At 40.9% G+C, this 576,716-nt stretch overlaps 11 protein-coding genes, 1 long non-coding RNA gene, 1 other non-coding gene and 1 pseudogene across 47 annotated transcripts in view; 6 read left to right on the forward strand and 8 right to left on the reverse strand.

The window, feature by feature from the left end:
• CLDN19 (claudin 19) overlaps positions 1 to 810 on the forward strand; it is a 7,242-nt gene extending 6,432 nt beyond the window's left edge. For both annotated transcript variants that reach the window (XM_024257455.3, XM_054536823.2), the window contains one exon: positions 1 to 810. This exon is cut by the window's left edge and continues 2,145 nt beyond it. The gene's annotated coding sequence lies outside the window, so the exon portion shown is untranslated.
• Positions 811 to 31,483: 30,673 nt separating this feature from the next.
• On the reverse strand, positions 31,484 to 51,510 carry YBX1 (Y-box binding protein 1). 2 transcript variants are annotated; one of them, XM_024247859.3, is made up of 8 exons: positions 51,212 to 51,510; positions 50,468 to 50,531; positions 40,338 to 40,371; positions 37,558 to 37,647; positions 36,904 to 37,206; positions 36,579 to 36,661; positions 32,788 to 33,053; positions 31,484 to 31,852 (listed from the first exon to the last, which is right to left on the reverse strand). In XM_024247859.3, exons 1-7 carry the CDS (start codon positions 51,375 to 51,377, stop codon positions 32,819 to 32,821), a joined length of 975 nt encoding a protein of 324 aa, XP_024103627.1. In that variant the 5' UTR covers positions 51,378 to 51,510; the 3' UTR covers positions 31,484 to 31,852; positions 32,788 to 32,818. The 2 variants fall into 2 exon arrangements, with proteins under 2 accessions (XP_024103627.1, XP_054393044.1); XM_054537069.2 differs by lacking the exons at positions 50,468 to 50,531; positions 51,212 to 51,510 and adding an exon at positions 50,569 to 51,035.
• Positions 51,511 to 52,379: 869 nt separating this feature from the next.
• On the forward strand, positions 52,380 to 59,996 carry LOC129051407 (uncharacterized). Its single transcript, XR_008515630.2, has 3 exons — positions 52,380 to 52,541; positions 58,132 to 58,218; positions 59,227 to 59,996. It is a non-coding gene; the product is annotated as an uncharacterized LOC129051407 (long non-coding RNA).
• Positions 52,504 to 75,924, reverse strand: PPIH (peptidylprolyl isomerase H). Of its 7 annotated transcripts, XR_008515621.1 has the most exons (11): positions 75,434 to 75,858; positions 75,038 to 75,102; positions 74,695 to 74,718; positions 74,375 to 74,419; positions 73,036 to 73,078; positions 68,970 to 69,062; positions 67,855 to 67,942; positions 67,335 to 67,375; positions 66,479 to 66,568; positions 55,068 to 55,211; positions 52,504 to 52,748 (listed from the first exon to the last, which is right to left on the reverse strand). XR_008515621.1 is itself a non-coding variant. In XM_002810961.4 (10 exons), exons 1-9 carry the CDS (start codon positions 75,497 to 75,499, stop codon positions 66,500 to 66,502), a joined length of 534 nt encoding a protein of 177 aa, XP_002811007.2. In that variant the 5' UTR covers positions 75,500 to 75,858; the 3' UTR covers positions 57,176 to 57,345; positions 66,479 to 66,499. The 7 variants fall into 7 exon arrangements, 6 of the variants coding, with proteins under 6 accessions (XP_002811007.2, XP_009249824.1, XP_054393074.1 ...); XM_002810961.4 differs by lacking the exons at positions 52,504 to 52,748; positions 55,068 to 55,211 and adding an exon at positions 57,176 to 57,345; XM_009251549.4 differs by lacking the exons at positions 52,504 to 52,748; positions 55,068 to 55,211 and adding an exon at positions 57,176 to 58,571.
• A 1,349-nt stretch (positions 75,925 to 77,273) lies between these two features.
• On the reverse strand, positions 77,274 to 271,764 carry CCDC30 (coiled-coil domain containing 30). Of its 15 annotated transcripts, XM_063712966.1 has the most exons (21): positions 271,528 to 271,764; positions 262,117 to 262,198; positions 252,559 to 252,712; positions 245,137 to 245,208; positions 239,179 to 239,294; positions 237,454 to 237,552; positions 200,226 to 200,351; positions 197,304 to 197,441; positions 191,368 to 191,537; positions 180,556 to 180,805; positions 170,461 to 170,640; positions 159,690 to 159,899; positions 154,826 to 154,980; positions 143,996 to 144,158; positions 122,270 to 122,382; positions 96,559 to 96,700; positions 91,326 to 91,462; positions 89,134 to 89,248; positions 87,625 to 87,807; positions 80,508 to 80,575; positions 78,904 to 80,129 (listed from the first exon to the last, which is right to left on the reverse strand). In XM_063712966.1, exons 1-21 carry the CDS (start codon positions 271,530 to 271,532, stop codon positions 79,919 to 79,921), a joined length of 2,889 nt encoding a protein of 962 aa, XP_063569036.1. In that variant the 5' UTR covers positions 271,533 to 271,764; the 3' UTR covers positions 78,904 to 79,918. The 15 variants fall into 15 exon arrangements, with proteins under 15 accessions (XP_054392933.1, XP_054392954.2, XP_054392964.2 ...); XM_054536958.2 differs by lacking the exons at positions 262,117 to 262,198; positions 271,528 to 271,764 and adding an exon at positions 254,820 to 254,919 and having other exon boundaries at positions 77,274 to 80,129; XM_009251569.4 differs by lacking the exons at positions 262,117 to 262,198; positions 271,528 to 271,764 and adding an exon at positions 256,194 to 256,312.
• On the reverse strand, positions 167,793 to 167,899 carry LOC112130906 (U6 spliceosomal RNA). Its single transcript, XR_002913073.1, has one exon. It is a non-coding gene; the product is annotated as a U6 spliceosomal RNA (small nuclear RNA).
• Positions 225,290 to 236,296, forward strand: LOC129060602 (thymosin beta-4-like; annotated as a pseudogene).
• LOC129051405 (small ribosomal subunit protein eS1-like) lies at positions 242,824 to 243,788 on the reverse strand. Its single transcript, XM_054537121.1, has one exon. It carries the CDS (start codon positions 243,199 to 243,201, stop codon positions 242,914 to 242,916), a length of 288 nt encoding a protein of 95 aa, XP_054393096.1. The 5' UTR covers positions 243,202 to 243,788; the 3' UTR covers positions 242,824 to 242,913.
• On the reverse strand, positions 262,176 to 279,417 carry PPCS (phosphopantothenoylcysteine synthetase). 8 transcript variants are annotated; one of them, XM_063713007.1, is made up of 3 exons: positions 278,442 to 278,949; positions 278,165 to 278,268; positions 262,176 to 262,298 (listed from the first exon to the last, which is right to left on the reverse strand). In XM_063713007.1, exons 1-3 carry the CDS (start codon positions 278,947 to 278,949, stop codon positions 262,176 to 262,178), a joined length of 735 nt encoding a protein of 244 aa, XP_063569077.1. The 8 variants fall into 8 exon arrangements, with proteins under 8 accessions (XP_063569077.1, XP_024108255.1, XP_009249872.1 ...); XM_024252487.3 differs by lacking the exons at positions 262,176 to 262,298; positions 278,442 to 278,949 and adding exons at positions 275,106 to 275,925; positions 279,244 to 279,417; XM_009251597.3 differs by lacking the exons at positions 262,176 to 262,298; positions 278,442 to 278,949 and adding exons at positions 275,106 to 275,925; positions 279,016 to 279,118.
• Positions 279,245 to 304,773, forward strand: ZMYND12 (zinc finger MYND-type containing 12). 2 transcript variants are annotated; one of them, XM_002810963.4, is made up of 8 exons: positions 279,245 to 279,628; positions 285,479 to 285,620; positions 286,891 to 287,062; positions 295,090 to 295,259; positions 298,565 to 298,687; positions 299,720 to 299,831; positions 301,810 to 301,955; positions 304,239 to 304,772. In XM_002810963.4, exons 1-8 carry the CDS (start codon positions 279,519 to 279,521, stop codon positions 304,359 to 304,361), a joined length of 1,098 nt encoding a protein of 365 aa, XP_002811009.2. In that variant the 5' UTR covers positions 279,245 to 279,518; the 3' UTR covers positions 304,362 to 304,772. The 2 variants fall into 2 exon arrangements, with proteins under 2 accessions (XP_002811009.2, XP_054393036.1); XM_054537061.2 differs by lacking the exon at positions 279,245 to 279,628 and adding an exon at positions 285,882 to 286,012 and having other exon boundaries at positions 285,527 to 285,620; positions 304,239 to 304,773.
• A 12,507-nt stretch (positions 304,774 to 317,280) lies between these two features.
• On the reverse strand, positions 317,281 to 354,405 carry RIMKLA (ribosomal modification protein rimK like family member A). Its single transcript, XM_024247886.3, has 5 exons — positions 354,106 to 354,405; positions 335,477 to 335,707; positions 330,528 to 330,614; positions 324,923 to 325,126; positions 317,281 to 320,668 (listed from the first exon to the last, which is right to left on the reverse strand). The coding sequence occupies exons 1-5, from the start codon at positions 354,266 to 354,268 to the stop codon at positions 320,178 to 320,180; spliced, it is 1,176 nt and encodes a 391-aa protein (XP_024103654.1). The 5' UTR covers positions 354,269 to 354,405; the 3' UTR covers positions 317,281 to 320,177.
• A 26,540-nt stretch (positions 354,406 to 380,945) lies between these two features.
• On the reverse strand, positions 380,946 to 383,372 carry LOC112133712 (small ribosomal subunit protein uS2-like). Its single transcript, XM_024247897.3, has one exon. The coding sequence runs from the start codon at positions 381,890 to 381,892 to the stop codon at positions 381,029 to 381,031; it is 864 nt and encodes a 287-aa protein (XP_024103665.2). The 5' UTR covers positions 381,893 to 383,372; the 3' UTR covers positions 380,946 to 381,028.
• Positions 383,373 to 400,698: 17,326 nt separating this feature from the next.
• Positions 400,699 to 555,067, forward strand: FOXJ3 (forkhead box J3). 5 transcript variants are annotated; one of them, XM_009251624.4, is made up of 13 exons: positions 400,699 to 400,837; positions 424,737 to 424,797; positions 457,458 to 457,782; positions 470,630 to 470,704; positions 504,232 to 504,315; positions 525,928 to 526,029; positions 532,584 to 532,712; positions 536,741 to 536,915; positions 540,090 to 540,506; positions 542,409 to 542,510; positions 542,885 to 543,076; positions 549,695 to 549,802; positions 551,793 to 555,067. In XM_009251624.4, exons 2-13 carry the CDS (start codon positions 424,754 to 424,756, stop codon positions 551,906 to 551,908), a joined length of 1,869 nt encoding a protein of 622 aa, XP_009249899.1. In that variant the 5' UTR covers positions 400,699 to 400,837; positions 424,737 to 424,753; the 3' UTR covers positions 551,909 to 555,067. The 5 variants fall into 5 exon arrangements, with proteins under 5 accessions (XP_009249899.1, XP_009249910.1, XP_009249905.1 ...); XM_054537141.2 differs by lacking the exon at positions 400,699 to 400,837 and adding an exon at positions 411,687 to 411,948; XM_009251635.4 differs by lacking the exon at positions 532,584 to 532,712.
• Positions 555,068 to 569,517: 14,450 nt separating this feature from the next.
• GUCA2A (guanylate cyclase activator 2A) lies at positions 569,518 to 570,882 on the forward strand. The gene is made up of 3 exons (XM_054537177.1): positions 569,518 to 569,867; positions 569,963 to 570,170; positions 570,603 to 570,882. The coding sequence occupies exons 1-3, from the start codon at positions 569,850 to 569,852 to the stop codon at positions 570,665 to 570,667; spliced, it is 291 nt and encodes a 96-aa protein (XP_054393152.1). The 5' UTR covers positions 569,518 to 569,849; the 3' UTR covers positions 570,668 to 570,882.
• Positions 570,883 to 576,716: the final 5,834 nt, after the last annotated feature.

The following is a 576,716-nucleotide window of genomic DNA, read 5'->3' on the forward strand; positions in this document are numbered from 1 at the left end:
GGAAACCAAGTCAGATGAGATGACTGCCATGTACACTGCAGTCAAGGGCAGGGGCGGGAGGAATGACACAAATGGCAGGGAGCTGCTGGGGGACTGACCCTCGGCGCCTGGCCTGGCCGGTGCTGCACATCCACCGGGGCACCACAGGGACTTGTCCAGCCTCTGGTCAGAGGGTGTGGCCATCTGACCTTAAATAGGTTCCCCAGAGTCCTGCCCCTCTAATCATGAATGAGAACTGCAAGAGTTTCTCCTCTGGGTGCCTGAAGCTATAATGCAATGGTTCCCAACCCTGTGTGCACATTTGAATCACCTGGGGGCACGATGCCTAGGCTCCAACCCCAGACACTCTTACTTCATTGGTCCGGGTGGACCTGGCATCAGAGGTCATGGAGCTCCTCAGGGGACTGTAGTGTGTGGTCAGCACTGAGGGCTCCTCTATGAGGCCTCAAGCCCAGGTGACTCTGTGAGGTCTGCAGAGGGAGAAAAGAACCCACAAGAAAAGAGGTGGAGGTCAGGCATGGTGGCTCACGCTTGTAATCCCAGCACTTTGGGAGGCCGAGGTGGGTAGATACCTGAGGTCAGGAGTTCGAGACCAGCCTGGCCAACATGGTGAAACCCCGTCTCTATTAAAAATACAAAAATTAGCTGGCTGTGGTGGTGGGCACCTGTAATCACAGCTACTCGGGAGGCTGAGATAGGAGAATCTCTTGAACTCGGGAGGTAGAGGTTGCAGTGAGCCAAGATCGTGCCACTGCACACCATCCTGGATGACAGAGCAAGACTCCATCTCAAAAAAAAAAGAAAAGAAAAGAGGTGGGTAGCGGGCGTGGCGGCTCACGCCTGTAATCCCAACACTTTGGGAGGTTGAGGTGGGTGGATCACAAGGTCAGGAGTTCGAGATCAGCCTCGCCAACATGGTGAAACCCTGTCTCTATTTAAAAAAAAATACAAAAATTAGCCGGCTGTGGTGGTGGGCACCTGTAATCCCAGCTACTCGGGAGGCTGAGGCAGGAGAATTGTTTGAACTCAGGAGGCGGAAGCTGCAGTGAGCCGAGATCGTGCCACTGCACTCCAGCCTGGGCAACAGAGCAAGACTCCATCTCAAAAAAGAAAGAAAAGAAAAGAGCTGGGGAAAGGAAGCTCCACTCACTCCTGCCTTTCCCGACACCAGGCTGTTCTGTGACATGCCCACATCTTCCCAATCAATTCCCCTTTTGGCTGAAAAAACGCTGAGTTTGAATCCTGTCCCACACAGCCAGAAGAGCCCTACCTAACAGGATTTGGAACCTGGAAACTCAGCACAGCCTTGCAGAATCCTGTTATATGGTGCCAGCAGAGCAGGGATGGGATCATCCTCCTATTCTAGGCTGGGTGTTGGGCAATCCTTGCTATTTGGTCATGAAGCAGCTGGCCAGGAAACCACACGTCATTCTCTCTTGAGATTCAGGGTCCAATGGAGAATGCCGGGATAGAGTGTGCTGGCTACTTCTTGTGGGTTTCAAGGATAGGCCACAAGAGGGATAAGACACATGTAAGTGGCGGGGGGCGGTGGGAGCGCTGGAGGGGGTGCCTGACAGCAGAGTACTTCAGTCTGTTCCTTTGTTAGGGGAAGCCCTTTCGGCCTATAGTCAGGGATTAGAGACGCAGAGGGTCAGAGAACCACATGTCTCGCTGAATTGAACAACTAATTAATACACTGATTTAAAATGTAGTGAGATCCTGGCAATGGGAAGATATCTGGGAAAAAACTAGAGGAATTTGAAGCTAAAAGACTGAGATGCCTGGTCCCACAGGCTTCTCCTGAAGCAAACCCACTCCCATATCTATAACAAGGCCACCTGGGCTGCCAACCGGAGGCAGGGCCGATAATCCAGGCTTCATGTCCAGGTTGTTGTTTACTGTCCTAGCCTTAAGGCTAAAGGACTGGGGAGAGACTCAGGAAGGTAAGGCTCAGACTCAAAAGGCGTGATTCTAAAGTTTTTGCCTTATTCTAAAGCATTGTGTATTAGTAAACAGAGTCCTCTGTTCCCTGCACCCCCCAGAAGGAAATTGGCAGGCCATAAAATATGATTGTAGGAGGAATACACCCATGTACTCAGCCCCAGGGCCAAGGAGCACAGCAACAGAAGGTGTTCAGCAAAAAGGAGTAAACCCGAGCCCCTGGAGGAGCTGACCAGGAAAATCAACTATTGCTTGGGAAGAGGCTCAAAAACCGTGCAGCTGAGAATACAGCGTATGGACTATTAGATTATCAAGGAGTTATTGTTAATTTTGTGTTACAAGTATTGTTAGTTTTGTGTGATAATGATGTTTCTTATTTTCTTTTTTGTTTGTTTGTTTTATTTCTTATTCTTATCTGGTAGAGGTGCATGCTGAAATGATATAATGGTTGCATTTGCTTTCAAATAACAAAGAAAAAGTTCAGAGGCAGTGAAAGTTATAAAATAAGATGGGTGAATCCCAGTGGTACTTAGGGGTTCTCCTTGTGTATGTTTGTAAATTAAAAAAATAAAAGGTTTAAAAATACCTCTAAGGTTTGCTGGTTGTATCATATAATATAATCCTCCTGACTAGGGGAGTAAGGATGATGGACACTCCAGAGATCTGCTACTCAAAGCACAGCCCTCAGATGGCAGCAACGCATCACCTGGAAACATTAGAAATACAGATTCGCAGGCCCCGCCCCAGACCCTGTGACTCAGACGTGGTGTTTTAACAAGATCTCCAGGTGATTCAGACACACAGTGAAGTTTGAGAAACACTGATGAAGCTGGTGAGAGCCATGTGGTCCTTCTCCTTTTTGAGGGGAGAATTTCAATTGACCTTATCCTGTTTTCCTCCATCATTTGCATATTAGGTATATTGAAAGTGGTTCATTTTATGATTTTTGTCTACAGCTGGCAAATTATGAGGAGCTACAACTAAGCATGATCCAGGCCAGGTGTGGTGGCTAACACCTGTAATACCAGCACTTTGGGAGGCTGAGATAGGAGGATTGTTTGAGGCTAGAAGTTTGAGACTAGCCTGGGCAACAACCCTGTTTCAATTATTTAAAATTTAAAAATATTTATTTAAAAAACAAAAAGTTAGCCAGGTATGGTGGTGTGCACCTGTAATGCCAGCACTTTGGGAGGCTGAGGTGGGCGGATCACCTGAGGTCAGGAGTTTGAGACCAGCCTGGCCAACGTAGTGAAACCTCGTCTCTACTGAAAATACAAAAATTAGCCAGGCGTGTTGGCAGGTAGCTATAATCCCAGCTGCTCGGAAGGCTGAGGCAGGAGAATCGTTTGAACCTGGGAGGTAGAGGTTGCAGTGAGCTGAGATTGTGCCACTGCACTCCAGCCTAGGCGACAGAGCAAGACTCCGTCTCAAAAAAAAAAAAAAAAAAATAGATACAGGCAAAATTTCAAATGAAGACAGGCAACACCCAAAGTAGTACTTTCCAATTTTTTCTTCTCATCAAACATAAAAATATATTTTGTTCAACTTATGAGAATACTGCAGGCAATTTCATTCTGGCCAACCCTCCTGTTGAAAACAACTAAAAATGGGTGAAGTGTAAAAAATTCTTCAACGCATCAAAAGGCTGACAAGAATCCTATGGAATCACCAAGTCAGAGCCTCAAGAGCTTTTCCTCTCCCTCTCAGCCACATGGTGGTGGCGCACGAGGTCCCCGCAACGCTGAGGAGTGGTTGGCTGGCATGGCTGGAGATTAGCTACATATAAGGGGATTAAACAAATATGTAAATATCCTGAAGAAAATGGGAGCCAGGCTTACAAAGATGGAAAGGGGGAAAATTAGAGTAAATTCTGTGGTGTTGGATTCAAATTGGGGGTATCTGGATGAACTTGTGGTTTTTAACGTATGTAGATACATATTGAAATAAATACGGGAGGGTGTGTGCACACGTGTGATGCATATATCTATGAGCTGTACCCCCTAGGAAGGCCTAGCAGTCATGATACCCCAGTAGCAATGGGCACACCTAAGCCACTAAGCCATATCTTGGTTTCTAAATACCATTCTCCGCTAAAAGTGACCAGGCTCCAAGGAAAAATGACTGATTTCAGAACTGGAGTAGAGAAACTACAAAAGAAACTTGGAGCATCTTGGTATTCCAGGAGCAAAAAGTGCTCAACGAATGATGATGATGTGTCTAAGGGATCCAGAAGCTGGATTAAAGGTGGTCCCACTTGCTTTATCTGGGATAATTTGAGCATCAAAATAAATAATAATGAATAATGGGTTTCAACTCACTGGATACAAATAAGAATCTACTAGTCCTTACCAATTTGAATAAGTGGGGGAAAAGAAAAAGTTCTATCTTATAGTAAAATGACTATATGAATAACTTATTAACAAATAAGTAAAAATCATGACTTTACAGTGATGAAACATAGCATATATATATATATATAATTTTTTTTTTTTTTTTTTGAGACGGAGTTTCGCTCCTGTTGCCCGGGCTGGAGAGTGCAATTGTGCGATCTCAGCTCACCGCAACCTCCGCCTCCCAGGTTCAAGCAAGTTTCCTGCCTCAGACTCCCAAGTAGCTAGGATTACAGGCATGTGCCACCACACCCAGCTAATTTCATATTTTTAGTAGAGACAGGGTTTCTCCACGTTGGTCAGGCTGGTCTCGAACTCCTGACCTCAGGTGATCCACCCGCCTCGGCCTCCCAAAATCCTGGGATTACAGGTGTTAGCCACCGCACCTGGCCAAGACATATCCTAATCAAGTAATAAGAGTTACCACCAGGAATGGGACAAATTGAAACGGATGTCCCTTGCTGGAGTGCATGGAGAAAAACACAGCACAACATCATTTGCATGATATTCCTGCTATAGGTGCATAACCTGAATCAATCATGAAGAGACAGAAAAACACAATTGGGACTGTTTTATAAAATCACTGACCTGTACCCTTCAAAACTGTCAAAGCTAAGAAACACAAGGAAAGACTGAGGATATATTACAACAAAATGCAATGAGTGATCCTGGATTGGATTCTGGACCTATAAAGGACATGTTGGGATGACCAGTGAAACTGGAATTATATCTGTGGTTTAGACGGTAGTATCACAGCAAAGTTAATGTCCTGAGCTTGACAGTTACCTTGTGGTTTTGTAGAACACTGTCTTTGTTTTTTTTAAGGAAATACAAGAGGATAAAGAGGCATCAGAAAAAAAAAATATACAGAGATGCACAAGAAGAGTTATATGAAATATTTGCAGTATAATACTAATTGAACCATCAAAGTGAAGGACATATGGGAATTCTGTGAACTGCTCTGGCAACTTTTCTCTGTTTGAAATTATTTCAAGATTAAAAGTAAAGGCCGGGCGTGGTGGCTCAGGCCTGTAATCCCAGCATTTTGGGAGGCCGAGGTGGGTGGATCACCTGAGGTCAGGAGTCTGAGACCATTCTGGCCAACATGGTGAAACCCTGTCTCTACTAAAAATACAAGATTAGCTGGGCATGGCGGCGCATGTCTGTAATTCCAGCTACTTGGGAGGCTGAGGCAGGAGAATTGCTTGAACCCGGGAGGTGGAGGTTGGGGTGAGCCGAGATTGCGCCACTCCATTCCAGCCTGGGCAACAAGAGCGAAACTCAGTCTCAAAGAAAAAAAAAAGGATTAAAAGTTAAAAAATGTCTTAGGAAAGTTAGAGAAGCTTTCTTCTCAGGGGACATTTAAAAATCTAAGCACACTTAAATATCTCCTAGAATGGGGAAAGAAGGGAAAGCCCTGGCTCACCTACAGTGGGGGATCTATCAGATCCTCCAGACATTAAATTTAGATACCAAATGTTATACCCTTAAAGGTAAGGCGGGCCGGGCGCAGTGGCTCACGCCTGTAATCTCAGCACTTTGGGAGGCCAAGGCGGGCAGACCACCTGAGTTCAAGGCTGCAGTGAGATATGATTGTCACTACACTCCAGCCTGAGTGACAGAGCAAGACTCTGTCTTTTTTTTCCCTCCTTCTACTTTTTTTTTTTTTGAGACAAGGTCTTTCCCTGTTGCTCAGGCTAGAGTGCACTGGTGTGATTTTGGCTCAGTGCAGCCTCGACCTCCCAGGCTCAAGCCATCCTCCCATCTCAGCCTCCCAAACAGCTGGGACTAAAAGTACATGCCACCACACCTGGCTAATTTTTAATATTTTTTGAGCCTAGGATTATATTATTTTCCTTTAGTAATATTTTATTTTCTTTGGCGAGGTGCCTAAGGGCGCCAGCAATCCAGGATCACTTTTATCTAAGTTCAGGACTAAAGATTTCTGGGTCTTCAGTCAGGTTGCAATCCACATGAGTGTCAGCTTAAGTTACCACTATGGCACATTCATCCAGGGTCCCCAACTCAAAGCATTGGGTAGTCTATAAAGGTTACCAGACTGTATCTAGATGTTTTCCTCTATCACTGTACGATTGCCTCTCCCAGATAAGCAAACACTTATGCTTCCAAATCAACACTCAGTCTCTCAGTTCCCTCTAAGAGATTAGCAAATAATTCAAGGGCAAAAGCAACCCTGAGCATCAGACTTACTTTCCTACATTACCATGTTTTCCTGGACCCAAGCCTGGAAATCTCTCAAGATTTTTGTATATTTTGCATCTAGAAAGATTTTTTAAAAGTATTTTATATAGTTTTCTTAGCTGTCTTCAGCAGAAGAGCTGCTCCAACATTACCAAAAGTGGAAGTCAAGAGTAATCTTTTCAAAATGCCGTCATAATTTCAGGATACATTTCAAAATTCTTGCACAAGTAGAACATTATTGTTTATTATTTTCTCTTCTGTGACACGATTGTTCATTACAATCCAAATTAACAGAAGAATTACTAGATATTAAAATATCACAAAATTGGCTTAAAATTGTATCAACTTATTACTTCAGAGTTTTAAAAGTAAATATGTATTTCAAAAATTATATAATGAGCACATGAAGCCTGTTTTAAGCAATGTTTACAAAAATGAGAAAGAAAGTGATAAACAAATGACAAATTCTCCTTAAATGGCCTTTATTATTATTTTGAGATGGATCCTTGTTCTATTGCCCGGGCTGCAGTATAGTGGCACGATCTCAGCTCACTGCAACCTCCACCTCCCGGGTTCGAGCGATTCTCCTGCCTCAGCCTTCTGAGTAGCTGGGATTACAGGTGCACACCACTATGCCCAGCTAGTTTTTGTATTTTTAGTAAAGATGGGGTTTTGCCATGATGGTCAGGCTGGTCTTGAACTCCTGACCTCAAGTGATCCACCTGCCTCACATTCCCAAAGTGCGGGATTATGGATGTGAGCTACCGCATCCAGCCGTGTTTCTATTACTATAAACTAGTTTGCATTTTCTACTACTTGATATAAATGGAATCACAGACTATGTACTTTTTATGCTCCGGCTTCTTTCACTCAGATAATTATTTCGATATTTATCCTTTTTGTTGTGTGTTTATTCTTTATTACTAAGTAATACCCCATTGTATGAACCTATACATTCATTTTTTGATAAATTTTTGAGTTATTTCCAGTTTGGAGCTATTATTACAATTAAAGTGGCTACAATATATACAAGTCTTTATGTGGGCACATGCTTTCATTTCATTTGGGTATATTCCTAAGAGTGGAATGGCGGGGAGTATGTTTAGCTTTTTAAGAGAATGCCAAACTATTTTTCCAAGGTAGTTGTATCATTTTATAGTCCCATCTTTTAGAGAGAGCTAATTCGTTTTATGCATTCTCTGCACATTTTTTTCTTTCTTTTGTTTTTCTTTTCTTTTTTCTTTTTTTTTTTTAAGACAGGGTCTTGCTTTGTTGGCCAGGCTGGAGTGCGGTGGCAAAATCTTGGTTCACTGCAGCCTTGACTTCCCGGGTTCATGCGATCCTCCCATCGCAGCCTCCTGAGTAACTGGGACTACAGGTGCACACCACCATGCCTGGCTAATTTTTGTATTTTTTGTAGAGGCAAGGTTTCATCATGTTGCCCAGGCTGGTCTCAAACTCCTGATCTCAAGCCATCCACCCACTTCTGTCTCCCAAAATGGTGGGATTACAGGTGTGAGCCACCGTAACCAGCCTATCTCTGCTCTAATCTTTCCTTCTGCTAGCTCTGAGTTTAGTTTGTCTTTCTTTTTTAGTTCTCTAAATTGCAAAATTAGGTAGTTGATTTGAGATCTTTCTTGTTGTTTTTGAATGTGTTTATTTATGGCTATAAATATCTCCTTTAGCATTGCTCTCACTGGTTTCCATAAGTTTTAGTATGTTGAGTTTTTGTTTTTCATTTATCCCTAAGCATTTCTTTTCTTTCCTTTTTTTTTTTGAGACAGGGTCTTGCTCTGTCACCCAGGCTGGAGTGCAGTTGCATGACTGTGGCTTACTGCAGCCTTGACCTCCCACGCTTTTTTTTTTTTTTTTTTTTGAGATAGAGTCTCCCTCTTGTTGCCCAGGCTGGAGTGCAATGGCATGATCTTGGCTCACTGCAACCTCCGCCTCCTGGGTTCAAGCAATTCTCCTGCCTCAGCCTCCCAAGTAGCTGGGATTACAGGCGCCCGCCACCACGCCTGGCTAATTTTTGTATTTTTGGTAGAGATGGCGTTTCACTATGTTGGCTGGTCTCAAACTCCTGACCTCAGGTGATCGGCCTGCCTTGGCCTCCCAAAGTGCTGGGATTATAGGTATGAGCCACTGCGCCCAGCCCTCCCAGGCATAAGTAATCCTCTCACTTCAGCCTCCCAAGTAGTTGGGACTACAGCCATGTGCAACCACGCCTGGCTAATTTTTTTATTTTTTGTAGCAATGGGGTCTCACTATGTTTCCCAGGCTGATCTCAAACTCCTAAGCTTAAGCAATCCTCCTGCCTCTGACTCCCAAAGTGCTGGGATTGCAGGGGTGAAACATGTGCCTGGCTTCTCCAAGTATTTTCTAATTTCCCTTGTGACTTATTTGATCCATTGGTTCTTATTAAACAATACACTCATATTGTTTAATTCCTACAAATTTGTAATTTTTCTAGTTTTTCTTCTATTATTTCTAACTTCATACTTTGTGGTCAGAGAAGACACTTGATATGATAGCTATCATTTTAAATCTATTGAAACCTAAGTTTTAGCCTAACCTATGATCTATCCTGAATAATATCCCATGTGCACCTGAGAAGAATGTGTATTTCATTGTCATTGTGTAGAGTGTTTGGAAAGTATGTTAGATCTAGTTGGTTTATTATGTTGTTCAAGTCCTCTATTTTCTTACTTCTCTTCTCTCTAGTTCTATTCATTACTGCAAGTGGAAAATTGAAGACTTTATCATTCTAGAAGTGTTTCTCCCTTCAACTCTGTCAATTTTTGCTTCATATATTTTGATGATTTGTTTATTAGGTAACTAAATGTTCATAATTGTTATATCTTTTGCTATATTGTTTTGTTAATATATACATATATAGTGTCCTCCTTTGTCTCTCATAACTTTTTTTGATGTTAAGTCTATTTTATCTTAAATGAATATAGTATAGCCATCCCTGCTTTCTTTTGGTTATTATTTTCAGGGGTTTTTTTTTTTTTCCTTTCTTTCTTTTTTTTTTTTGAGACAGTCTCACTCTGTCGCCAGGCTGGAGTGCAGTGATGCAATCTCAGCTTACTGCAACCTCGGCCTCCTGGGTTCAAGTGATTCTCCTGCCTCAGCCTCCCTCGTAGCTGGGATTACAGGCATCCACCACCACGCCCGGCTAATTTTTGTATTTTTAGTAGAGATGGGGTTTTGCCATGTCGGCCAGGCTGGTCTTAAACTCCTGACCTCAGTTGATCTGCCTGCCTCAGCCTCCCAAAGTGCTGGAATTATAGGCGTGAGCCACTACGCCCCGCCTGGTTACTACTTTCATGAAATATCTTTTTTCATCCTTTCACTGTTCTGTTTAGAGGCTGGGTCTCACTATGTTGCCCGGGCTGTAATTGAAATTCTGGACTCAAGTGATCCTCCTGCCTCAACCTCCCAAGTAGCTGGATTTACAGGCAAATGCCACTGTGCCCAGCCTTCCTTTCACTTTCAACCTATTTTTTAAACACCCCCGCCCCCTGCTTTCTCTCCAGCATTTTTTTTTTTTTTTTTTTTTTGAGACAGAGTCAGTCTTGCAGTATTGCCTGGGGTTAGAGTGCAGTGGCACGATCACAACTCACTGCAATCTCGACTTTCCAGGCTCAAGTGATCCTCCCACCTAAGCCTCCTGAGTAACTGGAACCACAGGCATGTGCCACCATGCCCAGCTAATTTTTAAAAATTTGTTGTAGGGCTAGGATCTTGCTATGTTGCCAGGCTGGTCTCGAAGTGTCTCAGCTGGCCTCCCAAAGGGTTGGGATTATAGGAATGAGCCACCGTCCCCAGCCAGGGTTGTTGATTGACAGTTCTGTTTTGTTTTCCCTTTTTAGCACTTTAATTATATCAGCTCAGTACCTTCTGGCATCCAAAGTTTCTGGTGAGAAATCTGCTACAATTCTTATTCAGGGTTTCTTATATGTGACAAGTCACTTCTTTCTTGCTGATTTCAGGTTCTTTGTCTTCAGTTTTTGACAGTTGGATTATAAAGTATCTCACTATGAGATTCTTGGATTTTTTTTTTCTTTTTTGAGATGGAGTCTGCACTGTTGCCCAGGCTGGAGTGCAGTGGCGTGATCTCGGCTCACTACAACCTCTGCCTCCCGGGTTCATGCCATTCTCCTGCCTCAGCGTCCCGAGTCCCGCCTGGGAGATAGGCGTCGGCCACCACGCCTGGCTATTTTTTTTTTTTTTTGTATTTTTAGTAGAGACGGGGTTTCACCGTGTTAGCCAGGATGGTCTCGATCGCCTGACCTCGTGATCCACCCACCTCGGCCTCCCAAAGTGTTGGGATTATAGGCGTGAGCCACCACGCCCCGGTTTTTTTTTTTTTTTTTTTTTTTTTTTGAGATGGAGTCTCGCTCTGTTTTCCAGGCTGGAGTGCAGTGATGCAATCTCAGCTCACTGCAACCTCCACCTCCTGGGTTCAAGCGATTCTCCTGCCTCAGCCTCCCAAGTAGCTGGGATTACAGGCGCCCACCACCACGCCTGGCTAATTTTTGTATTTTTGGTAGAGATGGGGTTTCACCATGTTGGCCAGGCTGGTCTCAAACTCCTGACCTCAGGTGATCTGCCTGCCTCAGCCTCCCAAAGTGCTGGGATTACAGGGCATGAGCCACCGTGCCCGGCCTCTGATTCTTGGATGTTTATATTCATGTCTTTTGTTAAATTTGGGTATTTTTTGGCTATTTCTTCAAATATTTTCTCTGCCCCTTCGGTTTTTTTTTCTTTTTTTTTTTTTTTTTGTGAGGGATGGAGCTTCGCTCTGTTGCCCAGGCTGGGGTGCAGTGGCATGATTCTTTTTCTTCTCCTTCTGGAGTTCTCACAGTCTATGGTGGTTTGCTTGAAGGTGTCCCACAGGTCCCTTGGGCTCTGTTCACTTCTCTTCAGTCTTTTTTCTTTCTGTTCCTCAGACTTAGTAACTGTCCTCTCTGCAAATTATCTGCTTTTTTTCTTCTGCCTGCTCAAGTCTGCCTTTGAATTTCTCTAGTCAATTTTTTTCTTTTTTCTTTCTGTAGAGATGGGGTCTCCCTCCATTGTCCAGGCTGGTCTCAAAGTTCTGGGCTCACATGACTCTCCTGCCTTGGTCTCTCAAAGTGCTCCGATTACAGGCATGAGCCAACATGCCCAGCTGCTAGTCAGTTTTTTATTTCAGTTATTGTACTTTTCAGCTCCAGATTTTTTTTTTTTTTTTTTTTTTTTTTTTTGAGATGGAGTTTTTGCCCTTTTTTGCTCAGGCTGGAGAGCAATGGCACGATCTTGGCTCACCACAACCTCCGCCTCCTGCGTTTAAGTGATTCTCCTGCCTCAGCCACCCAAGTAGCTGGGATTACAGGCATGTGCCACCAGGCCCGGCTAATTTTGTATTTTTAGTAGAGACGAGGTTTCTCCATGTTGGTCAGGCTGGTCTTGAACTGCTGACCTCACTTGATCCGCCCGCCTCGGCCTCCCAAAATGCTGGGATTACAGGCGTGAGCCACAGCGCCCGGCCTGTTTTTTGGTTTTCTATCTCTATTTGATATTTCCATTTTTTTCATACTTTGTTTTCTTGACTTTCTCCATGTATTTCTTTTAGTTCTTTGAGCATCTTTAAGACAGTTATTATAAAGTCTTTGTCTAGTAAATAGGTTATGTGGTCTTTCTCAAGGATGGTTTTTGTTGGTTTATTTTTTCCTTTCAATTGTTCAAACTTTCCCATTTTTTTTGTATCCTTATGAACTTTTTTATTGAAAACTGAACATTTGAGTCTAATAATGTTGTTAACTCTGGAAATCAGATTCTCCCCCTTGCCCAGGGTTTGCTGGTTTTGGTTTGTTTGTATTGCTTTTGGCTGTCTGTATATCAAAGATCAGCATGAGGTTTAACTTCAGGTGTTTCCAGGTCTTCTGGCACCCTGAACTCTTCCCTGGGATGTGCAGTGACTTTCTAATTTCCCCTGTATATGCTTTTTGAGTTTTTAGTCTTTAATGTCTGGATCCCAAGAGGGGAAAAGATAATGAAGGGGGAAGGATCCAGATTATAAGAAGTCCCTTTCAATCCCCTGGAAGCCGCTTCAGCTGGAGGGGAGGGGTTTGCATAGCAGGAGAGGTACAACAGCAGCTGCTCACCTCTGTGTCTGCACCTCCTTGATCAGTGATGAGAACACAGTTAATCATTAACATTAATCAGTGATGAGAACACAGTTCCCTGATATTTGGAGGACTTGGTCCTTATTGTCCACCCTGGCTCCTGCAAACTGTTTGCAGGCTCCTCCTGGAACACATGCACACCTTCCTGCCATGGGGTTGGGGAAGAAGGGGATAGGTAGCTGCAGCTGAGCTGGGAGTTGAAATGGATTGGAATTAACTCCAATTTCACATCCAAGCCTCCTCTGGAAGTTGCAAGACTTCAACAGACTCCAAAATAATTACATCAAACAGATTATCAGTGTACTTATTGTCCGTGTTGTGGGGGCAGGGCAAAATGCTGTTGCTTCCTACTCATCCATTTTCCCAGAATCCTCTCACCTTCTTACTTTTTATTTTTAAATTTTTATTTATTTATCTTTTTTTGAGACAGTGTCTTGCTCTGTCACCCAGGCTGGAGTGCAGTTGCTCCATCTCAGCTCACTGCAACCTCTGCCTCCCAGGTTCAAGCGATTCTCCTACCTCAGCCTCCCGAGTAGCTGGAACTACAGGTGCGCACCACCACACCCAGCTAATTTTTCTATTTTTAGTAGAGATGGATTTTCACCATGTTGGCCAGGCTGGTCTCGAACTTCCGACCTCAAATGATCTGCCTGACTCAGCCTCCCAAATTGCTGGGATTACAGGTGTGAGCCACCATGCCCAGCCCTCACCTTCCCACTTTTTAAATGATGCTTTTTATGATAGTCTGGGTCCTCCAAACAGTAGACCCCCTAGTGGGATTAAATATGGAAGAATTTTACTAGGGAAATATTTGTGAGAGAAAATGGAGAGGCAGCTGGGAGAGCCATCCCACAGTGATGCAAGCCTGGCCCAGGATGCTGGGTGGAAGCATCCTAGATCACCACATAGTCTAAGGAAAGCTTGGCATGAGCATCAGGGGAGACCTTGAGGCAAAGTCGGCTGTCAGTTCCATGTCTCCCAGGAAAAGGCCTGTTTTAGAATCTCTGCCACATTCAGCCATCAGCTTGGGAGCATTTGGTAAGCAGAGCCTCAGGGCAAATAAGGTGGTAAATTTTAGAGCAAAGCAACTTGGGCCCTTGGTTAATTACATTCCCTGTAGTTGGAAGTCTACAAACCACTTTCTTGTGGCAACTACACTTCTACAGTTTACAATTTTTATACCTATTATCTCAGTTTATCCTTACATTATTCCTGTAATAATAACACAAAACTTATTTATTTTTTTGAGACAGAGTTTTGCCCTGTTGCCCAGGCTGGAGTACAGTGGTGCAATCATAGTTCACTGCAGCCTTGACTTCCCAGGCTCAAGCCATCCTCCCGCCTCAGCCTCCCATTCCTGTAGCTGGGACTACAGGAATGTGCCATTATGCCCGGCAAAAAGAAATTTTTTTTGTTTTCTTTTTTTTGAGACGGAGTCTCGCTCCGTCGCCCAAGCTGGAGTGCAGTGGCATGATCTCAGCTCACCGCAACCTCCACCTCCCGGGTTCAAGTGATTCTCCTGCCTCAGCCTCCTGAGTAGCTGGGATTATAGGCGCACGCCACCACTTGTATTTTTAATAGAGACGGGGTTTCTCCATGTTGATCAAGCTGGTCTCAAAACTCCTGACCTCATGAACCACCTGCCTTGGCCTCCCAAATTGCGGGGATTACAGGTGTGAGCCACCGTGCCCAGCCCAAAAAAAATTTTTTTTAAGAGATTGGGTCTCACTATGTTGCTCAGGCTCATCTTAAACTCCTGGGCTCAAATGATCCTCCTGTCTTGGCCTCTCAGAGTGCTGAGATTACAGGCATGAGCCACTGTACCCGCTCAGCCAAGACTTATTGAGCACTAACAAAATGTGGTTTCATTGATTCTTGTTTCATCCTCACAACTTTAGGAAGTGAGTACTATTTATACCCCTTTTTTTTAAAATTAGGTGTTTAATTTTCTCCCATGTCCTGGATTCTGGAGGCAAGTGGCTTCTGGTATTGGCAAAGGAGGTGATCAATGTTAGGACTTAAGATGAAGTTTCATTGGCAGGACTAGAACTCAGGTTTTCTTACTCCGAGTTGCTTTCCAAGTTTCTCTCATGTGAGGACACTGCAAGAAGGTGGTGAAGGTGGCTTTCTGCAATCCATGTCAGAAGAGGACCCTCACCGGAACCAAATCTACCGTTATCTTGACCTGGACTTGCCAGTCTCCAGAACCGTGAGAAATAAATATCTACTGCTTAAGCCACTTAGTCTCTGGTATTTTGTTACAGCAGCCCAAGCAGGCTAAGACATGGTTCCACAGTCCCTTTCTAGCAGCAGCCCTCGTTTCCTTCATTCAGCTGCCAAGCCTCTTCATGGTCATCCATAATTTATTAATTTCAACATACGTATTGAGCTTTTGTTCTGTACTCTTTTAGCCCCATTATAGATGCTGGCATATAGCAGCAGTGAACAGAACAGACAGAAATCCCTACCCTTATGTAGCTTTTATCAGAGGAAGATAGTAAGCAAGCAAGTTAATGTAGCCAGCAGACGACATGCACCATGGAGGAAAATCAGGAAGGCCAGGAATTGGGAGCTGGCCATAGGAAGGAGTGGCCATCTTAAACAGGTAGGCAGGAGAGGCCCTGCTGATCAAAGACCTAAAGAACTGAGGGAGAAAGCCACTAACTTATCCGGTAGAACGTTCTTCCAGTCAGAAGGGAACAGCAGGTGTAAATGCCTGCAGGTGGGAGAGTGCAGGAAAAGGAAGCCTGTGAGGTTGGGTGGAGTAAACCAGGGGAGTGAGTAGATGGCATGGGGCAGGTGGGGGCACATTGTGGAGGCTCCTGGAGGATGCTGGCTTCTGCTCAAAAGTGAGACTGGAAGCCTCCGAAGGACTCTGAGCAGGAGTGTCTCGAGGCCTGACACAGGTGTTAGGGTAGGAAGATGGTAGCAGGGAGGCTACCACAGCCTGGACCCAAGTGGCCAGATTCTAGCTGTTTCAAAGTCAGAATCAATGGACTGTGCAGACTCATTGGATGCGGAGTGTGAGGGAAAGTGAGAAGTCAAGGATGACTGAGGGTTTTGGCATGGACCTGTAAGGATGGACCAGCCATTGTGGAGATGTGGAAGGTTGCGGGAGCAGCAGGTGCGCTGTAGCTGCCCTATGCACCCCTCGTCTGCTGCAGTCTGAGGGTCACCTCCACATTCCACTCCTCTCACCAGTCATCTCCTGGTTGCTAAGGCCAGTAAACACTTTTCAACTCCCACCTTCTTAGACCTATTGGCTTTGATGTTGTGAGCCATTTCCTATTTTGCTCCCCAGTTTTCTGTGATGCCTGCTTTCTGGATTTGCCACATCTTTTTCTAGCCATCACTTCTATGTCTTGACCTTGTTCCAAAAGTTTGTGTCTCCATCCTCATCTCTCCACAAATGCCCCTAAAGGGATATGCTTTCACCCATGATCACAGCTTCCAATAGCCACCTGATGAGTGTCACTCTGCCTTGGCTTATGACTCCCTCCTTAGTTTCCGACACACTCCCCATGGGTGCCCCCACAGGTCCTCAAACTCCACATATCTCAACTGAGCTATCAGACCCCTCTCCTCGATATGCATGTTTTTATTCCAGCCAATGACAGTATCTGCATCAACATTCTGCAGTCATCCCTGCATTCAGCTAGTTACCTACATTTGCCAACTCGATTTCTGAAAACATCTCAAATTTGAGCCCCTTTCTTACCCCATATTTCTGGTTGAGGTCTCATTACTCATCTGGACTTTGGGACCTAACCTGTCATGCATTACACTTGACTGTGTGCCTCAGTCTCAGCTAGGCGTCCAAACTTCCCCAGTCAGCTGTCACTGCCTGACTGTTAATTCTCATTAGCTCTCTATATCTCCTAATCTAGCTCAATATAGCTCCCTTCCCAACCTTCTTAGGGGCCCACTGGAATTCAGGCACAGCCTCTTCTCTGTATGTTCTTATTCAGCTTTTTACTCTCTCTCTAATCATACTTACCTCCACAACCTTCTTCCCTTGGAGCCCTTTCAATGGAGTCTGTTTTTTTCTCTCCTATGTCCCAAATACCATGGTGTCTGGTGGTGGGCTAAGTCTCCTCTGTTACATTATTGCCACTTTTTTTTTTTTTTAAAGACAGGGTCTCACCCTGTCACGCAGGCTGGAGTGCAGTGGCTCAATCATGGCTCATTGGAGCCCCAACCTCCTGGGATCAAGTGATCTTTGATCTCAGCCTCCAGAGTAGCTGGGACTAAAGGCATGCACCACCAAATCTGGCTAATTTTTTATTTTTTTTTTTAGAGATGGGATCTCACTTTGTTGCCCAAACTGGTCTCAAACTCCTGAGCTCACGTATTTCTCCTGCCTCAGCCTCCCAAAGTACTGGGATTACAGGTATGAGCCACCACTGCCACTTCTAAATAATTTTCCCTCTCTCCTAAGCCCTCAAAAACTCCTTCTTTGAAGCCATGGACAAAATTCATTTAGTCCAATGAGTTTCTAGATTAAACTCATTATCCAGAAGCATTCCTTTAAGATTTAATTCCTGTATCACCTCACTGTCCTTTCCACACCCACTAACTTCTTCCACCATCATTTGTGGCAATTTCAACATGCACACAAAAGATCCACTGAACACTGTGGTCTTGACTCCACATTCAGTCAGCTTGTGATTCTTCCTCCTCCATCTCCCATCTACATATCCACAACCTAAGCTTTGTTATTATAAGTAACTGCACCATACCCCATCCCAGCCTAGGACCACCACCTCATATCCTTCCAGTTCCCTTAATAAGTACAGTCAAGTACCACACAAAAATGTTTCAGTCAATGACAGACTGCATATATGATGGTGGTCCCATAAGATTATAATAGAGCTGACTCAATAATTGAGCATGCCGTTCAGCGGCCTGGAAGTTGTCTGGCCCAGTCCACCACCATTGGCATATGAATACTCCTCTTGGGGTCTGAAGTTGTGCTAACACAACCTGCTGATACCACCACAGCTGGCAACCACCTGCACATACCATCAGCAGGACAAGAGACTGGCCCGTCCAACCTGTTGTAGCTACCACCAACACTAGCATGAACCATTTGGGTTGCTCCACCACTGCTACTGCCATCACCCACATCATATCAGCTGCCAAGGGGCCTGAGAACCTGCCTGGGTGCCCAGACCACAGCTGCTATTACCAGCATCTGAGCGAGCCCCCTGGAGGCCCAAGAATCAGTCTGTCTGGATTCACTGACACTGGTGCCAGTGTAAGCTGCCCAAAGACCCAAGGACAGGCATGCCCAGCCCACCATTGCCACCACTAGGGACTGAAGACTGGCCCATCTGGCATCCTAGTCCCCAGCAACTTTCCCACAGCCTCCACTAATAACCATACTCTATGCCACTAGGGAAATCACAGATACCACTGAAGCTATTTACAGTGGAAGAAATCATATACTACTGCATGCACCCCAAATCAAAATCAAAGTGCCCTACTCAACCAACATCATAGATGCATATTCAGAAAAAGGACTTCCCCTACAAAAGCAATGTCAAAAAATTGAGGGTGGGCACAGTGGCTCACACCTGTAATCCCAGCACTTTGGGAGGCCTAGGCAGGCAGATCACTTGAGGCCAGGAGTTTGAGACCAGTCTGGCCAATATGGCAAAACTCATCTCTACTAAAAATACAAAAATTAGCTGGGTGTGGTGGTGCACACCTGTAATCTCAGCTACTCAGGAGGCTGAGGCATGAGAATCACTTGAACTTGGGAGGTGGAGGTTGCAGCAAGCCATCACACCACTGCACTCCAGCATGGGTGACAGAGTGAGACTCTGCCTTAAAAAAAAGATGCAACTATTACACCAGATGTATAGATAATAACATAAAGACATAGGAAATATGTATAGATATTAACATAAAGACATAGGAAACATAAAAGAGCAAGGAAATATGACACCTCCAAAGAAACACAGTAAGTCTCCAGCAACAGATCCCAATTAAAAATTCACAAGAGCCTAGAAAAAGATTTCAAATTACTGATTTAAAGACACTCAGTGAGATACAAGATGATAAACAATACAGAGAAAATAGAAAAAAAAATCAGGATATGAATGGAGAAATTTACCAAAGACACAGGTATTTTTCAAAAGCACCAAACAGAGGCCGGGTACGGTGGCTCATGCTTGTAATCCCAGCACTTTGGGAGGCCAAGGTGGGTGGATCACCTGAGGTCAGGAGTTCGAGAGCAGCCGGACCAACATGGTGAAAATCAGACTCTACTAAAAATACAAAATCAGCTGGGCATGGTGGTGCATGCCTGTAATCCCAGCTACTTGGGAGGCAGAGGAAGGAGAATCACTTGAACCTGAGAGGTGGTGGCTGTGTGAGCCAAGATTGCACCATTGCACTCTAGCCTGGGCAACAAGAGCAAAACTCTGTCTCAAAAAAAAAAAAAAAAAAAAGCACCAAACAAATTTTGGAACAGAAGAATTAATTGAATGAAATACAAAATACATTTGAAAGCTTTAACAATGGACTACTACATCAAACAGAATCTCAGAACTTAAAAACAGGTCTTTTGAAATAATCTAGTCAGACAAAAAAAAAAAAAAAGAATTAAAAAGAAGGCCAGGCACAGTGGCTCATGGCCGTAATCCCAGCACTTTGGGAGGCCAAGGAAGGAGGATTGCTTAAGCCCAGGAGGTCAAGGTCAGCCTGGGCATTAAAGTGAGACCCTATCTCAATAAAAAGTTAGCTGGGCATGATAGCTCCAGCTACACAGGAGGATGAGGCAGGATAATCTCTTGAGCCCAGGAGATCAAGGCTGAAGTGAGCCATGTTAATGTCACTACACTCCAGCCTGGGCAAGAGTGAGACTCTGTCAAAATTGGTCAGTCAATGAGAAAAGCCTTCATGACATTTGTAATGACAAAAAGTGACAGAATATTTGAATTATCAGTGTCCCTGAGGGCAAACAGAGAATGAAAGGGTTAGAAAACCTATTTAATGAAATATTAGATGAAAACTATCCAAGTCTAGCAAGAGACCTAGACATCCAGATCCAGGTGACCCAAAGATCCCCAACAGATATAGTACAAAAAGGTCTTGTACACAGTCAAAACTATCTAAAGCCAAAGCAAAAGAGAGTATACTAAAAACAGCAAGTGAAAAGCAGAAGCACCTACAAAAGAACCCTCATCAGACTAACAGCAGAGTTCTCAACAGAAACCATATAGGCCAGGAGAGAATGAGATGACATACTCAAAGTGCTGAAAGAAAAAAAAATGCCATGCAATGATATTACATGAGCAAAATTATCCTTCACAAATGAAGGAGAAATAGTCTTTTCTAGAGAAGCAAATGCTGAGGGAATTTAACACCACTAGACCAGCTCTACATAAAATGCTCAAGGGAGTCCTAAACTTGCAAGAGAAAGGACAACATTTACCATCATTAAAGAGCACTAAAGTATAAAACTCATTGGTAAGTTAAACACACAAATGAGGAAGGACTCAAATGGTACCACTATATCACTAAACCACAATAACAAACAATGAGGAAAAAAAGAAACAAATATACAAAGCAATCAGAAAACAATTAACAATGTGACAATAATAAAATATGACATAGCAATAATAACCTTGAATGTAAATGGGTTAAATTTTCCACTTAAAACACAGACTGGCTGAATGGATAAAGAAACATGATCCAACTATATGCTGCCTACAAGAAACCCACTTTACCTGCAAAGACACATATAGACCCAAAGTAAAGGGATAGAAAAAACACTCCACACAACTAGAAACCAAAAGCAAGCAGGAGCTTTGATATAAGCTATACTTGTATTAAATAAAACAGATATTAAGTCAAAACAGTAAAAAGAGACAAAGAAGGTAACTATATAATGACAAAGGGATCAATCCAGCAAGAGGATATAACAATTCTAAATATGTATGCATCCAAAACTGGGGCACTGAGACTCAAAAAGTAAATATTACTAGATCTAAAGAGAGACTTCAATACAATAAAAGCTGGGACTTCAAAACTCCACACTCAGCTTAGACAGATCATCTCAGGAGAAAATCAATAAAGAAATACTGAATTTAAACTGGACCTTAGAGCAAATAAACCTCAGGAGAAAATCAATAAAGAAATGTTGAAGGCTGGGAGCAGTGGCTCACACCTGTAATCCCAGCACTTTGGGAAGCTGAGGCAGGTGGATCACCTGAGGTCGGGAGTTCAAGACCAGCCTGACCAACATGGAGAAACCCCGTCTCTACTAAAAATACAAAATTAGCTGGGCATGGTGGCGCACGCCTATAATCCCAGCTGCTCAGGAGGCTGAGGCAGGAGAATCACTTAAACCCGGGAGGTGGAGGTTGCAGTGAGCCACAATCGCGCCATTGCACTCCAGCCTGGGCAACAAGAATGAAACTCCGTCTCAAAAAAAAAAAGAAAGAAATACTGAATTTAAACTGGACTCTAGAGCAAATAAACCGAAGAGACACTTACAGAGCATTTTAACTACAGAACAGACATTCTTCTCATCAGCACATGGAACATTCTGCAGGACAGACCATATGTTAAACCACAAAACAAATCTCAACGAATTTTAAAAAAACAGAAATCATATCAAGTATCTTCTCAGACAACAATGGAATAAAACTATGAATCAACACCAAGAAGAACTTGAGAAACTTTATGAATACATGGAAATCAAACAACATGCTTTTGAACTACCAATTGGGTCAATGAAGAAATTAGATGGAAATAAAAAAATTTCTTGGAAGAAATGAAAACAGAAACACAACACACCAAAACCTGTTGGATACAACAAAAGCACTACTAAGAGGGAAATTAATAGCAACAAATGCCTATATCAAAAAAGTAGAAAGATTTCAAGTGAACAATCTAATGATGCACCCCAAGAAAGTGAAAGAGCAAGAACAAACCAAACCCCAAATGAGCAGAAGCAGTAAAGATCAGAGAACTAAACGAAATAAAGACTAAAAAAAAAATACAAAGGATTAATATAATAAAAATCTGGTTCTTTAAAAAGATAAAGTTAACACACCTCTAGCTAGACTAAGCCAGAAAACGAGAAGACCTAAATAAACAAAATCAGAAATGAGAAGGAGACATTACAATTGATACCACAGAAATACAAAAGATCAGACTATTATGAACAACTATATGCTAACAAACTGGAAAACCTAGAGGAAATGTGTAAATTCCTGGAAACATGCAACCTACCAAAAGTGAATCAGGAAAAATAGAAAACCTGTAGAGACCAATGAGTAGTGAGGTTGAATCAGTAACTAAAAGTCTCCCTACTGGCCGGGCGCCGTGGCTCACACCTGTCATCCCAGCACTTTGGGAGGCCAAGGGAGGCAGATCACCTGAGGTCAGGAGTTCAAGACCAGCCTGGCCAACATGGTGAAACCCCATCTCTACTAAAAATACAAAAATTAGCCAGGCATGGTAGCGGACGCCTGTAATCCCAGCTACTTGGGAGGCTGAGGCAAGAGAATTGCTTGAACCTGGGAGACAGAGGTTGCAGAGAGCGAAGATTGCACCACTGCACTCCAGCCTGGGCTACAAAGTGAGACTCCGTCTCAAAAAAAAAAAAAAAAAGTCTCCCTACAAAGAAAAGCCCAGGACCTCATGGAGACACAGCCAAATTCTACCAAATATATGAAAGCAACTAATACCAATCCTCTGGTAAGTATTACAGAAAATTAAAGAGGAGGCAACTCTCCCTAACTCATTTCACAAGGCCAGCAGTACCCTGATTCCGAAACCAGAGAAGCACACAACAAAAAAAGAAAACTATAGACCAGTACCTCTGACGAACACAGATATAAAAATCCTCAATAAAATACTAGCAAACTAACTCCAACAGTACATCAAAAAGATAATACACAAAGACCAAGTGGTATTTACAGTGGGAATTCAAGGATGGTTCAATATATGGAAATATATGGTGGCTCACGCCTGTAATCCCAGCACTTTGGGAGGCCGATGTGGGTGTATCATTTAAGGTCAGGAGTTTGAGACCAGCCTGGCCAACATGATGAAACCCTGCCTCTATTAAAAATACAAAAATTAGCCTGGCGTGGTGGCGGGTGCCTGTAATCCCAGCTACTCGAGAGATTGAGGCAGGAGAATTGCTTGAACCCGGGAGGTGGAGGATGCAGTGAGCAGAGATCATGCCACTGCACTCCAGCCTGGGTGATAGAGCAAGAGTCTGTCTCAAAAAAAAATAAAAAAGAAAATCAATAAATGTGATTATTATATCAAAAGAATGAAGGGCAAAATCCATATGATCTCATAAGACACAGAAAAAAGCACTTGATAGGCCAGGCATGGTGGCTCATGCCTATAATCACAGCACTCCGGGAGGCCGAGGCAGGCGGATTATGAGGTCATGAGTTCGAGACCATCCTGGCCAACATGGTGAAACCCCATCTCTACTAAAAATACAAAAATTAGCCAGGTGTGGTAGCATGCACGTGTAGTTCCAGCTACTTGGGAGGCTGAGGCAGGAGAATCGCTTGAACCTGGGAGGCAGAGGTTGCAGTGAGCTGAGATCGCGCCACTGCACTACAGCCTGGCGACAGAGCGAGACCCTGTCTTTAAAAAAAAAAAAAGAAAAAAGAAAAAGCATTTGATAAAATTCAACATCCTTTCATGATAAAAACTCCAAACAAACTAGGAACAGAAGGAACTTATCTCAAAATAATAAAGGCCATATATGACAAACCCCACAGCCAACATCATACTATATGGTGAAAAGCTGAAAGTCTTATTTTTAAAATTTTCTAATTTATTTTCCACAGCATTTGACAGGAAATTTTGTTTCCTTAAATTTCCTTTTTTTTAGTAGAGACAGGGGCTCACTCCGTTGACGAGGGTGGTCTTGAACTCCTGGCTTCAAGTGATTTTCCTGCCTCAGCCTCCCGAAGTGCTGGGATTACAGGTGTGTGCCACTTCACCTGGCCAACCCTTCCCTTTATCTCGAAGAAGGCAAGGATGCCTACCTACTTTCAGCATTCCTACTCAATACAGTAACGAAAGTCCTAGCCAGAGCAATCAGGCAAGAGTAAGAAATAAAAGGCTTCCAAATTGGAAAAGAAGTCTAATTGTCCCTCTATGCTGATGATATAATCTTATATCTAGAAAAACCTAAAGCCTCCATCAAAAACTCCCAGATTTAATAAATTCAGTAAAGTTGCAAGATACAAAATAAACTTACAAGAATCAGTAGCATTTCTATACACAAATAATGAGTTAGCTGAGAAAGAACTCAAGAAGGTAATCCCACTTACAATAGCTATCAAAAAAATACCTAGAAATAAACAAGGAGGCAAAAAATCTCTACAAAGAAAACTACAAAACACTGAAGAAAGACATCGAAGAGGACACAAATGGAATCACATTCTCATGGATCAGAATTAATGCTGTTAACAATACTGCCCAAAACAATCTATATCTATAGATTCAATGCAATCTCTATCAAAATACCAATGTCATTTTACATAAAATTAGAAAAAACAATCCTAAAATTCATACGGAACCACAAAAGAGCCTGAATAGCCAAAGCAATCCTGAACAACAACAACAAAAACAAAGCTGGAGGCATCACATTACTTAACTTCAAAATATATTAGAAGGCTGGCCTGGTGCGGTGGCTCACGCCTGTAATCCCAGCACTTTGGTAGGCCAAGGCGGGCAGATTATGAGGTCAGGAGATTGAGACCACCCTGGCTAACCTGGTGAAAACCCATCTCTACTAAAAATACAAAAAATTAGCTGGGTGTGGTGGCGGGCACCTGTAGTCCCAGCTACTCGAGAGGCTGAGGCAGGAGAATGGGGTGAACCCAGGAGGAGCTTGCCTTGAGCGAAGATCGCGCCACTGCACTCCAGCCTGGGCGACAGAGCGAGATTCCGTCTCAAAAAAACAAAAACAAAAACAAAAACAAAAAATATATATATATATATCTTAGAAGGCTATAGTACCAAAAACAGCATGGTATTGGTATAAAAACAGACACACAGACCAATGGTACAGAATAGAAAACCCAGAAATAAATCTACATCTTTACAGCCAACTGACTTTTGATAAAGGTGCCAAGAATATGCACTGGAGAAAGGACACCCTCTTCAATAAATGGTGCTAAGAAAATTGGATATCCATATGTATAAGAATGAAACTGAGGGGCCAGGCACGGTGGCTCATGCCTGTAATCCCAGCACTTTGGGGGACTGAGGCGGGTGGATCACGAGGTCAAGAGATCGAGACCATCCTGGCCAACATGGTGAAACCCTGTCTCTACTAAAAATACAAAAATTAGCTGGGTGTGGTGGTATGCGCCTGTAGTCAGCTACTTGAGAGGCTGAGGCAGGAGAATTGCTTGAACCTGGAAGGTGAAGGTTGCAGTGAGTCGAGATCACGCCAACTGCACTCCAGTCTGGGGACAGGGCGAGACTCCATCTCAAAAAAAAAAAAAAAAGAATGAAACTGGTCCCTTATCTCTTCCTATATACAAAAACCAACTCAAGATGGATTAAAGACTTAAACTATAAAAACTATTCGAAAAAAAAATCATAGGGGCTGGGCATGGTGGCTCACGCCCTGTAATCCCAACACTTTGAGAAGTAGAGGCAAGAGGATCACTTGAGCCTCAGAGTTTGAGAGTAGCCTGGGCAACATCAGTGAGACCCGTCTCTACAAAAATTAAAAGGATTGCTTGAGCCTAGGAGGTGGAGGCTGCAGTGAGCCATGATCATTCTACTGCACTCCAACCTGAGTGAGACCCTGTCAAAACAAACAAACAAACAAACAAACAAACACATTGGTTCCAGGCAAAGATTTCATGGCTAAGGATGCAAAAGCACAACTGTAATAAAAATAGACAAATGCGATCATATTAAACTAAAAAGCTTCTAGACAACAAAGGGAAACAACAGAGTGAAGAGAAAACTTACTGAATGGGAGAAAATATGTAAACTATTCATCTGACAAGGGACTAATGTCCAGAGTATACAAGGAACTCAAACAATAAAAAAAAAAAAAATCCCATTAAAAAGTGGGCTAAGGACATGAATAGACACTTCTCACATGAAAATATTCAAGTGGCCAACAGGTACATGGAAAAATGCTCAACATCACTAGACATCAGGGAAATGCAAATTAAATCCATAATGAGATATGATCTTACCCTAGGAAGAATGGTGATTATTAAAACACCAAAAAATAACAGATGCTGGCAAGGATGCACAGAAAAGGAATTCTTATACATTGTTGGTACGAATATAAATTGGTACAACCACTGTGGAAAATAGTATGGAGATTCCTCAAAAAATTATGAATAGAACTACCATAGAATATAGCAATCACAATGTTGGGTATTTACCCAAAGGAATAAGCGTCTGTGTATCAAAGGGATGCCTCCATTTGCATGTTTAGCATAGCACTATTGACAACAGCAGCAGTCAGGCGCGGTGGCTCACACCTATAATCCCAGCACTTTGGGAGGCCAAGGAGAGAGGACTGCTTGAGTTCAGGAGTTCAAGACCAGCCTAGGCAACATAGGGAGAATGCATCTCTACAAAAAATTTAAAAAACAGCCAGGTGTGGTGGCACACACCTGTAGTCACAGCTACTCAGGAGGCTGAGGTGGGAAGGTTGCTTAAGCCCCACAAGTTTGAGTCTGCTGCAGTGAGCTGGGCTGGTGCCACTACACTCCAGCCTGCGCAACAGAATGTGACATTGTCTTAAAAACACAAAACAAAACAAAAAACCCAGAACCAATAGCAAAGAACAAAGAGGGAGTCAATCTAAGTGCCCATTGACAGACGAATGAAGAAAATGTCATATATATACACAATGGAATATTATTTGGCCATTAAAAAAGAATGAAATCATGTCATTTACAGCAACATAAATGGAAGTGGAGGCATGCTGAAGTCAGGCACAGAAAGACAGATGCCACATTCCTACTCTTATGTGGGAGCTAAAAAAAAAAACTGATCCCAGGCCAGCCACGGTGGCTCATGCCTGTAATCCCAACACTTTGGGAGGCTGAGGCGGGTGGATCACCTGAGGTCAGGAGTTCGAGACCAGCCTGGCCAACATGGTGAAACCCCGTCTCTACTAAAAAATACAAAATTAGCTGGGTGTGGTCACAGACACCTGTAGTCCCAGCTACTTGGAAGGTTGAGGCAGGAGAATCGCTTGAACCTGGGAGGCAGAGGTTGGAGTGAGCTGAGATCACGCCACTGCACTCCAGCCTGGGGGGCAACAGAGTGAGACTCCGTCTCCAAAAAAAAAAGAAAAAAAAATTGATCCCACAGAGATAGAGAATACATACTAGAGGCTGGGAAGTGTGTCCAGGGTGGGTAAAGAGAGGTTGATTAGTGGGTACATAGTTAGAATAAGCTCCAATATTCTATAGCACAGTAGGGTGACTACATATTATATATTAGTAACAATGTACTCTAATTTCAACATAGCTAGAAGACAGAACTTGAAGTGTTACCAATAAGTAGAAATGATACTCAAGGTGTACCTCAAGGTGATATACCCCAAGTACCCTGACCTGATCATCACATTCTATTCATGTAACACATACTCACATGTACACAATATGTAAAATACTTCATATCAATAAAAGATACTGTAGCTGAAAAATTACTACTGCCTAGTGACGTCCTAGCCATAGGAATGTCATAGTGCAACATGTTACTCGTGTTTGTAGTAATGCTGGTATAAACAAATCTACCACATTACCAGTCACATAAAGTATAGCACACACAATTATATACAGCTTGTAATAATAAACGACTGTTAATGGCTTATGTATTTACTACATGACACTGTAATAATATATGCCTAGTATGTTTTTTAAAAGTTAACTTTTAACTGTTAGCCCCAGGCAGGTCCTTCAGGAGGTATTCCAGCAGGCACTGTTATTGTTATCAAAGGAGATGACAGTTCCATTCATGTTACTGCCCCTGAAGACCTTTCAGTGGGACAAGTGTGTAGGTAAAAGACAGTGATATGGAGAATCATAAGTTTACCTAAGTAACAAACCAGCACACATCCCCCCTTGAACCTACAAGTTAAAATTTTTTAAAAAAGCTTACAGGTAAGTATGTATTTTCATAAAGTTGTAGTTTTAAGTTAAGAGTCAAAAAGTTATTAAAAATTAGTTTGTGGCTGGGCGCAGTGGCTCACGCCTGTAATCCCAGCACTTTGGGAGGCCAAAGCGGGCGGATCATGAGGTCAGTTCAAGACCATCCTGACCAACATGGTGAAACCTTGTCTCTACTAAAAACACAAAAATTAGCTGGGCGCAGTGGTGGGTGCCCGTAGTCCCAGCTACTCAGGAGGCTGAGGCAGGAGAATTGCTTGAACCCAGGAGGCCTCCACCATTGCACTCCAGCCTGCGTGACACAGCAAGATTCCGTCTCAAAAAAAAATTAAAAAAAGTTAAATGGAAAATACCTTTTATCTGGCTGATTTTGAAATTTTTGTAGAGATGAGGTCTTGCTATTTTACCCAGGTTAGTCTCAAATTCCTGGTATCCCAAGATGCTGGGATTACAGGCATGAGGTACCATGCCCACCCTTCTGTACCTCTTCCATGCTTAGACACACAAATATTTACCACTGTGTTATCATTGCCTGTATTCAGCAGTTACATGCTCTACAGGTCTGTAGCCTAGGAGCAATAGGCTATACCATATAGGTTTGCATACATACTCAATACCTTTGCTCTTTCCGTCCTTTGTTGAATTCACCTGGCAAAGCCCTAGTTAAATCCAACTGCTTACCTGCTGGCAATTCTGCATGTCCCTAGTACATTTGTTTTCCCATTCCCAAGACAACTATTTCACATCTTTTTCTCTTTAAATCTTCAACATCCCTTCAGGCCCCTTTCTGTTTGCTTTCCAAGACACACCACAATAACCCTAAGACTTTATTTTTATTATTATTTTGAGATGGAGTCTCGCTCTGTCACCAGGCTGGAGTACAGTGGTGCGATCTCTGCTCACTGCAACCTCCGCCTCCCAGTTTCAAGCAACTCCCTTGCCTCAGCCTCCCGAGCAGCTGGGACCTCCTAGTTTCAAGCAACTCTCTTGCCTCAGCCACCCGAGTAGCTGGGACTATAGGTGCCTGCCCCCACGCCTGGCTGATTTTTCTATTTTTAGTAGAGATGGGGGTTTCAGAATGTTGGCCAGGATGGTCTCGATCTCTTGACTTCGTGATCCACACGCCTCTGCCTCTCAAAGTGTGGGGATTACAGGTGTGAGCCACCACACCCGGCCTAATAACCCTAAGACTTTAAAACTGAAATATATTTAATCACTGGATGAACTGACTAGTCTTAATAACCATAAACATGGAAAAAAAATTCATTGTCTTTTGATCGTTCCACTCCCTTCCATAAAGATCCATAGATTCACTCCTAATTACATTTCCTTGATAGTATCATGAGAATATGTGTATATATTTTCTAGACATTACTATACAGAAACACAACTAGCCAATTATAAACACTCAAATTTGACTGCAATATCTTTTGGATTTTCCGTGTGGCCAGCATCACCTATGCATGACAATTATTTCTTCCAAATCCTTCCGTTTTTGTTTTTAACTGTACCGCCCTAGGTCTTCCAGTGCAACGTTCAAAAGAAACTATGACACACTCGTTTTCCTCACTTCCTGCTCTCCTGCGCTCACTCTGCTCAAGTTCACTCTGCTCCAAATGGCACATCTCTTCCGGAAGACAAAAAAAAAAGGAATACAGGTTATCTCACAATTGCTAAGGCTGGGGAACCAGGCTCAGAGTCACCATCTAGGTGAGGCAGATAGGAGGAAACCACTGCTGCTGCAGCATCACCAAAGCACAGCAACTACCCTCGCTAGCAAACGGGAGTTTGCTTAGCTTCCTAGCAATGTCTCCAGGTCTCATGTTGGTGTATCTGATTGGCAGAACAGGTTCTAAACCTTGATCTTGGCTGCAAGTTTTCTGGGTAGTTTTTGAGATGTATAGCCTCTGTAGTCCTTACAAATAATCCTTAAGTACACAAAATACTGGGCAACAGAACACAAGACAGTATCTAAAAACATGTACGTAGTTCTGTTTTCAACACTAACACATAAGATTGTATTCCCCCAAAAAACTGTCCTCCTCAACATGTTTTCAAAAATCTCATTCTAACATTATTGGATATTTAACCAATGTTGTTGGTCTTCCCATTTCCATGATATCCTAATACAGATGGTCTTCAATTTATGATGTGTTAATGTCCCCATAAACCACAAGTCAGAAAATCATTAAGTTGAAACTGCATTTAATGTTGGCGACACTGCAGTCAACTTACGATGGTTTCATTTATGATTTTTCAACTCTGTGATGCCATGAAAACAATGTTGATTCAGCAGAAACCGTAACCCCATTAAAAGCCCCTAAGTTGAACCACTGTAAGTCAGGGACTGTGTGCATCTGCAGTTGTAAGTAACAGTTTAGATGCTACCAACAGTTGAAGTTTCAGGTCCATTGCACTCTTGCCAACACGGTATTTTCATAAACACCAGCAAGAAATAGGCTAACTCACTTCTTCAGTACAGATATTTAGACTAAGTGGGGTTAAAAAAATTGTTTTTGAGTAGTCTCTTATCAAGTTCTCTGCAAAGAGTTAGTCCCAAGCAGGAGATGACTTCCACAGCACTGCAGGATTCCTGATGTGCCACTCTGGCCTACTCCTGACCCCTACTGTCTGTTTCTCCTGGGCCCTGATAGCTGGCCAGGAAAATCTGGAGTGTTTCGGGGCAGCAGTCACTATCAACTACATGACTATTTCACAAAGCAAGCCAAAGAACATCTAACAAAACATTAGAAAACAAAAGCCAGAGGCCGGGTGCGGTGGCTCACGCCTGTAATCCCAGCACTTGGGGAGGCTGAGGCGGGCGGATCACAAGGTCAAGAGATCAAGACCATCCTGGCTAACACAGTGCAACCCCATCTCTATTAAAAATACAAAAATTAGCTGGGCGTGGTGGCACACGCCTGTACTCCCAGCTACTAGGGTGGCTGAGGCAGGAGAATCGCTTAAACCTGGAGGTGGAGGTTGCGGTGAGCCAAGATCGTGCCTCTGTACTCCAGCCTGGTGACAGAACAAGATTCCGTCTCAAAAAGAGAAAAGATCAGCCAGACTAGGCTTAGGATATAAGGTGTTGAGAACCACATAATTACAAGCTCACCAACCTCCATGTTCCTAAGCAGCTTTCCCATGGGTTTTATATTACTTGTTTCCATCTCTAGGACATAAGGAGCTGAACCAATAATTGATGGCCACACTAGGCACTGTGACAGGTTCTCCTAACACTTCAATTGGCACATTGAAATAAATTCTCCCAAGGTAACAAAACTAAGTGGAGCGATGAGAGAGAGTCTGGTCGGTCTAGGCTAGAGCAATGCCCTTTTAAACAACGCCTCACAGCCGAAGGGACCCACACAAAATCTACACTATCAAGTCTTTCTTACAAATGAACTAAATCCTTCAATGAAAAATGGCTAGGTTATCAGAGTATGTATTTTCTAATTTTTAGTATGGGCCCACAGGCATGCCACTTAACGGATTAGAGATTTTGAGACATTTTACCTGAGAGAATTACCAGTGAGCATCATCTATTTGTAGACTGGGTCAAGCTAAGGGTCCTATAAATAGCTAAATACTTACAAACTAAAGCAAAACTAGACAAATTTACACAAAGACAATTATTTAAGACCTTTATTAACAGGTGCTTGCAGTTTGTTGACTTTTTTGAAAAAATCAAGTTGTAAACTTTTATTACAAATTAAAAATGAAGTTCTTAAAAATCTCAACTTGACCAGATATGAAACAATTTAAAAACCTTTAAAGGCGTATTGAGAAAAACCAGGCTTTTTTAAAAAACACGTTTGTTATTACCAAAAAGAGACGTCTTTAGGTAAAAATAATAAAAACCCCATGCTGCATAGATAATGCAGATAGTTCTATTTATCTGGTCAACGGGCAAAAAGCAAGCACTTAAGGTCTTCAGCTCCAATCTTTTGTTCATTTCTTATTGCTGGAATTTCATATTTCTTCTTGTTGGATGACTAAACTGTAAAGAAAAAAATAAAGATGATCATGTAGAATTCATGGTGATCTTCATTTAGTGTAGTACATGCTCTAGCTTACATCACTTGTGTATTGGGAGACATTAACAGATCTTTTGCCATCCAGCAAACGGTAAACGCGAAAAAACCAAAAGCACCACTGGTTGAATGCTAATTTTGGAGGGAACGACAATCACATACCTCTCGATATCATGTAAAAAGCGGAATGAAAAGGAATCCCTTAATTTTGGAATTAAGGGTAATAAAAACAAGTGAGCTAATAAGCTAAAGTAACAAGAACGTAAATGTATCATGTGGTCTGCCAGAGAATTATTATTATTATTAATCTACAGGCAGTTTACATAAACCATGATAAACCACGTGTTATTCTCCTAGGAGTTTTTTAGACACAAAGCACTCTCATCTTTTTCCGGGAACAACATAAACCAACAAAAAAACAATTAGAAATGATTAAAAGATTATATTGATGTTGCCACTTTCTCCAAACAGACTCTATTTGTCACCATCTAGGTTAATTCTAATAGCTATCCCCACTTCCTTTTTGAAATAATGCATAAATAATAATGTAATTAACATATTTCTCAGAATACAGCAAGCAAAACTTTCCTCTGTTTACTACTGAAATCATAAAATTCATTCAGAAAAGTTGATAGAAAGCACTAATAGTTCAAAATACTCATGAAAATACAGGTCTCCAGTGTCAGAATTGAGAACTAGCTGAGGGGTGGCCAAATATGACTTTGATATTCAATATTCCTAAAATGAAATATTAGGTAATTAAGAATAGGGCAGAACACATTATAAATAACATGGCTTTCATTATCTGATGGAACTGAGGTTTTTCCACTCTTGCATTAATAAAATGAAATGGTCACCACTCACGACTGCCATAAATGGATGGCCATCCAAGCTTGCTTACCCGGATGATGGTAGAGATGGTAAGCCGGCATTTACTCAGCCCCGCCCTGCTCAGCCTCGGGAGCGGACGAATTCTCAGCTGGTGGATCGGCTGCTTTTGTCTCTTTGCCATCTTGTGGTTTAGGGTTTTCTGGGCGTCTGCGTCGGTAATTGAAGTTGCGGCGGTACCGACGTTGAGGTGGCTGCTGACCTTGGGTCTCATCTCCTTGATTTTCTTTATCTTCTTCATTGCCGTCCTCTCTAGGCTGTCTTTGGCGAGGAGGGCCCCTGCAATGAACGGTGTCAAACTTAAGAATGATAAAACCTTCTCTCTTCAACACACCCACCAGTGTAACCAGTTGGTTCACAACTAACTCACCATGTCTGGCCCATTCTGTATCAAGTGGTTTGTAAGCAATTTGTGTAAAGAGATGGATTTTTTTGCGGGGCGAGGGGTGGGGGTGCGGAGTAGGGGAAGAGTCTTGCTTTGTTGCCCAGGCTAAAGTGCCATGGCATGATGACAGCTCACTGTGGCCTCAATCTCTCAGGCTCAAGTGATCTTCCCACCTCAGACTCCTGAGTAACTGGGACTATAGGCAAGCCCCCCACGTCTCATTAATGTCTGATTTTTAGTAGCGATGTCTTGCTATGTTTCCCAGGCTGGTCTTGAATTCCTGACCTCAAGCTATCCTCCCTCCTTGGCCTCCCACAGAGTGCTGGGATTACAGGCTTGAGTCTTTTAATCACCAAGATAAAGATACTAAATTTCGGGATTTTCTTTCCCCCAGTGCTCAGAAATGATGGATTCCTGGCCTTTCCTCCACCCATACCCTGAGCACTCCAGAAAGCCCCAGGCCTTTAGTATCTATGAGTCATCATGGGAATAAATTCACATTTACCTTTGTACATTCTAAAACTCTTTCCCCACATCTTTTGGAACTCATGATGAATCTTCAACAAAATTGTTCTGACTTTTCTTTGCAACCCTACAGTGGTGACTGTTCTAACCTTACTGTGGCTTCTAAATCAACTCTCCCAGTTTCTAAAAACTAGGCTTTCCATCTTATTTTGGATTCTGCTCCATTTACTATCTTTTTCTTACTGCAGTTATTACTAAGGTTCGAGTGTAACAGCTTCTAATAACCTGGGCTTTCAGACTGACCTCCCAGTCCAGCTGTTTTCTACCTGGGTTTTTTCAATTATACCACTCAACTTTCCAATTATGTACCTTCCTATTTTTTTCTAGGTAATTCCTTATCGTTTTCTCATTCTTAATCTAGGACCTGTAATATGGCGATTCTATCACCTATTCATCTCACTCCAAGGTTGGGCACAGTGGCTCACACCTGTAATCCTAGCACTTGGGGAGGATCACTTGAGGGCAGGAGCTCAAGACTGCTTGAGTAACACAGTGCAACACCATCTCTACGAAACAATTAAAAAAAAAAAAAAATCCTCATTTTCCCCTTTTCTCCCCTCTTTATCCAAGTATAAAGTCTACCATTAATCATATGACCAATCCCTACCCCAGTGTCTTCATCTGGATAAACCAGATCTGGATAAATCAAACCAAATCTGGATAAATCCAACTCTGCCCAAACTGAGCCCGATGCCCAAATGGCTAGAAACATAGAGCCAAGCTGGGTGAACTCACTTCTAATTTATGATCGTTATCCTATTACTTATAAATTTACCATCTCTATTTTCTCTTCTAGAGGGTTCTTTGCCCCAAACTTTTCAAACTTCCTCTTACTTTTGTCTCAATTGAGCAACTAAAGGCTTCCATGTCTTCCCATTAACACATGCGTGCCCATGTATTCTTGTTTCTTACACAGGAAAACATCAGGTTCCTAACAAAAGGTCAACATTTTCACCTGTGGGCAAAACCCTACCTTCTCTGAGGAAGTAAACAGTTCCAGCAGTCACTTTCCTGCCATCAACTGTTATCCTGGATTGCATTTCAGCCTATAAATGTTATTTCTCAACAAAAAACCTCCCTTTTTGACTCCCCATTTTCCCCTTACTACTACCTATTTGTCTCCTTTTCAGCAACACTTGTACTATACTCTGTCTTAAGATTTCCCTTTCAATTTGCTCTTGAACCCACACCAGTCAGGATTTCACCACACCATTCCATGCATTAGGGGCAGCATGTTTCATTTACTCTCATTTGAACAAAAGATTCCTGCACAGTTTGGAAAGTCTAGCATTCAATGATAACTTCAAAGCAATTATATGTTACTTCTGCAACTATCTGGCAGGATTGAGCATTCTAAACATTGAAACACGTAGACATTAAGTCTAACTTAAACCAAAAGGCAAAAACCTCTGCACTGGAGGGGTAACAATGGACAAAGATACCTTTCTAAGAGACAAATCAACCGCAAGCTTCTTGTTTGTCAATATAAAGACAAACAATTTACTCAACGGTGAACTGAAGCACTGAATACAAACACAAAATTATGCTATTTTTAAGGACATCAATCAAACTAGGCAGAACATTTAAGCTCTTCAGTGTAACAAAAAGGTAAACCAAAGATTCTGCTGCTGGAACCCATGGACTTACTAGATGGACTGCCATGAGAGCCTATTTTAGACCTACTCTGAAAAATAAAAACCCATCTATCTTCAACATCCAGCATCTGGCTAACACAATCTCCTGGTAGAAAACTGAATCAGAGATCTTCAATTGTGGTAGTGATCAGTTAGGACCTCAGCTCTTTTAACTGAAAACTCAGGACGAGACATATATTAATACAAGAAATATGATGACATCAGCTGCTCTTGCAAAACTCTCAATGTACATGTGCTGATAAATATATGTAATACAACCTCGACTAGATTCCCTAGTTCCTAAAACTTCACTAAGTGCTCCAACTTTGGTAAAATTTAAAAACCTATATACAGAAACCCCCTCTTATAGACTCATAGTATATTTTGGATATGTTGGATACTTCTAGAATAATAAACTTGACACTTAAAAATTTGGGGATTTAAAAGTTGCGATTTAAGTGATCAGTTAAGATGCGTTATTACTGTATTGGTTTGATTCTTCAGAGGTACCTGTCAGCTTTTGGGGATCACCTATGAAAACTCAATGCTTTGATATCAAACCCTTAGAGAAACAACTATTAGATCATTCTATCCTACCACCGTGGGACTGAGAACACTGCCTCAAAGTATACTACAGCATGGACTAAAATATGCTTGGGCTCATGGAATTTTTCCTCGATTACTCTAATAATGACATCTACTAATAAGATTTCTAATACCCACTCATGTAGATAGTTGTCTAACGACAGACTGGACTCCCCCACCCCCCAAGAATGTAAATTCTTGGTGGAGCAATTTCATTTTGCAACTTTGAGCTGACAACCCCCAACTCCAAAAAGAAAGGGGGTACATACCTAAACTGAGAAGTGTTTAGTGGAAGATAATGTATGCCATTTCAACTGATAACACTGTTGATTCTTCACTAATGCCATGGTACAATTCAGATACTCCTAATGCTTTCCTTTCTCCCTAGCAAGGAGGCAGGTTTAAAAGGTGTGGTTTAAAATATTATCTTACCTGTTCAAGGACAGAAAATTTGAAATTCCATACCCTCATCATTTTCTAAAAAAATTTATGTATAAAGCAGACCTCATCTATACAAGCTGTTTTTAATAGGTTCACCTCTTAGGCATCTGATGAAAGAAAACGAAGCGTTAACAGAAAAATGAGTCAAACAGTCTGCAGGAGAGGCGTGATATTGCTGAGTCCTAACACAGGTTTGAGGAAATTTTAATAGAAACATGTTTACGTGGACCATACCTGCGGAATCGTGGTCTATATCCCCGATACATATTCTGCCTCACTGGTCTACCTTGTTCTCCTGCACCCTGGTTGTCAGCACCCTGAAAAAGACAATGGAAATTAAGCCTACTGGGTCAGTAACATAATAAAAAACCCAACCAGATAAATCCAAGAGTTAAAAAACAAACAAACAAACAAAACCGACCATCTAGTAATTGTGGCTACACTATAAATTAATCCTGTTGGTTCTTACTAGGAATCCAAGTTGCTTTCCATATAATTAACAGCTCTAAACAGTCCTACCAGAACTTATTACATTGCTGTTGCTGATGGTGAAACTTACCTCCATCACTTCTCCCTGCACAGGAGGGTTGGAATACTGTGGTCGACGCCCATAGGGTCTCCGCATGTAGTAAGGTGGGAACCTTCGCCTGCGGTAGGGCCGGCGTTGTTGGGCCTGGCCTTCGGGAGCACTCTCCGATCCCTCGTTCTTTTCCCCACTCTCACTATTCTGGTAATTTTGCTGGTAATTGCGTGGAGGACCCCTACGACGTGGATAGCGTCTATAATGGTTACGGTCTGCTGCATATTTACTGCCTTGAACTGGAACACCACCAGGACCTGTAACATTTGCTGCCTCCGCACCCTACAAAAGCCATTACATATTGATAATGACAAAGGAAATCAGAACACTTTCAACACTTTCAAAAGGAAATCAGAACAATTTCAAACAAAGCAAAAAACAAAACAAAGTTAAGGAAAAAAAAGGGGGGGTGCAACTGCGTGGCCAGGGGTGCACAGAAATGACTAAATATCAGTTCCTCACTGTTCTGAAGAGATTGCCCTCTAACTGCAGCCAGAACATTAGGCTTGATGCACCTGTGTTCATGAGGTCACCTGAACACATCCATCCACATTAGAGCCACCATCCTAATGGATGAGACCTCCAAAATATTTCCATACTGAAGTCAAACCTTTACACAAAAAGCATCCTCACCTTTTCTCCTTCAACAACATCAAACTCCACAGTCTCTCCATCTCCTACACTGCGAAGGTACTTCCTGGGGTTATTCTTCTTTATGGCAGTCTAGTAATATCACATTCCAAAAATAGATTAACAGGGGAGAATAATGTGCTTTTTCATTTAAAATGTACCAGAGTCAATATTATTTTAGCTTGGATATACACTTAAGATTTGCTTTAAATAAGACCAAACCATCGATAAATTTAGGAAAGCGGGGACCACACTATCCCCAACTTCAACAAAAACACTCCAATCATACAAGGCCCCAGCATTTTACCACTATTTACAAAACTAAAACGAGTAATTTCACACTCAAGACAGACACAACATTTTAAAAACTGCTTTTTGCAAAAGCATTATATGTAACATTTAACAAATGAGGATATCCATCTATCCCCTGAAGACTGCACTTAATAGTAGAAGGTGGCCCCACACCGGGTCAGTTTAGATGACAGGCGAGTTTGGTTTTGCATGCTTCAAAGCTGACCAAACCAACTTTGCCCCTGTGTTACCATATCAAACTCAATTACAAATGTCAACCAAAATCCCTTCTAATCTGATAATACATCAGTGGAAATGCAATTCACATGTATTAACTATGTCATTCTTTATATGATCTGACTGCATGGAATTGTTAGTTATCACCTCCCCAGAATTCAATAAATCTTGTATTAGAGACTTGTTGCTTCTACTTTCTCCAGACTGTTAAGAGAAGGGAGGAAGACTAACATCTCACATTTCTATGAAATTTTTTTGCAACATTCTTTCACTTACTATCTATTCAATCTCATTATGAGACAGGACATGTGAAAGTATTGTTAATCCCATTATACAGATAATGTAACAGGCTTTAAAGTTAGGTGACTTGCCCAAGGTCACAGTTAGTAAGGAGACTTTCTAAACCCAGGTATTGGGTCTCCAAATCCCATGTTCATTCCAAATCTCAGCTGTATCCATTACAGAATCACTCATGCATTTCCATTGCAGAGGAGACAGGACAATCAACGACTCTGAGGCCAATTAAGTGAAGCTGCCCAGAACTGCAGTCTCCTTGATACACCACTATGACCTGAGCAGCCAAAGTCCCAAGAAACAACTACATGTTGAAACCACTTCCAAAAAAATGAAAGCATATTGGTGGCACCTTGTGAATCAGTACAACTGGGTGAGTTGAGTCAAATAATTGATCTCATCTGTCATCTAAACTGTCACATAGTTTTCATACCTTTCAGTTTTCATACCTTTCAGATATAGCCAACTATCAATTACCTGCAGTCATAGGGGATAGCAGAATTATGGATAATTAAAATCCCAACTCTTTATTTTTATCAACATCTCCACCCCTGCCCCAACCCCAACCCTTAAGGGTTGCCAACAGGCAACAAGACTGAGAAACTTTGCTGTCTCTTGTTCCTAAGTCTACACTATTCTTTTGAACATGCAGAAGGGGAGAAAGGAACAGGTGAGCTGTGTTCATCCAGACAAGAATACCAATTTTATAAAACATCTGCTTTAAAATAACATTTTGTCTGAAGTAGTCCTGTATTTATTTACATTTAGAATTTAAATGATTCCATAATTACATTTGACCCTGAACTACCTGATTGGGTTTTGGATGTACTAGAAATTGATATAGCTTCCTCCTTGTGATCGAATGCTGTGTAGGACACTTCAGTGAGCTACAAAGCACCAACCTATGACAGCCCTTCCTATGAAACATACTGCCATATAAGCTAGTATCTAATTAAATGTAAGTATGGAAATTGACTTTAGGTCTTTTGATTTCTGGATTGTAGTACAAAAAAGTAGTTATGGTCTCTAATTTTAATACACGTTGACAATATTTCAAAAGCCTTAGTGAGAAAACTGATAGCACAAACATTTTTTCCTACTCATTTCGTTTCTGTGAGGATAAGTACATTCAATGTAGCCTATAGCATATCTAAATTTGAAGTATTAACATACACTTGGCAGTGGTTTACATTAGCAATAATCTTAATTCCTGAATGTGCAGACATTTTTCCTAAATGATACTTAAAGAGAAAGTTCAGTATGTAGTACTCATCAGTACTCATCCTATGTTAACAGTTTTCTCTTCCCAAAACACTGGAAGCCAATCTAAAAATTATTTAATGAGCAGCTGTCAACCTTGTCACACTTTCCCCCACTTAACCTTAAACTAGTGAAATTTTTTCATTTTCCAAGCCAGTCAAAACTCTCCAAAGGTTTTAAAAAAAAAAAAAAACCCCAATACCCATTCAAAGTGATTTAAAGTAAGTAGAAGGCTCTTTATGCTACTTTTCAAGTATTCACTTCAATTACTATGTTTTGCAGGTCTGTCTTATTTACCCTTGATTATGGAGATTTGTCCCTACAGGTACACCTAAAAGCCTTTGAAAACTTCTTGCCAAAGTTTCTGTGTATTTATAGCAACATTATTTGTTCAACTTTAGAATCATGGAATAATCTTTTCATCTGAAATTAGGTATAAATATTTAATGCAGTGAGTTTGACTCAACATTTGAGAAAGCCACAGCTGGTGACAAAATTCCAATTTGAAATGTCTAGGATAATTAAGTCAACTCTAACACATTTCCATGTATACATTTTAAGCATGCTACTACTCCTGTATTAAGTAAATAAACTGGTTGTTGGACTTAACCTTTTATAAGGGACAAAAGTTGAGAACATATCTAACCTTTTCTTCTCACAATCCTTGAATCAGAAGTGCAAATATCTATACAAGCACTCACCTGGTGTACAAATACATCTTCCTTGGTGTCATTCCTGCAAGACAGAACCAAGTTGAACAAATAAGAAGATGAAATAAATCTCATGTTGTCAAAGATTAATTTTCCCAGAGACTCTCTGGCTGCCAACTAGCTACCAGGAAATTTGGCAAAAATCAAAAAACACAAGCCACCATGCTCTCTGCTTTAAAGACTTAAGCAGTTGCAAACAGTTGTAGCCTCATTACCCGTAAGATAGGCAAAAAAAAAAAAAAGTCTAAGAAATTAAAGTGTGATCTACTGAACCATAATTAAGAGGGTAGCAATGACTAGCAACATATAATCTGCCCCTCCTTATCCTATTAAACATTAACTGTTCTAGCACACCCTCCTCTTACCTCTAGAGCATGGTTACCAACAGTAGTAGTAGTTACATTCTCACCTTATCCTTCAATCATTTCCTCTTCACCATTCCCAACTACCAACTTTCCTTGAGATCATAAAAATGAGAACCCCCCTCCCCCACCAACAGAATGTACAATGCAAAGAGTGAAACCTAATGTGAACTGTGACCTCTGGGTGATAAGGTATGTTTGAATGTAGGAAAAGCCCAGTTATAAAAGCTACTCCACAAGTCCAGACAAGGACTGATGAAGGTTTAGACCACGGAGCCATGTATGAAAAGACATTTGAGATCTCTTTTTGAGGCAAAATGAGAAACTCTGTGGATAACTGGATGTCAGAAGCGAGAGGGAAGTAGAAAATAATCTCACTTTTTGGCCTGGAGATTGGGATTAAGGTGATAACACTAGAAGCAAGAACCACCACTGGAGAAGGAAACGGATTTCCAGGCCTGTAGTGGCCTGCCTCACCCTCTTTACTCCATCAGGTCAGAGTGAGAAAAAGCTCAGTAGTAGCTCTAGCGTTTAATAACAAAGGGAACAAAGGTTACAGTGAACTGGACAAACTGGCTTACTGACTGTTAGCTTCTTGCTGAACTAGGGGGCAACATATGCACCAAAGGATCTACATAAAATTAACTTTAAATCTGACCTGTAAATTATAGCTTGGATTATTATAAGAACATTTTTAATTGATGGGAAGAGGATAATTAAAAAAACAGAACAGGTAAACTGTAAAAGCGACTTAAGGCAAGTGACTGAAAACTGACCTTTCAAGCTAGATGATTAGGATTGCCTAGGGAAATGACGGCTGTACCTAATGTCCATCTGTCCATAACTCCATAGGCACCACAAAAACAGATTACAGCCATCATTTATTAGTTCTGCTCTCCAATATGACTGAATTTCAAACTCTAAGGCTCTAAGGGGAAATACAATAAAAAACTGGTAGAGTAAGAAAGGCAAATGCAGGCAAAGTCTAGAATAGTGATTTTCAACAGGGGCAATACTTCCCCTGGCAGGGTATTTAAAGTTTTTCCAGTCCGGGTGCAGTGGCTCATGCCTGCAATCCCAGCACTTTGGGAGGCCAAGGTGGGAGGATCACCTGAGGCCAGGAGTTCAAGATCAGCCTGGCCAACATCGTGAAACCTCGTCTCTACGAAAATTACAAAAAATTAGCCAGGCGTGGCTGTGTGTGCCTATAGTCCCAGCTACTCTGGGGGGTGAGGCAGGAGAATTGCTTGAAGCTACGAGGCGGAGGTTACAGTGAGCTGCTGCACTCCAGCCTGGGCAACAGAGTGAGATTCCGTCTCAAAAATAAAAAATAAAAAAATAAAATGTTTTTCCAAAGATAGGGAGCACTATCTGCATTAATGGAAGTGGTGGGTGTCAGCTGTTAGAAGACTATATAAAGATTTGGTATAGAAAATAAATTTGTTTATTGTTATCTGAGTCATGTATGTATTTCTGTACTGTTTTAATACGCATTAAATTCACTAAAAATGCAGCTTCTGTGGAGAATTTTTCATTATTGATAATGCTACTCATGGTATCTGGGTAACATCATCTCTTTATCAATCCATTTTGTGGTGGCACTGACTGTTTGTTATGCCTTGTAATGTAGTTACAACAGGTATTCACATATTAATATCATCATACCCGGCAATAAAAAGAATTAAAAGTAGTTACGTGGCGAGACCCTATATCTACAAAAAATAAAAAATTAGCCGGGCCTCCACTCAAGCCCCAGAAATGAGAGTGCATGAGCTATAATCATGCCACTGCACTCCATCCTGTACAACACAGCAAGACCCTGTCTCTAAACAGAGAGAGCACAAGGCTGCCATTACACACAGGGTAATGTCACTCCTGCAAAGACAGGGAGGTGTTTTGTGGGTACATAGATATGTGAAACCAACATAGTTCACTGACCAGTGTCATGACAGTAAAAACAGTACTGCAAAAGGAATACTTAGCCATGGCCTCAAGCTCAAGGTATTTATTGAAAACGTCCTCAATTGCAATAAAAGCATTATACCATTAAAAAGAGTGATTTGTTGAACCAGTGATTTAAATGTATTCATCTGCTTTGAATTTGCAACCAGCCAGAATCTCTAGTTTAAACTGGCAGTTATAACAAAGGAGACCCTCAAATATTAGACAGCTGCAGTACAGCTTTCTGGGTGCAGGTGTCACTCTCTGCCAGCTATCACTATTCTTTTCTGTTCAGTTTTTCTCTCAGGTGTTTGCTGGGAAATTAACACTGGAACTGACCCTTTTCCGGCAGTGAATGTAAGCTCTAGCTCCCCCATCTACTATAAAGAGATGTCTTCAAGATGTAGAAATAAGAAATATTCTCAAAATAAAAATTATATAGTAGTAAAGATAATTCAGAAAGAAAAAGCTACCTGTTAGAATTTCCAGTCTAAATGGCACAGGGTAGTTAGGGAGAAAAGGGGTTGGAGAAAGAGAAACTATGACTAAAGATGAGAGGTATGAACAAGCTGTCAAGTTCCTATGGGCTTAAGCTGGGGCAATCAGGCCCTGAACTCCAAAGCTGGATAAAGTATTTCTTTGTATTCTTCTTGGCCACCTGCACAGTCTGACACATACATATGTACAATTAGACTTGCAGGTCACAGGAGTGCCCTGCATTGTTTTCTTTTAACTAGAAATAAAAAGTATTAGTCTAAATGTGGTTCTGGTGCCCTGTATATATGTAACAATATAGGACCCCCAAAATATATTTTGCTTCTGGTGAATCTTATTCATAGGGTTAGTATATGACTGTCTATAATATTTTCCATTTGTATTATTATATTGGGGAAAACATTTTTATCACTTTCTATTGTTAAGAAAATGGAAAACTTAAATATGGTGTTAAAAATGGAAATATATGTGATATTTGCATTATTAAACCCCTTTGCAGATCTTAAAAAAAAAAGAAAAGAAAAAGAAATAACAGTACTCAATTTTTTTTTGAGATGGAGTCTCACTTTGTTGCCTAGGCTGGAGCGCAGTAGCGATCTTGGCTCACTGCAACCTCTGCCTTCCGGGTTCAAGTTCTTGCACTTCAGCCATGAGTAGCTGGGATTACAGGTATGCACCACCACGCCCTGCTAGATTTTTAGTCTTGATTCAACTACTAACAGTTGTGTAACCTAGGAAAGCTGCCTCACTGGCTTTTTTACCTGCAAAATGAGAAAAACTACACTAAATACTCAGTAACTTACATTACTAAGGTAGGGACTCAAATCTTTTTAGTATTTATTGGGCATTTACTATTCACTAATACTAGCCAGTTTTTAAATTAAAACCTAATTGCTACCACTCCTATACTACGGCCTATACAGATTGGTAAGGCTCTTAAAAATAGACAAAATGCAACTCCAAATGGGAAAACAAAGGCAAAAAAATTTAACTTCCCTGGAAAACTTTTTAGTAAGTCAAAAGACAATTACAGCTTGCCAAATAATTCTCCATGCCACAGGAACTAGGAATTCTAGCATTTGCTTTTCATGGCCCAATCTATCCAAACTCCAGGACTCTACTCCAGCATGTTCACCATGTTTGACCCCCTCCCACTCCTTTTAAAACATAACTATCTTTATCCTAGCCGTATATCTACATAAAAAATAAGCTAAATTTTAGAAAACTTTTTTGCCAATCCACAGTATTGCCTTAAATAAGACTTATTATACATAAATTTATCTGTAACTAAATGCTCTTACACTACTTTGTTGCAGATTACCAGACCACGCTAGTCTAACACCTTAATTCACCTAACTGCATACACTAATTTACAATCCTGTGGTTACACAAACTCCAGGATTTACCATCTATATGCTCCATAACCTAAAGCAACCAGATACCAATTTCCAAGCCTTGCAGATGACTGTTAAGATAATAATGTCCACTTATCTTTGTATTTCTTCTCTATTAAACACCCTTCACACTCAACAGACTCACTTCTGTTTCCAACATATTGTCTATGATTCTGCCTTCGGACAAACCGTATGTTTCCAAGGGCTAAGACTGGAGGGTAGCAAACTCAGCAACTGCAGCCCCAGGACTAGGGGGACAAGAAGGTAATACAGTGTATCCTTGAATAACTCAATATCTATGAGGGTGGATAGAAGTTTGAGGTGCCAACCTGCTGCACAGTTGAAATCTGCCTGTAACTTTTGACTCTTCCAAAATTTAATGGCGTACTCATGACTGGAAAGCCTTACTGGTAACATAAATCCTTAACATATTTTCTATCTTATATGTATTATATACTGTATTCTTGCAATAAAGCTACAGAAAAAAAAATGCTAAGAAAGTTGTAAGAGAAAATACATGTACAGTACTGCACTTGCCAATACAGTAAGTGTACATCTGTCTGAAAGGTAATTCCAGCTGTAGACCTCATCTATAGCACATATCAAGCAACTGAACTTTTTCTTACAATGCCATGACTTTTCTCAGCATCACTAGCACCACTTTGCATGGGTCCCATGGTGCTATTCAAGACTTCCAGTATTGCTCTAAACCACAATACCTGAGTACTACCAGTTCTTTTTACTGACATGCAATTTACTGGAGAGATAAACTGTTCATGTGAAGATGATTAGCGTCACATGGCATTTTAAGGGGCTCACTGCAGTAGCAACAGGCAGTGGCTACAAATTATAATAGTACAATATTACTACAGTGAATGTCGTGCAGTTATGATTTAATATTGCCTGAATCTTTACTTTTGTTTACACTTCTCAACTGCAAATGGCCATATTAACTTTCTAATGGATTTGTGTACATTTTATGGTAGTAAATAATAAAATAGACTAGTATCTACAACATACTCAACTTTTCCTTATTTTGGGGGATACTTCTTGGCTACGTGGCTCATCTGAAGTTTTCAGGTTGTTGCAAATCTCCAAACATTTTTCCAATATATTTATAAAAAAAAAATCTGTGTGTAAGTGGACTTGTGCGGTTCAAACTCACATTGTTCACAAGTCAAACTGGATACTAGTTCTCTATCCTAGATTTCAAGAGTAAAGGATTCTACTTTGGGAGGACACAGGGAGTGGGACCTACTAGTATTCTCCAAGTCACGTATTAGTGACTTGGTGAACACGGATGACTTCTTGCCAGCTTAAGATCAATGGTTGATATAACCAGCATATAAATCTCTCTTAATGTCTCCTGCATACATGTCATTGATGTTTGTCTTTAGGGTTCCAGTTTAGAACCTGACATCTCTCCCTTAGTAGCACCTGCAGAAAAGTCTTTAAGCCTTCCCTAATGCCAAAACGTTGTCAGTTATGTTACGGTCTACCCATGACTTATGTGGCTTAGCAATGGATCCACTGTGATCAAGTTAAGATCAGCGTGACTTTAACAGCCCAAGAGATTTTTGGGCTGTTACCTTCCAAAGGTTTACACTTTTATTAAGAACCACACATTTGGGAGGCTGAAGCTGGAAGATCACTTGAGCCCAGGAGTGCAAGACCCGTATGGGCAACACAGAGAGACTCCACCTCAAACAACCAACAACCACTTTTACACTGCCGCCTTTAAAAAAAAAAAAAATCACCTTTAGAGGCCAGGCGCAGTGGCTCACACCTGTAATCCCAGCACTTTGGGAGGCCGAGGCGGGTGGATCACCTGAGGTCAGGAGTTTGAGACCAGCCTGGCCAACATAGAGAAACCCTGTTTCTACTAAAAATACAAAATTAGCCTGTGTGGAGGCAGGTGCCTGTAATCCCAGCTACTCGGGAGGCTGAGGCAGGAGAATCGCTTGAACCTGGGAGGCGGAGGTTGCAGTGAGCCAAGATCGTGCCATTGCACTCCAGCCTGGGCGACAAGAGTGACACTCCATCTTAAGAAAAATCACCCTTTAAAAAGGCAATATTCATTCTTACCTTGCAGGCCATATAAAAAAAAAGATTAAGTGAGGTAAGGTGCAACGCTCTCTCCTTTAATTCTTCACCTCCCAGTATCAGGAATTAAGCAAGTCCTTTTATTTGTATAGCTGACCTACATGCTAAACTAGAACTTTTAACAATCCCAAACTTCACAAAGTAGATCGTGAAAGGCAGAAAGTTTTTCAAATCCAGAAACTAGCAACTCAGCAGACAGGAGCCCCAGTGACATACTTGGATCATTTAAGAGTCTTTCAATGGCTAAAAATAATCACCATCACCCTAAGAAATTATCTGTAACTATGTGGACAACAACCAAATTGAAAATGGCTAGGGTCTATTTCAGAGACAACATTAAGAGCAGTTGGTGAACACTAACTCCAGAGTCAAAAAACAGTTCCAATCCTGCCACTTATCACCTGTGCTTATGGTGGCAAGTAACAACTCCTTTGTGCCTCAGAATGACAGTACCTACGTCTCAAAGGTTTTTAAAGATTAAGTGAATTGGCTCATTTTAAGCACTTACTATAGACCCTAGTATAAATACTTGTTAGCTGTATCTATTTTCACCAACATGTGAAGAAAGTCACCTATCAGTTATGTACATATGGAATCCCCACAAGGGAGCCCCCACCCCAAAGGGAGACTAAACCTGATAGGCGTGACTAAAGAGAGATAGCTAAACCTTTCCCTGGCTTGGTTTATTACATCTTCCTAGACCATGGATAATAAACTCAAATGCATACACAGACGCCAGGCGTGAAGGGAAGTCAGCAACCTAAGACAACTAACTAAGCACGACAGACTGTCGTAAAAAAAGTATACCCCACCTAAATGAGGTGACAATACGGCCAGGTGGTTTTTTACTTATGTGGAAATACAGGCCCCCAAAGCTAGCTAAAGTTCAGATCTTAAAAATATAATAATCTGGATTACTTGGTGTTATCTCCTGAATTATAAATGTTAGTAATTAATCCCAATTCCTTTAAAAAATACTGTACTGTCTAATCAAAGCATCTGGGAGTAGTTTTAGCCAGAAGGTCACAAATTTGTGACCTTTGCTCCAAATTCTTTCACCTCAAAACATTAAGAATTATTAATTTAGACATTTTAAGTACTCTGGAAACAGAAAAATATTCCTATTCTGGTCACTATGAACTGTTGCCAATTCATGGTAATCTTTGGTGAATATGGATCAATTCTCAACCACTAATAAAATTCAACAGTAATCTGGGGGGAGCTAATAAACCCCTCTAGTCACATTCTCCAATTATGTTTTGTAGACACAGCTCACAAAAGAATAACTCAATGAATTTCTCAGAATTTCTAGATTACACAGTCTAACAAAATAAAGCCAAAACTTCTGCTATTTTTAAAAGCTCTATGCTCATGTCACTTAGCACCTTCTTCACAATATAACCATAAGGGAGAAGCCCTTTCATGAATTAATTCTAACAAGGTTGTAACAATTCATCACGTGGTAATTCAGGCTGGAATAAACACACTTACAATGAAATTATGTCTTTAAAGGCAGAAAATTTACATACAATATTGTAATTATAAAAATTCCTTACAATCCTAGAATATATAATCCAGCGCATCCAAAAAACTGCAATTTAAAGTCGTCACAATAGTCATCCCAAACACTGCACCCTCTCCTTTATACAGAAAACAGCAGTGTGTCTCTCTCTCTCCTAAGAGACAGGTGCCTCCAGCCAAGTCTATTCATTCTACTACACGAACTACATATAGAACCAACTGCTAGCTTCCAAACTGATTTCTTTTATCACATACATTTTCCTTAATTAAAGCAAATCTTCCCTGTATTTAATTGGAGTCAGATTTTACAGCATCTTATTAAAAAGTCCCAGAATCATTAAAACAACCAGTTCAGAAGCATAAAGAACATTTTAACCAGTTAATTTGACAAAATAATTGAGGTTAGGATAGTCCAAACAAAGGACCATCAAAAGCCAATTCATAACTTGCCCTGGAGGATGACCAATTGAGTTGATTCCAATTCAGAACAGAGATACTCAATAACAGTATCTCATGGACTAAATACTTACAAAATGTAAAGATATTACTCTTATTTTGGACAAAACTGTGGATTTCAAAAAATGTCATAACCTATGCCCACTTTAAAAAAATGCAGCGAAACAAGGCACATGCTAAAACTTCTTAAACACATACAAAAACTGCAATCTATCCGCTGAAAAGGCTGCAAATTTGCACACCACAGTTACCATTACATTGGGTCAAGGGTTAAAAGCAGTAATTTTGAAGGTATGGCCCGAAGACCATTATCATTCCTGTTAAAAATGTACCCAGACCTAATGAATCCAAAGCTCAGAAGGAGGAACTCACCACTTATATCACACCCTCCCAAGGTAAGCACACTTAAATTTGAAAACCACTGGTTTAAGGGTTAGACTAGTAACGACAATCAGAGTAAGACAGAAATACAAACTAAAACACTAGTAAGTTCAGACAGATCGGTTAAAAAGCTATCAGTATACCAATTATATATAAGCATTCCCTTCCTTCTTTGCTAGTAAGCCATTATCAAAAAATTAATGAAAAACGTAGTTTCGGCCAGCCAGGAAGGCAAACAGTATAGAACAAGTTGGAAAATCCTAAGATTTTGGAAGAAACAAAGTATTTTCCCACAATTGCAAAAGTAGAGAATAGATCATCAAATGCTTATCTCTTACTCTGAGTGTTTCCACAATACTCTATGATTGATTAATGAACAGTTTTTCATCAGGCAATGATTCTGTCCTTAAGCTTGATTTTGCCCATTTGTTGTCCATTCCACATAGTTCTTTTAATCATCTGCTTAGGTCTTCTACAGTAAGCAAGCAAGAGAATGCTGAGATGGCACTAAGTACCATACCTGTGAGGCCAAGATTGCTACTGGCATACCCAATGCTCTGCACCCATGTAACTAGCACTACTAGCACTAGCCTTGGCAGCCATCTTAAAAATGATGCCCGGCTCACAAGGGAGCCCATGGAATACAGTGCGTCTACTGCACGTTACCACCACCACTGCAACAAACAACCCAAAGGGTAAGTCCTAAAGACGTGTCTGCAGCTTTACCTTCAAGCAGGAAGAAAAATGTCAAGTTACCAGTGACTATGGCCACTCTAATAAGCTACAGCCAGGGATCTAACAGAAATCGACTTAACCAGTTATGATTTTAGGACAAGGAAGAATGAAAAATAAGAACTGAAAAAGGAAAAAAAACCACTTTCTTGCAAATATATTATTTACTGTATGAGCAAATAAAAACAGTTCTCTCTGGTCAAAGCTGTGCTAAGACAAAATTTATCTCAGGTATTAAAATGAAACGTGAAACAAAGGCAATACAACCTCTCGGTAAAGATGACAAAACCTCATATACTTGACACGTCAAATCCTCTTACCCTAAAATGTTAACAACGCATAAATATCCGATGTCAGTGCATCACATTCTCAAATACCGAGTTCAATAAAGTAGAAAAGGATGACAAGGATAAAAATATACTGGACCGTAGTTTCCCGTTTACCCTGTTAAGGAATGGCTCATTCACTCCGCTTGCCTTTTAAACTGCTTTGTACTGTGACGAAGCCTTTGAAGTTAGCTTCAAATTAATATTTAGCTGCAAAACAAAGGCATTCCCTAGATCCACTAATCCCTCCAGTCGTCAAGGAAAACAAAAAAAATCACACTAATACACGAGAGGTAGTAAACGCCTTTCAGATCAGGGCTGTGGATTGGGGCTTCCCAAGCCCCGAGAAGCCGACAGAGCAGGAAGCAAGCAAGAAGGTGGGATGGAGGCTTCAGAGCCCGGCAGCTCACCTGTTGATGAAACCATATCCGTTCCTTACATTGAACCATTTTACTGTTCCCAAAACCTTCGTTGCTGGAAAAGAAAACAAAGCAAAACAAGCCACGATTACCAGCTATCCTTTTCCAAATCCGCCCGGCTTGGGCATCCGGTCCCTCGCACGCTGGCCGCCGCGGCCAACTGACAGCCCTTTCTCTCCACCGCCCGGGTGCGGGGCCGCGCCGGGGCCACGCAGTCGCCGCCGCCGCCGCACACGTGGGTGAGTCTGAAGCGCGGGGCGCTCCAGGGCAGGCCCGGGGCGCGGGCCCAGGATGGGTGTGTGCGCAGGCCGCGGACGGAGAGCACGTGAGAGAAGGGGAAGCCGCTCCGGCCTGCGTAGGCGGTGCGCCGCGCCCTCCGAGCACACGCGGAAGGGAGCTGGGTGGGGGAGACGCGAACAACGGCGTGCAGGCCCGAGCGCACGAGGCCGGTCGGCGGGGAGGGGACCCAGTCGCACACGCGGTCGGCGGCGCGCGGCCGCAGGGGGAGGGGCGCGCGGCCGCGCGGGGTCCACAGGGGGCGCGGGAGGCAGTGCGCGCGCGCCTGCCGGGCGGGTCCCCGCGAGAGGGAGTGAGGGGGGACGAGGGGGATGGGCGGCAGCGCGCCGCGGAGTCGGTGCCCACCGGCCGCGCGCCCGCCGGCTCGCCCAGCTCCGGCTAACGGTTCCGCTGCCGGGCTGCCCGAGGGCCCCACCCCCGTCCCGGTCCGGTCCTCACCGATGACCTTCTTGTCCCCGCCGGCAGGCGCCGCCGATGTGAGGCCGCCCGGGCCACCGCTCCCTGCGCCGCTGCCCGTAGTGCCGGGCTTGGTGTCGGCGGCGCTGAGGGCGGGGGCGGCGGGGGGGGCGGCGGGCGGCTGCTGGGTCTCGGCCTCGCTGCTCATGGTTGCGGTGATGGTGACTGGGGCCGGCTGCGGCAGCTGCGGCTCCTCCCGGGGTGTGATGGTAACTAGGCCGGCGGCGGCGGTGGGGCTGCTCAGGGCTCTCTGGGGTCCGCTCTCCGCTCCCGCTACCGATCGAACTAGCGAGAATGGCGGGACAGGCGGGATAAGCCCTACGAGCGACCCGCCCTAGGCGTTGTTCACTGGCCAGTGGCACTGTCAATCTGCCCACCTGACCCCAATCCCTGGCTTCTATTGGCTAATATTTTTTCAGTCCTCCACTCTCATTGGACCTTTGGCGGCTAATTCAGCCGACCTACAACCGTTCCTGCCTCCGCCGGCCGCCATAGAGACCGGAACTAGAATTAGAGTAGTCGGCCACGAAAACCATAGAGTACCCGAGAGGACGGGCAGAGGGAACGTGACTTCCACGAGGCAGCCGCCGGGCTGGCGGGCCCCACGTTTAGGGTTGTGTCTCGGCTGAAAAAAAGGCACGCCCGAACGCTGGGCAGGGATTACCCGGCCGGACCCGGGATTGGAAGGGGGCTCGACAACGCCTTAGCCCCCCGTGAAGAAAAGGCTTCCCTCCCTCCCAGCTCCAAATACGGTCCCTGTGATCTGAGAACATTACGGCGGGCAGAGTCGTCTTTTCTTTAATGGCCGTGTACTCGCGGCACAGCCGAGGGTTTCTGGAATTGCCTTAAACGTATGCGTTTGAAGAGCGTACCCTTTTGTCGGAGCAGTCACCTTGGAGGGACCACGCAGGCTCTGGCAGTCCGGGTTCAGCATGTTTAGGGCGAGGGTGTGCTCCGTGGGGACCTGCCTTCTGATCCGTTTTACTAGACATATATTTTAAAAAATGTGTCTTCCTTTCCAAGTATTCACATCTTTTTCTACTGGCCACAAATCAGATTTAATTCAACTCACATTTATTGAACAAGCTAGCCTGTTTTTTTTTTTACTTTATTCCTGCAACAGCCATGTGATAGAGGGATTACTATCCACGTTTCACAAACGATAAAATTGAGGCTGCCACCTGATGTTACTGAAGTCCTCCACCCACCTTGTTTCGTTCTTTTTTAAGCGTCTACTATCGGCTGGGGATGGAATAGTTCGCGAGTCAGTTTCTGCCTTCTGATGGAGGCAGAAATTTAAACAGCCAACACGGTAAATACTCCAGAGCTGCAAAACCACGAAGTATTTTGGGAGTGGAAGCAGGGAGAAGGTGGAGGGCTGACTTTCCGCGCACAGGGTACAGGCGAGAAGAGGTGGGATCTCGGGAAATGCAGTCAAGTAGTTCAGTAAGACTCGAATGTGACATTGGGTTGCAGAGGTGGGCAGATTCTCTTAGGTATACTTAATTGGAAATATATCCTGAGGGGAAGAGTGAGAAGAGCAATTTTAGAGCCATAAGTAGGGAGCGGCATCTTTTTAAAAATGGCTGCGCAGTGGAGAATGGGTTGCAGAGGGGCAAGGAATGGAAGTAGAGAAAGCAGTTAGGAGGCTAATGCAGTATTCCTTACCCGTACCAATGCCGTCTAGGCCTGTGAGTTCCACCTCCTAAAGGCGTTCTTGAGTCAGTCCTAAACCCTCTGTCAATTCAGAGTCTTTTCATTCCTACTGTCACTACTGTAGGCCATCATCACCAATTGCTTAGAGCAAGGGATAGGAACCTTTTTCTATGAGAGCCAAATAATTAATAATACGAGCTTGGCCGACCATATGGTTCTGACTTACTACTCAGGTTTGGAGCTTGAAAACAGCCTTAATTTTTACATGACACGAATCTTTACATATTTTCAACTATTTAAACATTTTAAAAACCATTTGTATTCTTAGCTCATGAGCCACAGAAAAACGGAGTGTAGTCGGCTGACCCCTAGCATACAGCAGTGCTGTTGGCTACTAACCACACCTCTCTACCTCTTTCTTACTCTAATATTACCCACCACAACAGCCAGAAAGTTCTTTTGAGAACATCTATCTGATCATGACACTGTGTTACTTAAAATCTTCCAGTGACTGCCATTACCCTTAGGATAGTCCAGATTCCATAATGTGGTTTACTGGACTCTCTGACTTCTAAGAGAAGTCATAGAGTCTTCTCTTGTATTCCCTATCCAACCTTCCAGGTGCTTGTAACTACTGGCTGCAGGATACTGCAGGAGCAGAGGTAGCAAACAGCTGAATTCTATGACAATAGAACTTGGTTAAAAGTGTTGCTTCAGTGTATCAGATGACAAGGGAGATGGTGAAATATTACAAGGGCCCTACAGAATAGACACTTGCAACTCTCCAGCCAAGTAAACATGCTTCAGAGGACATTGTAGAGAAAGGACTGTCATCTAGTGGAGTCCTGTAGCCACTGTTTCGTTTGGAGTATTACATAAAATTCTACATACAACACTCTTCCTTTCCTCCTTCCTCTTTGCCTGCTTAATTCTTCATCCTCTAGGTCTTGGCTCAGATGCTACTAGGTTAAGAATCCCTCCCATCTTAACACACTGTATTGCTCTAATTAAATGTTCCCCACCAGACTGTGACTTCCTTGGGCATCTTAGTGCCTGACACATAGTACCTTAAAAGATTTGTTAAATGAGCGACATGGTGTAGAAAATGAATTGAAAAGGGTACTGGCAGCAGAAGGGTCATCTGGGCAGCTGTGCCAGTAATCCAGGTGAAAAAGGCTTTCAGCAGCAATGTGTATGGAGAGTGGGTGGATTCCACAGCTGCTGTTCATGTGTTCCAGCTCCAGATGACTTGAATGTTAAAATGTTTCCTCAAAAGGCAGTCCCGCCAACACTGAGGACATTTAAAAGCATGCCCTATAGGCTTGAGAGCTTTTCTTCAGTTACAAAGACACTTAGAAAATATTGCTGCAGCACTTCTACGAATAAGTGAACAGCCTCACTATGTAACTGCTTTGAAGGGATGGCTTCTCAAGCAAAAATACAAATTGTGTAACATCTGTCTTTTCAATGTTACTTTAAAAAGTATCATTACTTACTCATCCAGTTACTTCATTCAGCTCTCTTCGTGCTCAGTGAGCCTGAGGATAAGCTGTTTAAGAAACTAGTTTGCAGCCAGGCACGGTGGCTCATGCCTCAGCACTTTGGGAGGCCGAGGCAGGCGGATCACTCGAAGTCAGGAGTTCGAGACCAGCCCAGCCAATGTGGCAAAACCCCATCTCTACTAAAAATACAAAAATGATCTGGGCATGGTGGCATGTGCCTGTAATCCCAGCTACTCGGGAGTTTGAGGAGGGAGAATCGCTTGAACCCGGGAGGCGGAGGTTACAGTGAGCTGAGATTGTGCCACTGCACTCCAGCCTGGGTGACAGACTGAAACTATGTCTCAAAAAATAATTTTCTTGTAGCCACCTCTCTACAAGCACCAATAGTTCATGACTGTTCCAAAGTGGGAGAGCACCACTCCAGAGCTTTACTAGTCTCCCTGCCATCCTGGGAGCTCACACCACCCAGCTGTCCGTGGTGACCACAGTACAGACAACTCCAGTGCCTGCCTTTAAGTGATGTGATGGACAAGGGATTCATCCCAAGAATCTTCTCTGCAAAATAACTTTTACCTTGTCCCCCCATCTCTAACAGACTGTGGCCTAAGAACACAGTTCCCTCTTCCTAAAAGCCCTCGCCACCTTGTTGATCTGGCAAATTAAAGCCTGTCAATACTTACCTCAAGCATCACCTCTTCCAAGAAGCCCTTTTCCCGTTTTTTTCCCTCTTCCTCTCATACCACTATCATTCATGCAACAAATATTTATTTAGCATCTATTAGATTCCAGAAGCTCAGTTGTTCCAGGTGTTGGGGACACAGCAGCTAAAAACAAAACAAAAAAAAGATCGGCGGGGCGTGGTGGCTTACGCCTGTAATCCCAACACTTTGGGAGGCCGAGGTGGGCGGATCATGAGGTCAGGATATTGAGACCATCCTGGCTAACAGTGAAACCCCGTCTCTACTAAAAATACAAAAGATTAGCCTGGCACGGTGGCATGTGCCTGTAATCCCAGCTACTCGGGAGGCTGAAGCAGGAGAATCGCTTGAACTTGGGAGGTGGAGGTTGTAGCGAGCCAAGATCGCGCCATTGCACTGCAGCCTGGGCGACAGAGTGAGATTCTGTCTCAAAACAAAAAGCAAAAAAACCAAATGTCCTGCCCTGCCCTCATACGGGCTCACATTCTGATACCACCATGCATTAAAACTGTCCCCATCTCCTATCACAAGCATGAGCCACATCTTACCTAGCTCCAGGGCCTAGGACAGAGACTGGCATAGAATATAGGTGCCAGATGTAACAGAGTGCAGCTGACCAGCCCATCGCAAGAATGTCAGCTCTGGATCACAGCTGTTCATCCTCCCCATCTCTTTACAATCCCACCCTATATAGTTACTTAAAAATCTCTCCTCCACTAGATGACAGTCCTTTCTCTATAATGTCCTCTGAAGTATGTTTCCTTGGCTAGAGAGTTGCAAATGTCTGTACTGTAGGGCCCTTATCACCATCTCTTGTCATCTGATACACTGAAACAACACTTTTAACCAAGTTCTATTGTCATAGAATTCGGCTGTTTGCTACCTTTGCTCTTGCAGTATCTTGCTGCCAGTAGTTAAGAGGCATCCCCATCCACAAGACAGAAGAAAGCAAGTAAGAATGAGAGCAAACAGAAAGTGCCTCATGAAAGAAACATCTGGGAACTTTCTTCTTTGCCTCTTCAAAATAGATGGGGTCTCACTCTGTCACCCAGGCTGGAGTGCAGTGGCACGATCATAGCTCACTGCAACATCAAACTTCTAGGCTCAAGGATCCTGCTGCCTCAGCCTCCTGAGCAGTTAGGACTACAGGTATGTGCCACCATACTCAGCTAATTTTTGTTGTGGCGTTTGTTTGTTTTGTAGAGACAAGGTCTTGGTATGTTGCCCAGGCAGGTCTTGAACTTCTGCACGCTGAAGTGATTCTCCCACCTCAGGCTTTGGAGTAGCTGGGATTATAGGCAGGAGCTACAGCACCCAGCTCAGTGGGATCTTTATATGTTGAGCCGTTTCCTTTCAAAACTAACATTTTCTTTTTTTGAGACAGTCTCACTCTGTCACCCAGGCTGGAGTGCAGTGGCGCAATCTCGGCTCACTGCAACCTCCACCTCCCAGGTTCAAGTGATTCTTGTGCCTCAGCCACCAGAGTAGCTGGGATTACAGGTACATGCCCCAAGCCCAGCTAATTTTTTTATTTTTAGTAGGGATCGGGTTTCACCATCTTGGCCAGGCTGGTCTTGAACTCCTGGCCTCAAGTGATCTGTCCACCTTGGCCTCCCAAAGTGCTGGGATTACAGGTGTGAGCCACGGCATCCGGTCCCAAAACTAACATTTTCTAAGGTATTGTTGCTGTTTACTACAAATTACCTTCATATCCACTCTCTTATTTGACTCTTTCAAGGATGCTCTGAGGTAAGTAGATAGGTCAAGTTAGTGACCCTTTCCCCATGGGCTCAATCCAGAACTAACCAAATTGATCCTTCTGGGAACATCTTTGGAATAAGTAGAGCTGTAAATTCCTGGGGCTGTGCCTTCTTTGTCCATCAGCTTTAACCTAAGAGAGTTAGGTTTGCTACAACTGCCTGGAAGTCAAGAGGCATCAACTATACACAGCAAAAGCTTGGCTCTGGTCCACGCTGGCCTCTGAGGAGTGCCAGTCCTCCTAGCTGAAGCTGAGGTGTGAGGAGACAGGGCTATTGCAACTATTTAAAAACAACACACAAACAAACAAAACCAAAAGAAAAAAAAAAACATACACATATAAAAAACTTTATTTATAGTGAAAACTTAAAGACAATCTTGGATTCTGAATCTCTGACACTTCCATGGTCTCTTGATCAAATGGGGCAGCAGCAGGCAGGGAAGCAAACACGGGGGCCAGTCCAGATTATCTTACTCAAGACCACCACCAAGAAGGGAAGGCCTACAATGGCAGAGACATGGAGGTCAGTGTGGGATGGGGAGGTAAGCACCTCAGAGGAACTGGAAGGGGACATCCCATATGAGACAATGCTCCCAGCTATTCTCTCTCTTTTTTTTTTTTTTTTTGAGACAGAGTCCCATTCTGTTGCCCAGGCTGGAGTGCAGTGGTGCGATCTCGACTCACTGCAACCTCCGCCTCCCAGGTTCAAGCATTTCTCCTGCTTCAACCTTCTGAGTAGCTGGGAATACAGGTGCCTGCCACCACACCCAGCCAATTTTTGTATTTTTAGTAGAGACAGGGTCTCACCATATTGACCAGGCTAGTCTTGAACTCCCAACCTTGTGATCTCCCTGCCTCGGCCTCCCAGAGTACTGGGATTACAGGCATGAGCCCCCGTGCCGGGCCACTCCCAGCTATTCTCTACGCTCCTAATCCTCTTTTCCCAAAAGGGTAGAACAGGTTAGATTCTCACCATAGGTCAGATCTTTGGGTCCCCAGAGCAAAGTTGGGCAGTAAATTACAAAAGAACCAGGAAGAAAGCAACTAACATTTATGGTCAAGCATACTATCTCATTTATTTGCCCTTCACAACTCCATGCATTATATATTATCTAATTATGCAAAGGAGTAGGGTCCCAAGGGGTTTCATGGCTTGACTAAAGTCACAGAATTAGACAGTGATGAGGCTTCCTGGTCTACTTGGCTCCAAAGCCTTTGTCCTTTTTGTCAGACTCTGATGGCTGTCTGTGGAGGTCCAGAACAAAAAGCAGTCCTTCTTCCTTGCAGGTTTCGGTCCCAGAGGTAAAGAGAAAGGGAAGTCCACAATCTGGGTTTATGGCCTTGAAGTCGAGCAAGTTATACTAAGAGAACAGGGTAAGTACACTCAGATACTATTGTCCCCCTCCTCCTGCCATTCCTCAAACATGCCACACCTTGCTCCAGTGGACAATGAGTACTGGCATCGTACTGCAGGCACAGACTGAAGTTTAACTGTGGGCCCTCAAGCAAAATGTATGAAAATGTATAAATGTACTTTGTAAGCTGCATGGTGTGCCAGGACCTAAGCTCTGTCATACCAGGCACTATGTTAGTCAGCATGATCCTTGCTTCAACAAGTTCTCAGTCCAGAGAAAAACAGACTGACATATTTGTGATACAGTATATTAAATGCCACAATGGAGAGATGAACCAAGTGCTGTGGGAGCACCCACTGTCTGGGCTTAGACCTGGAAGAGGAAGTGGAGGGATCAGCAATGGATTCACAACTGATGTTAGCCACAGCTGTGGGCAGGCTCCTGGGAGGTGCTGGGAGGATTTAGGATTAGTTAACACTACATATAAACAGTATGTATTTCTATTACAAGATACATGTTCAAGGTAGAAAATTCAAGCTTAAATAAGGCAACTGAAAAGTCTCTTTGCTATCTCTACTCTGCAGAAGTATTATCAACAGTCTGCTATATATCACTGCAGAGATTCCTGAAAGTCATTCAAAATAAACAGTAATATGCTTACATAAATTACTACATCTTGACTGTCACTTAACTTACCTTAGAAATCTTGCCAACACATCCAAATCTACCTCTTTATTTCGTTAAGGCTGTATAGTATTCCACTGAAGAGAATGGAACCTCTATGTGTGTAAGACTTGGCTGCAATGCAAGCAGCTTTGCCTTTGTACTGGACTGGAAGGGACTGGAGCCAGACATTCTCTCCACCCCTGGCCTTTTCAGCTGGCAGAGCTTCTGAGTTTCAGGACAGGGAACAAACAGTGTCACATGCCCAGCAGGCACATAAATATTTGCTGCCAAATCTCCAGTGTTCCCCAGACCCATATTTTCATGTAAAACCTCTTTTCTCTTGCCTGGACTACTGCTGCAGTGGACTCCTCACTGGCCTCCAGCCCATCCTCCACAATGCTGCCAGAATCATCTTCTGAACATGAACATTCATCTACAATATTCTGCTGAAAGTCCTTCAGTGGTTCATATTGGCGTGATTCTTTTTTGGAGGGTCAGTGCCCCTTTTGAGAATCTCGGGAGCACAATGGACTCCTTCCCCAAAAGGGAAAAATTACTTCATGCCTGAAAGTCAGCCCCTGCCCTCAGAATAACATATGAACTGCTAAGCTTGGCACTGGCTTCCACTACTGGCCCTGGCCTCTCTCCAACCTTCTCACCGTTTGCTTTTCATACCTTCCTGCTTCAGTCATATTGAATTATTTGCAGCTTCCTCTACACTTCCTGCTGTTTCCTGCCTTTATGACTTTGCATAGGCTGTTCCCTCTGCCTGGAATGCCCTGCCCAGTTTTAGCCACCTGACAAGTTATATTCTTTCTTGTACTAAACTGAAGCATCATCTCTTCTGTAGTCTACTCAACCACTCCGGGAAGATCTGGGCATTTATGCTTTCTTCACCTTGTTCTAAAACCTCCATTACAGGGCTTTATTGTACTGTAATTGTCAGTTCTCCCAAGAGACTGAGTTCCTTGAAGGATGGAACTGACTTTTCAAATCTGTAGCCTCGTATGCAGCATGGGACCTATCTTAATTCATCAGTGCTTAGTTGTGGAATGAATAGAGGACCAGCCCAGCTGCCACCAAAACATCTTTCCTAATCTTCCCCTACAGGAATGTCTCGCATCTACAGGTAATTTCAGAATGAAATACAGTGTTTACTAAACCTTAGTCATTCAAATAGCACCTTCACAACTGTTACAATATCTATCATCCACAGGTACAATTTATTTTTTAAGCTAATCACTATTTGAACTTCAATTTCGCCTCACTATAAGCTGTAATAACTGTAAAATGATGTGTTGTGCTAATTCTGTATTTTTTCCTAAGATCCAAATATTAAAATAAAAGACAGTCATCCCAGCACTAACTAAAGTAGTGTTTCCCACACTTCTCTATTAAGAAGCATGTGAGATACTTGTTGCTAACATAACATCCTGGTCCCACCCCAAAGCCACTCAATCAAATACTCCAGGGAAGGAATCTAGGAATTCATAGGTTTAACAAGTGCCCCAAAATGATTATTATCTGTTGGAGAATCTAGGCAACAATGAATTAAGGAAAGCTCTCTACCACTTGGTACTGGTACCAGGTGAGGATCACAGGGAAGGGGGTAAGCATATCAGACTAGCAGAGTTGCCAGAACTCGGGCTTTCAAAAGAGAGGTGCGACCCTCTCCCATGTATATGTAAGTAGCAGACAACCCATTCAGACTACAACAGGAGAATCCTGAGGGTAGAGGTTCATTTATGCTATACATAACCAAATTCATCATAAAAACTTTTCCAAGGGCTGGGCATGGTGGTTCATGCCTGTAATTCCAACACTTTGGGAGGCTCAGGTGGGAAGATCGCTTGAAGCCAGGAGTTTGAGACCGGCCTGGACAACATGGTGAAACCCCATCTATAAAAAGTTAGCTAGGCGTGGTGCTACACGCCTATAATCCCACCTACTAAGGAAGCTGAGGTGGGAGGATCACTTGATCCTGGGAGGTCGAGGCTGCAGTGAGCTGTTACTGCGCCACTGCACTCCAGCCTGGGTGACAGAGTAAGACCCTGTCTAAAAAAAAAAAAAAATCTCGCAGAACTCACTGAGATAAAACCAAGGTTTCTATAACTAAAGTTGTACAGACCAGGCATGGTGGCTCATGCCTGTAATCCCAGCACTTTGGGAAGTCAAGGCGGGCAGATCACATGAGGTCAGGAGTTTGAGACGAGCCTGGCTAACATGGTGAAACCCTGTCTCTACTAAAAATACAAAAAAATTAGCCAGACTTGGTGGTGCATGCCTGTGATCCCAGCTATTCGGGAGGCTGAGGCATGAGAATCGCTTGAACCTGGGAGGCAGCGGTTGCAGTGAGCCAAGATCGTGCCACTGCACTCCAGCCTGGGCGACAGAGTGAGATTCTGTCTTTAAAAAAAAAAAAAAAAAATTGTACAGAAAACTTCATTTTCACTAAAACCAAAGTCAGAACCTAGGAAGGCAAAACACAAAGGTTCTGGAAAGAAGTGCTCCATAGGGAGGTAGAATTGATCAAGTGACCTGTCTTCTATCTCTTCTTAGCTGTTTCACTGCATATGCCCAGTGCCTGGGCACAAGGCCTCAAATGCAGGATTAGGTGATACCTTGATGTGAATGCAGTGGATTCCTGCTGGACTAGTGCCACACCAAGAGAGTACTTCCTCTTGGTCTTTTTTTTTTTTTGGAATATGGCAAGTTCTCAATTAAAAGATAGACTCTTATCCCCTATTGACTTGCCTCTCAAAGTCTGCATCAGCATCACCTGAGAGCTGATTAGAAATGCAAAATCTCAGTCCCCATCCAAACCCACTGAGTCAGAACCACTATTTTATAACAAGTCTCCTGGAGATCCATATGCACTTTAAAGTATAAGAAATACTGCCCGGCCGGGCACGGTGGCTCATGCCTGTAATCCCAGCACTTTGGGAGTCCGAGGTGGATGGATCATGAGGTCAGGAGTTCGAGACCAGCCTGGCTAAGATGGTGAAACCCCTTCACTACTAAAAAATACAAAAATTAGCCGGGTGCGGTGGTGGGCACCTGTAATCCCAGCTACTCAGGAGGCTGAGGCAGGAGAATTGCTTGAACCTGGGAGGCAGAGTCTGCAGTGAGCCGAGATCGCACCACTGCACTCTAGCCTGGGTGACAGAGCAAGACTCCGTCTCAAAAAAAAAAAAAAAAAGAAAGAAAGAAATACTGCCCAATAGGGCTTAAAAATACCACTTCCCTTCCCTCCAAGACCCTTGCTCCATGGGAAATTCATCTCCTCTTTCATTAATTTTTCTCAAATCACATTATTCAGAAACCCAAAATGGGGTGCCCATCTGTGGAACCCCTTTACATTAGACTGCCACCCAGATTTCCTAACACTTTAAAACCTATGATAGGGATTTTTGGTAAAGTGAAATGCGATAATTCAAGTAAAGTTCTTAGCTCATTATTTGGGCACAGGAAGAATTCATTGAAAGATAACTGCTTTAATTATAGTACCCTTAAGTATTAGCTACGAGATTCAGTTCTAAGCAAGCCAGGGCGAGTAGATTAAGAAGCTTACATTTAAAAGAGCTCACTGTCCAGTACAGTAGCCACTAGCTACAACTGGCTCTTTACATTTATTATTTTTTTTATTTACTTATTTATTTTTGAGATAGGGTCTCGCTCTGTCACCCAGGCTAGAGTGCAATGGCACAATCTTGGCTCACTGCAACCTCTGCCTCTCCGGTTCAAGAGATTCTCATGCCTTTGCCTCTGGAGTAGCTGGGACTACAGGCGTGCGTCATCACGCCCGGCTAATTTTTGTATTTTTAGTAGAGATGGGTTTTACCATGTCAGCGAGGCTGGTCTCGAACTCCTGGCCTCAAGCGATCCACCCGCCTCGGCCTCCCAAAGTGCTGGGATTATAGGTGTGAGCCAACATTCCCAGCTCACGCCTATAATCCCAGCACTTTGGGAGGCCAAGATGAGCAGATTACCTGAGCTCAGGAGTTCAAGACCAGCATGGCTAACATGATGAAACCCCGTCTCTACTAAAAATGCAAAAAATAGCCAGGCATGGCAGCGTGCGCCTGTAATCCCAGCTACTCAGGAGGCTGAGGCAGGAGAATTGCTTGAACCCGGGAGGTAGAGGTTGCAGTGAGCCAAGATGGCGCCACTGCACTCCAGCCTGGGCGACAAAGTGAGACTCCATCTCAAAAAAATAAAAAATAAATAAATAAATAAAAAATAAAAAGTTAACAGTTTAGTCCCTCAGTTGCACCAGCCACATTTTAAGTGTTCCGTTGTCACATGGCGCTGATAGCAACCATACTGGACCTCCCAGATCTAGAATCTTTCCATCATCACAGCCTATGGACAGTCCTGGTCTAGCGGGCCTGTGGAATGTACAATGGCCACCTAAGGAATGCATTCTGCTTGGGTTGCAGGCTGAGAAGAAGGACTTTCTTGGAGGCAAAAGTTCATATAACTTTTGCTAACAGTGGGGGAGAGCGGGGAGGGTTGATGATCCCCAACCTCAGAAATAAAACCTCAACAAGGACTTCCAGTAACTTTATGTAAAAGACTCAGAAAGATACAGAAAAGAGGCCCCAACATTAAGAATTTCTAAACTTTATTCTTTTTGTTATCGTTTGTCCTCTGGTAGTGATCAGTGGTCAGTCTTTGGAAAGAAAGGACCTATGAACTCAACTTTAGTTACAGTAAAGAAATGAGTAGAAGAGGGAGGGAATGGCCAGCAGCCATTGAAGAGGGAGAGCAGGCTGGGCCCAAGGGGGACCCAGTATTGGCAGAAAGGAAAGCTCAGGGTGTCAAGTGGGCCTGAGAAGGGATCATCTGGCTGAACAAGAGAGGTCCACATGCAGCTCTCAGCACACACTTGTGCATTCCAGCCTCAGCATTTGCTCACACCAGTTCTCCGCCTAAAATGCCTGACATTCTCCCTCTCTACTTAACTCATGTAATAAATTTTTACTGAATGCCTGTAAGTGCCACATATTCTGAACAGAGTTGGTCACAGATAAAGGTGTGTTGTAGAGTCATTAAAATGGTCAGGTATTTGACTGGATTGCCATTTGGAAAAAAAGACAAGAAAAAGTCCTATCTTAACACTATACAGAAAAATGAATTATAGATGGTTTTATAAATATACAAATAAGACTTTAAAAATACTAGAAAAATGATCTTAGTTCCACCATATAAAAAGAAATACTAGAAAAAACACGGACAACATTGTGATCTGAGGTAGTAAAGACCTTAAATGAGACAAAACCGAAAAGCAGTGAAAGACTGATAATTTGGACTTCATCAAAACTTAGAACTTCTCTTTAACAAAGAATATCACCAAACTTAAGCAACACAATACTAATTTTTTTCTTAAAATATATTCTGAAGAAAACAATTACAACATATAAAATTAAGAACTAATGCTCAGCTGGGGGCAGTGGCTCACGCCTGTAATCCTAGCACTTTAGGAGGCCAAGGTGGGCAGACCACTTAAGGTCAGGAGTTCGGGACCAGCCTGGCCAACATGGTGAAACCCCATCTCTACCAAGAAATATAAAAATTAGCCGAGCGTGGTGGCACGCACCTGTAGTCCTAGCTACTTATAGCTATTGTATAAGGTAATCTTATACAATATTTTTAGTACGTTTGTGCATGAAACAGATTTTTGACTATGATCCATCACATGAGGTCAAGTGTGGAATTTTCCACTTCTAATGTCATGTTAGTGCTCAAAAAGCTTCATATTTTGGAGCATTTGGGATTTCGGATTAGGGATGCTCAGCCTGCACTGCAGTTTTGGTTTTTCTTTTCCTTTTTTTTTTTTTTGAGATGGGGTCTCACTCTGTCATCCAGGCTGGAGTACAGTGGTGTGATCATAGCTCACTGCAGCCTCAAACTCCTGGGCTCAAGTAATCCTCCCACCTCAGCCTCCTGAGTAGCTGGGACTACAGGCTTGCACCACCACACCTGGCTAATTTTTTTTTTTTTTTGGAAAGATGGGGTCTCACCAGGTTGCCCAGGCTGGTCTGGAACTCCTGAGCTCAAGCTATCTGCCCTCCTTGGCCTCCCAAAGTGCTGGGATTACAGGAGTGAGCCACCTCCTGCCGGGCTGTTTTCATTTTTTAATACAAGGTGGTTTTACATGAACTAAGAAGGAAAAGTTTTCAAGACATATTTTTTAGAACATGAAAAATATAGTATGATTTCATTTGGGAAAAAGAAAACCTCCCAAAATTAGATGGGCAAGGCAAAGGCCCTGATGGACATACATCAAACTAATAAGGAAGTGACCTCTGGAAAGGGGAGTGGAATTGCGGGTGGGTATTATCAAGAGGAGCTTTCACTTTATCTGTTTGGTGTGAAAGTTTTCACAATGAGAGTGTATTATGTTACTTGTGTAAACCAAATGAAATGAAATATGGGAACCTTGATTGGATCACCTTTTTTTAACCTACAAAAGTTACTTTTGGGACAATTGGGGAGGTTTGAAAATGTACTATATATTAGATAATATTGTGGTTACGTAGGATGTTCTTATTTTTAGGAGTTCCTTGCTGAAATACTTAGGGGTAAAGTGTCAAGAAGTCTGCAACTTTCACATGGGAAAGAGAAGAAGAAAGGGTAAAGGAAGGAAGATGGGAAGAAAGATAGGAAGGAAAGGATGGAGGGAGGGAAGAGGAGCAGGAGGGAGGAGGAGAGGCAATGGAAATGGGTGAGGAGGCAAGAAGGGAAAGAAAAACACAAATGTCAAGGCAAAGCAATAAAACAAGAATGTTAATCTTTGGTGAATCTAAGTGAAGATATATGGTTTTCAAGGTATTATCTTCTAACTTTTTTGCAGGTTTGAAAATAAAAAAAAAAAGAAAAACAAAACATCACTACTCCTCACCTGGCTGGAAGTGATGGATTCTCCCTTGTACTCTTCTCACACTTGGCAATGCCACTCATATTACTAGTGATCACCTCTGGGAATGTCTTACTTTCCATGAGCTCCTGAAAGGAGACATCTTTCAATTCTTGTCCCCCTCTCTGCAGCTAGTATGCTGCCCAGCGCAGAGCAGGCAGCGGTAATTACGGGTAAGAAATGAGTCCATGTAGGCTGGAAGATGCAAGGCATTCACCTATGAGGCCAGCGAATACGAAGTCAAGGCCTGGAATTGCAGTATCAGTTCTGATGAGAGGCATGACAGGTGTGTCTCCTGGCTGCTCGGCCTGGTCCCAGCAGAGAGTTACTCAGGCCTGGAGCCAGGTCTTTCTAGGGGGACTACTGAATGGAACTGTAGACTGAGAGTGCTGTTACAAACTGCCTGAGTAGTTTTCACATTGATATTTTGTATATTACAAAGTGATAGAAAAGTAAAGTGCTCCTACAACCCTTTCTCTTTTGATTTTTACAGTGACTCTGAGAGATAGGTATTACAGTATTTCCATTTGACAGATGACGAAACGTGCTCAGAGAAGGAAAGTGACTACTCCAAGGCCACACACACAGGAAACGGGCTCAATCTCATGTCTTCAAGACTAAAGTTCTTTCCACTAGACCATGCTACCTTCTCTGAGGTCTGACTCTTAACCTAATAGGAGAAAGACACACTTACCTGATTCAGTCTTTGTCTGGACTACATCTCCCCACACTGCGAGATCACCACAGGTAGCTTGGGCTTATTGTTGGGGCCTGTGGGAACATTCTAGGAAAAAAAGCACAATGGAGATTTCATCCACTCAGGCACTCCCTCGTTCCCTGATCAAACTTTTACTGATGCCTGCCAGCTCTGTGCTAAGGACTCAGCACTCAGAAACAGTCCATGTCCTGGCAGACAGGTAAAGCATATAATACCTATCAAAGAGAAAATGCAAAACACTTAGAAAATATCAAACTTATGATAAGAAAAAGTTATAAGAAAGAGTTGGATAAGGGTTAGATGGGCAACTAAATTGGGGCTTAAAGAGGTCAGGAAAGGATTCACAAAAGAGGGGTATTTGAACTATGCCTAGAAGGATGAATGGGATTCCATCAGGAGGGAAGGAAAGAAGAGCATTCCAGCTAGAGGAAACTGTGTTAGCAAAGGCTCAGGGGCAGGAAAGAGCAAGCGGCAGGGACGTGTATGGCAGATTTAGAGAGGAGCTACTAGCCTGATGTGACTGGAACATGGAAGAGGCAGTGGAAGGAGAAGGGGCCATGGAGAGGTAGACAGGGACTAATCATGAAGGACTTTGAATGCAGTGCTGAGGAGTAGAATTTTATCAAGTAGGCAACAGGGTCATCAGAGACCAAACCTCAGTGTTGGCTAGACAGGCTAACTTATGTGGTTTCTCCTCCCTTTTCCTGAGGCAATGAAGACTGGGCCTAACAAACTGGAGCTCATTCCCCCTTCTCTAGCTCCTGGACGCTAGCTAGTCAGACAGTACCAGACCAGAATGGCAGAGAAAGAGAAAAATCAAAGCAGTACTTACCTCAATCTTTCTCATCACTAGAAGTCCATCGATGATTTTTCCTGTAGGAAGAGTGTGAGCTGGACTTTATTCTTGTTTACATAGCATTTTCCAGCTTCCAAAGCCCATTCTTAGCTATTTTCTCATTAGACCCTCATACTAACTTTAGGAAATTAAGATGCAGTAGAGGTGAAATGACTTGCTCAAGGTCATAGGTAGTAAGTAGAGTTAGGGCTCAAACTTATACCTGAGTGACTCCAAAGTCTCACCGTATCATGCTGCCTCTATGGCATTTCTCTGGAGCTAGCAACTGGATTTTCCCCCTACGTGGTTCCATACTATATCAAATGGCCCTTTTGTCCTTCCCTATACTTCTCTAGCCACACATGTTCCCCACCTCCCCACCATTTCTGTTTTCTCTATTACCACCTAAGCAGTTACACGAGTTGAGCTTTCTTGGTAAGAGTTTGAGAACTAACTCCTCTGGAGGTTCCATCCAGGATGAATAGGGCCTGGACCACGGGACAGGAGTAGGGCTTACCAAACACCACATGCTTCCCATCCAGCCAATCGCACTTAGAGCAGGTGATAAAGAACTGACAGCCATTTGTACTTGGACCACTGTTCGCCTGATGGAAACCAAATATACCTGCAGTAAGCTTCCCCGGCCATGTTAGCTGAAGGGCAAGATTTCCAAAAGAGCTTGTAACACTGATTCCTCCATGGTTTTTTTCAGTAAATCTAACTTAGCACCTATTATGAGCCAGGGCCTAAGCTGGGATCCAAGGATACAGAGATGAACAGGATATGGCTCACTGCAGCCTCAAACTCCTGGACTCAAGCAATCCTCCCACCTCAGCCTCCCTAGTAGCTGGGACTACAGGTCTGTGTCACCACACCTGGCGAATTTTTTTTTTTTTTTTTTTTAAAGTAGAGACTAAGTCTCACTACGTTCCCCAGATTGTTCAAACTCCTGACCTCAACCTCAAGCAATCCTCTTGCCTTGGCCTCCCCAAAGTGCTGGGATTACAGGTGTGAGCCACCACGCCCAGCTATGAATATGTCTTGAAAGCACAACTGTTTATATTCTGAGTAGTAGGGCTGAATGCCCAGACACAAATCCTGGTTCAGATTTTAGTTCCCCAGCCTGCTAGCCTGCTAGTGGGCCTTACCTACTGGTTTTCTTTTCTTTCTTTTGTTTGTTTTAAGATGGAGTTTCGCTCTTGTTGCCCAGGCTGGAGTGCAGTGGCGCGATCTCAGCTCACTGCAACCTCCCTGTCCTGGGCTCAAGCGATTCTCCTGCCTCAGCCTCCTGAGAAGATGGGATTACAGGCACCCACCACCACACCTGGCTAATTTTTTGTATTTTTAGTAGAGACAGGGTTTCACCATGTTGGCCAGGCTGGTCTTGAACTGGTGACCTCAGGTTATTCACCTGCCTCAGCCTCCCAAAGTGCTGGGATTACAGGCGTGAGCCAGCATACCTACTGGCTTTCTCAGTCAAACCAGACTGAGAAAGGAGGTGGTAAAGGTGAGTCCTGGGCCAAGCAAGAGAAGGAAAGCATTTGCTTCCATCCCAAGAGACAGCATTGGGCCTCAAGAGGGGCCTAGAAACTACCTGGCTATAACCCAAAACCTTGATTGGACCTCACTTACCATGGAAAGCAGGCCTGGAGCTGAGTGTCTAAGTTTAAAATTTTCATCGGCAAATGGCCCCCGGTAAATACTGGCGACTCCAGTACCATCTCCCTGAGCAGAGAGAAGGGAAGTATTAGTGACTTGGAGTGTTGGGTCCCTGGAAACCAGAGGAAGAACACTGTCGCACCTAAAGCCTGACGTCTTTAAAGTCTACTCTTACTCTTGTTGGTCATCTTGGAAGGTGCACCTGTTTGACCCCACCCTGCAATCAGAGCAAGCCTTATAGAAGGTACCTACAGCCCACAAAGACTGGCTGGAGCATTTTATAGACTAGATAAAACAGGTCACAGCTGGGCCTCTAGAAAGATCAATTAAGATGCAGACAAAGTAGGGAACAGAAACAAGGTGATCACATACTCAATCCTTGCCATTCTTGAAGACTCTCATGTCTTCAGTCACATAAAAGTACCCACTTAAGTGACTACCACCCCATTCCCCTAAACTAGCTAAGAGGGTGGGTGAGCTCTTGGCAGTCTGTATGTACAACATGATACTACCCTCCTGGTCGTAGTTGACTGATCCAGAGAAGGATGCGTAACTCACACTGGGCCAACTAGAGTTCCTTCTCTGGGAATCTGGAGGTGGGATAGATGCCCTCTTTGAGGCTAAATTTGTATCATGTAAACCTGAAAGCTGGATGTGACTACCATTTGCAAGGTGAGCTAGAGAACAGAAAGAGAACACAACACAGATGTCTAGCGAGCACTAGAGAAACAGAGATAAAGAACTGCCTTGGTTCTCTATGGTTCTAGTTCCTAGTTCTATTTCTTCCTTTAGTTCCATGAAACACTCCCTTTATTATAAACTCCCAATTTCTGCTTAAACTAGCTTTATTTTCATTATCTCTTTGCTCTTCCAGCAACCTTGAGGAATAAGCATTATCATCTTCCCCATTTTTCATGTGAGGAAACTGAAGTCTGGGTAATAAAACAATTTGACCAAGGCCATATTTGCAGTGCCTTAAATAGAATCCCTGAGTTTTAAAGGCAATATTGAGGAGTGCCAAAAAGACCAAGCTCTCCTCTCCAGTTAGTAAAGAGAAAGAGTGCATGGAAGAAAGGGAAAACACTGACCCAGTGTAGAATGAAGGGTCCCTTTTTGGGAAAGAACAACCATTAATATAAGCCAGAGAATAAAGAAAAACTGTCCAAATTCAAACCTTTGTTTGGCTAAATATTATCAAATAAAATCAAGTCTGTATATTAGAAAGACCTGGCCTGGTGTGGTGGCTCACACCTGTAATCCCATCACTTTGGGAGGCTGAGGCGGGTGGATCACCTGAGGTCAGGAGTTTGAGACCAGCCTGGCCAAGATGGTGAGACCCCATCTCTACTAAAAATACAAAAATTAGCCACGTGTGGTAGCAGCGCCTGTAATCCCAGCTACTCGGGAGGCTGAGGCACGAGAATCGCTTGAACTCACCCGGGAGGTGGAGGTTGCAGTAAGCCAAGATCGCACCACTGCACCCCAGCCTGGGTGACACAGCGAGACTCCATCTCAAAAAAAAAAAAAAAAAAGATCTGAATTTGAGTTCCAGATCTATCATTTAGAGCTGGGAAAGTCAATTCCTATCTGTGAGCCTCAATTTCCTCATCTATCAAGTGAGGATGAAATTACCTACTCTTTACAGTTATCATGAAGATTCAATTAGATAGTGTCTGTAAAAAGCACTGTGCAAACAATATAGCACTATGTAGATAATCAAATAAGCTATTATGTCATTAACTAACTCCACATACATATTAATACAGAAGGAAGAGAGAAAACAAGTTCATCTCCAATTTCCCAGTGAACCTAAGAGACACATCAGTTACCGTGCCATTCTCCATAATCACATTATCTATAGCTCTCCAGAAACAATAGGGAAAATTACAAAATTAATAATTTGGAGCAAGCAATAGAAAGTAACTTATCTTCAACTATAGTGAATTGATCAAATAACTTGTCTATTCATAATGAAATATTAGGTGGCTATTAGAAAGCATGTTTTAGAAGACGTAAGGACAAGGGAAAATACGGACAATTGTGAAGTACAAAAAAAGTAAAACATATAGATTATTTTAAGTCTGTTAAAAATTATATAAACACACATATACATACTAAGGTAAGACTGACAACTGTAAACCAAAATGCCAATAGTATATTGTGAGGTGAGATTAAGAGTAATTCATTTGGTGATTTATTGTCTTCTTTGCACTTTTCTTTTGCAACCAAAATAATAAATACTATTAAAACCAAAAATAAATGAACAAAACAAATATTCTTGGTCAAACTTTGGAAGGTCTCAAATTCTGATTTTTCTGGCTCTTGCTCATTCCATTTTGCCTTCCCCATGGAAGGTTCTAAGCAAGCTTTTTTTTTTCCTTTAGACAAGGTCTCGCTCTGTCGCCCAGGCTGGAGTGCAGTGGCATGAACATAGCTCACTTCAGCCTTGAATTGACCTCCTGGGCTCAAGGGATCCTCCTACCTCAGCCTCCCAAGTACCTGGGACTACAGGCGCACACCACCAAAAATAAAAAAATAAAAAATAACTTTTTTTATTTTTGTAGAGACAGGGTCTTACTATGTTGCCAAGCTGGTCTCAAACTCCTGGGATCAAGCAATCCTCTCAGCATCCCAAGGTACTGGGATTACAGATGTAAGCCCTGCCAGCAATTGCTTTTAACTGGGCCTTCAGACTGAGCAACTATTGTCTAACCACAGAGTTATTGACAAGTGATCAGATGTGCCTGGGGCAAAAACTAGTAAAAAGCTATTCCTCTCCTTGTAAGGCAACGGGGGAGCCTTGGGGAAAAGGAAGGAAAGAAGGCAGAGGATAGCTTCTGGGCCCTTCTTACCAGCTACCAAACCCCACTACCATTATTTCTTTCCAGGGGCTGCAAACAAATGCCTACAGGAGCAGGCAACATAAATAAGGGAAACAGTTGTGGAGACTGGTGAAATGGCAAAGATATGCCATGTCCAAAGGGACCAGTTCCTTGATTCCAACCAGTTGTCACTGTCACTGTCACTGCCACTGTGAGAAATGCAGGCCCAGCGTACCTCCACTTTCCATTTTTTAAAGCGAAAACAAAACTAGGATTTTTTTGTGCCATTTCACAGTTATACAACACCATGCAGATGAAACAAAACATAGGTAAAAGCATAATTCGGCCTAAAACCTGCCACTCTGCAACCCTATATTGCATAGGAAAGGAAAGAGGTCTTAAAAACTCATGAGAGTCAGACTAAGTAAACACATAAAAGAGAACACATGTCTCCCAGATCCAAGAAAATAGCAACACAGCTAACCAAATGATATTAATAAGAGTAAAGAAAGACCATGCACAGAAGTCGGGGGTAAGGACAAAAGCAGGTTTAATAAAGAAAAAATGTAGTTTATCCCACACCCTCCAAGGTTGGGGTGGGGAGGGAGGCTTCATATGGGGGACAAAAACAGTCTACTTACAAGAAAGTTATGGTTAGCAAAAAAGAACTATTTCACTGGGCTCTCCCAGTGAATACAGCAAAATTCCTCCAGAACTATCAACCTCTCTCGCTCTGATTCCTTGCCCACAAATCAACTTCTTATGAAAAACTCAGCTTTCCAGGCACTGTGACACCAGAAGTAAAAGAGAAAATGAGACAAGCATTTAGCCCACTAGAAGGAGACTTACTGCCATTCAGAAAAAAACAAAAACAAACCACAGCTGATTTCTGACTAAGTTTCATATGACTAATTAGTGTGAACCTATCATAGATCATATAGGTATTCTTAAAAAGTCCAATTTCTGGCTCAAAAAGGCTGAGATTTGGACCATGGAATTTAATGCCTCAATCAAAGTGCTAAAGTCTGTTATCTACAGTCAGTTGTACCCAGCCACTTTCAAGAACTTCCCCATCACCATTCTCTCCAATACTCCCATCAAACCTGGCTATTGTTCTCAAGCCTTAAGACTGGGTCTCTGTAGTAAAAACAGCAATTGTAACAATAACAACAAAAACTAAAACTACAGGTCTTTGATAGGAAAGGAATAGTACTTACATTAACAAAATCTCCACCCTGAATCATGAAATCCTTTATGACCCTGAAACAGACAGCAAAGAATACTGAGAAGATTTTATGGCTTAGAAAAACATAGACTTTGTTATTATTGTATTAGATTAACATTGATTTCAAAATACACTATCACTTTGGCTATTATAAAATCATTATTCTTAGCTGGGCGCGGTAGCTCACGCCTATAATCCCAGGAGTTTGGGAGGCCGAGGCAGGCAGATAACATGAGGCCAGGAGTTTGAGACCAGCCTGGCCAACATGGCAAAACCCTGTCTCTACTAAAAATACAAAAATTAGCCAAGCATGGTGGCACATGCCTGTAGTCCTGGCTACTCAGGAGGCTGAGGCAGAAGAATTGCTTGAACCCAGGAGGGGGAGGTTGCAGTGAGCCAAGATCATGCCACTGCACTGTAGCCTGGGCGACAGAGTGGGACTCTGTCTCAAAAAAAAAAAAAAAAAAAAAACAAAACTGAAGATTATTCTTTTCCTGAATGATTAAGCTGAAAAGGATAATTAACCATAAAAAAGGATTTTAGTTATAAATTAGGGCATGTTAGAGTTGATCAAGTGCATGATCTGGTACCTGAACAGTAACAAGAAGAAGGGGCTGAAAGCTTACTTGCCAAAGCAAAAGGCAGATCAAGGTTTTGATGTAAATTTGGAGGAAAGAACTACAGAGAATTTATGTGAAATGTACTGCTACACATGTAAGGGCTTAACAACTGTTAGCTATTACCCCTAGGGAGGGTCCTTAACCTTTCTTATCCTCAGTTTCCTCCTCTGTAGAATGCAGATCACACATACCACTTCACAGGAGTCTTATTGGGGATTAGAGACCCACATCTCTAAAGCTGTGATATAATTATGTGCTAACATTGTTACTAACCACAGTGAGGCCATGAGAAAGATTCTATATTGAAATGAGACTAAGTGTTGCCATACTCCACTCCCCAGGAAATATGATTATCCTTGGACAATCATATATGATCATTTTAGGAATTAGTTATAAATATTAACCAGCAGGATATATTATATGCACTTTAGGATTACAAATATACTTTTTAAAAAATCTGCATTCACACAAACAAGTGCATGAAAAAGACAAGATATTGTAAAGATGAGTAGTTTCTGTTTTGAAGACCTAAGAAGTGGGGGAGTGTAAGCAGAGTTAGAACATTTAATAAATCTTCAGTTGTTGAGTCCACAAAAACATTTCTTCTCAAGAAATGGAAGAATTACCCTCTGGTTTTATTTTCCTCTAAAGCGCCTAATCCCCCAGGAAATATTTCTGAAAGACTCCAGGATGGCTTGCCAAGAGCCTTACCTGTGGAAGGTGCTTCCTTTGTATCCTATTGGAACCCCATCTTTTCTATAACCAAAAAGAAAGAGACTTGGAGTGACAGCAGGTAGCACAAGGCCTTTCCAGTTTACCATGCACTGGAGCCAAAAGGACTCTCCTAAAGATGGCTGACAGACATAAAGAAGGCAAATAAATTAAACTAGGGACAGACCCTTGGGGCATTACCTTCTATCACTGTCACCAGCAATCATTCAAGGCCAGCAGGTGGTTCACCGATACCCTCACTGCAGCCCCAGAACACCCCTCTGGAGCAGGCAAAGAAGTCAAACACATCTGAAACTGACCTGAATTCTCCGGTGCAGAACTGCCTGAAAGGGACAAAAAATGAATGATTCAATCACTATGATATCATAGTCGTGAGCGCCTCTAAATACGGGAAAGAATAAACACTGGAGCCAGCAAGTCCACCAGTCGGCCAACCAGACGTCCAGACACGCAGACACACAGACTAACAACGTAAATTAACACGGGAACAATCCAAACGGCAACCAGACAGAGCAATGCACGGAGGAATCAGGTCTCAAGAGCAGTGAGCGGACGGACAGAGGTAGACAGGCTATTTCAGGCGGCTGACTGGAGCCCGGCTTCTGTCTCAGCTAATCCAGCGGAGCTGGAGCACGTCCTTACCTAAAGTTCTCGGCCGTCTTAGGCACAACGTCTGCAAAGAGCTCGATCTTCATGCGGCCAACTTCCTGCAATCAGCGGGAGACTGTCAGAAGGCCCAGTCCAAGACCATGAGGGCTTCACGGAGCAGGGGGCATGATGGGCTGACCCACCACCCTGCCGCTCCGTATCTCCCACCTCCGCCTCCCTGGTCTAACCGCCCAGTTCCTCCAGAAGCGGGGTGCTAGGATTGGGGAGACTCCTCCTCCTCTTTTCCCCCCGCCCGGCAGGTCGGTAGGTTCGGGTGCAATTTCACTTTCTGGCTGGCTTCCCGAGTCCGCTCTCTCTGGGTGAGTTCTGCCTGCCTAACCCCGAGCAGTTTCCCTTCGGCGCAGGTGTGGACAGCCTCCTGGATCTCACCTGACCGCCAATGCTGACATCAAAGAACACCACGGGGTTAACAGGACTTGAATTTGCCACCGCCATGGCTCCGACCCGGAAGCAGAAGTCGGGAGCGAGGGATTCCGGCGAACCTAAAGCCTGGTCCGCGGATTTCGTCCGGGGAACAGGCGCGGTAGACGTGGAGCGAGACCAGGCCCCGCCCCCGGAAGCTGTCGCCCGGTGCTGTGTGTGCTGAGGCTGCTGGGGTCTAGCTGGGAGACTCTGTCTGGCACTGGGGACGCGGGAGTGAGGAGGAGGAAAGCCTTGACATCTTTTTGGTTAAGGTCAATGGTCACCCCACTCACGTGGCTGTACTAAGGGCAGTAGAAATTGATCTTGCTCTAGCTAGGACTTTTGGACTAGGCAGTCGCCGGGGTCCTCCTTATCGGCTCTTGCAGCCAAGCCCTCTGCACCGCCACACGTGCTGTCTGTCTTCTGCCCGCTAGTCTGTGAACACCGTGAAGGCAGGAACTCTGGTTTGTTCATCCTCAGCGTTTAGAACAGCTTGGGACGTAAAGGCTTGCTAAGTAAATATCCCTTCCTCTAAGTCAGGACAATAGATTGTTTCAGTTCTGCCACAAGCTACCAGTTTTGTCATTTCCAATTCATTTCCCATAAAGCAACTAGAGTTTTTTATTTTTTATTTTTAAAATAACTCTTGTGCTTCCTATTTATTTTTAAAATAACTCCTGGCTTCCTATATTTAGAATAAAATCCAATTCCGTACATACGAAGCCCTACAGTGCATTTATCTGGCTATCACCTACCTGACCTCATCTTGTACCACTTGCCCTTAGTTACTGTGCTCTGACCTGTCTGTTCCTCCAGGTAACTGAGATACCTCCTCTCTTTAGGGCCTTGTAATAGCTGTTACTTCTGTCTGAAATATTCCTTCCAGATCTTAATGTGGGTTGGCGGGGGATGGCGGGGGTTGGTTGGGGTATGCGTGTGGAAAGTAATGCTCCTTGTACTTCAGGGGTCACCCCAGATGTTACCTCCTCAGAGGCAACATTAGACCTAATCTAAAGTAGCCCTTGGTCACTCAGATCACTGGTTTGTTTTCTTCATACCACCCCCCCTTTCCACATTATCTTCGTATGGTATGTGTCTACACCTCATTTCCTGCCACACACACACAATCTTCCTCCCTGATAGCATATAAACTCCCTGAAAGTAGAGACTCTCCTGGTCCTATTCGCAGCTGTAGCTGCAATGTCTCCTACTGAATAGCACATAGTAGGTATTCAATAAATAATAGATGCAATGAATTTAGTGAAAGAAGGGGACCTTGGGCAAGGCTCATTCAATATAACAGCATGCATTTAATATAATAGTTATTATTTCCTAGGTCCTTTGATCATCTTTTCTAGCTCTGTCGTCTGAGAAAGCAAGGATTACATATAAAAATACAGTGTGTCTCAATTTAAAGGGTCATTTTTATTTCTGGTTACTGATCCTCTCCTCTTGGTCTCCTCCAACTGAAAAAGAAGAAAGGGGAGGAGGGGGAAAAGGAACAGCAGCAGTCATGCTTCAGTATAATTTTATACCAACTGTTTTAGAATAAATCTTTAAAATTGATAATATCCAATGTTGATGAGGTTGTGAAAAAAATAGTACATTGATAAACCGCTAGTGAAAATAAATGATGATAGCATTTATTAAGCAGTTACTAAGTGCTGAATACTTTACATGCTTCATTTCATTTGGTCCTCACAACCCTATGGGATAGAGAACTATTATTGTTCCCATTTTATGAATCAAGAAATCGAGGCTCAAGGAGATTGAGTAACTTGACTATGAAAACAGTATGTTGACACACTTTTTATTTATTTTATTATTTATTTATTTATTATTATTATTATTTTTTGAGACAGAGTCTCACTTTTTGCCCAGGCTGGAGTACAGTGGAGTGGTCTCAGCTCACTGCAACTTCCACCTCTTGGGTTCAGGTGATTCTCGTGCCTCAGCCTCCTGCATAGCAGGGACTACAGGTGTGCACCACCATACCCGGCTAATTTTTGTATTTTTAGTAGAGACAGGGCTTTGCCATGTTGGCCTGGCTGGTCTTGAACTCCTGGCCTTAAGTGATCCACCTGCCTCGGCCTCCCAAAATGCTGGGATTACAGGTGTGAGCCACTGCAACTGGCCAGGCAGAACCCTTTTTAAAGCAAAGGAAGTGATGTCCTAGAGCAATACTAACATTTATATCCTTTGAGTCAGTCCAATCTTGCGAATTTGTTTTCTGGAATAATTCAAAAGAAGAAAAGAACTACATGCACAAAGATCTTCAACACAGCATAATCTTAAATAGTAAAAAAGTAAAACCAGGCCTGGCATAGAGGCTCATCCTATAATCCTATCACCTAGGAGGCTTAGGTGGGAGGATCACTTGAGCCCAGAAATTTGAGACCAGCTTGAGCAACAGAGTGAGAGTGAGACCTCATTTTTACAAAAAGTACAAAAATGAGCCAGGCATGGTAGCACATGCCCGTACTTGGGAGAGGCTGAGGAGAGAGGATCACTTAAGCATGGGAGGTTGAGGCTGCATGAGCAGTAATCACACCACTGCACTCCAGCCTGGGTTAGAGAGTGAGACCCTGTCTCAAAAAAAAAAAAAAAAAAAGTAAAAACAACTTAAATGCCAAACAAGAGAATGTTTAATTTATAGAACATCCACATCCTCAGAGATACTGAGCAGTACTGTTCCACCCTGATAGATGAAATGGATGTGAATGTTGCTGATCTTTTCTGAAGAAGCAGTCCCACTACACTAAAGATGAGCTGGAGACTGTTCACCTACTTTGTACTCTTGTTTGGAAATATTTAGGGGTAGTTTCTATGTAATGGGGTTTATGTGAACTCTCTTCTCATACCCCCTCCCCCAGGAAAAGCTCTTGGTATTTTCCTATCCACTTTTATTTTATTTTATTTTATTTTATTGATATGGAGTCTTGCTCTGTCACCCAGGCTGGAGTGCAGTGGTGCAGTCTCGGCTCACTGCAACCTCTGCCTCTCGGGTTCAAGCGATTCTTCTGCCTCAGCCTCCCCAGTAGCTGAGACGACAGGCGCGTGCACCACCACACCTGGCTAATTGTTTTTGTATTTTTGTTAGAGATGGGGTTTCCCCAAGTTGGCCAAGCTGGTCTCGAACTCCTGACCTCAGGTGATCTGCCCACCTCGGCCTCCCAAAGTGCTGGGATCACAGGTGTGAGCCACCGTTCCCAACCTCCTATCCACTTTTAAATAATGTATTGCTCTAAATCTTCTTCATTAAACATTTTAAACTTTTCCCATAAAAATAATTATAGAACATCAACATGATTGAATATCATATGGCGATTGAAAATGTTTCCATGGTATATACAGTAAATTAAAAATCAAACTGTGAAAATGAATATACAATATTATAATAATAACCATTTAGAATATATGTACTTGAATTAGGACCAAAAGGGAATAATTGTAAAATAAAAATAGTTGTGTTAAGACTGTGGTATTGGTGGAATCCCAGCACTTTGGGAGGCCGAGGTGGGTGGATCACCTGAGGTCAGGAGTTCGAGACCAGCATGGCCAACATGGTGAAACCTTTTCTCTACTAAAAATACAAAAATTAGCTGGGTGTGGTGGCAGGCGCCTATAATCCCAGCTACTCGGGAGGCTGAGGCAGGAGAATTGGTTGAACTTGGGAGACAGTGGTTGCAGTGAGCGGAGATCATGCCACTGCACTTCAGCCAGGGTGACAGAGTAAGAGACTCCGTCTCAAAAAAAATAAATAAATAAAGCTTATGGTATTATAGGAGGGTTTTTGTTTTTGTTTTTTGCTTTTTTTGAGACGGAGTCTCACTCTGTCACCCAGGCTGGAGTGCAGTGGCGCTATCGCAGGTTCACGCCATTCTCCTGCCTCAGCCTTCCGAGTAGCTGGGACTACAGGCACCTGCCACCACGCCCGGCTAATTTTTTTGTATTTTTAGTAGAGACAGGGTTTCACCGTGTTAGCCAGGATGGTCTTGATCTCCCGACCTTGTGATCTGCCCACCTTGGCCTCCTGTAATCTGCTGGGATTACAGGCGTGAGCCACCACGCCCAGCATAGGAGGGTTTTTTTAAAAACAAAATTTGCTTTAATGTGACTGTATTGTTTTTACTCTTAAAAAATAAATCAGAAAAGATACCCATGATAATGGGAAAGAATGTTGAATTAACCATACATGTGCTCTGCTGAAGAGAAACCTAAATAAATCATTGAACTAAAGTCAATATTTTGGTCAATACAAGGCATCTGAGGATATCAAACTTGAGAAATCCATTTTTACAACTGCTTTAATGAATTTATCAGCAATTTTGAAGACTCTTGGCTGATATCCATTTAGGATCTGTGGTAACTCTTCTCAATGTCATGGTCCACCTTTTTGTCCAGGCTTTAAGTTAGCAGTTTTGTTCGGTATAGCTTTAGGCACCAGTGATTTTATAGTTCTGACTTTTGGTCTTGTTCTTGTATACCATGTGTCTCCTTCAGAGAAGCCACATTTATGTATCCAGCCTCAGAATTCTGTGAACACACAAGATTCTCAGGGGACTTTTCAGGGGACTTTGAACTTGCCATTGCTTCTTTTGACTTGATCTCTTCAGTCTCTTGAAGACTTACAAATGACTCTACCAAACCTTTCCCTGAAAAACTAAGAAAGGCCATATGTGAGGACATCATGTAGACAGAGTTTGTTGGTAGCAGTTTGGGGTTACAGGGATACAGGCATTGATAGAATTTCAATTTTTTGCAACTGTTACACAAAGAAAGCCAAATAAAATTTACCTTAAACCTATGTTCATATTTTATTTCCTACCTTAAGTCAGGATTCTGTGGGGTTTAGGGTTGAAGGAGTGGCAAGGGGAGGAATTGGAAGAAGATTCAAATAATTCATGTAGAGAAAATGACCCCAGAATGCTATGCCTTCTCAAGCCAGCAATCCAGGACTAGTTAGGCAGCCACGACTCTCAGGCATGGCTGAGAGTCCATCTCAGATAGACTTGACTTTACTTGTCTTGACTTTACTAACCTGGAGTTTGATAAAGGCAGTATTTCATTCACTACTTCCGATTCAAGGATGTCACTAATTGTTGTTTCCTAAAAGGAAAGAAAGGATGAATGTGAAAAGTTATAATGATAAGCCATTAGCTATATGATCCTAGAAAAAAAATATATATAATAGATACAATACCTGCACATAGTACAAACAATGAAAAACATAAAAGGGTATAGAATGAAAAGCTGGTTGCCCTCTCTCTCTATATGTATATAATCTATATCTATCTATAGACGATCTATCTATATCTGTCTGTCTATCTAGTTTTACACACATGGTACTATACATACTATCTTCACCTTGCTTCTTTTGTTATATATATTTTGGAGATATTGCAGAAAATTTTATTTTTAAAATAACTGCTTTGTTGAGAAGTAATTCACATACTATAAAGTTTTCCCTTTTAACAGGTTCAATTCAGTGCTTCCTAATGTACTCACACACTTATGCAACCATCACCACTAATTCCAGAACATTTTCATCACCCCCCAAAAAAGCCCATACCCAGGAGCAGTTTCCTCCCCATTTATTCCTCCCCTGAATCCTTGGCAATCACTAATATACTTTCTGTCTTTATGGATTTCCTTATTCTGGATGTTTCATACAAATGGAATCATACAATATGTGGCCTTTTATGTCTGCCTTCTTTAAAATATTATCATGTTTTCAAGCTTCATTATGTTATAGTAAGTATCAATACTTTATGTCTTTTATGGATGAATAATATTCCAGTGTTTGGATAAAACATATTTTGTTCATCCATTCATCAGGGGATGGAGAGTGGGTTGTTTTCACTTTTTAGTTATTATGAATAATGCTGCTATGAATATTTATGTGCAAGTTTCTGGTAGGACATATATTTTTATTTCTCTTGGATATTATGATGGTCAGAAAGTTTTTTAAAATTTTTATTTATACTGTTGAATATTGACAAATTATAAGTGCCTGTACTTGTGGGGTACAAAGTGATGCTATGATATATAATATGGAATGATTGAATTGAGGTAATTAACATATCCATCACTTCAAATACTCCTCCTGTCTAACTGAAACATTGCACCTTTGGCCAACATCTCCCCATTGCCTCCCCACCCCTGAGCCTCTGGTAACCAGCATTTTGCTCAATGCTTACATGTGTTCAATTGTTTTAGATTCCACATTTAAGTGAGAAGATGTGGTATTTGTTTTTCTGTGCCAGGCTTTTTTCACTTAGCATAATGTCCTCCAGGTTCACCAATGTTGTTGCAAATGACAGAATTTCCCTCCTTTTTAAGGTTAAATAGTATTGTATCGTATATATATACCACATTTTCACACACCACAGTGTATATCACATACTGACTTCAAATCCTTTGGATGTATACCCAGAAGTAAGATTGCTGGATCATATGGTAGTTCTATTTTCACTTTGTTGGGGAACTCCACACAGTTTTCCATAATTGCTGTACTAATTTATATTCCAAACAACAGTGTACAAGGTTTCCCTTTTCTCCACATCCTTGCCAACACATTATCTTTCATATTTTTGGTTTGTTGAGATAGGGTGTTGTCTGTCTGTCACCCAGGCTGGAGTGCAGTAGCATGAACATAGTTCACTGCAGCCTTGACCTCCTGGGCTTAAGGAATCCTCCCACCTCAGCCTCCTGAGAAGCTACAACCACAGGTGCACACCACCACACCCAGCTAATTAAAACAAAAAAAAATTTTTTTGTAGATACAGGGTCTTGCTGTGTTGCCCAGGCTGGTCTGGAACTCCTGACCTCAAGCAGTCTTCCCACCTCAGCCTCCCAAACTGCTGGGATTACAGGTTTGGGCTACCATGTCTGGTCCTTATCTTTCATCTTTTTGATAACAGTCATTCTGACAGGTGTGAGGTGATATCCCATTGTGGTTTTAATGTGTATTTCCATAACAATTCATGATGTTGAGCTTTTTTTTTTCATATATCTGTTGTTCATTTGTATGTCTTTTTTTGAGAAATGTCTATTCAGGCCCTTTGCCCACTTTTTAATTGGGTTGTGTTCTTGCTATTGAGTTGAGATCCTTATATATTTTGGATATTAATCCCTTATCAGATGTGTAGCTTACAGATATTTTCTCCCAATCCATAGGTTGCCTCTTCACTCTGTTAATTGTTTCTTTTGCTGTGCAGAAGCTTTTTAGTTTGATGTAATCCCATCCCATTTGTATATGTTTGTTTTTGTTCCCTGAGCTTTTTGTGTCAAATTGAAAAAATCGTTGTCCAGATCAACATCATGTAGTTTTTTCCCTATGTAGTGTTCTTCTAGTAGTTTTACAATTTCAGGTCTTGTCTTTAAGTCTTTAATCCATTTGGAGTTGATTTTTTTAATGTGGCGTTAGGTAACGGTTCACTTTCATTCTTCTGCACGTAGATATCCAGTTTTCTCAATACTGTTTTGTTGAAGGGACTGTCCTTTACTCAATGTCATTTTCATCCTTTGTCAAAAAATTAACTGACTGTAGGCCAGGTGTGGTGTCTGACACCTATAATCCCAGCATTTTGGGAGGCCAAGCAGAAGCATTGCTTAAGTTCAGGAGTTTGAGACCAGCCTGGACAACATGACAAGACCCCATTGCTACAAAAAATTTAAAGAATTAGCTGAGTGTGATGGCATGCACCTATGGTTCCAGCTACTTGGAAGGCTTAGGTGGGAGGATTGCTTGAGCCCAGGAAGTTGAGGCTGCAGTGAGCTATGATTGCACCACTGCACTCCAGCCTGGGCAACAGAAAAAGAAAAATCAATGACTGTAAATGTGTGGGTTTGTTTTTAGGCTCTCTATGCTGTTTCATTTGGTCAATGTGTCTGTTTTAATGCCAGTCCCATGTTGTTTTAATTACTGTAGTTCTGTTATACACACACACACACACACACACACACACACACATATATATATATTTTAGACAGGGTCTTGTTCTGTTACCCAGGCTGGAGTGCAGTGGCACAATCATGGCTCACTGCAACCTTTACCACCTGGGTTCAAGCAATCCTCTTGCCTCAGCCTCCCAAGTAGCTGAGATTACTATGCCCGGCTAATTTTTTACTTTTTTGTGGAGATGGAGTTTTGCCATTTTGGTCTTGAACTCCTGGGCACAAGCTGGTCTCAAACTCCTGGGCCCAAGCAATCTGCCCCCCTCAGCCTCCCAAAGTGCTGGGATTACAAGCCTGAGCCACCGTGCCCAACCTGTAATATAGTTTGAAATCAGGTAGTATGAGGCCTCCAGCTTTGTTCTTTCTGCTGACTATTGCCTTGGCTATTTGGGGGTTTTGTAGTTCCACATGAATTTTAGGACTGTTTTTTCTATTTCTATGAAAAATGACGTTGGAATTTTGATAGGTATTGCACTGAACCTATAGATTGCTTTGGGTGGTATGGGCATTTTAGCAATATTAATTCTTTCAATTCATGAACACTAATATCTTTTCATTTATTGTATTTTCTTCAATTTATTTCATCAAAGTTTTGTAGTTTTAAGTATACGGATCTTTCACCTCTTTGGTTAAATTTATTCCTAAGTAGTTTATTTCTTTTGTAGTTATTGTAAATGGTATTATTTTCTTGATTTCTTTTTTGGATAATGTGTTGTTGGTGTATAGAAGCACTACTGATTTTGGTGTGTTGATTTTGTATCCTGCAACTTTACTATATTTGCTTCTTAGTTCTAACAGTTTTTAGGGATTTCTATATATAAGATCATATTGTCAACAAGTAGACACAATTTCACTGTTTCCTTTCCTATTTGGATGCCTTTTATTTCTTCCTCTTGCCTAATTGCTCTGGCAAAGATTTCCAGTATATATGAAATAGAAATGGTGAGCATGGGCATCCTTGTCTTGTTCTTGATCTTTGAGAAAAAGCTTCCAACTTTTCACCATTGAGTATAATGTTAGCTGTGGGCTTGTCATATATGGCCTTTATTGTATTGAGGTATATTCCTCCTAAACCTAATCTTTTGGGAGTTTTTATCATGAAAGGATTTGAATTTTGTCAAATGCTTTTTCTGTATGTAATAAGATGATCATATGGTTTTTGTCCTTCATTCTATTAATGTGGTGTATCATGTTTATTGATTTGCATATGTTGAGCCATCCTTGTATTCCTGGGACAAATCTCACTTCATCATGGTGAATGATCTTTTTATAGTCTTGCCTGGTTTTGGCATCTGGGTAATGCTGGCCTCATTTAATGAGTTTGTTAGTATTCCCTCCTCTTTATTTTTTTTGAAGAGTTTGAGTAAGATTGGTATTCCTTCTTTAAATATTTGGTAGACTTCAGGAGTGAATCCAGCAGGTTCTGATCTTTTCTTTGATGGAAGACTTTTTATTATGGCTTTGATCTCATGATTCATTATTGGTTTGTTGAAGTTTTCTATTTCTTCATGGTTCAATCTTGGTAGGTTGTATGTTTCTAGAAATTTATCCATTTCTTCTAGGTTTTCCTATTTGTTGGCATATGGTTATTCATAATAGTCTCTAATGATTCTTTGTATTTCTGAGATCTCAGTTGTTATGTCTCCTTTTTCATTTCTGATTTATTTATTTGGGTCTTCTCTCTTTTTTTCTTAGTTAGTCCAGCTAAAGATTTGTTGATTTTGTTTATCTTTTAAAAACCCCCAACTTTTTGTTTCATTGATCTTCTATATTGTTCTTTTAATCTCAATTTCATTTATTTCTGCTCTAATCTTTTTGTTTGTTTGTTTTGTTTTGAGACAGAGTCTTGCTCTGTCACCCAGGCTGGAGTGCAGTGGCATGATCTTGGCTCACTGCAACCTCCGCCTCCCAAGTTCAAGTGATTCTGCTGCCTCAGCCTCCCGAGTAGCTGGGGTTACAGATGCGTGCCACCACGCCTAGCTAATTTTTTGTATTTTTAGTAGAGACAGGGTTTCACTGTGTTAACCAGGATGGTCTCGATCTCCTGACCTTGTGATCCACCCACCTCGACCTCCCAAAGTGCTGGGATTATAGGTGTGAGCCACTGCGCCCGGCCTGCTCTAATCTTTATTATTTCTTTCCTTGTATCAATTTTGGGTTTGGTTTGTTCTTGCTTTTCTAGTTTCTTGAGGTGCATCTTCAGGTTATTTGAAGTCTTTCCACTTTTTTGATGTAGGTGTTTATTGTTATAAACTTCCCTCTTAAGGCCAGGCATGGTGGCTCATGCTTATAATCCCAGCGCTTTTGGAGGCCGAGGTGGGTGGATCACCTGAGGTTGGGAGTTCCAGACCAGCCTGACCAACATGGAGAAACCCCGTCTCTACTAAAAATACAAAATTAGCCAGGCATGGTGGTGCATGCCTGTAATCCCAGCTACTCAGGAGGCTGAGGCAGGAGAATCGCTTGAACCCGGGAGGCAGAGGTTGTGGTGAGCCAAGATTGCACCATTGCACTCTAACCTGGGCAACAAGAGTGAAATTTCGTCTAAAAACAAACAAACAACAACAAAAAAATTCCCTCTTAATATTGCTTTTATCATATCCCGTAGATTTTGTATTCCCATTTCCATTTGTTTCAAGATATTTTAAAATTTCCATCTTAATTTCTTAATTAACCCATTGGTCATTTGGGAATATGTTGTTTTATTTCCATGTGCTTGTATAGTTTCCAAGGTTTTTCCTGTTATTGATTTCTAGTTTCATTTCATTGTGTTCAAAGAAGATACTTGACACAATTTCTATTTTTCGAATTTGTACTTGTTTTGTGGTCTAAGATATGGTCTATTCTGAAAAATGTTCTATGTGCTGATGAAAAGAATGTGTATTCTGCAACAGTGGGTATGTTCCATAAGTGTCAGTTAGATCTACTAGGTCTAGTGTGTAGTTTAACTCCACTATTTGTTGATTTTCTGTTAGGATGATCTGTTTTCTGTTAGGATGATTTTCTGTTAGGAGAGTTGGGTGTTAAAGTCCCCACTATTATTATGTTGCAGTCTATCTCACTTTAGGTCTATTAATGTCAGCCTTATATATTTGGGAGCTCTGGTGTTGGATGCATAATTTATAATTGTTATATTCTCCTGCTGAATTGGCCCTTTTATCATTATATAGGTTACCCTCCTTGTCGTTTTTAGTCTTTGACTTGTAGTCTAATTTATCTGATATGACTATAGCTAGTCCTGCTCCTCTTTGGTTTCCAGTTGCATGGAATATCTTTTTCCACTCCTTTTCAGTCTCTGTGTATCTTTATAGATGAGATGGGTTTCTTGAGGGCAGCATATAGTTGGGTTTTATTTCTTTATCCATTCAGCTACTTGGGGACTTTTATTTTTTTGCATTGATTTTATTTATTTATTTTTTGAGATGGAGTCTCACTCTGTCACCCAGGCTGGAGTGCAGTGGCTTAGTCTTGGCTCACTGCAACCTCTGCCTCCCAGGTTCAAGTGATTCTCCTGCCTCAGCCTCCTGAGTAACTGGGATTACAAGCACATACCACCACGCCCAGCTAATTTTTTTGTATTTTTAGTAGAGATGGGGTTTCACCATGTTGGCCAGGCTGGTCTCGAACTCCTGACCTCAGGTGATCCGTCCACCACAGCCTCCCAAAGTGGATTACAGGCATGAACCACCGCACACAGCCAAATCTTTAATGCTAGATCCCTGCCTCCTTTTTGGCTCTAGGTGGCACCTTAAGCCCAGGTTCACCTTGGCTCTAGTAAATGGTGACAGCACTGCCTGTCCCAAATAGGGGAGGTCCCAAAGGGATTATCCTGGCAGTGAGGGAAGGCTGTCTAGGGGCTCATGTCCAGGAGACCTGGGGGACATAGCTCCTACAGCCTCTCTTATGTCTTCTTTGGCTGAGTTACAGAGCAGAGTCCCACCTCTTCTGTTTCAGGGATATTTCAGGGATATGCCTGTCTTCAGGGATATTTTTGCTTGCAGGAAGTTGTGATACTACCTGTGGGTTAAGACAAGGACAGCTTTCTGGCTAGGAAACCCAAGAAAGTGGGGAATCTGTTTGACTACCTCAGTTTTACTTTTTCCAGTGTAGAAACCATAAGTTGAGAGATTTTCCAAACAGTGGGTGCCTGGAAGAATGTGGGGAAGGGCATTGTGGATGTGGAAGTTGGATTCTCCTACCATCTGCTCGGAGTGTTTCCACTTCTCTGTGGCCTCAGGAACTGACTCATCCTCATGCTGGAGTTCTGCATTGTTGCTGGTGAAGACTTCAGTGCTGTATATTTCTTTCTGTTTCTTTGTTGGAGGGAGAGAAGCCAGCTTGCCTCTATGCCACCATTTTGGAACAGAAAACTCCTTAAGATTCTAAGTTTAAAAACAATTTTGGAGTTACTTATTCCAATAGGATCAAGATGTTAGAAGTTAGTACCTTTGACACGTATGGAATATTGAGTTTGATGTGCTATAGTTCTGATCCATGTGACCATTCTTATCTTGATTCAAGGGTAACAATATGGATCGCAAAGCTATTGGTCCCAGATATACTCCATTAAGTCTTCTAACTCAGCACTTGTAATACTATAATACTTATTTACAAATGTGTCTGTCCTTCTCTACTAGACCAAAGGCCTCTGAAAACAGGGACTATCTTTTTATTCCTGGGACCTAGGCCATTTCCTGGAATTGATAAGTATTTGTTGAATGAATAAGTAAAAGAACGAATAACTAGACAATTGAAAACAGTTGTAGCTCAAGGAAAGACATAAATTACTGGATATCAAGCCACACTACTTGGCAGTTCTACTTTTGACAAAATCAGAAAAAGAAACAAAAACCCACTCATATAGCTTGGAAATAATCACCTCTCTGAGACCAAACAAGTCTTACAGCAACAGTGATCAACAAGCAGGATCTACTGTCCAGTATCTTGGGAAGAAACACCTAGTAGGTGATATAAACCAGAGAAGAAAGTAATCAGCCTCCATCTTGGTTTCAGAATATGATTCTGTTCAGTGAAGTCCCTCTTGCTGACTTGCTTACCACACAGACTATGGACCTGATCTGAACCTGTACTATTTTCTGCATCTGTCTGTATTTGGCCACTTGTCTGCTTGGACTTTTGGAACATAATTGCTTTTCTTTCACTCAGATGCTCTCTTTAGGCTTGACTCTTTGCCATAGCAAACTTCACTTTACTTCACTGAGTCTCAGATTTGCTCATGTTTTAGATGGGGCTAGAATCATACATGGCAAACAATGCTGTTGAGAATGAGGCACATATGTTAAAACACTGAATATTTATTCATTCTCAAATATTTATGGAGTACCTGTCCATAGATACAGTAATATATGAGATACACTCCTTGCCCTCCAGGAGCTCACTGCTGAGTTAATGAGATAGAGAAGAAAAAGGGCAATGACAATACAGTGTATTAAGGAAGAAGCTATGAGGCATATACAAATTGCTTGGAGATCACACAGGAGGAGATAGTTTACTAAAATCTGGCTAATCAAGAGCAGTCTCAGGGTCTGCTATCCTGGTGTGCAGCCAAGAGCCTCTTTGCCACAGCCTACCATGAGGCCAAGAGCCCAGCTACAGCTATATAAAGATGAAGGCAAGAGACGGCACAGCAGCCGTAGCAACCCGAACTTCACATTAAAGGCAGGCCCAATAGGAAGCACACATCTTACCTCTCCTCTGCGAATATGGATGCTCCTTATAATTCGCTCTAAGAAGCCAATCTGCTGTGTGAGACGAAGACTATTTTCCTGTAATTGCTTATTTTCTTTATCCATGTAAAGTACCCTAAGAATGGTATAAATCAGTGGCATGATTAGAAATTTCTGTCTCATTACTAAAAACCCAAAACTACGTCCCACTTCCCACTGGCCCTGGATCTTAGACCACTGTCCAGATTATAGAAGCAAGTTTGACAGAATAATTCCCACCATATTCCAAGACCAAGTGTGTTGTTTAATACTGAGTGTCAACTTGATTGGATTGAGGGATGCAAAGTATTATCCTGGGTGTGTCTGTGAGGGTGTTGCCAAAAGAGATTAACATTTGAGTCAGTGGGCTGGGGAAGGCAGATCCACTCTTAATCTGGTGGGCACAATCTAATCAGCTTCCAGTGAATATAAAGCAGGCAGAAAAACGTGAAAAAGAGAGACAGGCCTCGCCTCCCAGTTTACATCTTTCTCCCATGCTGGATGCTTCCTGCCCTCGAACACAGGACTCTGAGTTCTTCAGTTTTGGGACTCAGACTGGCTCTCCTTGCTCCTCACCTTGCAGACAGCCTATTGTGGACCTTATGATTGTGTAAGTTAATACTTAATAAACTCCTCTTTATATATATATATATATACACACACACACTCTCCTTTACATATACATATTTGTGTCTCCTGTTCTTTTCCTCTAAGAGAACCCTAATACACCAAGTAAAAGTTAATAAACTTCTGGGCTGTACATGGTTATTAAATACATGTACAAGAGTATTAATTCTAGCGCTTGAAAAATTTAAGGAAGGATATGATCCCATTTAGGGTGGGAATGAAACGAGAGACTCTGTATCCCTTCAAATATTGTAGCTACATAGCTTGTATCTGGTTCTGTTCTCATACTGATCTGATTCTGATTTCTTGTGAAGTAGAAATAGTGGTAGCAGCAGCAGCAACCATGTTTCAAGTACTTGCCATGTACTTATGCAATGTAACCTACCCAACACAGTAAGCACTTAAAACTTTTCATGTATTAGCTCATTTAATATGCACAGCAACCTGATGAAGTATACACTGTTGTGACAAATCTGAGCCTCAGTTTCCTTATTTGTAAAATGAGGAAATACTCCTTGGAAGAAATTTACTCTAAGGAAAACATTCAAGTCCAGTCCAGGTGATTGTGTCATCAGTAGGGCAAGATAGAAAGATGATTCATGTTAATGCAAAGGTAATGAGTTAATTGTGTTGGATCCTGACTGTCAGAAGCTATGACAGTTTGAGAAGAGCAATGATTTATATGGGACATCTAAAAGGGGAGACACAGACAGTAAAAGATCAGAGATTCTCCAAGCCTGCCCAGAGACGTGTGCCCAAAGCAGTGGACAAGAACATTCCAGTCTGCTTGGCAGTCCTCTCCCCAGACTATGGTGCTATGGTCTAGGGCCAGGCTGCTGAGGTCCACATGCTGCTCTGTCACTGAGTTCCCTCACCTCTCTAGACCTTGGCTTCCTATCTGTAAAATAAGGCTAATAGTGCCTCTCTCCTGGGATTGGTGTCAGGATTAAATGAATGAAAGAGCTTAGAACAGTGCCTAGCATATAGTAATTGCTCAGACAAATCTTAATCATTCCAGTTATTATTGGTGATATTATTTGTTAACATTAACCCACTCTCTTTGATTATAATTAAAGTCTCCTATGAAGAAGAGAATGCTCAGGCCGGCTGATATATGACTTATTTTCTGCCTATAATATTTCTCATTAAAAATTAATACACTGATATCCTGTGGATTTCATGAATTTAAGTTACTTCTGTGAGCCTAATTCTCTCTTGTTCTACCTTGATTCCATAGGTATCAAATAATAAAAATGTGGATCAACACACACAAAACGACAGGCCAGAATGCACACAGCCAAGTCCTCAGTGAGGCAATGACATTATGAAACAGCCTATCTAAATAGCCAACCAGCCTCCTCCATGATATTTTTCTCTTTAATTTAACAATTTCTGCCACTGTATGATCTGCCGAAAACAGCAGACAGCAGAGCGAGAGTTATAGGGTAGGCTACAAACTCAAAGGACAGTCTCTAGAACCATCTCTTTGTTGAGGGAGAAACATCCTCTTGTGGAGTTTATTGGCTCCCAGGCAGGATGGCACCTACCTGCTCTGGATGGAAGATATCGTCCATTTGTTGCTGTGGATCAACTGTTCTTGCTCTATGACTTGCTCCTGAAGTTTCCTTTTTTCTAGAAGCAGGGTATCATTTTGGGCAGTGATCTGGTCCTGTATTGCCTTCTCCTAGGGATTAGAAAGTCTCCTAATTACCACAGCAGGAGAAAGAATGATAAATTTAAGAGCATAAGCCTGTTTCTAAATCTAGCAGAAATTTTCCCTTATTTACTTTTTTTCTCCTGTCCGCTAGTCTGTTTCTGTTTGCTGACATTGTCATTCACTGTAGCACTGTAGCTAGTTTTTCAATTTTCAAGAAGTTATTTTATGTCATGTCATATATATATATATATATATATATATATATTTTTTTTTTTTTTTTTTTTTTTTTTTTTTTTAAGACAGAACTTGCCCTGTCACCCAGGCTGGAATACAGTGGTGTGATCTCGGCTCACTGCAAGCTCTGCCTCCCGGGTTCACGCCATTCTCCTGCCTCAGCCTCCCAAGTAGCTGGGACTACAGGTGCCTGCCACCACGCCCAGCTAAGTTTTTTGTATTTTTAGTAGAGATGGGGTTTCACCGTGTTAGCCAGGATGGTCTCAATCTCCTGACCTTGTCATCCGCCCACCTTGGCCTCCCAAATTGCTGGGATTACAGGCATGAGCCACCGTGCCCAGCCCATGTCATGTATTTTTTTTTTCTTCTTTTTCATGACCCTGAAAGTAGTGAGATCATGCTGTTTTTTTGTTTGTTTGTTTTGTTTTGTTTTTGACATGGAGTCTTGCTTTGTTGCCCAGGCTGGAGTGCAGTGGCACTATCTCAGCTCACTACAACCTCTGCCTCTCAGGTTCAGCCTCAGCCTCCCGAGTAGCTGGGATTACAGGCATCCACTACCATACCCAGCTAATTTTCATATTTTTAGTAGAGACAGGGTTTCGCCATGTTGGCCAGGCTGCTCTCAAGCTCCTGATCACAAATAATCTGCCCACCTTGGCCTCCCAAAGGTTTGGGATTACAGGCGTGAGCCACTGTGTCCAGCTGTTTGTTTGTTTGTTTGTTTGTTTTAGACAGGGTCTAGCTCTGTCATCCAGACTGGAGTGCAGTGGTACAATCATGGCTCACTGTAACTTCACACTCCTAGGCTCAAGTGATCATGTGCCTCAGCCTCCTGAGTAGCTAGGACTACAGGCATGAACCACCACAGCTGGCTAATTTTTAAATTTTTTGTAGAGTCAGATGCCTGGTGCCATGGCTCACACCTGTAATCCCAGCACTCTGGGAGGCCAAAGTGGGAGGATTGCTTGAGCCCAGGAGTTTGAGACCAGCCTGGTCAACATGGTGAGACCCCGTCTCCACACGCGCACACACACACACACACACACACACAAAAGCCATGTGTGGAGTTCAAGGCTACAATGAGCTAGGATCACACCACTGCACTCTAGCCTGGGTGACAGAATGAGACTCTGTCTCAAAAAAATTTTTTTAAGATAAAAAATAAAATAAAATAGTAGAAACAGGGTCTTGCTCTGTTGCTCAGGCTGGTCTCAAACACCTGGCCTCAAACTATCCTCCTGCTTCAGCCTCCCAAAGGACTGGGATTACAGGCATGAGACACTGTGCCCAACCTACATGTTTCTTTTAAATAAGATACTAATGTAGGTCATTCAGAAAAGACTGGCCATCTATTATTATTATTAATTTTTTTTTTTAGATAAAGTTTTGCTCTTTCACCCAGGCTGGAGTGCAGTGGCGCAATCTCGGCTCACTGCAACCACTGCCCGCTGGGTTCAAGCAATTCTCCTGCCTCAGCCTCCTGAGTAGCTGAGATTATAGGTGCCCACCATCATGCCCAGCTAATTTTTGTACTTTTAGTAGAAATGGGGTTTTGCCATGTTGGTCAGGCTAGTCTCAAACTCCTGACCTCAGATGATGCACCCACCTCGGCCTCCCAAAGTGCTAGAATTACAGGCATGAGCCACCATGCCTGGCCATCCATCTATTATTTAAGACCTATAGGATGTAGATTAGATTATGTTCTGAAAAAACTATTCCAGATTTTAAAGTCCGTCTCAGAGACCCTGAAATATCTAATGGTAGTCTCACCTGCTATAATTTAAAGACATTTAATTAATAATGTATTGGTAAGGATTGAGAATAGAAGCAATCATCCCACAGATAAATCCTAGACAGCCTAACTGGATTAAAAAGTGTACTGCATGAGGAAGGTGACTGATACCTTGTCCTTGGGAAATACTGTATTTTTTAAAACAAACAAAAATTCCAGACACATGCTGTGATAATAGGATAAAATGGGACAGTCTGGTTTGAGTGGTCACAACAGAAGTCTCGACTGACTCATTATATAAAGAAAAAGCTGAAGGAATGAAGCCAAAAGAAGTGGCATACTTTTTGGAGACTTAGAAAGCAAATCTGGCATTTTTGTGCTCAGTGCTCTGGTCCTTGGACCCTAAAATACATAAAATAAGAATTCCTAGGTTTGTACCTCTGTGGCATTAAAAGCTTTAACATCACTCTTTTCTAGGCTAAGTCGTTCTAATTCTGTTAACAATTTCTCATGTGAACAATGAATCCACCAATTAACATTCTTCTAAGATTTTTTTTTTTTTGAGACGAAGTTTCACTCTTGTCACCTAGGCTGGAGTGCAATGGTGCAATCTTGGCTCACTGCAACTTCCACCTCCCTGGTTCAAGCAATTCTCCTACCTCAGCCTCCCAAGTAGCTGGGATTACAGGCATGAGCCACCACACCCGACCCTTCTAAGAGATTATATACAAAAAAAAGGAAAATAACATCTATGAAAAATGTGTATGTACCAAGTACCACTTTAGAAATGTTAAGTTTTAATACTCACAAAAGCCTTGTGTATGTAAGGTAGGGATTATTTCCCTCATTTTACAGATGAGGCAAGTGATACACAGAGACTTGTCCAAGCTTACAGGCAGGGCTAGAATTTGAATCTAAGTCTATTTAAGGCCAAAGCCCACAGTACCCTTCAATGGCAGTGAGCAAAAGATCCAATTATTCTCTCAGCCTCTGCTTATTTGAGAGCTCCAGCATATTTTATGAAGACCTGTGGTTCTTTGGGTAGGTGCATTAGTTTCCTAGGGCTGCCATAACATTTTCTCATAGTTTTGAGTGATAGAAATCTGAAATCACATTGTTGTCAGGGTTAATTACTCATGGGGGCTCCAAGAGAGATTGTGTTGCATGCCTTTCTCCTAGCTTCTAGTGGTTGCCAGCAACCCTTGCTATTTCTTGGCTTGTAGCTGTATCATTCCAGTCTCTGAATTCATCATCATGAGGCATTCTTCCCCTGTCTGTGTCTGTCTGCGTGTTTTCACCTCTTCCTATAAGGACAGCAATCATCTTAGATTTATGATTCACCCTAATCCAGGATAATCTCACTTAACTAATTATATCTGCAAAGACCTTATTTCTATATAAGGTCACATTCTAAGGTTCTAGGACATGAATTTGAGGGGACGCTATTCAACCCAGTGTAGTCAGGAAGAAAGCTAGCATGCCTGTTGAAAGCAGAAGACTGTTTTTCTGGCCTAGAAGCAAAATGCAAAAGTATGAAAAAGAACTGATAATATAGAAATAGGCTGATGATATGTCTGATGGACCCATGAACTAGGGTTGCTACTTTTTTTTCCTTTCTTTCTCTTCCCTTTATTTATTTATTTTTTTGAGACGGAGTTTCGCTCTTGTCCCCCAGGCTAGAGTGCAATGGCACGATCTCAGCTCACTGCAACCTCCGCCTCTTGGGTTCAAGAGATTCTCCTGCCTCAGCCTCCTGAGTAGCTGGAATTACAGGTGTGTGCCACCATGCCCAGCTAATTTTTTTGTATTTTCAGTAGAGATGGGATTTCACCGTGTTGGCCAGGCTGGTCTCGAACTCCTGACCTCAGCTGATCTGCCCACCTCGGCCTCCCAAAGTGCTGGGATTACAGGCGCAAGCCACCGTGCCCTGCCTCTTCTTTTTTTTTTTTTTTGGCCCATGGGTGCTACTAAAATGGATTGCTACTTTTTCTTATACACTTTCCATAGTCTTTTCCTAGTTCTAAGCTGGATCTCAGTCTCTAAAAGTTTGACAAATTAACGGCAAAAAAAAGGAGGACTGCAAAAATCCAACTTATTTTTCTTCTCTCACTATAGTTTAGAGTATCAAGAGGATTTTTTATTTTAGTTAGAGACAGATCCTCTCTATGTTGCCCAGGCTGGAGTGTGGTGGCTATTTATAAGCACAATTATAGCTCACTGTAACCTTGAACTCCTGGCCTCAAGCAATCCTCCTGCCTTGGCCTCCCAAAGTGGTGGAATTACAGGCATGAACCACTGCACCCAGCCAATTTTTTAAAACTAAGAATGCAATATTTGTGACCCACCTATTATACTCCAAAAATGCTTTATTGTGTATAGTCTGGGAATTCTTGACCTAGAGTCCCAGGATAGTTGATGGAATCACTGAAATTACATTAATGGTTATGGTATCCTTGGCACATAGTGGTGGTATAAAAATTTGTTGAGTGTGGAAATGAATATTTTAGGAGTGATGACAGAGTTCTCAAAATTCTGAAAGGGCTAGTGATCCCAAGAAGGGAAAACCTTACTGGCCTAGTCAGTTACTCTCCATCTTGAATTTATGTAGTTTAATAATTCCACAACCATTCTGCATTTGATTCTATTCATCTGTCCCATTTCCTGCTTATTCATCCACCAGTAAGTCACAAGGGCAATAAGACAAACATAAAGAAACCATAGATATTTAGAAAAAAGCTTGAAGGCAAAGACTGATAAAGGAGTAAGGATCACCTGTTTTCACTGCCATTTAAAACTGACACTGAAGTCTGAGGCAAAATGAGGGCTCCACAAAGCAGAAATGAGTTACTGAGAGTGGTTTGGAAGTCTGTGCTCGGGGGTGTTCAAGAAAAGGCATTTCCATCTGAAGGCAAGACATTGATCATAAGTTGGCAGTACAGAGTATTTTCAGTATTCAATTCCGTTTAGCAGCACTAGGAGTCTTATGTACTTTTGGTCAGGGCTTAAAGAATTACTTATTGAAAGATGGTGCAAAGAAAAGAAATGAAAACGAGGACTACGAAGGGGTCTCAAATAATTTTTAAAATGAAAAGGCTTTCTCCAAATGGCCGACCATGGGAATCACCAGTGAGCTCTTCACCTTTTATTTTTTCCTCACCTTTTCTATTCTATGTTGCAGGATTCCAATTTCATCTTCAAATTGGTTAATTCTCTTATCTCGTAGTTCTACTTCATTAGTTAAACGGTACTTGACTTTTTGAAGCTTGATTTTTTGTTGGTGATGTTTCTCATTATAGTTTCTATAAAAGTAAATTTGAGTTTAGACACATCTGAACACAGTTAAAATTTATTTTGCATCGTCAATATGCACCTTTCTTGGGTGTCCTCTTCTTGCTTAACTCAGGGGACTGGCACTGAATGTGGATACTTATCCTGCCTCACATCTTCTTGCCCTCCATTTCAGGGAGTGGGCCAAGGATAACTCCCTACATAACACCAGCTTTAACTACTGCTGTGGACTCAAGTATTTGGCTTATCTTGATCTTTTTTTTTTTGAGATGGAGTCTTGCTCTGTCACTCAGGCTGGATTGCAGTGGCAGGATCTCAGCTCACTGCAACCTCCACCTCCCGGGTTCAAGCGATTCTCCTGCTTCAGCCTCCCGAGTAGCTGGGACTACAGGCACCCGCCACCATGCCCTGCTAATTTTTGTATTTTTAGTAGAGACAAGGTTTCACCGTATTGGCCAGGCTGGTCTCGAACTCTTGACCTTGTGATCCGCCTGCCTCGGCCTCCCAAGGTGCTGGGATTACAGGCGTGAACTACCGCACCTGGACTACGCTGGTCTTGTACTGATGGTTGTGGTATAACTTTAGCATCTGAGTTTAATTTAGGAAACTCCTTGATTTTTTTATTGTGGTATAACTGATTTTTTATCCCTGACATCTAAATTCTGACTCCTGTTCCACTAATTCAGTCATTAACTTAAAATTTCCTCGTTCTTGGCTGTATCTTGGACAGTGATATACTCACTTCAATCTTATCTAATTTCCAGATGACTGGGCCTGTTCTCAGTCCTTGCATTGAGTCTGGACCTCTTCTTCTTTTTTTGAGACAGGGTCTCACTCTGTCACCCAGGCTGGAGTGCAGTGGTACAATCACGGCTCACTACATCCTCGACCTCCTGAGCTCAAGCAATCCTCCCACCCCAGCATCCCAAGTAGTGCACACCACCACACCTGGCTAATTTTTTAAAATTTTTTGTAGAGATGGGTGTCTCACATGTTGCCCAGGCAGGTCTTAAACTCTGCCTCAAGCTATCCTCCTACCTCAGCCTCCCAAAGTGCTGGGATTACAGGCATAAGCCATCCAGCGAATCTGGACTTCTAAAAGCCAGTTCCGTATAGGTCACTTTCAAGACTCTGATTCTTAGATACATCTAAGTTATGGCCAATAAGCACATGAAAAGATGCTTAACATTACCAGCCATTAAGGAAATGAAGATCAAAAGCACAATGAGATACTGTTTCACACACACTAGGATGGCTAGAATAAAATGACAGATAATAACAAGTGCTGGCAAGGATGCAAAGAAATTGGAACCCTTATACACTGCAGGCAGGAATATAAAATAGTATAGTCTCTTTGGAAAACAGCCTGGCAGTTCCTCAAGTGGTTAAACATAGAGTTGCCTTTTTTTTTTTTTTTTTTTTTTTTTGAGATGGAGTCTCACTCTGTTGCCCAGGCTGGAGTGCAGTGGCACGATCTTGGCTCACTGCAAACTCTGCATCCCGGGTTCATGCCATTCTCCTGCCTCAGCCTCCCGAGTAGCTGGGACTACAGGCGCCCACCACCACACCTGGCTCACTTTTTGTATTTTTAGTAGAGACAGGGTTTCACCGTGTTAGTCAGGATGATATTGATCTCCTGACCTCGTGATCTGCCCACCTTGGCCTCCCAAAGTGCTGGGATTACAGGCGCCAGCCACCGCGCCTGGCCTAGAGTTGCCATTTGACCCAACAATTCTACCTAGGTCTGTATATTCAAGATAAATGAAAACATATGTCCACACAAAAACTTATACACAAATGTTCATAGCAGCATTATCCATAACAGCCAAAAGGTGGAAACAACCCAGATTGCCATCAGCTGATGAGTGGATAAACAAATAGGGTATATCTGGCCAGGCACGGTGGCTCACACCTGTAATCCCAGCACTTTGGGAGGCCAAGGCAGGTGGATCACTTGAGGTCAGGAGTTCAAGACCAGCCTGGCCAACATGATGAAACCCTGTCTCTACTAAAAATACAGAAATTAGCTGGGTGTGGTGGCGGGCGCCTGTATTCAGGAGGCTGAGGCAGGAGAATCACTTGAACCCAGGAGGCAGAGGTTGCAGTGAGCCGAGATCACGCCACTGCACTCCAGCCTGGGCAACAGAGGGAGACTTCATTTCAAAAAACAAACAAACAAACAAAAAAAACCAAATAGGGTATATCCATACAATGTCATAAAAAGAAAGGAAGTACTGATACATGCTACAACATGAACCTTGAAAGCATTATTCTAAGTAAAACAAGCCAGGCACAGCAGACCAAATATTGTATGATTCCACTTATAAGAAATGTCAGTAATAGGCAAATTTAGAGAGAAAGAAAGTAGATTAGTGGTTGCCTAGTCTGGTGGTGGGAAGGGAATTGGGGATAGAGTGATAGCTGAAGAGCATGGGGTTTCTTTTAGGTTGATAAAATGTTCTAATGTTGATTGTGGTAACAATCAAAACATGGACAAAAGCCATTAACTATACACTTTAAACGAGTGAATTGTATAATATTTGAATTATATCTCAATAAAGCTGTTTAAAAAACCAAACAAACAAAAGTCTAAGTTACCATTTCAAGCTACTATAACATCTAATCAGAGTAAACAAGAAAATAGATTAAAGCATCCATACTACCACTAGCCAAACCTCTTGGAGCATGAGTGTGATAACAAACAAAAAGAAAGTTGTTTTTTAAAATTACGGAGAAGCTTCACTTTGAACCTACTAGATGTGATTACACCAAATAACTCTAAACAAACCTCTGCATTGTTCACATTTTAGGCCTGATAAATATTCGTTGTGGAAAGCTATAATGTGCACTGTAGAATGCTTAGTAGCATCATTGGCCCCCACCCACCAGATGCCAGTAGCACCTCCTACGGTTGTAACAACTAAAATGGTCTCCAGACATTGCCAAATGTCCCTTTGCCCTGGAAGGCTGTAATCTTTTTTTTTTTTTTTTTTTTTTTGAGACAGTCTTGTTGTGCAGCCTTGATCTCCCCAGCTCAAGTGATCCTCCCACCTCAGCCTTCTGAGTAGCTGGGACTACAGGTGTGCATCACTATTGATACGGTTTGGCTATCTCCTCACCGAAATCTTATCTTGTAGTTCCCATAATCCCCATGTATCATGAGCAGGAGGTGATACCTGGTGGGAGGTAATTGAATCACGGGGGCGGTTTCCTCCATACTGTTCTATTGATAGTGAGTGAGTTCTCATGAGATCTGATGGTTTTATAAGGGGTTTTTCCCCTTTTGCTCAGCACCTCTCCTTGCTGCCACCATATGAAGGATGTGTTTGCTTCTCCTTGTGCCATGAGTGTAAGTTTCCTGTGGCCTTCTCAGCCATGCTGAACTGTGAGTCAATTAAACGTCTTTCCTTTATAAATTGCCCAGTCTTGGGTATGTCTTCATTAGCAGCATGAGAACTGACTAATACAACTATGCTCAGTTAACTTTTAAAACAATTTTTAGTAGACACAAGGTCTCGCTATGTTGCCCAGACTGGTCTCGAACTCCTAGCCTCAAATGATTCTCCCACTTCAGCTTCCCAAAGTGCTAAGATTACAGATATGAGACACGGAGACTGGCCTGGGAGGCTGTGATATTGACAAAGATATATTTGGTGTCCCTCCCAGTTTCCTGGTGGAAAAAAAAACAAACAAAAAAACAACCTCTTAAGTCCTTGGAATCTTCTCTGGAGTAATAAGTGTCTTTTGTATGTTAATGAGATGACTGGTGTCTGGAGGCCCTTAGAGAACTTCAGGATACTAAGGTATGATTAGAGAGTTGGGGCTTCCAGGCGCATACCCTTATCATTCAGGGAGGGGAGAGGATAAAGGTTGAGTTGAATCACCAATGGCCAAGGATGTAATCAATCATACTGAGAAAAGAAAAATAGCTCAGAGCAGTCTGAGCTATGTGAAGCATGCAAAATTCATCAGGCCCAGAGACAAGAGTATAGAACTTCAGTCATTACCTGCCCCCATTCAGACTTTTTATAACTGAATTTGCTTGGGGGTGACTGTTTTAAAGTCATTTTGTTTCTGACTAGCTGCCTCACTCATTATTTTCTGTTCTTGAAATCTGTGATACAAAGAATAACGCATAGCTGGCCAGGCGTGTTGGCTCACACCTGTAATCCCAGCACTTTGGGAGGCAGAGGCGGGCAGATCACTTGAGGCCAGGAGTTCAAGACCAGCCTGGCCAACACGGCGAAACCACATCTCTACTAAAAGTACAAAAATTAGCTGGCGTGGTGACGCACATCTGTAATCCCAGCTACTCAGGAGACTGAAGCACCAGAATTGCTTGAACCTGGGAGGCAAAAGTTGCAGTGAGCTGAGATCGTGTACTGCATTCCAGCCTGAGCAACAGAGCAAGGCTGTCTCTGAAAAAAACAGAACAATGTATTGCCAATCAATGTATAGCTTATGTTATTTATTTACTTTTTTTTTTTTTTTTTTTTGAGATGGAGTTTTGCTCTTGTTGCCTAGGCTAGAGTACAATGGCACGATCTCAGCTCACCGCAACCTCCGCCTCCCAGGTTCAAGCAATTCTCCTGCCTCAGCCTCCCAAGTAGCTGGGATTATAGGCATGCACCATCACGCCCGGCTAATTTTGTATTTTTAGTAGAGACAGGGTTTCTCCATGTTGAGGTTGGTCTCGAACTCCTGACCTCAGGTGATTCGCCCACCTCAGCCTCCCAAAGTGCTGGGATTACAGACGTGAGCTACCGCGCCCAGCCTTATTTACTTATTTTAATATAGAGTCCCATTCTGTTGCCCAGGTTAGAGTACAGTGACATGATCTTGGCTCACTGCAACCTCCACCTCCCAGGTTCAAGCAATTCTCCTGCCTCAGCCTCCGGAGTAGCTGGAATTACAAGTGTGTGCCACCACGCCCAACTCAACCACAGCAGGATAGGGCACTGGTCAGAGTAATGAGGCCCCCTTTCCAGGCCCTAGCTCCTAGACATACCCTAAGCCATAAGGAAACCCGCTCCCTTGAAGGGAAGGACCCAGTCCCGGCAAGATTCATCATCTGCTAACTGAAGAGCCCTTGGGCCCTGAATAACCAGCAGCGATACCCAGATACTATATTAAGGGCCTTGGGTGAGACTCCGAGACTTGCTGGATTCAGGTGACAGCACATTCCCAGCTGTGGTGGCTACAGGGTGAAACGCCTGCTTGAGAAAACTGGAGGGAAAAGTAAAAGGGACTTAGTCTTACAGCATAGGTATCAGCTTTGCCACAGTAGGGTAGAGCACCAGGAAGGCTCTTGGGGTCTATGATTCCAGGACTTGGCTCTTAAACAGCATTTGTGGACGTGCCCTGGGCCAGAAGGGAGCCCACTATCCTGAGGGTGAGTACCAAGCCAGGCAGCATTCACCACAAGCTGATTTAGGAGACATTGGGCCTTAAGGGAACATTGGCAGTAGTCTGGCAGTACTCCCCATGGGCCTGTGATGGTAGTGGCTATGAGGTGAGGCTCCTCTACCTTTGGAAATGGGAAGAAAGAGTGGAAAGGACCAGATTTTCGGGTTTGAGTACCAGCCTAGCCGCGATACAACAGAACACCAGGTGAACTTCTCAAGTTTTTTTATTCTAGTCCCTGGCTCCCAGATGGCACCACTGGGCCTGCCTGGGGCATGGGGGAGCTCGCTGCCCTGAAAGGAAGGACATAGGCCTTGCTGGCTTTGCATCTGCTGATTGTGGAGCCCAGGGACTTGAGCGGTCATAGCTGGTAGCCAGGGAGTGGTTACAGCAGGACTTGGGAGAGACCCAGTGCTGTGCTGGCTTCAGGTATGACCCAACACAGTCCTAGTGGTGGCCACAAGGGTGCTTGTGTCATGCCACCCCCAGTTCCAAGTGGCTCAGAACATAGAGAGAGACTCCATTTGTCTAGGAGAAAGTAAGGGGAGAGAACAAGAGTCTCTGCCTAGTAATCCAGGGAATTTGTCCAGATCTTTTCCAAGACCATTAAGGGAGTACCTCTACCAATCTGCAAGAACCATAGCATTACTGGGCTTGGGGAGTCTCCTAAAGCAGGTAGAGCTTAGATGACAACACCCAAGTACTTTTGAATATCTGGAAGGTCTTCCCAAGAAGGATGGGTACAAGTAAGCCCAGACTGCAAAGACTATAATAAATATCTAACTCTTCAATGCCCAGACACAGATGAACATCTATAAGTACCAAGACCTTCCAGGAAAACATGATCTCACCAAATGAACTAAACAAGGCACCAGGGACCTATCCTGGAGAAACAGATATGTGACCTTTCAGACAGAAAATTCAAAATAGCTGTTTTGAAGAAACTCAAAGAAATTAAAGATAATACAGAGAATGAATTCAGAATTTTATCTGATAAATTTAACAGAGATTGAAATAATTAAAAAGAATCAAGAGGAAATTCTGGAGCTGAAAAATGCAATAGGCACACTGCAGAATGCATTAGAGTCATTTAATAGCAGAATTGATCAAGCAGAAGAATTAGTAAACTTGAAGATAGACTATTTGAAAATACACAGGGCCAGGTGCGGTGGCTCACACCTGTAATCCCAGTACTTTGGGAGGCCAAGGCAGGCAGGTCACCTGAGGTCAGGAGTTCGAGAACAGCCTGGCCAACATGGCAAAACCCTGTCTCTACTAAAAATACAAAATAGCTAGGTGTGGTGGCACGCACCTATAATTCCAGCTACTCAGGAGGTTGAGGGAGGAGAATTGCTTGAACCTGGGAGGCAGAGGTTGCAGTGAGCTGAGTTCATGCCATTGCATTCCAACCTGGGCAACAGAGCGAGACTCCATCTGAAAAAAAAAAAAAAAAAAGAAAAAGAAAAGTAAATACAAAGGCAGAGGAGACAAAAGACAAAAGGATTAAAAAAGAATGAAGCACACCTACAGGATTTGGAAAATAGCCTCAAAAGGGCAAATCTAGCCAGGCACAGTGGCTCATGCCTGTAATCCCAACACTTTCGGAGGCCAAAGTGGGCAGATCACCTGAGGTGGGGCATTCATAACCAGCCTGGCCAACATGGTGAAACCCCATCTCTACTAAAAATACAAAATTAGCTGGGTATGGTGGTACATGCCTGTAATCCCAGCTACTCAGGAGGCTGAGGCAGGAGAATCGCTTGAACCCGGGAGCTAGAGGTTGCAGTTAGCTGAGATTGCGGCACTGCACTCTAGCCTGCGCAACAGAGCCAGACTTCATCTCAAAAAAAAAAAAAAAAAAAGTAGGGGGGCATATCTAAGAGTTATTGGCCTTAAAGAGGGGGTAGAAAAAGACATAGGGGCCTGTGCAGTGGCTCACACCCGTAATCCCAGCACTTTGGGAGGCTGAGGCCGGCGGATCACGAGGTCAGGAGTTCAAGACCAGCCTGGCCAATATGGTGAAACCCCATCTCTACTAAAAATACAAAAATTAGCTGGGTGTGGTGGCACACACTTGGGAGGCTGAGGCAGAAGAATCGCTTGAACCCGGGAGGCAGAGGTTGCAGTGAGCCGAGATCGTGCCACTGCACTCCAGCCTGGGTGACAGAGTGAGACTCCGTCTCAAAAAAAAAAAAAAAGAAAAAGAAACAGGAGTAGGAAGTTTATTCAAAGGGATAATAGCAGAGAACTTCCCAAATGTAGAGGAAGATATCAATATCCAAGTACAAGAAGGTTATAGAACAACGAGAAGATTTAACCCAAAGATTACCTCAAGGCATTTAATAATCTAACTGCCAAAGGTCAAAAATAAAGGATCCTAAAAGCAGCAAGAGAAAAGAAACAAATTACATACAATAGAGCTCCAATATGTCTGTCAGCAGACTTTCCAGTGGTAACCTTACAGGCCATGAGAGAGCGGCATGACATATTTAAAGTGCTGAAGGAAAAACTTTTACCCTAGAGTAGTATATCCAGTGAAAATATCCATCAAGCATGAAGGGGAAATAAATACTTTCCCAGACAAACAAAAGCTGAGGAATTTCGTCAACACTGGTTCTGTCCTACAAGAAATGCTAAAGAGAGTACTTTAATCAGAAAGCAAAGGACGTTAATGATTAATAAGAAATCATCTGAAGGTATAAGACTCACTGGTAATAGTAAGTACATAGAAAACCACAAAATGTAGCACTGTAACTGTGGTGTGTAAACTACTCTTAAGTAGAAAGACTAAACAATAAATCAATAAAAAATAACGACTACAACAATTTTCAAGACATAGACAGTACAATAAGATATAAATAGAAACAAGTAAAAGTTTAAAAGCGGAGGGATGAAGTTACGGTATTGAGTATTAGTTTTCTTTTTCTTTCTTTGTTTATGCAAACCATATTAAGTTGTAATCATGTTAAAATAATTAGCTATAAGATAGTGTATTAGTTTGCTTTCAAGCTGCTGATAAATACATACCCAAAACTGGGAACAAAAAGAGGTTTAATTGGACTTACAGTTCCACATGGCTGGGGAGGCCTCAGAATCATGGTGGGAGGTGAAAAGCACTTCTTACATGGCAGTGGCAAGAGAAAATGGGGAAGAGGCAAAAGTGGCAACCCCTGATAAACCCATCAGATCTCATGAGACTTAGTCACTATCACGAGAATAGCACAGGAAAGACTGGCCCCCATGGTTCAATTACCTCCCCCTGGGTCCCTCGCACAACATGTGGGAATTTTGGGAGACAGAATTCAAGATAAGATTTGGGTGGGGACAAAGCCAAACCATATCATTCTGCCCCAGCCCCTCCAAATCTCATGTCCTCACATTTCAAAACCAATCGTGCTTTGCCAACAGTCCCCAAAAGTCTTCATTCATTTCAGCATTAACCCAAAAGTCCACAGTCCAAAGTGTCATCAGAAACAAGGCAAATCCCTTCCGCCTATGAGCCTGTAAAATCAAAAGCAAGCTAGTTACTTCCTAGATACAATGGGGGTACAGGTATTGGGTTAATACAGCATTCCAAGTGGGATAAATTAGCTAAAACAAAGGGGTTACAGGGCCCACGCAAGTCTGAAATCCAGTGAGGCAGTCAATTTTAAAGCTCCAAAATGATCTCCTGTGACTCCAGGTCTCACATCCAGGTCACACTGATGCAAAAGGTGGGTTTCCATGGTCTTGGGCAGTTCCATACCTGTGGCTTTGCAGGGGATGGCCTCCCTCCTGGCTGCTTTTGTGGGCTGGTGTTGAGTGTCTGCAGCTTTTCCAGGTGCATGGTGCAAACTGTCAGTGGATCTACCATTCTGGGTTCTGGAGGATGGTGGCCCTCTTCTCACAGCTCCACTAGGCAGTGCCCTAGTAGGGACTCTGTGTGGAGGCTCCAACCCCATATTTCCCTTCCACACTGCCCTAGCAGAGGTTCCTATCCCTACAGCAAACTTTTGCCTGGGCATCCAGGCATTTCATACATTTTCTGAAATGTAGGTGGAGGTTCCCAAATCTGAATTCTTGACTTCTGTGCACCCACAAGCTCAACACCACATGGAAGCTGTCAAGGCTTGAAGCTTCTACCCTCTGAAGCCACAGCCCGAGCACTACGTTGGCCCCTTTCAGCCATGGCTGGAGTGGCTGGGACACAGGGCACCAAGTCCCTAGGCTGCACACAGTATGGGAACCCCGGGACCGGCCCACAAAACCACTTTTTCCTCCTGGGCCTCTGTGCCTGTGATGGAAGGATCTGCTGTGAAGGTCTCTGACATGGCCTGGAGACATTTTCCCCATGGTCTTGGGGATTAACATTAGGCTTCTTGCTACTTATGCAAATTTCTGTAGCCAGCTTAAATTTCTCCTCAAAAATGGGGTTTTCTTTCCTATTGCATCATCAGGCTGCAAATTTTCTGAATTTTTATGCTCTGTTTTCCTTTTAAAATGAAACGCTTTTAACAGCACCCAAGTCACCTTTTGAATGCTTTGCTGCTTAGAAGTTTCTTCCACCCGATACCCTAAATCATCTCTCTCAAGTTCAAAGTTCCACAAATCTCTAGGGCAGGGGCAAAATGGTGCCAGTCTCTTTGCCAAAACATAACAAGAATCATCTTTGCTCCAGTTCCCAACAAGTTCCTCATCTCCGTCTGAGACCATCTCAACCTGGACCACCTTATTGTTCATATCACTATCAGCATTTTTTGTCAAAGCCATTCAACAAGTCTCTAGGAGGTTCCAAACTTTCCCACATTTTCCTGTCTTCTTCTGAGCCCTCCAAACTGTTCCAACCTCTGCCTGTTACCCACTTCCAAAGTTGCTTCCACATTTTTGGGTATATTTTCAGCAATGCCTCACTCTACTGGTACCAATTTACTGTATTAGTTCGTTTTCACACTGCTGATAAAGACATACCCAAAACTGGGAACAAAAAAAGGTTTAATTGGACTTACAGTTCCACATGGCTGGGGAGGCCTCAGAATCATGACGGGAGTGAAAGGGACTTCTTACATGGCAGTGGCAAGAGAAAATGGGGAAGAAGCAAAAGCGGCAACCCCTGATAAACCCATCGGATCTCATGAGTCTCATTCACTATCACAAGAATAGCACAGCAAAAGACTGGCCCCCATGATTCAATTACCTCCCCCTAGGTCCCTCCCACAACATTTGGGAATTCTGGGAGATAAAGTTCAAGTTGAGATTTGGTGGTGGACACAGCGAAATCATATCAGATAGTATTTGCAAGCCTTATGGTAACCTCAAACCAAAAAACATACAACATATATACAAAAAATAAAAAGTAAAAAATTAAATCATATCACAGAGAAAATCACCTTCACTAAAAGAAAGACAGGAAGGAAAGGAAGAAGGAAGAGAAGACTACAAACAACCCGAAAACAAATAAGAAAACATCAGGAGTATTAAGTCCTTACTTATTAATCATAACATTGAATGTAAATGGATTAAACCTTCCAATCAAAAGACATAGACTGGCTGAATGGATTAAAAAACAAGACCCAATGATCCATTTTCTACAAAAAGGACATTTTACCTATAAAGATACAAATAGACCGGAAACAAAGGGATGGAAAAAGATATTCCATGCCAATGGAAACCAAAAAAGAGCAGAAGTAGCTATACTTATATCAGACAAAATAGATTTCTAAACAAAAACTATAAGAAAAGACAAAAAGGTCATTATATAATAATAAAGGGGTCAATTTAGCAAGAGGATATAACAATTGTAAATACATATATACACCCAACACTGGAGCACCCAGATATATAAAGGGAGTATTATTAGAGCTAATGAGAGAGACAGATCCCAATGCAGTAATAGAGGGAGACTTCAACACCTCACTTTCAGCATTGGACAGATTTTCCAGACAGAAAATCAACAAAGAAACTTGGATATAATCTGCATTATATACCAAATGGACCTAATAGATATTTACAGAACATTTCATCCAATGGCTGTAGAATACACCTTCTTCTCCTCAGTATATGTATCATTCTCAAAGATAAACCATCAGGTCACAAAATAAGTATTAAAACATTAAAAAACTGAAATAATATCAAGCATCTTCTCTGACCATATTGGAATAAAACTAGAAATAAATAACAAGAGGAATTTTGGAAACTATACAAATACATGGAAATTAAACAATATGCTCCTGAATGACCAGTGGGCCAATGAAAAAATTAACAAGGAAATTGAAAAATTTATTGAAACGAATGATAATGGAAACACAACATACCGAAACCTATGGGATACAGCAAAAGCAGTAAGTTTATAGCTGTAAGAGCCTACATTTAAAAAAAACTGCAAATAAACAATCTAATGATGCATCTTAAAGAACTAGAGAAACAAGAGCAAATGAAATCCCAAATTAGTAGAAGAAAAGAAATCATAAAGATCAGAGCAGAAATAAATGAAATTGAAATGAAGAAAACTACAAAAGATCAATGAAACAAAAAGTTGTTTTTTTGAAAAGTTAAACAAAATCAACAAACCTTTAGCAGGCTAAGAAAAAGCGAAGATCCAAATAAATAAAATCAGGGACAAAAAATGAGTTATTACAACTAATACCACAGAAATTCAAAGTATCATTAGTGGCTATTATGAGCAACTAAATTCAGTAAATTGGAAAACCTAGAAGAAATGAACAAACTCCTAAACACATACAACATAACAAAGATTGAACCATGAAAAAATCTAAAATCTCAGCAGACCAATAACAAATAATGAGATCAAAGCCATAAAAAAAGTCCCCCAGTAAAGAAAAGGCCAGAACCCAGCGGCTTCACTGCTGAATTCTACCAAACATTTAAAGAAATAATACCAATCCTACTCAAACTATTTTGAAAAATAGAGGAGAAGGAAATCTTTCCAAACTCATTCTACAAGGCCAGTGTTATCCTAATACCTAAACCAGACAAAGCCACATACGAAAAAGAAAACTGCAGGCTACTATCACTGATGAATATTGATACAAAAATCCTTAACAAAATAGTAGCAAACCAGCTGTATGCGATGGGCTCATGTCTGTAATCCCAACACTTTGGAAAGCTGAAGCAGGAGGATAGCTTGACCTCAGGAGTTCGAGGCCAGTTTGGATAACATAGCAAGACTCCATCTCTACAAAAAACTAAAAATTAGTTGGGCATCATGGGGTATGCCTGTGGTCTCAGCTACTCAGGAGGCTGAGGTGGGAGGATTGCTTGGGCCTGGAAGGTGGAGTTTGCAGTAAGCCAAGATCACACCACTGCACTCCAGTCTGGGTGACAGCGTGAGACCCTGTCTCAAAACAAACAAATGAAAAACCTAGCAAACAGAATTCAACAATACATTAAAAAGATCATTATGACCATGTGGGATTTATCCCTGGGATGCAAGGATGGTTCAACATACACAAATCAATCAATGTGATACATTATATCAACAGAAGGACAAATGATGTGATACATCATATCAACAGGACAAAAACCATATGATTATTTCAATTGATGCTGGAAAAGCATTTGATAAAATTCAACATCACTTCATGATAAAAACTCTCAAGAAACTGGGGACAGAAGAAACATACCTCAACATAATAAAAGCCATATATGACAGACCTACAGCTTGTATCATACTGAATTTGGGAAAAATGAAAGTCTTTCCTTGAAGAGCTGGAACATGACAAGGACACCCACTTTCATCACTGTTATTCAACATAGTACTGAAAGTCCTAGCTCAAGCAATCAGACAAGAGAAAGAAATAATGGACATCCAAATTGCAAAAGAAGTCAAATTATTCTTGTTTGCAGATGATATAATTTTATATTTGGAAAAACCTAAAGACTCCACTAAAGAAGCACTAGAACTCATAAACAAATTCAGTAAAGTTGCAGAATACAAAATCAACATACAAAAATCAGTAGCATTTTTATATGCCAACAGGGAACAATCTGAAAAAGAAAAAGCGATTCCATTTATAATAGCCAGACATAAAATTAAATACCTAGGAATTAGCTTAACCAACAAAGTGAAAGATCTCTATACTGAAAACTATAAAACACCAATGAAAGAAATTGAAGGACACCAAAGAATAGAAAGATATTCCATGTTCTTGGATTGGAAGAATCAATATTGTTAAAATGTCCATATTACCGAAAGCAATCTACAGATTCAATGCAATCCTTACCAAAATACCAATGACATTCTTCACAGAAATAGAAAAAACTATCCTAAAATTTATATGAAACCACAAAGGACCAAGAATAGCCAAAAATATCCTAAGCATAAAGAACAAAACTGGAGAAATCACATTACGTGGCTTCAAATTATACACAGAGCTATGATAACCAAAATGGTATAGTACTGGCATAAAAATAGACACATAGACCAATGGAACAGAATAGAGAACCCAGAAACAAATCCACACACCTACAGTGAACTCATTTTTGACAAAGGTGCCAAGAACATACATCAGGGAAAAGATAGTCTCTTCAGTAAATGGTGCTGGGAAAACTAGATATCCATATGCAGAAGAATAAAACTAGATCCCTATCTCTCACTGTATACAAAAATCAAATCAAAATGGATTAAGGACTTAAATCTAAGACCGCAAAGTATGAGAGTACTATAAGAAAACACTGGGGAAATTCTCCAGGATATTGGTCTGTGCAAAAATGTCTTGAGTAATACCCCACAAGTGCAGGCAACCAAAGCAAAAATGGACAAATGGAATCACATCAAGTTAAAAAAAATCTTCTGCACAGCAAAGGAAACAATCAACAAAGTGAAGTGACAACCCACAGAATAGGAAAAATATTTGCAAAATACCCATCTGACAAGGGATTAATAACCAGAATATATAAGGAACTCAAACAACTCTGTAGGAAAAAATCCAATAATCTGATTTTAAAATGGTCAAAATATTTGAATAGACATTTCTGAAAAGAAAACATACAAATGGCAAACAGGCATATGAAAAGGTGCTCCACATCATTGATTATCAGAGAAATGCACATCAAAACTACAATGAGAGGTCATCACACCCCTATTAAAATGGTTTTTATCCAAAAGATAGGCAATGACAAATGCTGACGAGGATGTGGAGAAAAGGGAACCCTCGTACACTATTAATGGGAATGTAAATTAGTACAACCACTATGGAGAACATCTTGGGGGTCCCTCAAAGAACTAAAAATTGAGGCTGGGCATCGTAGTGGCCCATGCCTGTAATCCTAGCACTTTGGGAGGCAAGGCGGGCGGATCACTTCAGGAGTTCAAGACCAGCCTGGCCAACATGGCAAAACCCCGTCTCTATTAAAAATACAAAGAAAAAAAAAAAAAAAGCCAGGTGTGGTGGTGCATAAGTACGCCTGTAATCCCAGCTACTCAGGAGGCTGAAGTAGAAGAATTGCTTGAACCTGGGAGGCAGAGGTTGCAGTGAGCAAGATGGTGCAAGACTGTTTCAAAAACAAAAAACAATAAAACCTAAAAATTGAGCTATCATATATTTGAGCAATCCCGCTGCTGGGTATATATCCAAAAGAAAGGAAATCAGTATATCGAAGAGATATCTGCACTCCCATGTTTGTTGCAGCACTGTTCACAATAGCCAATATTGGCAAGCAACCTAAATGTCCATCAACAGATGATTGGATAAAGAAAATATGGTACTTATACACAATGGAATACTATTCAGCCATAAAAAAGAATGAGATCCTCTCATTTGCAATACATGGATGGAACTGGAGGTCATTATGCTAAGTGAAATAAGCCATGCACAGAAAGACAAACATCACATGTTCTCATTTATTTGTGGGATCTAAAAATCAGAACAATTCAACTCATGGAGATAGAGAGTACAAGGATGGTTACCAGAGGCTGGGAAGAGTAGTGGGGGAATTGGGGGAGGTGGGGATGGTTAATGGGTATGACTATAAAAAAAAGGTCTTTAACTATAAAAAATAAAGAATGAATAAGACTATAGTCAATAATTGTACATTTTTTAAAATTGTACACTTAAAAATAACTAAAGAAACAGATTAGTTGCAGTGGTAATCCCAGTGCTGTAATCCCAGCACTTTGGGAGGCTGAGGCAGGAGAATCGCTTGAGCACACAGGTTCGAGACCAGCCTGGGCAACATAGTAAGACCTTGACTCTACAAAAATAAACAAAATTAGGCCAGGCGCGGTGGCTCACGCCTGTAATCCCAGCACTTTGGGAGGCCGAGGCGGGCAGATCACAAGGTCAGGAGATCGTGACCATCCTGGCTAACACAATGAAACCCCGTCTCTATTAAAAACACAAAAATTAGCCTGCGTGGTGGCAGGCACCTGTAGTCCTAGCTACTCCAGAGGCTGAGGCAGGAGAATGGTGTGAACCCAGGAGGCGGAGCTTGCAGTGAGCAGAGATCACACCACTGCACTCCAGCCTAGGCCACAGAGCAAAAGTCCGTCTCAAAAAATAAATTAATGAATTAATTAAATTAAATAAACAAAATTAACCAGGTGTGGTGGCACATGCCTGTAGTCCCAGCTACTGTGGAGGCTGAAGTGGTAGGATCACTTGAGCCCAGGAGGTCAAGGCTGCAGTGAGCTGAGATTGCACCACTGCACTCCCAGCCTGGGCAACAAAGCAAGACCCTGAAAAAAAAAAAAAAAAAAAGAAAAGAAAGAGAAAAACCAAAAAAGTATAATCGTATTATTTGTAATGCAAATGCTTGAGGGGATGAGTACCCCTTCTCCATGATGTGATTATTACTCATTGCATGCCTGTATCAAAACATCTCATGTACTGCATAAATATACACACCTACTATGTATCTATAAAAATTAAAAATAAAATTTTTATTTAAAAATCCCCTTGTAACTTCTGCTAATCAGATTGTATATTCAGGGCAACTTGAATCTATGCTCTGGGTTGCAATCCCTAAGCCTGGATCAAATAAACTCTCTACTTATATTAATTTTGCCTCAGCTTCTTCCCTTTAGGTTGACAATGGCTATCTCATGAAACTCAAAAAAGCCCGAAAGGACTGGGTTTGGGCAACTTCCAAATAGCTGAACACAGGTTCCTGGAGGGTGGTGCACCCAGAGAGGGTATAGAAACTCCAAGCCCCTTCATGGGAAGGGATGATGTGCTCTGTTCATCTCTTCCACCTGGCTGTTCATCTGCATCATTTGTAATATCCTTTGTAATACATGGGTAACATAAGTAAGTCTTTTCTTGAGATCTGTGAGCTGTGTGCCTTTTTCCTTAGCTGATTTTAATCTGTATCCTTTCACTGTAATAAACCATAACCATAGCTGTTTTTCTGAGTTTTGCACTTCATTCTAGGGAGTCATCAAACCTGAGGGGAGTCTTGGAGATTCCTGACAGACAAGTTACTTTTTTTTTTTGCCCGTCGTATTGTCCCACATACTTTGAATAACTGTGCTCTGCCTGATTTATTTGAGATCTTGAGCCAGCGAGGTCTGTAGGTATTTCCCCACACTCTTGTTTGAACTTCCCTGCAGGCAGCTCTTCCTCAAATATTGTAGTTCAAGGTTACTGGTGTTTTCTAGTTTTATAAAAGCTTGTTTTTTTACATCTTATTTTAGGTTTGGGGGCACATGTGAAGGTTTATTACACAGGTCAAAACGTGCCACAGGAGTTTATTGCACATATTATTTCATCACCCAGGTATTGAGCCCAGTACTCAATAGTTCTTTTCTACTCCTCTCTCTCTTCCCCTACGCCTCAAGTAGACCTCAGCATCTGTTGTTTCCTTCTTTGTGTTCATAGGTTTTTATCATTTAGCTCCTGAGAAGTTATTTAAAAGAAGTGATTTTAAAGAGAAGAATCTGACCCCAGAGCCTATGATCTTCCCATCATACCCTACTGCTATAATACTAACAAAAGTAGGCAAACACATATCCCTGATTTCTCCTGATGAGATATATTTCATTTTGTACAACCAGATGGGATTGGAAGAACAAAGCAGACTTATCTAGATGCTAATTTTAGTTAAACTGGTATGGAAGAACTACTCCAAGGGAGTCCTATATCCTTGTAAGTTGAAGGAAATGAAAATATTTCACTCCAAAGTATATTTCCTTGATATATTTCAGGATACCTATTCAGAATGGCTGGAAATACAAGAACAGTTGAAAAGTTGTCTTTCGTGGGAGCAGGCAGATGGAGGGTGGGGATTTGCATCTATACAATAGAATACGTTCAGGCAGGCTTTCTCTGAGGGCCTTCCTTCCCATGTCAGATCTAGGAAAGATTCACTGAGAGTCTGAAACCTTTAAAGGCGTGAAAGTGATATTGACCATCTATTCTCTCTGAGTGCTGCTATAATACCTGTGAGGTTTCATCTGTATAACAAGACCACCTTTGCTAGGGAGGCCTCCTCTTCTCCCCTTCCCTTAACCTGTTTTGCCATGATCTAAGCCCCCATTCTTTCTGTAATCTCAAGATGGTGTATAAGCTTCTACACCTCATTGGAGACTGGGGTAATCTTTCTGTGGTTCTCCCCCATGCACATTAATAGATTTGCATACTATTTCTCCTATTTATCTGCCTTTTGTCAGTAGATTCTTCAGTGAACCTTCAGAGGGTAAAGGAGAAGTTTTCCCTTGGCCCCTGCTAACTTATGTCTTACCCTTAAATGTGTTTTTGCAGGACTCCTCCATTATCCAAAATAGTCCTCCTCTTTCTCCTATTTGCTAAGTGTACATAAAAGAATCATTTTGCATGTTTTTCCCTGAAGAGATTAATTTAGCCAGATACCAAACTGAGCAGTTTGGCTTCCTGTAGGCCAGAGGCATGTATACAAAGCTAGATATAGCTTGCTTGTCAGTGCATGCGGGAGTGACTGACTGCTGGGGTTGTACCCAATCCAAGTTCTCCTTCTTCTACATTATATACCCAGATTTTTTTGCTGGGCACTGGTTTACTCAGCATAGGAACTACATTTTCTGGCTTTCCTTGCAGTTATATGAGGCCATATAAGTAAGTTCTGGCCAACAGAATATTACTCAGCATAGGATGAGTTATTGCAGTTAGATGAGGCCATGTAAGTAAGTTCTGGCCAACAGAACATTACTCAGCATAGGATGAGTTATTGCAGTTAGATGAGGCCATGTAAGTAAGTTCTGGCCAACAGAATATGAATGGAAGTAGCGTGCCTTAAAGGAAAATGGAATACCCTTGCCTTTCCCTCTTTCTTTCTTACTGGCTGAAATGTGGATATGGTAGTGAATTATTTTGAACTATGTGGATAAGGGCAACATGTTAAAGATGTTGAAACAATAACAAGATAGAGGGAACCTAGGCTTTTGATCCTTTGAGCCACCATCAGCACCCGCTACATAATATGAGGCACGTACTTTTGCAGACTGTGTTCACAGTTACCACAGCTGTGACTTAGATTCTTTACAAGGAGGTATTCTTTACAAAAAGGTACACTTCATAACTGTTCTCATTCTCCTTTCTGCTAGGAACGTTTGGTAAAAGATATCACTGGTTTTCGGCCGGGTGTGATGGCTCACCCTTGTAATCCCAGCACTTTGGGAGGCCGAAGCGGGTGGATCACCTGAGGTCGGGAGTTCCAGACCAGCCTGACTAACATGGAGAAACCCCGTCTCTACTAAAAATACAAAATTAGCTGGGCGTGGTGGCGCATGCCTGTAATCCCAGCTACTTGGAAGGCTGAGGCAGAAGAATCGCTTGAACCTGGGAGGTGGAAGTTGCGGTGAGCTGAGATGGCACCATTGCACTCCGGCCTGGGCAACAAGAGCAAAACTCCATCTCAAAAAAAAAAAAAAAAGATATCACTGGTTTTCAGCATCCTCCAGTCTATAGCTTCAGAGATGTAAGATCCAGCAGTGTACCTGTCATCCTTTGGGTTTCCCAGATGTTCACAGTTGTTCTGATGTTTTGACATCATTTATAATACAACATGTACTTCTGAAACTGTTTTTGAAAAAATTATAACTGAAGAAATTATGATAGTGAAAGAGATCTGACCTAACTAACTCCATCTTGCTTCTAACCTCCAAGCTGTTCTTGTTCATTCCTAGGTGTAGGCCCAACTAACTTTGGGAGAAACTTAGTTTATAGTTTAACTTCAAAACAAACTTGATAACAGCCCTTTCCCAAAACAAACCCCCTTCTTGCCTGGGGACTAGACTGCCTTTGTAGGACTAACAAATTAGCCACAAGATTAGAAATTATGGTTTAGGAGTCACTGTTGTAAACCTGAGATCAGTGCTTGAGATATTTTGCAGACCTTGTGTTGAGGTGCACCAGCTGATGCCACCTAGATGGATAAACTGGCTCATGTGGTCTTGTGGCCCCCACCCAGGAACTGACTCAGTGCAAGAGGACATCTTCAACTTTCTGTGATTTAATCTTCGACCTGATCAATCAACACTCCCCACTTTCTAACCCCCTACCCACCAAATTATCCTTAAAAAACCCAATCATCAAATTTTCGGGGAGACTGATTTGAGTAATAAAACTCTGGTCTCCCATACAGCTGACTCTGCATGAATTAATCTCTTTCTGTCTTGCAATTCCCCTGTCTTGATAAATCAGCTCTGTCTACGCAGTGGACAAGTAGAACCCATTGGGTGTTACACTTCTGGAATTTCTTTCACCTATCCTGTACTGGAATATTAAAACCCAAGTCTCTAACTTCTCATGCCAGACAGCTGCTCTCTTATTCTGCCATTTGGGTTATTAAAAAAATAAATTTATTCCTTAAAAATTTTTTTTTGGTAGAGACGAGATCTCACTCTGTTCCCTAGGCTGGTCTTGAACTCCTGGGTTCAAGTGATCCTCCTGCCTTGGCCTCTGAAAGTGCTGGGATTACAGGTGTGAGCCACCATGCCAGGCCAATTTATTATTTAAGATAATTAATTACAGAAAGTTTGGGGAAATCCCCCACTCCCAATATGACCACTACTATGGTATTGTATTTCCTTCTAATTCCTTTTATAAGCATCTTTTGTTTAAACATTGTCTACATCAAAATGTTTATCATATGCTCTTTTCACTTATTACATTATAAGCATTTTCCCACATTGTTATCTAATATTCACAGCCATCATCCTTTACAGCTGTATTATGTCCTATTAGTGACTGTATTATACTTTACCTAATTAGTCTCCTATTATTTGATATTTAGGATACTCTCCGTAATGTTACACATGGTTTGGAAAGCATGTTGATGCAGTACAGCTGGTGAGAACTTATAGATTCCCTTGTCATTGCTGGATATTTGTTGCTACTATTGGTTCGGTCTGAAGTCCTGTTGTCTACCCTGCCTGAAGAACATGTAGATTTTCCATGCTTATTTTTGGCTTTGTTAACTATTAATGTTATGAAGTGACACAATATTTATGTTCTAAAATTTAGGAACAACTTTTAGCTTGTGTTCAAGTAAAACCAGGTTGTCTATACTTTGATTTGAAAAAAGCAAGGGAATTGTTCCTCTAGAAAAGTGGTAGAGAAAACGTAAAAAATAACCATTGCCTGTGAAAGTCAGGACTGGAATCAGGGAAATGAAAACAAAAATAAAGGTAGAGTTTCCATAATTCCTTCCATTTTCTTTCCTAAATATAATTTTCAACCTCGGATGCACATTAGAATCACACAAGGATGCTTTTAGAAAAGTATTGATCCACAGACCCTATGCCAACAGGTTTTTATTTTATTCATCTATGTTGGAGCCCAGGCATGTGCAGTGGGGTCAGAATCCACCACCCTAAAAGGCTGTGTACAAATAATATGGAAAAACATTCAGCCTCACTAGCCATCAAAGAAATTCAAAATAGGCCGGGCGCGGTGGCTCACGCCTGTAATCCCAGCACTTTGGGAGGCCAAGGCGAGTGGATCGTCTGAGGTCAGGAGTTCGAGACCAGCTTGGCCAATATGGCGAAACCCTGTCTCTACTAAAAATATAAAAATTAGCCGGGTGTGGTGGCATGCGCCTGTAGTCCCAGCTACTCGGGAGGCTGAGGCAGGAGAATCGCTTGAACCCAGGAGGCGGAGGTTGCAGTGAGCAGAGATCATGCCACTGCACCCCAGCCTGGGTGACAGAGCGAGACTCCATCTCAAAAAAAAAAAAAAAAAAGAAGTTCAAAATAAAATGACAAGTAAGTAATTCTGTCTTTAAGTGCATTTAAAAATAATAGAATATGTTGAACAAAAGAAGTCAGACACAAGAGTATGAAGCTGCCCCAACAAGATTGACAGGAAGTACATGCTGGGTTCTGGACAGCAATATAATTATAATAAAGCATTAATCAGGCTTCACTTTGGTCCACTTCCTTGTTGCTAAAAGTCACACAGCATTAGATACTGATCATTCGCATCCCCATTGTTCCTACAGACAGGACCTCTAACATTAGAATCGTTGGTTTTTTTTTTTTTAAGAATTGCTTGGCTGGGCGCGGTGGCTCACACCTGTAATCCCAGCAGGGATTACAGGAGGCTAAGGCAGGTGGGTCACTTGAGGTCATGAGCTCAAGACCAGCCTAGCCAACATGGTGAAACTTCATCTCTATTAAAAATATAAAAATTAGCCGGGCAGTAGTGGCACACGCCTGTAATCCCAGCTACTCGGGAGGCTGAGGCAGGAGAATCGCTTGAGCCTGGGAGGTGGAGGTTGCAGTGAGCCAAGATCGGGCCACTGCACTCCAGAGTCTGGGCAAGAGAGTGAGATCCTGTCTCAAAAAACAAACAAACAAACAAAGGGGATTGCTTAAGATGTTTTTCAGACACAAATTCCAGCAACCAGTTTGAAGACCCCCAGAGAGGAACAGCATCAGCATGAGAACATAGCTACTTCATCTCCTTGTCCTATGACTTCACCCTGGACTCTTTGACCTATCAACCATCTTCACATTTTGGCCCAATCCAAAACCCTTAAAAACCCTAAACCTAAGTTCCTCAAGGAGATGGATTTGAGGTTTCCTCCCATCTCCTTATTTGATGACTCTACGATTAAACCTCTTTCTCTGCTGCAACCCAATGGCTTGGTATATTGACTTGCTGTGTTCATTGGGCAACAAACCTATTATGGTTACAATTACGTGTAGTATAATTCCATTTAGGAGAAATTCTAGGACAGGCAGAAATCAGAACAGTGGCTACTTGGAGGGAGATGGGAGAAGCAGTAGGTGCAGATCAACAGCAAACAGGTCATAGAGGACTTTAAGGGACAGTGGAAATATTCTGTATCTTTTTTTTTTTTTTGAGATGGAGTCTTACTCTGTCATTCAGGCTAGGGTGCAGTGGCATGATCTTGGCTTACTGCAATATCTGCCTCCTGGGCTCAAGTGGTCCTCTTGCCTCAGCCTCCCGAGTAGCTGGGACCACAGATGTGCACCACCATGCCTAGCTAATTTTTGTATTTTTGGTAGAGACAGGGTTTCACCATGTTGCCTGGCCTGGTCTTGAACTCCTGAGCTCATGTAATTTGCCCACCTCAGCCTCCCAAAGTGCTGGGATTATAGGCATAAGCCACTGCGCCTGGCCCTGTTCTGTATCTTCATTGGGGTGGTGGTAATATGGGCACAAACATTTGTCAAAACTTATCCAATTGTACATTTAAAAATCTTTGCATTTATTATATGCAAATTATATCTCAGTTAAAGAATATTGGCCGGGCGCGGTGGCTCACGCCTGTAATCCCAGCACTTTGGGAGGCCGAGGCGGGTGGATCACGAGGTCAGAAGATCAAGACCATCCTGGCTAACACGGTGAAACCCCGTCTCTACTAAAAATACAAAAAATTAGCTGGGCGTGGCGGCGGGCGACTGTAGTCCCAGCTACTCAGGAGGCTGAGGCAGGAGAATGGCGTGAACCCGGGAGGCGGAGCTTGCAGTGAGCCGAGATCGTGCCACCGCACTCCAGCCTAGGCGACAGAGCGAGTTTCCACCTCAAATAAAATAAAATAAAATAAAATAAAGCACGTGAATAATCCACCCCATATTTACAATCAAGAAATAACCATAAAAATAGCCAACCAGCAGCCCTCGGGGCAGCCTCTGTCTATGGAGTAGACATTCTTTTATTTCTTTACTCCTTTAGTAAGTTTGCTTTTACTTTACTTTTTAGATTCGCCCTGAATTCTTTCTTGCATGATTTCCAAGAACCCTCTGTTGGGTCTGGGTTCAGGACCCCTTTCCGGTAATAGTAGGATACTTTGGAATGTTTGTCAATACATTTTAAGATCTATAGTTCTATAAAAATAAATTTTAAAATGAAAAATATAATACCAAAATGATTTTTTTCAGCACTGTTTTGAATAAAAATATTCAACCATCAGACCAGCGAGTAATTCTTAACCAAATTAGGATTATGTTGTGTGAGTTAATTCCAGCAGGTCTAGGATTAACCTAAACTGTTTTGCTAAAGTGCCTGTTTGGCACTGACTGTTGGTCAAGCATATTACAGAGGGAAATATAACGATTAAAATAGTGTGGCTTCATAACCTCTGGTCCAAGTAGTTTCACTGCAGTTTGTACCAGTTTATCAGCATTGTTTATCGATAACAGTGATAATGATGATTTGCACCTGGTCTCATTGAGACCCCCCAAGAAGTCTCTGCTCTTGAAGGAGGTTACATGGCAGGAATATGCTTATGTGAACAACAGAATATAAAAAGTATTTAATAAAATCTCAGCTGAGACTCGGTTTTGGGCTCCCTGGTTGTGAGGTGGTCAATGCACACATGAGTGGTTCCTGATCTGAGAGAGGAAGTGCATCCAGCCACAACCCTTACACAGTGAACAACATTGCAGCTGCTGCCTGACTTCTCTGGCCCCCTTGCTGTGAAACACACATGGGCTCTAATGCATATTCTTCCTCTAATGCTGTTTCTGTATGATACCCTATTCCTGAAATAAGGTATACATTTGTTAGCACTGTAATTGTAGGTTCTGTTAGTTTGTTAGCAGTTGTACCCTGTTTAACTGCTGCTGTTAGTGCAAGGGCATATCAACTTCATGAAATATTAAGTTTTATGGAAATAGCAAATTTGAAGACTATAGCAACAAAACACAATGCTTATCATATGATATTAAGAGAGACAGTATAAAACTTTTATAAAAACTATAATAAAACCATAAAATTATGTTTATTGACAAGACACTAGGAGTGAACTTGGGAGAATGTCTGCATAAGTTTTGTTTCATTCAAAAATTTTACACTGAGAGGTGTGCCATAAATAATTATGAAAAAAAATTGCACGGGGCACCGTGGCTTACGCCTGCCTATAATCCTAGCATTTTGGGAGGCCAAGGAAGGAGGATCACTTGAGGCCAGGAATTTGAGACCAGCCTGGCCAACATAGTGAGACCCTCCCCCGTCTCTATAAAAAAATTAAAAAGTGAGCCTGGTGAGGCTGCACATGACTGCAGTCCCATCTACTCAGGAGACTGAGGTGGGAGGATCACTTGAGCCCAGGAGGTTGAGGCTGCAGTGAGCTGTGATCGTGCCACTCCACTCCAGCCTGCGTGACAGAGTGAGATCCTACCTGAAAAAAGAATTTTTTTTTTGCAATGTTGTTTCATTATATGTTAAATGAAAAAAAAATTAACTGCCTAAAAACCAAATGTCATTTTGCCTTTGGACAATGGCATTTGCCTGATATACATATATGTATATATGTATGTATGTATATATGTATAGAAAGAGAGACTATATAAGTATCATATATGTAATAGGTATATCATTATATATAACATCTATATAATATACTTATTAGTAATATTCTGTGTCAATTCTCTAAAATAAAAAATAAAAAAAGCTCTTTAAATGAGGAGAGGGTGGTTCAGGCTGAGGGAAGTATGTGAGGTGAAAAAAAGTGTGAAGGCAAGTGAGAAGGGTGTATTTGGGGAAAAACAAGTTCAATACCATCAAAGCTCAATGAATGGTAATTCCCTTCTCCCTCCCTCTCTGGAGAAGAAATTAGGCCCCATATCTCCCTAGGAAAACCCCTATGGATAGCACTTTTGGAAACATAGGAATTTTGTGATGGCCCTCTTGAAAGGTTGCTTCAGTGAGCAGCCCACTATTTAGCCCTAGAGCCTGCTCAGCAAGAAATAACTACTCTACATAATTTTCTTCCAAAGAGAACTTGTCTTTGTTTACCTCACATGGACATTAAGCAGCTTCAATAATCGCAAATATTCTTCACGTAGAGCTTCCTTCTCTTGCTGTAGCTTAGATAGCTTCTCTGACAATTCCTGGTTGCTTTTGACATGCTGAAAAACATTGAAAAATAATGAGAACTCTGACCTGACAAAGGTATGATGTTGAAGAAATGCAAAGTCTTTCTGGTAAAAAAAAAAAAAAAAAAAAAAAAAAACTTATAGTCACTCCTGCTTCTGAGATCATAGTAGCTTCACGGGATTCCTGTACTTCCAGATTTTCTGAAAGTCAGCAACTATTTCCCCTTGCCTTTTGCTTCCCCAGCCTTCCCAATAATTTTGTAAGCATCTAATTCCCTTTAATAAAAATCTTCCAAGGCTGGGAGTGGTGGCTCACACCCATAATCCCAGGACTTTGGGAGGCTGAGGCAGGCATATCACTTGAGCTCAGCAGTTTGAGACCAGGCTGGGCAATTTGGTAAAACCCCATATCTACAAAAAATATATAAAAATTTGCCAGGTGTGGTGGTGTGTGCCTATAGTCCCAGCTACTTGGGAGGCTGAAGTAGGAGGATGGCTTGAGCCTAGGAGGCAGAGGTTGCAGTGAGCTGAGATCATGCCACCACACTCCAGCCTGGGTGACAGAGCCAGACTCTGTCTCAAAACAAAACAAAACAAAAACAAAAATCTCCCAGCTTAAAGTATATAAAGTGAAAGCTGTTCTCTTCAATTAATTAACTCTGATAAAGTATTTGGTTCTAGAAGTGACTGCAGTGATGAGAAACTCAAAATTAGGAATTTGGGATTGGTTATCTGACCTGGCTAGCTTTGAAGGTGATGTAGTCTTGTCACTAGTTCTAGCAATCTATGGCAAAAGAACTGATTATCACTTATAGTTGCTGGTAATGAAGTACTTCGGAAGACCACATGACTGGTATTAAAAATGTTATAATGGAATTGAGGACTACAGGGATTGTGAGGTGGGCTAGCCACATCTGATCATGTTACTGAGCTTAGAAGAAAATGTCCAACTTGGGGATTTAATTACTGGAACAAGGCATTGTCTGAGAACCACAGACCTTCTATGAGTGTCCTAAAATAATTTCTCTCTTGTAGTCAGAAGACCAATATATCCAAAAACCAAATCCCAAATATCAAGTGGACTGCAGAATTACAGCACTGATTGATTTCACAGGCTTGCCAGGTCTCTTATGTGAGAAACAGGCTTTGGGAATGCATGGAAACCTGAGAATTACAGTGCCTCTCTTGCCATCACAAGCACTCCCTCCTCTCCTGTCTAAGGAGATTAAGTTTGAAGATTCTGTATTGATTTCACCCAAGGCACTTACCTTGTAAGGGGATGCCTATTGTCCTCGAGGCCCACCTCTATACCACCACCACTTCTCATTGTCTCCAATCCTGTAACTACAGTTGGATCCCAGCACATCATGGTGTGTTGGGGTTAAGTGTAGGGACTGACTTTGGGACTGCCATATAGAAAGAATGGCAAGATTTTGCCAACTTAAATTGGCAGAAACTCTGGGACTATATGCAGGAATGTATTCATAGGGAGTTACGCTAATCAGTGCCCCTAACCCCTGAACAACATGAGAGTTAGGGGCACTGACCCCCCACACAGTTGAAAATCTGCATTATGATTTTTTTGACTCCCCACCAAATTACTAATAGCCTACTGTTAACTAGAGGCCTTATGAACAACATAAGCAGTTAACACATATTTTGTATGTGTATCATGTATTGTACTCTTGCAATAAAGTAAGCTAGAGAAAATAAAATTTTATTAAGAAAACCATAAGGCAGAGAAAATATATTTACTATTCATTAAGTAGAAGTGGATCATCACAAAGTTTTTCATCCTCATTGTCTTCATGTTGAGTAGGTTGAGGAGGAGGAGAAGAGGAGGAATTGGTCTTGTTATCTCAGGGGTGGCAGAGCTGGAAGAGGTGGAGAAGGTGGAAGGGAAGGCAGGAGAGGCAGGCACACTCAGTATAACTTTAGAGAAATATACTGTAATTTGACTTTTTTGCTTTTTCATTTCCCTAAAAATATTTCTATACGGTACCAATCCTTCTTTCATTGTTTGTGTTAGTTTCAGTGCCTGTATCATATAGAAAGGTCCATATTGTAAAATATGTCAAAAGCAGTCTTGAATATTTGGAATCCTTCTGCCAGATTGTCTAAAGTCAATTTGTTTTCTAGTACTGCTTTTTCTGTTTTCTTCCTCATCATGTGGCACTGGTTTGAAAGTGCTAATCTCCATCAAGTTGTCTTATGGTAATTCCTCCTCTGGGTGTGATGTCTTATTTGCTCTTGAATTTCTCCAAGATTCATATCTTTTCTTTTTTTTTTTTTTTTTTTGTGTGTGTGTGTGCGTGTGTGTGTGTGAGATGGAGAGACGGAGTTGCGCTCTGTCGCCCAGGCTGGAGGGCAGTGGCGCGATCTCGGCTCAGGGCAAGCTCTGTCTCCCAGGTTCACGCCATTCTCCCGCCTCAGCCTCCCGAGTAGCTGGGACTACCCAGGCGCCCACCGCCACGCCCGGCTAATTTGTTTTTTTGTATTTTTACTAGAGACGGGTTTCACCGTGTTAGCCAGGATGGTCTCGATCTCCTGACCTCGTGATCCACCCGCCTCAGCCTCCCAAAGTGCTGGGATCACAGGCGTGAGCCACCGCACCCGGCCAGACTTGATGGATTTCATGGCTTTTTCTATAACAATGATGGCATCTCCGTGCCTGTCACTTGCCACACAAATAAACTAAAAATGACAAAAATAAAAACAAACAAAAACAATGATGGCATCTTCAATAGTGCAATCCTTCCAGACTTCTCTCTCTATCAGGGTTCTCTTCCGTAGTTGACAATCCTTTCCACAGAGTACCGTGTGTGATGAGCCTTAAGGTGCCTTATGACCCCTGATCTAGAGGTTGAATTACAGACATGGTGTTTGGGGCTGAATTACAGACATGGTAATGAGCCTTAAAGGGCCTTACGACCCCTGGTCTAGAGGCTGAATTACAGACATGGTGTTTGGGGCTGAATTACAGACATGGTAATGAGCCTTAAAGGGCCTTATGACCGCTGTTCTAGAGGCTGAATTACAGACATGGTGTTTGGGGGCAAGCAGACCACTTCAACATCTTTGGTGTTGAACTCATGTGGTTCTGGGTGGCCAGGGGCATTTGTCCAACATCAAAAGAACCTTAAAAGGCAGCCCCTTGTTACCAAGGTACTTCTTGACTTCAGGCAGAAAGCATAGATGGAATCAATCTAGAAAAAGGGTTCTTGTTGTGCAGACCTTCTTTTTATACAACCAAATGACTGACAGCTGGTGTTTACCTTTTCCTTCAAGGCTTGGGGATTAGAAGCTTCATAGATAAGGGCAGTTCTGACAATAAACTCGACTGCATCTGCCCAAAACAGTTGAGTCAGCCTATCCCTTTCTGCCTTAAATCCGTGCTCACTGATTTTCCTTACTAATACATGTCCTTTGTGACTTCTTTTTTTTTTCCCCAAGAATAGGGCACTTTCACCTGCATTCAAAAACTGTTCAGCAGATATCCTATTTCCTCAATCATCTTCTTCCTTCCTTTCTTCTTTTTTTAATAGAGAAAAGTTCTTGCTGTGTTGCCCAGGCTGATCTTGAACTCCTGGCCTCAAGTGATCCTCCTGCCTCAGCCTTCCAAAATGTTGGGATTACAGGAGTGAGCCACTGTGCCTGGTCACAATTATCTTCTTAACGGCATCTGGGAACTCACCTGCTGTCTCTCAGTCAGCAGAAACTGCATCTCCTGTTTTCTTGACATTTTTAAAGCTAAACCTCTTCCTAAAATTAACAAACCATCCTTTTTAAAGCTAAACCTCTTCCTAAAATTAACAAACCATCTTTTGCTGGCATTATTATTTTTTAGAGATTGGGTCTTTCTCTGTTGCCCAGGCCAGAGTACAAAGGTGCAATCATAACTCACTATAGCCTCAAACTCCTGGTCTCAAGAGATCCTCCCACCTCGGCTTCCCTAGTAGTTGCTACTTTGCTAGCTTTAAATTCTCTAACTTTAAATTCTTCACTTTCCTTTTGGTTTAAATTGTCATATAATGACTTCTCTTTTTCTTGAGTCATATTAGAATCTATAGATATGCCTTTCTTATAGTAATCCTGCACCAACATAAAAGCTGCATTTTCAATATGGATAAAAAGGTATTTCACAAAAAGTGCATGGTTTTTATGCCTGCTAGCACAGCTGCAGCAACAGCTTCATGAATTTGCTTTTCTTTTTTTATAATGGTCCTCATGTTGGATTCATTTATTTTGAAATGTTGAGCAACCACATTTGCAGACCTCATCTATGGTACCTATGAAGCAATTCAGATTTTTATTGTAATGTCATAATTTTTCTTTGTTTCTTGGCAGCATTTCCAACATCACTAGTGGCTACTTTGTATGAGTCCCATGCTGTAATTTAAGGTTTCTCGTATTGCACTAAACACAGTGAAAAATACTTGAGACCCACGAGAGATTTCTTTTTAATTCAACACAAAATTTACTGGCGGGAGGAACCTACTCATGCAAAGAAGATTGGCGTCACATGGCATTTTAAGAGGATACTTGCAACATGTGAACTCACTGCAGGCCAAGGCGGGTGGATCACCTGAGGTCAGGAGATCGAGACCAGCCTGGCCAACATGGTGAAACCTCACCTCTACTAAAAATACAAAAATTAGCCAGGTGTGGTGGCAGACGCCTGTAATCACAGCTACTAGGGAGTCTGAAATGGGAGAATCATTTGAACCCGGGAAGCAGAGGTTGCAGTGAGCTGAGAGCACACCACTGCACTCCAGCTAGGCAACAGAGTGAGAATCTGTCTCAAAATAAATAAATAAATAAACTTACTGCAATACCAAAAGGCAGTGGCTATGAAATTATTATAGCAGTACAGTGTGTACTATAGTTAATTTTATGCAGTTATGATTTAATACTGCATCTTCACATTTGTTTACCTTTCTCTCAACTGCAAATGACACTATGTATGGTCTATAAGTGTTCGTGTGTGTGTTTTCATAAATGTTAACTTTATAATAGAGTTATGTATACTTAATGGAGTAAAGATAAAATACATAGTATCTACATATACGCTTTCACAACGTGCCTAACTTTTTCAATGTTTCTAAGCTATGTGGCTCATCTGCAAGTTTTTTCAAATTCTGGCAAATCTCCAGAAAATTTTCCAAAAGAATCTGTATACAAGTGGACCAACACAGTTCAAACCCATGTTGTTCACAGTCAACTGTAATGTTAAATAGGCTGAATTTATTAATATGAATGCACTTATTGGACATTCAGGATTTAATGTGTTAATTTGAACATCTAAGAGTGACTTTGGGCCAGGTGCAGTGGCTCATGCTTGTAATCCCAGCATTTTGGGAGGCCGAGGCAGGTGGATCACTTCAGCCCAGGAGTTCAAGACCAGCCTGGGCAACATATTGAAACTCTGTCTCTACATGCAATAATAATAATAATAATAATAATAACAATAATAATAATAATAAAATAGCCAGGCGTGGTTGCACATGCCTGTAGTCCCAGCTACTTGGGAGACTGAGGTGAGAGGATCACTTAAGCCCAGGCAGTTGAGGCTGCAGTGAGCCATGATGGCACTACTGCACTCCAGCCTGGGCGACAGAGTGAGACCCTGCCTAAAAAAAAATAATGACTTTGTTTGCTCTTTTGATTGACAGAAACTTGGACACACAAGTGACTTATATTAAATGATATTAAGGTGCCAAACTTCTTTGGCATAAGGGAGAAAAAGGCATCCAAAGGTTTAAGCAGATAGGAAATTTGGAGTGGGTTTATAGTTACTCTTCATAACCATGGGAATCCAAAAGATACTCTCCTCACCAAGGCTTTACCAAATAACACTGGTGAAAAAGCACCAAATTACTTGAAATGCTATATAATGCTAACCTATTGAGGATAATGGTGGAGGTGCCAACATTGAAATGGCTCCCTGATTTTAATGGGGATGATGGTACTACACAGTTTCAGAGGTCAAGCGGCAGTGCTTAACTTTCAGATACAAGGTAAATATTACTAATGTTAGTAGGAAATTGGGCCAGAGATACAATCAAAGGGTTTGACCTATAGCTATCTTGTCATAGTTAATTGATGACAATGACTGTAGGACTAAAATATACAGGTAGCCAATTAAAGTCATACTTTCAAATAAAGAAGTAAGTAAATAAATAAATAGAACCCCTTAGGTCTGGTGAACAAAGGCCCAATTTAAATGACAAGAATGGAAAGTAATGGCCTCTTCTTGTTCAATCCCTAGACCTGGGCCAACTCACAGATCCAGAGTCCTTTGAATGATGGGAATGCTAGGTTTTCTTCAGGAAAAACGCTGTGATACCAACACAAGTATGTGATCTTCTTCCAAACATTCCCCAAAGAGGACCTGCTGTCTCTTTATCAAGGGGACTGGGCATTGGAGAAAGGGAATTATATAGACTTTTGGAGAACGGCAGTACAGTGATTCTGAGTCAACAGTAATAGCTTGGAACCCAAAACACCATTGAATTTCACAATTCAGGGTGTAGACCTTAAGGAAATGAGGTGAAAAATGGAGTTTAAAATCACAGTGTATCTTAGGACACGTCCGCAGTGATTCAATGGCTACATGTATGTTTCTGAATCTCCTCAGTGGTTATTTCCCTAATTCTTGAATGTATAGTCAGAATATATAATCTGGGATAGCAGACTCTCCATACTGGCTTTCCACCTGAGGAGTGAGGGCTATTGATGGAAGAAAAGGCCAAGTGCTTGGAGTTGCCTCTTTAGATTCTGGAATCAACATATACCACATTTGTTCCTTCAACTCATTTAATTTAATTTTTTAAGAGACAGAATCTCACTCTCAAATGCCTTTCTAAAATTAACAAACCATTCTTTGCTGGCATTACTATTTTTCAGAGCTTGGGTCTTGCTCTGTTGCCCATGCTGGGGTGCAGTGGTGCAGTCACAGCTCAGTGCAGCCTCAAATTCCTAGGCTCAAGTGATCCTCCTGCCTCAGCCTCCCAAGTAGCTAGGACTACAGGCATGTACCACCCAGCTAATTAAAAAAAAAATTGGAGAGACAGGGTCTTACTATGTTGCTCAGGCTGGTCTCGAACTTCTGGCCTCAAGCAATCCTCCCACCTCAGCCTCCTAAAGTCCTAGAATTACAGGTGTGAGCCAGTATGCATGTCCCTTCAACCCATTTATTAAGTGAGGGCTACAAGTTTTTAGTGGTGTCCAAAGCAAGACATTTTTCTTGCTTCCAAGTTTTGGCAGTTATGAACAAAGCTGCTATAAACATCTGTATGCAGGGTTTTGGGTAGGCATAACTTTTTCAACTCCTTTGGGTAAATACCAAGGAGCATGGTTGCTGGACATATGGAAGAGTACATTTAGTTTTGTGAAAACCAGCAAACTGTCTTCCAAAGTGACAGTGCCATTCTGCATTCCCACCAGCAATAAATGAGTGCAAAGATATTGCTTCATATGCTTGCCAGCATTTGGTGTTGTCAGTGCTCTGGATTTTGGTTCATTCTAATAGGTATGCAGTAGTATCTCATTGTTGTTTTAATTTGCATTTCCCTGATGACATATGATGTGGAAGTTTCCCATATTTCCAGTTTACTGACAGCATTTATACTGAATGGATGTTGGATTTTGTCTAATCCTTTTTATGCATTTGTCATGGTTTGAATGATGGGGTTCCCTCCAAAATTCCTATTGAAACATAATTCCCAATGCAACAATATTAAGAGGTATGGCCTTTGGGAGGTGATTAAGTCATGAGGGCTCTGTCCTCATGAATGGAATTAGCATCCTTATAAAAGGGCTCCCAGTTGAAGGGAGCACCCTCTTACCCTTTTATCCTTTCCACTATGTGAAGACACAGAGTTCCTCCCCTCCAGAGGGTGCAGCAACAAAGTGCCATTGGAAGCAGACAGCAGACATCATCAGACACCAATACTGCTGGCATCCTGATCTTAGACTTCCCAACCTCTAGGACTGTAAGAAATAAATTTCTGTTGTTTATAAATTACCCAGCCTCAGGTATTTCGTTATAGCAGCATAAACAGACTAAGATAGCATCAATAGATAGAATCATGTGATTTTCCTTTTTAGCTTGTTGATGCGATGAATTACATAATTTATTTTCAAATGTTGAACCAGTTTTGCATACCTGAGATAAATCACTTGATCATGGTGCATAATTCTTTGTATACATTGTTGGATTTGGTTTGCTAATATTTTGTTGAGGATTTTTATATCTACATGAGAGATACTGGTCTGTACTTTTCTTGTAATGTCTTTGGTTTTGGTATGAAGGGAATTCCAGCCTCATAGAATTAATTAGGGAGTATTCCCTCTGCTTCCATCTCCTAAAGATACTACAGAAAATTGATACAATTTATTCTTACATGTTTGGTAGAAATCACCAGTGAAACCATCTGGGCCTGGTGCTTTCTGTTTTAGAAGGTTAGTATGTGGATTCAATTTCTTTAATAGATATAGTTCTATTCAATTGTCTATTTCTTCTTGTGTGAATTTTGGCAGACTATATCAAGGAATTGGTCCATTTTATTTAGGTTATCACATTTGTGGGCATAAAGTTGTTCATAATATTTATTGATGATTGCTCTAATGTTTGTGGCATCTGTAGTAATGTTCCCTCTTTCATTTCTGTTATTTGTAATTTGTAACTTATGTCCTCTCTCCCTCTTTTTTTTTTTTTTTTTGTTAGCCTGGCTAGAGAGAGGCCTATCAATTTTATTAATCTTTTCAAAGAGCCAGTTTTTAGTTTTGTTGTTCTATTGAATTCCCATTTAAATTCCATTGATTTCTTTAAAATTTTTTTTACACAAACATCACCATGTTAGATAATTTCATTGATTTCTCCTCTAATTTTTATTATTTCTTTTTTTTTTCTGCTTACTTTGGATTTAATTTGCTCTTCTTTTTGTAATTTTCTAAGGCCGAAGCTTAGATAATTGATTTTAGATCTTTTTTTCCTCCTCTGTATATTTTCAAATACCCTGTCTTGAGCTCACTGATTCTTCTACTTTATCCATTCTGCTGTCAAGAGCCTTTAGTCCATTTTTCAGTTCGGCAAATGCATGTCTCACAGTTCTAGGATTTCTGTTTGATTTTTAAAAATTTCAATATATTTGTTGAATTTATCTGATGAATTTCTGAATTTCTTTTCTGTGTTATCTTGGAATTTACTGAATTTCCTTAAAACTGCCATTTTGAATTCTTGATCCAAAACCTCACACATCGCCATCTTGTTAGGGCTGGTCACTGTTTCCTTGCTTTGTCTGTTTGGGGAGGTCATGGTTTCCTGTTTGCTGTTGTTCCTTTGGGCTTACATATTTGTCTTCACATTGAAGGATTAGTTATTTATTCCAGTCTTTGCTGACTGGCTTCTTTTTGTCTTTCTAGGGTGTGTTTGCTTACAGGTTCTTTGCAGTTCACCTGTTGAATCCCCTTTATTCTAGGTCACGGCCTCCTTTTCAGGACTAGATGGGTGCCTTAAGCCAAGGTTTGCCTCAGTTCTCCAAAACATTTGCAGTGCTGCCCATCCTGGATTGTGGTTAGGTGTGTCCCAAAATGGGATGCCCTGGCTATGTGGGAAGGCTAGCTAGGGGTTCATGCCCAGAAGACTCATGGACTGTGCCTCCTACAGCATGGTGGTACAGAACAGCCACTCTGGTTTTGCATCTCCTTTGGCTGAGATAAATAGCATGATTTTGTGGGCTGGGGTTGTTAGTCCCAATCCCCTCTCTTTGTTTCAAGCTGCCTTCAGGGGTTTTTCTCCCTTCAGACACTCACAATGCTTCCCATCTTTCTTCTTTTCTGATGTATGCATTCAATGCTATAAATGTCCTTCAAAGAACCACTTTCCAACAAATTTTGATAAGTTGTATTTTCACTTTCATTTAGTTCAAAATATTTTGAAATTTCTCTTGCAATTTCTTCTTTGACTTTTGTGTTTACAAGTCTGTTGTTCAATCTCCAAGTATTTGGGAGTTTTCCAGCTATCTTTCTGTTACTGATTTCTAGTTTAATTCCATTAGGGTCTGTATTAGTCTGTTCTCACACAACTATAAGGAAGTACCTGGGACTGGGTAATTTATGAAGAGAAGAGATTTAATTGACTTGCAGTTCCACAAGCTACACAGGAAGTATGACTGGGAGGCCTCAGGAAACTTACAATCTATGGTGGAAGGTGAAGGGGAAGCAAGACATGTTTTACCACCGTGGAGTCGGGGAGAGAGAGAGAAAGAGTGAGGGAGGGAGGGAGAGGGAGAGAGAGAGCGAGAGCAAGAGCGAGTGCGAGAGTGAGAGAGAGCGAGTGAGCATGGGGGGAGTGTTATACACTTTCAAACAACCAGATCTTGTGAGAACTCTAGGAGACAGCACTAGGGGGATGGTGCTAAACCATCAGAAACTACCCCGAGGATCCAATCACCTCCCACAAGGCCCCTCTTCCAACACTCAGGATCACAAGTCAACATGAGATTTGGGTGGGGACACAGAGCCAAACCATATCAGGGTCTGAGAGCATACATTGCATGATTTCTATTCTTTCATGTTTGTTAATGTGTGTTTTACAGCCCAGAATGTGGTCTATCTTGATTAACGTTCCTTGAGAGCTTGAGAAGAATGTGTAATCTGCTGTTGTTGGATGAAGTAGTCTATAGATGTCCACTGTATCTGGCGGGTTTATGGTGGTGTGGAGTTCAACTATGTCCTCACTGATTTTCTGCCTGCTGGATCTGTCCATTGCTGATAGAGGGGTATTAAAATCTGCAATGATAACAGTGAATTCACCTACTCCTCCTTGCAGTTGTATCAATTTTTGCCTCACATATTTTGACATTCTTTTGTTAGGCAAATACATATTAAAGATTGTTTTGTCTTCTTGGAGAATTGACCTTTTTAATCATTAAATAATGTTCCTCTTTATCCTGGATAAGTTCCTGATATGATTTGACTCTGTGTCCCCCCGCCAAATCTCATGTTGAATTGTGATCCCAAGTGTTGAAGGTGGGGCCTGGTGGAAGGTGATTGGATCATGGGGGTGGTTCTAATGGTTTAGCTCCATGCCCCTAGTGCTGTCTGGTGATAGAGTTCTCACAAGACCCAGTTGTTTGAAAGTGTTTAGCACCTCCAGCCTCACTCTCTCTTCCTCCTCCAGCCATGTAAGATGTGCCTTGCTTCCCCTTTACCTTCTGCCATAATTGTAAGTATCCTGAAGCCTCCCCAGCCATGTAGAATGGTGAATCAATTAAACCTCTTTTCTTTATAGATTACCCAGTTGCAGGTATGTCTTTATAGCAGCATGAGAACAGACTAACACACTTCCCTTACTCTGAAGTATGTGCTGTCTGAAATTAATTTAGCTACTCTCACTTTCTTTTGATTAATGTTAGCATGTTACATCCTTCTCCATCCATTTACTTTTAATTTACATGTGTCTTTATATTTAAAGTGGGCTTCTTGTAGACAACATATAGTTGGGTTTTGTTCAACTTTGACCAATTTGGACATTCTTTTTTAATTGGTGCATTTAAACCATTGATGTCTAAAGTGATTATTAATATAATTGGATTGATGTCTACCATATTTATTACTGTTTTCTATTAGTTGTTCTTTGTTGCTATTTTTGTCTTCCATGCTTTTTATGCCTTTTGTGATTTTAATTGAGCATTTTATATGATTCCATTGTCCTCCTTTCTTAGGGTATCAGTTGTACTTCTTTCTATTTTTTCTAGTGGCCCTAGAGCTTATAATATACAACTAACCCAAGTCCACTTTCAAATAACACTATACCACTTCACAGGTAGTGTGAGTACCTTATAATAAGAAGATAATCCTAATTCTTCCTTCTTGTCCCTTATATCATTGCTGTCATTAATTTCACTTACACAGAAGCATATCTAAGTGTATGTATGTGTGTGTATATATATTTATACACAGTTATATATGACACACATAATCAAATACATTGTTCCTATTACGCTGAACAACTTATCTCTTAGATCAACTAAAATTTAAAAATGAAAGTTTTTACTTTACCTTCACTAATTTATTCTCCATTGCTTTTCCTTCCTTATGTAGATCCTGGTTTCTGATCTATATTTTGTTTCGCTTCTCTCTAAAGAACTTCTTTTAACATTTCTTGCAAGGTAACAGATTCCCTTAATTTTTTTTGTCTGATAAATTATTTCTCCTTCACTTAGAAACAATTTTTGTTGTTGTTGTTGAGACAGAGTGTCACTATGTTGCCCAGTTTGGTCTCAAACTCCTGGTCTCAAGTGATCCTCCCGTCTTGGCCTCCCAAAGTACTGGGATTACAGGTGTGAGCCACCACATCTGGCCCTCACCTTTACTTTTTTTTTTGAGACAGGGTCTCACTCTGTCGCCCTGGCTGAAGTGCAGTGGCATGACCAACTTTGACATTCTCTTTTAATTGGTGCATTTAAACCATTGATGTCTAAAGTGATTATTAATGTAATTTGATTTATATCTACCATATTTATTACTGTTTTCTATTAGTTGTTCTTGTTCTTTGTTGCTACTTTTGTCTTCCATGCTTTTTCTGCCTTTTGTAATTTTAAAAGAGCATTTTATATAATTCCATTGTCCCTCCTTTCTTACTGCATCAGCTCATTGCAGCTTCAACCTCCTGGGCTCAAAAAATCCTTCCACCTCAACCCACTCCCGGTCCCCACCCCCACCCCCAGTAGCTGGAATTAGAGATGCATGCCACCACATCCAGCTAATATATATATTTTTTGTAGAGGTAAGGTTATCACTATGTTGCCCAGACTGATCTTGAACTCCTTGGCTCAAGAGATCCTCCTGCCTCAGCCTCCCAAAGTGCTGGGATTACAGGTATGAGCCACCATGCCCAGCTTCCCTCACCTTTGAAGGATAATTTTGCAAGGTACAGAATTCTAGGTTGGTAATTTTTTCTCTTAATACTTTACTATTTATGTATTTATTTACTTCACAGGCCAGAATGCAGTGGCGCAATCATGGTTACTGCAGCCTTGAACTCCTGGGCTCAAGCGATCCTCCCACCTCAACCTCCCAAGTAGTTGGGACTGCAGGTGGTGCTCCACCACACCTGGCTAAGGTTTTCTTTTTTTCATTTTTTGTAGAGATTGGAGTCTCACTATGTTGCTCAGGCTGGTCTTGAACTCCTGGCCTTAAGTGATCCTCCCGCCTCAGCCTCCCAAAGTGCTGGGATTACAGGTGTGAGCCACTGTCCCTGGTGATTTTTTTTTAAGGCAGGTTCTTGCTTTGTCCCCTAGGCTGGAATGCAGTGACATGATCACAACTCACTGCCACCTAGACCTCCTGGGCTCAAGTGATCCTCCTCCCTCAGCCTCCTGAAGTGGTATAGTGTTATTTGAAAGTGGACTTGGGTTAGTTGTATATTATAAACTCTAGGGCCACTCAGCTGGGACCACAGGTGTGCACCACCATACCCAGTTAATTAAAGAACTTTTTTTTTTGTAGGGATGGGGTTTCACCATGTTGCCCAGGCTGATCTCAGGTGATCTTTCTGCCTCGGTTTCTCAAAGTGCTGGAATTACAGGTGTGAACCACTGTGCCTGGCCTCAACACTTTAAATATTTCACTCCACTCTTCTCTTGCTTGCATGGTTTCTGAAGAAAAGCTGGAAGTAATTCTTATCTTTGTTCTTCTCTGACTAAGGTTGTTTATTTTTTCCTCTTTCAGGATTTTTCTTTCTCTTTGATTTTCTGTCATTTGAAAATTTTATGCCTAGATGTAGTTTTTTGGGCATTTGTCCTGCTTGATGTCCTCTGAGCTTCCTGGATCTCTGGTTTGGTGTCTGTCATTAATCTCAGGAAATTCTCAATCATGATTATTATTTCAAATATGTCTTCTGTTCCTTTCTCTATTTCTTCTCCTTTGGTTATTTCCCATATGTATCTATATGTATCTATCATACCCCTTACATTTATCCCACAGATCTTAGATATTCTGTTGTTTTTGTTTGTTTTAGTATTTGTTTGCTTTTCAGTTTTGTAGATTTCTATTCAGATGTCCTCAAGGACAGAGGCTCTTTCCTCAGTTGTATGCAGTCTATTAATAAGCGCACCAAGGTATTCATTTGTGTTACAGTGTTTTTGATCTTTACTTAAAAATCAAAAACACTGTAATGGAATTTCTATGTGGTTCTTTCTTAGGATTTCCCTCTCTCTGCTTGCATTACCCATCTCTTCCTGCAGGTGGTCTACGTTATTCGTTAGAGCCCTTAGCACATTAATCATAGTTATTTTAAATTTCTGGTCTGATAATTTCAATATTACTGCTGTATCTGAGCCTGGTTCTAATGCTTGCTCTGTCTGTTCAAACTGGTTTTTTTTTTAGCCTTTTAGTGTGTCTTCTAATTTTTTTCTTGATAGCGAAACATGATGCACTGGGTAGGGGAAACTGCTGTTAAATGGGCCGTTAGTGATGTGGTGGTGAAGTGTTGGGGTGGATGGGTGGCATTCTATAGCTCTATGATTAGGTACAGTCTTTTAGTAAGCCTGTGCCCCTGGACTGTGAACTTCACATGTGTTAGCTTTTTTTTCTCCACCCACCTCCCTTTTGTGGGATGAGATGGCTAGAGTTGGCTGGAGTTGGATATTTCTATTCCGCTAGGTCTGTTAGCCTCTGACAAAACCCCAGCAGCTTAGGCTCTGGTTAAATAGTTTCTCCTGCCAGCAGACCCTGTTAGGAAGTTTCAAATGTTCCCCTTTTCTCCGCCTGCTGGAAGCAAAAGAGGATTTTTCTCAGATATTCACTATAAGAACCTGGTATGCCACAGGAGGTAAAACTCACAAATGTGCCTAAGTCCCCTAATGACTGGGTCCCTCTGGAGTTTCTCTCTCTCAGACTTGATACACTGAGCCTCCAGCAATTCATCATTTACAGTTCAGGTTTCCATACCTGGGCACTGGTCCTCATGAAGGTTTTGCTCCAGTAAGTTGTGATTGTCTGTATTTGTCTATAGGTATCTCTAATTTTCGGGGTAGTGGTTTGGACTGTGACCTCTCTTCTCTGAAGGATCTAGGGAAATGTGTTGATTTTTCAGTTTGTTTGGCATTTCACTTGTTGTCAGGATACAGTGACAACTTCCAAGCTTCTTACATGCTGGATCAGAACCTAGAAGTCTGTTTCACATGTTTTTGCATTCGCACCAGAGGCACCTCTCAATAATCAGATGGAACAAATAGTGCTTTCTGTACATGTCATTTAGCCTCTTTCTAGCACCCATTTGCCTTCTTAGTGGGCTCATGGACAAGGTGCATGGTAGCAGGAATATATATTTTTCAGGGAGTCACTAAGGCTAATCCACTTAATTTGCCAAATGCCAAGATCCCAATATAAATGCTGAGCAAGTAATATGGCACCATCTCCTGGGAGAACCAGCAAGCAACTTGGTAGCAGGTTCATTACCTTTCTATCATCAATATCATGGATAGAATGACAATTTGCTCTCAGTGGACTAGACACTTATTATAAATATGGATTTGCTTTTTCTTTTTTCTTTTTCTTTTTTTCTCTTTTTGAGACAGAGTCTTGCTCTGTCGCCCAGGCTGGAATGCAGTGGTGCAATCTCAGCTCACTGCAACCTTCGTCTCCCGGGCTCAAGCAATTCTCCTGCCTCAGCCTCCCAAGTAGCTGGAATTACAGGCATGCACCACCACATCTGGCTAATTTTTGTATTTTTAGTAGAGAGGGGATTTCGCCATGTTGGCCAGGCTGGTCTCAAATTCCTGACCTCAAGTGATCCGCCCGCCTTGGGCTTCCAAAGTGCTGGGATGGCAGGCGTGAGCCACCACGCCCGGCCTGGATTTGCTTTTTCTGTCCATAACCTTTTTCCAGGACCACCATTTGTGGACTTACCAAATTCCTTATTTCTCATCATGATATATAACTCAGATCTAGACTTGTAGTAATAAAAAAAAATTGCTTCTGACCAAGAAAATCATTTTATAGTAAGAAAAGTGAAATAATGGCTCATATAATCATATGACTCATTGGTTCTACCATATATCCTATCATGCAGAAAAACCAATCTGAAAAAAAAAACAGTGAAATTACCTATGGAAGACTTAGCTATGATGTTGGCCAGGTGACAACACTTCATAGGTTTGAGGTGCTGTCTTACAAGATGATGTATAAACTTTTAACTGTGATTGATATATGATACTATTTCTCCCCTAGCCAGAATACATGAAAAGGGACAAAGAGATGAAATTGGGAGTGGCTTCTTATGCCAATACCCATTAGCAAAATGTGTGCTATTGTATTACTGGTAGTTAACTTTATAATTTTTTGTTTTAATTTTTTAAATGTTCATTTCTTTTTTATTTTATTCAGAGCAGAAGACCATGATGTTTTAATTTAAGAAATGAGGTCTGGCTATGTTGCCCAGACAGGAATACAGGGGCTATTCACATATGCAATCATAGCATACTGAGCCTTGAACTTCTGGCCACAAGCAATCCTTCTGCCTCAGGCTTCTAAGCAGCTAGTACTATAGGCACTTGCTTAATTATAAGTTCCTGGATTCTAATCAAGCTTTTTATTTTTTCACTTGAGGTCTCACTCTGTCACCCAGGCTGCAGTGCAGTGACACAAACACAGCTCACTGAAGCCTTGACCTCCTGGGCTCAAGCAATCCTCCCACCTCAGCCTCCCAAGTAGCTAGAGCTGCAGGTGCACACCATCAGGCCCAGCTAATTAAAAAAATTTTTGTTTTGTAGAGACAAGGTCTTGCTATGTTGCCAAGGCTGGTCTCAAACTCCTGAGCTCAAGCAATCCTCCCACTTCAGCCTCCTAAATCGTTGGGATTACAGTCGTGAGCCACCACACCTGGCCTATAATTAAGTTTTAATGTTATAGTATATCCACGCATGGGATTGAGACTGAAGTAAAATGAACGTCACCCCAAAATAATCAGATACTGATTGGACTTTGAGTATTCTTTATTTTTATGGAGACAGTGTGTCTTTATTTATATGAATTATTGTGCATCATATTAAGTGGAAGCACGATATTCTTCTTGTAGTTTAGAAGTTAAGCCACAAAGTAAAAGCATTTGTATGGATGCTGAGTATCCGAAGTGGACTGTGCTAGAACTCAACATGACCCCACTCTTCTAAGCTTTCCCCTGGGCCATGAGCTTGGAAGCCTGAAAACTGCATTTTCCAGACTCCTCTGCTAGCAGGGATCAAGTGTAGTTTCTGCAGATGAGAGGAACTTGCACACAATTTGGAAAGCGTAAGGGAAGGAAAAGTAATTTTTCTTGTGTTACTGTGGCAAAATACATACATATTTTGATCTTTGTCTTATTTCCTGGCACGCTGCTCCTAAAACTCTTGGAATCTCTTAAGTGGTAAGTGTCTTTTTGTAAACTAATGAGAAGACTGATGGCAGAGGGGTGGGGAGACTCTGGGGTAGCCTCAGGATGTGGGCAAGTTGCCAGGGGTACCACTATATGTTTACAGGGTTGGAAATTTCAGACTCACCCAGACTTCCCAGGAAGGGAGAGGGACTAAAGGTTGAGTTAACCACTAACAGTTAATGATTTAACCAATCATGCCTACATAATGAAGCCTTCATAAACCCCCAAAAGGACAAGGTTTGGGGAGCTTCTAGGTTGCTGAATATGTGGAGGTCCTAGGAGGGTGGTGTGATCAGAGGTCATGGAAGTTCCACATCCCTTTCCGCATGCCTTGCCCTATGCATCTCTTCCATCTGGCTGTTCCTGAGTTGTACCCTTTTATAATCAGCCAGTAATCCAGTAAGCAAACTGTTTTCCTGAATTCTGTGAGCCATCCTAGAAAAAGATCAAACCCAAGGAGAGGGTTGTGGGGACCTCTGATTTATAACTGGTTGGTCAGAAGCATAAGCAAAAACCTGGACTTGCAATTGGCATGTCGAATGGGGGCAGTATTGTGGGACTGAGAGCTTAACTCATGGGATCTGATGCTATCTTCAGGTAGATAGTGTCAGACTGACTTACATTTTTGTACATCCAGTTGGTGTCCACAAAGAATTGGAGAATTGCTTAGTACGGGGAAAAACTCAGATAACTGGTGTCAGAAGTTGTATTTGGCCATTTTTGCATTGCTATAAAGGAATACCCGAGACTGGGTAATTTATAGAGAAAAGAAGTTTAATTGGCTCACGGTTCTGCCGGCTATACAGAAAGCATGGTGCCAGCATCTGCTCAGCTTCTGGTGAGGGCCTCAGGAAGCTCACAATCATGATGGTAGGTGAAGTGGGAGCAGACATGTCATACGGTGAGAGGAGCAAGAGAATGGGGAGAGGTGTCACATACTTTATTTATTTATATTTTAAATTTTATTTATTTATTTATTTTTCGAGACAGGGTCTGGCTCTGTTGTCCAGGCTGGAGTGCAATGGCGTGATCTCAGCTCACTGCAAATTCCGCCTCCCAGGTTCAAGCCATCTTCCCCACCTCAGCCTCCTGAATAGCTGAGACTACAGGTGCATGCCACCACACCCAATTAATTTTTGTATTTTTTTGTACAGATGGATTTCTCCATGTTGCCAAGGCTGGTCTCAAACTCCTGAGCTCAAGTTCAAGGTCAAGCTCAAACGCCTTGGCCTCCCAAACTGCTGGGATTATAGGCATGAGCTACCATGCCTGGCTACATACTTTTAAACAACCAGATCTCATGAAGAGCACACTCACCATTATGCGGACAGCACCAAGCCATTAATGAGGGATGCACTCCAATGACCCAAACACCTCCCCTCAGACCCAACCTCCAACAACAGGGATTACATTTCAAGATGAGATTTGGAGGGGATAAAGAACCAAACCGTATCATTCCACCCATGACCCCTCAAATTGCGTGTCTTTCTCACACTACAAGATACAATCATTCCCTACCAATAGTCCCCAAAAGTCTTAACTCATTCCAGCATCAAGTCCAAAGTCCTAAGTCTCTTCTGAGACTTATCTCCTTCCACTTATGAGCCTGTAAAAATCAAAATAAGTCATTTACTCCCAAGATACAGTGGCAGTACAGGCATTAGGTAAACATTACAATTCCAAAAGGGAGAAATTAGCCAAAAGAAGGAGTCAATAGGCCCCATGCAAGTCTAAATCTCCGCAGGGCAGTCATTAAATCTTAAAGCTCCAAAATACTCTCCCTTGACTCCATGTCCCACATCCAGGGCACAAGGGTGCAATGCGTAGGCTCCCAAGGCCTTGGGTAGCTCTTCTCCTGTGGCTTTGCAGGCCGCAGCCCCTGTGGCTGATCTCACTGGTTGGAGTTGGGTGTGTGAGGCTTTCCCAGGTACAGGATGCAAGCTGCCTGTGGATCTACCATTCTGGAGTCTGGAGGGCAGTGGCCCACTTCTTATAGCTCCACGAGGCAGTGCCCCAGTGGGGACTCTGTGTGAGGACTCCAGCCCCACATTTCCCCTCAGCATTGCCCTATTAGAACTTCTCTGTGAGGCCTCTGCCCCTGTGGCAGGGTTCTGCCTGGGCACCCAGGCTATCTCCCACATCATCTGAAATCTATGTGGGAGCTGCCAAGCCTCCTTCACTCTTGCATTCTATGTGCCCATAGGTTTAATACCACATGGAAACCACCAAGGCTTATGGCTTGCATCCTCTGGACAGGCAGCCTGAGCTGTATCTGAGGTCCTTTGAGCCACAGCTGGAGCTGTAGTAGCTGGGATTCAGGGATCAGTGTCCTGAGGCTGAGCAGAGCAGTGGTACCCAGTGCCTGGCCCCCTAAACCATTCTTTCCTCCTACGTCTGTGGGCCTGTGGTGGTAGGGGCTGTCTCCAAGTTCTCTGAGATTGCCTTTGAGTCCTTTTTCCCAGTCTTGGATATTAGCACTTGGCTCCCATTTAGTCATGCTAGTTTCTCTAGCAAGTAGTTGCTCCATACCCTGCTGGGATTCTTTCTCTGCCACATGGCCAGGCTGCAAATTTGCTGATTTTTTGTGCTCTGCTTCCCTTTTGAATATAAGTTCCAACTTTAAGTCATTCCTTTGCTCCCATATCTGATCACAGGTTGTTACAAGGAGTCAGGCCACATCTTGAATGCTTTGCTGCTTAGAAATTTCTTCTGCCAGAGACCCTAAATCACCACTCTTAAATTCAAACTTCCACAGATCCTTGGTACATGAACACAATGCAGGAGTTCTTTGCTAGGGTGTAACATGAGTGACATTTATTCCAGTTCCCAATAAGTTCCTCATTTCCATCTGAGACCTCACTAGGCTGGCCTTCGCTGTCCATATTTCTATCAGTATTTTGGTCACAACAATTTAACCAGTCTCTAAGAAGTTACAAACTTTCATCCTCTTTTTTTTTTTTTTTTTTTTGAGACAGAGTCTTGCTGTGTCACCTAGGCTGTAGTGTAGTGGCATGATCATGGCTCATTGCAACCCTGACCTCCCAGCTCAAGTGATCTTCCCAACTCAGCCTCCTGAGTAGCTGGTACTACAGGTCCATGCTACCATATCTGGCTAATTTTTTATTTTTTTGTTGAGACAAGGGCTCACTATGTTGCCCAGGCTGGTCTCGAACTCCTGGCCTCAAGCAATCCTCCTACCTCAGCCTCTCAAGCGCTGGAATTACGGTTGTGAGCCACTGTTCCTGGTCATCCTATCTTCTTCTGAGCCCTCCAAACTCTTCCAATCTCTGCCTGTTACCCAGTTCCAAAGTTGCTTCCACATTTTCAGGTATCTTTTTTAGCAATGCTCTGCTTCTTGGTACCAATTTTCTGTGTCAAGCTGTTCTTGCACTGCTATAAAGAAATACCTGAGACTGGGTAATTTATAAAGAAAAGAAGTTTAATTGGCTTACAGATATGCAGACTATACAGGAAGCATGGTATCGGCATCTGCTCAGCTTCTGGTGAGGGCCTCAGGAAGCTAGCAATCATGGTGGTAGGTGAAATGGGAGCAGACATGTCACACGGTGAGAGTGGGAGCAAGAGAGAGCGGAGAGGTGCCACACACTTTTAAACATCTAGATCTCGCGATAATTTATTATCATGAGGACAGCATCAAGCCATTTATGAGGGACCCACCCCCATGACCAAACCACCTCCCGCTAAGCCCCACCTCCAATGATGGGGATTACATTTCAGCATGAGATTTGGAGAGGAGAATCATCCAAACTATATCAGAAGTGAAGTATTGAGAGTTGTACAAGTATAGAAAGAAGAAACAGGTTTGTTTGTCTTTCCCCCCAACAGTTCTTTAGCACTAGCAGATGGATAAAAGGGCAGACAACAGATGAGACATTTGTAGGAGCTTCAGGAGAGTTCCTGCAAATTCTCCACTTTGACATTGCAGGAGGTGGCTTCTCTGTGATTTCTGAACTTCTGGATTTATTGAAAGCTAGCAGCAGTCCTTTCTGACTCTACTCTCCCCTGGTCCCTTCCAACTGTTTTGTAAGCTCTTATTCCCTGTGTTAAATCTCTTCTTGCTTGAAATACCTAGAGTAGATTCTACTTTCCTGACTGAACCCTGACTAAACGATTACGTTTAGTAAAGTGCTAGGCACTCAATAATAATTAGCTGTTACTAATTGGAATAGGAAAACTGAGAAGCATGTCTATTTACTTTCTTACCTCATCATATTTTCTTTTTTCATTTTCCAGTTGTTTAAGTAGGGCCTCTTGTTGCTGAATTCTGGATTGTTGCTGAGAACAGGTCATTTCCAGTAGATTTTCTTTATCTTGTAAGGTTCTCACTTGCCTGTGTAACTCATCTACGTTCTGATATAGAAGTTTCCTGAGGGCAATTAATGTACATTAAATCACACCATGAATTGCAAATGAAATTCAGACCTAAAATTTTTATGGCACCACAAGGGATTTTTTTTTTTTTTTTTTGGTTCAATGAAGTAGGGTATGCGTCTATAAGCTAAAGGGACCAACACAGGGAACCTCTTTTGTGATAGAAGCTTTCCTTACTTCTCTCACTCACTCAACAAAATGACCCTATGAGGAAAAAGTAGTTGTCCTTATTTCAGAGATGAGGAAGTTGTGGTAGAGAGAACAGTTAAGACAAGGTGGAGGTAGGGCTTGAATCCTGAATCCCATATTCTTTCTTCCTTACTGCTTTACGAGTTGAGCCCTTCATCTTCTGGGTTTAAGGTAACGTTAGTTACAAGCACTATTGATAATGATAAGCACACATTAACACTGCTATAAATGAATCATAAATGAGCCTGCATTTTATGAGAAAATTAACCATTTTCCAAAAGAGGGTAAAGGAACTCAGAGAATTTTACCTCAAATATGGTACCCTGGTATACTAAATATTTTGAATGAAAGGCCCTTAGAGATCAGCAGATGTTAGAAGAGGCTTTTCTCTTATCTGCATGAAGACTGGACTTACCAAGGAGAACAATTATACCCATCCCCTCCCTGAAATTGCATTATTTATGGATCTTCAGAAAAGAAGACTGAGGAATGTAACAACACCTCCACAGCTCTTTTCACAAGACAACGGTTATCTCTTAAACTCATTCAAATTCCCAGGTGAATAATTTATGAATTAATTTTTGTCTCCAGGGTCCCTTCACTCTCCCTAATGAGTTACTGTCCGTTGGAATTGTCTACATTCCTCATCTCCCTCTCCCCTGGAAACGGGTATATGAGCTTCTGCAACACACTTAGACATTGGGTCATCACACTTGATATTCCCCACCCCACGTTAATAAAATTGTGTTTGCTTTTTCTCCTATTAATCTGTCTTTTGTCAGTTGACTTTTCAGAAAACCTTCAGTAGGGGAGGGGAAATTTTCCCTCCACCCCTACAAAGGCCATTAGCACTTTGCTCTTTCAGTCTCATCATGAAACCAGCCCAACTGTCCCATAGAAATTACACTTACAGTTTTTTAAACAAAGTAGAAATGTACCCTCCCAGTCTTAAAACTTGAAATTTATATCTGAGTTCCTCCCTCAGGAGACTGACCCTCAGGCAAGAAACTAAAATTCACCAGATCGTAGCATCCAGAAAATGAGATGCCTCATTCCTCATGATTGGTTCCTTACCCCTCACTAATTCCTGTTTTACATTCCTTCCCTGCTATAACCCCCCAAATTTTAGTTGGTCAGGGAGATAGATTTGAGACTGATCTCCCATTCTCCTCAACTGTGGCACCCTAATAAAGCCTTTTACCCTGGCAATACTCATTGTCTCAGTAATTGGCTTTCTGTGCACTAAGCAATGGGACCTAGACCAAACCCCTGGCATTTCAGTAATAGAGTACAGTTTGTGGAAAGAGTTTTCTGAGGATTTCAGACCAAGGTTCTCTGGACTTAGGAGATTCATCTTGAAGACTGTGATGATGACAATGAAATAGTACTGGTGGGCAAAAGTCTCACCTGCATGCTAGGGCAGTAAAATCCTGACATTAGACAATTAAGTTTGCTTTCTCTAACTTCAGTATTCTGAGAAATCAACAGGTTATTGGGGGACAATTATATTTGAGACATGGGCTCACATCTCTCCACCTCTAGTTCTTCTCCTTATGTTTCTTGGATGTAAGTGCAGACTCTCCAAGGACTGCTATAGCTAATTTTCTACCATTCATATCCACTTCTACAGCAATATCCTCTCTTTCATCTCTCCTTCATCTGATTCACTGTATACCTGCTATTATGGCCTACTTCTTTTTGGTTCCACTCTCAATTTCCAGACTAAGAGATAAGACTTGAAACTAAAAGAAAAGTTTTGATCCACTGAAACTAAAAACACTTGAGTTATTGGCAGTAAAATTTGAGAGCTGAAAACTAGAATTGGAAAATAGGAAGTTGGCTGGACATGGTGGCTCACATCTATAATCCCAGCACTTTGGGAGGCCAAGGTGGGAGGATTGCTTGAGCCCAAAAGTTCAGGAGCAGCCTGGGCAACATAGTGAGAACTCGTCTCTATAAAAAATTTTTTAAAAATTAGACAGGCATGGTGGCATGCACCTGTAGTCCCAGCTACTCAGGAGGCCGAGGTGGGAGAAGTGCTTGAGCCTGGGAGGTCAAGGCTGCAGTGAACTGTGATCGCACCACTGCACTGCAGCCTGGGTGACAGAGTGAGACCCCATCTCTACAAAAAGAAGAAAAGCAAAGTCGGAAGTCAAAATTAAAAGAGCAACTCAAGAATATGCGAGAAGTTAATTGATAAAGAGTTTGAAAAATAAAAGACTAACAAACCAGGTCTGCCAATGAATAAAATTAAGAAATTGGTGTACTGATAAGACTCCCTGCATTCTCTGCAGCCTGGGCCTCTTTTAGTAGTCAGAGTGTTCTTTCTAAATTGCAAACTAATCACATAACTTCCTCTGCTTAAAATCCTATAGTGGCTCCCCATTACTTTTTCTTATATATATATTTCTTCTGTTCCTTGATTCAGGAACCCCCATACTCTTAAGGTAAAGTCCAAACTGTTCACCATGGCTTGATATATTCTGCATGAGAAATGGGCACTGTGGCTCACAAGAGCTGGGCACTGTGGCTCATGAGGATCTGTGGCACTATGGCTCACACCTCCTAACACTTTGGGAGTCTGAGGCTGGAGGATCACCTGAGGCCAGGAGTTCTAAAACAACCTGAGCAACATAGGGAGATCCTGTCTCTAAATTTTTTTTTTAATTAGCTGGGCATGTTGGGCATGCCTATAGTCCTAGCTACTCAGTAGGTGGAGGCAGGAGGATCATCTGAGCCCAAGAGTTCAGGGCTGCAGTGAGTCATGATTGTGCCTGTATTCCAGCCTGGGCAACAAAGCAAGATCCCTGACTCTAGACAAACAAACAAACAAACAAAATCTAAGGTTCTGAATGAGCTAGACCTACCTCACCTCCTCATCTCATTTTCTCACCACTGTCCCTAACCTCATTTTCTTTCAGCCAATGAACTTTTTCACTTCCTCAAAGTGGTCCTCCATACTATTCTCTATTTAGCTTCTTGATACCAACTACTTCCTTCTCAACTTAAATCACTTTCTTTGAGGAAGTCTTTCTTAAGCTCCCTCACTCCATAGGTAGCCGTGTTATGTACTATCATGGCAACCTAAACCTTCTTTGGTATAACACTTACCACACTTCATCATACTTCATTGCAGTTGCAAAGTCTTATGTATAAAGATATTTATTATAGCTTTATAATAGCAAAAAAGTCTAAAAGATGTAAGTATTACATAAAGTATGATATATTTATGTAACAGAATGTCATACAACTGTTTAAACTGATATTATGAAACCATAAATCAATAAGAAAAAGAGAGATGGAAAATTCTAAATATTTGGGATAAACAACACACTTCTAAATAATACATGAGTCAAAAAGGAGGTCTCAATAAATTAAAAATATTTTGAACTAAATTAAAACGAAATACAACTTACAAAATTTATAGGATACAACATAGCAGAAAACTTGTAGTATTACATGCATATATTATAAAGGAAGAAAAATCTAAAATCAGTAATCTAAGCTTTCACCTTAGGAAACTAGAGAAAGAAGAACATTATAAGCCTAAAGCAAGCAGAAGCAAAGAAATAGTAAAAATGAGAGTATTAGTCAATGGGATTGAAAACAAGAAAACAATAGAGAAAAATCAATGAAACCAAAAGTTCCTTCTTTGAAAAGATGAATAAAATAGATAAACCTCTAGCCAGGCTAACTAATAAATAGAGAAGACAAATATTAATAACATAAAAAATGTGGCCAGGCACAATGGCTCACATCTATAATCCCAGCACTTTGGGAGGCTGAGGCAGGAGTATCACTTGAATGCAGGAACTTGAGCCCAGCCTGGGCAACACAGCAAAGCCTCATCTCTATTTTACAAATAAAACATTTTTTTAAAATATCAAAATGAAAGAGGGGCCACCAATAGTAACTCCATGGACATTAAAAGGATAATAAAGGAATATTATGAACAACTCTGCCTACAAATATGATAACTTACATTATATGGACTGATTCTTTGAAAGACACAAACTACGAAAGCTCACACAAGGAGAAATAGATAATCTCAGTTGGCCTATATCTGCTAAAGAAATTGAATCAATAATTAATTACCCTCCAAAAAATAAAGCACTAGGCCCAGATGATTTCATGGTGAATTCTACCAAACATTTAAGAAAGAAATGATACCAGTTCTCTGCAATCTCTTCCAAAAAAAATTGAAGGAGAGGGGACACTTCCTAAGTAATTTTTTGAGACAAACATTACCCTAATACCAAAACCAGATACAGATATTATGTGATAGGAAAACCACAGACCAATACCTTCATGAACAGGTTCAAACTCAGTGTGGTCTGTTAAGTTCTACATGACCTAGGTCTAGCTTACCTTTCTAGCCTCATTTTCTTGCCACTTTCCTTGTCTCTAAACATTTTGTTCTGGCCAAATGAACTTTTTTCATCTTACTGAGAAGATTATGATGATAATGACAACAATAGTAACAACAATAACATCCAATATTATAATAACAACAACACTTTCTCTTTTTTGAGATGGATTCTCACCTGTTTAGCCTGCCCTGTTGCCCACGTTAGAGTGCAGTGGCGCGATCTTGGCTCACTGCAACCTCTGCCTCCTGGGTTTAAGCAATTTTCTTGCCTCAGCCTCCCAAGTAGCTGGGGTTAACATGTGTCTGCCACCATGCTTGGCTAATTTTTGTATTTTTAGTAAAGATGGGATTTCACCATGTTGGCCAGGCTGATCTCAAACTCCTGACCTCAAGTGATCTGCCTGCCTCAGCCTCCTAACGTGCTGGGATTACAGGTGTGAGCCACTGGTGCCAGGCCTAATTTAAACTAAATAAAATTAACTATAGTTTAACAAATATATTTTTAATAGAGTAGCTTTGTAACATTTTGACTTGTCTAGTTTCCCAGAATTCCTTCTGTGTAAGTTTCTGGTTATAGTGGGCCACAGGAGATAATATTTGTGTAAGATTTAGAGAACAGAATTGAAACATTTTGGTTTTTCCAGGTGGAAGGTTGGAGCAGGCACTTTTATAGTTTATAAACACTGCTAGATATCTCCTGCTCACCTTGGCATGATGCAACAGCCAGGCCTACAACTGCTCCACCTTCCCTTGAATCCTCCTTCACCTTTTCCATCTCCTGGGCCAGATGTCTATTTAGCTCCTTGATGAAGGGTGCCAGTTTCTCCTGTAGGATACCTACACTTTATCAAGGTTAGAGGCAGCAAGAACTGACATGGGTTCCAGTCCATCTTCATGGTTTCCACCTTGTTGCTCTCCCACTTTACATTCAACTTCATTTCCTGATTGTTTGAAGTCCTGCAGACTTCAAGCTCTAGCATAAGATGCAAAGATGATGCCATACAGACTGCATAACCTGTTCCCACAATTGCATAAGACCAAGTCCCTGTAATAAGGCTTTTATTAAATATATATTCCTACTGATTCTATTTCCTGGTAGAAGTGCTTATTATGTGTCAGGATATATATTATGTCACTGAAATAGAAGAAACTGGGAAAAATCTAAATGTTCAATAATAAAGGATTTATTAAATAAAATGTGACATATCATTAAAAGAATATTCTAGAAAAAAATGTAATGTCAGATAAACAGATCGTAATATTTTAAGTGAAAAAGTAGGTTACAATCTAACTATTTAAATCAGGGTTACTTTCTTCCAGATTATGAAACAATATATACTATAGAGTCCCCTTTTGGTAGAAGAATTTCCCTATATATTTTATTTTCCTACACTTAGTTTAAATAGTGCATACATATTTCTTCTTAGCAAATCTTCACAAAAGATGTATAGAACTGACATTACAATTCCCACTTTAGACATAAGGACACTAAGCAAGAACAAACATCAAATTTATGGTGAAACTAAGGTGGAAGAATGCTGAAGTCATTGATGCTTTAATGAAAAGTTTAAAGAGACAATAGCCCAAAGAAATCAGCAGTTTACTAATGGATAAGTCATTTTAAGAAGGGATGAGATGATGTTGAAGATGAGGCCCACAGTGACAGACCATCCACACCAATTTACAAAGAAAAAAAAATATTTTTTTGTGCCCTAATTGAAGACTGATAATTAGAAGCAGAAACAATAGCCAATATCATAGACATCTCAATTGATTCAGCTTACCACAATTCTGACAGAGAAATTAAAGTTTAGCAAACTTTCCACTTGATGGGTGCCAAAACTGTTGCATTCAGATTAGCTACAGACAGGAGCAAAGCTTTCAATAGGAATTTTACACAAGTGGGATGAAGATCCTGAAGCATTTCTTTGAAGAATTGTAACAGGAAAAGAAACATGGCTTTACCAATATGATACTGAAGACAAAGCACAATCAAAGAAATGGCTACCAAGAGGAGGAAGTGGCCCAGTCACAGCAAAAGTGGACCAGTCAAGAGCAGAGGTCATGTCAACAGTTTTTTGTGATGCTCAAAGGATTTTGCTTATTGACTTTCTAGAAAGCCAAATGATAACCTGTTTATTATGAGAGTGTTTTGAGAAAGCTTTATTTTAAAAAATCCCTGGGAAAGCTTCACCAGAGTCCTTCTCTACCATGACAATGCTCCTACTCATTCCCCTTATCAAACAAGGGCAATTTTCCAAGAGTTTTGATGGGAAACTATTAGGCATCCACCTTACAGTCCTGATTTGGCTCCTTCTGACTTCTTTTTGTTTCCCAATCTTAAAAAATATTTAAAGGGCACCCATTTCTCTTCAGTTAATAATGTACAAAAGACTGCAATGATATGGTTAAACTCCCAGGATTCTCACTCAGTTCTTTAGGGATGGACTAAATGGCGTGCATCATCACTTACAAAAGTGCCTTGACCTTGATGGAGCTTATGTTGAGAAATAAAGTTGTTTTTTGAGACAGGGTCTCATTCTGCCACCCAGTCCAGAGTGCAGTGTTTCAATCATGGCTCACTGCAGCCTCAAACTCCTGGGCTCAAGTGATCCTCCTGCCTCAGCCTCCTGAGTAGCTGGGACTACAGGAGTGCACTGTCATGCCTGGATGATTTTTTTTATTAAGTATTTATTGATCATTCCTGGGTGTTTCTCGGAGAGGGGGATATGGCAGGGTCATAGGATGATAGTGGAGAGAAGGTCAGGAGATAAACACATGAACAAAGGTCTCTGGTTTTCCTAGGCAGAGGTCCCTGCAGCCGCAGTGTCTGTGTCCCTGGGTACTTGAGATTAGGGAGTGGTGATGACTCTCAAAGAGCATGCTGCCTTCAAGCATCTGTTTAACAAAGCACATCTTGCACCGCCCTTAATCCATTTAACCCTGAGTTGACACAGCACATGTTTCAGAGAGCACGGGGCTGGGGGAAAGGCCATAGATCAAAGCATCCCAAGGCAGAAGAATTTCTCCTAGTCAGAACAAAATGGAGTCTCCTATGCCCACCTCTTTCTACACAGACACAGCAACAATCTGATCTCTCCTTTCTTTTTCCCACATTTCCCCCCCTTCTTTTCAACAAAACCGCCATCGTCCTCATGGCCCACTCCCGATGGTCGCTGTCTCTTCGGAGCTGCTGGGTACACCTCCCAGACAGGGCGGCTGGGCAGAGGCGCTCCTCACTTCCCAGACGGGGCGGCCGGGCAGAGGCGCTCCTCACTTCCCAGACGGGGCGGCCGGGCAGAGGTGCTCCTCACCTCCCAGACAGGGTGGCCGGGCAGAGGCGCTCCTCACTTCCCAGACGGGGAGGCCGGGCAGAGGCGCTCCTCACATCCCAGACGATGGGCGGCCAGGTAGAGGCGCTCCTCACCTCCCAGACGGGGCGGCCGGGCAGAGGCGCTCCTCACATCCCAGACGATGGGCAGCCAGGTAGAGGCGCTCCTCACCTCCCAGACGAGGCGGCGGGGCAGAGGCGCTCCTCACTTCCCAGATGGGGTGGCTGGGCAGAGACGCTCCTCACCTCCCAGACGGGGTGGCCGGGCAGAGGCGCTCCTCACTTCCTCCCAGACGGGGTGGCAGCCAGGCAGAGGCGCTCCTCACCTCCCAGACGGGGCAGCGGAGCAGAGGTGCTCCTCACTTCCCAGACGGGGCGGCCGGGCAGAGGTGCTCCTCACTTCCCAGGCGGGGTGGCCGGGCAGAGGCGCTCCTCACATCCCAGACGGGGCGGCCGGGCAGAGGTCCTCCTCACCTCCCAGACGGGGTGGCCGGGCAGAGGCGCTCCTCACCTCCCAGACGATGGGCGGCCGGGCAGAGGCGCTCCTCACTTCCCAGACGGGGTGGCCGGGCAGAGGCGCTCCTCACTTCCTCCCAGACAGGGTGGCGGCCGGGCAGAGGCACTCCTCACCTCCCAGACGGGGCAGCGGAGCAGAGGTGCTCCTCACTTCCCAGACGGAGCGGCCAGGCAGAGGTGCTCCTCACTTCCTCCCAGACGGGGCGGCCAGGCAGAGGCGCTCCTCACTTCCCAGACGGGGCGGCCGGGCAGAGGCGCTCCTCACTTCCCAGACCGGGCGGCCGGGCAGAGGCGCTCCTCACTTCCCAGACGGGGCGGCCGGGCAGAGGCGCTCCTCACCTCCCAGACGGGGCGGCCAGGCAGAGGCAATCCTCGCTTCCCAGACGGGGTGGCGGCCGGGCAGAGGTGCTCCTCACCTCCCAGACGGGGCGGCCAGGCAGAGGCAATCCTCGCTTCCCAGACGGGGTGGCGGCCGGGCAGAGGTGCTCCTCACCTCCCAGACGGGGCGGCCAGGCAGAGGCAATCCTCGCTTCCCAGACGGGGTGGCGGCCGGGCAGAGGCGCTCCTCACCTCCCAGACGGGGTGGCAGCCGGGCAGAGGCGCTCCTCACTTCCCAGACGGGGCGGCCAGGCAGAGGTGCTCCTCACTTCCCAGACGGGGCGGCCGGGCAGAGGCGCTCCTCAATTCCCAGACGTTGGGCGGCCGGGCAGAGGCGCTCCTCATCTCCCAGATGGGGCGGCCGGGCAGAGGCGCTCCTCACATCCCAGACGGGGCGGCCGGGCAGAGGCGCTCCTCACTTCCCAGACGGGGCGGCCGGGCAGAGGCGCTCCTCACCTCCCAGACGGGGCGGCCAGGCAGAGGCAATCCTCGCTTCCCAGACGGGGTGGCGGCCGGGCAGAGGCGCTCCTCACCTCCCAGACGGGGCGGCCAGGCAGAGGAAATCCTCGCTTCCCAGACGGGGTGGCGGCCGGGCAGAGGCGCTCCTCACCTCCCAGACGGGGTGGCAGCCGGGCAGAGGCGCTCCTCACTTCCCAGACGGGGCGGCCGGGCAGAGGTGCTCCTCACTTCCCAGACGGGGCGGCCGGGCGGAGGCGCTCCTCACTTCCCAGACGGGGCGGCCGGGCAGAGGCGCTCCTCAATTCCCAGACGTTGGGCGGCCGGGCAGAGGCGCTCCTCACATCCCAGACGGGGCGGCCGGGCAGAGGCGCTCCTCACTTCCCAGACGATGGGCGGCCAGGCAGAGACACTCCTCACTTCCTAGACGGGGTGGCGGCGGGGCAGAGGCTGTAATCTTAGCACTTTAGGAGGCCAAGGCAGGCGGTTGGGAGGTGGAGGTTGTAGCGAGCCGAGATCACGCCACTGCACTCCAGCCTGAGCAACATTGAGCATTGAGTGAGCGAGACTCCGTCTGCAATCCCAGCACCTCGGGAGGCCGAGGCGGGCAGATCACTCCAGGCCAGGAGCTGGAGACCAGCCCGGTCAACACGGGGAAACCCCGTCTCCACCAAAAATACAAAAACCAGTCAGGTGTGGCGGCGTGCGCCTGCAATCCCAGGCACTCGGCAGGCGGAGGCAGTAGAATCACAGGAGCCCGAGGCAGGGAGGTTGCAGTGAGCCGAGATCACCGCAGTACAGTCCAGCTTCGGCAACAGAGGGAGACCGAAAAAGGGAGAGGGAGAGGGAGAGGGATGATTTTTTTTTTTTTTTTTTTTGGTAGAGACAAGGACTCACTACGTTGCCCAGGCTGGTCTCAAACTCCTAGGCTCAAGTGATCCTCCTGCTTCTGCATCCCGAAGTGCTGGGATTACAGGTGTGAGCCACTGCACCTGGCCAATATATTTTTTATTTTATCTTTCAATTCAATTTTTCCACAAACTCTCTGAAGTCCCCTTGTACAAAATATCAACTTCATTGTAGTTTGAATTTTGTCAGACTACATGTCAGAGCAAATTCCAGAGTATTTCATAGGCAAGTCAGTCAAGAATATTTACTGTTACCACTAGGTGTGCCCCAGAACCAGAAGAAATAATCTCTGCCTTTAAAAATCTCACACTCTAGCGCCAGAGGTAAACTAGCAAATAAACAATTAGAATACAGTGTGGTAAGTGCAGTATATCAGGAATTGTGTGTGGCTGAGTTTACTTCAGTGGGGACAGAGCAGAAATACTCTCTGATATTCTGTTAGAAAAAATCGATATTGCTGATTAACTCAGTCATGGCTAAATCCACAGGAAACTGAGATCTCTGCTCCTCTTACCTCTTCTGTTGTTCTTCTTGATATTGTTGCTTTACTTTAGCTTCATTTTCTGTTGCTTCTTTTATCTTTTCCTCTAGCTGCTGCTTCTCTGAAATACAAGTGTCTGTGAGACAGACTTTATGAGCATGTTCTAATTTCCGCTGCAGGTCCAAAATCTTGAATGAAAAAACGTTTACAAGTAAAGCATTAAGAAGAGTGTGACCTTTTTTCAAATTAGGGGAATAACATATAAATAGCAAACATAGCAGTGCTAACATATTAATCTGACCTGACGTAAAAAGAGTAGCTAGATTTAATTTTAAAATAAATTGTTTAATTTTTGCAGTACGTAATGCATTCATATAATTCAATGTGTGTATATAAAAGAGGCTACAGGCCAGACATACTGGCTCATGCCTGTAATCCTAGAACTGTGGGAGGCTGAGCTGGGTGAATTGCTTGAGCCTCAGGAGATCGAGACCAGCCTGGGCAACATGGTAAAACCCTATATTTACAAAAAAATACAAAAATCAGCTGGGCATGGTGGTGAGTACCTGTAGTCCCAGCTACTCAGGAGGCTGAGATGGCGGGAATCGCCTGAGCCCAGGGAAGCTGAGGTTACAGTGAGTCAATGATTGTGCCACTGCACTCCAGCCTGCGTGGCGTGACAGAGTGAGACCCTGTCTCAAAAAAAAAAAAAAAAAAAAAAAAGAAGCTATATAGTGGAAAGTCTCCTTCCCATCCCTCTCCTACTTCCTCCAAATTTTCCTCCACTGAATAGGTAACCATGGTTTTTAATTTCTTATGTATCCCTCCAGAGATTTATGTATGCATATATAAACACATATTATATAGTTATCCCCCATACATATAAATTTTACACAAACAATGACATACTATACCATATATAATTAGGCACCTTACTTTTTTATAGCAATACACATTTGGTCATTTTTCCATATTATATGCACATATTGAGTTGTCTTCTCTTTCATAGTTGCATACCACTCCACTGCAAGGGTATACCATAACTTATCTAACCAATGCTCTACTGGTGAACATTTAAGCTGATTCCAATCTTTTGCTATTATAAACAATATTATTACAAACAATGTCTGCAGATTAAATTATAAGATGTAGATTTACTAGGGCAAAGGTTATGAGTATTTGTTTGTTTGATAGATAATGCCAAACTGCCTCCACAGGTATTAGACCAATTTATACTCCCAACAGCATTGTGAGTGCACCTAGTTTCTCCACAGTGTGGCTAGATTCATGAATAACACTGCAAAACAAAATAGAAGTCTCTTATAAACCAAGCACCTATTAGCATATTGCTTAGCATCAATAATAGGTTTTTTAATGCTCTGGGATAACTAAAAATACAATTTATGAATTTGAAAGAGAGACCATTATATTTTAGAGTTTATATGCCAAAGTGTCATTTAAAAACATTTTTTCTTGCCTTTTTCATGTAGCAGCAAAAAAAACCCCACATTTTTTAAAGATAAATTTCCTTTACACTTGTTTACTTATTTTTATAAACTCTTGTGTCACCTTAAATTGTGCCTCATACATAGTAGGTGCTCAATAAATATTTATTGAATGAATAGATTTCAGCAGGGTAGCTATTATCCCTCTAATATATTTCTGACCCAACAAAGAATCTTTTACAATGGCTTGGCATCACATTCCCCACAAATATTCAGTGAATGCCAGTGGGTGTCACCCGTTTTCTAAGAGAGGGGCTTTCTGCATCAATCCCAAGCCCCTGCACCTAGGTCTCTGCATAGCCCACACAGCATGAGAGAGGAGAAGATGCAGAATGATTCAAGGGGAATGGTAGTAGGCAGCCAGCCACCTGAGGCCAGCTCAAGTTCCTTGGAGCTGTTCTATTTAGTTCTGTCTAGGGAGAATTCTTACTTAAGGAATTCAGTACGAATTCCACGGACAAAATCATCACCTCATTGGTTTCTCTGTCAAGGATACATCCAGACTTTTGAATCTGCCACACAATTTAAGAAAGAGAACATTTCCAATACTTTTGAAGCCCATTCTGTGACCGTCTTTGATTATCCCTCATCCCTCCCCACCCAAGAAAACCAATATCCTGAATTTTGTGTTAATCGCATCCTTGCTGTTTCTTTTTAATATATGAGAGGTTTTTTTTTTTTTGAGATGGGGTGTTGCTATATTGCCCAGGTGATCCTCCTGCCTTAGCCTCCAGAGTAGCTGGTACTACATGCATGCGCTACTATGCCCAGCTAACTTTTTTATTTTTGTAGAGATAGGGTCTCACTATGTTGCTCAGGCTGGTCTTGAACTTTGGGTTCAAGTGATGCTCCCATCTCATCCTCCCAAAGTGCTGGGATTACAGGTATGAGCCACCATGCTAATAGTCCCTTCCTTCCTTCCTCCCTCCCTTCCTTCCTTCCTTTCTTCCTTGCTTCTCTCTCTCTCTCTCTTTTTGAGACAGAGTTTCGCTCTTGTCACCCAGGCTGGAGTGCAATGGTGTGATCTCAGCTCACTGCAACCTCCGCCTCCTGGGTTCAAACAATTCTCCTGCCTCAGCCTCCTGAGTAGCTGGGATTAAAGGGACGTGCCACCACACCTGGCTAATTTCTGTATTATTAGTAGAGATGGGGTTTCACCATGTTGTTCAGGCTGGTCTCAAACTCCTGACCTCAGGTGATCCACACACCTTGGCCTCCCAAAGTGCTGGGATTACAGGTGTGAGCCACTGCGCCTGGCCATTCACCTCACCTGGCCACTTGCCTCACCTCGCCTCTCCTTTCCTTTCTTAAAAATAAGTTAATTCAGCAAGGCTCGGTGGCTCACGCCTGTAATCCCAGCACTTTGGGAGGCTTAGGTGGGTGGATCATGAGGACAAGAGATCCAGACCATCCTGCCCAACATGGTGAAACCCCATCTCTACTAAAAAGTATAAAAATTAGCTGAGCGTGGTGGTGTGCACCTGTAGTCCCAGTTACTCAGGAGGCTGAGGCAGGAGAATCGCTTGAATCTGGGAGGCGGAGGCTGTAGTGAGCTGAGATCGCGCCACTGCACTCCAGTCTGGTGACAGAGCGAGACTCTGTCTCAAAAAAAAAAAAAAAAAAAAAAAAAGGTAATTCCAGGGAAATGGCTGTTCCATAGACAGAGCAGGGCTACCCCATAGGCAGAGTAGCCTGGATGCTCTTTCTTTGCAACTGATACAAATTGGGGGAAAGAACTCAGATTACCAGTAATACTACCATATAAATATACAATTTATTTTTTTGATCTTGTGCCAGGGGACATTTGGGTTGTTTCTAGTTTTCCGCTATTCGGAACAATGATATTATGAACATGACTATGTTCCTGTTTCCTGATACATACATGCATATAACAGTTTTTCTTATGCCTAGTAGAAGTGTTAAGTTGTATGATGCACACATCTTTAAAACATTTATACTAATTAACTCTTCCAAGTGAAGTTAATATATATGAGTTCTTGTTGCACCAAATCCTCACCAATATTTAGTATTGTCTAAGTTTTAAAATCTTGCCAATCTTTACCAATTTTACCAATTACTTTTTAATGGAATAATAACATCCATATGGTAAAGTAACATACATATATACATATGATGAATAACATACATATCTTAAGTGTACTCAATGAAATCTGACTTGTATAACTAGTTCCCCGGCCAAGATATAGAATACTTGCAGCACCACAGAGGATTCCCTCATGCCTCCTTCAGTTAATACCTGTCACAAGAATAACCACTATCTTATTTCCATAGCTTAGTTTTATCTATTCTTGAACTTTATAGTATACATAGAATTGTATAGTAAGAACTCTTTTGTTCTGGTTTCTTTAACTCAACATTAGATTTTTTAGTTTAATTCAGATTGCTGTCATCTACTTTTTGATGTTTGCTTCATATTATATGGTTTGATGAAATTATTTTTTTATCCAATTTAACTCTCAAACTTGCACATCAAAATGTACAACTGTTACATACTACTGCCACCTAGTGTTGGGCAATCTAAAATGAAGGGACAATATTTCAAAATGGTTCATTTCACAACACAAATCCCCCTACAAAATTACAAAATATGTTTCATGTGATGAATATGATAATTACCCTGATCTGATCACTATACATTATATCTATTTAAACATCATTGTGGGCCGGGCACGGTGGGTCATGCCTGTAATCCCAGCACTTTGGGAGGCCGAGGCGGGTGGATCACGAGGTCAGGAGATCGAGCCCATCCTGGCTAACACGGTGAAACCCCATCTCTACTAAAAATACAAAAAATTAGCCGGGTGTGGTGGCGGGCGCCTGTAGTCCCAGCTACTCGGGAGGCTGAGACAGGAGAATGGCGTGATCCCAGGAGGTGGAGCTTGCAGTGAGATCACGCTACTGCCCTCCAGCCTGGGTGACAGAGCAAGATTCTGTCTCAAAAATAAATAAATAAATAAATAAATAAAAAGTAAACATCACTATGTACCCCATGAACATGTACAATTGTTTGTCTATTAAAAAAACAAAATTAAAACAACATTTACATGAACAGCCAATCCAAATGAGAGAATACGCCTTCTCAAATGTGAAAATATAAAACAAAAGCCATATGGGATCACTCAGTTCTTTAAGTTCATGTTATAGCTTTAATAAAACTAACCTTTTTAAGCCCATGAAGTTTTTACAAATACACAAGAATTCCTAAAATTGTAGGAACAGGTGAAATCAAAACAGAAGAAAACATGGGAGAGAAAAAAAATCTTAGAATTCTATCAAGTCTGCATCATATTTATTTCTTAAAATCCTCAGGGAAATAAGATTTCAGTGGTGGTATTCAGTGTATGCTATTTATTAAGCATGAGGATAATTACCTTTTCCTCTGCATCAGAAACTTTGGATTTCTCCTGAGCCAGCTTTTCCTGTAGGTTGTTCTGTGATTTAATGCTCTGAGTCTGTTTAAGTACTTCCAACTCCAGTTCCTTGATTTTCTGCTGACAGTGCTTGCACTCTTCCGTGAGTGAAGAGCACATCTTTGTACTGTCTAATAACTTCTGTTGGGCATGCTTTAGTTCAATCTTTATCTAGAGGTAAAGAATAAGTAAGAGTAATATAAATAAGTGTGGAATGAATGTGAACTAGAATAAGCCGCTTTCAAAGGAGTATAGTCCCCTAAAAGCCAACAAATACCAATGTCACATGGCTGAGTACCTCTTTAGAGCTGCCATGTAAGAGTTTCCAAAGTTTAGACAGATGGCAGTTAGACAAAGGAATTTTCCTGAGTTTCTATATATGCATGGTCTAAACATTTCCCATCCTTTCTTCAATCTAGTCCAAACTGGCTTTCATCCCCACTACTCCAGTGAAACTTTCTGCCAAGGGTACTAACTGACCTCTTCGCTGCCAAAATAAATCCAATGGACAAGTGACTTCTCAGTAACATTCTGTGATACCAAACTTTGCTGGTTTTCACTTAGCTCTCTGCTGTTCTTTCTTGGTCTTCTTTGTAGACTCTTCCAATGCTACCCAACATGTGAGCATTATTGGACTCTTCTAGGCCTAGAGAGTAGATGATTTGCTATTCTTTTCTATAATTTGAAATGCCATTTTATGCCAATACTTGCCAAAATGAAACTCCTTGATTCTGCCCATATCTCCAAAGTCTTTTTTTCTCTGTCTTCCCAATTTCAGTAAATAATGCCACCATCCAAACTTTTGTGCAGGTCAGTAATCCCTGAGTCTTCCTTTTCCATTATGAACCAATTCCAATCATTTAGCACATGCTGTCATTCTATCCCCACAATACAACTTGCATTAATCCATTTGTGTCGTTTTTTTTGCCACCACCCTAGTCTGGGGCATCATCTCTAGCCTGGGCTATAGCAACTGCCTCTGCACTGGTCCTACCACTTCCATTTTTACTCTCTTCTAATCTATCCTCTAATGCTGTGGCCAAATTTTCTTTTAAAAACATAAATTGAACTACTTGACACCCCTGCTTAGAATCTTTCAGTGGTCCCGCACTCCAGATCCCACCAGCTTGCCTGGCTTTGTACTCTCTGGCCCTTGTCTATCTCTTTAAAACCATCTTGTTATTTCTCCTTCTCCCACTGTAACTCCTGTCACACTGGTTTGTATTAAGAGTTTCCGATACACCAAATTTTTTCCATACTTCCCTCTGCCGGAAATGCTTTCCCTTTTCCCTTCTCATTGTATAGTTGCCTGCCTATTCTGCAGGTCTTAGCTTAAATGTCACTTTGCAGGGGGCAATTTTCAGAATCATTTAATCTGAAATGTCCTTACTCATCACTACCACATTTGTTTCCTTCATCAAACATACTATGATTTATAATTAAGTATGCATTTATATACCTGTTTATATCCCCTTTCCTCACTTTAAATTCCAAGAAAGCGGAGACTATGGTTTTTTGTTTGTTTGTTTGTTTGTTTGATTTTGAGACAGAGTCTCTCTCTGTCGCCCAGGCTGGAGTGCAGTGGCACAATCTCTGCTCACTGCAAGCTCCACCTCCCAGGTTCACGCCATTCTCCTGCCTCAGCCTCCTGAGTAGCTGGGACTACAGGCACCCGCCACCATGCCTGGCTAATTTTTTTGTACTTTTAGTAGAGACAGGGTTTCACCATGTTAGCCAGGATGGTCTCGATCTCCTAACCTTGTGATCTGCCCGCCTCGGCCTCCCAAAGTGCTGGGATTACAGGCGTGAGCCACCGCACCCAGCCAAGACTATGTTTTTAATTCATGTCTTAATACCAAGGCCTATCAAAGAACCAGAGAGTAGGTGATTAATCAATTATTTACTGAGCAAGTAAATAAATGATATTCTAAAAAGTATCAGAACATAGTGAATGTGTACACTGGGCAGGGAAGGCTCATAGACAAAAGTGGTGAGAGAGAGAATTTACTTTGTTTTAATGGTAAATAGAATTCCCTGGTCTCAAAGCTTTTCAACTGAATTAATAGGGATGATAGCTATAATGTCCTTCATCTGTGCTTTCTCTATATTAACCAATCAGATTATATAAAGTGAATCTAAAAGTTAATTGTGTTCAACCACTTTGAGCATCAGTTTCTTCATCTGTAATATGGGGATAATAACCACTTACCTCATAGGATAGTTGTGAGGCTGCATTAAATGAGACAAAGCAATTAAAGCCTCAAGAATAGAGCCAGACACATAGGAAAGACCTAACAACAGTTAAGTGTTGCTATTCAATAATTGCTTTTAGAATATCTACTGCATTTGAAATACAGAGCTGAAGCATATGCTAATATTACTACTTTACATTTGTTAGGCTTTCACATCTATGAAGTGGCTGGTATTGGTATTTTAGCCTATTTTAGAGATAAAAAACTGAATCTCAAATAGTTGCCAGATGATAGAATCAAGGTCTGAATATAGATTTTCTGATTCTAATCCAGTACTCTATACTATATTTACTCTAAACTGTGAAATATGTGTATTTATTATTTCTCTAAAAAGAATATATTAGAGTGGATCAACAAGCTAAAATTTGGTTCTTTAAACAGTCTAATAAAATGAATAAACTTCTAGCGAGACTGACCAAAGAAAAAGCAACAAGGCAAAGGTAACTAATATTATAAAAGTGAAATGACCATCATTATATATCTTTTCTTCTTTTTTTCAAAAGCTACCTTTGTTAAAATATATATATTTTAAAAAGAAGACAAGATGAATAAATTTCTGTAAAACTTTAAAAAATTTAAATGAAATGGAAACTTTAGAAAAATAAAATATAACAAAGTTGATGCAAAAAAAAAGAAGCACTTGACTTCTCATAACTATTAAAGAAATGGAACTAGAAATTGAAAACCTACCCAAAAGAAAGCAAAATCAGAAGGCTTTAGGGATGAGTTTTTTGCAATAATTTAAGAAGAAATCATTGTAATACAATGATTTCTAGAAGACAAACTCTTCTAGAAGACAGAAAAAGAGGGTATATTACCCATTTTTATTTTAAGAGGCTAGGATAACCTTGATATCAAAATCTGACAAGGGCATTGCAAGGAAGTAAATGACAGACTAGTCTCACTTTTGAGCAAAGTTGCAAACATCCCAAAGACATATTAGCAAGCCAAATCCAGCACTGTAGGAAAAGAATGATAATTTATGATGAAGTTAGGTTTATCCTAGGAATGCAAAATTGGATTAACATTAGAAAATCAGTCAAAGTAATTCAGCATATTAACAGATTAAAATTTTTTAAAAACCTTCTCAAAATATTCAGAAAAAAAATTTATGAAATTCAACATGTATTTGTCATAAAACATTGAACAAACTAATGCTAGAAAGCAATTTCCTTAATGTAATAAATAATATATTTTTATTTTTCTTTCTTTCTAAAGTACATTTGGATAAACTATCTATTTTTAAAAAGCTATAAAAACATACTAAATGGTGAAATTTGAGAGCTTTTCCTTTCAGACTGGGAATTAGAAAAGGGTGCCTACTGTCACCAGTTCTATTCAGCACTGTGCTAGCCAGTAAACAGAACAAGAAAAAAGAATGAAAGGTTTAACATATGGAAAGGAAGAAAGCAAATTATCTTTAGGTGATATGATTACTTGCATAGAAAATCCAAAATAACATATACATACATTGTAAGAATAAAAAAGTATGGGAAAGTTTTTATTAGAAAATGATTATATATTTTCTATATATTGGGAAATAATTAGAAAATGAACATTTTTAAAGTTACCATTTATAATAGTATGGAAAATATCATCACCTGTGAATATGTCTAACAAAAGATACATAAGAAAATTTAAATATTGAGAGAAATTAAAAACCTAAATACACACACTCTCTTCTTAAATTAGAGGATTCAATATTGCAAAGATTTAAATTCTGCCCAAATTGACCTATAGATTCAATGTAATTCCAACTGAAATCCCAAAAGGTTGTGTGTCAATATACATGGGTTCTATGTGAGTTCATGTGAGTATTTGTGTGTAGCTTAACAAACTGATTATAAAACTTATATAGGAACCCCAAAGGCCAGGAATAGCCCAGATATCCCAGAAAAGAAGAACAAAGCGAAAAGATTTGTTCTATCAAATGTTAATATTTATATAAAGCTAAAATAATCATGATAGCATAGTATTGGCACAAGGGCAGACAAATAGAACAATGGACAGAATAGGGATCTCAGAAATACACCACAATAGGCTGGGCATGGTGGCTCATGCCTGTAATCCCACACTTTGGGAGGCTGAGGTGGGCAGCTCACCTGAGGTCAGGAGTTCGAGGCCAGCCAGGCCAATATGGTGAAACCCTGTTATCTACTAAAAGTACAAAAAAATTAGCCAGGCATGGTGGTGTGTGCCTGTAATCCCAGCTATTCGGGAGGCCGAGGCAGGAGAACTGCTTGAACCCAGGAGGCAGATGTTGCAGTGGGCCAAGATCATGCCACTGTACTCCAGCCTGTGTGACAGAGTGAGACTCCATCTCAAAAATAAATAAGCAAATACATAAATACATAAATAAATGTCAATGTAGAATAGCTTTATGACTTTGAAGTAGTAAGATATTTATTAAATCAGACCCCAAAAATCACTAGTTATAATGAAAAATAATGATTATTAAAATTAAAAAGTTTGATTCATCAAAAGATAGATAAGGAGAATGAAAATGCAAGCCACAGAGTCGATGTTTATAATACATACCTGATAAAGGGTTCATGTATTTAAAAAACTTCTATAAATTAATGAAAAAATTAAAATGACAGAAACCCCAAATAAATATGAACAAAATCTTGAATAAGCACTTCACAAAACAGAAATTCAAATGCCAATTAAATATATAAAAAGCTGCTCAACCTTGTTTGCAAACAGGCAAATGCACACTAAAACCACAAGGAACTACCACTATACATGTATACTAGCTTTGCAAAAATTTTAACGTCTGACAGTTCCAAGAGTTGGTGAGGATGTAAAGCAATGGGAACCTTCAGACACTGTTGGTGGAAGACTTTAGAAGGAGTTGAAGTAATACATATTCTATGATAAAATAATTCCACTCCCAATCTCTTCCTAGAGGAATGTGTACTTATGGACATCAGGATACATGTGCATGAATGCTCATTGCAGCACTCTTTAAAAAGTAGAAACATTACTCAGTTCTATTCATATATCTTGCTACTCAGGAAAGAATCTGATATTCATTGACTGAACATATCTGAAATAATGTGCTGTTAAACCCTCTGTTCAAAGGCAAAGTTCTTTCAATAAAAGCTGCTCAAGTGTGTAGAGTGCTTAGCTTATGAAACTTCATTTCCTCATTTTGCATTAATTTTTGAAGACCAGAAATGCCATTTCCAAAAATGTTAGCGGACACATAAAAATGGTCAAACGCTTTGTTAAACAGAATGAAATGAGTGTATGTAGAAGTAAAGAAATTAAACCCTAAGAGCAAAATGCCTTAATATAATTGGTGGATCAATGTAGGTCAACAGGAAAAAATGTAATAAGCTTATCTCATTGATATTACTGAAAAGAAATTCTCAATCAAGTTTTAATAAACTTCCTATTTTTCTAGTAAAAACCCATTTCCCACCTTGCCATTCTAAACCAGCTCACCTTCTGTCTCATTTTTTTTTCATTTTCTCATTTTATTTTGGAGGGTTGGTATAACTTTTGAAATTTCAATGATAAGAACAAATCTATTAGCTGTTGACTTCTTCTAAAAAGGCACTCTAGCCTTTTAGAAAGCCTAGAAGTTTAATTTTTCAAGGACAATCTTACTATGAAAAAAGTAAGACACAGACAATGAATAGATAAGAAACAAATCAAATAAAAAGAAGAAATCAAGTGTTCTGGAATATTTGGTAAATTGAATTCGTTCAAAACTAAGAAACCTAAATGTCTCATTGTAAACAGAAAGGGTATATACAAGTCCTTTCATAATATATTGTCTATTTACTCCACAGGCCAAGAAAGGTAAAGGCCTCTTGGGCCTGTAATCAAAGAGTCAATACTTAGGGTTTTGGCGATGCTGGTAATGATGAAATAAGACAACACTGGGGCAAACACTGTTATGGCCAATGACCTATGCATCCAAGGCAGCTTCTTCAGCTTCAAGTTGGGACAGTGGAGCACCAAGAAGAGGATCTACAACAGCGTCTTGGTACTGGTGGTGACAGAGCAGCAATCTGCCTGAGGCTCTGCAAGCCTACAACATTCTTTTTAACATCCCCAAGCTGGAAACATGTAAAGTGTCCATAAGCCACAGAAAAAATAAATAAAGTATGGCATTTTCTTACAATAGAATACTATATTGCAAATAAAATGAATAAATAATGGCTATACACTATAACAGGAATGAATCTTGCAGACAAAGTTATCATAAGGCAGACACAAGGTATAAATAACTGATCATATTTTTGAAATATGAGAAATAGGGAAGACAACTATATTGTATGGGATTCATAAATAGTTGATAAAACTATAAAGTAAAGCAAGAGAGTTATTACCAAAATTAGTGGTTACTACTGGGGTGGTAAGGTGATGGGATTATGATGGGGACAAGGTGTGCAGGGGCCACTAGTGTGCTGGCATTGTTCTATTTCTTTTCCTGGGTAGTGTTTAGATGTCTATTTACTTTATGACAACTAGGTAAACTGTATGTTTTATGCATTTTCTAAGTGTTATATTTTATAACAAAATGATTTAAAAGCAATAAGTTAGTATTTTGGTTTCTTTTTTTTTTTTTAAAGAAAAAATGATATTTTAATTTTTATTTAATTTTTTTTTTTTTTGAGACAGGGCCTCACTCTATTACCCAGGCTGGAGTGCAGTGGTGTGATCATAGCTCACTGCAGCTTCAAATCCCTGGGCTCAAGCAATCCTCCTGCCTTGGCCTCCCAAAGCCCTAGGATTGTAGGCTTGAGCCACTGCACCCAGCCACTAATTTTATTTATTTTTAAATTTTTAAATAATTAACTTATTTTAGTTTTAAATTATACTTTAAGTTCTGGGATACATGTGCAGAACATGCGGGTTTGTTACATAGGTATACATGTGCCATGGTAGTTTGCTGCACCCATCAACCCGTCATCTACATTGGGTATTTCTCCTAATGCTATCCCTCCCCTTGTCCCCCACCCACTGACAGGCCCCGGTGTGTGATATTCCCCTCCCTGTGTCCATGTGTTCTCATTGTTCAACTCCCACTTATGAGTGAGAACACACAGTGTTTGGTTTTCTGTTCCTGTGTTAGTTTGCTGAGAATGATGGTTTCCAGCTTCATCCATGTCCCTGCAAAGGACATGAACTCATTCTTTTTTATGGCTGCATATTATTCCACGGTGTATATGTGCCCCATTTTCTTTATCCAGTCCATCATTGATGGGCATTTGGGTTGGTTCCAAGTCTTTGCTATTGTGAATAGTGCTGCAATAAACATACATGTGCATGTGTCTTTATAGTAGAATGATTTATAATCCTTTGGCTGTATAGCCAGTAATGGGATTGCTGGGTCAAATTGTATTTCTGGTTCTAGATCCTCGAGGAATAGCCACACTGTCTTCCACAGTGGTTGAACTAGTTTACACTCCCACCAACAGTGTAAAATTGTTCCTATTTCGCCACATCCTCGCCAGCATCTGTTGTTTCCTGACTTTTTAATGATCGCCATTCTAACTGGCATGAGATGGCATCTCACTGTGGTTTTGATTTGCATTTCTCTAATGACCAGTGATGATGAACTTTTTTTCATATGTTTGCTGGCTGCATAAATGTCTTCTTTTGAGAAGTGTCTGTTCATATCCTTCACCCACTTTTTGATGGGGTTGTTTTTTTCTTCTAAATGTGTTTAAGTTCCTTGTAGATTCTGGATATTAGCCCTTCGCCAGATGGACAGATTGCAAAAATTTTCTCCCATGTAGGTTCGCTGTTCATTCTGATGATAGTTTCTTTTGCTGTGCAGAAACTCTTTAGTTTAAAAAATATGGAACGCTTCACAAATTTGCGTGTCATCCTTGCACAGGGGCCATGCTAATCTTCTCTGTATCATTCCAGTTTTAGTATATGTGCTGCTAAAGTGAGCACGTATTTTTGTTTCTTAGTCTCATAAGTATGCCTAACATTAGCTAGAGACTCAAGTTTGATAATTTGAATGGATTTTTCTTTTTTTTGAGACAGATTCTCGCTCTGTCACCCAGACTGGATTGCAGTGGCCCGATCACGGCTCATTGCAACCTCTGCCTCCTGGAATCAAGCAATTTTCGTGCCTCAGCCTCCCGAGTAGCTGGGACTACAGGCGTGTGCCACCATGCCCGGCTAACTTTTTTTTTTTTTTTTTTTGGATTTTTAGTAGAGATGCAGTTTCGCCATGTTAGCCAGGCTGGTCTCAAACTCGTGAGCACTTTAAATGATCTGCTCACCTCAGCCCCACAAAGTGCTACGATTATAGGCGTCAGCCACTGCACCTGGCCTTGAGTGGATTTTTAAAAGTGAGTCTTAAGTTTGTAAAGCTGAGGTTCCAAAATGACCCAAATTGAGGAGGGGTGTAATATGGAAAGATGTCTATACAGGAAAGAGAGAAACAGACTTGAGTTTAAGTTCTGACTCTATAATTTGTTAGCTTTGCAATCTTGAACAGTTTCCTCATCCATAAAGTGCTGACCCTTTAGGGTTGTGAGGCTGTTCATAAGAGATAAAGTAGACAGGCTGGGCCTGGTGGCTCACACCTGTAATCCCAGCACTTTGGGAAGCTAAGCCGGGAGGATCACCTGAGGTCAGGAGTTCGAGATCAGCCTGGCCAACATGGTGAAAACCTGCCTCTACTAAAAATACAAAAATTAGCTGGGTGTGGTGACATGCGCCTATAATCCCAGCAACTCAGGAAGCTGAGGCAGGAGAATCTCTTGAACCTGGGAGGTGGAGGTTGCAGTGAGCAAAGATCATGCCACTGCACTTCAGCATGGGCGACAGAGCGAGACTCCGTCTCAGAAACAAACAAACGAAAAGAGATAAAGTGGACAAACTCTCAATAAAGGATACTCATCGTATATAACTTTCATAGGTGCCTGGCCAAAGGAGCTAATCAAGAGGCTGATGTCTTATTTCTAAATGGCCAATAATTTATCCACCATGGAGATTAAAATAGATAAAAAACTTCTCTCTTTTTTTTTTTTAAATTTACTGCATGCTCTTTACAAGCAGTGAAAAATAAAAATCTTCTCTTGTTACCAAGCTATCATTTATCCATCCCTGAAAGACTGTTCATTAATCCAATAAATATTTATAGGGTACCAATCATATGTAAGGCATTATAATCTGTGTAGTTCTGGCCATTGTTCCTTAAGAAATATGTAGTATGGTTAGAATATGTCCCGAGTTGGAGAGTTAAAATGATCTAAGAAATGTCCTTGAAGGGAAAGTGAAAGACTGTCTTATGAGAACATGTGATAAAGATTTAGAATTTAATTTAAAACTACAAAGGCTTGAAGGAATATGATCAGTCTTCAAAAACTCATGAAGGGTGAGGACAGGGAAGAGGTTTATTCAAATAATCCCGGAATACGAGAACTCCCTTAGAAGGCCTTCCTTGAAGTTTGGGATAAACGGATATTTGTTTTCCTCTATATCTCCCCCACTAGACTGTGAGCTCTTGAAAAGTAGGGACCTTTCTTATCCATGTTTATGTCACTTTTCAAATAAGATCATTTTATCCTGCTAGACCAGGTGTGGGCAAACTTTTCTCATAAAGGGCCAGGTAGTAAATATTTTAGATTTTGTGGGTCATATGGTTTCATCACAACTATCAAATCTGTTACTGTAGCGCAAAAGCAGTCATAATATATAAACAGACAGATATGGCTGCCAATAAAACTTTATTTATAAAAACAGAAGGCAGACAGAATTTGACCTACATGCCAAAGTTTGCTGACACCTGCACCATGGGGATAAGGATTGTGTCTATTGTGCCTACCATTAAACTCTCAGTGTGTCTACAAGATTGCATATGAATATTGAATGTTGAATTTTAGAACCTTCAATAGAGGCTTATAGAAACTAAGTCCTTAATATATATTTACAGAATTGAACCATAATTAAGAGGAAGTACTATTTTACATGGAGGTTAATTTTAAACATTTATGTGGTTCATAAAATTTAGTTGAATCTGTGTATGGCAGTTCTACATAGATTATTTTTAAACAAGCTTTTGGGGGATGTTGCCTTAACTATTTCATGCTGTTGTATTAGGAAGAACAACTTTGCTCTCCCACTAATTGTACCTTGGTGCAGTTGAGATCTGATTGAACCAATAATAATGGATACATCTAATAGGGATAAATAAGTCTAGTGATACACCAGGCAGGACAACCAGGGTTTAGGGCTCAGGTCACTGAAGTTTAGTAAGTACTAAAAATTTTAGATAGCGTTTTCAGAAAATTATGTAATTTAATGCCTTTTTCTATTTACAGGTTGATAATACACACATTCTTACTTAGCAGGGAAAAGTTAAAGGAGGAAGTTACCAGATAGCTCACATTGTCCACACATTTGTGGATCCTATCATGAATTATCAAGTAGAGGAACTTAGATTCGTTTATTCCCAGGGCCAACTGAAACCCTTCCATAAAGCATGTGCCCACAAGAGGTACCTTAATGTTTTCTTCCTGAAGTAAGCTATTATGTTGCTTTAAGTCCAAGTTCTGCCCTCGTTCATATCGAAGCTCATTTTCAGCTGAGTTGCACAGAATCTGGAGCCGGTGCAAATTCTGGTGAAGTTGTTGTACTTCCCCTTGTTGGTTGTATTTTAGTTTTTCTCCAGATGATGGATGCTAAAGCAAACATTTTAAAAGAGAAACACAGACAATTGGAAAGAATATTGGTAAAACATGGGTTCAAGTTGTCAGAACCGGAATCGTCAGAATGTGATTATTCACATGTAAATGTTTTTGGAGTTAGCTTATCTACAACAAACTACTCTTTTACATTTATGGATAGTTGATACATGTTCATATAATACATGTTATATTAGAGTGAAAATAACAATAAAATTATGTTAACAAAAGCAGTTAGGCACAGACAACTTACCTTATTTTTCATATCAATGATAGAAGCACAGACAATTTTAGAGTAAAACACATTTAAAATGGGAAGTTCAAAGAGTCCATATGTTAAGAAGTAGAGTGTGAATGTGTGTGTGTGTCTGTGTGGTGTCTGTTGGCAAAAAGAAAGAGGAAATTTAGTAAGAGACCTTAAGTTTCTAGCCTTCCTCATCACTTTCTTTTATTTCCTGATGATTCTTCTCCCATAAACACACTCCCATAAAACACATTCTTTCAAGGCTGAATAGTATTACATTGTGTGCACACACACACATCACTTCTGCAGATATCTCTTTGACATACTGGTTTCAAATCCCTTGGATATATACCTGGAAGTGGAATTGCTGGATCATATGGGTAGCTCTATTTTTAATTTTTTGAGGAACCTCCATACTGTTTTCCATATTGGTTGTACTAATTTACATTCCGGCCCACAGTGTCGAAGTGTTCTATTTTCTCCACATCCTTGCCAACACTTATCTTTTGTCTTTTTGATAAAAGCCATTCTAATAGGTGTGAGGTGATATCTCATTGTGGTTTTAATTTGCATTTCCCTTATAATTCACGACGCTGAACATTTTTTCACATACCTGTTGGCCTTTTCTATGTCTTCTTTTGAGAAATGTCTATTTGCATCCTTTGCCTATTTTTAAACTGGATTATTTGTTTTCTTGCTATTGAGTTGTTTGAGTTCCTTATATTTTGGGTATTAACCCCTCATCAGACGTATGATCTACAAATATTTTTGCCCATTCTGTAGGTTGTCTCTTTACTCTGTTGATTGTTTCCCTTGCTGTGCAGAAGCTTTTTAACTTGATGCAACCCCATTTGTATATTTTTGCTTTTAGAGTCACATCCAAAAAATCTTTGCTAAGAAAAATGTGAAACATTTTCCATAAGTGTCAATCAATGGATGAATGGAAAAGAAAATATAGTATACACACACAACACAAACACACATACAATGCAAAACTGTTCAGCCTTTAAAAAGACAGAAATCCTGTCATTTGTCACAACATGAATGAACTTGGAGGGCATTATGCTAAGTGAAATAAGCCAGGCACACAAAGACAAATACTGCATGATCTCACTTATACGTGGACTCTGAAAAAGTTGAACTCATAAAGTTGAACTCACAGAAGCAGCAAGTAGAATGGTGGTTGCGAGGCTGGGGAGGGGAGGCATGGAATGGGAAGATGCTGGTCAAAGGGTACAAAGTTTCAGATAGACAGGATAAATTCTGGATATGTATTATACAGCATAGTGACTATACTTAATGTGTTGTATACTTGAAAATTGTTAAAAGAGTAGAGCTTAAATGTTCTCACCACAAAAAAGTATGTGAGATGATACATACGTAACTTAGCTTGATTTAATCATTTCACAATGTACACGTAAATCAAAACATCAGGTTGTACACCACAAATATACAACATTTGTCAATAATCCTGAATAAGCTGGGCGTGATGGCTCACGCCTATAATCCCAGGACTTTGGGAGGCTGAGGTGGGTGGATCACCTGAGGTCAGGAGTTCAAGACCAGCCTGGCCAACATGGTGAAACCCTTAGCTGGGTGTGATGGTGTGCACCTGTAGTCCCAGCTACTTGGGAGGCTGAGGCATGAGAATTGCTTGAATCCAGGAAGTGGAGGTTGCAGTGAGCCAAGATCATGCCATTGCACTTCAGCCTGAGTGACAGAGAGAGACTCTGTCTCAAAAAAAAAAAAAAAAAAAAAAAAAAAAAAAAATCCTGAATAAAGCTGTAAAAAAAGCACATGTATCAAACACCAGCAATACACTTTCCTATCAGGCTTCTCCAGTGAAATAAGAGAATAGTCATTTGGATTTTCTACAAAAGGTAGGCACAAGTAGTATGCTGAATAGATAAAGAATTCAATCTTATACAATTCAATAGATAAGATATTCTTAGAGTTTCCTTAGTCCTGGTCCAGTATGCTCCTGTCTACAACTTTCTAAAAAGCCCATGTCATTATTTTAGTTTTATCTTGCTTATGTCCCTAAAGTAACACAGAAGCCCTCAAGTCCTGTTAGCTCTTCAATTCCTATTTTGGTTTAGCTAGAAAGGCAATCTAAATACAATCTGCTTTTCTTAGAGCTGCAACATCCCTAGAAAAAAAAAATCTTCAATGGGTTATAATGTAATTATGAAGAAGCCTCACTTTTTTTTTTTTTTTTTTTTTTTTTTGAGATGAAGTCTCGCTTTGTCGCCCAGGCTGGAGTGCAGTGGTGCGATCTCGGCTCACTGCAACCTCCGCCTCCTGGGTTCAAGCAATTCTCCTGCCTCAGCCTCTTGAGTAGCTGGGATTACAGGCGCGTGCCACCATGCCCAGCTAATGTTTGTATTTTTAGTAGAGATGGGGTTTCACCATGTTGGTCAGGCTGGTCTCCAACTTCTGAATGTGATCCACCCACCTCGGCCTCCCAAGGTGCTGGGATTACAGGCGTGAGCCAGCGCGCCCAGCCACTTTTAAAAAAAATTTCTTCTAAAAAAAACCAGGATACATATGCAGAATGTGCAGGTTTGTTACATAGATATACGTGTGCCATAGTAGCTTGCTGCACATATTGACCCATCCTCTAAGTTCCCTCCCCTCACCCCCTACCCCCAACAGGCCCTGGTGTATGTTGTTCCCCTCTCTGTGTCGATGTATTCTCAACGTTCAACTCCCACTTATGAGTGAGAGAACATGTGGTGTTTGGTTTTCCGTTCCTGTGTTAGTTTGCTGAGGATGATGGCTTCCAGCTTCATCCATGTCCCTGCAAAGGACATGATATCATTCCTTTGTATGGCTGCAAAGTATTCCATGGTGTACATGTACCACATTTCCTTTATCCAATCTATCATTGATGGGCATTTGAGTTGGTTCCATGTCTTTGCTATTGTAAATAGTGCTGCAATAAACATATGTGTGCATGTGTCTTTACAGTAGAATGATTTATATTTCTTTGGGTATATACCCAGTAATGGGATTGCTGGGGCAAACTGTACTTCTGGTTCTAGATCCTTGAGGAATCGCCATGCTGTCTTCCACAATGGTTGAACTAATTTACGTTCCCACCAATAGTGTAAAAGCATTCTTATTTCTCCACAACCTTGCCAGCATCTATTGTTTCCTGACTTTTTAATAATTGCCATTCTGACTGGCATGAGATGATATCTCATTGTGGTTTTGATTTGCATTTCTCTGATGATCAGTGATGTTGAGCTTTTCTTCATATGTTTGTTGGCCACGTAAATGTCTTCTTTTGAGAAGTGTCTCTTCATATCCTTCACCCACTTTTTGATAAGGTTGTTTGTTTTTTCTTGTAAATACGTTTAAGTTCCTTGTAGATTCTGGATATTAGACCTTTGTCAGATAGGTAGATGGCAAAATTTTTCCCCCATTCTGTAGGTTGCCTGTTCACTCTAATGACAGTTTCTTTTGCTGTGCAGAAGCTCTTTAGTTTAATTAGATCTCATTTTGTCAATTTTGGCTTTTGTTGCAATTGCTTTTGGCGTTTTTGTCATGAAGTCTTTGCCCATGGCTATGTCCTGAATAGTATTGCCTAGGTTTTCTTCTAGGGTTATTGTGGTTTTGAGTTTTACATTTAAGTCTTTAATCCATCTTGAGTTAATTTTTGTTTAAGGTGTAGGGAAGGGGTCCAGTTTCATTTTTCTGCATATGGCTAGCCAGTTTTCCCAGCACCATTTACTGAATAGGAGAGCCTTTCCCCATTGCTTGTTTTTGTCAGGTTTGTCGAAGATAAGATGGTTGTAGATGTGTGGTGTTATTTCTGAGATCTCTGTTCTGCTCCGTTGGTCTATATGTCTGTTTTGGTACCAGTACCATGCTGTTTTGGTTAATGTAGCCTTGTAGTACAGTTTGAAGTCAGGCAGTGTGATGCCTCCAGCTTTGTTCTTTTTGCTTAGGATTGTCTTGGCTATACGGGGTCTTCTTTGATTCCATATGAAATTTAAAATAGTTTTTTCTAATTCTGTGAAGAATGTCATGGTAGTTTGATGGGAATAGCATTGCATCTATAAATTACTTTGGTCAGTATGGCCATTTTCCTGATATTGATTCTTCCTATCCATTACGATGTTAGGATGGAACATTTTTCCATTTGTTTGTGTCCTCTCTTACTTCTATGAGCAGTGGTTTGTAGTTCTCCTTGAAGAGGTCCTTCACATCCCTTGTTAGCTGTATTCCTAGGTATTCTCTTTGTAGCAACTGTGAGTGGGAGTTCATTCATGATTTGACGCTCTGCTTGCCTATTGTTGGTGTAAAGGAATGCTCGTGGTTTTTGCACACTGATTTTATATCCTGAGACTTTGCTGAAGTTGCTTATCAGTTCAAGAAGTTTTTGGGCTGAGATGATGGGTTTTTCTAAATGTAAAATCATGTCATCTACAGAGACAACTTGACTTCCTCTCTTCCTATTTGAATACCCTTTATTTCTTTCTTTTGCCTGACTGCCCTGGCCAGAACTTCCAATACTATATTGAATAGGTATGGTGAGAGACGGCATCCTTGTCTTGCACTGGTTTTCAAAGGGAATGCTTCCAGCTTTTGCCCATTCAATATGATATTGGCTATGAGTTTGTCATAAATAGTTCTTTATTATTTTGAGATATGTTCCATCAATATCTAGGTTATTTAGAGTTTTTAACATGAAGGGATGTTGAATTTTATCAAAGGCCTTTTCTGCATCTATTGAGATAATCATGTATTTTTGTCTTTGGTTTCGTTTATGTGATGGATTATGTTTATTCATTTGTGCATGTTGAACCAGCCTTGCATCCCAGCGATGAAGCCAACTTAATTGTGGTGGATAAGTTTTTTGATGTGCTGCTGGATTTGGTTTGCCAGTATTTTATTCAGGATTTTTGCATCAATGTTTATCAGGGATATTGGCCTGAAGTTTTCTTTTTTTGTTGTGTCTCTTCATGGTTTTGGTATCAGAATGATGCTGGCTTAATAAAATGAGTTAGGGAGGAGTGCCTCCTTTTCAATTGTTTGGAATAGTTTCAGAAGGAATGGTACCAGCTCCTTTTTGTATTTCTGGTAGAATTCAGCTGTGAATCCGTCTGGTCCTGGGCTCTTTTTGGTTGGTAGGCTATTAATTACCACCTCAATTTCAGAGCTTGTTACTGGTCTACTCAGGGATTCAACTTCTTCCTGGTTTAGTCTTGGTAGGGTGTATGCAACCAGGAATTCATCCATTTCTTCTAGATTTTCTAGTTTATTTGCATAGAGGTGTTTATAGTATTCTCTGATGGTAGTTTGTATTTCTGTAGGGTCAATGGTGATATCCTCTTATCATTTTTATTGTGTCTATTTGATGCTTATCTCCCTTCTTCTTTATTAGTCTAGCTAGTGGTCTATTTTGTTAATTTTTTCAAAAAACCAGCTCCTGGGCTGGGCGCAGTGGCTCACACCTGTAATAACAGCACTTGGGAGGCTGAGGTGGGTGGCTCATGAGGTCAGGAGTTCGAGACCAGCCTGGCCAGCATGATGAAACTCTGTCTCTACTAAAAATACAAAAAATTAGCCAGGCATGGTGGTGCGTGCCTGTAATCCCAGCTACTTGGGAGGCTGAGGCAGGAGAATCACTTGAACCCAGGAGGCAGAGGTTGCAGTGAGCTAAGATCACGCCACTGCACTCCAGCCTGGGTGATAGAGCAAGACTCTGACTCAACAACAACAACAACAACAACAACAACAATAAAAACAGCTCCAGGATTCATTGATTTTTTAGAGAGTTTTTCCTGTCTCTATCTCCTTCAACTCTTCTTTGATCTTAGTTATTTCTTATCTTCTGCTAGCTTTTGGATTAGTTTGCTCTGCCTCTCTAGCTCTTTTAATTGTGATGTTAGGGTGTCGATTTGAGATCTTTCTAGCCTTCTTATGTGGGCATTTAGTGGTATAAATTTCCCTCTTACCACTGCTTTAGCTGTGTCCCAGAGATTCTGGCACATTGTCTCTTTGTTCTCATTGGTTTCAAAAAACTTCTTGATTTCTGCTTTAATTCCATTATTTACCAAGGAGTCATTCAGGAGCAGGTTGTTCAACTTCCATGAAATTGCATGGTTTTGAGTGAGTTTCTTAATCCTGAGTTCTAATTTGATTGCACTGTGGTCTCAGAGACCATTTGTTGTGATTTCAGTTCTTCTGCATTTGCTGAGGAGTGTTTTACTTCCAATTATGTGGTCGATTTTAGAATAAGTGCCATGTGGCACTAAGAAGAATGTATATTCTGTTGATTTGGGGTAGAGAGTTCTGTAGACGTCTACTAGGTCCATTAGATCCAGAGCAGAGTTCAAGTCCTGAAAATCCTTGTTAATTTTCTGTCTCGTTGATCTGTCTAATACTGACAGTGGGGTGTTAAAGTCTCCCACTACTATTGTGTGGGAGTCTAAGTCTCTTTGTAGGTCTCTAAGAACTTGTTTTATGATTCTGGGTGCTCCTGTATTGGTTGCATATATATTTAGAATAGTTAGCTCTTCTTGTTGAATTGTTCCCTTTACCATTTTGTAATGCCCTTCTTTGTCTTTTTTGATCTTTGTTGGTTTAAAGTCTGTTTTGTCAGAGACTACGATTGCAACCCCTGCTTTTTTTTGCTTTCCATTTGCTTTGTATATTTTCTTCCCTCCCTTTATTTTGAGCCTGTGTGTGTCTTTGCACGTAAGATGGGTCTCCTGAACATAGCACACCAATGGGTCTTGACTCCTTATCCAATTTGCCAGTCTGTGTCTTTTAATTGGGGCATTTAGCCCATTTACATTTAAGGTTAGTATTGTTATGTGTGAATCTTATCCTGTTATCATGATGCTGTTTGGTTATTTTGCACACTAGTCGATACAGTTTCTTCATAGTGTCATTGGTCTTTATATTTTGGTGTGTTTTTGCAGTGGCTGGTACTGGTTTTTCCTTTCCATATTTAGTGCTTCTTTCAGGAGCTCTTGCAGAGCAGGCCTGGTGGTAATGAAATCCCTCAGCATTTGCTTGTCTGGAAAGGATTTTATTTCTCCTTCACTTATGAAGCTTAGTTTTGCTGGATATGAACTTCTGGGTTGAAAATTCTTTTCTTAAAGAATGTGGAATATTGGCCTCTAATCTCTTCTGGCTTGTAGAGTTTCTGCTGAGAGGTCCTATCTGTTAAACTGATAGGCTTCCCTGTGTAGGTGACCTAGCCTTTCTGACTGCTCTTAACAGTTTTTCCTTCATTTCAACCTTGGAGAATCTGATGATTATGTGTCTTGGAGTTGATCTTCTCATGGAGTATCTTAATGGCGTTCTCTGCATTTCCTGAATTTGCATGTTGTCCTGTCTTGCTAGGTTTGGGAAGTTCTCCTGAATAATATCCTGAAGTGTGTTTTCCAGCTTATTTCCAGTCTCCCCGTCTCCTTCTGGTACTCCAATCAATCGTAGCAGAACCCTCACTTTGGAATTAGATACGCGTATGTTTCAATCCTGAATCTAGTACTTATCAATGGGTGATCTTGGAAAGATTACTTCATCTTCTACACTTCAATTCCCTCATCTTAAGATATGGATAATAATGATTACTGCTGGATGGGGTGATGAGTTAGAAAGATAACACATGCAAGCACTTAGCACAATGTCTGGCACTTAATAAGCACTCAATAATGTTTCCCATTACTGTTGATGCTTCCTAACTTTCCCTTAACTGTCCTCATTTTCCATTTGCAAACAACATGGAATGCCTTGATCACCATTCTACCTTCTTGTTTAACCATTATATAACAGCTTTTAATAATTAATTCATAATCAACAGCCTATAGGTTAACATACCAAAACAGAGATACTGTATACAAGAGATGTACCCCAGTTTTACCAAGAAGACAAAGGCCCAAAAGTTTTAGCTTCTTTTGAAGGATGGAAAAACCAGAACAGTAGTTCTTCCCATCTACATTTTCCAGTTCAGTCACTCTGCCAGAGTAGAAATGCAAATTATTTTTCAAGAAAGTCAACTGTTGAAGCAGCTAGCTACTAGACAAGCAGCCAACAAGAGTCTCTATTTTTTTTCCCACCATATAATCCTGGTAGAAAGTTACTGCAGAGCATATACACTCAATCAGGCTACTAGGAACCACATAAAAGAGCAAGGTAAGTACATAGGGGTCTTTTGTCTTTTTCTCAGTCAACAGATCTATTAAGCCAATTACCCTTTTTTAGTCTTCGTTTATTCATCTGTAAATTAAAGACATAAGACCAGATGATGCCTAACATCTTTTCCGTCTTAAAGAATTACAAATTCCTTAAGAATTAAAATAAAACAAATTGGAACTAGCCTTAACTATCCTAATTTTATCAGCTTTTAATATTTTAAAATTTTAAATATTATTTACATATTTTATTTAATATATTTAATATAAATATTTTATTTATTTAAATATTTTATTGTTTAAAATTTTTAACATTTTATTTTAATAAAATAAACATTAAGTACAAATGAACTTCATAAAATACTGGTCCCAATGGCAAGTTCGTTCCTATTGTGGCAATAGAGTGAAGACTACTGGCTAAGAAAATATTTGATAATCTTTGTGATCACAGTGTTCAGCTTCTGCTCAAGCCTCCCACACTGGCCAATGTCCACTGACCAATGTCCATCCGGAGCTGTAAAAGTAATCTCTTCTTAAATATTTGATGTCATGTTCCCCTTTGGTCTTCTGAACAAATTCAGTGACTCCTTTTCCTTTTACAGGTGTATCTAAATCTCCTTACAGGTAAATATTTTGCCCGTTTACTGTGACTTGTCTGGTTTTCAAACTCTGTATCTGAATCCTTTCAAATATATTTTTTAACTTCCTTTATTGCTTCTCTTTCTTTTTCTAAATGTATACTTGAATCACTTTTCAAATGTACATTATCGGCCTTCTGTTTACTTATGAGTACAAAGGCCTCCCTTCTGTGGATCTCAAAATAATTTCTGGAAAGGTGTATGTAGGGAAATTTTAATCTGTGTAAGAGAGAACCTGTAAAATGAGGTATAAGAACCAAAATGTGGCTACAGTCACTACTTTTATTTCTCCTACAGGCAGATCTCTAGTAAAATAGCAAAAGCCATAATTAAAATAATAAAATGTCTGTCGTCTTTTCCTCACTAAAATGAAGTACTCTGTCTAGTAAGCTACATACCAGAAATGGAAAATGTGGTGCATCCTACCATCCCCAAATCTCATCTGGCTAGGGCAGATGTCAACCGTCAATCAGTAATTTTCCTGCTGAGCTTAGATGGAGTTTACGAACATTTTATAATAAAGTGCACCAACTGATGGACTTAGTTCAGATTTTACTTGCTATTTTGTTACTATTCAGGCCAAGGTTATAATATTGCTCACAAATGTATATGATAACTCAAAGAGTGTACCTGGATTGTTTGTAATACAAAGGATAAATGCTTAAGGGGATGGATGCCCCATTCTCCATATGTGATTTTTATGCATTGTATACCTGCATTAAAACATCTCATGTACCCCATAAATACACGCATCTACTATGTACCTAGAAAAATAAAAAAATACATATGTATGAATGATGGTATTTAAAATGATGCTTATATCAACAGCCAATCAGAGGAAATGAACCCAGTCAGGGCATGTGTTTATAGCACCTACCTGGGCACCACTGTCATCTGAACTATCCCCAGAGCTCTGAGACTGAAGGAGGCTCTGATTTATACGGCTCAGCTCTTCTCTAAGCCTCACAACTTCCTCAGGCTTCATGGTTAACTGCTGTTCCTTTTCTTCATCTTTCATATCTCGATTCTGTTGTGAGCCCTCCTCCTTCTGCCCCTCTCTTGGAAAACTGCCCTCCTTTACTGACTCTTCTGGAATTTCCTTCTGCTTTCTTTCTCCTAATTTGGGACTTGGTGCAAATATAAAAATAAAATCTATCAAAATGCTTATTATAGTAGTAGAATCGGGAAAAAAAAAGCTACAAGTCAAGACAGTGTCGCAAAGAAGATTTTCAACCTGAATTCTATAGCACAGCAGTCATCTTATTCTTAAAAATAAACTTTAAAAACATAAGTCGGCCAGGCATGGTGGTTCACGCCTGTAATCCCAGCACTTTGGAAGGCCGAGATGGGCGGATCACCTGAGGTCAGGAGCTGGAGACCAGCCTGGCCAACATGGTGCAACCCCGTCTCTACTAAAAGTACAAAAATTAGCCAGGTGTGGTGGTATATGCCTGTAGTCCCAGCTACTCAGGAGGCTGAGACATGAGAATCACTTAAGCCCAGGAGGTGGAGGTTGCAGTGAGTCAAGATTGTGCCACTGCACTCCAGCCTGGGCGACAGAGTGAGACTGTGTCTCAAAATAAAAAATAAAAGAAAACCCACAGATGAGTCACATTTTTTACTTACATTCAGGGAGATGACCCATCACAGGTTTTCATTTATAGCCAAACTGCCAGTTTAAATGAGTTTTATACTTTTTCAACTTTTAGTGTGGCATTGAGCAGACACAGGTTATAATGATTTTAATAAGCACTAGCCACTTTGGCAGGTACTAGGGCTTCAACAGGACATGATCTCTGCCCCAAGGAGCTTACAATTTAGTGATGAATGAGGATAAGAAATGAGCTTACAATTTAGTGAGAAATGAGTAGTAAGTAATACAAGGCCTGATGGATGAGTAGGCACAAGCTAAACAAATGTAAAGGGAGGAAGGAGTGTGTATGTACTTGCATGTGTGTATGGACGTTGGGGAGGGTGGGTGTTGGTATAGATGAGAACATGAACAAGCAAAGGTGTGCCAAAATGATTTAATAAATATGTAAAACCCCAAAGCAAAAGAGAGAAGGTGCTTTAGAAATATTATTTGGATGCCGTGTGGCAGGGAAACCATTTGAGAGACTGTTGTAATAATCCATGTAATAAATAACAATAAATAGAACTATGATGGATTCTGGAGATATTTAAAAGACAGTATTGACGAGGTTTGTCATTTATTGGATGTGGCAGGTAAGGGAGAAAAAGGAATCATCATGACCTGGATTTCTGACTTGGGAAATCGGCAAGTGGATGGTAGACCAACATGGGGGAATGTGGCTATAGACTGACTACAGAGATGTCTGTGGTGAGGATACAGACACAGAAGAATGTGAGCAGAAACACTGGGATTGGATAAGACGAACCAGGGAGAATGGGGAAAGTAAGAGGAGGCAGATCATCCTAGACAGAAGCCTAAAAACTTCTAAGGAACAAGCAGAGGAGGTGAAAGCCACAGAAACCAAGAGGAGGGAATGCACCTTCAATAGTTAGAGAGTGTGGATGACAAGGAGAATGAACACAAATATGCTTGTTTTATTTTTATTCCCTCAATCTTAAATTTTGTTTTGCATACCTTGAAACCTAGCACAGCATGCTTCACAGATTATAGTTGGTAATCATATTCTTCAAGAAAGCAATTTGGCAGTACAGATCAAGAGCCATGGTCGGGTGTGGTGGCTCACGTCTGTAATCCCAGCACTTTGGGAGGTGAGGTGGGCGGATCACCTGAGGTCAGGAGTTCGAGACCAGCCTAGTAAACATGGTGAAACCCTGTCTCTACTAAAAATACAAAAATTAGCCAGGTGTGGTGGTACATACCAATAGTCCCAGCTACTTGGGAGGCTGAGGCAGGAGAATCTCTTGGACTCAGGAGGCAGAAGCTGCAGTGAGCAGAAATTGCACTATTGCACTCCAGCCTGGACGACAGAGGGAAACTCTGTCTCCACAAAAAAAAAAAAAAAGCCATAAAATGTCCATACTCTTTGAATAATTGCATATGAATGAATTTACTGCATTAAAATAATTCATAAGAAGAAAAAAGATGACTGTACAATTATGCCCATACTAAATAGAGATATGGAAATGGCTAACAGAATTAAAGATGCTTCAACTTAAAAGTGACCTCAAGACTATTCATAAACATGAAAACTACTTATCAAAGTAAAATTGTGGCACAAAAACAAACATATATGTATTAACGTGTGTACACACATACATACATATATATACTATGGGAAAATGTCTAGAAAAAGCTGGAAAGGAACAGGGAGAAAAATTGTGTCTAGGGAGTGTTTTATTCCTTTTAAAATTCCTCTAATACTATAAAGAAAATAAATATTTTATTTTGAATTTAGCAGTTTTTAAAAGATAATATATTCAAATGATGCAAAACAGTATGAGATAAAGGGTAAAATGCCTTTAAAAATTTTTATAAAACAACGATGAAATTTTCCATCATTTATAAACCCCTTTCCTTTTCTTATATCCAGTGGAAGCTAGACACACATTAAGACTGGGAAAATGCAAATATATACCGTGTGTGTGTGTGTGTGTGTGTGTGTGTGTGTGTGTGTGCGTGTGTGTATGGAATCTCACCTTGTCACCCAGGCTAGAGTGCAGTGGGGCGATCATAGTTCACTGCAGCCTTGAACTCCTGGGCTCAAACAATCCTCCTGCCTCAGCCTCCTGAGTTGCTGGGATTACAGGTGTAAGCCACTGCATCCAGTAGTTTCATATTTTTTTAAAATGGAGAAAATGGACTTTTTCTTCGAAGAGGATGGAGTAGACACACTTTCCCCCTATTTTTACCATTAAGTACAACTAAAAACCCTGAACATTATATATAAAACAAACATTAAAAGACTTTGAAAGGTGGAGAGAAGAAGGCAGACCAGCTAGAGAACTCAAGACCCAAGGAATGACATGGCTGTGAGTTTCCTGGGTGTTCTTTTTGCCTCACAGATTCCTGAGTTGGAGCTGAAGAAGACAGCAACCCAGACAATGTCAATAAGCACAAACAAAAACAACAACAAAAAAAAACAAAAAAGTCCCAACAAAAGTCTGCCATCTTTAGCCAAAGCACCAGAAAAGGCCAAGGAAGAAACACAATTTTGGACAACACCTACCTACTCCAGCTGAACGTCACAGAAAAAACTGTGGCTTCACCTCCACTTATGCCAGCAAAGCCCGAATTGGGAGCCTAGATTTCCACCCTCACCAGGCTGTAATAAGGGATTCCAATCCTGACTAGGGTGGTGTCAGAGAAGGCCAAGTAGGGATAAGGGACTTTTATCCCTGCCGGATAGTAAAGAGCTCCCCTACCCTGCAGTGTGAGGAGAGACCAGGTGGTGAGTTTAGAATTCCAACCCACCTGGAAGGGAGGAGGCACACTTCTCCCTTTCCACTGGGGTGGTGTCAGAGGAGGCCACTACCTAGTACAATAAGCCACCCCCACCCACCTGCCTTGTGGTATCAGTGGTGGCCCCAGGGAGAGAAGTCACAAGGCACTCCTCCCCTTCTCAGCCAGGTGCTGTAAGTGGAGGCTACTGGAGAACAGGAACTCCCACCCTCACCAGCTGTAATAAGGAACCCCTCCTCCTGCAATTACCTCAAAATAATTTTTTTTTAATTTTTCCATTTAAAGTATATTTTTCCATTTAAAAAATGGAAAATCCATGAACTGGTGCTTTAATATATATGAAGGTGCTTCATTTGTCACATTAAGAAGGATGAATGACTTTATAAAGACCACACTTAACCAGACCAATTTAATTTCCTTCTGTAAATACACAATGGCCATACAAGAACAGAAGTGGCCTTTGTTGTTTCCATAGTTTAAAGACAAGGTTTAAGTGTCCCTCCTCTTTGATGGGTCCATGAGATGTGCCTGTACAGCCACATTCAGAGCATGGCAGTCAAGGAGTTTTCCCTGACTTGGAAGGAATGAGCAGTGCTCTCCAGGATGCAATTCTGGGCTAATGCCATTTTACATTTTTATTCATGGGCTGGATAAATAAATTGCATTCACATGAATCAGTTAATTAGTAAATTAAGGAGAACTAGCAATACCTGGGAATACAGGGATTTAATATTTAAGTGATATTGATACATCAGGACAGGAATCCATGAAAATAAATGCTCCCCAAAAAGAACAGAATTTGGCTAGGTACAGTGGCTCATGCTTGTAATCCCAGCACTTTGGGAGGCCAAGGTGGGAGGATCACTTGAGCCCAGGAGTTCGAGACCAGCCTGGGCAACATAGGGAAACCTCCGTCTCTACAAAAAAATTTTAAAAATTAGCTGGATGTGGTGGCATGTAACTATGTGCCTGTGGTCCCAACTACTCAGGAGGCTGAGGTGGGAGGATCACTTGAGCCCAGAAGGTCGATGTTGTAGTGAGCTGTGATAGCACCACTGCACTCCAGCCTGGATGACACAGCAAGATCCAGTCACATACACACACACACACACACACACGCACACACACACACCAGAATTTATCCTTTCAAAAGGTATAAGAGAAAATGTGTATACTTAGAAACCAAAGGAAGGCTGAACAGATTTTTAAAAGTAATACCTAATAGTATGTATTACTTTATTATTATGTTCACATAATAATAATATTATGTATTGCATTAAAGTTATGTGGGCAAAAAGCAGACTATCAGCCAAAAATTATATGGAGTTGAGAACATGTCCTATAGCCAGCACATCTGCATCTTAAGAACTGGAAAACCCACCATGACTCTCAAATTTTTGCTTCCTCCTGTTGTAGTTCTTAATTTTTAACTGAAAGGATTTATTACCTAGTTCTTATTGAAACACCTCCCTTCCCCCAGCTTCTGCTTTTTTATATCATGCAATACTTTTGCAATTGTCACCAGTCTTCAGCTGGTGGGAGGTATCTAGGCAGCAACCCTATCCTATTCATTTTCTAGTAGCGTACATGCATAGCAGTCTCAGACATATACAGATTCAAGAAAGAGCACAGTACAGTAGAAACCATGAGTGCTAGTCCTGTATCTCCCACCTACTATTTATGTAACCTTCTACAAGGCACAATCACTCAGAGTCTCAATCTCTTCATTTGCAAGGTGGTCTTTCCTTTCTCATAAGCTTTTTGGGATCTTTTGAAGTAAAATGTAAAGGCATTTTGAAAACCCGCAAGGCAGTACACCAACATGGCACATGTATACATATGTAACAAACCAGCACGTTGTGCACATGTACCCTAGAACTTAAAGTATAATAAAAAATGAATAAAAAATAAAAAAATCATTAAAGTGAATTAAAGCCTAGTAGAACAGAATAGGGGTGGCTAACAATGAAATTTTGTTCCCACAGAGGAAGAAAAAGATTCAGTCATTTATTTGTCAAATATATGTTGAATATCAATTATATGACAAGCACTACTCCACATACTAAGGATTCAAAGAAGTGATCAACATAGCCAGGTCTGTGCCCTCACATAGCCTACATCTAGAGGAGGTCAAAAAACAAACACACAAACGAATAAGATAATTACAGACTATGATAAGTCACAAACAAGGTGACACGGTAAAGTATTTGGAAAGTAGGAGTTACGATTTTCCTAGACATGGCAGTTAGGAATTACCACTCTGAGAAGGAGTTAGCCACATGAAAAGCTGGGGGAGGACTATTCTGAACAGGGGAACCTTTTAGTGCAAAGGTCCTGAAGCAGGAAAGTGCTTTAAAAGTTGGAGGATCTAAAAGGCAGCAAGATGAGGAGGAGGTAGGTAGAGGCCAAGTCATGGAGGGCCTTATGGGTCATGGTAAGGGTTTAGATTTTAAGTGCAATAGGAAGCCATGGAGAGGGTTTTAAGAGACAGAACAATATTATTCGATTTGCATTTAAAAAAGACCATTTGGCTACTCCATGGAGAATGGATTGGGAGGACGGTATGGAAGCAGGGAGGACAATTAGGAAGATACATAACAGTCCTGATGAGTGATATCAGTGCTATGGAGTAGGGTAGCAACAGTGGAAATACAGATAGAAGTGAAGAGATTCAATATTTTATGTTTTCATGGTAGAAGTGACAGGATGTGTTGGTGGAACAGATGTGCGGAAGAATCAAAGGTGACTCCTAGGTTTTGGTTTGATCAACTGTGCAAATGGAGGGGCTATTCACTGAACAGATTGGACTGGGGAAGAAATAGTTTGGAAGAGGACAAAAAATACATTGGTAGTCTGTGAAGGAGACAGAAAGTCAGCATCAAGTTGAACTTGAAATTAAAATGGACTTGAACACTTATCAAACAACCCTTGATAAAGGTAGAAATAATGCAATGAAATAGTGAATGAGAGTGTGTTGGAAAGAACAAAGCTCATTAAGGTCAAGGAAGCCACCAGCTGTTCTGGCCCAAGCTTCCTAATAAAACAAGGACAGGCTGAGATCAGCTGGGCTCTATAAGCTTGGGGCTGCTATTGGAATTCCAACTTCAGATTCAGTTGCAAGATAGTGCAACTGTATACCCATTGTACACAGTAGGAGTAGGGGGAAAATTTCATTTATTCAAATATTTTGTGAGTACCTACTATGTGTCTGGCATTGTTCTAGACACTGGAGACATAGTCAAGAACAAGAGAGGCTGGGCTTAGAAGAGTTCCTCCCACCCTACCTCTCATGTTATACATATAGAGAGACTGTGCCCTAAGCAATTTTTCAGCACCATAAAGCTCATTTTCTGAGAAAGTGACCTAGAACCCAAGTGTCCCAAGACCTTCTTGCCCTTGCGATATTTGTGACTACATCTTCTCTAAAGCAGATAAAGTAGTACTTCTCATGACTCAGAGTTAGGAGACTTGGGTCCTCATCCCAGTCCTGCTGGTAACTTGCTGTGTATGTGATTGTGAATGAAACAGTCATTTCAGTTTTCTTGGTCTCAGAGACCTCATTTGTGAAAAAAGAAGACTTAGCTAAATATCAGTGGTTTTCAAACTTATTTTAGCTGTGGACCCTTTATTGAATTAAAAATCTTACACAAAACCCAATATATGAAACATAAAAGTGGAGTTTCTCTGGGTGAAATGGGAATGGAGGGCTCAATGGTCCCGCTCATTAGTCTTTCCTCATCTTACAAGGTAATTTCTGAGGCCCCTCTGCAGAATTCCTAAAGTTTTGGGAAGTAGAAGTTTGAAAACTACTAAGTTGGAAGATCTCCTGAAGGTCCTTCCAATTCTAAGAGTCCGTTACTCTATGACAACAGCACTATAAACAGAAAAACAAGACATGGCCCATTACCTTAATACCTTAAAAGAGCTTAAAATCTAGTAGAAGAGATGTACTGTAAGAATCAATCAATCAACTTGGCTTATAAGCAGCTTCTGTGTGCATGAGACCATGCTAGGTATGCTGTACCACTTGCTACTTCACTTCAATTGAAGACTCTGGCTCATGGCTTTCTGTCACCTTCTTCACCCCAAGTCCTGCCATCATACTGGAAGATTGCAAGTCCCATAGAGACCACCCATGAATGCCTTGGCATCGCTTCTTCCATCTCCTTCTCTCCAATTACCTTCTCATTTCTCATCTCTCCTATTTTGCCAACTACTTGCATGACCATGTCATGAGTTGTCAGCAGCAGCAACTATTTCACTTCTGAAATATTAAAATTAAATATTGGATTCCAGCTTTTCCTTTTTATATAACTTGGTCCCAGGGCAATCATAGTATCTGCAATTCCTTATCTATTTTTCTAGCCATTTTACTGATAAAAAGCCCTTTTTTTACTTGCTTCCAAATCCAATATAGAGTTTAGAGTTCATTATTTCAATCACTGTCTAAATAAAATGGTCAACTCTCTTACCCCATTGTCCTTCCACTGCACTCACATGGCAAAACCCCAATCCTGGATAAATGCAACTGTCTTCTCTTGCCTATACTAAACTACTGAATATTACTAAAGAATATCATCTATTCTCAAAGACAGATGAGCCAAATAAATTCAGGTTCTCTAGCCTGTTCTAGTATCCTCCACGCTACCAAACACTGTAGTAGTTTCCCACTGTCCAAACTCCCTAATACAGGTCTCCGTGTCCCTTCATGATCAGGCCTCTGCCTGCCTCTTCATTCTCATCATCCCGTTCCCCATTTCCTCTCTTCACACTCCATGCTATAGCAGCATAGAGGTCACTTTTAGGGCCTCAACAAATCATGCTTTCTCTTGCACATGCCATATCTCCCCTGAAAATTATTCTCCCATCTTTTTGCTTGGCCTCTGATTACTCAGACTTCCTTTAAGAATATTTTTTGATTCATTAGCCTGGGCCAGGGCCCATGCTTTGTGTTCCCATAGTACTCAGTACTGCCTTGTTTAACCATTTTTCTCCATCAGACTATGTGGACCATAAGGATAAGAAACTGTGTCTTATTTTGTATCTTCAGTTCCTCCCTACAGTGCCTGACACATGGTAGATACACAATGTCTTGCTGAATGTGGTTGTGTTATGGACCCATGATGAGGGGAGGCTGTGAAGAGGGGAATAGGAGATAAACAAGTAGGAAAACATTATGAGAAAAAAAGGAGAAGGAGGCAGATGGCAGATACCTAGACTTTTCAGAGTCCCAGTTATGGGAAGCAGATGGGAGCAAGTCCTGGAAACAGGTGGCATCAAAGAGCTCTTAAGAGGAAAGGCCATTATCTTTCTTATGGCAAGGTTTCCCACCCCTAGATGAATTAAAGCCACATCCTTGCTCCCCACGGCAAGTATCCCTGCCAACTACCCAAAATCACCTGGGTGGACTTTTGTCAGATTTGATTATTTATGTCAGCTCCTTTTTGAAGAACTTTCAGATTGACCATTTCATCTTCATTGCCACTCACTCAATGTAGTCAACCATCTCTTCATCTATCACTCATATATAGATTAATTGGTCTATCTTACATCTCCATTTTATCTAATAAAGAGATACTAGAACAATCTTCCTCAAAAATCCTGTAAGACACTGTTCCAGTGCTTAAGAACTAGACTTTCTTTTTCCCTACAGCAAACCTAAATGCTGTGATGTAGCTTCTTGGCTCTCTGTTTTTGTGATCATTATCATACCCCTTCCCCATCATCTCTCCAAGATGCTCTCCCACATCTGCAACTAGGTTTCATGATTGTGAATCTTGGACTCAAAGCTTACTCTAAAGTTAAAAGCAACTTTTAAGAGGGCATAATATTCAGGAACCCCAAACTGGCAAAATAATCTCCTTCTATCTTTAGAACATTTACAAAGATATAAATTTGTCTACATCTAGACTATATTTTCTCACTTCATTGATGAATGTGTCCTTTAGTATGGTATATGTCAAAATTGACATCATCGTTTCCTTTTGATTATTTAGTTCTAGACTTCCTCCCAGACAAAATTTGATTGCAACTATTAACTTATGTGCCCAAGAAGAGTAGTGCACTTGCCAAAGCCTCACGTTTCTGTGAAAGGTACTTTTGGTTAAAAAAGTAGAAGTACTTTTAGAGGGCAAAATTAACAAGATAGATAGATAGACAGACAGACAGATAGATAGAAAGACAGATAAATAAGAGAAAAGTGGTCAAAAAATTATCAAATGCAATGTTAAATAGAGACAGCAAAAAACAAACTCTGCAGAGTATAGTCATAATTATGTAAAAATATACATATGTGTATGTATACAGAAAAAAGAAAGAAAAATTAGTATTTTAACATCTTAACACCTTTCCCTGGTGAGAATTAAGGGTTGTTATAATCTCCTTATACTTTTGCATGCTTTCTAAGTCTTCTAATAAAAGGATATATATATGTCCTTTTATTAGAATACTATATATATATATATATATATACATATATATATATTTTTTTTGAGACAGAGTTTCACTCTTGTTGCCCAGGCTGGAGTGCAATGGCGTGATCTTAGCTCATCACAACCTCCACCTTCTGGGTTCAAGTGATCCTCCTGCCTCAGCCTCCCGAGTAGCTGAGATTACAGTCATGCACCACCACGCCCAGCTAATTTTGTATTTTTAGTAGAGATGGGGTTTCTCCATGTTGGTCATGCTGATCTTGAACTCTCGACCTCAGGTGATCCGCCCGCCTTGGCCTCCCAAAGTGCTGGGATTACAGGCGTGAGCAACTGCGCATATGTAACAGGCTGCATATATTCGTTGTTTAAAAGCAGGAAAAAAGTTTTAAAATGTAATAAATCAAAAGATGAACTTTTTGGAGAATGCTTATAACTAATTTTTCCACTCACATAATTTGGAAATGAATATCAAATTATTATTATTATTATTATTATTATTTTGAAACCGGGTCTAGCTCTGTTGCCCAGGCTGCAGTGCAGTGACAAAATCATGGCACACTACAACCTCCACCTCCCATGCTCAAGCAATCTTCCCACCTCAGCCTCCCAAGTAGGTGGGACTACAGACACACACCATCACACCAGGCTAATTTTTGTTTTTTGTAGAGATGGGGTTTGCCATGTTGCCCAGGCTGGTCTCAAACTCCTGAGCTCAAGCGATCTGCCCGCCTCAGTCTCCCGAAGTGCTGGGATTACAGACTTAAGCCACTGCGCCCAGCCGAATGTCAAATTCTTATAATGATCAAGCCAAATAAAATATACCCTCTCCGAATAATTAATGTGATATAGGATTTTCCCAATTTACCAGAGTTCCTCTCTCTCTTCCTTTGGGCTTTGAATTTGTGTTTCCAAAATTGGTTCATTAGATTCAGGATCTTTACAGGTATTTTCACTTGTAATTAAATTAGAAGGTGCAGTTTTTCCCCCTAGAGTAAAATGATTTAATTGTGCAAATTCTTGTGAAAGCTTCAAGACCTGCAAAATTAAGTGAAAAGACAAATATTCTATTTTGCATACTTTTATTTATAGCTGTGAAAAAAGTATACTGATTTCATTAAATGCTTAACTATTGGCTTATATAATATAAAATGACATCCTAATTGAAGTCTGATTCCAACTTAATTTAATACTTTGCAGTTGTTATATAACTTAATCGATTTTTTTTTTTTTTTTACCACAGGCATAAGGGTATGTAAATTCCTTTTTTTTTTTTTTAAAAGGTATTTTTGGTCTCTGGGGTTGGGTTCTCAGAGTGCTGTTTAGCATTTGGTTATACCTTTTAACAAGCACAAATATGTGATCTACAGAGTTTTACACTATCACCACACATTTTTGTTTTCAAGTTTTGAATGTACTTCATTGATTCATAAGAGCAATAATATATAATAAAAAGCAATAATATATTGCGGCCAGAAAACATTAGAAAGAATATTAGATATATCTTACAGAGATATCTTCTATATCTATAAGAATATTAGATATATCTTACAGAGAAGAACTTTCTTCCATAGTGGTTCTCAAACCACTATGATATAAAAGCATCAGCTGAAGAATTTATTAAAAGTGCAGTCTTGGCCGGGTGCAATGGCTCACATCTGTAATCCCAGCACTTTGGGAGGCCAAGGCAGGTGGATTGCTTGAGTCCAGGAGTTCAAGACCAGCCTGGGCAACATGGAAAGATCCTGTCTCTACGAAAAATTAGCTGGGCATGGTGGTGTGCACCTGTAGGCCCAGCTACTCAGGAGGCTGAGATGGAAAAATGGCTTGAGCCTGGGAGGTGGAGATTGCAATGAGCCGAGATCAGGCCACCGCACTCCAGCCTAGATGACAGAGTGAGACCCTGTCTCAAAAATAAAAATAAAAAATAAAATATTTGTTAAAGAAAATGCAATCTTATATTGTAGCCCCTATCCTGAGTGAGATTCACTATCAGTGGTCTGGGGCGGAAATGGAAATCTGTACTTTAAATAAGCCTCCCATGTAATTCTGTAAGTAGATGCTTTGAGAGTCACTGCCTTTTGTGATTTGGCAAACCATTTGCTCAGTCTTTTTGTTTTGTTTTGACAAACAGATTCTAAAGATTTCCTTTCCTGAAAGGTTACTCTATATCTTCATATAAAATGAAAACACATTTCCTTCAGGCAGTAGAAAGGATGGGTGGGGAATGATTCTAAGAAAGGAAGATGGGCTAGGCACAGTGGCTCATGCCTGTAATCCTAGCACTTTGGGAGGCTGAGGTGGGAGGACTGCTTGAGGCCAGGAGTTTGAGTCCAGCCTAAGCAACATAGCAAGACCCTGTGTCTGTACCCAAATAAACAAACAAATAGAATTGAATAAAAAATAAGAAAGGAAAATGGATCCCCATCAAAGTATTGTGCTAAGGTAGACAATAGCCTGCCTGATTCATATCCTGAGCCTGTCTGAAAATGCAAAGCTTCTACATGTTTGATTCTAAGAACACAATGGACTTAATTATAAAGATCAATTTAAGTTTACTTTAAGAGATCCCTTTGGTTTCCTATGCCTTTTCAATTCTCTGAAGAGAAACTACAGTGTGTAAAATGGATTATAATCTCATAAAATCTATATAATCTCATATGGACTATAACCTTTCTAGGGGAGAAGGTTGGTCTTAAACTAGTCCTTTCAAGTTGGGAAGATATAGATAAGAGAAGAGACTACAAACAGCACATTTTAAGCATGGGGAGCAATATGGTCAAAGGCAGTGATGTAGAACTGAGTACAGAGTAATTTGGGGGAAAGTAAGGAGGATGATTTCATTGGAATAGAGGCTACAAAGTAAGGAGCTGCAGAAATAAGGCAAGATTGCCGGAGTTTGAGACCAGCCTGGCCAACATGGTGAATCCCCATCTCTACTAAAAATAGAAAAATTAGCCAGGTGTGGTGGTACATGCTGCAACCCCAGTTACTCGGATGGCTGAGGCATGAAAATCACTTGAACCTGTGAGGTGGAGATTGCAATGAGCCAAGATCGTGCTACAGCACTCCAGCCTGGACAACTGAGTGAGAAAGAAAGAAAAGAAAGCAAGGTAGGAAGGAAAGGAGGGAGGGAAGGAGGGGAAAAAAAAAAAAAGAAGAAGGCCGGTCATGGTGGCTCACACCTGTAATCCCAGCACTTTGAGAGGCTGAGGTGGGCAGATCATGAGGTCAGGAGTTCAAGACCAGCCTGGCCAACACAGTGAAATCCCATCTCTACTAAAAATACAAAAAATTAGCTGGGCGTGGTGGCAGGTGCCTGTAGTCCCAGCTACTCGGAAGGAATAAGGCAAGATTGAAGGGAGAGGTCAGATTATAAAGGAACGTAAAAGACAGTTTTCTTAATGAGCTTGCATTATTTTTGTAAGCAGGAAAAAATATTCCAAAATGCTACTTAATCACTAATCTTTGTGGTCATTGTAAAAATGTAAACATTACAGATAATAAATGTTAGTCACTTAAGAAGTAAAGAAAGGCAGCCTGGCAAAATAGGGAGACCCTGTCTTTATTAAAGAAAAATTTAAAATTAGCCAGGTGTGGTGCCATGTGCCTGTGGTCTCAGCTCCTTGGGAGGCTGAGGCAGGACAATCACTTGAGGCCAGGAGGGGGAGGTGAGCTATGATCTTGCCACTGCACTCCAACCTGGGTGATAGAGAGACCGCATCTCGGAAAAAAAAAAAAAAAAAAGGCTAAAACAGTGGAGTTTAGATTTGATGTTATAGCAAACTGAAAGCTGCTGAGGGTTTCTGCAAAGGATGGTGACACTAACACAAAGCATTTTCTAGGTATTCTGAATTCTCACATGACAAAGTAGTGTATATCTTAAGTGAGTAGAAGCTTTATTCTTTATAACAAAGAAAGTTAAAGCCATCAGACCTCCATGACATGGATATTGTGGAACAGGACCAACTCTGTTCCACAGACTTCTTCCTACCAAAATTATATCTTAGTGATACAGCTCAGTTTAATAATCAGCCATGTTTAAGTAGCATAAGAATTAAGCTTATGGTTCCACTTTCTGATTGAGGCCTTAGGCTAGGGTAGAAAAGAGCATAGGCTGAGAATCACCATGTAACTTGGCAGCAGTCTAATATCCCTGGGCTTGTTGTTCTTATGTGTAAACTGAAGGAGTTGGCCTACATGATCATACTCCTTTCAGCTCTAAAATTCTGTATGAGTCTAGATGTTGTAACCCAAACAAAACGACAGCCTGTAAAATGTGGGCTTCAGCAAATACATACAACTTCTTTAGCAAGACTATCTTTAAGTCTAAAGCACTCTATATTCTGAAGAAAAACTAGAATATAATTTAAAAATCAAAGATTCAAAACAGAAACTTTTAATGAGTAAAAGTTTGATGGGAAACATAACACATAGTCTCAAAGTATCTCCCCACAAGATATTTATGAATTGCAAAGGCGAAAGTAATAACTCTGTAGTGGAGAAATCTAGCAGACAGTACCTTAACCAAACGATCCAAGTTAATTAATGTCATGGGCAATAGAACAAAAAATGTCATGTCTCTCCTGATAAAATACACAGAGAAGGATACAACATTATCTCTGTAGTGTGGGTAATCTGAATTACATTGTGAGAAAACACCAGGCAAACCCAAATTAAGAGACTTTCTTCAAAATCAATGGTCTTGTTATGCACTGCATGTTTGTGTTGACTCAAAGTTCATATGTTGAAAGCCTTACCCTCAATGGGATGGCATTAGGAGGACACATTGGCAAGTAATTAATTCACAAGGGTGCAGCCCTCATGATTGTAGTAGTGCCCTTATGAGAAGAGACAGGAAAGAGCTTGCACTCTCTCTCTTTGCTGTTGGCCATGTGAAGATACAATGAGAAGACAGCTGTCTGCAAATCAGGAAGAATGCCCTCACCAGACACTGAATATGCCAGATATGCCAACATCTTGATCTTTGATTTCCCAGCCTCTAGAACTGAGAGAAATAAATATTTGTTGTTTAATCTACCCAGTCTATCGTATTATGTTATAGCAGCCCAAACTGACTGAGACAGTACTCTTCGAAAATATCAAAGTCATAAAAGACAAAGACAGACTGAGGAACTTTTGCAGATTGAAGGAGCTATAGAGACATGACAATTAAATGCAATGTATGATCCTGGGCTGGATCGCAGACTAGGAAAAAAGTTATTCTCTTGCTATAGAGGGGAATCAGAATAAAATCTGAATATGAGCTATAGATTAGTTAATAGTATTGTGTCAATGTCAATTTCCTGATTTTGAGACTTGTACTGTGGTAATAGGAGATGTTATTGTTTTTAGTAAACCCACATGGAAATATTTAAGGGTAAAAGAGATTGTGTCTCCAACTTACTCTCAAAGAGTTTACAAAAAACTATCTGTGTGTGTGTGTGTATGTGTGTGTGTGTGTAGAGGGAAAGAGAGACAATGATAAGGTAAACACGATACCATGTTAATATTTGGAAGAGTGAAAGTATATGGGAAGTCTTTGTACTTTCATAATTTTTTCTGTGAGTCTGATATTATTTCAACATAAAAAGTTTAAGAAAAAAGGAGACCCAGATTACCAGAAGAGCAGATCTGGATCTCTTCATTTTATATTATATTCTTCTCATTTCAGCTCATCTGTTGTTAACTTTTTCAATGATATTTTAAAAGGCCTGGTCCTTTAACTGCACAACGTGATGATAACTTACCTTGCTGACAAGGTCCCACAAAAAAGGCTTAGTTGTATATTATGCTCTACATAGCTACTCTCCCAGGCAGCAAACCCTATGTTCTGGACCTTTCCCTCCCATGTCACATGCTATCTGATCTATGTCCCAATCCCTCAGCAACCTGCTCCTGATTTTCTGGGATAACTACACATAGGTTAAATTAGGCTTTGATTTAGTTATTCACCTTACATATGGTGTTAAAATATAGCCTAATATATTTTAACTGCTGTATTCAAGACTTTGCTCCTTAATCTTTAGTCTAGGTCAAAAGAGTGATTGAGGAAAGGAATTTTCAGCCAGGAGGAGATAGTGATAACCTAATAGGTGGGACTCTAGAAATTATACAGGCACCCTTTCAGTCTAGTATTGGACTAGATGGGAATTCATTGCCCTGGCCAGATAGCCTTTTCTTTTTTTTTTTTTTTAGAGATGGGTTCTCGCTCTGCTGCCCAGGCTGAAATGCAGTGGCTATTCACAGGCACAATCATAGCACACTACAGCCTCTAACTCCTGGGCACATTTTTAAACTTAGGCTCCCTGGAAGCCATTTTTAAACTTAAGGAACAAGCTTGAATCAGGACATTTGAACATTTTCCTAATTCTAAGCCCAATTTTCAGTGTAACTGAGAAAGACGCTTTGGTCCTAAATTTTTAAATTGAAGACATTTAAATAAATCTTTTACATTATAGAAAGATGCTTTGATCCTAAATTTTTAAATTGAAGACATTTAAATAAATATTTTACATTATAATATGTGCTCCACAAATTAAGTTGGTGGGAAGCTGATTTAAAGTAAAAAAATTTGCAGATTAATCCTAATTGCCAAGTACTGGTTGAAGTCTGAATATTTATCTTGACATATAGCTTGACTCATAATCCACAGTATATGGCAGTATATGGCAATTTATGCTATAATAATAGAAGAAACTCCAATTCCCAAATCATCTGTTGCTTAAAATTAATTTCCTTTTAACCTATCCTCATAAAAGCTACGTTAAATATTGAACATTTAAATACCTAACTCAGTCTCACCTTTGTTTCTAATTCAGAATTCTCTCTTTGTAACAGGTCACATGCTATTAAAAAATGGTCTTTGCTTTCTGATTCCCCCGGAAGATTGTGAACTTCATTATAAAGGCATATAAGCTCTGACTTTGATTTTTGCAATTCCTGATTAAGAAATGAAGACATTTAGTAGAATAAAATAAGACTATTTTCCCCATAAAAGATATAATATTTTTAAGAACGAATCTTGAAATGGTCCTGACAAATTTTTTGTTTTAAATATTCCAACCTATCCTTCTGGCAGACCGATGCCTTTCTTAGTAGTTAAAACAAAGTTTACCTAAATCAATTAAATCAGTTAAATAAACTGAGCATTCTTAGTTTCTATCATTCACAGGTTGAAAGATTTAGTTTCTAGAGTCCTTCCTACATTAAGCAAGGCTTATATACAGGTAAATTCTTTGGCAATGCTTGCAATGACTACCAATAGTTATATTATCTGTTTCTAAGATGTATCTTTTTAGAAGTACCATTTATAGAACAAAGTGCTATGTGGTTTACCTTTAAAGTTCTGACAACTTTATAAGGGAATTGTTGAAAGTGAGGCTCAGAGATCTTAAGTGACCTGCCTAAATTCACATAGCCAGGAAGTATAAAGCTGAGATTCCAAATCCATAAATCTGTCTGACTTTAAACTCTGTGGTTTTTAAAAAATATATATATATATATATTTATTTATTTATTTTGATGCAGTCTCGCTATGTTGCCCAGGCTAGAGTGCAGTAGCTATTTACAGGTGTGATCATGGTGCACTATAGTCCTCAACTCCTGGGCTCAAATCATCCTCCTGTCTCAGTCTCCCAAGTACCTCGTACTATAAGGGTGCCATGATGGACAGCTTAAACTCTGTGTTCCTAACTACAAATTACGCTTATTTAATTATATTCAGTGACTTAATTAACCAGGGTTTTCTTTAATCCTCTGATGTTTTTTCTCTTTCTCTTTTTTTTTTCTTTTTTGAGACAGGGTCTCCCTCTGTCACGCACACTGGAGTGCAGTGGTGCGATCACAGCTCACTGCAGCCTTGACCTCCTGGGCTCAAGTGATCCTCCTACCTCAGCCTCCTGTGTAGCTGGGATTACAGACACATGCTACCACACCTGGCTAACTTAAATTTTTTTTTTTTTTTTTTTTTTTTTTTGTGGAGACAGTGTCCCACTGTGTTGCCTAGGCTGGTCTCGAGCTCCTAGTGATCCTTTTGCCTCAGCTTCCCAAAGTGCTGGGATTACAGATGTGAGCTATTGTGCCCAGCTTGATTTTAAAAATATATATCCACGAGAGAAAACACTTTGGCTAAATGCAGATTTTTTTTTTTTTTTTTTTGAGATGGAGTTTCGCTGTTGTTGCCCAGGCTGGAGTGCCTCTCTTGCCTCAGCTTACCAAAGTGCTGGGATTACAGATGTGAACCATTGTGTCCAGCTTGATTTTTAAAAATATATATCCACGAGAGAAAACACTTTGGCTAAATGCAGATTTTTTTTTTTTTTTTTTTGAGACGGAGTTTCGCTCTTGTTGCCCAGGCTGGAGTGCAATGGTGTGATCTCAGCTCACTGCAATCTCTGCCTCCTGGGTTCAAGTGATCCTCCTGCCTCAGCCTCCCGAGTACCTGGGATTATAGGCATGCACCACCATGCCTGGCTAATTTTGTATTTTTGGGAGAGATGGGGTTTCTCCATGTTGGTCAGGCTGGTCTCGAACTCGTGACCTCAGGTGATCCACCCACCTTGGCCTCCCAAAGTGCTGGGATTACAGGCGTGAGCCACCGCGCCCAGCCTAAATGCAGATTTTTATCAGATTTTTACATTGATGACACAGGATGTGCACTGATTGACTGGTGGAAGACTTTGGGTTGAGAGTCAGTCTGTGGTGCTCAATGAAGGGAATAGGTTACATAAAATTTACTTTAGGAGAGGAGCTACTTGGTATCTTCCCAAAGCCTTGAAGTCAAAGTGGGAGGTAAATGCTGAATAGAAAGGCTTAGACAAAAAGGCAAAATTTTTCACAAAAAATTTCCAAGGCAAGAAGGTAGAGGGTGGCCTCCCGAAACCATAGGAAGAGGGTAAATGATAATTGATTTCCTATCTTATTTCACTAAAAATTCCTGTAGGTCATTAGGATGAGATTAGGGGCACTGCAAACTACAAACTGATTGAGTGTCACTATTCTCTAAATTACTGATTTAGACTTCCATGAACTCACTTCCAGGTCTCTTTTCATAATATAGGCTGATTATGTCTCCTGATAGATCTTTCGAAGATGGCAGGACAAAAAGTTAAAACAAATGATAAGCTCATAACTCTATGAACACTACAACAATCAAACATCTGCTAAATAAAGGACTCTTTGATTAGTGCTAGAACTCAGCTTGGAGAAACAACAGAGCTACCCCATTATTATTATAGAAACACATATTCTATAGTTCTATGGACTGAATTGTGCTCTCCCTCCCTATTCATATTGTTGAAGCCCTAATTCCCAATATGGACTGTATTTGGAGATAGATAGGGTTGATAAGGAGGTGATAAATGTCAAATGAGGATATAAGGGTTGGGCCTTAATCCAATAGGGTTAGTGCCTTTATAGGAAGAGGAAGAGACACCAGAGCTTGCTCACTCTGTCATGTGAGGACACAGCAAGAAGGTGGCCATCTGCAAGCCAGGAAGAGAACCCTCACCAGGAACTGACTTGGCTGGCACCTTGATCTTGGGACTTCCCATTCTCCATAACTGTGAGAAAATAAAATTCTGTTCTTTGAGCCACCTAGTCTGTGGTATTTGGTTATGGCAGCCCAAGCTGAGACATACAGTTATACTTTATTTAAAAATGATAACATGAAATCCCTAAATTAGAACTACAACAAGAAGAAAACAGCTTCCTGAATGGTAATACCTCACTTTCAACTTTCAAGGCCTTCTCTGCAGTGTCAAGACCAGATGCCAACTGCTTCTCTCTCTCTCTCTCTTTTGACCACTCACTTTCAAACATTTCATTTTTTTCTTGGCTCATTTTCAGGATCTGTAAAAAGCATTTTACATAATTAATTTTATATATAATAGCAATGTTTCCTACAAATTCTGATAATAACAACTTTCTAACTCAATAATGAAATCATCCAGGGGATTTATGAACCTAGGAAAACTAGTTTATAGCTCATAAGATACATTTTTCTCTCTAAGCCTTAATTTACACAATGGTAAAATGTAGTAACACTTGTTCTACCTACATTATAGCCATCACAGTAGGAATAAAATGTGATTTTGAAAGTATTTTATAAAATTTAATCACTTATCAAATATAAAGCATTATTGAAATCTTTCCAAATTATTTGACAATAATAAAAATTGGAGTCATAATGATAACAGCTACTTTATATTGAGGACTTACCACATGTAAGAGACTATGGTAAGTATGTTACATGCATTATTTCATTTTGTTTTTCTAGGACCCCTATGAGATTGGAATTATTATTACATTATTTTTACAGAGGAGACATGTGAGGCTCAGATACGTTACATAATTTGTCCAAGTTCACACAGTCAGTACTGGGATTCTAAGTCAAGTCTAACTTAAATCTCTTACTTTTAATATCTACTCTATTCAGCCTTGCCAAAGTGAATTTTCTGTTATGTACAAAAACCTATTAGGAGATAAAATTGAGATCAAAATACAACTTAGGAACACAACAAAAACTGAGCCAATTTCTTTGATGATCACACTATCACCAAGCAGCAGACCCCTCTCCATTGTTTATTTTTTAAATTTTTTAAAAATTATATATATAATATATATTTTTTATATATTTTATATATATATATAGTAGTGATGGGATTTCGCCATGTTGCCTAGCCTGTTCTCAAACTCCTGGGCTCAAGCGATCACTCGCCTCGGCCTCCCAAAGTGCTGGGATTACAGGTGTGAGCCACCGTGCCTGGCCGACCCCTCTCCATTGTAAAAGCCAACCTGTCAAATGAACTAATTGCACATTTGGTTTGGCCAGTCAGGAAGCAGCTGAAATTGGCACATCTATATTTTGTAACTTGGGAAATGCAGAGTGGTATGTAGGAACAGCCCTCCCAGTCCTGTTCTACTGGTTTCCAACAATGGCATCCTGAGCTAGTTACCTCACTTTTCTTAGCCTTAGTTCCTCATATTAAAAATACGGATAATGATGCCTGGATATATATGGGCTCCTCACTTATAGAAAATGCTCTGTAAGTGGCAGTTTATATTATTGTTGGATTGTTCCAAATTTTTACATTCATTTGTCAGTAAGGCAATACCTTTAAATCATCCTTATAATTTCAACACACCAGTTTATCCTAAATACATTAGTAAATGGGCTCCTTACTGATTGAGTACTCCTGGCAAGGTTTTCTGTAACCACTGGTCACAATCATAGGATGTATATTCCTAGAAGTGTGCTTTCTCCTTTTGCCTATTTTCAGTGATTCTTGAGCATCCTTATGGTGTCTGCCTTACCTGTATTAGAAAACGTAACTGAAAATTATCCCTTTTTTCTTACCTCATTAAAATCTTGTACTTTGTCTCTTGATCTTTTGTACTGGTTTCTCTTCTATCTTCCTATGTTACTGATAATTCAGGCTCTAAAATGGAAGCCTCAATCTAAATAAATCACCAGTTACAAAATGTCATTTTAAAAAATACTGAAAAAAAGCTACATTTCTTAAGCATCTTCTTCTGAGCTAGTAGCCCTGAAATCGCTTCCTAGCAACAAGTTTCACCTCCTATCTGGTCTTGGATCCTTAAGAGATTTGCTTTATTATGGATTTGAGACTTTGCTGTTGTTTGGTAGCTGAGCCAAAGGGAACAAGTATTAGAAAAATACACTACAGAATCCTGATTGTTCTGAATTAATCAAACTACTAATTTACCTTACTCATGTTTAATGTTAATAAAACAGAAATAATAATCCCAAGCTGATGAGTTGGAAAGAATGGGGAATGCTATTAGAGAAATGGATACTAAAATCCTAGCGTAACTTTTATAATTCCTCCTGTCCAGTGGTATGGACAAAAGATGTAGTCAAGAATCATGTCAGCTTAGCAGCACTGCACAAGGAAATGGAGAACAAAAAATGTTTTTTTCCCAGAGTACCTTTTCCCATCAGCCACCATCTGCACTGGTGAATATTTTTTCAAATTCACACATGACATGCTGATGCATTCAACACTCAAGGCAAGAATTCCTTTAGCCCCACCCTTATGCCACCTGAGATGCTTCAGTACAAAGTAGAAGAAACATCTCAACTCTTAAATATGAACCCCCCCTCATTTTCTTTGTCTTTTCCTAGAGTAAGAATGTCATGTATTTCAATGCTATAATTTTTAAAAGATAGCTTTCCCAAAGAATATATATTTAAAATTTACCATAATTTGTGGCACATTGAATATAGTTATGCCTTTAGGCAATTTGTATACTTAATGAGCCCAGTAACCAAAGTTTAAAGCAGAAAAACACAAGAAAGGGGCAGTAAATAATGTGAGAGATGAGCAATAGGATACAGAGATCTCTGAGTAGCTGAGGGAGCCTACCTCACCTGCCAGCCAGCAGTAAGCAAAGAGGACTAATGCCTTAGCATGGGTAGCCACCAACGACTCTGGAGATGGTGTAACGGCTCAGAATTTTCCACTTTCAATGTTCTACTCCCTGAAAGGTGGGGATCACCTAATAATGCTCTGAACTAAACTGTGCCTCCCTACATAGTATGACAAGTTTTATTGTCATCCCACTATGTGCTTGCATTGTGCTGTGCCCTCTCACAGGCACAGTCAAATGAAAAGATGAATGCAGGCACTGTGGAAAATAAAATACTGCCTGGTCATCACCTAGGTGGAGGTGGTTTATGTGCTCAGTGCTGGGCATGCTGTAGCCCCCATGAGTTATAATAAGTCCCCTATATAAATCTCCTCTATAAGTTGCCCCAAGAGTTGTTATGGTGTAGAAAATGAGCCCTGGGGCCAGATAAACCTGGATCAGCTCCTGGCTGCAACTATTACTTTGGTCAAGTTCCCTTAAGTTCTCACAAATATGTAATGGGAATACTACTGCTTACTCTGGGGAGGGCTGTGTAAGATATGACAAGGTTTCTCTTCAAACAACCTGATTAATCCTTTATTCTTTAATTCTCAATACCCCTCCACCTCTCTTTCTTCTTTTTCTTTCTTTCTGCTTTTACTACATGCCCAGGCATGCCACAACACCAGTGACATTATCAACACCAGCTCACATTCCTTTCCTTATTTTTTAAAAAACTGACTCTCTAACTTGCCACAGACAACCCCTTCCCTCTCTCTCCTCTCTCCCTTATGTGTCCACCTTATCTAAAAAAAAGTTTAAATGTTTATCCAATCAAGTCTAGCTTAAATTATACAGTCCAACTCCAGCCAGTGGGGAAAGGGCACAGGGACAAGATTTACATCAAAAATGAAAACTTTCGGCCGGGTGCGGTGGCTCATGCCTGTAATCCCAGCACTTTGGGAGGCTGAGGCAGGTGGATCACCAGGTCAGGAGATCGAGACCACAGTGAAACGCCATCTCTACTAAAAATACGAAAACAAAATTAGCCGGGTGCGGTGTCAGGCGCCTGTAGTCCCAGCTACTTGGGAGGCTGAGGCAGGAGAATGGCGTGAACCCGGGAGGCAGAACTTGCAGTGAGCCAGATGGTGCCACAGCACTCCACCCTGGGCGACAGAGCAAGACTTCGTCTCAAAAAATAAATAAATAAATAAATAAAAACTTTCACCCTCCTTTATTCTATATGCTCTCATAACGACCAGCCATATGGGCGGCACCCCCCTGCACAAAAGTAAATTTGCTTTGCTGAAAAATCATTTATCTAAGTGCTCATTTTCCTTACAACTCCAAGGTCTATTTCTAACAGGGTATTATTGGGATTAAATGAGATTATGTTTGTTAGACACCTAGAACAGATCACGACACATGATAGATGTTCAATATATTGTGGCTATTATTTTCCTACCAGATACCTAGCATTTCTTCTATTTTAAGCATGTTCTCTGAGAACATGTGTAATAATAGCACTAAGATGATCTATTTAGTGATAAGTCTATCTCCATAGAGAAATGGGTAAGGAACACAGTTACATCTTGAGAAGAGTGCTTGATATGAGGGAATGATTTCCTAAATTATTTTTCCTTTTTAAGTCACAGGACTCCCCTCTCCCTTTTATTTTCAGAATAATTCTTATGGAAAAGCCCTCTACAGAGTTCCCAGAAGTGGAGATTTCTCTGACTGATGTGGAGGTAGAAAACCCACAGCTTTCTATTTATGGAACATCAAAGATCCCTGGAACACAGTTTGGAAACCACGATGGCAAAAACATTAAGTCTTTTTTTGTTTGTTTTTTAAGAGACAGGGTCTCGCCATGTTGCCCAGGTTGATCTTAAACTCCTAGGCTCAAGCAATCCTCCCGCCTTGGCCTCCCGAAGTGCTAGGATTACAGGTATGAGCCACTGCACCCAGCCAAAACATAGGTCTCGTAGTTAGGTTGAGATTTGAAATCTTGACTTTCACATTTTACAAATCTGTGATCTTGGTTTTCTCATCAGTAAATCAGGGTGAACAATACCTACCCTCTCCGAATTTCTGTTAAAATAAGTTATGTCAAACCCCCAGGAGAGTCATTATAACACTGTAGAGACTCATATATTAGTTTCTATCTGTATTTGACAGGGTTCTTTGGAGAAACAGAACCAAAAGAAGATTTTATATATATATAGTATGATCTCACTATCATTCAGGCTGAAGTGCAGTTGTATGATCACAGCTCACTGCAACCTCTGTCTCTCGGCACAAGCAATCTTCCCACCTCAGCCTCCTGAGTAGTTGGAACTACAGGCATGTGCCACCACGCCTGGCTAATTTTTGTATTTTTTTGTGGAGGTGGGGTTTTGCCATGTTGCCCAGGCTGGTCTCAAACTCCTGGACTCAAGTGATCTACCCGCCTTGGCCTTCCAAAATGCTAGGATTACAGGTGTGAGTCATTGTGCCCAGCCCAAAAATAATGTTTAATCAGATATCTGGGCATCCCAAACCTCAGTCAAGTTGACATATGAAGTTAACCAGTACACCATCTATGCTAGTTCATTCTTGCATTTATAATAGTATAAAAAACTACCTGAGACTGGGTAATTTATAAAGAAAAGAGGTCTAATTGACTCACAGTTCCTCAGGCTATACAGGAAGCATGGCTGGGGAGGCCTCAGGAAGCTTACAATCATGGCAAAAAAGGGAAGAGGAAGGAGGCATGTGTTACATGGCCAGAGCAGGAGGAAGAGAGAGAGGGTGAGGTGCTACACACTTTTAAACAACCAGATCTCATGAGAACTCATGCACTATTACTAAAACAGCAAGGAGGAAGGTGTGCCCCCATGATCCAATCACATCCCACCAGGCCACTCCTCCAACATTGGGGTTTTTATTTAATATTACAATTCGACATGAAATTTGGGTGGGAACACAAATCCAAACAATACCACCATCCTTTTACTTCCTTTTTGTAAGAAACAGAAAATAAAGTACAGCAGTCCCCCTAATCTTTGGAAGATATGTTCCAAAACCTCCAGTGGACACCTGAAACTCCCAATGGTACCAAACCCTCTATACAGTCCTCCTTTGATATCTGAGGGAGATTGGTTCCAAGATCACTAAGATACCAAATTCCATGGATGCTCAAGTCCCTCATATAAGAGGTATAGTATTTTACATATAACCCATACACATCCTCTCATATACTTTAAATCATGTCTAGATTACTTACAATGCCTAATATAATGTAAAAGCTATGTAAATAGTTGTTACACTATTTTTAAAATGTTAAATTGAGAGATGAGTCTCATTATATTTCCCAGGCTGGTCTCAAACTCCTGGGCTCAAGCAATCCTCCTACCTCAGCATCCCAAAGTGCTGGGAGTGAGCTACCATGGCCAGCCTGTTCTATATTTTAAATTTTATATTATTTTATTGTTGTATTGTTATTTTTTATTTTAATATTTTCAACTTACAGTTGGTTGAATTGGGAGATGTGGAACCTACAGATATGAAGAGCCAACTGTACTGTTTTTTCCACGTATACATAACTAAGATAAAGTTTAATTTGTAAATTAGGCATAGTAAGAGATTAGCAACAACAATAATAAAAATATACTGTAATAAAAGTTATGTGAATGTGGTCTCTGTCTCTCCAAATATCTTATTGTACTGTACTTATCCTTCTTGAGATGATGTGAGATGGTACAATGCCTAAATAATGAGGTGAAGGTGAATGACTTAGGCATTATGACGTGGCATTAAACTACTACTGACCTTCTGATGATACATGAAAAGTAGTCATCTGCTTTGAGTGATCTTGGATCACTGAGCCATGATGATGTCCATGGTTGCATGTCAGGAGCAGGCTGACTAATGCCCATTACTAATGGGTATACAGTATGTATGCTGTAGGCGCACTGGTCGAAGGGATGATTCCCATCCCAGCAGGACAGTGTAAGATTTCATCATGGTACTCAGAATGGTTCACAACTTAAAACTTATGAGTTGCTTATTTATGGAATTTTGCATTTAATATTTTCAGTCTGCAGTTGACTGCAGGTAGCTGAAACTGTGGAAAGTGAAACTGAGAATAAGGGGGAACTACTGTAGTCAGCAATAAGGAAGGAATGACTGAAGGAAATAACTCATGCCAGGAATAGCATATTACTAGGTCAAGGTCTGGAAACAAGTTAATGGGAATGGGCTGTTACTCCTCACCTGCTGACTACAGCACTCAGTTCACTTAATTCCTATGCTGAAAATGATCCTTCGGTTAATAGTTATTGCTATCACCATCATCTGGCTGCCAAACACCATCAAGAAATCTTGAGGCTTTTCCTTCATGAAAGATTAAGAGAGAACTTGGAAGGCAAAATCTTTCTTTAGGAAATGATTTTAGAAGGTCATTTAACTCTAATTGATTATTACTGAGACCATTTATTTATTTATTTATTTATTTATTTATTTATTTATTTTGAGACGGAGTTTCGCTCTTTTGCCCAGACTGGAGTGCAGTGGCACAATCTCAGCTCACTGCAAACTCTGTCTTCTGGTTTCAAGCTATACTCCTGCCTCAGCCTCCCAAGTAGCTAGGATTACAGGCGGCCGCCACCATGCCCAGCTAATTTTTGTATTTTTAGTATTTTTGTATTTTCACCACGTTGGCCAGGCTGGTCTCGAAATCCTGACCTTATGATCCGCCCACCTTGGCCTCCCAAAGTACTGGGATTACAGGCGTGAGCCACCGTGCCAACTCATTTTCCAGTTTTAAAGATTTCTACTTGCTAACATCTTTAAAAAGAAGAAATATTTACAGTGTTCATTAGTCCAATCCAGCTTGCTTTATGTGGGATGATGTAAGTGAAAGGATCATTAGAGTCAATATAAAGCTTTATTTTCTAATTTTAGAAATCCACACAAACTTCAGTCTCGATGACAAGGAAAAGAAAACTGGTTTACATCACAACTTAGAGGATTGAGATTAGACACACGTACACAATTCTGGTACTTAACGTTAAACATTAGGGAAAACTATGTGATCTTTTCTGAACATCTTTTGAAATAAAACAGATGCTCATTTATCCAGAATGTCACAGATAACATTTGTCAAAGAGGGAGGTAGATTAACCAGGTATTCTCCAGCAATCTTCTCCAAGCACAAGTTCTACGATACAGAGAGCCATGTGGAGGTATACCACTGATACCTCCCTTCAAGAAAGTACTTTCCACTCTTCCCAGATAGCCTCCAGTGAATAACTGAGCATTGTGGGAATATTAAGGCCCACCCAATTCTGCCCAATGTGTAATTCCTCTACAGGTTATCAATGTTCCAAAACCGTCTGTTGGGCTGGCAGAGACTTTCTCAGAGCTACACTACAGTTTGAGGCTCTTCCTACCCAATCAATATTCCTTCTTTCTCCCTCTCGTTTAACAGATGTTAGACCTGCATTGTGATCTGAAGGCTTTTCCTGGCCATGTCTGCTCCTTTCCTTTATGCTTCACAGATGCCCCCCTCAATAACTCTTGAAATTCTATGTTCATCTTGGGGCCTGCTTCCCATATCAAGCCTCCTTCACATGGATATATGAATGACAGAGCAAGGTGTGGGCCACAATTGTGGTCACCACGAAAGAAAAAAGAAGTCAGAATTTAAGCCGTTCTCACATAGGTAGTCTTTGGAAAAATATTTCTCTTTTGGAAGACAACTTATCAGAGCTAGCACACCTCTTCTATGTTCCAACTGGTTTGTTCTAGACTTCATTGCCACTAGAAAAGGTAGAAGAGGTCGGGTGCAGTGGCTCATGCCTGTAATCCCAGCACTTTTGGAGGCCAAGGCGGGTGGATCACCTGAGGTCAGGAGTTCGAGACCAGCCTGGCCAATGTGGTGAAACCCCATCTCTACCAAAAATACAAAAATTAGCTGGGCGTGGTGGTGGGCACCTGTAATCCCAGCTACTCAGGAGGCTAAGGCAGGAGAATCACTTGAACCCAGGAGGCAGAGGTTGCAGTGAGTCGGTATCACGCCATTGCACTCCAGCCTGGGCGACAAAGAGCAAAACTCAGTCTCAAACAAAAAAGAAAGAAAGAAAAAGAAAAAAGAGAAAGAGTAGAGAAGATGAGGTTAAAAGATTAGAAAACACAACTACCCTCCTTCCCAGACACCACAGGAAGGAGCAATACTCAACGTCATTAATCTTTTTCCTAGAATGTGGGAAGGAAGAATGGGAGGTTAGTGGGATTTGCATAAGAGATTCAGCCTGCTTTTCTTTATGTTTTGTTTGAAAAATTCGACCTTTTAAAAACTGTAGTGTTACATGTGTACAACAGTTTCCTTCAGTAATTCTAAAGAAAATGTTATCTTGTTAAATAAAATCACCTTTCTTCTTATTGATTTGTTTGTATGTTTACTCATTAATTCACTCAACGATTACTGAGTACAAAATATGCCTTCATACTTTGCTGAGTCCTAGGGACATTATTATTCTCATTTCACAGATAAGGAAGTTAAGGACAGAGAGCTAAGTAATTTGTTCAAGGTCACAATGTAATTGATAAGAGCTAGGATGTGAACCTAGGCAGACTGGTTCCAAAGTGTGCTCCCAACATCTAAACTAAACTTGCTTGATCACATCTTTCTGTGTTACAAATATCCCTGTGGTCCTATCCTAGTAGAGTGTCACAGTGGGAAAGCACAGATATGGCAAGCAGATAAGTAACCCTGTAAAGTTATCAGCTCTGTAGTAGTGGTGCACAACAAGTACTGAGGCAGTTGGAAAACATTATGTATTGACCCAAATCCTTATACTTGCAAGAAGTTTTACTAGAAACACATGTATTTATTTTCAGGTTACCTTCCTGGTCAGCTTTACACCCTTCAGAGTAGTTATTTTGAAAAATGATGAACACAAAGTATGCTGGAAATCCATGTTTAAAATCACCTCTGAAATGGTGAATACACGCAAAAAAACAAAAACAAAAACAAACCCAGACGATAAGTAATCATCTTTCTGGGAAAGGTTGATTTTAGGGGGAACAGTTAATATGTTCAGATATTCAGAGACAAATTTGAAAATTTACTTGTGTAACAGTTTGGGAGAAGTTTCATTCTATAAGACAAACTATCTCATGTAACTATGCAGTCAATTTGTAAAGAAAAATTTAAAAATAGTTTTTATCCAATGCATGTGGAAAACATGACTAAAGCACCCCAGGAAAACTGTACTGAAGGATATACAATATTAGGGCAAATAAATTTTGGTGTATTCACTTAAAAAATAAAAAAAAATTGATTTTAAACCACAGAACATTAAGTCTAGAGAGCCATTCCCTCTGATACAGAGGACAAAAACCTTGGAGATCAATATTTAAAAGATCAATTTCTTTAGCACCTAGAAAAGAGATCCAAATAAAAACAAGACCTGGGAAAAGGATATGAATTATTCAGGTAGTCAAGCAGAGATAGTTCTGGGATGATATCATTTGTATGATTTGACAAAATGAGCCAGAACTTAGAAATTACTCAGGGAGAAGAAAACGACCTCAAAATCCAACCCTCCAACAAAAAAATAGACATGAAAAACAGGTCATGGAAAAAGAGAAAAAGGGCCATGATGGAATAATGAGGATGAGATTTTCCTCACCCTTACACGTGGAAGAGTGGAAAAAAACTTATAAAACAACTCTTCTCAGACACTTGACAAGAGACATTAGGGGACGTTACTCCACTAGAGATGGATGGAAATTAGGTGACACTACAATTGCCAGGGATTTCTGCCTTGAAATACTTTCTAGAGTGTGGTGATATGAGGGAAATCCTGTATAGAGCATAGCAATCTTGTGGAATTGAGGAGACAGAGAAAGGAGTTCAGAAAGATGAAATGGCAGAAATACGTGGGATAGAGTACCAGAGAAAAGGGAGCCACACAGAGAAAAGAACTGCAGAAACCTGCAGTTTTTCAAGTCTTTCCTGAATACTGAGCCACACGTGAGTAGGGCAAAACTCCACAAAGATAAGCAAAGAACAATGAGAGAGCTGTAAGAACAATTCTCAGAGGTCAGCAGGGTTGGGAGATGTTTGAGTTCTGACCAGCTAGATCAGACAGTCCTTATTGAACACCCAGGGTCACACCATGAGAGTAGGACTATTCTAGCCCTAGAATAAAAGCTCCTATAAATCTGCCCTAAGGAAGCTTAAAAACAATCCAGAAAGAATTAAGCTATTCAGCAAGTAACTTAACCTATTGTGAAAACAAAGTTTAATATTATTTAAGCAAGACAATAATATTCGATCCTCAACAATATAAAATTCATAATGTCCAATATCCAGTAAAACATTATTAAACCTTCAAAGAAGCAAGTACAACACAACTAGGAAAAAAATCAGTGAATAGAAACAGACCTAGAAGTGACAATGTATTTTTTAAGAGACCTAATGAATAAAAGATAAAAGATATTCAAAAAAGAACTAATGAAATTTCTAGAGATAAAATTTTCAACACTTTAAATGAGTGATTCATGGGATGGGATTAAAAACACAATAAACACTACAGAAAAAAAATGAGTGAACTTGAAAACAACAATAGAAATTATCAAACTAGAACAAAGAGAGAAAAACTGGGGAAAAAATGAACAGAGCCTTTGTGAAAATACCAAAGGATGTAAAACACATGTAGTTGGAGTCACAGAAGTGGAGCAATACAAAAAATTTTGAAGAAATGAAGAAATAATGGCTAAACTTTTTCCATATTTAAGGAAAACTATAAACTCACAGAATCTAGAAGCTCAAATACTCCCAAGCAAGATAAGTACTACGAAAACCAAGAGAAACTGTAATCAAACTGCTAAAAAACATTTCATAAATGCCAGAGAAAAAAGAAATAGTAAATATAGAAAAACAAAGATAAGAATGACTATGAGCTTGTCAAAAACTATGAAAGCAAGAAGAAGACAAAGGAATGATATCTATAAAGTATTGTTAAAAGTAAGTCAACTTAAAATTCTATATCCAGTGAAAACATTCTTCAAAAATGAAGACCAGGAGAGATGACAGATTGGGAAGCACCAGAAATCTGTCTCTCCACCTAAACAATAATCCTGCTGGTGGCATCTGTCTGATACAAATATTTTCGAACTCTGGAGTCTATTAAAGGCTTGAAACTTCTAGAGAAAGGGTTGGATGGTCAATTGCTGTTAATTTCTATCAGTTTAAGCTCTTAGTCCTGCAGCAGCCATCTCCTCTCCTCCACCCCTGTGGCAGGCAGTGTGCATGAGTTCCTGGAACAGCTTGCATGCAACGTGTGGGAGTCAAAATGGACAAGGATGCTTTCCTTTAAGTATTGGGGATTTGTGTTCTGATGGGTGATTGCTGCTTTCGCTTATGTAGGTACAGACACAGAGTCAGGTGGCCATTGTTTTTGCACCTCCACCCATTGTTGCAAGCCCCTCCCCCTCTGGCAGAGGTGACATTCAGGGGATTCAAAGGGCTAGCATCCTTTTTCTTCTCTCCTTAATTTTTCTCTTTTTCCCTTTTTGGAAGCCAGTCATTAAAGAGCAGAACATTTGAAAGCAATTGCATATAGAGAGGAAACTGGAAAATCCACTGCATATGATAAGGGAAAGGCACACGCTCAGAAAAGACTCTAGAAGACCTTAAGCTTATATATCAGGCTAGTGCCACAACAACAAAAAACAAAACAAAATAAAGCAAAAACAGCAAACCCTGGGAGGGTGGCGAATCTGATTTTGAGAGTTATCACATTAGATTCAAATGTTAAATTTTCAAGAAAAAAAAAAATACAAAGAAACAGGAAGGTGTGGCCCATTTAAAACTTAAAAAAAAAAAAGAAAACAAAACCAACAGAAACTGTCCCTGAAAAAGACCATATGGCAGATCTACTACACAAAGACTTTTAAAAAACTATATTAAGGAAGCTTATGGACACATGGAGAAAGTCAAGAAAATAATGTATGAACAAAAGAGAAATGTCAATAAAGGGATAGAAAACCTAAAAAGAAACAAAAAGAATGTCTAGAACTGAAAAGTACAACGACTGAAATAAAAAATTCACTATAGGGATTCAAAGGCAAATTTGAGCAGGCAGAAGAAATAATCAGTGAACCTGAAGATACGACAATTGAAACTACTGACTTTGAGGAACAATAACAACAAAAAAAAATTGAAGAAAAGTGAACAGAGCCTAAGGCAGCTGTGGGACATCATCAGGTGGGGCAACATACACACTGGGGAGTCCCAGAAGAAAGGGAGGGCACAGAGATTATTTGAAGAAATAATGGCTGAAAACTTCCTAAATTTGATGAAAGGCATGAATACAAACAACCAAGAGGCTCAACCAACTTGAAATAAGATGAGCTCAGAGATGACCACACCAAGACACATTATAATCAAACTGTTGAAAGACAAAACCAAAAGAAAATGTTGAAAGCAGCAAGAGAGAAGCAACTTATCACACACAAGGAATCCTCAATGAGATTAACAACAGAATTCTCCTCAGAAACTTTGGCAACCAGAAGGCAGTGGGCTGAAATATTCAAAATTCTAACAGGAAAAAATTGTCAGTCAAGAATCCTATATCTGGCAAAACTGGTCCTTCAGAAATGAGACAGAATTTAAGACATTTCTAGGTATGTCTGGGGGAAAAAAGCTGTAAAGTTGTTTACATCATACCTGCTATTCAAGAAATGCTAAAAGGAGTCCTACAGGTTGAAATGAAAGGACAGTAGACAATAACTCAAAGCTATATGAAATTAATAAAGATCTCAGTAAAAGTAAATACACTGGCTATTATAAAAACCTGTACTGGCTGGGTGCAGTGGGTCACACCTGTAATCCCAGCACTTTGGGAGGCTGAGGTGGGCGGATTACCTGAGGTCAGGGGTTTGTGACCAGCCTAGCCAACATGGTGAAAACCTGTCTCTACTAAAAATACACAAATTAGCCAGGTGTACTGGTGTGCACCTGTAATCCCAGCTACTCGGGAGGCCGAGGTTGGAAAATCACATACTCCAGCCTGGTCAACAGAGTGAGACTCCATCTCAAAAAAAAAGAAAAAAAGTAATATTGTAACAATAGTTTGTAACTCTACTTTTTGTTGTCTACATGATTTAAGAAAGTATATATTTAAGAAAATTATTGGTCTAAAAGCTAGTATTATTGTAACTTTGGTTTATAACTCCACATTTTGGCTTCCACATAATTGAAAAGATTCATTTATTTTTTAGTTGTTAGTTTATGTTTTTGGAAACACATTTGTACAAAGATGTAATTTTGGGACATCAAAACTGAATAGTGTTGGTTTTGACCAACTGAAACTGCCATTTCAACCAACCCTGAATTGAAAATATTTTTTAAAAATAAAAATAACAATATGACAATAAAATGCAAATAAAAATGATACATCATAACAACTATTTATACAACACTTACACTGTATTATTACAAGTAATCTAGAGATAATTTAAAACATATGGGAGAATGTGCATAAGTTCTATGCAAATACCTACACCATTTTATATAAGGGACTTGAAAATTTTGTATCTGTGAGGGGTCCTGGAATAAATCCCCTTATGATACTGCAGGATGACTGTATATATGGTCTAAAAGAGACAAAAGTAGATTGAATGTGAAAGAATAAAAAAAGACATTTCAGGCAAACAGTAACCAAATTAGAACAGGGAAATTACTATACTATACTAATATCAGACAAAATAAACATTCAATTTCAAAAAGCTTACAAAATATTGTAAAATATATTATATATTAATAAAAGGTTCAATATAGTAAAAATATATCATAATTATAAATATTTTGGCAAATAATAACAGACCATCAAAAAACATAAAGAAAAAATTTACAGAAGTGAAGGGAGAAACAGACTGTTCAAGAATAAATGGAGTCAATACCCTACTCTCAATGATATACTAAATAACCAGACCAAAAGTAGGTAAGGAAATAGAGGACTTGAAAAACACAATAAGCCAACTAGAGCTAACAGACATATACAAGATGCTCTATCCAACAGCAATAGCTTACACATTCTTCTCAACTGCACACAGGACAATCTACAAGATAGATCATATGTTAAACCACAAATTAAGTCTCAATAGATTTTAAAAAATAGATATCATACAAGGTATCTTCTCCAACTGAAAAAGGATAAAGTTAGAAATTAACAGGAGGAAAACAGAAAACTTCACAATTTGTAGAAACTAAAGAACACACTTTTAAACAACCAATGGATCAAAAAATAAGTTACAAAGAAATTAGAAAATACTTGGCCAGGTGTGGTGGCTCATGCCTGTAATCCCAGCACTTTGGGAGGCCGAGGCGGGTGGATCATGAGGTCAGGAGATTGAGACCATCCTGGCTAACATGGTGAAACCCCATCTCTACTAAAAATACAAAAAAAAAAAGTTAGCCAGGTGTGGTAGCAGGCGCCTGTAGTCCCAGCTACTCGGGAGGCTGAGGCAGGAGAATGGCGTGAACCCGGGGGGGCGGAGCTTGCAGTGCGCCAAGATTGCGCCGCTGCACTCCAGCCTGGGCAAAAGAGCAAGACACTGTCTCAAAACGAAAGTAAAAAGAAAATACTTAAAGATGAGGCCGGGGGGGCTGGGTGCGGTGGCTCACGCCTGTAATCCCAACACTTTGGGAGGCTGAGGCAGGTGGATCACAAGGTCAGGAGATCAAGGCCATCCTGGCTAACACAGTGAAACCCCGTCTCTACTAAAAATACAAAGAAAAAAATTAGCTGGGCGTGGTGGCAGGTGCCTGTAGTCCCAGCTACTCAGGAGGCTGAGGCAGGAGAACGGCATGAACCCAGGAGGCAGAGCCTGCAGTAAGCCGAGATTGCACCACTACACTCCAGCCTGGGCGACAGAGTGAGACTCTGTCTCAAAAAAAAAAAAAAAAAAAAGATGAGGCCAGGCATGGTGGCTCATGCCTGTAATCTTAGCACTTTGAGAGGCTGAGATAGGCAGATCATGAGGTCAGGAGTTTGAGACCAGCCTGACCAACATGGTGAAACCCTGTCTCTACTAAAAATACAAAAATGAGCTGGGCGTGGTGGTGCATGCCTGTAATCCCAGCTACTCAGGAGGCTGAGGCAGCAGAATTGCTTGAATCTGGGAGGCGGAGGTTGCAGTGAGCCAAGATCATGCCACTGCACTCCAACCTGGGTGACAGAGTGAGACTCTGTATCAAAAAAAAAAAAAAAAATAAAGAAAATAAAGAAAATACTTAAAGATCAATGAAAATGAAACCATAACACACCAAAACTTATAGATACAGAAAAAGCAAAGTGAAGGGGGGAAATTTGTAACCGCTTACATTAAAAAATAAGAAAGATCTCAAATCAACAAGCTAACTTCACAACTTAAAGAACTAGAAAAGGAAAAACAAAACAAACCTGAAGCTAGCAAAAGGAAGGAAATAATAAAGATTAGAAAAGAGATAAATGAAAGACAGAAATGAAAAACAATCGAGAAAATATACAAAACGCTTTGTTCTTTGAAAAGATCAACAAAATTGAAAATCTTTAATTATATTTACTAAGAAAAAAGAGAGAAGACTCAAATTATTAAATTAGGAAGTGAGGGCATTACAACAGATACTAGAGAAATAAAAGTGATTATAAGAGTGTACTATGAATAATTGTATGCCTAGAAACTGGATGACCTAAATGAAATGCAGAAATTTCTAAAAACTTGGCCAGGCATGGTGGCTCACACCTGTAATCACAGCACTTTGGGAGGCTGAGGTGGGCGAATCACAAGGTCAGGAGTTTGAGACCAGCCTGGCCAACATGGTGAAACCCTGTCTCTACTAAAACTACAAAAAAAATTAGCCAGGCATGGTGGCAGGTGCCTGTAATTCCAGCTACTTGGGAGGCTGAGGCAGGAGAATCGTTGGAACCCAGGAGGTGGAGGATGCAGTGAGTTGAGATGGCATCATTGCACTCCAGCCTGGGCAACAAGACAGAAACTCCATCTCAATAAAACCAAACAAACAAACAAACAAACAACAAAAAAGAAATTCTAAAAACACAAAGCCTACCAAGACTAAATCACAAAGAAATAGAAAATCTGAACAGACTAACTAGTAAGAAGAATGAATCAGTAAGTAAAATCTCCCAACAAAGAAAAGCCCTAGACCTGATGGCTTCATTAGTGAATTCTATCAAACATTTAAAAAAGAACTAATATCCTTTTTCCCAATGTTCCTTTAAGAAAATGAAGTGGAAGAAATACTTCTTAACACATTTGAAGAGGACATAATTACTCTAACAGCAAAGCCAGATAAAGATACCACATGAAAAGTAAACTACAGGCCAATGCCCCTAAAGAACGTTGATGAAAAAATCCTCAACAATATACTAGCAAATTGAATTCAGTAGCATATTAAAAGGATTATAAACCATGACCAAGTAGAATTCAGTCCTGGAATGCAAGGATGGTTCAACATATGAAACTAAATCAATGTAATACATCAGGTTAACAGAATGAGGAGAAAAACACCCATATAATAATCTCAGTTGATACAGAAAAAGTATTTGACAAAATCCAACATCCTTTCATGATAAAAACACTTAACAAACATGGAACAGAAAGAATCTGCTTCAATATAATAAAATTCATATGAAAAATCCACAGTGAACATTATACTTAGTGGTGGAAAGACTGAAAGCTTTTGCTCCAAGATCAGACAAGGATGCCTGCACTTGTCATTTCTATCCAACAAAGTACTGGAAGTCTTAGCCAGAGCTATTAGACAACAAAAAGAAATAAAAGGCATCCAAATTGAAAAGGAAGAAGTAAAATTAGAGTCGTGTATTGTTTAATGACAGGAATACATCCTAAGAAATGTGTCAGTAGGTGATTTCGTCATTGTGCAAACATCATAGAATGTTCTTACACAAACCTAGATGGTATATCCTATTACACACCTAGGCTATATGGTTTAGCCTATTGCTCCTAGGCTACAAATCTGTACAACATGTTACTGTATTAAATACTACAGGCAATTAAACAAAATGGTATTTGTATATCTAAACATATCTAATCAGAAAAGGTACAATGAAAACACAGTATTATAACCATATGGGACTGCTGTCGCAAATGTAGTCCATTATGGTGCATAACGACATCTCTGTTTGCAGATTATATGATCTCATAAGTAGAAACCTAAATATTTCACCAAAAAAACTTCTTAGAGCTAATAAATTCAAAAAGTAGTAGGACATGAAGTCAACATACATAAATTAGTTGCATTTCTATACTCTAACAATGAACAATCTGGAAAGGAAATTAAGAAAACAATTCTATTTATAATAGCATCAAACAGAATGAAATACTTAGGAATTAGCTTAATGAAGAGAGATGAAAAACTTGTACAATAAAAGATAGAAAACATTGGTGAAAAAATTAGGAAGATGAAAATAAATGGAAAGACATTCATGTTTATGATTGGAAAACTATTGTTACAATGTAAATACTATCTGAAGCTATCTACAGATTCAATATAATCCCTATCAAAATTCCAACAATATTTTTTGCAGAAATAAAACAATCCATCCTAAAATTTGTACAGAGCCTAAAGGGACCCCAAACAGCCACAACAATCTTGAAAAATAAAAACAAAGTTGGAGGACTCACACTTTCTGATTTCAAAACTTACTACAAAGCTGCAGTGTTCAAAACAGTGTCATAATTGAATAAAGACAAATATATAGACCAAGGGAATACAACAGACATCCCAAAAACAAACTCTTGCATATTTGATCTTGCATATTTGATATTTAAATATTTGGTAGAATGAAGCTATCAAGTCTAGGGCTTTTCTTGGTTGAATGATTTTCAACAAGAGTGCAAAGACGATTGAGGAAAGAAAGTTTTCTAGTAAATGGTGATGAAACAGAACATCCACATGACAAAACTAAGTTAGACACTTACTTTACACTATTCACAAAAAGTAATTCAAAAAGGATAAAAAGACCTAAACACAAGAGCTAAAACTATAAAATTCTTTTGCAGAAAACTTAGGGGGAACTCTCCATGACTAGATTTGGCAATGATTTCTTGGATATGACATCAAAGACAGGCAACAAAAGAAAAATTTAAAAATTGTATTTCATAAAAACTAAAAACTTTTGAATATGGAAATAACACTACTGGCCAAGTGTGGTGGCTCACACCTTTAATCCTACCACTTTGGGAGGCCAAGGTGGGAGTATTGCTTGAGGCCAGGAATTTGAGACCAGCCTGGGCAACACAACAAGATCCCATCTCTACAATTTCTTTTTAATTAGCTAGGCATGGTGGCATTTGTCTTTGGTCCTAGCTACTCAGGAGGCTATGGCAGGAGGATTCCTTGAGCACAGGAGTTGCAGGTTATGGTGAGCTATGATCTTACCATTGCACTCCTGCTTGAGTGACAGAGCAAGACCCTGTGCCATAAATAAATAAAATAACACCTACAAAGTAGGAGAAAATATTTGCAAATCATGTATCTGATAAGGAATATTAACATCTAGACTATATAGAGAACTTTAACACTTATAATAAAAACCAAACCAAATTCAATAATGGGGAAATAATTTAAATAGACATTTCTCCAAAGAATATAAACAAATGACTAATAAACACCTCAAAAGATGCTAAAATTAATAATCACTAGGGAAATGCAAATCAAAACCACAATGAGATACTACCTTAGTCCATTTTGTATTGCTATAACAGAATACCTGAGCTGGATAATTTATAAAGAAAAGAGGGTCATTTTGTTCATGCTTCTGGTGGCTAGCAAGTTCAAGACTGAGCAGCTGCATGTGGTAAGGGCCTTATGCTATTTCAGCTTATGGTGAAAAATGGAAGAGGAGCAGGCATGAGCAAGGAGAGCACGTGGAAAAAGAGAAGGCGAGAGAGAAACCAAGGAAGACAGATTCTTTTTTTTTTTTTTTTTTTGAGATGGAGTCTTGCTCTCTCGCCCAGGCTGGAGTGCAGTGCAGTGGCGCAATCCCAGCTCACTGCAACCTCCACCTCCGGGGTTCAAGCGATTCTCTTGCCTCAGCCTCCCGAGGAAGTCAGATTCTTCATGTAAACTAAATCTTGCAAGAGCAAGACTCACTCCCACAGGAAGGCCTTAATCTATTCATGAGGGATCTTCCCCATGACCCAAACACCTGTCACTTGGTCCCACCTCCCAATACCACCACACTGGGAATCAAATTTCAACATGAAAAGGAGTTTTGGCAGGGACAAGCCATATCCAAACCATAGTACCACTTTACGCACTTAGGATGGCTACCATGAAGAAAACAGACAACAAATTTGGCAATGATGTGGAGAAATTAGTATGATTCTACATGGTTGGTGGAAATGTAAAGTGATATAGTTCCTGTGGAGAATAGTATGACAGTTCCTCAAGAAAAAGTAGACATAGAATTTCCATATCATCTGACAATTTCACTTCTGGTTATATACCCCAAAGAATTTAAAGCAGGGATGCAAATATGTATTTGTATACCCATCATTTACACAAGCTGAAATGTGGAAGCCACCCAAGTGTCCACTGACAGACAAATAGATCAGCATGGTATATACACACAATGGAATACGATTCAGCCTTAAAAAAGAAGGAAATTCTGACACATGCTATAACATGGATGAACCTTGAAGACATCATTCTAAATTAAATAAGCCAATCACGAAAAGATAAATAGTACATGATTCCCCTTATATGAAATATCTAGAGTAGTCAAAATCATACAGACAGATAGTAAAATGGTGGTTTCCAGAGGCTGGACGCAGGGAGTATCTTAGTCCCTTTGGACTATATAACAAAATACCATAGACTAGGTAATTTACAAACAATAGAAGTTTATTTCTCAGAGTTCTAGAGGCGAGAAGTTTAAGATTAAGGTGCTGGTAGGTTTGGTGTCTGGTGAGGCACCTTTCTGCTTCCAAGTTGGCACCTTGTTGCTGCATTTTCCAGAATAAATGAACACTGTCCACACACTCTCATTTCAACCTCAAGGCCTTTTATAAAAATGCTAATGTCCTTCATGAGGGCTCTGCCAAATCATCTCCCAAAGGCCACATCTCTTAATACTGTTGCATTCTAGTTACCATAACAAAATCCCACAAACTGGGGTCTTAAAACAATAGAAATGTATTATCTCACAGTTCTGAAGGCTAGAAGTCTGAAATCAAGGTATTAGTAGGGCCATATTCCTTTTGAGACTCTGGGTAGCATCCTTTCTTGACTCTTCCTAGCTTCGGATGATGGCTGCTTATCCTTGTTTTTTTTTTGGCTTGTAGCTGCATCATTCCAGTCTCTGCCTCTGTAATCACATGGCATTCTCTCTGTGGATGACTGTCTTCACATGGCATTTCTTTTTGTTATAATTGTACCAGTCATATTGGATTAAGGCCCACCCTAATTAACTCATCTTAATTTGATTATTTCTTCAAAAGTACTATTTCCAAATAATGTCACATTTACAGGTCCTGGGGGTTAGGACTTCAATATATTTTGGTGTAGAGGACACAATTCAACACCTAAGAGGCCAAGCACAGTGGCTTATGCCTGTAATCCCAGCACTTTGGGAGGCCAAGGTGTGTGGATCACCTGAGGTCAGGAGTTCAAGACAAGCCTGGCCAACGTGGTGAAACCCCATCTATACAAAAATACAAAAATTAGCTGGGTATGATGGCGGGTGCCTGTAATCTCAGCTACTTGGGAGGGTGAGGCAGGAGAATCACTTGAACCTGGTAGGCCGAGGTTGCAGTGAGCTGAGATCTCGCCATTGCACTCCAGCCTGGGCAACAGAGCATGACTCCATCTCAAAAACAAAAACAAAAACAAAACACACAAGAGACTAATATACAAAATATATAAAGAGCTCCTGAAACTCAGCAAAAAGAATAAATAACTCCATTAAAAATTGGCAAAGGATTTGAAAAAATATTCACCAAAGAAGATATGCAAATGGCTAATAAGCACTTGAAAGGACAGATACTCAATATCATTAGTCATTCAGGAAATATAAATCAAAACCACATTTAGATACTACTTCACAACAGCTAGGATGGTTATAATAAGAAAGAAGGATAAGTGTTGGAGAAGATGTGGAGAAACTGCAACCCTCATACACTGCCGATGGGATGTAAAATAGTACATCTTCATTGGAAAACAGTCTGGCAGTTCCTCAGAAGGTTAAATGTAGAGTTAGCATATGACCCAATAATTCCACTTCTAGGAATATCCCCAAGAGACATGAAAACATATGTCTATACAAAAACTTATAAATGAACATTCATAACAGCATTATTCATAATAATCATGAAGTATAAACTATCAAATGTCCAATTGATAAATAAATAAACAAAATGTGATGTATATCTGATATAGTTTGGATATTTGTCCTCACCAAATCTCATGTTGAAATGTGATCTCCAATGTTGGAGGTGGGGCATTAGTGGGAGGTATTTTGATCATGAAGGTGAATCCCTCATGAATGGCTTAGTACCCTCCTCACAGTAATAAGTTCACATGAGACATGGTTGTTAAAAAGAGGCTAAGCCCTTCCCCCTCTCTCACCATGAGACACACCTGCTACTCCTTTGCCTTCAGCCATGACTGTAAGCTTCCTAAGGCCCTCACCAGAAGCAGATGCCATCATTATGCTTCTTGTACAGTTTGCAGAACTGTAAGCCAAAATAAACCTCTTTTCTTTATAAATTAACCAGCCTCGGGTACTCCTTTATAGCAACACAAAATACACTAATGATATAGGAGTTAAAAAGAAATTATTTAGGCAGACTTTGAGGGTAAGGAAGTCCTCATTAAGGTTTTACTTTTCATGAAAAGCATCCCCAAAATCATTTTCTTTCCTAACAAAGAGCAGTCTGTAAAATTGAGCTGCAGACATAGACAAGCAAACTGAAAACTTGCATAGGTGAATGCCAGCAGTTGTGCCAATAGGAAAAGGCTACGTGGGACTAGGCATGATCAAAATGGCGACTCCATCTTCCCTTCTTTTTGCCAGCCACATGTACAGTAAGGAGCAGACAAGATGGTGCTGGCCATATAGAACACCCATTTGCATATTAAGATCAGGGTGGGGTGACAAACCTTCCCCCCACACTATGTAAATATTATACCTGGTCAGAACAATCTGTTGGCCCTACATAAGTCAGACACTGCCTCCTCAATCCTGCCTATAAAATCTGCTGTGGTCTGCTGCAGGCCAGCTTTTCCCTTTCAGATGCCCCTCTCTCTCACAAGGGAGAGCTGCTCTCCTCTCTCCTTTCTTCTGCCTATTAAACTTTCCCCTCCTTAACCCACCCACGCATGTCCTTGTCCTTAATCTTCTTGGCATGAGACAATGAACCCTGGATATTTCCCCAGACAATGATGCTCGTCCAGGATCAGAACAGGAACAGAAGGTATAATCATCAGAGTGGTAAGAATGGGAGCAAACCTCAAATCTGTCCTTTAATTTTGAGGTTCTTGGCCTCCATTTTAGAATCAAATCAAACTAAATAAAAAATACTGGGCTCCCATCAACCATTTAAAAACACGGTTAGTGTGGCTGCCAGCCTTACAAGACACAGGGGTGAGGTGTACTGAGGAGAACATGGAGAATCCCCCAGCACCCACGGGTTGCTGGGTATGTTGGCCATGTTTTAATGAGTTTCTTTTCATGTTGGGCCTAGCCACCGCATGGGGCTGAGTGAGGTCCTGAAACAACTGAGGATTTCTGGTCAGGGCAACACCCTGCTATTATCCAAAGGCTTCTGGACTAATTCCAGCCTCTGACTGCTTGACTGGGTGTTGGCAAAAAGGATCTCCAGCTATCCTGTTGCAAAATTTCCTTCTTTCTATCCATGGTTGCCATGTCTCCTATCCTCTCTGTGTGTGCAATATGCAGGAAGTTTTACAGCTCAGGGAAGTGATCCCGTTAGGCAAGATCAGGAAACACTATAGTAACAAAGGATATAACTCAGGGGAATGCTGTTGTGATTTTCTAGGATCAGAGGGTCTCCCCCCACCCCCCACAGTGAGGTCACTCTCTGCCCTTAGTCTGGAGAGCACATGGCATTTCCAGGTCACTCTCTGCCCTTGGTCAGGAAGGCATATGGCATTTCCAGGTCTGTTGGGAATGGGCCCCCAAATCTGGCCATAAACTGGCCCCAAAACTGGCCATAAACAAAATCTCTTTGAGCAGCACTGTGACATGCTCATGATGGCCTTGACGCCCACGCTGGAAGGTTGTTGGTTTACCGGAATGAGGGCAAGGAACACCTGGCCCACCCAGGGTGGAAAACCGCTTAAGGTGTTCTTAAACCACAAACAATAGCATGAGCGATCTGTGCCTTGAGGACATGTTCATGCTGCAGATAACTAGCCAGAGCCCATCCCTTTATTTTGGCCCATCCCTTTGTTTCCCGTAAGGAATACTTTTAGTTAATCTATAATCTATAGAAACAATGTTTATCACTGGCTTACTGTCAACAAATATGTGGGTAAATCTCTGTTCAAGGCTGTCAGCTCTGAAGGCTGTGGAGAAACCTGATTTCCCACTTCACACTCTATATTTCTGTATGTGTCTTTAATTCCTCTAGCACTGCTGGGTTAGGGTCTCCACGACCAAGCTGGCCTCAGCACAGGTCACTCTCTGCCCTTAGTCTGGAGAGCACATGGCATGTCAAGGTCACTCTCTGACCTTGGTCTGGAGAGCACATGGCATTTCAAGGTCAATAGTGCCACCTAGAGGAATAAAAATCCTCTCCATGAGGCACAATGTCGTCCCTTTGCCAAAACACTCTAGCTTCCCAATTCTCCTCCCTTTTTGCACCGATATACTAAAAATCAGGCTCTATGCCCCTTCTGTAAATGGGAAAACTCTGTTTTTGACAATTAGGAGTCCTAATTGGTCACAAATGGCCTCTGGCACCAACTTTTAGTCTTGATACTGTCCCATCAGCAGGAAAAATGCCATTTGGTCCCTATGTTCTTTTAAGGCACCTATTCTACCTCCAATTAGAACAGTACTTAAATAGTAAGGGAATTTTAGGTCCAGAAGTTAACTGGAACCATTCTCTAAGGGGAAATGCTTTAGCATGGGCCATAATAGTAGGATATAGAGTTCAATCTAGTACCCTTTCTCCATTAAAGGGGCCTTGTCCAAATGCAACCATTACATAGTATTTCCTGAGATCCATCTTTGAGGGAGCCATGCAGATCACATAAGTCTAGGAAGTCAAAGGGAAATCACAAGTGGAGGACTAGAGTTACATGAGTAATCGTGACTAATCCCAATTGCTTAGTTCCTCTGGTTCCACAGCTGGGGGTCGTGCCTGCAACCATGGGTGGCACATCTAACAAGGTGCTGGGACCCAGGAACCAAGGAGGGAAAACAGTAAGGGGGATACCCTCACTGTCTTCCCCTCCACCCTGGGTCACACTGAAAGGAATGGGATTAAAGGGACGTCTTTTTCTTGCTTCTCTTTCTAAATGGGTAACAGATCATCTTCAGCTTGCACCTCTCTGTAGTGCATTCTGAAGCACAAAGACTGCTTTGACCCTGAGACTTTGAAGAAAAAGTGGCTCATTTTCTTTTACACAAGAGCATGGCCTTTTTACTAGATCCTACAAGAGTTGCACAATCAACCCAGCCCTTATAGCAGTCATATCAGGTGACCAACAGAGAATGATTCCCCCAAATTAGAGAAGCAACTTCCAGGGAAACCATATGAGGATCCCCTTTATTCGGGGCCCCCCTCAAGTTCCCTTCTCATTGCAGGACCTTAGGCAAATAAAGGGAGATTTAGGCCAATTTTCTGACAATGCTGATAAGTATATAGAAGCTTTCCACATTTTTTTTTTTTGAGACGGAGTCTTGCTCTCTCACCCAGGCTGGAGTGCAGTGGCATGATCTCAGCTCACTGCAACCTCCACTTCCCAGGTTCAAGTGATTCTCCTGCCTCAGCCTCCCAAGTAGCTGGGACCACAGGCGTGTGCCACCACATCCAGCTAATTTTTGTATTTTTAGTAGAGACGGGGTTTCACCATATTGGCCAGGATGGTCTTGATCTCCTGACCTCATGCTCTTCCCACCTTGGCCTCTCAAAGTGCTGGGATTACAGGTGTAAGCCACCACACCTGGCCTCCAAAATTTAACTCAAGTGTTTAACCTCTCACAAAGGGATATTATGCTATTCCTAAGCCAAACTCTAACCAAGGTTGAAAACCAGGCAGCTCTGCAGACAGCAGAGAAATTCAGAGATGAGCAATATGCCTCCTATGGTAGGTCAAAAGGAAAAGAGAAAATAGAGAGAGTAAAGAAACAGGGGAATCATCATTCCCAATTGGAAGAGAGGCAATACTTATTGACAACCCTAATTGAAACCCTCAAATGCAACTTCCAGATGCCCTGGTTCTTCCTGCCCACCATCTACATTGTCAGCTCCTCCAATTCTACAACACAAACCCCTAGACTTTTCTATGGTATTTTTCCTTCCTTTTTGCATGGTTTATAATGTTCCTGCAAACTGGGAAAAGTTAATTTCCCCAAACCTTAAAATGCTTGGCTTAGAGTTGAGCTGGAGGAAGGGAACCCAGAAACTTGACATGCTGGCAAAAGGGTAAAAGTTTTACGGTGTTTTTTTTTTTAACCAGTTGGGCTTTTGGCTTCTCTCTCTCTGTGAAAACTGGTAAAATGAATAATAAGATCACTGTTTATATTCTCTGTAAAGTTTTAATTAATGAAAGAGGATTTGTGAGGTTGGTCTTAAGTTGCAGCCAGTCTAGTGTGCATTGTGTGTCTTTCTGCATGACTCTGTTAAAAGAAAGGGTACCTTGGGTTAGGATACAGGCCCAAGACGTCATAAGCCTGTTGATCAAGCCAGCCCAACAAAATGTTCAGTAACAAATTTTGCTACAGGCCTCTATCTTGTTTTATGTCCTTGGGAACATGACCCGTAACCACATGGCAATGCTTTGTTTTAGTCCCCACCACTGTGAAATGGTGACTGTCTTCTGTGCTAAGTCAGTTCCTGGGTGGGGGTCACAAACTCAGATAAGCCAGTTTATCGATCTGGGTGGTGCTAGTTGATCCATCAAGGGCAGGGTTTGCAAAATATCTTAAGCACTGACCTTGAGAGTAGTTTAGGGAGAGTCAAAATCTTGTAGCCTCCAGCTGCATGGCTCCCAAGCAATGGTTTCTAATCTTGTGACTAGTTTCTTGGTCTGCTCCCCAGGAAAGAGGGATGGTTATCATCTTTGTTTTAGACTATAAACTGTAAACCACACTCCTTCCAGAGTTGGTTCAGCCTATGTCTACGGATGGGGAAAGGCAGCTTTGGGGCTGGAAGCAAGATGGAGTTGGTTGGGTCAAAACTCTTTCACTGTCTCAGTCACAGTTTTGCAGTGAAGGTTTCAAAAGCTGCTTACCACCCCTTTGAAAATACCTCATACACTCGCAGCTAAGTCATAACCTAATTTAGGCTGGTTGGTTTCGCCTGTGAGGTAACTTTTTGTAAAGTTCAAAAGCTGAAAAACTTAACTGCTTGGTGTGGCTAAAGTCAAGTAACAAGGGACTTAAAAGGATTTTCTTAAAGAGTGCTCAGTTTGATTAAAAGTGAATATCCAAGCAAGGGTATATTTTAAAAACCTTTATGATTTTCTCTTCTTGGATCCTGTTTTTTTGAAAAAGGGCTTTTTTCTTCTCAGTCGACTGAACTATTTTTCTCCATTTTTTTTTGTCTTGCCACTCTTAATGCACACATAACAGGCCCTAAGATAACTTCTGGTAGTCTGAGACTTCTTGGGAAAAAACAGAGGAGGTGCCACAGACCCTGTTTTGGGAAAACACATACACACACACATGCACACACCTTCTGTTTCCCTCATGAAACCCCAGGAATTAAAAGCAGCTAGATCTCTCTCAAAATCAAAGGTGCTGTTCTGTTTTGCATTGTGTTATCTGATGGTTTTAAGTTTTGGGGGTATCAAATTACTTTGCATTATGAGAGGGCTTTGTGTAACAACTAGGTAAAAAATATACCTTAAGGGATGGCTAATGGTAGTTATGGAGGGATACTTAATTCTTTGCACATCTGGATCAGAGAAGCATGCTCTTGGCTACCTGGAAGATTTGGAAACATCCCCACCCCAAATTAAGGGATAAGGCTCCCATGGGGAGTGGGCTGATTACAAAATGGGCTGATTGCCTTTGGGTTGCCTTGCAATGAAATGCATGGTAGAAGCACTACACTGTCTTCTCCCCATAGTATTTCCCTCCTTTTGGGAATCCAGGATCCACTATAAAATGTCACCCTTAATTTTGAGGATCTGTCTTTGCCTTCAGCTGTGCCAGCTTATTCAGCCCTAAAAATGCATGCTTTCCTAGTCATGTTCCTCCAAGGTCTCCACCCTGAAGCCAGTAATCCAATTAAGAAACTAGCAAATGAAAAATTTTACAAGTGCTAAATCTTCTGTCTGGGTAGCTATATATGTGTTGTGTGTAATATTTATAAAAAAGAGCTCTAATTAATTGGCTTAGAGAAAAATAAATGCTTAAATTAAATATTTTAAAGGAAAGATAAAAGCTGTAATGCTTAATTAACGTGACTTTAATTTTTAAGAAATAAAAAAGTCTTAAAGATTATCGGTAAAATACAAGTGTTATCAATATAAACAGGTGATCTAAATCATATAAGTCAAATACTAGGTTTGCTAAAGGTTTCAAGGTTGTAACCCACCTGCTTCAAAATTTGGTAAGGCCTGGGGACACACAAAATTAACAACCCCCTAACTATGCTGGAAAAAGTAAGTGACTTTCTCTGTGCCTAGTACATAATCAAAACAACTTACCAGGTTTCACATTAAAGTTAAAAATTGCTATGAGTTACTATCATAATATGTAATTTTGACTACTAAAAATAGATTTACATGCAAGGTGTGTAAAAACAGTAAAATATGTTTTTTAGTAAGAGATTATAAGAAAGCATGGAAATGTAAATTTTACCTAGTCATAAAGAATTGTCTTAAATTAGATAAGATAAAGCTGAAGGTTTAAGCAAGTTATGGAAAGATTATAAAAATTAATCTGGCAAAAATCCCACGTGTAAACCTTAACTAAATTCAAAAGGGTATTGTATGGTTTTTTCATAAATTGAGCATTGAAATAAAAGCACAGCAAAGTTGTCTTAAGACGCTAATTCGCATTTCAGCAAAAGGGTTACAAAAGGTTTGTAAAGATTTCACCTCATGGTCAAATTGGTTAAGATTAGATGGTATTGTCTATGAGGTTTCATTAAAAAATTGAGGCTGGGGGTGGTGGCTCACGTCTGTAATCCCAGCACTTTGGGAGGCCAAGGCAGATGGATCACCTGAGGTCAGAAGTTAGAGACCAGCCTGAACAACATGGTGAAACCCCGTCTCTACTAAAAATACAAAAATTACCCAGGCGTGGTGGCACATGTCAGTAATCCCAACTACTTGGGAGGCTGAGGCAGGAGAATCACTTGAATCTGAGAGGCAGAGGTTGCAGTGAGCTGAGATTGCACCATTGCACTCCAGCCTGGGCAACAAGAGCAAAATTCCATCTAAAAAAAAATGGGGTTAACATTAAACTAATGAAAGGATAAATTCTGGCTTTGAACAGGATTTTCACGTAATAGTAAAGGTTAATGAAAGATTTTTGCTTTTTGAGTTATCATTTTGGCAAAATAAATAATTTATGGTAATCTAGACTTCTATTTCATATCAAGTGTTTTAAACCTCTAACATATATATCAGGCTTCCAAAAATCAAACTTCAAGTTTCAAAATTGTCTCTCCTGATGCCTGGCTTTCTGGATGGTTCAGAGGGCCTCTAAACCATCCAGAGAAGAGGTAAACAGGATTATTTGACATATTTAATTACACGGAATTGCTAAAATGATGTCCAATACTCTTTAGGTTATATTTTGTTGAACAATACTAATACATGTTCCAAAATTGTATGGGATTTCTAAAATTCTAATGTCTATGTATATGCTATTAATCATAATTAAGATTGAAGTTATTGTAAACCACAAAGATAACCAAATCTCTTTGTCAGTCGTGTTTTTAACTGTAACTATGCTGGCAATTTTGTCATCTGCAGGCAATTGTTGTCTTGCTTTGTTCCTTTTCAAAAGATAGTTTATAATCAAGCTATAGGACTTTTACAGGTGTTCTCAAATGCAGGTTTCTAACATTGGGATAGAGAAAAAATATAGAGGATTCATGAGGAGCTGAAATGTTCATGAATATCAAACAGGAGGTAACTGCAGGAACTACACTAAAAGAAGTCCGACATAATCTTTTTTAACTTTTTGCTTGAAACATTGCTCATCCTTATTTTGTCCTTCAGTGTCAAGGAAACTTTTATTTTAAGCTATCTACAGTTTTTAACAATTAAGTAAGGTATACTCTTGCGAACAAAATTTAAGGCATACTTCTTTTTCATTGCCTGGTTCCTCTAAAATTTTGAAACGTATTCTTAACTTACGGCAATATAGTTATTTGCATCAGTACAATAAGAATCCATTTTCTTTTTCAACAGAATACAATTGGAGAAACTGGTTGTCTTTATCAAGACTTTGACTGGAAGGCTGTATTTCTTCTAAAGGAATCAAGCTTGACTTGGAGAGCCAATAAAAGCCCTTTGGGGAAGACTGGACTCATACTCTTGCCTACACAGTCCCTCAGGTAGATTCCTGACCTATGGTCAGTAAAAATGTCACTTTCTAACAGGTCCAGTTGCTCCAAGCTTATCTTAGGAACTTAAGAGGAAAGGATCACTCAACTCACAGGTATTTAAGGATAAAAACCCATGGCTGGACTTGGCTTTAAAAGGTCTTATCTGAGATTCCTCCTGGAACAGAGTTTCATCAAATCCAATCCAAAAGCCCTATGTAGAAATAATTATTCTTGTTGCACTTTATGCAAATAATCAGGCCAAGTATATGACTAAACTTTATTCTACAAACAAGATGGTCCTAACATAATTTGTTTTTACTGAAAATGAGGACTGGAGAGAAAAAAATTATGCTCCAAAACTTATACATTTGTCATTAAATTCTAGTTTCACTGGTTATTTTTAAGTTTTTTTTTCCCTACATTTTAGACTAGCCCTGCTTATTCTTGTGAATCAAGTAATGATTTCCTGCAGCTTGGGAAAAAGAAAAATGTATGGGTAATGTAAAAATCTGGATCAATATGCTAGTTCTGGCCAATTATCCTGCAAATCCTGCCAGGTAATAAAAGTGAGTAGGTTGCTCATAACCCAGAGATTTCTTTAGGAAAATAAAACCAAGAAACTTCATAGACCTTCCAAAAGGGAAATTCTATATCTTGGCAACTAAAATTTTAGATGGAAATGATCTACTACACCACCGTTGTGGGAATCGCTACACTCACTCTACTATTTGTGGTAGAGTTATACATGGTAGCACCTTCTAACTGAAATATTGGACAGAGTTTCCACTGCTGTAGTATTTTGCTTAATTATTATCCTTATAGCAGGAATAATAGCTACTGACAAGAGGTAAACATGAAGGTTTTACTATCACTGAGTCCACCAGGACTTTTTAATGAGTTTGGTAATATGTCACACCCTAGCTATGCAAAGAAGTTAATAAAGAAAATAGATTTTATATAAGAAAGGATCTTGTATGGTAAATTCTTATCCTGAAGAGAATAACTGCTTGTTTAAAAAGAGGGATGTTTAGGAAAAGTCAGAAAATTTAAGAATGTCATAAATGGTGTGTGGGAGTCGCAAAAGAATTAATAATTGCAGGAAAGATTTAGCCAAGGTTAACACTAGTTATTCTAGCCACCCAAATCCAATGTCTCTTACCCTTTTATATTAACATTATTAACATTTGTTAATGTTACTTTTATATTAACACTATTAACATTTCAGCAGCATCTGGTGGAGGCAAACAAGTATTACAACCCATCAGAATGGCAGACAGCAATCAAACTCCAAATGGTGCTGCGGACAGAACCATGCATGGACATACCTTTCTTCTGAGGACCCCCGGAGAAGCCCTAGCTGGTGTTCTCCACAGGGCACCCCTTTTCGGCAGAAAGTAGTCAGAAAGAGTCATCATCTAATACCCCTTAATAACAGGTGTTGGGAACAAGCCCCCCGAAATCTGGCCATAAACTGGCCCCAAAACTGGCCATAAACAAAATCTCTGCAGCACTGTGACATGTTCATGATGGCCATAACGCCCATGCTGGAAGGTGGTGGGCTTACCAGAATGAGGGCAAGGAACACTTGGCCCGCCCAGGGCAGAAAACCGCTTAAAGGCATTCTTAAGCCACAAACAATAGCATGAGCGATCTGTGCCTTAAGGACATGCTCCTGCTGCAGTTAACCAGCCCAACCTATTCCTTTAATTTAGCCCATCCCTTCGTTTCCCATAAGGGATACTTTTAGTTAATTTAATATCTATAGAAACAATACTAATGACTGGCTTGCTGTTAATAAATACGTGGGTAAATCTCTGTTTGGGGCTCTCAGCTCTGAAGGCTGTGAGACCCCTGATTTCCCACTTCACACCTCTATACTTCTGTGTGCATGTCTTTAATTCCTCTAGCGCCGCTGGGTTAGGGTGCTAGGGGGGGAATAAGATAGGAGTTAAAAAGAAATTATTTAGGCAGATAGTGAGGGTAAGGAAGTCCTCATTAAGGTTTTAATTTTAATGAAAAGCAGCCCCCAAATCATTTTCTTCTGTAACAAAGAGAAGCCTGTAAAATTGAGCTGCAGAAATAGACAAGTAATCTGGAAGCTTGCAAAGGTGAATGCTAGCAGTTTGTGCCAATAGGAAAAGGCTACCTGGGACTAGGCATGATCAAAATGGCGGCTCCATCTTTCCTTCTCTTTGCCAGCCACGTGTACAGTATGGAGCAGACAAGATGGTGCTGGCCAAGTAGAAAGCCCATTTGCATATTAAGATTAGGGTGGGGTGACAAGCCTTCCCCACATGCTATGTAGACGTCACACCTAGTTGAACCAATCTGTAGGCCCTACATAAATCAGACACTGCCCCCTCAAGCTTGCCTATAAAATCTGATGCGGTCTGCTGCAGGCCAGCTTTTATCTTTTGGATGCCCCTCTCTCTCACAAGAGAGAAAGCTGCTCTCCTCTCTCTTTTCTTCTGCCTATTAAACTTTCCACTCCTTAGCTCACCCATGTGTGTCTATGTCTTTAATCTTCTTAGTGTGAGATGACAAACCCCGGGTATTTACCCCTGACACCAATGCCACTTCACTAAGGGTGGGGTGTAGTGGCTCATGTCTGTAATCCCAGCATTTTGGGAGGCCAAGTGGAAGGCTTGCTTGAGCTCAGGAGTTTGAAACTAGCCTGAGCAACATAGCCAGACCTTGTCTTTACTAAAAAATCACAAAAATTAGTTGAGTGTGGTGGTGCACATTTATAGTCCCAGCTACTCAGGAGGCTGAGGTGGGAAAATTGCTTGAGCCTGGGAGGTCAAGGCTGCAGTGAGCATGCACTCCAGCCTGGGTTATAGAGTGAGATCCTGTCTCAAAAAGAAAATCCATACAATAAAATATTCAGCCACAGAAAGGGATAAAGTACTAATTCATACTACAATATGAACTTTGAAAACATTATGCCAAGTGAAAGAAGGCAGACACAAATGTCCACATATTGTACGGTTCCACTAATGTAAAATGTACAAGATAGCCAAATTCAAAGGCAGAAAGTACTTTAGTGGTTGCCAGAGGCTGTGGGGAGGGGGCAGGTAGAAAAATAGGAAATGAATACTAATGGATAGAGTTTATTTCTTGAGGGATAAAAATTTCCTGACAAGAATTCATGAGGGAGGCTCCAAGATGGCCGAATAGCAACAGCTCCAGTCTACAGCTTTCAGCATGAGCGACGCAGAAGATGGGTGATTTCTGCATTTCCAACTGAGGTACCGGGTTCATCTTACTGGGGCTTGTCAGACAGTGGATGCAGCCAATGGAGCATGAGCCGAAGCAGGGCGGGGCATTGCCTCACCCGGGAAGCGCAAGTGGTCAGGGAATTCCCTTTCCTAGCCAAGGGAAGCCATGACAGACGGTACCTGGAAAATCAGGACACTCCCACCCTAATACTGTGCTTTTCCAATGGTCTTAGCAAATGGCACACCAGGAGATTATATCCCGTGCCTGGCTCGGAGGGTCCCATGCCCATGGAGCCTCACTCACTGCTAGCAGTCGGAGATCGAACTGCAAGGCGACAGCGAGGCCGGGGGAGGGGTGTCCGCCATTGCTGAAGCTTGAGTAGGTAAAAAAAGAAGCCACGAAGCTCGAACTGGGTGAAGCCCACCGCAGTTCAAGGAGGCCTGCCTGCCTCTGTAGACTCCACCTCTGGGGGCAGGGCATAGCTGAACAAAAGGCAGCAGAAACTTCTGCAGACTTAAACGACCCTGTCTGACAGCTTTGAAGAGAGTAGTGTTTCTCCCAGCACGGAGTTTGAGATCTGAGAATGGACAGACTGCCTCCTCAAGTGGGTCCCTGACACCCGAGTAGCCTAACTGGGAGGCACCTCCCAGTAGGGGCAGACTGACACCTCATACAGTCGGGTGCCCCTCTGAGACAAAGCTTCCAGAGGAAGGATCGGGCAGCAACGTTTGCTGTTCTGCAATATTTGCTGTTCTGCAGCCTCTGCTGGTGATACCCAGGCAAACAGGGTCTGGAGTGGACCTCCAGCAAACCCCAACAGACCTGCAGCTGAGGGTCCTGACTGTTAGAAGGAAAACTAACAAACAGAAAGGACATCCACACCAAAACCCCATCTGTACATCACCATCATCAAAGACCAAAGGTAGATAAAACCACAAAGATGGGGAGAAACCAGAGCAGAAAACCTGAAAATTCTAAAAATCAGAGCGCCTCTTCTCCTCCAAAGGAACACAGCTCCTCACCAGCAATGGAACAAAGCTGGACAGAGAATGACTTTGATGAGTTGAGAGAAGAAGGTGTTACACCTTATAATTTCAAGACTTACAATAAAGTTACAGCATGGAATTGTTCTAAGAATAAACACATGGGTTAACAGAGTAGAATACAGAGTCCAGAAGTAGATCTTTATAAATGTTTTTAATAAAGGTGCCAACCTTAATCCGTAAGGAAATAACTCTTTTTACCAAATCTTTCTGGAATAACTGGATATACACTAAAAATGAATGAACCCCTCAATTTTACCTCACAGTATATACAAAAATTACCTGCAGTAGACAATAAATCTAAATGTAGCAACTAAAACTATAAAAAATTTAGAAGAAAGTATAAGAAACATATTTTGTGACCTTAGAGTAGACAAAGATTTCTTAAATAGGCTTTTTGTGTCCTATCACAAAATTATAAAAGAAAACATTGATGAATTCACCTCCATCAAAATTTTAAAACTTCTACTCTTTATAAAACACTATTAAGAAAATGAAAGACATGTCATAGAATAAGAAAAGATTTATAATACATATATCTAAAACAAAGGACTGGTATTGAAAATATATAAAGAACTCTTGGCCAGGTGTGGTGGCTTATGCATGTAATCCCAGCACTTTAAGAAGCCAAAGATGGAGAATCGCTTCAGGCCGGGTGTTTGAGAGCTTGGGCAACATGGTGAGACATCATCTCTAATATGTAAAAAACAAAACAAAACTACTTCTACAACTCAATATAAAGAAAGAATACAAGCCAGAGGCTGGGTGCGGTGGCTCACAACTGTAATCCCAGCACTTTGGGAGGCTGAGGCAGGCAGATCACTAGGTCAGGAGATCGAGACCATCCTGGCTAACACGGTGAAACCCTGTCTCTACTAAAAATACAAAAAATTAGCCAGGCGTGGTGGCGGGCGCCTGTAGTCCCAGCTACTCGGGAGGCTGAGGCAGGAGAATGGTGTGAACCCAGGAGGCAGAGCTTACAGTGAGCCGACATCACGCCACTGCACTCAAGCCTGGGCGACAGAGCGAGACTCTGTCTCAAAAAAAAAAAAGAGAACTAGGTGGTGGCCAGTGCACAGACCAGACTTCGCTCGTTCTTGCGCGCCTCGCTCTGCTTTTCCTCGGCAACTATGTCTGACAAACCCGATATGGCTGAGATCGAGAAATTCGGTAAGTCGAAACTGAAGAGAAGCAAGAGAAAAATCCACTGCCTTCCAAAGAAATGATTGAACAGGAGAAGCAAGCAGGCGAATCGTAATGAGGCGTGCACCGCCAATATGCACTGTACATTCCACAAGCATTGCCTTCTTATTTTACTTCTTTTAGCTGTTTAACTCTGTAAGATGCAAAGAGGTTGGATCAAGTTTAAATGACTGTGCTACCCCTTTCACATCAGAGAACTACTGACAACGAAGGCTGCGCCTGTCTCTCCCATCTGTCTATCTGGCTGGCAGGGAAGGAAAGAACTTGCATGTTGGTGAAGGAACAACCTTCTGGGGTGGAAGAAGTGGGGTGGGACGACAGTGAAATCTAGAGTAAAACCAAGCTGGTCCAAGGTGTCCTGCAGGCTGTAATGCAGTTTAATCAGAGTGCCATTTTTTTTGTTCAAATGATTTTAATTATTGGAATGCACAATTTTTTAAATATGCAAATAAAAAGTTTAAAAACTTAAAAAAAGAAAATACAAGCCAGAAACAGTGGCACATGCCTGTAATCCCGGCACTTTGAGAGGCAAGATTACCTGAGGCCAGGAGTTTGAGACTGGCCTGGACAACATAGTGAGACCTCATCTCTACAAAAAAGATTTTTTAAAATTAGTTGGGTGTGGTGCTGCATGCCTATAGTCCCAGCTACTTGAGAGGCTGGAGCAGGAGGATGGCTTGGGCCTGGAAGGTTGAGGCTGCAGCGAACCAGGACTGCACCCCTGTACTCCAGCCTGGGCAACAGAGTGAGAACCTATCTCTAAAAAAAATAATAATAAAAATAAAATAAATTTTTTAAGAATACAGACCACTCCATTAAAAATGTGTAAAAGATTTGAACAGATGCTTCACAAAAGAACATATATAAATGGCCAAAACATATTCATGGTCATTAGACACCTTCAAAAGGCAAATTAAAACCACTATTTACTAGATATACCCTGGCACTTTTATCAGTCTGTTTTGGGTTTGATTGCTTTGCTCTCCACTTCAGAGGCTGATCATGCTGAATATAGTAGATACTGTACACACTGGAGCCTACATCTTATTAGTTCTCCATGATATGCTCAAATTGGTTGTATCTTCATAAGATTCTTTTCTCTTCAGAGAAACAATCTACTATATTCTCCAAATTAATTGTTCTCTATGAGGAAGAAGTAAACAGAAACACATCCTCTGTAGCCCTCTTTCCTCTTCCACTCTAATTAGCTGAGCAATAGAAAAAGACAGCCCAATAAGAAGAGTAGCAAATGATTAGCACCAATCACTCTAGTATACACTGTAAAAAGCAACTCAAAAATTAGAAATCAGAAAGAACAGAACTTTAAAATACAATACCTGTTCTCTCTGTTCACCACCCACAGTTTTTCCAGGGGAGTGGTTTCCAAGTTGCTTATTCTCTTGAGATTCACACACCTCTCCTTTAAGTCTTTCAACCTTAAACACAAAAGTAAACATCTTGTAGACTTCTCAATTTTTGTTTGGATAAATTATTGTTTTGTTTTTTAATTATACAAGTAATATATAAATACATTCTCCTTGTAAAACTTCAACACATAGGTATACAGAATAAAAAATGGTATTTTCCTTCATATCACAACTGGTCCTCCCTTTCCAGAAATAACACTGCTTGGAATGTACCCTACCTGAACTTTTTCACGCATACACACATGTATTAAATATATAAATGTATTAGATACATAAATTTACGAAGACTTAGACAACTTACTGATCTTCACTTGTTTATTCATTCTTTTTATGATTACATTTTTATTGTGGTAAAATACACATAACACAAAATTTACCATGTTAGCCATTTTTAAGTGTACAGTTCAGTGGCATTAAGCATCATTAAGCATATTATTAAGTACATTGTCAGGCACACTGTTGTGCAACCATCACCACCATCCATCTCCAGAACTCTTCATCTTGCACTGAAACTCTATACCCATTAAACAATAACTCCCGTTACTCCCTCTCCCTAGGCACTGGCAACGACCATTCTATTAATACTTTCTGTCTCTACGACTTGCACTACTCTAAGCATGTCATATAAGTGTAATCATATATTATTTGTCCTTTTGTGACTGTATTATTTCATTTACAATAATGTCTTCAATGTTCATTCATGTTGCAGCATGTGTATGAATTTTTTTCCTTTTTAATGCTGAATAATATTCCATTGTACGGCTATACCACATTTTGCTTATCTGTTCCTCTATCAACGAGCATCTGAGCTGCTTCCAACTTTGGGCTATTGTGAATAATGCTACTATGAATATGGACGTACAAATCTATGTATGAGTCTCTGTTTTCAATTATCTGGGGCATATATCCAGAAGTGGAATTGTCAGACCACATGGTGATTCTATATTTAACTTTTAGAGTAACTGTTTTCCGTGGTGGCTGCACTACTTTAGATTCTCACCAGCAATGCAAAAGGGTTCCAATTTTTCCACATCAACTTTATTATCCTCTGTTGTTTTGATAGTAGCCATCCTGATGAGTCTTTAGTCACTCTTGCAAAAAAATTTCTAAAGCACCTAGTATTATGCCAGGTATTTTCTTAGATATTAGATATATGATTATTTAATGAATATAAACTAAAATTGAAGAGATGTATTTAAAATTTGGAAGTACATATTTATAAAAATAGTAAATTGCTAAGAAGAAATGGTTAAAAGTATTAACAGTTAAAGATTTAGTATTAATAATCTTAAACTTATCCAATGTAATAGAGTAATATTTTCTACGTGGTGAACGTGTTAACTATAAACTATTATCTAATTCCTTATTTAAAAGATCCTAGATTTACATGATAGCAACAATGTTGCTGTTTAGCATAGGTAGTTAAAATGTATAAAATATAAGTACTGATAGAATGCATCTAGGTCAAAGCCTGGCATCCCCCTGAGATATTACAGCCACCAGTATTGGTCCCTGCTAAAGACCAACTTACATGTTGTATACCTGTGTTGCTTATGCTGTTGATTGTTATGGTATCAACACATTTGATTGTTATAGACACATTTAAATAAGTTATAAGAAGTAAATTAAACTTACCATTTCACCAAGCACCTTTTTTTCTAAGTGAAGTGATCGAACCCTATTTCTTAAAGCCAGAATTTCCTCATCCAGTCTCTGATTATGTTCCTTTGCTTTCTGTAGGTCAGCTGCATCTAAAACAGAGAAGAACACAGTTTACTCAACTGGATCAAAGTTTTCGTTTCAGGGGCACTAACTCTAAAAACGAAAGAAGTGCTATTGCCTGCCCTTCTTGTCAGTCCTACCATGTCTCTGCATATGTGGCTGGCTCTCTGTGCAGGAGAGCCACTAGGCTCTCAAGTCTAGTCCTAGAATATTCTACCAACTCAAAGAAATAACAGAGAAAGTTTTATATTACTCACACCAGACCAATGAATTGGACTTTTTGAGTGTAGGGTTTGCAGCAATAGAGGTTCTTCTAGGACCTAGAATTTTAAAACAATTTAGCCTAGCCTACCTTTTAAAAGTTAAATGACCAAAAAAATGGTCTTCCTACATGCCTTTCAGTCCTGTCTCTTTTACATACCTCCTAGTCCATTAGTTTATATATCCGTTCTTAGAACAATTCCATGCTGTAGCTTTATTGTAAGTCTTGAAATTGTAAAGTGTTAACACCTCAAATTTTATTGATCACAAACGGAACACAGGCTTTTTGTTAATCAAACTACATAGTTTTGTTCAAAGTGAATATTTTTATCCCACCTTCACCTAGTACCGTGTCCCAAAATAATATTTTTAACACATAGTAAATATTTTCAGACATTTATATATATATTTATAGTAATATACAAACAGACAAAGTTGTGTTAAAAATATTTAACAGCTGGTTAAGCATGTACCCTCATCTATAAGAATGTAGCTCTGAAGTAGAGTGCTAGAGAACATTTTGCTGTGCTAAATATTATCTCTTTAGTGGCTGGGAAGACATGGGGCTGGAAGGAGCTAAGACAATTAGGGCAGGTAGAAATGCTTGGAAGACTCAGGACAACAGCTACTTACAACTCAACACAGAATTATTCCAGTATCTTCACAACATTACTGCCATACTAGTATATACCAGCTCACAGAGGTCCTGTGGGTACACACACACACACACATACACACACACACACACACTCCACAAATAAAAAACCCAAATGACATTACACCACACATCTTACTCTACAACTTGCCTTATTCACTTGATAATATATCACAGAAATCTATTCATGTCAGTGCACACTTGGCTCCATGTCATCTTTAATAGCTGCAAAGTATGCCTCGTATAGTCACTTATTTAACAATCTATTGTTGGTAAGCATACTGCATTTAATTTTACTATCCAACAAGTTATTTCTTACTCTCTGTACTTCTTTGTTAACTGACCACTTAAAAAGGTGGGAAGTATTCTCTTCTTCAATTTTCTGGAAGAAATTATATAAATTTAGTATTATTTATTCCTTAAATAATTCCTCTTATTAGAATGCACTAATGAAGCCATCTGAGCCTGGAGTTTTCCTCATGGGAAGATTTTTATTTTTATTTTTTTATTTTGTTTTTTTTTATTTGAGTCAGAATCTTGCTCTGTTGCCCAGGCTGGAATGCAGTGGTGCAATCTCACTGCAGCCTCTGCCTCCTGGGTTCAAGTGATTCTTCTGCCTCAGCCTCCCAAGTAGCTGGGACTACAGGCATAGGCCACCACACCTGGATAATTTTTTTTTTTTGTATTTTTAGTAGAGACGGGGTTTCACCATGCTCGCCAGGCTGGTCTTGAACTCTTGACCTCAAGTGATTCACCCCCACCTCGGCCTCCCAAAGTGTTGGGATTATAGGCATGAGCCACCACGTCCGGCCCATGGGAAGGTTTTTAACTAAAAGTTCCACCTCTTTACATAGATTTAGAGCTATTTCTTCTTAGCTGAGGTTTGATAGTTTGTATCTCTTAAGGAATGTGTCCACGTCATCCAGGTCATCAATTTACTGGCATAAAGTTATTCATAATATTCCCATATTATCTTTTTATTCTGTAGAATTATTCTGTTATTTTTTATATTGGTAATTTGTGACTTCTCTCTTTTTTCATGACCAATCTAGCTAAAAGTTTATCAATGTTGTTCTTTCTGAAGAAGCAGCTCTTGGTTCCACTGATTTACTCTATTGTGGTTCTGTTTTTAGTTTTGTTGATTTTTTTTTCTTTTTTGAGATGGAGTCTCGATCTGTGGCCAGGCTGGAGTGCAGTGGCATGATCTTGGGTCACTGCAGCCTCTGCCTCTCAGGTTCAAGCGATTCTACTGCCTCAGCCTCCCGAGTTAGCTGGGATTACAGGTATGCGCCACCATGCCCAGCTAATTTTTGTATGTTTAGTAGAGACGGGGTTTCACCATGTTGGCCAGGATGGTCTTGATCTCTTGACCTCATGATCCACCTGCTTCAGCCTCCCAAAGTGCTGGGATTACAGGTGTGAGCCACTGTGCTCAGCCACTTTTGTTGATTTTAACTCTTATTTTAATATCTCCTTCCTTCTGCATGCCTTGGATTTAATTTTCTCTTCTTATTCTGTTCTTATTCTTCTTATTCTTATTATATTTAATTATATTCTTATTGTTCTTATTCTGCTCACCTTATTCTGGGTTTCTGAGGTATAGACTTAGATTATTTTAAATCCTTTCTTGATTTCTAGTATAAACATTAAATACTATAAAATTCCCTCTAAGTACTGATTTAGCTGTGTCACAGAAATGATGATACTGTTGCATTTTCATTTTCTTAAATTCAAAATATTTTCTAATATCTCTCTTAATTTTTTTCTCTGAAGGCATGGTCTTTTTATAAATATCTTTTTAGGCCGGGTGCAGTGGCTCACGCCTGTAATCCTAGCACTTTGGGAGGCTGAGGTGGGTGGATCACAAGGTCAGGAGTTCAAGACCAGCCTGGCCAACATGGTGAAACCCTGTCTCTACTAAAAATACAAAAATTAGCTGGGCATGGTGGCAGCTTCCTGTAATCCCAGCTACTCAGGAGGCTGAGGCAGAGATGCTTGAACTTAGGAGGTAGAGGTTGCAGTGAGCTGAGATCATGCCATTACACTCCAGCCTGGGCGACAATGTGAGAATCTGTCTCAAAAAAAAAAAAAAATCTTTTTAATTTCCAAATATTTCCAACTAATCTACTTCTGTTACCAATTTTTAGTTTAATTCCATTATGATCAGAGAAAATAATTTGTATGATTTCATTTTTTACATAGAGATTTGCTTTATGGCCCAGGATGGCCTCTCTCTTCTTTTAATTTTGAACTTTAAATAGATTCTTGGACCAGTGCTTCATACCCATCAGCTAATTCGACTTTAGCACCTGTCTCATCCCCAGTGGCTTTTCCAGAACAATTACCTTCATGAATTTTCCCAAATCAAACTTGGGCATCTTCAGCATTTTTACTTTTCTAACAAAGACATCATGGAGAAGATAAATAGATAGGCAAAGCTTTTCTCTTTTCCAGTGCTGTCTGGAATCAATTTATTGACCACTTCTTTCAAGTCATTTGCACCTTTCAGGTCATAATTTCCATCATTTTCTTCTGGATTTCGCAGACCTGTTGGTGCTGAGCATAAGAAGCCTTCTGTATCAGATTGTTGTGATTTTTAGTAAAATCAACAGAGTAGATGAAACAAATAACCATCAGTAGTCTTGACATCAGCGTGAGGTTCAATCATGGTCTGCCATTTTTTGACCATGGAACACATTTTGTCAGGGGTAAATCCATGCCCTGGAAGTTAGTCAGTTTTTGTCCTGAACATCTTCAGCAATCAGCTTGAATTTTCTAAATGCAACTTCATCATTCTGCAGATCAGCAAGACTCACTTCAAACACACGACCCTTGAGGCTATCAGATGCAATTTTGGTTCCTTGAGTCCTGGTGACTAGTGTCTCTCCAGTATTTCTTATATTGAACACAGCAAGTGCTTTTACATCACACCAATCTTTCGTAGAAAATGGATCAACCACTTTATTTTTGGCTCCCTTTTTGCTACTTTTCATAAGGTGCTTGTTCTTGCCAACAGCCATGGTGCTGCTCACAGAGCCAAAAGGCTACATGAGATGTTTTGATACAGGCATGCAATGCGTAATAATCATGTCATGGAAAATAGGTTATCCATCTCCTCAAGTATTTATCCTTTGTGTTACAAACAATCCAATTATACTCTTTAAGTTATTTTAAAAGGTACAATTAAATTATTATTGACTATAGTCACCCTGTTGTGCTATCAAATACTAGGTCTTATTCTTTCTTTTTTTTTTTTTTAACCCATTAACCATTCCCCACCTCCCGCTGAAACTGCCCCTCTACTCTCCTTCCCATCCTCTGGTAACAATCTTTCTGCTCTCTATGTCCATGAGTTCAACCATTTTGATTTTTAGATTCCACAAATAAGTGAGAACATGCAATGTTTGTCTTTCTATGCCTGGCTTATTTCTGTTAGCAAAATGACCTCTAGTTCCACCAGGATGGTTCCTCTTGGTGAATGTTTCATGGGTATATGAAAAGAATGTGTATTCTGGTAAAATTTTCTATAAATATCAATTAGGTCATGTTGACTGCTAGTATTTTTAGGACTTTTATATCCTTACTGATTTTTTTCTGTTTACTTGTTCTATTAATTACTAAGAAAGCAGTGTTCATTTTATAATTGCATTCATACATTTTTAAAAGGAGGGTATGCGTAGTTTTAGAATTGAAAAATTGGTAAACGTATTTAAAAATTGTTTAGCTGTTACCATTAAAATAGTCAAATTTCATTATATTATTGATAACTGGTAGCATTTTTATATAGGCAAGCTAGGGTCAGATTAATTCACCACTGATTCAAGCCTACTGGCTTCCCAGTTAACAAATATGTATAAAGTATTGTTAAATGCATTATAAAGTATATTGGTGTCAGTGGTCCCAATAAAATATGCATGATTTGTGTTGATCACAGGTTTGGGAGTCAGACATATAAAGATTCAAATACCAGCTCTGATACTTAATGTAGCTACTGGATAACTCTCTTACCTGCCATGACTCAGTTTGCTTATCTAAGAAATGGGGATACTACTACTCACTACTTGGAACTGCTATGAGGATTAGATGAGATATGCGTGTTCAGGGTGGTATGGCCATAGATAGTTGTGAGGATTAGATGAGATATGCGTGTTCGGGGCGGTATGACCATAGACAGTTGTGAGGATTAGATGAGATATGCGTGTTCGGGGCGGTATGGCCATAGACTGTTGTGAGGATTAGATGAGATATGCGTGTTCAGGGCGGTATGACCATAGACTGTTGTGAGGATTAGATGAGATATGCGTGTTCGGGGCGGTATGACCATAGACTGTTGTGAGGATTAGATGAGATATGCGTGTTCGGGGCGGTATGGCCATAGACAGTTGTGAGGATTAGATGAGATATGCGTGTTCGGGGCGGTATGGCCATAGACAGTTGTGAGGATTAGATGAGATATGCGTGTTCGGGGCGGTATGACCATAGACAGTTGTGAGGATTAGATGAGATATGCGTGTTCAGGGCGGTATGGCCATAGACAGTTGTGAGGATTAGAGATAGCGCATGTGAAGTGCCTGGCAGAGTACCTGTCACTTAGTGAGCAATAAATGGTAGTAGTAGTGGTAGTAGTAGCAGTAATAATAATAGGAGTAGCAACAGCAATAATAGTAGTAGTACTTATTATTTTAATTCCTAAATATTATTATTTTAAAGCATATTACTAATGTATATTATATTATTTCTTAATATATTATTATTAAATAATAATTTTTAAAAAAATTTATTCTTTTGAGATGGGGTCTTGCATTATCACCCAGGCTGGAGTGCAGTGGCACAGACATGGCTCACTGCAACCTCCAGCTCCTGGGCCCAAGCCTCCCAAGTCTTTGGGACTGCAGGCATGTACCACCGTTCTTGGCTACTAAATAATAATTATCACATCTTCTAGAATGACTTACCATTTTCTTTCAGCTTTACCAAATTTTCCTTCAATTTGTCAATTTCTAGTTGAGACTTCTTAAGTGCAGAATCTAAAAAAAGAAATAAAATATTTGTATAAGGAGCAAATGATTAGTATAATAATCAAATTTCAAATGACTCTCTCTCTCTGGAACACTTTCTTTCACCTGGCTACTGTCCTAGGAGTTTCTGCTTAAATGTCAGCTCCTCAGGGAATTTTCCCAGACTTCTCTCTTTGAGTTCCTACCGCACCCTATATTTAGCCCTATCCCTGATTATCTGATCTTGTAATTGTCTTTCCCTAATAGTTTCCTCCACCAGATTTCATGATGAAGAGGAATTTAAACCACTGTAAACAATAGGAAAAGCTGAAAGTTTTTAGGTATGGTACTACCAGTTTAGTAAAAAGAAATTACACCCAGAAATAAGTAAAAATAATTCCTGCAATCAATCATATTTAGAATTTTGCCAATAGCTGCTAGAAATATCAAAATAACAAAACTCCAGGAAATAGCTTTTGGTACTATGCAAGAACTGTATAAGGATGGCACAGTGATATTTAGGAAGACATGACGCATTGGAGTCTATTGGATTTGGGCTCTCTACTTCAGGTTTTATCCCTTTGTCTCCTATGGTCTCCTCATCACCAGCAATATTGCTCGTGGATCTCCTATATTATCAGAATGAAGAACCTCCCAGAAGTAAGAGACTAACATGAATTTTATAACAGGTCACTTCTAACCACAGAGTGAGTACATCAGCACAATTGTGAAGGTTTTATTATTACATCTGTTAACACTCAGTTCTTTAGAGTAAATCCCAGGATAACCTACCAGATTCACCTAAAACTGCATTCCTAACTATAGCAATACTGTTACTACTACTGTTACCATAGCAGCAACTAACAGTGCCAGATATATGTATCATCATAACAAATCTGCAAAGTAGATATTCATGTTTCCATTTTATAGATAAGATAAACAAGACTCAGAAAAGTTAAGCAACTTGGTCAACATTACACAACTAGTAAACGGTATGGCTGGGATGTGAACCTAGGTCTGTTTACACTGAGCCAAAGATGTAAAAATAGCTTCTGTTTTACTAAAAGAACGGTTTTCCAAATGTATTCCTCTATGGAAGAAGGAGAGAAAGTAAAGTGAGGGCAGGTGGAAAGGATATTCTGGAAAGAGGGAATAAGACGAGTAGTATAGGAGGTAGGACAGAACAAAGGAGATGACATAGGAGGGAACACTGAGTAGTTCTGGAACTACATATAGTCTAATACTGCCTGGTCTGTAGTGCAGAGAATTAGGACAGTGTGGGATATGACCTGGATACATAGGCAGAGGCCAAACCAGAAAGACCTTATTTGCCACATAAGAGAGCTCAGAATTTATTATGTGAACCAGGGGCTTCCAAACTGTATTCTATGAACCTCAAAGTTCTGAAGAGTTACTTCAGGTGTTCTGAAAACATTTGACTTAATTGCCATTTGAAAAAAATTAACTATTTTTAGAATAGCACACATAGTGAAATATATTGCTCCAAATTTAGATAATATCAGACTACCAAATTTATTAACTTGCATGGTCAGGTTAGTTTCTGCCATGTTTGTGAAGATACTTGAAAACTATAGCTTTCTGGGGTTGGGCACAGTGGCTCACACCTATACAACACTTGGGAGGCTGAGGCATGAGGATTGCTTGAGGCCAGGAGTTTGAGATCAGCCTGGGCAAGTAAAACCCCCTTCTTTACAAAAGATTTAAAAATTAGCCAGCTGTGGCACTACACACCTGTAGTCCTAGCTACTCATGAGACTGAGGCAGGAGGGTCACTTGAACCCAGGAACTCAGTGAGTGAGTGATGATCGTGACACTGTACTCCAATCTGGGCAACAGAGTGAAACCCTGTCTCTAAATAAAGAAAGAAAAAAAAGAAAATTGTAGCTTTCCAACAGTCCTCCTAAACCAGTAATATTTCTAAAACTTTATTGGTTGTAACTTTTCTTGAGATCGCTCTACCAGATTAACAGTTTTACTTTCTTAGTCTATTTCTAAGTCTCTTTCTAAGTCTGGTTAGCTTCGATTTAAAAAACAACTTTTTTACTTACGGAAAATTTCAAATATATACAAAAGTAGCTAGGGCAGAGTTACGGTAATACCTACATCCATCACCCAGCTTTTAACAATTACCAACTCACGGTCAATCTTGTTTCACTTATACCCTTACATATTATATTAATTTTCTAATGTTGTATAACAAATTACCACAAACTTAGTGGCTTACAACAGCATCCATCTACTGGTTCACAGTTCTCTAGGTCAGGAGTCCGGGCACAGTGTGCCTGGGTTCTGTGATCAAAGTCTTACAAGGGTGAAATCAGGGTGTTGGCCAGGCTGTGTTTCTCTCTGAAGGCTCTGCAGAAGAATCCATTTCCAATCTGATTCAGCTTGTTAGCTGAAATCAGTCCTTGAGGGTGTAAGACTGAGGTCCCCATCTCCTCACTGACTGTCAGTTAGAGGTCTCTCTTGGCTCTTGGAGGCTGCCCACATTCTTTGTTACGTGGTCTCTTCCATCTTCAAAGTCATTATTTATTTGTTTTTCAAAGTCATTAATGAAGAATCTCCCTCATGTTAAATCCCTCTTGCACTTCAAATCTCTTTTGACAGGAAATGCCTCGACTCTTTTAAGAGCTCACCTGATTAGATCAGGCTCATGTAAGATAATCTCCCTTCTTTAAAGTCAGTTGGTTTGGGACTGTAACTACACTTACAAAATCTCTTCACAGCAGCATCTAGATTGTATTTGGTTGAATAACTGGGAAAAGATGTGTGTATACCAGGGGGTGGGGCTCTTGGAGGCCACCTTAGATTTTCACCTAATACACTTATTTCCCCCAGTTCTTATATTTTTAACAGCTTTGAGGTACAGTTTACATACCTTCAAAATTACGTATTTCAAATGGACAATTCAATGGTTTTTAGTATATCTACAGGTATGCAACCATCACAATCTAATTTTAGAACATTTCCATCACCCTATTAAGAAAATCATATGCACTTAGTCAATCCCAATTTTCATACCTAGTCCTAGACAACTACTAATCTACTTTCCATTTTTTTTTTTTTTGAGACAGGGCATCACTATGTTGCTCAGGTTGGACTCAAACTCATAGGCTAGGTGATTCTTCTGCCTCAGCCTTCCAAGTGGCAAGTAGTTGGGACATAGGCATGTGCTACTGTGCCCAGCTATGCCAATCTACTTCCTATCTCTATAAGATTGCCTTTTATGTACATTTCATCTAAATGGAATCACACAATATATGATCTTTTGCATCTGACTTCTTTTACTTAGCTTGTTTTTGAGATTCATCCATGTAGCAGGTATAAGTACTTCCTTCCTTTTTACTGGCAGATAGTATTCTATCATATGAGTGTCAGGAGTTCCCAAGATCACCCCCCAGGTTTGGTGATGTGCTAAGAGGACTCACAAGACTCAACATATGTTCATATTCAAAGCTAAGATTTCCTACAGCAAAAGGATAAAGCAAAATCAGCAAAGGGAAAGGATACATAGGGCAAAGGCCAGAAGAAACCAGGAACAAGCTTCCAAGAGTCCGCTCCCAGTAGAGTCACACAGGATATGTCCCAGCAGTGAACCTTGACAATACATGTAAAATGTTTACCTGGGAAGTTCATGAAAGACTCAGAACCTAAGGTTTTGTTGAGGGCTGGTCACACACACACTTTCTGCCTAGCATATACCAAGACTCTTAAAGGAAAGCAGGTGTTCTGCATGGACCACATTGTATAAACAGCTTAGGCACAGTGAGCCAGTATTGGTTAAGGAATGGTGGAAACCCTCCCAAAATCCAAGTTCCCAGATGTCAGCCAGATGCTTGTGACTGTTATAAGCAGTCCTTTCTTAAGAATAGCAGTGTTGGGTGTGCTGTTAGCTACTTTCTGCACAGTATAGATATACTGCATTTTGTTTATCTGTTCACCAATTGACAGACAGTTGGGTTGTTTCTAACTCTTGGCTACTGTAACTAATATTGTTATGAACATTTACATACAAGTCTGTGTTGATACATGTTTTCATTTCTCCTGGGTAGATAGCTAGGAGTAGAATTTCTGGGTCGCCTTTAATATTTTGAGAAACTGTTAAATGTCTTCCAAAGTATCTTCACTATTTTACCTTCTTACTAGCAATGTATAAGGGTTTCAATGTTTCCACATCCTTACCAACACTTGTCACTGTCTGTCTTTTTTAGCATAGCCATTCTAGTGGGTATGAAGTAGACTCTCATTGTGGTTTTGCTTTGCACTTCCCTAATAACTAATGGTATCGAACATCATTTTCTTAATCGACAAATAATAATTGTATATGTTTATGGGGTACAATGTAATGTTTTGATATATATTTATATTGTGGGGTGATTAAATCAAGTTAATTAACACATCTATCACCTCACATACTTATCAATTTTTGTGATGGGAGGTGCTGAGCATCTTTTCATGTGCTTGTTGGTCATTCACATATCTTCTTCCTGGAAATGTCTTTTCAAATCCTTTGCCCATTTTTTTTCTTTGAGACAGGGTCTTGCTCTGTCACCCAGGCTGGAACAATCATCGCCTACTGCAGCCTCAAACTTCTGAGCTCAAGCTATCCTTCCACCTCAGCCTTCCAAGTAGCTAGGACTACAGGCGCATGTCACCACGCCCAGCCCTTTTGCCCATTTTTAAATTGGGCTTTTAATTATTAAATTGTAAGAATTTGTTACATATTCTGGATGTAAGATCCATATCAAACACATGATTTTCAAATATTTTCTTCTAGTCTATGAGTTGTCTTTTCACTTTCTGATGGTATGTTTTGAACTGCAAAGGTTTTAAATTTTGATTTAGTCCAATGTATTAGTTTTTCTCATCATTTTTGCTTTTGGCATCATATATAATGTATCACTGCTTAACCCAAGATCATGAAGATGTTTTCCTTGTTTTCTTCTAACAGTTTTACAGTTTTAACTTACATTTAGCTCTGTGATCCATTTTGAATTAATTTTTGTGTAGGTGTAAGGTAGAGACCTGTAATATTTTGAAGCAAATCCTAGACATCATTTCATTCACTTATGAATATTTCACTATATATCTCTAAAAAATAAGAACTCTTTTTAAACAAAAAATTAATTTAACAAAAATTTAACAATAATTCTTTAACTCATATGTCTAGCAAGTGTTCAAATTTCAAGTTGTTTTATAAATGTTAAAAATTTGAATCAGGATTCAATAAAGGCCACACATCATAATTGGTTAATAAGTCTCTTAAATCTTTAAAAATTCATCTTTTTTCTTGATATTCATTTGTTGAGGAATAAATATTTTATATAAATTCTTTTTTATTCTTGAAAAAATTATCATTGAAAAAATTTTTCATTTTCATCCAAATTTTATGATGTGACAGAGAGCTAAAGAATAAACTAAAGAGAGCTAAAGGGATTTATTTTAAAAAGAGTTTGTTGAAAGAAACAAGCTAATACTTGGGAAACACTGTCATATAACACATGCCTAGCTACAAATTCTGCTATAAGTGGATGACTCAGGAAGTTACAGATGGCGCACACACTGATACTGCATACAACATTCCAAAAGGACTTGCTAATTCAGCTTCCCAACAGTCCTAATAGACTCACTGTGGAGATGGCTTTCAGTTGATACATTTGGGATTTACTCTACAGAGCAACTGCTGATAGAACAGGTTGCTTTGTGATTGTGTTCTGTTGTGTCCAAATGTAACTACTAAGGGTACTGAATATCAAGCTTTTCCTTTTTCTTCTTGTATGGCAAGCAGCAAATATTGCTTCTTATCATGCTCATGTGACCAAATTTATTTTCTTTTTAGATAGTGTTTACTGAGGAATAAATTGCATACAGTAAAATTCACCCTTTTAAGTGTATAGTTTGAAGAATTCTGACAAATATATACAACTGTATACCCACCAACTCAAAAGGGATATGGAACATTTCCATCATTCTGAAAAGTTATTTGTGTCCACTGTTTAAAATGTATTTATAAAAAATTTACATCCTGATATTCTTTGTTTTTTTATTATTTGTTTTTAATCACACAGTTTGGCATAATCATTATTGTTTTATGCATTTAACATTTTTAATGTTTATGATTCTAAAGTAACCTATATACTACATTTGTAAAAGAATCAGTCACGGATTAAAAATATAGAAAGGAGACAATTATAATTTAAAATTTTTATACTAAATTCTAGATAAAGCAAAGATGTAAATATAAACAATAAAAGTACCCCCCCAAAACCAGGGGTAAATATTTTCAATAATCTTGTAGTGAAGAAAAGGCTTTAAACATGAAAACTCAGAAAGCATAAAGAATAATTCACTTAAACCCAACTTGATGAATATTAGCAATTATGGTAAAAAAAATAACAACAACATAACATTTATAACCAACAAAAGGCTCATATCCACAATATATAAAGAACTCCCACAAATAAATAAAATAGGAAAATATACAACAGACTCAAGCAGGAACTTCACAAAGTTGTATATCCAAACAAGTAACAACAACAACAAACATATGAAAAGATTTTCAACTTAATTAGCAGTCACGGAATACCAATTAAAGCCACACTTAAATACCATGATACACTCAACATAAAAGGTGAAGTTAATAAGACTGATAGTACCAAGTATTGAAAACCAAGGTGGAGGAACTAAAATCTCACATACAACTGAGGAAAGTTTAAATTAGTATAATTACCTTGGAAGACCAAAGTAGAACCTGCCCTTTGATTCAGTAATTCTGCTCTTACCACAATCAGAAATGTGTAATAAGCACACTGAGACATATATCAAAATGTTTATAGCAGCAATATTCATAATAGACAAAAACTGACAACACAATCGTCCATCAGTAGAATGGATATATTGCAGTATGTTTATTAATGAAATACTATAAACAGCAGAGTGAACAAAAAACTGCTACATGTAACAAAATGAATGAATCTTATAGGACTGAGCAGGAGAAGCAAACCATAGAAGGCATACTGCATATAGTCAAACGCAGAAACTGCATTCAGTCAGGACAGTAGTTACTCTGAAGGAGGAGAAAGGATGTAGAGATAGAAAGAAGGAACACAGGGGGCTTCTGAGAGGCTGGGAATTTCTTGTGGTGAGTGGTATACACTTATGAGTTGTGCACTTTTGGTAGATATGTTTGGGCTTTGACAAAAATTCCTAGCATGGTAGAAAATGAGGCTGTTCATCACTTTTATGTGTTTATCTTAAAGACTTTTTTTCTCAGTGTTTTTTTTTCTCATGTTGCACCCTGAGATGAGATCAGTACAGTTAAAGCATGATCGGAAATGGTCATCTGAAACCACAGCTTACCTAATTTACACTGTTCTTTCTCCTTCACTTGGAGTTCATCAGTGAGCCTTTGAATCTCTTCATGAGCCACCCCTAACTTCTTTGCTACTTGTTCCATTCCTCTTCCTAGGCAGTTTTGTGATGTTTTGTCTTTTTCCAGGTCTTCATTATGATACTGAAATAAAACTTCTATTAGTAATAAAACAAAGAGCAAATGTACTCTCATGACATTTTGCTATTTTCTATTAATGTTTAAAAGCCAATAAAGAAAATTAGCAAACAATATCTATGTGTATTTCTTTCTGTGTGTGAGTGTGTATGTATGTGTGTGTGTCTGTGTATTTCCTTTCTTAGGTTGAACCAAATAAAACTGGTGATATTTGATTGCTTTTACTTATAAATATTTGGTTTCATGTGGTTCAACCTAACATCCAAGAGATATGAACGTATTGTTATATTTCTTTGCAGTATTTTTTTATTCATATACATTTTTACATAGTCATAATACTAACACATGTACAAGTTTCTGTCTGGCTTTTTAAATTTAACATTATACAGGAACACTTCTCTTTAAATTGCTGTACAGATTTTGTAATGTAATGATAATTTTTTTTTTTTTTTTTGAGATGGAGCCTCACCTGTTCCCCCAGGCTAGAGTGCAATGGCGCAATCTCAGCTTACTGTAACCTCCGCCTCCCAGGTTCAAGTGATTTTCCTGCCTCAGACTCCCAAGTAGCTGGGATTATAGGCACACACCACCACGACTGGCTCATTTTTTGTATCTTTAGTAGAGACGGGATGTCACCATGTTGGCCAAGCTGGTCTCGATCTCCTGACCTCGTGATCCACCCACCTTGGCCTTCCAAAGTGCTGGAATTACAGGCATAAGCCACCGTGCCCAGCTTGTAATGATAATTTTTAAAGGCTGTACTGTGTTCTAGCATGGCTATAACATTATTTCTGTACTCACTTAAAAATTTGGATAGCTTCTGATTTTTGCTATTGAAAATAATACTGTGATGTACAGTTTAATCTTGGGTTACCTCCCATACTTAAATTCACAGTGTACACTTTATTCACCAGACTTACCTTTTAATAACATTTCCCTAGATCAAAAACATTAAATTCCATGAACAGAATTGAATATACTTAAAATAATGTGCTATATATTCTAAAGAACTCCTTAAAAGGGGAACTACAAACATATTTGTAAATAAAAAATATGTATAGTCCCAAGGTGATTTTTTTTTTTTTTTGAGACAGGGTTTTGCTCTGTCGCCCAGGCTGGAGTGCAGTGACATAATCTCGGCTCACTGCAACCTACGCCTCCCAGATTCAAGTGATTCTCCGGCCTCAGTCTCCCTAGTAGCTGGGATTACAGCTGTGTACCACGATGTCTGGCTAATTTTTGTATTTTTTAGTAGAGACGGGGTTTCACCATGTTGGCCAGGCAGGTCTTGAACTCCTGACCTCAGGCGATCTGTCTGCCTTGGCCTCCCAAAGTGCTGGGATTACAGGTATGAGCCACTGCACCTGGCCTAGTCCCATGGTGATTTTTAAAAGGACATAACATACATTGATTGTTTAAATTTTGATACATTCAATAAAAAATCAGCTATCATGTCAAATGAGTGATTTTTTCCTCCTCAAATTTTTGTGATGTGTTCAAAATACTTTTATGCATAATTTGATAATTTTTACAGCATGACTCTTTTTTTTTTTTAAAGAGATGAGGTCATGCTCTGTCACCCAGGCTAGAGTGCAGTGGCGCAACCACAGCTCACTGCAGCCTCCAACTCCTGGGCTCAAGCAATCCTCCCACCTCAGCCTCCCATGTAACTGGGACTATAGGCATGTGCCATTACACCCAGCTAATTTTTTTTTTTTTTTTCATAGAAACTGAGTCTTACTATGTTACCCAGGCTCGTCTTGAACTCCTGGCCTCAGGTCATCCTCCAGTTTTGGTCTCCCAAAGTGCTGGGATTATAGGCATGAGCCACCACATCTGGCCATGAATCTATACATTATCATATATTCAAACAAAATACTTCTAAGGTAAAAGCTGATTTGTAATTAGCCACAATTATTAAGTAAAGGATTATAATTTCTTTTTTACCTCACTCAGTTTTTTTAGACTGTTACACAGGTTCTTGATGTTCTCTTTGTAGAGACTGGTAGATTTGTTCCAATTTCTTCTTAACAAAATTCAACATATAAATGCAACATACATAAATCAGTCTTCATGAACAAAAATGTCATTTTGCCTGGGTGTGGTGGCTCACCTGTAATTCCAGCATTTTGGGAGGACAAGACAGGAGGATTACTTGAGCCCAGGAGGTTGAGGCTGCAGTGAATGGAGATCGTGCTACTGCACTCTGGCACTCCAACCTGGACAAGAAAAAGAGAGAGAAAATGTTTAAATCTTCAACTAAAGTATAAAAATGAATGATAAATTTTAGCAAGATTGCTAGATATAAGGTCAATGTATAAAAATAATTATAATTTAAAATACCAGTAACAAATAAGTAGAAAATTAATTTTTTTAAAAAGATAGCATTTATTATTAATAGCATCTAAAAATATGAAGCACCTAGGAATAAATCTAACAAAAATGTGCAAGATCTTTGTGGGGAAAATTATAAAAATTTACCTATATACATTAGAAAATGAATAGATATTTCATAATCACAGATCATATCTATCAAACAATTTGAGTTAACTTTTATATATGGTGTGAGATAAATTTATTGCAAGGTCTAAAATTTCATGTATTGCCTTGACATCTTTCAGCCTCACAGAAGCCCCAAAAAAGCCTAGCCATCAGTTACTCGGCTTGCACCTGAGATGTCCCCCATCCAGAGAGAAAGAGTCCCCATCTGGCCAGTTCCTCTATCAGCCGGAGCAGCTGTACTCCACCCAGTCCTCAAACTAATGAGTTTCACTTCCCTGCCAGCCCACGGAATTTTTCAGACAAGCCAATCACATCTTCCCATGGGAACCAGGAGGCACCTCATCTTCTTGTTACTACAAAGCCTGCCTCCCATACCCCCTATGAGATCATTCTATTCCTGAGAGTAACCCCTTGTGGCCCTGCATAGCATAGCATATCTATCCTCTTCCCTGGGCTGTGAGTATATGTTACTAATAAACTGTTATCAATCTCATCTCTCTCCAGTGTCAGGTGTCATGTATTTGGCCATCTTGTGGTATTTAGAGCAGACATTCCTCACCAATGGGGAACAGAACTTTGATCAGGATTTTGGGGCCTTTTTTTTTTTTTTTTTTTAGCATATGTCTATATCTAACTGTTCCAGCATCATTTGTTGAAAAGGTTATCCTTTTCTCATTGAATTACTTTGTCACCTTTGTTGAAAATCTGTTGATGGTGTATTTGTGGGCTTATTTCTGGACTCTCTATTGAGAGTTCCATTGATCTATAGATCTATCTGAATGCCAAGAATGCATTTTCTTTTTTTGAGACGGAGTCTCACTCTTTCGCCAAGGCTGGAATGCAATGGTGCAATCTTGGCTCACTGCAACCTCCACCTCCCATGTTCAAGCGATTCTCCTGCCTCAGCCTCCTGAATAGCTAGGATTACAGGCACCCACAACCATGCCAGTTAATTTTTGTATTTTTAGTAGAGATGGGGTTTTACCATGTTGGCCAGGCTAGTCTTGAACTCCTGACCTCCGTTGATCCGCCCACCTCGGCCTCCCAAAGTGCTGAGATTACAGGTGTGAAACATCGCGTCCAGCCCAAGAGTATATTTTCTTGAATGCTACAGCTTTATGGTTAAGTCTTGAAATCAGGAAGTGTTAGTGCTCCAACTTTGTTCTTTTTCAGTTTTTTGACTAGTCTAGGACCTTGCATGTCCACATCAATTTTAGAATCAGTTTGTCAGTTTCTACAAATAAAAAAAGTGACTCTGCTGATTATTTTATGCTCAGGCTCTTTACAACATTAGCTAAAACAAAATATTAGCTTTAATCAAATTGGGAATGCAACACAAATATTACAGGCTATATTTTATCATAAAATGGGTATCTGGGGGTGGGTGGGGGTTGGTTTTTGTTTTGTTTTGTTCTGTTGTTTGAGATAGGGTCTCACTCCGTTCCCCATGCCGGAGTGCAGTGATGCAATCATGGCTCACCACAGCCTCGATCTCCCAGGCTCAGGTGATCCTCCCACCTCTGCCTCCCAAGTAACTGAGACTACAAGTGTGTGCCACCATGCCTGGCTAATTTTTGTATTTTTTGTAGAGATGGGGTTTCGCCACGTTGCCCTGGCTGGTCTCAAATTTCTAGCCTCAAGCAATCTACCTGCCTTGGCCTCACAAAGTGCTGGGATTACAGGCATGAGCCACCGTGCACGGCCAGAGAATCTGTGTTAATTCTTTCTGGTGATTATTGGAAAACTATGATCTAAAAATGATTGAGTAGATGGCATTAGAGTCATCCAAGATTTCACCCACCATTCTCAATTTGTTTTATAGATTCCTTTTCATTAATAACTGAGTTCATCTTCCCTTCACCATTTACACTATGAGCCTTGTTTTTGTTCTCATTTTTTGATTATTACTGCAAAACTACCCCTACGTTTCCCACTTCCAATCTGTTCCCTATGTAATCCATCCCTCTACTGTTGCTAGAGTAATTTTTCTAAAACATGAATCAGATCATGTTAACTGCCCTCTTAAAATATTTAGTGATTCTCCAGATATTTTATAACAAAGTCAATAATTTATATATTCAAAAATATTTGTATGCCTTTAGCATAGTCCAGGAACATCAAGCATAGTCCAGGTGTCAAATCCAAATGCCTTAGTTTAGCATATGGTTTCACCATGATGTGGTTCCTGAAAATATCTCCAGCCACATTTCTTCTTAGCATTCACTCACGTGAACCAGTATATATTATCGACTCTGCTCCCTTTGCCAGGAATGCTTTTCCCAGCTTCTTAATCTAGCTAGCACCTTTCAAAACACAACTCAATACAATCTCCTTTGGAAGCCTTTTCTGGTCACCCTATCCATCCTGTCTTTCTCATCACCTCCCCTGAATGTTCCTAGTGTTCTGTGCTTTCCCTTAGCATAGGACTATCCACACTGAACTACAACCACTGGCTTATCTCTTTCCTTCATAGTTTAAAGATTTATTGCAAGTCCAGATCAAGTCTAATTTGAAGAATGGGGGATGAATAGGATTCATTTACAAATTGAGGCTTACTGGTAGTCCAAATCATTAACATGCTAGGGAAAACTGTATATGAACTTTTGCATTATAATGACATCATTCTCCTATTTATCAACCATCATGAGCTAATTTATATTGCAAAAACACATGGCCTGTAATCCCAGCACTTTGGGAGGCTGAGGTGAGCAGATCACGAGGTCAAGAGATCGAGATCATCCTGGCCAACATGGTGAAACCCTGTCTTTACTAAAAATACAAAAATTAGCCAGGCATGGTGGCATGCATCTGTAGTCCCAGCTACTAGGGAGGCTGAGGCAGGAGAATCCCTTGAAGCCAGGAGGTGGAGCTTGCAGTGAGCCGAGATCGCGCCACTGCACTCCAGCCTGGGCTACAGAGCAAGACTCCATCTCAAAAAAAAAAAAAAAAAAAAAGAGTGCGACTACGTCTCAAAAAAACAAAAAACAAAAACAAAACAAAGAAAAACACATGTTGGCAGTAGGACATACAGTATCTTCTGTTTCTTGCAGTGTGGCAGATTAGAGCCCTTGAACAACCTTCCTACTGAGAATTACCAGAAATGCCAGAAGAAATTTTCCAGAAGCTTTGTAGAGGAAAAAAAGCCGGAATTAAAGAAAACTCTTAAAATGCAACCATTATACAAACAAAAATAGAATATTAACTTTAAATCATCAGAAGAAAATTCAGTCTACCCAGTAGAAAGCAAGAAAGGAAAAAATGAGGGTACAGTACAGTAATATGTCCTATAATTAACTCAATTTTCTCTGCACCTGAGGCAAAAAAAAAGTCCATCAACAAACTCTTGTAAAATAAATTTCTAAAAGGAAAAAAGGAAAATGATCCCGAATGGAATATCTGAGATGCAAGGAAAAATGGTGAGCAAAGAAAATAATAAATGTGTGGTAAATATAATCACTGACCATATATAATAATAGGTATAATAACAGCACCTAATTTTTTTATCTTTTTTTTTTTTTTTGAGAAGGAGTTTCACTCCTTTTGCCCAGGCTGGAGTGCAATGGCACAATCTCTGCTCACCACAACCTCTGCCTCCCAGGTTCAAGCAATTCTCCTGCCTCAGCCTCCCAAGTAGCTGAGATTACAGGCATGCGCCACCACACCCGGTTAATTTTGTATTTTTAGTAGAGACAGGGTTTCTCCATGTTGGTCAAGCTGGTCTCGAACTCCCCACCTCAGGTGATCCACCCGCCTCGGCCTCCCAAAGTGCTGGCCTAATAGCACCTAAGTGTGTAGCTACACAAATATAGAATATTCTAAAGGGGTTCTATCTGTATTTTCCTTTGCAGCTTTGAAGTACTTAATATTTTCTAAGTCCTTAATATGCTAGTGAAGGAGTTAAAAATATACCACTCTGGTGTATTGACTATTTTGAGTTAAACACACTTGAAAAACAGCAGGTGCAAGATCATTCTGATCTTCCTTCTATGTCTTAAAAGCAGGAGATGAAATTCCCATGTTGAAAGATGCCCTCCCTTTGCTAGAAGGAAAGCAACACTCTTATGATTAAGGATGGGAAGTTGAGGCCAAGAGAATTCTGTACAGACCTTGTTAAAGTAACTCTTATCTTTTCAGCCTTTCCATATATTTAGTTGCTTTTTCACAACTTACTATTGTCTGTCCAACTGAACAGATGAGACATTGATTCTAAGTGCTTCTTTGGGTCTTCATCTCCATTTATTTCCAGTTTAAATAAATTTGTATGCTTTTCTCCTGTTAATCTGTCTTATATCAACGTAATTCTCAGGCTCAGCTGCGAAAAAAAAAAACCTAAAGAGGAAGAGGTAAAGTTTTGCCTCCCCTAAACTAGGTACTTTACAAGCCAGGTACTGTGAGAGACACAAATCACTAAAACTAGGACATGATCTCTACTCCAGAGGAGCTGACACAGATTATAATATAGTGTGGTAAGTGCTGTAATAGACACTGAAAGAAAATACCCTGCACTCTCATACACATTTCAGACTATTTCAGAATACATACTTTTTAAAAGACAGGCAGAAAATACACCTAAAACATTAGAAGTATACTTTTCTTGGGGTAGAAGATATAATTTTTCCCTTCTTTATACTTGTATACATTTCTCAAATTTTCTATAATGTCATATGTTAATTTCTAGAATTAGGGAAGAAGTTTTAAAATGACATGCCCACAAAAGGAAAAACAACTCTGTTTGAGTTGGAGCTCTTTAAACTCATGTCTAAGCTGTTCATTTTCCTTTTCATCATAACCATGAAAAAATGCTTCTCTTCCCTCTGTTAGGTTACAAATATAGTTTGCATAATTTTCCACCTTAAAAAAAACACATTTTCTTACTTTTAGTCCATGGCTCATATTTTAATCCATATTAAAGGTCCAGGAAGTGAAACAGCAATTAAGAGATCACCATTCTAATATGACTATAATCTGAGAAATCAACAGAAAACTCAGCTTTCCTCAAGTGTTGGCATCTGGCTCTAAACTTCCTTCCAGCTGTCTTACATTATCATACACTGTTTCTCATAGGTATGATGATACGTAACCACAAATTTCTGGGACAGTCCCAATCTCTAATATTTTTTTCTATCAACATACCAGGTTTCAAATCAAGTCTCCCTATCTGTGGTTTAGGAAATATGGTCATGATATCCATGAACAGAGAAAAATCTACATAATAATTAGGTTTATATTGCTATACTGAAACTGATGGCTAAGATGATTAAATGTTAACAGGAGATTACATTAAAACAAATTGTTGGGTATTCTTTGAAAACTTTCCAGTTAATATAACAGCTTCACAAAAAGCTACTTTTATGTGCATAATAACAGGTAGAAAGCTAATATGCTCCAGGCACTATATTAAGTACATCAAATATTTAATTGTCACCACAACCACATGGAACTATTATTTTCCCACTTTGGAGGTGAAGAAGCAGGCTTAGAGAGGCTAAGAGACTTGCCTTGTCACATAGGGAATAAGGGGAGGAGCTAGAATTCATACTCTCATGGGTAGAAACCAGAGACTGAGCTCTTACTATGCCAAAGTGCTTGGAAGTAGACTACCAAAATAACTGAATTGCATTTTGGTGGATTCTTTGGAAGCCTATAGGAAAACTCCTCAAAATATGTACAAAAAGATGAATAGTATAGAAGGAATAGGAATCACAGTCCAACTTTATCACTTCCTGGCAAGCTTCAGTTTCCTCTTTAAAATGGCAGGAACAATATCCATTTCTAATGATAATAGCTATCATTTATTGAACACTTGCTAGGTGCCAAGTACATGGGTAATTTATACACACTAACCTGTATAAATCTCACAAATCCCTTTGAAGGTGCATTAACATCTCCATCTTACAGACAGAAATTTCAAGCTCAAAGCAGTTGGAGTAACTTGCCCAGGATTAAACAGAAAGATAATGCTAAAGGCAACTTTTCACCCCCATGTGCCTAATGTTAAAGTTCACACTCTATGATGCTATACTGCTTGTCACTCTAAAGGAGCTGCATTCTTCTTTAGAATTTGGAGATTGGATTGTCCTTTAAGAACTAAATTTAAAAATGTTACCTGTGTGAGCTGAGACATGAAAACATAGCAGAGTGATTCCCAGGCAACCTGAGATAATTCATTAGTTCATTTAAAGAAAGTATGTTGATCAGTATTGGAAACATCCAGAAGAGTAACAATAGGGTCAAAAAAATAGCTTTATCTACTCCTCTAAGCAGTAGGTGCCTGGTCCTAGGATATGAGGTCCAGAAATGAGGGTAGATATAGATAGCCCTATTGTGGAAACCTGGCTATCTCAGCCAATGCTATAAAAATTTAGAACCATTTGTTCACCAAGTAAACATCTAATTAAAAGTTGGCTTCCCACATAATGTGCCTGTAAGAGAATACATCAGCCACCAAAAATACACGTTTAGTTCCTCTGGCAATTATATTTCTTATTGTCAATTAAAAAGGAGGTGTCTCATCTCTATGACTTTGGTTAATACAAGTCCACTTTTGAGAAGCAGATCCACTGATACTATGCTGACATTCGTTTCTAAGCCTTCAAAGAAAAGAATCACCTAAAAGGTCAGCTCCTGAGAGAAGGATGACTTTACCAAGATAATAAAAGCTACCTGGAGCAGTCCTGTTTAGATGTTCAACCAGTCATCACTGGGCAACATCCTATACATGTAGTCTTAATGGAAACCAACACAGACTGTTGCCATGTTTCATTTAAAAAAAAAAAAAAGAGTCTACACATGGGTGCTTTTCAAACTATACAGTGATAGCCAAACATTAGTTTTTAATATGTCAATTTAATGAAGGGCAATGAACAAAATCACAGGTGTCTTTAAAATTCTATGCTATTAGTTCTTACTTCTTTTGTTTCGTCCATGTGCTTCACTATAAGCTCTTCTACATCTCTGGTCGCGGTCCTCAGGCTGTCTTCACTGTGCTGGCTGGAATAAGCACCAAAGAGAGTTGTTCTTCTGTAGTAGCAAGGGGATTGATTTCTTCTTTTTCAAGATGGTGAAGTATGTCTTCTAACTGAACTTTTCCCTTGATAGAAGAAATAAGCATATGTGTATGTACACACACACACACACAACTGAGGATGCAAGACATCTATGTGGGTGCCACCTTAGGCTCCTTATTAGAGTACCAGTCTTTAGGGTATGAGTAACAGAAAGCTAGTAAGCCACCTGATCCTTCATCACACTTATGTATGTGTAGGTACATATATCTTGGAAAATCCAAGATATTTCTAAAGAACAAAATATAGCTGGCAATATACATACAAAGCTGCTATGTGAGGAAAACTGAAAGCAGGAATAAAGTCTATGTATATATGACTAGAGTCAGACTCTCTACAATGTATATTTTACTTTTCCTGTTGTTACCTAGTTATGAGCACTTAAATGAAACAGCTGGTAACATCGAAAACTTTAAGCTTTGAACAACTGTATATCTTCTAAAATAACAAATGACATGATATACTTAATGAAAATTATGTACGATGGAAAAAAAAAGCTTTTCTGTCTGAAGTTTGCAACTTTTATCTGAAAAGCCTCCCAAAGGGCTCTTGTCTCTTTGTTAAAGTCCAAAGAAGTCTTTGTTCCTTTTATTGCATATTTAGAAATAAAAGGATTCCTCTGGAAGCTAGAGAGGCCCCTAATTCTGTACTATCCAGGATTTATTTTACTCACAGAATATGTCTTATAATTTATGTTGACTTCTCATTAATTCAGTTCTCTTCTGCAACTTCTTGATCTAAGCCTGCTATCAATATTAATTTTTTTAGGTTGCAAGTAATCATGACATAACAGTTTGCAGTATGACAGTATATGAAAGATAAATATCTGCTGATTGGCGAAGTGATATCTGTGTTACTAGAACCACTAACTATTTTTTTTTCTTTGAGATGGAGTCTAGCTCTGTCACCCAGGCTGGAGTGCAGTGGTATGATTTCAGCTCACTGTACCTCTGCCTCCTAGGTTCAAGTGATTCTCCTGCCTCAGCCTCCTGAGTAGCTGAAATTACAGGTGTGTGCCACCACACCTGGCTAATTTTTGTAATTTTAGTAGAGACGAGGTTTCACCATGTTGGTCAGGCTGGTCTCAAACTCCTGACCTCAAGTGATTAGAACCACTGACTATTAATAGGACTTGCTGTTCTAATCAAATACAACTTTTAACCAAGTTAATCTGACCCAAATTGCAGTGACAGACATAATTGTTATTGTACTTCAGTCCACATAAATATACTATTTTGCTTTTTAAAAAGCAAAACCATATTTTTATTATTTTTCTCCTTGATTGCTAAGTTTTCTAGAATCTTACCATTTCCACATCAACAATATTTATAGATACATGGTTTTAATTATCAGCTGATACTCATACTGATGAAAAAGCACCCAAGTCTGAATTCTGCACCTCTGTGGGTCCTCTTCATGACACATAACTAAAAATTTTCTTTTGTTCCCCCGACCTCCTTCACCTGGTCCCCACTCATATCTTCCCCCTTCTCCCTACAAGGTCTCTGAGCGTCATACAGTTACTTGCGGTTTTAGTCCTGGGTAGCAGAGAGCCCAAGATACTAAGAATACATAGCATCCTATGAGAACTATTTGGCAATATGGAAAAATGCTTATGTGATAATGCTGAGAAAAGGCACAATGCAAAAGTATTATTATAACTATGTGAACACGAGACACAGAAAGAAAAGACTGGAAGCAAATACCTCAAAGTGCTAAAAGCAGTTGTGATAAACTGATGAGGTAACTAGAAAATAAATGCTTAAATTATTATAAGTCCTGTACTGTGGGTTGCTTGCCCAAGAGCATAATCCCCATGCTGTAGGGGTGGAGTAGGGGAGTCTTAGGTTGGAGGATGTTAAAAGGAAAAGGGGATCAGGGATATTGGAAAATACCTTTGGATCTGATCCTTGCTGATCAGGAGGACGGTATAGGCTTCAGGTCAATACTCAAGTGCACAAATCACCCAAGCTCCTTCACTTGACCCTTCTCCCAAAGCCAGTGATCTTTATTCACCATTTTATTTAGCTGCCCATCCTCATGGCTACACCTGAGTCCTTATCAACAGCCTGAACTAATGTTGAAACCCTGCCATCCTAAACTCCATGTGTCTCCCTCTAACACCTTCTATGCTTCTTCCCCTCTTTTTCTTAATTGTTGTAAATATACATAACTTAAAATTTACCATTTTAACCATTTTTAATAAAATTCCATGGGATGAAGTACAATCACAATGTTGTCTAACCATCACCACAATCATTTCCAGAAATTTTTCATTATCCCAAACAGAAACTCTATACCCATTAAACAATAACTTCTCATTCCCCTCTTCCCCAGCCCCTGGGAATCTCTATTCTACTTTCTGTCTCTATAAACCTGCCTATTTTATATAACTCATAGAAGTGGAATCATACAATATTTGTCCTTTTGTTTTGGCTTATTTCATGTAGCATAATGTCTTCAAGGTTCATCCATGTTGTATCGCTAATCATAATTTCATTTATTTTTAAGACTGAATAATATTCCATTGTATGTACATAGCACATTTTATTTATACATTCACCTGTTGATGGACATTGGGGTTGTTTCCACCTTTCAACTACTGTGAATGATGCTGCTATGAACACTGGTATAAAAGTATCTGAGTCCCTGTTTTCAATTCTTTGGGGTATATACGTAGGAGTGGAATTGCTAGATATATCATTCTATGTTTAACTTTTTTTTTGAGGAACTATCCTACTGTCTTCTACTGCAGCTGCACCATTTTACGTTCCTACCAGCAATGCAGAAGGTCCTAATATCTTCACATCCTTGTCAACACTTACTTCGGGTTACTTTAAAAAAAATGGCCATCCTAATGGGTGTGAAGCAGTTGCTCTCTTAAACTAAAAGAATTCTACAATTACAGTGAGACCTCCAGTCTCTGGACCATTACATCCTCTCTCAAACTACCAGATACTCTTTGGCTTCACTTGTTTGCCCCTCAAGCCTAAACCCAACTGTGGATCATTTCAATCCTTCACCAACATCCCCAGTTATCTTACCCCTTTGTCCCACCTTCCTTGCAAATCTCAGCCCTGGAAAAGTTCATGCATTTGACTATTCTCCACATATTTTAGGTTGCTGAGTGCTGATAGAGAACAAAATCAAACAGGCATGCAAATCTGAACCATTACAAATTCATGGCCTCTGGTCTGAGCCAAGCTTCTCAACCGCTGGGTCATTTATGAGTTGCTAGTTTCTGTTACTATTTCACTCAGCAACTATTCAAAACTTTCACCTCTCCCATCGAACTGAATATCTCATCTCTCCCCTCACTCTTGGCAAATGACCTTGTCTCCCAGAGAACTAGTAAAACTAAGGTCATCATAAAACTGTCAGTTGCTTCTCCTCACCAACATACCAATCTTCATCTTTACCAATCTTGTCCTCTTTCCCTTCTCAGTGGAAGAGCTTCCCATCCTCCTGATCAAGGTTAATCCCCTTACCTGTATTCTAGGCCCCATCCTATACTGCTTCCTTAGGGAAGCATTTTCTTTTCTGTATGTTCCTTATCTCCTTCTCTACTGTTCTCTTGTCCTCAGCTCAAGACATCTCTGGTCTTAAAGATACAAAAAATAACCTTCCTTTAGCCCCACCATATACCTCTCTAGCTACTGTCCTCTTTTGGACAATTTGTCTCCCACACTCCTATATTGTGGCTTCTGTATTTGGCTTCCACACTCCCACACTCGCTGCATTTTGCCTTCTGCTCTTACCATTGTACTCAAATTATCAGTCAACAATGAACTCAAATGCCACATCCATAGCTCACTACAGTTTCAAACTCCTGGGCTCTAGTGATCCTCCCGCCTCAGCCTCATGAGGAGCTAGGACTACAGAAATGTGCCAACATACCCATCTTATTTTTTTTAATTATTTTTTTAGAGACGAGGGTCTTGATATGTTGCCCAGGCTGGAATTGAACACCTGGGCTCAAGTGATCCTCCCACTTCAGCCTCTCAAAGTGCTGGGATTACAGGCGTGAGCCACTGTGTCTGGCCCTGTTTTTGTTTGTTTGTTTTAACATATGATCTCTTTGCTGTACCTCTTCACTCCTTCCCTGAAAGTTTTTTTTTTTTTAATTCTGTTCTGTGATGTCACTTTCTCCTGTTTTGACTCCTATGTCTCTAGCCTTTCCTTCTCGGTATTCTTCCTGGGTTCCTCCTCTTCCATCCCTTCAAATGCTGCCATTTCCAAGAAAACCCTGCCTTTAGCTCTCTGTCCTTTTCACTACCATGTGATTAATAGCTTGGGCACAAGAGTCTAACATACATTGGCTCAAAACCTTGGCTTCGCTACTTTGTAATTGTGTGACTTACACAAGTCAGGTAACTTCTTTAAATTTTTATTCTGTCTGTAGAATAAATGTAATAGTAATGCCTACCTCACTCTGTTATTTGAAAGATTAAATAAGAACCTCTCTCTGCTATGCTCCAGATCAATCTAGAAGAAGTGGAAAGAAACAGAAACACACTGAAGTTCAAACAAATACAGGTGAGTGTGGCAGAGACTGCTGGTGTCCTTTAATATTTACTATTCCCTTCTTCCACAGAAATAAGATATTTAGTGTTTTGACTGATCACAAGGCTGACTTCCTTACTGATAGATACAGCCAGGTGACCAAGTTCTGACCAATGGGTGTACATGGAATTATGTGGTGCTTCCAGAAACTGTCCTTAAGGAACGTGATGCCCCCTTTCTTGCTCCTTTCTCCTTTCTACTAGCTGCAATTCAGACAAGATAGCTGAAGCTTGAGCAGCCATCCTGGGCACCATAAGCTGGAAACCACATGCCATGGATGCTATAATATCAGGAGAGAAGAAATCTGGGTCTCTGACCATTTCAAGGTGCTGCTCTACCAGTTATAGATTGCTTTATTTTTGACTTTTATGTGGGAGGAATACATTTCTTTCTTTTTCAACGCATTATTATTTTGGGCTTTCTGTCCCTCACACAACCAGCTAATCCCAACTACTATACGAGGGTTATTGAGTGGATGAGGTACAAGGACATATGCTGGAAACTAAATGTGGCTATACAGGAATTGGATACGGAACTACAGAGCCACTAACAGTCTCTCCTGACCCAAGAGGTCTTTTGTCTCTGAGCTTCCCTGTGAGTTTGCCCCTCTTGCTTCTCTACAGAGATAAACTTCCTCTGCTTGCTCATCAGCAAGGCTGAAAACAGCTATTCAAGTCCTTAGTCTATGTGACTTTTTAGATTAAGCCATTTCTATCTTCGTATCTCTTAGTTCAAATTTTTGAAAGAAACAATTGTTTGTTGCTCACGAAATAGGCTGTGCCCCCTTCTCCAAAGTTACCTGTATTTTCCCCATTCAGTCAGTTGTACATGGAATGGATTGGAAGTAGAGGTACAAATATGGCCTCTAAAGGCCTACTCTTTAAGCAAGATTTGGCAGACAGATGCAAGTTCCAGAGAAGAGGCTATAAGCTAGGAGGGCAATATAAAATGAGTCTACTGTTTAAGACCAATGCGTGTCCAGTTTTCTAGTGAACAACTCAGCTTGAACAACCCATTCATCTTTCCCTCCTCCTTCTGTATCTCATAGTTAAAATCACTGTCAACATAGTTTCCCAAGCCAGAAACCCAGGAGTCATCCTTGATCCTCCTTCCTATTCATTCTACTCTGGTATGCAACCAGTCACTGAATTTGCAGTACTTCTTTCATCATTTTCTAATTCATCCTCTCCATGTCTAGGGTTACTGCCTTAGTTTAGGCTTGCCTACTATTTGTTCAATTTAGTATAACAGCATCCTTAACTGATGTTCCTGCTGCCAGGCTGGCCCTCATCCAATCCATTCTCAGCAGAACTCCAGACTGATCCTCCTGAATGCAAATCACTTGCTGCTTAACCTTCTCGTTGCTTTCAGGTAGAGTTCAAACCCTTTAGCTTGGGACCAGATATTTTTCACAATCTGGTTCCTCCCAGTCTCTCTAGCCTTGTCTTCTGCTGCGCCTTGACATTAGCCATTCATGTCAGTATACTTATTGGTCCCCATCATGCTGCTTATATGTCCACAAATTTTGACATTCAGGTCACTCTGCCTGGAATGGTGCTATGAGATCCCCAAACAGACATTTTCCCAGTGGATTTATTGAGACCTGATGATTAACTTTTAAATTCCAGTAAACCAGATCTTGAAGTAATAAAACTAAATTATAAATGCTCTGACATCTAAACTGTACCTAAAATTGCCCACACAACAAAGTACGTAAGAATACTACTCTTGGCCGGGTGTGGTGGCTCATGCCTGTAATCCCAGCACTTTGGGAGGCCGAGGCAGGTGAATCACCTGAGGTCAGGAGTTCAAGACTGGCCTGGCCAACATGGAGAAACCCCGTCTCTACTAAAAATACAAAAATCAGCCGGGCATGGTGGCATGTGCCTGTAATCCCAGCTACCCAGGAGGCTGAGGCAGGAGAATCGCTGGAACCCGGGAGGCAGAGGCTGCAGTGAGCCGAGATCTGACCACTGCACTCCAGCCTGGGCGACAGAGCAAGGCTCCATCTCAAAAAAAAAAAAAAAAAAAAAAAACCAAAAAACAAAAAAAAACTATTCTGTCCAAAGTAGATACTAAGTAAATGTTCATTAAATCTCTTAAAAATCCAATCTCTGGAAAGAAGCGCATCCTGAAGTGGCTTTAGGCCTCCAAAAACTTCTAGATGTAAAGAATAAGGTGGTAAAGCAAACTGAGACAAAGAATTTTAAATGAGAAGAGGGCAAGGAGAATGGGTGCAGTCTCCTTGTTTTTTCTCCTAGTAGGTACTCTCCAACTGCATTGCAGGGGCCAGGACCCTATCTTATGCCATAGCAGATCTCCTGCCTCTGAGCAAAGGCTGAGCTTTGGATTCCAAAGTCTTTGAGTGACACTGGGGAACAAAGTACATAGCACGGCCACAAAAACTGAAATATGCGGTCAGGTGACTTTTCACTGTAACCTTTCTTTCTTCTATCTTCCACTCCTTTCACACAAATATAATTTAAAACTCACACACATCTTAAATACAATACATATTATGCACAGTTTTTCAATTCCCAAATAAAATTAGTATACTTTTTTCAAAAGTTGAAAACAGTGTAGCAATGTAAAAAATGTTTAAAATATAAAATTAAGTGAAAAAGAAAGGCAAAATGTACATAACTATGTAAAAATGTACACAGCTAAGCAAGAGTGACACAGAACAAAAAAATGAACTGTTGATGTGTTAAGACAGAGTTTCTCAACCTTGGCACTACTGATATTCTGAGCTGTTGTGGAGACAGTTCTGTGCATATTAAGATATGGAGCAGCATCCCTGGTCTCTACCAACTAGATGCCAGTAGCATATCCCTAGTTGCGACAACTAAAAATGCTTAGGTACATTGCCAAATGTCTCACAGGGGGCAAAACCCCACCCCACTCCCCAGGTTTAAAACTGTGCTAGAGGTCGGGTGCCGTGGCTCACACCTGTAATCCCAGCACTTTGGGAGGCTGAGGTGGGCGGATCACCTGGGGTCGGGAGTTCAAGACTCAGCCTGACCAACATGGAGAAGCCCCGTCTCTACTAAAAATACAAAATCAGTAGCGTGTGGTGGCACATGCCTATAATCCCAGCTACTCAGGAGGCTGAGGCAGGAGAATCACTTGAACCCGGCAGGCGGAGGTTGCAGTGAGCTGAGATCGCACCATTGCACTCCAGCCTGGGCAACAAGGGTGAAACTCCGTCTCAAACAAAACAAAACAAACGAAACAAAAACAAAAACAAAAAAACTGTGCTAGAATGACAGGAATTTATTTTTTTTGAGGCAGGATCTCACTCTGTAGCCCATGTTGGAGCACAGTGGTGCGATCATAGCTCACTGCAGCTTGACCTCCCAGGCTCAAGTGATCCTCCTACCTCAGCCTCCAGAGTAGCCAGGACTACAGGAATGCTCCACCATGCCTGGCTAATTTTTTGCATTTTTTGTAGAGTCAGGTTTTTGCCATGTTTGCCCAGGTTAAATTTTTTTTAAATTTATGCCTTGCTATTCAATAAATACATATTAGAAGAGGAAAGGAAAGCCCCTTACAATATAGCATCTAACACTCTTTTTTCAAGAGTTAGGGTTTATCCAGTTCCAATTTAATGTGCAAGATTGAAAAGGCTGCAGAACTTGTTTTTGTTTTCCGATCTATTCTAGAGGAGAAAGCTGAATTTCTCAGTATTTAAAAACTTGACCTGGCTCTAAGCATGAGACATCACAAACAACTGCTTCTATTGGACTGAGAAATCAAAATATCCAAATCATTGTAGCCCCAAATAGCTGTTTAAAATGTGTATGTTCTGTATGTCCTCAAAATAGGTTTACTTTCAAACCTGAATACTGAAGAAGAAATAGTAAGATTCAACAAGGAATGCGTATTGTAAGACAAATTAAGTCAAGCTTTCCAAGCTAAAATAAAATTGCACTGGATCTAAATTAATCTTATGCCATATTTAAGGCCCTCTGTTCCAGCCTTTTTAGAACTATTGTGTCTGCTCCCTTGCCAAAAATATTTATTTTCAATCACTCCTTATTGTTTTCATTTATTGGCTTACATCACAAGGAATGTTTTCTGATTCAGAAATTGACAGGAAAAGAAGGCACAAGTACTATTTCAATCATCTCCTCTCCAGAAAATTACATCATATCCCCAGTGTTGGGTTCATATGGGCTTAAAGTTGAAATCCTGTCTTACATGATCATTTTGAATGCCCTTTTCACATTGATAAACACATCAATAAAATTTAATTAAACAAGGAACAACCTTCTTTCATTATGTAAGCCTGAAATGCGTTCAATACTGCAATTTTGATTGTTTTTCCATTTTCAAAACACACTAGACCTGCAGTATTTAATGTTTATATTTACCAATGTGCACTTCTCCTAGTCTCTAGTTTACCCAAGACTGAAAGGTTGCCATAGTGCAAAGAAAAACAGAAAATCTTCCCAATGACTGCAGAGCTAAAGAATGCGAAATACTTAGGTACGCAAAGCATTGCAGCAGGAAAGCAGAAGGAGGTGGTCTATAGATGACAGAGGTGGTGCAGACAAATGGACATTCAATAATGTGCAGCGTGAACAGGGAAAGGTTAAAATGGCTGTGAAATAAGCAGGATGAGAAAACTGGTGCTTGGAGTGATGAGAGAAGTGGAAAAAGTTGTAGCTTGAAAGGCAGAAGGTAACTGACTTCATGACCTCTGATGTTGAGGGATACAAAAGGCCTCCAAATCTTCATCGGGATTCAAGGTTCTGCATGACGAACATCGGCCAAAAAAAACCCAGAAAACGGTAGTTCTTTGTTCGCGGGCCTACACGTAGGGGAAAGCTGCCCCTCCGTGGACTTCGTAGTGGCCTGGACCTTCGGGCGTTGTCTGTCCAGGGGCGCGTCTCGACACCTCACCTTTAAGTGAGAAAAGGAACGCCGACCTACCTCGCTGAGGATGTTCTAAGCCCGCTCTAATAATAAGCGGCAGCCTAATATTAAATGCTTGTGGCAGCTGGGTCCGGGGAAAACGGGCGAATTCTCCTTCAGGCGGAATCACTCCAGCCAGGGAATAGAAAGGCCGGGCCAGGAGGGGTTCCCCTCCTATAGTTTCGGACCATACTGGGGAGAAGCAGAAAAGGCCCGGAATGCGGAAAAGAGGGGAGAGTGGGTGCTTTCCTCCTTGGGGCTGAGGCAGGAACCTCAGGAACCAAGTCGGAAATTTTCCTGCGGAGGGTGCCGCGAGCGTCCCGGGGTCGCTAGGCCCGCAGGCGCTCAGCTGCTAGCTGCAGGTGCCGACGGAGACCTGGGCGTCATAGCAACCGCGCTCGCCGCAGAGACGCACACGCGTCCTTCCGGCGGGAACCATAGAGACGACGCACGCCAATGGACCCAGAGACTGTGGTTCTTGTGGAGACTGTTATTATGGCTCACACCACTGGCCTTCGGGTCGGGGGCGGAGTTGTCCCGGCCGTATCGATAGTACAACTCATTCCATTGGCTTTGGAGACAGCTGTAACCATGGTAACGTCATGTCCAGCGTTTGCGACTTAGCGAATACATTTTGTCTTGGGGCTTTCTAGTTCTCAAAGAACTTCCCGCCAGGCCTCAGCTGGAGCCCCTGCCTACTAACCTTGGATTTGTTTTTCTACAAGTTCCTTCATTCTTAAAGGGACAGGGAGTGCTAGCTCAAGAGTTCTGAATTTTAGGCGTAGATCATGTCACTAGCCACGTGGGGCACGCAAGATAAATCACAATTTTTGGATCCAGCTTATTATTGTAAAAAGGAAGAAACTGGGCTTGACTAGAATTGTCCCTAAGGCTGAAGCCCTTTAGAAGTCCTAAGCACTGAAAATTCAGGTAAGGTGAACGTTATCTTCCCCACCTATGTAATGCAAAATAAAAACTTATAAATGACACAAAATTTAAGATACTCAATTTATGTCATCTTTTTAGATGCTCTTATTGCAAAATTCTAGTTAATTATCAAACTCGATTTTACTCATGTTTTGGGGGCCCTTGCTTTGCTGGTATCCCAAACACAACATTTCTTGGTCTTACTCTAGTTCCCCAAGAGAATACTTTCCACATTTTGCTGGTTCTACATTTTGCTGGTATCCCAAACACAACATTTCTTGGTCTTACTCTAGTTCCCCAAGAGAATACTTTCCACATTTTGCTGGTTCTACATGCATTATCTGGACGTATCTTACTCTTTATATAATAAAGTGCCTCAACCTCTCCTTCTGGCACTAGACCTCTTGCAAGTGTTTTTTTCTGAACTAAAATGCTCACCACCAGCACTTGTAGCCCACTTCACTCCTGTTTATCAGTTTAAGTATCACCTACTCAGGGAGACATTCCTTGATCCTCCATCCAAGATCAGGTTCTTAGCTAAGGAACATTGACTCATGTTCCTTTTCTTTATACACTTCCATTTGCTGTTAAAACACACACACACACACACACACACACTCTCTCTCTCTCTCACCCCCCTGGAATTTTTACTTGTGTAAATAATCTTTTTAAGTGCTCTGAATATAAATTAAACCGAAGTGGAAAACACTAAATAATTTCATGTAGAACACTGATTGTTTTTAAGCGTTAACAAGACAGGATATAAAATTCCCAAGGGAGGTAATAATTATGGTAAAGACAGACATTAAGATCACTTCTACTTTTAACGCCATATATCCCCACTGTACATTCAAAGATGATGACAGTCATCATCCACATAAAGCTATGAATGCAGAGAAGAACATATTCTACTTCTTGCCCTTCAGTACTGCAGCCACCGACAGAGCCCACTGCTTTTGGGGTTTTGCAAATTGGACCTGAAGTTCACTTAAAATCATTGTCAAAGGAGCCTGGGTGGCTGGGCGCGGTGGCTCACGCCTGTAATGCCAGCACTTTGGGAGGCCAGGGCGGGCAGATCACGAGGTCAGGAGATGGAGACCATCCTGGCTAACAAGGTGAAACCCCGTCTCTACTAAAAATGCAAAAATTAGCAGGGCGTGGTGGCGGGCGCCTGTAGTCCCAGCTACTAGGGAGGCTGAGGAAAGAGAATGGTGTGAACCTGGGAGGCGGAGCTTGCAGTGAGCCGAGATCGTGCTACTGCACTCCACCATGGACGACAGAGCAAGACTCCGCTTAAAAAAAAAAAAGGGAGCCTGGGTAACATAGTAAGACCTTGTCTCTATGAAAAATAAAATATTTAGCCAGGCATGGTGGCACACACCTGTAGTCTCAGCTGCTCAGAAGGCTGTGGCAGGAGGAGTGCTTGAGTCCAGGAGTTCAAGATTACAGTGAACCATAATTGGACCACTGCACTCCAACCTGGGTGACAAAGCATGACCTTATCTCTTAAGAAAAACATTTTTTTTGTTCAAAGGGACTGCTGCAGTTATTTTTCCTCTGTTCAAGGTCACACTTCCTGATTAATGAACTATTTCAGTCTTAGAATTTCTGTCAAATCTTCTCAATTAAATTTATTGTACTTCTATTATCAGACAGACACAGGGGCTACCCTTCCCTACTCCATGAAACACCATGAATTGTATTTTAAGTCAAATATTTATGTGAAACACAGTACCTGCTTCTACCTTAGTCATCAATGCTAATTTTTCAAATTGCACCTAGACTATCCTACAGATCATTTAGGGAATTTTTTTGCACTATGCTACTTGTGCACTCCAAACCCAAAACGTAGGACAGCAAGAGAAGTATTGAAAGTTTTTCAAAGATTCTCAAGGATTCAAAGATTAAGCAGGGCACTGGTATAACACTGCTTTGCTAAGTGAGAAAAACAATAATTGCAACCATTTAGTGAGTGTGAATCAAATGCTAGGCACCAGACTGATGCTTTCTTTTTGCTATTTCATTTGATCCTCACAATAAATGGCATTACTTTGCAGAAAGATTATCCCCATTTTATGCATGCGGACACTGAGATTAAATCAAATGCCTAAGTTTATAAAGCTAATAGGTGGCACAGCTGGCTAAGTTGACTCCTAGCCCATACTCTACCACACTGTAATGCATCCCTCAGGACAGAGATCACCAAGTGGCCCCTGCCTGGTCCCAGGTGGAAGGACATATTAAGTTAAACTGAAGAGCAGTCCTAAAATACTTGAAATGTAAACTATTACCCAAACATGAGATGAATCTACAGTAAGAAGCAAAAAGTAAATGCAGTGAAAAGCTCACCATTCTACAATCTATCTTCAGGGAGGTATCCTTCTTTCCTACTACTATATTTGATAAATTTCAAACAAAACAAAACATCCTTTCCATTGTGTCGGCTTTTGGACACACACTTTATTGCACTTGATTTTTTTATACATCCATCTCCTAAACAAGATATGTTTATTCATCTTTTTAATCCTCATGGCTCAGCACAGGGCCTGACATACATAGGCATTCAACCAATATTTGATCTCCAAAGCATGACCATTCATGCATCCATAATCCTCTTTTTATAGTATAAAGATGGCTGATATTCAGGCCCCCATGTATATTTTAAGGAATATATAATTCCCAATAAGCTCTTCTTTTTAAAGGTGATTAACAGTTCTAGTGTTCAATTTCAAAATCAAAATGACATCAGGTGAGCATTATCAGGTGTCATTAAAAGACAAATGCCAAACGTATTTGCCTGCACACCACTGCCTTTTCCCTTTCTTTCATTTTCTCTGTCCATATGAAAGCCATGGTTTTTTTGTAGTTTTCACCATCTCTAAGAGCCCTGAACAATTTCTGATCCTATAAGGGCTTTTTACTTCAGTTTTTGTCACCTATAAAAGCTGTGTGTCGAGACTGAAGATTATCCACTATCTTCTCTTCTATCTCTATGCCTTTTTCTATTTCTTCCTCTGATAGCAATAACTTGGTTTCCGAGTCTTTGGTTACAATAAACACAAAGGACTGTCGTGACTCAAGGATATTAGCCACCACCACTTGATGCTGATAAATTTCCAAAGCCTTCCGAGCTCGATTAATTACAATGGCGGGGTCAGTCTCCAACTTAAAGGAAATTATAAATGCTTTGGGGGCCCAATCTTTAACCAAAGGAGAAAGCAGTTTTGGCACCATCTTCATTGTTATCTGTATTGGAAAAAGAAAAGCTTAATAAGCAAACAATGGTCATTACCTACCAGGTCAATCTCATGGGAAACTAAGGAATCAAATTTAAGTGGGATTTCTCAACCATCAAACTTTTCAGTTAAATGCTTAGTTTAAAGTCTTAGGGGAACACAGTGGCTTGGCCTGTAATCCCAGCACTTTGGAAGGCCAGGGTGGGTGGATCGCTTGAGCCCAGTTCAAGACCAGCCTGGGCAACATGGCAAAACCATGTCTCTACAAAAAAATACAAACCTGTAGTCCCAGCTACTCAGGAGGCTGAGATGGGAAGATCACTTGAGCCTGGGAGGTTGAGGCTGCAGTGAGCTGTATTCGTGCCACTGCACTTCAGCCTGGACAACAGAGCAACACCTTGTCACACACACACACACACACACACACACACACAAAAAAAAGCCTTGGCTCTGTAGAGTTCACAGTGATGCCTAAATTCAAGGCCCATACATATTCTGGGGCAAACCATGCCTTCTGAATAAGCCCTGCCATGCTCTGCCACCCTTACCACCATTAATATTTTCTCAAGCATGTCCCTTTATTTTTGAACCAAACTCTCAAATAAACAGATACAAATAATCTGTTCATACAAATGCTTGGCAGAAGCCCAAATAAAGTTGGGTTTTTAAACCTCTCAGCCTAAAATATTTCTTGCATTGGTAGAATGGCTATTAGATTCCATTTTTAAATTGTCACGTGTAACACAACTTAGCAGTGAGGAAACTGATTTTATTTTCACTTGACCAAAACTCCTAGTACCTCATCCCCAATCCCTTCTCAGGGTAATGTTCAGTTTCTTTGTTACTTTCAAGATAGAATTAAAAACTGTGGGATAAACTAAAGATCCCAGAGATTTAAAAGTGTGAAATCACTAAGCTAATCATCAGACTTTCCCCTAAAAAAAAAGCTGTTAGTGTGATAGGGATCATGTACCAGTTTATTTATACTTTATTTTTCTCCTTAGCATTTATCACTACTAAACGAGTTATGTATTTGACTTATTTATTGTCTCCTCTGCAGAGGAAGCAACACAAAGGCAGGGTATGTTTCTTTTCACTGCTTTCATCTCCAGGTCCTACAGCAGTGTAGGACCTCAATAAACTATTCTACAAAGTCGGCAAATGCCCCACAGGTAAGAGTTTCTCCTAATAAAATCCTACCTGTATCACCCAATAAATGACTAAGAACTCCTGAAGGTTCCAAGAAGCCAGATCATCTAAAATCACAACCACACCTACCTTATCCATATTTCTTCCTTAACCTACAATAGCCCCCAACTAATCTACCCACTCCACTTTCTCCCTCTCTACTTCGTCTTTCATACTGATGCCAGAATGCTGTTCTCAAACAAAAACTTTATCTCATTCTCCTACTTATATGTCCCTTAGCTCCACAAGAAAAAGTCCAAGCTCCTTAAAAAAGGAAAACAAAGTCTTCTACAAAGCAAGCCATCTCTTCAGTCAGCTCTCCAGCCTTACCAAAGCACTTCGGTTCACAGCCCACTGCCCACTTTCAAATTCCAACTGCCATACTCCACCTGGAATGACCTTTCCCACTTCGTACACCCACTGCTCATATTGTTTTGTTTTTTGTTCTTTTTTTGCGACGGAGTATCGCTCTCGTCGCCCGGGCTGGAGTGCAATGGCGAGATCTCAGCTCACTGCAAACTCCGCCTCCCGGGTTCAAGCGATTCTTCTGCCTCAGCCTCCCGAGTAGCTGGGATTACAGGCGCCTGCCACCACGCCCGGCTAATTTTTGTATTTTTTTTTTAGTAGAGACGGGGTTTCACCATGTTGGCCAGGCTGGTCTCGAACTCCTGACCTCAGGCGATCTGCCCTCCTTGGCCTCCCAAAGTTCTGGGATTACAGGCGTGAGCCACCGCGCTCGGCTCTGCTCATCTTTTAAACCCAGTTCAATTCATCTCCTCCAAGAAGCTTCATCGACTCCCCCAGGATTCACTCGCCCCATGATCTGACTGCACTTTGTACATACCTCCACTAGAGCATTTATCACTCTGTATTGTAATTATGTCTGTGTCCAGCTCCCTCACTAGATTGTGAGGTCCATGAGGGAGGGCGGTGTCTTATTCATCTCTGTATCCCCTGTGCCTAGCGAATACAGATGCAGAAAGGCCATCTCCAGATCAAGAGGAAATTAACCCAAGATTGGTTATATGGGATTAGATCTCTGGAAGAGAAGTGCCTATCACCTGCAGTGGGCCCCCAGATGACTGGATCTTGTGTTCAGGCATTTCAGAGACAGGAACATAGAAATCTGACACAGCCGCAGCCAGGTAAAACATCGCAGAAGGGCCTGCAAAGAGAAACACAAGGTGTTAACAAATCGGCGAGGTACGATATAGGATCAGCTCCTTCTCAACTCGCGTTCCCCAGCTGAGATCCGTGGGTAAGCGGGAGATAAGGGGATAAGTATCTGGAGAGAAAGGCTGTGCTTCCAGGCAAAAGGGGTACTCTTAGGGCACGCACCTAGCGGATTGAGTGCCTGGGCCGCAGCCTGCAACAGATGCAAATAGTCCGCCAAAGTGGTGAACTCTACCGCCAGGAAGGTGCCTGCAGCCGCAGCCTCCTGGTAGCTCCTCAGAGCCTCAGCAAAACCCGGAAGTGCATTCTCCTCAGCCTCCAGGCTCAGCAAGCCCGAAAGGGCTGGACCCGAAGGCCGCAGAGCAGACAGCCAAGTCTGGGGTGGGAAGCGGTGGGCATAGGGGAAGGCGGAGCGAGCGCGATACAAGAACAGGACCCCATAGCCAGCGGCTAGGAAGGCCTCGGCCGAGGTTGCACCGCGCCGCCCGCTGCTGAAGTTGTCCAGGAAGCGCACCGGCCGCGCTTCCAGTGGGACCTTGGTGCCGCCTGACGTGACCAACACCACCCGCCGGCCCTGCGCGCCCAGCTTGGCCGCGAAGCGAGCCATAACCTCAGCCCAGCGCGCAGCACCGGGAGGCTGGGGGAACTCGGCTACCGGATCCATTTCCGCCATCTGCACCGCAGCAGCCAGCGCCTGCGCACGTTTCGCGGCCGCCGCGCCACGCCCCTTCTCCCCTACCTGGTGTACGCGCCGCGTCGTACTGAGTGGGCGGTTCACTACCCTTCTTTTGACACTAGGTCCCGATCTCGCCAAGTCTGGAAATGCATAGTTGTTCTGCCCCAGAGCCCAGCGAAAGTGACACTGCAAAGAGGGGGATTCCCCGGCTGGGTGGGCATCTGGTAGGGTCACGTTCCCTCACTTTCGTTTCCTAGCCTGGGTGAAGAACTGGCCATGTTTGACGCTTACCGGCCACTGTACGAGCCTTCCTGGACTTGGACTCCATGGGAGTCGTTTCTTGGCCATTTGACCTGTGGGACTTGTGGGTTTTGTGCTTCTTTTTCTTTCTTTCTTCCCCTTTTTCAACTTCAACAATACACCCAGATGTTAGTCGAGTCACGTCCCGCCGCCGTCTGCCCTTGAAATGCTGGCAAGTACGCGGCCCTGCGATCGTCACGTGACGCCAGGGTTCAGCGTATCCTTGCTGGGCAACCGTCTTAGAGACCAGCACCGCTGGCTGCACCATGAATGTGATCTACCCACTGGCGGTCCCCAAGGGGCGCAGACTCTGCTGTGAGGTGTGCGAAGCCCCAGCCGAGCGGGTGTGCGCGGCCTGCACAGTCACTTATTACTGGTAGGCCCTGAAACGTGGCACCTGGGCGCTTTAACTCCCTCCCTCTCTCCCTTTCCCGGGTCTGGCTTGGGTACCTTGCGTTAGCCGTTGCCCCTGACTCTGCAAGGGACACCTCAAAAGGGCTTTAAGACAGGCCCCTAAGACTCCCGTGGCCTCGTCTGCCTCATCTCCCACTTACTCATTCGTCACTCATGTTTTCTGAAGGCGTACTATGTGTTATGCACTATTTTAGGTGCTAAAGTTACTGGGGCAGCTCGGTAGATCAGTTCCATCAAAGATCTAACATTCCAATGTGGGAGACAAATCAGTAAAGAAACAGGCCGGGCGCGGTGGCTCACGCCTGTAATCCCAGCACTTCGGGAGGCCGAGGCGGGCGGATCGCCTGAGGTCAGGAGTTCGAGACCATCCTGGCCAATATGGTGAAACCTTGTCTCTACTAAAAAATACAAAAATTAGGCGGGAGTCGTGCTGGGCGCCTGTAATCCCAGCTACTCGGGAGGCTGAGGCAGAAGAATCGCTTGAACCCGGGAGGCAGAGCTCGCAGTGAGTGGAGATTGCGCCACTGCACTACAGCCTGGGCAACGAGAGTGAGACCATAGTGAATGGGGCAGTATGTGGAAAGCTTTCTCTGTGGAAGAAACATTTTGAGCTGCATTTTGAGAGAGCAGTCAGAACCTGCTGTGTACAGGAGTAGTGAAGAAGGGTAGGGCATTCCTGGCATCCGGGACTGCTAGGGCAAATGGCAAAAGAACAGAGTTTGCTAAGAGCTGAGTGGAGAACATAGTAGTGGAGGGAGCAGTCAGTGATTTTCAAACTGCAGGCCAGGGCCCTTTAGCAATTTATGAATAAGTCACAATCACCATTTAGAGAAAACAACAACAACAAAAAAGAGCATAGAATGAGTAGAAAGTATCAGGTTAATTCTACCTGAATTGTTTCTTAAAACTTTTGTCTTAGTGTTTTATGTGGACGTGTGTGTGTGTACAGGGAAAATGTATTTCTTACTATAGGTTGAGTCAAAATTAGCCGGATGTGGTGGCGCGGGCCTGTAATCCCAGCTACTCGGGAGGCTGAGGCAGTAGAATCGTTTGAATCCAGGAGGCGGAGGTTGCAGTGAGCTGAGATCGCTCCATTGCACTCCAGCTTGGGCAACAAGAGTGAAACTGTGTCTCAAAAAAAAAAAAAAAAAAAAAAGTTGGAACATCATTGTGATAGGTAGTAGAAGTTTAAACTAAGAAAATAAAGGTTAGGGCTAGACAGTGACATGAGATCAAGGGTTTGGAATTTATCCCCTGGGAAACCATGGATGGTTTTGAGCTGACATGCTCTCATTTGTGTTAAGAGGATGGGCTGCAGTGTGGAAGATACAGAGGAAGGTAGACACTGACGGCTGCATAACAGATTAAGAAGCTGTTGCAGTACCTTCTCATACTGGCCTAGGTGTCCTTCCTCAGTGCTCTCAAAGCACTGAGTATGTCCCCTATCCTAACACTTAGGACATGGACTGAAATCATTTATTTATTTCCTTCATTAGGCTGTATGCCTCACAAGGGCAGGGATGGCATCTGTGTTTTCGTTGCTATCTCCTCTTTGGTGGCTTTATTGCATTTAGAATATAATTAAGAATTTGTAACAGAAAATACAAGGCCCTGGTTATTTCTCTACCTTCACTTCCCACCACACTTACCCCATTTTTTCTTTGCTGTAGTTATAGAGAACTGAAATTCTAATTTGCTAAGCCCTTTCTTCCCTCAGTTTCTTTTCCCAGACTGTTCTCTCTGCTAGGAAACTCCCCTTCAAGTACAAGCCTTCATGGCTCCCTTTCATCCTTCAGTTCTCAGTTTAAATGTCATTTCTTCAAAGAGGTCTAAACCCAGTCTCAACTCCCCGTCATACTTTTCTCTCTCACAGTATCATTTTTCTTTGCTTTTTCTGTACTTTTGTATTTTCGTGTTTGCTTGTCTGATGTCTATGTCTTTTACTAGACCCAGTGCCCACACATATCAGACACTCAATGAACATCTGTTGAATAAAACTAAATGGATAATAAACCCATTAACTTGGGCAAGGAACACAGGGGAAAAGATGACGGGCGTCAGATTTGGTTTTGGGCATAGAGTTTGAGAGGCTTTGGGTCACCCCTGGAGAGATGGCCAGTAAACCGCCGTGAGTAAAACCTGCCACTCAGGCTTGGGAAAGATTCAACCCTTTTGCTTGGTGTGAGCACTGACTTTTTCCTTAAAACACCCCTGTCCTCTGTATCCCTCCAGCCGGAAGTAATTCCTTCTTCCTCTGAACTAACTTTACAGTACTCTGTATCTCTCAGATGACTCATATTTCCCTTCATTTTAATTGTTGGTGAGTGTGTTATTTCAATTTTGTTATGTTCCATTAATGCTAGATACTATGTTAAATGTGTACAGAGGGACTGTCAAGTATGCTAACTTTTGATCTATGTCTGACCTGTCATTGTATGCCCCATAGTCTCTAGCAAAGTGTCTTGAAATAGTTGGCACTTGTGCTTTTATCCCTTGGGCCAAAAAATAAAAAATAAAAACATGAAAAAAAAAGAAAGACATAGTTGGCACTTATACCTGATGAATGCATGTATAAATTATCATCTTCTATGCCCTTCAATTTTTTTCTTTTACTTCTTTTACTTGCTTTTAATTCTCTTTAAGACCTTCTCCTTTTGTTTCTTTGCTTCCTTTTCTCCAGATTTCTATGTCTTTGTGTCTTGGAGATTTCAAGATTTTTTGATAAAACAAAACTGAGGTCGTTGTTCTATAGCTTTTGATGGTTGAATGTAAAGCATCTAGTACCCTGCCTGGAACCACGTTGGCACACAATAAATGTTCTTTTTCATCATCCCAAGTTTAAGGAGCAAGAAAGTCAGTTTGAATTTGTGAAAGTTTTTTTCTGCAAAAGAATATTTTTCCTGATTATAAATGCAATTCATGCTCACTGCAGAAAATCTGAAAATATAAAAAATAAAGAAGAAAAATAATCCATAATCCCACAACCCAGAGATTAATAACCTGAAATTTTGGTGAATTTCCTTCTTTTCTCTGAATACATTTATTTTATATATTGTGTGTAATCTTGTGCATATTGCTGTATAGTGGATTATGACCATTCTCAGAGAATAGCACATTTTTATTTACTTTAGAGACACAGTAGAACTTTTTTTTTATTATTTTTTTTTGAGACGGAGTCTTGCTCTGTCGCCCAGGCTGGAGCGCAATGGCACCATCTTGGCTCACTGCAACCTCTACCTCCCGGGTTCAAGCAATTCTCTTGCCTCAGCCTCCCAAGTAGCTGGGATTACAGGGATGTGCCACCACGCCCAGCTAATTTTTTTGTATTTTTAGTAGAGACGGCGTTTCACCATATTGGTCAGGCTGGTCTCGAATTCCTGACCTTGTGATCCGCCCTCCTCGGCCTCCCAAAGTGCTGGGATTACAGGACACTAGAACATTTTTAAGAAAAGGTAATTTTATGGAAGTACATGCTAAGACATTGGTGACAGGTAAAAGAGACTTCAGTACCATAGGTTTGCATGAATTTAAATGTCTTTAGTCAGGGTGGTCATTCTGTAAATCACTACAGATACTATTGCTTCCTGTTCTTGAATACCATTTCACCATTGGTCTCCCCCACACTGCCAGTGATGGCATTTAAATTTGCACTTCATATGTCAAAAAAAAGGAAAAATTATTGCAAAAAATATTGCAGATTACTAAGAAAACAAACAGTGAAGTGGTATTCAGTAATAGGAAGCTGTAGGATCAGTGGTGAATTGTAGAATGAATGCCCTACCTAAAGACATTCAAATTCAGCTTAAAAAAAACATGATAATAGCCAAACAAAACATGTCTGGCTCACAAGCTACTTAATTGTGAGCCCTGATTGAAAGCATTTATCCATTCCTACTTTATCCCTGACCCTGTGTTAGGTGTTACGGATGGGACAGATCAATAAGCAGGAAGCCCGCAAATATATAAATAAAGCTCACTTTTTTAGAAAGGCAAGATATGTCAGTTGCTCTCAGTGGAACAAAAGTTCAGGCATCTAAGTTAACATTTCCATTGCTTACAAGCCCCACTTGATAAATTCCCTGTGGAACTCAGCTATATCCTGGCTAAGTGCTTTTATTGATCTGTTTATAATATTTCTCTACCTCCCCAAAAACATTTTAAATGGTTTCTGTCATTTCTTTGGTAGCAGTCACAACTTGTAAAGAAAATACTTTAGTTGCATTTCTATTGTCCAAGAAGGTGGCAATATTGTCCAAGAAGGTGCTTGAACATGGCTGTATATTGTCTGTGGCTGCTTTTGTGCTACAACAGCAGAGTTGAGTAGTTGCAACAGAGACCCTATAGCTCTCAAGCCTAAAATATTTATCTGACCCTTTACAGAAAAACTTTTCTGATCCCTCCTCTAGATTATTGTTACCTGTTTTGAAATATGTATAAATGGAATCAAACAGTTAACTCACATTTAAGTGAAAATCTGTAATAAGCAATAGAAATGCAAAAACCCATGATTGTATGCATCTAATAACAGAGCCTCAAAATACATGAAGCAAAAACAGACAGAACTGGAGAGAAAAATAGACAATTTAATAATAATAGTTGAAGACTTCAATATCCTACCTTCAGTGATGAACAGAACAACTAGATGAAAGATCCAGTGTCCCACTCTCAGTAATGAATAGAACAACTAGATAGAAGATCAAATATCCCACTTTCAGTAATATGTAGAACAATTAGACAGATCAGCAAGGAAATATAAGACTTGAACCACACTATAAACCAACTAGACCTAACAGATATCTGTAGAACACCATTCAATAACATGAGAATGCGTATTCTTCTCTAGTGCATATAGAACATTCTTCAGGATAGAACATATGTTAGACCATAAAATAAATCTCAATAAATTTATAAGGATTGATTTCATACAGAGTATGTTCTCCACCTACATGGAATGAAATTAGTAGTCAATAACAGAAGGAAATTTGGTAAATTTACAAATATGTAGAAATAACACACTCTTAACCAATGAGTCACAGAAGACATTACAAAGGAAATTAGAAAATGCTTTGAGATAAATGAAAACAAAAACAACATACTAAAACTTAGATGCTGGCAAAGCAGTACTCAGAGGTTACTATATGAATTTAGTACTCATATGAATTTATACTAATATACATTACATTGAAAAGAAGATCGCAAATCAGTAACCTAGCATTTCATCTTAAGAAACTAGAAAAAGAAGAGCAAACTAAAACATATTTATAAACTCCTTTATGCACAGCCCTGTGTTGGGTATAGACACAAGCTAGCAGAAGAAAGGAAAATTGAAGATTATAGCAGAGATAAAACAGAATAAAGAAACTACAGAGAGAACCGATGAGACCAAAAGTTGGCTCCTTGAAAAGACCAACAAAATTGACAAACCTTTAGCTAGGTTGACTGGCCTAGAAAAGAAGATTCAGATTGCTAAAATCAGAAATGAAAGTGAGGACATTACTACCAACCTTGCAGAAATAAAAGAGATTATAAGAGAACACTATGAGCAATTGCATGCCAACATCCCTGTGTGACTTCAGAATGTGAATGAGTGCCTGCAGAAACAACATACTCTCCAATCCCAACACAGTTTATACATCATCAAATAACCACATGAAAGGAAAGAGATTTGAGTCTCAGAAATGGCTTTGAGCTCCCTGCCTGGTTTGTGTTTGGCTTACTTTTCTGGTGTCTAGGGATAGGCCAGTAGGAGGGTTAATGGAATCTTAAGTCATGCCAAATATAAAGATCATGAAGTCTATGTTTCTGTTGTCAGTGGGGTGGTACATCAGAAAGCTGACTGGGACAGCATCCATGAGAAAATATGTCAGCTCTTGATTCCACTGCGCACTTCCATACCCTTCTACAATTCAGAGGAAGAACGGCAGCATGGCCTGCAGCAGCTGCAGCAGCGGCAGGTAGGGCCTATGGCACTTTCCAAGTTTAAGTCGTAGGTGCAGTGAAGCTGCCCAAGACAAGGGTCGAACTGTATTGAGATCACTAAATTGTAACCTCACTGAGGGCAGAGACTTTGTTTTATATCTTTTTAAGTCCTCAACACCATCCAGTCTATTGTTTTCCCCATTTACTAAATACTCACTGTATTAGTCTGCTAGCACTGTCGCAATCAAATATCACAAACTTGGTGGCTCAAACAGCATACATTTATTTCCTCACAGCTCTGGAGGCTGGGAAGTCCAAGATCAAGGGGTCAGCAGGTTTGGTTTCTTCTGAGGCTTCTCTTCCTGGCTTGCAGATGGCTGCTTTCCTGCAGTGTCTTCACATGGTCCTTTGTGTGCAAGCATGCCTGGTATCTCTTTGTGTGTCCAGTTTCCTCTTTTTATAAAGACACAAGTCAGATTAGGTTAGGGCCCACCCTAATGGCCTCATTCTGACTTAATCACCTCTCTACAGGCCCTAGCTCCAATTATAGTCACGTTGTGACAGACTGCAGGATAGGGCTTCAACACATGAATTTTGGCAGGGGACACAGTTCAGCCCATAACATCCACAGATACCAAGAGCCTGGCCACATAATAGGAGGGTTAAGAATGATGTATGGATATACTGCTGAATAAAGGAGGTTAGCAAAACCTGCCACTATTATTATGTATAGTGTTGAGTATTATTGAGTATTGAGCATCTCAATCACTCTAAAAAATTAGCCCCTTATTATAAGCCATAAATCTCTAAACATAAGATCCATCCATTTTACTGTTATGACACTTTGATAGTGGCCTTAGAACAATGCAGAGTTAAAGTTTTTTGTGATATTAGCTAAACAGAATAATTCTGGAAGGGAAAATGAGATGTTTCTCTCAAAATTAACTCAATTAGGAAGGCAGAAAGTTTCAGATTGTCCTGAGACATGCTAGCTTTGCTAAAGTTTTATTAGAACTATAAAATAATACTCATTTATTCATCTGATAACTATATTGAGCATTCATCTATGCCAAGCACTGAACTAAGATGAAAATACACATGTTCCTGGGCCTTAAGCAACTCATAGTCCAGAGTTTGCCTTCTTATATCACTTACGTGGGGCTTCACGTCCACTCTAATACAGGCAGGCTCACTATGTGACTTTAACTGGGTCATTAGGTGTTGGCCTTATCCCCAGGGCCGTTTACATCCACCTTTGCCTTTAACTTTAGACTGTCTCAGATAGTCTGTTTCTCTCTTCCACAGAAGTATTTGATTGAACTCTGCTACACCGTAGCCCAGAAATACCTCTTTGAAGGGAAACACGAAGATGCTGTACCAGCAGCTTTGCATTCCCTTCGCTTCCGTGTGAACCTGTACGGCCTGAGCTCCGTAGAGCTTGTGCCTGCTTACCTGCTGTTGGCCGAGGCCAGCCTTGGTGAGTGAAACCGACTTGAGATCCTTGGATCCCTTAAGTGGTGTTATGTTTGGGTCACACCAATGATCAAAGAGTCACTCTTGACAGTGGCACCAAGAGACCTATTGTAGAAGGAGCAGGGTTGCTGTAAAGTTAAGCACAAGGTAGGGAAGGAGATATCACAGACTTTTGTCTACAGCTGGCAGAAATCCACTCACGCTGGCCTGCACAAAAAGGAGGAACTTTGTGAGGGTGCTGTAGTATCCTACAGGAGCTGAGGCTTCAAGAGGGACTAGAATTGGAGTGCCTTTCGTTCTCTCTCGGGCCTTGTCTCCTGTATGTACTTCTCTCTGGGTATCTGCTTTGCTATTTTCCCTCTCTGCAGACCAGATTTGTCTACCCTATGCTCACTGTAGAAGACAACTACCCCAAAATGACAGATGGAGTTTTTCAGTTTACATGTTTTCTAAGTTTGAAGTAGGCAGTAGAAACTAATTAGTTTCTGATTTCCAATTACAAATTTGTAGAAGACAGAATTTTGTTGACATGGCTTGAGTGTGGGATCCACCTTTGTTCCTTGGGATCAGAGCCACATAGTTTAGAAATACAGGAACCCACCCCTATAGATGGGAGAGGCAATTCTGAGAGTATAGAGCAGACTTAGCAGATACCCTACGTGGTGGCTACTACAAAAGGAAAATTGGCATTTTGAGAGGAATTGATATTCTTGAGCATCTGCAGTGTTTTAGGCACTGTGCTACCATTTCATATATTTTGATAGCCACCGTTTTAAAAAATGCTTCATATGTTTTAATAGCCACCATTAAAAAAATACTTTTTTAAAAGTAAAACTTTTTTAAAAGTAAAACTGTTAAAATTAAGTACAATATAAAGAACTTTTTTATCCCCTGAGTTCTCTGAGAGTAAGTTGTTCACCTGATTCCCTATCCTTAGAATACTTCAGTGTCCCCTTAGTAAATGAGATAGATTGTATTGTGGTTATGAAGGAGAATGTCTTTGTGGGAACCACACAAGGGGACCCTGTCATCTAAGAAGGCCCCATTCAAGTTTCTCGAATTTTCCCAATAACATCTTTATAGCAAAAGGATACAGTTCAGGATCACACTTTTCATTTTGTTGCCATGTGTTGGCAACAAAACTCTGGAATAGTTTCTCAACCTTTTCTTGACTTTTATGACCTTGACACTTTTAAAGGTTACAGGCCAATTGTATAATAGATTTCTCAATTTGAGTTTGTCTGATATTTGCTAATGATGGGACTCACGTTATGGATTTTTGGCAAAAACAGTACAGAGGTGATGCTGTGTTCTCATCCCATCCTACAAACTGGCATGTTTTCATTTTTTTCATTACTGATGGTGTTCATTTTAATTACTTTATTAGGATGGTGTCTGCCAGGCTTCCTCCCTGTAATGTTACTCTTTCACCCTTCTGTAATTAATAACTTTAATTTTCATTTCATGGAGAGGTCCTTTGAAACTATATAAATATCCCATTCCTCATCGAATTTTCAATGTATTCATTTAGTTATTTATATCAGTACTGCCTCTTTATTCAATGGGCTTAAATCCATTACTATCATTAATTTGATCCTCAAACTGTCCCTGATTTGACCAGTGACAGCCCCCACTCAAGCTGGCTTCTGCATCTCCTAGATACAACCCCATTTGTTCTTTGCTCACTTGACTGCTTTCTGGAACATACCTCTAAAGAGCCCTGATTTCTTTCAGTGGAAAGTGAAATTCAGAAGCCGAAAGCTGTGCACTAGATGTACTCATGCTATTGGGGTATTACTGCTCCCAGGCCTTCTCAGTGGAGTTAGGGAGTAAGTGTAAATATAATAATGGGTGTATGTATATACACATTACATCTGTATTTATTTCTACATCTATATATCTTCTTTTTTTTTTTTTTTTGAGACCGAGTCTCACTCTGTCACCCAGGCTAGAGTGCAGTGGCGCAATCTGAGCTCACTGCAGCCTCCTCCTCCCTGGTTCAAGCAATTCTCCTGCCTCAGCCTCCCGAGTAGCTGGGACTACAGGTGTGTGCCACCACGCCTGGCTCATTTTTGTATTTGTAGTAGAGACGGGGTTTCACCATGTTGGTGATCTTGAACTCCTGTCCTCAAGTGATCCACCTGCTTCAGCTTCCCAAAGTGCTGGGATTACAGGTGTGAGCCACCATGTCTGGCCTATATCTATATATCTACATCAATATCTGTATGACCACTAGTCTATACTGTTTGATCCAGATTTAATACAGCACCACAGGGTTCACTCTGATTTACTTCCATTCCATAATTGCAACTCCCTTTGCTGACAGCTTTCACTTTCATTAGTTTATTTACATATTAATGAGTTCCCCTATATGAATCAATCCCTGCTCTCTAACTCCATCCTTTCCACCTTACAAATACCTCCTCCCGCTCCATGGGCTCTGACTCCCCATTCCAGGCTGCCTCTGCTGCATGGATCCCTCCTCACTTGTGTGGGTTCCAACTCTCCATACCAGGCTGTTTGCCTGCAGGAATGCCCTGCTCACCCTGCCCAGGTCTGACACCCCATTCCAGACTGTCTTTCCTCCAAACTAATGAGAAAAGCACTGGACAAAAAAATACAGCCCAGGTTCTCTTTACTTCTGACACTGGCTAGCTATGGGATTCTGGAAAAGTCACCCTAGCCCAAGTCTCATCATCTCTCATCTAGACCACTGCCTACTAACTGGTCTCCCCACATCTTCTCTGGCCTCCCTCCAATGTGGTTTGCATACAAAAATGTGACCCATCACTCCTCTAAATAAAGATCAAATTTCTAAAGCAACCCATGAGGCTCTGCTTGATCTAGCCCTTAACAAATTCTCTCACCTCAATTCTATCACCTTGTCTCTCTTGAATTATTCTCTCCCTCCCTTCCAGTTACACCGACCGGCCTTTTCTCAGTTCCTCAGAAGCACGATGCTTTCCTTGTTTGGAAAAGCTTTTCTGTAGCCACTCTCTCTGCTTCTCCTCTTCTTCCCTTCACCAAATTAACTCTTTGTCATCTTTCAGGTTTCAGCTCAAGGGTTACTACTGCCTTGTGTAGAAGATTTCCCAGGGCTCCAGACCAGGTTGGGTCTCCCCCTTTTTTTTTTTTTTTTTTTTTTAGACGGAGTCCCGATATATTGTACAGGCTGGAAGGCAATGGCCTGATCTTGGCTCACTGCAACCTCTGCCTCCCAGGGACAAGTGATTCTCCTGCCTCAGCCTCCCGAGTAGCTAGGACTACAGGCACGCGCCACCACGCCCAGCTATTTTTTGTAGTTTTAGTAGAGATAGGGTTTCAATATGTTGCCCAGGCTGGTCTTGAACTCCTGGCTTCAAATGATCCACCTGCCTCAGCCTCCCAAAGTGCTAGGATTACAGGTGTGAGCCACTGCACCCAGCTGGGTCTCTTTTTTAATATACTCATTTAAAGACCTACTCCTTTCTTCTGAGCACTTACTCCATTAATAATTGTATTCATTGATGAGATTATTTAATTGTCTCCCTGCTCCAGTAGACTGTAAGCTCAGGGAGAACTGAATCTGTGTCTATTCTTATTCATCACAGATGTCTTCACACTCAGCCCAGTACTTAGCACAGAGAAGGTACTAAAAAAATAATTTCATAGTACCTGAAACCTTGCGAGCACTGTGTAAGTATGTGTTGAATCTGAGTTCTCTTCACAGGATTCTTTTAGGGATGAAATGAGTTCGAGTGTAATGACCATGAAAGTGCTTTGAAGTCTAGAAAGTGCTGTCTAAATAGAAGATTTCACTGTAACTCCACAGTCATTGGTTTAAAACCTTGCTAACATTTTTGGAAGTCTAAAGAAATCACTTTCCTGTGCACAGGTTTATTTCCCATCTTAGAGATTCCTTCAGACTGGAGTGGACAGATAACAGAAATTCAGCTTTTTTTTTCTTTTTAGTAAAACTTTGAAATTTTAATCAACTAGAAATGACATTTTCAGTAACACTTCAAGGAGGAGCCACCCTACTCATCTTCCCCCACTGTTACCAGCGTTTTGGAAGCAGGAGAGCCTGGGTTCAAATATCAGCTCTTTCTTTACTGGCTGAGTGATCGTAGGCACCAAGCTCTTCCTCACTCAGAGCTCTCACATATATGGTTCCTTTTGCCTGGGATGCTCTTTCCTCTCTCATACATGGCTGGCTTTTGATCATCCTTCAGGTGTCTGCTTAAACTGGCCAGGTGTGGTGACTCACACCTGTAATTTCAGCACTTCAGGAAGTCGAAATGGGAGGATCTTTTGAGCCCAGGAATTCAAGATCAGCCTGGGCAACCTAGCAAGACCTCATCTCTTAAAAAAAAAAAAAATTAGGCGGGCATGGTGGCATGCACTTGTAGTAGTCCCAGCTACTTGGGAGGCTGAGGTGGGAAGATTGCTTGAGCCCAGGAGGTGGAGGCTGCAGTGACCTAGGATTTTGGTTACTGTGTTCCGTTCATTTCCTTCACAGCACTCATGTTTTGTCTATTTATTGTATGCCTACTTCACTTGATTTTAAGCTTCTTGGAGTCAGGGATCATGTCTTAGTGTGCATTGAGCATAATGCATTGTGATAGAGACTCAATCAGTTAGGTGAATATATGGTTGGTTGAATGAATGAAGTTGCCTCCTCTTCAAATTCCTCATCTGATGATGATTTCACAGGGCTGTTGGCAGACTTAGACCACAGATGCAAAGGGACTAGCACAATGTCGGGCAAATAACAGGTCTTCAATAAATGCAGATTCCCTTTTCTTCCCCTGGGCACCTCACAGCCACAACCTTTGACTCAGCTGTGACTGCCGTATGCTGCATTCCTTCACTTTCATCACCAAGTCCTGCAAAATCTTCCCCCGTAATATCTCCCAGATCTGCCGTTAACCCAGTGTAAGCCTGTTGCCTCACCCTTCGGACAGGTACCACTGGTCTGTAAGTGGCTGTTCTTTCTCAATTCCATACACTAGGAAAATCACCCTAAGGGGTAGTATCTCTTCCTTTGTGTCTCAACCACCTCCACTTCACCCTGTGCCTCTCCATATAGGCACTGTCCATAAGAGGCAGGCCTGAACTTACGCACTCACTGGTCACAGTCTTAGTTCTGACTGTAATCTCATGGGCTAGTAGCAGCCCATTCTTCTCATCGTACTCTCTCTCTCTAGCCTCACAGTTTATTCTCCCAAGTACGCCTTTTCCTTTAGGACTGATGCTTGTTTAGATGCTAGTTCAGCTGGGCCTTGGAGTCTTCCTTCTTTGGCATTGCCTCCTTGAGTGAGAACTGGATGTTGAAAATTTTAAATTTCCAATATTTGTCAATGCCCTGTACCATTTTTTCCCCATATAAACAATCTTAGTTAAGATTGTTTAACATTCTTCAAATGTGAGAGGACTTCAGCCTAAACCTCATATTTTATAGACAAAGCCTGGAGGGAAGATGTGACTTGCCATGTTCACATGAGCCAAGATCAGGGACTAGGCCTCATGCTCCTAATCTAGTAGTTTCCCATTTTAGTTTGCACTTTGACCTTCCGTCAGGCAAAGTTACTTGCTTCTTCTTGTAGACTGCTTCCTCTTCATCTCTTTTCCTTTAATTCAGTGATGTAGGGTTACAAGTAGAATAAAAGCATGCTTACATATGAACTAGGTCTGACAGGAAGGACACAGAGGAGCAGAGGGTTGGCTTATGAGGGGTTCGTGTCCTTATCTCCTGACCCTTCATTGATGCCGTTTCTGCTGCAGCACATATCACACCAATGCTTCACCCCCAGAGCACGCCTCCTGCCCTGCAGCACGCTGACATAGTGGCTTTCTATTCAGTTCAGACAAATTTCCCCAGGAGCCAAGCAGGTAGGCAGGCCTCTGTATATGTAAAGATGATATGTAATAAACAAAAAGCTTTAAGTGTCAAGAGTGTCTAAATATTAGCAATAAAGGTGGCTTTCCTTTCTCTTACCTCCCACATTACTTAGTAACTGTGTGTTGTCCATTCTACCTCCTGTCTTTTTGATCTCCTCTTCCTTAGTTCACTGTCTTATTTCAGGCTCTTAAGCATGCTTGCCCGAACTATTTCAGACATCTTCCAGTGAATCTTCTACCTTTATTCCTCTCCTCTGGTCCCTCCTCCACATTGGTTCCAGAGGATCTTTCTCAATTTAAATCCGATTCTCTCACCCTTTTTGAAAATCCTCGTTTTTATCCGCATGCATGAAGTTCCTTGGCATAACTCACTAAGCCCTCTGTGACCTGCCCCCTGCCTATCACCATAGCCTCATTTTCTGCCATTCTGTCCTTCACAATTTGTGCTCCAGCATCACAAGCCAATATAGTCGGCCCTCCATATTTGCAGGTTCTGCGTCTGCCCTTTCAAGCAACCACGGATCAAAAATATTTTTTAAAATAATACAATGATTAAAAATGATACAAATAAAAACAATACATGATGTTACTTGTGGGCTTATAAACAAAAAAAGAAAAAATTTAAACTTAAGACAAAAATGATATAGTAGAACAAGTATTTACATAGCATTTACATTGTATTAGGTATTATAAGTAATTTAGAGATGGTTTAAAGTAAAAGGAATGATGTGCATAGGTTATATGCAAATACTACACTGCTTTATATTAGAACCTTGAGCATCCTTATATTTAGGTATCTGATGGGGGTTCTGGAACCAATTCCCTGCAGCTATGACTCTGTATAGTTCTATGAACATAACATATTATTTCATATTTCTCTGACATTGCACATGCTGTTACTTCTGCCTGGAATGCTCTCCCTGCCTTATCTACCTGGAAAACTTCTATTCATCCTCAAAACTCAGCTCAGACTCTGCTTCAGTGTCCCTCTCCATCTCATCTATAGAATTAAACATTTCCTATCCTCTCACACTTCCAAAGCTTATGTTTCTATTGCAATTATACTATATTGTAAATACATTTGTTTTCATGTTGCACTTTGAATCCCCATCACTCAACACAAGGCCTGGCACATAAAGGGTATTAAATATGCATATATATATTTCACAATTGAGATATAATTCACATATCATAAAATTCACCGTTTTAAAGAACAATTCAGGCCAGACACAGTGTCTCACGCCAGTATTCCCAGCACTTTGGAAGGTCGAGGTGGGTGGATCACCCGATGTCAGCGGTTTGAGACCAGCCTGGCAAACATGGTGAAACCCTGTCTCTACTAAAAATACAAAAATTAGCGGGGCGTGGTGGCGCATGCTTGCAGTCCCAGCTACTTGGGAGGCTGAGGCATGAGAATCACTTGAACCCGAGAGGCAGAGGTTTTAGTGAGCCGAGATCACGCCACTACACTCCAGTCTGGGCAACAAAGTGAGACTCCGTCAAAAAAAAAAAAAAAAAAGACAATCCAGTGGTTTTAGCACATTCTGAAGGTTGTGCAACAATCACCATGATCTATTTCCACAACATTTTCATCACCCCTAAAAGAAAGCCTGTAATTGTCAGCAGTTACTCCCTCTTAGTTCTTCCCTTGCATTGGACCCCCTGTTAGTGCCTCCATTGCATTGGACTCCCTGTCGCCTGGCCACCACTAGTTTACTTTCCATCTCTATGGATTTGCCTATTCTGGACATTTCATATAAATGGAATCATACAATATGTGGCCTTTGGTGTCTGGTTTCTTTCTCTTAGTATAGTGTTTTCAAAGTTCATCCAATTATAGCAGGTAGCACTACTTCATTCCTTCTTATAACTGAGTAATATTCCACTCTTGGATATGGAGATGGAGATAGAGATGCCTCCTTTTGGTCATCCACTCATCAGCTGATGGACATTTACATTGTTTCTGTTTTTTTTTTTTTTTTTTTTTTGGCTCTTCCAAATAGGCTGCTATGAACATTCCTGTATGAGTTTTTGTGTGTCAATAAATACTTGAGTCAATGAATAAATGAGTGAATGGGTAATGACTCATATTTCCTCATGTGTTCTTTGGCCTGGATATGAATTATAACCTTCTTTTCTGCTGTTGGGCAGGTCTGGGCCGAATCGTTCAGGCTGAAGAATATCTATTCCAAGCTCAGTGGACAGTCCTCAAATCAACTGACTGTAGTAATGCCACCCACTCTTTACTGCATCGGAACCTGGGACTTCTCTATATAGCTAAGAAAAACTATGAAGAAGCCCGTTATCATCTGGCCAATGATGTAAACAAGCTAAGTTATAACACCTGGATATTTCCAAAATCTAAATTATAACACCTGTATATTTCCGAAATCTGTTTAATTTTTTTAAAACTGTGCATTTCTCTAAAACTTTCTGTTTACAACTGATTATTTGGTGGGATGTTAGCCATAACACAATTCTACCGGCCTGAGTTCAAGCATTTCTACTTCATAGCTATTCAACCTTGGCCAGGTCACATATTCCTGAAGTTTCAGTTGCCCTGAAGAGTAAAGGGAGGCAAAACAGCATACTCGTTAAGAGAAGGGCTTTGCTGGCCGGGCATGGTGGCTCACGCCTGTAAACCCAGCACTTTGGGAGGCCAAGGTGGGCGGATCACAAGGTCAGGAGATTGAGACCATCCTGGCCAACATGGTGAAACCCCGTCCCTACTAAAATACAAAAAATTAGCCAGGCATGGTGGTGCACGCCTGTAGTCCGAGCTACTCGGAATGCTGAGGCAGGGGAATTGCTTGAACCCAGGAGGTGGAGGTTGCAGTGAGCTGAGATCGCGCCACTGCACTCCAGCCTGGCGACAGAGCAAGACTTTGTCTCAAAAAAAAAAAAAAAGAGAGAGAGAAGGGCTTTGCTTCTAGTCACAGATCTGTTGTTTCACTAGCCACATAGTCTTGGAAAATTTATTTAACCTCTTTCATCACCTGCAAGACAGGAATAATAAAATAGTCTCTGCCTCATTGGGTCATTGCGAAGATTAATAATAGGGCAATATATGTACAGTACTTTGGCTATTATTTTTAAAAATAACAGTAATATCTCTACTTCAGAGTGTTGGTTATTAAATTTAAAAGAGCTAAATGTATAAGAAAGCACTTATCGATGATAAAACTCTGTACAAAGGTTAGATGGGATGTTGAGGGTGATACTGAATTGTTCTTTCAAAATTTAAGGGGTTTCTATTAGGATTTCAGTACTGGAAAATATTACCAGAGAAAAGAGTTCCTGGGTGTGAAATCTGAGTTAGCGTAGAGTCAGACTGCAGTCTCCATGCAGGTTGGTTCTCTCTTCAGCCTCTCTTCTGGCCTCTGCACCAAGCAGCCCTTACTCTGGTTGCCTGCCTGTACAATGTCCATAAATTAAATTTTACGCTGGTTACTCTTTAAATTCCACTACCCCGTATCCATTCTCTGCCCTACTCTGTGCCCTGGGAGCCTGACCTCTATGGACTCCACAACCTCTATGGACTCCATTGCTCTCTGGCCTTGGTTGGGTTTGGAGAGTGGAAGGCACAGTTGGGGAGTGGAGAGTAGGAGGAGAAAAAGGCTGGGGCACTGATTCTCTCTGCTGCCTCTCTGCCCCACCCCTAATCTGGCAGGAACAGTGTTCCTCTGTGGCCACAGCTCCTGTCAGGCAGCCTTCTTCCATAGTGCTAGCTCTTGCTGGGCCCTGGTAACCTTGTTTCCTCCCCTTGCTGTTTCAGGTGTAGGGATGGTAATAGTTTCTTGCTATTGGTAGTCCCTGGTGTTTCACTAGGCCTTGTTGGTTTTACTCGTAGGGCTTTTCCCTAGCCCTTGTTGGTTTCTTCACCCTTCTACATGTCAAATAATAATTCCACTAAACTATCTTCAGGCAATCTTATTGAGGGTGCCATCTAGTTCCACCTGGGCTCCTGACTAATACAATTCTTTGTGTTTCCTCTCTATACTCTACATCCTCCAACAAATTAAGTAGAGGCACATTCTGTCCTGAGCTGGGCCACACAGTTAAGAATTAGTAGGCCAGGTGTGGTGGCTCACGCCTGTAATCCCAGCACTTTGGGAGGCCGAAGCAGGCAGATCATGAGGTCAGGAGTTCGAGACCAGCCTGGCCAATATGGTGAAACCCCGTCTCTATAAAAAATACAAAAATTAGCTGGGCGCAGTGGCTCATGCCTGTAATCCCAGCACTTTGGGAGGCCGAGGTGGGCGGATCACCAGAGGTTGGGAGTTTGAGATCAGCCTGACTAACATGGTGAAACCCTGTCTAAATATACAAAATTAGCTGGGTGTGGTGGCATATGCCTGTAATTCCAGCTACTCGGGAGGCTGAGGCAGGAGAATTGCCTGAACCTGGGAGGCAGAGGTTGCAGTGAGCCAGGATTGCACCACTGCACTCCAGCCTGGGCGACAGAGTGAGACTCAGTCTCCAAAAAAAGAAAATACAAAAATTAGCCAGGTGTGGTGATGCGTGCCTGTAGTGCCAGCTGCTCGGAAGGCTGAGGCAAAAGAATCGCTTGAATCCGGGAGGCGAGATTGCAGTGAGCCAAGATCGCGTCACTGTACTCCAGCCTGGGCGACAGAGGGAGACTCTGTCTTTAAAAAAAAAAAAAAAAAAAAATTAGCACAAGCTCAGATTCCTTAGCCTAGCTTTTTAAATACACACACACACACACACACACACACAGCTTTATTGATATATACCATAAAATTCACCCATTTTACGTATACAATTAAATTATTTTTAGCAAATTTACAGAGTAGCGCAACCATCAGCACTATCAAGTTTCAGAACACTTCCATTACCCCAAAGAGATCCCTTGTATCCATTTGCAGTCATTTCCCATCCCTGTTCCAGCCCCAGGCAACCACTTCCTGTTTCTCCAAATTTGCCTTCTCAGGACAGTTCATACAGACAGAATCATGTGTGGTCCTTTGCATCTGACCTCTTTCACCTAGGGTGATTATTCTGAGATTCATCCATGTTGTTGCGTGTATCAACAGTTCATTCCTCTTATTGCTGATTAGCATTCCATTGCCTGGATATACCACAATTTGTCTATCCGTTCATCACTTGATGGACATTTTGGTTGTTTCTATGTTTTGTGTATTTTAAATAATGCTGATATAAACATTTATGTACAAGTCTTTGTGGGTAGGTACTTAGAAGAGGAATTGCTGGGTCATGTAGTAACTCTATGTTTAACTTTTTAAGGAACTACCAAACTGTTTCCACAGAGGCTACACCCTTTTACATTCCCACTGGCAGTGTGTGAGGGTTTCATTTTCTCCATATCCTTCCCAACACTTTTGATTTTCTGTATTTGATTCTAGCCATCCAGTGATATCTCATTATAGCTTTGTTTTGCATTTACCTAATTACTATGTTAGCATCTATTCATGTGCTTATTATTCATCTGAATATCTTTTTGGAGAAATGTCAGTTCAGATCTTTTGCCCATTTTTAAATTGGAATGTTGTAACAGTTTTTTGTATGTATTCTAGATACAAGTCCTTTATCAGATATATGATTTGCAAAAGGAACTTAAGCACTCTCCTTCTTCCTTCTGCTATAGATTTATTTTGCCAGTTGTGCCTTTGGAACAGAGGACATTAGGACTTCAGGAGGCTACTTCCACCTGGCTAACATATTCTATGACCTTAAAAAGTTGGACCTGGCAGACACATTGTACACCAAGGTGAGCTGGGGAATGTGGGAGCTGAGCCCTCACTCTTAGGCTTGGTGTCTTACGACTTGTATTAGACTATTCATGAAAAACATACCATTCATGAGAAAGAGAGGTACAGAGAGATGAAGTGGCTTGCCCAAGATTATATAGCCTGATACATGATATACACCATTTTCTTTCTTCCAGTGTCTCCACTACCAAAATAGACTAACCCTTAACATCCATAGGGTGATTAACGAATAATGAAGGACAGGTCCGTAAGAGCCAAACCCCTTCAAATAGACTGTTGTATGCTGTGTCATACCCATAGCAGCAAGCTAATGTGGGCATATTGAAGTGTGCGATAGAGGAGATTTCCAAGGGAAGTCTATTGCTACAAGATCCTGTCAAGGGATCCAAGAACATGAGAAATTTCCATAATTACATATAAAACATTTTAAACTGTTTCCAATATATTAAAATGTCAGTTGTATCCATATAGTAACACCTCACTTAGCAGGCACTCATTTGTGTAATAAATGTGTAATATAGGCTTTCTGCTGATTGTTGATTCATGTTTTAGACCTGCTTCTGAGAAAGAGGCATTTTGCTGTAGCTTAAAAGCTTTAGAATCAGATAGACCAGGGTTTAAATTCTGGCTATGCCACTTAACAGCTCTTACCAGAAGTCATGTGTGATCTTCTCTGAGCCTCAGTTTATTTACATGTAAAATGGGAATAATAAGAATATTATATCAGGATGTTGTGAGGATGTGAAGGTTTCGTGTTGTGTGTGCTGTACAAAAGATAGCCACTGTTATTAGACCCCACTAGGGCTACCCCAAGATGAGCTGCCACAGGCCCTTTGCAGCCCGTCACTTGTCACACTTACCTTGGCCAGGCCTGTTTGGGCTCCTAGGGTTCCCTCTGCCTCTAGGCACAGTAAGAGAGAGAACCTCCAGGTTGTCCAGAAGCCCGGCCAAATGCGCTATTCTCCTCACCTGCCTGGTCCGACAGCTGAGATCTGGCCTGCTTGTCATATTACTGTCTCTTTTCCCAACAGGTCTCTGAGATCTGGCATGCATATTTGAACAATCACTATCAAGTCCTCTCACAGGTTCACACCCAACAAATGGATTTACTGGGCAAATTATTTGAGAATGACACTGGCTTGGGTAAGTGGCAGTTTTCCCTGAAGGGAGAGCAGTGACTTCATCTCATCCAATACACAGATCTTGTCCCTAAGAGGGAAAGCATCTGTCCCTGTCATGAATCACACCATTGCCACCTTCCCCATGTTGCTGATGGAGAAAACTGAGACACGGGGATCAAAGAGATTTTACCAGTGTTGGGAAGAATTCAGATCCTTATCATCACACATAGCCATTCGTGGGTTACTAAGGGACAGATTTAGAGGAAAAAAAAGACCCCATCAAAGCCCCCTGTGATTTCTGCAGAGCATCCATTTCTATGTTATCCCTCCAGGGCAGCAGTCCCAATCTCTCCCTGGCACCAGGGACCCGTTTCATGGAAGACAATTTTTCCATGGACTGGGGGGTGTGGGAGGAATGGTTTCAGGAGAATTCAAGTGCATTACATTTATTGTGTACTATGTTTTTATTATTATTAATATATTGTAATATATAATGAAATAATTATACCATGCATCATAATCAGTGGGAGCCCTGAGCTTGTTTTCCTGCAACTAGATGGTCCCATCTGGGAGTGATGGGTGACAGTGACAGATCATCAGGCATTAGATTCTCATAAGGAGTGTACATCCTAGATCCTTTTGCATGCACAGTTCACAATAGGGTTCACGCTCCTAAGAGAATCTGATGCTGCCGCTGAACTGACAGGAGGTGGAGCTCAGGTGGTAATGCAAGCAATGGGGAGTGGCTGTAAATACAGATGAAGCTTTACTCACCCCCACCACCCCTGCTCACTACCTGCTGTGCAGCCCGATTCCTAACAGGCCACAAAACAGTTCTGGTCCATGGCCTGGGGGTTGGGGACTCTTGCTCCAGGACACGTAAGCCAACGTAGACTCTACACAGAAGGTGCATTGCTGATTTCTTCTGGTGCCTTAGCTTCGTGCTTTACTGAACAGTGAGCTTCTCAGTGGCAGGGCCCAATTGGATTAAACTGTATTCCCCAGCGCAGCAAAGGGCTAAGTGTTGAATAGTACCGTACAGCATCATGCCTTCAAAGACAATGAAAAGACACAGAGGATCTAGTTTCTGCTCAAAAGAGACATACAGTGCAGCTGGTGATATAGAACCTATAGGCAATAACAAAAGAACATTCCTGTGAGTCCAAATTATATTACAAGATGAGTCCCAGAATGAAGAGGTGAGGACAGCTGGGTGGTGTTGAAGAAGGAAGACTCTTTGGAGGAGAGATTTTGAGCTAAAGTTTAAAAAATTAATAACTTTATTGAATTTTCTCTCATTATATAAATAGTTCATGTTACAGCTGAAAACTTGGAAATCATAGATATCCAAAGATAGCCAACCTTAACCTGATGGTGTATATCCTTTTTGTCTTTTTCTCTAAGCTTAGTACTTGTATAAGTGCTTTTAAGTGCATGTAGTGACTTCTCAGTAAATGATGACTAAAGTAGGACCAAAAACTACCGGGGAAAATAGTAAACAGACTCTCAGAGGGAAGCATGAAGGTTGTTGCTTACACATCTATGGCCTAGAGGAGAAGAGTTAAGCTGCTGCAGCTGCAAGAAGTCCCTTCCCCCAGTTCTCTCCTCTCAGCTATAGAGTGGAAGCTGAATTGGACCCAAGGAATCTGCCTGTGACAGATTCTCTGTGTTTGCAAGCCCAAGATATCTAGAGTTCAGGACTCCGAAAGAGAGAAACCTTAGCAACTTTGGGACCTGTGGGAGTGAGCATATTTTTAGGCTACTCTGATAATGGCATGCTAAGCAAAGCTGGAAAGTGGTCTGAAACTCCTGCTTTGGGGCTTCCTGCTTTGCACCTGGAGGGAGTCCTCTAGGTAAAAAATTTGCTGTAATTGGTGCTATTTCCACCAGTGCCCCTGGGAAGGCTTCAGCAGACCAGGCCCTTTAACAGCTGAGTGCTTTTGATGAGGCAGACTCAGTTGCCAAAAGCCCGTTTTTTCTTTCTTCCCCTTCCAATGCAGATGAAGCCCAGGAAGCAGAAGCCATTCGCATCCTGACTTCAATCTTGAACATTCGAGAATCTACATCTGACAAAGCTCCCCAAAAAACCATCTTTGTTCTGAAGATCCTGGTCATGCTTTACTACCTAATGATGAATTCTTCAAAGGCAAGTTTCCCTAAAAAAGCAACACGTTTAAAATGAAGGTAGAAATTCATCTAGTTGAACTCATTTGTGTTTTGCCCAATTCCAATAGCTTTTGCCCTCAGAGCAAGCCCTCACTCCAAAGAGGTTCAGATGCTCACGACGTTTCTCCTGTGTTGAGTCTAGCCTGCATAATGGAAACTGGATTGTCTTCTTCCCCCGAGGGTTCCCAGTCTTGCATAGATAAAGGGAGTCTGGGGCAGTGCTGGGAAGCCTGCAGGGCAGGAAGGCTCTGGGGAGCCTTGGACGGATGAAGTAGCCGCTCTAACTCCACTCAGTTACTGAGTTCCCTGTTGCTGCGGGGATTCAGGCAGAAATGCATTGCCATGAAATGATTCAAAAAGTAACTGTTTTTGAGTACTTTTACATACCAGTTGTTGGCCTAAACCCTTTACATAATTATCATACTTAATGCTTACACCAACATTAATGAGGTAGCTATTTTATTATCTCTACTTTACAAACAAGGAAACTGAGGCACCGAGAGGGTCAATTCTTTGCCCAATGTCTTACAGACAGTAAGTGGCATATCTCAGGTTTATTGATTTATTGGTTGATTCTCTCATTCATTCAAACATTTATTGAAAATCTACCATTTGTAAAGCACTAATCTAGGGACTGGGGATACAGTGGTGATCCATACGTTTCCTATGTCCATGGCACTGGTGTTTTTTGGAGGAGTGGAAATAAACATGTATGTCTAATATAATTTCAGATAGTAGAAACTGCTAGAAAGAAAACTAGGCCAGGCACAGTGTCTCATGACTGTATTCCCAGTACTTTGGGAGGCCGAGCCGGGATGATTCCTTATGTCCAGGAGTTCAAGACCAGCCTGGGCAACATAATGAGACCCACTCTCTACTAAAAATAAAAATAAAAAAATCAGCCGGGCATAGAGGTGTGCACCCGTAGTCCCAGCCACTCGGGAGGCTGAGATAAGAGGATTACTTGAGCCCAGGAGATTGAGGCTGCAGTGAGCCATGCTTGTGCCACTGCACTCCAGCCTGGGTGACAGAGCAAGATCCTGTCTCAAAAAAAAAAAAAAAAAAAAAGAAGAAGAAGAAGAAGAAAAAGCAGTAGGCGGGGGAGACAGAGGAGGCTGGTTGGAGGGAGGCCTTTTTGTGTGGGTGACATGGGAAAATTTAAGACTCCTTTCCTCCCTCCTCCCTTTCTTCTTTTCTTTCTTCAGCTAACTTTTACTAAGCACCTGCAGTATACCAGGCCTGGAGGAGCTCACAGGTTATAATAGAGTGTGACAGTGAAGCCCAGAGCACTGTGGGAGCACAGTGCACAGGGCACTAACCATGTCTGGGATAGGGGTAGGAATGGGTGAGGAATAGGAAAACATTTCCACTGAACTTTCAAATTTACATTGGACAAAACCTCATTTCTACGGTGCAATGTCCAATTTTCCACTGTATACTCAAGGAAGTCATTACCCCAGGGTGTGTTAGATCTACAAGAGGCCTTAGACAAAAGGCACACATCTATCTATCCATCAAGACTGGCACCTCACTTCCTTCAGGCCTTCACTTGACTCAGCTGTTTTCTTTTCAGTGAAGCGTTCCCTGCTCTCCCTGTGTAAAACTGCAAACCCCCACTGCTACCTCTAATGCTTCCTATCCCCTTTCATGCTTTATTTTTTTCCTTAGCATTTATCCCTATTTAAGAGACTATCGTGTTTTACTTATTTGTCTTCTTTATTGTCTTTCTCCTCTACTACACTGTAAGTTCCATGAGAATAGGAATTTCTGCCTATACTCACAGGACCTGGAACATGGTAAACATTCAATAACAATTTATAGGAAGGAAGGAAGGAAGAGAAGAAGGGAGGAAGAAATGGGAGCCTCTTTCCAAGTCAAAACTCTGGGCCACATGGTCCCCAGGACCACCCCAGAGTGGTAATTTACTTGTGGCACCTGTCACCTCTATGTCTTCCAGTGATGGCCTTTAGGGCCTGATTAAGGTCCTACAAAGATCTCACTTTGTTAAGAAGGTATACTTAGTTTGTACTTAGTTCGTCAAGTCAGGTGGGGTTTTTTTCTGGTGCCCTGCTGCCTTGCCCAGTGCACATGTGGCTAGCTGTAAGGGCCCAGTGTGTTTACAGGTTTATCAACAAGAGCTCAGTGGGTGGTATGAAAAGGTGGTGAGTTCTCTCTCATGTTTCTGGAGTTGAGCACAGATGGGGCTTCCCATTGTTATGCTTTCCTGTGACAACTTCCTTTTGTCACTGAAATTCTATTTCAGGCACAGGAATATGGCATGAGGGCCCTCAGTCTAGCCAAGGAACAACAGCTTGATGTCCGTGAGCAAAGCACCATTCAAGAGTTATTAAGTCTCATTTCAACTGAAGACCATCCCATTACTTAGTGACCCATGAGCTCTGCATCAAGGGTTATTCCAGGGGCTACTGAAGATCTAATATATTCCAGCCTTGCACAACTGCTTTGAGGTACTGTAGACTGCTGAAGTTTCCACCCTCTTCCCCTGGGATTGCACACATAGCTGTTATTTTTTTCTTACACAGCATATTAAGGGAATATAAAGCTTTAGGCATAGAAATCACTAAAAACTGTGTTTGTCTTGACCTTTTTACTTGATTTATCATGACTTTGTATGACAGAGTACTATGTATTTGTAACCACTAATATGGTATTTGTAATTAAACTACAAATAGTTTGTCATTTCCCAGAAGTCTCCCAACGATGCATGTTTCATATACTTTTGCTAAAGGAGGGGTAATGGAGGGGGTAGGGAATAAAGCTATATTGGAACAAAGTTTCTCTATTCTTAATTCTATGCTGGAATTAATTTAGCGTTAATCTGAGGTAGATTGTGATACAGTACCCATTATAATAGAGCAATCACTAAGAAAATAACTCTAAAAATAGTTAAAAATCAACAAAGGGATTACAATGGTATGCTAGAAAATATCCACTTAAAGAAAAGGTGAGATAGAGGAACAAAAAGGACATGAGACACATAGAAAACAAATAGCAAAATGCAGGCATAAATTAGACATAAGGTCTTTCTGTGCCAGAGGAGGCCCCTGCGCCTGTCAAGGAGCTTCAGTATGGATTGACTGAGATGCCATTCCAGGGTGGTATCTTTCTTATCTCTGACAATAATTTGAAGCAGACATGGGCCATCTATACAGTCTAGGGGAGAGGCACTCTGAAAGATCCCCTGTGATGGAGAGGACAGAGGGTGAGCCTTGGACTCAGACATGCCTGAGCTCAAATTCCAGCTCTCTCACATCGTTGGTTTGTGACCTTGATCTCCCCATAGCCTCATCCATTACTGTTGTAAAATGGCCCAGATGTGGCCACAGCTGTATCAGCTCATCCCATCTTGATGACTCTGGTAATTTAGCATATCCTTTTTTTTCTCCCTTAGTTCCTCTCCAGACTTGCCAAGCAGCATTTTGCTTTGTGAGTAGATCTGCACCCAGGGAGAAGATATGCAGGTCAAGAACCTGTCAGAGAGTTTTATGTTCCTCACTGTAAATTAATTCACTCAGACACCCTGCCCCTTCAGGTAAAGTCAGCTGGAAACCGCTCCCCCGGCCCCCCGCTCCTACCCCCCCATTTCCATACTTCTGGGCATTCTTATGCTTCTCCATGATGGCTATGAAGTCCCAGGGGCTTACTTGTCTTTCAGCCATCTCTTAATCTAATTTTCAGCCTCAGATGAATTCTCATTCTCCAGTCAACATTGTGTAGCACTTTCTTCTTCCCTTTAAAGACAGAGCCCCTTCTTCTTAGCTCTTAACCCATAACCCCAAATATGAGTCAGCTCTTTCAAATAGACTCTTAATGAAGACTGGAGGGGTAAGGAGGAGGATCAACAACTCTTCAGCAGATAATTTCAAAGAAAATATTAGAACTTACCTATTCTAAAAACATTCTAAAAAGTCCATTTTATTAGACTCTCACTCTATTCTTTATTCCTTGGCCTCTTTCTGCCTTCTCACTCCTGTCTTATCTATTCTCCCTGAATTCCTGTTCATTAACCCTTCTGCACTGAATAAATTTATAAAGTTATTGTTTAAATTTATTGTTTCTATTTTTTTTATTTTTATTTATTTATTTATTTTTGAGATGCAGTCTTGCTCTGTCGCCCAGGCTGGAGTGCAGTGGTGTGATCTTGGCTCACTGCAAGCTCCGCCTCCTGGGTTCACGCCATTCTCCTGCCTCAGCCTCCTGAGTAGCTGGGACTACAGGCACCCACCACCACGCCCGGCTAATTTTTTGTATTTTTTTTTAGTAGAGATGCGGTTTCACCGTGTTAGTCAGGATGGTCTCGATCTCCTGACCTCATGATCTGCTTGCCTCCGTCTCCCAAAGTGCTGGGATTACAGGTGTGAGCCACCGCGCCCGGCCAATTTATTGTTTCTATTGACTGATTTACTTCTTGGCTATAGGCCATAATTTTCTGCTTTTTTTTCATGCTTAGTAATTTAATTTTCGTTTTTCTTCTTTTCTAACACATGTATTTAAGGCTATAAATTTTACCCTATATACTGCTTTAGCTGATCCCATATATTTTAAAAATGCAGTATTTTATTTTTCTAAATGTTTCCTATTTTTTATGATTCATGAGTCACTTAGAAATATGACTCTTAATTTCCAAAAGAGAAGTTCTAAAACAACTTCTTTGCTATTGATTTCTACCTTTATTGAGGTCCTAGAACATACTGTATATAATTTTGATTTTTAGAAATGTTCTTTATAGAATGTGGTCAATATTTTAAGTGTTCTGTGTGTGCTAGAAAATAATGAAGTTATTGGGAGCAGTGCCCCGTAAGTCAAGTTTGTTCATATTTTCAATTCTTGAATATTTTTGCTGACTTTTTGTTCATTTCTAAGAAAAGTATAAAATCTATCCACTAACATTGTGGATTTATCTATTTCTCCTTGTAGTCCTGTTAGTTTTTGCTTTATATATATATATATACATACACATATATATAATATATATATACATATATAATATATATACACACATATATAATATATATACACACATATATTTTATATATATACATATATAATACATATATATACACATATATAATATATATATACACACATATATAATATATATGTGTGTATATATACTTTTTTTTTCTTTTTTTTGAGACGGAGTCTCACTCTATCGCCCAGCCTAGAGTGGAGTGGCGCGATCTTGGCTCACTGCAACCTCTGCCACCTGGGTTCAAGTGATTCTCCTGCCTCAGCCTCCCAAGTAGCTGGGATTACAGGCATGTGCCACCATGCTTGGCTGATTTTTGTATTATTAGTAGAGACCATCTTGGCTAGGCTGGTCTTGAACACCTGACCTCGTGATCCACCTGCCTCGGCCTCCCAAAGTGCTGGGATTACAGGCATGAGCCACCATGCCTGGCCTGTTTTTGCTTTATATTTTTTGAGGCTTTGTTATTAGGTGTCTACACATTTAAATATTATATTTTCCTAGTGAATGGAATTTTTTTGTATTATGAAGTGTGATTCTCTTTATCTCTAGTAATGTTTTGGGCCTTAGAGTTTATTTTGGTCTCATATTAATATAGCTGCATTCACTTCCTTTGGGGCTGGATTGCTCGTTATCAGCTAGGCATCATCACCATTCCCTTCATCATTTACCTCTGCTTCTAAGGGGAAGCTTAGAGCTATAGTTCTCAGTATCCCTCTCCTTTTATGATTCTGGATGACATTCTGTCAATGAGGGCCAACTGCTCAAAATCTGGAAGCTGCATAAGGAGCAACCATTTACCTTCCTGCAAGTCATCCACTGTTGTTTTCCTCGATGCAGATTTCCTGTGGAAGCAGCTTGCTGCCCTTTACCCCCTGATCTTGATCTCCTAGCTACTTCAAAGATTGTGTATGCCTCTAATTCTCTGTATTAAATAAATTTCTTTATTCAAAATGCCTAGAGAGGTTTCTGTTTCCCTGACTAAACTCTGACTGAAACTCTTGATATTTCTTCCAAACAATCTATATGTCTCCTATACTTCCAAACAATCTATATCCTTAGAGGGGTTCTCACTATGTTTTGCAGGCTGGATTTGAACTTCTGGGGTCAAGAGATCCTTCTGCCCCAGCCCCCTGGGTAGTGGAATTGGGGCAGGCACCACTGGGCCCAGCTCGTAATGTTTGTGATGCATCTCTTGTAAAAATAATATGATTAGATGTTTTTATATCTGTCATTCTTAAAGAATCATTTAGTCCATTTACATTTTGTTTACACACTAAATGATTTGGGTTTTTAAAAGTTATTGGAGTTTAAATCTATGATCTTATTTTATGCCTCCTATTTGTTCTGCATGTTCTATTTTTTCCTTTTCTTTCTTTTGGATTGATTACATATTTTTTCTCCTTCCATTTCTTCCACTCTGTGAGTTTGTAGTTTATATTCTGTGTTTCTGTTCTTTTAGTGATTGCCCCAGAAATCTAAGCATTTGTTCCTTACTTATCAAAATTTAAAGTTATTTGGGAAACTCTCATCCCTGACAATAGAAGGTCTTTAGAATCTTTTAAATATATTTACCTCCCACTAACTTATACCTTATTATTTATTTCAAATGTATCTTAAACTCATGTCATAATTATTTTGTAAAGTCATCATGTTCTTTCTTTTCACATCTTCCATCTCGGCTCACATTACTGATAAATATTTCAGTATTTCCTATAGTGAGGGCCTAAAGATGGCAAATTCTCAGATTTTCTTTCTTTCATTAATTCGAAAATGTTCTTATTTTGCCCTAATTTTTTTTTACTCTTTAATGAAAATGTATTTCATTTTCATATATGATTTATTGATGCAGGAAATCATCTCAGTTCTGAACAGCTCTACAAAATGTGGTTTACTTGGCCGGACGCAGTGGCTCACGCCTGTAATCCCAGCACTTTGGGAGGCTGAGATGGGTGGATCATGAGGTCAGGCGATTGAGACCATCCTGGCTAACACGGTGAAACTCTGTTTCTATTAAAAATACAAAAAAATTAGCCGGGCGTGGTGGTGGGCGCCTGTAGTCCCAGCTACTCGGGAGGCTGAGGCAGGAGAATGGTGTGAACCCGGGAGGCGGAGCTTGCAGTGAGTGGAGATCTCGCCACTGCACTCCAGCCTGGGCGACAGAGCGAGACTCCATCTCAAAAAAAAAAAAAAATGTGGTTTACTTGACCCCAAAGGGTATAAGTAGGTTGAAATGAGCCAGGATTTCTGGTGATGCTGCAGGTTCCCTATAGAGTGTCTCTTATCTTTCCACCTGCTGATCACATCTGTCCTAAGCGTCTTCAGCAGAATTCATAAGGGTGGAGCTGAAGGATCATCTCTGAAAGGCCTGATTAAAATTTTCCACTAGCAAGCACATATGCACTGTTACAAATATATCATATCGTCTATGAATCTTTATTTAACAAAAATTCACTTTGAGTTGCTGCTCTACGCTCTCACTATATAACGTTTTATCATTACACTCCATGGCTTTCTGCTGTGCCGCAGGGCCTCAGATGACCAAGACTGGAACCAAACTGCTCTAGCACCAGAGGCCTTGCCATGTCCCATTACAGATACACATTGTACGAATGAGGTGTCTCTGTTCTCATGATGACTCTGTGAGGTACGACATTTCTCAAACACAATAGGTCACACAAAACAAACAATTGGCAAAGAAAATGCTTCAGAAAAGATGGTGAAGCATTATTTGGATGACAGAACCATGCAATCATTTTGCCAAACAGAAAACATATGTCTTTCCTAATATTCATCAAGATCAGTACAATGTGATAGAGATAAATATTTTATATTATGTACATACATACACACACACTTTTAACAGCTAATATTTAAATAAGCAGCAGCAGGTTTTAAAAACATATGAACAAGTTTACTATTGGGAGCAAGATGTAAAACCAGGATTATATATTATAAGCATTATCCCATGCAGACCTTTTTCAGGATTGTGTATCTCCCAGAACATCTTAATGAACATGGCAAAAAAGAAAAAGAAAAGTTTTCAGTGAAAAAAGGTGGTTCATAGTTTAAAAGTCAAGTTTTACCACAAGAAACCAAGTTGGAGGTAAGGGTTGAGGAAGGTAGCAGCCAAAAATGACCACTGTAGTTCTGTTTTATTTTTTGTGTGTGTGGTTTGAGCAAGTGGTTGGCATTGTGCACTCAATTGAGGAGGCCCTGAAAGAGGGGAGGTTTGTCAGGGAGAGATAAAAACATGAATTCAGCTTGAAACATGGTGAATTTGAGACGCTTATCAGACATTCTAAGAGAGATGAAGGGTGGGCAACTGGATATGCCATCTGACATTAAGAAGCCTGGGCCGAGCACGGTGGCTCACGCCTGTAATTCCAGCACTATGGGAGTCCGAGGCAGGTGATCACCTGAGGGCAGGAGTTTGAGACGACCCTGGCCAACATGGTGAAACCCCGTCTCTACTATAAATACAAAAACACTAGCTGGGCGTGGTGGTACATGCCTGTAGTCTCAGCTACTTGGGAGGCTGAGGCAGGAGAATTGCTTGAACCTTGGAGGTGGAGGCTGCAGTGAGCCGAGATTATGCCACTGCACTCCAGCCTGGGCAACAGAGTGAGACTCTGTCTCAAGAAAACAAAACAAAACAAAACAAAGAAACAAAAAAAAAAAAAAAGAAAGAAAGGAAAAGAAGCCTGGGTTCAGAGATAAATTTGAAAGTATCATGTACATGGTAATTAATACCAAGCAAATGGAGATCATGTAGGGATGAAACCCGCAGCTAAGGAATAGAAGAAAGCCTAAGGAAATGCCGGAAGAAACATTTAATGGAGAGAAGGTGAACCCAGCACAGGAGGCTGATGTAATTTCAGACTTATTCAGCCTACTCATGCAAAGAATTCCTGTAATACCTTTCACCCAGATCTCCCAAATGTTAATGTCTTACCACATTTGCTTTATTTTCTCTCTCTAGAAATCCGTTATTTTCTGAGCCATTTGAAAGTAAATTGCAGACATGATGTCCCTCTATCCCTCGATATTTAATGCATATTTTCTAAAAACAAGGACACATTCTTATGTATTCTTATTAGAACAGTCACCAAAATGAGGAAATTGACATTGATATGATACTATCAGGCAATACAGTACAGACCAGTTGTCTTAATAATGTCCTTTAGAGCTGAAGAAAATTCCTGGGCAGGCGGTGTGCTCAGCTGCCACTTCTGTTTAGTCAGAGGAGTGTCTTTAGATGTGACACAAGTGCTGCCACTCCAAGGTTCCCTGACCCATCTCATGAGAATTTCAGCCAGAATTTTCTAACAAAAGATGCTTAGGCCCTTGGGGAGCTCTAAAGAGCTGTGATTCACCGAGAGTACAGTAGACCTAAGGTTAGTGAAGAGCGATCATTTTTGAGAGAAGCCTCTCACCAGATTTAAGAAGTGCCATTAGTGAAAGCAGCAGCTGCAGGAAAAGCAGCGGATACCAGCGTGATAGACAAGTGGGTGCCAGCAGCATGAAGCTGGGAGAGTCCTAGAGGGACACCATGTGACTCTGGGAAGTAGAAGGGGAAGTGTCACAGGCTTAGTCTTTGAGGAGAGGAAATCCCAAGATCCCATAACTTGGAAAGGCATCTGCAGCCAGCCTGAACATCTCTCCACCTGTGCCCCTGCAGCATGGTTTCTGCCAGAGTCACTGCCAAGAGGGTAGGGAAGCCATCAGCAACCTTTCCAAAGTACTTCCTTTCCCACCAAATAGGCTGGTCTACCATGGAGCTAAATGCAGTTCTCTTTGAGACAATGGAGGAGTTTGAATATGGACTGGGAATTAGATGGTATCAAGGGATTATTGCTAATCTTTTTATATGTGGTAAAGGCAAATGGAAACGTCCTTTTCTGGGGAGTTTACTATTCTCTCCACTTTTGTGTAGTTTGATGATTTTCATGTAAGAGAAGAAGAAAGAAACATAGGCCACATTCCCCAGTGTTTGGGTTCAAGGACAATATGAATGGTACATAATGTCATACCCCAAATCATCCTCAGCCGCAGCAGTCAAGCACTATCCCTTTGATGCTCTGACCTCAGTTTGGACTCCCTGACCCTCAGAAGCTGGGGAATAGCCTTAGTTCAAGGGTCTTGAGCCTTGTTTTGACTGTTAGTCCCCCAGGGTCTTATCATTGCTTCTCCCAGGAAGCCTCTTGAAATGTCAGGCAAACACAAGTCCTGAGGGCCCTGCCTGACCTGTCAGAGTTCTTCTGGTGAGTACACAGATTCTTTCAATCCCCTGAGACCCCTTACTGCACCACACAGCCATTTTAAACAGCTTTCAGCTCTCACTTGCTATTTGAATCTTAATTCAAATGTCAGCCCAGGAGAGCACGCTGAGCAGGCCCGTGACAAGCTCATGCCATCTGCATTAGTATTTTCCTCCATCATCTTGACAGTTGAGAGTTGGCAGTATTACAATTCAGACGGCACTCTGCGTTTGAAAGGAAAATTATAGTTTTTCAGAACGCAGCTGGTGTGCAAGTGAATAGGGTGAAGTTTCTTCTGTGAAGCCTTTTCCTCATTTTATGATATGAAAATAATAAAATGTAGATTCAGCATGTGATTCTTACTTTACAAGAACCACCAAAAGGCACAGAATTTTTGGGACAAAGGCAAACAAAGCATTCTGTTCCATAGTAATAATTTTAATAAAAAGCAAAAACAGCAAAACAATCATTTATAAATGATTTCTTCTCTGTTGGAGAAGTTAACACTGTTATTGCTGTATAAACCACTTGGAAATGAGCTATTTTGGTGCCTAGTTAAGATGTATTCTTTTCAGCACATTTTCATTTTGCCAGTTAGGCAGGAAAAACTACAGTCCACTTTCCTGGAGGGAATTTAGCTGAACTACTGCCCACAGGTGACAGTGAACTTTACAAATCACTCTAGTGAGTTTAGTAGCAAAGTAAACATCTTTCTCAAGTGTTAAAACCACAGAAGTTAGACAGAACAAGCAGAGAAGCAGTCTTTTAGGTGTTAAACTTCATGCCACTTGTGCACATTACACTAGGACACTTGCTTCCGAGAAATACAACACAAATGCTACCTGCCTGGAACTAAGATGTTTCAGTGCTCATGTGTATCAATTTCTTCTCTCTGTTGCCCAGCGGCAGTGGTGTGCTGACAAATGTTTAACAACCAGCTCTTGGGGAGGGGGGTCTTGATATAGAGTGTTTGCCAATCTCTATGGTGTAAATACTCTCAATAGGGCCGATTCTCCAGCTACCGATGTGATGTCACTGAATGTTCAGGTTGGGAAGAGATGTGCAATAGCACACCATTACATTGTAGCACACCATACCAATACAATAGATGTCAGTATCCTCAAGAACATAGATAATAGTAAAATAATTAGGAAGTGATGAGTTTTGAGTATTTGTTACTGTTTTTAACATACTTTATTTAATTGCAGGTTAATATAATCTCTAATGGTCACTGTGGCTGTGTTTACCAACCAGCTTACAAAATTCCTGAAAATTGAACAATCCACTCTCATGGGCCAGTGCAAACCACTTCAGCACACCACTGGAACTCGGGACCTCAAGGTGGGACTAAGCAAACCAGGCTCCTGCCTAGTGCTGCCTCCACAGTGACCATTATCAGCTCTGCAGAATGATTAAGGGCCCCAGCTCTCCCCTTACAGATCAGTGTTCCTTCTAAATAGGAGATTATGGGAGTCCCACTCCGGATAGGCCGAGGACAGCAGAATTTTAGCGGCTTTATTGGTTAGTTCCATCTGATCTCAGGGCTGTCATCCCTGCCAAGTCCAGATGGTGCTGTCAGACTATCAGAGTTCCCCACACAGCCCCTCCTTCCCCCAGCCTTCTACACTCCCCTCACCCTCTATTTGACAGGTTTAATTCACGTCCCTGGCACCACCTCCTTCCATTTGATGCGAAGCCAGCAAACCTAATACAGGAAGAGCCAAAAAACCCAGGTGCTAAATCATCCAAGGTCAGGCTGCTTTCCAGGTCGGCTTTCCAGCCTCCCAGTTGTCTGAGGCAGTCTCTCCTCCAGGATTTTTCTTAGCCAAATACGTTCGCTAGATCTTGCACATAGCGTCATAAAATCTCAAGGATGGATGGGACCTTCTAGTCATTAGCCTGAACCACAGCATGCTTGAGCTGCCGCCAGCCCTGCCCCCAGCAGCTCTTTTTCCCAGCTGTAAAGCTGCTGTCTGCCAGCTTTTATCCCTTGGCACTGAGCCATGATCTCAAGAAGGCGACACTTGTGTTGCTCACAGTGGGGGAAGCAAGAGGAAAGGAACCTATGGAAAGCCAGGCATGTGGTTAAGTGCAACACATTCAAGTTTGTTTATGTATCACATTTATAGGTGACAAAATTAAGGTTTAACAAGTTGAAGTAAAGTGTCCCTGGGTCACACAAGCTTTGTTACCTGGATTTGAACTGGATCTGACTCAGACTAGTACCATTCACATTAGCCCACGCTGCCTTCCAAAAGGTGTGCCCCTGACAGCGAGTGGTGAATATGGTCATTGTGATGCCTGGCTTGTGCAGTGGGAATTAAAAATGCATCACCTTAAGAGATGGCACTCGAATTCCCCTTGAGGAGGGAACTGTCTTTGTCCAGGAAAATGCTTTTAATAAGCCACCCATGGTAAAAGGTGAAGTCATGACGGTAAGGGTGTTGGCAGGAATCAAATTATGAAAAGGAATGGCTATCCATCCGGTTGTATGTCAGAATATAAATGGATCTGCTCTGTCCCAAGGACAGGAGACAGGGACCACGTGGAGTGGAAGGTGAGTGGAGATTCCTCCATAGTATATAAAAAGAACATTCTATAAATGGGGTGCCGAGTCTGCACTGTTGTAGCATCTGCCATTCCTTCCCACGTCACTGAGACACACGCAGGCACACACACTCACTTGCTTGAATTTTGCTATGTGGAAATGGGCGAGGGAACTGAGCTTCATGTCTCAGCTGATGCATTGCAGGGATAAGACGCTATTTAAAATGAGGTAGCAGAAGTGTGGAGTCAGCAGTGGCTGCAAAAATATGTCTTTGAGAAATCACAGAAATCTAGAGGTTCAGAAACAGAGCCCAGTTATCAGACCTCTCTGGATGTCAAGAGGCAGGGAGCCCTCAGCTGACATTTGGGTTACAATAGGGATGAAACTGTGCCTAATGTCTGGCTGCAAGGGGGACGCAGGGGACGCACTGTGGAACAGAAAGTGGGAGGAAACTTTTGACCTTGTTGCTGATTGAAACTGGAGCATGTGCATCAAACAGGATTTCTTCTTGGGTGTGCCTAATGCAGTAGGTTTAGGAGCTGCAAACCCTTGGGTTCCAGGACATTCTGCAGTGAGGGAACATCAGCCGAATTGGAGCCAAATAAGCTTTCAGTTAGCTTGGCATGGGCTTTCTTCCTCACATCCCACCACTGAAAGTGTGGGGTAGAGTTAAATGGTCTTGGCTGATCTAAAGATGGTGTGGGCCATGAGCCAGCTTGCATCATGGAAATATACATGCCTTTGGGGCTCTCACCTAGAAGCCATCCAAGTGCTGAACCCTTGACAGCTGGCACATCAACACCGTGTTGATCCAGAACAGAGGCTCATCAGAAGGGGAGGAGGCGGAGGGTAGGCCTAGGATGGGAGCACGTGCTAGATTCCAGGGAGGGATGGAGCTACCTCCGGCAGTATGCCGAAGTGGATGAGGAATCAGATTGCCTGAGTCCAGCCTTGCTATTGACTGGCAAGTGACCTGGAACTAAGTCACTGGAACTAAGATTCCCTATTTATAAAATAGGGGACTAGACTGGTCTCCAAAATGCTATTTCCATGGTCTCAAATGGGGCTCATAAGCGACTTTCTTAGTGTTGCCCTGGAGCCCCAGAGAACATGCACCTCACAGCAAAATTACCAAACCAGGTTGGAATGCCAGCACAGGGCTTGAGACAGTACATATTGGCACAGGAGCTGTACCTAGAGAAGGAAATGGAAAGGCTTAAAAGAAGAAAGTTTCCACATTCAGCCCTGTGGTTTTAGGAGGGAGGGCTGCAGAGTCTAGCCGTAGACCTGGAATGGAGGCATGATTTAGTTTTAGGAAAAGATTAAAACAGTATATCCCTTAGAATAATCGTCTTCCAGGTAACATTTTAAAGTAACAATCTGTACTGATCTTGAGTCTCAGAGGTAGAGTCAAAAATAGTCCCAGATCTATGAACATTCACTTTAGGGACAGTGACAAATATGGCTATTTTCAGGGGCCTTCCCAAGACATCCACTCAGACTAATGGCAAACAGGCTTACCTCCAGTTGCAAAGGAAAATACTAAACTGTAGTGACTTGACTAAGGTTGGATTTATTCTCTGACCTGACTCCTTAAACTGACCTGCTAAGGCTATGCCTGCACAGTACTGTGGTTCATTAGCCTCTGGGAGGGTCAGCTTTTATTTGGGTGGTCCTAAAACTCCCCAGCCAGCTGCTTACATCTTCCTCAGATTTGCATTCAGTGTTCTCAAGACCAGCATTCCTCAGGATTTAAAGAAGGGAGAAAGCACATCTCCCCCACTTCTCCAGGGTGGATGGAAATCCATGCATCTCATTATCTTTATGCAGAACAGCTTCAAAGACATCTACCTCTGATCAATACATATTCATGATTCTTTCATTAAAACAGCCCACAGAAGAGCCATTTTTTCCTCCTTCCTACTAGAATTCCAAATGATCCCAATTTTTTCTTTCTTTCACAAAACTATTCCAGACCTTTCCCTTTTCCCTTTCCCCCTCTCCTGGTCCCCGTGGTCATGGAATCTCCTTTTAGCTGGAAGCAATGGGCCTGAAATTGTAACACTAGTGGCTTAGGATCTACTTATATTGTTTCTGAGATCCTAAAGACCTAAAGCCCCAAATCCTCATTCTGGCAACCCCATACCCGATCAGAAAAACAGCATGAAGACATTTTCCCCAAGTGCCGAATCGTATATTCTGAGTGACTGAGCTATTGGCATTCAAGTTTTGACCAGTTTCAAGATGCTACTACCAGATAATGGGAAGACCATATACAGACACTGCAATCTATGTTACATAAGGAAGACTTTGTTAGTTGGTATACAAGAGTGGAGAGTTTCAGGTTATATATGATACATCCAGAAGGCTGTTTGAATACACAAAGAGCCTTATTCCTTTCAGGTCTTAAGTTTCCTTGGCTGGAAGTGAGGCCTCTTGAGAAGCTGCATTCCTTTCTCAGGGTCCCTACCACTGTTTGGTGTGCTAATGTCAAGAATGTATGGCCTTTTCTTTTTTTTTTTTTTTTTTTTTGAGATGGACTGTCGCTCTGTCACCCAGGCTGGAGTGCAGTAGCATAATCTCGGCTCACTGCAGCCTCCACCTCCAAGGTTCAAGCAATTCTCCTGCCTCAGCCTCCCAAGTAGCTGGGACTACAGGTGCTCGCCACCATGCCCAACTAATTTTTTGTTCACTGTGTTAGCCAGAATGGTCTCGATCTCCTGACCTCGTGATCCGCCTGCCTCGGCCTCCCAAAGTGCTGAGATTACAGGCGTGAACCACCATGCCCGGCCTGGCCTTTTTCTTTAAGGAGTGATGGGAAACTGTTATAAAATCAGATGTGTGAATGAAACATGGAGACACAGAGTTCCTGTGATTGCACAAGGTCAGCTGTTCAAGCGGAGAACCAGAACCAGGCTCTGGCTCTGCACCCCATGTTCCTTTAGCAGGCCTGTGGCCAGCTGTGACAAGTATAGCCTGGCCACCTGGCTGAGGCTCACAGAGCCCACAGCCAGCATGGTATGGGAAATCCTGGATTGGGGCTGGTTGTGGTCCAGCTGTGATCCAGCTTTCTCCACTTCTAGACAGGGCTAGTGCCAGGCAATGAAGCCAATGACTACAGATGTCACTCACAGCTGGAAAATGGGCCTCCTTTGGCAAAGGAATCTGGAAGCACTCTCTAGCTGCTCTGCTCAGGCTGGGACCCTGCTAGCCTCCTTTTAGATGAAGTGGGGAGACTAGATTCACACCAAACAGTGGAAATGAGGGAATGCAGCTTCCAGACGATCATTACTTGGTTAAGTTTGCACAGAAAGTGTAACCAGTTCCAGTGAGAACAAACCTAAAGCTGTCCGTCTTTTAAAGCCACCCTGAGTGGTAAAGATAAGGTACATATCTTAACCTATATAAAGGTGAAGTATTATTTTTCAACTGTACAAGACACATTACTAGGGTTACAGTTCAGTGGCATGCAGCTTATATTGGACTGCATTTAAACTACAACTGTGTAGTGCGACATCTCCATTACATGGCACCAAACATTTGTCAATTGCACAACTATTACTTGGTGAGATCTGGTTTTAACTACAATACTTTAAAAGCCAATTTCTATTTAAATGTGTTACGAAAAAATGCAATAGCTTAACTTTATACACATTTTACATTTATGGCAGAGTAAGTACAGTAATTTCTGCACCCGAATGGGTAGTATTGCCTTTGAAGTAGTCACCTTGGGAAGATGTATGTTTATTCCAGTGAAGCTGACCTTACACAGAACATTCCTAGAACCCTCTTTAGAAACTGTCAACTTGTAAGGGTCTTCAGTGTTGGTAAATCTTTGTCCTTTAAGGGTAGATCTATTTTTTGAGGAATGATTTTTTTTTTAACAGCTAAAGAGCATTAGAAAATAAGTCTGCTAAATAAAATGGGTGATGAAGCTCAGGATTATCTTGGTGGGCAGGAGGAGGGGTTGGATAAAACACAAGGTCTGACTATAAAGTTGCGAGGCCTCTTGCCTTGCATGGCTTCAAAGGTAATCCCAAAGGGGAACCCTAAGTGTTCTTGGCACATGCAACATTAAGCAAATAACTCCAATTATGCTAACTCTTGAGTGCATATGTTCTAGTGTATTTGGTTAATAAGGTGGCTTTGTTCATTTTCAGTCATATTTCATATAAGCAGAAATGGAATACTCCATCTCTGTGATTTCTCCCAAGGGAAAGATCTCATCTACTGCTTAGAGAATTAAAATGAAAAGCACTTGGTGTCATGTCTACATTAGCGCCCCCCACAAAATGTGCAATGGGTAATTCCTGATACCTGAGTCTTCCCCGTTTGGAAAAGTGGGTAAGGACAGGTGTCTGGATCCTAGATAAAAGTAGAGTTTCAAGGGGACTGGAGTGTTTCCAATGGCTCCCATCTACTCAATAGACCTACAACACCCACTCATACAAGGAAACCTCCTACAGCCAAGCAGTACACAAAGTTTCAGTAGAGGAGGGGAAGAATGATGATCTCCAAGTAGCTTTCTATGGTAAAAACCCACTGGCTTCTGGATGACAAGTGAACAGAGTCCATTGAAAAGGAAAGTCCATGGTGTTAGATTCTAGTGCACGCTTAACAAATAAACTGAGTGGCCACTAGCTCATTGAAGTGCATTTCCAGCTGAGGCCAAAGGCAGCAAAGGTGCAAGAAGCTGCTAGAGCTGACATTAGTTGAAGCAGGGTCTATAAATTCAGAGTGGCAAAGCAATTTGTAGAAAGGCCCAGTTACAAAGCAGGACATTTGCCAACCTGTGAAGTCAAAGAACGTTCAATCTCACTTTCTACAAAGTGCTTCATTGAAAATGCTAATGAGGAAGCTCCCTAAAACACCATATCCTGAGTGTCAGAGAAATATGGTCAAGATGGTGATTGATGGGGAGCAGAGATTGATCCTCTAATAGTGTTTGAACTGTGTATTTTCCAAGCATCACACACACACTTAGTGAAGAACCTATTACTGCAGTCACATTCCACCTCGTCTGCACATGCTTCCATCCCGTAGTTGCTTTTGAGTACATAATTCCAACAGCCATTTCGAGCTAATGGGTTCTACTGCTAAAAGTCAGAAGCAACAGCAGAGTCAGTGCCTTAGAGTCAGCCGTAATATCCACGTGCTCACAGCAGACATCAGTCTCATATTGATCAGTCGGGACGTTGTTCTTGGTGAGTGTTTTTATATTTGTCTTTGTAAAAACCACAAAGCTAGGCCATTTGCTTAAATCATCGTTAGAAAAAATGCTGAGTGCCCAGATGGGATTTCTAGTTTCTGTGCAAATGAAATCACATTAGTCCAGATTTTATTCACTCAAAACTACTAGGGAAGCAGTAGGATTTGGTTTAAATGCTGCCAAAAAGCAGGAATTCACTTAAGTTTTAATTCAGAAGCAATCCTGTTGTTAATGTTGTAGCCAGGTTCGGGCAGCATGGAGGGTGGGGCCCCCATTGTGCTTGCTGAGGAATCCCGGATCTCTCCCAGTTCAGGCTCACTTTCGCTAGAGGTAGACCCACTGTTGATGGTATAGACGCTCTCTGCAACTCCCTGAGCTGAAGCACAGCCATCCGGCTCGTTCTTCTCCCTCGGACTCGACAGTCCTGGGAGGACAGCCATCTTTCCAGTCTGCCTATTTGGCAGCAAGGACATGGTATAGTCTGCAATGATCCCACCCACATCTAAGTTGCATGCCTGGTCGAAGGCTAGGAAGCCGACATTAGCGTTTGCCTCACACACCACAAAGGAGCCATCGTCCATGATAAGGAGATCAATGCCACAGAAGTCCATGCCTAGGATGTTGGACACCTGAATAGCCAACTGCTTGCCTTGTTCTGTCAGCGGACACTTGACGCCCACGCCACCTGTGGGGAAAGCACAGTGATGTAAAGGTGACAACTGAGAAGTCAGATGACTCTTCAAAGAAGAGACAGGGATCTGCCCAGGAGGGGCAGAAAAAGAGGCTCGATCATTAATCACAAAAGGTCTGGACTGAAATCAGTACACCTTGGGAAAACAATACGGCCATTTTTTGTCTTGTCTTAAAAATGCTGATTTCCTCTGACTCAGCCATCCTACTACCACGGAAATAATCTTATATATGGAGGAAAAAAAGCTTTATGCACAAAGATGTTGATGGCAGTATTATTTAAAATACAAATCATAGAGCCAGGTACATGATGGGCACTTAATAAATATTCAATAAATATTGAATGAAGAAATGAAAAATTATAATCTAAATCTCTCACAATAGAGAAAAACAGTGTATTTTACAGCCATTAATAATAATACCAGCTGGGTACAGTGACTCACGCCTGTAATCCCAGCACTTTGGGAGGCTGACGTGAGAGGATTGCTTGAGGCAAAGAGTTTGGACCAGCCTGGGCAACACAGTGAGACCCCATCTCTACAAAAAAATAAAAATAAAACTAGATGGGTATGGTGGCTCGCTGTAGGGTTCCTCCCACCCCAGCTGCAGTTCCAGCTACTTGGGAGGCTGGGGTGGGAGGAACCCTAGAGCTCAGGAGTTTGAGGCTGCAGTGAGCCATGATCATGCCACTCCACGCCAGCCTGTATGACAGAGTAAAACCCTGTTCCAAAAATAAATAATAATGCCCACAGAGAGCTTGTAATTACATGGGAAAACAGGGGATTAAAGACTATACAATATGACCATAACTAGGCAAAAAGATTTCTCAGAAGAAAAGACTGTAAAGAATGACACCAAAATATTAACAGTAGTTGTCTCTAAATGGTGGAGATGATAAATACCTTTTTCACTTGACTTTGCTGTATTTTCCAAATTTTCTTTTTTCTTTTTCTTTTTTTTTTTTTGAGAGAGTCTTACTCTGTCACCCAGGCTGAAGTGCAGTGGTGTGTTCTTGACTCACTGCAACCTCCACCTCCTGGGTTCAAGCAATTCTCCTCCTGCCTCAGCCTCCCGAGTAGCTGGGACTACAGGCGCCCGCCACCACACCCAGCTAATTGTTGTATTTTTAGTAGACACGGGTTTCACCATGTTGGCCAGGCTAATTTCGAACTCCTGACCTCAGGTGATCCACCTGCCTTGGCCTACCAAAGTGCTGGGATTTCAGGTGTGAGCCACTGCGCCCGGCCATATTTTCCGAATTTTCTACACTGAGAATGTATTTTTCTCATGATTAGAACAAATAAAATTAACTTATTTATTTATTTATTTGAGACAGAGTCTCACTCTGTCGTCCAGGCTGCAGTGCAATGGCACGATCTTGGCTCACTGCAACCTCTGCCTCCCGGGTTCAAGTGATTCTCCTGCCTCAGCCTCCCGAGTAGCTAGGAATACAGGCACATGCCACCACGCCCAGCTAATTTGTGTATTTTTAGTAGAGACGGGGTTTCACCACCTTGGCCAGGATGATCTTGATCTCTTGACCTTGTGATCTCGGCCTCCCAAAGTGCTGGGATTACAGGGGTAAGCCACCACACCTGGCCAACTTACTGATTTTTAAGAAGAGAGATGGCTCCTTCTTCCGTCTTTCTGTGCTGACAGAATGGTGCACATCAATGTCCTGGCTGATGCTCTCAAGAGCATCACCAAAGCCAAAAAGAGGCAAACGCCAGGTTCTTATTAGGCCATGCTCCAAAGTCATCATCTGGTTTCTAACTGATGACAAAGCATAGTTATGTTGGCAAATCTGAAATCACTGATGATCACAGAGCTGGGAAAATTGTTGTGAACCTCACAGGCAGGTTAAACAAGTGGGGAGTGAACAGCCCCAGTCTGATGTGCAATTCGAAGATCTAGAAAAATGGCAGAATAATCTGCTCCCATTCCATCAGTTTGGTTTCACTGTACTGACAACCTCAGCTGGCATCATGGCCATCATGGCCTGTGAAGAAGTAAGATGAAAATACACAGGTGGGAAAATCCTGGGATTATTTTTCTAGGGATGTAATAGATATTAATATTTATAAATAAAATGCCTCAATGGACCAAAAAAAAAAAAGAGAGAGAGAGATATGGAAAGGACTGAGACAAAATCCTGTACCAAGGACAGAGACCGATTCCCCTTACTTTGCTAAAAAGCTAGGACTTCAGATTTGTCTCCAGTTAGTCTCCTTGGAAAGATTTAAGAATTGTATTCTCAGGTTGAATAACTAGTGTCTTTACCTTAACAATGTCCCTTCCCACCTATGACACTGTATCTAAAAAAGGCTATAAAACAGTTTTAAAACAGCTCACCAAGAAAAGCAACATGGATAAATTATAAAGCCATGTGGTTACTAATGAATGGATTTTGTAAGGTAACTAAAAAAGTCAAAATGATAACACACAAGGTTCAACACTTTGGCACTAAGCATGATCATGAAAATGGGCTGGGCGTGGTGGCTGACACCTGTAATCCCAGCACTTTGGGAGGCCGAGGCGGGCAGATCACAAGGTCAGGAGATCGAGACCATCCTGGCTAACACGGTGAAACCCCATCTCTACTAAAAATACAAAAAATTAGTCAGGCATGGTGGTGTGCACCTGTAGTCCTAGCTACTCGGGAGGCTGAGGCAGGAGGATGGCATGAACCCGGGAGGCAGAGCTTGCAATGAGCGGAGATTGTGGCACTGCACTCCAGCCTGGGCGACAGAGCGAGACTCTGTCTCAAAAATAAATAAATAAAATAAAATAAAATAAAATAAAATAAAAATACAAAAATCAGCCAGGTGTGATGGTACATGCCTATAATCCCAATTACTCGGGTGGCTGAGACATGAGAATTGCTTGAACCTGGGAGGCGGAGGTTGCAGTGAGCTGGGATCATGCCACTACATTCTGGCCTGGGCAATAGAGCAAGACTGTCTCAAAAAAAAAAAAAAGAAAATGAGATAACATGTAAGGTACTTAGTAGTGTCAACCTGAATCTAGCATTTGACACCAACACACCACTTTATCACAATTATCTTATAATAATTATTATTATTATTATTATTTTTTTAAGAGATAGGGTCTCACTCTGTTGCCCAGGCTGGAGTGCTACGGCACAATCATAGCTCACTGCAGCCTCAAACTCCTGGGCTCAAAGGATCCTCCCACCTCAGCTTCATGAGTTCAGCTGGGACTACAGGCATGTGCTACCGCACTTGGCTAACTTTTAAAAAAAAATTTGTAGAGATGGGGTCTCACTTTATTGTCCAGGCTGGTCTCAAACTCCTGGCTTTAAGTGATACTCCTGCCTTGGCCTTCCAAAATGCTGGGATTACAGGTATAAGCCACCACACCCGGCCCATGTCTTCTTTATGGGACCACATGCTACCCGAGGGCAAGGGCTCTCTCATCATCTCTACACTCCCGGCATCCATCACATAATCTGTTCCTGGAAATGCTCAATGACTATCAATGAAAGAAGTGCCAGACAGTGTCTAAGCCTCTTTATTAGTCACTGGACTTGGTATACTCATATGGTGATTTAGGAAATAATAACTAGTGATTGTGATTTTTTTTTTCCTATTACCAACATATAAACTCATTCAATGAGATTGACAATAGCTTTCTGTGATGGGGAGAAGAACTTACATCCCTCTTGGAGTATCTCCATTCGGTACAACAGAAAACAAACTTTATCAATGGGTTAATGGGATGGGTTTATGCATTCGACCAAAGCATAAACTGTAGCTTTCTAATAGCATCATACAAAAAGGAAAACATTTCCATTAAAATATAAAAGGAAAATATAATATTTCTCCCGTCATCACTTTAGACCCTTATTATTTTTTTTGCCTGAGCTGTTGCAACAGCTTCAAATTTCACCTCCCTGCCTCCCATCTTATGCCGTCATTCCATCCTTTACCCAGATGGGAGTTTTTCTCCAACGTCAGTCCTCATGTCACTCCATTTTTAAGTCTTAACACCTAGAGGACAGCATTCAGTTCTCCATGTCCTGACACTCCTTGCCTGACCTCTGCCACAGCGCTTACACTTGTACGCTCCCCTCCAGGATTGCTTGCTGCCATAGGAAAGAATTTGTTCCTCATTCTCATCTGTGAGATCCTGGTGTCTAGCAGAGGGTCTGACAAGACAGTAGGGATCGATATACATTTGCTGAATGGGTCCAAATACCCTAATGAAACCCTGTGCTTTTATACCTTACCGAGAGAGCAGTTGCTCTGCATCCGTCCATCAGTGGAGCAGCGAAGCATAGAGCCTATGACCTGGCCCCCTACCACCACCACCCGGATGTCCTTTCCATGGGACTCCTTCACGTACTTCTGGAACAGGTAGGGCACATCGTGGCGGATTAGATGGCAGATGTCAGAGAGGTGATGTTTATCTCTTGCCAGAAAAACAGCTTTTCCTTTAAGAAGAAAAAGAGCAAGAGAAGGGGTTACAGAAGCCTCTGCACTCCGTACTTGCCATCTGGCCTCCTTTTCCATAAAGTCATCAGTTCTCTCTGAGCTTGCCTCACTTTGGTCCCTTCTATTTCTCTGCTAGACTTTTGCTTCTTATCAAATGACCACAGAAACTTACTTTCCCTTAACTTTCCTCAGGTCCTGATACCCTCTCCCTCCACCATCACTCTTTTTGAAATGACTTAATGATTATTCCAGAAACACAGAGAAAGAGCCAAAATAGAATCCCAAGGATCTAATCAGTTCAGTCCCCAAAACAGTTAATTAGCATCTCCCATCACCCCCAGGATGCTGATTAGGCAGGATCCACATCTAACTCATTTTTTAAAAATTCCTCAGACCTAACACTGGGCTGGATGCACAGGGCAGATGCCAATTAATGTTTGTAGAACGTAATTTATTGAACATAATTTAAAGAAATTCCAAGTCTGGATGGAGAGAGATCCCAAAAAAAGGTAGCACAGAGTGATATAACATCAAGAGAGGTCTATGCATAATTCTGTGGGAGCTCAAAGGAGGGAAGCACTGACAGGCATCCTTCCTTTTAGACAAAGTTATAATTTGGCTATATCCATTTAATTCTGAAAGGAATGGCCTATGCCTCTATTGATCTCTGCAGAAAGCATTCCTTCTTGATTCTAAATTCTTTATTTTCTGTTCAAATTGCCTACATTTTTGTAATTATTTAGCATCAGCTTTTTTTTTTTTTTTTTTTTTTTGAGACAGAGTCTCACTCTATTATCCAGGCTATAGTGCAGTGGCGCGATCTTGGCTCACTGCAACCTCCGCCTCCCGGGTTCAAGCAATTCTCCTGCCTTAACCTCTGGAGTAGCTGGGATTACAGGCATGCATGCCTAGCAAATTTTTGTATTTTTAGTAGAGATGGGGTTTCACCATGTTGGCCAGGCTGGTCTTGAACTCCTGGCCTCAAGTGATCTGCCTGCCTCAGCCTCCCAAAGTGCTGGGATTATAGGTGTGAGTCACCATGCCCGGCCAACATCGGCTTTTCCATTGATATATTAGTTAACAGACCTGAGCAGGGGTTCTGATAAGTTTGCTCTGCAAATCTGACAAGAGCATGCCCAGTCTGAGCATTCTTTTCAGCAAATATGGAACAAAGAGATGGTTTTCCTAAGCTTTGTGTCACCATCTTACGAGGACTGGAACTCTTCTGAAGTCCTAATAAAAAGAGCAGTCCCAGGCCAGGTGCAGTGGCTCACACCTGACATCCTAGCACTTTGGGAGGCTGAGGTGGGCAGATCACCTCAGGTCAGGAGTTTAAGACCAGCCTGACCAACATGGAGAAACCCCATCTCTACTAAAAATACAAAATTAGCTGGGCATGGTGGTGCATGCCTATAATCTCAGCTACTCAGGAGGCTGAGGCAGGAGAATCACTTGAACCCGGGAGGCAGAGAGGTTGTGGTGAGCCAAGATCGCACCATTGAACTCCAGACTGGGCAACAAGAGCGAGACTTCATCTCAAAAACAAACAAACAAACAAAGAAACCAGTCCCTAGTGGTATATAAAACTGAAAAGTAAATTCCAAAACATGTTATAACCAGGATGCAATCATTCCCAAGATGACTGGACCCTAGACACCTGACACAGCTGGAGGAGTTCGGCCACGTGATCTGAAGATGTCCACATGGCAGGTGACAGGAGAGTGTGCAGGTAAGTGAGTGTCACTGTCAGGGAAGCTGGATAGGGCCCAGCAAGGGGTCATAAGAGGAAAATGGAGAGGCCCCAGCAAGTGTGGATGATGCAGCATCAGTGTTCCCTGTCTTCAATCAATGAGTGTGGGGCAAGCAGATACACATCTGATGCCAGGAGATCTGGAGATCTGGCTTCTGGCAACAGATGGCTGGGATTCAGGTATATGCACTGGGTTCTCCGGACATTAGGTAGGATTTTCAGCAGAGATGGGGGCTAGAGACAGGAACTGGGTTTCTTGGTTTCGGGTACAGAAGTTCTAATATGGGGGCCAGGCTGCAGTTAATAAAGGAGGTACAATTTTAAGGCAAGAAGGAAAAAAGGAGAGAAAGGCAGTCAGATTGGTTAATCATATACTAAGTGCCAAGCACTTTGATTTTTTATTATTTCACTTATGCTTCATGCTAGCCCTAGGAAGCCATTATAACAAGGATGGTTAATCCCATTTGAGGGAAAAAGGGTCCAATCTCAAAACTTACTATAAAGTTACAGTAATCAAGACAGTGCGGCTTGGCATAAAGATAGAACTATATCAATAGAATAAAATTGAGAGCCCAGAAATAAACCTTCATGCACATGGTGAACTGATTTTTGACAAGGGTTCCAACAGCTTTTAGTGGAGGAACAAACAGACTCTTCAACAAATGGTAATGGGAAAACTGGATATCCACATTCAAAAGAATAAAGTTGAACCCCTACCTCATACTGTACATAAAAATTAACTCAAAATGGATCAAAGACTCAAAGGTAAGGGCTAAAACTATGAAGCTTTTAGAAAGCAACATAAATGTAAATCTGTGTGGCTTTGGATTAGGCAAGCACAAAATGACATCAAAAGCATATGGAAACAAAAAAAAATAGACAAATTAGACTTTACCAAAATAAAAAACTTTTGTGCATCAAAGATACTATATCAAGAAATGAAAAGACAACCTATGGGAATGGGAAAAACATGTTCAAACATGTTATTATATATCTAATAAGGATTTAGAATCTACATTATATGGCTGGGCGCAGTGGCTCACGCCTGTAGTCCCAGCATTTTGGGAGGCCGAGGTGGGTGGATGGCTTGAGTCCAGGAGTTTGAGACCAGCCTGGGCAACATGACAAAATCTCATCTCTATAAAAAATGCAAAAATCAGCCAGGCATGGTGGCGCATACCCGTAGTCCCAGCTACTTGGGAGGCTGAGGCAGGCCGATTGTTTGAGCCCAGGATGCAGAGGCTGCAGTGAGACAAGACTGCACCACTGCAGTCCAGCGACAGCATATCTCAAAAAAAAAAAAAAAAAAAAAAAAGAATCTACATTATAAAAGAACCCTTCAAACTCAACAATAAAAAGATTAAAAACCCAGTTAAAAAGTGAGCAAAGGATATGTAAAAACATTCCTCCAAAGAAGATACACAAATGGCCAACAAGCACATGAAAAGATGTTCAACATCATTAGTCTTTGGGTAAATGCAAATCGAAACCACAATGAGATACCATTTCACACTCACTAGATAGCTATAATAAACATACATACATACATACATAACAAATAAGAAGTGATGGTGAGGATATGGAGAAATTGGAACCCTCAAACATTGCTGGTGGAAATGTAAAATGTGGTACAGCCATACAACAGTCATATTATTAAGTTACAAAAAGGGATAAACTAGTGTTACTTGCTACAACACGGATGAACCTTGAAAACATCATGCTAAGTGAAAGAAGCCAGACACAAAAGTCCACATACTGTATAAATCCATTCATATAAAATAGCCAAAACAGACAAATCTATAGTAACAGAAAGTATTATTAATAATAGGTCAGTGGTTGCCAGGGACTGAGGGAGAGGCAATCGGGACTAACTACTACTAGGTATGAGACTTCTTTTGGGGGTGATGGAAATGTTCTGAAATTAAGTAGTGGTAATAGTTGTAAAACACAGTGAGTACACTAAAATCCAGTGAATTTTACACTTTGCACTAGTAAATTTTTTATGTGAATTGTATTTCCATTTTTTTAAATTTCCAAAACATTATGTATTATATTTAATTTCTGTTTGCTGTCTTACCTTTCTACAATGTAAGCTACTCGAGAGCAGGAACTTTTGTTTTTATCTGTATCCTCAAAGCCTGGAATAGTGCCTGGCATTTTGTAGACACTCAATAAATATTTGAATTTTATGTTATGTGTATTTTACCACAATAAAAATGACTACTTGAAAGGCTGGTTGAAATTGAGCTCAGTAGCACATCTGCATCGCACTAAGAGTCCCGCTTTGCCACCCAGGCTCCTTTCTCTGCTCCTCAACACGACTCATCTATGCTCACAGGTTGCACTGCCTACCCCTGCTTCTGTGTGTTGCTCACTCACTTCTGCCAATTCAAATTCTACACTTCCACTGAAGTCTCCTTTTCTTCCAGTGAAGACTTCACAGCAGAATTGTAACCCCCCCGCCGTAGGCTCAAACAGACCCCTGGGCATACTTGCTACATCAGTGATCACCCTGCAATCCAACTGTGTCTACACATTTGAGCTCCTTGAGATCAGTGACTGGGTCTAGTTTTGTTGTTGTTGTTGTTGTTGTTGTTTCAGACATGGTCTCGCTCTGTCGCCCAGGATGGAGTGCTGTCTAGTTCATTTCTATTGCATAGTCCCTACACCATAGTAGTTGCTCACTACGTATCTGTTTAGGGTCACCTTCCCTCACTCCAGATGCCCAGAGCGTTTAAGCATGCCACCTGGGTATCCCAATGAGGCACCTGCTCATATACTGCAGGAAGACTCCTTTCTGTTGCTGATGTCCCTACTGAGTCCCAACGATGCACTGAGCACTGCAGTAAGCCTTACAGAGACAGATGCTCAGGATCTGGTCCCCACCACTGAGCAGCTCGCAGTCTAGTAAAGGAAGCAGGCATATAAACCTGTAACTATTACAAAGTATAGCACTCTGCTAGAGGCACATACCAAATGCTGTGGAAACAAAAAGGGAAGAGCAATTAATTTTGTCTGGAAGACAGGGAGGGAGATCAGGGAATGTGTGTAGAAAAGAAATGACATCAGGAGCTGGCCTTAAAGGATGAGCAGAAGAAGTTGACCAAGTGAACAGAGAAAGATGGCATTCTCAGCAAAGGGAAAAGAGCAGACGCTTAAAGAGGGGAAAATGCATGGTTTACTTGGTGAATGAGAAGTAGTCTGGAATGGATTACGAAAGGTTCATGTAGCCAGAGATGGCTACAAGGGAAGGCTGAGGCTGTTTGTACAGGGCCTTCAGTTTCATGATGAGAAATACGGACTCTGTCCAATAGGCAGCACAGGGTCTTGGGAGGGTTTTTCGGCGACAGCGTGACAAGAATAGATCTATGTTTCAGAGAAATTACTTCAAAAAAAGAACAGAAGAGGCACTGGCAGTGGAGTTAGGGAAACAGATCAGCATTAAGTCAGGAGTCAATTGCAATAGTTCAAGGAAGAGGTGAGCATGATCTGACAAAAGCAAGAACAGAGGACAAAGAGGAAGAAACCCTGCAAGCTCCTCAAAGGGGAGCTCCATTTTTCTAAGCAGCACTTGAGGAGTGTCTTGTCCAGGCAGAGCAGCAGCCCTAGTGGGCTGATTACCCAGGAAGCCCTGGAGAGGTGGCACTGACCCCGGTGGCCTCGTGTGCTCTTCACCACGACTGGGTAGCCCAGGGGCTCAGCTTCATCAATCATTTTTGAAAAGTCTTCATGCCCACCTGCCAAGAAAAGGTGAAAGTCAGTGAAGGTAAAGGCTGATGGTCAGGCAGTGGCCACCCCAGTCCTGCCCGTCTGCAGGAATTCTTGTGAGGCCTCATCTCTCTCTGGTTAAGGCCATTCAAACCCAATTGATTCAACAGACACACATTATGTACCTGCAAGGTAAAGGGTGAGAGCAGAGAGGTAAGGAAACCAACATTTAGCAGGTACCTTCTGTGTGGTAAAGGCTTCACAATCCTTATAACAATCATATAGGTAGATACCTTTCCCTTTACAATGGCTGTGGTAGGTGGAACCCCAAGATATCTGCCCCCTGGTGTACGCACCTTGTATAATCCCCTCTTCTAAGTGTGGAAGGGACCAGTGAATATGTTGGGATATCATTCCTGTGATTTTGACTTTTAGTTAACTGAAAGGGAGATGATCCTTGGTGAGCCTGACCTAATCAGATGAGTCTCTAAAAAAAAATGATGAAACATCAGAGAGACTCTTCTGCTGGCCTTGAAGGAGTAAACTGCCATGTTGTGGAGAAGGCCATGTGGCAGGGAGCGGAGGACAGCCTCTAGCGGAGAATGTCCCCAGTTGATGGCTAGCAAAGAAGTGAGGGACTCAGTCCCACAACTACAAGAAACTGAACGTCAACAATCAGGCAGCTTGGAAGAAGACCCCAAACTTCAGGTAAGACCACAATCCCAGCTGACACCGTGATTTCAGCCTAAGGAGACCTAACCAGAGAACCCAGCTATGCTGTGAGACTTCTGACCTACAGAAACTACGAGGTAATCAATGGGTATCATTTGAAGCTGCTCAGTTTTTAGAAGTTTGTTATGGAGCAATAGAAAACCAACACTCAAAGAAATCAAGCCTGGGGATTTGTCTCACCCAAAATTAAGGTATGACTCTAAAGCCTGAACTGGTTCCACCATACTCCTATAAGCCTTAATTTAAAAAAATATGAACAATGATGTGCATGAAAATTTTTCTAAATTGTTTTATGAACCTGAGTTCCTATATATACTATATCAAACATAATCTTTTCTTGATAACTTAGAGTCCATGTCATGAACATTAATGACTGCACCGTAATGCCCCAGGGGACTACATCTGCCCTCTATTCAATGGCACCAAACTAGTGCACTTTCTAGTTTGGGAACCTGGTTTTTTAGTGGTTTGTCACATTCCTTGCTGTCAGATGTCAACTAATATTTCTCACTGCTGTCAGTATAGGGCAGAAATAAGCCTCTTTTCCTGCTTCTCTTTGCTGTGGGCTTAGAGAGGACAATGCAACTTGTGAGAAGATTTTTCTAGCACAGGGGAAACTAGGTTCCAGATAAGTCTGGAGGGCTTTCCCATTCATTAAGTAAAAGAGGGAGGTTCAATGCTTGTTGGAGTTTGTGACACATATTTGGGCTGCTTAGAGGTTCTTTTCGTTTACTTCCTAGTTCTCAAAAATGTGCTAGATAGATGTGTTTTGTAGGTACAGTGGGACACTAGTTTTCTCTTGTTGCTGTAACAAATTAAAACTTGGTGGTTCAAACAACACAAATCTAGTGTCATATAGTTCTGTAGTTAGAAGTCCAACACAGGTCTCACTGGGCTAAAAAAAAAAAAATGTTAGCCAAGACCAGGTGTGGTGGCTCATGCCTGGAATCCCAGCACTTCGTGGGGGCCGAGGTGGGTGGTCTGCCTGAGCTCAGGAGTTTGAGATCAGCCTGGGCAACATAGTGAAACCCCATCTCTACAAAAAATACAAAAATTAGCTGGGTGTGGTGGTACACGTCTGTGGTCCCAGCTACTTGGGAGGCTAAGGTGAGAGGATCAGTTGAGCCCAGGAGGTCGAGGCTGCAGTGAGCCAGAATCATGCCACTGCAGTACACCCTGGGCAACAGGGCAGAACCCTGTCTCGAAAAAAAAAAAAAAAGTTAGCCAGGTGGATTCCTTTCTGGTGGCTGTTGAGAAAAATCTATTTCCTTGCATTTTTCAGGTTCTAGAGGCTACCCACATTCCTCGGCTCATGGCCCTCTTCCATGTCCAAAGCCAGCAACAGCAGGTAGAGTCCTCACATGGCATCACTCTGATCTTCCTCCTCGGTCACATCTCCCTCTGACTCTTCTGGTTTCCTCTTCCACTTTTAAGGACACATACAACATTGGGCCCTCCTGGATAATTTAGAATAATTTCTGTATCTTAAGGTCATCTGCCTAGCAACCAACTCCATCTGCTGCCTTAATTCCCTTTTGCCACATAACCTAACATAATCACAGGTGCTAGGGATTAGGACATGGGTATCTCAGGGTGGGGGAGTGGCATTATTCTGCCTACCACAGGCAAAGCAAAAACCTCTAGAATACTAACAAGACCTGTCTAGTTCACAAGAGTGCTAATGATTTTTAAAAAAGAAAATGAGGCCGTGAAGGCATCTTCATGAAGAGGATGTTTTGTAAGAAGGGAACTCCCAGCTTCCCACCATCCCGCTGATAAGCTTACGTTCTCTCTAGCCATCCTTTCTTCCTTTCTTTACGACGCAGTAAGAGAGGTCCTCCTAATCCATCCCTGGCCCACTGTGCTTTAGACTCCCTTTCTCAACTCCCCAGGGATTTTGCACCCTCTCTACCATATCTTCAACCTCCCAATTCCTAGTTTCATGGGCATTTTAAACATGCTCAATTATCTTCCATCTTAAGAAAATGAGAGTCCCTGTTCTTTGACCCTGCATCATCCCTTAACTATAACTTTGTATCCCTACCATTGAGCCACTGAAAGAGTTATAGAAAGCCACTGTTTCCATTTCCTAACTTCCCATTTATTTCCTCATCCCTCTCTCCAGCAGTAAACTGAAGCTGTATTCATTAAACTCCCCTTTGCTGAACCCAGCACACACATCAATGTTGACAAGTCACATTATGTTACTTGTCCTTTTGGAATCACACAATGCTTTTGATTATACCATCCATCTTGGAATGCTCTCTCCATTGGGCTTCTCTGATCTCTATTCTTTCTTTTCTCACCTCTCAAGTTGCCCGCCCTCCCTCCCTCCTTCCTTTTTTAGACGTGGAGTCTCATTCTGTCATCCAGGCTGGCAATGGCATGATCATAGTTCAAAGCAGCTTTGAACTCCTGGGCTCAAGTGATTAGTTTCTTTTATAGATTCCTCTTCCTGTACCCATTCCCTAAAGCAGGAGTCCCCAACCCTAATACCAGACTGTGGCCTGTTAGGAACCGGGCAGCATATCAGGAGGTGAGCAGCAGGTGAGCAAGCATTACCGCCTGAGCTCCACTTCCTGTCAGATCAGCGGCAGCATTAGATTCTCATAGGAGCTCGAACCCTATTATGAACTGCACATGCGGGGGGATCTAGGTTGCACACCCCTTATGAGAATCTAACTAATGCCTGATGATCTGAGGTGGAACAGTTTCGTCCTGAAACCATCCTCCCCCACCCCACCCCCGATCTGTGGAAAAATCATCTTCCATGAAACTGGTCCCTGGTGCCAAAAAGCTTGGGGACCACTGCCCGAAAGGATTCCCTCTTTTAAAAAAATGTTGGTGTTAAAATATACATAAAATATACCATTTTAACCATTTTAGGTGAACAGATCAGCCCTCTTCTCTTCCTACATACTCTCCCCTGAGTACTCTCATCCATTCCTGGGACTTCACCTCACATAATGAAGGTTTCCAGCTCCACTTCCCTAGTCTGCACTTCATTCAGAAGCTCCAGATTCATTTATCTGCTGCCTACTAAATATTTTTACTTGCATGTACTACAGATACCTCAAACAGATCATGTCCCAAACTGAAATCATCTCTCCCCTATAATCCTTCACCCCCTACCCACAAATCAGCTTCTTTCCTCCCACATTTCTAGTCTTAGCGAATGTTTGCTTTCACATCTGGTTGCTCAAATCAGAAACCAGTCACTCTTGATTTCTCTCCAAACTCTTCATATAAACCAATCATCATGTCCTATTATTTTTACAACCTTCACAATTCCTGAATCTGTTCACACATCTTCATTCCCACTGTTAGTTTAGACGATCGTTGCTCACTTGGATTATTTTAAAAACCCACCATTACTTGTCCTGTCTCCACTTTGCCCCTGTCCAATTCCTTCTCCACAGTATAGCCAAAGTGATCATCTGAACTATAACTCTTATCAGCCCACCTCCCTGATTAAAGCCCTCCCATAACTTCCTGTTAGTCTCAGGATTAACCCTCATCTCCTTCACCTGCTGTATATAGTGCCCTCTTTTCTTCTCAGCCTTATATTTCAGCTATAGCTCTCTTAACATTCTACAAACTACTCAGAATACCACCAACAGGTCAGGGTGTCTCTCCCCTCTAGGTCTTTCTATATTCTGCTCTCTCGTTACATTAACCCCCTTCCACCATCTCCCTTTGCTTAGCTAGATAACTTCAGCTTAGCTCTATGTTAGCTCTTTTAGGAAGACTTCCTCAACGTCTAAACTGCACTGGGGAGTTCTCCTATATACTCCTGCACCGCTCTGCACTTATTCTTATTATGGCACGTTTTACATTGCTCTGAAATTGCCTGTTTACTTGTCCTCTGCCTCTGATGAACCAGGAATGCCTTGAGGGCAGGAGCCTCTTGCTTAATGCTGTAGCCCAGTGCCTAGCATGCTGCCTAGCATATGTGTAACAGATATGTATTTAATGAATGACTTACAGAAGGGAAGACGCCAAGGCATTTTCAGATAGACAGGCCAGGATAAAGATTTCAGATAGGCCAAGATGTTCAATCAACAGACTCACATTCAAAAGCAACAAAGATACTAGAAGGTTTCTAGGGAAAGAATACAGAGATGCACATGATTTGGGAAGATATTTCAAGCTGACTCACCATAGGAGAAGGTGTCTGGCATGGGGACCCCATGTCCAGCCAGTTCTTGGAACGTCCAGAATTTGTTGATGCAATTTAAGATGCTCTGTGGGCGATTGACCAACCGGCAGCCCAGCTTCTCCAGGTGTCGCAGGACAGTGATGTCACTGTCTGACTGCACTGAGGGTGTGGGTACCCGTACAAGCACCACATCCGGGAAGGTGGTGAGGGCCTTCTGGTTTAGCTGGAGGCCTGCAATTCAAGGACAACAGTGAGTGCTCTGCCTGCTATCATTTAGTCCACCAGAAGAAATGGTTCCAACAGACTCTTCAAGATTGAACCTAGTAGGAACAGAGCCTCAAAATTGGCCCCCTGGACATCCTGGTGTACAAGGAAACTCTACAGGCAACCCTATACGCCAAACAAACAGGCAGAGCATGATCATGAGGAAACACAAAGGAATGACCAGAAAGAAAGCATATCAAGAATAATCTAGGTTAAAAGAATCCACAGTAGATATACAGTCACCTTCCTTCCCATAGGACAAGTATGACTCAAAGTGTAGTGGCTTAGGAGGCGGAAGGCTTAATGAAAAGGAAATAGTTTAGCCCATTTCAGGAATCCCTACCACTCTTTTATATCTGATTGGAACATTATATAGCCCTTTTTTTTTTAAAGACAGGGTCTTACTCTGTCACCCAGGTTAGAGTGCAGTGGCGTCATCTTGGCTCACTGCGACCTCTGCCTCCCAGGCTCAAGTAATCCTCCCACTTCCGATTCCCCAGTAGCTGGAACTACAGGCGTGCACCACCATGCCCAGCTAATTTTTGTGTTTTTTGTAGAGATGGGGTTTCGCCATGTTGCCCAGGCTGATCTCACACTCCTGAGCTCAAGCAGTTCACTCACCTCGGCCTTCCTAAGTGTTGGCATTACAGGCGTGAGCCACTGCGCCAAGCTATGCAACCATTTAAATGATTTTATCAACATAATGCACAAATGTCAATGTTAAGTGAAAAAAACAGGATATAAAATTATAAATAATGCATTATGATCTCAACTATATAAACAGATACAAGTTGGGAACAGCTAGAAGGAAATATACCAACATTTTAACAGTGGGTAATGGAATTACAAGTAATTTCTTCTTTATATTTTATACTTGTATTTTCCAAAATTTCTCCAAGTACTTATTACCTTTACAACAAAAAACTTTCTGAAAAGTCAGTCTACTAAAAATTAGTTCAATTCAATATCAAAGAAAACTAGAATGCATCCAAAGACAACCAATCCACTTTGCAAGACGACGTGATGCTGTATTCCACTGGGTTAAGCAGGAATATTAGCTTGAAGTGAAGACTCAGAGGAACAGGAGCACAGTCTTCAAGTTTCTGAAGGGCTTCGGTGCAGAAGAATTATTTGGCTTGTCTTCTACAACTCCAGGAGACAGAGATATCCATAAGAGCATTATTTTGTCTGTCTGTTCACTGAAGTATCCTCAGCACCTAGAATAGTGCCTGCTGCATGGTAGGCACTCAGTGTTTGTTGAATTGAATAGATGCTATAGGGAGATGGATTTGGGCTCAACAAAATGGATACTTTTCCATTCCCTTAGGATGTAACAGCCATGGCTCATTACTCAAGGATGGTATAAGAGAGCATGCAAGAGTAAGAGGGGTTCACAGCAACTTGCTTGGTCCCTCCTAGTCCTGACGTCCTATGGCTGGTATTACTCTATGTCATTACCTAGGTCTCCATGGTGCACCCAGAATCTGGTGATGGAATGATGCAGACAGGATATGGCATGAGTAGGGCAATGAGAAGCTAGTACAAGGAATTATACTTGGTCTGCTCTAATTAACCTTGAAGGAATCTCTAAAATGCTCTAAAGAATATATTGTATTATTTTATTTTATTTTTTAGACACAGGATCTTGCTATTGCTCAGGATGGAGTACAGTGGTGTGATCACAGATCACCACAACCTCTAACTCCTAGGCTCAAGCGATCCTCCCACCTCAGCCTTCCAAGTAGTTGGGACTACAAGTGTGCACCACCATGCCTGGCCAATTTAAAAAAAAAAATGTGGGGAGATGTAGTCTTGCCATGTTGCCTAGGCTGGTCTCAAACTCCTGGTCTCAAGTGATCCTCCTGCCTTGGCCTCCCAAAGTGCTGCGATTACAGGCATAAGCCACTGTGCCCGGGCAAAAAAAACCTTTAAAACACAATCTACAGAGACATTTTATAGGCTTTAACCCAAAGCACCTTCTATTTTGTAAGTGATATTATACTGTATAACCACATAATTCTAGGGGGAAAAGGGTACTAATGAAGTTACAATTTCTCCACCAGGTGATGAATAATATCAATATAAAAGCTCTAGGCACAAAGATGAAAAACAAAACACCCACAAAACTACTACATGGCTCTGAATTGCACACTTTCTCCCATTCTAGGAGATATTTCACTGCTTAAAAAGGGGAGGGGTAGGAACAATCATTACAATAAACTATTTTTTGTACTTCCGTTGATTGTGTGAATCCAAGGAACTGGAACCTAATTCTCAGGGATGATTTATAAAGAGCATCCAAGTTATCTTCACTTTGCCATCAGAAAACAGTATCACTTATAGATGCTTTTACTGTTCTTTGAAAAATTCCTTTGACACTTACAGCCCTTGGGGGAAATAATGTGAAAGGTAAAAGTAAACCATGTGTAGTAGCCTCAAAAATGGTTGGAGAAAAAAGAAAAATATTCAAGTTGCTTAAGATAGTAAATACAGAACACCCAGGACAACATTACACAGTGAGATAATATATGTGAAAATGCTTTTAAAACTATAAAATGCTATACATATGTAAGGCACTGGCATTATTACTACACAGACATTCTACTAAGCAAAGTAGGACAATTTATGGAGATTTTTACCACCTCACAAGAAAAACAGCTTTACAACAGAAACATGACCTAGAGAAACGAGAAGCAGCAAAAACGTCTGGCTTTCAAATCCCAACATGAGACCACAGACAAACAGTTAAACTTCTAAATGGGAAGAAAATAATTCAATCATTTCTGGAAATACCACAAGTGGACAGAGACAACTCAGCCTCAACGAGCAGATTCACATAGACCTAGGAAGTCTTACCAGGACTTCATCTCTCTTCTCCAAAGGTAAATCTTTGGGCCTGGCTCATTCCAACTGAAGCCTTTAATAAATGAAGAATGGAATGGGTTAAAGTGTAGCCCAAAAGGCTCTACTAAGCAGTTAGACAGGTCTTGTGCATGCTGGCTATCCAGCCCTGTGCAGAGAGGGACATGACAGGTTTAGGGATGCAGTTGCAAAACTAATCACAATCTTTGCCCCTTGACACAGCTCTGACATTCCTTTTTTTTTTTTTTTTTTTTTTTTTTTTGAGACGGAGTTTCACTCTTGTCACCCAGGCTAGAGTGCAATGGCGTGTTCTCGGCTCACTGCAACCTCTACCTCTCAGGTTCAAGTGATTCTCCCGCCTCAGCCTCCCAAGTAGCTAGGATTACAGGCACCTGCCACCATGCCCAGCTAATTTTTTTGCATTTTTAGTAGAGACACGGTTTCATCATGTTGGCCAGGATGGTCTCTTGACCTCAGGTGATCCGCCCGCCTCAGCCTCCCAAAGTGCTGGGATTACAGGCGTGAGCCACCGTGCCCGGTGCTAGCTCTGACATTCTTGCCATGGGCAACTTCACATGCCCCCCTTGCTCTTTCCCATTGCCACTGCCATCATATTTCTAGTAGTAGTAGACAAGAAGCAGCTGCTCATAGTGGCTTCAGTGGGAGCAACAGTTATACACAGCCATGGCCAAGGACAATTTGGGTTAAGGCTGGCCCTTGGCAAACCTGTCTGTAAATTTTGAGACCTTTAACCACTTAAATAATCTCCGCTCCCTCTCACCATTAACATCTCCTCTCAGGAAAGGACCTAATAAACTTAATACAGGATGGAGCTTAATGTATCACCTCTCCCAGGATCGTTAACATTTCCACTGCAATCTACGGACCTCAAGTCAAGGGAACGAAGAGCTGATGCAGGATATCAGGAAGGACAGGACTCTGCTTGGTTGCCAGTCAACAGAAGGAAAACCCTCAACAATCAGAGGCTCATTTCCTCCAAGAAGAGATTTCATGTGATTGAGTACCCTAGTGCTCTTGGGTATCACCCTAACTTGGGGAGAGGGAGAGGCAGCTGGGTTGTTTCTGGAATATTTTGGGGTTTCCCAGACTCATGGGTTTGGCTTGAGATTTATTATGTTTAGCCTCAAACCACTTAAAAAAAAACTAAAACAACCACTCTGTCCCCAAATAGGTCAATAAAATATTAGTGGAAAAAAGACCAAACCTCAAACAAGTTAGGACAGTGACCAACTGCCAACCCAGTTAAAACCAACTTTTTGAAACCAAAACAATATTTTCTCTGTGTTCTAAAAAAGAATAATCTACTTTTGTGGGTAATTGTGTTCTGATTTCCTTTTGAATTCTCTATTTATATTTGAAAATATTTTAATGTATTAAAAACAAGATAGAAAACCAGGATAACTTTTCCCAAAAAACAGAGTTTGTTTTTTCTAACCCATATACTGGGTTAAATTCTACATAACTAGGCTGGGCACAGTGGCTCTTGCCTGTAATCCCAGCACTTTAGGAGGCCAAGGCGGGTGGATCCCCTGAGGTCAGGAGTTTAAGACCAGTCTGGCCAACATGGTGAAACCCCGTCTCTACTAAAAATACAAAAATTAGCTGGACGTGGTGGTGTGCACGCCTGTAATCCCAGCTACTTGGGAGGCTGAGGCAGGAGAATCACTTGAACCCAGGAGGCAGAGGCTGCAGTGAGCTGAGATCGCGTCATTGCACTCCAGCCTGGGCAACAAGAGCGAAACTCCGTCTCAAAAAAAAAAAAACTTCATAACTAGACTTACGCATTTGTATGTGCAATAGCGAAGAAATGCACTTTTTGATAAAGAGAAATAGCTTCAGAAATAAATCTTTATTGGAAAGCAGAGTTCTAAAACTTAACCATTCTCAATCATCATACCAATAGAGGGAAGCAGAGGCATGGATAATAAAAGGTCTTGTAGTTCAGATTTGAATTCGGACAAGATTTTTATTGAGCCTCTATTGTGTTTTAGGGTATTTGCTAAGAACTTTCACACATTATCTCGTTTAAAGTAAAGGTGCCTTATAATACAGATCCTTGGAATTGATTTGACTATAAATGTCTTTGCATTTACATAAAGCCGATACACAATGAGTCATCACCCTCCAACCTGTGCATGCATGTCACTCACATACGTGTGCACACATGTGCATCCTTGGATTCACTAAAGAAAGCTTCAACACTAAACGATGTCTGGTATGCCAGAAAAAACCTTCATGTAGAAAACAAACAGAAAAATTAAGAAAATGGCAGGATACTAAAGCATGACAGCAAACAAGGACCTCACTTATGGTAGCTTTTAGAACCATTATATTTGGGCAGGATCATGTAACAGTGGCTGGCAGTGAAACTCTGAAAGTTACCAGAAAGGAATCAACCATATAAATAACGTGAATAGGCCAGGCGCAGTGGCTCACGCCTGTAATCCCAGCACTTTGGAAGGCCGAGGCAGGCAGATCACCTGAGATCAGGAGATCGAGACCAGCCTGGCTAACATGGTGAAACCCTGTCTCTACTTAAAATACCAAATTTAGCTGGGCGTGGTGGCAGGCGCCTGTAATCCCAGCTACTCAGGAGGCTGAGGCAGGAGAATTGCTTGAACCTGGGAGGCAGAGGTTGCAGTGAGCCGAGATCCCGCCACTGCACTCCAGCCTGGGGGACAAGAGTGAGACTTTGTCTCAAAAATAAATAAATAAATAAAAGTGGATAATCCACTTAGCACTTCACATTATCTTGTGTTATGAGGAAGATGTGTCATCCAAACATGATTTGGCACACCTCCATCAGTTTCCACCTTTCCCCTTATTTCTTCCTACTCCACCCACAGCATTTTCTCGTAAAACAGTTATTTTTATTCTTAACAAGTAGATGCCACACCCCTCTCCTTTCCTTTTAAAGTTCTTTGTGACAATGCCCAAAGAAATCTCACCTCCACCTCACTAAAACCCACAGACATTTATGTGGCCATCTTCTCTTTCCACCAACTGTGATTTTGAGGTGATTTAATTCAATTCAACATTTATTGAACTGGTTGGCATGACTCAGACACACTACTAAGCAGGAATACAAAGTTGAACTAGACGGTCTCTGCCTACCAGGAGATTATAGTCTCCTCACAGAGAAAGACACACAACTTAAATATTCATTTTTTTCACTCATGAAACACATTGATTGTTTCACATATTCATTCAGGGAATATTTATTTAGCACCTACTTTGGGCCAAGCCTAGTGTTAGTTTGGTTTCTGTAGAAGCTCACTCAGACAAGGATTTAAGTGCAAGTAGTCTATTTGGATAGTAATTTCAGGAAATGTTGGGAGGGGCATAGAGAAGGGAATGAGGCAAACAAAACATACTTTATCAAGGGAGTTACCACCTCTCAGCAACCAGAGCTGAATCCTGCTGAGGAACTCTAGGAAATGGCTTAGTACATGCACTTCAGTTATTCCACCTGAGAGGCCAGGGAGTTGACAATTTCAAGTTTTTGTTTTGAGACAGGGTCTTGCTCTGTCACCCAGGCTGGAGTGCAATGGCGCAATCTCGGCTCACTGCAACCCCTGCCTCCCGGGCTTAAGTGATTCTCCTGCCTCAGCTTCCTGAGTAGCTGGGACTACAGGCACGAGCCACCATGCCTGGCTAATTTTTGTATTTTTTGTAGAGACGGGTTTTCACCATATTGCCCAGGCTGGTGTCAAACTTCTGAGCTCAGGTGATCTGTCTGCCTCAGCCTCCCAAAGTGCTGGGATTTCATAAACTCATAATGTCTACCTCTCAGGGTATGAGCCACTATGCCCAGCCAATTTCAAGTGTTTATACATCAACTCAGTTTTTGGTTAAGGCTGCTCCACGGGCATGGTGTTAATTTCCTGACCCTTCTGGCTTGCCATACATGTGTGGGCAACGTGGGATCCTGTACCAGACAAAGCCCCCTAACAGGTGCAGGTGCTGGTAGTCAGAAGCCGGGCCCTGGTGCAATCAAATGGTAAAAGCCAAAGGGACTGACAGGGAAGGAACAAGCACTGTCTTCTTAAGGGCTGGGCATGGGAGTTGACAGGTGTGAGTAAAACAAACAATATCCCTGGAATTTAAGAAGACAGACAACACACAGTTGTTATTAATGCTGTTAATGTTCTGTGTAGAGCACCTGGGTCTTGTTGAGCAGGGGGAGGGAGAGGAGACTGACTGTAACACAATGTGCTAAGTGCTCCAACAGACCTACATCAGGGTCCAGGGAGAGCAAAGGAGGAGGGAGCAGTTAGGATGATTATCTCTGCCTGGGGAGAGAGAAAAATCAAGGAAAGTTCCAGAAAGGAAATGTTGGCACCTCGTGCCTCTAAGCTCTGAAGAAATGTGGAAAACTAATAAATTCATAATCTCTACCTCTCAAACAAATCAATAGTAAGACATTGCATCTTTTAGGCACTGAGTTCAAGAATGTCTCAAGGCTAAAGTAACTCCTTGGAAAGGCCCTTCAAGAAGTTGAAACAACATGAGATGAAAGGGAATTTGGCAAAGTGGATACAGTATTGGCCTTCAAGTCGGAGACCCGATTTATTTAGCTGTTCTCACTTAGCTTGGCAAGACACAAAAGTCTCTGGGTCTGTCTCCTCTTCTATAAAATGGAAGGGCCCCAGAACCTGGCAAATCTTCCTCCCTCAACTCCCTCGCCATCTCACAACATGATCTTTCTTCAGCTACGAAGACAAAGCTCAGCAAGTCCTTCTGCTCTGTTCATATCAGTCACCCAAGTCTCAGTCTCTGATGTCACATCATTTCCCTGGACTCTATACCCCATATGGCTCTGACACTGCCTTTTCTCATTCCACCCTCCACCTCTTCCCATCTCCACTCTGCCCTCTGAAACTCAATGGACAGAAAATTCCCTTATCCTCAAACTTTTCCGTGTGCCTTCCCTTCACTTTCCTTCTTTTTCTGAGTCCAGCTGCACCCTGTCTCTCGCCAATGACACCGCTTCCCCAACAGCCCTCTAAGTTGTGGCTGTTTTCTCCTCTCTCGCCACAGATTACTGGGCCTAGATATCCTCCTCACTCCTGATTGCAATTAGAAGACTATTCTTCCTTCTCTCCTCCCTAAAATATCCAGCCTGAATCTCATCAGGCCACACAACACATCACCCCTTCTTGTGCAAGTCGTCTACAGAGCCCAGGTCACTCCCTCTGTTCTTGAAGCTTTAGCTCCTTACTCTTACACTGTCAGAAATATTGGTGATTTCCATGTCCCTGTGAAAAATCCTTTCAATGCCAAGGACTCTCAATGTCTTGACCTCCTTTTCTCCAAGGATCTTCTCCACCATCCCACCTCAGCTACCACTCCTGGTTACATTCTAGACTTTGTGCAAGCATCCTTATTCTAATCTCCAACCACTCCTCCTATCTTTCCAGCTTGCTTCTTCTAGTACTATACCTTGACTCAGCTATGCATTGACCCCACAAGAAGCTACCATCCACGGGTACCACCATCTTTTCACTGTCCCTCCATTCATATCCTCAACTTCCCTTCTTATCCTATTCAAACTCCGTAGTCAAGCACCATGATCACTTCCTGCATATACCCTCAAATCCTTGCACCCACTCATTGTTTAGGTAAACCACAACTCTGGCCAGACCAATCCAACCCTTTAATTCGTGTTCCTCCTTTGTAATGAAACATACCTAGAGAAAATACACAAACCTGCTGACTTGTCTCAAGGGCACCCTTAATGTCTGGCAATCATTATATTTCTCTAGTCCCTTCACTCAACCTCAACACTATTTCACACTTTCTTTTCTTATCTTACACTTTTATTACTTTGTCCCATCTTCTCATTCTTCCTATCTCAATGTGAAAAACTGAAGCAATCAGAAAAGACCTTCTCTATAAGTTCCCACTATCACATCTACCCACCCACCTGCACCTGTGACATATAGATTACCTTTTCTGTTCTTATAACGGCTGAACTGTCCTTCCTCCTAGCTTAAGACCAACCCCTCCAAATACACAGTAGATCCCAACCCTTCTCAGCAGTGCACTTAAAGCACTGCTCCTGCCATTTGCCTGTCTCTCCTACATCACCAATTTCTCCTGCTGTATTAGATCATTCACAACAGCATACAAACATACCGTTATTTATCCCTTCTTTATGAAAAGCCTCTCAGCTGGGCACGGTGGCTCACGCCTGTAATCCCAGCACTTTGGGAGGCTGAGGTGGGCAAATCACTTGAGTTCAGGAGTTCATGGTAAAACCCCATCTCTACTAGAAATACAGAAATTAGCCGAGTGTGGTGGCATGTGCCTGTAGTCCCAGCTACTCGGGAGGCTGAGGCAGGAGAATCACTTGAACCCAGGAGGCAGAGGTTGCAGTGAGCCGAGATCGCACCACTGCATTCCAGCCTGGATGACTGAGTGATATTCTGTCTCAAAAAAAAAAAAAAAGAAAAGAAAAGAAAAGAAAATTCTCTCAATCCTGTCTTCCTTTGGGCTATCATCCTGTTTTTCACCTTCCCTTTACAAAAAACTCTTAGACTGTTTATATTCACTCTTTTCTACCACTTACCTGAAACTGCCCTTTTGGGGTTGCTAATGCTACACGCACATTGCTAAATCAATTATCATTCCTCATCCGACTTCATCTACCAGCAACATTTTTTTTTTTTTTTTTAGATGGAGTCTCGCTCTGTCACCCAGGCTTGAGTGCAGTGGCATGATCTCTGCTCACTGCAACCTCTGCCTCCCAGGTTCTAGCGATTCTCCCACCTCAGCCTCCGGAGTAGCTGGGATTATGGGCGCGCACCACCATGCCCGGCTAAATTTTTTTATTTTTAGTAGAGATGGGATTTCACCATGTTGGCCAGGCTGGTCTCGAACTCCTGACCTCAAGTGATTCGCCCACCTCGGCCTCCCAAAATGCTGGGATTACAGGCAAGAGTCACTTGTGCCCGGCCTACCAGCAACATTTGACATGATCCGATCACATCTTCCTTCTTGAACGACTTTCTCCACTTGGCTTACAGGACACCCACTCTCCTGGGTTTCATTTTTCTTTTACTCAGGATTCTTTGCTAGTTTCTCCTACACACTCTGCCCACTAAGCACTGGAGCTCAATCTCTGAACCCTCCTCTATCTATAGTCACTCCCTTGATAGGTGTGTAAAGGTGCTCCTACTTTGACATCTCCAGGCCAAGCCTTTCTCCTGAATCCCAATCTTTCCATAAATGGCTACCTGACATATCCCCTTGGATGTTTAATGTGCAGCTCACATTGAGTTCTGATATTCATCACCTGCCCAAACTTATACCTGTCTTCCTTTACATATCAGCAAATAACATATTTTATCTTTCCAGCTGCTCAGGCCAAAAACTTTGAAGTCCTCCTTGACTAGTCTTTCCTGAACACCCAATATCTGATCCAGTAGTCAAATCCTGACCACTTTGTCTTCAAAATATGCCCAAACCCAGTCACTTTTCACCTTCTCCCTTGAAATCATTCTAGCCCAACAATCTCTTCTCACCTGAATTGTAGCAATAACCTCCTAAGCAACCTCTCTACTTCTGCCCTTGGTGCCTCTAGTCTATTCTCAACATGGTAGCCAGAATGACTCCGTGACCCATTAGGCAGATCATATCATTTCTCTGGTCAAAAGCTTTCAGTGGAGGCCAGGCACAGTAGCTCACGCCTATAATCCCAGCACTTTGGGAGGCCAAGGTGGGTGGATCACGAGGTCAGGAGTTCAAGACTAGCCTGGCCAAGATGGTGAAACCCCATCTCTACTAAAAATACAAAAATTAGCTGGTATGTTGGCATGTGCCTGTAATCCCAGCTACTTGGGAGGCTGAGGCAGAGAACTGCTTGAACCTGGGAGGCAGAAGTTGCAGTGAGCTGAGATCATGCCACTGCACTCCAACCTGGGCGACAGAGCAAGATTCTATTTCAAACAAACAAAAAAAAAAACAAGCTTTCAGTGGGCCAGGCACAGTGGCTCATGCCTATAATCCCAGCACTTTGGGAGGCCGAGATAGGTGAATCATTTGAGGCCAGCAGTTCAAGACCAGCCTGAACAACATGACAAAACCGTCTTTACCAAAAATACAAAAATTAGCTGGGTGTAGTGGTGTGTGCTTGTAATCCAAGCTACTAGAGAGGCTGAGGCAGGAGAATCACTGGAACTCAGGAGGCAGAGGTTGTAGTGAGCCGAGATCACACCACTGTACTCCGGCCTGGACAACAGGCAAGACTCCATCTCAAAAAAAAAAAAAAAAAATCCTTCAGTGGATTCCCAGCTCATCCAGAGTAAAAGCAAAAGTACCTCAGTGACCCACGAGGCCCTGTGTATCTGCTTCTTCCCCAACTCCCCTCTCTGACCTCCTCTCCTAATACTCATCCCTTGGCTCACTCTGCTGTGCCACGCTGGCCCCCTTGCTATTGCCTGTTGCCTAAACTACTCTACTTCCAGATATCTAAACGGCTTGCGTCCTTACCTCCTTCAGATCTTTACACGGATTATCATCTTCTGGGTGAGGACCACCCCGGCCACCCTATCTAAAATTGCAACCCCCTCTCTTGCTTCCAGAAACATTCTCTTTTCTTTTTTTTCTTGCTTAGCTCTTTTCACCAATATACTATACTTTTTATTTACCTTGTTTACATTCTATTTTGCCCATCTAGAATGTAATCTACTTGAGAGGCACAGATTTCTGCCTACTTTATTCTGGTGCCTAGCAACAGTACCTTATACACAGTAGGCCATCAATAGATATCTGTTGACAGGATTAAAAAAATGAATAAAATCATAATAATGAGCGTGAAGCCTGCCTCTGTTCCCACTCTCTATTTTATCTCTACTGCCTAGCACAATGCCTGGCACAGAGTGGGCACTCAATAAATATTAAATGAAATAAATCAATGTATAGGATTGTTGCAAAGATTAAGACACATAAAGTATACTAAAGTATTAACAACAGAGTTATAGGAATGAAGAATCAGTATTCCTGTTAGTTCCTCAACACAAAGTAATCTAAATTTATCACTTTCTCATAGTGGAATCTGGAGTTACATTTTTTTTTTTTTTTTGAAACAGGGTCTCGCTCTATTGCCCAGGCTGGAGAGCAGTGGCACTATCACAGGATCCTCCTGCCTCAGCCTCCCAAGTAGCTGGGACTACAGGTGCATTCCACCATGACTGGCTAATTTATTTTTTATTTTTTGAGACGGAGTCTCACTGCATCACCCAGGCTGGAGGGCAGTGGCTCAGTCTTGGCTCACTGCAACCTCCGCCTCCCAGGTTCAAATGATTCTCCTGCCTCAGCCTCCTGAGTAGCTGAGATTACAGGTGCATTCCACCATGCCTGGCTAATATTTATTTATTGATTGATTTAAGATGGAGTCTCACTGTGTCACCCAGGGTAGAGTGCAGTGGCGCAATCTCATCTCATTGCAACCTCCGCCTCCCAGGTTCAAGTGATTCTCCTGCCTCAGCCTCCCGAGTAGCTGGATTTACAGGCACATGCCACCAAGCCTGGGTAATTTTTGTATTTTTTTTTAGTAGAGACGGGGTTTCACCATGTTGGCCAGGCTGATCTTGAACTCCTGACCTCAAGTGATCCACCTGCCTCAGCCTCCCAAAGTGCTGGGATTACAAGCGCCTGCCACTGCACCCCCCCTAATTTTTTATTTTTATAGAGATAGGGTCTCTATAAAAAATTTTTCAGAACATGTTGTAGGTTTGTGTTAAAACAATATAAACCCAATTATAACCAAAAAACAATTATAATCCAAATTATAATTGTTTCTCGGGACAATGGGTAAAGTGGCCAGGGAAGTGTGTGGAGTGAGGTGAGGCTAGCACCGACATATGCAGATGCAGTGTCCTCCCTGCTAGTGAGGGGAGTGGCAAGGAAGTGAGGTGTGGATGGGTGGAGATGACACAAACATCTCTGAGTGATGGCTGTACTCCCTTCCACTAAGCAGGCCCAATAAATTTGGTGGAAGTGTTCTGGTAGCGGCAACAGGTGGTTCAGAAATCTAGGAGTAGGGGCCAGGCTCGGTGGCTCACGCCTGTAATCCCAGCACTTTCGGAGGCCGAGGTGGGCAGATCACTTGAGGTCAGGAGTTTGAGACCAGCCTGGCCAACATGATGAAACCCCATCTCTACTAAAAATACAAAACATTAGCCTGGTATGGTGGCACATGCCTGTAGTCCCAGATACTCGGGAGGCTGAGGCAGGAGAACTGCATGAACCCGGGAGGCAGAGGTTGCAGTGAGCCGAGATCACACCACTGCACTCCAGCCTGGGCGACAGAGTGAGACTCCATTTCAAAAAAAAAAAAAAAAAAAGGAAAGAAAGAAAAGGAAATCTAGGAGTAGGGCTTTGAGATCCATGAAGGAGCTCATCCACTGGTTCTAAAACTCTTCCTAACATAGTTCATGGGGTATCCATAAAAACTCCTGTTAGAAACGTAAACTAAACATCCATCCCACTCTCAGCCCTTGTGGTCAGCCTACAGATATAAATGTGGACCCAAGGGGTAAAGCAGATCCATGCAGCACTCACGTCTATTTGGAAGCATTTGGTAGGTGCTTGTACTCATTCCCTGACCTTTCTTTCCACAAGTGTTGTACAGTGGTATCATTTGGATTATAAGATGTCGGGCACAAGCCTTTAGCAGGAACTGAAGTTAAAGATCAAGTTTTCTGCACAGAAGTTAGCATGGTACTCTTTCCTGCCAGTGGCTTCTTGCACAGTGATGGGAGTCCATCCTTTCTCTGTGAGCCTTCTGTTGCCTTTTAGTGGTCTGAGGTAAGACCATTTCCTTATACAAATGTAGTCAGAATCTACCCCTTCCCAACCCTTTTAAATCTGACTCACCTGATTACTACAAAGAACCAAGCAAAAGGATCCAAGAACACTTTGATTTAAAGAATCTGACCTAGAATTTGCCATTTAGCTACCAAGGTTTTAGCTCTAAATGTAAGGGAAGAAATGCTGAATCATCCTGCTCCTAAGAGACAAATAGTAACACAACCTCATTTCCAGGTCAGACTCATTTTATATGTCTTGGTGGGTATCTGTCCCTGAGTTTGTGACTATAGTTGTTTCTTGAGCCAGTTAATCATACAGACCTGTGGGTGGGCAAAGAACTTAATTCTTCCTAGTGAATCTGTCCTCATTTACACATCCCCTCATGACCTCCCCCACACAGAAGCTCCTTAGCTCATTGCAGTAAAAGTCTCACATACTTCAAATTAGCTTTTAAGACATTTCAGTCATCCAACAAACATTAACTGAAGGCCTACTATGTACCAGTTTTGAAGCACACATTTGAGGAATCCTGGTTCTTCAGAGGGAGAGGGGATATCAACTGTATAAATAGACAAATTATAGCAAAATATGATGAGTGCTATTTTAAAAGGTATGGACAAAGCTATTTGGCAGCAGATGGAAGAGAGGGACTACTTGAGGACAGAGAAAGGAGCCCAAGCAAGCCTTTTTAGAGATAAGTGACTTGTGCTGGATTTGAAGGATGAAAAAAGGTGAACCGTGTGGGAGGGAGCAGTGGGCATCTGAAGCAGAGGGAATTTTAGTGCAAGGTCTGGAGCCGCAGAGAGGCACGGTGAAATCAGTGTAGACTGATGCAAGGGATAAAGTGGAAGAGAGGAGACAAAGTGTTTAGGCCGGAATTACTGAGTATTGGTCCTAACTCTCAGACAGTGCTATATTCCCATATATCCTTATTGGCATTTAGAAGAGCTAATAGGTAAAAAGAAGCTAAACCTATGCCCAGCACAGAATAAACACTATATATATATGTGTGTATTATATATATATGTGTGTATATACATATAATACACACATATATACACACACATATACTATATATGTATATGTATATATACACACACATATACTATATATGTATATGTATATATACACATATATACATATACATATATACACACGTATATACGTGTGTATATACATATATACACGTATATACACTATATACGTGTATATATACACGTATATAGTGTATATATACACGTATATACACGTATATATACACACACACATATATATGGGTATGACCATTATTATTATGTGCATTCTGGTGTCACATTCATCACTTTATCCCTACGGTTGAGAATATTTAGTACGTATTTGTGAAATGAATGAAGAACTTGCAGTTTCTAAAAAGGAAACGGAGATGGGTATGATTTTCACATAATGCTACACCCAGCAAAAAGTGAAGGGAGGCTGTTTTCTACAGGATTGTTTCAGTCACCTAAAGATCATTTTCCTCTCCCCACTGTCTCCCACTCAGATTACTAGATTACAAATAATAATCAAGAAAACTTGTAATCTCTTGTCTGAATCCTATTTCCAGATATAACCTGAAACTCTAAGCCCTGGATTTGGGCTCCCACTAGCCTTCAGGGAGAAAAGCTCTGGAATGAATTTAAGCAATAGGCTGAGGCACTGCCCATACCTGCCCCAATCAACTCCATCATCATATTCCTACACTAACATAAAGAAGCAATGGAAAGGAGTGAAGGCACAAAGGCTTTGTAAAGGTGATACCTGAATTTCCTAAATTATAAAATTACCTTGCAAAGTCACTGTCTAGCCTCAACATAACTCAATTCAGTTCAATTCCACATGTACTAAGAAAGGTACTATAGGCTGCAGACATCCTAAAGGAAGCTTATTCCATATCACTGGGCTAGAAATTAGAAGACCAGGTTTTTTAACTTTAGGTTTGCTGTTAACTAGCTGGATGGCATTGAGGAAGTCACTTCACCTTTTAGAGCCTCAGGTTCTTCTTTGTAAAATGAAGGAATTAGAATGGATGATCTGAAAATCCTTCCCAGCTCTTACATTCTATAGTTCTCAAATGGTAAATAATATCAATATCATCATAACTACATATTTCTGTATTTCAAAGCAAGTTAAATTCTGGAATTTTTTTTTTCGAGAAATACTTTGGCTCAGCAAATTACCAAGGGTTTTCTATAGTCTGACTACAGAAGAAATTGGGAACCAGAGATCATATCCTGATTCATTAAAAAAAATATGTATTGACAGCCTACTATGTGCAAGGCACTATTCTAGCCACTATTATAGCACTGAACAAAGCCAACAAGGTCATTCTCATGGGACTCACTTGTGCTTTAATTAATCCGCTTCCATAACAAATCTTTGGACAGCAGAACTGGTGATCTAATCGTTTTGTTCTACGTTTTGTGATTTGTGTGGGCTACCTCGGAATTAATAGAAATTAAAACTGCATCAAAAAATACCTGTCTTCAATTTCTCCACCGACCAGGCAAATAGCTGTGTAGATTTTCCTGTAGTTAAAAAGAACGGGCCGGGCGCAGTGGCTCATGCCTGTAATCCCAGCACTTTAGGAGGTTGAGGTGGGTGGATCACCTCAGGTCAGGAGTTTGAGACCAGCCTGACCAACATGGTGAAACTCTGTCTCTACTTTAAAAAAAAAAAAAAAAAAAAAAAAAATTAGCCGGGCGTGGTGGCGCATGCCTGTAATCCCAGCTACTCAGGAGGCTGAGACAGGAGAATTGCTTGAACCTGGGAGGTGGAGGCTGCATGAGCCAAGATGGCGCCATTGCATTCCAGACTGGGCAACAAGACCCAAAACTCTGTCTCAAAAAAAAAACAAAAACAAAAACAAAAACAAAAACAAAACCCAAAATAAACGAACTCCTGGTTTGTGAATAGATTAAGGTATTTTCAAACATGAATTCTATTAACATTTAAGACACTAAACAAAAGGGTTTGAGTTTCCTGTGGCACTAGCATTTAATTTTATCTTTTTCTACGACTGATTCTTTAAAATGAGGTTTTAGATACAGAGCATTTTCTTGCTCTTACAGAATTTGTGACGGTTCTACAACCTAAATGTGATGTGGAATTTGGCTACTGTATCTCAAAAAAGAGACATCTTTACAAACTGTAAAATAAATAAGCAAAAAGTTCATCCTGGGTAGACAGATGTACATGTTAACTACTTAATCTAGGTCGGTGAAATACAACAGATTATACAATTTAAATATGATACTGAAACACATAAAATGAGAGGAACCTTAACCCCTAGTTTCTATAGATAAGAATCCTGAGATTCAAAGACAAAAGTGGCTTGCCCAAAGCAAAGCCAAGATACTTGTTAACTGTAAAGCTGTAATAGGAATCCACATCTGCAGATTCCCTGTTCAGAAATCTAGTTCTACATTAACTATGACAATTTTAATTAATCAAGGATAGAGAGAGGGTACCGGTTGCATCTGATAGACATTGTTGTAGATTAAATGTAAGGTACTTAATGTTTATGGTATATTTCTCCAACAGGATATACAATCTGATATTAAGTATGAGGGACTTCAATAAACTTGAGGATGAAAAATCTATAATAGATATATTCCACTCAGAAACAGGTCATATTCAAAATCTCACTTGTAAGTAGTCTTTCCGAATTTGAAATTCCTTCCCCTGCCAAAGCAAAGTAACAAATTACGAGCTTATTTAACCATTAATAATTGTTGAAATAATGCGAACAGTATCCCAAGATGCACCCTGAACTGGGCACAAATCCTTTTGAGTCCTGGACTCCCTGAAATGGTTGGATGCCTCCAGTGGAGCCCCAGAGACACTCAAACAGCAAGCCAGAGGGTTTTCTGCGTCAGTGATTTCTAAATCAGAGAGGCCTGTATTAAGGATATACGAAAAAATAATTAACCTTTTGAGGTCAAACCCACAGATGACAACCATGTCTTACCCACAAAAGTCTCCTGAACACAGCAGTGGAGTGATCAGTGAGGCTAGAACTGTCTGAACCTGAAATCCCGGCTCTTCTGGAATCAGAATTCAACGCTGCTAGGGAGAAGGATGAGTTAAACCCATCAAAGGTCTAGACTCTCACTTTACACTCGAGAAGTGACTCCAGTCTTTCTCAGATTTCCCCCATATGTGGCTTTCTAGTTTGGAAATAATATTCTATGTGGTGCACATTACTGATGCTCATACACTCCTAAAAAACTTTTTTAAAACAGTCATCTTAATAGTAATTTTGCAAATCTGGTGTGGATTTCTAGAAACCTCAGAGTCTAAACTGTCAAGGTATTGATGCGAGCAGGATTTGCAAATTTGGGGTTTAACAGCCTGATTTTCCTCGGACACCCGGGCGGCTTCAGGTGAATTTGGGTTTCTCACAAAATGAAGTCCCCTAAGTAAATTAAATCGCGTTCTCGAATCTTGGCCTCGGGGCAGGTGGTGGTGGTTAAAGAAGCTATGAAGGTTAGCGGCTTTCTCCAACCCCAAGAGGTCTCGCAGCGGGAGTGCGGCTGGTGTGCGGGCCCGAAGGAGACTCTGCTGCGGGAGGCCCGGCGAGCGCGCCCACCCGGCCGGCTCTCGTGGACCCCGGCGCGCCTCCCTGCCCTCCCGGGGCCCGCCTCGCTCACCGAGGTGGCCGCCGACGATGGTGACGGCGATCTGGTCCATGAGCACCGCCCGGAAGCGCACGTCCTGCTCGGAGCAGCGCTGCCGGAGGGCGCGCAGGATCTGCACCTGCGGGTAGTCCTCGCGGATGCGCCGGTCCGTCAGGAACCAGAGCTGGGAGCACATGGCGGCCAGGGCGGTGCGCCCCGCGCGGCGCGGACCCCTCGGCGCCCCGGGCCGCTCGCTCAGCAGGGCGAGCGGAGGGGCTGCCGGCGTCCGGGGCGAGCGCGCCGCGGCTCCGCTACCGCGGGTGCGCCAGGCGCCTCTGCAGCCCTGACCCAGCGAAACCGCCCGGCCACTCAGCGCCGCCGTCGGCCCCGCCAGCCAATCAGCGCGCGGCGGCGGGGGCTGGCGGCTGCAGAGGCGGCCCTGGCGGGCGGTGCCGGGGAAGGACGGCGGGTCGGGGGCCTGCGGCGGCTGGGGGAAAGACCCGGGCTTCCGTGGTTCCGGGGGGCGAGCCGCCGGCGGGCGCAGGCGAGGCGGAGGAGGGCAGCCCCGGCAGGCCCCGGACCCCCGGTGGGCGTGGCGCTGCGGGCCGGGGTGAGACAGCCGGAGCGGGAGGGGCCGGGGCGGCGGCCCTGTGCGGCTCGGAGGGTTTCTGAGCTGACTGGCCAGCGATGCGCAGTGGGCGGCGGATGCGTCTCCACGGCGATCCCCGGCGCTCGGGGGCTGGGACACGGGCGGACGCCTGCTGAGCCCCGGACAGGGAGGGCCTAGGGGACGTCCCAAAGGAGATTCCGGGGCATGGCGAAGGTCACACGGCTAGGTCCCCAGTTGGACCCTAAAGCATTGGAAGGAGAGGGATTTCTCTGCCGAAATCCTAGCCTGAAGCCCCACGGGGGTGGGGGAGGATGTAGGAGAGGGAGAAGTTGAGTCTTACCCACCTCCCATTCAGATAATTTGAAAGTGCATTTCCTGGGGTCTCAGATTTTCTTACACTGGACATCCCCTCCTAGGTTTCAGCAGGTCTGAGCCTTCACAGACTCGAGGTCGTAAAAAATTGACCTAGCATCCTTTTCAGTTAGAAGGACCACTGGCTGGTCTCCCTTCACCACTCCCGCTCTCCCCAGGCCATACAACTGAGTCATCTTTAAACACTGTCCTTGATCCTGGCCAATTGCAAACCCTGCCTACAGACAATAGTGTTTGAAGCCAGATTTTCCTTTCTAAATAACTGCGGGATTGAAGTTAGCCATCTTTGGAGACTGCATTTGCTCTTCCAGTTCATTAAAATATGTCTTTTTTTTTTTTCTTTTTTGGCTTAGGGAAGCAAGAGTAGTTTCAAGGTAGACCCAGCAATGGCAACTTAGAAATGGGGTAAGTTGTCTCAGGGAAGGCACAGGCTTCTCTGTAAATATTGTGTGTGCTGACTGGTGTCATTTACTCACTAAGGTAAATGACATTTAGGTGTGTGCATTTACTCACTAAGATGAGCCTGTAGGAAAGTTCTGTATACTAGAATTTCAAAAATTATTTTTCAGGCAATTTTTTTTTTTTTTTTTTTTTGAGACGGAGTCTCCCTCTGTGGCCCAGGCTGGAGTGCTGTGGCGCGATCTCGGCTCACTGCAAGCTCCGCATCCCGGGTTCATGCCATTCTCCTGCCTCAGCCTCCGGAGTAGCTGGGACTGCAGGAGCCCGCCACTACGCCCGGCTAAATTTTTGTATTTTTTAGTAGAGACGGGGTTTCACCGTGTTAGCCAGGATGGTCTCGATCTCCTGACCTCGTGATCCACCCGCCTCGGCCTCCCAAAGTGCTGGGATTACAGGCGTGAGCCACCGTGCCTGGCCTTTTCAAGCAATCTTAAGTAAATATTTTGATGTTGCAAAATATCTCCTCCCCCCTTCTATGAATGTATTTTCTTCAAGTAACAACAGTGCCCTATGGATTAGTAACTTTCAAAACTATCTTATGGCAAAAGACAAAATTACAACAAATTTAGTTATAGATTGAATTGGCTTTTGAGATTCATGAATTGGGGTAGCCTCCATTCCACAGAATAGAATGAGAGCTTTCACTGGGCAGTGGCAGAAGAGTGGGTTTTAAAAGAGGGGAGCAAGGAAATAGAGCAATGGAAGAAGAGCTGATTGCTTAACATCAGGCTACTTTGGGTTACTTTTTTGGTAAGGGTTAAAGCAGAGGGGACTTCCTTATTCTGACTCAGGTAAACTGAAATCTCCTGTTTTCAGGAAAACCTGGTCTGTTGTGGGATGTGTCTCAAGTTTGATTATGTGGCATTTAGCAGGAGGGACTCGATTTGGTTTGGTCTGGTCTGTTGTGGCCTAGTGCAAAAGCTCAGTCCAAAACAATGGCCTCCCATAATTTTTGTTTCACACTTCCTAAGCTTGGGCACTAGAACCTCTATGTTCTACATTGGCCTTTTCCTTGATATTTCATGTTATATATTTTTTGACCCTGGCTCCTATAGTATCACCCATAGAATATGATGCTTCCTTTAAGGCTTCTATAGTATCACCCACAGGAGGTCTATAAGATAATCAGAACCTTGATTTTCTGGGACGATAATTTACTAAAAGATATATGAGTCAGTGAATTTAAAAGTTACTTATAACCCATTTTCAAAGCCATCCACACTAGACTAGAATGTTTAAGTTAACTGTAAATGGCTATCGAGGTCCATAAAAGCCAGGCTTGAGAAGAGCAGAATCTGAGGATGGGGTCCAGATGTTGTAATCACTTTCTCTGAACTCCCTCACCAGGAGCTCACTACCGCCTCTGTGATCTCCCCTTCTCCAGATGGGACACAAAGACCTGGGACAGTAGCATATCCAGTTAGGAAATGACTACACATGTAGGTGCAATGTTATCTTATGTCACCAGAATTCCTCAAGCACAGAGGCAGCTTTTCCAGGTACAGGTCTGCTTTCTAAGATGTATTACTTTATGGAATATTTCTCCATAGGTGACTCCCAAATTCAAATTTAACCTTGATGTTCCCTGAGCTTTAGGATTTAAAAGGATGCTGTTCTGCCATCACCTCAATATCCCTAGGCCAAACTCATTATTTCCCCCTCCACTCCAGGCTCAACTGTCTTAAACAAAAAGGAAAATGAATTATCTCATGTAACAAGAAACCTGGAGGTAGGTGGGTTAGGATTCTTTTTTTTTTTGAGACAGAGTCTCACTCTGTCATTCAGACTGGAGTGCAGTGGCGCGATCTTGGCTCACTGCAACCTCTGCCTCCCAAGTTCAATTGACTCTCTCGCCTCAGCCCCCGAGTAGCTGGGATTATAGGAATGTGCCATCACACCCAGCTAATTTTTTTATTTTTAGTAGAGGCGGGGTTTCGCCATGTTGGCCAGGCTGATTTCTAACTCCTGACCTCAAGTGATCTGCCCGCCTCATCATCAGTGACCCAGACTCTTTCCATATTTTCACTCTGACAGCCTTGGGCTAGTGCCCCTCATAGCTACAAAATGGCTGCCACAATTCCAGGTGACATACACATACGCACAATGTCCAGCAGAAGCAGAGAGACTATTTCTTCCTGCATGTCTCTTTTCTTAATCAGCAAGGAAAACTTTTCTCAGAAGCCCTCAAGCCGACTTTCCAGTCGTATATGCCCATGTCTAAGCCAGTTACCATCAAAGAAAAGGAAACTATCATGAATGGCTTAATTTCATTATGGTTCATTCCTTGGGGCTGGGAATTAGACCCCCTTCCTCCAAGCACATGGCCATGTAGAGGTGGATGAACTGGGGAAAAATTGGAGGTATTTTAGGAGGACTGAAAGGAAAATAGGTGGCCAGATGCAGTGGCTTATGCCTGTAATCCCAGTACTTTGGGAGGTCGAGGTGGGCGGATCACTTTAGGTCAGGAGTTCGAGACCAGCCTGGCCAACACGGAGAAACCCTGTCTACTAAAAATGCAAAAAAACTAGCCGGGCATGGTGGCGCATGCCTGTGATCCCAGCTACTCAGGAGGCTGAGGCACAAGAATCACTTGAACCCAGGAGGTGGAGGTTGCAGTGAGCCGAGATTGTACCACTGCACGCCAGCCTGGGCCACAGAGCAAGATGCCGTCTCAAAAAAAAGGAGAATAGATGTTGGGAGGATAAACAATGGTGCTTCATATAGATGAAAATATGGTAAATGTATCAGTCAAGATAAGCTAGGTTAGGCTGTGGTGACAAGTGATCCCAAGAGGGCTTACAACAATGAAGTCTTATTTCTGAAAATGTACTCATACATGGTAGGATAGTGTGGCTATCCTCTAGGTTGTTTTTGCGCCAGGGCCCAGGCTGATAGAGCAGTCTTTACTATTTTTTTTTTCAGAGAGAGGATCTTGCTCTGTTGCCCATGCTGAAGTGCAATGGTATAATCAGAGCTCACTGCAGCCTCAAACTCCTGGGCTCAAGCAATCCTCCCACCTCAGCCTCCTGAGAGGGTAGGACTACAGATGCGTACCAGCATGCCCAGCTGTTTTTCTTTTTTTGTAGAGATAGGGATCTCACTGTGTTGCCCAAGCTGATCTTGAACTCCTGGCCTCAAGTGATCTGCCTGCCTCAGCCTCCCAAATTGTTAGGATTACAGGCATGAGCCACTGCACCGAGCCCAGAGCAGTCTCTATCTGGAACATGTTGGTCTCTCATGGAAGAAGGAAAGTGATTATGATGAACCACATGCTGGCTCTTAATACTTGTGCTTGGCACTTACACATGGTCAGGTCACATCTTCTTGGCCAGACCGAGTTCACCTGGCCACACCTGATGTCAATGAAGTAAGGGAAATATAATCCTTCCCTGGGAAAGGCAGCAAAAATTTGTGAACAATTGTGATCAACTATACAGTCTGCTACAATCGAAGACCAGAAATAGCCAAATCCTGCTCTGCTAATCATCCCTCCTCTCCTTAGGGTTCCCAAGGGAACTATATCCAAGAAAAATTGGAGTAGAGACCCAAGGATCATTTTATTCATAGCTGAGCTAGCACCCAACAACCTCTAAAGCAGAGCTCTGCAAAAAGATGGAGTCGAATTGCATGGCTTAGGTTTAAGGCTGAAGCGATGCTTCCTAATTCCCTGCCCCACCCTCCCCGCACTGTAAGTTTTGGGACCAGTATGCTTAGGCATGCCTACAGAAAGAGAGGGGAAGATGATCAGGTCTGCAAAGCTTTACTCATCCAAGTATGTGCTAAATTCAGACTGGTCTGGGCCTACTCAGAAGGAAATGAGGGCTAGGCACAGTGGCTCATGCCTGTAATCCCAGCACTTTGGGAGGCTGAGGTGGATGGATCACCTGAGGTTAGGAGTTCGAGACCAGCCTGGCCAACATGGCGAAACCCCCATCTGTACTAAAAAAGAATTAGCTGGGCGTGGTGGCGGGCGCCTGTATAGTTCCAGCTACTCGGGAGACTGAGGTAGGAGAATTGCTTGAACCCAGGAGGCGGAGGTTGCAGCGAGCCGAGATCATGCCACTGCACTCCAGCCTGGGCAACAGCGGGAGACTCTGTCTCAAGAAAAAAAAAAAAGAAAAGAAGAAAATAGGGAATGATCCTTTAGCACAAAGTGGCCCCAACCACTAGTGTGGACTAATTAATATCCTGGTTTGATATTGTGATATAACAAGGGATATATATTTTGGTCTCTGTCCCCAGCTCCTGACTACATCTCCTAAAATCCTTGTAATTTCCTAAGTGATAGGAGCTGTAGGAGCATCTTTTCCTGAAATACTGGGTTTAGTCCCTGGCTCCTGAAACAGCTCCAGAATGATAAAGTTGTGTTATTCCTAACAGGCCCCCTTCAACCACACCTGAGTTTATGTTAGTAAGGTGACTTTTGGAAATCTCCCAAAGATGAGGAGCTGGTTACCAGAGGAACCAACCATGTGATTACAGAGTTGGAACTTTCAACCCCACCCACTCACCCACCCCAGCCTCTAGAGAGAGGAAAGGGGTTGAAGGTTAAGTTGGTCACCAATGGCCAATGATGTAATCAATCATTCCTACTTAATGAAGCCTCCATAAAAACCCTAAAGGACAGGCCAGGGGCCATGGCTCATGCCTGTAATCCTAGCACTTTGGGAGGCCGAGGTGGGCGGGTTGTCTGAGCTCAGGAGTTTGAGACCAGCCTGGGCAACATGGTGAAACCTTGTTTCTACTACAATACAAAAAATCAGCTGGACATGGCAGCGTGTGTCTGTACGTCTGTAGTCCCAGCTACTCGGGAGGCTGAGGCAGGAGAATTGCTTAAACCCAGGAGGCAGAGGTTGCAGTGAGCCGAGATCACGCCACTGCACTCCAGCCTGGGCGACAGAGCTAGACTCTGACTCCAAAAAAACAAAAAAATCCTAAAGGACGGGGTTCCAAGAGCTTCTGGGTTGGTGACTACATCAAGTTGCTAGGCGATGGTGCATTCGGAGAGGACGTGGAAGTTCCTCGTTCCTCACCCCACACTTTGCCTATGCATCTCTTCCAAGGCTCTTCCTAAATGGTATCCTTTATGATAAACCAGAAAACATAAGTGAAGTATTTCCCTGACTTCTGTGAGCCATTCTAGCAAATTTTTTAAACATTTATATTATAGGATCTAGCTCTGTCACCAAGGTTGGAGTGTAGTGGCACAATCACAGCTCACTGCAGCCTCAACCTCCTGGGCTCAAGCAATCCTCCTGCCTTAGCCTCCCAAGTAGCTGGGACTATAGGCATGTGCCACCAAGCCCAGCTAATTTTTTAAAATAATTTTTTTGTATAGATGAGGTCTTGCCATATTGCCCTGGCTGGCCTCAAACTCTGGCCTCAAGCAGTCCTTCTACCTCAGCCTCCCAAGGCACTAGGATTACAGGTGTAAGCCACCACACCTGGCCATTCTAGCAAACTATTGAACCCAAGGAGGGGGTCGTAGGAAGCCCCAATTTATAACTAGTTAGTCAGAAGCACAGAAGGCCCAGACTTGTGACTGGCATTTGAAGTGAGGGCAGTATTATGGGACCAAACTCTTAACTTGTAGCATCTGATGCTAGCACCAGTAGATAGTGTCAGAATTGAATTGAATTGAATTGTAGGATACCCAGTTGGTGTATGAAAAGAATTGGAGAATTGCTTGTTGTAGAAGAGACCCACACATTTGGTGTCGAAAGTGTTGTGTGAGCACATAAAAAAATACTTCTAGGCTGGGCGCAGTGGCTCATGCCTGTAATCCCAACACTTTGAGAGGCCGAGGCAGGCGGCTCACGAGGTCAAGAGATCAAGACAATCCTGGCCAACATGGTGAAACCCCATCTCTACTAAAAATACAAAAAATTAACTGAACCTGGTGGTGCACGCCTGTAGTCCCAGTTACTCCGGAGGCTGAGGCAGGAGAATTGCTTGAACCCAGGAGGCGGAGGTTGCAGTGAGCCAAGATTGTGCCACTGGACTCCAGCCTGGTGACAGAGCAAGACTCCATCTCAAAAAATAAAAAATAAAAAATATTTTCCTTTGGCCTGAGCTTTGACCAATCAGGTTAGTATCTCCTTCTTCCTTGTGAACATAGCCGTAAGAGGACAGGGGAGAGGAGATAATTCCTCTGTTCCCACATTTTGTTCTCTCTTACTCCATTGGGAAGATGAGTGGAAAATTCTCCTACCAAACAGAATATGTGCGTTGTCTAATTACCTCCCCATCTAGATTAAACCTCTCAAGGTCAGGGGCAGTGCATCATGCATATTGTTTCTACATGTGGTAGGCACTCAGTTTCTGTTGGTAGCAATTGTGGTTGTCATTTAAGAAAACATCATTGCAAGTTCAGTTTACAAAACTGTGGCCAATACAGATATAGCAGGCTTTCGTAACCTGGGGTTTTGGGGCTTTATTTCTTATCTTTCTTTCAACCTTCACTATATATTGGCATAGAAGGGTATTGAGATATGGGACTGGACAGTAGAAGGAGTGTTTTTATAAACATTACATATGTCCCCAAGAAGATAGATCTGCCAAGTATATAGAAGATCAAAATTCAAGTTACCTTGATAAATTAGAGAAATGGTCATCAATAGCAGGTTAAAATGCACTAAAGTAATTGGATTGTTCCTAACACAAAGGATAAATGCTTGAGGGGATGGATACCCCATTCTCCATGACGTGATTATTTCACATTGCATGCCTGTATCAAAACATATCATGTACCCCACAAATATATACACCTACTATGTACACAAAAATTAAAAATTTAAAAACTTACATAAAATGCTCTAGGATAAATGGAAAAGTGGTATAATTAAGGAGTGAAAAAAAAAGCATCACATGGCCAGGTGCAGTGGCTCATGCCTGTAATCCCTGCACTTTGAGAGGCCGAGGCTGGTGGATCACCTGAGGTCAGGAGTTCAAGACCAGCCTGGCCAACATGATGAAAACCTATCTCTACTGAAAATACAAAAAATTAGCTGAGCGTGGTGGTGTGAGCCTGTAATCCCAGCTACTCGGGAGGCTGAGGCAGGAGAATCACTTGAACCTGGGAGGTGGAGGTTGCAGTGAGCTGAGATTGTGCCACTGCACTCCAGCCTGGGCAACAAGAGCAAAACTCCATCTCAATTAATCAACCAATAGCATCACAACAATAGAATTCAAGGGAAAAACTGACCACACAGAAATGTGGCCAAGAAGGGTCTTATAGATGTGACAAACCAGTAATGGAATGTGTAGAAAAATTGGGGGCTATATTAACAGAAGCCTGGGAAGCCAAATTAATCTTCATATCTCTGGGACTTAGCACAGTGTGTGGCACACAGTGGATATTGATACATATTTATTGAAAAAAAGTGTGACATTGACTTTGGTCACATCATCTTTGCTGTTCCCTGCCTCTGAAAAGTATTCGCGTAACCAATTCCTGTCCACCCTTCAAGACCCAGCTTAGACACAACTTGTTCCCTGTTGCCTTCCCTAGAATTCACCTCAACCCCAGCTAGAAGAAAGGGTTCCATTTCTGAATTATTGTAAGCATTTAATAAGCAATTATTTTAGTAATGTGCACTCTGATTGCATATTGGGTGAATGATAATTCTTAAATTATGGCAATGCAATCTATATAATTTTTAAATTATAGAATTAATAAGGGAGGGTGTGTGAAATTCTAGAATTTTAATCTCTGGCACTGTCTCTGACTTTCCTTGCTCTAGTTTTTTTTTTTTTTTCAGATGTTATATGTCATCCAGATATCAGCCTCATCCTCTTATTCAAGCTCACACCCCCTGTGTCCTCTCATACAAGGGCCTTAGTGAACCAGGCAAAATTTACTGAAGTAGAGACACAATTCACATCATGTAGCTTGCAACAATTCATTTAGTAATCCATCTATAAACTATTTTCCAGAGTAACCTCTCTGGTTCTGCTACTAGAGTGTTTTTTCTACTCTTCTCCACCCTCCAAGCCTCCAGCTTTGCTGCTGTTAACTCTCCCACTCCAGAGCCTCTTCCAAATTCCTCAGCCCTTCATAACTCAGAGGAAAACATTTTGTCCCAGCTCATACTTCCAAAAAGTGTACCCTGGACAAATGACTGTGTTCAGCAAAACAGAAGTTCTTCCAATTAGAGGACCCATCCTCTTCAGAAAACAGAGGAGGATCATAAATACATTTTCCTTTCTGCAAACATAATTAACACAAAATGACTAAGTGGGGTTAGTCAACAAAGTCTTATTGGCAGGCTTGTTGGAGTCAGCTTTTGAAGGTGGCCATGGACATAGTTTTGCAGGGTGGAGTGCAAAGAAGGCATTCAGGTGTTTGCTGGCTGCAATCCTGCTCTGGATGAACTTGGCTCCTAGAACCAGGTAGAAGTTTATAGTTTTCAAGGGACTTTTCCTATCTCTCCCAAGACAAGGCTGCATAGTTGCTTATCCTGCTGTCTGCCAGCCTTAGCTTGACTCAGCTATAATCATTAAGGATAGACATTTGTTGTCTCAGCCTTTCCTAGCCTCTTAGCCATTTCTGACCAAGTCAGGAATTAGATTAGAAGCCTCAATACTGTTTCCTTCCCTTCCATGTTAGGATACAGGCTATGCTGCTATAACATAGACCCTCTAAAAGAGTGAGTCAATAAGAAGTTTATTTATTTCTCACTTAATAGTCCAGTAAGGTGGATGTCTCACTATACAGATAGCTCTGCTCCACTTGTTCATCTTGGAACCCAGGTTTCTTTCATCTCAGTGTGCCACCTACTCCAGGATGTGCTCATTGTTTGCATAGTTGAGCCTGGCTCACTTGGCCACATCTGTGTCTAGACCTCTGGAAGGAGAAAGAAGGGAAAGAGAAGGTGGAGAGCAAGTAGCTTCCTTTTAATGACATAACATCAAAGTTGTGCTCTTAACTTCCATTCACATCTCATTGGCTAGAACTTGGTTGCATGGTCACATCTCCTGCAAGGAAGGCTGGGTAATATATTCCCTAACTGGACAGACATATGCTCAGCTAAATTTAGTGGAGGAGAGAACGGCTTCCATTACAAAAAGGAAGAGGAGAAATGATGATAGGGATGATGAGCAGTTTCCACCATACTTCCCCATGGCCTGTGGAATAAACTTCTTAGCATGGCATAAGAGACCCTATGGGACCTTCAGCTTTCCACTGTAGTAATACCCAATTACTTGACATGCCCTGAACTTGCTTTGCTGTGTTTCCCCTCCATGACTGTTTATGGTAAATTTTTCTCACCTTTCTTTGCCTGCTAGAATCAGCTCAAATAACATCATCTCCAACAAGTGTTCCTAAACCTGGGGCAAGTGACTCTTCTTTGTCTTCTCATAGCCTACTATGCATTCATCTCCTCTGGCACTTGTCAAATTCCCCCACTGACTGCAAAAGTTTGAAATCATCTCCTTTCGGCTCTGTCACCATCTAGATTGTAAGCACCTTGAGAGCAAGTATGCTATGTCTTAGTCGTATTTGTACCTTTAGTTCCTAATTTGAGCTGAATTCCTTTTGCCTACCAGTGGGTGAAAGATGTTGCGCCATTGCCTGAGCCCTTGCATGCTCACTGGGTTGTAGCTTTCATCTGCAATAGCCAGGCTGTATTAGTAGACATTCTTGTTCCCATTGGTTTAGAAGCGCTAGCCTGAGACTGCTGCTGGTCTAGGATCCCGATCCTCTTGCTAGTCCTTGTGAATTTCCTTCTTTGAGGAGCCTAAAGCTTGTTTTTGTTACCCCTAGGGGCTAGCTGCTAAAGGGCATGACTGCCATTTACTGCCTTTGATCTTGGAAGCTCTTGCTGCTAGGCTTCACCTGCTATGGATTTTCCTCATGGTGAGACCTGGGGGAATTCATTTCTGGTTTATTGTCTTTGGACACTGACAAATGATCGTTTAGGTAGATCATTCCTCCCAATTCTGCTCCTAATGGGCTCTGGCCATTTTCCACTTGTCACTGCGAAGACTGTATCCTGCCTGACTTGTGAATGTTTTCCATTTTAAGATTGATAAGTATTATTGGTACCTTCTATTTTAAACTAACTGGTCCATGATGAGAATGGATTAACGGCTTTGTGGCATATCACTGGCACAAAAAGCAACTTGTACAGACTTTCTTTGGATGAATATATATATATACACACACATACATATACATATCTACATACGTGCTTAAAATATGAATATGTGAGCATGCAAACCAGGGTATTGAGAAGGTTATTCATATGGTAGATGTTCTTTATTTTATAAAAGGGCTTACTAGGAAGATCTTATGCCTTATTTTCTATCTTTTTTGATATAACTTTGGTAATTGTTCAGCAAGGCAGAATTCCCAGGTCAGATGGATGATTTGGACAGCCACATAATCTGCCCTTCTGTGTGTCAAAGCTATGGATCAGAACAAGGAGATTTAACCTTAAAAAGTAAGCAATTTAGTCAGATTGTCAAAAGAACTCAGTAATATCCAGGGAAGTAAGAGGCAGGGAACTCTAGTGTTCTTGATGAGCTGAAAATGAATTGCTAATTTGTCATGAACTGAAAATTCTCAATTCCAAAAGGTCATGGAAGAGTCACAGATAGGTCCCACCTGGGCAGCTCAAGTACCCAGAACCCTTCCAAGTTTCCCTGCCTGTATTAAGTTAGAAGTTATTCATTCACAAATGACAGAAATCCAAGTTAGCATAAGCAGCAAGGGAGTGTACTGACTCACAGTCCTTGGAAGGCTAGGAATGGACTTCAGTCACAAGTAGATCCAGAGACTAAAATGCATTTTCCAAATTGGCCTTTCTCATTTTTTTCAATCCCAACCTTCTTATTCTTCATTGATCCCATTCTCTTCTATGGGAATTACCTTCCTCCACAAAGCAGGGAAGATAGCCCTCATTCACATTCTAAATGTTCTTTATCTGGAAGGCTGGATAACTTTTCTTCTATCTCCAAATGAAAAAATTCCCAGGAAGAACTTTGATTGGCCTGACTCAAGTCACATTCTAGCCCTGGACTAGTCATTGTGGCCAAGAGTACAGGGTACGATTGGCTGGGTCCTGTGGCTGGGGAGTGGGGTGGTATAACTACCAGCCTCGTCAGACTCAGAATTCATGTGGGTCACACTCTCTTTTCTAATGCTGAGACTCTCTGGTAAATATCTCACATGTTCGCACCAAACAGCCCAGGCTTCATTTCATACTTCTGCTTGTTTCTACTCTTGATGTTCTGCACTGACCACTGCTTGCTTTTAGTGTGGACACCTGCTTTGTGGTTCCCTTAGACTGCCACTAAAACCACTTAGCTGGACCACTGTTGGCCACTTTGCTGCTCAGGCCACTGCTTGTGCTTTTTTTCCCGGACCTCCTTTCAGTGGTCTATTTGGAGAAGTGCCCATGGGGTGTCTCAGATACTCTGGCAGGGACTAGTTCATGCAGTTGTGTAATTAGGAACAGTTATATAGGTCGTTCAGTGCGTAAGAGCATCCCATGAAAGCAAACATGGGAACTGAAGTCTAGCATGAAATCCAGCTTACTATGCTACACACCTACCTTTATGTGTTCTCCGGGTAGAAGACATAGTTTTTTTATTTGCGCAAGGGTACCAAGCCACCATGCATCAGGGAGAACATATTACTTGAGCTGATTCTAGCAAGCAAAGAAACGTGAGAAAGATTCACCATAAATAGTCATGGAGCTAAGACACAGAAAAGCATGTTCAGGGAATTTCAAGTAATTGGATATTACTAGAGTGGAAGCTGAAGGTCCCATAGGGCCTCTTATGTCATGCTAAAAAGTTTATTCCATAGGTCGTAAGGAAGTGACGTTTTATTTTATTTTATTTTATTTTATTGAGAGTCTCACTCTGTCACCCAGGCTGGAATGCAGTGGCGTGATCTCAGCTCACTGCAACCTCCACCTCCTGGGTTCGAGCAATTCTCCTGCCTCAGCCTCCTAAGTAGTTGGGACTACAGGTGTGTGCCACCATGCCTGGCTAATTTTTTTGTATTTTTAGTAGAGACAGGGTTATGCAATGTTGGCCAGGCTGGCCTTCAACTCCTGACCTCAAGTGATCCACCTGCCTCGGCCTCCCAAAGTGCTGGGATTGCAGGCGTGAGCCACTGCGCCTGGCCAGGAGGTGACTTAAAAATTCAGACAAGGCTGGGCGCAGTGGCTTACGCCTGCACTTTGAGAGGCCAAGGCGGGCAGATCACGAGGTCAGGAGATTGAGACCATCCTGGCTAACACGGTGAAACCCTGTCTCTAATAAAAATACAAAAAAAAAAAATTAGCTGGGCGTGGTGGTGGCTGCCGGTAGTCCCAGCTACTTGGGAGGCTGAGGCAGGAGAATGGCGTGAACCTGGGAGGCGGAGCTTGCAGTGAGCTGAGATCACACACCACTGCACTCCAGCCTGGGCGACAGAGTGAGACTCCTCCTCAAAAAAAAAAAAAAAAAAAAGAAAATTCAGACAAAGTTTCCCTGCAGGCTAGCAGCAGCATAACTGGCTGTTTCCTCTGAAAGGTTAGGAACAACTACATCTCTTCTGTTTGCCATTGTATCAGAAGAATGCCACTACCATAAACATAACATTGTGAGAGCAGCCACTACCATAAACATAACATTGTGAGAGCAGCTAGGGGCACAAGCCCACCTCACCTGTCTTTGTTAGGGCTGCTATACTAATATACCATAAATTTGTTGGCCTACAAATGACAAAAATGTATTGCTCATAGTTCTGGAGACTGGGAAGTTCAAGATCAAGGTGTTGGCATATTAGATGTCTGATGAGGGCCTATTTTCTGGTTCATAGATGGTAACTTCTTGCTGTGTCCTCACATGGCGGAAGTGGCAATGCGGCTGTCTGGGGTCTCTTTTATAAGGGCACTAATCCCAATCGTGAGGGCTCTGCCTTCATGACCTGATCACCTCTCAAGTCCCCACTTCCTAATTCCATCACATTGGTGTTAGGTGTTAGCATATAAATTTTGGGGGGACAGAAACATTCAAACCATAGCACCACCCCATCATCAAACTACATCTTCATATATGATAATCTCAGCAATGTGAATAAAACTATTTTGAATAATTGACCTTCACACTGATTTGCCAACTAAGTCACTTGGACCTGGTGAAAAGCAAAAGTCAGATGAGCCATACCCCTTACTTGGAAAAATTAATAGTGATTGGCCCTGTCCTTTCTTGCCTGGGAAGGTGACAACATACAATCAGTATCTTGTATTTATTTTGTCATATCTTGCTGAAGCCTACATATTTTATTTTTTTTATCTTGAAGCCAACTGAAGGCTCCTAGGTGCAGTTTTTATTTGACTACATCAGATAATTTAGTTATATTCAATGGAAGGGAGTGTACTGTATATAGCATAGATTAGGCAGACTATGTAGGAGACAACATGGGTAGTAGGAAAGAAACCATCGAACTGGGAGACCCAAGTTCTTGTCCTGCCTAGCACTGCTAACTAGCTAGCATGTGACATTAGAAAAGCCACTAAAACTGGCCAGTCATGGTGGCTCATGCCTATAATCCCAGCACTCTGGGAGGCCGAGGTGGGCAGATCACCTGAGGCCAACAGTTCAAGACCAGCCTGGCCAACGTGGCAAAACCCCGTCTCTACTAAAATATAAAAATTAGCCGGGCATGGTGGCAGGCGCCTGTAATTCCAGCTACTTGGGAGGCTGAGGCAGGAGAATTGCTTGAGCCTGGGAGGCAGAGGCTGCAGTGAGCTGGATCGTGCCACTGCACTCCAGCCTGGGCAACAAGAGCGAAATTCCATCTCAAAACAAAAAAACAAAAATAGAAAAGCCTCTAAAACCTCACTAGCCATCTGCAAAATGAAGGGCTTTAGATAACCTCTAAGGCCAGCTTTAAAATGCCATCATTCCATAGTCTCATTGGAAGTGTCACTAGGCTGTTCAAGAAACCCATAGACACCAGGGGCCAAGGACAAATCAGCTGCCCTGAGCCAACTACCGAGAAGGAACAAGCCCAAGCTGGTGATAACCAGAGGTGCAGACGCAAAGTGTGCACTTGTCTTCCAGGAAGGTGTTTGGTAGCTGGGCACAGGGGCAATGAGAGATAGTGTTGGAAAATAATTTAGTCATGGGTTCACTAAATGTTCCTTTCAACCTAGGTTTAAGATAAATCTAAACATTCCCCATCAGTTGCTTTTTTGGGGGGGCGGGTGGTGTCATCATATCTCTAGGGAAATATATTCCAAAGACCTATGCACATAGTAAAGCTCTCTATGGTACCTTTAGAGGCTGTGCACAACTTCACAGACAACTGGTAACGTTAGGATAAAGTATTATATTGTTAATCCTGGCTAGTTAGGAGGCTGAGGTGAAAGGATTGCTTGAGGCCAGGCATTCAAGACAAGCCTGGGCAACATAGAGAGCCCTCCATCTCTCCTAAAAGAAAAAAAAATATGTTGTAGCCATTCTGGATAGTTCCAAATGTGGCCCAAAGGGTACTGGCTATCTTCTGGCCTTGCTTGATCTGTGATGTTATTTATGTTCATAAGCTATAATCTGTACTCTGTTGATGGCACAGCTTGGATTCCAGATAGCCCCTTAGTTATTTACAAGAATAGGAGAGTGAGTCCTGGCCTATAGGAGGTAAGACTCAGACTAGATCTGTATAATATACATCACATCTCCAGAGACTGCTGACAAGCCATATGAGACATGGAGGAAGTCTTTCAGAATACCGCCATTTCCAAGAGATAGTACCTGTCTATGTACCAAGTCCTATGTCCTAGTAAAAGAGCCTGGGCTAGGCATGGTGGCTGATGCCTGTAATCCCAGCACTTTGGGAGGCCAACGCAGAAGGATCGCTTGAGCCCAGGAGCTCGAGACCAGCCTGGGCAACAAAGTGAGACCCTGTCTGTACCAAAAAATATAATTTTAAAAATCAGCCAGGCTTGGTGGTGCATGCCTGTAGTCCCAGCTGTACTCTTCGGAAGAAAGCGTTGCTATGCACGGCCCACACTAAGGAGTGGGGTGGTATGCTTGCTTCCTTCAGGGCAGAGTAGCTACATAAATTATTTTGAATTCGTTTGCATGGGAGATTCACCTCTTCTCCTCATTTACTTATTCTTCAATCACTTATTTATTTCATTCAGTGACTTCTGCTTTCATCCAATTGGCTGTTCCTATCTGCAAGAGAAATGGGAAATGCAGTTTTTCATGTGGGCGCATGGTTCAGAATTTGGAAGGAAAGAGTCACCCCGGATTTCATGGATATTTATTTTGTTCATTGGGTTATAATCCAATACTAATTTGTTTATTTTGTTGCTCAAATTGTTCCAGCTTTGGCCATTGAGAGTTCTTTCAGTTGGTCCCTGTTTCTCTCTAACATATTCCCATCATTGTGTTATTGTGGTTTTTGGTTTTGTTTAGTTTTGTTTATGTTGCTTTTTCCTTATTTCTGGCACTAGAAGATGTTTCAGATTCATCTTGTATATTTTCTGTCCTAATTTTGGAACCAGCCATTTCTCCAAGGCCTGTGGTTTATTCCTTGATTTGCATATTTCCATTTAAAACAAACTCCTTAGAAAGTGGTGATATCAGCCAGGGCGCGGTGACTCATGCCTGTAATCACAGCACTTTGGGAGGCTGAGGCAGGTGGATCACTTGAGGCCAGGAGTTCGAGACCACCTGGCCCACATGGCGAAATCCCATCTCTACTAAAAATACAAAGATTAGCCAGGCGTAGTGGCAGGCGCCTGTAGTCCCAACTACTCAAGAGGCTGAGGCATGACAATAATTTGAAGCTGAGAGGCAGAGGTTGCAGTGAGCTGAGATTACACCATTGCACTCCAACCTGGGTGATGGAATGAGACTCTGTGTCCAAAAAAAAAAAAAAAAAAGAAAGAAAGTGGTGAGGGAAGTTGAGAGGAGAGGAGAATGGGCGGGACCTACCACCCCTCTCACTTCCTATTGATTCAATTGTTTTACCTTGCTTAAGCAAATAAAAGTTTGAAACTCATATTTATTTCCTATTGTTGCTATAACAAATTACCACAAACTTTGTAGCTTGAAACAGCAGACATGCATTATCTTATAGTTTTGGGGATCAGAAGTGTAGAAATGGGTCTTATGGGGCTAAAGTCAAGGCAGGGCTGTGTTCCTTCTGGAGGCTCTAGGGGAGAATCTGTTCCTTGCCTTTTTCAACTTCTAGGCGCTGTTTCTTTGCCTTCCTTGGCTCATGGCCTCCTTCAATAATGACATCACTCTGACCTCTGTCTTTGTAGTCAAATCTCTCTCTTCAGCTTCTCTCTTTCATCTTTTAATGACCCTTGTTATTACATTGGGCCCTGTATTACTTCATTCTCACACTACTATAAAGAAATACCTGAGATTATGTAATTTATAAGGAAAAGAGGTTTAATTGGCTCACAGTTCTACAGGCTGTACAGGAAGCATGGCTGGGGAGGCCTCAGGAAACTTACAATCATGGCAGAAGGCAAAGAGGAAGGAGACATGTCATACATGGCTGGAGCAGGAGGAAGAGAGTGAAGGAGGAGATGCTACACACTTTTAAACAACCAGATCTTGTGAGAACTCACTATTATGAGAATAGCAAAGAGGAAATCCACCATCATGATCCAATCACCTCCCACCAGGCCCCTCTTCCAACATTGGGGATTATAATTTGACATGAGATTTGGGTGGGGACAAAAATACAAACCATATCAGGCCCACTCAGATTATTCAGAATAATATCTCTATTTTAAAACCTTTACATTAATCACATCTGCAAAGCTCCTTTTACTACGTAAGGTAACATAGTCACAGGTCCTGGGGATTAGAACATGGATGTCTTTGTAGGGGTGGGAGTGTCATTATTCTTCCTACTATAAAACCTTAAAACCAAAAAGTGGCATCTGCTGATAAATCACAGTTTTACCTTCCTTTATGCTACACAGGACACTCAAACTCTGAATGTTTTCAACAGCCGCAGACAATCATTTCTTCTTTTTCCAAAAGGAGATGATAATAACAGTATTATTTAATAAACCATTCTAAAAACCTTATGTTGCTTTTTGGTATTTTGCCAAAAACGTATCACAGTTTTCCTCACTTATTCTACTGATATTTTCCTCAGTAGCAATTTAGAACGTGTAGGTTAAGTAGTACATATGGTTGATTTCCTATTCTCATTAAATGATCTCTTAAACTTTAAAGGCTGAAATGTTTATACGGGCTTGTAGGTTCATAATGGCCCACAGACATATCTATTCCTTGTCTTCTATGTCTTTTCCATCCTGATAGTCTAAGACCTCATCGGGCAATCATATAGATGAGAGAATGCAAGCTATGTGTCCCACAAGGTAGACCTAATGCATTAGACTTACAGTTAAATAATTGTGGATTTCTTTCCAAATGAAAAAAGTTACATTAATGAATATAATTTGTTGTAAGTTTCAAAAATGTTCCCTATTCATTTTCCTCAACATTGGTACCTCTTTCTGCTTGTCTGTCAGTGTATGCTAGCTGACAACAAAAGAAATGAATAAGAAGCCAATTAATATTAATAGAAAAAGTCAGAGATAGGGAATAAATTATGTCTAGTTTGATAGGCCATGGTGTGTTTCTATAATTTTATGTTGCATACATCTAATAGAGAACTATTTTGCTAGCTGAAATGCTTTCTCACGTAAAGAACTCTAGATATAAAAAAAATTACCTTTCCCTAAATATGGTGGAGCCAACTACCATTTTTTTCATTTTATTGCAGATACTTTACAAAAATATACTATTTTCCTCTTGTAAAAGAGAAGTTTCCTCCTGGAAAGGCAAGAATATGGGCTTTGGAGCTAGATAAATCGGAGTATTAACATCTTACTAGTAGTATGACTTTGTTAGTTTTTTTAAAATTCCCCTCCCTCCCTCCCTCCCTCCCTCCCTCCCTCCCTCCCTCCCTTCCTTCCTTCCTTCCTTCCTTCCCTCCCTCTCTCTCTCCCTCTCTGTCTTTCTCTCTTTCTTTTTTCTTTTTCTCTCTTTCTTTCTTTTGACAGGATCTCACTCTGTCACCTAGGCTGGAGTGCAGTGACACAATCATAGATCACTGCAGTCTCAACCTCTTGGGCTCAAGTGATCCTTCTGCCTCAACTTCCCAAGTAGCTTGGACTACAGGCATGCACCACCACACCCTGCTCATTTTTAAATTTTTTGTAGAGATGGGGTCTCACTATATTGCTCAGGCTGGTCTCCAGCTCCTGGCCTCAAGTGGTCCTTCCACCTCAGCCTTCCAAAGTGCTGGGATTACAAGTGGCCGATCTAGTTGTATGACTGAATACATCACTTAACTGAATAATTTGTAAGAAATTACATGTGATTGTTTGTAGAAGATACTAATTAAAGCAACTTAAATACAAAAGAGGCATATTTCTTCCTCAGAATAAAGAAGAGCAGAGTTAGGCAGTTCAGGGTTGGTGTGGCTGCTCCTTGGTCATTAAGCATCCAGGATCTCCCCTTTCCTTGTGCTCTGCCATCTTTGGCACACACCTACATGTTCTAGGTTACTCTTGGTCCAATATGGCTTTTGAAGCTCTAGCCACCTCATCTGCCTTCCAAGCAACAGAAAGGACAAAGGGAAGAAGGGCAATAATGACAGCGTTCCTGGAAGCCTACCCAGTGACTTCTGCTTACATCTAGTTGGCCACTTTTATCTGCAAGGGAAAGGGAAATGTATTACATGTAATAGTTATTAGTATGGGGTTTCAAGAAGCCAATTAAACCACTTGGAGGAAATAGGCAGTGTGCTACCCCACCAGTATAATAGAGAAATATTATGTGCGAGTCGATCCTTGATTTAGCAGCAAAAGCATAAGAACAATAAATATCTTGGACTTAAATGTAAGTAAGCTAGTTGAAATGTTTGTAGAAAATACCCTAATGCATATTCTCTCTCTCTCTCTCTCTCTCTCTCTCTCTCTGTCTCTCTTTTTGGAGTCAGGGTCTCACTCCTGTCACCCAGTGGTGCTATCATTCCTCACTGCAGCCTCAACTTCCTGGGCTCAGGTGATTCTTCCACCTTAGCCTCCCAAGTAGCTGGTACTACAGGTGCGTGCCACCACACCTGGCTAACTTTTTGTATTTTTAGTAGAGACAGGGTTTCGTCATGTTGCTCAGGCTGGTCTCAAACTCCTGGACTCAAGAGATCCACCCACCTTGGCCTCCCAAAGTGCTGGGATTACAGGTGTGAGCCACCATGCCTGGCTGCATTTTCTCTTAATAATTTGGATTATTTCCCTGCCACACCCTTGCCTGTACTGTTATTGAATCAAAGTAGGCGAGGGCTAATGCCACGTAGGAAGGAAAAGGGTATTTGGTAGAAGAATTCCTGAGAGACAGGAAGGGAAAGCAGGAAGTTCTTCTGATAATTGGGAAAAGCAGAGTGTGTGAGAGACAAAGGAGTGGGAGGCCAGAAATAAGTGATTTGGGGATACAGATCTGGTGAAATTCCAAAACATGGCTCATGCCCACTTTCCAGATTTTATTTCAGGTGATGCAGGTTCCTTGGGACAACCCTGTATTGGGGTTGGTACCATGTTCAGTATGACTCAGGTAGCAACGGATGAGGGAGAAGTCTGAGAGCAGCCTCCCAGGATCCCACCAGTACATCATGTCAAGGAAAGCAGTCAAGAGTTCCTTGGATTCCTCAGGGGACAGATGGTGCTGAGGGGAACCACTTGGCTGCAGGAAGCCTTGGGTTGCATAAGCAGAGCACAGAATGCAGGAATGAGGAATCTCAGTAATAGGCAGCAAAATGATGCCATCAAAGATAAGATACAGCCAGACTTCCCTCTGTCAGCTTCAACAGTGGGACAAGGGACATCTCAGGGAAGGCCACAGGACAGTGTGGTATTCTCCTCCTGCTTTTATGAGGGGAGAAAACAGCCAGCAGGGAGTGTGATTTTTTTTTTTTTTTTTTTTTTTTTTTTTTTTTGAGACAGGGTCTCATTCTGTCGCCCAGACTGGAGTGCAGTGGCGTGACCTCGGCTCACTGTAACCTCCACTTCCCAGCCTCAAGTGATTTTCCTGCCTCAGCCTCCTGAGTAGCTGGCTAATTTATTTTGTATTTTTAGTAGAGACAGAGTTTCACCATGTTGGCTAGGCTGGTCTCGAACCCCTGACCTCAAATGATCCACCTACCTTGGCCTCCCAAAGTGCTGGGATCACAGGTGTGAGCCACCGCACTCAGCCGGGAGTGTGAATTTTGAATGAATTAAATTCTATTTAAACTCACAGAGACATAAACACAATTTAAAAATTTCCCCCTGCTATTAGTAGGAATTGATGCTTGAGTCTAAAATAGGAGTCATTACAGAAAGTAACAAATGTTAACATTCTTTCGCACATCTGAGTCATAGTATGCAAATTTCTGTCCTGCTACATGACACAAGGTCTGTATAAAAAAAGCACATGTATAGGTCAATTTCATTTATAAACATAGCTTCCAAAATCTTAAATAAAACACTGGTAAATTTAATCCATTAGGATAGTAAAATAATAATACATCACATCCAAGTATTGTTTAGTCCACAAATGTAAGTGTAATAGATTTCAAATAGGAAGTTTCCACCAGAAACCCTAAGGCAGTAGATATTAGATGGCAAAATTGTCAGCATACCCTTCTGCGGGAGTTTCAAAGTAGATAATCAAAAACCAGTTGCACAGTTCTCAAGCCCCTCATCCTCAGGGAGGTAAAGAAATGTTGCTGTAGGGCTTCTTTGAAGAGGACTTTTCTGGAGAGACATAAGCTTGTGAGGATTTCTCCTCCCTCTCTCCCAATAAGCAGGGTTGGGTGATACTTTCTTTTTCTTAAGCCAAGGGGGAGCCATTTCAATGGGACCACCTGGAGACCTTGCTATGTAACTCCTGCAGGTAGTGGGATGCAGTGGACCGATATCTAACTCTTGCCTAGGACATGTGAAAGGCAGTGGTGGACTAGCTAGCTGTTCCAACTACAGGAGTGAAGGTCAAATAAATGATTATATCAACTGGCCTGCACTCCAAGAGTTTGTCAGGGTGGAAGGTTTCTTTGGAAGGAGAGCTGGCTTAAACCCTTTAAAATCTTGCCTAAGAGGATTGCCTGGAAGAGCCATGGAACTCCTAACAGAAAGACCCAGTGTAGACTGGACCACCAAAAAACAGAGGCTGAGATGAGAGTAGCCAATGAAAGGGAGATGGTATCACCTGAATTATATAAGGTACAACAGAATCTTCCTACTGAGTCTTCTGCAGAATCTGTAAATGTGTCCTAAGAGAGGAATAGTTAGCTTTGAAGATCTGCCAGTCCCAGAAAGCTTGAAACTATTTAGCAAACCTTAGAGAACCAGTATGTGAAAATGGAGACTAAACTAAATTCAACTGCCTCTTTTTTTCTTTTACCATAACTTGTTTTCTCAACTTTCCCACTCCCCTTCTGCTATACCCTCCCGTAGAAGAAATTGATGCTCTATTCCATGTCCATGTTTTGTTGAATTTGCTCCCTTTTTTTCCTCTGCCTAGGATGTTTGTACCCCACCTCTTCTGGTTCACTCGGTCCTCCAGAAAACCATCAGCACCGAGGTCAATGAATAACATAGGGGCCTTTAATCTGTGTTAAGAGATCTTAGAATGACTATCACAAAGGCCATTTATCCAATGTGATCAGTCTAGAAATGGAACCATTCCATTAAAGCAGGGAATCATAAAATATGATCTGTACTTATTTTAAATATTTTAAGTTCAAACCCATTTATATACATCCATTCACAGGCCTTCAAATGTGAGGCAAGCTTGTGTTTCTTTGTACAACAGTCCACTGATTGGAACTCTGTATTATCATTCTTGAACAAACCACTCACAATATGCATTTTTATGATTCTTCAGTTTGGGTTTCTTTGATGTGCAAGAACTTAAACACACCTGGGAAGATGTCTATGTGTAGGACTTTAAATTACTTAAAATTGTTTACCCAACTATAGAGTTGTTTTGTTTACATTTATTTCAACAGTTGTTTTCGCTTTTTTTTTTTTTTTTCCAGCAACTCAGTCAGTCTTCAGTCTTCACTGAGTCTTTCCAATGAATAGGGGAGCCACAGATGACGGCCAATCCCCCTTCTAGCTCCTAGTGGGCTCTTTGGCTGGATCTGGAAACCAAATTGACACCAAGCAGATGAATAAAAGTATACAAATTGTATTAGTTTTACATGTACATGGGGATCTTTATGAGTGAAGTCTGAAGAAATGGCCAAAGCAAGATACTTTCATACTTTTTAGACAAAGAGCAATAAACTTGAGAAGAAATGACCCAGAACTGTGCTCCGAGAGAGAAATATGTTTGAATATCTACTGATCTCTCAGGAGAGTTTGAAACTATTTCACAAAAATGTTTCCCAAACCTGAGAGAAAATAAAATCTGGCTAGGGCAGTAAAATTTTCTAGGGGAGTCGTTAGGAAATACACAGAGGGGTGTAATACAGGTAAAAGCTAAGGGTAACTTCACTAGGTATGTTTATTCAGGCCCATTGCAGCCTTCGATTCCAAGTTTCTAGTGATAAGGGCTATTTCCTTGCTCTGGTATAGAGAGGGTACCCCTCCCAGAGGAATCTGCCTACATGCAGGAAGAAAAATGGTCAGCTCTCGCCCTTTCTGAAACTACAATTTCTCCAATGTTTTCTTTTTTAAAAAATGTTTTGGCCAGGTGCGGTGGCTCATCCCTGTAATCCCAGCACTTTGGGAGGCTGAGGCGGGTGGATCACCTGAGGTCAGGAGTTCGAAACCAGCCTGGCCAACATAGTGAAACTCCGTCTCTACTAAAAATACAAAATTAGCTGGACATGGTGGCACAAAACTGTAATCCCAGCTACTTGGGAGGCTGAGGCAGAAAAATTGCTTGACCCTGGGAGGCGGAGGTTCTAGTGTGCCAAAATTGCGCCATTGCACTCCAGCCTGGGCAACAAGAATGAAACTCTGTCTCAAACAAAACAAAACAAAAAGTTTTTATTTTGTAAAGATGGGGTCTTGCTATGGTTTTTGTTTTGTTTTGTTTTGTTTTTTTGTCTTGAGACAGGTTCTCGCTCTGTCACCCAGGCTAGAGTGCAGTGGTACAATCACAGCTCACTGCAGCCTTGACCTCCCGGGATCAAATTATTCTCCAACCTCAGCCTCCTGAGTAGTTGGTACTATAGGTACATGTTCCCACACCAGGCTAATTTTCATATTTTTTGTAGAGATGGGGTCTCACTATGTTACCCAGGCTGGTCTCGATCTCCAGGGCTCAAGTGATCTGCTCACCTTGGCCTCCCAAAGTGCTTGGACTACAGGTGTGAGCCACTGCACCTTGTCTCCAATGTTTTCAACTTGAAATAATAAATATACCAATCTGGCATATTTTGGGATGGCACATTCTTCTCTCCTTCAAAAGCATTCCACTTAGTTAAAAAAAATTAATGAAATGGTGCAAAGTTAAGAAATTAATGAATGTTGCAAACATACAAAGAGAAAAACAGAATGGATACCTGTTCCCACACCCAGCTACATGAATGCTAACATTTTGTCATACTTCAGATTTTTCAAAAAAGAATAAACATTTCAGGTAGAAGTGAAATCTTCTGTACACTCCATGCTGATCTCATTTCTGTTCCTCTCTCCCATCTATAACAACTATCCTGAATCCTGTATTTAGTTTTCCCATATGTGTTCTTATACTCAAAATACGTGTGTCATAAATATATGGCTTTGTTTTACATATATATATGTATGTGTATATATATATATATATTTTTTTTTTTTTTTTGAGATGGAGTCTCACTCTGTCGCCAGGCTGGAGTGCAGTGGTGCGATCTCAGCTCACTGCAACCTCTGCTTCTCCTCAAGCGATTCTCCTGCCTCAGCCTCCCAAGTACCTGGGACTACAGGCACGCACCACCACGCCCAGCTAATTTTTGTATTTTTAGTAGTGACGGGGTTTCACCATATTGGCCAGGATGCTCTCGATCCCTTGTCCTTGTGGTCTGCGTGCCTCAGCCTCCCAAAGTGCTGGGATTACAGGCGTGAGCCACCGCGCCTGCACATAATTTAAATCTATATATAAATGGTATACTGTATGCATTATTCTGCAACTTGACTTTTTTTTCTCTCATCATTATGTGTTTGACTTACCCTTGTTGATGTATGCAGCTCTGGTTAATTCATTTGAACTGCTGCATAATATTCTATTTTGTGAATATACTAAAACTTATTTATATTTTCTCTTGTTGAATATCTGAGTTGTTGCCAATATTTTCTATTACAAAAAACACTGCAATTATCATTTTTATATACATCTCCTTGTATACAGATGTGTGAGGGCTTCTCTAGCCTGGCAAATATAGCAAGACATGGAATTTCTGAGTCAAAGCACATGCACATCTTCACCTTCACAAATACACTGTCATTTTCTAATAAGTTATTACAATTGACACTCTCACCAGCAGTGTATGAGAGTTTGTTGCTCTATATCCAACACTGGTATTATTCTTTTTTTTTTTTTTTTTTTGAGACGGAGTCTTGCTCTGTACCCCAGGCTGGAGTGCGGTGGCGTGATCTCGGCGCTCACTGCAAGCTCCGCCTGCCGGGTTCACACCATTCTCCTGCCTCAGCCTCCCGAGTAGCTGGGACTACAGGCGCCCACCACCATGCCCGGCTAATTTTTTGTATTTTTAGTAGAGATGGGGTTTCACTGTGTTAGCCAGGATGGTCTCGATCTCCTGACCTTGTGATCCGCCCGCCTCAGCCTCCCAAAGTGCTGGGATTACAGGCGTGAGCCACTGAGCGTGGCCCAACACTGGTATTATTCTCTTACGATTTTTTCCAATTAGGTGGGTGTGAAATGGTATCCCAAATGGTTTGTTTAATCAATAATAAGGTTCATTATCTTTTATATGTTTATTGGCCATCCGGAAGTCCTCTTCTAGGAATTCCCAGTTTCTGTTCTTTACCCATTTTTTCTGCTCTTCATCTTGTATTCTTGATTTGTAGGAATTTTGTTATAAATTCAGCATAACTGCCGGGCGTGGTGCCTCATGCCTGTAATCCCAGCACTTTGGGAGGCTGAGGCGGGCAGATCATGAGGTCAGGCGTTTGAGACCAGCCTGGCCAACATAATGAAACCCTGTCTCTACTAAAATTACAAAAAATTAGTGGGGCGTGGTGGCGCGTGCCTGTAATCCCAGCTACTTGGGAGGCTGAGACAAGAGAATCGCTTGAACCAGAGAGGCGGAGGTTATAGTGAGCTGAGATCGCACCATTGCACTCCAGCTGGGCGACAGAGAGAGACTCCGTCTCATAAATAAATAAATAAATAAATTCGGCGTACGTTTTCTTGTCAATCAAATGAATTACAAATATCTTTTTTTTTTTTTTTTTTTAGAAACTGATGTTTATTTTCCATCAACCATTTTTCCATGTTGTTTAAGAGCCTATGCAAGAACAGCTTAAGACCAGTCAGTAGTTGCTCCTACCCATTCAGCGGCCTGAGCAGTGGGAGCTGCAGACCAGTCTTCCGTGGCAGGCTGAGCGCTCCAGTCTTCAGTAGGGAACCGCGAATAGGCACAGAGGGCACCTGCATGCCTTCAAACCAGTCTGCAACCTCAGGCTGAGTAGCAGTGAACTCAGGAGCTGGAGCAGTCCATTCACCTTGAAATTCCTCCTTGGTCACTGCCTTTTCAGCAGCAGCCTGCTCTTCTTTTTCAATCTCTTCAGGATCTCTGTAGAAGTACAGATCAGGCATGACCTCCCATGGGTGTTCACGGGAAATGGTGCCACGCATGCGCAGAACTTCCCGAGCCAGCATCCACCACATCAAACCCACTGAGTGAGCTCCCTTGTTGTTGCAAGGGATGGCAATGTCCACATAGCACAGAGGAGAATCTGTGTTACACAGCGCAATGGTAGGTAGGTTAACATAAGATGCCTCCGTGAGAGGCTGGTGGTCAGCCCTGGGGTCAGTAACCACAAGAAGCCGTGGCTCCCGGAAGGCTGCCTGGATCTGGTTAGTGAAGGTTCCAGGAGTGAAGCGGCCAGCAATTGGAGTGGCTCCAGTGGCAGCAGCAAACTTCAGCACAGCCCTCTGGCCAGTATTCCTGGAGGATATAACACTGACATCAGCAGGGTTTTCAATGGCAACAATAGCACGAGCTGCCAGCAGAAGCTTCTCCCAGGTCCTCTTCAGATTTATGATATAGATGCCATCACTTTTCCTTTTATAGATGTACTGTTCCATCTGGAAGTCAAGATTGGTGCCACCTAAGTGGGTTCCTGCTGCAAGGAACTTAAGGACATCCTCCTCCTTCATTTCCAGGACATCAAGGGCTCCGGACATTGTGAAAGTTTCCCTTTAAGTTACGACGGGAATCCAGAACAACGCCTTATGGACCCCTCTGCAGATAGCGCGGAAAGTACAAATATCTTCTCTCAGAGTGCAGCATGTAATTCTTCTGTTTCATATCATCTTTTGTTAAATACATGTTTTAAATTATAGGTAATCATACATATCAAAATTTTCTTTCATGGTTTATGCTTTTTTTGTTTTAAAAAAACATTTCCTATTCTGAGAGAAAGGTTTTTCTACATTCTCTTCAAAATGTTTTAAAGCTTTATTTTACATATTTAGGTTTTTATTCCTCTTAGATATGATTTTGGATATGGTGTGGTGTAGAGACCTTTTTTTCTATACATGCAACTGTCTACCCAGGTTCTCTGAAAAACAGAGCCTGAAATACCACCTCCATGCTAAGGTATTGAGAGGGGCAGTCCCAGGCCAACAAGAGTGAGGGGAAAAGGGAAATAAGGCATGGAAGAAAAGAAAGCAAATGCAGGATACCATGTTAGAAGCTGGGCACAGCTTCCTAAGGAAATTCAGCCTGTGGCTTGGTTACCCAGGACATCTTCCAGATGGGTTTCCTGGAAGTGCTACACCTCAGAATTGTGCATCAGAGACAGGAGAAAGGGTAAATAATTTATTTTCTGGCTCCACTTCTGTTTGTTCTTGGTTGAAGTTTGCTCTACGGGGAGTTAGTTAACTTCTGGGCTGTGTTACACAGCTTCTCTGTGTAACCAGTTGGCAAACCAGTCTTCAGTGCTGTTATATGGTGCTTTATGCTTTATCTGAGATTGATGGGGATGGGGAGACTCTCTATGAGTCTGGTAGGGTGGGACCTGGGCACCAGAGTCATTGTGTCTTCTGATGTACTGAGAGCAATGGAGGCCAGGCTCTCACTCTGTGGGGAGATTGAGAAGTGTTGGGAGAGGAAGGAATGTCAGCAGCCCCTGGGGCTCCCCAGGGGGCAAGTATATTATTTTGGTCCTTTAGAACAACCAATTTTCCATTTATTGACTAATTCATTCCTTCCCTCTACATTTGTAATACCACCTTTGAGCATGTCAAGTCTGTGTATATTCATGGACTTCTTTCTAGGGTCTCTTTTCCATTGCATTCAACAATTTGTCTATCCCTAAGCTAATGTCATACCATCTTAAATCTTATAACTTTAAAATAAGGCTGGGCACGGTGGCTCATGCCTGTAATCCCAGCACTTTGGGAGGCCGAGGAGGGTGGATCACTTGAGGTCAGGAATTCGAGACCAGCCTGGCCAACATGATGAAACCCTGTCTGTACTAAAAACACAAAAATTAGACGGGCATGGTGGCGCATGCCTGTAATCTCAGCTACTCGGGAGGCTAACGCACAAGAATCACTTGAACCCAGGAAGTAGAGGTTGCAGTGAGCCGAGATTGCACCACTGTACTCCAGCCTGGGTGACAGAGCAAGACTCAGTCTCAAAATATAAATAAATAAAATAAAATAAGTTGATATGTGGTGGCACAGTCTTTCTATGTTGTTCCGCATCTTCAAAATTATCTTGTCCTTTTCTACTTCCAAATGAATCCTAAGATCAGACTGTTTAGTTCCACAAAAAGTCATACCTGGATTTAATTTAGAATTATATTGAATTTATGGACAAATCAGGGAAGAATTTACATCTTTATGATATTGAACTCATGAATCTGGTGGATATCTTCATTTATTCAGATCTGTGTATGTATTTGTATTCGTTCTTCAATTTTGGAATTTTCTTCACAATGATCTTACATAATGTTTGTCAGGTTGATTTCTAATAATCTTTTTATTTGTGTCAGTATTGTGGATGAGATCTTCATTTCTAATACAGGTTTTAATTATTTATTGATATTGAAAGTCTATTGAGCCAGGCATGGTGGCATATAGCTGTAGTCTGAGCTCCTCTGGAGGCTGACGCAGGAGGATCACTTCAGCTCAGGAGTTTGAGGCTGTAGTACACAGTGATCGCACCTGTGAGTAGCCACTGCACTCCAGCCTGGGCAATGTAGTGAGACCCCTGTCTCTAAAACAAATAAAGAAAGAGAAAAGAAAAAAGAAAGGCTATTGATTTCTTTATTGGTCTTGAATATGGCAAACTTGCTAAACTTCCTTACTAGCTTTAATAGATTCTATTCTAGCTCGGGTGTGGTGGCTCAAGCCTGTAATCCCAGCACTCTGGGAGGCTGAGGTGGGCGGATCACCTGAGGTGAGGAGTTCAAGACCAGTCTGACCAACATGGTGAAACCCTGTCTCTACTAAAAATACAAAAATTAGCCGGGCGTGGTGGTGCATGCCTGTAATCCCAGCTACTCAGGAGGCTGAGGCAGGAGAATCACTTGACCCAGGAGGCGGAGGTTACAGTGAGCCAAGATCATGCCACTGCACTCCATGCTGGGCGACAGAGCAAGACTCCATCTCAAAAAAAAAAAAAAAAAAAAAAAAAAAGATTCTATTTTATAGATTATTTTGGGTCTTTGTATGTAATCAATGATATTATCTCTATATAAGGACCATAGCTAGACTTTTAATTCCAGTTCTAAAGATTTTTTAAAACCATGAATCAGTGTTAAATGTTGATGCCTTTTCTGTATTTATTGAAAAGGTCGTAGTTTTTCCTCCTTTAATCTGTTAAAGTGGTATACTACATCAATAGATTTTAGGATGCTGCACTTCCTTGCATTTCTAGGATAATCAACACAGTCTTTACAGAAACAACTCTCATTCTTTTGACATTTACAGTACATTGGTTTATATAACTATATTAAATAAATTAGTTAGAATATCAACTACACATGATGTCAATAGGTTATTAAATAAAATACAACTGACTCCGGATGAGCATGAAACTCAAGTGCACAACAGCCCATTACCTATAAGGCTTCACACTGATGGTTCTTTTAAGATAGTAGGAAGAGTATCAGTTAAGTGGAAGTCAACTAGAAAGTGTCCACTGTTTAGGGAAATTAGTGATTGTGGCAACATACCCACTCTATGCCAACATGATTTGTTTCTATTCAACTAAATTCAAGAAATAGTTATGGAGAAACTACTATATATTAAGTACCATGTTAGGCACCATGGCTAAACACAAAGGTGAATCAAGCAGTTTCTATTCACAAAATATTTCCCAACCTAGTAGACAGGTTAAGTAAGATCAAGTGCTTAAATATCTCATCAAAATACAAAGCAGAGTAAGACAGATGTCCAAGGAAATACAAAAGTTATCACATATCATGGAGGGAAAGTGTAACTTGGGGAGAGGAGTAATCAGGAAAGGAGTTTTGGAGAAGGTAGATTTTGCAGTGAACTAAGTGGGAGGTTAGACCATTGGTGTCCATCGCAGCCAGCCCTTTAACTGATCTCTATTAGTCTCAGCAATCCACTTTAAAAGCAATGAGAGCTATCCCATCTGATCTGTTCTGATGATCATTTCTTTTCTTGCTGGACTTGCACACAGATTCTCCCTTTCTGTCCAGCCCTTTCATGTGAGATGTCCATCCCCTAATCCTTGGAACCTGTGAATGTATTAATTTACGTGGAAAGGGAGAATTAAGAGTGAAGATGAAGTTTGAGGTTGCTAATCAGCTGATCTTGAGGTGGAGAGATTGTCCTGTATTGTCTGTATTGGCCCAATGCAATCACAACGGTCCTTAGAAATAAAAGAGGGAGGCAGGAGAGTGAGTGTCAGAGTGATGTGACATGAGAGAAACTCGACTATTGCTGGCTTTGAAGATGGAAGGGGGCTATGAGCCAAAGAATGCTGGCAGCTCCTAGAAGTTGAATAAATCAAGGAAATAGATTGTCTCTTAGAACCTCCAGAGGAATGTAGCTTCTGCAAAACCTTGCTTTTAGCCCAGTGGAACCTATTTCAGGCTGCTGACCTCCAGAGCTGTAAAATAATACATTTATGTTATTTTAAGCCATTAAGTTTGTGGTAAGTTGTTACAACAGCAATAAGAACTAGCACAAAAGATTAATAAAGGCAACCAGGATAAAAAACAGGTTTGGAAGGAAAGCTCATAGCTTTGCTCATGTTGAGCTGAAGAGCTAGTGTCTGTCTGTGAAAGGCCAGCAGGACAGTGGAAATGTGGGTTTGAATCTCAGAAAACAGGCTGGGATTTGGAACCTTAAAATCATTTCATGATGGGGATATGTGACACCTAGAGCATGGGTGAGACGTTTTTAGGAAAAACATTTAGATCAGTGCTGTCAAATGGAAACATAACACAAGCTGTGAACGCAAGCTACACATGCAATTTAAAATTTTCAGCAACCATATTAAAAATCTAAAAAAAAAAGTGAAATTAAATTTTAATTATGTATTTTATTGTACTAAACATATCCAAATTGTTTTTTCAACATGTAATATAAAATTATTAGATATTTTACATTTTTACACAAAATCTTTACAATCTGATATGCATTTTACGCTTACAGCACATCTCAGTTCAGCATGTCTATAAATAATTTCATGGGCTCAATAGCTATCACGTGGCTAGTGGCTATGGTACTGGGCAGTGCAGTTTAGAGAAAGAGCAGATACGAAGGGTGGAGCTTTGAGAGACACCTGCATTTAGGAGACGGGAGAAAGAAAAGGAGCCAATAAAGAAGTAGACAGGGCCGGACACAGTGGTTCATGCCTGTAATCCCAGCACTTTGGAACACAGAGGTGGGTGGATCACCTGAGGTCAGGAGTTTGAGACCAGCCTGACCAACATGGTGAAACCCCATCTCTACTAAAAATACAAAAGTAGCTGGGTGTGGTGGCATGCGCCTGTAATCCCAGCTACTCAGGACGCTGAGGCAGGAGTATCACTTGAACCCGGAAGGTGGAGGTTGCAGTGAGCTGAGATGGTGCCACTGCACTGCAGCCTGGGTGACAGAGCAAAACGTCTTAAAAAAAAAAAGAAAAGAAAGAAAGAAATAAACAGACATAGGAGGATAGTCAAAATAGTGCAATGTCTCAAAATCCAAAGGAATTTTATTAGGGAAATGTACGGATGAAAATTTCAAAGGCTCTTCTTCAGTGCTCTGGCTCATTCAACTCTTATATTTGAGAGGTTTTCCCTCCTCTCTGAAGTGCAGCTCTATGCTACAAAGTCACTTTCATTTCCTCTGGCTTTTTAACAGTCTCATATATCCATCTAAACATAAATTTAGGGGTGCCATCATAGGTGGCTGGGGATAGCAAGGTGACTAAGGGAAAGAAGAAAGGAGCATTGAGGTGGTTTGAGGTTGTTGGAGGATGTGATGATTTAGAACAGGTGCCTGGTGGGCGTAAGATGGAGATCATGTTACCATGACAACTGATTATTTCATTGGTCCAATGACCAGTTGCCATGGTGACAAAATCTTTGTGTCAGTGTGACATGGATCCCAAGGGAGAGAATGCTTGTGCAAAGGACCCCTTCGCTCATTGGTAAAGCTTTTATATTTGCAATGATTTCTGCATTGCTTGATGAAGCCTCCTTCAGGAACTTCAATCAACATTGATGTCCCCTTCTCCTTATTGCTCATTTATAGCAGTCAAACCACATGCAAAATGCACACATTTTCATTATTCATGTTCTACATACTGCTTTCTTATCTGACATTCCTTAATTGTTTTAGTACTTTAATCTCTTTCTCCTAAACAGATATAATCCCACTGAAGGCAGGGATTATTCTTATAATTTAGTTGTATTTTCAAAGGACTGGGAGTTAGAGGGAAAAAGCAGACATGCCTTGGGCACCAGACATATCTGGGTTACATGCCACCTCTGCTTTTGCCATTTGCCTTAGATATTTCCTAATGGACTTAGGAAAGTCATTTTATCTTCCTGAATTTAGTTTTCTTCTATAAAATGGGGATATTAAAATTTGCACTGTGGGGTTGTTATGATGATTAGAAATATCCGAAATGAAGTAGTTGGCCTACAGCAAGAACTGAATAAATGGTGCCAGTTATTACAACATGGTTCCTAGCCCAGTCCTGGATGCCATGATCAGTACTTAGCAATACCTGATGAACAATAAGATAATGATGACAAATAATACCATGGTAACAGTAGGACTAGATTAATTTTAGGGTTTCTTAAAGATCAGTTGTCCTATGGTGGCCCAATTATATACCAGCTGCAATTCTTAACTTGCAACCCAAGTTATGCTAATTGTAACTTCTTGGGAGGAAAAATTTTTAAGTATTTAACTAAGAAAAATGAGAGGAAAGAGAACCAGATATTTTGTGCCTTCTTGATGGAAAAACATGAGAAAAATCACATATGAATGATCCAGCCTCTGGATCCAAGTACTCATTTACACAAAACACAGACAGGCCTGGCGTGGTGGCTCACATTTGTAATCTCAGCACTTTGGGAGGCCAAGACAGGCGGAATCACTTGAGGTCAGGAGTTCGAAACCAGCCGGGCCAACGTGGTGAAACCGCCTCTCCACTAAAAATATAAAAATTAGCTGGGCGTGGTGGCGGGCGCCTGTAATCCTAGCTACTCGGGAGGCTGAGGCAGGATAATTGCTTAAGCCCCGGAGGTGGAGGTTGCAGTGAGCGGAGATGGCATCCCTGCACTCCAGCCTGGGCAACAGAGCAAGACTCCGTCTCAACAACAACAACAACAACAAAAAACAAACAAAAAATGGAGGGCAGAGATACATGTTAAACACCACAATAGGGAAACAATTAGCAAAATCCATACTGTAGAAATACTACAGGAAAAATGGTGTGGTTTCTTCAACAAATACATTGCAAGAAAAAATAATGGAAAAGGAACTTACAAAATAAAAAAAGATTTAAGAGACTTATTAATTTCCACGTGTGGATCTTACTTGAGCTTTGATTCAAACAAACAAAATTTTAAAAAATTCATAAGGTGATTGAAAGTTTAAATACTGACAGGAACAAAGACATATCTTAATACTAGTGACTTCAAAAATTCTCATTCATTTTTAGATAAGTTAATGGTATGTTTTGTTAATAAAAGAGTTCTTATCTTTTGGAGATGTATTTTTAAAATATGTGTGTATTGTAGTATGAAGTCTGGAATTTGCTTCAAAGTAACACAGAAGGGACAACGTGAGGGTGAGGGTAGGGATATAGATTAAAAATGTTAGTTATCTGAGGCAGGTGGATCACCTGAGGTCAGGAGTTTGAGACCAGCCTGGCCAACATGGCGAAACCCCGTCTCTACTAAAAATAACAAAAATTAGCTGGGTGTGGTGGCACGTGCCTGAAGTCCCAGCTACTTGGGAGGCTGAGGCAGGAGAATCGCTTGAACCTGGGAGGCAGTGGTTGCAGTGAGCCGAGATTGCACTACTGCACTCCAGCCTGGGTGACAGAGCGAAACTCCATCTCAAAAAAAAAAAAAAAAAAAAAATAAGGTTAGTTACTACTTGATAACTGTTGACGTTGGAAAATGTTGGTATATGAGGATTCATCATATTACTTGCATATCTGAAGTTTCTCTATATTTAAAACATTAAGTGCATCTATCCAAGATTATATGCACAATAAAGACTTACATATAAGGAAATGCAGAATATTATTTAATACAATGTTGGACAAATGCATTGTGATGGTTTAATGAATAAATTAATGTGTATTTCCCCTAGCTAGACCTTCATAGTCAGGTTTCTACATTATATACATAAATGATATTTTTCTTTCTTTCTTTTTTTTCTGAGATGGAGTCTTGCTCTGTCGCCCGGGCTGGAGTGCAGTGGCAGCAATCTCAGCTCACTGCAACCTCCGCCTCCTGGGTTCAAGCGATTCTTCTGCCTCAGCCTCCGGAGTAGCTGGGACTACAGGCGCGTGCCACGATGTCTGGCTAATTATTTGTATTTTTAGTAAAGACGGGGTTTCAGCGTGTTAGCCAGGATGGTCCCAGTCTCCTGACCTCCCGATCCCCCTGGCTCAGCCTCCCAAAGTGCTGGGATTACACGCGTGAGCTACCGCGCCTGGCCATAAGTGATACTTTTCTATTGCAAATTATAGTTAGTATTATTCATAATGTCTTAGGTTAGATTCCTTGAGAAAAAGACTCTGAGAGGGAGTTTTGTCGGCAAGAAGTTTTTTGTCGGGTAGGGTAAAGTGGGGGTGTGCTTTTGTGTTCAACCCTAGTGGATAGGAATGGGCGGAGGAAGGATCTGAGCAGTGATACAGTTGCCATACGTATCTCATCTGATCTCACCTCACCCAAACCCTAGGGAGCCTGAGAGATGGAAGGCGCTTTTCAAATATGTCCCACGTTGAAGAATGGAGCCAGGCCTTTATCCTTGGAATCATTCTTCTGCCTACTTTGCCTCAACAAACTTGAACTCATTTTTCAAGGATGTGGTCAAGTGTTTCTGTATCTGCAAACTCTTCCTTCAAACACTCACCCTTGCCTGGGAGGCAGAGGTTGCAGGGAGCCGAGATGGTGCCACTGCACTCCAACCTGGGTGACAGAATGAAATCCCATCTCAAAACAAACAAACAAACAAACAAAAAAAAAAAACCAACAAAAAATGCTCACCCTCAGTCAGATCAAATTCCTTCTTCCACTATCCTTCCTATATGAACCATACAGGGGAATAGGAAGAGCTAACATTTATAGCACTTCTCATGTGCTAAGCACTGTGTTAAGCAGTCTACCTGTGCGTGGTTTCAGTTAACTCACAGCATACCTAGACAGGTAGGTACAGATGCTCCTTCATTTAGGATGGGGACTACATCCTGATAAACTCATCAGAAGTTGAAGATATCCTAAGTCAAAAATGCATTTAATACACCTAACCTACCGAACATCATAGCTCAGCTTTGCCTATCTTAAACAGGTCCAGAACAATTATATTAGCCTACAATTGGGCAAAATCATCGATCATAAGGCCTAAATAATAAATAATAAAATAAATGTATTATTTTATAATAACATGTTGAATCTCTCATGGAAGAGTATTGTACCACATATTGCTAGCCTGGGAAAAGATCAAAATTCAAAATTCAAGTATGGTTTCTACTGAATGCATATTGTTTTCACACCACTGTGAAGTCAAAAAATTTTAAATCAAACCGTCTTAAGTCGGGGACTGTCTGTGTTATTATTATCCCCATTTACAGATGAGGAAACTGAAGCTCAGAGAGATTAAGCAATTTGCCTAACTAAAATCGTTGAACTAGTGAGTGGCAGGGCTGGCCATTTAACCCCAGACAAGGGAGCCCACATTTTTTTTTTTTTTGAGACAAAGTTTCGCTCTTGTTGCCCAGGCTGGAGTTCAATGGCGTGATCTTGGCTCACTGCAGCCTCTGCCTCCCTGCAGCCTCCACCTCCCAGGTTCAAGTGATTTTCCTGCCTCAGCCTCCTGAGTAGCTGGGATTACAGGCACGCGGCACCACACCCGGCTGATTTTTGTATTTTTAGTAGAGACGGGGTTTCGCCGTGTTGGCTAGGCTGGTCTTGAACTCCTGACCTCAGGTGATCCACCTGCCTCAGCCTCCCAAATTGCTGGGATTACAGACGTGAGCCACCATGCTGGCGGGGAGCTCTTACTCTTAATTGCTATTATGCTATACTGCCCCCTAGCTACTGCTTTTATCTTTGTACTCCCAGCACTTAGCACAATACCTAACCTAGAATTAGCACTTAATAAATATTTACTGAATAAATAAATATTAATTTCACCAGCATTTCTAGCAAATTTCATTTTAGAAAAAGATCAACTCCAGATGAAATTTGTAGAAATAAGGGTGGTATATTTCATGGTAGCATGGAACAAGAAACCCCACTAGAAGAGTTAAGCTTGGCTATACTTAACACTGCAGAAAAAGAGATCTAATGGGGGCAGTGGACATAGTATAGGCCATAAATTAACTGCTAAATAGTTAAGAAGGGAAATACTTTACTTAAGTACATTAAAAGAAACTTTGTCTTTGTGTGCGCGCGTGTGTGTGTGTGTGGGTGCACATGCCTTTTTAGCATATTTTGCTTTAAGAATCATTGCAAAAAGAAACATTTCTTATTTATTCTACCATACTAAAGTGGGGGCAAGCCATGGGTGAATCATGAACTTAGATGAGATATAATGAAAACATCGTAAGTCAGTAAGTATTCAAAATAGTTGCTAAAAGGTGGAAATGAGATCCTTTAGGAAAGGTGAAAGACATAGGAATTACAAATAAGTTTCCTTTAAGTAGTAAAGCAACTCTTCTTTATTTTCACTGAAATAGAGTATGAGATGACATATTTAAGCAGTCTGTGTGGTGTGTTAGCAAAAGGAGGGATTTCAAAGTCATGAATTGATGCTCAAGTCTTTATATTGCCATTCACTAGCAAAGTGACCTCAGTTTCCCTTGCCTATGAAATGAGGAGGATAATCTCCAACTCTTACATTACAGGGATTTATTAATATAAAATATTACTTCCTTTTTCTGTTTCCTGTTTCTGATGGAAGCCATTGTTCCCTCCTCTGAACTTCTACAGACATCAACATTTTGCCAGTCTTGTTGCATCTATCTCTCACATCTTTTTTTTTTGAGATAGGATCTCTGTTGCCCAGGCTGGAGTGCAGTGGCGTGATCAGGCTCACTGCAGGCTCAACGTCTGGGTTCAAGTGATCCTCCCACCTAGTAGCTGGGACTACAGGTGTGTGCTACCACGTCCAGCTAATTTTTGTATTTTTTGTAGAGATGGAGTTTTTCCCACGTTGCCCAGGCTGGTCGAGAACTCCTGGGCTCAAGCGATCCACCTGCTTCAGCCTTCCAACGTGCTGGGACTACAGGAGTGAGCCACTGTGCCCGGCCCTCAAATTCTAATTATGCCAACATTGTCATACTCCAGAATTAGATGCCTGTTATGTTTGCAGTATTGTCACTTCTTAAGTGAATAGTAGAAACAACAGGTTGAATCTCTTCCTAGTTTTGAAGAACTGATCACAGATCTGAGCAGTCCTAATTAGTTCTCAGGACTCTCTTCAATGCTTGCATCAAGGACATTCCACAGATGGTTTTTCAATTACTGCCCAGTAAGCTTCGGAAATGTCTGGGAAGTGTTAAGACTTAGGACTTTGCACCTATGTTTGTCTAATTTAAAAAAATTTTTTTTTGTTGAGACAAGGTACTTTCTCTGTTGCCCAGGCTGGAATGCAGTGGCATGAACACAAATCACTGCAGCCTCAAACTCCCAGGTTCAAGTGATCTCCCACCTCAACCTCCCAAGCAGCCAGGACTACAGAGTTTCACCATGTTGCCCAGGCTGGTCTTGAACTCCTGGGCTCAAGCGATTCACCTGCCTCTGCCTCCCAAAGGCTGGGATTACAGGTGTGAGCCACTGTGCCCAGCCTGTTTACCTAAATTTAACCTTCACCTACATGTTCTCTTAATCTGGTCCCATTAAAAACTTGGTCCCCAGTGCACTTCAAGCTAGATTTCTCATTGCCAAATCCTTTGGGATCTTCAGTGTCTTCCATGCTTTGTGATTCCTTCAGAGAGGACTGAGTGCTTTTACTGAATATTTACCATGTTCCAGGGCCTGCAGATCCTATTGTTCCAGATATTTTTCATTTATTTGGCATTTCAAATAAATTAGGTACACATAATGTTTTATATAAAAATTAGCTACTAATAATCCCTTAACCCAAGTTAGCAATATGTCACAACACAGGAAGAGCCTTTGTGGGGAATTAGGGGACTTCAGTTATAGTTCTAGATTATTCCATAGCATTAATTTGACAAAAATTTACTTATTTAGGGCCTAGAGGCTGCCACATATAGTGATGGGTTGCTAGGTATAGAAGCAAATGAGCATGGCCCTTATCTCAAAAACAGGGACTGTGCTGGGCATGGTAGTTCACACCTATAATTCCGACACTTTGGGAAGTTGAGGCAGGAGGATTGTTTGAGGCCAGGATTTCGAGACCAGCCTGGGCAACATAATGACACCTTGCCTCTATTAAAAATAATAATAATAAAAGAAAAGAAAAACAGGAGCTATATCTTAACATTCTTTGTAAGTTCCCCACCTTCTGGGGCATGACATGGTCCATGGCACTTATAAAGGGTTGTCTGAGCCCACAGATCAAGACTGACTGAGTTTCAAAATCCGTATTTTTATTTTATTTTATTTTATTTTTATTTAGAGGCACTGTCTCACTATGTTGCTCAAGGTAGGGTCTCTCTCTCTATTTTTTTTGAGACAGAGTCTTGCTCTGTCGTCCAGACTGGAGTGCAGTGGCACAATCTCAGCTCACTGCAACCTCTGCCTCCCAGGTTCAAGCAATTCTCCTGCCTCACCCTCCTGAGTAGCTGGGATTACAAGCATACACCACCACGCCCAGCTAATTTTTGTATTTTTAGTAGAGACAGGGTTTCACCATGTTGGCCAGGCTGGTCTCGAACTCCTGACCTCAGGTGATTCACCCGCCTCGGCCTCCCAAAGTGCTGGGATTACAGGTATGAGCCACCACTCCCGGCGGGTCTCTAACTCTTAGCCTCAAGCAATCCTCATGCCTTGGCCTCCCAAAGCTCTGGGATTACAGGTGTGAGCCACCATGCCCTGCCTCAAATACCTCAAATACTCTATTTTAAAGCCTTTCACTATACTACACCAATCATCCCATTCTCTGTATCTTCTCATAATCCCCAAGCAATCTTTCTATCTGAAGATGACACCAGAAATTTGTGTCACTAAAGAGCAAGATTCAGAAAGTGTCTGCATTAGTCATTATAGGCTCTGTTATGCTATGGTATCTACCCCAAAATCTCAGTGGCCTAATCGGCAAAGGTTGTTTTTCTCGCTTATGCTGTGTCCTTCCCAGGTCAGCTGTGGCTTTGCTGCACATTGTCTTCACTCTGGGACTGAGGCTGATGGATTAGCCTCTATCCAGAACGTTGCTGGTCATGAGGACAGCAGGAAAGGAAAACATGGTGCAGCACATTGACTGAGAGCTTCCAGCCGGAAGTGGCTTATACTGCCACTCACATTTCATTAGCTAATGCAAGTCACACAGCCAAGCCTGCTGTCAATAGGAAATTACAATCCAATTCTGGAAGGCACAATAAGTGTTTGGGAACAATTATATAGTTTTCCACAGGGTCTCTTTACCCTTTATTTGTGATACTTGGATGTAAATACACCTTCTCACAGTGCCTCACCCAGGACCTTACGACTCTCATATTGGTGTAAACAATCCTGTTGGTTTAGAGTCTTTGAAGGCAGGAGAGAGGGCTTAGGATCAGACAATTCTGGCTTCAAATCCTGCCTCTGACACTTAAACTACTGAGCCTGTTTCCTCTTCTTTTACATGATGACCATCTTGTAGTTTTACTGTAAGGATTAAAAAAATCAAACAGATGCAAAGGGCCTATTGTGTTGCTACTCACACAAAGAACAATAAATGTTAATTATTCCCCACCAAACTCCATCTAACATTGGGGTTTCTTGATGGTTCTTATTTAGCTCATTAGGCATGAAGTAAGCCAATATCTTTACAACTTTAAATAATTGTTTCTTACTACCGAGTTTGTACCAGAGTTTCAGGCTCCTTTGGGCTGCAAACCTTGGCTACTTTTTCCTGCTAACCAGGTTACTTTCTATCATCCCAAAAGATATTGCAAACTAACTGGCAGAGAGATTTTCCTTGATCCTACTCTGAACATCCTCTGACTCACTCTTCCTAGTGCCACCCAAGTTTCATCTGCACCATTGCTTACACAAAATACAAGTACTTTATTTACTCTACGCATTTGTTAATGTTTGCTCAGCTGTCTTGGTGCCTTTGTGTCTTTCACTGTGCTTTTAATTAGCTCGGCTGATTCTAAGAGTGGAGGTAAGCCAAGGTTTGAACCAGGTGGTTACAAGGAACATGAAGATGGGTTGCAGGTGGGGGATGGCAGACTGTTATGAATGCACTAGTGCAAAATCATTGACAGCCTAGGGAAAAAATGTATTTTAGGCTAATGCCTTCTACTGGGAAAAAATAATCTAAGCTACTCCTTTCTACTAATAATAAGTAGTAGAGTCTTTGGGAAGGATCACATTTTGCCTTTACTGATATAATCTGAAGTTAACACCAAGCTACCAGAGGACAGGAACTCGATGGTTTACATAGAGTGATGTGGTCTAGCTGCATGAGTTAGTTATTCCCATCAGCCACCAATATTTAATGACTACTTATAAGACTCACTTCTGTGGCCTCTACTTTTCTTGTATCTACCCAACCTCTTTGACTTTGCACAAGCTGTTCTCTGCCCCCAATTGTCTTTCTCTACTCCCAGTCCTGCTTCTATCTCTGCATGGCAAATTCCTACTCATTTATTAAAATTTAGCCTTAACTTTACCTTTGAAGGGTGAAGCTTTCTTTGGCCCCAGTGACTGTGCCCCACCCTCCACCTCATCCAATTTGACAGAATTAAGCTTTGCTTCTTTTCTGTTTCCATGGCACAAGTATAAATTTCTACCAAATTGCATTGGGATTAACTGTTTACATGTCTGCTTCTCTTTTATTCTCTTTTGACTCCTTGGTATTTAGTACAACATCTGGTATAGAGGAGGTGCTTGCTAAATGATTATTGAATGCTATTTAAGTGTGCAGAGTGACCAACGCCCAAGCATTTTCCTTAAATAGCAGTCAGTAGTGCTGAGACCTCTCAGATGGCCTACGTATAGCCTTTTAAAAAACCTAATTCAAGAATTATAAAATATTAAAGATACCCAGGGAATCTGGAAGGCTTTTCCCGGGCTAGGAATAATAGGAGGGGCTCTCTCGTGTTTTTCCCTCTCCCTCTTGCAAGTCTTGGCTCATTTTAAATTCATTTCTCATTTTCTGATTTCCTCTTACAATACAGAGGGAGAAAAGGATCAGGTGAAGGCTCATTTATCTAAGTGTCTAGGTCACGTGAAGTGTTGAACACTCGGCTGTTGAAGCACTGCCAGTGTCCAATGAAGGTTTTTGTAGGGCTATTGCAGCCCAGCTCTGGGCTGTGTTCCTTTCAGAGAATTCAGAATTCAGATGAAACTAGGACAAGATTGCAAACAATACAAAACAATAAAACCACTACTTCATTCCTCTGGGCAATCTGTGTCTTTTAAGGATCTGTCCCTTGAGCTGGATAATATCTCCTCTTTGAAGGCTATCCTGCTCTGCACCCTCCCTTCTAGTCCACTCCTGTCTCCCAAGACAGTCAACTACTATACTCTTTTCTGTGCCAACACTGGGACCTTATAAATAATAGTAACAGCTGTCTTGGGGAACCTATATTTTTGGCAGCCTGTGCATGGTCTCTTTTGCTACGTAGCTATGATCATTGTTCCCATTTTATAGGCAGGGAAACAGAGGCTAAGAGAAACTAAATAACTGATGTAGGCACAAAGGAAGTAAGCTATGGAATATTAGACTTGAATCTAGGTCTGCCTTCTCAATCTAGGCTTTAAGCTTTTCTTCCTCACAATGTTCCAGAATTCCCCCTGCTGCTATGGCCATCCTAGCTTTTTATTGATTTTTCTTAGAGTCAGGGTGTCACTTTGTGGCCCAGGTTGGTCTCAACCTTATGAGCTCAAGAGATCCTCCCACCTTGGCCTCCCAAAGTGCTGGGATTACAGGCGTTAGCCACCATGCCCGGCCTGCTTTATTCTTTCTTTTTCTTTTTTTTTTTTTTTTTTTGAGGAGGGATACTCCTCCACTCTTTTTTTAATCTATATATTTAAGGTACACAACACGATGTTATGGGATAGTCAAAAAGTCACTATAGTGAAGCAAATTAACAGAGCCATCATCTCACACAGTTATCCATTTTTTTTGTTTATTATGGCAAGAGAAGCTAAAATCTACTCATTTAGCATGAATCCCATATGTAATAAATTTTATTGCCCCTCCACCCTTTAATACCCTGGGACTAATACTTCTTTCCTTCCCAAAGGCTGCTGATCCCCACCTTCCCACCTCATTCTGGCAGCTATCCACCTCTGTTCTCTCTCCAGCCCTATCCCATATTAGCTCAGGATGAGCACTTTAGGGAAGTGCCTTAGAATTCCAGACAAGTGAGAGGAGCGGAGCTGCCCAACACTTCTAAGAGGTGGTGCTAAACAGGAGTTCAAGACAAGTCTGAGCAACATAGTGAGATCCCATTTCTATAAAGTTAAAAAATTTTTATAAAGAAAAAAAAACAACCAAAAGCTCCAGACTTGGAGCTAAGTCTACTTTCTCTCTCTCTCTTTTTTTTTTTAAAGACAGGGTCTCGCTCTGTTACCCAGGCTGGAGTGCAGTGGCGCAATCACAACTCATTGCAGCCTTGACCTCTTGGGCCCAAGGGATCCTCCCATCTCAGCCTCCCACATAGCTGGGACCACGGATGCACACCACCCTGCCAGCTAATTTTTTTATTTTTGTAGAGACAGAGTCTCCCTATGTTGCCCAGGCTGGTCTTGAACTCCTGTGCTCACGCAATCCTCCCGCCTCTGCCTCCCAAAGTGTTGGGAGACTGTAGACAGACTGTACGTTATTTATTTTTTAGATATGGGGGCTTGCTGTGTTGCCCGGGCTGCACTTGAACTCTTGGGCTCAAGTGATCCTATCCTCCTGCCTCAGCCTCCTTAATAACTGGGATTACAGTCAAGCGCCACTGTGCCCGGCTGAGACTGCATCTTATTTATCTTACTCATTGCTACTATCTGGTTCAAGCCATCATTCTGTACCTGGGTAATGGAGCCTCTGGCTTCTACCATCGTCCTCTTTGGTCTGCTCTTAGCACGGCGGCCAGAGTGATCTTTGAAAGCACGAGTCAGATCCTATCACTCCTCTGTTCAAAGCCCAGCAGTGGTTCTGTTTCAGCCAAGATTCTTACAGCTCCCTACTTGAGACCCCTCTCTCTGATCTTATCTCCTCATTCCGCCCCCATTTGCTTACTGCTCCAACCGTCCTGGCCTTCTCATTATTTCTAACACTTCCCGAGGCTTTTGTCTACGGGCCTTTCCACCAGCTAGCTGTTCCTTCTTCCTGGGACACTCTTCCCCAGACAACTGCATGGCTGACTCCCTCAGCTCTTTCAGGTTTCCGATTTAAAGTCATTTTAAATGAGGCCCATGCTGACGGCTCTATTTAAAATTGCAGGCCAGGCACGGTGGCTCACGCCTGTAATCCCAGCACTTTGGGAGGCCGAGGAGCGCGGATCACTTGAGTTCGGGAGTTTGAGACCAGCCTGGCCAACATGGTGAAACCCCATCTCTACTAAAAATACAAAAATTAGCCGGGCGTGGTAGCGCGTGCCTGTAATCCCAGCTACTTAGGAGGCTGAGGCAGGAAATCACTTGAACCCGGGAGTTGCAGTGAGCCGACATCGCGTCACTGCACTCCAGCCTGGGCGGGAGAGCAGGATTTCCTCTTAAAAAAAAATTGCAAACCCCCTTCCTCCAGTTTTCCTCATACCCCTTACCCTGGTGTATTTTTTTTTTCCCATAGCACCTAATGCCTTCTAACCTATTACATAATTCTCTTACGTTTATCATCTTTCTCCCTATATTAGAATGAAAGCTCCAACAGGGAAGGGTATTTGTTTTCTCTCTCTCTTCTCTTTACTGATACATCCCAAGCACTAAAATAGTGTCTGGCAACCTTAGTAGTGATTGGCAAATATTTGTTGAGTGAATGAGTACATGAATCTTCAGAATCTTGCTAGTCTTATAAAGAAAAGGAATATGTGAATACTTTGAATCTCCAGTGCCTGGAAATGCTTGACCAAACGGCAGGTGTTCAATGTTTACTGAAGTAATTGTGTGCTCAGATCTGCTGGAGGTCTTTATCTGAACCCTTTGAGACTATGTCAAAAAAGTACCCAGGGCCAATTCACTCATGCCTCTCCTTTTCCTCTCATCCAATCAGCCTAGTATTCATCTAACAAATATCTAAGTCTCCAAATATTGAGCCACCCACTGTGAGTTCAAAAGAGTGGTGCTGCAGGGGAATATGTGACTAACGCGAATGAAGCAACAGCAAATACTACAATGGAATGTAATTAAGTGTGAAATTACAGGGCAGATTATCAGTGCTAATAGTTTAGAGAAAGAATCAGTGAAGACTGACGTAGAAGTAAATTCCAAAGTTCACTCGTCGACCAAACTACCCTTCTAAACGCTCCACCTACTGATAGTAGGACCATAACCTGGGTAGCTACCTTGAGAATCAGAAGGGCCTTTAGAGGTCCAACTCCTTTAAGAAAGAAAGACCAGGCACGGGAAAGGCCTCCTCAGACGTGAGTCTAGCACCTGGGACTCATGAAGTTCTGAAAGGAGGGGTGTCCTGAAGGTCCAAGGCGCCTTTGTTGGGGGTCCCGGAATCCGTGGTATGCCAGGTCGGAAAAGGCGTCCGGTTTCCTGGAGAGGAGGCTAAGGTGCCGGGCGCTTCGGTGAGGTGGCGGAGGTTGAGGGGCGGGGGAGGGCAGAAGGCACCATTCCTTCCGGACATGGGGCCCCAGGTATCCGTGGGCAGGGTCCAAAGCCACCGATCCCTACTGTCCTCAACTGCGCGGTTGCCTCCGCCGCCTTTGCTCCCCAGACGCCACTCCGAGGCACAAGGACCCCAAGTAGCTCGGAACTGCCGGCCGCTAGATAACACCGGCTGCGCCGAGGCAAAGCCCCGGGAGTCTCAGGGCACTACTTGTCCCAGCGGAGGGATCCCGCGTGCGTCGAAGCGGCCGTGGCCGCGCAGGGACTTGACGAAGCTGACGCCGGGCCGGCGGCTCAGCGACGTCGCAGGAGGCGGTGGCGGCGAGGGCGGGAGGGGGATGCGGGTCGGGAAGTAGTTCCGGGTGCGCGGCCCCGGATGTTGGCTGCTCTTGCTGCCGCCGCCGCTCTCGGCGCTGCTCAGGGCCTCGACCGCTCGCAGTAGGCACCGTTGGGACCTTTCCCGGGGGGCGGAGACACACGCAGCGGCCGGGGCTCGGCCGGGCCGTCCCGGCCTGCGCAGCCTGAGGTGAGTGCCCGCCGCCGGGGCGGCCGGGCCTGGGCGGCGGACGAGGAGGCGGGGCTGGGGCATCTCCCAGGACGGAGGCAGGGGCTGCCCTGCGCGAGACGCCCTCTCTCTTCTAGCCGCAGCCGCGCTGCGGAGTGGGCGGTGGGCGGCGGGCGGGGCAGGGGGCCTGGGCCCCGGCTGGGGCTTGGCGGACGCCGAGGGCTGGGTCCCTCCCTCCCCCGCGGCGCTTCTTCTCAGCTGCTGCTGCCCCTCAGCCGGGAAGCAGCGGCTTCGCGTCTCCCGCCCCTCCCCCAGGCGGGGCCCCGGGGAACCAGACGTGGATCCCGGGGGCGCCTAGTCCGAGGGCAGCGACCGTCTCCTTCCCTCCATGACCTGTCCCCTGGCCTGGACTAGCCCCCGACCCCGGCACTCTGCGGCTTCTTCCCTTTAAGCTTGGGGGCGCTTTTCTGCCGGCAGGGCGGGCTGTATCTCACGCCTTGGAGTGGCCCTTTGGGGAGAGGAGGCCCATGCGAGGGTGCCTGCGTTCCCGCCCATCCTGTGTCTGTGTCCTTTGCTGGGATTAGGGCAAAGGCAGCCGTTCCATGCGGACGTGTTGCTGTCCTGTGTGTGTTGCATCCTGCCCACGTGGTAGAGTGTCTCCCGCCCCCCCTCCCAGCTCCATTTTTGCAGCTGGTGAGGAGGGAGGTTAACGGGATGGTTTTTCCTCTGTGATTTCCTCCGGGTGGCATGGAAGGTGTTAGGGTCAGTTTGCTTTGCCGAGGCCGACTGTTGGTTAGATGAAGAATCAAGAGTTGTACTCTGAAATTGAGGCCAGTAGGGGACATAACAGGGCTTAGTTTCATTAACATCTTTTCTCCTCTTCCATTAGCTGCTCTTATTCTTTTCTCTGTTGCTTAATCATAGAGAATAAACGCTTGCTACGGATACATTCAGGTGTATAGTTTTCATTTCTCTGTTTTACTTTTTGTATGTCTGGTTAGCAAAGGTTTTACTATTCCGTGTTGGTGCATTCCACATCTGTGTTGTCCCTAGTTGGATTCCTGAATGAGTTAGAGCCATTCACTCTAATTCCTGAAGGAGTTAGAGATTGGTGGGCACCTTTTTGGTCTTTTTCTGAGATTTATTTGTGTGTGTTTTCTTCCTTCTGTTTTGTTTCCCAGTTGAAAAGCGTGATGTCATAGGAGCGTTATATGCATAGCTCTTTTTCTCACAAGGCAGCACTAGTTTCACCGAGTCACTTATTTTGTAGAAGCTCTTTTACTTCACTTTTCCTCTTACTCTGTTGAGTGCCCATTGCACTCTCTTTTTTGAAACTGGTTTGAAACATGTTTTGAGTAGTTTTTTTCTTAATGTCTCTTCCAGATTAGGGTTTCCATCTTCTGTTTTGCTGTTTTGAGACCACAGATTGTTCCCGCGGTAACAGTGAGAGAAGCCTATTCCTCCTGGTCCCTAGCAAATATTTATAGAAAAGCAGTAACTCCTGTCTCTTTTTCTGAGTGGCATATATTATATAGATGTGATTAAATTTTTTAATTTCTTAGATAAATAGGAGGATTTCTCTTTTTGCTTTTGTGTCTCAGAATTGAGGTGAATCTTCTTGGTTTTGTGCTGCTGAGGACAAAACTGGGAAGTTTCTCATGCTTTCATTAGATTTTTTTTGGATGAGGCTAGAACGTGTTTATTTTGGCTCTTTTTTGTTCATTAGTTTGGGTAAAATAAAAAAACTTAATGTTTCAAAGTCACTTATTAGATTCCAAAGTGGCCTGCATTCTCACTTTGTTTTTCACATTGTACGTTCTTTGAGTATATTTTTGACATTTTTTTCCTTTTATCTGGCACAGTTCGTATATTCCCTTTCCTTCTATGTAGAATGAAAATATTTAAATATAGATTTTAGATTATATCTGCTTTCATTATGCTAAGTATGGGTGGGGCAGTGGAAAATGGAGAATGTTGTTCTGATACATACTGAGGCTTTTTTTTTTTTTTTGGTAAGTCAGCATTTGTGTACTTCTGTAAAGTACCGTGTTATCTATGTGTGAAGTAGTCTGTATGAAGAGACGAATAAGATACGTGGTCTCTTGGAAAGCTTCAACTTATGTCGAAAGAACAGTTTCTTTTTCTGTTGGGGAAACATGTACATCATTCAGAGTTACCAAACTGCATCAAACTTCTCCTTGGGATAACAGTACAACCAAGGTCAAAAGTGTAAGGGACATTTGAGAAAGATACAAATTTCCAAAGGGAAAGAGGTGTATTTCAGGAGAGTGAAGGGGCCTGTGCAAAGCGAGAGAAGTGGCAATGTACAAATGATATCAAGGAGCTTGACAGTCAGATCATCTGTGTTGGTGAATAATAATAAATGAGTTTAGGATTGGTGAGGGGGTATTGATGGAGGATCTTTCAAGGATAGAGGTTTTAGTTTGATAGGGTACCACAGTGGGTTCTAAAGAATGAGAGTAAGATGATGGATGCATCTTGTTCCTGAGGAAGGTTTTTGTGTCATCTGAGTGTCCTGGGAGTGGAGAGACTGATTAGAATGCTTACGGAGAATTTTAGGAATAAGCTGATGAGGGTCTGATATAAGATAGTGGTTGTAGGAATAAAATAATAGCTAACATTTACTTACTGTATGGCAGATATTCTAAGCGCCTACGTGTGTTTAATTCATTAAATCTTCATAATGTATTAAAATCAGAAGGGACTTTGGGCAAGTTGCTTAACCTTATGCATGTAATTATTCCCATATACAATGAACGGTTAGATGAAAGGTAGATTTTGCACTGACCAGGGATATAGATGCTAGTAAAACACATCAGTAGATGTGTGTTGGGAGGGTAGTAGTATAATGAAGACAGAGTTCTGAGGTTTGGAATTTTAGGTCCTGTAATAGGCTGATAGCATTCTGAGAAGAACCAGAAAGTGCACCATTTCCAGGATAGAAAGATTTTCTACAAGGGCAGGGTGTTGACAGTTTCAAATGCGGTGTAGAAGTTCAGAAACAGTGACTACAATGAAAAGACAATTGAATTAAACCAGAAGAGATAATTTGTAACCTTAGAGAGAAATTTGAAAGGAGGGGTAAGAATAGATGCCAGATTTGTTTTTCACAGGATTTGTAGAGACGTTAGGATCTGATATGGTAATTATTAGTATTTCCTTAAAAAAAGAAACAAACTTATGTTCCAAAGCCAGTGATTTTATACTTTAACGCTTCTCTCCTTAAACTTTTATTCTTTTTTTTTTTTAAAAGAAACAGCTTTCTTGAAGTATAATTCACATACCATTTCATTCACACATTTAAAGTATACAAGTCAGTGGTTTTTAATGTATTCACAAAGTTGTGCAACCATCGCCACAGTCATTTTTAGGACAGCACTTCAAAAAGAAGCCTTGTACCCATCGGCAGTCACTCCCTGTACCCTCACCTCCAGGCAGCCACTAATGTACTTACAATCTTGTAGAGATGTTGATAATTCCAAATGCCTGTTGTGGGCATTTCATAAAACATACAGTCTTTTGTGTCTGACTTCTTTCACTTGCATATGTTTCAAGGCTCATCCATGTAGCATGTATCAGTATTTCACTCCTTTTTATTGCCAAATAATATTCCACTGTATGTATATACTATGTTGATATCCATTGCTTTAGTTGATGGGCATTTGAGTTTCTTATTCTTTTATTATTATTATTATTATTATTATTATTATTATTAGCGGCAGAGTTTCTCTCTGTTGCCTAGGCTGGAGTGCAGTGGTGCCATCTCGGCTCGCTGCAACCTCTGCCTCCTAGGTTCAAGCAATTCTCCCACCTCATCCTCCCCAGTAGCTGGGATTACAGGTGTGCACCACCATGCCTGGCTAATTTCTGCATTTTTAGTAGAGACGAGGTTTCACCATGTTGGCCAGGCTGGTCTTGAACTCCTGACCTCAAGTGGTCTGCCTGCCTTGGCTTCTCAAAGTGCTGAGACTACAGGTGTAAGCCACCGCGCCTGGCCAAGTTTCTTAATTCTTTTAAACTCCTCCCCATTTTCATTGAATCTTCACCCTGCCAACCCCTCCCATGGGCTTCTTTTAAATTATAACCTTTGCCATGCATTTTGCTAAGCATTGGGGATATAAAGATGAGTAAGACATGGCCCTTGAACATTCATATAGTGTTTTATTGGTTTATACACATTTTCTCATACATTCTCTAATTTGATCTCAACAACCCTGTGATAAAGGCAGAACATCTTAAGATGAGCAATTTGAAGTTTAGGTGACCTGCTTAGGGTTGTACACTTAAGTAATTGGTGGAGCAGGTGGGTCTTCTTAGTTCATATTTGTGCTGTTTCCACTACTCTGTGCTGCTGTTTTAACTTAAAGATTCTCATGTAATTTCCTGGAGACTTAGAGGGACTGGAAAATGTACTCACTCAAAGAATCACTGTTTTTTTTTTGTTTGTTTGTTTTGTTTTTGAGACAGGGTCTCACTCTTGCCCAGGCTGGAGTGCAGTGGCGTGATCATGGCTCATTGCAACCTCAACGTCCTGGGCCCCAGTGATCCTCCCACCTCAGCGCCCCAAGTAGCTGGGACTACAGGTGCGCGCCACCATGCTCAGCTAATTTTTGTATTTTTTGTAGAGAAGTGGTTTCGCTGTGTTGCCCAGGCTGGTCGTGAACTCCCGGGCTCAAGTGATCCGCCAACCTGGCCTCCCAAAGCGCTAGGATTACAGGTGTGAGCCACTGCACTCAGCCCACTGATTTTCTTCCGGACTTAAAATGAAGATTTTTTTCCCTAGATTCTGCCACTTGTTTGTTCTGTGTTTTAGACAAATCATTTCATATTTATTTTCTTTCAGAACTTTCATGGAGTTCGTGTGATGATAATGATAATAATAGCTAACATTTTTTGAAGCCTTACTATGGGCCTAAAAGTGTTCTAAGTACTCTACATTCATTATGCATATCTTACAACCCTTAATATTTTATAAATTTTATCAGTAGATTTTATAAATTTATTGTAGTTGTAAATTTTGTCAGTACGGTAGTTTTACAGATGAGGAAATGGGCACAGAGAGGTTAATTTGACTAAGGGAACATAGCTAGGAATGGAAAGAGCCAGGATTTGAACCCTTGTAGTCTATTTTCAGAACTCTGTGGCTCTTCATCACTACACTGTTCTGTTTACTGTGTTATGAATTAATAGAGGATAATATTTCAAGTAAGGGCATGATCAGAATCTGAAGATTTGATTCTGAATGTAGTTGGGGAAACAGTTAAACAGCAATTTTAACTTGACATCGCATCCGCATTTCTTTTAAAAGTAGGCTTAACACTACAGTGTACAAAGATACATATTGTTTAGACATTTTTTTGTTTTTCCCTGCTGAAAGCTTCTCAGCTCAGAAATTACATTATTTTCACTGATCTTCACTGTTGGCTTTGTTAGTCACTTAGCTTTCTACATTGCCACTATTCAGAAACCTTGGCTTGAGACAGCTAAAGCTCACTTTTACCTCTCTCCTCAGCCTTCCTTTAACTGTGAATTTTTGTTTTCCATTTTGAACAGTTAGCCTTTCAGTCCTAGAGGGAGTTATTCTTTACCTCTTCCACTCCAAAACCCAGAAAACACCACAGTGGCATTTTATAACAACTGTCACAAAATTTGACCATCTTAATTGGCATAACATGATTTTAGTGCACAAATAAGAACCAAAGCATAGTGTTTTGGTTAAAGAGATTGACTTACTCTGAAATTGGAAAAGGCATCTGCTGTACAGGATTTTTGATTTAATAGACTTTGTTATAACCAGATCAGCAGAGCATTATTACTGTGGGCCATCTGTTGGGATATGGAAATAGCTTTGTTATATGGAACCAGATGTTGTTTTTATATTTATAACAATGACATTCTACTTATTTTAAGTAACCTTTTGTAGTTAGGTACCTTTGGCTGCCATTCTATTTGACATGTATATCAACTGATAACCTGAGAATGTGATGTCTTTCAAAGTGGCTATTATTCTGTGGGATCAGGACAACACAGATGAAACAAAAAGGAAATGAGACTCACACAGTGTCAAACTTTAGTGCTATAACAAGATAAAATATAGGAAAAATGACCTGGCGTGGTAGCTCACGCCTGTAAACCTAGCACCTTGGGAGGCTGAGGCGGGCGGATCACTTGAGGTCAGGAGTTTGAGACCAGCCTGGTCCACATAGTGAAACCTCGTCTCTAGTAAAAATACAAAAATAAGCTGGGCATGGTTGTGGGTTCCTGCAATCCCAGCTATTTGGGAGGCTGAGGCAGGAGAATCGCTTGAACCTGGGAGGCCAAGGTTGCAACGCCGCTGCATTCTAGTGTCTGGGCAAGGGAGTAAGACATTGTCTCAAAAAAAAAAAAAAAAAAAGGATAAGTATGAATATGTGATATGAGATAATTAGGACCATATTAAATAAGAGCTCTGACCTTGAGACTATTAATAAAGGCCTTGTTTCTAATAATTACTAAGCCACTTGTTTGCTCTAAGAATTTTTACCATAAATCTAAAGTGATTTGATTTTGATGTAATTGGACCTACATTAATACCACACTGTCTGACTTGTTTCCCATCATCAATTGATGAAATAGTCTGTAACAAGACTCATACTTGTAGAGTGGGACTCAAACTTAGAGTGCAATAAGAGGAACTGTTTTTAGAACATAGACTTAGAGAACTGTGTTCTGAATTGAATGCTGACAATTTAAAGATGACTGGGTCTTTGGGTAGGAATTTTTATTTTTTTGAGACAAGATGTCACTGTGTCACCCAGGCTGGAGTATAGTGACTCCATGAGAGCTCATTGCAACCTCCCAACTGCTGGGCTCAAGCGATCCTCCTGCCTTAGCTCCCCAAGTGGCTGGGACTAGAGGTGCGTACCACCACACCTGGCTAATTTATTTATTTTTAATTCAGACAAGATCTGACTATGCTGGCTCCCTAGGCTGGTCTTGAACTCTTGGCCTCTTCTTCCCTCCTTGGCCTCCCAAAGTGCTGGGATTGCAGGCGTGAGCCACCAGGCCCGGCCTGGGTGGGAATTTTTAGAGAGTCTCTCCAGAAACTGCATGATATCTATTTTTATTGTCTTCAAATCAATGTAGAGAGTCTGTGGATTCCATAGAGTTGGCCAGCTGTTCTAGGATGAGCTTTACCCAGTAAACTGACTTTCAGTCAGAGTTTTCACCTGGAGTATAAAACAAAAAGTTCTAACGGAATTCTCCTACCTAGAGTCCTCCTCAGTGGTATAGTGTTTACTAAGGAAATAAGATTGATCTTCTGATTGATTGGTAGAGTGTGGTTCCAGAGTGACCTTATTAAAAACCTTGTAAATTGGAATCATCTTTTTTTTTTTTAAGATTGGGACCTGACCTTTGACATCATTAATAAGCCTTGTTTCCAGTTAGCACTATTGTGTTGAAACAGATTTGTGAGAGGAATGGATAATAAAGGAAAGACTGCTAGAACTAACTGTTGCAAATTTTGTTTGCTTACAGAGAGAGGGGATTCAATATGATGGAAGTAGGTTATCATAAAGACTCTAGATTTTGGCTGGTGGTACATGGGTGCTTATTAAATTATTAAAATTAACTTTAAAAAGTTTCTGTGGCTTGGCCATCAAATTTTGGGTAATTACAGACACAACAGTCAAACATGCAGCAGTCGGGGTCAGGTTGGCCTTTCTGAATGAGGATGGAGCAGACTGTTATGGCAGGAGGTGAATGATACATGGCATCTCTTTCTGCTAGGATAGTTGGGTCTGTGAGTCTGTGACCCTTTACTTGTCTACCCTGTGTACAGAACTGTTGATGGTATTGTCCCACTGTGTATACGTGGGTAGCCATCACCATCAGAAATGGCACCTTTGTGTATCAGAGGAAGTCGTGTTTTATATTATTATAGGAGATGTGTATTTTCAAAAGATTTCCACCTTACATTTGAATAATATTTTTTTTCAAAAGTGTTTTATCTGATCTGTTGGATTTTGGAGCCTTATAACAGCCTTGTGATATGTGTTAATAGTGATATGTGTTAATAGTGATATTCCTGTTGACAAATGGAGAAGATGAGATAGAAGCTGGGACTCAGTGCCACTCAGTTATTTAGTAGTGGAGCAGATGCTGGAACCCAGACCCTGCATTCTCCTTGTTTCTTACTCTTAGTATGAAACTGACAAAGTTTTGGTGAGGAACTTACTCTGGATTTTTGAGGTAAAAATGGAAGGTTATAGACCCCAAGGGACCTGGTCTACTTGGAGCAGAACATATGATAATATCAGACTTAGAGTACATAAAACCAATGGGAGCGGTTTCTTCCTTTGTTAAATTTAGGTCCATTTCTAGTCATTGGAAGCATTTTTACTTGCATCTGCATTCTTTGTCTTTGTAGAATTCAGGAGTTAAGGGAAACTTTAAAAGATTACTCAGCAAATTTGGTTTTGTTTTATGTGAGTACACATCTATAAAATTCAGACATTGAGAAAGTATCCCTGGAACATGATTCTACTAAGGATGCCTAGGTTACTGCCACAGTGGGAGATGTGTTGTCTGTTGCCTGGTGGTTAGGAAGAGTAACAGTATATAAAGAAGTTATATCTGCATAGAAAAAAAGACTGGGAGAGAATGCATCATAATGGGTAATTTAAATTTTCTTCTTTGAACCTGTATATATTTCCTAAGTTCTCTACAGTGACCATATATCATTTTTGTACTCAAAGAAAATGCATACAGTTTGATTTTTATGGTTCAAGTGAGAATTTGGAAAAATGTGGATCTTCGGACTTTTTTTTTGAGTTGGAGTCTCACTCCGTCTCCCAGGCTGGGGTGCAGTGGTGTGATCTCTGCTCATTGCAACCTCAACCTCCTGGGTTCAAGTGATTCTCCTGCCTCAGCCTCCCAAGTAGCTGGGATTACAGGCGCCCGCCATCACGCCTGGCTAATTTTTGTATTTTTAGTAGGGACGAGGTTTCACCATGTTGGCCTGGCTGGTCTCAAACTCCAGACCTCATGTGATCCGCCTCCCAAAGTGCTGGAATTACAGGTGTAAGCCACAGTGCCCAGCCTGATTTTGGGACTTTTGAAGAGCAGTTTAAACACTTGATGCTATGAAGTTGTTTTGCTTTCTAAGCAGTTTGTTAACAAATCAGTTTGATAAATTATTGATTATCGTATGGGTCAAGTTGTGAGTGTATTAAGTGGTTTGGGTTTTTCTTTGCATTAGAAGTTGGTCATTTAGCTCTGCTGATCAAGAAATTAATTTTAGTCCTCTGGAAGCAACCAAGACCTTAAGTTTACTTACAGTAATTATTTATCAATAAATGATCTAGAAATAGCACTCCAATTTAAATCCTGAAAACTAACTTAAGGATCTACTTATATGCTTCCATTCCTTGGCAGATTTCTAATAAAAAACCAAATTGTTAGTGCTTCTTTAAGGTAGTGTTTTTCATCCAGGTACATTGGACTCATTTCTCTCACTCATTCGCTTGCTCATTTGTTCCCTCTTTTGCTGTGTCCTGGGCACAGCACTAAATACTGGGGACACGACTAAGGCAGGGTCCCTGCCAGCAAAGACTACAGCTTTTAGTTTGGGAGAAAAATCAGAGATGTCCTTGGCATCTGGAAGTATCCTGTGATTTCTTCTGTTTTCTTCTTTACGACTAGAAAGGCAGAATGAGTAGCTTGTTTAAAGAACTTAATGGATTTAGGGATGTGAATAGATGACTTTAAGGGAAGCTGATGGCTTCATAGTTATTTCTCTGATTGCAAAATACTGAAAATTTAAGGAATTTCCTCATCTAATGAGCATTTGTTACTGAGGTAGATGATCTGGGCATTCAGGTTTGCTTTGGGAACTTAATCAGACAACATTGTATCGATTTTTCCAGGATGGAGACAGTGTCTTTTTGACTCTTATCCTCTATACTTAACACTGTGTGTGACACATAATAGGCATTATTATATAGCCATTATCAGTCATGTGCCACATAATGACATTTTGGTCAACTGTGGGGCATATATATACAGTGGTGGTCCCATAAGGTTATAATGGAGCTGAAAAATTTCTATTGCCTAGTGACCTCAAAGCCATCATAATCTTGTAGTGTAATTTAAAAAAATAAATTTAGTGTAGTCTATGTGTACAGTATTTATAAAGTTTACAGTAGTGTGCAGTAATGTCCCAGGCCTTCACAGTCACTCATCACTCACTCATTCACTCTGAGCAACTGCCAGTCCTGCAAGCTCCATTCATTGTAAGTGTCCTATACAGGCATACCATCTTTTATACAGTATTTTTACTTTACCTTTTCTGTGTTTAGATACACAAATACTTTTGTATTCCAGTTGCCTACCATATTCAGTGCAGTAACATGCCATTCAAGCTTGTAGCCTAGGAGCAATAGGCTGTACCATATAGCATAGGTGTGTAGGAGGCTCTACCATCTGGGTTTGTGGAAGTACACTCTGACGTTTGTACAGTGATGAAATCGCCTAATGACATGTTTCTTAGAAAGTATCCCTGTTAAGCGATGCATCACTGTACTAGTAAAGGATGTTGCGTGTTTAAACTTAATTTTAAGAATTTTAATATTACTACAGATAGTTTTGTCTAAAACAGTGATATATGTTATATATGGTATATATGTTATACATAGTATATATAGTATGTTATATATATACTATATATAGTGTATATATATAGTGTGTGTATATATATACATATATAGTATATGTGTGTATATATATACATATATATATATATAGTAGTTCCTAGAATTTTAAGAGTTAATCATTCAGGTCAGTGAAATATATCGCTAAAACACTTGATATATAGTCATTTGGCTACTTTTAGAACACCTTTGGTCACTCATAGCTATAAGGTAACCTGTTTGTTGTTAGTTGTAATTGAAGCAGAATTTGCATCTAACGTCATCTCTTTTTCTTAGTTCTTCCCTGTGGAACAGTAGAGACCTAGTCTGCCTTCTTTTACAAGATAATCTTTCAGTTATTTGAAGGTGATTATTCAGCATATATCTCTTGAGTACCTGCGCATGCAAGACACTGTCCTGGATATTGTGAGAGATCCAAAGGTAATTAAGAGGCATAGTCTCTTAGCAAGAAATGGGTACAGATACTAAGAGCTATGGTTTTACTGAGAAGAGGGAGTGTTTTTTGCTTATGATGATGAAAAAAGCTTCATGGATGAGATAGTGTTTGGATTAAGATTAGACATGGAGCATTCCAGGCTGAGAGCATAGTCAAAGACTTAGAAATGAGGAAGCACAATGCAAGTTAGAGGAATAGAGACCCAGCTTGGTTGTTCCCCAGACTATCCTCCAGGATATTAAAACTGTTCATTGTTGTATCCCCAGCACTTGGAGGAGTGATTGGCTAATAATTGGTGCTTAATAAATATTTGTTGAATGAATGAATGGTCATATTTGAGAAATACCGATCATCATTTTCATTAACAAAGCATTTTAAGATATTGAACACTTTAAGTTATTTAGAGAAAAAAGTGTTTATCTCAATCTTCTTTAATTATGGAATGTGCATTAACAACTCTTGAAATCCTCTGGAAAATATTACACTGGTCTGTATGGTAGAGGTGAGGTGGAAGGCTAGAAAGTGTTTTCTTCTCCAAGCTAAACACACCCAGTTTCTTCAGTCATTATACACTTGACATTTGGTTTCTGATCCCTCACTAGTTTGATATCCCTCCTTCCAAGGATTCTGTCCTGTAAGTGTTCTTAAAATGTGGTGCTCAGAACAGAACACGTTTCCCTCCATAGGTGATATTTTTTTAATTCTATATTAAAACAAAGCAAAAAACCCTCAGAATACAATACTCCAGTTGTGAACTAAGTAGTGAGGAGTACATGGTACTGTTACCCTCCTTGTCTGGATACTGTTCTTCTAATGAAGCCTAAGATTGCATTTTGTTTCTTTTTAGCAGCTGAGTCACTTTCTTGGCTCATATTCAGTTCTCATCTTAATTTACAACAAGTTCTTTGAGTAGATTCAGAGAGATTTCTTATTAGTAGAGCTAACTAATGAATGCCCATTTTCTTCTGATTGAGTCTAGGCTGTTTTCTCAGAAGTACTAGTCATCCTTAGCTTCCTGAAATCTGAGAAAGAAAAAAAATTAATTATCCATTGGTATTGTTGAGCAACTAACACCAAACAACTTTAGTCCAACTGCCCTTTTGAGTATATTCAGAAGTATATAAAATACGAAGAACCCCCCTTTACCCATCGAGATTCAACAAATTAAGATAGGTGCCACATATGCCTCAAATACCTTTTTTTTTTTTTAAGTATTTCAAAGAAATTCATAGACACTGTCTTTTCACCCCTATGTCAGTATGCATCTCTAAGAAAATGTAGATATTTTCTTATATAACCCATGTCATCATTGTGTCTAACAAAATAGACAATATTTTTAGGTGTCATCTAATATCCAGTTCATAATAAAATGTCCTGATTCTTTAAAAACATCTCTTTACAGTTGGTTTTTAGTTGACTCAAGATCCAGATAAGGTATATACACTGCATTTGGCTGTTGTATTTCTTAAATCTCCTTTAACTGAATGATAGCCACTTCCCACTCTCCCCACCTTTTGGATAATTTGACTCCTTTGGCCCTTCACGTCTCTATCTGTACCAAATTCTGTTCCTTTTGAAATATCTGCTAGATTTTTTCTTCTTTTATGACAATTCAGCAATCATTTTGGAGTATTATGCGTAGAACATGTGCTAGGCATTATGGGAGATAACAAGTTAATTCGACATTCCAGTGGTAGGGACAGATGCTTACAGAAACAACATGAAATGGATTATTTGTCCTCCAATGCATCATGCCTTGATGATAAAGTCTCCCATTTTTTTTCCCCTGGAAAATGATGCCAGTGGAATCTTCTTCATGCATCTCTTTAATCATATACTGATCAGGAACCCACATTTGGTTTCCTCTTGAGTCAGTTCATACTTGACTGTTTTTGGCCTGTCACTCAGTTCTTCCACTGGCTCCCACTGTTATCCAAAGTGGTGCAAAAGTCTTTTTATTTACTTTATTTAAAAAACCCACGTTTATGTTATGTAGAATTTTCATTTCTCCAACAAGATTATAAACATCTGGAGAGCAAAAGTCATACTGTCGTCTTTTTCTTTATAATACTGGGTGCTTAATAAGTACTTTTGAAGAGTCCTGGTACATATATCAGGTCTGTTCTTCTGTTTCCTACCTTTCTGGAGTCAGCTGGAGATTCTGTCAGTTAAAAATAAATAATCCAGACCTGGATCTCTTCTTACGTCAAAAGTCTCCTTACAAACAGTCCATTCAGTGGTCTAACTGAATCAGGGATGACAGATAAATGATTTTCATGTTACCAATTCCCCATCACCATGTCCTTGGCAGACTACTAATTTCTGGTTGTGTTTAGACATTATTTTTTCATTGTAGCACTTCAGGCAGCAACTACCTGTTGAGCATTATTGACAAATGATAGGAAACCATTGTGCTACCCTTGTCCTAAACCAGTAGTTCCAGAATCAGACTACATCAGAATCACCTGAGATAACTTTTAATTAATAGATTTCCCAAGTTTCACCTAAATCAGGATTTCCAGGAATGGGATAGAAATGATTATAAAGTCAGCAGTGGTTTGTTTACTGACTTTGGGAACGAGGCAGGTAATTTTTATTTTGTTAAACATCTCTGGCAGTGGAGACTTTATAGCTTCCTATCTTTTCAGTTTCAGTACAGCATTTTATTCTTCTGACAGCCAGTAAGTTCTGTTAGGTTCAGTGGACTTTTCAGCAATATGGGTAGGATCTGTTGCTTTGAATTACACCAGGCAACGCACATGAATCAAATGCCCAAGATAAAGATACAGGATCCAGGGAAGTGGCATCTTGGTTTTCTAAATATAACTGAGCTCAAATTTAAAGCCTCACAGCCTTTAGCCCTCCAAAAACTTATTCTATCTTTGTTTAGTGAATACCTTTAAATATTGCTTGAAATGTGAGAGTTCAACATTTTTGCAGTAGATTAGCTTTTGGATTTTTTCATATTTCATGTGTATTCAATAAAGGTGATTTAAACATATAATGTGATCTAATTTCATATACCTTTAAACATATAATGTGATCTAATTTCGTATACCTCTAATTTCATATACCTTTAAACATATAATGTGATCTAATTTCATATACTGTATAATTTCAGTATTTAAATGTACAGTGTGATCTAATTTCATATACCTTTGTCAGGTTTTCTGTAAAAATAAATGTGTAAATTGGGAAAGGGTTCTTTATTAGACCGCATGATACGGTTTTGGGACCAAATATTAGGTAGTTAAGTTTTTGAGCAAAGTAGAGAGACTGAAGCCTCAGGATTATCTAGTGAGTTAATGACAGACCCAGAAATAGAATCTTGTGCTGTTTGCTTGGGTTATGATTTAGTTTGAAGAGGGTGGCCTGTGATCTGTTTACATAAATTGCAGGAAGTAAGGTTTGGGGTTTGGAAGAAGTTATAGCTCTGTGATGTTTGGCCAGGAAGCCCCCCTCCCCCATGCTCACCACCTGTTTTATTGACACTAGTCCTAAAATATGGAGGAAAAGAGGCAGTTACGTATATTTCCTACTGTTAAAACAGTCTTTAAAAGCTGAAGCTGATTTTTTTTCATCTTCTGTTAGTCTCTTCCTGGCCCTGGTCTTGTTTTAGTAGGAGAGGGGTATAGCCTAAGTAGTCGATTTGTAGATAGTAGTAGTTTCCTTGATAATTTTTTCAGGTGTATGAAACTTTTATTGGCCGTACATGTATCTTCATTCAACGTGTTGAGTGAATAAACAATATGGTTTGAAAATAGTGGAGGCCACCAGAAAACTATTGAATGGTTCAAGGAGTTACAGATTTGTAAGTAATTGTTTTTTCTAGAGTTGTTTTCTGGTGAGGTAGTTACTTTTACTCTCCCTTTCCTGTTCCAGCTTTGGGGTTTGGGGGTGTATCCTGTGGCACTAGTGAGAGAAGAAGCAGGAATGTGACAGAATAAAAACATTTGTGTGTGGTGGTTCTGAACTTATTTTTTTTTCCTAACTGCTTTGTTGAGATATAATTCACATACCATACAGTTCATCTAGTTGAGTGTAAAATTCAGTGTTTTTTAGTGTATTCACAGGGTTGTGCAACCATTGCTACAGTCTAATTTTAGAACGTTTTTCTCCTCCCTTGAAAAGAAACTCCATACCTAATAGCAGTCAATCCCTATTCTCCATTTACTTTTTCTCTTACTGCTAACCCTAAGAAACTGCTATCTAATTACTCACATGAATTTGCCTATTTTGGATGTTTGATGTAAATGGAATCATGCAATATGTAATCTTTTATGACTGGTTTCTTTCACTTAGCATAATGTTGTTAAGGGTTATATATGTTGTAACATTTATTCCTTTTTATTGTCAAACAGTATTCCATTATGTGGATGTAACACATCCATTTATCAGTTGATGGGCATTTGGATTAGATTATTTCCACTTTTTAAACAAAACAAAACAAGGTCTTGCTCTATCGCTGAGCTGGAAAGCAGTGATGCGATCACAGCTCACTGCAGCCTCCACCTCTTGGGCCCAATTGATCCTTCCACCTCAGCCTCCTGAGTAGCCGGAACTACACGCACCAGCCACCGTGTCTAGCTAATTTTTGTATTTTTTTAGAGATGGGATCTTGCCATGTTGCCCAGACTGGTCTTGAATTCCTGGGCTCAAGCGATCTGCCTGCTTCGGCCTCCCACAGTGCTGGGATTACAGGTGTGAGCTATTGCACCTGGCCTATTTTCATTTTTTTTGCTATTATGATTTAATACTGCTATGAACATTCTTGTACAGATTTTTATTTATTTGTTTATTTATTTATTTTTATTATTATTATTATTATACTTTAGGTTTTATGGTACATGTGCGCAATGTGCAGGTAAGTTACATATGTATACATGTGCCATGCTGGTGCGCTGCACCCACTAACTCGTCATCTAGCATTAGGTATATCCCCCAATGCTATCCCTCCCCTCTCCCCCCACCCCACAACAGTCCCCGAAGTGTGATGTTCCCCTTCCTGTGTCCATGTGTTCTCATTTTCTGTGGATGTATGTTTTCATTTCTTGGGTATAGAATTTCTGGGTCATATGGTAACTCTTATGTCTAACTTTTTGATGAACTGCCAAACTTTCCCAAAGTAGCAACATTATTTTACACTTGTACTAACAATGCATGAAAGTTTGAATTTCTCCACATCGTTGCAACACTTGTTATTTTGTGTCTTTTTGATTATAGCCATGTTAGTGGGTATGAAGTGGTGTCTTGTTTTAATTTATATTTCCCGGCTGAGTGCAGTGGCTCACGCCTGTAATCCCAGCACTTTGGGAGGCTGAGGTGGGTGGATCACCTGACGTCGGGAATTTGAGACCAGCTTGACCAACATGGTGAAACCCTTTCTCTACTAAAAATACAAAAAAAATTAGCCGGGCATGGTGGCGCATGCCTGTAAACCCAGCTACTTGGGAGGCTGAGGCAGGAGAATCGCTTGAACCTGGGAGGTGGAGGTTGCAGTGCGCCAAGATCACTCCACTGCACTCCAGTCTGGGTGACAAGAGTGAAACTCCATCTCCAAAAAAAAAAAAAAAAAAAAAAATTGTATTTCCCTAGTGATTAATGATGCTGAACGTCTTTTCATGTATTTATTGGACATTCATATATCTTCTTTGTAGAAATGTCTGTTCAGATTCTTGCCCATTATTAAATTGGATTATTAGTCTTTCGGTTATTGAGTTGTAAGAGTTCTTTGTATATTCTGGATACCTAACTTGGTCTTCTAACTGCAGACTGGTCCTAAATTGCTTAGAAGTAAAGTGATGGATACAAAAGACTGTATTAAAGACCTGGTGAGTTGTCAGATCTCATTTTAAGTTTCTTTTTTCACCCCAATTTTTGAAGAATCTGGTTTATTCATTCACTGAATAAATACGAGTGCTGGCTATATACTAGGTTTTGGGAATATAACAGAATGAAACATGGAGCTCACATTCTGATTGGGGAGAAATAAAAATCATATCAGATGGTGATGAGCTTTTCGGTTTTCTATTTCTATTTATGAAGAATAAAATAAGGTAATAGAGATAATGTGATGAAAGTTCTAACATTCTCTACCTTTCCTGAATTCTTAATCTATACCTTCTGTTCTTACACTTTCTACTTAATTTTATTTAATACAACTTGTAGCTAAACTTTTATTTTTCTTTCACTCCTGATTCTTAACCCGTATCCATGCTAATTTTTGCCTTCACTATTCCACAAAACTCACCCACTGTCGTATTATCTTCTATTAAAAGCCAGTATTCTCTTTTCAGTTTTTATCCTTCTTGATCTACACTGAACACTATTGCCTTTCTCCTTCTTAAATCACTTGCTGCTATCTGCAGTCCAACTTCCTCAAGTTTTTTTTTTTAATGGTTTCTCTTAATTATCTATGTGGCCTCTCTTCTGATACTCTGTGGTGAATTGCAGATCCTCATGATTTTAATTGCCCTCTGAAAGCAGATGACTTCTTAGCTCAAGCTGCACCACTGCCTTCAGGTTTAGCTAGAGTGGCTGGGATGAACAGCTGATTGCTTCTCACTCATCAGGATTCTTTCCCTTTACTCTTTCCTCTGGCACATTTCTTCTATTTGGGTTGATTAGGATACAGGTTATTTTTGCGACTGCTTTAATGATTACCTGTTACTAATGGTATAATAATCTGCAATGTTCAGTCAAGTTTCTTGAATCAAAGGGGTTGTTTCTTCATGGATGTTAGTGAATGTTATACTTTCAAGTCTTTTGGAAAGATATGGCTGAATTCAGAAGTAAAAAAAAGAATAGCTTCTTGACCTCTAGAGCTGTGACAGTTTTTTTAATAAATAAATAAAAAATGAATTTTTAATTTTTTTATTTCAGTAGATTTTTGGGGAACAAGTGGTGCTTAGTTACATGAATAAGTTCTTTAGTGGTGATTTTTGAGATTTTGGTGCACCCATCACCCGAGCAGTGTACACTGTACCCAATGTGTAGTCTTTTATCCTTCACCCCACTCCCACCCTTTCCCCTGAGTCCCCAAAGTCGATTGTATCATTCTTATGCCTTTGCATCCTCATAGCTTAGCTCCCACTTATGAGAACATACGACGTTTGGTTTTCCATTCCTAAGCGTAATAGTTTTAACAAATTTTTAATTCTTACCTTTGTCTGGTGTTAGACTAATGCTTTCACTCAAACTACTGTCATAGTAACTGAGGCATTTACTGCATTTTTCCTTTCTTATGAAGGAGAAAATTAAGCCTTAGGGAAGTTAACATATCCAAGGTCACACAGTAACTGTCAATAGTTGGGATTCTAGTCTTGAGTCTTCAGCTGCAAGGTCATGAATGGTAGTGAGTTTTTTGTAAATTATAAAGCGTTACATTTCTGTGTAGGTGGGAGAGGGGAGAGAGCTCCTAAGTATTTTGGGCTGGGTGTGATGACTCATGCCTGTAATCCCAGTGCTTTGGGAGGCTGAGGTGAGAGGATCATTTGAGGCCAGGAGTTTGACATCAGCTTGGACAACACAGCAAGACCTTGTTTCTACAAAAAAAAAAAAAAAAAAAAAAAAAAAAGCCCAATGCAGTGGTGTGCACCTGTGGTCCCAGGTACTAGGAAGGCTGAGGCAAGAGGATTGCTTGAGCTCAGAAGTTCGAGGCTGCGGTGAGCTATCATCTGGCCACTGTACTCCAGCCTGGGCAACAAAGCAAGACTCTGTCTCTTAAAAACAAAAAGAACTTATTCAGAGCTTTTTCAAAATACTTAGTTCTGTTTCACTCCATGCCCCCAGATAATATGTTATTATACAACTGTTAGTGTGTTGTGATGGCTGCTTCCTAAATGTGGATAGTTTGTGACTCAGTTTAATGTACACTTGAATACTGCTTATGTTAAAAAAAATTCCATGCTTTCCTGTTGGTAATGGAATATAATACAGTAAATAGCTTGTATTGCAGCATACTCATTAGCTAATGCCTGGCTTTTAGTACTCATATTCTGGTTGTGTCATTCTACTCTTTCTTGATACATATTAGTTTTCAAAAGATATGGAGATTTTTGCTGTTGGCACCAAATAAAACCATGTAAATAAATTATGGATGTAACTGAATGAGTTAATATAGTTGTTCAACTATAGTTGATGCCACAGAGATTTGTTTGTGACTTGGAGGACTTTGAAATTTCCTGACTTCAATGTGAACCTTAGCCTTCTTTTGTGAGATTTCCCTGTTGCTGTTCAGTTGCCTGGGTTGGGAGAAGACTGGTATATGTTTGTTCTTTCAGTCAACAAGGCTAGGGTTCAGGACGTCATTTAAGGACAGTAATCTAGAGGAAAAATGAGTAACACTGGAACTAAAGCATTGAAGCTAGAGCGGATTGGAAAGATAACTAGAAGTTAGAATTTGATAGTAAATGGTAACTTATTGGAGGTACTAAGGGTGTTGATGTTTGGACAGTTCAGTATATGAGATCATTTTCCCTTGCCTGAGTTTTGAACTGACTGAGAAATAAGAACCTACAGATGAAGCAAGACAGTACCTTTAAAAAAATTAGCATTTTATTCAGGTAAAAATCACATACTGTGAAGTTCACCATTTTGAAGTGTACAATTCAGTAGTTTTTAATGTATTCACAAAGTTGTGCAACCATTATCACTATCAATTAGGCCATTTTCATCACTCTAAAAAGAAACCTCCTAGCAGTCACTTCCCATCTGCAGTCTTCCTCTCTTCCCCCATCTCCTGGCAACCACTAATCTACTTTTCATTTCTATAGATTTGCCTATTCTGGACATTTCGTATAAATGGAATCATACAGCATGTGGTCTTTTATGTCTTTTTCACTTAGCATAAGGCTTTCAAGTTTCATCTATGTTGTGGCATGTAAAAGTACTTCATTCCTTTTTATGGCTGAATAAAGTTGCATTGTATATTATATGCTATTAGATAAACCATGTTTTGTTTATCTGTTCATTAGTTGACAAACATTTGGGTTATTTTCACTTTTTGGCTTTATGAGTAGTGCTGCACATTTGTGTGCAAATGATCATTTGTGTGCATGTTTTTGTAGGAACATTTAAATTCTCTTGGAGATGTATATGCTTATAATTGCTGGGTTTTATGGTAACTCTGTGTTTAAGTTTCAAAGGAGTTGTCTTTGTTTTTGATAAAACCTATATTGTAGAACGTGACTTAGGTTTAAGAGCCAAATGAGTTGGCTAACTTTCTGCAGCCCCTCATCCCTATCTGTCAATGGGACAGTGCACCCTAGAGGATGTTTGGGTCAGCAGAGCAGACACACTCGGATCATTGTCTTGTAGAATCCTGGATGGAGAGCGAAAAGAAAGAGACTGAGGGCTGGGTGTGGTGGCTCATGCCTGTAATCCCAGCACTTTGGGATCCTAACCAAGGCAGGTGGATCACCTGAGGTCAGCAGTTCAAGACCAGCCTGACGAACATGGTCAAACCCTGTCTACTGAATACAAAAAAGTACCCAGACATGGTGATGCATGCCTGTAATCCCATCTACTTGAGAGGCTGAGACAGGAGAATTGCTTGAACCCAGGAGGCGGAGGTTGCAGTGAGCCGAGTTGGCGCCATTGCCCTCCAGCCTGGGCAACAAGAGTGAAAACTCCATCTCAAAAAAATAAAAAGATTCTGAGTCCCTGGTACTCAGTTCTTTTGTTAAGTTAGCTCTATGTACTAACCAATTTACCTCTTTGGAGAGGAATGGGTTAAGAGGCCAGGAGTGTTTACTGAAGTAATTCCTCATAGAGACTAAGAGTTGGAAAAAAAATTAGTCTGCTCTAACAAAGAGTAAGAGTTAAGCTAGAAACCTGAAAGCCATTCTTAGATGAAAAGGCTGTGCCATTTTATCCAGGAAGGAAGTATATTAAGAAAAGATGATGAATTCAGTTTTAAACATGGTAAATTTGGGATTTCCAGGAGGGAATGTTAGATATTTGTTAGGAGATCAGGAGATTGCTGTCTGCTAGAGATGAAGAGTTGAGATCTATCTACCTACAGGCAATTAAAATACAAGACTAGGTAAATCACACATAAAACAGTAGAGAAGGATGTCTAGTAATTTTTTTTTTTTTTAAAGAAAGCTGCTCTGCTGTGTACGAAACCGTGACCCAGAAGCAGGTTGTCTGTGAGTGGTTTAGCGCCAGGTTCCCCACGAAAGTGTGTTCCATGACAGGCAAGGGGACGGCTGCCTTTTCAGCCACACCCCATTTCCCAGGACGAGGGGCAGTCCACACTGGACCCTGGTCCCAGGGATGTCTAGTAACTTTTGTATCTGCATTCCTTGTGGTTTTATTGTGCTAACTGATGTTTCTGCTGTATTTTGCTGTGAGCAGCTGATTTCCTTCTGGGTTTTGTGATTTTTAATTGTGAACACATTTATTTTGAGATCTTACCTGTGGGAATTTTTCCAGGCTTAGGTCAAAGGTGATTTCCTCCAGAGAGAACGTACGTTCGCTTCTATCAAGATTGGGTGGGGGATACAACCATCCTAGGGCTACCCTAAACACAATTCTAGGTATGAAGCTTTTTTTTTTTTTGAGACAGAATTTTGCTCTTATTGCCTAGGCTGGAGTGCAGTGGTGCGATCTTGGCTCACTGCAACCTCTGCCTCCCAGGTTCAAGCGATTCTCCTGTCTCAGCCTCCCAAGTAGCTGGGATTACAGGCACATGCCACCATGCCTGGCTAAATTTTTTGTATTTTCAGTAGAGACGGGGTTTCATCATATTGGTCGGGCTGGTCTCAAACTTCTGACCTCAGGTGATCTGGCTGCCTCGGCTTCCCAAAGTGCTGGGATTACAGGCATGAGCCACCACGCCCGGCCGGTATGAAGCTTTTAGAACCATAATCTAGGGGAAGATCAGCTTGTGGTTGTGAAATATCAGGGAAGACACCCTTGCACTGCTGTCACAGTCCCTGATCCCCTCCCAGCACTAAGTGCTGAGGTTAAAAAAGTAGTTTTCCTGGCAATTTTCTTGGTTAAGAACTGAACATTGCTGCTGTCATAGTCCTGGATCCCCTCACGAGCCCTAAGTGCTAAGGTTAAAAAAGCAGTTTTCCTGGCAGTTCTCTTGGTTAAGATCTGAATGTTGTTGCATCTTGTACATTGGGTCCCACAAGGTCTTGGAATTGCAAGCCAGAATTCATATTGCTTGGCATAATGCCCTAAAGGTGAAGGAAAGCTATTATCAGTACTCTGCATACCTTTCTAGTTTCCACTGTTGCACCTAGTTTTTGGATTCTGATCATACCTCATTTTCTGTCAAGTTTTTGATTTCTATGTAAAGATTTTAAGATATTTTACTCAGCATTTTATTTATTTTCAGTGGTTACGAGATTGAGCCATCCACCCTGTCATTCTGGCAGAAATGGAAGTGTCTATCTGTGTCTCTTTTCAGTGTATGCAGGGATAATTATTAGATGCAGGGACTTCAGTCACCTCCTAAACCAAAGGTTACAAACTTGCAGCAAAATCCAGTTTCTGTTTGGCCCACATAGTATTCAGGAAATGAAAATCAGGGCCAGGTGCAGTGGCTTATACCTGTAAGCTCAGCACTTTGGGAGGCTGAGGAAGGAGGATCACTTGAGCCCAGGAGTTCGAGAACAGCCTGGGCAACATAGCGAGACCCCATCTGCATTTTTTTAAAAAGTTAAAATAAAAAATCAAGAGATTGCAGGTAATATTTTGGATTTTTTTGTTTCTCTTGAAAAATTGGAAGTTCTTAAAATGCTGGGTCTATAATACTCCTGCCTAGCAACAATTGACTAGAACTGGGAATAGCCCTGATCCCTTCAGACTGAACATGCTCTCTTCAGTTGCTCACAGTTTCCGCCACTTGTGCAGTGTATGCATATGTATACACTTAAACCCATTTTACCTTATCCCATTTGTGTGTCACCATTAGGCATTTGTGAATCATCATTCTGCCTAATGAAAATATTGATACCCTCCCATGTGCTCCATAGTAGTGCTGATAGACACTTTTACATTTGTTGATTTATTTAATTCTAACAACAAGCTTGCAGTTTAATCCCCTCTGAATAAAGTTTTGTAGGTGGTATTAGCCCCACGTTACAGATGAAGAAACTGAGGTTCATTGAAGTTATATAAATCCTTTAAGGTGTCAGTAGTGCCACAGTTAGAATTTGAACCTAAAATCTAGAATTTGAATTCAAAGCTCTTTCTGTTTCAGTGCTTCTCTTTACTACTACTACTACTACGACTACTTTTTTTTTAAAGTAATGGAACTGTTTCTTAGATGAAGTCTTTGTGAAGTCCAATGTTTAAAACCAATAAAGGTAGCACTATTTTGATGGAAGAATAGATTTGGTGGGGCACTTACTTGGGGATTGGAACCTTGCATGCTTAACTCTATGGTAGCTTTGGGGCACCTCTCTAGAATCCCTAGGACTCTACTAAAACAGTTTGGACACTCTTTATGACATAGCCATAATCATTTGTTACATCTTATGAAATCTCAGCTTCTTTAGATGTTACAGTTATAGTGTATCTATTTCTGTTATGCTTCCTGATATGTCTGTAGGCTTCCTGATATGTCTGTCTGTCTTAGTGTAATCCCTCTTATGACTCAGTAGCATTTTTCTTTCATGTAAGTTTGTGTTCTGATGGGGTGATTCTTTTAGCATTCTACTTCTGTTTTCAGAGTGTTTTAAATTAAATCTAAAGTGAGACTTACGGTTTAATTTACTTTGCAGTATCTGATAACTAACTCTTCTTTACTTTTCAGATTCTCTTTGTGGCCAGATGGGTTTGTATGGACAGGCTTGTCCATCTGTAACTTCATTAAGGTGAGTGCTCTTTTTTTTTTCTTTATTAGAACATATAGTATTTTAAAAGTTAGACTGGTCACCTCATATTACAATGAATTTCAAGGTGAGATTCAGAATAAAATATTGTAGCTTGTTTTGTCAAGTAGTGCAATTTGGTGGAATGGAATGATATTTCTGCTTACTGAAATTTTTGTGGTAATGGGATTTGGATATGCTTTTAATCTTCATTTAGTGAACTGAGTATAGTGTGGTGGTAATTTGTAAATGAAACAACATAATTAACACTTCTTTGTGTTTCTTTTAAAAAGACTAATCTGGGCCGGGCGCAGTGGCTCACATCTGTACTCCCAGCATTTTGGGAGGCCAAGGCGGGTGGATCACCTGAGGTCAGGAGTTTGAGACCAGCCTGGCCAACATGGCAAAACCCTGTCTCTATTAAAAATACAAAATAATTAGCCAGGTGTGGTGGCTCACACCTGTAATCACAGTTACTCAGGAGGCTGAGGCAGGAGAATCGCTTGAACCTGGTAGGTGGAGGTTGCAGTCAGCTGAGATCGTGCCACTGCACTCCAGCCTGGGGGACAGAGCGAGAATCTGTCCTAAAAAAAAAAAAAAAGCCCAGGTGAGGTGGCTCATGCCTGTAATCCCAGCACTTTGGGAGGCCAAGGCAGGCGGATCACGAGGTCAAGAAATTGAGACCATTCTGGCCAACATGGTGAAACCCCATCTCTACTAAAAATACAAAAATTAGCTGGGCATGTTTGCACGTGCCTGTAATCCCAGCTACTCGGGAGGCTGAGATAGGAGAATCACTTGAACCCGGGAGGCGGAGGTTGCAGTGAGCTGAGACCTGCCATTGCACTCCAGCCTGGGCGACGAGCGAAACTCCATCTCAAAAAAAAAAAAAAAACCTAAACCTGCTTTCTACTCAATTTAATTAGAACATAGTAAATTTGGTTGCTTTTGTAGCAGATTATTAAATAAGACTGAAGATACTAATTTTAATTTCTTTCTAAGGGATGGTAAAAACATAATATCTAGATTTCTCTCATTTACAATAAAACATGAGAAATGTAAAAAGTAGGAACTGTTTTGCTGTGTACAACCCAGTGGTTTCAGATTTTTGAAGTCACCAGATCAGTTTTGCCAGTCAATTCATATGTGAAGTCAAATTAGTAAAGCAGATAAATGTGTGACTTCTTTTTGCTGGTGTAAGCTTCCATGTTCTACCTTCACACTGGCCCCTGAGGGATTGTCGTGGTTCCCAGAGTGAAAAATAATCTAAACCGAATCTGCTAATTGAAATCTTAGAATATGAAGTGTTTATGGCAGGACCTACTAGTTACATGTGGTGGTGTAGTCAACCATATCATTTATTCATCTAGCATATTGAGCATCTACTGTTGTCAGATACTATTCTAAATGTTGGGGCATAGCAATGAGCGTAACATGTAAAAATCCTGTAATCATGGAATTTATATTTTGGTGGAGGGACAGTTAATAAACAAAATAGTATAAGTATCTGTTAGTGATATGATAAGGGCTAAGGAGAAAAATGGAGAAGGGGAATAGGAAATAATAGGAGTATGTGTTGTTTTAGACAGGCCAGTCCTAAGGGAAGGCTTCACTGAAAAAGGGGACATTTGAGTGAAGATCTTAAAGTATGATGGAGGGAGCCATATATTGGATAAGTGGTAGTCGAGCATTCTTTAGGCACAGAGGGAGTGCAGGAAGGTCTAAGGCAGGAGGCTGCCTTGTATGTTTGAGGAGGAATGGAGGAGGTCAGTGTGGTTGGAGCAGCCTAGATGATGAAGAGTTACAATTGCCCAGCTTTGGAGGGCAGAAGGAGAGAGAGGACAGATACAAAATTGCCAGAGCCATGATTGGGAAGTCAAGGAATCCTTAGGCTTGAGAGAAATCCTGATTTTCCAGAATGCCACACACACACAAAATGAACAATGAAGTTACGTTTGTAGTTTTTATGTACTTGACTTTTCACAAGTCAAGGCTGACTATCCTATTTCTCAGTAGAAAAGCATTTTTTTTGGTAAAACAACTGTTGTTATTTCTTTAGTGTCCACTTTCTACCAATTAGACTTCCTTAAGATATTTTAGTTGTGGGAAATGCTGAAACACTCATATATTAAGGTAATTGACTGAAATTTTAAATCTCTTTATGTGAATACTATATTTATCTTTAGGTTAAGCCTTTATATGACATTGGGTTAGGAATGTGTGTAACTTTTGTTTGATGAAAGAGAAGAGGTAACATAAGTTATAATTTACTCATTGTGTTGTAATTCTTCTGCACAATATTCTAGAATCAGAATTTTTTGGGATATAGCTATATATCTAGCATTTAATTTATAAACTGAGAAGCCTTATGGCATCTGAGTCATGATATCTAATCATGGTATCTAGCATTTAATTTATAAACTGAGAAGCCCTACGGCATTCGGAGTCATGATATTTAGTGTCCTTATGTATGTCTTTCATTTCTCTAATATTCTGTGTGGTCCACCTCTGAAACAGAGGATTCTCATTCTTAGATGTATGTGTAGAAGACCATTGTCTGTCACCGATTTTTCTTAGTGGAAGCCAGTATTGTTTTGAGACGAAGAAGGGAAGAAAAACTGGATTACTTAATAACCACAATAAATTTTAGTCTACTTTCCCATAGAGTCTTCCCAAACCAGAAATGGCCCCTGCAAACTACGCTACCCAATAGGAGTAGAGCCAGAACTCTTAAAGTAACTCAAAACTACTGAAAAATACTGCTTGTTTGCCTTCTCTGTCTTGTATATACTACCTTGTATATACTATCTGTATATCTAGAAAGTGGCTAACCTCAAGACAGGAAGCAAATGAGTTGGTGGAGAAGAACTGGACATATGGCTGGGAATCAGAAAATGGATAGGCAGGTGGGAGTTTGTAGGCACAGGTATGAGTGGGAGTGGACAATTTATGTATAAGTGAAGGCAGTGAACAGAAGGAAAGTATAAAAAATTTGTTGGTTAGAAGAGGATAGTTAGTAAATGAATTAAAACTCTCTCCCCCAGTCTCCTTAAATATTTTGGGTAAGGTAAACAAGTATTGTTTTCTGTGGATGATAGTGGATCCTTGTTTAACCTGACTCTGTTAGAATTGTTGTTAAAATTAGGCTTACTGTATTTTTATGATTAAAAAGTAGTACATATTTATTGCAGAAAATTTGGAAAGACTGAACTTGCCTTTTTTATACCAGTAGATATTATATGTGAATTAGAAAAAGACCCTCTAAATTTTCCTTAAAAAAATGGCTGCAAAGTAGTTGTAGTGATAGTTAAGTATACTCTGTAATGTTAACCAAATTGCTCTGACACTTTGGTCTACTTTACTTGCTAGTATAGGTAGAATTGCATTTCAACAAAAGTCACTGTAACAACATCATATTCTACATGAGACTGTTTTATCATTCAGGGTTCTCTAGGGAGGCTGAAACCATACCAGTATTTGAACAGAGATAATACTTTAATAGAATTGATAACTAGATATAAATGTGTTAACTAAGTAACATAAAGGATAAAAACAAAACTAAAGTATCACAAAGATAGACATAACAGGCAGCAGCTACTGCCTGTAGGGCTCAGGGACCAAAGGGAACGAGAAAACATTAGGAACTTAGAGGAAAGTCCCCGAAGAAATGAAACTTAGACCTCTCAGAAGCCGCTGCATGATTGATGCTGGTATCTGAGCTTGGAAGAGCGGTTCTGTGAGGTTGAGACACAGACCTTGCTGGCTGATAATGGTGTCTCTCAGTGGTTTATGATGAAGCTAGTTCTGCAGGTGTTGGAAGCACTGCAAGCTGGATTCACTTGTTGCTGTTGGAAGGACCTGCTGCTGTATGGCTGAAGGAGCCTTTGCTGGGGAAATGGCTCTTACGAAACCTGAAGATTAGATAGGAAGATACAGTCTTTTGTTCCTCCTCCAACCTTTCAGTCCATCTTTAGTGCCTCTTCTTGGGAGAGCTTTATAGGAAGCCAGCTGGCAAAGAAGGAATGTGGTTCACAGAGAGTCTTAGTGCAAGCACCACAAAGTAGAATATGGGTAGGGGTGCTGCAGTTTGGAGCTGAGGGGCAACAGCTTAATAGCTGCCATCCTTGTTCCAACGGACTGCTGAGAAATAGGGTACAAGAAGGTATTTTCTAAGATGTTTTGCAGCTAGTATTTATGAGATTTAGTAGAGTACTGCATATTACTTAAAAAATCCTCAAAAGTTTTTTAAACACTGAAATTATATTAAAAATTTATGTTAAGAATCACAAGTATTTGCAGTCTGAATCTATTGTATTTATATCCTGAGTTTGGGTGATAAGAGTCTGGATAGTGAGGGATAGGCCATTCACATCTGTTCAATTCCTGAGTTTTGGATAGTAAGAGTAAGAGTTCAGAGAGTGGGACTGGGCACCGTGGCTCATGCCTGTAATCCCAGCACTTTGGGAGGCCAAGGTGGGCAGATCATGAGGTCAGGAGTTCGAGACCAGCCTGGCCAATATGGTGAAACCCCGTCTTGACTAAAAATATAAAAAATTAGCTAGGTGTGGTGGCGCTCGCCTGTAGTCCCAGCTACTTGGGAGGCTGAGGCAGGAGAATCGCCTGAACCTGGGAGGTGGAGGTTGCAGTGAGCTGAGATTGTGCCACTGCACTCCAGCCTGGGCGACAGAGTGAGACTGTCTCCAAAAAAAAAAAAAGAAAAAAGTTCAGAGAGTGATGGATATAATTTCTGTTAAACAGTAGAATCTTAAAAGTTTAGCAGAATCTTTTTATTTCCTGAGTTTGGATAAGATGGATTTGAATCCTCAGATGTACCTGTATTTTATTTCCAAGTACAGATTCAGTAAGAGCAACAGCTTACTGAAAAAGCAAAGGCTTTCCTTGATTATTTGCTTTATGCAGACAAGTGAATAAATACGTATGTATCTCATATGACATACTTCTTTTACATATTGTAACAATAGACCATTTTTTGTAACTTCCTTCTGTTTCAGTTTTTAATTTTTGTGGGTAAAATGTATATTTATGGAGTACATGAGATATTTTGATACAGGCATGCAGTGCATAATCACATCCGTAAGTGGGGTATATTCATCACCTCAAGTGTTTATCTTTTGTGTTACAAAGAATCCAATTATACTCTTTTAGTTATTTAAAAATGTACAATTAAATTATTACTGACTATAGTCACCCTGTTGTGCTATCAAACACAAGGTCTTAGTCACTCCTTTTATTTTTTTGTACCCATTAATCATTCTCACTCTCCCTGATACCCCGCTTACCCTTCCCAGCCTCTGGTAACCAACCATCCTTCTACTCTCTATCTCTGAGTTGTTTTCATTTTTATCTCTCACAAATAAGTGAGGACATGGCAGTTTGTATTTTTGTGCCTGGCTTATTTCACTTAGCATAATGACCCCCAGTTCCATCTGTGTTGAAAATGACAGGATCTCGTGTATATATGTACCACATTTTATCTGTTCATCTGTTGAGGGACACTTAGGATGCTTCCAAATCTTGGCTATTGTGAACAGTATTGCAAATAATATGGGAGTGCAGGTATCTCTTTAATATACTGATTTGCCTTCTTTTGGGTATATACCCAGCAGTGAGATTGTTGGATCTTATGGTAGCTCTACTTTCAGTTTTTTTTGAGGAACTTCCAAACTGTTCACCATAGTGGTTGTACTAATATGCATTCCCACCAACAGTGTACAAAATCCAGTGTTCCCTTTTCTCCACATCCTCTCCAGCATTTGTTATTGCCTGTCTTTTAGATAAAAGCCATTTTATCTGGGGTGAGATGACATGTTACTATAGTTTCGATTTGCATTTCCCTGATGATCAATGACATTGAGCACCTTTTCATACACCTGTTTGCCATTTGTATGTCTTTTGAGAAATGCCTATTTAGATCTTTTGCCCATTTTAAAAATCAGATTATTAAACTTTCTCCTATACAGTTATTTGAGCTCCTTATATATTCTGGTTATTAATCCTTTGTCGAATGGGTAGTTTGCAGATATTTTCAGCCATTTTGTGGCTTGTCCCTTAACTTTGTTGATTGTTTCCTTTGCTGTGCAGAAGCTTTTTAACTTGATGTGATCCCATGTGTCTATTTTCGCTTTGGTTGCCTGTGCTTGTGGGGTGTAACTCAAGTAATCTTTGCCCACTCCAACATCCTGGAGAGTTTCCCCAATGTTTTCTTTTAGTAGTTTAGTTTGAGGTCTTAGATTTAAGGCTTTAATCCATTTTGGTTTGATTTTTGTATATGGCAAGGAATAGGGGTCTAATGTCATTCTTCTGCATATGGGTATCCAGTTTTCCCAGCACCTTGTTGAAGAGACTGTCCTTTCCATTGTATGCCCTTGGAACCTTTGACAAAAATGAGTTCACTGTAGATAAATATATTTGTTTCTGGGTTCTCCATCCTGTTCCATTGGTATGTCTGTTTTTATGCAAGTACCATACTGTTTTGGTTACTATAGCTCTGTAGTATAACTTGAAGTCACATAATGTGATTCCCCCAGTTTTGTTCTTTTTGCTCAGGATAGCTTTGGGTATTCTGAGTCTTTGGTGGTTTCGTATAAATTTTAGGATTTTTTTTTTCCTATGTCTGTGAAGAATGTCATTGGTATTTTGATAGGGATTGCATTGAATCTTTAGTTTGCTTTGTGTAGTATGTACATTTTAACAATATTGATTCTTCTAGTCCATGAACCTGGACTGTCTTTCCTTTTCTTGGTGTCTTCTTCAGCTTCTTTCATAAATAATTGATGGTTTTCATTGTGGAGGTCTTTCACTTCTTTGGTTAATTCCTAGGTATTTTATTTTATTTGTACCTATTGTAAATGAGATTATTTTCTTGATTTCTTTTTTGGATTGTTCACTCTTGGCATATAGAAACTGGTTTTTGTATGTTGATTTTTGTCTCCTGCAACTGTCAGTTCTAGTAGTTTTTAGGTGGAGTCTTTAGGTTTTTCCAAATATAAGATCATATCATCTGTAAACAAGGATAATTTGACCTCTTCCTTTCTAATTTGTGTGCCCTTTATTTTTTTCTCTTGTCCGATTACTTGAGCTAGGACTTCTGTTAATTTGGTTCGGTCAAAGCAAAATAGGTTTGCTGTTTCCTAGGGCTTGTTGAAATGGAACCCTTTCTGCATTTCTGAATTACCTAACATTTATTAGAGGATTTATTTTATGGTTCTCACATGTATACAGCTTGGGACACAGTAGTACTTGTAGTAGTTTCTGGTGATATTTAATGCCTTCTACCTGAGATCTCTTTCGCTTACATTTTTCTTATTTATCCCTTTTTATCACTCATTTTTGTTAATGCTTCTTCCTTAAAGATGCCTTTTATTATTGATCTAATTTGTCTACTTAGGGTATGCCAGGGAACACATAGAAATATTTCAATGCCCCAGATGAATTTCCTGTTCATCTGTTTCCTCATTTCCCTCCTCTTGAAATTGATGACCCTGCTGTTTAGAACTACCAGAAGAAGGCAGATTTATTTCAAGCCTTCTTGCTACCTCATTTCTAGAAGCATACTGGTATTGATAAAGCAGCTGTGGTATATAGACTTAAGATAATGTAGATACAGGTTCACATCTCTCTCTTCTTACTATTAGACCAGGCATTATTTAAGCACTTTAAGTTTATTAAGTTCCCCCAACAATTCTATGAGGTCAGTACCATTATTATCCTTACTTCACAAGTGAGGAAACTGAGGTAAAGTTAAGTAACTCAAAGATATATAGGTAATTAGGGATAGAGCTGGGATTCATACATAGGTCCTTATCCAGTGCCCATGCTTTAACCATTTAACTCTACTGCCTCTTGGCTATAAGTATTTATTGTAATTTCAGGCTTTTTTCTTAAATGAAGTCTGCCAAACAATATTCTTCTTAATTGAGGGTACTATAAAAAATAAGTAAAAAAGAGAAATGTCAGTGCAGGAGACTGTGGAAAAAGATAATAGAAAACCAGCACTTTAATTTTGGAATACTAAAATTGGAAAAAAATCTTGTTTAAAATTGATAAAATATTTTGCTTTTTTGTTAGCAAAAGACAGCAGATTTTTTTTTTTTTAAATTTCAGGGAGATGGAGAAATTTTGAGTTTTTATGAGGGGGAATCATATATCAGAGGTAATAGGGAATAAAAAGCATCACTGAATATACTAATGAGTTAAATATAAAACACATGCCTACTGACAGTGCATGTATAGTGCAAAATAATACTACTGAAAAATAAAAAAAATTATATGATTTGATATAATATGCTTATCATAGGCAAGCTTTATGGTTCAGTGGCACTCAGTGCAGAGATGTATCTTTAGGCATTTGGAGCACCCACTTTTCTAGATTAGGGTTTAGGCTGTACTCTACTTGCCATACAGAGAACTTGGGGCAGTGGAGATTTCCCAACTCCATGCCTAGGCATACCTCTGGGTAACTGGTGGTTGCCCATTGGACCCCAACTCTCCCCTGCCCCCCATACCTGGTGCTTGTGCCCTGCTATTGGGAGACCTGTAGGTGGGCCTGCCTGGTCTGGACCCACCTGTCTTGGTCTCCTGCTCCAGGGCTGGGCAGGGAGCTCAGACACCTGTGCATTCTGCAGATCAGCCCCACTGCTTGAGGCAACAGAGAGCTTCTCTGTAAACAAGGATCACATATATACCCATCTACAATGGCTTCAGCTGGCTCTTACCTGTGAGTGCCACCAACTGACCTGGAAGTTTAATTGCATGACACAGTAGAAAATCTGCTGACACAAGTGTGCAGCACTAGGGATCTAGATAAACTTCCTGAGACCTCCACCACCCTGGCCCCACAAGATGCAGTAAACCTGCTCACGTGCGCAGTACATCACTAATACAACCAGCATTTGGGAAAACTACCATTCAAAGGCTATCTACAACCAAGGAACTTAATACAGACTCTTTGCCACTGAAAGCACCCAGAACTAAAGCCAAAAGACCCTATGACCCTATGCAACAGATATTATAGACACCTCCTGAAGGGGAGAAAAATCACATCCAAATGAAAGCAAATTCAAAAAATAAGGAGAGACGGCTTATCTAGATTTGAAGCAACCAGAGGAACAACTCTGAAACTATGAAAAAAGTGTGTTACAATGCTCCAGAAGGATCACACTAACTCTTCAGCAATGGATCCTAACCAAAATTAAAATCTTTGAAATACAAGATAAAGAATTCAGAATGTTGGTTTTAAAGAAGCTCAATGACATCCAAGAGAAAGTTGAAAACGCTCACACATCAGAAAAACAGTTTGGGATATGAAAGGAGATATCACTAAAAATGAACCCAAACATCTTTTGGAAATGAAAAATTCATTGAAAGAATTACAAAATATAGTTGAAAGCTTTAATACTAGTCTAGAGAAAGTAGAAGAAAGAATTTCAGAGCTGGAAGACAGGTCTTTTGAGTTAACCGAGTCAGATGAACATAAAGAAAAAAGAAGTAAAATAAGTGAACAAAGGCCAGGTGTGGTACCTCATGCCTGTAATCCCAACACTTTGGGAGGTGGAGGCGGGTGGATCACTTGAGGGTCAGGAGTTCAAGACCAGCCTGGCCAACATGGTGAAAACCCCATCTCTACTAAAAAATACAAAAAAAATTAGCAGGGCGTTGTGGCGTGTGACTGTAATTGCAGCTGCTTGGGAGGCTGAGGCAGGAGAATCGCTTGATTCCAGGAGGTGGAGGTTGTGGCGAGCCAAGATAGTGCCACTGTGCTCCAGACTGGGTGACAGAGTGAAACTCCATCTCAAAAGAAAAAAAAAAGTGAAAAGTTCTTGGAGAAATATGGGATTGTATAAAGCATCCAAACTTACAGGTTATAGATATTCTAGAGAAGAAAAAGTAAAAAGTGTAGAAAAGATATTTCAGGAAGTAATTAGGGAAAACTTCCCTAGTCTGGGAAGAGATTTAGACATCCAGAAACAAGCTCAGAGAACTCCTGAAAGATAAATTGCGAGAAGAACCTCGTCTAAGCATATAGTCATCAGACCGTTCAAAGTCAGTGTGAAGGAAAAAATTCTAAGAGTAGCAAGAGAGAAGGGATTACCTATAAAGGAAATCCTATCAAACTAACACCAAACTTCTCAGCAGAAACCCTGCAAGCCAGCTGGAAGAGATTGGGGGCCTATTTTTAGCGGCCTTAAAGAAAAAATTACCAGCCAAGAATTTATTTTGTTTGTTTTTTGGACAGGGTCTCAGCTTGCTGGCCAGACCTGGAGTACGGTGGCGTGATCACAGCTCACCACAGCCTTTACCTCCCAGGCTTAGGTGATCCTCTGGCTCAGCCTTCCAAGTAGCTGGAACTACAAGCACGTGCCACCATGCCCGGCTAATTTTCTTGTATTATTTTGTAGAGACAAGATTTTGCCATGTTGCTCAAACTGGTCTTAAACTCCTGAGCTCAAGTGATCTGCCCGCCTTGGCCTCTCAACATACTGGGATTACAGGTGTGAGCCACCGTGCACAACCACCGGCCAAGAATTTTATATCCTGCCAAAAAATAATCTTTGTAAATGATGGAGAAATAAAGTCTTTCCCAGACAAACAAATGTGAAAGGAATTCATCACCACTATACTGATCATATAAGAAATGCTGAAAGGAGTTCTAAACATATTAACGAAAGGACAGTACTTACCATCATAAAAATACAAAGCTCACAGAGTCTATAAAGCAGTTATATAGTTGAAACTCTAAGGCAGCTAACAATACTGTGACAGGAACAAAACCTCACATATCTATATCTCTGTCTCTGTCTTTTTTTTTTTTTGAGACAGAGTCTTGCTCCATCATCCAGGCTGGAGTGTAGTGGCACGATCTCGGCTCACTGCAACCTCTCTCTCCTGGTACAAGTGATGCTCCTGCCTCAGCCTCCCTAGTGGCTGGGACTACAGGTGTGTGCCACCACACCCAGCTAATTTTGTATTTTTAGTAGAGACAGGATTTCACCATATTGGCCAGGCAGGTCTCAAACTCCTGACCTCGTGATCTGCCCGCCTGGGCCTTCCAAAGTGCTGGGATTACGGCGTGAGCCGCCGTGCCCGGCCTGTATATATATTTTAAGATGGAGTCTTGCTGTCTTGCCCAGGTTGGAGTGCAGTGGCATGATCTTAGTTCACTGCAACCTCTGCCTCCTGGGTCCGAGCAATTCTCCTGCCTCAGCTTCCCAAGTAGCTGGGATTACTGGTGTGTACCACCACACCTGGCTAACTTTTGTATTTTTTAGTAGAGATGAGGTTTTGCCATGTTGGCCAGGCTGGTCTCGAGCTCCTGACCTCAAGTAATCCGCCCACTTTGGCCTCTTAAGGGCTAGGATTACGGGCATGAGCCACCACACCCAGCCACATATCAGTATTAACCTTGAATGTAAATGGCCTAAATGCTCCACTTAAAACATACAGGGTGGCAAATTAAATTAAAAAAAAAAAAAAAGACCCAACCATCTGCTGCCAGCAAGAGATGCCCCCGCCACACACTGGTTAAAGACAGTTACAGACTCAAAGGGGTGAAAAAAGATTTATCATGCAAATGGAAAACAAATGCCAGCAGTAGTATCCATTCTCGTATCAGATAAACTTCAAACCAATAACAGTAAATAAAAAAAAAAAGACGAGCATTATATAATGATAAAGAGTTCGATACAACAAGAAGGTTTAACCATCCTAAATATATATGCACCCCACACCAGATTCATAAATACTGCTAGGCCAAAGCAAACAGATTGATAGCAATACAATAATAGTGGAGAACATCAACACCTCGCTGACATCACTGTTCAGATCATTGAGGCAGAAATTCGAAAAAGAAATTCTGGACTTAAACTGTAGACCAAATGGACCTAATAGACATTTACAGAACATACATTAATCTCATCTGCACGTGGAACATTCTCCAAAATTGACCATATGCTTGGCCATTAAAGCAAGTCTCAATACATTCCAAAATACCGAAATCAGATCAAATATCTTTTTGGAGCACAGTGGAATAAAATTAGAAATCAAATATCAAGAGGAACTCTTAATTATTCAAGTAGATGGAAACTAAACAACATGCTCCTGAATGAACTTTGGGTAAACAATGCAATTAAGGCGGAAATTGAAAACAATTTTGAAATAAATGAAAATGGAGACACAGTATACCAAAACCTCTGGGATACAGCAAAGACAGTGCTAAGAGGAAAGTTTATAGTGTTAAATGCCCACATTAAAAAGATAGGAAGATCTCAAGCTACCACCATACATCAAGGAACTAGAAAAATAACAAACCACACAAAAAGCTAGCAGAAGAAAAGAGCAAAGATCAGAGCAGACCTAAATGAGATAAAAAAAAAATGATACAAAGGATAAGTGAAACAAAAAGTTCCTTCTTTGAAAGGATACACAAAATTGACAGACTGCTAGCTAAGTTAACCAAGAAAAAAAGAAAGATTTTAAATATAAGCAGAAATGATAAAGACAACATTACACTTGACACCACAGAAATACAAAAGATCATCAGAGACTGCTGTGAACATTTCTGTGCTCATAAACTAGAAAAAGCTAGGGGAAATGCACAAATTCCTGGAAAGATACAACCTCGCAAGATTGAACCAGGAAGAAATGTGAATCCTGAACAAACCAATAACAAGTAACAAAATTCAATCAGTAGTAAAGGAAAACTTCTGTATTAGTCTGTTCTCATGCTGATATAAAGAACTACCTGAGACTGGGTAATTTATAAAGGAAAGAGGTTTAATTGACTCACAGTTCCACAGGGCTGGGGAAGCCTCAGGAAACTTACAGTCATGGCAGAAGGGGAAGCAGACATGTTCTTCACATGGCGGCAGGAAGGAGAAGTGCTGAGCAAAGTGGAGGCAAGCCCATTGTAAAACCATCAGATCTCGTGAGAACTCACTATCAAGAGAACAGTATGAGGGTAACTGCCCCCATGATTCAATTACCTGCCACTGAATCCCTCCCACGACACATGGGAATTATGGTGAGATTTGGGTAGGGACACAGCCAAATCGTATCACCTTCTAACAACAAAAAAGGCCAGGACCAGATGGATTTGTAGCTGAATTTTGCCAGACATATAAAGAAAAGCTGGTATTTAGAAAAGAATACTGAAACTATTTCAGAAAATTGAGGAGGAGTAATTCCTTTCTAACTCATTCTACAAAACCAGTATCAAAGTCAGGTGAGGACACCAGATACCAAAGTCAGGCAAGGACACAACCAGAAAAGAAAACCACAGGCCAATATCCCTAATGAACATAGGTGCAAAAATCCTCAACAAATGCTGAATCCAACAGCACATCAAAAAGATAATGTATCATGGTCAAGTGGGTTTTATTCCAGGGATGCAAGAATGTTTAAGCATATGCAAATCAATAAACATGATTCACCACATAAATAGAACCAAACCCCAAAACCATATGATTATCTCTATAGATGCAGAAAAGAGATTTGATAAAATCCAACATTGCTTCACAACAACCCTCAATAAACTAGACACTGGAGGTACATACCTTAAAATAAGAGCTATATATGACAAACCTACAGACAACATCGTGTTGAAGGGGAGAAGTTGAAAACATTCTCCTTAAGAACAGGAACAAGACAAGGATGTCCACTCTCACCACTCTTGTTCAACATAGTACTGGAAATCCTAGCCAGAGCAATTAGGCAAGAGAAAGAAATAAAAGGCATCCAAATTGGAAAAGAGGAAGTTTGCTGATAACATGACTGTATACTTAGAAAAGTCTGAACAACCCTCAATAAACTAGACACTGGAGGTACATACCTTAAAATAATAAGAGCTATGTATGACAAACCTACAGACAACATCATGTTGAAGGGGAGAAGTTGAAAACATTCTTCTTAAGAACAGGAACAAGACAAGGATGTCCACTCTCACCACTCTTGTTCAACATAGTACTGGAAATCCTAGCCAGAGCAATTAGGCAAGAGAAAGAAATAAAAGGCATCCAAATTGGAAAAGAGGAAGTTTGCTGATAACATGACTGTATACTTAGAAAAGTCTGAAGACTCCTAGACTTCATTAAAGTTTCAGGATAGAAAATCAATGTACAACGATCAGTAGCATTTCTATAAATAACTTCAAGCTGATAAACAAATCAAGAACCCAATCCCGTTTACAGTAGACACACACAGACACACACACACACACACACCCACACACACCCCTAGGAATACATTTAACCAAGGAGGTGAAAGATCTTTACGAGGAGAACTATAAAACACCAATGGAAGAAATTGCAGATGACAGAAACAAATGGCAAAACATCTTGTGCTGATGGATTGGAAGAATCAATATCACGAAAGTGACCATACTATTCAAAGCAATCTACAGATTCAATGAAGTTCTTTTCAAATTACCAACATCAGTTTTCACAGAATTAGAAAAACAGCGCTGGAGTTCATATGGAATCAAAAAAGCACTCAGCCAAAGCGATCCTAAGCAAAAGGAACAAATTCAGAGGCATCAGATTGCCTGACTTCAAATTATACTACAAGGCTATAGTAACTAAAGCGGCATGATAGTGGTACAAAAATATGCATAGAGATCAGTGGAACAGAATAGAGAGCCTAGAAATAAAGCCACATACCTACAACCAACTGATCTTTGACAAAGTTGATGAAAATAAACAGTGGAGAAAGGACATTAACACCCTATTCAATAGATGGTGCTGGGATATTGGCTAGCCATATGCAAAAGAATGAAACTGGACCCTTGTGTCTCACCATGTATGAAAATTAACTCAGGATGGATGGATTAAAGACTTGAACATAAGACCTTAAACTATAAAAGTCCTAGAAGAAAACTTAGGAAGAACTCTTGGATGTTGGCCTAGGCAAAGAATTTATGATGAAGACAAAATAGACAAATGAGACTTAATTAAACTAAAGCTTCTTCACAGCAAAAGAAATACTCAACAGATTAAACAGCCTATAGAATGGGAGAAAATATTTGCAAATGATTACTTTCAGAAAGGATGAACATCCAGAATCTACACGGAACTCTAATAACTCAACGAGGAAAAAACAGCTTCTTTTAAAAACTAGGCAGAGGACATGAGACATTTCTTGAAGAAATACAAGTGCCAACAAACACGTGAAAAAAATGCTCAACATTACTAATCATCAGAGAAATGCAAATTAAAATCACAATGCGATACCATCTTACACCAGTCAGAATTGCTGTTAAAAAGCCAAAGAGTAACAGATGTTGGTGTGGTTGTGGAGAAAAGGCAATGCTTGTACACTGCTGACGGGAATGTTCAACCTCTGTGGAAAACTATGGAGATTTCTCAAAGAACTAAAAATAGACCTACCTTTTGATCCAGCAAACACACTACTGGGGTTATCTGCCCAAAATAAAACAAATCACTATATAAAAAAGACACCTGGCCAGGTGTGGTGGGTCATGCCTGTAATCCCAGCACTTTGGGAGGCCAAGGCAGCGGATCACCTGAGGTCAGGAGTTCAAGACCAGCCTGGCTAACATCGTGAAACCTTGTCTCTACTAAAAATAGAAAAATCACTCAGACAAGGTGGTGCACACCTGTAATCCCAGCTAATTGAGAGGCAGAGGCAGGAGAATTGCTTGAACCTGCGAGGCAGAGGTTGCAGTGAGCCAAGATTGCGCCACTGCATTCCAGCCTGGGGGACAGAGTGCGACTCTGTCTCACAAAAAAAAAAAAAAAAAAAGGACACTTGTAGTCATGTTCAACACTATTCATAATAGCAAAGTCATGGAAGCAGCCTAACTGTCCATCAGCAGTTGACTGAATAAAGAAGTGTACTATACAGATACCATGGAATACTATGCAGCATAAAAAAGAATGAAATCATGTACTTTTCAGCAACATGGAGTTGGAGTTTATTATCCTAAGTGAAATAACTCAGAAACAAAATCAAATACCGCATCTTCTCACTTGTAAGTGGAAGCTACATAATGGGTATGCATGTACATAAAGATGGAAATAATAGACACTGAAGACTCCACCGGGGGGAGGGTGGGAGGAGGATGAGGGTTGAAAAATTACATGTTGGGTATAATGTTCACTATTTGGATTGTGGGTACACTAGAAGCCCAATCTCCACCAATATGCAATATACCCATGTAACAAACATGTATGTTTACCCCCTGAATCTAAAGTTTAAAAAAAGCTTCGCTTGGTTGCAAGAAAACAAACTCTGGATACATCAAGCAAAAAAGAAAAAGAATTTATGGAATGAATTTAGAAAACATGGTTGTGTTTTACAGAATACAAGGATAGTTTATTCTCTTGAAATGGAACTAGGAATTGATGAAATGCTGTTAGAAACCTAGGCATTGTACTTATTCTTCTGCGTTGAGTTTCTCTGAATCTAATTTATTTCATTTCTACAGGCAACTTTCTTTGATTTTTCTTACACATAGCCATTCTATCCCTCAAGTTCATAGCTGCTGCTTCTTCTTCTTTTTTTTTTTGAAACTGAGGTTCGCTCTTGTTGCCCAGGCTGGAGTGCAATGGCGTGATCTCTGCTCACTGCAGCCTCCGCCTCCCGGGTTCAAGCAGTTCTCCTGCCTCAGCCTCCCAAGTAACTGGGATTACAGGTGCCTGCCACCACACCCAGATAATTTTTTTATTTTTTATTTTTAGTAGAGATGGGGTTTCACCATGTTGGCCAGGCTGGTCTCAAACTCCTGATCTCAGGTGATCTGCCCTCCTCGGCTTCCCAAAGTACTGGTATTACGGACATGAGCCACCGTGCCCAGCCTCAAGTTCATGGCTTCTTTATTCAGGAGAGCAGCCTAAACTGTTTCACTTCTAATTCTAAATCCTGGGGGAGAAAATTTAGGTAAACAGCTTGAATCAAGTAGCACCCTTGGTTCAGATCCTTTAATTTGTTCCTGTATTACTGGTACAGACAAGGTATAGTACAACATTCAGAGCCCTGGGGATGGAGGCACCTCTGAGAAAGGGCAATGGTATGAGCTAGGCAAAACACTACAGAAAGCGTTTGAGAAAAAGCAGCATGTATCCACTTATGGTTGAGAACGGATTTCAAGAGAGGATAATTTTAGGATTCCTTATGGTCATTGGGTATTGAATGGGAGACTTGATTCCCAGCTTTATATTAGAACATCCAGAGTATCCTTAGAATTGGAATTGGACTCCTGCCTCAATTCTATTCGATCTGACAAATATATATTGGATACTTACATCCTTACTAGTGTTCAAGAGTCCATAAAAGCAACAAAAGAAAAGGAAAACAAAAAGATTATTCCACCCCCTACTAGTGCTTACTTGAGAACCTGATGGATAAGTGCTTGGCTGGGTCTCTTTTGAAGGTTAGGGATCTGAATGGGGCTTTTAGTATAGGGATCCATTTCTTCACAGTTTTATTAACACCTTCCCAGTCCCTCACATATATTTGGAGCTTGCAAAATGATATATCAGCTATGTTGAAAAGCACAAAGCATGGAGTTATGGAAAGACGAGACTATCTGAGTAAACAGAGGCTGAGAAAAAGATAGTGCTTCTTAGTATAGTGCAAGATAGGTCTATATATAATTCAAGAAATAGAAAACCAAGAGAAGCTCGTGAGACTGGATTGGAAGCCATATGAAATGGAGATAACTCATTCATGCTTTACCTCACAGCACAATTTTTTTTTTTTTGCTATCGATATCAAGAACCTAGTATGCTTAAAATAAATTCAGGAAGGAGGATTATTATTATTGCTTTTCAGATTTTTTTGGACATTTTAGTGGGTTTGGAATAGTATCTTGTTGTTTTAGTTTGCATTTACCTGATAACTAGTGATGTTGAGCATCTTTCTTGTGTTTATTGGGGTTTGTGTGTCCTTGTTTAAATTTTTTGTACATTTTGAAACTGGGTAGTTTGTCTTCTAATTATTGAGTTATATGAGTTCTCTAAATACTCTGGATACAAGTTTTTTTTTTTGTTTGAGCAAGAAAGTTTTAAATTTTGGTAACATCTGACTTACCAATTTTTTCTTACATTGGTCAAGCCGAGAAATATTTACTTATTCCTAATCACAAATATTTGTCTCTTTTTATGTCCAAGTTGAGAAATCTTTACTTACTCCAAATCACAAATACTTGTTTTTTATTTTATTTTTGGAGGTAGAGTCTCACTGTGTCACCCAGGCTGGGGTACAGTGGTGTGATCTTGGTTCACTGCAGCCTCCACCTTCCAGGCTCAAGCAATCGTCTTGTCTCAGCCTCCCGAGTAGCTGGGACTACAGGTGCCCATCCACCACACCTGGCTAATTTTTGTATTTATTTGTAGAAATGGATTTCACCATGTTGCCCAGGCTGTTCTCAACATCCTGAGCTCAAGCAATCTGCCCACCGTAGCCTCCCAAAGTGCTGGGATTACAGGCGTGAGCCACCATGCCGAGCCCACAAATATTTGTTTTTTAAAAACAGCTTTACTGAGATGTAATTGACATAGTACAATTTTATAAGTCTGACAAATACATACACACATAAATCATCACCACATCAGTGTGGTGAACATACCCGTCATTCCCAACAGTTGCCAAAAGTGCTTCTGTGAAGTTCTTCCCTGCTGTCCCTCTGTCTGCAAGGTATCTACTGATCTGCTTTTCTGTTCCTTATTATATATTTGCATTTTCTAGATTTTAACATAAATGGTATCATACAATATATATTCTTATTTTTATCTGGGTTTTGTTTCATTATTTTGAGATTTATCTGTGTTGCTGCATGCATCAGCAGTTCATTCCTTTTTATTCCATTGGGTATATTCACAACAGTTTGTTTATTCATTCACCTGTTGATGGATATTTGGATTGTTTTCAGTTTTTGGCTAAATACCTGGGGGTGAAATGACTGCCATATTGTAGGTGTATGTTTAAGAAACTGCCAAGCCGTTGTCCTTAAAGCAGTTGTGCCTTTTTAAACTCCCACCAGCAGTGTGTAAGAGTTCCATTTGCTCCATATGCTTGTGAACATTTAGTATGGTCAGTCTTTCAATTAGCCTTTTTGGTAGGTGTGTAGTGATATCTCAGTGTAGTTTTAATTTGCATTTGCCTAATAACTAATGATGTTGAGCATCTTTTCTTATGAATCTTTTTTGTTTGCAGCCCCTCTTTAGGGTTCTGTCCCCTGGCCTTGCACCCCCCTCCTCAGGGTCCCGTCCTCTGGCCTTGCACCCCCCTCCTCAGGGTCCCATCCCCTGGCTCCCACTCCTGCCTTTCCTCCCACGAGCGTTGGGATCCTGAGCCCGCTCCCGTCCTCCTGGCCCCATCCGGCTCCTGCCCTCGGCTCCTCTGAATCTTTGCTATATTTTATTTGTTGAAGCACCTGTTCAAGTCTTTTGCCCTTTAAAAAAATGGGTTTTCTCATCTCATTGAGTTTTGAGAGTTCTTTATATTTTCTGGATACAAGTCCTGTTGGTTCATCCCCTCCACCCACGGTGAGGTGGATCTTGCTTTGTTGCCCAGGCTGGAGTACAGTGGCATGATCATAGCTCATTGCAGCCTCGAACTCCTGGACTCCAGCGGTCTTCCTGCCTTGATTAAACAAAAACAAAAAAATTTTTTTTTTCTTTAGAGATGAGTTCTTGCGATGTTGCCCAGGCTGGTCTTACACTCCTGGCCTCAAGTGATCCTCCTGCCTTGGCCCCCTAGATGCTGGGATTACAGATGTGAGCCCTGTAATTTGTAGGGTTAAGCCCTACACAAGTCCTTTTTAAGATATATGCTTTGCAAATGGTTTCTGCCAGTCTGTGGCTTGCCTTTTCATTCTCCTAACACTGTCTTTGAAGAACAAAAGTTTTAAATTTTGATAAAGTCCAGTTTATCAGTTGTTTTATGAATTGCGATTATTTTTGGTGTCATATCTAAGAAATATTTGCCTAACCAGATTTTCTCTTATGATTTCTTCTGCAAGTTTTATAGATTTAGCTTTTACATCTAGGTTTGTTGTTAATTTTTCAGATTTTTATGTATGATGTGATGTAAGGGTCTTTGTTAATTTTTCTCCCATGCAGACAGTTGTTTCAACATAATTTTTTAAAAAGTCTTTCCTTTCCCCACTGACTTGTCTGATGCCTTTATCAAAAATCAAGTGACTGTATGGGTCTTTTCTTGGACTCTCTTCTGTTGATCTATGTCTGTCCTTTCTCCAAAACTTGGTCATTGGAATTTTACAGTAAACCTTGAAATCTGACAGTCTAAGTCCTTTATGCTTTTGAAATTGAGAAAAGAGCCTGATATCCCATATCTGCTTAGTGGAGGGTTGAAAATTAGGGTATTCATATTTACAAATTACCAAATAAAAATTTAAAAGATAGTAAATAACTGTGGCTTCTTTGAGCACATGGGAGGGGATGAATAGTTCCATCAAGTAAAGATTGTGATGTTTTAAGGAAGAAGTTGCTGTACTTGATAAGAAGAAAAAGATAAAGTCTGTGATAAAGACAGCAAAGTTCAGATGTTTTAAAGTGATGGCAAGAAAGAAAAAATAGAAACAAAAAATGTAGGGTCTTTTAAAAGGAGCCAGTATAATAGAATAAAGAAGATAGAATAAGAAAGACTTTAGGCAGAGAGATTCTTAGAGTCTTGGTAAGTTTAAGCTGCAGCATCTTTACACGGGGATTATTAGTGAATATCCCAAATAGTGCTGGGATTTTCATGTAAGTCAGTTATCTTCACACTTTTTCACTCCTTTTCATACCATGCATGGAATTTTAATGATAATCAGTGTTGATGTTTTATGTAAGTAGATAATGACTGATGCACTGTTACAACAGAAGGTCTGTTTGTTTAGATATTAACTAGTAGTAGGTAACGGTCAGCTGACTCATGGTGAGATCCATAACCTTAAGGGATTCTAGCTTAACTTATTCCTACTTATTTTTTTGAACTCCTTCAATGAATATGAATTCCTCCAATGAATTGACTGGCGTAGTCCTCTAATTTTTCTCTTCTTTGATGACTGTTGTTTTAAAGTTCAGAGTTGAGTGAATTTTAACATAGACTTTAACTATCTTTTTCTTCTCCAGCATAGGAACTTTTTCCTTAAAATATCATAGCCTTTTTTTGACGGAACTACTCATCTTCTACCATGTGCTCAAGGGAACGTACTTATTTACTATCTTCTAACATTTTAATTCTAGTTGAATGTATTTTCTTTACCCAGCTTTCTCTACTTACCCCTTTTTATTTTTTTGTCCATTTTTTAATAAAAATTAAAATGGTTTTGTGTAAAAGACTCAGTCTAATTTTTCTTTGAAACTTAGTGCACTTGAAATTATAACAAGAAATCTAAAGGTAGATAGAATGTATTTATGATCCTCTGAAAATAACTCCAACTCAAGTAATCATAATGAGCAGTATGGAAGGTCTGTAATATTTATTATTTCAGACATTTTATATTGTTAAATAGCTTGTGTCAGATTGCTTATCAGAGAAGACTTACAGGTAATTCAGAGATTATTTTTTGGCCTCTTCAGGTGCTGTGCACTTCATGCAAAGCCTGACATGGGCATGAGCAGGGAAGATTTTTGTCTTTTTAAATCCACAGCATAGGACTGAATTGAATTGTATTTTTATATGTTGTACACTATGGAGACTTTTGACAAAGGGAAAATAAGCATGTCTTTTTTAAAAGTGTTTCTAACAAAATTGATTATAATATTTTTCATTTATTGAATGCCTACTATGTGCCAAGCATTCACTGTGTGCTAAATATTCCACATGTATCTTGTCATTTATTCCTCAGAGCACTTCTTTGAGGCTTAGAGGTTTATTTGACTTCTTTACGGATACATAATTAGTAAGTGGGAGAGTAAGAATTTAAGCCTAGGTATCACAGTAACTTCAAAGTCCTTACTCTTTCTGTTATATATAAGAAACACACACATAAATATATATATTAAGAAACATATATTCATATATAAATATTGTATATACTATATTAAGACACATGTCTAAATAAGAGACCAAAAGACTGAAGATCAGTGTTGCTTATTTTTTGTCCCTTAAAAAATTAGTGTTTAAAGAGCTTTTGTTTATGTGGGTTATATCTGTCAATATTTATTGTATTACAAATTAAAATTAAGAAAAATTTAAGATATTCACATAAAAAATAAGAAAAGTCTCCGTAGTGTACAGCATATAACAAATATAATTGAATTCAGTTCTACATTGTGGATCTTTAAAAAACCCTTTGCCAACATAGATAACAAGTTTTATGAAAAGTAACTTATGTTCCAAAACAAAATTTAGTGAGAACATTGGCATTACATTACATTTTTGCAGATCTTTTAAATATCTGACTTAATAGAAGACAGCTGGATTCTCTTCTCTCTCTCTGCATTAAATCTGTTGTGATATCACCCACCACATAGCATCTGAAAAGCTCTACTATACACTTTATAAGAGGATCAGAGTGAAAAAGGCAAATAATATTTTATGAAAATAGTTTTGACTCTTCAGACTGCCTGAAGGGTCTCTGGACCACACTTTGAGAACTGCTGATCCATAAACACCACATATAGCAGCTTAAACTGTTTCTTTAGCATTTTCTGTACATCATACTTAACACTAAAAGACAAGACAGGATCACTTTCCACTGTGTTAGCCCTCTGCCAGCATTGATGCCATACTTACTTGTATAATGCCATGGAGGCAGAAGTTGTGGAGAAACAAACTGATGATAGAATATCCAGTAAATGTTGGTTGGTGAGCTGAAGTAGTATGATTGCAAACAGAGGTCAGGATAACCACTTTAATGAAACAAAATTAGTGGACATATGTTACTTGAAGGATGTGTGTGTGTGTTCTAAACTGGATATAAGAAACATTCTGGAGCAGATGCTGAGTTTTTAAATTACGGCTGCAAAGATGATGTTGAATGTTCTTATGCGAAAGACTGGTTGTGTTCATCAGTCTTTACAACTACTCAGAGACATAGACATTTTAATAAGGTGAGATTTAAATGCAAAATACAGTATTTACTTGATGACAGAATAAACATTTGGTTAATGTTCAACAATCTTTATTTTTTCCTCCCTGAATTGTAAAGTGAAATATTTTGAAGGTGAGAATTATAGCATAAAATATCTTTGACAATATATATGATCTTTAGGTTTGTATTCTAAGTGGAGTTCTATTTTTATTTTATTTTTTTGTGACAGGGTCTCATTCTATTGCCCAGGGTGGAGTGCAGTGGTGTGATCACAATTCACTGCAGTCTTGACTTCCCTGGGCTCAGGTGATCCTCCCACCTTAGCCTTCTGGGTAGCTGGGACTACAGGGACACACCACCACACTTGACTAATTTTTTTTGTATTTTTTGTAAAGACGGGGTTTCGCCATGTTGCCCATGCTGATCTTGAACTCCTGGGCTCAAGTGATCCGCCCGTCTCTTCCTCCCAAAGTGCTGGGATTACAGGTGTGAACCACCATGCCTGGCCCTAAATGGAATTCTAAAGAAGGCTTTAGATTGTATAAATTCAGAACACAGTTTTATGAATCTAAGATTAAATAATTGTGGAATGATTTGGAGAGACTAGAGAAGAGCAATAAACATATTGTGATTCTTAAAACAGATCTTGTGAGAAGAGTTGGAGAAGTTCTGGACTTTTAACTTAGAGAAGAAGGAACCCAAAGAGTGTTACTGTTGTAGAATATGTTACAGTCATTATGAAGAGAACCCTGACCAGTTCTCATTTTCCAAGATAGAATTTATAGAAATTTACTTCTTTGTAGCAAGGGTAATTTAGATCAGCTTGTTAAAACTTTTTTTTTTTTTTTTTTTTTTTTCCCCAAGATGGAGTCTCACTCTGTCACCCAGGCTGGAGGGCAGTAGTGGGATCTTGGCTCACTGCAGCCTCCGCCTCCTGGGTTCATGCGATTCTCCTGTCTCAGCCTCCCAAGTAGCTGGGATTACAGATGCATGCCACCATGCCCAGCTAATTTTTGTATTTTTTTTAGTAGAAATGGGGTTTCACCATGTTGGCCAGGCTGGTCTCCAACTCCTGACCTCGTGATCTGCCCGCTTTGGCCTCCCAAAGTGTTGGGATTACAGGTGTGAGCCACCGCGTCCCAGCCAACTTTTTCTTTTAACCACAATGCATTGTATACCCTAGAACAGATTAAAAAATATTGTGAATTTTTTTCCCTTGGAGATTTTAAGAAGTATTGTTGGTCTCCAAAATAATTAATACCAGGACTTGGCTGGGTGTGGTGGCTCACGCCTGTAATCCCAGCACTTTGGGAGGCTGAAGCAGGCGGATCACCTGAGGTCAGGAGTTCGAGACCAGCCTGGTCAACATGGTGAAGCCCCGTCTCTACTAGAAATAGAAAATTTAACTGGGCGTGGTGGCACACACCTGTAATCCCAGCTACTCAGGAGGCTGAGGCAAGAGAATCGCTTGAACACGGGAGGTGGAGGTTGCAGTGAGCTGAGACGTGCCATTGCACTCCAGCCTGGGCGACAAGAGTGAAACTCCGTCTCAAAAAAGAAAAAAAATTTAGGAAACCCTGAAGAGTATGAATTTCATATTAATATTAACTTGATAACAATATGAGCAGTTACTATGTGTTGGAAAGTGTTCTCAGTGCTTTATATGTATTAACTCATTTAATCTTACAACAATCCTTTGGGGTGGGTATTATTTTATCCTCATTTTACAGATGAAACAGAGGCATAAGGAGGTTAATTTACTTGTTCGGGACCACATAGCTGAAGGGAAGAACTTGGATTCCAATCCAGGCAGTCTTGCTCCAGAGCCTCTATTCTTAATCACAAAGCCATGTCTTTTCCCATATATGTGGACATTTACTCTTTTATTTTGCTGAAATTATACTAAGAATAGAAACTTTGATTTGGGTTGTTATAACTAATTTAGAAAAAAGTAACACCAGCTGTTTTCCTTTGGAAATAGCCTAAGTTATTTCTTCATTTACAAACCTAAAAAAATTTATTTTATATTACATGATAACAAAATATAAAGTCAGTCTTTAGTAAATTATTTTATTTCTTTTTAGATTTCTTCCATAGTTGACTCCTTTGTGTACCCAAGCATCCACATAAACTTTTCTTCCTATATCTAGTACTCATTTACCCATTCCTCAAGGGAGACAACCCAGAGATTCTACCATTTACTATATCGGAAAATATAAGATCTCTGGATACAGTCGCTTTCATCAGAGCCAAGGATGACTTCTTGTGGTTTGAAAACCTATATAAACCAAAGATGAATTATATGCACTCTACATATCCAGAATACCGTGGTGGAGAAGGAATAGTAAAACAACAATAAAAGGTGTTATTCAGAAAAGAGGATAATGGGAAACTCAGTAGTCACTAGTCCATATTGATCATAAAATCCTGCTGGATAGGAGGGGCAGAGACTCCCTGGCAGAGTAATAAGTCCTTTTAATCTGCTCTTTGGGAAGATTTTCATTGTCTTTTATGGTCTTTCAAGGAATCTTACCTTGTCCAGTATCCTCAATGGCCACATCTTAGATTGGTATTGATAAAGATGCCCTTTCTGGGAAATGCACAGTTTTTACAGCTCTCTTCGTTGATAAGCCTTGGGGAGTATTTTAGAAACTTAAGAGACTTTTGCAGTTTAGACTCTTTCACCTCTCACCCTCCCATATAGTTACCTTAAAAAATTTAATTTCTAGACTTTTTGCTCCTTCAAGTAATTAGAGCCAAAGGACCTGCCCAGACACTTTTTTTTTTTTTAGTGTGAAGACTGCCATTTGTACTTTACTTACCTCAGGGATATCTTGTTTTGGTGCCATGGAACATCTTTAACAGTCTGGTGAAGCTTATGCATCTTTCTCAGAATAATGTTTCAAAATTCATAAAATACAGGGGTGGGGTAGGGGGAGGGAGGGTATCATGAGGAATAGCTAATGGATGCCAGGCTTAATACATAGATGATGGTTTGATCTGTGCAGCAAACCACCATGGCACACGTTTACTTATGTAACAAACCTGCACATCCTGCAAATGTACCCCTGAACTTATAATAAAAATAGAAGGAAAAAAATCATAAAATACAAAAGATTAAAAATAAAACCAGTTAATTATATCAAAATACAGTTTTCAAAATATTAACTTTGTGACATAGTAATATATATTTTTAAAATAACACATTGAACAAAAGATCTAGTGACAAATCTAAGAAAGTCAGTTTTGAAGTAGTTGATGAGTTTAAATAAAAATTTTAGATTTCTGCAACATTTCTCATTGGTTATATTTGTGATTTTTATTGGTGGCAGAGTTACAGATACTATTAATGTTACTGTGATTTGTTGTCTACTGTCATAGTTAAAGGAAATGCTAAATTTCGGTCACAAGTTAGTGGAAATAAAGAAGATATTTTCCTTCATCCAAGTTATTTGACCTCTTTAAGCTCCTAAGGAAAAGGTGGCTTTCGTGAGGCCTTTGAAACAATAGTCTGGGTGGAAAGACAACACCTTAACATTACCTTTGTGTGGTAAGGTATCAGTCTTCTCTACTGCTAATGCTGTAGTTTTGTAGCTACACTCACCTACCTCAGTTTGGACTTCAGAAGCACTTGGTTTTTTCAGCCTTGCAAGACTTCAGATTATAGGACTCTTAGCTGAAATTGCAGGAAAAGGGCAGGCAGTACCTATCTTAGCAAATCTGTACTTTCTCTGTTTCTTCTTGTAACTCTAATAAAAGTTTATTTCTCTTTTAGGACTTCACTTTAAATGGCGAGAAAGAGCCAACACATGTCAACATTCTAAATTTTTCCTGCATTTCTGTTTTTGCACTAGCCTCAGTTGGCATATGGCTTGCTTTTCAAATTCCCCAGATAACAGGTCAACCAAATTCTTTGTAATCAGCTTTCCAACCGTCAGTATCGGAATTTATTAACTCACTAATTCATCTTTAAGAGAGTGTGCTATTTTAGGTTATGTTACTTGTATCACCACACTGCCATGTCCTAAATTCTCTATGTTAGGAACTACATTCATCTGCTAATAGAGACTCTTTTATAGTAGTTACATACATTAAAAGTCTGTAGGGTAGGCATTCTGCGGCTGGGATGGCAGCTTTACAATCTACTTCACAAAAAAAATCAGGGACCCAGACTTTTTCTCTGTTTCCATATGCTCAGTGTCTGGCCTCCATGTTCAGGATCATCTTACAATCCAAGATGACTGCTGGAGCAATAGTTAATTCTGTCCACATTCCAGAGGGCAGGCAGGGCAAAAGGTGCAATACCATCCTGAATAAAATTGAGATTTATTCCTAAGGTAAAAGGTAAGAACAGATATTAAGTGGCAATAGGAGTCTCTGCCGTAGTCCCTGCTTCTGGTTGCTTTGGGTGTTGAAACACTGTAATAGGAGTGATAGCACATATTGACCCAAAGAGATGCATGAGATCGGAATAATTCAAGAATCAGTCCTGTGGTAATAACCAGAATTTCTCCTGAGTTCTAAGTTGCTCAGTTTTTTTATGTGCCGCAGGTCTTAAGATGAAATGCCACGTGCCGGGAATGAAGTGGGAGGATTCAGTAATATTTGGGTCACAACATTGTTACCCTCATTGTTCTTACTCTTTATTTTCTTTTGTGTCTTACTCTTACCTCCATTTAGGGAGCCAACAATATCTGTACCCATTTGCCCCCCTTTTTGATACGGTTGAAACTTGAAAAACTTTCTGAGTAAGCCTTTGCTACACTTTGGGAATTAGGAAAGTTGCAGAGGTAGGCCACGCAGTGTACTAAAGTAGCTAAAAAGCATGCATGGGATCATATGAGTGTCCCTGTTTCATAAAGTGAGATTAAAACCGCCGTGTTATGACTCAGTTTTGAGTTGTTATAGCCTGAACCTGATGCTCCTTATCCTTTAATTTTATGAAGAAAAAAATTCTGTATGGAACTTCTTTTAAGTAATAGTTACCATCATAGATTTAAGAACTGCAGACAAATTCTTCTCTCTGCCTTGCTTTCTCCCACAGGTAACAGTATATGCTTTTCATCTTACTTCTATATTCTCATTTTTCTTTGTTATTCTGGTAGAATGGTTTCTTTTCCTGTGTAAAGCTGCCTGTTAGTCTGTGCTCTGAGTCATACTTTTTTCTGTCTTATCAAAGACTTCAAACCTATGAGTACCCTTACCTTCTGCTACTTAGTACTCTCACCTCTTTATTTTAACTTTTGAACTTGTTACAGTCTCACTTGTTTGGGGAGGAGCACACGCATACCTTCATTGGACAGTTACTATTTCGATCATGAAAGTTTCTTCTTTTAAGGAGATCAGAATCTCGTGGGAGAGAGGTAGATAAAGATAATCACAGTTACATATAAATTCTGTGATAGGAGTATTTATACTCTGCTTTAGGAATAATAGCTCCTTTAGCTTAGGAGATGGAGGATGGAAAGAGGGAATTGACCAGGCTTTCTGTAGTGGGAGATGTTTGGTCTTGAAGTAGAAGCCAGCCAGGCAGACAGAGAAGGAAAGGACATTCCAGAAAAGAAGGCCCTTATTCCTTATCCAGTTACTATGTTATTTTTCAGATAACTTGTACCTGACACGGTATTAGATAGCATCAGAAGTACTAATGTATGGTCACTGTCCTCAGTGGTCGGGGGAGAGGAGGTGAGGGTAGAAAGCTTAAGCATGTGATTCAACTATGCATGTGAAACAACATGTCAGTTGCCAAACTGAGGTTGTAATTGCTCTAGGAATTTAGAGAAGGATTAATGAAAGATTAGTAAAAGCTAAAGTAGTTGAAAATGAGGAATTTAGATTTAGTATAGTAGGAGTTAGGGAGCCATTGAAAGTGTTTAGGCATAATGACATGAAAGCAGTGTTGATAGGTTTCTCTTGGAGTCCATGCATGGACTGGATATGATTAGTAGGGAGGAGTGGTTGAGACATCAGAGTCCAGGAAGCCAGCTAGGAAGCTTTTGGAATGAGGTGAGGTAATGAGGGCCTGACATTTCTTAACCAGATTTCCATAACCAGATTCCTCCCAGCCTCCCGTGCTGTTTTTAAATTTACCACCATCTGTTCTCGTATACAAGTGGACTTCTGTCATCATCATTCCACTAATAAGTTTGTTTCTTTCTTTCTTTTTTTTTTTTTTCCTTTTTTGAGACAGAGTCTCGCTCTGTTGCCCAAGCTGGATTGCAGTGGTGCAACCTCGGCTCACTGCAACCTTCAGCTCCTAGGTTCAAGTGATTCTCCTGCCTCAGCCTCCCAAGTAGCTGGGATTACAGGGATGTGCCACCACATCCAGCTAATTTTTGTATTTTTAGTAGAGATGGGGTTTCACCATGTTGGTCAGACTGGTCTCAAACTCCAGACCTCAGGTGATCTGCCCACCTCAGCCTCCCAAAGTGTGGGGATTACAGGCGTGAGCCACTGCACCTGGCCTAATAAGTTTGTGTCTAAAGTTATTGGTGATCTGGCCAAACCTAATGGTCATCTTTTGTGCTCTCCACGCTTGATGGAGAACCACAGTAGCCACCAGCCTAAGTACCAACAATGGGGGCACTTTTTGCTTCACTACCAAGAATGCTGTATATAAAATTTAAGAAACTGCAAACAGAACAGAAGCCCCACTTTTTTAGAGTTTAAATTTGAGATGTTTTTATAGTGTACTTAAAATTTGCTCTTGCGGAACTGATGAATATAAGCACAGTGGAATAATTTTTACACATGATGGCTTTGAAGACTAGGGTCCTTTTTCTTTCCAGTCTATTTAAATCTTCACTTAGCTGAAGTTCTTCAGCTAAGTCAATCTTAACTTAGCTGAAGACTTAGCTAAGTCAATCTTAACTTAGCTGAAGACTTAGCTAAGTCAATCTTAGCTGAAGACTTAGCTAAGTTCTTCCTTCTTTACCCTCAAGGCTTTAATCCATGTTGTTTATTCCTTTTCCTGAACCTTCATAGCACCCAGAGCTCAGCCGTGTACTTTTATTCAGTTCTTTGTTGTGTCTGAACTTCTTTATTGGATTATAAGTTCCTGGAGGACAGGAATTTTACCACACTTCCTATGTGTGTATTTTTATTTTATTTTATTTTTTACTGTAACATAGCTCTTTACACATGTATAATTTATGCATCCTTGTTAAATATATAACACATAGTAAATACCTGTATTACTGAGATTCTTATAAAGTCTCATTACTGGCACTGGTGGAAGGGAGCAGAAGGCAAAGATGGTTCTCAGTAGGGAGCACCTGCAATAACAATTATATTCCAATTTGTAATATGCTTTTGTATGAAAATGCATGTAACTGGCTGCTTTGAGAATTTGAACAAAATAAAGCTCTACTCCATGGAGACTTGATTGAGGTAAATTGGATGACAGCATGGTATAAAATAGCCAATCTTTATTGAATGAAATGTGAATAATAATATAAGCAACTACTCTTATTACCGATACGAGTAGTTAACATTTGTTGAATACTTATGACTTGCCTGGCACTGTTCTGAATACTTTACATCAGTGAGGTGGGAACTATTTAAATTTTTTCATTTTACAGATGAGGTATGTTTAGCAAAACTACCAGATTGGGTATCAGGAGATCTGGGCTCTGGTTTTCGTGCTACTGCTAACTACCTGTGTGAAATTGGATGAGCTTTAACTGCAGTTTTTCATTACTGAAGGGATTAATCTCTGATCTCTAGGGTACTTTCTCTACTGTTTTGACATTGTGTGATCTCTAAATTATCCTATCTTCTTATTCTACAAGTCCCTATAACTTCTTGCTGGGAACAGGCATTTCTGGTTGAGATTGTAGAGTAGGATAGTAAGTTTGTTTTTTGTTTTTTTTTTTTTTTTTGAAGATCTCTGAAGATGCTATATAGATGAATTTAAAGTTCAGGTTCAGAGGAATGTGTACAATAGAGATGGAGGGAATTTGAGAAAATGAGTAAGGTAAAATTATGGATCAACATACCTGAAAATCAAGAGGACTCAATTTACTGGCAGTGCAGGTAGAATCCTCGTGGTTGTCTTCTGATTTATAATGGCTTTTGCTAAATGTGGTTTACTTTATAGTGCCCTCCCAAGATACTCCTAGACTAATATTATTAACCAACACTTACTGAGTATTTCTTTTGTGCATGTTTTAACACATTTAATTTTCAAAGTAATATTTTGACCATAAGTACTATTGTTGCATTTTACAGATGAGAAAACTGGGAGGTAGAGGTAATTAACATCTTCACAGTTCTACAGCTTATAACTGTTAGAATCAGTACTTAGACTCTGGGTCTTCCTTACCCCAAACTCCCTGTTCTTTATTATTCTCTGTTGCCTCCAAGTTGTTCAGATCCTATACGTAATATTCAAGGCTGCTTTTTGTTAGGAGCCGTTTGGAATGAAGGGGCTATATGGGATTTTCATAGCTACAAATGTTTTCTTTTGACTTTAAGTCAAAAGAAACCTTTAAGTTTTTTTTTTTTTATCTTGTTGTCCTTTTTTCCTTTATTTTGATATCACTTAGAAGTCTTTTCATTCTTCTCTACTTTATTGTCAGTCATTATTCCTGCTTCTTTGATCCCAGAATAGAAGGGCTTATATCCTCTGCTGAAAGTTAGCAATTCCAATGTGAAGTGTCAAGCCTTGTTTCTATTTCTTATCTTCAATTCTTAGAGCAGCTTTCTCCTTTTTCGAGGATATGTGTTAACCTGGCAGATTTAGTTTTCTTTCTTTGTGTGGTAATGGTCTGAATTTTTCAGCTTTGGAGAGAAATACACTACAGAATTCAAATCACTGGACGTTTGCCCAAACCTGTCTTTTAGTTTTTAATGCTTCTTTTCTTGCTGACCATTTATGTGATTTAATGCCTTATATTCTGTACTCCCACAATTTCAGTTAGTTTTTGTAAACCTGTTCCTTGACTTGTTTTTTAAAAAAAGTAACTCCCTGGTACTGCCTATTTTATTTTTCTCTCACTCATCAGTGTCCTTGACTTTGCATTCCTTTTTCCGGTCAACTCCCCCAGCTAGCTTGTCTCCTTGCTATTCTTGTATACCCTGCTTTACTCTTCCTACCTCCTACCTGCATAAACTCTACCTTCTTTCCTTCATGCAGATTCCTGTGCCAGTTTCTCAGTTACTTCTCTGACCTCTTGCCTCCACCGTACTTTTTGGTAATTTGTTTTTATGACTCTCCTAAAATTTGTGTAACAGAAATGCCAGAGGTACATTTTAAGCTTTTAACGGCTTGTGGTGGTGGTGGTGAGTAAAAGAGTTGGGCTGCAGCTGGGTTTTTCTTACCAAGATCCTGTTGCCCTCTTAAAGAAACAGGCAGCGATTTTTAGAAAGATTGGCATCGGAACCACTTTGTTTGTCTATATTTGTTCTGTATTTTAAACAGTTTTAAAACCAAGTTTGTTATGTTTTGGTGAGGAAAAAATAAAAAAAGATTGGAAATGTTGATCCCTTAAATATTTGGTTTGCTCATTAACATACTCAATCTTTTTCCTCCAGATCTAACTCAGGCTTTTCCTCACTTTGGAACTCCTAGATTTGTGAATATTGGATATTTTGAGAAGCAGGGGTTCTTTCCTTGATATTGACTAAGGAGTCTATTTACCTTCAGGATGACATCTGAACTGGAGAGCAGCCTAACATCTATGGACTGGTTACCACAGCTCACCATGAGAGCAGCCATCCAAAAATCTGATGCTACACAAAATGCACATGGAACAGGAATTTCTAAGAAGAATGCACTCCTTGACCCAAATACAACTCTGGACCAGGAAGAAGTCCAACAGCACAAAGATGGGAAACCTCCATACAGTTATGCCAGCCTCATTACATTTGCAATTAATAGTTCACCCAAAAAGAAAATGACTTTAAGTGAAATTTATCAGTGGATTTGTGATAACTTCCCATATTATAGAGAGGCTGGCAGTGGTTGGAAGGTAAGGATTTTATTTAAATTATTACTTTTATGAAGTAAGCAATGATAATGTTGATTTCCACTAAAAATAAAGCTTTGTGAATGCTCATGTAATTGAATATGAAATTTTGATCTCTAGTGATTTTTAGGATGTCAAAAAGTTTTTAGCTTAGGTGAATAACTTTATTTTTGGTAGATTATTAGTGTATTGAAGCTTGATTATGTTATAGGACTGATGTAGCATAAAGTAAGAGCAGGGATAATGTAGCGTTCACTGGAAACCATACCTGCAGTTCAGGTGAGTTGACAGTGAGCCTAAAGTGAAAAACAACATAGTATTGCAACTAGTACTAACTGTCTTTATCAGTCAAGATTTTTTTTTTTTTTTTTTTTTTTTTGAGACGGAGTCTTGCTCTGATGCCCAGGCTGGAGTGCAGTGGCGCGATCTTGGCTCACTGCAAGCTTCGCCTTCCGGGTTCACGCCATTCTCCTGCCTCAGCCTCCTAAGTAGCTGGGACTACAGATGCCCACCACCACGCCCAGCAAATTTTTTGTATTTTTAATAGAGATGGGATTTCACCGTGTTAGCCAGGGTGGTCTTGATCTCTTGACCTTGTGATCCACCTGCCTCGGCCTCCCAAAGTGCTGGGATTACAGGTGTGAGCCACCGTGCCTGGCCAAGATTTTTTTTTATTTTAATTAGAGACAAGGTCTTGCTCTGTTACCCAAGCTCGAGTGCCTGAGCACGCCACCATGGCCAGCTAATTTTTAAATTTCCTGTAGAGATGGGGCCTTGCCCTGTTGCCCATGCTGGTCTCGAACTCCTGGCTTCAAGTGATCCTCCTGCTTTGGCCTGCCAAAGTTTTGGGATTACAGGTGTGAGACACTGTGCCTGGCCAAGACTTTTTAAAAAATATTTATCTTGAAAGAATTTTAGATTATTGCAAGAGTTGCAAAAGCAATACAGAAGATTCCCATGTATACTTCATCAGCTTCTTCTAATGTTAACTAACATCTTACATAACCATGGTACAATTATCAAAACTAAGAAATTGACTGAGCATGGTGGCTCACGCCTGTAATCTCAGCACGTTGAGAGATGAAGGCAAGAGGATTGCTTTAGGACAAGAGTTTGAGACCAGCCTGGGCAATATATATTGCTCATGATTAGATGTTTTCTTGTAATTAGAATGAGGTAATACATTTTTGGGAAGAATAATACAGATATGGCCTTTTGTGCATAACGTATCAGAGGATAGATAATGTAAATATGTCTTAATGGGAATGTTAACTATGATTCTTTGGTTAAGGGGATGTCTGCCAGATTTCTTCATTATAAAGTTTACTGTTTATCACTTTGTAAATAATATGTTTTGGGGGGATGCTTTGAGCATATGCAAATACAGTAAGTCCTCAACTTTGATAGGTTCTTGGAAACTGACTTTAAGCAAAACAACATAAAATGAGACCAATTTTTTTCCTCATCAGCATTATAACAAAATGATGTTATTTGAAGACGTGCTATACTTTTGTTTGACTTAATGTTGCAGTTTCCAAGAACCCCATTAGCAGTGCTAAATGAAGACTTACTGTACTTTATTTCTTAAACTTTTATCCATTAATTTTAGCATTCATTGGTAGGTTATAACTGTAGCAATTATTACTCTCTCCCCTCTCCTCTCCCCTCCTCTCCCCCCTTTTTTTTAAGGCAGAGTCTTGCTTTGTCGTCCAGGCTGGAGTGCAGGGGCACCGTGTCGGCTCACTGTAACCTCCATCTCCTGGGTTCACGCAATTCTCCTGCCTCAGCCTCTCGAGTAGCTGGGATTACAGGTGCCCACCACTGTGTCTAGCTAATTTTTATATTTTTAGTAGAGACAGGGTTTCACCATGTTGGCCAGGCTGATCTCGAACTCCTGACATCAGGTGATCCACCTGCCTCAGCCTCCCAAAGTGCTGGGATTACAGGTGTGAGCCACCGTGCCTGGCCAATTATTAGTGTTTTTAAATGGTGATTGTCTCTTTTCCTTAATTCCTTTGACATTTATTAATTGATATTCTTCTGAAAAGATGAGTTGTTCCGTTAGTCCCTTTTATTCATTCAGTCATTTATTTATAATAGTATGCACTCATAGATGTTTATTCTTTGTGCTATTGTTGTCATTCAAATTGTGCAACTTTGGCCACTGGGAGCTCTTACAGGCTGGCCCCATACTTCTGTTTGCTTAGCACTTTCTTTTTGGCACCTTGAGATGTTCCAGGGCTATGTTGTATCTTCCTTGCCCCTGGAATCAACCATTTCTTTAAGGAGACTTTTGAGGTACTAGTTAATTTATGTTATACAACAAATAATTCAACTTTCTTTTTTTAAATTTTTATTTTAAGTTTTATTTTGTTTTTAGACAAAGTCTTGTTTTCTCTGTCAGCCTGGCTGGAGTTCAGTAGTATGATCCTAGCTCACTGCAGCCTCAAACTCCTGGGCTCAAGTGGTCCTACTGAGTAGCTGGGACAACGGGTGCGTGCTGCTATGCCCACCTGGCCAATTTTTAGGGTCTTGCTATGTTGCCTGGACTGGTCTTGGCCTCAAGTGATCTGTCTGCCTCTGCTTCCCAAAGTGCCGGGGTTATAGATGTGGGCCACCGCTTTCTTTCGTCTCTGCACATGTTATATTCATATTCTTACATAGGAATTAACAAGTCGTGTGCTGTGTGGGGTGTGTGTATACATGTAGAGGAAGGGAGTTATGGGGCTTTAGGTCTATCATTAGATGGTAGTTACTCTTTAGTTTCTCTTAGGCCTTCCTACTTCAACACTTTTGCCTTTTTCATTTGACTGGGTTTATTAGAGACATTTGCTGATTTACTGTGCACCAAGGATGTGCTGTGCATGATTCCCTTGTAAGGGAAGAGATTGTGCCTCATTGAAGTTTTTGTATCTCTTTCTCTTCCATACCTTAGCACACAGTGCTTCCATTTAGTAAGCTTCAATAAGTGCAGTTTGAATGAAAGCATGAATCTTGGTCCCAATCTACCTTTTTAGCTTTATTTTTTGTACCTTCCTTTCATATACTTCTCGCCATTCCAGCCTACTAGCTGTCCCTGTAAGTAAGCACATCTATTTCCTTCTTGCTTTTGTTTTTCTCTTATTTCTCCTTGGACCTTGTCTCTTTTGCTGCGCCCCCCCCCCCTTTTTTTTTTAGTTGATATTGCCCTATTATTTCAGCTCATGTATTATTTCTCATCTCCCTATAGAATCAGTCTCTTGTGTTACCATATGCTTTATTAATAACAGTATTATAAACTTAGTTTTTTTGTTCAGAAATCTTGTTTCATTAGTTTTTGTTTCTGTACTCAGATAACTCAAATGATAGCTGCTTTTATTATTTTCTGTCTGCCAGGCACTATACTAAGTGCCATCATTGTCTCTTTAGGCCACACAATAGCCTTATGAAGTAGGTACTATTATTTTCCAAATTTTAAAGGTAAAAAAACTAAGGATTAGAGAAGTTAAGTAACTGTGTAGAGTTTCTCAGCTAGAGAATGATAGAGTCAGGATTTGGTACCAGACTTGGTAGATGTAGAGATTTTTTTCAATGCTCATGTTCTTAACCATTACACAAGATGCATAATTCTGCAAAAACTATATTAAATACTTATTAAATTTAATTTTCCAGGATAAACTCCCCTCAACTGGCTGACTCAGTATGAGAAGTGATTGTTAACAGTATATTTTGAATAGGAGTCTACCCTAACAAAATGTTTCAGTGGAGGATATACCTAATAAAACTTGAATGAAACATGAATCAATGCATCATTCTAAGCAAGTAGTAGTGGCTCTATTTAAGCTGTGCTTTCTGGCTTTACCCCTGGGTACTGTAGACTTTTTTTGTCAAGATTTAGCCTGAGAAAAGGCTAGAAAATTTTGATAAACCTGTGTGGCAATGAAAACACGTGGTGGCTAGGGAGTAGAAATGGCTAAAATTTGAGTATGTGGCTTAGAAAGCCCAATAAGAATTCATGGGTCCGTATCATTGATTGTAAACCTAAGTGCCTGCAGATGCCAGATAGGTGACGTAAATGGGGAAAGCAAAAAAGGTGCCAGACTAAAGAGTGTGTTTAATGTAAAAGGAGCAACTATGTTCTAGTCAGTTACTGCTTTTTAGGGCACATGGCAGATCTTCCAGTTTACCCCGCTCCCCAAGAAAAGAGAAATCTGGATTTTGTGTGTAATTTTCAAATTTTTAACTGTTGTCAACTAATTCTGATTTTCATGAATCTCTGCAGGCCGGACATAAGTCTTGTGTCTGGGTTCAGCCTAGGGAGTACTAATTTGGAATCTCTGGTCTACATGATATCCTCCTCTTTTCTGCTTTTTTTTTTTTTTTTTTTTTTTTGAGTTGGAGTCTCGCTCTGTTGCCCAGGCTGGAGTGCAGTGGTGTGATCTCGGCTCACTGCAAGCTCTACCTCCCGAGTTCAAGTGATTCTCATGCCTCAGCCTCCCGAGTAGCAGGGACTACAGGCGCATGCCACTATGCCCAGCTATTTTTTTGTATTTTTAGTAGAGATGGGGTTTCACCATGTTGGCCAGGCTGGTTCCGAACTCCTGACTTCAAGTGATCCGTCTACCTTGGCCTCCCAAAGTGCTGGTATTACAGGTGTGAGCCACCACGTCTGGTCCTCAGCTGATTTTGTCTTTCATTCGATAATGTGAAAAGGATTTATTTATTATCTGCTCTTGTGAAGCAGTATGCTAGGCTTTTGCAGTACTATGAAGCGTAGCACAGGGCCTAAGGGAGCTTACAATCTTTATTAGATGAGAAGAATACATATAAACAAGTAATTATGCTGTATAAAAACCTCTGTAATAGAGGAATCCAGAGTGCTGTGCTATAAATAGTTGACTAATTGGCCACACCTACTGTGTGTAAACTATAAAAATATCCATTGTGTATGTGACCTAGTAAAAAGTGTTAAATGAAGGGTACAGTTAATGAGTTTATGGGGAGTCTGATAATCTAAATTGAGTGGTACAGAGAGTAAATGCCACTAGAGTACAAGGAAGTGGGGAATCATAAGATAGCCATTGAGGGAAGTGGGACTTGAGCTGTGTTTTGAAGAAGAGTTAAGATTTGTGGAGGTGTTTTTCAAAGTTCAAGTGTTAAGAAGCACTTGGTTATAGTGGTTTGCAGTAGAGAGTGTGATAGAGTCAGAATATGGAGATCCTATGAATATATGAATGCCAAACTGAAGAGCTTGGTCCAAATTTAAAGAATAGCATATAAAGTTCGAATATTGTTTTCCTCATTAACTTGTCTGGCTTCATTTTTGATGACATCTACCTGAGAATGCCAAATCCATTCTGTTGATACTTCTTGCCAATAGCCAGCCCAAGTCATGGGTCTGAAACTGTTTTAGATGTAGTGATACAGTTTCAATGGGAAGAAATAGAAATAGAGAACTAATGGGTAGAGAAGGATGATGTTGCTCTTAGAACTAGAAGATCCTGAGAGAGATGATCTGGTCCTATCTACTGCTTTAGGCAGACTTTTAATATTTCCAGAGATTGCTATTAAAGTTTCCTTTACCCAGTTTTTAAGTATTTGGTGCCTAGCACATGGCATGATCACTTTTAATTTTATTTTTATAAACATAGAAATATTTTGAGCACTTTGAGTGGAGACAGATGGAACCTAGTTTATCTTCTCCTTTGCACAGGCCTTTTTCTATTTTACTTCCCATTCACTCTCCTTAGATTTGTTTAGAACACTTCAGCAGTCTGCTGCTAACTCTTCTTCAGGTATGGAGGAGATGAGTTGTGGGAAAATGGGAGGTCACTTAGAACTTGTGAAGTTAGCGTGTGCTGGTTGAAGAGAGGTTTGGAGAAAGATCTTAAAGTGACTGTCGCCACCTTTCCAGAAATGCAGAGTCAACTTATGCAACACAGAGGACATTATGTTGCCCCTGTTGCTTAAAAGGACTCAAACAGAATTTTAGTAAACTCCCTTTCATTTTGTGTCAGGGCCTTGAAGGGAGATTACATATTAAAAATACCTCTTTGGATATTCCATAATTGAATGATTTTGTATTCTGAACTAGAGGAAAAGGAATTAAATTTTCAGGCTCTGTGCAGTGGGGGCTCATGGCTCATGCCTATAATCCCAGCACTTTGGGAGGCCAAGGCAGGAGAATACTTGAGACCAGCCTGGCCAGCATAGCGAGACCCTGTCTCCACAAAATAAAAAATAAAAAAGAAATTAGCTGGGCGTGGTAGTGTGTCCCTGTGGTCCCAGCTACTTGAGAGGCTGAGGTGGAAGGATTGCTAGAGCCCAGGAGGTTGAGGTTGCAGTGAGTTGTGATCATGCCACTATACTGCAGCCTGGTGACAGCGAGACCCTGTCTCCAAAAGAATAAAATAAAAAATAAAATTTCATGGTATTCACTTTGAGGAAAGTTAACTTATTAAGTTGTTGAAGTTTAGGATAATTTAAAAAAAGAAAAATACAAAAGTGTGTGGGTGTATTGTTCTACTTTTTGTGTGGGTAAAAAAGAAATAATATTATACATTATGTGTTTGCTCATTGTTGTGAAAAGAAATTTAGGAATTTAAACTAGAAATGTATTTAATATAACTACCTCTAGGGGATAGGTGGGAGCCAAGGTGGAAAGGATGTAGAAGGAAATAAGATTTTGAGTATACCTTTTTGTATAGTTTTAACTTTTGAACCCAAGTACATGTTTTTACATATTTAAAAAAAAATCAAAAGGGATGAAAAAAGGAAACCCTCAAAGAGAATGCAGGCAGAAACAAGCCTAACATTGTTTTGAATTAATAGTGTGATCACACAGAAAAAAGCAAATTGAAGAAACTTTTGGTATATACCTTACATACCTTCATGGCATACATTCCAAGGCCAGAAATAGTTACAAAGAAATCATCAACTTAGTAGATTTGTGTTCTGTAGTGGAACTTCAGTAGAGGCAGTCTCTATCTCCAAAAAACCCCTAGGAAAGAAGCTGGGAGGGAAGAAGTTAGAAAGTTGAGAGCAATTCTGAAACCATTTTAGGTAGGGTAGAACAAATGAGTACTTATACTGATTTTTGGGGGGACCTGTAGGGACAGAAACCAGGACTCACAGAAGAAAGAATGGATAAGAATGTAGCACTTGGTTGGATTGGAGGTGGCAGTTTAAACTCAGCTTTAAAATAAAAATTACATAGAATGCTTTTAAAATTAGAACTGTCAGGTCACTACTCCAGAGATTTTAAATAAGGTGCCTTAGATAGAGCCTAGGAATCTGCATTAAAATAACATTTCAAGTAATTCTAGTGCAGATAAACTGTAGTTTTGAGAAACTGCTTTTGGGGATGGTGTTTTTAAGGCCAATCAGCATGGCTTCATCATATTGATTGATTAGGTGATTGAAAAAAATCACCTAATTATTTCTGCCTCTCCACTTCACCAACTTCTTTTCTTGGGGTTATGGGAGATGGGGACTACCCAAGCTGTAAGGTCTGAAGTAACCTCTTTGTGGGTTTTATGTGTATGTACAAGTCTTGGCTTTCGTATCTCAGTGTTTTTACATTCTAAATAGGTTTTAGGTATTTTTTTTTCAACAGATATGTGATTACCCTTTGAAAAACATTGTATCCTAGCTTTTGGGTTAAAAGACAAGGTTCCTACCCTCATGGAACCTATTTACATTTTGGTAGAGAATACAGCATGGAGGGGGAAGACCATTAAACAAACAATTGCAAAGGTGATGAGAAATTCAGGATGACAAAGTTTATTACAGTGGAATTTAACTAATCTGTGAACACCAGAAAGGGCTTCCCTAAAGAACTGAAGTTTAATCCAAGAATGAATTGAAAACTGAGTAGATTGATTTAAGTGAAGAAGATGGAGTAAGGCTGGGGGCAGTAATCTTTGCGGATGTAGCAACTTGTGGAAAGCTTAGAACCTGAGAGAGAACATTGGAGGGGATGAATGTAGAAAGCAAGATAGGGTCAGATCATGAAGAGTCTTTGGAGGCTTAAGAATATTGGATTTTGTCCTAAGTGCACAGGAAGTTTTTAAGTGAAGGGGTAACACCAAAATTGCATTGTGAAGACATAACTCTCTGCAGGGTGGAGAATGACGGAAGCAGGGCTGAGAGGAAGGGAGACACCAGTTAGGAAGCTGTTGTACTAGTTTTGCTGAGACTGGTTCCCTGGACTGAGACAGTCACAGAAAAGATGGGGTAAGATAGGCAGATCTAAGGTAGGCTTAGTAAGATTTAGTGATAGATTTGTTTTAGAAGGTAAGAAAGAGACAGGAGTTAAGGATGTTTTTTAGGTTTCTCGTTGGAGCAGTTATGTGAATAATAATGTCTTTAAACTGAGAAGGGAAAACTGGAATAACATCACATTGGGCATAAAGATTGAGTTAAGTTTTAAATATGTTGAGTTTGAGGAGTTTCTGGAGATGTGCAGCTGATAGTTGGAAATATACGTTAGGAACTCAGGAGAAAGGTCTGTGCTGGATCTAGACAGATTTAAGTGATTTATCACAGGTGGCCATTGGCTGTAGATGAGATTGGCTAGGCAGCAGATGTAGAAATGAAAAAGACATAGGGCAGAACCCTGAAGATTTCCAACATTTAAGCTTTTTGTAGAGGAGGAAGACTGTAGAGGTGTGTACTTCCTTTGAAGTGATGAGTTCACACTGAGCCATTTACTAATGATACTTGTTTCTTCTGACCATCTTGATTTGTATTTTCCCCTCATCTTGAACTTTTAAGCTGGGTAGGTGAACTAGTTTGTCTGATGCCTCTTTCTTTTTTCATGTCTTATTTTAGATTTGAATTGTGTATTTTTTATGATTCCATTTTATCGCCACGATTCTATTATTAGTTATCCCCTTTCTAAATTTTTTTTAGTGATTACTCTAGGGTTTACTATATACATCTTAGTTTATTCAGGCTGCTGTAACAACAAAAAGAAAACCAAAAACCTAGAGTGGGGGGCTTACAAACAACAAATGTTTATTTCTCATAATTCTGGAGGCTGGGAATTCCAAAATCAAGATGCCAGCAGATTCCGGTGATGGCCTGTTTCCTGGCTCATAGATGATCCCATTCTCATTATAACCTTACATGGTAGAAAAGGGAAATAAACTCTCTGAGGCCTCTTTTATAAACACTAGTCTCATTCATGAGGACACCCTTCATAACCTAATCACCTTAAAGGCTCCACCTCCAAATATCATCACATTGGGAATTAAGTTTCAACATGAGAATTTTGAGGGGATGCAAATATTCAGTTGATTGTAACATCTTTAAGTTACTGCACTCTACCTTCAAATAGTATTAAATCATTTCATGTATAATGTAAGAATTTTATAAACCACGTCTTTCCAGTTCCTTTGACCCATCCTTTTTGGTATTGTTGTCATACATTTTACTTTTACATAGTTCCAAACTCTGTAATAAATTATATTTGCTTTATACAATTTATTTTTTATGTTTTACAGTCTGAATATCTTCATACAGTTTTTTTTTTTAAAGCATTAAATCTACCTTCATTTTTTACCATTTCTGGCACTGTTCATTTATTTTTGTGATCTGCATTTTTGTTTGATTTCATACTTCTGCCAAAAGAACTTCCTTATAACAGTGTCAGTGAGCTGAAATGAATTTTTTCAACTTTTGTTTGGAAGTCTTTATTTTGCCTTTATTTTTGAGAGATATTTTCACTGCACAGGTTTTTTTTCTTTCAGTATTTTAAGATGTCACTCCATTGCCTTCTGGCTTGCATAGTTTTTGAGAAGTCCACTGTAATTCTTATCTTTATTCCTTTATATGTAATCTGCTTTCTCTGGCTGCCTTCAAGATGTTCTTTATTTTGATTTTTTAGCCCTTTCACTATAATTAATATGGGGATGTGGATTTTTACTTTATTCTGCTTGGTGTTCTCTGAAATTCTTGCATATTTGGATTGATGTCTTGCATTATTTTTTGAAGATTCTTGACTGTTACTTCAGATTTTCCCTCCGCCCCATTCCTTTTTTTTCTCCTTCTGGGACTTTAATTGCACTTATCATCACACAGTTCTTGGATGATCTGTTTTGTTTTTGTTTTGCTCTTTGTGAATGTACCAGTCTCCGTTTGGAAATTTCTGTTACTCTACCCTCAGATTCTCTGAGCCTTTCCCTAGTTGTGTCTAGTTTAATGATGAGCCCATCTGAGGAATTTTTAAAATCTTTAATCATGTTTAATGTTTTTTATTTCTATCGTTTATATTTGTCTCTTTCTTTAGTTTTCACATTTCTGTTGAAATTCTCCATCTCTTTATGCAAGCAAGTTGTCCACTTTTTTTCTGCTAGACCCTTTAACATATTAATCATAGTTATTTTAATTTTTTTTTTCTGATAGTTCTAACACCAGAGTCTTCTCTTGGGTTTTGTTGATTATTTTATCTCTTGGCAGTAAGTTTTGCTTTCTTTTCTATGTCTTATAATTGTTGACTGAGACCAGATATCTGTGTAGAAGAATGGTAGACATTGAGTTAAATAGTACTTGTACTTGTGAATGGACAAGCATCTTTTTTTCAGGCCGTTCTTGTGGGGATTGAGTCAGTCTGTCAGTAATTTGGATTTTTTAAATTGATGTCTTTATCTTCAGTATACCACAAACTTTACATTCCTCCAGCAGTGGGCTCCTGTTAACTTGTGCTTGGAGAGGGTACGGTAGGATTTTTTTGTTTTTTCATCTCTTTAGATTTTAGTTGTCTCTGCCTGCCTTTTTACACATGAGGATTTCTTGTCCCTTCTCTGTCAGTAGACTGCGTTTGCTTGTTATTCAGTGCTATGCTTTTGGTAGAGGCAAGGGGTTTTCTCTGTTGTGTTGGTCCAGCCTTAGTCTTATGCAGACCCCCGAACTTAGGGTGGGCTTTTTCAGTGTTTCTTTCCCTCAGCCAGACTAGTCTCGTGTATCTGTAGTTACTTCTGGGTGAGAGTTTCGCGCCTCTTCTCCAGGTGTAGCAGACCTCTACATGGTATCTGTATAGGATCCTGGGCCCAAGGTAGTTTCCTATACCTCTCCCAGAGTTCAAGGGATTTGCTTCTACTTTTCCTCCAGCAGCAGAACATCTTTGCCTATGTACTGGGTAAGGGTTTCCTATCCCTCCCTAGAGGCACCAGGGTTTTGTTTCCATTCTTCCCCCAGAAGCAGTGAATCTTTGCCAGAGTCCTGTGGGTGAGAGGTTTTGCTGCCTTTACTGCAAACTTGTTTTTTTGCTTTGTAAAATCTATGGAAGGTTGGTGGGCTTTGTCTCCTCACTGCCTGTCACTGTCAATCACTTTCTTCCTGTTTATGCCACTAGGGGAGACTTTCTTGGATCTCCTTTCCTACCCCTATTTTTTCTTAGGAACACATGGTAAAGGCCTATGGAGAAGAGCTTAAGAGTGTGTGGGAACTTCTCGTGTCTGGGGTCCTTGTTGCTCTAAAGTGACAACCCCATGCTTGGACTTCAAAATTTTAGCTGATTTCTTTTTAACTGCTTGGATGGTGGCCATCTCTTTTTCCTATGCTCTGCCAAAGGTGATTTAGTTGTGTGTCCAGTTTCTCATTGAATAGCCTTGCTCCTCTTAGGAATGTGGTTTGGTTGCCTTGCAACCTGAGCTCTCTGATGTGGCTTAAAAATAGGTTTTTTTTTTGTTTGCTTTTTTAAAGCTTACCTAGGGTTTTCTCTTTGGGAGAGAGCGTCATTCTTTGTAGCTGTTTACATCCCAAGCATAAGTTTTAAATTTCTGCTTTGGTAATAAGATGGTCTTGAATTTATATTCTGTAGTCATCTTTTTAAAACGTTTAAAATTCCAATATTGTGCCTGAGGGAGAGAAGTTTTATTATAGACATTCTTGTTAGACTACTGAATTTTATATTAAAAAAAAAACAGATATTATGCCAAAATACGATCCCAGAAGGTGCCATTCTAAGTAATGGCTAAATGCAGTTGGACCTCTTCTCTCCCAAATACTAGCCATTTGGGAACAAACAAGATAATTTGAGAATGGGTTTTGGAGCATTTAATTGAGAAGAAATGGACTTTGGGGCATATTCTGTAAGAATTGGGGTACAGTCCTACTTATTCATGAATAAATTTCTGCTTCACAGACTCTGCAGGTTTCCAAGGGCATTTTCCTGCTACCCATCTTGGGTGTTCTTCCCTGCTACAATGAGGAATTTAGATGTTCTTCCCAGCTCCCTGTAGCCAGTATCTTTCCATGTGGTTTTCTTTTTTACAGATTGTGGTGAGAACCTAATAGGGTTCTATATGTTTTTTTGTAATAGAGCAGTGAATGTTTTTTTAAAACATTTTTTAAACTAATTAAAAAGTGGTAATACACGTGTCTTGCAGACCATTTGGACTTTGCAGAAAAGTAAAGAGAAGAAAATAGTCATCATCTTTAATTTCATGTAGAGTAACTTCTAACATTTTGCATTCTGGCTTATTTCCAAGAATAAATAAATAAAATAAGTACCACAATTAAAGTCATAATATGTATCATAATATGCCAATTTTATATTTGGAATTTAATATTTAACATTACATTACAGGCATCTTCCTGTATCAATAAAAGTCGTAAACACTTAAAATGCTACATATATTACATTTTATGAAATCCTCTAGAGATTATTTTCCAGTAACAGCTTCCCCTCGTAGCATTCATAATTTGAAAGTCAGAAAGATTTAAATTTTAACCTGATTAAAAAGTTTATTCCATTTGTAATTGTTTTGCAAAGCATAGAGATGTTTAGATTTCTAATTCTGTTTTTAAATTTGGGTTATGTTTTTTGGATTTTATTGACCTTATGGCTTTTCTTCTTTAATTCCAGAATTCCATACGACATAATCTGTCATTGAACAAATGTTTCCTTAAAGTGCCTCGATCTAAGGATGACCCTGGAAAGGTAGGATTCATCTTCTTAAAACAGTTGAATTCTTCAGTATGTCACTTGTCATGTTTGAATTAAGAACTTTTCCAGTTCATCGAATAGGAACCTCTGCAAAATAGTAAGTCCTCCCCTACCCTGCTCTAAAGCTTGTTAGAGAGTTTTAAGCTGTGGGAAGCTAACTAGTGTATAGCTGTTGCACACCACAGCACTGTTGTACTTTGCTGTTTCTAATCTAATCTTTGGTTGAAGTACTGTGTATTAAATTAAATTTGGTAGTTGAGCTGCTTGTCAGGAACCATAATTCATTACATATAAGGGGTGCATCTCTGTGTAACTGGCAAAAAGTAGAAGTATTCTTACACTGGAATAAAGTAGTTTCTCTGTTATTAGCCCACTTCTGAATGTAATCAAGAAGAGTATTCTCTACTTGACTCTTATCTCCTGACACCATTGCATTTTTCATGTTTTTAGCGTTTTTTCTATGGTGACTCCCCCCTTTTTTTGTTGTTTTAATAGCTAGTCAACTATAGTGTGCCCTGAACTTGGTCCTAGTTGCTTGGTTTCTGAAACTTAAGAGTACTTGGTTGTACTATATTTGGTTGTCAAGGTAAGTTACTAGATTAGGACTTTGAGACAGTGTATTTATTGGGAACCACGATGCTTGTTTAGGTGGCTAGACTTCTTACATTTATTTTTAGGCTAACTGATTTTGGAAGAATCTTTCTAAAATGTAAGCCTGGTCATGTAAGCACCTTGCTTGAAAGTATTCCTTAGTGTCCAGGAGGTGTTTACTTTCTCTTCTTGTAAAATATTCTTTACTGTTTTTTTTCCTCTATCTGCCTTTCCAGCTATAATTCACCTCATTCAGACTCATTGTGAAGAACTACTTGAAGTTTTCCAAACATGCTATTCATATGGTCTTCTGTACAAATTTCCTTGCTTTACTTGTCTAGACTGCTTCTTATCTTTCAGTATTGAGCTGCAACATGACTTCTCTGAGGCTTTTTTGTTTCCCCATACTTCAGCTGAATTTGTTGCTCCCTTTTTTGAGTTCTTTTTATTTTGTAGCGACCGTCATCATTGTAGTAGCTCCTAATTGGACTCTCAATGGCTGGGCTTGATCCCTCCAGTTTATATTAACTTTCACATAGTGGGCAGCAATCTTCAAAAAAAAAAGTTAACCTACTCATGTGGTCTCTTTTTTTCAAGCTCTTTGTTAGTTATCTACTGCCCTTAAAATCTAAATTTATGCAAGTAGGGATCACGTGTATCTTGTTCACTGTTTAGACCCAGTTGCTTGCACAGTGGCTGATGGCACTGAGGAGACACCTTTGTTGAATGAATGAATATACTGTATCCTCTGTTAGACTGTTAACTTCTTGAGGTTAGAGATGAAGAGTTATTCGTTTCTATCTTTAAGCAGTTTTTCTGAAGTAATGAACATTTTATAGCACTTTTTATCATCTATCTGCTCCGTCAAGTTGGTTCTCAGTGAGATTGAACAGATTATTATAATAGTCTTGTAAAAAATTGTTTCTCTATGTTTTTAACTTTGAGATTCTGAATAGGAATTGGTGCACCTTTTCCTTTAAAGGAAAGGAGGCTTATTACAAAAAGATAATTAGATTTTAAAAATAAATTCTTTATCACATTTTCTGTAGGCAATGAGTATATATGGATCAGCCTGAAAAATATTTTTAAGAGACTTCAGAGATTATTTACTAGAGTCCTGTGAAGTTACTATTTGGGTTCTGTAAACATTTTGGTTCTGATTGGATTTTTAAATGAGTTTGAAATAATTAAAAAAATTAAAAATCAATACACATGAATCCTTAATTCTATCATGTACTTGATTTTAACCAATTGGAGACTCTTAAAAATGTGTCATATCAGGTATTTTTCTTTTGTGTAGAAGTTTAAGCTTTTGTTCATCTTTAATATATGGGGTAAGACAGATGTGGAAAACATGTTACTCTTTGCAACTCTTCTTTTTGAATCAGGATTCTCAATGTGCAACTAAAACAAAATACAGAAATAAATTGAGTCCTGAGAGGCTAATCAGAGCTTTCATCTTTTACCAGTAGTTTTCAGTTTTAAGGTTTTGTATTTATTAAAACACCTCATTCTTACTGATTTTGGTCATAATAAGTAAATATCATACATTTGATTTTATAAAGTACATTTGTAGTAGTAATTTTTCTTTTCATTCTCAAAGTGAGGTTTATTTTATTTATTTGTTTGTTTGTGTGTTTGTTTGTTAATTTTGAGACGGAGTCTCACTCTGTTGCCCAGGCTGGAGTGCAGTGGTGCAGTCTCAGCTCACTGCAGCCTCCGTCTCCCGGGTTTAAGCAATTCTCCTGCCTCAGCCTCTTGAGTAGCTGGAACTACCTGCGTACATGACCATGCCTGGCTAACTTTTGTATTTTTAGTAGAGATGGGGTTTCACCATCTTGGCCAAGCTGGTGTCGAACTCCTGACCTCAAGTGACAGGACCACCTCAGCCTCTCAAAGTGCTGGGATTACAGGCGTGAGCTGCCGCGCCTGGCCACAAAGCGAGGTTTAAATACATTTTTCTCTTTGATTTTGGTCAGACATAGATGTAAATTTGGTCTTATAAAATACATCTATGTGAATAAAGTCATTTTTATTTTTGATTTCAAAATGAGATTTTGTTTTTTAAGAAAACACAAAATTCCACTGCTTTAAAAAAGCTTTGAAGACTTCAGCTCAAGCCCATTTCATAAAAGAAGAAACTAAGGCCAGTAGATGAGAAACAGCTTGCTCAGGTTCAGTGTGGAATTAGAACCCAGGCATATTCGCCAGACATACTTGTCAGTCACAGAAACTCAATACAAACTAACTTAAGGAGAAAAGTACTTAAGGAAGAACTGGAGCCAGGTTCTTAAATTATATCACCAGGAATGTCTCTTTTCATCCCTTAGTTGTGCTAACTTCTCTGATAGCTTCATTTTCAGTCCAATTAGTGGCAAATATGTCTTTCAGCAGCTTCTGGTTTATATTCTACCAGCTGAGTAACACTTAATAGAGAGAGTATGCCTGGTGTTCACCCCGCCACCCCCTAAATCACCTGGAATTACAGAAAAAGTCTTAGAATGAATGCTGAACAAGCAAAATACACTTGGTTTCTTAGTTCTTAGATTACTACTTTTTCCATGATATCAATCTTCCTTGAGAGGGAGACCAAAGTGTTAGTTAAGTTTTGGTACTTATGAATTGTTTTTCTTTTTGTATGACAGTGTTTCCTGACATTTGAGGAGCTTTTCCAAAACCACCCTCACCACAGTGGGAGAAAACCATTGAGCCAAGGTGGGGTGGGGGTAGATTTTGGTCTTGGGTATGGGATGGACTTTATAACCCCTTAGGATTTTGCTAGCTGCTGCCATGACTTAGGTCAAAAGGTAGAAGTAGCTCCTATAGCATCTTCTCTGTATTTTCACGATACAGCTTTCTGTTCATTGTATTATCAGAGAGGTGTGAAGAACAACCTAATCATGAAGTGTATTGTTGAATCGTAGATGTTTTTATGTGGCTATCTATTCCTTACTTAATCCTTCATTTTCAAGAAGATTGTGTCGTAAAAGCTCTTAAAATTTGGTACCCTTTATGTACATTGGTGGTGTGAGATTCATTTTCCTCACCTCTTTACAACTAATTTCAAGCAGCTATGTTACCACTTTATTTAAAAACACACACACACACACAAAATGAAATTCAATTTTGCATCCACTTTGCTGCTTTTTTGGGGACAGATTTGTTTTTCTTTTCTCTTGATTACATACACCCTTTTCACCCTGTCTATACATTCTGTAGTCTATCTCCATTTTTTAAATCCCGTCTTTTATCTCTTCTCTTTTCATTAGTTCTGTTTTCTCTCTATTTGTCTTTTTTTTTTAATTCTTTGGGTTATAAGTCTTATTGTGTAATTCATACATGTATCTTAATTATCTTAAAGGTAAGTATTTACATTAGGGAAAAGCAGATTACTGGCTAAATGTAGTTTAAAAAATATAATTCTCTTTCTCTGCTTTTCAGCTTAACCTTTTCTCAATTTTGTTTGCCTTTCTTCAGTTCAGAAAAATAATCTTTGACTTGAAAGGAACTAAAGGATTATAGGGCTTAGTTTCAACAGTTATCTAAACTTAGTAGCAGTGGGCTCTAATAGAACTGAGAAAATAGCTAAGAAGTTTAAAACCACGTGAAGGCCACCTGACTATCCTGGGGAAATAACTACAGTTAATTCATAGAATAGTTTTTAGGGGTGTAGGGGTTGGGGAATCTTTGTCTTGCCTGGGAATGGGAAGTTGTAAAGCCTCAGTGACCATAGAGATTGGGGTCTCCTGGTTTGTGAGGAAATAACAAATTCACTGCTAAGAGACTAACTTTTGAAACTTACAGGATTGTGATTTTTTTCTTTAAAAATTTCTTTTGAGACAGGATCTTGCCCTTTTGCCCAGTGCAGTGGTGCTCTCATCTTACTGGGCTCAGGTGATTCTCCAGAGTAGCCAGGATGACAGCACATGCCACCATGCCTGGCTAAGTTTTTGAAATCTTTTATGGAGATGGAGTTCTCACTATGTTGCCTAGACTGGTCCTGAACTCCTGGCCTCAAGTGATCCTCCTGCCTTGGCTTCCAAAAGTATTGGGATTAGAGGTGTGAGCCACCACGTCTCACAAATTATGAATTTTTTTCTATTCCTATTCTGTAGCTTGGTATAAGGGACCATAACATAGTTGACTGATCTTTCTTTTCAAAGGGTATTCTTTTTTGGGGGGCTATGTTAGTATTATGTTATATTTATTTGTAAATTGCTTGTTAAGCTCTGGTATCCCATTTTGGTCATTTTCTTTAAAAAATATGTAGAAAAACTGGAGACGTTTGAGGGAACATAAAATATAACACTAAATGATGAACAGTGTTGTAGGAGTCATAGGTATTACTCTAAAGAAGGAAGATAAAAGTACAATTTTAACACTAGTCTTAAGTAAATCCATGATTTTTGTGAAGAAGATGATGACTGCTTATCTGTGTTTCTCTACAAACTAAACAGGAAGTAGGACTGAAGGATAAGCAAGAGTTTGGTTGGACTGAAATAAGAATGTCATATTTATTGAAGTGAAAAAACACTGATATAGCTTCCCAAGGGAGACTTCAGAGTTTGTCACTTCTGAAGCACTTGAATAGATGAGGTTGCTAGCGTTTGTCATTTTAACTCATGGTAGGTAAGAACTCGAGTTGAAGGCTAGAAGAGGATGTGATCAAGTTTAGCTGAGGGACGAGTCAGAGCAAAGCTGGGTAGAATCAGGAATTAAGGGAATTAATATAAGTACTAACGTGAGATCCAAGAGTGAAGAAATGGATTAGTGCCATTGAGTGATTGTCGAGACAGAGGTGAATTATGAATGTGAGGCATTCCATTAGACAAACCAAGGTTAGAAAGCCAAGGTATTCAGAAGATTAGAAAGATTGAGTTAGATAGAAGTGAGAGTCTGATTCAGGGAGATAACACTGCAGAAGCTGAAAGAAGTGTTGGCTTAGAGCCCTGACGTTAATACTGTTCGAGCAGTGTGGTTGCAGCTGCCTTTTGTTTAGACATGCAGTGTTCTCTGTTCTCTTTTTAAAGTTGGAAGAGAACATTTTGTTGTTTTTGGCCTCTTCTTTCTTTTCCAGATCTAAACTACTTTAAAAAAATAACATACCTAGAAATAAAAAAAAAAATTATGTATGGTAAAATTTACTCTTTGGTGTGTAATTCTGTTAGTTTCAACAAACATAGCATAACCATCACTGTAATCAAAATAGAGAACAGTATTCTAGATTGTCACTTGGTAGCCCTTTCCCTCATCCCCAGGCCTTTGCAGCTACTGATCTGTTTGAGTCCCTATAATTTTGCCTTTTCCAAAATGCCGTATAAATGGGACTCATATAGTACATGGCCTTCTGAGTCTGGCTTCTTTGCTTTAGTATAATGTATTTCAGAGCCATCCATGTCGTTGTGCATATCAGCAGTTTTGTTTCATTTCATTGCATATATTCCATCATACGGATTTATCAGAGTTTAATCACTATTTGAAAGACATGTTTTTGCTAGTTGTATGATCATTTGACCATCAAGTTACTTTCTTTTCGGCTTAGACTTGACAGATATTGAGCTATAACACTCAAGTAGTAACATAATAGTTATGTTAAGCTGCCTTGTGAGTGGATTATGTAGGTGAGCCATCTGTTTCTTGGAAATTCGTTATGATATAGTAAAACTTTATCTCTAACTTAAAGTTTCTAAAAGGATTGATTGGCACTATGATTTAAAAGCAAGATATGTCTGTTAATCCCTTAATAGGATATACTTTTTAAGTATCTTTAACATTTAGGGTAATTGTTTACTATACCACAGTCAATATGCCAATTACATATTTTAATCCATTAAGAGTAAATTTCTTAACACTCTCTCTAGGCTTAATTTGATGATCAATGTATTTAAAAGTAATAAAAACTTGTATTTGTTCAAAAAGGGTATTTCAAGGACCTAAGCAGGCATTGGAATAGTTGTTATCCACATGTTCATTCAGTCAACTAGCCAGACAAGCCGCCTGCCTTTGAGTACTTACTGTGTGTTTGACCATTCATAGTCTATTTTTGTGGTCTCAGTAGCTATTTAACCTATTGTCCAAGCCAGAAACTTCTGAGAATGAAAGGGGTGCTATTCTTAACTATGTTTAGGGAACAGGTATAAAGCAGGATTGAAACTCAAAGTATGGTTGCTCTAGATCTGTGGTGCATGCAAATGCTGTGCCTGAGCAGTTACCAGGAACAGCATCCTAAGAAGTTGGGAGAAAACAAGGCAAACAGATCTTTTGAAGTTGGATTGCCAAAATAAACTGGGAGAGGTTAAAAAAATAAAAGATGAAGGCATGGTATGAAGCCAAAGAAGTCAGGGACAAGAGGAATCCAGCTCCTGAGGTAAATGTGCATTGAAAGCTAAGGAAGAGCAGAGAATTATCTATGATGATTCCCTTTACCAACGGGCATATACTTGGCAATAGTAATATATTTCACCATTTGGAATGTTTAGCTATTTATGACAGGGACTGCTGTCCCCAGGAGTCTGAAATTAATATTAGCATTTTTGGTTTATTTGTACTTAATCAGGTAATAGCTTTTTTGTTAGGCTATTTTCAACCTAAGGTAAATATGCAGGGTACTTTGTGTTGACATAAAATTTTAGCTAGAAATAAAGTTTTGGAATAGTTAAAATGCATTTTATTTGAAGTAATAAATACTTTATAATGATGGGAATAAAGACATTTAAGTTTATTGTTGATCTTTGACACATCTTCATTTCTGATGCATTTTCTTTTCTTTCTTTCTTTTTTTTGTTTTTTTTTGAGACAGAATCTCACTCCATCACCCAGGCTGGAGTGCAGTGGCATGATCTTGTTTCACTGTACCTCTGCCTTCCAGGCTCACATGATTCTCCTGCCTCACCCTCCCCAGTAGATGGGATTACAAGCATGTGCCACCACGCCTGGCTAATTTTTGTATTTTGTATTTTGTATTTTTTTCTTTTTCAGTAGAGATGGGATTTCACCATGTTGGCCAGGCTGGTCTCGAACTCCTGACCTCAAATGATCCACCTGCGTTGGCCTCCCAAAGTGCTGAGGTTGCAGGTGTGAGCCACTGCACCCAGCCATTTCTGATGGATTTTCTATATCTTGATTACCTTGATTTTTTTTCTGAAGTTTATGAATTGCTGGTATTTGTTTGCTCTCTTCTACTTAACAGTGACACCTGGTTTTCAGTTGGGTTCCACTTTCCTCCCTTCTGGAATTAACTTCTGTTTTAGGGTATCTTGATTGATTTTTGGAAAATGTGGTCAAAGTTGTAGAATTCTTGTTTGTGATCTTTCTTTGGGATTTTACAGGGTAGGCCACTGCAGTCTTTTCCATCAGAAAGGACATTACTGTGTTGTACTAGAATTGTTGATATAAATTAATGTCTACATCTGTATATTGCTTTAAAGAATTTAGAGCCATTTTACATGCATTATCTTGATCCTCAAAATAAGCCTGTGGTTAAGCCCCAGTTTCAGATAGTGATGCTTGAGTGCTTAGTAGATTTTTTCCATAAGTTCACATAATAGAACTACATGTAAATGGAATCATTCAATATATACTCATTTGTGTCTTTCACTCAGCATAATGTCTGTAATGCTGCTACATATATCACTTATTTGTTTCTTATTGTTAAGTGGTATTCCATTGTATGAATCTATGACAATTTGTTTATACATTTATTTGTTGACACTTCAGGTGTTTTCAATTTTAGGCTATTAATAAAGAATTACTAGTAAATTCTTAAACAAGTTTTCTATGGACATACTTTCATTTCTCCTGAAGGATAGAATTACTGGGTCAGAGGGCAGATGGAAGGTTAACTTTATAAGAAACTGCCAAACCCTTTCCCAAAGTGGTTGTGCTATTTTACATTCCCAACAGCAATACCTGAGAGTTGCAGTTTTGCTTCCCGTGGCCAACAGTTGGTTATTACCTGTCTTTTTAACTGTAGCCATTCTACTGGGTGTGAAGTGGTATTTCATCATGGTTTTGATTTGAATTTTCCTGATGGCTGTTGATATTGAGCATCTTTTCATGTGTTTCCAGGGCATTTGTGTATCTTCTCCTCTGAAAGTTCTTTTAAAAGTCTTCTGACTTAGAAAAAATTGGTTTTCATTATTACTGAGTTGTAAGCGTTTTAAAAAATATATTCTGGATACAAATCTTTCCTTAGATTTCTGTTGTTTAAATGTTTTTTTAGACTATGGTTTGCCTGTTTGCTTTCACAATAGTGTTTTAAAAAGTAGAAAATTTGAATTTTGGTGAGGTTGAATTTATCAATTTTTAATTTAGCGGTAAGCGACTTGTGTATGCCATCAGGAAATCAAGTATGGTCCTGAAGATTTTCTTTTTAAGTTTTATAATTTTAAATTTTGCATTTAGGCCCATTGCAAATTGCTGTTTATGTGTAGTGTGTTTATTCTTCCGGATAAATTGTTCTTTTATCTTTATGAAATGTTCTTCTTAATTTCTGTTTTTTGAGACGAAGTCTTGCTCTGTTGCTCAGGCTGGAATGCACTGATGCGATCTCGGCTCACTGCAGCCTCCACCTCCCAGGTTCAAGCGATTCTTCTGCCTCAGCCTCCCGAGTAGCTGGGACTACAGGCACGTGCCACCATGCCCAGCTAATTTTTGCATTTTTAGTAGAGATGGGGTTTCACTATATTGGCCAGGCTGGTCTTGAACTCCTGACCTTGTGATCTGCCTGCCTCAGCCTCCTAAAGTGCTGGGATTACAGGCATGAGCCACCGCATCTGGCACTTAATTTCTTAAAATGCTCTTTGTCCTGAAGCCTACTTTGTCTGATACTAATTTAGCCATTCCAGCTTTCTTATGCAACATCATGGTGTATCTTTTTCCAGTATTTTGCTTTTAGATTGTAAACATCTTTGTGTTTAAAGCGTTTCTCTGGTAAACAACATGTGGCCATTGGCTCTTGCTTTTAAAATTGTCTAATGATCTCCACCTTCTATTTAGACCACTTAGTCTTTGTATTTAATATGATTATTGGTATTGTTGCTGTTTGCTTTTCTTTTGTTCTTAATGTTGCTTTATTTCTGCAACCTTTGGGGTTAATCAGATAGTTTATAGGATTCTATTTTATTTCGTCTCTTGACTTCTTAGTGTCCTCTTTTAATTAGTTTTTTAGTAGTCATTCCAGAGCTTAACAATATGTATCACCAACTTATCAGAGTCTATTTGGAGGTAATATTATACCACCCTCCACTTCATACCTTACAGTTTATACCACCTACTCTACCTCTTGCCATACATTTAAAAATGTATTAAGGTTACAACAGTATAATTTCATTTATCTACATTCCTTTCTTTGTGCTATTGTCATATCTTGTGCTTCTACTTATACCGTAAATCCTGTCTTAGGATTTGTGTTATTTGCTTTAAATAGTTAGTTGCCTTTTAAGGAAATTACATTGGAGGAAATATTTTCTTAGTTATTTACCTTTTCTGATGTTCTTTCCTATAAATCTAAGTTTCCATCTGGTATCCTTTCTCTTTAGCCTAACAGTATCCTCTGGCAGTTCTTGTAGTGTAGGTCTGCAGGCAACAAATTTTATAGGTCTTTGTTCATCTGAAAATATCTTTATTTCATCCTCAGTATACTTTTTTCTGGGTATGGATTCCTGGGTTTGCAGGGTATTCCCACTTGTCAGAGTTTTGAATATATTCAATTTTGAAGATGTTCCATTGCCTCCATTATTTTCTATGAAAAGTCAGCTGTCATTCTTATTTTTATTCTTCTATATGTAATGAGTGTTGCACCTTCAAACCCCTGCCACTTTTGGTAGCTTTCAGTAATTTTTCTCTTTTTCTTTGGATTTCAGCAGTTTGACTGTGATATGCTTTGATGTAGTGTTTTTATATTTATTCCAGGCCTGCTAATCTAGGATCAATAAGAGGAGGCTTTCATCCAAATTTGGGATATTTTCAGTTATTATTTATTAAAAATTCTTTTGGCCCCATCTTTTCTCTTTTTCTTTTAGGGTCAGTTATAATAAGACATGAAATTTTTTCACAAGTCCTTGAGACTGTTAATTTTTCTCATCTTTTTGTTCTTCAGATTCGTTAGTTTCTACTGACCTATTTTCAGGATCTCTGACTCTGATTCTGTCTAATCTATTGGTGAATTTTTATTTCAATTACTGGACTTTTTTTTTTTTGAGATGGAGTTTTGCTCTTGTTGTCCAGGCTGGAGTGCAATGGCGTGATTCTCTGCTCACTGCAACCTCTGCCTCCCGGATAGCCTCCTGAGTAGCTGAGATTACAGGCATGTGCCACCACGCCCAGCTAATTTTGTATTTTTAGTAGAGACGGGGTTTCTCCATGTTGGCCAGGCTGGTCTCAAACTCCTGACCTCAGGTGATCTGCCCACCTCAGCCTCCCACGTGCCCGGCCTACTGGACTTTTTAATTATAGAGCTTCCCTTTGGTCCTTCTTGTGTATATGCATAGGTAATTGGTGAAATGGATTCAAGCAGTTGTTTTAATGCTAGAGAATTAGGACTTATGTGATGTCCCTGACCAGTTATTTCGTAGTTCCTGAACATGAAACATGCATAGGAGACTCTGCTTCCCTTTGGGGTTTTATTTTAAGAGGGTATGAAGTATTATCCTTATCTATATAGTGTTTAGCAATCCTGTGAACCTAATTCAGTCTCATGTGATTCCTTCTGTCATCACTGATCTTTTCAGATCCTGGTTTTTATATGAAAACAAAATAATTAGAAGAGTTGAGATTTTTTAAAAAGTAAAATGATTTTAACAATAAATAACCTAAAATACCATGTCACTTTCAACTAGTCTCCTCTAGTCTCTGTTTACTTTTTCTGTGCCTTCTACATTGCTGCCTTAAGGTATGGCACATGAGTAAAAACACAAGTCTACTTCTGTGGCCCTATTTTCAAGTCCAGGCTCCAGCTTCATACTTCTAAACTTCATATTCAAGCTATATATACTGTACTGTTTTTCTTGCATTTATGATACACGGTATCTAAAATAGTATTTCATTTTCTTTATCCTTTAAAGCCCAGCTCACATTTCAGTATAATAACTCGGAAAGGAAGTTATTTTCCTTTTTTAACCTACTCTAACTTTTCAAAATTAATTGCTCTCTTCTTTTTGCTCTCATGGTTCTTGGAGAATTTCACTATTATAGCTCCCAAATGATGTAGCTGTCTATGTATTGATCTGTTCCATTCAATTGTGAGTTTTTCGTTTACAAGGATTAGGTCTTTGACATTTTCATACCTCCATCATACCCAGCAGTGTCTGATACACAGTAGATGCCTAATAAATGTTTATCTCAAAAGTGATGTTTGTCTTTTCCTAGTTAACTAAGAAGTCGCTATTCTCTTCTCAAAGAAACTTTTCAAATTGTATATTAATTTTTTGCCATTTTAAGATTGGTCTTTGAATGTTCTAGAAATCGTCACTTTGCCTCATTTTACTCAGACTTTGATTTTTGATCATTAGGTTGGGGCCAGAAAACTTATTTCACTTCTTGACATTGATTCACATCTACTTTAAATTTGGGAGAATCTTTTGAGTTCTTAATCTTCATGTAGGTGAATTCCTTGATTTTTCTCTTAATGACTACTTTAGGTAACTTTTATCAGAGACTAACATGGTCCGGAGGAGAGCCAGGAATCAGCTAGAAATCAGGAGCCTTATACCCAAAGAAATATATACTCATTTATGTCTATTTCTTTTACTCAGCATATCTTTATAATCATTCTGTTATAAAGATACATGCACATGTATGTTTATTGCAGCACTGTTCACAGTAGCAAAGACATGGAATCAACCCAAATGCCCATCAATTATAAAGAGAATATGGTACATATACACCATGGAATACTGTGCAGCCATAAAAAGGAATGAGATCACATCCTTTGCAGGGACATGAATGAAACCGGAAGCCACCATCCTCAGCAAACTAACAGAGGAACAGAAAACCAAACACCACATGTTCTCACTCATAGTGGGAGTTGAACAATGAGGACACATGGACACAGGGAAGGGGACAACACATACCGGGGCCTGTCGGGTCGTGGGGGGGTGCAGCAAGGGGAGGAAAAACATCAGGACAAATAGCTAATGTATGCAGGGCTTAAAACCTAGGTGACAGGTTGATAGGTGCAGTAAACCACCATGGCACACTTACACCTATGTAACAAACCTGCACGTTCTTGCACATGTATCCCGGAACTTTAAAAAAAAAAAAAAGAAAAATCAGGGACTTGAATTCTTTCTGGACAATATCACTGGCTTTGCTTTGTGAAAGGTGACTTTTGACTGTATTGGACATACCCTGTGTTTGATTAGAGCCTATTGATTCCTTTTTCTCTTAGATCAAAAAAATGTTTTTTATTGAGAAAAAATTTACATACCATAAATGTTGTCTTTTTTTTTTTTTGAGATGGAGTCTTGCTCTGTTACCCAAGCTGGAGTGCAGTGGTGCAATCTCGGCTCACTGCAAACTCCACCTCCCGGGTTCACGCCATTCTCCTGCCTCAGCCTCCCGAGTAGCTGGGACTACAGGTGCCTGCCACCACGCCCGGCTAATTTTTTGTATTTTTAGTAGAGATGGGGTTTCACAGTGTTAGCGAGGATGGTCTCGATCTCCTGACCTCGTGATCCGCCCACCTCAGCCTCCCAAAGTGCTGGGATTACAGGCGTGAGCCACGACACCCAGCCAATGTTGTCTTTTAAAAGTATATAATTCAGTAGTTTTATTATAATTGCAAAGTTGTGTAATCATCACTACCAAATTTCAGGACATTTTCATTTCATCCCTCCCAAAAAGAAACCTATCCATTAACAATCTCTCACCGTTTCCACCATCTCAAGTTCCTGGCAACCACTACATTACTTTCTGTTTCTGTGAATTTGCCTATTCTGGACATGTTACCTATTTTGAACATTTCATATAAAATAATTATATGTGGCATTTTGGGCTTCTTTCACTTAGCATAAGGTTTTCGGGGTCATCCATATTGTAGCATGTAATAGTACTTCATTCCTTTTTATGCTAGAATGATACTCCATTGGATAGCTATACCACAATTGTTAGTCTCTTTATCCAGCTGAAGAACATTTAGATTGTTTCTACTTTGAAACAAAAATGCTGCTGTATTTGTGTATACACTTTAGGATAGACTCAGTGTTTTTATTTCTCTTGTGTATGTTTTCAGTTTTTTAGGAATGGAATTGCTGGGTCATATGTTTAATCTTTTGAGGAACAGTCAGCTTTACCGTTTACATTCGCACAGTTTTGAGGTCGCAGTTTTTCACATCCTTGCCAGTAGTAGTTATTAACTGCCTTTTTTATTATGGTCATCCTTGTGGGTATAAAATGATACCTCATTTTGTAATGGTTTTGATTTTCATTGGATTAATGGCAATTGATAGTGATCAAATTTTGATGTGCCTGTTGACCATTTGTACATCTCCTTTGGAGAAATGTTTGTTTAGATTATGTGCCCATTTTAAATGGAATTATTTCTCCCTTATAACTCAGTTGTAAGAGTTCTTTATATATTTTAGATACGGATCCTGTATTGCTTATATAATTTGCAAGTATTTCCTTTTATTGTGTGTTGTATTTTTTTACCTTCTTAAAAATTTTTTAAAACTTTTTAATTGATACATATTATTTGCATTTTTATGGAGTACTTGTGGTATTTTGTTACAGGCATAGAATGTGTAGTGATCAACTCAGGGTAATTAGGGAATATATCACCTTAAGTATTTATCATTTTAACGTATTGGGAATACTTCAAGTCCTCTCTTCTGTTTATTTTGAAATAAACAGTACATTGTTGTTAATTATAGCCAGTCTACCCTGCTTTGGAACTTATTTCTTCTATCTAACTGTATGTTTATACCCATTAATAAACTTATTTTCACCCGGCACTGCTACACTCTTCCCATCCTCTGGTGACTGTCATTCTGCTCTTTACCTCCATGAGATTAACTTTTTTACCTCCCACATATAAATGATACTATATGGTATTTGTCTTTCTGTGCCTGGCTTAACATACTTTCAGTTCCATCCATGTTGCTACAAATGACAGGCTTTCATTCTTTTTTATGATAGTATTTCATTGTGTATATATACCATATGTTCTTTATCCCATTCAGCCATTGATGGATATTCAGTTTGATTCTATATCTTTGCTTTTGTGAATAGTGTTGCAGTAAACATGGGGTTGCAGGTATCCCTTTGATATAATGATTTCTTTTCCTTTGGGTAAATACCTAGTAGTGGAATTGCTGCTTCATATGGTAGTTCTATTTTTAGTTTTTTTTTTTTTTAAGAAAGCAACATACTATTTTCCATAATGGCTGTACTAATTTACATTCCCACCAAAAGTATATGAGAGCTCCCTTTTTTCCACATCCTCTTCAGTGTCTGTTTTTTTTTGTCTTTTTAATCATAGCTATTCTAACTGCTGTAAGAGGATATCACCTTGTGGTTTTGATTTGCATTTCCTTAATGATTATTGATGTTGAACATTTTTTTCATATACCTGTTGGCCATTTGTATGCCTTCCTATGAGAAATGCCCATTCATGTTTTTTTGCCCACTTTTTAATGGGTACGTGTGTGTGTGTATGTGTATGTGCATGTAAATAATTATTGAAGTTGAGTTCCTTGTATATTTTGAATATTAGTCTCTTGTCAGATGAATGGTTTGCAGATATTTTCTCCTACCCAACAGATTGTCTCCTCACTGCGTTGATTATTTACTTTGCTATGCAGAAGCCTTTTAGTTTAATATAATCTCATTTGTTTATTTTTGTTTTGTTGCCTGTGCTTTTGAGGTCTTAGTCATAAAATCTTCGTCTACTCAATGTCCTGAAATATTTCCCCTGTGTTTCTTCTAGTAGTTTTTTAGTTTTGAGTCTTTCATTTAGGTCTTTAATCCATTTTGAGTTGAATTTTGTTTATGGTGAGATACAGGAGCATTCTTCTGCCTATGGACATTCACTTTTCCTAGGACCATTGAGTTTTTTGGGGGAGTCTTTAGGTTTTTCTAGATGTAAGGTCATGTCATGTGCAAAGAGGGACAATTTGCCTTCCTCTTTTCCAGTTTAGATGCCTTTTATTTCCTTTTCTTGCCTGACTGTGCTGACTAGGACTTCAGTACTATATTGAATAGTAGTAGTGAAAGTGGGCATCCTTGTCTTGACCAGCTTTTCCCACTTTGGTATGATGTTAGCTGTGGGTTTGTCATAAATGGCCTTTATTATGTTGAGGTGTGTTTTTGTTATGCCTGATTTCTTGAGAATTCTTATGAAATGATGTTGAATTTTATCAAATGCTTTTTCTGTATCTGTTGAAATGATCATATGATTTTTGTCTTTCATTCTGTTGATGTGATGTATTGGGTTTATTGATATGCCTATGTTGAACCATTCTTGTATCCCTGGGGTAAATTCCACTTGGGCATGGTGTATTATCTTTTAGATGTGCAGTCGGATTTGGTTTGCTAATATTTTGTTGAGGATTTTTGTGTCTGTGAACATCAGAGATAATTGGCCTGCAGTTCTTTTTTGTGATGTCCTTGTTTGGTTTTGGTATCAGGGTAATGCAGGCCTCATAGAATGAATAAAGGAAAATTCCTTCCTCTTTAATTTTTGGGAACAGTTTGGGAATTGGGTTAGTTCTTTATAAGTTTGGCAGAATTCGGCAGTGAAGGCTTTGTAATCTTGGACTTTTCTTTGTTGGGAGACTTGTTTTTTTTTTTTTTGAGACGAGTCTCAGGCTGGAGTGCAGTAGTGCAATCTTGGCTCACTGCAACCTTCGCCTCCCGGGTTCAAGCGATTCTCCTGCCTCAGCCTTCTGAGTAGCTGGGATTACAGGTGCATGCCACCATGCCCAGCTAATTTTTGTACTTTTAATAGAGACTGGGTTTCACCATATTGGTCAGGCTGGTCTCGAACTCCTGACCTCTTGATCTGCCCGCCTCGGCCTCCCAAGGTGCTCGGATTACAGGCGTGAGCCACCACGCCTGGCCAAGACTTTTAATTACTGATTCAATCTTGTTACTTGTTACTGGTTTGTTCAGATTTTCTGTTTCTTCCTGATTCAGTATTAGTAGCTTGTATATGTCCATGAATTTATTCATTTCCTCTCAGTTTTACAGTTTGGTAGCATCTAGTTCATAATAGTCTGGTGATCTGTATTTCTGTGATGTCAGTTGTTACGTCTTCTTTTTTGTTTCTGATTTTATTTGGGTCTTCTCTCTTTTTTTGTTTTTCTTGATTAGTGTGGCTGTCAGTGTATTGATTTTTCTTAATGTTTTCAAAAAACCAACTTTTAGTTGATAGTTTGTATTTTTTAAACCTCTTTTGTTTAGTTTTGCTCTGACCTTTATTTTTTCTATTTTCTTAATTTTTTTAGATTCAAGGTCTTGCTGTATTGCCCAGTCTGGAGGGAAGTGACACGATCCTAGCTCATTGCAGCCATGAACTCCAGGACTAACAGGATACCTCTCACTTCAGTCTCTTGAGTAGCTGGGATTATAGGCAGATGTCACCATGCCAGGCTAATTTTTAAATATTCATTTAGAGATGAGATCAGCCCATTGCCCAGGCTGCATTATTTCTTTTCTTCTATTAATTTTGTGTTTGGTTTGTTCTTGTTTTTCTGGTTCTTGAAGTGCATTGTTAGATGTTTATTTGAAATCTTTCTGCTTTTTTTGATGTAGGCATTTATTGTTATAAACTTTCCTTTAGCTCTACTTTTGCTTTTGCTATATTCCATAGGTTTTGGTATGTTGTGTTTTAATTTTCATTTATTTCAAGAAAGTTTTTTATTTCCTTCTTAATTTCTTTATTGATCCAATAGTCATTCAGGAGCATCTTGTTTACTTTCCATGTATTTGTAGAGTTTCCAAAGTTCCTCTTGTTGTTGCTTTCTAGTTTTAGTCCATGTTATCTGAGACTATACTTGGCATAATTTTGATTTTAAAATTTTTTTGAGACTTTTTTGGGACCTAACAAATGGTCTGTCCTGGGGAATATTCCACGTACTGATGGGAACAACGGGTATTCTGCAGCTGTTGGATAAAATATTCAGTAGATGTTTTTTAGGTCTTTTGTTCTAAGTGCAGTTTAAATCCAGTGTTTCTTTGTTTCATACTTGTTTTACATATCTGGTTGCTCCAGTGTTGGATGCATATATATTTAGAGTTTTTGTATCTTCTTGGTGAATTGATCCCTTTATTATTATATGATGACTGTCTTTGTCTCTTTTTGTTGTTTTTGACTTAAAGTCTGTTTTATCTAATGCAACTGTCTCTACTTATCTTGGTTACTGTTTGTGTGGAATATCTTTCTCCATTCCTTTACTTTCAGTCTACGTTTCCTTACAGGTGAAGCAAGTTTCTTGTAGGCAGCATATAGTTGGGTCATGGTTTTTGTTTTTTGTTTAAATCCATTCAGGTAGTCTGTATCTTTTAAGTGGAAAATTTAATCTGTTTACATTCAAGGTTGTTATGGATACGTGAGGATTTATTTCTGTCATTCTGTTAATTATTTTCTGGTTGTTTTATATCTTGCATTCCTTTCTCTCTTGTTGCTTATTATTGCAATTTGGTAGTTTTCTGTAGTGGTAACATTTGAGTTTTTTCTCTTCTTCATTTGCGTGTTCGTTCTACCAGTGAGTTTTTATACTTGTCTGTGTTTTCTTGATGGTAGATACCGTTCTTTTGCTCATGGACGTAGGACTCCCGTAAGCCCTTTCTTTGTAGGGTTTGTTTAATGGTCATGAATTCTTTCAGTTTTTGTATTTCTGGGAAAGACTTTATTTCGCTTCAGGGTAACTTTCCTGGGAATAGTATTTTTTACCTACATGCTGTGTTCTTCCAGCACTTGAATATATCATCCCATTCTCTCCTGGTCTGTAAGGTTTCTGCTGAGAAATCCACTGTTAGTCTGACGAAGATTCTCTTATAATAATAGACTAGTTTTTTCTTGCTTTTTTAGAACTTTGTGTTTGACTTTTGCCAGTTTGAGTATAATGTGTCACAAAGAAAACCTTTTTGGATTGTATCTATTTGGGGATCCCTGAGCTTCCTGTATCTGGATGTCTAAATTTCTTGCTGTAATAGATTGGTAAGTTTTCTGCTGTTACTTTGTTAAATAAACTTTCTATGCCTTTCATCTTCAGTTTCTGGAACACCCAGAATTTGTCTACTTTGGTCCCTTTGTGGTGTCCCATATGTCACATGTGCAGCAGTGGGCTGGGTAGATTGCGGTGTCCTTGGTCCCCTGGGCAGCATGTGTGGCGAGAATGATGGCAGTAGTGGTGGCAGGAGAGCCCTCTTTCATTCTTTTTTTTCTTTTTTCTTTTTTGTCTTATTGAGTTATTTCTAAAGATCTCTCATCAAGTTCTGAGATGATTCTTTCTGCTTGATCTAGTCTATTGTTGAAGCTGTCAAATGAATTTTTAGAATTTCATTTATTGAATTCTTTCATTCCAGGATCTGTTTTTGGTTCTTTTTAATGATATCTGTCCCTGGTGAATTTCTCATTCGTATCCTCAATTGTTTTTCCGGTTTCTTCGTACCGTTTATTTGTGTTCTCTTGTATCTCACTGAGCTTCTTTAATATTATTATTTCAATTTTTTTTTCTGGTATTTAATAAATTTCATTTTCATTGGAATCTATTGTTGGAGAATTATTGTGTTTCTTTGGAGGTGTTGTATTTTTTTTTTTCACATTTCTTGTGTTTTTATGTTGATGTCTGTGCATCTAATGTAGCAGTTACTTCTTCCAGTTTTTTAGATTGAATTTCCTAGGGTAAGACTTTTTCCTGAAGATGTATCTATGAGACGTCTGTCGCATAGAACACTTTAGCTTTGATTCTGGGTGTATGTAGCAGTGTAGTCTCCATATGATTTCTTCAGTTGTAAATGGCATCAGTGATTTTTGTGTTTTTCTCAGTGACTTGGGCTATAGTCATTAGTGGAGGCTGTGGCGAGGCTGTGCTAAGGATGTGGATGCTCAGTAGGCCAGTTCTTGGGCCCTGGTGGTGGTAGTGGTGGGTTGGATGTTCCTGTCCTTGAGACCCTGGGTAGTGTGCCGGTGGTGTTAGTGGGTCCAATTGGGCCATTCTTTGGCCTCAAGGCAGCTTGGCTGGTTGCTGACAGTGGCAGCAGTGGGCTGGACAGGTGGTGTGTCCTCATTCCCCTGGACAGCATGGGTGATGGCAGTAATGGTGGTGGGACAACCCTTGGGTTCCGAAGTGGTATGCATTGATGTTATCAGTGGCTGTGATGTGTGGGAGGGCCATTCCCCAGACCTCATGTATCACTCATAGGTGGCTGGTGGTTGTGGTAGTGGCAAGCTGGGTGAATTTGTCCTCAGGGCCGCAGGAAGTATGCACGGATGCCAGCCATGGTGAGTGGGGCAATCCCTGGTCCCCTAGGCAGTGTGCGTTGGCACTTGAAGGGGATGTGCCAGGCCAGGGTGGCTTGTCCTTAGCTGTACTTGGGCACTAGCTTTGGTGGGCAGAGTGGGGGTGATCCCCAGGCACTTTGGCAGTGTGCTCAGGTAGCTGGAGCAGTGTTTGCGGTGGGCTGGGGAAGTCTGTTCTCAAGGCGTGTACAAATATGCTGTGGCTATGCTGCTAGGGGTGGCAGAGTTGTCAGTGGCTGCAGCTGCAGGCAGTTCTCAGGCTTCAGAGAGTGTGTGCTTCAGACCCTGGTGGAGCTGTCAGGAAGCTCCCTATGCTAGTCCCAGGGCCCTTGTAGGGATTCTTCTGTGGTTAGGGTTACAGATGTTCATAATGAGAATGTGGACCTCTGGGAATCACTTACTTATCCTTTTCCCACAGTGGGCAGCCTCTCCAAGATTCCAGCTGAGCTGGCAGCCTGCTTCCCTCGCCTCCTTCCCTGCCTCAGGTGTTTCCTGTTACTTCTTTGTTAAATTCTAGTGTTGTCTCTTAGATGCTATGTTTGAAATGTGATTATCTGCTTGCTATTTGGTTTTTCTAAGTGCAGGAGGCAAGTACCAGATCTGTTTTCACTTTCTTAATAGGGTCTGTTGACAAAACAAGTTTGCAATTTCTATGAATTCTTCAATTTTCTTTGGGTTGCTTGGACTTTTGATGTCATAGCTAAGAAAAGATTTCCTAATCCAAGGTTACAAAGATTTACATTTATCTTTTCTAAAAGTTTCACAGTTTTATCCCTTCCATTTAGATCTTTGATCCATTTTGATTAATTTTTACATGTGGTGTGAGTTAGGAGACCTAGTTTCATTCTTTTGCATGTGGACCATTTTCCTGGCACTAATTGTTGAAAAGACAATTTCCCTGTTGAATTGTCTTGGTTGTCTGTGGAAAACAATTTGACCATGAATATATAATACATGGATTTACTTCTAGACTATCGGATCAGTTCCATTGATCTGTATGTCTGCTCCTATGCCAGCATCACACTGTCCTGATTACTACAACTTTATAATAAGTTTTGAAGTCTGAGAATGTGAATCCTCCAAGTTCTTCTTTTTCAAGATTATTTAGGCTATTCTGGGTTCCTTGACATTACAATATATATTTTAGGATTATCTTGTCAATATCTGCAAAAAAGCCAGCTGGGATTTTGATAGGACTTACATTGAATCTATACATTGATTTGGGGAGTGTCGCCATCTTAACATTAAGTCTTCCATCTGTGAACACATGATGTCTTTAAAAAGCTGATGAGCAAGACCCTACCTCTGTAAAAACAAACAAAAAACTAAATTTAGTTCAATGGACCCAAATAGTATATTGAGTGTTAAGCAAAATATGTATCAAAGTATTCCCTCCTCCAATATCTGACCTTATATTGTTTTGTGTTAATCTTAAGATATTCTTCTTTCTTACCTCCTGCAATTTCTGTGAAAGAGCAAACACACAAATATTTGGCAAATCCTAAATCTTAAGGGCAGAAAAGGACCTTTAAAATCATCTACTACAACTTTTATATAATTATTATAGAGAATAATTACTAAAGAGCGTTATGCCTGGGAAAGGTAATTTGGCTAACCCCAAAAGATTTGTGTTTTCATTTAGCTTGCAAGGGAATAGATGATAAAAAAATGAAATAGTTGATTGGATTCATCATTCTACTTGGAATATATAAATCTAAACAGGAGAATATTTTTTGTGATTGTGGAGCAGAGATGACTATCCTTCAACAAAATTATAGGCCATCAAATACTTCATAAGTCTGGCATTTTGAAAATGTAAGTACAAAAGCCAGAGTAATAATACTCTAGAATCTATTAGAGTTGTATTTGAAATCTGGAATCAGTATTTACAAGATAGGTACGTTTGTTTTAGTTTTATGTGTGACAATTGATGGGTAGTTAGTTACATTCAAAAGATGTCCATTTTGGTACATATACCTTTAAAACCAGGGAGATTTAAGTAACTCATCAAGTGAGTAGAAGATAGCTAAAAAAATCATACCATGTCAGGTGTAGAAAAAATATTTGACCAAGGTTAACACTCATCCAGCAAACCACCAATAAAAAGAGAATTTCCTTGATTAGAAGCATTTATGAAAAATCTATAGTTAATATACTCTGAGATTGAGAACAAAGCAAGGATGTTTACATTCAACCACTTTTATTCAAAATTCTATTAGAGGTCCTAGCCAATGGAGTAAGGCAAGAAAAAGAAATAGAAGGCATCCAGATTGAAAAAGAATAATGTAAGCTTGTCTTTATTTGCAAACATTAGATCCTAAGGAATCTGTGGGAAAAACTACTGGAAATAATATGTGAGTTTAGCAAGGTTACAAGATACAAGATCAATATATATTTTTTTCTATACTAGGAAGGAATGCTTGGAAAATGAAGTTAACAAAAGCAAAATAATGAAATACTTTAGGGATACATTTTAACAAAATACATGTTGACCTGTTCACTGAAAACTGCAAAACATTACCAAGAGAAATAAGGGGAGATCTACATGAATGGAGACGTATATAGTATGTTTGTGGAGTGGAAGACTCAATGTTAGATACCAGTCCTCCCCAGATAGATTTATAGAGTTAATATAAACCCAATAAAAAAATCCTAGGCCGGGTGTGGTGGCTCACACCTGTAATTCCAGTGCTTTGGGAAGCTGAGATAGGAGGATTGCTTGAGTCCAGGAGTCCAAGACCAGCCTGGGCAACATACAAAAAAGAAGACAAATTTGCCAGGTATGGTTGTGCATGCCAGGTATGGTCCCAGCTACGTGGGAGGCTGAGGTGGGAGGATCTCTTGGGCCTGGGAGCTTGAGGCTGCAGTGAGCCATGATTGTGCCATTGCACTCCAGCCAGGGTGACAGAGACCCTATCTCAAAAAGGAAAAAAAAAAATGCCTCATAGGTTTCATTTTTAGAAATTGGCGTGCTGGTCCTCTTATTTATGTGGAAATGCAAAGGGCCTACAACAGGCAAAATAATGTTGGAAAAAACTGAAGTTGGGCAAACCACTGCCAGCCTGCAGGTCAGCTTGCGGTGGTGGTGGTGGGGAACCAAAGTTGTAGGATATATACTGCCTGATTTCTAATTTTTATACAGTTAACAATAATTAAGATAAAATGGTATTGGCAGCCGGGCATGGTGGCTCATGCCGTAATCACAGCACTTTGGAGACTGAGGTCGGCGGATCACTTGAGGTCAGGAGTTTGAGACGAGCCTGGCCAACGTGGCGAAATCCCATCTCTACCAAAAACATAGAAAAATTAACCAGGCATGGTGGTGCACACCTGTATTCCCAGCTACTTGGGAGGCTGAGGTGGGAGAATTGCTTGAACCTGGGAGGTGGAGGTTGCAGTGAGTGAGATCACAGCACTCCACTCCAGCCTGGGTGACAGAGTGAGACTCCTGTCTCAAAAAGTAAAAAAATAAAAAATGGTATTGGCATAAGGATAGACATGTAGATCAATAGAATAGAGTTTAGAAATAGACTGTCATATATATATGTGTGTGTATGTATGTGTGTGTGTGTGTGTGTGTGTGTTTGTATTTTGACAGAGGTACTAATGTAATTCAGTAGGGAAATGTTAACAATATTTTAAAGAAATGATGTTGTATGTCTGAGTGAATGAAAAATTAATATTGCTCCTTATCACACACTTATACAGAAAATTAACCCTAGGTGTACCAGAGACCTGAACATGGAAGTTAAGACTATAAAACTTATGGAAGAAAACAGTGGAGAATATATTTGCTATCTTGGAGTAGGCAAATTAAAAAAAAAAAAGATATGAAGCACATACCATAAAATGAAAATTTGATAAATTGGACTTCATTGAATGAAAAGCTTTTTGCTCCTTACAAGGTTCCATTATGAAAACATAACCACAGATTGTGAGAAAATACAGTCCATATTCACATAGAAATGACTTGTTATTTGGAATATTAAAAAGTCTAATAACAGAAATAGCCTCTCTCTCTCTCTCTCTCTCTCTCTCTCTCTCTATATATATATATATATATATATATATATATTTTTTTTTTTGAGATGGAGTCTCGCTCTGTTGCCCAGGCTGGAGTGCAGTGGCACGATCTCCGCTCACTGCAGGCTCCGCCTCCTGGGTTCAAGCCATTCTCCTGCCTCAGCCTCCAGAGTAGCTGGGACTACAGGCGCCTGCCACCATGCCCGGCTAATTTTTGGTATTTTTAGTAGAGACGGGGTTTTACCATGTTAGCCAGGATGGTCTCGATCTCCTTACCTCGTGATCCACTTGCCTCGGCCTCCCAAAGTGCTGGGATTACAGGCGTGAGTCACCGCGCCTGGCCCAGAAATAGCCTATATTCTTATAATCCAGATAAAACATGGGCAAAAGATATTTGGAATACTAAAAAGTCTAATAACAGAAATAGCCTGTATGCTTATAATCCGAATAAAACATGGGCAAAAGATATCAATAGACACTTTACAAAGGATAATATATGAGTGGCAAATAAGTACATGCAAAGATGTACAACATCTTTATTTGTTAGAGAAATGCCCTTGAAAATCACTGAGGCACAACCAAACATCAGTAGAGAGGGTATAATTGAAAAGGCTTAAAATACCAAGTGTTGTCAAGGACGGAACAGCTGTCTTGTCATACACTTCTGTCGAGAGTTTGAGTTCACTTGTATGAAATGCTAGAAAATGCACAATGATAGGAATCAGTGGTTGTGTGGGATGAGAGAAGGCGAAGGAAAAGGAATTGCTTCCTGAGTCACGCAAAGGAGATTTTTAGGGTTCTGTATTTTTAGTGTTAGTTACATGAAGGTGTACAGTTGTCAGAATTTTTTAAATTGCACACTTAAAATGGGTGCATTTTATTTTTATTTAAATATACTTCAGCAAAGGTGATTTTAAAAATAAAACTAGATTGAGCGTGATGGCTCATGCCTGTAATCCTAGTGCTTGGGATGCCTAGGTGGGAAGATCCTTAGAGGCCAGAAGTTCAAGATGAGCTTGGGCAACATAGCAAGACCCTGTCTCTACAAAAAGATAAAGGAAAATATTAGCTGGGCCTGGTGGCAGGCACTTATAGTCCTACCTATTCAGGAGGCTGAGGAAGGAGTATTGATTAAGCCCAGGAGTTTGAGGTTGCAGTGATCTATGATTGTGTGCCACTGTGTTCCAGTGTTGGCACCAAAGCAAGACCTTGCCTCAACACCCTTTTTCCTGCCAAAAAACAAAAAACAAAAAAAACCAAAACCACTTAAACAAAAACCTCCTGTTTCCTACTTGCTCCACATGAGCCTAGTGGTGTAGATCCTACTCTGGGAGGAAATTGGACTGAGCCTGTGTTTGTTGATTGGCTATCTAAAATGGCAGTTCAATTTTTGTGAGATTTCTATAATGTCTAACAAGGAAGAGCAAAGGTAACTGCTTCTTAGATGGCCGGGTGTGGTAGCTCACACCTGTAACCCCAGCATTTTGGGATGCCCAAGGCAGGAGGATCATTTGAGCCCAAGAGTTTGAGACCAACCTGGGCAACATGACGAGACCTCATTTCTACAAAAAGTCAGAAAACTAGGCCTGGTGCAGTGGCTCATACCTGTAATCCCAGACTTGGGAGGCAGATCACCTGAGGTCAGGAGTTCGAAATGAGCCTAGCCAACATGATGAAACCTCGTCTCAACTAAAAATACAAAAATTATCCGGGCGTGGTGGCGGGCGCCTGTAATCCCAGCTACCTGGGAGGCTAAGGCAGGAGACTTGCTTGACCCCAGGAGGCAGAGGTTGCAGTGAGCCGAGGTTGCGCTACTGTACTCCAGCATGGCCAACAGAGTGAGACTCTGTCTCAAAAAAAAAACAAAAAACCGGGTGGAGCCAAGATGGCCGAATAGGAACAGCTCCAGTCTACGGCTCCTAGCGTGAGCGACGCAGAAGGCGGGTGATTTCTGCATTTCCAACTGAGGTACTGGGTTCATCTCACTGGGGAGTGTCGGAAAGTGGGTGCAGGACAGTGGGTGCAGCGCACCGAGCGTGAGCCGAAGCAGGGCGAGGCATTACCTCACCTGGAAAGCGCAAGGGGTCAGGGAATTCCCTTTCCTAGTCAAAGAAAGGGGTGACAGACAGCACCTGGAAAATTGGGTCACTCCCACACTAATACTGCGCTTTTCCAACGGTCTTAGCAAACGGCACACCAGGAGATTATATCCCGCACCCGGCTCGGAGGGTCCTGCTCCCACGGAGTCTCGCTCATTGCTAGCACAGCAGTCTGAGATCAAACTGCAGGGCGGCAGCAAGGCTGTGGGAGGGGCACCCGTTATTGCCTAGGCTTGAGTAGGTAAACAAAGCGGCCAGGAAGCTCCAACTGGGTGGAGCCCACCACAGCTCAAGGAGGCCTACCTTACTCTGTGGACTCCACCTCTGGGGGCAGGGCATAGCCAAACAAAAGGCAGCAGAATCTGCAGACTTAAATGTCTGATAGCTTTGAAGAGAATAGTGGTTCTCCCAGCACGCAGCTGGAGATCTGAGAACAGACAGACTGCCTCCTCAAGTGGGTCTCTGACCCCCGAGTAGCCTAACTGGGAGGCACCCCCCAGTAGGGGCACACTGACACCTCACACAGCCGGGTACTCCGAGACAAAACTTCCAGAGGAACGATCAGGCAGCAACATTTGCTGCTTACCAATATCTGCTGTTCTGCAGCCTCCGCTGCTGATACCCAGGCAAACAGGGTCTGGAGTGGACCTCCAGCAAACTCCAACAGACCTGCAGCTGAGGGTCCTGACTGTTAGAAGGAAAACTAACAAACAGAAAGGACATCCACGCCAAAACCCCATCTGTACATCACCAACATCAAAGACCAAAGGTAGATAAAACCACAAAGATGGGGAAAAGACAGAGGAGAAAAACTGGAAACTCTAAAAATCAGAGCGCCTCTCCTCCTCCAAAGGAACGCAGCTCCTCACCAGCAATGGAACAAAGCTGGATGGAGAATGACTTTGACGAGTTGAGAGAAGAAGGCTTCAGACGATCAAACTACGCCGAGCTAAAGGAGGAAGTTCGAACCCATGGCAAAGAAGTTAAAAACCATGAAAAAAAATTAGATGAATGGCTAACTAGAAAAACCAATGCAGAGAAGTCCTTAAAGGACATGATGGAGCTGAAAACCAAGGCACGAGAACTACGTGACAAATGTGCAAGCCTCAGTAGCCAATTTGATGAACTGGAAGAAAGGGTATCAGTGATGGAAGATCAAATGAATGAAATGAAGCGAGAAGAGAAGTTTAGAGAAAAAAGAATAAAAAGAAACGAACAAAGTCTCCAAGAAATATGGGACTATGTGAAAAGACCAAATCTACGTCAGATGCAGAAAAGGCCTGTGACAAAATTCAACAACTGTTCATACTAAAAACTCTCAATAAATTAGGTATTGATGGGACGTATCTCAAAATAATAAGAGCTATCTATGACAAACCCACAGCCAATATCATACTGAATGGGCAAAAACTGGAAGCATTCCCTTTGAAAACTGGCACAAGACAGGGATGCCCTCTCTCACCACTCCTATTCAACATAGTGTTGGAAGTTCTGGCCAGGGCAATCAGGCAGGAGAAGGAAATAAAGGGTATTCAATTAGGAAAAGAGCAAGTCAAATTGTCCCTGTTTGCAGATGACATGATTGTATATCTAGAAAATCCCATCGTCTCAGCCCAAAATCTCCTTAAGCTGATAAGCAACTTCAGCAAAGTCTCAGGATACAAAATCAATGTGCAAAAATCACAAGCATTCTTATACACCAATAACAGACAAACAGAGAGCCAAATCATGAGTGAACTCCCATTCACAATTGCTTCAAAGAGAATAAAATACCTAGGAATCCCACTTACAAGGGGCGTGAAGGACCTCTTCAAGGAGAACTACAAACCACTGCTCAATGAAATAAAAGAGTTTACAAACAAATGGAAGAACATTCCATGCTCATGGGTAGGAAGAATCAATATCATGAAAATGGCCATACTGCCCAAGGTAATTTATAGATTCAGTGCCATCCCTATCAAGCTACCAATGACTTTCTTCACAGAATTGGAAAAAACTACTTTAAAGTTCATATGGAACCAAAAAAGAGCCCGCATCGCCAAATCAATCCTAAGCCAAAAGAACAAAGCTGGAGGCATCACACTACCTGACTTCAAACTATACTACAAGGCTACAGTAACCAAAACAGCATGGTACTGGTACCAAAACAGAGATATAGACCAATGGAACAGAACAGAGCCGTCAGAAATAACGCCGCATATCTACAACCATCTGATCTTTGACAAACCTGACAAAAACAAGAAATGGGGAAAGGATTCCCTATTTAATAAATGGTGCTGGGAAAACTGGCTAGCCATATGTAGAAAGTTGAAACTGAATCCATTCCTTACACCTTATACAAAAATTAATTCAAGATGGATTAAAGACTTAAATGTTAGACCTAAAACCATAAAAACCCTAGAAGAAAACCTAGGCAATACCATTCAGGACATAGGCATGGGCAAGGACTTCATGTCTAAAACACCAAAAGCAATGGCAATAAAAGCCAAAATTGACAAATGAGATCTAATTAAACTAAAGAGCTTCTGCACAGCAAAAGAAACTCCCATCAGAGTGAACAGGCAACCTACAGAATGGGAGAAAATTTTTACAATCTACTCATCTGACAAAGGGCTAATATCCAGAATCTACAAAGAACTCAAACAAATTTACAAGAAAAAAACAACCCCATCAACAAGTGGGCGAAGGATATGAACAGACACTTCTCAAAAGAAGACATTTATGCAGCCAAAAGGCACATGAAAAAATGCTCATCATCACTGGCCATCAGAGAAATGCAAATCAAAACCACAATGAGATACCATCTCACACCAGTTAGAATGGCGATCATTAAAAAGTCAGGAAACAACAGGTGCTAGAGAGGATGTGGAAAGATAGGAACACTTTTACACTATTGGTGGGACTGTAAACTAGTTCAACCATTGTGGAAGTCAGTGTGGTGATTCCTCAGGGATCTAGAACTAGAAATAGCATTTGACCCAGCCATCCCATTACTGGGTATATACGCAAAGGATTGTAAATCATACTGCTATAAAGACACATGCACACGTATGTTTATTGCGGCATTATTCACAATAGCAAAGACTTGGAACCAACCCAGATGTCCAACAATGATAGACTGGATAAGAAAATGTGGCACATATACACCATGGAATACTATGCAGCCATAAAAAATGATGAGTTAATGTCCTTTTTAGGGACATGGATGAGACTGGAAACCATCATTCTCAGCAAACTATCGCAAGGACGAAAAACCAAACACCGCATGTTCTCACTTATAGGTGGGAATTGAACAATGAGAACACATGGACACAGGAAGGGGAGCATCACACACTGGGGCCTGTTGTGGGGTGGGGGGAGGGGGGAGGGATAGCATTAGGAGATGTACCTAATGTTAAATGACGAGTTAATGGGTGCATCACACCAGCGTGGCACATGTATACATATGTAACTAACCTGCACATTGTGCACATGTGCCCTAAAACTTAAAGTATAAAACAAAAACAGGCGTGGGGGTGGGGTGTGGACCTGTGGTCTCAGCTACTTGTGAGGCTCGGGATCACTTCAGCTTTGGAGGTCAAGGCTGCATTACGCCATGATCGTGCCACTGTGTTTAAAAAAAATAAAAATAGAAACGGCTGAGAGGTACTTTTTTGGTGGTAAAATATACGTAACATAATTCTTACCATTTGAATCATTTTAAGTGTACAGTTCAGTAATATTAAGTTCATTCACATTCTTGTGCAGTTATCACTACCATCCATCTCGAGAACGTTTTCATCTTCCCACACTTAAATTCTTCACTCATTAAACAATAAGTACCTATATTCCCTTCCCTTAACCCTTACCAAGCATCATTCTACTCTTTGTCTTTAAGAATTTTAGTACTTCTAAGTGGAATCATACAATATTTGTCCTTCTGTGACTGGCTTATGTGTCAGAGTTTCCCTCTTTTTTTGTTTTTGTTTGGTTTCTTTTTTGGAGATGGAGTCTCGCTCTGTCACCCAGGCTGGAGTGCAGTGGCGTGATCTCAGCTCACTGCAAGCTCCGCCTTCTGGGTTCACGCCATTCTCCTGCATCAGCCTCCCCAGTAGCTGGGACTACAGGCACCTGCCACCATGCCCGGCTAATTTTTTGTATTTTTTTTTTTTTAAAGTAGAAACAGGGTTGCACTGTGTTAGCCAGGATGGTCTGGATCTCCTGACCTTTTGTGATCTGCGTGCCTCGGCCTCCCAAAGTGTTGGGATTGCAGGCATGAGCCACCATGCCGGGCCAGAATCTCTCTCCTTTTTAAGGCTGAATAATACTCCATTGTATGTATGTGGCCTATTTGTTTATCCATTTATCCTTCAATGGACACTTGGTCTGCTTTACCTTTTGGCTGTTGTGAGTAATATAACTATGAACATGGGTGTTAAAATACTTGAGTTCCTGCTTTTGTATCTTTTGGATATATATCCAAAAGTGGAATTGCTGGATGATTTGGTAATTCCGTTTAATTTTTTTGGGAATTGCCATATTTTCTACAGTGTTTACACTGTTAACACATTACTATCAGCAGTGCATAAGAGTTTCAGTTTCTCTACGTGCTTGCCAATACAGGTTGAGCATCCTTAATCTGAAAATTTGAAATACAAATGCTATAAAATCCAAAACTTGTTGAGCACCAACATGATGCCACTAGTGGAAAATTCCATGCCTGACCTCATATGATGGATTACAGTCAACATTTTGTTTTCATGCACAAAATTATTAAAATTATTACAAAAAATTACCTTCAAACTATGTATATAAACATTTATATGAAACATAAATCAATTTTGAGCTTTAGACTTGGGTCCCATCCCCAAGATATCTCATTAGGTATATGCAGGTATTCCAAAATCTGAAAAAATCTGAAATCCAAAAGACTTCTGATTTCAAGCATTTTGGATAAGGGATACTTGGCCTGTACTTGCTATTTTCTGTTTTTTTGATCATAGACATGCTAGTGAGTATAAAGTGTTATCTTACTATGGTTTTGATATGTGAAGAGGAATTTTAAGGTCTCTTTATTCAAACCTGTGATTTCAGAGATCAAACTCAAATACTGTGTTAGCCTGAACTATTTGGTGGAAGATTTCACAATTACTTTTGTGAATCTTTTTAATTATTAGAATTTGCATTTAGGCGTTCAGGATTTTATGAATACCTAGTGGATAGGTAGGCTATGGGCAAATTTTTTCCCTTTTGTTGATTTATTTGTGACAAGCCACAACCATTCGTATTTTGTGTGGAAGAAGAGATATCTATTTGTTTTTTTAATTTTATGGAAATGTTTACTAACAAATCAGGGTCAAGTTTGGACATTGAATGGTTTCCCCAGATTAATACACATATACACACCCATCCAAAACAAAACTAAACGCTGGAATTTATCATTTCTATGAAAAGTGGTTTTTAAACTATTGTCCAATGAGTTTTGGTATTTTCTCTCCTACTTTATTTTTAATTTTTATAGGAACTCAGTATAAAATTTTTCCCCCTTGCGTTTATTCTGAAACTTGCTAGCCAAACCTATTCCCAAAATCATTGTTTTCCTATTTTTAGTGCTTTTTGTAGCATCTACATTTTATAGGGTTCTTGGCAAGTTCGTAGGTCCTACCTAGCAGGTTCTTACCACATCTGGTAGACTCCTTAGCTGAAATGTAGTGACTGTTTTGAAAAGATGACATAGAAATACCCCAGCAGTGGCTGGGTGATGAAATGAGTATTAAGCTCAGGTACCTGCATAGGCCAGGATCTGAGACGTACACACCTACCTTGTACCCCAACAGTGTACACTGACATGTACATAGTAATACCCTGTACACTGATATTCTTGGTGCAGTTGGTTAAACAGCTTTTTTTCCCTTCTCATTTCAACAGATGTTAATTGAGTACTTGCTTTGTGTCTGACATTGTGCCTGGCACTGTGGATATAGAAACGAGTAAAATAGTCCCTACCCATAAGGAATTTATAGCCTAGAAGGTGATACAGACCTGTAAACAGAATTGAATGTTAATTTGCAAACAGTGGTCTAAATGTGTAAAAAGTATAGAGATCTTGCAGTGGGAGAGAGTGATGAATTCTTGGGTATGGCAGGACGGTCAGAAAAGGATTCCTTTGGATAATCTGAGGTAAAATTTGAAGGTGGAATATGAGTTTGTCATTGGTATGGTGGGTATTACAAGTAGTGAGGTCAGCGTGTAGGACAGGAACAGATAAACAACATGGTATGTTCAAGAAAGTATAAGGAGATGATTCGTGTTGGGCATAAAGTGTGAGGATTGATAGGTGAGGGTTGTATTTCCCCTCATTGTCAAATGTTGCCTTAGAAAACAGCCTAGGAAGATTAATGAGATAGTAGAGGTGAAGACTAAATTTGGATATGATCACTGGGATTAATTGTAAAACTAGGATATACATTGTGTTTCTGTTTCTGAAATGCATATCTTCCTCCCTTCCCTCTTTCCCTTTCTTGAACTCCCCTCTTTCATGCTTTCCTCCTCCGTGTGTGTGTATAGAGGCAGGATAATTGAGGGAAAAAGAGCTAAAAATCCAGACTTTGTTTCTGTTTGTCGTTGTTCCTGGTTCTCACAACTTTGAATGGGAAAGCCACTTTATCTTTCTGTGTTTTGCTCTTCTTGTTTGTATAATATTTGCAAAGTTATATTATCTATGGATCTATGCTTTTCCAAAGTTTTTTGTTTTTTTTTTTTTTGGAGAGTCACAGTTTCTGAGTGCCTGGAACACAGTAGGTGCTCCATACATATTTCAAATGAATGCTGTGATAACTTGTATCAAAAAGTAAGAGAGAATAGTTAAGTCACGACAGAGTAAGCAGTAAAAAATTTATGTACATATCATTGCTTCTCAGGAACACTTACTATATAGAATGTGTTCAAGCAGTTTGTCTTTAAAAATGTTTCACTAACCATGTAGATTTGTGAGGTCCTGGGATATAGAAGCTACAGTATCTTTATACATTAAATTCTTTTAATGTCATATAATTAACATCTGTTCAATTGAGAATTACTATAAAAAATGTGTTTTGTTGATCATTTTCTTTCTAAATTTTGGTGTGGCAGAAGTTCTTGGATTTGGATTCTTCAGTTTATGAAAGTTTTCTTTTAATAATGTAATTATAAGTGGATATATTTTCTTATATAATCTTTTTCTCAGTTCAAAACAAGTGTTTCTTATGCTATTTTTCCATTGTATTTGCAGAATTGTTTGCTTTTGATGCAAAGGATTATAAAAATCCATTTTAATATCATAGGGTTGCTGTAATATACTATTAATATAATTTCTTTACCTCTAGGGGTCCTACTGGGCAATAGACACCAATCCGAAGGAAGATGCGCTGCCTACTCGGCCAAAGAAGAGAGCACGATCTGTAGAACGGGTAAAGGCTCTTTATCATAAATTTAGTATAATGCATTGAATATGTCTGAAATACAGATTTTGAAAGTTCTTTTCCAGTCTAGCACATGTAACTATAATGACGGTAAGATTTTATTTGTGTAGCATTTTACATTTTTCAGAACACTTTTCAGACTCATTTTATTTGATCTTAACTCTGAGGGACAGTTTAGGAATTAAGTAAAAGGTTTTGTCATAGTTAGGGCGCAGGTGTTGTTTGAGACTTGAATCCAGCTCTCTTGAGTTTTAATTTGGTATTCTTTTCTCTACATCTACAACATTTAGGAATAGTTTTATGTAACACAACTATTCCCTTCTATTATAGAGGATCAGTTTGGTTGCATTGAATTTTCCCCATTGTCCTCAAAATACCTTTTCCTGGTTCTGTCCATTTAATAGTCACTTTGTACACACATTTCTAAGTTGTGTGTGTGTGTGTATTGCTTGTAAGATAATTCTTACTTGTGAATTAATGGTTAAAATTAATTTGCAAGAGTGAAAGTAAAAAGGAACTGTAGTTAATATCCTAAGTTGTCTATTTTAACATATTTTTAGTCAGCACTTTGACTGCCGTCAGCTTTCCTTATCCTTTCTACATTTCCAGCATCTCAACTAAAACATACAAACACATATCCATCCTACCTTACTGTTCTTCAAGACCCATTTCAAATGTTAACTGCTTTGTGAAGCTTCCCTTACTCTCTTCCATTTGTGTTCTTGTAGAATTTTTATAAAACTCTTTTATGGAATTTCTCACACTTTGTAGAAATTATTTGTTTTTATATTTATCTCCTCTACTGGAATATGTGCCCCTTAAGGGCAGAGAAAATACCTTACATTTGTATCTCCAGTGTTACTGTTTTTCACAGCTTATAATAGATACTAGTAAATGTTTGCAGCATGAATCAGGGCAAAGAGAATAGGATAAGATGGAAGAAACAAAGTAAATGCTTGGTCAAATAAATTTGTTCTATGCCCATTCCTGGTAAAGGGTTAAAACTTTTGAGCCTCAAAGATAAAGATCTCAAACTGGGATTAGGTTGGGATCACATGAGTTCATGAGGTATAACAGCAATGAGATTTAGTAAGGAAGATTTATTGGATTCAGCAGAGGGAATTCAGTACGCCAGTTATCAAGATATATAAAATGAATTCTTAGGCCAGAACAACTTTTGACTTTACACAAACCAGAGTTTAAGAAGTTAAAGTTTAGTATTGGTGACATGGTCTTCTGGTAACAGAGCTAGACAAATTTTTTTTTTTTTTGAGATGGAGTCTTGCTCTGTCACCCAGGCTAGAGTGCAATGGCGTGATCTCAGCTCACTGCAACCCCCACCTCCTGTGTTCAAGCCATTCTCCTGACTCAGCCTCCCAAGTAGCTGGGATTACAGGCACCCACTGTGCCCGGCTAATTTTTATATTTTTAGTAGAGACAGGATTTTGCCATGTTGGCCAGGCTGGTTTCGAACTTCTGACCTCAGGTGATCCACCCACCTTGGCCTCTCAAAGTGCTGGTACTACAGGCATGACCCACTGCGCCCGGCCAGAGCTAGACAATTTTATAAGAGATGTTGATAAGCTCAGTATGTTATTATTTGAGAAGGAATGAACATCAGTTTCTGCTCTCCTGCCTTTGCCTTTTTTTTTTTTTTAAGCACTCCTCTCAGCTTATACCTAGCCTTTGCCTTTTAAAGTAGGCTTAATGCATGGACATTATATGAATATGTGGAGTATAAAACATTTAGCATCTGTTGCCAGAATTTGAAGGAAGGGGAGAAAAATCCACATTTTTAAAAACACATAGCATTGTTAAACAATTTGGAAAAGACTGAAGAGCTGAAGAATTGTGTTCTTCTCTGTTTGCTTTTTTCTTTTGAAGTTCCTGGAATTTCAGTTATTTTTGGAAGTTGGAATTGGGTTAACAACTGTGTGTGTCTTTTGGATATTAAGCTTGCCTTTTATTCTTGTTACCGTGTTTTATTAAAGCAATCCCTCCCTATTTTTGAGAGTCTTCCTTTTTTTTCTGAGACTGTATTGGCAGTTTTATAGTGGAGGCCTAAAGAAATACAGGATTCAGGTTACAAAAGGCATGTGTTATTGAATGTACATTTTGGACATATATTTTCTGTATTTTCTACTGCTTTTTGATCATCCCTTTAAGTTTAAAATGTAAAATATTCAGAAATTTACTTTTGTGGTATATTTTCACAAAATATTCATAACCATACCAGGGCCTTTCAATTACTAATACTGATATTCATTTTGGCCTAAGCTGGATATTGGTTGCCCCTGTAGGAGCATACAAAGAGATTAGCTATAAGCAAAGGGCATATAATTAGGGGGACAGATATTATTTAACAAATATACTAAAATATAGTGTTCTTATGAAACATAATTTCCTGCTCTGATAAACTGAATTACCTGTATTTTTCCTTTAGAGTTTTTTTTTAGAGTGGGAAATGAGAGGTTATATAATATATAGTATTTTTGTTAGGACAGAGTTTATATTTTAAGTAACCATTGGGTTTTATCTAAGAAAATGCCTAGGGCAAATAGTGATGGTCCTGAACGTGACCTTCAGACATTTAAAGGATAAAAGTTAAATGTAGATGGTAAATAAATTGATACCCCTCTAAGTTCCTTATTAAATTTCTGAAATTTGTGATTCCTTTGTCCATATGTAAACATTGAAATTCTGCGTGAAAAAATAAAAATTATTTCACACATTTTTAATTTTGAAGTGATGAGCTTTTGATGGAACAGAGAGGGCTTTCTTTCCTTTTTTGGGGGGGCGGGGGAGACTGGATTTCACTCTGTCACCCAGGCTAGAGTGCAGTGGTGCTGCTGGCTCACTGCAGCCTCTACCTCCTGGGCCCAGGTTGATCCTCCTGCCTCAGCCTCCTGAGTAGCTGGGACTACTACCACACCCAGCTAATTTTAAAATTTTTTGTAGAGATGGGGTCTTGCCATATTGCCCAGGCTGGTCTCAAACTCCTGGGCTCAAGTAGTCCACCCACTTCAGCCTCCCAAAGTGCTAGCATTATAGGTGTGAGCCACTGGGCCCAGCTGAAAAAAGACTTTCTAAACTTCTAAAGAGAAGTGATTTTAAAAAATGCAAGCAAGAGCATCTTTATGTCTTAAATGGAAGATAAAGCTTGACAGTTACCTCTATCCTAATATTATTTTTTCTTTCTTGTTTTTATTTATTTATTTTTTCTTTTGAGACAGAGTCTCAAAAGACACCCAGGCTGGAGTGCAGTGGTGCAATCTTGGCTCGCTGCAACCTCTGCCTCCTGGGTTCAAGTGATTCTCCTGCCTCAGCCCCTTCGAGTAGCTGGGATTACAGGAGTTCACCACCACACCCAACTAATTTTTGTATTTTTAGTAGAGATGGGGTTTCACCATGTTGGCCAGGCTGGCTCCATCCTAATATGCTTAACCCAGTTCTCTGGAATACTTACCTGTCCCCTCCATTTTACATGAGCATAAGCCTGTGTGTGCTCTCTGTTCTATTATTATTATATTTCTTCTTTTCTTAATCCATGAGTTAGTTTATAAATCTCCTTTTCCTTTTAAAAATTTATTTCATCTTATCAGTTTTTAATCATATAATGGTCCTGAAGACCTTAAACAGATTGAATAAAATTTCAGTTTATTGAAAAGATACTGAATAAAATGGACAGACTCTAGTAGGAATCTCATGTTTCTTTTCTGCCTTCACAACTGACTAGTTCTTGTGACTTTTGGCAAGTTGTTAAATTTTTTGCACTTCAGTGTTCTCAGCTATAAGTAAGAGGCTAAAACTCAAAACAATAGAAGATTATGCTGAATTTATGTGTCAAACTCTTTTTAAACGATTTTATGTGTATTAACTCATGTAATTTTTAAAATAACTCTGATGAAGCTGATGAACATGGATGTTAAGTGAGTTATCCAAGGTACTAAAAAATACCAAAGCCAGAATTTGAACTCAGATAGTATTGCCTTCACAGTCTGTGCTGTCTACAATTACATTATTCTTCTACTGCTATTTGTTATGCTGAAGACTACAACACTGAATCAAAATTCTTTTTACAGATGCATATTCTGTTGTAAGCTCATCATCCTTGATTTAAAGCAGAATTCCCTACATTAATTCAAACATATATAATTAAGTAACATAAATGTGATTATAAATGACAGAGCAAACATTAAGTAATGAATTTGGGAGACCAACTGAAGTGACTCAAAATACATAATGCTGTCTGGGAAGGCCTCTAAGGAAGAGGAATGAGACTTTGAGACTAATAATTTTGGTGTGAAAGTGGAGCTGTTTTTGCGTAGAAAATGCTAAAGGATGTTCCACTTGGAGACACAGCATGCATGATTGACTAGTAGGTAAGAAGTACAGGTGGGCATAATTGAAGACCCTTTAAATTATTGTGAAGAACTCAGGCTGGAGTGTGGATATTTAGATAAGGAGTAGACAGATTTGGTTAGATAAACTAAAGTTATGAGATCAGGACTTTTACTTTGATTTGATAGCCCATAGGGTTGAGAAGTGAATCAAAACAGTTAAGGTACATACTCTTCACAAAATAACCCATTGCAAGAGGAAGATGCTGAGTAGATACAGATGGTGTTGCAATAGTAATGGCCTGAGCTGGGGATATATACATGAATGAGGTTCTTTGGAAAACTAGCGTGCTTTCTGAATGCTGTATATACCTGTAATTATATGTAGTGTCATTTTATCAGTTTGACAGATCTTTATTCTGTAGATACTGTGTGCCAGGCATTGTACTAGGGTACTGTGGTGCATACCAAGAAGAATAAGACGTAAGACACATAATTTTAGGACAAGGGTAAAGTATAGAAGGTATTTTAAGAAAGATAAACTATTGTGTGCAGAGGAAGGAGAGATTATTTCTTACTAGTACTGTCTGAGAAGGCTGCATAGGTTATGTGGCTTAGCTTTCAGGTGGAGATAAGCAGAGCAAAGTAGAGAGAATACCATTCAGGGTACATCTCTATAAATGAGGGTTAAGTGTCTATCATGAAAAGGTATTGTTCTAGATCCTGAGGAAACAGCAATGAACAAAACACAAAACCTACATCCTGTCCTCATGAAGTTATGTTCTGATTGAGGGGAGGGAATTTAGAGAGAGAAAGGTAGGAGTAAACACAAGATAAGAGGTCTTTTTAAAGGTATTGGGTAGAAAAGTATTAGGATTTGAGTGGGAACACAGTAGTTAATTTTGTCTGGATAAGATTTTCCTTTCTGAAGTTAATTTGCATTATAAAAATTCATGCTTATCAGACCACACCTTTTGTATTCTAAGCACTGAGTTAGGTGTTGAGGGAACAGTTGGTAAACAAGACAGTCATACCCTCTCCTCATGAAGCTCTTACTCAAGCAGGGAAGATAAACTGATAAGGTAGGATGAATGTATATTCCTGGTGTTGCTTATTGTCTCAGCATAACTACTGGTTCCGCATTCATTCTCCAAATAGACTGTGGATGATAAATTATGTGGTCACAGAAAGATAAGGGTTTTTGAGAACTGTGGGGCCATGTAGCAGAGAGGCATAACAATCTAAGAATCAGGGAAGGTTTTCTTAAAGAAGTGATGTTAATTGGAGGCCTGATGGATGAACTGAAATAGGGCAGATAAGTGGGATTTGGAAGGTGAAAAACTGGTCGTAAAAAGGAATGCCCTCAAAGCGCAAGACAGGTCAGTATGGTTGACTGAGCATGGAATCCAAGAAAGACAATAATTCCTTATTTTTCAACTTTTTATATCCTTTTTTTTTTCTTCTTCTTTTTTTTTAAATAGAGACAGGGTCTTGCTACATTTCCCAGGCTGGTCTCAAACTCCTGGGCTCAAGCAGTTCTCCTGCCTTGCCCCCCAGAGTACTGGGATTAAGGTGTGAGTCACCTGTGCTTGGCCAGTTTCCTGACGTTTTTGCATTTTGCTTTTTAATTTGGGCTTGCAAGCAATTAAACTATTCCAAGGAAACTAGTGTCAAGGAGTAGAAGAGGGAACATATATCTTAGGTAGTTTTTTAGCAGTGGATCATGCCTGTAATCGCAGCACTTTGAGAGTCCTGGGCAGCAAGATAAGACCCACCTCTCCATGTCTATCATAAGAAAAAAAAAAAAACTTGGTGTGGTGGCACCTGCCTCTAGTCACAGCTACTGGGGAGGCTGAGGCCAGAGGATTGCATGAGCCCAGGAGTTTGAGGTTGCAGTGAGTCATGATTGTGCCACTACACTCCAGCCTGAGCAACAGAGCAAGACCCTTTCTCAAGAAAAGAAAGAAAAGCCTCAAAACAGTGAGTGCTCCAAGTTATTTTTATCATGTTGATAATCAAGAAATCATATTCTTGTCTATTCATTCTTTGATCCCCCAACCCCCTTTTTAACTTAAATCTTTTGTCTTGGCTATTTTCTAATGTTATTCTTTGCTTATAGAAACTTATGATGCTGTCTCAGTAGTTCTCTGTGTATGAGGCTGTTTCAGGCAGCACATGAGGTCAGAACTATGTTCATAATGAAACTCAGATGTTCTTTGCTTTTTTCATTCATTATCGCTCACAACTTTTCTAGAGACTACATGACATGTGATTTTGCCATAGATTGAATGCTGAGGCAGATGTGTCTTCTATAATGGCAAGCATTAAAGCAATTAAAAATATGTAAATTAATGCCATTCTTCTAAATATTTTTGTTTTGGAGAATGTTTTATGCAAAATAATATTGTGTTAACATGTATGTTTATTCTTGTTGGTTTTAAATGAATTAATGATTATTGTCCTGAGACTAAAAATTTGAGAACTATTGCATTAAAGGAAGATTTTGTATCTATCCTAGGAGACTTTTCTTTTGAGAAAAAGAAAAGTTGTCTGCCATGGTTTGGGTTTCCTCAGAAGCAGACAAGGAGTTGAGCACAGGTAGTTTGAGGGATGATCCTTGCAAAGTAGGGCAAGGAGATAGGACAGGGAATGAAGCCAATAAGGGTAAATTACCCAGTAAGTTAAAACTGTTAGCACTTAGAGCTCAATCTCACTGGGGACTCCGGGAGGCAGTTTAGAACTGCAGGCGAACGAGGGGGATATTTATCCATCAGTTCTTCCTTCTCATTAATTGAGTGATGCTTCTAGGGACTTTAGCTTTTCAGCACCTTTGGCTTGCCCTGCATGAAGCCAAAGCATGCTTCCCAATCAGAAAAAAAGCCCTCAAGGAGAAAATTGCTGTTATTTGTAGTAAGCAACCTTCAGAGTGTAGGTGGGATTTGGGAGGGTTTGGATGGTTTTTGCTATGTCTTTACTTTTTTTCTATTGGTGGAATGTGTTTTCAGACCGTTTGTTTTTGTTTTTTCCTTTGCAGCCTCCTGGATTTTCAATTCCTAGCCCAAGAAATCCTTTAAAAACATACTTTGTCTCTTTTCAAGTGTGTATATGCACAACTGTTCCTCTTAAATTAGTAGACTCAACGGTGTATCTTTTTGAGTGTATTGTTTCATGTAATTGAAATAGTCTGTTCCCGGTCACTGCTTTGTGTGCCTAAGTTCCATATTCAGAGTTAAAAAATATAAGTGACGCATTCAACACTTTTACAGAAGAAGTTGGAACTCTGAATGTGACTATTGCATATGGGTAGTGATTTCAAATATTTTCTGTGTTTCTGTTGTATGCTTAGCCCAGGTAAGGTACTTTGAAAGAGTTATAATTAGGAAATAATGCACCTGTTGGAAATGTAAACTGTCTGAACATTTAAAGCTGCTAGGAGTGAGGATAGGGGTGTTGCCAGTGGTAGAAAATGGAAATTCTAAAAAGAAAACTCCAAAACTTTATTTGTTGGAGACAAAGTCTCACTCTGTTGCCCAGGCTGGAATGCAGTGTTGTGACCATGGCTCACTGCAGTCTCGACCTCCTGGGCTCAAGCTGTCCTCAACTGTTTAGCTTCCTGATTAGCATTAGCTGGGACTATAGGTACATGCCACTATGCCCAGCTAGTTTTTCTTATTTTTGTAGAGACAAGTCTTTCTTTGTGTCAAACACCTGGCTGAGACCTCCTGCCTTGGCCTCTCAAAGTGCTAGGATTATAGGCATAAGCCCCCATGCTGGGCACCCAAAACTTTAGATTGCTTTGTGTTTTAACATCATTTAAAGACCTAAAGTTTCTGTTTAGGTTACTATTTTACCATGTTTTTACATAGTAAGCACAAAGTCAAGTTATGTTATAAAGTCATGAGGGTATCATTTTTATTTGGTACAAGATTTTTGGGAAATGGTACAGTAGACCTCCGTGAGGGGTATATACCGTTCCAAGACCCCCAGTGGCTGCCTGAAACCAGATAGCACTGAACCCTATATATACCATGTTTTTTTCCTAAACAGGCATACCTATGATAAAGTTTAATTTATAAATTAGGCACAGTAAGAGGTTAACAACAACAGTAATAAAGCGGTACCACAACAGTCAATCTGATAACCAAGAGGGCTGCTGGTAGTGTATACAAAGTGGATATGATGGACAAGGGATGATTCATGTCCCAGGTGGGACAGAGTGGGGTGATACAAGATTTTATCACCCTGCTCAGAATAACATGCAATTTAAAACTTATGAATTGGTTATTTCGGGAATTTTTTTCTTTAATATTTTTAGACCATGGTTGATCACAGGAAACTGAAACTGCAGAAAGTGAAACTGTGGAAAAGAGAGGACTCCTGAACTAACCTGGAAGTTTGGAGACCTAGTTTTAAAGTTGTATGTTATAACTTAGAATATGTATTTAATTTTTCTGGCTGTAGTTTCTTTATATAGATGTAAGTGGATTGTCAGCTGTACAGGCCTGGGAATCTGCTGTCCTACAAAGTGCAAAGGCTCTGAGGTAGTGATGTACTTGGCATGGTGAGAAACAACAAGGAGGCTACTGTGGCTGGACAGTGTTTGAGGAGGGAGGAGTAGTGATAGAACTTCACATTAGAGAAGTAAGGGGTGGGAGCAGGAGGCAAATTGTGCAGGGCTTTGTAAGCCATTGTAAAGACAGTCTTTATTCTGAGGGAGGTGGAAAGCCATTGGAGGGATATGAATAGAGTAGTGACATGATGTGACTTAAATTTTAACACGGTCACTCTAGCTGTTATGTAGAATATAAGTGGTAAGGGAACAAGGGCAAAAGATCAGTTAGGAGGAAATTGCTGTGGATAGTTTTGCCTAAAATCTTACAATGCATTGTTATAAAAGTTATATGAGGGAGAAGAGGCCAGATCTGTCAACTCAACTATCCTAAACATATTGGCCCTTGAGGAAAAATCAACACATTATCTGCAATTATCCAGCTTTTTTTGGAACAAAGATGGAAGAAATACACATTACTTTTTCCTGAAGGTGTTTACAATCACCTGAAGGTGATTACAAGTGTAATCAGTAAAAGAACTGGAGGATAGATGGATAAATAGAAAAGAGAACATTTTTCTAGGTGGGATACTCTCCATCTGGACATGTATCTGAAATTGTTGTCATGCTGTTATTTGTAATTCAATTTCTCAATTATAATACCAGAGTGGTTTTGTTGATTAAGTGATTCCCTCACTGTGTGCCTTCCGTCTCTGAGGTGGAGTCTGAGAAAGAGTGAGGATTTAGTTAAAGGAAAGGGTGTAAGTAAGCACAGGAAGAATTGCAATCTGCATGCCTACTCTTAGCTGTAGAACTGAATAAATATTTATTTCAATTGGGAAAACTACTGAGTGTACATTATGTGAGAGCACTGCATGTTGTCTCCAATATGTATGTCTAAGTAGAATTTCCTGGGGGTTAAAAATGGTGGAAATCCTGTCTGGTTAGAGATGGAGATCATGAAAAGTTTCGTAAGAGATCATTGTGATGAATGGGTAGGATTTTGTTTTTTTACAACACTATTGAGGGATAGTTGTACAGTTAACTGCGTATTTCAAGTTTATAAGTTGAGGAGTTTTGGGATCTATACAACTGTGAAATTATCAACAGTGGCACATTAACATTTTCATCATCCCCAGAAGTTCACTCTACTCTTGTCCCCAGGTAAGCAGTGATCTGGAGAAAATTGACATCCTAGCAATATTGAATATTCTAATCCATAAAAATGTTATATTTCTCCATTCATTAGGTCTAATTTAATTTCTCTAAGGAGTGTTTTTTGGTTTTCAGCGTGGAGACATGGATGCTTCCTGTTAGATTTAATCCTGAGTATTTTGTTTTTCAACGGTATTGTAAGGATTTTTTTTTTTTTTTTTTTGGAGGTGGAGTCTTGCTCTGTCGCCAGGCTGGAATGCAGTGGCACGATCTCGGCTCACTGCAACCTCTGCCTCCCGGGTGCAAGCCATTCTTCTGCCTCAGCCTCCCAAGTAGCTGGGACTACAGGCGCACGCCACCACGCCCAGCGAAGTTTTGTATTTTTAGTAGAGATGGGGTTTCGCCATGTTGGCCAGGATGGTCTTGATCTCTTGACCTTGTGATCCGCCACCCTCGGCTTCCCAAAGTGCTGGGATTACAGGAGTGAGCCACTGCGCCCAGCCTATTGCAAAGTATTTTTAAATCCATTTTCCAATTGCTTGTAGCTAGTATATAAAAATATAATTAATTTTTGTATATTAACTTTGTATTTTATTATCTTGTTAGTTCTAATAGTTATTTGAAGATGCCTCTTGCGATTTGTCATAAGTAATTGTGTCATCTGCAAATAGAGACAGTTTTCCTGTTCCTCTCCTCCCCTCTACCCCAGATCTATATATTTGAAAGTGTGGCTCTTGGAGACAGCATTTATCAGTCTTGCTTTTTTAGCCTCTCTGAAAGTCTTTGCCTTTTCATTGAGCATTTACTTAACATTTAATGGAATCATTAATATGACTGATTTAGGTTTATGTTTTGTTTTCTGTTTGACCTCTGTTTTTAGTTTCATCTCTTTTCCCTTTTCCTGCCTTCTTTTAGATTATTTTGGATATATTTTAGTATCTCATTTTAATTTATCTGTTGGCTTTTTAGCTATTCCTATTTATTTATTTATATCTAGGAATTCCAGTGTACATCCTTAACCTTTTGCAATCTACTCAGTTATTAGTGTATCACTTCATATAAATGTAAAAATCTTCCAACCATGTAGATCCTCTTTGTTCTTTCCCTCACTATACCCCATAGTTGTAATATGTGTTACATCTGTAGATGTTCATAAGACAGTGTTATAACTTTTGCCTTAAATAATTTATGTGATTTTTAAAACTTAAGAGGAAAACAGTAGTCTTTTATATTTACCCAGTGTCTACCATTTCTGGTGCTTTCATTTGTTTCAGAAGGTCCAGGTTTTTTCTTTGCTATAATTTTCCCCTGCCTAAAGAACTTTCTTATAGCGCAGGTTTCCTAGCAACAAATTCACTTAGTTTTTCTTTCCCTGAAAATGTATTTATTTTGCCTTCATTTTTAAAAATTTTCTGTTTCACATATATATGTATATGATATGATATATAAATTTTTTTCCCCCTTAGAGATGGGTGTCTCACTATGTTGACCAGGCTGGTCTCAAACTCTTGGCCTCAAGTGATCCTCCCGTCCCCACCTCCCAAAGTGCTAGGTGTGTGAGCCACCACACCCAGCCTGCCTTCATTTTTGAAGAGTATTTTTTATTAGATATACAGTCTGAATTGATAATTCTGTTTTATTTTAGCACTTTAAAGATGTTCACTGTCTTATGACCTCCATCATTTCTGATGAGAAATCCACAGTCATTTCCCAGTCGATGTTTACCTGCATGTGATATGTAGTTTTTCTCTAGCTTTTTTCTATCTTTATTTTCAAGAATTTGATTATGATGTATCTAAGTGTGGTTTTTCCTTCCATTTATTTTTATTGGGGTTTGCTGAGCTTCTTGAATTTGTTAAATTTGTCTTTTACTAAATTTTCAAAGATTTTGGTCATTATTTCCTCTATATTTTTCTGCCCTTTTCTCTCTTTGTTCTTCCAGAAATCACAGATATACATTAGACCTTTTGAGATTGTCCCACAGCTTTCTGAGGCTCTGTTCTTTTTTTCATAAGCTTTTGGTTCTTCAGATTGGTTATACTGATCCGCCTTTAAGTTTACTGATTCTTTACTTACTCATTTCCATTTCATTATTAAGGTCATCCATTGATATATTTTTCTTTTGGATATTTTTCCATTCTAAAATTTTGATTTTTTTTATTTTTCTCTTGAGATTTCCTTTATTATATTTCCATTCAAGTGTTTTTTTAACTTTATTTCATTGAGCATAAATAATTATAATAGCTGTTTTAAAATCCTTGTCTCATAATTCCAACAACTCAGTCTTTTTTTGGAGTGGGCATCTGTAGATTTCCCTTTCTGCCAAGAATGGGCTATATTTTCCGTTACTTGTGTGCTAGGTAATTTTGGATTGTGTCCTAGACATTGTGAATATTATGTTTTTATGGACTCTGGGTTCTATAATAATCTATAGAATATTGATATCTGTACTTTACCTGGCTTAACTGTGTTACACTGTAAGCTTTCTCTTTCACCTTCTGTGAGTAGTGGTTCCAATTTCAATTTGATCCTTAAGCCTCTGCTTTGATGCAAATCTGTATATGCATGGTTCAGGCCTCAGCCTGGCACATTTGTGCTGTGTCATACACAGGATTATGGAATCTCTTTCAACTTCCTCTCTTACGGGATTCCCTTTTCTCTTTGGTGGCTGGCTGTGTTTACCTCGGGTCTTTTCCCTAGTTCCTCCTGACAGAAGAACAGCTTTAGCTGTCTGCACTCCACATCTATTGCCTAATCTTGGGGCAAAGCTGCAGCAAAACAGGAAATTCACCCACATTCTTCCTAAGTTTTGACTTACCTCCCCAACCTGCCTATTTTATTTACCCTTTGGAATGCTCAGGAAGCTGTTTTTTTTTCTCACCATCATACTTTATAGTTATCAGCAGAAGGTTGGTCTATAGGGGTATCGCACTGCCAAACAGGAAGTGGAACTCAAATGGGTATGATTAGGGAACTCCAGAAAGGACCTTTCTTGAGCTAACCGGTGCCAGCAGATTAGATTCATTGATACTTTCTTTGTCCGGAATTTCGGTTGATGGCTGCTGTAATAAATTATCCAAATACATTTTGGGATGCCTGGATCTATTGGCTTTACTGATCAGACTACTTTTTGCCTACTAAGAACATAGAATCAGTGCACCTATAAATAAAAATATGTACCATACTATTGAGTATGTCAGAGTATGTGAAGAGTGTGCCTTTACTGTCTCTATTGAAACTGAAGTATTCATGAAAAAATAATTAAAAGCTTTTTTTTGTTTGTTTAATTTACTGTTTTGTAATAGTTGATGCTATGTGGGAGTACAGTGCCTCATACCAAAGCTGTCATCTTTCTTGTTAGTCACCATTGAGTATTCCTTTGTTTTTACTTTTATTTTATTTTTAATTGACAATAATTGTATATATTTATGGGGTACAATGTGATGTTTCAGCACATATATACATTGTAGAATGATCAAATTAGGCTAGTTTATCACTTCAGATATCATTTGTGGTGAGAACATTTAAAATCCTCTGAGCTATTTTGAAATATACAATATATTATTAACTGTAGTCATTGGGATGTGCAATAGAACACCAGAACTTTGTACCCATTGATCAGTGTCTCCTCTTTGCCTGTTCCCGCTTCTGGTAATCACCATTCTATTCTCTGCTTTTATGAGTTTGGGGTTTTTTTAGAATCCACATGTAAGTGAAATTATACAGTATTTTCTATCTGTGGCTGGCTTATTTCACTTAGCATAATGCCCCCTAGACAGAATTTCCTGTTCTTTAAAGACTGAATAATATTCCATTGTGTATGTGTACCATGTCTCTTTTCTTAGCTCTAGTACTAGTGATTTTATGAATCTGGGGGCATTGGAGTTAGGTGCATGTATATTTAGGTTTGTTATATCTTCTTGTTGAATTGATCCTTTTATCATTATATAATCGTGTCTTTTTTTTTTTAACTGTTGTTGTTTTAAAGTCTTTTTTATATGATATATGAATAGCTACTCCTGCTTGCTTTTGGCTTCCATTTGCCAGAAATATCTTTTTTCACTCCTTTATCTTGAGTCTTTAAGAATCCTTACATGTTAGGTGTGTCTTCTGAAGACAGCAGATACTTAGTTTGTGATTTTTTTTTTTAATCCATTCAGCCAGTGTATATCTTTCAAGTGGAACATTTAGACCATGTACATTCAACATTAATATTGAGATGTGAGATACTGTTCCAGTCATGCTGTTGATTGTTACATGGTGACTTTGTTTTCTTCCTTGTGTTATTGTTTCACAAGCCCTGTGAAGTTTATACTTTCAGGAGTTTCTATTCTTTTGCACATCAACCTTTTGTTTCAAGAACTCCTTTTAGCATTTCTTGTAGGCAGGCCTATTATTGACAAGCTTCCTTAGCATTTCCTTTTCTGAGAGACTTTATTTCTCCTTCACTTACGAAACAGGTTTTTTTTGTTTTTTGTTTTTGCTAGATACAAAATTCTTGGCTGACAGTTATACTGTTAAGGAGAAAAGATAGGACCCCAAGCCCTTCTGGCTTGTAAGGTTTCTGCTGAGAAGTCTGCTGTTAGTCTGATAGGTTTTCTTCTATAGGTTACCTGATGCTTTTGTCTAACTGCTCTTAGACGTCTTTCTTTCACTTTGACTTTAGATAATCTGATGAGTCCATGCCTTTGGTGATGTCCTTTTTGCAGTGAATCTCCCAGAAGTTCTTTGAGCTTCTTGTATCTCTAGCAAGACCAGGGAAATTTTCCTTAATTATTCCCTCAAATAGGTTTTCCAAATTTTAACTTTTTCTTCTCCCTCAGGAACACCTATGATTCTTAGGTTTGGCTCTTTTACACAATCCCATATATTTTGGAGATTGTTCATTTCTTTTCTTTATTTTTATCTGATGAGGTTAACCTGAAAGCCTTGTCTTCGACCTCTGAAATTATTTTTTTCTACCTGGTCTAGTCTGTTGTTAAAACTTTGTACCACATTTTGTAGTTCTCTAAATAGGTCTTTTATTTCCGAAGTTCTGATTAGCTTTGCTTTAAAATACTTGTCTCTTTAGAAAATTTTTCCTTCATATCGTGAATTTTTAAAAATTTTTTCTGTTGTATTTTCACCTTGTATTTCTTTGAGTAAACTCACAATTAACTTTTTAAATTATGTTATTATTGAGACGGAGTCTTGCTATGTCGCTCAGGCTGGAGTGCAGTGGCACCATCTTGGCTCAACCTCCACCTCTTGGGTTCAAGCCATTCTCCTGGCTCAGCCTCCTGAGTAGCTGGGATTACAGGTGCATGCCACCATGCCCAGCCAAATTTTGTATTTTTAGTAGAGATGGGGTTTCACCATGTTGGCCAGGCTGGTCTCGAACTCCTGACCTCAAATGATCCACCCACTTTCACCTCCCAAAGTGCTGGGATTACAGGCATGAGCCACTGTGCCCAGCCACTTCTAATTATTTTTGAATTTATTTTTGATTCAACTGTGTCTTTTCATTTCTTACCTTCCCCCGGCCCCCCTCACCCTCACTACTCCAGGATGTAACTTTAATGTTTTTAGTTTATTGTCACCCAGCTTTGGCTCTGGGTGCTTTCCGTGGTGAAAACTCTATAGTTTCTTGGTTACAGAGAATCTTTGTGTAGTGGCTTTCTCAGATGCTGGTTGTAGTAGCATTGTGCTGGATGTGTGAGCAGGCTCACTATCTCCAGTGGAGCTGGAATGGCAGAGGTCTGTTTAAGCTTATCTTGTTCCCCAGTGGCGTGCATTTAAAAATTTTCTCCTCCAGTACTTTATTCACTGAGTTGAATAGTTTAGGCTTCAGGCTGATAGGAGGTATCCACAGGTATGGCCAAAGGAGGTAGTAAAGGCATTACCCCAGTGGTGGGCAAAGTTCCCAGCCTTGGCAGGGGCTGCTAGGGAAGCTCTTAGTGAAATGCACTGAGGTCTTTTCAAGGGCGAAGGAAGGAAACCCCCAAAGCTGTCTTTCAGGCCAGCAGGAAAACAGTCACCTCCCAGTCACACCCCTGACCAGATGTTCCAGCTATTCAGATCAGACAGGCATCCCTTTCATCTGCAGGAATGTGATGTTCCATGTAAAAAGGGATTATGACTCTACCTCTCATGGAAGCCTGAATCTGGAGGGCACACCTCCTATAAGGATGCAGTTACCCCAAAGTGTTCCAGGAAGAGTATCTACAGATGCACCCATGCCAAGGTCCCATGGGAGAGGCCCCAGCTGTGTCAGCAATGATGGGCAAGAGGAGAAGAAATCCCAATCTTCTTCAAGACCCTTCACGAGCACCAGGGCCGCCTGACTTTGGGGTAGAGCCAAACAAACTTTCCCCACTGAGCTTAGCACTGCCCATGTTTCTCTGATAAAAGAAACTCCCCCACAAGTGGAAAGTTAAAGGACTTGAGGCCTGCAGTCTGGTTTCTTTTGTCTCATGAGGTGCTCCCTTAATGTAGTACACTCCCCGCCCTGCCCCTTCCCTTGGGAGTAGCAGTCCCTGAGGGCCAGACTACTGTGGAGCTTGCTGCTCTTCTGGGTGTAGCTGCTCAGTGGGGTTGCCACACTCCAGTCTGGTGCTGGGGAATGTATGCAAGGGATTCAGTGATGTGACCTGTCCTCTAGTCTCCCAGCAGCGGGTACCAGCACCAGCTCTGATGGGGGTGGGAAGGGAGTTATGTAGACTATGAGATTTCCTTGGTTATCTCAAGGAAATCTCCTTGAGATTTGTGTTGGCTTTCTCAAATGCCAACTGTAGTAGTAATGTACTGGGCACGTGGACAGACTCAAGACCTTCTGGTTAGCCAGGGTGATACAGGCAGTGACGATAGCTAGGTCATGCAAAAAATTTCTCCTTCCTCAGGGTGGTGTTATTGTCCCTGCAGATGTTGTAATGGGCTGTGCTGGTTGGCCTCAAGAGGTGGTGCTTGCAAAAGAACACCAACTATGGTGGTAGTGGTGGGATTTGTGCTTGCCTTATGTTACCCAAGGTACTCTGGTGTCTCAGGCCATAGACAGGGCCATGGAGCTTTCCAAAGTTCCAGTCTGTTGTGTTATGCTACCAGAGCGAGTGAAGGGACAAAGCCAGATGGGGGCCAGGTCAAGCAAGTCTGCACTCTGGCTTTTCACATGTGGGTGCAAGCAGTGGCCCCAGTGGGGGTCAGAGGGCAGTTCCTTGGCTGTTGGGATGGTGTTACAGGGTGGAGCACAGCTGCCTCTGATGCATAAAATAATCTGCACGGGGCATCGGGTGTAGCAAATGGCATTAAGCCCCACTCAGCTCCCACAGACTTGGCAACACAGGTCTCACACCCAGTGTTCTGCTAGCAGCAGCTAGTTGGGTTATAGGCAGCCTGCACTTAGAACTCAAAACTGCCCCAGGCTATAAGCCTTCCCAGCCAAGACAGAAACCACAGTTTTCAGGCCATATGCCTCCAGGTCTGCCTGCAAAGCAGGGACACCCAGCTCCTGCACCTGTGGCTGTAGCACACTTCTCACTTGCCCCTTGGTTCTGACCAGGAGGTTCCATCTGCACTCAAGATTATATCGCAAGTCTCAGTTGGGAGCGTCTCTCAACCTGTGACCTCTGCCTGAATTAGCTGGCAGTCTTCCCTGAGATAGGATCAGGAATGGCTTCCCTCCGGGCCTGCTGGAGTCTGGGAATGGATGTAAAGCATGTCGTGATGCCGCTTCTCCTCATATTCTCCCCACTGCTCATTAAGTCAGCTCCAGCACTGGGTAGCATTAAGGCATTCCCCCGTGGCCTGGATTGGGTTAAGGAATTTTATACCTGGGTAGGGTTAAGGCAATTCCCACTGGCCTGACTCCCTAGTGGGAGTATGTGTCATGGAGGAAGTCTCTCTCCCACTCAAGCTCTAGAGACACAGTTTTCTACCTGCTTCATGGTGTAGGCTGCTGCCCGCCACTTATTTCAAAAGGTCTGCATTTTCTTTCAGTTTTTCTGTTAAGTTCCTGTGTTGCTTCTAGGAAAAAAAGTTAACAGCATGAATCTCTACACATGATTTTATTTTTCCAAGTGGGAGGGGCATGTTAATCCCTTTAATCTACCATCTTGGAGAAAGAGAAAATGAATTGTTTTCTTAATAGCTTTTTTAGATAGTTTGTTGTTAGTGTATAGAAATGCTATTGATTTTTATAGGTTAATCTTGTATGCTGCAACGTTACTGAATTTGTTTACAACTTTACTGAATACTGTTCTGTTTTTGTTGAAGTCTTTAGGATTTGGTCTATATAAGAGCATGTCAGCAAAGACAATTTCACTTCATTGCTTCCTATTTGGACGCCTTTTGTAGATAGTACCTGACTTAGAGAATGTTTTGGCTTACAATTTTTTGACTTTATGATGGTGCAAAAGCAACACATATTCAGTAGCAACAGTACTTTGAGTACCTATACAACCATTCTGTTTTTCACCTTCAATATAGTATTCAATAAATTACATGAGATATTTAACACTTTATTATAAAATAGATGCTTTTGCTCATGTGTGGCTTAATGTGTAATTGTTCTGAACATGTTTAAGGTAGGTTAGGCTGAGCTGTGATGTTCAGTAGGTTAAGTACATTAAGTGCATTTTTGACTTACGGTAGTTTCAGTTTATGATGGGTTTATTGGAATGTAACCCCACCATAAGTCGAAGAGCATCTCTAGTTCCTTCTCTTGCCTAATTGCCTTGGCTAGGCCATCCAGTACTATGTTGAATAGAAATGGTGACAGTGGGCATCCTTGTCTTGTTCCTGGTCTTAAGAGGAAAAGCCTTTAACTTTTCACCATTGAGTATGGTGTTAGCTATGGACTTATTATATATGACCTTTATTGTGTTGAGGAATGTTCCTTCTATACCTTATTTGTTGAGCGTTTTTGTCATGAAAGGATATTGAATTTTGTCAAATGCTTTTTAAAATATTTTTGGGATGATCCTTTATTCTTTTTGTCTTTGATTCTCTTAATATGGTGAATCACATTTATTAATGCGTGTATATTGAGTCACCCTTACATCCCAGGGATAAATCCCACTTGATCATGGTGAATAATCCTTTTACTGAACTGTTGAATATGGTTTGCTAGTATTTTGTTGAGGGATGAGTATTTCTTTGTATCAGCAGATCCTTGGCATCAGTAGCAGGTATATTCTAGTGGTCATCATAGTGGCCAGCACTTACTGTGTGTTTCAGTTACCATGCTAAGCGCTTTACATGAAATACTGTGTTGATATTCTTAACAGACCTCTAAAGGAAGTAGCATAATCCTCTTTTTATAGATGAGAAAACAAGCATAAAGTTTGAGTAATTTACGTGAAATCAGATAACAAAAGTTTCCCTTTTCCTACCAGAAGGGAAGAATGAGAATTAGTGAACCAATAGTTCAGACTGAGATGACTGAGTTGAGTTAAGGGAATATGAGATTTGTACCTTTCTAAAGTAATCTTCTGTGTTAACTTAATTATAGCTTGGTTGGCTGGCACTAAAACTGAGGCATAAATAGAGTTGTTTTTATAGCTTGCTCTATTTCACCTTGCTCTCAATGTGTACCTGGGACCTAAGTGCTGGATTCTAGCTTGTGGGTGTAGCTCTGGTCTTTTTCAATCAAGATCCCTATTCTCTGCCCGAAGGTTGATTAGATTATCTAGAATGAGGAAAATGCTGAGGGATTAAAGGATAGATTAATTTCAAAATGTGTCTTGGTGAAATTGCTCTCTCGCTCATCTGGTATGATCTTTTAGAAATGCATGTACAATTAGGATCATGTGTGGGACAAATAGTTTTTGCCAGAGAGGGAATATATATGTAGCTAGCGTCATAATCATAAATTACTTCTGTTTGCCCCTCTTTAACATTTACCATTGGAGTTGAACTTTTGAGGGCTCAATAAAGCAATAAAAACCGTTTCTTAGAGAGAGGAGTTATCACAATGTATATATTCAGAATTCTAATAGCAGAAAACTTTCTGTATTGTTTTTAACACCCATGTTAACTCTAAACAGTACATATGAAGTATATTTAGGAGATTGTTCAGTTGCTCTAGCAAAGGAAGAAAAATAAAACTATAACTGATGTACACTCACAGAAAGACAAATATTGCGTATTCTCACTCATATGTGGTAGCTAAAAAAGTGGATTACATGAAGATAGAAAGTAGATTGGTGCTTATCAGAGGCCAGGAAGGGTAGGGGGAAGGGAGATGAAGACAGGTTGATTAATGGATATAAATATACACTTAGATAGAAGAAATAAGAACTGGCTGGGCATGATGACTCAACGCCTGTAGTAGCACTTTGGGAGGCTGAGGCAGGTGGATCACTTTAGGTCAGGAGTTCGAGACCAGCCTGGCCAACATGGTGAACCCTGTCTCTACTAAAAATACAAAAATCAGCCAGGTGTGGTGACACACACCTGTAATTCCAGCTACTTGGGAGGCTGAGGCAGGAGAATCGCTTGAGCATGGGAGGTGGAGGTTGCAGTGAGCCGAGATTGCATCACTGCACTACAGCCTGGGCAACAGAGCGAGACTCCATCCCAAAAAAGAAGAAGAAGAAGAAGAAGAAGAAATAAGACCTGATGTCTGATAAATCAGTAGGGTGGCTGTAGTTAACATTAATTGATTGTATATTTCGAAATAGCTTAGAAGAGAATAATTTGAATATTCCCAGTATAAACAAAAGATAAATAAAATTTGAGGATATCTCAAATTTTTCGTTTGATTATATGAATGTATTAAATTATCACATGTATACTCAAAATGTGTACATCTAATATGTATCAATAAAAATAAATAGCAAAAGTTTTAAACATCTATAACTGGCTTAAACCAGAGAGGTTTATTTCTCTGTCAGGTAGAAGCCCAAACTGACGGGTGGGTCAGAGATATAAACAGCTCTGTTTCACAAGGTCATTCAGATGTTGAGGTTCCTTCTAATCCTGTTTTTCCAGTATTTTCCCAGGGTATTACCCTCAGCTATTTATGGTTAAGCAAGATCACCACTACCATATCTGTCTTAAATCTGCAATAAGAGAGAAAGAACGAATGAATTTCGGTGGGCAAGCAGGTTTCTTTCAAAGACATGACCCAGAAGTGGCACACATCACTCCTGCTCACATCCCATTGGTCACACTGTAGTCACATGGCCGCAGGTAGCTCTTCATGAATCTAGACAGGTAGTCTGTGGCTGGGCAGACATGAGTAGATACTGTAAATATCTATCACTGAAAGGGATGAGGGGAGAATGGATATTAGGGGATCATTAGCAATTTTCACTACAGAAGTTTGTTTCTAATTTTTGTCAGCCTATCCTGCAGTAAATTAAAAGAGTTGTTAGAGAGTAGCCATACCAAAGGACTTTGTAATATCAAGTCAGTAGCATACTAAAATATAGTAGAAGAGATTTCACTAGTGATTTAAATTCATTTTCAGAAACAAAGCACAAAACTGGATGTTCAAGAATTTGATGAGATCCCTTCAAACTGTGTTAAAGTTGCTGGATATATGAGCTAATAATTATTTATTTTGTTCTTGTATTTTAGGCCTCAACTCCATATAGCATAGATTCAGATTCTTTGGGAATGGAGTGTATTATTTCGGGAAGTGCCTCTCCAACTCTGGCAATCAACACTGTGACTAACAAAGTAATTTCATTTTTTTAAACATTATTGAAATGTCATTGAGTAGTACATTTAATTTGCCTTTGTAATAATGATAGAATCCTATATGGTTCAGTTTAAAGATTATATAAATTTGTCTACCCTATGCATGGTAGCTTGAAGGCTAAATTCAGAATGTTTTGAGATATGCACAAATTAGAACAAAATATCTCTCAGGAGAAATTGGAAGGTCCTTATTGAGAAGTTCTATACTCGTTTAAAAATTCTTGGCTCTCACAGTTCCCGTTGATAGAATTTGTGAGCCAGCATTTTATTGAGTCAATTTGTTTCAGAATCGTTAATTACCTCTCCAGATATGTGGTTGAAAAAAAGATTGTCAAATTCTGGGGAGTTAACAGAATCTAGTAAAATAAATAATTAGACAGCCTCATAGAGTTCACTGGGATGGTGGTCTACCTATTTTCATGATATTCAAGTCTAGGAATATAGCCAGAAATAGTACATGGTTGTTTGCTACATTTTGATGGTTGAGTCAAAACTTTGTCATTATATACCTAGTGGGATACAGGTATATATCTGTCTCTTCTTTATAAGACAGTTTCTTAATCTTACATCTCAAAACCCTAAAAAGACTCTGGGAGGTTCATGAATCCAGTTTTGTTCATGTGTTTTCTTCCCTACTAGACCATGAATACTCCAGAGCCACACATCTCTCATACTTCTGCTTAGATTCTCTTTCAGTCTTGTTTTCATTTTCTCCCTCTAGCTTTCACCCTCTTTTTCTCTTTCCCTCTCCCTGACTGTCATTCTTCCACTTCACGCACACACATAAATATGAACACATACACATACATCATTGCACTAATATGGTACTCCTAGGATCCTTTTACTTGTAGAAAGATAATGATTAAACAGATGACAGATTATAATCAGAGTGACATATTCATATTTCTAGTTCAGAAAGGAAACTGGTAGCCTAGGCATAGAGGAATGATTCTTCCCACATGGCAGTCTCTGGAATAATTACATCACAGTCACTTAGAGAGAGGGTTTATGGGGCAGTTGGGGAGTGGTGGGTGGTGGTAGTGGTGGTAATCCCAGGATTCCATTGCAGTTCTACCAAATCAGTTACTGTGTCATTATGAATAGGGCCCAGAAATACGTACTTTAAAAAATGATCTCTAATGGTGACCAGTTAGGTGAGAATTTCTGGTGAAGTGGTTGGGTTAGAATCAGAAATACCTAATACTGCTCTGTGCAGTAGTCTAAGTGGTGATGAAGACCTAAACATAGATGATAGTGTGGTTACTAGGAAACAATTAGGAAGTAGTAATGATGGGACTTTATGACCGAATAATGTGATGTCAAAGGAGCTGAAGATTTTGGTTTTCTGCATCCAGATATGACTGGATTAGATTAACTGGTATTAGATTAACCTTTCTGCCTATCTGTGTAAAATACCAGACATACATAGCCACACACCCCTCCCCACCCACCTCCTTGATTGAAAAAAAAGAAGAGGGAGGTATTGGAAACTGAGACAGCCAGGGCTTCAGGTTCAGGAGCCCAGAGAATAGGTAAACACATTGAGATAAGCTTTGTACATTTTCCTTTGGTACATTTCCCGATTCTCAGTGCATGGCATAGGGGCTACACAGAGAGCAGTAGCCTAGAGCAGTCATTCAGCCAGGGAGACAAAATTGGAGTTTGGGGTTACCAAAGAGCCAGTGCTTGCAGAGCTGAGATCCTGAGGAATATCAGGGGTGAATTCAACTTTTTTTTTTTTTTTGAGACAGGATCTCACTATGTCGCCCAGACTGGAGTGCAGTGGGGCGATCTCAGCTCACTGCAACCTCCGCCTCCCGGGTTCAAGCAATTCTCCTGCCTCAGCCTCCCAAGTAGCTGGGATTATGGGTACCCACCACCGTGCCTGGCTAATTTTTGTATTTTTAGTAGAGATGGGGTTTCATCATGTTGGCCAGGCTGGTCTCAAACTCCTGACCTCAGGTGATCTGCCCGCCTTGGCCTCCCAAAGTGCTGGGATTACAGGTGTGAGCCACCGCATCTGGCTGAGTTCAACTTTTTGTAAGTAGTATCCACTTAAGGCATTTGCTAACTCCTAATTGTGTGTGCTAGGGCTCAGACACAAAGTAGTTTTTCGCTAGCCAAAATTCAACACTCTCACAGAATAGGAGGGACAAATATTGTAGTTTATGGTCTTCAAAGGAGGAGAGAGCCATGGTAATACACCCTAGGCTTTCAACTTGATATCTGAGAAAAATTTTGTTCTGAGAGTAAGAGCAAACCCAAATAGATCAGCCTCAACAGTTACTAGAGTGGTATGCTAATATTCCTTCTGCCGAAAGAAAACGGAATTCTCTTTGGAGGAAGATAACATCATCCAGAGCTTCTGTAATTTTCCATAAGTATAAGGTGCAGCATTCAGTCAAAATTTCCAGGCATGCTAGGAGAGATAGTTCGAAATAACTAAACATGCAGTTGGGGGAAGACAATGTAAACAAGTGATTGAATATTTATTGCAAAATAACTATAACTGATATGGTCAAGAAAATAGATGAGTTATAGAAAATTTACCAGAGAATTGGAATTTATATGGAAGAATCAAGAGGAAACTTGAATAGACCCAGTAGATGGATTTAATAGCAGATCAGACACATCAGCAGAGAAATTTAATGAACTGGAAGATAGGTCTGTAGAAAATGTGCAGATAGAAGCACAGAAAGAAAAAAGGATGGAAAATTCAGAAAAACTTAAGAGGTAAATGGGACATGGGGAAAAGGTCAAACAAGGTGGTTTTTAGTGTGCAGGAGGAGAGGAAAAAGGAATAAAGAAGATCGTAGTAATAGATTTAAGCATGCTTTTCTGTAACTCATAGAACATGCAGACCAAATCAAAACAACAAACAACCTCATTTAAAGAAATACAGTATTTGGACTGGGTGTGGTGGCTCACCCCTTTAATACCAGCACTTTGGGAGGCTGAGGTGGGTGGATCACTTGAGGCCAGGTATTCAAGACCAGCCTGGCCAACATGGCAAAAACCCATCTCATACTAAAAATATGAAGATACTATACTATATCATGTATAAGAACTTTATTACTGTACACTCCCATTTTTTTCCCTGTGATAGAAACCTACAATACGTATTTGTTATTTTTGCTTTAAACAATCAATTATCATTTCAAGAGATTTAAATCAGAAAAAAAAATGGCTTTACATTTACCCACATAGTTACCATTTCTGCTATTCTTTATTCCTTTGCGTAGATCCGGATTGCCACCAGCAACTTATACGTTTATTAGTTTGCTTGAAACTGTCCCCAGAGCTCACTAATGTTCTTTACTTTTTTACAGTAAACAACCCATAGTGAGGAAAAAGTCACAACTGACCCAGAAATGATAGAAATGATAGAATTAGCTTAGAAAAGGACATTAAAGCAGTTTTATCTATATTTCATGGAGAAGCTAAAAGACACATTAAACAATCTGTGTAGACACATGGAATAAACCCAAAGCAAACTCCTAGAGATAAAAACTGCAGTGTCTGAATTGAAAAGTACACTAGATGGGATTAATAACAGACTAAACAGATGGAAAGATTAGTAAATTTGGAAATACAGCAATAAAAAGCTTTCAAAAATGAAAAAACAGAAAGGTGCTATTAAAGTTGATGAAGAAAGAGAAATACAATTTGCTGATATCTGGAATGAAAAAAAGGAGCTATATGGATTCTACAGAATTAAAAAGATAATGGAAGGATAGATATGAACATCTTATGTAAATAAAGTTGAAATTTTAGATGAAATAGACAAAATCATAAAAAATGACTTATCAAAACTGGCACAAGAATAAATAGAAAATGTTAACACTTCCGTATATATTAAACCCATAATTAAAAAATACTTCTTTATAGAAGACTTCAGGCCCAGCAAGCTTCAAGGAATTCTTATAAATATTTAGTGAAAAAATAATATTGATCTTCTATAAACACTTCAAGAGAATTTTAAAAAAGAGGTAACATGTCCCAATTTATATTATGAAACCATCGTAACCTAAGTAGCAAAACCTGACAAAAATTTTACAAGAAAGGAAATTTTCAGCCAATCTCATGAGCATAGGTATTAAAATCTTAAACAAAATGTTGTCTAATTTAATCCAGCAATACATAAAAAAGATAACATCACAAACACAGTTGTATTCTAGAAATGCAAGCTAGGTCTATCTAGCACTAGGAAATCTATTGCTGTTATTCTTCTGTTTGTAGTTAGAAGTGCTACGTGTATACTCCACATTTTATACGGAATATTACAAAGGCATACTCAGAGGTCATGACTTAATAAAACTCTTAGCTGTAAATAGGTGGAAATTTTTTCAGTGTGATAAAGAATATCTATAAAGAAGCATATAGCAAATGCTATATTAAATGGTGAAATACTGAAAACTTTCTCTTGGAGGTATGGAAGAAGAGAAAGATGTTTGCCGTCAGCACTTTTATTTGACATTGTATTGGAGGTCCTTGCCAGTTAGAAGTTACAAACAAGAAATAAAAAGCATAAAGTTTGGAAAGACAGAAATAAAGTTGCCATAGATGATCACAGAAAATTGAAAAGAATCTATGGATAAAGCCTTAGAATTAATAAGGGAATTTAGTGAATTCTCTTCAGAAATCAGTTTTATTTCTGCCTACTGGTCACAGATAGTTTGAAAATAAAATTTAAAAGATAACACTTATGTTAGCATTCAGAAACATCAAATACCTTGGCTTAAATGAAAGATGAACTCTACACAGAACACTATAAAAATTACTGAAAGAAAATGACATAAATAAATTATATAATTTTCATGCAGAAGACTATTGTAAAGAAGACAGTTTTTCCAAAGTTGATATACAAATTTAATGTGATTCTAGTCCAGATGTTCTTTGTGGGAGAGAGGAGGTGGGTAGAAAATAAGCTGATAGTAAAACAAAAATGAGAATCCAAATGACCAACGGTAGCTAAAGGAAATATTGAAGGCCAGGTGCGGTGGCTCACGCCTGTAATCCCAGCACTTTGGGAGGCTGAGGTGGGGTGGATCACGAGGTCAGGAGTTCGAGACCAGCGGGACCAACATAGTGAAACCCTGTCTCCACTAAAAATAACAAAAATTAGCCAGGCACTGTGGCGTGCATCTGTAATCCCAACTATTTGGGAGGCTGAGGCAGGAGAATCGCTTGAACCTGGGAGACAGAGGTTGCAGTGAGCCGAGATCGCACCATTGCACTCCAGCCTAGGTGACAAAGCGAGACTCCGTCTCAAAAAGAGAAAAAAAAAGAAAATATTGAAGAAAAGGATAAAACATGGAGGATTTATACTTCCAAATATGTAAATGGTAAAACAATAAAGCTCTGTTGCACAAAAAAAAATGAATTTTAAAAAGGAAAGAAGGAAATACAAAGAGTAGATATTAATGCAATAGAAAACAAGGCCTTGTAACAAGGATATACACTATGTGATACCATTTATACTTAGTTCAAAAATAGGAAAACCAATCAGTAGTGATAGAAGTGGTTACCTGGGACAGGAGATATGGATGGATAATGACTGACGTACATGATGAATGGGAGAGTACATGAGCTTCTAGAGTGCTGGTCATACAGTGTATCAGTGGTTCTCAAAGTGTGGTCTCTGGATACCTGGGTAACTGAGACCTTTGTAGAGAGTCCATGAGGTCAAAACTCTTATTCGTGATAATATGTATTATTTTTTTCTTCCTTTATGTTTGCTTTTTTTTTTTTTTTTTTGAGGCAGAGTCTCGCTCTGTCACCAGGTTGGAGTGCAGTGGCGCGATCTTGGCTCACTGCAAATAGGCTAGTTTTCTATTCCAAAAATACCTTTTTTTGTTTGTTTGCTTCTAATTAAAAATTATAATACTTATAGACAAACTCAAGCACTGTAAAAATATACACAAATGTAAAAGTCTTCAGGAATCCTCAGCCCCTTCTAGATAACCATTAACAACAGTTTGACAGTTTTTCACATCTAATGCATATATTAGCATATTATTTTTTAAAAGTTAGATCATTTAATTACGATTTTATAAATGTGTTGAAAAGTTGTTTCCAATCTTCAGTATTAAAAATACAGTGATGCCTGTGATTTAAAAAAAAAAATCTTTTTTTTTGTATGTGCTTCGTTTTGATTTCTAAAATTCTGATAGAACAGTAATTTTGCTTAAAGCCTGAGCAAAAATTTATGCATTATAGAAATATTTAATAAAGTAAAAATCTATTATATTCCTCTCTCGTTAAATGTTTATGGGCTAATTATACCTGGTAAATTATGCTATAAATTAAATTTCTATACCTCTGAAAGACATGTCCTTTAGTTTGAGTATTGAGAAAATTATTTTATGATGAACACAAATTTAGCCATATGGGGCATGGAATTGGGGTGAGCACCTAGGGAAAGGCCACTGAGATTTTTTTCTTCTTGCCATATGCCTGCTCAATTGTATTTTTGCAGAGTTGCTTAAGAAGTACCCTTATATTCAATTGTCATTTTTCTTTTTTCATTTTAGGTAACATTGTATAACACTGATCAGGATGGTAGTGATAGCCCACGCAGTAGCCTTAACAACAGTCTCTCAGACCAGAGTTTGGCATCTGTTAATTTGAACAGTGTTGGAAGTGTGCATAGTTATACACCGGTAAGCTTGATGAAGTTAACGTGTTAATAGTTATTCATTTAGTACTTTAAACCAAACATAATTGAAATGCAAATTTAAAAATGAAGGTATGTTTTTCTCACTAATAAATTTATTAACTTAGTAAGTAGATCAAACTTAATTAGAGGAGATTGTAGTTTGTTAGTGTTTTAATTTGGTACCATATTAGATTTTTAAAAAATGGTTGTGCAGTGTTAACAGATTTTGGTCTACTTTATTCTGTCCTGTGTCCAAGAGAAAAGCAATTGGAACAGGAAAAAAATTGCACTTTAGTCTAGTAGAGCGATAGTTGGTGATATTCTGTACTTCTTAGAAAAAGAGCTTAGAAGATGTGTGTCTCAACATGGTTTCCAGCTGTAGATCTGAGAAGGGAATTCTATAAACCCTGGAGGTTAGGGTGGCCTGGTACACTCAATTGTTAACTACTCATGTATTTTCAATTTGGATCGGAGGGGGAAAGCCATGCTATAAAGGGACCTGTGTGTATGTATTCTTGCTCCTATACTAATTTGTTACCTATTACAAGAACATGAGTCTTAGGTTATCTGTTATTTCTTTTCAAACTACCTGGCAACTGTCTTCCTCAGTGAGCAGATAATAGAGCCCAAGAGCTACACACCACATTGTTTGTCAGTGTAAATTTGATCTTACCAGGTCACTCCCTATTGTTCCAGGATGAGTAAATAGGAAAAAACTTACACGGGACAAAGATATAAAGGGAGGGACCCGAAAGAAAATAACACAACGGGAAGAAAAACGTAGCAGAATTAAAATTCACATTGAATGTAGGGAAAAAGTTGCCTCTGCAAAATTATTATTGCTGTGTAAAAAAAAAAAAAGTATTATCCCACAATGGAGAAGAAAGAAAATGGAATAAAAATTATGTAAAAGAAGACAATAAAGGTGGAGAACTGAGAATTATAGTTGTCCCTGCAGAAGAAAAAGTTGTTATAGAAGCAGTTTTCAGAAGAAATAGAGATTTAAAGGGTTACTGAGTTCTAGAAGAAATTAATGGGGAAAAAACCTATACTGTCAGCCCTCCGTATCTGTAGGTTCCACATCCACAGGTTTAACCAAACATTGGATTGAAAATATTTGAACAACAAAAAACAATTAAAATAAAAAGATACAGCAATAAAAAATACATGCTGGAATGAGGTGGCTCATACCTGTAATCCCAGTACTTTGGGAGGCTGAGGCAAGAGGATTGCTTGAGGCAATTGATATCAGCCTGGCCAACATAGTGAGACCCTGTCTTAAAAAAACGAAATAGCCAGACATTGTGGCATGCACCTTAGGAGGCTGAGAAGGGAGGATCACTTGAACCCAGGAGTAATCACGTCATTCCACTCCAACCTGGGCGATAGAGCGAGATTGTATTTCTTTCTTTCTTTCTTTTTTTTTTTTTTAAAGAAAAAAATATAGTTTAACAACTGTTTACATTGTATTAGGTATTAATCATCTAGAGATGATTTAAAGTATATGGGAGGATAGGTTATATGCAAATATTACAGCATTTTGTATAAGGGACTTTAGCATGTGCAGATTTTGGTGTCCTAGTGAGTTGGGGTTCCTGTAACCAGTCCCTCGTGGATACCAAAGGACTGCTGTATCTAGATACATTATGGCAAATTTTAAAATTTCATAAGTAGTTACCCATAAAAATAACAGAATAAGTAAATTATATATAAAGAAACACAAATCAGACCTCCCCCTCTTTTTTTCTCTCTCTTTTTAGACACAAGATCTTGCTAAGTGGGCCAAACTGGTCTCGAACTCCTGGCTTAAGCAATCCTCCTGCCCTGTTGGCTTCCCAAAGTGCTAGGATTACAGGCACGAGCCACCATGCCTGGCCTCGGGCTTTTTTTTGATGCTACTAAATGCCAGAAGATAATGGAGCATTGTATGCAGAGTTTTGAGGGAATGCGTTTCGAATAACAAATACTATGCCCAAATTTTAATTCATATGTGAAGGCAAGAGAAAGACGTTCTTTGATATGCAGAGATTAGAAAGTATCCTGCCCTTGTTTTCATGTGTCTTTCCTGAAAAAAATGACTTACCCGTGATCAAGATTAATTAAATTAAATAATAATGACAAAGTGAAGTTATAAAACAACCAGTTGGAACATTGAAGCAAACTAAGCAAAGATATAATGATTTTAAGTTGCTTTTTGAAGTAATTTAAGTGTAAAAAATCTTGACCAAAAGAAAGCAAAGCACACAGTCCAGTATCACAAAACATTATAAAAGGACAAATTAAAGAAGCATGTATAGAACTAGATGACAGACACAGCTAACATGTTCATTGTGCCAATAAATGTAAGAGGGTTAAACTGCCATGTTTAAAGCTAGACTTTGTAGACTGCTTTTTTTGTTGTTTTTGAGATGGAGTCTCTCTCTGTCGCCCAGACTAGAGTGCAATGGTGCGATCTCAGCTTATGGCAACCTCTGCCTCCCAGGTTCAGGTGATTCTCTTGCTTCAGCCTCTCAAGTTGCTGGGATTACAGGCGTGAGCCACCACACCTAGCTAATTTTTGTATTTTTAATTGAGACAGGGTTTCACCATGTTGGCCAGGCTGGTCTCGAACTTCTGACTTCAGGTGATCCACCTGCCTCGGCCTCTTAAAGTGCTGGGATTATAGGTGTTGAGCCACCGCGCCCAGCCCTGCTATTTTCTTGCAACAACAAGGTGTCAAATGGTTGAGCAGTCCCTAAGCAACAGTGAAGTGGCAGCTGCTGGTTGGGTTTATCACATCTATATAGTTTGATCCTGTAAGGCCACAATGAGCCCACATGGATTGAGATAATTTTATTACTTATACAGACAGTATAAACCAGGTTAGCATAGTGTCAGCTCCCCACATCCCACGTGACAGTACCAAAACAGAGGATCAAATGACAGACTACTCGAGTAGTAGCTCACTCTGTAATAGAGGAACAAATTCCATAGTGCAACTAAGCAGTTTTGTAACCTGCAGCTGTACCCTAAGGGAGTAAGGCAGAAAGCCCCATGCCTCACTCAGCCAGGGAGGTAGATGAGAAACTGTTTCTTGGCAACGTCTTGCAAAATAGAAAGGTAGATGAGTAACTGCCCCATGGCCATCTCCTACAAGACATAAGGGCAGATGAGAATTTTCGCCTCAAAACCACTTGTTCCAGGATAATCACAGGGTGTTCCACCAAGGCTTAGGTCATCCTGCCATGGAGCCTTGCCTACATGGTTTGTGTGGAGATGTGTAAGGACATTAGGGTGCCAGTGGCGGAGCCATTTTCCTATGTAAAAATTCATATTTTTCCACGTTATTGCAGACTCCTTATGAGCATTATTTTTAATGGCTACGTAAGTTTCTAGTCAATATTCATACCTTAATTTTTCAAAACACTAAACAAATGGTAGTTTACCACCCTTTCATATAGTACGTAGTCTTTAAGAAATACAGATGATTATCTTTTATTGATTTTATTTCTAGTTTTCCTGCTTTTAAAGATAAGTTTTCCCTGGAAATGTAGAGTTAGGCATATTTAAGCTCCTTGTTGCTTTGGGCAGAGCCATACATCTGACTCACAGTAATCACAGTATTTGGGTTTGTATACTAAAAATTAATTGAATAAATGAAAGAAATGTTAGTAGTTTTATAGCTTAGTGGAGTTTGAGATAAAATAGCTTCTGTAGAAATCAAGATTGAAGATTCTACAGAAAGCCTAGAAGGATTCTAGGCCTAACTCATCACTTATTTGTATGATCTTAGGCAAGTTATTTAACTTCTTTGAATTCTTTCCTTCTGTGAAATATGGAGGTTGGGTTAGACTTCTACAGTTCTTCAAGATTCAGTTTAGGTGTTTTGCTTTCTGTGCATTATGCTTTAACAGAGGATGGGAAAGCCTAAGACGGAAGAGTTATTTTCTTTGAATTCCAATGTTGGCACTGTTTTCAGTTACATATTTTATATAACAAGCCAATTGTAATTAGTAGAGAGGCTGAATTAGTTGTGTTTTCTTTTAATGTTAGGTGACAAGCCATCCAGAATCAGTTTCTCAATCATTAACTCCTCAGCAGCAACCACAGTACAACCTTCCAGAAAGAGACAAGCAACTACTTTTCTCAGAATATAATTTTGAAGATCTTAGTGCCTCATTTCGGAGCCTTTATAAGTCAGTTTTTGAGCAGTCACTTAGTCAACAAGGTGAGTTTTCTTAAAATCTTTTTTATAACAAAGTTTTATTGGAAAAAGATTTTTAAAAATTTCACATGGCAGCTGTTACACTCTTAATCTTAGAATATTATCATCATAATAAGAATCGGGTAATTATATTTTGCCCTTTGTGCCTTTACTGTGTTCTATTTATATTATAGCACAAAAATGGCAGGTAAATTTTATGTTGCATGCCTACTTACTTGTTTACTAGTGGCAGCCAGGAGCACTGTATTAAAGAATTCTGACACTGCATCTATACCATATGGGAAACACTAGTATAATTAATTAGTGATATCTGGCATTTGAAGTGTTTGAATGGTGAATGTTGCACCACAAGAATAGATGTGCCTTGCTTTTGTTCTGACTGGTATTAGCAAAAAGAGATAACTATCGGAATGTGGTAGCGCCAAATTTGTGATTTTGAGTGTGGCACTTAGAAGTGAATACATCAGCTACTAGTAAACTCTAGGTCATTGTTGTACACGATATACTTAAGTCAGATTTTAGTATTAAAAGTGACTGTAGTTGAGATATACTGTTACATCTTGACCAAATACTAGATTCTTGTTATAATGTGTTCTCGTCCCATTAGCTGCTGGTTTAATTTTAATCAGAGGGTAAAAATGTCACATTATCTTTTCCCCAGAGATGAATAGTCAGAAATTGTTGGGAACTCTACTGTTGAAGCATTTCCTAATTACTTGTTTGTTTGGCACATTAACTATTTACACCCCATGTTTTATTCTTTTCCTGCTGCTGTATCAAAATACCTTAGAATGGGTAATTTATAAACAACTGAAATTTATTTCTCACAGTTTGGGAGGTTGGGAAGTTCAAGATCAAGGAACCAGCAGATTTGGTGTCTGGCGAGGGCTTTTTCATCATAAATGATGCCTTTTAGCGGTATTGTCACATGGAGCTGAATGCTGTGTCCTCATGTGGCAGACGACATGGAAGGGCAAAAAGTAGCTAGTTCTCTCAACCCCTTTTGCAAGGCCCAATCCCTAATTACCTCCTAAAGGTCCCACTTCTTAATACCATCACCTGGGGGTTTAAGTTCCAACATACGAATTTTGGAGGGACACATACATTCAAACTGTGGCACCCCAACTCAGTTTACATGTTCATAGCAGTGAACAAAATTGAACAGAACTCCTTGTCTTTATACTGTTTGCATTTTAATACTTACTATCAGTTAATGTTAATGTTATATACTGTTATTTATATTGATGAATACTGATGTTGTGTATGTGAAATGGCTTTTTCTGGTTAGTATTTGAGTTTAAAGTAAGATTCATATGTTTTCCAACTTTTAAGTTTTTTATCTATAAAAGTATAAAAAGAACTAATGGAAGACTTTGCTAAGCAAATCCAACCTTGGTATTCACAATAGAAAAATAAGGGCTTTGAAATAACAATGATGACAATTTCTGAAGCCCATAATTCCATTCCATCACACTATTAAAAAAAAAAAAAAAAGGAGCATCGATAGGAATTCTGGGTTCTAGTCCAGGTTCTGCCATTAAGTCATCTGAGTTTACTTCTCATCTCTGGACCTCAGTATCCCCATTTGTACAATAAAGACGGTTGGATTAGATCAGTGATTTTCAGATTGTTCTCTTCAGAGGCCTTGGCTTTTGTAAAGATCTTAGGGACTGCAGGAGGAGAACTGTGCAGAGGTAGACCTAGTAAGCTTCCTTCCCCAGCTTCAAAAAAAAAACTGTATTATACTTATCAGTTTTATATATTGGGCTTCTGGAGAGAGATTTTGCTTTCTTTTATTTAGAAATAATTTGAGATTGAAAATGTTGATACAGATCAGACCTTGGTTCCCTTGTAAAATGCTAGGATTTTATTGAAAATTGATAAATTACTGCTTTCTTTGATCTTACAGTAATAACCCTATAGATTCCTTATATGTGACTATTTTCTAGGGCCAAGGCAAGAACTTTTATTAACTCTTCTGCCTGTAAAACTTGGTAGCTTTTAAGATTATCTTGCAATGTACGCAAATACAGTTTTACTGCTAATGACAAATAGGAGAATAATTTTATCTTTTTTAAAAAGCTTGATTCTTTTATTGATTGATATTATCTTGTGGTTTTTTTTCATTCAATAAAATTATTTTTATGTTTGGTTCAGCATAACATTGCGTGGGCTACGCTTTAGGATTTGAAAATAGTCTAGTTACATAGAACCAAATGTTGCAGTAAGGTTATCTAACTACTTGCAGACCAAACATAAATTATCCTTAACATTAAGCATTTTTGGCTTAATCATCATCATGGCAGCTAACATTTACAGAGCTCATCCTGCAGCTTACACCTTCACTATGTAGAAAGTAAAAAGTTCCTCTTCATAGTTTCCGTTCTTGTTAAAGAATAAATCATAAGCGTTAGAAAATAATAGTTTCTTTTAAAAACTAACTTCCTTTAAGCCTTCTTACTTTATGCTAATAACTTTTTGTTGGGCCCTATCCTGTGTAGCTGTTAAACATGCTCACAGGCATGTAGTACATTCTATGTATGTCCTTGTACCTTAAACCAAGATGTTTGTGCTAGACGCGCTCACAGGCATGTTCCAGCTCGCAGCCTGTGCCCCTGCCCTATTTGGCATAAACAACTTCCTCTTTTCCTTTGTCTTTCCATTACTTTTACCTATTGGGAAAAGTTTTAAACTATTAGCCAGTCGAGTTTTAGTTTAGATTGTGCAGTCTTCTATCAAAGCCTTGGTCTTTATGCCTTCAGAGAGCCATCCTGAGTGTGACCCCAACACCTTTCCCACTTTTCCCCGAACATTTCCTTATCTTTCAAGACTCAGTTCAGGCACTGTCTTTAAAAGAAAGGCTTCTGTATATTTTCAGCCTCCTCCTAGCTGAACAGACAAGGAGGAGGAGTTTTCATAATCCTCTGTATACTTTAGCTTTAGTACTTAAATTGTTGGTCATAATCTTGTCTTTCTCTTCCACTTGAGGGTGGGGCATTATATTTCTTCTCAATAACCACAGAGCCTAGTGTGTAGTGGATGTTGCATTAGCACTTGTTAAATTGAACCAGTGTTGCTTCCTGGCATCATATGCTTTTGTTATGTTAATAATTTTACAAATGTTTGTCGTAAAATACAACTGAAATCTGACCATAAATGATCTTGTTCTGTTTTTAGGTTTGATGAACATCCCTTCTGAATCTTCCCAGCAGTCCCACACTTCATGTTCCTATCAGCACTCTCCCAGCAGTACAGTGAGCACTCACCCACACAGCAACCAAAGCAGCCTGTCCAACAGTCATGGCAGTGGCCTCAACACCACGGGCAGTAATTCGGTTGCACAGGTCTCACTATCTCACCCCCAGATGCACACACAGCCATCTCCACATCCTCCCCATCGACCGCATGGTTTACCGCAGCATCCGCAGCGTTCCCCACACCCAGCACCACACCCACAGCAACACAGCCAGCTCCAGTCCCCTCACCCCCAGCATCCCTCTCCACATCAACACATACAGCACCATCCGAACCATCAGCATCAGACGTTAACACATCAGGCACCCCCACCCCCACAACAGGTATCCTGTAATTCTGGTAAGTTTTTGTCTCCTGGTTGGCTAACTGTGAATTAGGATCTGTCCTTTGTTATTTGGAGCTCATGTAGTATTTACTACCAAAACCTCTTTACATCTGTTTCCTTTTGTGTTTCCTTGCTATAATCCTATAGTTGTAACTCATTTAATTCATAGACTGACCTGGCGACTTTCTTGATTAAAATTTATTGTGGCAACATAGGCAAACCCAGCAACCCTTGCAGGTTTTTATTTTAACTCTTGTTTATAATTTAGATACATTATCTTACATTATCCTCCCAAATCAAGTATAGATGACCACATTTGATATATAGGAAAAGTACAACTAAAAGAATTTTAAGTAATTTGCTTAAGATCATACTGTGGTAAGTGGTAGAACTGGGGTTTATATTCTGACATGTCTGACTTCAAAGCTGATAACACCAGTTATTCTAAAAGAACTAAAATTAGCAGACATTTGCTAAGTGGATAGGATTTGCTCACCCACTTGCTGCGGAGTTTGCTTTATTTTTATTTGCCAGGTCACTATTTATTAAAGGAGCCTCCTCTTCCTCTTACCCACAAGAACAACAAATTAGTCATGGCAAATGTCCTGGTTCCTGCTCATAATCTCATTTCAGTTAACCTTTTTCCTACCCTGACCTTTTGACTACCTGAGTTATGTTTACCTCAAGAGATCTAGATTCTAGTACTGCTTTGGCTGTTGTATTACCTGAGTGACTTAAATCATATAATTCCTTTGAACCTTGGTTTCCTTATCCGTGAAGTTCTTCTTGAACTAAAGGATGTGAGTCTGGTAGACTTGCATGTTCGTGGCTCATTTGGGTATTAGTTTAATCCCCTCCCACCTAACAAATTTCTTCCTAAGTTATGACTTGCTTCATGGCAGGGTCATGTTGTCTCTAGTTGATTGTTTATTTTAAAAATCCATAATTGGCAGAATTTTGTAATCAAGTAGCCAGTAGTTGATAGAGCCAAGAGTTGCCTTGATGTAGCAAAAGCAAACCAACCAGCCCTTTTTATTGGTCTTTATCTTCATCCATCCAGGGGAGATCCTAGAAACAGAGTGGCTTGACAGCAGTCACTGAACGGAGAATTTTCTTCCTCTGTTTAGCACTGCTGTCTCATTGAGGGTAACTCTTGCTGCATGGCCTCTGACTAATGACTGGTTTGCTGACATACAGATTATGGAGTCTTAAACTCTCCTGATGTCATATCAGAGAATACCATTTCTGACTAAAAATGCCCTGACGTGGATTCATCAGCATTTCTTACAGAGATCTCACCCCTCTTCCTTCACTACCTTGGCAGGGTGACTGTGTTAAATTTTTTTCTCTTAAGGTTGCCTTGGAAGAAGCATTTACTCTTACTATATGATCTAATCCACCTGCGTTAAGTCATTGCATTAAATTGTACTGTGTATTGCCTCTAAATGTGAACCTGCCTCTCTGAGTTTTTTTAAGGTCATAAGAAGACAGGAAAATGAACTTTATATAGGAGAAAATACAGATTTGCATGACATTTCCTATCTGTTCATTTATTGGTACTATAATGTAAAGAGCAATATCAAGTTTGATATTACTAGGTGATGTGGCAATTTGGAAGCTGCTAGACTGGAGGTTAGAAGACCTGGGTTCAAGTCTTAGATTCATCATGACAACCTTGCTAAGTTATGTCACTTCTCTGGTTCAGTTTCTTTTATTTGTAAAATGGAGAGAAATAATACCTTTCTGCCTGTCTCACAGAGCAGATTGCCCAACGCATGATATAATGGGTACAAATCCCCTTGTAAGACGGGACAAGAATCAGCCAATTTCAGGAATAAGGCCAGCTCATCGTTTTTCCCTTACCACACTTCACCCTTTCACCATCCAGGAATTACACTGTTGTCAATATTTTATAGGTGTTTCAAATGATTGGTATGCGACACTTGATATGCTAAAAGAAAGCTGTCGAATTGCCAGCAGTGTTAATTGGTCAGACGTAGACCTTTCACAGTTTCAAGGTGAGTGTTGGTTCTTTTTGACATATAACCAAATACACATGATCCTGTTTCTCTGCTAGATTATAACTTTCTTTGTGGTAGAAATAAACATCATCTTATATAGCATTTCTTTTGCAGTTGGTAAAATTCATAATAATTTTGGCCAGTTGATGTAGCAGAGGGTCACAGACAAGTTCTGAAAGAAATTTGGCCACATTTAAAATAATTGGGCTTTGAATAATTTAAAAAGGTCATTCTTCATTGCGTGGATAAATCACTACCATAAAGTGGAGTGAGTGGAAATTTTGAGGGCTGAAAAAAATTATGTCTTGCTATTTTCCTTGCAATGTTTATTGCATAACAGTGCTAACATATTTTTAATGCTTTCCTCATAGGTCTGATGGAGAGTATGAGACAGGCAGATCTCAAGAACTGGTCTTTAGACCAGGTTCAGTTTGCTGATCTCTGTTCTTCTCTTAATCAGTTCTTTACACAAACTGGCCTTATACATTCACAGAGTAATGTTCAGCAAAATGTTTGTCATGGTGCCATGCATCCAACAAAACCTTCCCAACACATTGGAACAGGTATGGGATTAGTTATCTTCTTGATTTTTCTCATTTTCTCATTCATACGAAATTTAGTAACTGTCTTAACCAACTTGGTTTGCTGCTAATGATGACAGTGATCTGTTTACAAATTTTTATTTATAAGAAACGAATGAAAGCAAATAATTTATATGTAGGGTATATCTTAGAAAAATTGAGGTAAAGAGACTGTATGTTTTTCTGTTGTAATTTATATGATTGCTTTATTATTTACAGTTAACTGTTGTAATCGTTATCCTTTTACAAAGTTATCAAACAAGAATTAAATATATTGGAGATACTTATGTTTTTATAGGAACGTAATTATGAAATTATATTAATTTAAATTTGTACAGATCTGCAATGGAAATCAACGTGTCTTGTGTATCTCCTAAGAATTTTAAAATTAAACAATTCAAAGTGTTTGAAGAGTAGACATAATGGAAAATAGTCTCACTGATGTTTTACTTTAGACCCCAAATCTTTCCTATGTATTTTTTAAATCTCGCTTTCTTCCTTCATTCTTTACCCTTGCAGCCATGTCTTCCACTCTGATTGCACATTTTTCTGTAGGAATTTCATATCCCAGTTACTTCTTTCTTCATTTTAATTCCTTACCTTCTCTTATCATCAAGTTTACTTCTTTTCTGTATGTTATATTGATTTTACATTTTATGCCAACAAGCTCTCTCTTCTCTATCCTGAGTGGCTTCCTTTAACCATTATTCTATCTGATTTCACATCTTTCTTTCACCTATGGTTTGAGTTTATTCAGCTCAAGCTTATCAGTCTGTGTCTTTCTTTTCATGAAATCTTTATTTCTGTATCCTTTGATGTAGTGGAAATCTATTATCTTTTCTTCTTCCATGTTGAATAGCTTTTCCTAAGCTATTTTGAATAGCTTACCCTGCCTGAAACTTTCAGTCACTATTTGATTCTGGTGACCTATTCATTCAGTAAATTCTATCCACACAAGGGCCTTGTTCAGTCCCTGGCTGATTGCCCTCTGTGCCAGACACTAAAATTTATTTTTTGATAACTTTTTAGCTTCTTTGTCTCTCTCTCTCTCTCCTTTTGTTAGTTCTTTTTGGTATCTTTCTGATATCTATTCATTTTTAAGCATCAAGATCTCTGTAATTCAGGTATCCTCACTTATGTGCCCTTCTTCCATTTCTTTTTTTTTTTAATCCTTTCTTGCAGATGGACAGCATGTCTTCTTTGTTTCTCTCATGGGTTCTAAGCTCGTACTTTGTCCCTTTCAGGATATATCACTTTCATTTTTCCAACTTGCTTTAAGTCCTTAGACCAGGTGTACCACCTCTGTCTGTTTTTTGTCCTTTTTTCTCCTTTCTTCTTTTCTTTCTGTGTTCATCCAAAATTGTTGCTTCTGAGTGCTGTCATAATGTTCACTTCTTTGCTAACTCCATCTCTAACCATTTCAGTCAGTCTCAAAAAGTACTAAGTGAGATTAAATAGCTTATGTATATATCACTAGTCTTGTGTGTTTGGGGATAAGTACCTGTGTTGCTCATAGATTGTTGCCTTAGGCAGGAGAAGTAGAAGAAGATGTGGGTCAGCGTTAGAAGAAGGCAATCTCGGCCAGGCATGGTGGCTCATGCCTGCAATCGCAGCACTTTGGGAGGCCGAGGCGGGCTGATCACCTGAAGTCAAGAGTTCGAGATCAGCCTGGCCAACATGGCGAAACCCCATCTCTACTAAAAACACAAAAATTAGCCGGACCTGGTGGCACATGCCTGTAATCCCAGCCACCCGGCGGGGTTGAGGCAGGAGAATTGCTGGAACCTGGGAGGCGGAGGTTGCAGTGAGCCGAGATCACGCCAGTGCACTCCAGCCTGGGTGACAAGAGGGAGACTTCGTCTCGAAGAAGAAGAAGAAGAAGGCAATCTCAAAAGCCAGTGTACATGTTAGCCAGTAGCTCTCATGTTGGTGAATTTCAGTTTTGTGCCCTAAGTCTGTAAGAAAGGTCTATGTGTACCTTTTGGTCTTGGAACTTGGTAGTTTTGTCATGGAAAAAACACTTTATCTGCTGCTGTCCTCTGTCAGAGTACCCAGGCACTCCTAGATTCTCTCTAGACTGAGATCCTGAGTTATTTTCCTGAAGCCCTTTGTTCCTAGACTTCTGTAGTCATCTCTTCTTGAGCCTTGACCTTGGTTATTTGTTCTGGTGTTCTGTTATTCTGTTAATTTTTTCTGTCATCTCTTTTGTCAGGGCCCTCCTCCTTTCTAGGGTCCCGATGACACCTTCGTGATTCTCAGTGCTACCTAGTCACAGCCTATCAAAGGTAGAAAAACTATAGTTTTTCTTCAATTCTTTCTACTCTCACTCCACTTTTGTATTTTCCTTCTGACTCATGCCTGCCAAGCCGTGTTGGCCTCTGACAACAGTTGTTCTCTCATCAATTATGGTGCTCCAAGTATTCATCACTTCATGCCTGCTGATGTCTGTTCACAAATATTCAGATTTTTTTTTACATGTCCAGCCTGCTTCCTCTTGTTTTAAGTGTCAGTGTCTTTCTGTCATTCCTTTTTTCTCTTGTCTTACATCCCTGTATATCACATCCGTTCAGATCTTTCACTTTCCTCATCTCTGCACCCCAATAATTCTTTGTCATAATTTCTTAGAAGTATAGTCAAGAGGAGACTTTCAGAGAGCTGTTGATTTTATCCCTTTATTTAACAGATGAGGACATTGTAATCCAGGGGGAGAAAGTGACTTACCCAACGTTGTAAAATTCACTTAGGTGTAGGTCTTGAGTCCCAGAATATAGTCTCTCCATTTCCTTAAACCTTTCCTGTCATTCCTGTCTTCAAGGACCCTCTTGGAAAACACCTCCTTGAGCTTCCTATAGACTCCAGAAATTAGTGGTGTAGTGTGCTAGTGTGGAAGGGGAAAGGGGAGAAGGATGTTATAGAACACAGTCTATGACATCTTTTCCTAAATCTTTTTACCTGTGGTTATAATTTGTTTATATTTTCTGACTGTACTATTCTAATTTGATGCTTTGCTTAAAGGTCATTAGATATAGGTAGGAATGCAGTCATTGAGCACACACTAGACACCTTTTCTGTGTCTAGCTTTGTATTGGGCACTGAGAATAAAGACATGACCCCTGTAGTAGCTTTTATCTCAAAGAGTTCACAACCTAGTGGTTGAGACAGATCCATCAAGAAATACAGTATGTTCACTTTGGGAGGCCGAGGCAGGCAGATCATGAGGTCAGGAGATAGAGACCATCTTGGTTAACATGGTGAAACCCCGTCTCTACTAAAAAAAATACAAAAAAATTAGCCAGATGTGGTGGCAGGCGCCTGTAGTCCCAGCTACTCAGGAGGCTGAGGCAGGAGAATGGCGTGAACCCGGGAGGCAGAGCTTGCAGTGAGCCAAGATCGGGCCACCACACTCCAGCCTGGGCGACAGAGCGAGACTCCATCTCAAAAAAAAAAAAGAAACTCAGTATGTTGAGGGCTACACTTCTCCATAGGGTGTAAGTGTAATAAGAATTCAGAGAAAGGGGTGCATACTTCTCTTGGAAAGATGGAAAATTTTCCTAGAAGACAGCATAAGCTGGACTTTGTAGGTTAAGTAGGATTTTGCAAGACAGAGAGGTCAGATCATGTCATGTCTGTTTTCTGCTCAAAACCCTCCATCTTTCTCAGTAAAGACCAATGTTGTTACTATGGCCTACATGGCCTACACAATCTGATCACCGATTATTTTCGGATCTTGTCTCCTGCCTTCTCCCCTCCACCTCTGTGCTCCAACACTACTGGTCTCCCTGGTGTTCTTTGAACACACTAGGTAGCACACTCTACCTAAACAGGGCCTTTGTACTTGCTGTTTCCTCTTGTCCAGACTGGTCTTCCCTCAGATAGACACATGACTCATTTCCTCATCTTGTTCCGTTTTTTTTTCCTCAAAAAAACACCTGCTTGGGGGATTCCTTCCTTGGTCATCCTATTTAAATGGCACCACTACTCAGCACTCCTTGTTCTCTCTCTCTGCTTTTTTTCCATAGCATGTCACATACTATTTAATTTACTTTGTTTGCCCCTACCCAACATGCCCAAGAATACACTCCCGAAAAGCAGAGTTGTGTTTTTTCATTGTTGTATCCATAGTGCCTCAAGCAGTGCCTGAAATCTTTGGAAACTGCATTGGAAGTTAATTTCTTACATAGGAAATTCAGGAATACACTCATTCAGACTCTATATTGAGAATATGGGAAAAAATGAGAATTAATGGGAATTTCTATATGAAAATAAAAGTGTTACGACTATGATGAAATTTCAGAAAGTTAAGACTTTTATGTAGATGTTTGTTTATTGTCATAATCCTGTCATTCTTACTCCCCTCTGCCTTTAAGGTAAGAATTACGAAGCCGTAAAAGAGAAGTGATGAAAGATTAATTCCCAATAAAAATCAGTTTTACATTTTCATTATGACATGAACTCGAAAGATGTGTGGAATGAGAGCTAAGATTTTGAAGGACAGAGACAGGGAAGTTGTGGGTGTGTGAGTGACCATATTACTCTGAGTGGTGTGGCCCCTCCAGCTTGGTGCAGTCTTTAGAAAGTACACTAGCTGTGCACGTGAAGACCGATCAGCATTTGGAGACAGGATTCCGCCCCACGTCACTCGCACCAGTAATTAGAGCTGTAGTTTAGTATAACTTTTCTCCTCTTTTTTCTTTCTAAATCATCAGTATGGTCAGTCAATAAAAGAGCTCAGTTCTGACTATAAACTTCACTGATAAAAGGCATGTTATGGGAGGCAGGGACAGGGGGTCAGAAGTCTTGAATTCTGGTCCTAGTTCTGTCTCATTTCTTCTCTGTCTCTGTTTCCCTATCTACATGGACAGAGGTAAGGTCAGATGAGATTATCTCTGAGGCCATCTCAAGCCTGGATAGTCCGGCTTTCCACTGGAGGGTAAAGACTTGTGAGCAGCCAAATACAGAATGCCTTACCTTAATAGAAGTGGAAGATTTTTTCCACTCTTTTTAGTTTCCTCTGGAAAAATGATTACTATTTTTTAGTTTCATTACAACATTACTGGAATTCAAGTGTAATTTACATGAAATAGTAGATAACCTTAGGGAAGTAGCCTTTCCAGAATTCCAGATGTTCCTTACAATGTGAACCACTTTTATAATCATTCCTCATGAGTTATTGGGGGAGAGGTCATGTTTGTTCTCTCTTTTGCATTGTGATGTAATGTAGTTGACATTTTGGAGGCGATAACACTTGATGTCTCCTGTTAATGAAAATATATTAAGAAGCTTCTGAAGTAAAATTTGAATGAGATCCATGGTCCCCATCCTCACACTCCAGAATAATATTCCCCTCCCCTCCCCTCCCCTCTCTTGTGACAGGGTCTCACTCTATTATCCAGGCTGGAGTGTAGTAGCACAATCTCGGTTCACTGCAACCTCCGTCTCCCAGGTTCAAGTCTGAGTAGCTGGGACTACAGGCGCGTGCCACCACGCCCAGCTAATTCTTTGTATTTTTAGTAGAGACAGAGTTTTGCCATGTTGGCCAGTCCGATCTTGAACTCGTGACCTCAGGTGATCTGCCTGCCTCTGCCTCCCAAAGTGCTGGGATTACAGGCCTGAGCCACCGTGTACTGCCCAGAATAATATGTTTTTAATTATCATTGCTTGATGTAGCTCTTTTACCATGTGCAGATCTTTATTGTTACTTTGTGCTCCCCAGGTACTTGTTAATTAACAAGGGTACACATGGTTACACATAGTTAGGCCTGCTTCAAGGGTGAGAACGTCAGGGAAGTAGAGAAATAGGTTGTGATGTAGAAAGAGTCCATGAGTGGCTGGGTGTGGTGGCTCATGCCTGTAATCCCAGCACTTTGGGAGGCTGAGACAGGTGGATCACTTGAGGTCAGGGGTTTGAGATCAGCCTGGTCAACATGGTGAAACCCCATCTCTACTAAAAATACAAGAATTAGCCAGGCGTGGTAGTGCATGCCTGTAATCCCAGCTACTCAGGAGGGTGAGGCAGGAGAATCGCCTGAACCCAGGAGGCAGAAGTTGCAGTGAGCCGAGATTGTGCCACTGCATTCTAGCCTGGGTGACAGAGTGAGACCCTGTCTCAAAAAAGAGAGTCCATGAGTTAGGAGAACTGGATTCTGGTCCTAGCACTGTCAAACTAATGTGTCTTTGGGCAAGTCAGGTTAGCCTTTCTGAGTTTCAGTTGCCTCATCTGTAAAATGGGTGTAACAATCCCTGTCTTACCCTCCTTTGGGGCTTAGTGGGAGGGTCAGATGAAGTAATGGATACAAAAATACTTTTGAATTGTAATGAGGTATGTGACAGCAACAATAATAGACATAACTCGCCTACCAGTGTACAGTTAGTGGCAGCGCCAGCATTAGTTCCAGTGTGTTCACACCCAGCCTGGCACCCTGTTCAAAAGGCCAAGACCACAGTTTTAGCATCTGAAAGGAATAATATTTTCTTCCCCCTTTCTCCTCATTTTACCTGCTTAATTTACTTTCAGAGTAACAATTCTGTTAAGATTTTAGTGCTCCATTTGTTTTATTTGTGGTAACATGTTTTCCCTCTTTCTGCTTTTAATCTGATTAGGAAATTTGTACATAGATTCTAGGCAAAATCTCCCTCCTTCAGTGATGCCACCCCCTGGTTATCCTCATATCCCACAGGCACTCAGCACTCCAGGAACAACGATGGCAGGTAAATGTGTGTGTGTGTGTGTATGTGTGTGTGTGTGTGTGTGAGTTATTACCCAGAGTTTAATTTTGAGAAGTGTTAACTTTCCCAGTGGTGAATGAGGCTGCCTCAAGGAGTGAACTCCCTGTTAAGAGGGGCTAGGGAACAATGTCTGGACAGCCACTTGGCACTTGTGCTAGCAAAGGGATTCAAGCATCAGTTGATATTTGGACTGTAGGACCTGAAGTCCTTATTAGCCCAAGATGCAATGATTCTACTTATTCTAGTTATTTATTCTCTTGCCTCTCTAAGAAGTCCTGGGGTCATAGTTGAGGGTGTTTGACAGGACTTTAGCAGGTTTTAGGAACCTACTTTATTAGCTCGTGTAGATTCTGCTTCATTCATTCCTATGGAGTTCCCCCAGCTATAGTTTCCAGGGAAGTACCTTGTAGAGAAGGTAAATTTTAGGAGTTAACTGGTTCATACACTTTTCCCGCTGGGTTCTTGAATGCAGGATACGTTTCATTTAGCCAGGGGAATACGGCACATTGTTAGAGCTGGAAAGTATCTTAAGGATCACTTAGGATAATGGAGGCTCCGAAGGAGAAATGCCTTGCCCAGGCCACCCAGTTTAGTGAGTGGCCAGACCAGGACTCAAGCCCCAGTGTCTGGATTCAGAGTCCATTGTTTTTCTCACATACCACACAATCCTTTACTTAGGCTATTTGAGGAAAAGACATAAAGGTAATGGGGTTGGGGATGGATTTAAAACCTTGAAGAACTGTGTGGCAGACAGCAGTGAGGAAGGAGTTGGGAAAAAGTGATATGTCCTTTGCTGAAGGGGGAAGGAATGTTAACCTGTTGTGAGTGCTTACTACTAATTTGTAAGTGGCACCATAAGGTGGTAAGACTCTGGAGCCAGATTACTTGTGTTTGAATCTTCATGCTTTGCCACTTAATGGCTGTGTGATATTAGGCAAGCTACCTAACCCTCCTACCTCAGCTTCCCTGTTTGTAAAAGGGGCTAATAAAACTACCTGCGTCCTCAAGTTGTTAGGATTAAATGAGAATCATGTAAATTAGTGCCTGACCCACATTAAGGAACTTACAAGTTTTTTTTTAAATGGAGGCATTTTACCTGTATTGTGATATACTGAAAACCTTAACATTAAATAATTGTACAAGAAAATATTTCAGGGCATATGAGAAAAATGAGTAGCAGACTACTTGAAATTTTGTAATCAGAGTACTAGAAAAATAATCTAGTAAAACTTCCACAACAGTTAAAAGGATATGTATAATTTGTAATAAAAGAAAGAATTCTACAAGTAAATATCAACCTCTACTTTTAAAAAGTGGCTGGTTTAGAAGGGGGTCTGTCAAGATACGGTGGAGACATAGACCCAATGAATCAAAATTGGGGAGCACAAACAGCACATGGCCAAACCGGTGCAAGAAGAGCATGGGAAGATGGGCATTCTGTACTCAGCTGTGGTTCCTTCTGGTTTCCTGTGTTCCCTTGTTGATGTCCTCTGTGTTCACTTGACGTTACTTGGTGGCACAGAAATTAGCTTGCTGGGGAAAATTCAGTATGACGTCATTGGTGCACTGCCATCATTATCCTGTTTACCATTCTCATGGGAGCCAATTCATGTTACTGAAACAATGTATTGGAGCAAAACAGACTGTAAGAGCAGTGGCTACATTGGCACTTTTCTTGTGTCTTCCTTACTGCAGCCTGCTATAATGGAAGGAGTGTGGATCTAGTGAACTGACCTCAGATCTTATCTTTGTCCCCTACTGGTTTGTGTAACTTTGGGTAATTTACTCATCCTCTTAAACCCTATCCCCTTACCTATAAAATAAGGATCATAAGAGCCACTTTTTGAAGGCTTATGGTTGAATTAGTGAGATAATATGTAGCTGGCATATAGGAAGTACACAGTAGGGGTTAGTTTATTTCTTACTTTCTTCTCTACCCAAGTCGCTGCTATTATTGCCTCTTTCCTTCCAGGCCATCACAGAGCCATGAACCAGCAGCACATGATGCCTTCCCAAGCCTTCCAGATGCGGCGTTCCCTGCCTCCAGATGACATCCAGGATGACTTTGATTGGGATTCAATTGTGTAGGGCTTGTTTCTGCAAGCCACCAGACCCTAATGTTACCTTTCTGTGCAGTGAAGGGAAAGGTTTAAGAGAATCCAGTTGAGAAAACAAACTTGCTAATCACTTTGCCAATGTTATCAAAATTACTTTTGAAGACAATCAGAAGGATTTTAGCTGGATAACTTACTGCTTTTATCTGACCCAAACAAGTACTACATGTTTGTCTCCCTGCCAGCTGCCCTATGTAGCTCCTAACTGTTGTGTGATTTGGACGGCTTTTTGCGTATTTGTGTCAGTTTGATGTTAACCACAAGTGCCAGACTGATTTTTCAGACGGAGCCTATTTTGCTGCAAGCAGTTTATATAAAGATACATATGTGTAAATATATGTACAAAAATTACTGAAAGGCTTCAGTTTTTTCTAATTGGATTATTATGTCTTGAAAGGAAAGTTATTGTCAGTTTTTATTCCTTGTTAGGCTATTTTCTGCAGAATGCTTTTAACTGATGTAGGAAACTGAAAGGAAATAGATTTTTTTCCAAAGCCCAGTTCCCCTTATTTAATCTTTTTTAGAAATGTGGGTAATGAATTCTACCTAAGAAGTCAAGGAAACCAGAATTTGACACTCTGCAACAATCCAAAGGGGCATGTTGCTCCTGAGCAGCATGAAGAAGAACTGACCGAATTGGTTTTGATGCTTGGGGGATCATAGAGTATTTATGTCTGCTTTTCTAAATCTGTGTTATAACAGCTCTAAAGTTGATTGATCGGTAAGAAATTGGGCATTGCTTGGCTCTTTAAACACATCAGTGCTTCCACATTCACCTATGTATTTATTATTCAAAAGTGTTATTTTAATATTTATTGCTACCTTCTGTGAATGCTTAGCTCCTGTTGAGTTCATTAAGGAGAAATGTGTCTGAAAGCACAGAATTATTATTTTTTTCTTTTTTTGAGATGGGGTCTTGCCCTGTCGCCCAGGCTGGAGTGCAGTGGCGTGATCTTGGCTCACTGCAACCTCCGCCTCCCGGGTTCAAGCAATTCTCCTGCCTCAGCCTTCCGAGTAGCTGGGAGTGCAGGTGCACACCGCCATGCCTGGCTAATTTTTTGTATTTTAGTAGAGACGGGCTTTCACCATGTTGCCTGGGCTGGTTGCAAACTCTTGAGCTCAGGCAGTCTGCCTGCCTCAGCCTCCCAGAGTGCTGGGATTACAGACGTGAGCCACTGCGCCCGGCCCAGAATTACTTTTCTTGATAAGAATTTACAGATAAGACACTCAGAGAGACATTGTGTCATTCTCTATCATCAGTCCTTTTACCATGTGAATAGATTTCTCTGTCTTGGCATTCTTGCTGATTCAGACTTATTAGTTAAATCAGATTTTTCTGGAATTTGAATCAGATTCCATTTGGGCAACAACAGCAGGGCAGTGTTTCTAAAGCAAGTTTCCCCACTCATCTAGGTTGTCTTGAAAGGAGGATAGAGCCACTTACAGTTTTATTTGCTTCAGTGTTTAATGTAGATATTATGTGGCCTGCTGTTTCTGTTGTCTTGTATGTCTGTGTATGCATGACATTTGGTCCCTTTCTTTGAAATGCAGCCCACCTCTTACGGGTTTTTTAGTGGTGGTGGTTTGTTTTGTTTCATATCATATCACAGTTTGCATGGACTGATTATCTTAGTTTTATGATAAAACTAGAAGAAATGAGGGTTTTTTTTTTTTAATGAATAGATTTTGAATTGATTCTTTAGGCCCCCAAAAAAGTGTCAATTCTAATGGGGAAATATATTCCATCAAGTCGAAGAATAATAACTGCTCACTAGTTGCTTTTTAGCATCTCTGGTCTTACAGCCATGCTAAATCACTTTAATTAGCCTTAGTGATTCTATGGTTGAGTAATCTCTACTTGAACTAAACAAACATCTTTTGTTTCTGTGTGTGTGTGTGTGTGTGTGTGTGTGTGTGTGTGTGTTTTAATGGAGTGTTGCCTTGAATGAATCACTGGGAAGCCAGCCATGGTAAGGGCTGGTGAGGTTGGGGAGAAAGGAAGAGCTTTATGTTTCTCTGTTGTTTGGACCCTACTTGGCATGAAAAAGGAAGCTCAGTTCCAGCCCCTTGGATCAACGAAAATCAGAGGATTCTGGAAAGGCAGCCAACTTGCGCCTCTTAGAAGGATCAGAGGCAAGATGAGATGGCAGCCTGCAGAGTAAATGCTTGAAAAAAGAGAGGTGATTTTCCATGGTTTGCTTAAGTCACTGTTTTCTAGACACCAAAATAGCTGTTTTGAAACTGTTTTAATTGCTTGGGTAGCAAAGTGCACTTTAAACAATTTGGATATTGGAATGCAGTCTCATACTGAGTGATTTGAGTAGAACCACTGATGATGATTTTATAAATTGTGTGAAGCGAATTTCCCATTTGGCAATCATTTACTGATTTGCAGTGATGAATATTTTTATGAGAATTTAAACTTAGCAAGAATGGCCATGGAGGCAAAGCCTTCACGCAGACCCATCCCACTCTCCTGTGATCCAGCTGGTCCAGGAGCCCAGGACAGGCCTTTTCTGTGGGCCCTGGCCAGACAGGGTTACCTGGTGAGGTGCAGAGAGTCCCTCTAGTGGCCATTTCGTATGGTAGTTGCTAATGCAGAACAAGTTCTGTCTTGGGCTTAAATTGACTGAAGACTTTAGGGGGAAAGAATAGTAAATGCATGTAAACAAATGGGGGCACTCTGTCCAGGAGAATAATCCGACTGGCATTTGTGGCAGTTTTTGAAATGTAAATGTATTCATGTGTGTTCTTGTAAATACGTGTCGCTCAGATGTCCTTTGAAGTGGGAGGGAATCAATCCGGGGATAATTTCAAATGGAATAGAGTATTTTGATATTGTTCATTCAGAGGGTGATGTGTACATATCTATATTGTATATATGTGATGAAAATGCATTGGCTTTTTGTGCAGATACAACTTGCTCTCTGTACTGCTGTTGGACAGTCAGTGTTTTAATGTTTCTACAGTTTTGCTATTGCACGATTTCATATTTTGCCTCTATGATGAACGGCAACCATTATTTGTAACTGTTTAGTGCTGTAAAGAAATATTCCAAGTGTCATTAGGATTGTTGCTGCCAGAACTGATATGCATGAATGGCACTTAAAATAAATATATTATGTTAACTCTATTTACAACACTGATTGGTCTCCGTTGTTTGCTGTAATTGAAGAAGTGAGAGTGGAGCTAGTCCAGGTGCAGAAACCCCACAGCCAGGACCCCAGAGTCCTTGGGGTCACTGAGATTGTGTCCTTTGCATTACTACCTGAGGACAGTAATTGCTGCCATTTAGTGAGCATCTTATTAGCTCCGTGAACTTGGGGAAGTCACTGGATTTCCCTGGGCCTCGTTTTCCTTATTTGCAGCGCCAGTACAATGAGGATAGTATCTGCCTCCTAGAGTTGTAGTGGGATTTACATAAATTAGTACATTTAAACATTTAGGACAGCACATGGGACATAAAGCATACTGGTACTCAGTATGTGCCAGGTGCTGTGCTAAGTAGATATTGTGGTCCTCCTTTTACCGACATGGGAACAGCTCAGATAGAGGTATAGAAACTTGTCTAGATTCTTTAGTTGGCAGGTGATAGAGCGGAGGTTTGAATCCAGGTCATTTGATTCCAGGCATCATGTTTTTTGCACAATCCTCTCATACTTCCTGAGGGAATTCCCCTCTCCCTACCCCCTGCCCTTGCCCCATCTTGTCCCCAGCACTGCCTTCTCAGAGCTATTTCCAAAAGGTGAAAGTGGGGCTTTACATTTGCTGAGCACATATTCTGTGTCAAGCCCTCTCATGAGAAATCCAGAGATGAGGAAGCCGCAGTTCCTGCCTTCAGGGGGTACAGACTTGCCCAGGACAGGTAGCAAATGCCAGCCCAGGGAGGCTATTCTGAAGGTATGCTCTGGTAAGGCAAGATTCTGGTGATGAGGAGTTAGGTCATACTGAGGATTGGGGCCGTGGTTTAGGAGAGGCTCCAGGTATGGGCTACCAAGTTGAGTCTTCAAAGGGTCCCAGACAGATGGGAGGAGGTATTGCCATTTATACCATTACCTTGGGCAAGGCATGGGAGCTACCTTAGCGTGGGGGTTGTGGGTTGAGGCAGGAGCAGTGCAGGGCTGCTGGTCAAGAGCTGAGTGTAGCAATTCTGTGAGAAATGCTGTCCCCACTTCACTGATGTGGAAACAGGCCTGGAGAGGCTAAGCAATGGGCAGACCAGCCATGTGGCTGGAAGTGAGATTAACCTGGAGTCCCTCCCACTCTAGAAGGGGTACCTTTTCATCAATCCCATGGTCTACCCAAAGCCTCAGGCTGCTTCTAACGTAACCCACACAATGCCACCAGAAACATCTTTGGCAGTTTTACAGATAGGGAAACAAGGCCCAGCAAAGTCAACCTGCCCAAATTCTCACAGCTAATAGAGGAGCTGGAATAATTCAGTCCAGACCTAACTCCAGAGTTCATTTCCTTTTACCTCACTGCTATCTAAAAAAAGGAATTTTCCCAGAGCCAAGGATAGTGACTATCCTCCCTGTGTGTGTCCATGTGTCCGTGTGTGTTCCTTGGAGGGAAAGCTGTGCTTCACTCCCATCACAGGTAAGCATTTGTCATTCGCGGTGCCTCTGAAGGACTGTAGTAAGGGCACCACTAAATGTAGTCACCTTGTGCTGATTCAGATGCAGCTGAAGTATACTTCTGCTGATGAAATGAAAAATAAGGTGATTAGATGCATGTATAATTCTCAAGGTTTTAAGATACTGCAGTGTTTAAAGGGCTGCTGTTTATAGATGTGACCCTTATCAGTTGGGTAAAGGAGTCCTGGAAAAACCATGTAAGCATCAGTTAACATTCACTGAAGGCTTGATAGCTTCTTGGCCTTTTGGCTAAGATCAAATGCATTGAAGGTTTGACTGCATTAAATGCCCTAGAATTACAGCACTATCCTAAAAGCTTCAAGCTAGAAGGGGCCTTAGAAATCAACTAACACAACCCCCACATTTTGTTGTTGGAGAACATTGAGACCCAGAGAGGGAAGGGTCTGCTCACATTTCACACAGTTAGGGAAAATTTGGGGGAAGGGAATGAAGAAAGTCATTTGCCTGGCAGCGATTTAAAATTCCTACACATACTGTCTTATTTGATTGCACAATAGTCTGATGATGTAGTGCTGTTACTGCTCTCATTTTACAGAAGAGGAAACAGCTTTGGAGAGGTGAGACATAACGGAGTTGTATCATGAATGCATTCAATCAAAACATGTAAATTCAGTTGTATATACTTGGCCAAAAAGAGAAGGAATGAAAATTTTAAATAATGTGATGGTGGAGTATCCACCTGTGATGGGCATGTGCCCCTGAGTGTGAGATGGAAGATTCAAATCTGAGTCTATAACTGGTATTTGCTTCCATGCACCTTCTGCGTGAGCATCTCATTACTGAGTCAATTCCGGTGGATAAAGATACACATGTTTGGTGCAGCATTGTCTTGGGTTCAAGCCAGCAGCTTCCTCCAATGCTCAAAGACAGACTTCAACCAAGAACTAGAAAAACTGGCCAGGTTGGGCTTATTGAGACATGTTTATCCACAAAAGTGCTGCCTTCCCAAAGGATTTTCAAGAGTGATTTTTGAACTTACCTCCTTGGACTCTTCCCTTAATATATGTGACTAGTCAACACGTACAAAGCAGAGACTTGGTAACTGACTGCGTCAGAACCAGAATTCAACCCTAGGTCAGGGCTTCAACCCCCAGCTCTCCTGCAGTACCCCCTAAGCAATGCTGACCTCAGAAGTACAGAATTGGACAGCTACTCTTTATTAAAAGTTCCTGTTACTTAATATTACTTATCCTAAGCACCTGATGTAGATTATCATATTTACTCTTTGAAATAACTGTGTGTGATAGATACTGTTATTATCAACTTCATCTTGCAGAGCAACAGAAATGAAGTCCCTTGCCCAAGGTCATCCAGCTTGTAAGTGGTACAGGTAATAATAGTAATAGCAACAGTAAAGTTGGGGTTTTGAACCTAGGCCATCCAGCTCCAATGTCTGCGCCATTCACCACCACACTGTGCTGTCTCAGGCCTTGTTCCCTGAGCGACCGGGCGGAGAATGAGGGCCTTAGAATAAAGCCAAAGCTACTTTGCAATGAGGCTGTAGTGAGTGCCTGTGGCCACTAGAGGGCGGGGCTGCCGGCTGTGCACCTTTCCTCTTTTGGAGGGTTTCCTTTACCCTTACTTAGGGCTGTGCTCCCTTTCTCTGCAGCCCCCAGATTTTGGTGCTCCTAAAGAAAGGTAGGGATTCCACTAGCCACCCCTTAGAATCTGTGCCCCTCCTCTCCTGTGTCAGAGCTTGCTGGAGGAAGCCAAGGAGCCTGTCTAGTTCTCAGCCACATACTGCTGGGGCCCACTCTAGAGCTGCCTCTGAAACCTGCTGCCCCGTCCCAGCCTCCTGGTGCCTATGGCTCCCCTGCTCTAGGACTCAGGTGGGAGAAGGTGCCCAATGTCAACCCTACACTCTGAGGCTCCTCAGGCTCTGCTCCTTCCTCTTCTGGGGCTAGCTAATGCTGGAGGCTGGCATGGTTTCTGCAAGCATACAGAGGGCTGTGGTCCAGCCAGCCATGCGCCTTGCCCACTGGGCAGCTACCTTTGTCCCCCAACCAGCCCTGCCTCTGAGCTGGAGCAAGCCTTGTCTCCACTTGTACACCAACTCCTGTGGCTGTCACAAACAACGATGGTTATTGCCACATTGCCAGGTCCCTGCCTGGCATTGGACAGTCATTATCTGAGTGAGCATGCCCAGATGCCTTGTGAGGTTGGTGTCATTATCTTTTATGGCTGGACATTGCCAACTCAGAGAGGTGAAGTGATTTGCCCAAGGTCAAAGCCAGTGAGCGAGGCTGGCAAGAGGACAGGAACCCACATCTGCCCCAGGCGTGCCTGCTCTTCTCGAGGGCGCGCTGTCTCTTCCATAGTACTCCCCAGCTGCCCTGACCACCCCTGGTCACCCTACCCCAGAGGTAGGCCTGAGCTGGCCTCATGGTAGACGGATGGCACCACTCTCACCCCACATCCCCCAAAGGTCAGAGAGGCAACTTCCTGTCCCAGACAATGGCAATAAAGATGTCCAAGGACACTTCCCAAGCTTCCCATGCCTGAGTGACGTTCATAGGCAGAGGCCTTCCTGGAACAGCCCTCTGTTTCCGTGTGACTCTGTGTGTGTGTGTGTGTGTGTGTGTGTGTGTGTGTGACCATATGTGAGCAAGGCCTTGTGCGTGTGTGCTCCTGTGCTTGTGTGAGCATGTGAGTCTGTAGCTGAGCATGTGATACGTTGTCGCCTGTGTGATAGTGACTGGGACTTTGTGTATCTGTGTGCCCATAAAGGAGACAGGAGACAGGAAGATTGCTCCTCACTCAAATTTGATGACTTGATAGCCACTCCCTCCTCCCACTAGGATAGGGGAACTTGCAGGAGGAGGGAGACGCTTGCCTGGGTTGGAGCTGGGTTCACAGGCACTGTCAGGGTTAGACCTGTGGGTCTGATACAAATTTTCTTATCACATCCCTGGCTTGTCCTTGTGGCTTTGAGGACTCCTCCCTCCGTTATCCCTTTGAGCTAGATCCCAGATCTATACCGGCTCCTGGCCCCAGGCATCCCCTCCCCTGCCGCCCTAAAGCTCTTACACCAGAAGTTGCTCCAAGAAGAGCAGCTTAGCCTGCATGTTCCCTGCAGGCCCCATAGGCTAGCAAAATACTTGAGGCAACGGAAAGAATTCAGAGTTTGGGAGTCAGAAGAACCTAGACTTCTGTTTTGGTAAGACATTGCCCTCTCTGAGCCTCAGTTTGCTCATCTGTAAAATGGGGATGCAATACTTCACCTCAACATGTTATTGAGACCATCAGTGAGGAGTCAGATGGCAAAAGCTGCTCTGGCACATATTAGGTTCCCAAGGGCGATCTTCCCTTCTCTGTCTCCCTCCCTCTCCTCTCCATCTATTGACAAGTTGCCAAGACCAGTTGCTTTTCCTGCCATTCTATGCTTCCAATCCACCCCCTGCCCTTCTGGGGCACTGCCAGGGGTGGAACACAGACCTTCTCTCCTGGACCCATGCAGCAGCCATCACTAGACAGTCCACTTTCAACGCCAAGTGCCAGGGTGCTCCTTCTGAATCATGACTCTTACCAAGGCCTCCCCTACTCTGAAACCTCCTGTAGCTCCCCGCTGTCACCAGGTGAAGGGCAAAACTCCTCAGCCCGGTGTGTGAAGCCGCCTTCTCTGGGCTGCTGGTCCATGAGTCCTCAAGACACCCTCTGCTTCCACCTCAGCCGCCCCCGCTTTGCCCTTTATGCTTCCTGCTGCCAGGCCTTTGCCTCGCGGTTCTCCCCTCGATGGGTCCAAATCTTCCCATTGATCAAGACCTGTTGCAAATGCCACCTTGTCGGGTAAGCATTCTCTGACCTGGTGCCAGGAGGACCGGTAGCCTCAGCTTGTTCCTCCCTCGTCCCAGGGAGTCTGTACCCATGCCCTACCCTCCCTGTAGCCTGTGGACTCTGCGAGCGTCTTCTATGGGGGCAGGTGGAGGGAGCTCCAGCTGTGCTCTCCTTCCCTGTCAGCCTTTGGGTGTGGGAGGTTGTCTTGGTGGCCGATGCCCAAAGCAGGCTGGGGGATGCGGGAGAAGGCTGCAGCTGCTGTCCCGCTGAGGGGGAGCAGATGGTGAACGGAGCTTCTTCACCGCCTCTTCCTGGTCAGGCCGCAGGGCCCTGAGATGACACCGCTGAGCAAACAGCCAGGCACGCCCCCTGCCCACTCCCCAGCTGCCCCCTGGAGCATCAAGGGAAAGAGCCGGGCCACCCACGGCCTGGGGGTGGGGGAGAGATCCCTCCACCCTAGCCTGGACCTGGGCTTCAGCCAAAAGGCTTCCAATTCCAACTCAGCCAACCACTTTCTCTGTGACATTGAGCACTCTTTCTGAGAGCCTCAGTTTCATCCTCTAAGATAGATATCATTGACCTACCTCACAGGGTCTGACTCAGTGGCCACTCCTTTCTTTTTCCTTTTCCCTAGAAGGTGGCAAAAATGGGTGTTTGGGACCAGGAAGACGACAGTGCAGAGGAATGGGATGGACTCAGTAGAACTTTAGGCTTTTCTTTGGCAGTTGAGAGAACTGGATTCTGTTCTGGGATTTCTAGCTACGTGACCACAGCTGCCACCCAGTCCACCTGGCAATGAGTCTGAAGTATTGTGCTTTCCTCTAGGCTGATGTAGTCCCATGCTTGTGTCCACACTTACGCTCTCTGTTGGTCGGGTACCCTTGTGCAGTGCACAACCAATACAACTGTACACAGCACCCCTGTATGCACCTTTGGGAAAATTATACTTTCTTAACCTCTCTGAGCCTCTGAGCTTCAGTTTACCCATGTATAAAATAGGGTTATGCGGTTATTTCTTAGGTGTTTCCAGTGCTGTCAGGAGGTTCACATATATTGTAATGTCTGCCTCAGGCAGTTCTGGATTCTTATAGGAACCAGAGATTGTTACACCCTCCAAGACACATTTACAAGCAGGTTGGAGAGGCTGTGTATTGTGGACCACACCCCTGTCAAGTTTACACAGATCTGTATTGGAGTCTTCAGGTTCCCACCTGGGCTGTGTTCCAGGCCTTCCTGCTGAGGTCCGATTAGGCCTCTGGGCCTGTGGGAATGGGGGGACTGAGCCTTAATGGTCCCAATTTTAATGTGCACACAGGAGCCATGATAAGATCACCTAGACACAAGAATCAAACATCAGCATCCTCACAGAGACTGGAGGGCTGCCCCAACAGCAGGGCAGAGCCTCTGCAGCTTCTGTAAGTGGGTGAGGGGTGGCGGGGCTTTAGGGAGTGAGACTGGTTTCCACACTTGTAAAGCACTTGGCCAGAGCCTGGCACAGGGTGAGTCTTGATAAATATTAGCTGCTGTCATTAATGTGATGATCATTACAAACGTTACAACCAAACGTTACAACCTGCCTCATTCTTTAAAGACTCAGTGGTACCTACTAAGTACCAGGCCTTGTATGAGTACTGGGGCCTCAGTCGAGTAGGACACAGTCTCTGCTTTCAAGCAGCTCCCAGGGCAGTAGGCTAGACAGACAATTTGCTAAGTTTTGTGACGGGGAAGATGTATGAGGCTGGTGGAGCTCAGAGGAGTAGAAATGGTCTTAACTCAGGCTTGCCAGGGCTGGGGTCAGTTAGGAGAGTCTTCCAGAAAAACTGAAATTTGCAATCTAGCTGTTATTGTCTCCATTTTTTAGAGCAGAAACTGAGGCTCAGAAAGGTCATGCAGCGTTTTTCCTCACTCTGTTGCCCAGGCTGGAGTGTGGTGGTGCGATTTCGGCTCACTGCAACCTCTGCCTAATGGGTTCAAGCAATTCTCCTGCCTCAGCCTCCCGAGTAGCTGGAACTACATGCATGTGCCACCATGCCCAGCTAATTTTTGTATTTTTAGTAGAGACGGGGCTTCACTATGTTGGCCAGGCTGGTCTTGAACTCCTGACCTTGTGATCCACCCGCCTCTGCCTCCCAAAGTGCTGGGATTACAGGCGTGAGCCACCGCGTGCCCGGCCGGTGACACTGGATTCTATTACAGGGCTGCCTGGCTCTGAAGCTTGAGCCCTTGAAGCCACAGCACGCCAGGTTTAAGTCCCTCCTTCTGGGTCCACTCCAGGGAGTCCTTTGGGATCCTGGTTGAATAGAGAGCTCAGCAGGGGCCTGATCACAAAAACCCTGAATGCCAGGCAAGGGAGGCTGGCTTTCTTCCAAAGGGTTTGGGCAGCCACTGATGGGTTTTCAGAGGGGGAGGCAGGCAGGACAGGTGGCATGGCTTGGAAGGCTATTAGGAGCAAGAGTTTGCCAGAAAAGGCAGTCTTGGAGTGTGGGAAACCCAAACAGCCTCAGACCCTCCTTCTACCCATATGGGAAGAATGAGGGATGTGGGGGTGCTGGGGACCAGGGCCTGAGGACTCAGGGTGTGGGCTGGAGTGGGAGGCAGGAAGCTTGGATTCAGGGAAGAGCCCAAGATCCAACTTCCAGCAGCTTCAGAGCAGGCTGCAGAGGTCCTGAGCACCCTGGAGGTTCAGAGGGGAGGGGGCCTGAACTCATAGCTGGGGCCAGACTAGGCAGAGGGGCTTGGGGAACAAGGGAAGGGGAGTTGGTTCCCATTTCCCAGGGTAGAGGTCAGAGGTGGAGTTGGGTAGGGGAGGACCCTAAGGGCCATGGCCTAGGAGTCACTTCCTCTTTCCCATAGTGTGGAGTGATGTCACTCCGTTCCATCCCTGTCTTATAGCAGGCAAGTCTTGGCCAGGGGGGCTGTGGGAGAAAGAGGCTCAGGGATGAAAGCCCCTGCCCTTTACCCTCATTCCTGCCACAGCTTGGGCGGGGAAAGACCAAAATGAGTCAGAAAAAACAGGTCCTCAGCCTGGTGGCCCCACCTAAGCCCCATCCTTAACTGAAAGTCAAATCCCAACCCAGCTGTAGCGTCACACTTAGGCCAGACCCACCCCCATCATAAACCTAACCCAGCCACACCTCCAATCTCTGCTGCAAACTCAACTCCAATCCCAGTCCTGCCAATGAGCCCTAACCTAGCCCAAACCAGCCTCCACGTCAGTTACAAGCACCACATCAGCTCAATCTGGACTGCGCCCTCGGCTCCACACCTGACTCTAATTTACCCCTGCCCAACCTCAGCTCCACCTCAACCTGACCCTAATCCAAACCTACTTTAGTGTCGCCCGAATTGAGCCCCAATCCCAACCCCGCTCCAGTCTCCGCAAGCCCCGACTCCAGTCTAGCATGGACCTCAGCCGCACTCCCGAACTTCTCCCGTTGTTCATCCCCACCCCAGCCTCCGAAAGTCCTGCCCCTCACCTTCCCCCCAGCTCCATCCCCTGACATCCTGTTGCTCAGCATCCAAGTCCCACGCCCCGACCCTCAGCCCCATTCCTTCCCCTAACCCCACTCACTCACACGCCCACTCCCACCTGCACTCAGCGAGGGGACCACTGTGTGGGCACACACACATGTCCAGGCACGCACACACACCTCAGTGTAGACACACACGTCAGCACACACACACACCTCAGTGTAGACACACACGTCAGCACAGACACACACCTCAGTGTAGACACACACACACGTCAGCACACACACCTCAGTGTAGACACACACGTCAGCACACACACACACCTCAGTGTAGACACACACGTCAGCACACACACACACCTCAGTGTAGACACACACGTCAGCACGCACACACACCTCAGTGTAGACACACACGTCAGCACGCACACACACCTCAGTGTAGACACACACGTCAGCACAGACACACACCTCAGTGTAGACACACACACACGTCAGCACACACACCTCAGTGTAGACACACACGTCAGCACACACACACCTCAGTGTAGACACACACGTCAGCACACACACACACCTCAGTGTAGACACACACGTCAGCACACACACACACCTCAGTGTAGACACACACGTCAGCACACACACCTCAGTGTAGACACACATGTCCAGGCACGCACACACACCTCAGTGTAGACACACACGTCAGCACACACACACCTCAGTGTAGACACACACGTCAGCACACACACCTCAGTGTAGACACACACGTCAGCACACACACCTCAGTGTAGACACACACAGCACACACACATCTCAGTGTAGACACACACGTCAGCACACACACACACCTCAGTGTAGACACACACATCAGCACACACACCTCAGTGTATACGCACACGTCAGCACACACACACACCTCAGTGTAGACACACACGTCAGCACACACACCTCAGTGTAGACACACACAGCACACACACATCTCAGTGTAGACACACACGTCAGCACACACACACACCTCAGTGTAGACACACACATCAGCACACACACCTCAGTGTATACGCACACGTCAGCACACACACACACCTCAGTGTAGACACACACGTCAGCACACACACCTCAGTGTATACACACATGTCCAGGCACGCACACACACCTCAGTGTAGACAAACACGTCAGCACACACACACACCTCAGTGTAGACACACACGTCAGCACAGACACACACCTCAGTGTAGACACACACACACGTCAGCACACACACCTCAGTGTAGACACACACGTCAGCACACACACACCTCAGTGTAGACACACACGTCAGCACACACACACACCTCAGTGTAGACACACACGTCAGCACACACACACACCTCAGTGTAGACACACACGTCAGCACACACACCTCAGTGTAGACACACATGTCCAGGCACGCACACACACCTCAGTGTAGACACACACGTCAGCACACACACACCTCAGTGTAGACACACACGTCAGCACACACACCTCAGTGTAGACACACACGTCAGCACACACACCTCAGTGTAGACACACACAGCACACACACATCTCAGTGTAGACACACACGTCAGCACACACACCTCAGTGTAGACACACACGTCAGCACACACACACACCTCAGTGTAGACACACACGTCAGCACACACACACACCTCAGTGTAGACACACACGTCAGCACACACACACACTCAGTGTAGGCACACACGTCAGCACACACACACACCTCAGTGTAGACACGTCAGCACACACACCTCAGTGTATACACACACGTCAGCACACACACACATCTCAGTGTAGACACACACGTCAGCACACACACCTCAGTGTATACACACACGTCAGCACACACACCTCAGTGTAGACACATCAGCACACACACATCTCAGACACACACGTCAGCACACACACACCTCAGTGTAGACACACACGTCAGCACACACACCTCAGTGTAGACACACACAGCACACACACATCTCAGTGTAGACACACACGTCAGCACACACACCTCAGTGTAGACACACACGTCAGCACACACACACACCTCAGTGTAGACACACACGTCAGCACACACACACACCTCAGTGTAGACACACACGTCAGCACACACACACACTCAGTGTAGGCACACACGTCAGCACACACACACACCTCAGTGTAGACACGTCAGCACACACACCTCAGTGTATACACACACGTCAGCACACACACACATCTCAGTGTAGACACACACGTCAGCACACACACCTCAGTGTATACACACACGTCAGCACACACACCTCAGTGTAGACACATCAGCACACACACATCTCAGACACACACGTCAGCACACACACACCTCAGTGTAGACACACACGTCAGCACACACACACACCTCAGTGTAGACACACACGTCAGCACACACACCTCAGTGTAGACACACACGTCAGCACACACACACATCTCAGTGTAGACACACACGTCAGCACACACACCTCAGTGTAGACACACACGTCAGCACACACACACACCTCAGTGTAGACACACACGTCAGCACACACACTTCAGTGTATACACACACATCAGCACACACACACCTCAGTAGACACACACATCAGCACACACACACACCTCAGTGTAGACACACACATCAGCACACACACCTCAGTGTAGACACACACGTCAGCACACACACACACCTCAGTGTAGACACACACGTCAGCACACACACCTCAATGTAGACACACACGTCAGCACACACACACCTCAGCGTAGACACACACATCAGCACACACACACCTCAGTGTATACACACATCAGCACACACACACCTCAGCACACACGCACCTCAGTGTATACACACATGTCAGCACACACACACCTCAGCACACACGCACCTCAGCATATACACACACGTCAACACACACACACGTCAGCACACACACACCTCAGTGTATACACACACATCAGCACTCACACACACCTCAGTGTATACACACACGTCAGCACACACACACCTCAGCACACATATGCACCTCAGTGTATACACACACGTCAGCACTCACACACATCAGCACACACACACCTCAGCACACACATGCACCTCAGTGTATACACACACCTCGGCACACACACACACAACACAGCAGACGCACTCAGCTCAGCATACACACACACACCTCAGTGCACATACACACACATACCACAGTGCACATACACACACCCCAGCAGACACACATCCCAGCAAACACACACACCTCGGTGTACACACACACGCCTGTGTATATACACACTGACACACACACACCTCGATGTATATATGCACACCTCCTTGCACAGATACCTTGGTGTACACGGACACACATATACCCCTCAGCATACACACACGTACACCTCAGCATATATACACATACACTCCTCAGTGTACACACATGCCTCAGCACACACACACCTTCAGCACAAGCACACATACCAACACACCTTGGCTACACACACCCATCAGAGTATATACAGACACCTTGGCATACACAGACATACACATCTCCGCAGACACACCCCCTCCTTAACACACACACACACACACACACCCCCACTCACCAGAAAGGGGTGGGAAATCCAGTGCAGCTGTGAGGACTGCCCTGGGAGCTGGGCCAGGAGCTCCCTGCCCCTCCCTGAGGGCCTTGTCCCTGCAGTTCCCTCCTGGTCAAGCCCTGCTCTCTCCAATTCCCTCTTCAGTGTTGACTGACTCTCCCCACCCAGGAATTCCTGCCTAACCTCCCGCCCTAGGGCTGTCCTGGCATTGGGCCAGGTTGGCTGAGTAGAAAGATGACAATCCCAGGGCTACCCTTTCTCCTGTGTCCTGGGGATTCCTGCTCACAACAGCACACAGTGAATGCACGCTGCGCTGAGGGCGCAGTCTGAATGGGGTCAGAGTCTAGAGGGGCGCGGGCACACCCAAGCAATTCCGTAGTGAGATCCGCGGAAAGGGGACTGCATCTGCAGGGGCAAGGGGGGCGGGCGGATTGGGAAGGAGCTCATTCGAGGACACCCTGAGGCTGCAGGGCAGGCAGGACAGGATGGGGACCAGCACAGGATGGGGACAGCCTGTGACTCAGACGGGCAGGAGGTCACCAGTGGGGCCAGGGAGGACCAGGAGCTGCTGTGGCTGCTAAAAATAATACGGGAATGGACCTCTGCTGAGCACCTTCTGTGTGCCAGGCATTGAGCTAAGTGTTTTTAAAACCTCACTTGATTCTCGAAACAGTAATGCCTACCACACACCTACCCCATGAGGTAGGTATTATTTTTGTTTCCCACAGGGGACACAAGGGACAACGAGACACAGAGAGGGGAAAGCACTGGCCCAAGTTCACAGGCCTCACAACTGGGCAGTAGGTGGGACCGAACCCAGGCTGTGCGGAGGGCTTCCTTAAAGTCGCAGCAATCAAATCCAGCCCCCCAGCCCCTGACTTGCCCTGCAGCCTCCCCAGGGAATTTCTCACATTTCCCTGAATATTCCAGGCCTGTCTCACCTCCTGGCTGTCCCTTTGGCGTGAAATGGCCTTCTGTCCTCAGTCCCTTCTCTGAGAAAACTTCCACCCATTCTCCAGAGCTCAGCCCGCAGTGCAGCCCCGTCACCTCATCCTAATCACCCCACCCTAATCGCCCTGCATTTCATTGTCGGGCTGGGCCCTCCTCCTCAGGGGCAGGGTCTGCCGACCCCACACACCTGCACACGGCAGTCGTGAGTGAATGTGCCTTGTTGGTGAATGAATGCAGGACCCAGCCCAGCTGTGGGTCAAAGTAGGTGCTCAGGAAGGGGCTGGGGTCCCCCGTGCCTGGCTCTTATCTCCTAGGGCTGTCTCGAGCCTTATCTGATAAGGCCTGACAGGTGAGCAGATGAGACTGACAAAGGCTTCCAGGTTACTCAGTAACCCGCCCTCTTTAAAAGTCCCGCCGCTTCCCCCTGGCATCCAGAACAGCCACTCCTCTCTCTGGCACTGCTGCCATGAATGCCCTCCTGCTCTCCGCACTGTGCCTCCTCGGGGCCTGGGCCACCTTGGCAGGAGGGGTCACCGTGCAGGTGAGTCCTGTGTCCCTACCCTGGCCCAGCTGGCTCCCTGCCCCTAGTGCCCAGGGCTGGTCCCCTGAGAGAGTACCTCCTCTTTGGGGCTGGATTGAGGGTGTGTGTCCGAGGCTTGGCCTTCTTCGAGGAGCTCCTGTTCAGTCCAGCCACACACACACCTTTCCCTTCAACTTTGGAGGAGAAAGAAACCCAGTGGAGGGAAGAGGAATAACCATATGAGGAAGGTGGGGAGTTGGCCAATTTACTGAGTGTCCCATGTGTCGGCTCCTTCCTCAGCCCCTCACTGTAGCCTCCACTATCAACCTGGAAGAAAGGGATTATTAGTCTCATTTTACAGAGGGGAAAACAGCCTCACAAAGGTTCTGTAACAGGCCATGGGCACATGGCTGTGGGAAGCGTAGGAGCTCGATTTAAATCCAGACCTTACTCCTCAGTTCTGTGCTCAGCCAAAGCACTCCTGTGGGTCCCAGGAACCACATGGACACCCTGGAGGTCCTGACAGATGAGTGTGCCTACCAGTGCCAATGCTGGCGACAGGCCAAGCTGGCACCTAGCGGGGGCCCTGCTCTCTATCAAAGCCAGATTCCAGGAGGCCTTTTATTGCGTCTCAAACAAAAACCAGGCTGCAGGCTGGAGCTGGGGGCCCAGTAATCAGCCGCACCGCTCTCAGGCAGAGGAAGGACAGCCTGGGCTTGGCCACGTGGAGCTACGATGCCTGGGCGCTGGTCCTTTGCCTCTCCCTAAAAATCAGCACACTGGCTCCTACTCATTAGGCACCTATGGTGTTCCTGGAGCTTCACACCCATTTTCTCCATTCCCCATACAACATGCAGAATTTGCAGGTTCCAGAGTGTCCAGCATCACGGAGCCAAGCCAGGACGTGGGGCCTGAACTCTGCCCCTCACAGTGCCCCGCAGTGGATCGCCTGGCTCCCATATGCCACAAACACTGCCTGTGAGCACCACTGGGCTGGACCGGAGCCAGCATGGGGGGCACAGCCAGGAAGCAGGCTGCAGCCTGGCCTCATGCTCTGGGCTTCTCTCTTCCAGGATGGAAATTTCTCTTTTTCTCTGGAGTCAGTGAAGAAGCTTAAAGACCTCCAGGAGCCCCAGGAGCCCAGGGTTGGGAAACTCAGGAAGTTTGCACCCATCCCTGGTGAACCTGTGGTTCCCATCCTCTGTAGCAACCCGAACTTTCCAGAAGAACTCAAGCCTCTCTGCAAGAAGCCCAATGCCCAGGAGATACTTCAGAGGCTGGGTGAGCAGCCTCCTTCCTCTCTGATTGGTGGGGCTCGGGAATACTCTGGTGGCACTTGAGGAAGAGATGTGCTCTGATTGGTGGGATTTGGAGGAAGGGCTCAGCTCTGACTGGTGGAACTAGGGAGCTTGGCTCTGATTGGTGGGTCTGTTCCATGCCCACTTCAGTTCCAAGTTGTAGCTGCTGAGGTTTGGGAATTAAGACCGTTCATCTGGTCTTAGTTGCCTCTCTTTCTGGTGGAATCTCTGCTTTGATTGGTTAGTTTGAGTGGTCTGCGTGCCCTGGTTTGGGGCAAAAAGCCCAGTAGGTCAGAATACGGGCCTGCTGAGATTCTCCTGGGGCTGGGTGGTGACATATAAGCTCTGGGCCAAGGGCGGCAGGGGCCTCGCGAGGAAATGCTGGTTCTCACGAGGCTCCATCTCTGTTGTGCAGAGGAAATCGCTGAGGACCCGAGCACATGTGAGATCTGTGCCTACGCTGCCTGTACTGGATGCTAGGGGGGCTTGCCCACTGCCTGCCTCCCCTCCGCAGCAGGGAAGCTCTTTCCTCCGCAGGAAGGGCCACCCATGATACTCCACTCCCAGCAGCTCAACCTACCCTGGTCCAGTTGGGAGGAGCAGCCCGGGGAGGAACTGGGTGACTGGAGGCCTCGCCCCAACGCTGTCTTTCCCTGCCACTCCAACCCCCAGCTAATAAAGCAGATTCCAGAGTACTCTGGGTGTTGCCTTCCTTCCTTCCTTCATCCCTAGTCTACCCTGCCCTGGAAGCTCGGGATGTAATGTACTGAGCGAAGGACCCCACTCTCCCTGCTAAGCTGCTCACTGTCCCTGGGGCTGCCACAACACAGAGGCGTAGAGAGGATCTGGATCTCCAAACCACCGAGGCAGCGGGTGGTGGGGAGGGTTTGGTTTTCTTTCACATCTCCTGAGGTCACCAAATTCACTGAGCCACATGTAAGCACGGGAGCCAGTCTGAGCTGGTTTGGACGAACAACACGGGCACTTGGCCCACTAGGAGACTGGCACCAAACTCTTGGGTATTCAAGGACTTGGCTCCCACCAGCCATGCTAGTGTGGCCTCCAGCCCTGACCACATCCCAAACCACACCTCTTGCCATTTCCTCTGCTGCTGCTCACCTCTCCACTGCCCCTCGTCCCACACTGCTGTCCAGGCAAACTCCTACTCAGGCTCCAAGGCTTTCGTTCCATGGCCTCTCCTCAAGACAACTTTCTCAACCCCCCAGGAAGAGTCTCAGTGTTCCCATTGTGACCTTGACCTTGGTGCTTTCTGGGCACTGTGATCACCCACAACCCTTGCACAGCGCTGGCCACCCTGTTGTGTAATGGCTTCTGTGCCTGGGGAAGTCTCTCTGACCTCCAGACCCACATGGATAATTGCATGAGGATATAAAACAGGGCAAGGTCCCAGCCACAGCTTTTCCAAGTACTGTGTGATCTTTGGAAAGTCACCTTCCCTCTCTGTGCCTCCACCTCTTCCTCTATAAAACTGGGACACTAATATTTCCTGCCTCCCAGGCTGGGTGAAATAATGCGTATAAAGCCCTCAGTTCAGGCCTGACACAAACGTAAGATGAATTCAATAAGTGGTAAAACAAACTAGAGAAAAGGGGACCAGGATCAGGCTGAAAGTGGTTCAGACAGGGTGAGGAGGCAGGGTGTGGAAGTGAGGCCTATTAGCAAAGGCAGAGGCAACAAAAAAAAAGAGGAGGCAGAACTCCCAAGGGTCCATCCTGAGGAGTGGGGTGGAGGGGAAGTGTCACAAGGGGGATTCCATGGGCTTCAGAATTCAAAACATAAGATCTCTTCTAGTTGAGATCAGGAAGGCTTTATGAAAGGGGAAGGGCAAGTGCATTTGCATCACCCCTCGGGATTTGCACTGGGATGCAGGGAATTTCAAAACCATTGTGGAAGTAGGGAGAAAGAGAGTGTTGCAGAAGGTGGGAATGGTGCAGACAGACACAAAGACACTGGAATGGTTCAGTCAGGACAGAGTGGAGCTTGGGATGGCAGACAGGACTGAGTTTGAGCCTTACTGTGTCATTTACAAGCTGAGTGTCCCTCTCTGAGGCTTGGTTTCTCATCTGAAAGTGAGGATGATAACAGACCCTACCTCCCAAGGTTGGTGGGGGATTAAGTGAGATGTATGGTGGAGTAGAATCATTTAATGCCCTAACTCTGGAGCCAGACTCTTTGGGTATAAATCCTGGCTCTGTCTTTTACAGCTATGTGCCTTTAGGCAGGCTACCTAGCCTGTTCTCTCCTCAGTTTTCTCATCTGTAAAATGGGGAAGATAAGAATCCATATATCGTAGGGTTGAGTGAAGAGTAAATGAAAAAATGCTGGAAAAATTCTTAAAACTCCCCTGGTTTTGAACAACCACTGGGTCAAATAAGAAATCAAAAGAGAAATTGAAAAGTATCTTGAGACAAGTGAAAACAAAAATACAGCATACAAAAGCTTATGGGGTGCAGCAAAAGCAGTTCAAAGAGGAACATTTATAGCAATAAATGCCTACATCAAAAAAGAAAAAAGATTTCATATAAACAACCTATTGTTATACCTCAAGGAACTAAAAAAGAAGAACAAACTAAGCCCAAAGTTAACGAAGAAAAGAAAAGATCAGAGCAGAAATAACTGAAATAGAAACTAGAAAAACAATAGAAAAGATCAACAAAAGTAAGAGTTGGGTTTTTGAAAAGATAAAATTGCAAAATCTTTAGCTAGACTAAGAAAAAGGGAGAAGACTCAAAAGCACTGGAAGCTATCCCTTTAACATCAGGAACAAGACAAGGGTGCCCATTCTTGCCACTTTTATTCAACGTAGTACTGTACTGGAAGTCCTAACCAGAGCAATTAAGCAAGAAAAAGAAATAAAAAAGCATCCAACTTGGAAAGGAAGAAGTTAAATTGTTTGTATTTGCAAATGACATCATCTTATGTATAGAAAACTCTAGAGACTCTACTAAAAAGCTATTAGAACTAATAAGCAAATTTAGTAAAGTTGCAGATTACAAAATCAACATACAAAAATCAGTAGCATTTCTATAATTAACAATGAATGATCTGAAAAAGAAATCAAGAAAACAATCCCATTTAAACAGCAGCAACAACAACACATATCTTAGGAATAAATTTAACCAATGATGGAAAAGAATCATACACTAGAAAAACATAAAACATTGATGAAAGAAATTAAACAAGATGCAAATAAATGGAAAGGTATTCCATGTTCACGGATTGGAAGAATTAATATTTTTTAAATGTTTATACTATCCAGAATGATCCACAGATTTAATGCAATCCCTATCAAAATTCCAATTACATTTTTTCACAGAAATAGGAAAAACAATCCTAAATTCCCCAAATAGCCAAAGCAATGTTGAGCAAAAAAGAAAAAGCTGGAAGCGTCACACTACTTGATCTCAAAATCTACTACAGAGCTGTAGAACAGCATAGTACTGGCACAAAGCAGACAACGAGACTAATGGAACAGAATAGAGAGAGCCCAGAAATAAATCTACACATTTACAATCTGATCTTTGACAAAAGTGCCAAGATCACACAATGGGGAAAGGACAGTCTCTTCAATAAATGGTATTGGGACATGCAGAAAAATGAAATTAGACACTTACCTAACCTTATGTACAAAAATTAACTCAAAATGGATTAAAGTCTTAAACTTAAGACCTGAAACTATAAAGCTACTGGAAGAAGCCAGGAGCAGTGGTGAATGCCTGTAGTCCCAGCTACTCGGAAGCTTGAGGCAAGAGGATCACTGGAGCCCAGGAATTCGAGGCCAGCCTACACAACACAGTGAGACCTTGCCAAAAACAAACAAACAAACACCAAAACCCAAAACAAAACAAAGTAACAACAACAACAAAAAATGTACTAGAGGAAACATAGAGGAAAACTTCTTGACATTGGTCTTGGCAAAGATTTCTTGCCTATGATCCCAAAACCACAGGCAACAAAACCAAAAATAGACAAAAAGGAGTGCAGCAAATTAAACTGCTTCTGCACAGGTAAGGAATGAAAAGAATATATAGAATGAGACAAAATATTTCAAATGAAACATATGCTAGTGGATTAATATCCAAAATATATACAGAATTCAAACAACTCAATAGCAAGAAAACAAATAACCCAATTTAAAAACAGGCAAAGCAACTGAATAGACATTTTTCTTTTTTTTTTTTGAGACGGAGTCTTGCTCTGCCACCCAGGCTGGAGTGTAGTGTTGTGATCTTGGCTCACTGCAACTTCCGCCTCCTGAGTTCAAGCAATTCTCCTGCCTCAGCCTCCCGAGTAGCTGGGATTACAGCCATGTGCCACCATGCCCTGTTAATTTTTGTATTTTTAGTAGAGATGGGGTTTCACCATGTTGGTCAGGCTGGTCTAGAGCTCCTGACCTGAGGTGATCCACCCGCCTCGGCCTCCCAAAGTGCTGGGATTACAGTGGTGGGCCACGGCATCTGGTGACATTTTTCAAAAGAAGACATACAAAAGGCAAGGAGGCATATGAGAAGGTGCTCAACATCACTAATCAACAGGGAAATGCAAATTAAAATCATGACGAGATATCACCTCACATCTGTAGGAAGGATTTTTGTCAAAACAGAAAAAAAAAGATGCTTGCTGGGTATGGGGGCACCCACCTGTATGTAATCCTAGCTACCTGAGAGGCTGAGAAGGGAGGATCACTTGAGCATGGGAGTTTGAGACCAACCTGGGCAACATAGCAAAATCTCATCTCAAATAAATAAATAAATAGATAAATACACACACACATTAGCAAAAAGAAAAGATAACAATTGTTGGCAAGGGTGTGGAGAAAATGGAACCCTCACACACTGTTGGTGGAAAGATAATTTAGCATAGCCATTATGGAAAACGGTATGAAGTTTCCTCAAAAAATTAAAACTAGAAATGCCATACAATCCAGCAATCCCACTTCTGGGCATATAGCCAAAAATACGAAATCAGTATGTCAAAGAAATATCTACAGTCTCATATCTATTTCAGCATGATTCACAATAGTCAAGATATAGAATCAACCAAGGTATCTATCAACAAATGCATGGATCAAGGAAATGTGATATATATACACAATGAAATACTATTCAGCCTTAAAAAAGAAAAAATCCTGTCGTGGGTGACGAAGTGGATGAAACTGGGGGACATTACACTAAGTGAAATAACCCAGGCACAGAAAGACAAATCCTACTTGAGCTCACTGAAATGTGGAATCTAAAAAAGTTGAACTCATAGAAGTAGAGTAGAATAGTGGTTACCAGGGGTTGGGGTTTGGGAGGAAGTGGGGAGATGATAAACAAAGAAGAAGGAAAAGAAGAAGCTCCGCCAGGCCCACAGAGAGCAGCTCGTTGATGTTGGTATCATTACTGCTTCTTGGCAGAAGCACAGCCATGTGGCTGGCACATGGCGGGACTCAGACAGCGGCAGTTCTCTTTGCTGTCTCCAGCAGGCAGGTGGGAAGCCAGCGTAGCTGCAGGAAGCAGTGGGAGATGAGTCTAGATCTAGATAGTGCACAAGCTCCGGTTAGACTTGGTAGGTGGCAGTGTGGAACCGCGGAGTAGGGGCACCATCAGAGTTGTGCTGCGGTGCTCCTCTGGCATGGTGGGCATGGAGGGCCCACAGGACGCAGGGCCAGGAAGGAAGGTCTGGCCTGGCCCAAAGGTAGTGATAAAGGCCCCAGTGAGTGAGGATGGAGGGGTGAGAAGTAGGGGCCCAGAGAACTGCAGGAGGCATTGCAAAGGCCCTTCACCAGCCTTGCCTGTGGGGTGAGGGCAAGGAGGAACCTGTAGCCTGGGAGATTGCAGGACTCGTGAGCAGAACTAAGCAGCTGTCTCGGGCATGCACCCGGGTCTTCGGGAGCTGAGTTCAGATGGCACAGCCCCTTGCCCTCCAACTTTGCTCCTCCCCGGCTGTCCAGGACCAAGGCTTTGGGGGACCCCACTCTGGAAAGGCCCTGCTCCCAGAAGTTCCCAGCATGGCTCCCGGCCTGAATAAAGTCACTGAGGTTGGCTGCAAGGATGTGGAGGCTGCACTGGGCCCCCATCAGGCATCATCAGCTGGAGCAAGGCAGTAATATGGTGGTCAGAGCATGGACCCTGGCCCACATGTCCTGGGAAGTGCCCTGCCTTGTCACTTTGCTTGGTCTATGATCTGGGCTTAGTTTTTCTCTCCGTACGTGACTCTTCTTAGACTGGGTGGGGTGATAATAACAGTATCTACTTCATCGGTCTGTTGTGAGGACTCCATGAATTACCATGAGTGCCAAGTGAGTAGGATAGTGCCTGGGATAGAGCGAATGCTCAATAAACATTGGCTATTATAATTACAATAATAATTATTATTTTTATTTTTTTTTCAATTTTTTTCTGAGACAGGGTCTTGTTCTTGTCGCCCAGGCTGGAGTGCAGTGGTGCGATCTTGGCTCACTGCAACCTCCACCTCCTGGGTTCAAGTGATTCTCTTGCCTCAGCCTCCCGAGTAGCTGGGATTA

This window comes from Pongo abelii, chromosome 1, assembly GCF_028885655.2.
Source record: "Pongo abelii isolate AG06213 chromosome 1, NHGRI_mPonAbe1-v2.0_pri, whole genome shotgun sequence".
NCBI lineage: Eukaryota > Metazoa > Chordata > Mammalia > Primates > Hominidae > Pongo > Pongo abelii.

Bases quoted from the DNA above. Each gene is read 5' to 3' on its own strand.
- YBX1 (XM_024247859.3), bottom strand. From the start codon at position 51,377: ATGAGCAGCGAGGCCGAGACCCAGCAGCCGCCCGCCGCCCCCCCCGCC. The intron at 37,648-40,337 runs GTGAGTGCTTGT...TGATATTACTAG, and splicing joins AAGATGTATTTGTACACCAG to ACTGCCATAAAGAAGAATAA. The intron at 37,207-37,557 runs GTGAGGATGCTT...TGGCTTTTGTAG, and splicing joins ATGTTGTTGAAGGAGAAAAG to GGTGCGGAGGCAGCAAATGT.
- PPIH (XM_002810961.4), bottom strand. From the start codon at position 75,499: ATGGCGGTGGCAAATTCAAGTCCTGTTAACCCCGTGGTGTTCTTTGAT. The intron at 75,103-75,433 runs GTGAGATCCAGG...CGCTGATTGCAG, and splicing joins ATGTCAGCATTGGCGGTCAG to GAAGTTGGCCGCATGAAGAT. The intron at 66,569-67,334 runs GTAAGTACTGCT...TTTTTTTCCTAG, and splicing joins TAGTGATGAGAAAGATTGAG to AATGTTCCCACAGGCCCCAA.
- LOC129051405 (XM_054537121.1), bottom strand. From the start codon at position 243,201: ATGGCTGTTGGCAAGAACAAGCACCTTATGAAAAGTAGCAAAAAGGGA.
- CCDC30 (XM_009251569.4), bottom strand. From the start codon at position 256,283: ATGTTTCACACCTGTAATCTCAGCACTTTGGGAGGCCGAGGTGGGCGG. The intron at 91,463-96,558 runs GTGAGGAAAAAA...TCTAATCCCTAG, and splicing joins TGCAACATAGAATAGAAAAG to GAGAAGGCAATACAGGACCA. The intron at 89,249-91,325 runs GTAGGTGCCATC...TACCATTCTTAG, and splicing joins ATATCTTCCATCCAGAGCAG to GGTACTTTACATGGATAAAG.
- PPCS (XM_002810964.4), bottom strand. From the start codon at position 278,949: ATGGCGGAAATGGATCCGGTAGCCGAGTTCCCCCAGCCTCCCGGTGCT. The intron at 278,269-278,441 runs GTGCGTGCCCTA...TTCTCTTTGCAG, and splicing joins CCAGGCACTCAATCCGCTAG to GCCCTTCTGCGATGTTTTAC. The intron at 275,926-278,164 runs GTGATAGGCACT...TTTCCAATACAG, and splicing joins CATCTGGGGGCCCACTGCAG to ATAACAATGAAGATGGTGCC.
- ZMYND12 (XM_002810963.4), top strand. From the start codon at position 279,519: ATGAATGTGATCTACCCACTGGCGGTCCCCAAGGGGCGCAGACTCTGC. The intron at 287,063-295,089 runs GTGAGTGAAACC...GCTGTTGGGCAG, and splicing joins GTTGGCCGAGGCCAGCCTTG to GTCTGGGCCGAATCGTTCAG. The intron at 301,956-304,238 runs GCAAGTTTCCCT...ATTCTATTTCAG, and splicing joins TAATGATGAATTCTTCAAAG to GCACAGGAATATGGCATGAG.
- RIMKLA (XM_024247886.3), bottom strand. From the start codon at position 354,268: ATGTGCTCCCAGCTCTGGTTCCTGACGGACCGGCGCATCCGCGAGGAC. The intron at 330,615-335,476 runs GTGAGTCAGCTT...TTTTCTTGGCAG, and splicing joins GCCAGACACCTTCTCCTATG to GTGGGCATGAAGACTTTTCA. The intron at 325,127-330,527 runs GTCAGTGCCACC...TTCTTCTTAAAG, and splicing joins GAGCACACGAGGCCACCGGG to GAAAAGCTGTTTTTCTGGCA.
- LOC112133712 (XM_024247897.3), bottom strand. From the start codon at position 381,892: ATGTCCGGAGCCCTTGATGTCCTGGAAATGAAGGAGGAGGATGTCCTT.
- FOXJ3 (XM_009251624.4), top strand. From the start codon at position 424,754: ATGGGTTTGTATGGACAGGCTTGTCCATCTGTAACTTCATTAAG. The intron at 470,705-504,231 runs GTAGGATTCATC...CTTTACCTCTAG, and splicing joins CTAAGGATGACCCTGGAAAG to GGGTCCTACTGGGCAATAGA. The intron at 543,077-549,694 runs GTATGGGATTAG...TAATCTGATTAG, and splicing joins TTCCCAACACATTGGAACAG to GAAATTTGTACATAGATTCT.
- GUCA2A (XM_054537177.1), top strand. The intron at 570,171-570,602 runs GTGAGCAGCCTC...TCTGTTGTGCAG, and splicing joins GGAGATACTTCAGAGGCTGG to AGGAAATCGCTGAGGACCCG.